The sequence below is a fragment of the Macaca thibetana genome, chromosome 20 (assembly GCF_024542745.1).
Source record: "Macaca thibetana thibetana isolate TM-01 chromosome 20, ASM2454274v1, whole genome shotgun sequence".
Taxonomy (NCBI): Eukaryota; Metazoa; Chordata; class Mammalia; order Primates; family Cercopithecidae; genus Macaca; species Macaca thibetana.
In genome coordinates this window covers 33,401,550-33,868,254 of record NC_065597.1, presented here as the reverse complement: position 1 = coordinate 33,868,254, position 466,705 = coordinate 33,401,550, and the positions used below count along the sequence as shown (strand labels likewise).

At 45.7% G+C, this 466,705-nt stretch overlaps 9 protein-coding genes, 1 long non-coding RNA gene and 3 pseudogenes across 18 annotated transcripts in view; 5 read left to right on the top strand and 8 right to left on the bottom strand.

Moving 5' to 3' along the window:
- Positions 1 to 9,463, top strand: part of TEPP (testis, prostate and placenta expressed) — a 13,331-nt gene extending 3,868 nt beyond the window's left edge. Inside the window, exons 3-8 of the mRNA XM_050773103.1 lie at positions 5,255 to 5,316; positions 5,583 to 5,757; positions 6,136 to 6,197; positions 6,414 to 6,478; positions 6,841 to 6,873; positions 8,270 to 9,463. Coding sequence (XP_050629060.1) covers positions 5,255 to 5,316; positions 5,583 to 5,757; positions 6,136 to 6,197; positions 6,414 to 6,478; positions 6,841 to 6,873; positions 8,270 to 8,300 — 428 coding nt within the window. The 3' untranslated portion in view covers positions 8,301 to 9,463. The remainder of the gene's footprint in view (positions 1 to 5,254; positions 5,317 to 5,582; positions 5,758 to 6,135; positions 6,198 to 6,413; positions 6,479 to 6,840; positions 6,874 to 8,269) is intronic.
- Positions 9,464 to 15,566: 6,103 nt separating this feature from the next.
- Positions 15,567 to 21,563, bottom strand: ZNF319 (zinc finger protein 319). Of its 2 annotated transcripts, none has more exons than XM_050772920.1 (2): positions 21,292 to 21,563; positions 15,567 to 19,419 (listed from the first exon to the last, which is right to left on the bottom strand). In XM_050772920.1, exon 2 carries the CDS (start codon positions 19,159 to 19,161, stop codon positions 17,413 to 17,415), a length of 1,749 nt encoding a protein of 582 aa, XP_050628877.1. In that variant the 5' UTR covers positions 19,162 to 19,419; positions 21,292 to 21,563; the 3' UTR covers positions 15,567 to 17,412. The 2 variants fall into 2 exon arrangements, with proteins under 2 accessions (XP_050628877.1, XP_050628876.1); XM_050772919.1 differs by lacking the exon at positions 21,292 to 21,563 and adding an exon at positions 20,377 to 20,459.
- USB1 (U6 snRNA biogenesis phosphodiesterase 1) lies at positions 20,584 to 46,874 on the top strand. 2 transcript variants are annotated; one of them, XM_050773105.1, is made up of 7 exons: positions 20,584 to 20,670; positions 23,344 to 23,510; positions 35,226 to 35,409; positions 39,416 to 39,469; positions 42,787 to 42,892; positions 44,428 to 44,511; positions 45,585 to 46,874. In XM_050773105.1, exons 2-7 carry the CDS (start codon positions 23,399 to 23,401, stop codon positions 45,687 to 45,689), a joined length of 645 nt encoding a protein of 214 aa, XP_050629062.1. In that variant the 5' UTR covers positions 20,584 to 20,670; positions 23,344 to 23,398; the 3' UTR covers positions 45,690 to 46,874. The 2 variants fall into 2 exon arrangements, with proteins under 2 accessions (XP_050629062.1, XP_050629061.1); XM_050773104.1 differs by lacking the exon at positions 20,584 to 20,670 and adding an exon at positions 22,187 to 22,462.
- LOC126943943 (uncharacterized) lies at positions 46,382 to 50,067 on the bottom strand. The gene is made up of 2 exons (XR_007721905.1): positions 48,491 to 50,067; positions 46,382 to 46,792 (listed from the first exon to the last, which is right to left on the bottom strand). It is a non-coding gene; the product is annotated as an uncharacterized LOC126943943 (long non-coding RNA).
- Positions 50,068 to 50,804: 737 nt separating this feature from the next.
- On the top strand, positions 50,805 to 72,122 carry MMP15 (matrix metallopeptidase 15). Its single transcript, XM_050772907.1, has 10 exons — positions 50,805 to 51,762; positions 62,653 to 62,801; positions 63,434 to 63,562; positions 65,077 to 65,384; positions 65,738 to 65,899; positions 66,819 to 67,072; positions 67,429 to 67,567; positions 68,418 to 68,568; positions 68,721 to 68,836; positions 70,230 to 72,122. Exons 1-10 carry the CDS (start codon positions 51,601 to 51,603, stop codon positions 70,667 to 70,669), a joined length of 2,010 nt encoding a protein of 669 aa, XP_050628864.1. The 5' UTR covers positions 50,805 to 51,600; the 3' UTR covers positions 70,670 to 72,122.
- A 37,738-nt stretch (positions 72,123 to 109,860) lies between these two features.
- Positions 109,861 to 119,645, bottom strand: LOC126944114 (TIMELESS-interacting protein-like; annotated as a pseudogene).
- Positions 119,646 to 140,078: 20,433 nt separating this feature from the next.
- On the bottom strand, positions 140,079 to 449,834 carry CFAP20 (cilia and flagella associated protein 20). Of its 2 annotated transcripts, XM_050773114.1 has the most exons (7): positions 449,823 to 449,834; positions 155,837 to 156,127; positions 143,380 to 143,459; positions 142,550 to 142,661; positions 141,765 to 141,953; positions 141,305 to 141,415; positions 140,079 to 140,514 (listed from the first exon to the last, which is right to left on the bottom strand). In XM_050773114.1, exons 2-7 carry the CDS (start codon positions 155,918 to 155,920, stop codon positions 140,509 to 140,511), a joined length of 582 nt encoding a protein of 193 aa, XP_050629071.1. In that variant the 5' UTR covers positions 155,921 to 156,127; positions 449,823 to 449,834; the 3' UTR covers positions 140,079 to 140,508. The 2 variants fall into 2 exon arrangements, with proteins under 2 accessions (XP_050629071.1, XP_050629070.1); XM_050773113.1 differs by lacking the exon at positions 449,823 to 449,834 and having other exon boundaries at positions 155,837 to 156,248.
- Positions 171,617 to 212,324, bottom strand: CSNK2A2 (casein kinase 2 alpha 2). Its single transcript, XM_050773046.1, has 12 exons — positions 211,842 to 212,324; positions 210,949 to 211,060; positions 200,087 to 200,188; positions 197,577 to 197,627; positions 187,787 to 187,846; positions 182,255 to 182,338; positions 181,329 to 181,439; positions 180,849 to 180,950; positions 180,241 to 180,341; positions 179,208 to 179,356; positions 177,702 to 177,795; positions 171,617 to 172,063 (listed from the first exon to the last, which is right to left on the bottom strand). Exons 1-11 carry the CDS (start codon positions 211,943 to 211,945, stop codon positions 177,719 to 177,721), a joined length of 1,053 nt encoding a protein of 350 aa, XP_050629003.1. The 5' UTR covers positions 211,946 to 212,324; the 3' UTR covers positions 171,617 to 172,063; positions 177,702 to 177,718.
- On the top strand, positions 263,253 to 297,989 carry CCDC113 (coiled-coil domain containing 113). Of its 2 annotated transcripts, XM_050773034.1 has the most exons (9): positions 263,253 to 263,434; positions 266,032 to 266,158; positions 267,301 to 267,462; positions 271,736 to 271,891; positions 273,209 to 273,289; positions 276,062 to 276,217; positions 281,335 to 281,442; positions 292,364 to 292,519; positions 293,567 to 297,989. In XM_050773034.1, the coding sequence occupies exons 1-9, from the start codon at positions 263,334 to 263,336 to the stop codon at positions 293,651 to 293,653; spliced, it is 1,134 nt and encodes a 377-aa protein (XP_050628991.1). In that variant the 5' UTR covers positions 263,253 to 263,333; the 3' UTR covers positions 293,654 to 297,989. The 2 variants fall into 2 exon arrangements, 1 of the variants encoding a protein (XP_050628991.1); XR_007721876.1 differs by lacking the exon at positions 293,567 to 297,989 and having other exon boundaries at positions 276,062 to 276,285; positions 292,364 to 292,451.
- On the bottom strand, positions 293,875 to 309,269 carry PRSS54 (serine protease 54). 4 transcript variants are annotated; one of them, XM_050773028.1, is made up of 7 exons: positions 309,109 to 309,269; positions 308,237 to 308,464; positions 307,983 to 308,074; positions 305,126 to 305,307; positions 300,126 to 300,380; positions 298,758 to 298,889; positions 293,875 to 294,626 (listed from the first exon to the last, which is right to left on the bottom strand). In XM_050773028.1, exons 3-7 carry the CDS (start codon positions 308,038 to 308,040, stop codon positions 294,099 to 294,101), a joined length of 1,155 nt encoding a protein of 384 aa, XP_050628985.1. In that variant the 5' UTR covers positions 308,041 to 308,074; positions 308,237 to 308,464; positions 309,109 to 309,269; the 3' UTR covers positions 293,875 to 294,098. The 4 variants fall into 4 exon arrangements, with proteins under 4 accessions (XP_050628985.1, XP_050628986.1, XP_050628988.1 ...); XM_050773029.1 differs by having other exon boundaries at positions 308,237 to 308,461; positions 309,109 to 309,261; XM_050773031.1 differs by lacking the exon at positions 305,126 to 305,307 and having other exon boundaries at positions 300,126 to 300,384; positions 308,237 to 308,461; positions 309,109 to 309,261.
- Positions 397,129 to 397,227, bottom strand: LOC126945196 (uncharacterized; annotated as a pseudogene).
- LOC126945201 (uncharacterized) lies at positions 403,087 to 403,186 on the bottom strand (annotated as a pseudogene).
- GINS3 (GINS complex subunit 3) lies at positions 410,661 to 422,031 on the top strand. Of its 2 annotated transcripts, XM_050773108.1 has the most exons (4): positions 410,661 to 411,300; positions 413,635 to 413,751; positions 418,977 to 419,210; positions 420,396 to 422,031. In XM_050773108.1, the coding sequence occupies exons 1-4, from the start codon at positions 411,115 to 411,117 to the stop codon at positions 420,624 to 420,626; spliced, it is 768 nt and encodes a 255-aa protein (XP_050629065.1). In that variant the 5' UTR covers positions 410,661 to 411,114; the 3' UTR covers positions 420,627 to 422,031. The 2 variants fall into 2 exon arrangements, with proteins under 2 accessions (XP_050629065.1, XP_050629064.1); XM_050773107.1 differs by lacking the exon at positions 413,635 to 413,751.
- Positions 449,835 to 466,705: the final 16,871 nt, after the last annotated feature.

Sequence of the window (466,705 nt, the reverse complement as noted above, 5' to 3'; positions counted from 1 at the left end):
TTGTAATGAATGGAGAGAGAACTGGGCAGAGGTTGGCAGGTGCAGTGGTAGGAGTCATAACAGTCTAACAGTAACAACTTCTGCCCAAGCATCTCTGTATGTGGGAAAGAAAGAGAAAGACCCCTCCTCACAGCCCCCATGCAGGAGAGGAGAACATGTGGGCCTTCAGGGCAAAAGAGCCCCACGGGCCTAGTGAATAACCCTGCATGGACTGAGGAGCTTGCGTGTGGAGGGATTTAGAAGGTATTTAGCAGATAAAGTCAACAGGAGTAGGTGCAGGCAGGGCGGGGTAGGAGGCGGAACAGGGGGAGTGCAGGCCCATACCTAGGCTCCAGCTTGGGTGACAGGTGGGCTGAGGGTGTCAGAGACCGCACGGAGATCACCAGAGTTGCCACACGGGTCCTGATGGGAAACACAAATGAGGGAAGTAGGTGGGGAGGCCATGGGGGAAGGAAAATTCCACAGGGAAATGGGACACCCACATCTGCCCTGTTTAAACAGTAGCCACAGGGCCCCCTGCAGACTGTGCTATGTTGGAGGGGCCAGCCAGGTTACCAGTTCTTCCAATTTCCTGCTTCTGAGAGAAGCCAGGAATCTAGATTTTTAAAAGAAAGCTCTAATGTAGATATGTATTTTGTTGTAAGCATATGCTTTAAATAAAGGTAATAGTCACAACTTCAAAACTCAAAATGCTGTAACAATATGCACAGCAACAAGTCTCACTCCCATCACCCCCCATACAGGTAACCCCCCCACATTCTTAGTTTCTGATGTCTCTCCCTGGTTCACTAATGGGAATACAAACACATGTTATTTTGCTCCCCAATTTTTTATTACTGTTAACTGAAAAATCAGAAATTTATAAATTTAGGCAGGGCACAGTGGCTCACGCCTGTAATCCCAGCACTTCGGGAGGCCAAGCCAGGCAGATCACTTGAGGTCAGGAGTTCAAGACCAGCCTGGCCAACATGGTGAAACCCCCAGCTTTACTAAAAATACAAAAATTAGCGTGGCAGGGTGGCAGGTGCCTATAATCCCAGCTACTCAGGAGGTTGAGGCAGGAGAATCGCTTGAACCCAGGAGGCAGAGGTTGCAATGAACCAAGATGGAGCCACTGCACTCCAGCCTGGGTGACAGAGCGAGACTCCATCTTCAAAAAATAAAATAAATGTTTAAGTGTAGAAAAGACTTTATTTCTTATAAGGGGTTATAGCTGCAAGGTGGCCATCCCACAGGCTGGAAAGTGTGCCTCCAGCTGAAGCCCAAAGATGGGCATGTCAAAGGAGGAGGGGTTGGGTAAGAGCTTTATGTTCAAAGGGTTGGCTAAATATACATATTCAACAGGTTACAGGAGGAGCTATAAATATTCATGAAGATAGTACTGACATGGGCATAATGAACAAACTTGCATGTAATATACAACCCATGTTGGCTTTGAGGTGGAGACTTAACCTTTAAATGTATTACAATTAGGCCCTATATGACAAAAGATCTTTTCAGGACGCAAAGCTCAGCAAGTGAGCAGCCTCTGTCCACGGTTGGTGGTCTTCTCATCTGGAGAAAGTTACTGAAATCAGCCCCATATGCAATCACAGGCATAGCTGTGGCTGGTGGATCAGGGGGTCAGTTCGTCAGCATCTGTGAGCTGTATGAGTTGTAATTGTTTTAATATTGCTTATCTCAAGGCCAGTGCTAGAGAAAAAGAAAAACCTCATGGCAATTAAAACATAGCTTATTTATTTTTTGTTTTGTTTTTTAGACAGAGTTTCTCTCCGTCACCCAGGCTAGAGTACAAAGTCACAAACATGGCCCATTACAGCCTCGACCTCCCAGGTTCAGGTGATCCTCCCACTTCAGCCTCCTGAGTAACTGGGACTACAGACACACACCATCACGCCAGGCTATTTTTGTTGTTTTTGTTGTTTGTTTGTTTGGTGTGGAGACAGGGTTACACTATGTTGCCAGGGCTGGTCTCCAACTTCTGCGCTCAAGTGATCCTCCAGCTTCAGCCTCCTAAAGTGTTGGAATTACAGGCATGAGCTATCACAACCAGCCTGTAGTTTATGCTTTAAGTGTAGGGGTGTGTGACTTAACCCTTGCCTTGCATGGCCTTAGGTCCTGTTAATAATCTGGTATCTTGGCCGGGCACGGAGACTCACGCCTGTAATTCCAGCACTTTGGGAGGCTGAGGCAAGTGGATTGCCTGAGGTCAGGAGTTCAAGACCAGCCTGACCAATATGGTAAAACTCTGTTTCTACTAAAAATACAAAAACTAGCCAGGTGTGGTGGTGTGCGCTTGTAATCCCAGCTACTCGGGAGACTGAGGCAGGAGAATTGCTTGAACCCAGGAGGTGGAGGTTGCAGTGAGCCGAGATCATACCACTGCACTCCAGCCTGGGCAACAGAGTGACACTCCGTCTCAATAATAATAATAATAATAATAATAATAATTTGGCATCTTGTTGCCACAAACAGTCTGTTCTCTTAGTCTTGTAATCTCTCTTTTGAGACGGAGTCTCGCTCTGTCGCCCAGGCCGGAGTGCGGGGGCATGATCTCAGCTCACTGCAACTTCTGCCTCTCGGGTTCAAGTGATTCTCCTGCCTCAGCCTCCTGAGTAGCTATCTGGGACTACAGGCGTGTGCCACCATGCCCAGCTGATTTTTGTATTTTTAGTAGACATGGGGTTTCACCCTGTTGGCCAGGCTGGTCTCAAAATCCTGACCTCAAGTGACTGGCCTCCAAAACCACTGGGATTACAGGCGTAGCCACCGCACCTGGCCTTGTGATTGCTAGTTTAACATTAATGCTCAACATTTATTGTGTCTAAACCACAAAAAGGCAGGGGTAGGATGAAGCATGTCTGACCTCCTGTCCCATTATGGCTGGGAACTCAGTTCTTTAAGGTTTTGGGGGGTCCCCTTAGCCAAGAGGAGGTTCCACTCAGTCAATACATTGGGGAAACCTCAGGATTTTATTTTTAGTTTACATTATAAACATTTTCAAATGGAGAAAATTTGCAAGAATATTACTATGAGTACCCACCACCTTCCACCTGCTTCAGTTGATTTTTGCCATATTTTTGCTTCTCTCGCCCTCTCTCTCACATTCTTGGACACCCTTTAGCAAGCAGCTCCCAATGACAAAAACATCCTTCTGCATGACACGATACCATTATCACACCTAGGAAACTTAACAATACTTCTACAACATCTAATATCCAGACCATATTAAAATCTCCCCAACTGACCCCAAAGATGTCTTTTATGGCTTTAAAATGATTTTTTGGAATAAGAATTCAATCTAAGATTATGTATTTCAGTTACTTGTTATGTCTTTCATCTTAGTCTAAAACAGTCCACCCAGTTTCCATTGCCCCATCATACTGACTTTTTAGAGTCTCCAAGTTGTGTTGCAGACAGTCCCATATGGTGAATTTGAGCCACTGTTTCCTTATGGTGTTTCTTACCTTGTTAATCTATTTTCTGTAAACCAGCAGCTAGGTGTAGAGACCTGAATCACCAGGTTAAACACTGCTGGCCAGAATCTTTCACAGGCAACAGATGCTATGTTTGCCATAATGCAGCAGGAGGCACAGAATTTCATTATCACATTATTTGTGATGCTAAGCTTGATGATTTGGTTGAAGTGATGACCTGCATATATATTCTCTGTTTCCAATAGTCTATGTTTAGTCTACTATTTTAAAGCAAACAGTAGGCTGGGCGCGGTGGCTCACGCCTGTGATCCCAGCACTTTGCGAGGCTGAGGTGGACAGATCACAGGTCAGGAGTTGGAGACCAGCCCGGCCAACATGGTGAAACCCCATCTCTACTAAAAATACAAAAATTAGCCAGGGATGGTGGCACGCACCTGTAATCCCAGCTACTCAGGAGGCTGAGGCATGAGAATCGCTTGAACCTGGGAGGCAGAGGTTGCAGTGAGCCGAGACTGCACCACTCCACTCCAGCCTGGGCGACAGAGTGAGACTCCGTCTCAAAAAAAAATTTTTTTTAAAGCAAATGGCAGCATATTGTATATACCCTTCTGCACCTTGGAGTCCTTGTATAGAGAAATTCTTCAATTTGTTAATTTATTTATTAAAGACAAGGTCTCACTATGCCACCCAGGCTGGAGTGCAGTGGAGTGCAGCCCTCAAACTCCTGGGCCCAAGCAATCTTCCTGCCTCAGCTTCCTGAGTAGCTGAGACTACAGGCTTCAGCCACCGTACCTGGCATTTTTTGTGTGTCTTGATTTCTAGGCACTCTTTCAATATTAAGGAATATTAATTAATATTAATATTAATATCTGTAAAATAAGTGGAAATATTTTTTCAATTTGTTTTTTGACATTTGTTTTTGCCATGTAGAAGTTTATTTTTATATATTTAAGTTATCAATCTTTTATTTAATGCTTCTGGATTTTTAATTAAAATTATTAAGGCCTTTCCCATCCCAAGGTTATAAAAGAATTTGCCCATGTTCATTTTTTACATTGGAATCTTCAGAGTTTTATTCTGTGGCAAGGGGTGAGATGTGATTACTATTTTATCTTAGATTTTTTTAAGTTGTCAAATTAAAATAAAAACGTAAGAGAGTCTCACTCTGTTGCCCATGCTGGAGTGCAGTGGCGCAATCTCAGCTCACTGCAACCTCCACCTCCTGGATTCCAGTGATCCTCGTGCCTTAGCCTCCCTAGTAGCTGGGACTACAGTCGTGTGCCACCACGCTCAACTAATTTTTTGTATTTTTGGTAGAGATAGGGTTTCACCTTGTTACCCAGGCTGGTCTCGAACTCCTGAGCTCAAGTGATCCACCCGCATCAGCCTCCCAAAGTGCTGGGATTACAAGTGTGAGCTACCGCGCCCAGCCTTTTTTCTTTTTTTGAGACAGGATCTTGCTCCGTCACCTAGGTGGAAGTGCAGTGGCATGATCACTGAAGCCTCGACCTCCTGGACTCAAGTGATCCTCCTGCCTCAGCCTCCCGAGTACCCGGGATTACAGGCACTCCACACCATGCCCGGCTAATTTTTGTAGTTTCAGTAGAGATGGGGTTTCACCATGTTGGCCAGTCTGGTCTGGAACTCCTGACCTCAAGCAACTCACCCGCCTCGGCATCCCAAAGTACTGGGATTACAGGTGTGGGCCATCTTGCCTGGCCTCAAAAAATTTTTAAAGTACAGTGTGGGCCAAAGTTCTCTGACCTCTGACCACTGGTGAAGGAGACACCTCTTCTCCCTTTCTCTTGTTTCAACAGATGAGTTTGACAACGCCCATTTTACACTCCTTGGGGTCCCCAACAAACCCCTGCAGTGTTTGGTGAGTGTCCTCTGCCCTGCCCTTGTGTAGCTAAGGGGCACCAGCCCCAAGCGCCTCTGGTCCTGGGATCTACTCCCTGAGCACCTCCTCAGGGTGTAGATGTTGGGACTCCCCACATCACCCCATCCGGGTTCCCGACTTCGGGCGCCCCCTCGGTCCAATGCACCGGGCCAGTTGTCAGCTGAGGCCTTTGGGATGGACTGGGATGGCTTCTCTAGGCTCCTGCGGCTACTGCTGCGGGGGCCTGACCCCCGTGGCCCTGTCAGGACATCACCGCGACAGGCCAGAAGCTCCGCAACAGGTACCACGAGGGAAAGCTGGCGCCCATCGCGCCGGGCATCAACCGAGTGGACTGGCCCTGCTTCACGCGCGCCATCGAGGATTGGTCCCACTTCGTGTCCTCGGCCGGGGAGTTCAAGCTGCCTTGCCTGAGCAAGCGAGGTCAGTCTACGTACCGGTCGCTAAAGGAAGCGCAGGGCAGGTGGGCCGCGGGGCTGGAGCAGGGAGCGTGGACTGCGCACAGGAACGTAGGCGGCGGGACAGGCAGAGACAGGGCTGGACCGCTGGGGTGCAGTGGTGGCACTTGCGGTGGGTGGGGCCGAGACGCGCGCGCGGATCTGGAAGCAGGACTGCCCATGAGAAGGGGGCGGAGCCAGGAGGAGCCGTCGGGGTGGGGGTTTGCCCTGCAGGGTAGCGGAGGCGGGACCTGTTTTCAGAACATGTGTGGGTGGGGCTGGATTGTGGGCGGGGCTTAGGTAAGGAGGCGGGGTTTGTCCTGGGAGGCGGATGAGCGCAGGAGAGGGGGCTCTCTGTTCGCAGTGGAGGGTCTCAGCGGCTACGCGGTGCGGTACTTGAAGCCGGACGTGACCCAGAGCTGGCGGGTAGGGAGCGCTGCGCGCAGACCCGTCCCTGGGCGGGGAGAGGGGGGTCCTGGTGGGGAGCGGCTTAAGACGGGAGTTGAGGCGGGGAGGAGACCCAGAGCAGGGCCTCCCAGTCTTCAGGACCACGGTCTCTAGCAGGAAGCCCTGTGTGGGGCGTGGGCAGGGCGTCCGTGCTCCCCCGACTCACCGCGCCCCTATCCCTGCTGCCCGCCTCAGTACTGCCTCAACCAGAACCCCAGCCTGGACCGCTACGGACAGAAGCCCCTGCCTTTCGACTCCCTGTAAGTGACGCCACGCGCCCCGGGACCCCATATCCGGAGGAGGGAGGATGAGGTCTGGGCCGTTTTCCTAGCGCACACGCAATGACCCTTGAAAACGTGAGAACTGGGAAAAATTGGCTCCAATACACCAGAAACAAATTACAATTTCAAATGAATACACGTGTAATTCCTACTAAACGGAGCACCTTGTCCTCCCTGACAACTCCACCCTTGCGGAGTGGAGGCGTTTGCATTGGGTGTAGGCGCCCTGGAGCCCTTCAGGAGGGATGGCGGGGAGAGGGGGTGGCTCCCGAGGTCTAGCGAGGCGCCCAGAGAGGGTCGCCCCTTCCCATCTCGGGTTCACCCGCCCCGTTCTTTCCCAGGAACACTTTCCGAAGCTTCGGCTCCAGCTACAGGTAGGGGAACGGTCCTGTCCCGCCCCACAGCCAACCACTTTCCCATCCGACTGCTGGGGACAGCCTCGGGGCTCCCTGACTCTGAGACCTCCCTGCCCCGGCGAGGCCTGGCGAGGAGGAGGTGCCCTCCTGGGGGGGGCGCAAGCTGCCTCGCTCTGGAGAGATCGCCCCTGGCAAATGTGCAGCCCACTGGGGTGGGGATAGACGCGGGGGGGGGGATCCATATCCCACCAGGTTTGACTGGAGGAGGCCAAAAGGATGGGGCGGGGGTGTTACCTGGAAGGAGAGAAAACAGACAAATAAGAAACACGAGGGAGAGCCAAGAATCTGCCTTTTTGGGTGCGGAGAGGCCCTAAGGGAGGGGGCTAAGTGGTGTCCCCGGCAGGGTCGTCGCACAAGTAAAAGGCTTGGAGATAAGAACAAGAACGGAGGTTGCAAGATATTCAGACATTTTCATAACTGAGCCATCTCTCACCTTCCTCGCCCCACTTTGTACACTCCAGCAAGACTAGATTCCCCCGAAACCCAGCAGGACAAGCACTCTTCATACCTTTGCCTGTGCTGTTTCAGCGCCTAGATGGTCCTTCCTCCTCTGCCTGAAAAACTTCTTCGTGCCTTTCTTCCCCCTCCCCCCCCAAAATCTAGCTCTGTCACCCAGGCTGGAGTGCAATGGCGCCATCTCAGCTCACTGCAACCTCTGCCTCCCGGGTTCAAGCAATTCTCCTGACTCAGCTTTCTGAGTAGCTGGGATTATAGGCTAGCGCCACGAAGCCCGGCTAATTTTTGTATTTTTAGTAGAGATGAGGTTTCACCATATTGGTCAGGCTGATCTCGTGATCCACCCGCCTTGGCCTCCCAAAGTGCTGGGATTACAGGTGTGAGCCACCGCGCCCGGCCTCTTTCATGCTCTTTAAAGCCCAGCCCAGATGTGCAATCCTCCTTGAAGTTTTCCCCCACCTTCTGCCTCTCCCCACCGGCTCACACTCCGTCCCATTGGTCATTACCTATGTGTCCATATCTTATAGCACCGAGACTATTGCACTGTCATTATTGACAGAAGCTAGCCTTCCCCTCTCCCACACAGGGGAACGTTTCTGGGTTTTGCTACCGTATGATGCCTAACAGAGTAGGTTCACTAAATGATTGAAAAATGGGTGCAGTTTTTCATAGTTAGGAATCAATGGTAGAGAAGGATGAGGCAAAGTCAAAGGAGGGAGGTTAGCTTGACAGCTAAGGAGGACAGCTGAAAATACAGAAAACAGGGAGCCACTGAAGTCTCCTGAGCCACACAGAGGCTGGCTAGAAGCTGTGTTTTCAGAGCCTAGAGGGGGAAAGCCTGATTTTTTCCCCTAGGACACCCTGGAAACCCCCACCTCACCCCTACTTCTCTCCACAGTCGTGTCAACTATCTGACCCCCTGGCGTTAATCTCTGGAAAGGAGGCTGACTCCCAGGCTGCCGGACAGTGCCACCTCAGGTCCCCTGGCCAGACCGAGGACTTATGGTGGCACCAGCCATCTCCCCAGGAGTTCAGCCTAACTAGAAATAAACCTAATACTTCCTTAGACATGCAATTGTCTGTGTGTGTGTGTGTGTGTGTGTGTGTGTGTGTGTGTGTGTGTGTCTTGCAGAGGCTGGGAGAGGGTCAGGACCACAGGATGACAGTATCTTACCCTTGCCTGTCCCCAGCCAACTCCTGAAGAACTGGTGGGGGGTTGGAGAAAAATGTTTGGTGACCTGGTTCGAGAGTCAGGGTGTAAGCCCTAAGGTCCAGCCAGAATTAAGGTCCAAGAGCAAGAGATGTGTTCCTGCCCCTTGCCGGCAGCCCCACACCCAAACCCCCTCCATTTCAGATCCTGAATTTAAGCCCTAAAGAGAAAGGGAGGGGGTTAGAAAGCTATTTTTAGGTGCCTTTTTGAAGCTCTTGCCATACCGGTGTGCTCTGGGGGGTTTCCCTGTGCCCGGGGTCGCCCTGAAGGTGTGGGAGCAGGCTGGGGCAAGGGGAGCTGGCCAGGCCTATGGTCTTGATTCTTGTGATGCAACAGAATGTAGAGTCTAAACTTGCATGAGATGCACGAAGCCACTCAGAGAAGAAAGTTCCCTGCTCTCCAAAGCACCACCAATAAACATGTCATCTAAGCAAAAAGTCCTCTGCTCTATCCATGAGGCTTCAGAAATAGCCCTTGTCTACCCACCAACCATCCATTCCAAGCTGCTCCTGTGAAAAGAAGGCATGATGTCCCAGGGACAGTGTGGGGACTCCTGGCCCAGGTCTGGAATAATGCTATCCAGGGGGCTAAGACAGAGCATCTCCAGCAATGGTAAGGGGGTGTATTAGTCTGTTTTCATGCAGCTGATAAAGACACACCCAAGACTGGGAAGAGAAAGAGGTTTAATGGACTCACAGTTCCACATGGCTGGGGAGGCCTCATAATCGTGGTGGAAGGCGAAAGGCACTTCTTACATGGTGGCAGCAAGAGAGAATGAGTGCCAGGGGAAATGGTTTCCCTTATAAAACCATCAGATCTCATGAGACTAATTCACTACCACAAGAACAGTATGGGGGAAATCACCCCCATGATTCAATTATGTCCCACCAGCCTCCTCCAACAACATGAAGGAATCACGAGAGCTACAATTCAAGATGAGATTTGGGTGGGGACACAGCCAAACCATATCAGGGGGTTAGGGCTGCTAGCATCTATGCTTAGCTCCAGGACCTTCCAGATACCCTACCCCCACCCCACCTGTGGGCGGCTGACAAGCATAGACCTAGATCAGGATAAATAGCTACCAAGCTAACAATCTACCTGTATAGGACTTCTGGTCCTGAAACCTGGGGCTTCAGGGACCCACAGACCTCCTGAAATCATGTACAGAATCATGTGTCCACCTTGGGACTGCACTTGGGAAGCCACTGGCAGAGCCGCCTGGAGTGTCAGAGTCACGTTCTGTGCTTCTGTCCCCTCCAAATGACAACTCAGAGAAGAGCTGGACTTGCCCAGGGCTCACAGCAGGGATGCTAGAGTTCTGGCCTGGGAGAGGTGGGCCAGCCAGAGAACCCCAGCAGACATGCTGAAGCCTGCCAGATGGAATCAAGTGACTGCGGTGTTTTTCCTGGCCCTGCTTCCTTGTATGACTGGACAAGTCCCTGCCAGCATACAGCCCAGCAAACACTACAGAGCTTTGCCTGGGCCAGGCCCTTTGCTGGTGCTGGGAGGACACAGACAAGATGCTCTCCCTGCCCTCCCTGCCTTTGAAGTGCTTCCAGCCCAGCAGGCCCAGCCAACGAGAACCTGAAAGTAGAGGTGATCACATGAGTACACATCTAGACCATGTTCTCCCAGCCAAAACCCCATGAATGGCAATCCACACCAGCAATTTAATTAAAGCTTCTTGCCCACTGATTGTACATTTAATCCTGATTTCAATAATATAAATATATTATAAAATATATAAATATAAATACATGTATATATGTAATTAATATATATTTATATAAAATATAAATATAAAAAAGTGTGCCTAAGAATAAAGGAAATGCAGAGTAGATAAGCATAAATGAGTCTGCTTTTATGTGCAATTTCTATTTTTAAATGGAAGGCAATGCATTAACCATCTTGCAGACCCCATGAGATGGGTCATTTTAGACCCATTTTACAGATGATGAAATGAACTTTGGAAGGTTAAGTGGCTGACCCAAGATCTGGTGATTGACAGAGCTAAGAATTGAAGTTGGCCTGCCTGAGCCCCCCACCCCATCCCCTGCCTGTGGCCACCAGGTTCTACTGCCTGCCTGCTACGGGACAGATCCAAACTAAGAATGGGGAAGAAACCAAAGGGGGCTTCCTCGGGGTGGGGCCATCTGACTAGGGCTCAGAGGGAGGATAAGATGTCCCATCAGAAAGCTCTCTTGGGGCCGGGCAGGGTGGCTCACACCTGTAATCCCAGCACTTTGAGAGGCCAAGGCGGGCAGACCACCTGAGGCCAGGAGTTCGAGGCCAGCCCGGCCAACATGGCAAAACCCCATCTCTACTAAAAATACAAAAATTAGCTGGATGTGGTGTGCATATCTGTAATCCCAGCTACTCTAGAGGCTGAAGCAGGAGAATCACTTGAACCCAGGAGGCAGAGGTTGCAGTAAGCCAAGATCGGGCCACTGCACTCCAGCCTGGGAACAGAGCAAGACTCCATCTAAAAACAAACAAACAAAAACGAAAAAGCTCTCTCGGAGTTGCTGGCAGTGGCAGAATCTGCAGGTTGAGAATCCCACCCGGAGGCCAAAGGCCAGAGGCTGAGGGAAAGCAGCCCATCCCAATCCAGCTGAGGCCACTGTGGCCCAGCATGCTGACACCCCTTCTCAGTCTCCAGGGACTCTTTGCTCATCAAAGAGAGTCAGAACCACATTCTGTGCCACCCAGGGTCCCCTCCAAATGACAACCCAGAGAAGAGCTGGACTTGCCCAGGGCTCACAGCAGGGATGCTAGAGTCCTAGACCACATCGGAAATCTTCCCAGCAGCCATGGCCTTGGGGACAGTCCAGCCTCCATGGCCTGACCCCAATCCACTACTGTGGCCCTTTATCCCAACATGAACTCCCCTACAGCCTCCTTGCAATTCCAGAGGCTCTGGGCTTCTGTCTGCCTCCAACCTTTGTTCAAAGCTTTCCTTTCATCAGAAATGCTTTTCCCCCACCTCTTCCTACCCAAATCCCACCCTCCATTCCAGGCAGGCTACTCTCAAGTCCTCCCATCTCCCCCCAGCTCTTCTCTCAAATCACAATAACAGGGACCATAGCTGTCCTCAGGGCTAATTCACACCCTCTGGCCCACCCTGGGCTCATTCACTGGCTCCTTTTATTCTAACTGGACCTGGGGCTCAGGAATGGGGCCTGTGGTCTTTTCCAGAACCAACACACCAATCAGGACTAAATTAACTACTACAGAGTTATAGCGGTGTCGAGTACAAAATCACCTGAAAAATGATGTCCTAACCCAGGGCCTGGGGCTGGCAATGGGGAGGTTCAGGGATAGGGTGAGGGTCCAAGCTGCGGGCAGGGGTGGGGCAGGGGTCAGGCAGAACTCGTGAACATCATATTTTGTGCTAGATATCAGCAGTTTTGACATTTTTTTACTGTACCTTTTGATATGCAAAAACCTCAAAACCGGCTCACCTGAAGTTCGTGCCTTGTGCCCTGTAGCACCTGCTCAGTGCCTGGCAAACAGCAGGTGCTCAGTAATGCTTGTGGATGAACAAAGGCAGGAAGGCAGACCCAGGGTGGGGACAGAGAGATACACAGGAAAGAAGGAGCCATCCCCTTGACTCCATTTCACAGCCCTGAGGAAGACTGTGTGTTCTGGCTGGAATCTTTGTAGATGAGAAAATCAATAGTGGCCAAGGCTTTTCTAGGAAGCACCACCTTCAAGAAACCAAGAAGCCACCTGCATGAGGATCAGATGTGGAGCTCGTGGGAGAGCCTGGCCCTCCTTAGGCTGGGGGGCCTAGGGCCTTTGTGGCACTACTTCTGTACATCTGGGAAGATGGAACGCAGTGGCTTTGATTGTTCAAGGAGTTGAGAGAGGGCCAGAGGGGTTGGTCATGCCATCTGCCTGCTGCTGAAGAGCTTTTCTACTGCCCTGGCCAGCCCTGGACTGGTCCTGGCTATTGTTCCTGGCTTTCTGGCCAGCAAAGAGTGAGCAGGAGCTCTACACGGCTCAGACCCCACTGCCTCTCCTTCGCCTGTGTGCAGGTACCAGGCTCACCTGGCCAACTCCCACAATTCCAGGCCACTTTCATCCACTGCCTGGCTGTGAACAACCCCTGGACTTCCTAAGCATCTGCCCTGCCACCTTATAAGTATGGAATGAGGCTCAGACCTGCTGGCGGATGGGAAAAGGCTTCTGTACGGTGTATGGCAAGGCCGATGGGAGGGCTCTCAGATGGGAGGGCTGGGCTGGCTTGCTCTTGCCTCTGACTTCCCAGCGCTAGTCCTTCTGCGTGGATACTACGTGCCAAACATGTCACACAAATCATTCCACTGTGCCCTTACCCTAAACCTCAGAAGACAGCATTATTGACTCCATTTCACAGATGAGGACATTGAGGCTCAGAGAGCTTCAACAGCCTGCCCAAAGCCCTGGAACCAATGAGTGGTGAAGCGGGACTCTAGCCAGGGCTGCTGTGGTGCTCTGAACCAGGACACCACACTCAGTCTACTATGGTTCATGAGTACAGGTTCCACCCCCAGAAAGCGGCATCCTCTCCCCCGTCCCCTGCAGGGCTAAGCATGGAGCAGAGCCAGCGCATGGTGGGAGTTTAGAAAAGCTGTCAGGATGATGGGCTTCCTAAGAACATCCCCTTTGGTGGCCCAGCCTGCCCTGGCACCAACTTCTAGGACCCAGGCGAATGGCCCCTTCCCTTCCCACTCCTGGTGTCTCTCACTAGCCAGGGGGAATGACTAACTCCCAAAGAGGAGGCTGTGTCAGTCTCTCCCTCCTCTTTCCTGCTTCCTCCCAGCCCTGGCCCTCATCCAGATGTCACCCTCATCCTAAAACACCACACTTCCCATCCTCCCAGTGGTTGGGCCAAAAGGAATGATTAGCCAGAGACTAAAGATACAGCACTAGTTTATATTCCTAGTCACAACATCTGAAGCTCCCCTTTAAGATGCTATGCTTGGCCGGGTGCAGTGGCCTGTAATCCTAGCACTTTGGGAGGCTGAGGCGGGTGGATCATTTGAGGTCAGGAGTTCAAGACCAGCCTGGCCAACATGGTGAAAACCTGTCTCTACTAAAAATACAAAAATTAGGCAGGCGTGGTGGCATGTGCCTGTAGTTCCAGCTATTCCAGAGGCTGAGGCAGGAGAATCACTTGACCCTGGGAGGCGGAGTTTGAAGTGAGCTGAGATTGCACCACTGCACTCTGACCTGGGTGACAGAGGGAGACTCAGTCTAAAAAAAAAAAAAAAAAAATGCTGTGCTGTAAGAGAAGGAGACACTCATCAGGTTTGGGAAACAGGAAATTGGCCGTCCTGTAGGTCGGCATTCCTGGGCCTATTGGTGGGAGAAGTACCTGTATGGCCAGGTGCAGTGAGCAGCTGCTTAAGCCGGTTTGTGCTGTTTCTGCCACTTACAACCAAGAGAGGCTAGTCGGAGATACCAGAGGGGAACAGGCTGGAGGCCAGGAGGGGCAGGGAAGGGAAAATGGGCCATGGGTTGATCCTGTCGCTTTCCCAGAATCAGAGCACCAGGCCTGCTGGTGGGGCACTGAGATGGGGAACTGAGGCCTGAGAGAGGGACAGACAGAGGCCTCAGGCCATGTGTTACCAAAGGGCCTGGCCTTGAACCCAAACATCTGGGCTCCCAGACCAGGGCCCCATTGGCTGCCCTGGTTTAGGCCCAGGCTGGAGCCTAGAGGCTGAGGACCTGGTGGAGGTGTAGGAACCCCACTGCTTTGTGAGGCAGGTAGGGGTGGGGACAAAGGAAGAAGAAGCCACTGCAGGCTCCATGTGAGCTCAGCCATGTCCAGCCAGAGCCCCTCCTGCCCTGACCCATGCATGTTGTCACCCACTCAGGAGGGACAACCTGTGGCGGTAATTATAAAGCCTCACACACATGCTAGCACTTTCCAGGGGCCTCTCAGGATAGGTGGGTTTTGCCTAGGTCACATGGCAAGAAAGCAAGCTGGGACTTGAGCCTGGCATGGAACCAAGGCCCTGGGCATCCTCTTCCTGGGAGGTAGAAGTCTGTGGGAAGGAACCACATGGTTTCTCAAGGGCAGGGTCCTCCCATGACCACCCGGAGGGAAGAAGAGGAACATGGGGTCTGGGTCACATCTGGGTCCCCTGGCCTTTCGCACCTTCTATACCCAGCTTTCGGGCCACCTGCAGTGTAGGCAGCTCCTTGTCCTTTTAACTCAGGGCAAGGGGCCCCTACTGACCACTTTCCACTGGCTCTCAGGTGCCCAGGCTTGGGAGGCTGTTTTTCCCTCTCTCTCCCCAGCCCCATCCCCACCTTTGAGCAACAGACAGAGCCTGAGTTGCAGCTGGGCCACTGGGGCAGGGAAGGGGTGTAGGAGGAAAGGTGTGCTGGAGGGGCTCAGGTGGGAGGCAGCTGGGCTGGCCATGTAGAAGGGTCACTGTGAGACAGGGTGGGTGGTTGTGGGGTGACAGCAGGTCCTCCCCCTCCTCTGGGGCAAGGCAGGGCTGGCTGCATCTGCTGCTGCTGCAGGCAGGCCCTTTGTTTTCCATCAGGGCTGAGCAAGCTGTCATGCCCACCAGGCCCAGTGCCTGGCTTCCAGCCTTCCATGAGCTGCTGCTCTCTCACAGGTCAGCTCCCACTTCAGGGGCTGTGATTAAACCCAAAAGAAGTCAGGAGGCCTCGGTATCATTCCTGAAAGCCCCAGGTGTCCTGGAGTTGGTACTGTCAGCATCTTCAAGCGTCCCCACCAGGGACTCTCTATGGGGCTCTATTTAATTCTCAAAACAACCAAGCAAGGCAAGGTGAACCTCCCCATTTTACAGATGAAGCAACTGAGTCCAAAAGAGGTTCCCAAGGCCACACAGCCAGAACATTCAAAGCTCAGGATTCAAACGCAGCCCTGTGCCCCAGTCCCCAAGCTGCCACTCGGACCTGTGCCCCTCTCTGCCTCTCCATGTCCATTGTTCCCCTGTGGAAGAAGGAGCAGAACAAGCAGTGCACTGGTCTCTGACGGTCAATGTCTTTACTTCTAAAGCATACATTGGACTCACTATATATTAACATCAAAAGTGGCTATCTAAAATGGAGTCATTCTTTTTAAAAATCCAAATCCTCACATTTTTATATAAGATCCAAAATGACATGAAATTAAACTCTACAGTGTTATGAATAGTATAACAAACTGCTTTCAGAAAGCAAAATGAAAGGAAAAGAATTAGCAGTTGGGACGGTTGTAGGCCTGGGTTCTGTGTCTTTTGAGGCATTGTGACAGAGAGCCAGCACCGAGGGGAAGGACCAGCCCCTCCCTGTGGCCACAGGAAGGAACTCAGTCAGACAGAGGAGGTGGACTTGGCTGGTCAGCCTTACGGTGACAGAGAAGCACAGTGGCATCTCCCTGCCCCTCGGGGCCCTTGGTGTGTCCACTGATTAGTCTTCTTTCAAGACCAGGGAGGGGTGGGGCTGGAAGAGGGCAGGGGATAGAGCAGGGTTAAAAATGATTATTTAATAATAAAGGTCCTTCTGGGCTTCCTAAGGAGGGCCGTGGCCACCCAGCGATATTGGTCAACTCCATCCGCCAGGTCCCCCACAGGCTTCCGTAACCCACTTGCTCCTTCTGCTCCCTATGACCGGGACACCCTCTGCTCCATGAGCCTCATGGGCAGCCAGAGACCCAGGGGGACTCTAGGAGGACCCAAAGGACACTCTCGCCTTTGAAGTAGCTGGATGTTGTCCAGAACATCTTGGCAGCACCAGACCCCTGGGGTCCAGGCCAGCAGCCACAATGATGTAGGGAGGGTACTGGGGGGTCCCCACCCTGGCCTGGTCTTGGCTCTGAAGCAGGACTGGGGTGAGCTGACTGGGGCTGTGCCCCAAGCCCCTGACGCTTTGGTTCACACAATTCAGGGGAGGATACTTGTTCGCATCTGCTGGGGAGATCCTAGGCCTGGTCCTACTTCCTCCCAGCCTCAGGTGGGCTAACAATCCCTGCCTTTCACACCAGCAGTTCTGTCTGCTGAGAGCACACCACATTCCCCACCACACCTAGGAACCGCACTACAAAGGTGGGAGGAGCGCTTCCAAAACCGGAGGATTTGCCCTTAGCACAGACAGGCTGCTTTTCCTCCTGTCCCCAGGGATGGCACTGTCCCTTGGCTGACGGTGTCACAGGAACTTCTCAGCTTCCCCCCTTCCCCCTGAGCCCACTGGTCTCCAGACAGACCCAGCCCCAAGACCCACCCTGCACATCTCCCCTGCCAGAAACCTGGGGACACATGACCCCTGGCTAGAGCAGACAGAGAGGGCTGTGACTCACCCTCTGCCCTCCCAGTCCCCAGGACTACGTCTTAAAGCTGGTCTTCTCCTCAACACAGCAACTGATGCCTCACACCTAGCCCACCTCTGGGATCCCAGCCCCACCATGAACCTCCGCTTTCATAACCTATGTGGCTGCTAATTAGGTTGAAAGATACGGGAAGGCTGGGCTGGCATCACACCCTCCTTAGGGCAGGAGAGGCCGCTTGATTTCCAGCCTGGTTCCAGTGCCCCGGAAATAAGGGGAGCTGATGGCTCTCAAGAAAGCGAATCTTGTGATGGGAAAGAGGCTTGTGGAATCAGGATGGGCCACAGCAATCTGGCTGCCCGCACTGCCTGCTGGTGCCAGGAGTACGAGCACCACACCCTCTCCCTGCCTCGTACCCCTGTGTCCTCACTCCCGAGGTCTCAGAACACCGAGCTGGGTGGGGCCTTCGGTGCAAGGCAGCTGTGAGGAGCTAGGCTGCGTGAGGCCTGCGGGGCCCACGGCGCCGACTCAGGTCAGGCTGGTACGGGCCACACCCGCAGACTCAGGGCAGGCAGGCGGCTACCTGGTAGGCGCCCTCTGCTGCGGCGGCGGCGGCACTATGCTGCGCGCTGTGCTCCTGCAACAAGGCCACGTCTAGGAAGCGCTCCCCGCACCATACGCACTTGAACTGCTGCTCGCGGGCGTGCACGCCCTGGTGCTTGTTGAGATGCTCCCGCTGCTTGAAGGCCTTGTCACAGTTGGGGCACTTGTAGGGCTTCTCGCCCGTGTGTACCCGCCGGTGCCGCTGCAGGTCTGACGCGTACTTGAAGCGTTTCTCGCAGTCTGGGCACTTGAGTGGCTTCTCACGGGCCGGGTCGCAGCGGTGCTGCACGAACTCAGAAGAGGAGAAGAAGCGGCGTTCGCACAGCGTGCAGCGCAGGGGCTTCTCCGCCGCCGCACAGTGGGCCAGCTGGTGCTTCTGCAGGGCCGACGCCCGCTTGTAGGCCTTGTTGCACACAGGGCACTTGAAGGGCCGCTCGGCCGCGCCGGGCAGGCACTTGTGCCGCAGCAGCTCGGCAGACTGGTCAAAGCCCTTCTGGCACACGGGGCACTTGAAGAGAGTCTCGAGGGTGTGCACGTGCTGGTGGTAGAGCAGGTGGCTGGGCTGCCCAAAGCCCTTCTCACACAGGCCGCATTTGAAGGGCTCCTCGGTCTTGTGCGTGCGCCGGTGCCGCATCAGTGCGTACTGCTGCTTGAAGCCCATGGGACACAGGTCGCACTTGAAGGGCCGCTCAGCGCTGTGTGTGCGCTCATGCTGCCGCAGGTCCGAGGGCCGCTTGAAGGCCTTCTGGCACTCACCGCAGCGGAAGGGCCGCTCCCCGCTTGGCGTGCACGGGTGCTGCAGCAGCTCCGAGGACTCCTTGAAATGCAACTCGCACACGTTGCAGCGGAACAGGTGGTGCTCGCCCGAGTGCGCATACATGTGGCGCACCAGGTGAGAGCGGTGTTTGAAGGTCTTCTCGCAGACTGCGCACTTGTAGGGCCGCTCAGAGCTGTGCGTGCGCTTGTGGTGCACCAGGTGCGACGACTGACTGAAGCTCTTGTCACACAGCGTGCACTTGTAGGGCTTCTCACCGGTGTGGATCCGCTCATGCCGAGAGAGCTCCGACAGGTGCTTGAAGGGCTTTTGGCAGATGGGGCAGCTGTAGGGCTTGTCAGCCTGTTCAGCAGGGGTGACAGTGGAAGGCGGGGGTGCTGCAGGAAGCGATGGGGCGGCAGTGGTGGCCGGCTCCGCTGCCTCGGCAGGCTTGTAGGTCTTCTCACAGATGGAACACTTCACCAGGCCACTGTGGGAGCTGTGGTGCTGCGCCAGTGAGGTGAGTAGTGAGAAGCCCATCTTGCAGACCCCACAGACAAAGGGCTTCTGTTCAGCCTGCACGCACTGGTGCTCCAGCAGATCAGTGGCCTGGTGGAAGATTTTGAGACACTGTGTGCACTGGAATGAGCGGTCATGGCCCGCCAGACACTGGTGCTCATGCGGACTGGACAGGTGCGCCAGGTCGTGACCACACACACCACATTTGGGGCCTGGCTCTCCTGCTGCCTGCAGGGGCGCGTGTTGTGGGGGCTGCAGGCCCGGGTCTGGCTGCAGGAGGATGCCATAGACGGCACAGCCCAGGGGGTTCTCCGCCGTGCCCGGGGGCAGTGTGTGCTCCGCCAGGGCTGGCGGTGGCTCTGCATGGTGCTGAGGCTGCGGTGGCTGTGGCTGCTGTGGCTGCGTCTGTGGCGGCTGTTGCCAGCTTTCCGACATGCTTGGGAAGATGAAACAGGGTTTGGAGAGTAATGGCTTCAGTTTCCCGCTTCACGTGACCCAATCCAGAGAGAGAAGCTGCCCGATCACAGAGATGGACAAGGACCTCAGACAAGGCACAGAAGAGGAGCTGGTCACACAGCCCGAGTTAGTAACCAAGCGAACAAACTACAAGGCTCTGCCTGCAGGACATGGGGGGCTCTTCAAGGGAGGGTCCCAGCAGTACCGGGGAGGCTCTGCCTTCCCCAGTGATCTGTTCTGTAGAGAAGAGAGAAAGTATGAGATTGAGGAAGGGACAAGCAGCAGTTTCCTGGGCCCTCTCCCTGTCCTGCCCGCACTCACCACACCATCACAAACCACGCATCGGGTAAGGCAGGTGCTCAGGGCTGCAGAACTCCTCCCTTCTTAGGCGATCAGAGAGGTCTGCAGCCAGCTCAGCTCCTCCAGGCAGTGGAAATGGCAGTGGCCTCCACTCCCACCCACCTCAGTGCCCCGCCCCTGGGCCAGGACATCCCAGCCTCCACAAGTCCCCTCCAGCTTCCTGCCATCCCTTTAGCTGAGACTCACAGGTGAGAGTCTGGGGTTATCTGCCTACAATACAGAATCCTCCTTGAGGCCCGCAGCTCCTCTTTTGTCACTACCCTGAGTCTCAATCTGGGACACCACTACTTACACCTGAGGAGGCCAGACCCCCCAGGTCTGAGAGCCCAGTGGCAAATGGCCTCTGACAGTCGATATTTAGGACAACTTCATGGAACCAAGGACCATTTCAAAAACCCTCACCTATGAGGGACTGACCACACCCCCTCAACTATCCCTGACCACAGCCCATTCTCTCCCCACATGACAGGATGGTGGCCCTGCAGAGACCAGAGCCCATAGGTGATGGGGGCTAGATGACAGGGCCACAGAACCACCCAGGCTTGATGTCCACACAGCAGAACTTCCTCACTCTAGTTCTCTCCCAGAACTCTCTCTCACACACACACACACACACAGTCCTAAATCCTCTGAATCTCATAGTGTCAAGGCCTGCAGGAAAATGTAAGAAACTGCACTGGTTTGCCTTGGCAATGCAGGATGCAGCACGCTAACCACAGAGCATTTCTCATCACCTCTCTAGAGATAACTCCATTCTCTTACTCCAAGCCTATAACATTCTGGGTAATTGTTGGAAGGTAAAGCCCACCCAGCCCAGGCAAATCTCTAACTCACCACTTTGTGGCAGCATAAGGTAATGCCAGCGAGAGGGAGGAACTTTCAGAGTCAGATGCAACCCACTTCCAGGTTCCCAGCTCATCTGCCTCTTACATTTAAAAGTTTGTAAGTTTTCTCCTGAGCAGAGGAAGAAGGAAGGAGAAGCGTTCACAGGCCAGCCTGGCCTCTAACTGCTCTGCCAAAGAAATGTAAGAGTCAGGCTAAACGCTGTCATCCTCAGCATCTTCCGGAAGGGAGGGAGGAGAGGAGCGGCTGCTCTGGGTGGAGGCAGCAGGTTGCTTGAGCAAGCAGGTACCACTCGGTTCTCTAAGCCTTCCTGGGACAGAGAGGGGGAAGGTGGGCTTCTCTGAGCGCCTCTAGGTCCGTTGTGCCAACCCACTGTTTTGTTTGCTTTTTCTGGCTTGAATGGCTGTCAGACAGTGTCCCCTGGCTTGGCCTGCAGCTCCCCCTGGCCACCCCAGCCCTCCTGCAGCAAGGTGCAGCCAGGAAGCCTCTGTGATCACTCCGCAAAGGGGAGAGAGGAGGCGAGGAGAGGCAGGGGAGGCCCCCCACCTGCGCCCCACCCCGGCTCTTCCTCCTCCCTGAGAAACCGAATGAAAGCCGATCACCTCCCGCCGGCCCTGCCTGCAGGCCCAGCTGGGCTGCGTCCTGTCAGCCCTCGCCCGGGATGGCCCGGCCGCTGCGACCCGAGGGCGGGCCCCGAGGGCGGCCGGGCTGGAGAAAGGCCCCAGGGCTGCAGGCCGGGCTCAGGAAGCGGCTGCGCGTCGAGGCCCGGCCTGGGCCTCCCAGGAGCTCAAGAGGCCGCCAGGTCGCGGCGGAGGGGCGCGGGGGGGCGGCCGGGCCTGCAGAGGAAGGGGTGCGGCGGGCGCGGGGGTGGCCCCCAGATGCGGCCCCGGGCGCCCCGCCGCTCACCTGCTCCAGGCCGCCTGCAGGGCAGGCGCGGGGCGAGCGGCGACCAGCTGCTCTCTCGGCCGCCCCTTTATTCCGGCTCCATCCGCGGCGGCGCGGCCTACGCGCGCTGCCAATCCCCGGCCTCGCGTAGCGGCGGCGGCCGGACCGGGGGCGGGGGACGGGCTAGCGGCGGCCGGAACGGAGGAAGCGACGCGCGCTGCCGGAGTAGCGGGGCCGGGGCGAGGAGCGCTGGGAGGGCGGGCGGACGGACCGATGGCCTTGTGGAGACGGGCGGACAGGCGGGCGGCGCGGGGGCCAGGGAGGCGGGGCCGGGGGAGGAGCGGCATCCCGGGCGGCGGCGGCGAATGCGGGAGGAGCGGGCGGCGCGGAGCGAGGCCGCCCCCTGCCGGGGACCCCGCGGCCGGGCCAGGTCGGACAAGCCGGGTGCTCCGGACGGTTTTCGAGTCGCCAGGCCTGGGCGCCTGGGCTAACCGTGGAAGGGAGCTCTGCTTCCGGCCACCCCACTCGGGCTTAAGGGAGGGGGCTCCCGGTGACCGCCCTCGGCCCGGCTCTGCGCAGGAGAGGAGGGGCCTCCTAGAGCCTCTGGTCTTACACTATTGACCCGCCCCTAACTGCTCAACTTGGCTCTTACGGGCTCCGACTTTGGGCTGGTTTGAGGAGGGGGCTCCAGGACCTCTGATCCTGGCCGGGCTTGGGGCAGGCGGGGGTCTACCACTGGGTCTAGTGCGCTGACCCGGGACCGTCGTGTCTGGGATGTCTGGTCCCAGGTAGCTGCAGAAAGAGCAGCGGGCAGAAAGGTGAGGGCCCTGAGCGATCTGTGAAATGGGTACACAAAGGCTGGCGGGTGCCGGGAGGCTGCAGGTGGCCAGAGCCGCGTGCTCAGCCTGCAGGCAGCGTGGAGTCGGTGGGCTGAATCTTGGTCCCTGTCCTGCCGGGTTCCGCCCCTCCCGACCCCGCCCCGAGGCGGTGCCAGCCCAGGCCCCGCCCCTGGGAGGGCGCTTCCGGCACAGCGGAACTCCGGGTGCCGGGTGAGGCTGCTCGTGGACCTGCTCTGTGGTCTTGGATGAGGCCCCATGAGCGCGGCGCCCCTGGTGGGCTACAGCAGCAGCGGCTCCGAGGATGAGTCCGAGGACGGGAGGCAGACCAGGCCGGGGAACGGGAGCCACCGTCGGTGAGGAGTGAGGAAGTCTCCGGAGGGCGCGCGCATTCACCCTGGACCCAGACGGGACCCGAGTGTCTGGGGGTGGAGTGGGAAGGGAGGGTGCGGGGCGGCTCCGGGAAAGGACAAGGGGACGCAGGGAGAAAGGGGGATCCAGAAGGTACCCCCAGACAAAGCCCCAGAGAGGCCCCACCTGGCTAGGGCCAAGTTGGGAGGCCAGACCTGCGTTCCGGTCCAGCCTCCGCGCTGGCCCACTCTACCGCCCGGCACACATCCCTGTACCATCCTAGGTCCGTTTCCTGATTTGAACACAATTGCGATAGTAATACTTGCTAAAGTGTAGGGAGAGCCTTTTCATTCATCCAGTAAATATTCACTAAGCACCCACTCCGTGCCAGGCTGGGGTCTGGGAATTCAGCGGTGAACAAAACCATCGGCCTCTCCTACTTCCTGGGGCTTAGGTTCTTAAATGCTAGGTCTTATCTTTGCAGAGTGCTTTACAAGCCGTAGCTCAGTTGATCTCACAATTGCTCTATCAGATAGACATATACCTTCAGATGAGGCATTTGAGGCCCAGAAAGGGGACATAACTTGCCCAAGATCACAGAGCTAGAAAGTGCCACTCCAGCCTGTCCAGCTTGGGAATGTGACCCCTGAACCACATTGCTGTATGCCCTGTTGTTTCCCATGGGGACCTCGTGCCCCAGAGTTGGAGACCCCAATGAGACAATACTGGAGAAACAATTTTGCTATCTAGAAGCTGCTTCCAGCACCAGGCTGGAAACACACCCTCAGAGCCACCATATATAAGGGGTTACAACTTTTGTGGTATGTACAAAGGTAGAGAATGCTGAGAGGATAAATGTGGCCATTTTTCTTTTTTTCTTTTGCAGTGGCCAGAGCCCCCTTCCCAGGCAGAGATTTCCAGTACCTGACAGTGTGCTGAACATGTTCCCGGGCACCGAGGAGGGGCCTGAAGATGACAGCACAAAACACGGGGGACGGGTGCGCACCTTCCCCCACGAGCGGGGCAACTGGGCCACCCACGTCTATGTACCATGTGAGTGATGTGTAAAAGGAAAGTGGCCAAGACCCATAGACCCATAAGTGCCTCATGAAGAGTAGAATCTGGCCCCAACTAGGAAGAAACCAGAAACCTCTAACACTGGTTGTGGGAAAGTCATTGACTTAGCAGAGAAAGAGCAGGTTTCAAGAATTGGGGATTTTTCTGTCATCTTGGTTTTGAATTCATAGCCTGAAATATGTATTACCTCTGGGTATAATATTCTCCCAGTTCATGAGGAGGTGACCAAAGGAGAATCTGGAGCAGAGTGTCAAGGTCATGCCAGGGCACAGCAGGCACTTTATTTCTGAGAGGGCCCTGGATACGCTGGGTGTGCAAGGTTCAAATCCCACCCTAGCTCTGATCAGCAGGTGGCAGGCAGAAAATGCCCAGGCTTCAGAGTCAGACCTCACTCCGCTGCCCACTACTCTGGGTGCCCTTTATAAGATACTAGACTTCTCAGAGCTTCCGTTTCTTCATATCTAAAATGGGGGTAGTGCTGGCTAGACCAGGTAGCTCACGCCCATAATCCCAGCACTTTGGGAGGCGGAGGCAGGCAGATTACTTGAGCCCAGGCGTTTGAAACCAGCCTGGGCAACATGGGGAAACCCTGTCTCTACCAAAAATACAAAAAAATTAGCCAGGCGTGGTGGCACACGCCTGTGGTCCCCACTACTTGGGAGGCTGAGGTGGGAGGATTGCTTGACCCTGGGAGTTAGAGATTGTGGTGTACCAAGATCGCTCCACTGCACTCCAGCCTGAGTGACAGAGTGAGACTCCATCTTAAATAAAATAAATTTTTTTTTTTTTTTTTTTTTTTTTTTTTTTTTTTTGAGACGGAGTCTCGCTCTGCGGCCCAGGCTGGAGTGCAGTGGCCGGATCTCAGCTCACTGCAAGCTCCGCCTCCCGGGTTCACGCCATTCTCCTGCCTCAGGCTCCCGAGTAGCTGGGATTACAGGCGCCCGCCACCTCGCCCGGCTAGTTTTTTGTATTTTTTAGTAGAGACGGGGTTTCACCGTGTCAGCCAGGATGGTCTCGATCTCCTGACCTCGTGATCCGCCCGTCTCGGCCTCCCAAAGTGCTGGGATTACAGGCTTGAGCCACCGCGCCCGGCCAATAAAATAAAATTAAAATAAATAGATAAAATGGGAGAGTAGTAATACCAGTCTTCTAAGACTATCATGAAGATTAAATCAGATAATCTATGTCAAGTTCTTAGCAAAGTACAGAGTAAGTTTAGGTCTTGATACCTCCATTTCCCCATCTGCCCAAGGAGGATGACATGATTCTTTATGCTGCCTATCCACCAGGGGATTTGGGCAAATTGAGTAGGATACTGGGTGTGAGAAGACTCTGGCTTTTTTTTTTTTTTTTTTTTTTTTTTTTTTTTGAGACGGAATTTCGCTCTTGTCGCCCAGCTGGAGTGCAATGGCACGATCTCGGCTCACTGCAATCTCCACCTCCCGGGTTCAAGCGATTCTCCTGCCTCAACCTCCCGAATAACTGGGAGTACAGGCCGCCACCACCCCTGGCTAATTTTTGTATTTTTAGTAGAGACGGTGTTTAACCATGTTGGCCAGGCTAGTCTCGAGCTGCTGACCTCAGGTGATCCACCTGCTTCGGCCTCCCAGAGTGCTGGGATTACAGGCGTGAGCCACCATGCCCGGCTGAAAAGACATGCAGCTGCAGTCACATATTTGGTAAATAGACAAATAATATGTGAACATACAAGGGTGGTCATTGTGGTGTTCTTTGTGAAAAATTGGAATCATGCTAAATGTCTATCAATAGTAGACTGATTAGAGAAATGCTAATCTATTCTGATTAATAGATTACTATGGAGCCCTAATAATGAACTTGACCTCTCTATACTGAGGGGAAAGATGTCCAACATGTAATGTTATATGTAGAAACTAGTTCCAGAACTGTTTAAATGGTATACTCTCTGTTTTTTTTTTTAAACAAATAAGATACATAAATTAGTATATGCATATGGAAATAGGCACCAAAGTTTAACAGTAGTTATCTCTAGGGTAGTTGGTGTTGAAAGTGGGGGTATATGCCACTAGGGGAGAGGTCAAGATGATCCCACACTTTAGGGTGTAGGAGAAAATCATTAGAACTTTTAAATGTATTTCTTTTTATCTCATCTTTTTATATTTCTGTTTTTGAGAGTGCACATTTTATAACACATAATTTTACAGAGTAGCACACACTTATAATTCATAAATATATATTTATTAGAGTATACATGCAAACTTGTTTTACTAATGGGCTGTGTGATCACAGTAGTTTGGAGACCATTGCTTTAGGTGACAATTTCAGGGGCTCCTGCTTTTTCCTTTGCAGTTTTTAAAACATTTTTTGTCTTAATAGACTTTATTTATTTGTTTGTTTGAGACAGAGTCTTGCTCTGTCACCCAGACTGGAGTGCAGTGGCACAATCTCAGCTAACTGCTACCTCTGCCTCCCAGGTTCAAGCGATTCTCTTGCCTCAGCCTCCTGAGGCAAGCACCACCATATAGGCATGCACCACCATGCCCAGCTAATTTTTTGTATTTTAGTGGAGATGGGGTTTCACCATGTTGCCCAGGCTGGTCTCAAACTCCTGAGCTCAGCCCATCCACCCACCTCGGCCTCCCAAAGTGCTAGGATTACAGGCATCAGCCACGGTGCTAGGATTACAGGCATCAGCCACGGTGCCCAGTCTAGACTTTATTTTTTAAAGCAGTTTTAGATTCACAGCAAAATTGAGCAGAAGGTACAGAGATTTCCTCTATACCCTGTACCCCCACACAGGTGTAGTCTCTCTTTTTATCAATACCCCCCACCAGATTGGTACATTTGTCACAATTGATGAACCTACATTGATGCACCATAGTCACCTAAAGTCCGTAGTTTACATTAGGAATGTACTGCTGGATTTTGTAATAAGAGTATGTTTAGTTTTGTAAGAAACCACTAAACTGTCCTCCACAGTGGTTGTACCGTTTTGCTTCCCATCAGCAATGAATAAAAGTACCTGTTGCTCCGCATCCTCGTCAGCATTTGGTATTGGCAGTGTTCTGGAGTTTAACCATTCTAATAGGTGTGTAGTAATATGTCACTGTTGTCTGTTAATTTGCATTTCCCTGATGACATATGATCCAGATCATCTTTTCATATGCTTTTTGCCATCTGTGTATCTTCCTCAGTGAGGTGTCTGTTAAGGTCTTTTGCCCACTTTTTAATCATTTTTGCTTATTAATACTGAGTTTTAAGAGTTCTTTATATTTGCGATAATAGTCCTTTATCAGATATGTCTTTTGCAAATACATTTTTTTCCCAGCCCATAGCTTGCCTTTTCATTCTCTTGACGTTGTCTTTCACAGAGCAGAAGTTTTTAAGTTTAATGAAGTCCAGCTTATTAATTATTTCTTTCACGGATCTTGCCTTTGGTGTCATATCTAAAAAGTTATCACCAAACCCAAGATCATCTACATTTTTCTCCTATGTTATCTTTCAGGAATCTTACAGTTTTGCATTTTACATTTAGTTCTGTGATCCATTTTGAGTTAATTTTTGTGAAAGGTAGAAGGTCTGTGTCTAGATTCCTTTTCTTATATATGGATATCCAGTTATTCCAGCACCACTGGTTGAAAAGACTATCTTTTTCACATTGTATTGTTTTTGCTCCTTTGCCAAAGATCAGTTGACTGTATTGATGTGGGTCTATTTCTGGGTTCTCAATTCTGTTCCATTCATCTATTTGTTCACCAATACCACACTGTTTTGATTGCTGTAACTTTACATAGTAAGTCTCAAAGTTGGGTAGTTTCAGTCCTCCAAGTTTATTCTTCTCCTTCAGTAGTGTGTTGACTATTCTGGGCTTTTTTTGTGTGTGGGCAAGGAGGGGGGTTCTTTTTTTAGAGAGAGGGTCTCACTATATTGCCCAAGCTGGTCTTGAATTCCTGGGCTCAAGCAATCCTCTTGCCTCAGCCTCCCAAAGTGCTTGGATTACAGGGATGAGCCACAGCACTTGGCCTATTTTGGGATTTTGCCTCTCCATGTACACCTTAAAATCTGTTTGTCAGTATCACCAAATAATTTGCTGGGATTTTGATTGGGATTGCATTGAATCTGTAGATCAAGTTGGGAAGAACTGACATCTTTACAATACTGAATCTTTCTATCTATAAACATGGAATATCTCTCCACTTATTTAGTTCTTTGATTTCTTTCATCAGAGTTTTATAGTTTTCCTCATATAGATCTTATACTTATTTTGTTAGATTTATACTTAAGTATTTCATTTTGTGGGGGTGCTAAGGTAAATAAAAGGTAAACCCTTTTATTTCAAATCCTACTTGTTCGTTGCTAGTGTATAGGAAAGCAAATATACAGAAATTGACTTTTGTATGTTAACTTTGTACACTGCAACCTTGCTATATAATTTATTACTTCCAGAAGATTTTTTTTTTTGTCAATTCTTTTGGATTTTCTCCATAGACAATCATGTCATCTATAAAGAAAAACACGCTGGGCATGGTGGCTCACACCTGTAATCCCAGCACTTTGGGAGGTCAAGGCAGACAGACAACCTGAGGTTGGGAGTTCAAGACCAGCCTGACCAACATGGAGAAACCCCGTTTCTACTAAAAATACAAAATTAGCCAGCCGTGGTGGTGCATGCCTGTAATCCCAGCTACTCAGGAGGCTGAGGCAGAAGAAAGGCGGTGGTTGCGGTGAGCTGAGATTGCACCATTGTACTCCAGCCTGGACAACAAGAGTGAAACTTCGTCTCAAAAAAAAAAAAAAAAGGAAAAAAAAACAGGCCAGACGTGATGGCTCACACCTGTAATCCCAGCACTTTGGGAGGCCAAGGCAGGTGGATTGCAAGGTCAGGAGTTCAAGACCAGCCTGGCCAACATGGCAAAACCCCGTCTCTACTAAAAATACAAAAATTAGCTGAGTGTGGTGGTGCATGCCTGTAATCCCAGCTACTCAGGAGGCTGAAGCAGGAGAATTGCTTGAACCCAGGAGGTGGAGGTTTCAGTGAGCCGAGATTATGTCACTGCACTCCATCCTGGGTGACAAAGCAAGACTCCGTCTTGGGGAGGGGGAAAAAAAAAAAGTCTTATTTCTTCTTTGCCTATCTGTATACCTTTTATTTCCTTTTCTTGTCTTATTGCATTAGCTAGGACTTCCAGTATGAGTTGAAAAGCCATAGTGGGAGGAGGCATCTTTACCTTGTTCCTGATCTTAGTGGGAAAGCTTTGGAGTTTCCCATCAGATAGCTATAGGTATTTTTAGACATTCTCTATCAAGTTGACAAAGTTCCCCTCTATTCCTAGTTTTTTGGGAGTTTTTATCTTGAGTGGGCATTGGATTTTGTCAAATACTTTTTATGTATCTATTGATAGGATTGTGTGATTTTTCTCCTTTAGCCTGTTGATTGGGTGGATTACATTAATTGATTTTTGAATGTTGAGCCTGCTTTGAATACCTGGGATAAATCCCATTTAGTTGTGGAGCATTATTCTTTTTATAGGTTGTTGTATTCAATTTGCTAATATTTTCTTGAGAATCTTACATCTCTGTCCATGAGGGATATGGGTCTGTAGTTTTCTTGTAATGTCTTTTTCTGGTTTTGGTATGAGGATAAAGCTGGCCTCATGGAATAAGTCAGGAAGTATTCTCTCTGCTTTTGTCTTCTGAAAGACTGTAGATAATTGTTTTAATTTTTTCCTTAAATGTTCGGTGGGATTCTCTAGTAAACCAAACCCGTCTGGGCCTGGAAGGTATTTTTTTTCCAGAGACACAGTCTCACTCTGTTGCCGAGGATGGAGTGCACTGGCATGATCTCGGCTCACTGCAAACTCTGCCTCCCAGGTTCAAGCTATTCTTCTGCCTCAGCCTCCTGAGCAGCTGGGATTATAGGCACCTACCACCACGCCTGGCTAATTTTTGTACTTTTAGTAAAGATGTGTTTTACCATGTTGGCCAGGCTGTTCTCAAACTCCTGACCTCAGGTGATCCACCTGCCTTGGCCTCCCAAAGTGCTGGGATGACAGGTGTGAGCCGCAGAGCCCAGCCGGAAGGTAATTAATTATTTATTCAGGCTGGGTGCGGTGGCTCATGCCTGTCATCCCAGCACTTCTGGAGGCTGAGGCGGGTGGATCGCCTGAGCTCAGGAGTTTGAGACCAGCCTGGGCAACATGGTGAAACCATGTCTTTACTAAAAAAATACAAAAAAATTAGCCAGGCGTGGTGGCAGGTGCCTGTAAACCCAGCTACTTGGGAGACTGAGGCAGGAGAATTGCTTGAACCCGGGAGGCAGAGGTTGCAGTGAGCCAAAATTGTACCACTGTACTCCATCCTGGGCAAAAGAGTGAGACTCTGCCTCAAAAAATATATATGTGTGTGTGTGTGTGTGTGTGTGTGTGTGTGTGTGTGTATTCGATTTGTTTAATAGATTTAGGCCTATTTAGATTATTTCTTCTTTTGTGAGTTTTTGCAGATTGGGTCTTTCAAGGAATTGTTCCAGTTCATCTAGGTTATCAAATTTGTGGACATAAAGTTATTCATGCTATTATTTGATTATCCTTTTATTATCCATGGGATCTGTAATGATGTCCCATCTTTCATTACTGATTTTAGTAATTTGTGTGCCCTCTCTATTTTTCTTAGCCTGGCTAGAAACTTGTCGATTTACTAATCTTTTCAAACAACCAGCTTTTGGTTTTATTGATTTTCTTTATTGATTTCTTGTCTTCAATTTTATTGATTTCTTCTCTAATTTTAATTATTTCTTTACTTCTGCTTACTTTGGATTAAATGTGCTGTTCTTTTTCTACTTTCCTAAGATGAAACTTGGATGATTGACTTTAAACTTTCTCTCTCTTTTTTTTTTTTTTTTTTTTTTGTGAGGGAGCCTCGCTCCATCGCCCAGGCTGGAGTGCAGTGGTGCAATCTCTGCTCACTGCAACCTCCGCCTCCCAGGTTCAAGCGGTTCTCCTGTCTCAGCCTCCCGAGTAGCTGGGACTATAGGCACGCACCACCATGCCCAGCTAATTTTTGTATTTTTAGTAGAAACGGAGTTTCACCATGTTGGTCAGGCTGGTCTCGAACTCCTGACCTCTGGCAATCCACCTGCCTTGGCCTCCCAAAGTGCTGGGATCACAGGCGTGAGCCACCATGCCCAGTCTAGATCTTCTTCTCTAATATATGCATTTGATGCTATAAATATTCTTCTAAGCACCTTTTACTGCATTCCACAAGTTTTGATAAGTTATGTTTTCATTTTTATTTTGTTCAAAATATTTATAAAGTTTTCTGGAGATTTCTTCTTTGATCCATGTGTTATTTAGAAGTGTGTTGTTTAACCTCCAAGTATTTGGAGATTTTCTAGCTACATTTCTGTTACAGATTTTTAGTCTAATTTCATTGTGGCCTGAGATCAGACGTTGTATGGTTTCTAGTCTTTTATATTTAAAGGGTTCTGATGCATACTATTTTTCTTCAGATTGTATTTTTGCCCTCTAGTATGTCTTATAATTTTTCCTCGATAGCTGGACAGGAAGTACTATGTGAAAGGAACTGGTAAACAGGCCTGTATGAATGTGGTGGTGAGGTGCTGGGGGACAAGAATCATTTTGTACTCCTGTGACTGGGTCTCAATCTTTTGGTGAGCCGGTTCCTCTGGACTGGGAACTTCCCACATGCTTCTCAGAATTTTCCCCCTGTAGGTGGGACAGGATGGCCAGAAGGTGCTGCAGTTTGATATTTCACATCCCCCAGGTCATTATGAGTCTGATAAAACGCTTTCAGGTTAGGCTGTAATTAAGTTTCTCCAGAGGGCAGACCTTGTTAAGAAAAACTGGATGCTCCCGGCTGGGCGCGGTAGCTCAGGCTTGTAATCCCAGCACTTTGGGAGGCTGAGGCAGGCAGATCATTTGAGGTCAGGAGTTGGAGACCAGCCTGACCAACATGGTGAAACCCTGTCTCTACTACAAATACAAAAAAATTAGCTGGGCATGGTGGTACATGCCTGTAGTCCCAGCTCCTCGGGAGGCTGAGGCGGGAGAATCGCTTGAATCTGGGAGTCAGAGGTTGCAGTGAGCAGAGATCGTGCCACTGCACTCCAGCCTGGGCAACAGAGTGAGACTCCGTCTCAAAGAAAAAAAAAAAGAAGTGGGGGAGAAAAACAGGATGCTCCTATATGTTTCCAAATGGTTGCCTTCCCCCTTCCCCAGCCAGAAGCACAGGATATTTTTTCCAGTATTCACTGCAATAACCTGGTAGACCTCTAGGAGGTAAACCTCACAAAAATGCGGGTGCCCCCACCGACAGAGTTCCCCTGGCGTTTTTAACTCAGATTTGTACACACTGAGTCTCCAGCAGGTTGTCAATTACAGCTCAGGTTTCCCTACCCTGCTGCTGGTTCCTGCAGAGCCTTCAGCTTGTTGTAGGTTTCTGCTCTGGTAATTTGTGAGTCTCTGTATTTGCCTGTTGGTCTCTCTGATTTTGGGGGCAGCAGTTTGCCCTGTGACCTCACGTCTCTTATGCAGCTAAGAATAGTTGTTGCTTTTTCAGTTTGTTCAGCGTTTTGCTTGTTGTTAGGATGAGGTGGCGACTTCTAAGCATCTTACATGCTGGACCGGAAAAACTGGAAGTCTCCTGCTTATTGCTTATAAATTTCAATTTTTTGCTATGAGCGTGTGTTATTTCTATAACCAGAAACACCTATTTTTTAAAGAAAAAATAACAAAACTTTAAATTTTTTTATTTTTAATTTTTTGGGTACATTGTAGGTGTATGTATGGATGGAGTACATGAGCTATTTTGGTACAGGTATGCAATATGTAATTATCCCATCAGGGTAAATGGAGCACCATCACCTCAAGGATTCATCATTTCTTTGTGTTATGAACATTCCAGTTATACTCCCTTATTCTAAAATGTACAGAAAATGATTGCTGAGTATAGTCACCTGTTGTGCTATCAAATACTAGATCTTATTTATTGTATTTAACTATATTTTTGTACCCATCAGCCATCCTCATTCTTCACCCTACCTGCCCCACCCCCACTATCCTTCCCAGCCTCTGGTAACCATCCTTCTGCTATCTCCGTGTGTTCAATTGTTTTAATTTTTAGCTTCCACAGATGAGTGAGAACATGGAAAATTTGTCTTTCTGTGCCTGTCTTATTTCATGTAACATCATGTCCTCCAGTTCCCATCCGTATTGTTGCAGATGACAGGATCTCATTCTTTTTTTGTGGCTGAACAGTACTCCATGTTGTATATGTGCCACATTTTCTTTATCCATTGTCTGTTGACGGACACTTAGGTTAATTCCAAATCCTGCCTATTGTGAATAGTGCTGCAATACCCATGGGAGTACAGATACCTCTTCAAGATACTGATTTCCTTTCTTTTGGGTACAAACCCAGCAGTGGAATTTCTGGGTCATATGGTATTTCTATTTTGTTTTTTGAGGAACCTCCATACTGTTCTCTATAATGGCTGTACTAATTTACATTCCCACCAACAGTGTTTCTCTACATCCTCACCAGCATTTATTATTGCCTGTCTTGAATAAAAGCCGTTTTAACTAGGGTGAGATGATAGCTAGTTATAGTTTTAATTTGCATGCCTCTGATGATCAATGATATTGAACACATTTTCATATGCCTGTTTGCCATTTATATGTCTTCTTTTGAGAGATTATCTATTCAGATATTTTGCCCATTTTTAAATTGGATTATTAGATTTTTTTTCCTATAGAGTTGTTTGAGCTCCTTATATATTCTGGTTACTAATCTCTTATCAGATGGATAGTTTGCCAGTATTTTCTCCCATTCTGTGGGTTGTCTCTTCACTTTGTTGTTTCCTTTGCTGTTCAGAAGCTTTTTAACTTGATATGATCCCTTGTGTCCATTTTTGCTTTGGTTGCCTGTGCTTGTGGGGAATTACTTAAGAAATCTTTGCCCAGACTAATGTCCTGGAGAGTTTCTCCAATGTGTAGTAGTTTCATAGTTTGAGGTCTTAGATTTAAGTCTCTAATCCATTTTGATTTGATTTTTGTATATGGCGAAAGATAGAGGCCTAATTTCATTCTTCTGCATGTGGATATCCAGTTTTCCCAGCACCTTTTATTGAAGAAACTATCTTTTTCCAGTGTATATTCTTGGCACCTTTGTTGAAAATGAGTTCAGAGTAGATGTATGGATTTATTTCTGGGTTCTTTATTCTGTTATATTGGTCTGTGTGTCTGTTTTTAGGCCAGTACCAGGCTGTTTTGGTTACTATAGCTCTGTAGTATAATCTGAGGTAATGTGATTCCTCCAGTTTTGTTCTTTTTGCTCAGGATGCCTTTGACTATTCTGTGGTCTTTTGTGGTTTTATATAAATTTTTAGATTATTTTTTCTATTTCTGTGAAGAATGTCATGGGTATTTTGATAGAGATTATATTGAATGTGTAGATGGCTTTAGAGAGTATGGACATTTTAACACTATTGATTATTCCAATCCATGAACATGGAATATCATTTCATTTTTTTGTATCCTCTTCAATTTCTTGTGTCAGTGTTTTATAGTTTTCATTGTAGAGATCTTTCACTTCTTGTTAAGTTTATTCCTAGGTATTTTATTTTATTTGTAGCTATTGCAATAGGGATTGCTTTCTTGATTTCTTTTTCAGATTGTTCATTGTTGGCATGTAGATATGCTACTGATTTTTGTATGCTGATTTTGTATCCTGCAACTTTATTAAATTTATCAGTTCTAATAGTTTTTTGGTGGAGTCTTTAGGCTTTTCCAAATATAAGATCAGGCCAGGCGCAGTAGCTCACACCTATAATCCCAGCACTTTGGGAGGCCAGGGTGGGCAGATCACTTGATGTCAGGAGTTCAAGACCACCAGCCTGGCCAACATGGTGAAAACATATCTGTACTAAAAATAGAAAAACTAGCCAGACGTGGTGGCACACACTTGTAGTCCCAGCTACTCAGGAGGCTGAGGCAGGAGAATTGCTTGAACCTGGGAGGCAGACGTTGCAGTGAGCTGAGATCAAGCCACTGCACTCCAGCCTGGGCAACAGAGTAAGACTCTCAAAAAAACAAAAACAAGCAAAAAAGACAAATAGATCATATCATCCTCAAGCAGGATAATTTTACTTATTCCTTTCCAATTTGAATGCCTTTTGTTTCTTTCACTTGTCTGATTGTTCTAGCTGGGACTTCCCAGAAATGCCTATTAAAATACTATTAGAAGTGGCTCATGCCTGTAATCCCAGCACTTTGGGAGGCTGAGGCAGGTGGATCACCTGAAGTCTGGAGTTTGAGTCCAGCCTGGCCAACATGGTGAAACCCCGTCTCTACTGAAAATACAAAAACTAGCTGGGTGTGGTGGTGGGCACCTGTAATCCCAGCTACTCGGGAGGCTGAGGCAGGAGAATTGCTTGAACTTAGGAGACGGAGTTTGCAGTGAGCCAACATGGTGCCGCTGTACTCCAACCTCTGCGACAGAGTGAGACTCCGTCTAAAAAAATAAATAAATAAAATAAAATAAAATTATATTAGAAGACATAGACATAGACTGCTGTCCAAGTAATTTTCTCCCCAAACCCAGAGTAATAAGGACCTCCGTCTGCCTTCTGGGCTTCTTCATTCAGCCATGGCACCTTGGCTGAGAGAACGGCCCGCCCTCTTTACTCTTCTCCTCCAGATGAAGCCAAGGAGGAGTTCCTGGATCTGCTTGACGTGTTGCTCCCCCATGCCCAGACATATGTCCCCCGCCTGGTAAGGATGGAAGCGTTCCACCTCAGCCTGTCCCAGAGTGTGGTTCTGCGCCATCACTGGATCCTCCCCTTTGTGCAGGCTCTGAAAGCCCGCATGGCCTCCTTCCAGAGGTGAGTGCTTCCCTCTGCCGCTCCGCTCCCTCCCCTCCACGGCTTCTCCTCCTCTCCTGAGCTACTGCGGGCATTACCCCAGCAGGCAGGCCAGACCTAAAGATAGAACACGGCCCCTCTCCTGGGGCTGCCTGCTCTACTTCTTGTCCTGCATGACCTTGGGCATGCCGTGGAAGCTCTTGACACCCCTGATGCCTTATCTGCTCTGTAGGAAAAGCCAGCTGTTTTTCTGTAAGCCTCGCTCAGTATTTCCAGCACTTCTGTGACCAGATGTGTGGAGTTTTTTTCCGCACCAACAAATTATCCAACTCTACAGACACCCACTGTCCTATAATGGAACTCAATTCTGACACTAATAACCCAGGGTTAGTGCAGACTTCATAGGCTAAGGGCTCAGTCCCACAAGACTGCGCTCCATGTCAGACACCATCTGCAGTGTTGAGCTCTCAGGTTACCCACAACATCTGTCTGATTTCACTACAAATCAGAGATTCTAGGGACCCCCTCCTCAGGTTTGATCATTTGCTAGAATGGCTCACAGAATTCAGACAAACAGTCCACTTACTAGGTTGCCAGTTTATTACAAAGGATGTATTAAAGGATACACATGAACAGCCACATGAAGAGAGAGGTAGGGTGAGGTCTGGAAGGGTCCCGAGCATGGGAGCTTCTGACCCTGTGGAGTTGGGGGTGAGCCACCCTTCCGGCACATGGGTGCCTTCTTATTCACCAAGGGAAGCTCCTCAAACCCTGTAGTTCCAAATTTTTACAGAGGCTTCATCATGTCGGCATGATGGATTATTAACTCCGTCTCTAGCTTCCCTCCCATCCCAGGAGGATAGGGGGTGGGGCTGAAAGTTTCCAGCTTCTCATCATGCCTTGCTCTTTCTGTGATCGGCCCCCATCCAGGAGGCCACTGAGAGTTGCCTCATCAGAACCAAAGATGCTCCTGTCACCCAGGAAATTCCAAAAGATTTAGGAGTTCTATGTCAGGAGCCAGGGTCACAGACCAGATAATAGAACAAAAGATGCTCCTAGCACCCCCACTGCTTAGGAAATGACATAGGTTTTAGGATCTCTGTGTCAGGAACTGGAGGCTGAGACCAACACATACGTTATCATTTCACAATAATAGGTCAAACAGGTCATGGTAGTGGTGGGGGCTACCTCACTGGGGCTTGTGGGGGTGAAAGGAGATCATGGGTGCCCTCAGCACACCACTTGGGTGAAGGCTTAGTACCAGACCCCACTTCTGATTTTGTCTGCTAACCTGGGGCCTTTTTTCCCCCTTACCTATTGCATTATGTTATAACTCGTTTCCTACCAGCAATGCATCTCCTGCTAGACTGGTCCAGATCAAAATCCTGCTCTTTCACTGAGGCTCTGCCGGTTGGCATCTCCTGCAGAATCCCTCCATCCAGAGATCGGTCGGTCCTGTGGTTGTTTACCCCTGGTGGTCATTTCACTCACCCTCATATGCAGTCATTCCTGTGTCCATCTTCCCTCCTGGAAGCCACGTTCCTCCAGGCAAGGACTGTGGCCTCTCTCTCAATTACCCCACAGCTTTTCCCTAGTGCTCTGCTCACAGAGACATCAAATAGATGCTTGTGGAGTCATGAGGCGGGAATGAGGGAACCCAGAGAATATCTTTCTGGATCGTCTACTGTTGGTACTAGAAGGAGCCTAAGAAGCCGCCCAGCTGGTGGTTTTCTGACCCTGCCTTTATCAGCAGAGCCTTTTTTCAAATGAGGTGTTGCACAAAAGCCTGGTGTGTGGCTATGTAAAACAGAAATAAACAGTCTTCTAGCCAAAGCCCTACTCCCACAGTTCAGGGGGCCATAGGCCCAGGAATTCCATAGGATGTCACTGCCCAGCTGGGAAACTGCTCAGTTAGTTGAACCCCTTCTGGGGGCCAGAGGAGGACAGGATTTGTCCCAATCCGGTCACTTGGCTGGGGAATCAGGACTCAAACTCATCTCTCAACCTAGTCCAGCCCTCCCCCTCTTTGGATTGTCATTATCAAATTGATTGAGCCGTATGTAAATTATCAGGACTGTCTTAACCACAGGTACCAGAAACCCAACCCAAAGTGGCTTAAACCAAAGAGAAATTTATAGGCTGGTATAACTAAAAGATTCAGAGGTAGCACTGGCTCATGCATGAATGGACCGGGGTAACAAGATATCAGATGGCAGCTGACTGTCACCATCTCAGCTCTGTCCCCTTCCTTTGTCACAATGATGAAGCCACCGCATCTCCGGGCTGATGGTGTACCAGCCTGGAAAGACAGCCTCCCTCTCTGATTGGCTTCAGCACAAGTCACAGAAATGACTGCCTGGTCTGACCCGGCTCCTGTGTGCTTTCTTTGGGAGTAAAGAGTTAACAGGCCCTTCCCCCTTCCACACAGAGTGCTTCCCTTATCCTGCAGAAGCAGCTTCCCTGGATGAAGGAGGAGAGCTAGTGCTGATGACTGGCACACTGCACCTGCGCTGGGAAGACGCGTGAACTGCGCCCCTGCAGGGACGCCACAGCCTAGGCTCCCCTGCATACAGTGGTTCCTTAACTGGGCACGAGTCCCTTGCTGGGACTTCTGAAAATTCTGCCTAAAGTCCATTGCAAGAAATTCTGATCCCTGTGGGATGTATATGTGGCTGGTTCCCTTGCTCACTGGGAGACTAGAAAACAGCACCTGGACCGGACCCCTGGGCTGGTTCCCTCTGAGGAAAGGATCTGTCACTGCTCTGTGTCACGAGTGAAGCCTGGCCAGGTGTGGTCTCTTCAACTTTGATCATCTGGTTGAGCCTAAGGTGACCAAGAGTGGGCGGTGCACCCCTGATTCTGTTAGCTGTGACTGAGGAGATGCTAAGCTCTGCTTGGCCAGGCCTGGGCAGCCTGCCTCTGGAGTAGGGATGGAGAGCCATCTTGCAACAGGAGGTTACCAGGAGAAGGGGTGTTGGTTGGGCACAGACATCCAGTGTCCACTCCAGGATGTTTGGGAGACACCTTGAGAACTCTTCCTAAAAGCTGCGCTTAATTGAGCTCCTGGTGGTTCTGTGATCCCTTACATTTTCCCCAGAGGCAGAGAGTTGGCTGACTGACTTTTGCCCTTGGGCAGATTGTGAGACTCTCCCTAGCACGCTGGTATATTATGTTCCCTCAGATGGGGGTGAGCCCCTTGGCCTGGGGGCTGTAAAATGATCTGTTTCTGTGACGGGACTTTCTATGGTGAGATTGCTAGTGTCTCAGAGAACAAAGGACAGAACCAGTCCAAGTCAAAGCACTCACCTGGCTGAGCCTGACTCTGTGTTATTGATCTGAGGGGTGGGTGGGTGGGGGCATCTGTCTCGATTTCACACCAACAGAGACCTACTTCCCCTCACTAAAGGGTCATAGGTGACAGCAAGGACTCTGGAAACAGGCAGACTAACTGTGCAAATCCTGGCTCACCAAATTCAGCTTCACCATGCCTCCGTTTCTTTGTCTGTAAAATGGGCATAATTGTAGGCCTGCTCACAGAGTTGTGTGAGGATTCAAGAAACGGATGTGTGCAAAGGCTTGAGCTCAGCCCTGACACACGAAGAAATGTTCTCGTGATTGCTTAGATGAAATCGGAGTTGTCTATTTTTTAAAAAAACTGCAAGAAATGAATCAGCTGTTAAGTGGTCCATTGTCACCTACTTGATAAATAAGGCTTTCTCAGTTCCCATCAGTAAAGTTGAGATAGTCTCAAATTATTTATCGAAATGAACTGCTATTAACAAAGTAAAATTTTTACTAGCACCTGGATGATGTTGTATGTTACTCGGGCTGGGTGATTTCAAGGTCTTGTCCAGCTCTAATGTTTTAGGATTCAGTATACTATCTGCATAATGGGGTAATAATATTAAGTGCAAAATGAGTTAACTATATTTTCAAAGTGCTGTTTGTTTTTTTTTTTTTAACATAAGCTATTTTTTCTGCTTTTTCTCTTATGATTTTTCCTAAAATATGGTCTTCTACATTTCAGATTCTTCTTTACTGCCAACCAGGTAAAGATTTACACCAATCAAGAGAAAACCAGGTGCGTCTTCCCAACCCCCAGTCACTATTAGAGGAAGATTCTTTGGTGCAAAAATTGAGTGCTTTGTTTCTGGACTTATTTGTCCCGTTTTTTGTTTGCTTTTAACCAACTCAGTGACTACAAAGGCAGCTATCCCCAAATCTGAACCTTTCATTAAGAAAAATAACTGGGAGATCCCAGGTGCAGTAGCACATGCCTGTAATTCCAGCACTTTGGGAGGCTGAAGCAGGTGCATAGCTTGAGCTCAGGAGTTCCAGACCAGCCTGGGCAACATGGCCAAACCCTGTCTCTATGAAAAATACAAAAATTAGCTGAGTGTGGTGGTGTGTGCCTGTAGTTTCAGCTACTTGGGAGGCTGAGATGGGAGGATCGCTTGAGCCCTGGAGGTCAAGGCCACAGTGAGCCACGACTGCACCACTGCACTCCAGCCTGGGCAACAGAGTGAGACCCTGTCTCAAAAAAATAAATAAAAAGGCCAGGTGCGGTGGCTCACGCTTGTAATCCCAGCACTTTGAGAGGCCAAGGTGGGCAGATTACCTGAGGTCAGGAGTTCAAGACCAGCCTGCCCGACATGGCAAAACCCCATCTCTACTAAAAATACAAAAAATTAGCTGGGTGTGGTGGCAGGCACCTGCAATCCCAGCTACTGGGGAGGCTAAGGCAGGAGAATCGCTTGAACCCTAGAGGAGGAGGTTGCAGTGAGCCAAGATCATGCCACTGCACTCTGTCCTGGGCGACAAGTGCGAAACTCTGTCTCAAAAATAAATAAATAAATAAATAAATAAATAAAGACTGGGGGAGCATGTGGGGGTTGTTGCACAGAGATTGAGAGAAGCATCTTGGTTTAGTGAAAACCTGTGAAAGTCAGAAAACCTGTTTCTGCCCAGCTCCATCCCAGTTGTAGTGTTTGGTCCATGTCTTCATCTCTGTGACCTTTCGTTTTCACACTGGCACACACCTCCCAACATCCATTGTTGGGCAGTTGTAAGGCTCAAGTGAGCCCCAAGGCCTTTGAAAAGTTAAAAGTATTGAAGTGTTAGATGAACATAAGAAGAAATGATTATCCTGCTTTCAAAGCGAGCCTCCCTGTCTGACACACTCACTGGGCCACCTTTTCTGAGCACTTCTGAAAGGGGCCTCATTTATTCATTCACTTATTCCATGCTGCACAAGTTTGTTAAGCACCCACTTGTGCCAGGCATTTGCTGTATGCTAAGGATTCATCAGTGAAGAGGTAGACACAGCCCCTGCTCTTTTCAATCTCATATTCGGAGGGGAGACAGATAATAAGTAATGAGAGTGTTTGTTAATAACTGTGGTGTGATATGATGGTTAGGAGTGGGTAGTCCAGGAGGGTACCAGGGAAGTGGCCAGGGAGATGGCATTTGATGGTGACCTGAGAATGAGAAGCCAGTCTTGGGAAGAGCTGTTGCAAGAGCTTCAAGCAGAGGACATAGCAAACTAAGTGACTCCGAGGCAGGGAAGATTTCAGCGTGTTTGAGGGGGCCAGTGAGGCCAACCCCAGAGAGCACATGGGAGAATGATAGGAGATGAGATGGGCAGGGTTAGCCCATCCAGGGGCTGCAATGTCAAGTAAGGAGTTTGAATTTTCAGTATAATGGGAGCCATTGGAGGGATGTGAACAGAGGAGAGGCATCTGATGTGTATCTGGGGATGTCGGTCTGGCTAGATGGTGTGTCTGTGGCCATGGAGTCTGGGGGCAAGATAGAAGGGAGCAAGAGTGAATGCAGGGAAACCAGAGAGGAGCCAAGTGTCATTGTCCAGGTGAGGGACCATTGGTGGCCTAGATTAGGGTGATGGCCGTGGAAGACCAAGAGGTGGACACACTGGAGATACACTGAGGCAGAAGCAACCAAATTACCAATGGGTTGGATTTATGTGACGCAAGGGGAAGATGAACATTGATTCCTGGGTTTGAGGCTGGAACAACTGGCCCCGTTTTCTGTGATAGGAGACACTGGTGGGATGAAAATCAAAAGTTCTGCTTTGTACCTGTTTGTTTGTACCTGTTAGGTTTTGCTGCCTATTGAACCCCTAGGTGGAAATGTCACATACACAACTGGGTGTTCAGGAGAGGGACCAGCTGGAGATAGAAATGTTGGCCAGTGTGGGAAGCGGGGCTGGGTGAGAACAGCCTCCTGGAGATTGCAAATGGAGGAGATCCAGTGATCTTCACCATGGAGAGGCTGGAGAGGAGAGAGGATGGCAGAGGACACTGAACCGGGAGACAGGAGGCAGGATTAAACCAGGACTGCATGGCAGGTGGTGTCTTGGGAGCCAAGAGAGAAAAGGGTTTCAAGGAGGGAAGAGTCCACTGTGTGAGATACTGATGAGCAGGTACGAGGCAGACAGCAAAGTGTCCCTTGGATTTGGTGACGTGGAGGTTGTTGGCAACTTTGACAAGAGCACTTCCAGCAAAGTGGGTTGAAGATGGGAGGTGAGAAAGAGATAGTGATGGTGGACAAATTGTCTTTTTGAGAAGTTTTACTGATAATGGGATGGGGACTGGCTGAAGCCGTGGGTTCACGGTAGAGTTTTGTTTGTTTGTTTGTTTGTTTTGAGACGGAGTCTTGCTCCATCGCCCAGGCTGGAGTGCAGTGGCGCGATCTGGGCTCACTGCAAGCTCCACCTCCTGGGTTCACGCCATTCTCCTGCCTCAGCCTCCCGAGTAGCTGGGACTACAGGCGCCCGCCACCTCGCCCGGCTAGTTTTTTGTATTATTTTTAGTAGAGACGGGGTTTCACTGTGTTAGCCAGGAAGGTCTCGATCTCCTGACCTCGTGATCCGCCCATCTCGGCCTCCCAAAGTGCTGGGATTACAGGCTTGAGCCACAGCGCCCGGCCTGGGGGAGAGTTTTTAAAGACGAGAGAAAGCATGTGTGAGTGCTTGTGGGAGGTGTGGCAGATGCCAGGAAGCAAAGTCCTTGAGAAGAGGCCTCCTTGAGGACAAGAGTCGTTTGCAATTGGAACGGTGATGGAGAATGGAGAATGGAGATGCAGAAGCTTCTGGGTTTGTGTCTTGGCAGTGGTGGGTGAGGGCATTCCTGGAAGGGTTACTAGATCCAGGAGAGGGAGGAGAGCTGTGTGGGTGAGAACTGGGAAAGGAAGGCTTACAGACAGAGAATGTGGGGACTGAGAGAGTTGGCTCATGGAGCAGGAAAGCGAGTGTACCAGGGAGACAGGGTGAGACCCACGGCCCAGGTCTGTTGGCTTTCTGCCTGGCTCCTCCTCGGCTGCGCAGATGGCTGGTGTTCTCAGAGGCTGCATCTCATGCCTGTGTTGTCTTCCTCTCCCCAGGACCTTTATTGGGCTCGAGGTCACTTCAGGGCACGCCCAGTTCCTGGACCTAGTTTCAGAGGTGGACAGAGTCATGGAGGAATTCGACCTCACCACTTTCTACCAGGTAATGAATGGGGCTGCTGCTGCTCCACTGACCCATTTCTAATGAGAATAAAACTGTCTTTAAAGAGGCCCTCATAAGAGGCAAACTGAAGACCCTTCAGAACCTCCCGTGTCAGTGCTCTGAATGCCAGCCTTCTGAGGATGCACGCCTCGGGAGTGAGGGCTTTGAGCTGTAGTCAGATGCAGCCCACCCAAAGTCCAACATTTCTTAGAAATCTTGCTTTATATCATAAATACACCCGAGATTTGTACCTTCTGCTCCATAATGTTCACATGTTGTTTTCACGTTTTTTAAGTAGATGTCCCTAATAATTTTTGGTCAAATTGACCCTCAGAGAAGAGTTGTAGCTTCACACACCTTCCTGCACCTTGCCCAGGCCCTCCAACGGCACCTGGGCTCTAAGTCGACTATCAGGGCTTTGAAGGGCCATTCGTTTTATTTGATGTATGTTTTTAAACCGTGCTGAGGGAGATAAGTATGAATTTGAATGGTGACAATTATTGTTGCTTCAAAACTTGAGACTTTGGGGATTTTGTTCATGTCATCTGAAAAGTATGGTGTATACTGGAATGTCCTAGATCAGAATAGACGGTGGATTTTCTTTCACGTCACAGATGTAATGACTCTCTATGATACTTCAAGGAAAGCTTCTGTGAATAGGACTGTCTTAGCTCAGGCTGTCATAACAAAATACCATAGACTGGGTGGCCTAAATAACAGAAATTTATTTTTGCACAGTTCTGGAGGCTAGAAGTCCAAGATCAAGGTGACAGTGTGGTTGATGTCTTTTTTTTTTTTTTTTTTTGAGACAGAGTCTCACTCTGTCACCCATGCTGGAGTGCAGTGGCGCATTCTCAGCTCCCTGCAACCTCCGCCTGCCATGTTCAAGCAATTCTGCCTCAATCACCCGAGCAGCTGGGACTACATGTATGCAACACCACCCCAGCTAATTTTTGTATTTTTAGTAGAGACGGGGCTTCACCGTGTTGGCCAGGCTGGTCTCAAACTCCTGATCCGCCTGCCTTGGCCAACTCTCAAAGTGCTAGGATTACAGGCGTGAGCCACTGCACCCGGCCAAGTGTGGTCGGTTTCTGGTGAGGGTTCTTCCTGGCTTATAGATGGCTGCCTTCTAGCCATGTCCTCACGTGGTGGGGCAGGGGTCGGGGGCTGCAGGGAGAGAGCAGTGCCCAAGCTCTCTGTGATTAAAGGGCACTAATCATGAGAGTCCTGCCCTCATGACCTCATCTAACCCTAATTACCCCTCAAAGGCCCCATCTTTACATACTATCACATTGGGGGTTAGGGCTACATGAATTTGGGGGAGGGGACATGATTCAGTCCATAGCAAGGACCAGTCCTATGCTATTTTGTCCATCCGTGGAGGATGCTTGGGATCAACACTGAGGATCTTGTCTCCCACTGGGCAGGCCAGGGATCCAGCAGGGACATCACGACAGCTCTGTCACAGACCTGCTGTGATGGCAGGGCCTGCCAAGGTGTCCAGGTGACCGCCTGCCTCTCGTTTCCCTCCCCAGGACCCTTCTTTCCACCTCAGCCTGGCCTGGTGCGTGGGTGATGCACGTCTCCAGCTGGAGGGGCAGTGCCTGCAGGAACTACAGGTGAATTTCCAGGGCGGGAACACAGAGCGCGCTGAACTCCAGAAATGACGGGACAGATGCTGGAGAGGAGGAGGATGAGGCACCCAAACCCGAATCCCTGGGAAACAAATGACATGGCAGGAGACCCCAACACCTTCCCTTGCAACTCAAGGTGTGGCCCCTGGACCGGCAGCTTCAGCGTCACCTGAAGCTTATTAGCAATACAGATCTTTACCCCCCCACCGAACCCCCGACCTAAGAAATCAGAATTACATTTTAACAGATCTCTAGGGATTTGTGTGCACATTACAGTTTGGGAAGCACTGCCCTAGAACCCTGATCTGCGAGGAGGCTGCAGGCTTCCCCTGAAGTCCTAGCCACTGGCCCAGGGGTCAGAGGCTTGGGCCTGGCACTGGAAATGGGTGAAATGTACCAGGTGTAAGTAACATCCAGCCCCCAGAATCTGTCAAATTTTGATAAGTAGCTGAAAGATTCCACTTTCCCATGTGCATTCTTGGAGGAGAACCAGCAGGTTACATGAAGTGGTAAGTGGTGGCTGATACTCCAGCCCCGGCTGGGGAGACAGTAGGGAGTATGGCCATGCAGGAAGGTTGGCCTAGAGTTGCCAACACTTCTGCTTCATAAGAGAAGCCAGAAACCTAGGTTTTTACATGTAATCTTGTCAGTTTTCAAATGTCAGCAACTAATTTGGATGTTTAAAAAACATTTTGCAAGCCAAACCAAACATGTGCAGGCTGGACACAGCTGTGCTCCCTCATTAAGGAGCCACCTTGCTGTTGGCCTGATGTTGCTGGAGGTGGCAAAGAGCTCTAGTTTGGGCTCCGGCAGACCTGGGTCCCAGGCCTGGTTTTATTGGTTTCTGTAATCCAGGGCTCTGAGCATCTGTGTCCTCATCTGTAAAGTTGGGATGATGGGACCAACCTCAGATATTACAGAAGTGATCAGACAAGATCAATAATGCAGAGCCTGGAGCCTGCAGCCTCTGAAGTTGGGTGAGCTGGTTTTGTTTGCAGTGCCCTCTGGGTCCCAGATGCCCCTTAATGTGACTGTCCTCCCCTGGCTGCTGTTTTAAGGCAATCGTGGATGGGTTTGAAGATGCTGAGGTGCTGCTGCGCGTGTACATCGAGCAAGTCCGCTGCAAGTCTGGGAACAAGTTCTTCTCGATGCCTTTGAAGTGAGCACCAGAGGCCTTCCTCCTCCAGGGCCCTCTGCAGACCAGGCTGAGATGGAGGAACCTGCTAAAATCAATGGAGATGCTTCTAGCCTCCCAGTAGGAGGTCCCAGCCATGCCTTCAGCCTGGCAGAAAGTGTAGCCACTCCTCATCCTCCGAGTGCTCGCTCTCGCTCTCTCTCTCCCGCGCTCTCTCTCTCTCCCGCTCTCTCTCTCACACTCGCTCTCTCTCTCTCACACTCGCTCTCTCTCTCTCACACTCGCTCTCTCTCTCTCTCTCTCCCCCCCTCCCTCCCTCCCCCTCTTTCTCTTTCTCTTCCCCTCCCTCTCTCTTCCTCTCCTCTCTCGGCTGTTGCGGGTTGTAGGTTGGGTGCTGACTGTGTTGTGGTCCTTCCCAGAAACTGCCAGTAGAGGGCAGCCTGGGCATCCTAATTCTTACTCTGGTTGTTAAGCAAAGAAAATACTGGGGTCAGTGGTGAGCCCACCCACACTCGCCAGAATCTCCACTGTAGTCCCCCTAACAAACAGCCCTTCACTCCCTCTCCCACTTCAGCAATTTGTATTTTGATGCCATTGGCCTCAGATCAGAGTGTTTTAAATCATCACGCCCTGGCTTATCCCTGGCCAAGCCAGGACACGGGGTGCTTCAGTGGGTCTGTCACCCTCTCTCCTTGAAGCATGTCGCTTTTATTTATTTACTTTTACTCTCACCCTGCTCCTGTGCCAGCAGGGGCTACTTCAAGGCCAAGGTCCAGGATGAGAACTTGTGACCCAGCCTCAGTTTTCTCCACTTCTTTCTCCCTCTTTCTCCCGCTCACTCTAGCAAGGTGCCTGGGGAGACTTGAACAGATGTTTCATTTTGGCCTGGCCAGTGGCTGAAAGCCAGGCCTCCAATGCACTGTGACCTCTGGCTTCCCCAGCAGCTTTCCCAGAGAGGCAGAGGGGCCTTCCACAGCCTGGGTTCCGCTGCCGCCTCCTGCCTGCTGCAGCTGCAGCATTCTGAGGGGCAACGTGGAGGAAGGGCCAGGGATGCATGGGATTTTAACTTTTTCATCAAACCTTCCGCGTGGCAAGGAGTCAGTCAGTCCTCTTCAGGTGTCTTCTGGATTTCTGGTGATGGATAGAGAAATCTTTTTATGTTACAGTTTTAAATTATGTTCAACAAATAAAAAATTGCATTTCTTATTTTGGATCTTTTTTGGACTACTTGTATTTAACCCAGTGAAAAGATGACTTTCACCTTCCCCTACCCTGTCCAGCTGTGTCTCTCAGTTTGGGGGGACTCTTGGAAGTCTCTGCTGTGACTTCCAAGGTGGCCTTGAGAGGCATTAATGATGCTTCGGTAAAATAAGGGTAAGGAGGAGTCACCCGGCCTGCAAGGTCTACACACAGAGTTCTCACATAGCACATCTAGCCTGGAGCTAGGCATGTGGCAGGGGTCACCACCCTCATCCCTCACCCACATAGGCAGACATTGACACCTTATACTGCTGTGACACTGAGCGCTTCCCGATACCTTCTCATGTCTTCCAGTATCCCCCCGAAAGGTAAACAGGGTGGGGATGGCTAGTCCGCTGTTAAAAGAACAGGTTAAGTGACTTGCTTGTATGAGAAATCACAAGGAAGGGCCGTACTCAGCCCTAACCTCAGGTCCTGTGCTGGGGCAGCCTTGATCCAGCCCAGCACACCACCTCATGGTCAGGCCTGGCATCTGAGTGGGGACACAGGGCTTGAGGGAAAGGTGTGGGGCAAGGGGCCTGTTGCCCAGGCTCCCATGGTGGCCCCCACTGCCCCGCCTTTCCTGAAAGGGGCAGCCTCCCAGCCGTTGCACTGAAAGACCCAGGCACATTCTGGGCCTTGTTCCTGCTCCCCACTGCATTGATCTGACTCCAACTCATCATTGGGTTGGTTCTTCTGGAGAGGAGGAAGATGCAGGGCATCCTTTCTGGCTTGCAGGCAACACGGCAACTCTGGCTGTGCAGCCTGTACTTAACTGACACCTGCCCTGTGCCAGGCCCTGAACTGGGCACTTGGTGAACCAGACTAGGTCTGCCCTCTGGGTGCTCACAGCAGGGCTGAACAGGCAGGGAGCACAGAGAAGAATCTGCATCCTCAACATGGCACTTCCCCAAACTTCGGTACTGGCTCTTATTGGGAGGGGGGCAGGTGTGAGGTAAGACCTCCATCAACAAGCCCAGGAAGAGGGATGGGGCCATTCCCCCCAGGGGAGGATGTGGCTGGGGAGTCCGTCTGTGCTGAGGATGGAATTTGAGTGCAGCAACTTTGAGAAATGGGCCAAGATCAATAACCGGCTCCTCAATGGAGAATGGAAGGTGGCAATGGAGGAAGGAAGCAGGAGCCTCGCTGAGGGGGAGGGGTGGGCAGGCTGGGCCTGAGGAGGAGGCTGGCGGCAGGAGCTTGGCGGGCACCCAGACACTGAGTGTGCCTCTGGAGCAGAGTGAGCCCGCTGAGCAAGCGCTCCCGCTGACAGTGCAGAAGCAGCCGGGGCTCTTCCATAAGAGGAGATTCTCCATAAGAGGAGAAACCTCGGAGACAACTCTGGAGACACAGGGAAGACCAGAGCGGGCTGCAGTCCCCGCCAGGCAGGCTGGCCCAAAGAAATGCTCTTGATGAGGATTTTATCACACCAGGGAGAGTACAAAATCAACACATCTGGCCTCGGTGTCCTCAGATGTTCCCCACAGGGCAGGGAAATCATCTCACGCCTGTTTGGCTGATTTCCACCTGGCACTCTCCAGCGCCTCTCCAGACCACCCCAGCTTTGTTTCCAAGGGAGAGGGAAATTACCTTGGCTTGTTTGTTTATTCCTTGTCTTGGCACCAAGAGTCCCAAGGCCTGCTTCACCTTTGATGGTGTGTTGGGTGGGTGCATCGCCTGAGGGGCCCCTGGAGGGGAGAGCTGGAGGAGGGGGTGTCCTGGGCCCAGTTCCAGCCCACAGCTACTTTCCTTCACCGAACAGGAGACCTCCCCTACGACCTCAGAACTCTCCTTTCGCAAACGAGGAAACAAACCCAAAGAGGGGAATAACTTGCTCCGATTGCCCAGTAAATTACAGCTGAGGCAAAAACCCAGGGACCTGGCTTCTGATCCAGAGCTTTTTACAACCCCTCACACCACATCGGGACCTCTAAATGAAACTGCTGTGAAACACCATGTCTGGGCTTTCGTTCAAAAGACTAAGAAAAAAAGGTGTGTGGTGGTGGGCGGGGGTGTCAGGGCATAGATGAAACGATATTGGCAAAATATGGATAAGGTTTAAAGTTCTTGATGGAGGGGCTGGAGTTCACACATCTCAGTCCCACTGACTAGTCCTTTTGGGCTTTGGGTGCTGGCCAGACCCAGTAGAAACCCAGCTATCTTGGGTTGGATGTACATGCAAATCCACCTTGGATTCCCAAAGTACCTATAGGAGCCAGACCCAATAATTGGGAGCTTCAAGATATGGTCACAGGGGATGTCATTTCCTTAAGGCAGGATTGGACCCCAAGAGAGGAACCTCCAACAGAGAGAAAATCACCAGACTTGACTGACCCAGGCCTTTAAGAATGTTGCTCCATTCATTCCTAGGCTCCTCTCACTAATAGCCCCTTAAGCCCCAACTTTTTTTTTTTTTTTTTTTTTTTTTTTTTTTTTAAGACAGGGTCTTGCTCTGAGTCAGCTGGGTTGAAGGGCAGCAGCATGATCATAGCTCACTGCAGCCTCAACCTCCTGGGCTCAAGTGATCCTCCCACCTCAGCCTCCCAAGTAGCTGGGCCTACAGATGTACACACGCCTGGCTAATTTTTGTATTCTTTGTAGAGATGGGGTCTTGCCATGTTGCCCAGGTTGGTCTTGAACTCCTGGGCTAAAGCAATTCTGCCGCTTCGGCCTCCCAAAGTGCTGGGATTACAAGCTTGAGCCACTTTTCCTGGCCCCAAACTTTTTTAAATTGGCTAATCGGGACTAAATATCATGAAAGAGTGCAACGTGGTCAGTTAAACAAGGACAGCCCTGTTGTCTGTGTCTGAAGACCACTGCACATTTCCCAAAAGCAAATTTCAAAGTGGAGAATTTAGAAACCCACTTCCCAGATGAGGGATCCTACAGAGAAGTGAGTCCGTGGAAATGATGAAATTGCCCGGTTCCTTTCTCTAAATTCCGACTTCCTTTCCCCAAGGACATCCCAGGAGGGTTCAAATGCGCGCTCTCTAAGGCGCCCTGCCAGGTCTCCTGATTTCCAGTTTCCGGGAGGTGAGGCCGGCTGGGGTGCCCCGCGGGCCTGCTCTAGAGAAAACCGCCCTCAGGTGAGGACAGCTTCCATTTCCGGGTCTGAAGATAAGGAATACGGTCTCCGCCCTCCTGCCTGCCGCCCTCACCCACTGACCACGCCGGTCAGTCTCCAGGGTTGCCCTTGGCCTGGCCCCCGGGTCTCGGTGGACCTTCGACCCGGGCCTCCCAGCTCTGGCCTCCTGCATCCACCCCGCCCCGACCTCAAGCTGCTTCCGGAATAGAACGAACACCAGCTCATTAAGTTTCGCGGGGAGGTGTGTCCACCCGCCCCGCGCCGCGTCGGGCCGCACTGTCGCACTTCACTCGCACTAGCCAGTGGCCAAAGTGCTTGGGCACCTATTGCGCCAGGCCAAGAACCGGAAACCTTACCTCGCACTCACTCCAACTCTTTGCCCCACATTCCCGATAAGAACATGGAGACTCGGAGAGATTAATTTGCCCACGTGCAAGCTGCAGCTAATGGGCGGACTCGGAACTTGAACCGTGTCCCTCCTAAACCTGCCCCTTGTCCGCCGCAACGCGCCCTCGACGCGCACAAAACCCTCACTTTGATAATGAGGAAAGTTACTCAATGGCCAGAGACACCCTGTGGCTTTTGAAAAGAGATTTCAGGCTGACAAATTTCCATATATATATATAAAACGACTCTTTGGTCCCTCCCCTAAGACCTCCTTCCCGTCCCCCTCAGCCTCAGTATCACCCCCACCCACCAGGTAGGATCCCTAAGGAGGAGTCTTCATTCCTCCCAGGCAGGGAGACCACGCCTTCCCTGCTTCCTCCCTCCACGGGGGATCGCGTTGGAGGTCACCCCTGTCCCCCAGACGCTGGGTTGAGAGTGACGCGGGGTGGGCTGGAGACGTTTCCCGCCCTCTGGGAAGAGTAAATGGGCCGCCCACCTGCCGGGCCTCGGCCGCCCGCACCTGCTCGTGAGAAGCCGCTGGCTGGGGCACCGCCCCCGGTCCCCGCCCGGGTCCGCGCACTGGGAGCACGCTGGCCCTTTAAGAGCGCGGCGGCCGCGGCGCGCGGGGAGGAGGGCTGGGAGCGCCCGGAGCCGCGCTGAACTCGCCGGGGACGTCGGGCGCCCGCTCCTTGGCTGGCTGGCTGGCTGGTTCGCTCGCTCGCTCTCTCGGGTGGGCTCCCTGCGCCTCCTCCCGGGACTGCGTGGGGACCCGGGCCCGGTCGGGCGCGGCGGCGAGCAGAATCCCCGGGCAGGAGGCACGCGCTCCGGGCAGCGCCCGGCCCCGGGCATGGACAGAGGGAGCTGGGCGCGCAGGGGGCGCCGCGGGAGCGGGCGGCCGGAGCGCTGAGCCAGACAAAGGCTCTGGAGTTGCGCTCGCTCTCGGGAGCCGGGCCCCAGGCTCTGGGCGCCAAGGCTGCGGGACCCCGCGGGGGGTAGCTCCGGCCGGCCCCCTTTCCCGCCCGCTGATTCCGAGCTCCCGGACCTGCCCTGCCCGCTTCTCCTCGGGCTTGGGAATTTGCCGAGGCGACCTAGGCGGCTCCAGCGGGGACCGGGAGCCTGAGGTGCGCGGCGCGCCCGCCGGGCCAGGAGCCAGGGAGCGTCGCAAGTTTCCAAGGCGCGTGCGAGGACCCGGCGTGCAGTGTTCCGGGCCGGGCTGGGCGCCGAGAGCATGGGCAGCAACCGGAGCGCGCCCGGTCGGCCGGGCTGGACTGGCAGCCTCCTTGGCGACTGGGAGGAGGCGGCGCGGCCGCGACTGCTGCCGCTGCTCCTGGTGCTTCTGGGCTGCCTGGGCCTTGGCGTAGCGGCCGAAGACGCAGAGGTCCAAGCCGAGGTAAGACCCCCGCCCTGCCCTTTGGCTGCGGGCTGGGGGCTTAGAGAGGGAGGCGCCACGCCCGCAGCCTGAGACGTGGAGGTGGAGGGAGCGGAGACGCGCCCCCTGTTCTGGGCCGTGGCGGGGAAGAAAGGGGACTTGGCAGGCTGCCCCTCCCCAGCTCGCCCTCTGCAGCGCACCTCTTCCCAAACCCTGGAGGGCGCAGGGCTCGCGCCTCCCCGCTACTCCGAGTACAGCCCTGTTCTGGGCACTGAGCCCCCACCCCGGTCCCCCCACATTCAGCCTGTGTCCCGGGAGCCGCTTCCGCCGCCCCCAGCCCTTGCCTCCCCTCCTTCCTTCCCTCCAGGGCAGCCGATTCCTCGAGAGCCCGGCTGGCGCGCAGTGGCGCTCTTTGCGAGTGGGGAGGGGGCTGCTCTCGGGGACAGCCACAGGCGGAGCAGGAGCTGGGCAGCTGGGCAACAGCGCTCCTGCCCAGGTAGCCTCTCGTCTGGGTGATAGCGAGGCGCACACGGCGGGCTGGGATGCGGGGGGGATGGGTGCAAACAGCTGAGGCAGCGGACTCGGGTTGCGGGGGCGCTTTGGCTACTTTCTTGCGCTCTTGCGAGGAAGCCTGGCCACGCCCGGGCGGGGTCCTAAGGACGGACCCTGCCTCCCACAGCGCTTCCTTCCAACAGCCCCCCCTACGTCGAAGCCCCGGGTGGGAGAGGGTGGACCCCGCGCCTCTTTTCGCTAGGAGCCCTCTTGGCGTCCCTCCTGGGGCCCCGCCGTGGATGGCTCCCGCGGGTGACCAGGCGCGGCATCCCGGCGTAGAGCCGGGTCCAGCCAGCGCCCCAGCTCCATGGTGTCTCCCGAGCGAGGACACTGAAGGCGCCAGCTCTGTTGCCCCAGAGCAAGAGCAGTGTCCTCTCTTCCCCGACTTCTAAGACCTGCTCCCTGCTCCAGATAGGCGGGGAGAGGATTGGGCCGGGAGTAGGGAGAAAGAACCACCCGGAGCCGCTTCTGCACGGTGCTCAGGCCTTGGTGCCCTTGGGCTGCCCGGGCTGCGGGCCGGAGCGCCGTTTCTATTTGCAGCTGGGCTGGTGCTCCCTCCCTGGCCCACGGCGGCTTTCCCATCTCCCCGGGCTCCCTGGGAGATTTTTCCGATGGAAGCTTGCCCTTCCCCTCCCTACTTTAATAAAAGCATAGAGGAAGGGCAGGGAATTCCTCCTGGGCTCGAGTTACACCACCCAGCCAGTTCCCCACCTGCTCTGTCCTCCCTCCCTGGCCAGGCCAGGGAGAGCTGCAAGGAGCCAGGCCCTGGCAGGAGGCAGGATAGGAGCCCCGCCCCAACCCAGTCTGGCCACCCTCCCCCACCCCATTCACACAGGCAGGCAGGAGTTTTAGGGGGTTCCTGTTGGTGAGGATTACCCCTCAGCCAGTGACCCAAGTACTGGGCGGAGAGTGCCGTTTGGGCCCACCTGCCACTCTGGGCTGGAGTGCCAAAGAATTTCAAGTCATAATCCCACCCTTGAGTTTCTAATTTACTTAGGGATGGTGTCTGTACATAGGAAGCAGTGATGGAATTTGATGGCTGTGCATTGCTAATGGCACCCTAGCTGGCCAGGAGCTGCTCTGGGGTGCAGGGACCTGTAGTCGGAGGGGGCTTCACTCTCTCTCTCTTCTGCTTTTCCGGTTCCATCTCACCCCTACCCCAGCCCCCCAGTTCAGGGAGTGCCCACAGCTCAGTGCTGCCAGGGAAGAAGCTGTGGTTGCATTATCACAGACCGTGCTCCTGATCTGGAGATTGTGACTGTCCTGGAGCCCTACTCCTGGGGAGACACTTTGGTTGGACCTGGGCAGTGGCTGGAAGAGACCCCGGAAGGTTTAGGAAGCCCTGAATGTTGGCAGCCATGCAGATAGAGGGCTAGAGACAGGTGGAGTATCCCAGCTCCTACAGTTGGCTTTGGGTACAGGCTGCTTCTGGAGTCCCATCAGGTCTGGCCACATGTGGGCCCAAAGAGTCAAATGGCCTCAGCAGCCAGCCCATCTGCCAGGAGGCTGTGGCCTCAGACTCCTGGGCCTGGCCTACACCCTGTGTCGAGCCTCCCTTCCTCAGAGAAGGGCTGGCTCTCTCATTCTCACCCCAGCATCCGCACAGCTTCAGGCCTCCAGCTGGGTCACGGCTGGGACCTTCTCGGAGCAGCTTGGCAGTTGAGCCAAGGCCAGCCCCTCTCCACTTCCTTTCTCCCCTCCCAGGGTGGAAGCCACGGGAGTTTCGCAAGGCTGAGACATCAAGGAACCTGGCATGTGCTAGGAACTGAGAAACACCTGCAACCTGCCAGGCCCTAGCCCACCACTGAGCTGCCCTGCCCTATCCCACATTCTCCCTTAGATGTCCGGTCCCAGTCTGTAGTCATTCCGGGCCAGATCCCCACCTGGCTGAGGTGCCCACTGTTGTTCCTGCCCTGCAGGGCTGAGAGTCTCCAGGTTCACCAGGGGAGCTCTTATCTCACCCGTCTCCCCCTACCCCCTCCTCCCAGGCACAATTCAGGCCCTCAGCCTGCTCTGTGGAGGTGACTCAGGCTGCCAGAGTTCACAGGTGTGGTGCCACCACCACCAAAACAGATCCACCCACGCTTCCTGAACAGGCCCACGAGTATCTTCCTAGCCCCTACCCAGCCACAGAGCAGATGAGGCGGCGGGGGGGTGGGGGATTGGGGGGGTCGGCGTGAATTCTCATTTCGACCTTCAGGTGAGCCACAGTCTCGGGCTTCCTGCGTTTCAGTCTCCACTAGTACTTCCATGCTGGCTCCGGCGGGCCCCACTGGTCTCCTCTTTCTTTTAACAGAGCAAAACTACAGATGCTGTCTTTGTCCACCAGCTAAGAAAAGGGGGTTAATAGCGGGGCCTTGTCATTGGGAATCTACAGAAGCTGAATCTTCTCCCCCTCCCCTCTTGTCTCTGCTTTTTACTCTGTTTTCTTGCTAGTAGCAAATCACTCCTCTCCATGCTCTGTGTCAAGACCCAGCGAGAACTGGTCTGATTGGCACAGCCAAGGACCTAGATCTCATTGGGCCATGCCCTTCACACCCAGCCCTTGCCATGTTTCCGAGTTGGGACTGCCCTTAGGTCCAGCCAGTCATCTGTCTCCTTGCAGAGAACAGCCCAGTGTAAGCTCCTTGTCTGAGCAGTGTATTGGCCTGACCTTCCCATCGTAACCTCTGAACACAGATAACCTCCTTTGCCCAACCCCACGGGATATCGATACTTAAAAGATATCCATGAATGTGGAGAGGAGTAACATGGAAATAACACGCTATCCCCACCCCCAAAAGAAGACTTTCCCCAAAAGCCCAGTGCCCACTGCTGTCTCTTATGCCCACTCAGGATGGCCACACTGCAGGCATGGAAAAGCCCCTCCCTGCCAAGCGGTTTGTTCTGGCTGTCCCTCTGTGGCCCTTTTGTTGTTTGGTCCAGATGTTCCCTGCCATCATCACCTCTGCCCGCTGGGAGTTTGACCTCTGCCTCAGGCTAGCTGTGGGGGTCGCTGTGAGCACCACTACTTTCCAGATCAGATCAGATCAGAATGGATATCCTCCATATCATCCCAAGGCTTAGGTGATTCCCTCGCTTGGACACTCCAGCAGGAGCAGTGCTTTGGTCCTGGAGATGTGTTTTCTGAGTCAGTAAAGACAGGGAGGGGTTGCGGACCCTGCTCGTATCTTTCTCCTTTACAAAGAGGGTCCTGGGAGAAGCCCACCATTGAGTGTGAGGACTGGGACCCTGAAGGCGGCTGAACACTCCAGACCTGAGACACAGTAGGCACCATCTGGCTGGACAGCCCTGAGTGACAGCTCAGATAGGGCTGCTTCACAGTGGGACACAGGTTCCAGGGATTCCTGAGACCAGAGGCCATGGAGCTGGACCTGGATCCCAGAGGCAAAGAGGGATGCCTCTTCCCTAATCCCATGGCCCTCATGGCAATAGAAGAAAAAGTGTAAGAGACCCAACTCAGCCTCCAGTGACAGGACAGGTGGATGAGCCCCTGGTTCCAGCCATTAGCCAGCCCTTGGAGATGCCACCCATCCTGCTGCCATTGGCTGGTGGTGATGCAGGCCGAGGTCTAGATCGCCTCTCCAGGGCACTGGCACTGGCACTGCCTTGTCCTTCCCCTAGGAGTGACTGTCACCCTGTAGGGGTGAGAGTCTTAACTCCACGTTCAGCATTTATGAGCATGGCACCTGATACATAGTGCAAAACAGTGCACAACACGGTGGCCTACACCCTGTGTCCAGAGCCTCCCTGGCAAAATAGTGCAAAACACAGTGACAGAAGTGAATGGCATTTACTGTTGGGCAAGTCACTGAACCTGTATGAACTTTAGGATTCCTATAAAAAGGGAATAGCAATAGTATATCTGTTTGATGGAATTACTGGGGAGATTCATTGCATTTATGTGCAAAACACTAAACGCTATGCACAGCGCCCGGCACAGCAGGTGTTATTTTTGAGCACATTCAACATATTTGTGTCTGTCCTGGACACAAACTAGGGATGTTTTGTAAGCATTTTCACGTTTAATCCTTGTATTAACTCTTCAAGTGTATATGCTGTCATTATTCTATTGTACAAAAGAGAAAACTAATACTGTGAGTCGAGAAAAATGACCCCCACATTCCATAGCCAGGGAGTGGCAGAACTTGGATTTGAACCCAGCTCAGTCTGGCCTGGAACCCAAGCTCCGAACCCCCATGCAGGGTTAAAGGCTACAGGTCAGAGCCTAGGGTGCCATCCTGTGGAAGTTCCACCATGCAGAATTCTGCTGGGCCCGATCCAGGTGGGAAGGAGGTGTCTGAGGTGGAGCCAGAGCTGCCTGAGCTGTGTGAGCCAAAAACAGCATTGCCCCCAGGCCCACCCAGCCTTGCCCCCATCTGTCCAGCCAACCAAGCTCTACCCTGTGGACAGCCCCATCTAGGAGTCAGCACCTGCAGGGAGGTTTCCAGGTGAGGACCCAAGGCCGGGCCCCCAGCCAGGCCTGAAACTCCTGGCTAACAGAGGCCTGTTCACCCCGCCCACTGGCCAGGGAACCCGGTTGTTTTTTCCTCCAAGTTAAGGAGTGTGGGGCAGGCTGGAAGGCTGCTGGGTAAAGAAGTGGTCAGACCTCAAGACGTCTTCCTCCTTCCTGCTTCTCCTGCTGGACTTCCCCACCATCCAGAGTCCCAGCCCCCACCTGCAACTCGCTTTAAGACCCATGGGAGGGAGAAGATTTAAGCCCAAACTAAGCATGTGTGTCCTAGAAGCGCTGAAATGTGGACCATACTGCCTCTAAAGGTAGTGGGCAATCCACCAAGGAGGACCTGGCTCAACGCCGCCTTTTTTTTTTTTTTTTTTTTTGAGACAGAGTCTTGCTCTTGTGGCCCAAGCTGGAGTGCAATGGAGCAATCTCGGCTCACTGCAGCCTCCACCTCCCGGGTTCAGGCGATTCTCCTGCCTCAGCCACCTGAGTAGCTGGGATTACAGGCGCGTGCTACTACGCCTGGCTAATTTTTTGTATTTTTAGTAGAGACGGGTTTCACTGTGTTAACCAGGATTGTCTCAATCTCCTGACCTCGTTATCTGCCCGCCTCAGCCTCCCGAAGTGCTGTGATTACAGGCGTGAGCTACCACGCCCTGCCCATGCCACCTTCCTTTACTGGCCTTGGGGGTGCTCTCAACCCTGCTTGGTGGATCGGAGTGATGATCTTGGCCCTATTTTGCAGAGGACGGAACTAAGGCTCAGAAAAGTTATCCTAGCCATCTTCCGTTGCCCGGGGGCCTGTTACGTGGACTAGCAGTCGGGACCAAGGGGCGGCCCTCAGGGGCTGACTTCCGCTCAGCCTGAGGAAGGGCTAACAGTTGTTGCTGTCTGGAGAGAGAATGGGCTGCCTTGGGTGGCAGTGAGCGCCCCCTGTCTGCAGGATGCAGGCTGGATGAGTTTTTGGCCAGCTGTAGTCCATGGAGGCCTTGGGGGTGGCTGGGCTTTATGGTACTGGGGCCACCCAGCTGGTGAGTGGACTCTTGGCTCAGGTCTGCTGATCTAGGTGGACCTTGTGGGCCTGGAGTGTGCACCCCGCCTTCTGCAAGCTCCCTGGCTGTCTTAGGACTTGTCCCATTCAGCACAGGCTCTGTGCCTAGAGGCTGGGAGTACAGAGCTGGGCACAGCCTTGGCCTGCTCCCTAGAGCCCTCAATACCAAGACTGCAGGGTAGGGGAGATGGGCATGGTGAGGACCTCACAAGGCCACAAAAGGTCTGGGGGCCGGATCCATCGCTGGCAGGCTTGACAAGGCTTCTTTTGTGCCTGGCTGGGCAACTCTGCCTGGGTCTGCTCAGATTGCAGACAGAACCTGGGTGACAGAGGCAAAGCAGAGCCCAGTAGAAAGTGTCCTTATCTCCTGGGGTCTGATAAGGGCCCTGGGGGAGGGTCTGCCGGCCAGCTCTACAGATTTGAGTGCTGGAGGAGCTGGAAGGGCCGGCTGGGGCAGCGGCAGCAGACGCTCGCCCCCTCCCCCACCCCACCCCCACTCCCCCACCGTGGCGGCTGCTCACTGCACAGTATTGATCTAGCGGCTTCTTACACCAACCCTCTCGGCAGCCTGTGGGGGAGGGTGGACTGAGATGGCCCAGCGCCCAGACCCGGCCAGAGATGTTGGGTGTGGGGAGGATTAGGCACCCTTCCCCGTACTGTGCTGGGCACTGCTCCTGAGAAAGGCCCAGTGTCCCCAGCCTGAGGCCAAGAGGAGCTGGTGATACCTCAGAAGCAGCCTGGTCCAATAGCCCCAGTTCCAGCCCAGGTCAGCTCTGTGACCCTGGGTGAGGCACTCACTATCTCTGAACCTTGCTGTCTGTATCATGGGAATGGTCATAAATCTACCTTTCAGGAGTGACAGTGAGCATTCACTGGACGCTGGAATGGGTGGCTGGCCCATGCCAGACTCAGGTGCTGCGGTTATGGCCTCTCCTGTGTGCCGGGGTCCAGGAACCACCCTTCTGACTCCTGGTGACCCCATATCTCCTTGCCACTCACCTGAAGTGTCAATAAATACTAATGGGATGGGGTCTGGAAGTCAAGAAAGAAATTGGCTAGGTGTGGTGGCTCAGCCTGTAATCCCAGCAATTTGGGAGGCCAAGGTGGGCGGATCACCTGAGGTCAGGTACTCGAGACCAGCCTGGCCACATAGTGAAACCCTGTCTCTACCAAAAATAGAAAAATTAGCTGGGTGTGGTGACGCACACCTGCAGTCCCGGCTACTCAGGAGGCTGAGGCAGAAGAATCGCTTGAACTCAGGAGACAGAAGTTGCAATAAACTGAGATCACGCCATCCTGGGTGACAGAGCGAGACTCCGTCTCAAAAAAAGAAATGGCTGAGAGGACCACAGTGGCCGGTGGCCCCCCATAGCAGCCCACACCCCAAGCTGCAGAGGGGAGGGGCCCTCATGGCCCCAGAGCCCTCCTTCCCTCCCATTGGACAGTGGGCTTGGTGGCAGAAGAAACAAGTCCTGCTTCATATCCCACCCTACTCTGCCACTTACAGACTTTCTGAGCCTCAGTTTCCTCACCTGAGAAGCAAAGCTTCACCCACGTGGCTCACCCCACCTGTGAGTCTAGGTGGCAGGAAGAGGTTCCTTGTTATTAGGGACAGTTTTTACAGTTACCAGGAGAGCAGCAAGGGCTTGAACACTGGGACTGGGAGTTGTGACCTGGGGACTCATCTGTGCCTTTTGCCCAGTGGCAGCAAAGCAGTTCAGCAAGCTCCCCACACCGCCTACCTGGAAGCAGCAGCACCTCCGGCCCCGCCCTCACGTCCCCGCCCCTGCTGTCTCTTCCCTCCTGTGTTCTCCCGAACTTGTCCCACTTAGTGTGGCAGGAAGGTGCCGGGAAACTTCTTCCTGGACCCTGGGGAAAGGAGGAAGCTCCCAGTCCTATGGGTGGTATTGCTGCCACCCGGGCAGATTTATGGACACTTGGCATTCAGCCACCCTGAGCACGCTGTCACTGGTCAGGCGTGCTCTGTCAGCTTCGCCTTGTTATCCAGAGGTTTGGCTGGTCTGCACCAAGGCTGTGTTTCTGCCTACCACCCCCCAACTCCCCCAATCACTGCCCAAGGGGTGCCCCCATCCTCAGCCTCTGGCTCTTCACCCCAGGTGACTGAGGGCTGAAGCCTGGCTGATAGTGAGATGGAAGCTCTTCACTTTCCTGGAACTCAATACTGCTTCTCTGTGTGGAAGGTCCATAGTGCCCTTGGGACCCTCCTGGCAGCCCCTGAACTGGCCCCGGGGTTGAAGGGGCCCCTCTGCTGGTCTCTGGAGCTCTTCACTGCAGACAGGCCAGCACCCTCGCTTTCCTCCCCGGGGCCCCAGACTGATCCCCCCGCCGCCCTCCCCTCCTATCACTCTGCAGATACCGCTAATCAGCCCCTCAGTGGCCCATGATTGCGCTCCCAGAGATATTTTTACCGTATGCAAATAGGTGATGTAGAGGTGCCCTAATCTGCCGGCAGCCAGCTGCATTCCCTTTGCCGTTAGAGCTGGCTGAGCATCATGGCCTCGCCTTCTGGATCTCCCCAAGCACCTTCAGGGAAACTGTCCTTTAAGGATGGTGGATCTGCCACTCCACACCCCCCAGCACAGGAGCCTTGGGAGAGGTTTCCCATGCTTGGGAAGAACAGGGAGGGTACCCACGACATTGCCAGTATCTTACTGAGCTGTGGGAATGCGCCCTGGGCCAGAAGTGAGGAGTGCTGGTGGAGGGGCCCTGGGGGCCTCCTGCCTCCCTCCGCTCTGGGGTTCTGGTGGAGCCTGGCCCATCACCAGCCTTGGAAAGTCCAGACCCATCAGCCCTCTTGGTTGACGATGGGTCAAGGAGGCCGAAGGCTGCCTGCCCCAGGGACAACCACACAGACCTTGGGTCTCTGTCATTTGCACGTGTGTCGAGCACCATCTGCTGCCCAGGGTCGTGACAGGCACTAGCGTGCACTGCCCATTTCCTCCTCACAGAAACCCGGGAGATGCGGCAGGTCCTGGTGCAACCCCCCTTTTACCGATGACCGACTGAGAGATAAGGAGGTGAAGTCACCTCGGAAATAACCAAGCCAGGCTCTGCCTAGCTCCACCTGTCCCCAGAGCTGGTGGTGGTTTCTCAGCTCCATGTTTCCACCCCATTGCTCTGGGGCTGTTTCCCGGGTCCTGAGAGGCCTCAAAGCTGTGGCCGCACATCCAGTCTGCAACCCTGGCAGCTTCTCCATGCTGCCTTCCTTGGCTCAGCAGCTGCTCCGTCTATCAGCAGCCTGGGTACCGCTGAGCTGGCCTGCCCTGCCATACCAGGGACCTGGCCGGGTGCCAGGGCTGGGCTGGTGGATGGCACTGAGAGAGCAAGTGCCTGGAGTATTAGATGTGAGGTTGGTGGCAGGCAGATATGTGAGCTGTCAGCCTAAAGCAACCTCTGTGTCCAGCTACTCCCCTGCTCTCTGGGCCCTCAGGGTGTAGCCCTCACCTCCCAGAGCACTCAGAGGGCCGGCCTTAAGGGCTTCTCATTCTGGATACCCCTAGAGACCCAGACAAGTCAGACACAGACACTTGCAGTGGCCAAGGTCCAGGGCAGCCCCTGGTCTCTGCTCACTGCCTCCCATGGTGGTCACCGTGCTCTTGAAGGCTTGAGGACATGAAGCAGACAGGGCAGAACCCCCTCTCTACCACAGCTCGGCCTGGCTCTGCCCTCTGGCTTGGCCATGCGACTCGTGGGGTGTGGGTTCCTTGCTTTTTGGGTGGGCTGGGTCTCCCAGGAAGACTGTAAGTTCCTGAAGGCCGGGATGCCTCAGCCTAGTCCTCCCGTGGCCCCCAGCTGGCACAGAAGGTGTTCAGAAACATCTGGCAGGGTGGGTGGTAGATGGATGAGAAGACTTGCCAAGCAAGCCCTAGAAAGGGAAGGGCACACCTGTTGTGTACCAGCTTTTTCAAAGGCTGCCTTCCTCAAACCTCACCCCTCAACAGCCCATGGTTCCCCATTCTATAGGTGAGGAAGCTAGGGCCCAGGGAGAATGAAGACTGTAGTAGACCAGGGCCTGGGCTTCAGGCTTCTATCCCGCCCTCCATCCTGGGTGGGTACCTGCATCTGTCCACTCTTTCCAGGAGATTTAAGGTCTTTGGGGAGCAGTGCCAAAGGGTGAGGCCTCAAGAGGTCCTCAATCCTTTTGGGTCCCCAGCAGTCTCCTTGGCCTGGTAGGGGCCGACCCTGGAGGGGCCAGTGCAGTTGTCAGCTACTGTGGACACGGCTTCTGTCCTAATGGGGGAAGACAAATAGCAAACACCTAATCGAAATATACAGTACATTAGATGGATGATAAGCATGGGGGGAAGGAGGGGCTGCAGGGTATAGCTGATGGGGCCTTTTTAACATGTCAGAGAACACCTCTTAGATAAGGTGGTATGGAAACAACAACCTGAAGAAAATGAGGATGAAAGCCACACAGTTGTCTGGCAGGAGAGTGCCTCAAGCAGCAGGGGCAGCAAGTGCAAAGGCCCTGAGGCAGGAGCGTGCCCAGCTGGGTGGATTGTGGTGAGGGCTGGCTAAGGTGGGGTGACAGAGTGAGGACCTTGTGGCTCCTGTACAAATGGCTTTTCCTTTGCAATGGGAAATCTTCAGAGGGTTCTAAGCAGAGGATTGACCAGATCTGACCTGGCCTTTGTTCTGGCTCTTGTGAGGAGAGATGACAGGGAGGAGGGTGCTGAGGCTCACACGGTCACCTGGACAGGAGGTGATGATGGCTCAGATAGGGCAGCGGTGGTGGAGGTGGTGGGAAGCAGTTGGCACAGGCTGTACATGTTTGGAGGTAGCAGTGCCAGGACCTGCTGACGGGGTTGTGGCTTCTTTGCAGAACTGGCTGCGGCTCTATGGCTACCTACCCCAGCCCAGCCGCCATATGTCCACCATGCGTTCCGCCCAGATCTTGGCCTCAGCCCTTGCTGAGATGCAGCGCTTCTACGGGATCCCAGTCACGGGTGTGCTCGACGAAGAGACCAAGGAGTGAGTTCCCCCCTCATCCAGACCCCACAGACACCTGCCCTCCATCTGGCCTGTTCTAGAGGGCTCAGCATGTGGAGTTTCCAGAAAAGAGTGGCCTAGATAAGAGATGCCAAATGGTTTGGTCCTCCATGCCAGTTCTCATTGGTTGGAGTGGCTGCCCAAAGCCTTGTGTTGAGAAAGCGCCAAGGGCAGAATCCAGGCCTTGGCAGTAAGGAGCACAGTGATCGATTAGTGATGTCTGACATGGCCAGGGGAGTGTGGAGGTGCAGTCCAGGAGCTGTGGATGGGAAATCCTAGCTAGGCATGGCTACGAATCTAACAAGTGACATGACCTAAAGCCATGTCCCTGAAAAGAATGCACAGGGCATAACGTATCCAGGACAGAAGGCCTTGAGCGACCCTCCGTTAATGGGTGATAAGGAGAGAAGGGCTCACCTTGACTGAGCCACTTCTGGGCACTCAGTCTTCCAATACAGGCATTTTGCCCATTTTACTGGAAGTTGAAGCTGAGAGTCCCCCATCCCCACCATGTCATAGGAGGGGCAGCTGGGAAGCCTGGAAGTGGCAGTACCAGAACAGGCAGGTGTGTGGAGGAGAGGCTCCATGCCCACCCCTCTGTGTCCATGTCACAGGTGGATGAAGCGGCCCCGCTGTGGGGTGCCGGACCAGTTCGGGGTACGAGTGAAAGCCAATCTGCGGCGGCGGCGGAAGCGCTATGCCCTCACCGGGAGGAAGTGGAACAACCACCATCTGACCTTCAGGTAGGGGGCTCAGCTGCCCAGGGAGGCGTCTGCCCCTTGGCAGGCCGAGCCTCAGGCCTCCTTTCCCAGAGCCCACCCCGGGGCACCCAGCCTCAACAGACCAGCCCACTCCCACACTGATGAGACCAGCCACACATGCCAGGCAGTCTCCCTTGAGAGAAGGTCAGGACCCTTCAAGCTACTTCCGCCCTGTCCTTCCCCACCTCCCACTGCCCTGCAGACAGGGGCTGGCCTCACTGGGCACAGCTGGGCTACTGCCCCAGCACAGACTGCGGCGAGGGGTGGAGGATGGCTGGGGTGCAGGAATCCAGGCATCCATCAAGTGAACAGGCAAGTTGCCTGCAGAATCCTTGGATCAGGGACCCTCATCCTTTTTGCTGAGTCCTTGAGCAAGAAAAGCCCCCAGCCAAGTGTGCCTTGAGCCATGTGATTTTGCCCCAAGGGTTCCCCTTTTTGTTCCAGTCTGGCTCTGTTCCCACTCTGAATTCCATCTCCCAAGGAAGAGTGGCTCCTATGGTCACTTAGACCTCAAGCCCCGAGAGTGAATTCAAGGTACAACCAACTAAAATATTCCCTTCAGGTTTAATGGAAGTCTCTCTAGCACACAGAGCTGAAAGTGATTTATATGTGTAAGAGCAGGCTTCGCCATACTTCATCAAATGCAGGCTCTGGCTACAACTTACTTCCTCTAATCCTCACTGGAACCCAGTGAAGAAAGTAACACACACACACACACACACACACACACACACACACACTTTTCTAACTTAACAGATAAAGAAACTGACCAGGCACAGTGGCTCACGCCTGTAATCCCAGCACTTTGGGAGGCTAAGGCCGGTGGATCACCGAGGTCAGGAGTTCAAGACCAGCCTGACCAACATGGTGAAACCCCATCTCTACTAAAAATACAAAATTAGCCGGGTGTGGTGGCGTGTGCCTGTAGTCCCAGCTACTCAGGAGGCTGAGGCAGGAGAATCCCTTGAACCTGGGAGGCGGAGGTTGCAGTGAGCCAAGATCGTGCCACTGTACTCCAACCTGGGTGACAGAGCAAGACTCCATCTCAAAAAAAAAAAGAAAGAAGTTGGAAATAGAGAGACTAAGTTACTTACCCAAGGTCACACAGATACTGTTAGAGTCAGGCCTTGAACTCAGGTCTGTCTGACCCTGGAGCTCAACATTCAGAACTGCTCAGCCTGTGTTTCCCAAACCTCACCCATTTGCATCCCATTTTCTAGATCTTTCCCCCAGCCACATAGTACCTGTATTTTAGTTTACTTAATGTCTCTCTTACTTAAAATCAGTTTATTTGCCACAGTGCAATCTTAATTTAATGATATCTTCATGATCTCCTGGATTTGACAAATTCAAATTATGATTTACATCAAAGCAAACTGCCAATTGATACTAACGGGCTTGTTGGTGACCTTGCGTGCCCCTCTTGGGAACAGGCCAGCAGAGGACAGTAGGCCCTTGGCCCTGTATCCGCTCACTCATCTCCCACCCACCCCCAGCATCCAGAACTACACGGAGAAGCTGGGCTGGTACCACTCGATGGAGGCGGTGCGCAGGGCCTTCCGCGTGTGGGAGCAGGCCACACCCCTGGTCTTCCAGGAGGTGCCCTATGAGGACATCCGGCTGCGGCGGCAGAAGGAGGCCGACATCATGGTACTCTTTGCCTCTGGCTTCCATGGCGACAGCTCGCCGTTTGACGGCACCGGTGGCTTTCTGGCCCACGCCTATTTCCCTGGCCCCGGCCTGGGCGGGGACACCCATTTTGACGCAGATGAGCCCTGGACCTTCTCCAGCACTGACCTGCATGGTAAGGACAGCTAGCCAGGGTTGGGGGCAGGGCAGGTGGCGCCAGAGCTGGGCAACAGTGCCCTGCTGAGTGGGTTCAGCAGCCGCGGAGCTGGGAGGAGAGAGTTCCCCTGTGTTTGTCTCCGGATCACTACACTCGATTTCAGTCTGTTGTCCCACCATCTCCAAGGGGAGGCAAGAAAGGATGATTGTACCCATTTCTCAGAGAGGGTTGTTGTAGACCAAAAGAGCTCAGCCTCTTCCAAGAGGGAAGCAAGGGCAGGCTCTCTGGCAGCCTCAGCCTGGAGGGTCCGGGGTGGTTAGGTCCTGGGACTGGCCAGAGCTGACTGTGCTGCCTCCTCCTGTCCCCGAAAGGAAACAACCTCTTCCTGGTGGCAGTGCATGAGCTGGGCCACGCGCTGGGGCTGGAGCACTCCAGCAACCCCAATGCCATCATGGCGCCGTTCTACCAGTGGAAGGACGTGGACAACTTCAAGCTGCCCGAGGATGATCTCCGTGGCATCCAGCAGCTCTACGGTGCGTGGGCTGTTACCAGCAGGCTCTGCATGCCGCTCTCAAGTCCCTGCCCAATGAGGAGTAGGCATTACTGCCATCCCCATTTTGTAGATGAGAAACCCAAAGCCCAGTGAGGATTCGTGACTTGCCCACATCATTTGGGGAATAAATGGTGGTGCTGGAAGTGAAACCCAGAGCTGACTGCCTCCAGCGCCTGGCCCTCACTCGAGGCTGTGGCTACAGGCTAGAGGCCTTGAAGGGACACAGGTGGCACCATTGTTCCTCATGACCCTCCTCTCCTTACCCTTGGCAGTATTCTTACTAGACCACAAGTGCCTTGGGGATCCCAGGACCCGCCCCCTCCCACCGTCACTTCCAGCCTGAGCCTGTCACAGCTCTGTTCACAGTGTTGCCAGTTTATCACTTCCCAGTGGCTTTGAGGAAGTGCCACCCCCCACCTAGGGCCCACCCGAGAAAGTCTCCAGCAGTGAGGTCCCCTGGGCCAGTTCAGTGGGCCTGCACCCTGTGCTCACACCGAGCCCTGCTCGGGGCCGGCAGCTCCTGCCATGCTGGGCACTTGATGGGCACCCCTTGCTGCATCCCCAGCAACTTGGAAATGCAGAGTCCAAAACGCCTGAAGCCAGGGCCTGGAGCCTCTGCTGGAGCAGGCTGGCATCCCAAGGGGAATGTCCCCAAGGGGACATGCAGGCAGACACCCTCAGGAGCACAGTGACGCAAGGTCAGTGTGGGGAGGTCGAGGAGGGGCTAGAAGGAGGAGGACCCAGGTCCCACCGAGGATGGAGGCAGGTGTTGGGGAGGGGTCTGCTGTAGCTGGACAGGATTTTACTTTCCACCTGGGTGGGCCTGTGCAGGGGGCCCGGGGCCCAGGATTCTGAGTAGGAACACAGACCTCACTTCTGAACAGACTGCCTCTCTGCAGGTACCCCAGACGGTCAACCACAGCCCACCCAGCCTCTCCCCACTGTGACGCCACGGCGGCCAGGCCGGCCCGACCACCGGCCGCCCCGGCCTCCCCAGCCACCACCCCCAGGTGGGAAGCCAGAGCGGCCCCCAAAGCCGGGCCCCCCAGCCCAGCCCCGAGCCACAGAGCGGCCCGACCAGTATGGCCCCAACATCTGCGACGGGGACTTTGACACAGTGGCCATGCTTCGCGGGGAGATGTTCGTGTTCAAGGTCTGGCCCTGCCTCCCATGCCTGTCCCTGAGCCTTTTCGCTGGCTGCTCTGGGCCCCCTGTCCCACCCTCACTCAGCAGGACCCGGGGAGCCGTTAAGCCCTCAGCTCTAGACGAGGCGGAATCCAGCCCGAGAGGTTGAGGGACTTGTCCAGGGTCACATAGCAAGCCCTAGTGCCAGCTCCCCAGCTCAGGGCTGTTTCTGTGCAGCCCTGAGTTTCCAAGCCACTGCCTGCCTCAGTATCTCAGTGTCCTCTCCCTGAGCCCACCCTCACCCGGGAAGGGGTGGTTTGAGGATGGCACCTCTTGGCCAAGGCAGCTTGCTTGTGCTGCCTGCTCACACCGCGCCCTCCCCAGGGCCGCTGGTTCTGGCGAGTCCGGCACAACCGCGTCCTGGACAACTATCCCATGCCCATTGGGCACTTCTGGCGTGGTCTGCCTAGTGACATCAGCGCTGCTTACGAGCGCCAAGACGGTCGTTTTGTCTTCTTCAAAGGTGAGCAGGGGTAGGGTTAGGGGGCTGGGCACCCTTCCTGCCATGACCTCTGACCCTGCTGGACCCGAGGGAAGACGGGGTGAAGGGCTGCGTTGCATATCTGGTCCTGTGCCCCAACTGTGGGCTCACTCTGGGAGGATGGGGACACAGCAGCAAGGTGGGGACGGGAGGAAGATAGAGGCCGGGGGCAGAGTTGGACCTGCGACCCGGAAGTACCTGGCCACCTTGTGCAGCACAGGGCTCAGCCCTGCTTCCCTCTGTCCTTGCCTCTTTGCCTCCAGCAGCCCCATCCTCATAAGAACAGGTGCCCCCAGCCCACTCCGGGGCCGGATTTCTGTGGTCTGTCTGCAGAGACAAGGTCTTGCAGGGCAGCGCCCCGTGGTGGGTCCGCCGGGGCTCTAACCCCACTGTCCTGAGCTTCAGTGAGGCATGAGCGAGGCATGAGGACAGGGCTGCCCCACACCAAAAGCAGGGAGCGCTGGGCCACACACTGAGGGCTGCGAGTGTGCTCCAGGGACACAGCCCCCAGACCCAGAGACCAGGCAGCCCCCTCCCCATACAAGAACTATATGTGTGGGGGTGGGTGGCGTGTGGCATGTACGGGTGTGAGCGGGTGACTTGCTCATGGGAACAAGTGTGCCTCAGGTGTCCGTGAGTGCGGCACGTGATGTGCGGGTGACTGCATTGTATGTTGTCATGGATATGTAGAGGGGTGTGAGTGTGATTTTGTGTGCCTTAGGGGGACAGCAGTGGATGTGAATGGATTTGTGGGCCCAGAAGAGCATTCTTTTCCCACACACACCCCTCAGCCCCAGGCCTGTCCTCACTTTGCCTCCCACCTCTCCTGCAGGTGACCGCTACTGGCTCTTTCGAGAAGCCAACCTGGAGCCCGGCTACCCACAGCCGCTGACCAGCTATGGCCTGGGCATCCCCTATGACCGCATCGACACAGCCATCTGGTGGGAGCCCACAGGCCACACTTTCTTCTTCCAAGAGGACAGGTGAGCAGTGCACCCCTCCCCTAAGGGGAGAAGGCCCCGGCTAGGCCCCCCGTCAACCTCAGGCCTACCCAGAAAGAATCCACTGCCTGTGGGGAATGGGTCCTGGCCCAAGCAAGGTCTCTAGGTCCACAGCCTGGTGCTTTTGGTCGCAGGTACTGGCGCTTCAACGAGGAGACACAGCGTGGAGACCCTGGCTACCCCAAGTCCATCAGTATCTGGCAGGGGATCCCTGCCTCCCCTAAAGGGGCCTTCCTGAGCAATGATGCAGGTACCTGGCCAGCCCCTCCCAGTTTGCCCAGCACCTAATAACCCCTGCTACACACACCATGGGGCAGGGCTTGCCCACGGTCACCCGGCACTATGATGGTGTGTATAGGGGACACGCTGTGTCACGCTCTGGGCTGGGAGCTTACCTAGCTTGACACCCCGGTCCTTCCCGCGTGGTTAAAATTCCCTTTTTACACACAGGCAAACTAATAAACCAGAGAGCTTGAGCAGAGTGCCCAAATCCCACAGCCAGGACGGTACGGAGTCAGGATTCCAGGCCAGTTCTGCCTGCATCCGGAGCTGCAGCTCGGAACTGCCCAGATGCCCACAGAGTCCAGCTGCCCCCAGGCAATCCCAGGGGAGCCTTGAGCCTGAGTGGGGCAGGCTTGGCTCAGAGTGTTAGGGGTGAAAATCTTCCCAGGGCATCGCTCATCTACCTAGAAGGAAAGCCCTGTCTCTGTCATTATAACCGAGAGACAGAAAGCTGTGCCTCTTCTATTTCTCTAGCAAGGTCTCTAGTGCATTTAAGAAAAACCAGCCAGGTGTAGTGGCTCACACCTGTAATCCCAGCTCTTGGAGAGGCCGATGCGAGAGGATCGCTTGAGTCCAGGAGTTCGAGACCAGCCTGGATAACATAGTGAGACTCGATCTCTACAAAAAAAATTTTTTAAATCAGCCAGGTGTGGTGGCTTGCACCTATAGTCTCAGTTATTTAGGAGACTACGGTGGGAGGATCGCTTGAGTCTGGGAGATCAAGGCTGCAGTGGGCCGTGATTGCGCCACTACACTTCAGCTTGGGTGACTCGGGGGACCCTGTCTGCTTTGCCAGTGCTCAGGCCCGTTACACAGCTTCTGTATGTGAGCTTGGCACTATGCAGCTGCTCTGATCTCTTTTGCTCACCCCTTGATTGAAACCTGGCCCTGCCTGGTGTTGATGGGATGCTGGCAAGGTGTCCAAGGCCAGAGAGCCAGCCCAAGGCAGCACCAGGTTCCTTCCGCTCTAGAACAACTGTGGGGTGCTGTGTGGCCTTGAGCAAGACCCTGAACCTCTGGTATGAGGTGAAACCAGTTCTGGCAAGGGGCAGCAGGATCCCTTACTGCAGCACCCAACCCAGCAGGCTATAGGACCCTTCCAGGCCCTACCCCAGCTAATGTCAGTCTGGTCAGGAAGCCCAGGATTCTAGTCGTGCCCTCAGCCCAAAACCCTCCCTCAGCCCAAAACCCTCTGAGCCTCAGTCTGGCTCCTCCAAGTTGAGAAGGGGAAGATTTGAAAATGCCCAGGGAAGCAAATGACAAGAAGGGCGTTTTGAAGCCCTCGGCATGTCCTGGCCTTTGATGGTCTCACTGGTGGTTGGGCTCGACCTGAAGCCACTCTGGCCTCCTTGCCCCCACAGCCTACACCTACTTCTACAAGGGCACCAAATACTGGAAATTCGACAATGAGCGCCTGCGGATGGAGCCCGGCTACCCCAAGTCCATCCTGCGGGATTTCATGGGCTGCCAGGAGCACGTGGAGCCAGGCCCCCGGTGGCCCGATGTGGCCCGGCCGCCCTTCAACCCCCACGGGGGCACAGAGCCCGGGGTGGACAGCGCAGAGAGCAACATGGAGGATGGGGATGGGGACTCTGGGGCTGGGGCCAACAAGGACGGGGGCAGCCGCGTGGTGGTGCAGATGGAGGAGGTGGCACGGACGGTGAACGTGGTGATGGTGCTGGTGCCACTGCTGCTGCTGCTCTGCGTCCTGGGCCTCACATATGCGCTTGTGCAGATGCAGCGCAAGGGTGCGCCGCGCGTGCTGCTGTACTGCAAGCGCTCGCTGCAGGAGTGGGTCTGACCCCCCGGCGCTCCTGCTCACGGTGCTCAGGGGGCACCTGTGGTTTTGAGATGGCTCCCAGGGGCTCCCTCCGCCCCCAGATAGGGGCCCCTCTCAGCCCTCACACACCCTGTCTGCCCCGCCCTCATTATTTATGCCCAGGTGTTTGTTTTGTTTTGTTTTTGGCACCTTACTTGACCATTTGTTTCTGTTTCCCCGACCGGGGAAGGGTGTTTAGAATTTTCTAACTGTAGTTCTGCTCCAGACAGGGAATTAGGCCCCCATTGTCCTCTGGCTTGGCCACAGCTAGGGGAGCAGAGGGGCAGAGGCCCACGTTGGAAGAGTAGCCCCTCCTCAGCCTGAGCCCCGGGCCGTAACTGCAGACTCTTTACCCAGTTGGAGACTGGCTGGCCCCCCTGGTCCGCTCCCTCCCAAGTGAGTCTCTCTGGGCCTGAGGAAGAGCTTTCCACCCAGGGGCAGCCCCAGGCCGAAGGGGACCTGGAAGGGAGGTGGGCCGTGGCCCCTGAGCCTGTGTTGAGGCTTGGTTCCTTCCCAATCCACTTCTGACAGCCTCAGCGACCCTGGCTCCTTGTGCCTGAGAACCCAGCCCACCCCCAGCAGCAACTCCCAGCTCCCACCTCCCCCTGGGCCCACACCTCGTTCCCTCTCTGGAGAAAGGGCCCTGGGCCTGCCTCACCACGGACCAAAGGGAGTATGCCAAGGCCCCTCTCCCCGGGGTAGCAGCAGCCTCGCCCCTAGCAGAGATGCCTCCCTGAGCTAGAACCCTCTGTCCCCCCCGCTGCACCTCCTCCCTCCCTCTCCCACTCACACCACCAGCCTCAGGGGCCTAAGCTCCAGCTCCCTCAGGCTTCAGCTGCCAGTGTCCTGAGCCCCAGGGAGAGGGGGCTGACGGGTGCCTAGGCCTGGGCAGTGGATGGCTGTGAATGGGTGCCCACCTTTTGGGTGCCCACAGTGGCAGGCACTGGGCATGCGGAGTTCCTCCCTTCCAGCTCCCTGTGCCCGCAGGGTCCTGGGAGGAGAGACACTGGTGGGGATAGGCCAGCCACGCATCAGACTGTGAACCCCACTAAGGAGCCCATTGTGGCCTGAGGCTGCCCTCCTCCGGGGTTCAGCCCTGAGGACAGAGATGCCTCCTTCCTCTTTTCCTTCCCAAAGCAAGCAGGAGGCTGTGGCTGCTGTGGGAAATGGTACTGTACAGCTGGCTCTGCTTCCCCATGGCCCTGAGCGAGTGGGGTCTGCCACCCAGGATCCCCGAGGCGCTTTGGGGGCGAAGGGTTCTGCTGGCCTCTGCGAGTGGTTTCTCGTGCACTGGCACCAAGTGCGGGTCCGGCAGCTTCTGCCCCCTGCAGAACCGGAGAGCCAGCCAAGGGGTGGGGCTGCGGGGGTTCCGTGTCCACCCCCATACATTGATTTCTGTAAATAATGTGCACTGAATAAATTGTACAGCTGGCAAGTGTGTTCTTGTTTGTAAGGCCTTGGGCTGGAGCCTCCAGCTGGAAGGGCGTGCAGGTGGTGGGGGTCCAGCCCTTGCTAGGGTTAGGGGGCTTGACCTCAATGCCAAGGAGACCTTGTTCCAATTCCGTGGGGGCTCCTTCCCGATGGCCCTTGGAAACTAGGCCCTGGGAGGGGCAGAGCTTAGGGCTGCCCTCAAGAGTCCAGAAAAGGGAGAGGCAGGGCACCTGGGGTCACCCTGCCAGGGTGGGGCAGGAGGGAGCATGGAGTTAGTTTGCTGTTTGTTCATGCTGAGAAGACAACCCAGTTTGCCACAAGCCCTTCCCATCTAGGAGCGGAGGAAGAGCCAGGCCAGGCCTCCCAGGCTGGGTTCTGAACACTAACGGGAGTCCAGAGCCGGGCACAGAGAGAGATGGGAAATGGTGCCACTTTGATTCCAAAAGTTCCCTTCCCCACACATGCTGCTCAGAGTGGCAGACACCCAAGACCTGCCCTTTCATCTTTGAGAAGCAGAAAATCCCACCCAGGCCTGTGCAGGGTGCAAGTGATACCCCAGGAGGGCAGGAGACTGAGGCGTCACGGTCCCTTGAGTCTGAGCATGGCTGTGGACCCGGGAGGTCTTCCTTAGCCCCCACATCCATGCTCTTGGCCAGGCCTCTTAGGTACTAGCCTGGGCCCCCAGGAATGTGATGATTTGCCGCAGTAGGGGTCGCACCCCCACCATGGAGCAGGCCAGGCCTCTGCAAGTCCTCAGGCAGGGTCCTTCCTCCTGTTCCAGGCCCAGCCCCCACACCCACAACCGGTCCCATCCCATCCCCTTCCTCTCTTTGTGTTGAAACTGGCTGAGGAGAGTAGGAAGTGCTGGCCCTTGGAAACCTCGAAGGCCTCTCTCTCAGGCTCATCTAGGAAACAGCCGGCGAGCTCCCCCACCACAGGGGCCTTGGCAGCAGCAGGGGGGATTCCAAGCAGCTGCCATCTTGTCAGCTTTCCTGTGGCAGAAGCCACGGGGTCCCTCCGGGTCTGCCTCCTACCTGAGTCCCTAGGGTCCCCCAAAAGCCCAGAGGTCACCAGGCAGGTGGAGGGCAGTGTGGGGGCCCAGGGATGAGAGGAGAGTTTGAAAAGCCTTGAGTCAAGCCCTTCCTCACAGCCAAGGACAGTGGAGAGAGTTGGCAGAGGCCTCAGCTCCTCAGGAAACTGCCTAATAAACTGCCTAATGAGCCTTCCTCCCTCAAGCTCGCTGCTAAAATCTCAGAGGCCTAGTGGCTGAAGGCACGGCCCATCCAAGAGCCCTATCTATCCTTATAGGGGGCTTTGCATGAGGAGGGGTGGGCAGGGCAGCTAGGCCCTGTCTCCCCTCCACGTCCAGAGAGCCTGGAGCCCAGGCCTGCCTGAGGCCTAACCCCCGTCCCTTCTCCCCAGGATTAAACAGGAGCCTGCATCTTTAAATAGTTTTTTTGTTTTTTAAGGTGACTGTAACCTAAACTCACCTTGGGCCCCTCGCAGCCCCCATTCCCTCAGCACCCATTTTTCCTTTACATTTTTACTAATTACAGCCGCAAAAACTAAGACATTAATGATAAGCAAAAAGAAGAAAAGCCTCAGTCGCCATAATCTCCCAGCCTGTGTTGACAATTTGACATGATTTGACACATTTCCTTATAACATTTTTTTTCCTGCATTTGCACAGCTTGGAGTTTTAGAGTCTTTTTTTTTTTTTTTTTTTTTTTTTTTTTGAGACGGAGTCTCGCTCTGTTGCCCAGGCTGGAGTGCAGTGGCCAGATCTCAGCTCACTGCAAGCTCCGCCTCCCAGGTTTACGCCATTCTCCTGCCTCAGCCTCCCAAGTAGCTGGGACTACATTAGCTGGGACTACAGGCGCCCACCACCTCGCCCGGCTAGTTTTTTTTGTATTTTTTAGTAGAGACGGGGTTTCACCGTGTTAGCCAGGATGGTCTTGATCTCCTGACCTCGTGATCCGCCCGTCTCGGCCTCCCAAAGTGCTGGGATTACAGGCTTGAGCCACCGCACCTGGCCGGAGTTTTAGAGTCTTAAACATCCGGTGCCTGAGCCCTGATGCTGCAGCCTGTGGGAGGTGGACAGAGGATGCTGGGTGGCTGCAAGGTGTTGGCAACAGGGGCTGGCACCAGGCACATGCTAAATATGTGATTGTGACCCCAAGGCTCACAAGTTTCCCATCTACATTTTACTCAGGAGAACAGAGGCTCAGAGAGGTGAAGTGACTTGGCCAACGTCACACAGCTAGGAAATGGCCATGCCCTTAGGACCCAGCTGGACTAATGTGCACTGCAGCCCAGCTCTACCCAACCCTGGTGCTGCCGCAGCATCGGGACAGGGGCAAGGTGGCCCCTGCCCATCAGCCTTCCTCCTCACACATTCTATGCATCAAAGACCCCAGGGCCACCAACAGAGCCTTCTTTCAGGCTGGGGCAGGGACTGAATTGGCTGCTTCCTCCCCCTTCTACTTGGCAGAAAAGCCTTTTTGTTGTGGCCCACACAGAGGCCATTCTCCTCGGGCTCACGGGAAGGAATGCCGGCTTCCTGCGCATCCACAGTGCCCAGGCCACACGGGATCCTGCGTGTAGGTCCCAGAGGAGCCCCTCCACACCCTCCAGCCCTGCCTCAGGGAACTTCGGCTCCCAGACTTTCCTCCTTACCCTTGACAATTTGAGAAACCACACAGGGAGGTAGGGGACAGCCCCCCTCGGCTACCTTGGTAAATGCTGGGGATTTTCAGCCTCATAGCACTTTCAAGACGCAGCAGTTCCACCCTCAGCTGACTTCTCAAGTGGCCTCATGACCCACAAAGTGTTGGCAGAGGCCCCTGCCAGGCTTCTCGCCCTGTCTCAAATGTCCCCTGCACTTGCCTGCCTCTATGCCTTTCCTTACGCTGTTCCCTCCCCTGGAAAACTTTTCCCTGTACATCTCATCCAGTGCAAATGGCATAGACCCTTCAAGGCCCAGGGTGTGGCTTCCCCATCCCAGATTCCACCTGCTTTCCTCAAGGTGGTTGTTTCCTTCTGCCTCTGGCTCCACAGCACATGGATCTCCTCAGCTCTGAGCCCAGCCTGCCCCTTGTTCCAGGCACCCAGACGCTGACCATGGCTCCATCACTCACAGCGCAGGGGTGTGTCCTTGTGAAAGTACCTCCACCTCTCTGAGCCAATTCCCCACCGGTACAATGGGCACGTGGTCATGCCTCTTCCATCACGCGGCTTGGTGGAGCTGATGCTTAGAAACACGTAGAACAGCTCCTGGCTTGTGAACGGCTCTCGATGGTTTGTTACCAATATCCCTACTCTAAGTGCAGGTACCTGGTGGGCACTGGGGTGGTGTCCGTTTCCTGCCTGTGGGATGGGGTCACAGGTCGGCCAGCCTGAGGACAGGTGCCTGGGAAGAGGGACATTCCTGTCCCACCCGCTTCCCTCCCAGCTGCCGAGGCCTCACCCCACTGGGCCCTGGGGACAGGGCTGCCGTGCCCCAGCTCCTCCCTCACCGAAGCACTTGCCCTTCTTCCCAGACTCTGGGCTCCAAGCCCCAGGCTCAGGTTTCCTCTCCAAGCACCTCTGACACCTCCCACCCCCACATCTTTCACTCACTCCAGGCTTCGCCAGAAATAGCCTTGCAACTCCCCTCCACTAACAGCCAAGCTCAGAGGCCTCTCTTGGACAAATAATATTACTCCTCTCTCAACATGGGTCACAGCATGATTTCTTAATGGGATCAACTGGATTCCATTTAAAACTGTTCAGAAACAGGGCAAGGTGGTGCATGCCTGTAGTCTCAGCTACTTAGGAGACTGAGGCGGGAATTCGAGGCTGCAGTGAGCTAGGACCATGCCATTGCCCTCCAGCTTGAGTGACAGAGCAAGACCTTGACTCTTAAAAAAAAAAAGAGAGAGAGAGAGAAAGGCTGGGCGCAGTGGCTCACTCCTGTAATCCCAGCACTTTGGGAGGCCGAGGCAGGTGGATCACCTGAGGTCAGGAGTTCAAGACCAGCCTGGCTAACATGGTGAAAGCCAATCTCTACTAAAAATACAAAAATTAGCCGGGCATGGTGGTGGGTGCCTGTAATCCCAGCTGCTCCGGAGCCTGAGGCAAAGAGAACTGCTTGAACCCAGGAGGCAGAGATTGCAGTGAGCCCAGATCTCACCACTGCACTCCAGCCTAGGCAACAAAGCAAGACTCTGTCAAAAAAAAAAAAAAAAGTCAAACTAAAAATATTTGAAGAGATTTATTCTGAGCCAAATATGAGTGACCAACAGCCTGTGACATGGCCCTCAGGAGACCCTGAGAACATGTGCCCAAGGTGGTCAGGGCACAGCTTAGTTGTATGCATTTTGGGGAGAAATGAGACATCAATCAAATACAGTTAAGATAAATGTTAGTTTGGTCCAGAAAGGCAGGACGAAGTGGGGGCTTCCAAGTTATACATAGATTTTAAATTTTACTTTGTTGAAAAGAGTTATTATCAATAGAAAGGAATGTCTGGGTTGCGATAAAGGATTGTGGAGACCAAGGTTTCATCATGCAGATGAAGCCTCCAGGTAGCAGGCTTTCCGAAAGAATGGATTATAAACATTTTTGTTGTTGTTGTTGTTGTTTGTTTGTTTGTTTATCAGACTTGAGATCTGTGTTGATGCTAAATGCTGGTTGGCTTTTCCTGAATTCCAAAAGGGAAAAGGATACAAGGAGGCATGTCTGACTCCCCACCCTTTCCGTCATAGCCTCTAGCACTTTTTCAGTTTAACTTTGGAGTGCCCTTGGCCAAAAGGAGGGAGTCCATTCAGATGACTGGCGGGAGGGGGCTTAGAATTTTATTTTTGGTGGAAGAAAGGAAGGAAGGAGGAAGAAAGGAAGGGAGGGAGGGAGAGAGAGAGGGAAGGAAAGAAGGACGAAGGGAAGGAGGAAGAAAGAGAGGGAAAAGGGAAAGAAGGAAGGGAGGAAGAGAAGGCGGGAGGGAATAAAGAAGGAAGGAAGGAAGGAAGGAAGTGAGGAAGGAAGGAAGTGAGGAAGGGAGGAAGTGAGGAAGGAAGGAAGTGAGGAAAGAAGGAAGGAATTCCTGTGAGCCAGTGACGCAGCACTATCCTACAACCTGTGGACTCCAGCCCAATCAATCTCTCTTTACAGATGGGGATACTGAAGCCTGGAGAGGGAGTTGATTAGGTCATGGCCACCTACTGTTTGAACTGTGTCTTCTGATCCCCAGGCAGCACTCTCCTGTCACCCTCCCCTCTCTTACCCCCCCCCACCGCCCCACCCCTATGGAGGATCCCCCTCATCTGCTCTTCTGCAGAGGGCAGGGGGTTGTGATTAATTCAGCTTTCCTGATAAAGGGCAGTTCTGTGCTTCCTAGAGCACGAGTTTCCAGTAGCTAATGAGGAGGAGCTCTGCTTGGCCTCCCCTCCCTCTGCCAGTGGCCCCTACATTGTCCTGCAAGAACAACCCCTCGTCCCTCTCAGTGCATGGACTCTGGCAGAGCTGACTGCTCACCCAGTGGTGGCTGGATGGGCTTGTGCCCCAGAACCAGACAGCAGCCCCCGAGTGCGTGGTGCAGCAGGAAACCCAAGCCTAACCCATCAGGGCCTCCCCGGGACTTTTCCTGGAGTCCCTGGGAGGAAGAAACCTGTGTCCACTGGGATTGCTGAGCTCTTGGGATGTGAGCCTGGAGCCCTTGACAGGTCATCTTGCCCCCACAGGGAGAGAGCCTGCCCCGGAGCGAAGCCAGTACAGAGGAAAACAGCCTTGAAGTGGCACATAGCTGAGGAAAGGGATCATCTGAGAACCTGGATCCAGCCATGCCTAAGGGCTCGGGGCCCGACTTTGCAATTTCACATACCGATCAACTCACTGTATTTCTGCAGCCAGTGTGAGCTGTCAGGTTCTGGTTTGGTTTAGTTTTTTTTGTTTGTTTGTTTGAGATGGAGTCTCACTCTATTGCCCAGGCTGGAGTGCAGTAGCACAATCTCGGCTCACTGCAGCCTCCATCTCCCAGGTTCGAGTGAGTATCCCTCCTCAGCCTCTCACATAGCTGGGACTACAGGCACATGCCAACACGCCCACCTGGCTAATTTTCTTTGTTCTTTTTCTTTTCTTTTTTTTTTTTGTATTTTTAGTAGAGACAGGGCTTTACCATGTTGGCCAGGATGGTCTCAAACTCCTGACCTCAAGTGATCTGCCCGCCTCAGCCTCCCAAATTGCTGGGATTACAGGTGTAAACCACCATGCCTGGCCCCAGTTTGGTTTGGTTTTTAAATTTTTGCCTTGACAATGTCCTAGGGTAGCTTGAGTTCCAAATTCATGCCTCCCTTCATGCCTTTTTGTTGGCCACCCAGGACTCCTCAGGAGCTTGCCAAACTCCAGGACCACAAGGCGCCCATCTCTATATCTGTCAAAAGTATACTGAGAACCAGGGCTCCCTCTGGGGTATCTGGCACAGCCCCCCAGTTGCTTATGATAGCAGAGGACACCTGGGTCTTTGCAAGGGCCCCTGGGGATCAAGTAGACAAAGGGTGGAAGGTAGGGGTTGGGGCGAGGCAGGGGACATCAAGTTAACTGCTACCTGGGCTTTTTTTTTTTTTTTTTTTTTTTTTTTTTTTTTTTGAGACAGGGTCTCACTCTGTCACCCAGGCTGGAGTGCAGTGGCGCAATCTCTGCTCACTGCAAGCTCCGCCTCCCGGGTTCACGCCATTCTCCTGCCTCAGCCTCCCAAGTAGCTGGGACTACAGGCGCCCGCCACCATGCCTGGCTAATTTTTTTTTGTATTTTCAGTAGAGATGGGGTTTCACCGTGTTAGCCAGGACATTTTCGATCTCCTGACCTTGTGATCCACCCACCTTGGCCTCCCAAAGTGCTGGGATTACAGGCATGAGCCACCACGCCTGGCCACATGGGCGTTTTCAGATTACATAAAGTAATACGTGGTCAGCCATCACAGACAGTGAGGAAGCCACGAAAAAGCCAAAAATGGCCAGGCATGACTCATGCCTGTAATCCCAGCACTATGGGAGGCTGCGGCGGGAGGAATCCTTGAGCCTAGGTGTTCGAGACCAGCCTGAGCAACATAGCGAAACCCCATCTCTACCAAAAAAAAAAAAATTTTTTTTTAATTAGCTGGGCATGATGGCATGTGTCTGTAGTCCCAGCTACTCAGGAGGCTAAAGTAGGAGAATCACTTGAGTCCAGGAGTTTGAGTTTGTGGTGAACTGTGATTGTGCCACTGCACTCCAGCCTGGGCAACACAGCAAGACCCCCTGTCTCAAAAAAGAAAAGGCAAAAAAGATCATGAAAAATGCGAACAATCTGGCCAGGCACGGTGGCTCACGCCTGTAATCCCCTCACTTTGGGAGGCCGAGGTGGGTGGATCACGAGGTCAGGAGAGCGAGACCATCCTGGCTAACACGATGAAACCCCGTCTCCACTAAAAATACAAAAAATTAGCCAGGCGTGGTGGCGGGCGCCTGTAGTCCCAGCTACTCGGGAAGCTGAGGCAGGAGAATGGCGTGAACCCAGGAGGTGGAGCTTGCAGTGAGCCGAGACCGCGCCACTGCACTCCAGCCTGGGTGACAGAGCAAGACTCCGTCTCAAAAAAAAAAAAAGAAAAATGCAAGTAATCTCTGCTCTCCCACCAAACATCCTTGACACTTTAATGTAAATCCTCCAGGCTTTTCCTTATGAGGAGATATATATATATATATCAGAGAGAGAGAGAGAGAGAGTCTCGCTCTGTCGCCCAGGCTGGTATGCAGTGGCACGATCTTGGCTCACTGCAACCTCCGCCTCCTAGGTTCAAGGGATTATTCTGCCTCAGCCTTCTGAGTAGCTGGGACTACAGGCGCATGTCACCACACTCAGCTAATTTTTGTATTTTTAGTAGAGACGGTGTCACCATATTGGCCAGGCTGGTCTTGAACTCCTGACCTCGGCCTCCCAAAGTGCTGGGATTACAGGCGTGAGCCACTGCACCCAGCCATATTTTAATTTTTATGTGAGTTTATACTGTGCATATTGGGATTTTTTAACCTGCCTTTTTCATTTAATATAGCATGAAATTTGGATGAGAAATTGTGGGATGTAGGAGACTTTCACTTTGTACTTGATTCATTGCTTGAATTTTTATAAGCATGCATCTTATGCCCACGGCGATAAAATACGTGAGCAAATGGTGCAGTGAGTCTTCACTTAACGTCATCGGTAGGTTCTTGGAAACTTCAACTGTTAAGCAGAAACAACAGACTGTATAACAAAACCAATTTTACCGTAGGTTAATTGGTATAAACAAGAGTTAAGTTCCTATAGCATGTAGTTCCTCCTTTCACTTAGAGTCTGAGTTTCCAGGAACCTATTGGCAACATTAAGTACTCACTGTATACTTTTTTTTTTTTGAGACAGAGTCTTGCTCTGTCGCCCAGGCTGGGGTGCAGTGGCCGGATCTCAGCTCACTGCAAGCTCCGCCTCCCGGGTTTAGACCATTCTCCTGCCTCAGCCTCCCGAGTAGCTGGGACTACAGGCGCCCGCCACCTCGCCCGGCTAGTTTTTTGTATTTTTTAGTAGAGACGGGGGTTTCACCGTGTTAGCCAGGATGGTCTCGATCTCCTGACCTCGTGATCTGCCCGTCTCGGCCTCCCAAAGTGCTGGGATTACAGGCTTGAGCCACCGCGCCCGGCCAAACTCACTGTATACTTTAACTCTGTCTCCCAGGCTGGAGTGCAGTCGTGCGATCTCGGCTCACTGCAACCTCCACTTCCCAGGCTCAAGCGATCCACCCCGCTCAGCCTCCTGAATAGCTGGGATTACAGACGCACGCCACCATGCCTGGCTAATTTTTGTAAATTTTTTAGAGACAGGGTTTCTTCACATTGGCCAGGCTGATCTCAAACTCCTAGGCTCAAGGGATCCACCCACCTCGGCCTCCTACAGTGCTGAGCCACCGCACCCGGCCCGTAGATCATTTCCTACTACATCCTTTTGGTGGAAGCACTCTATGGATGCCTGGAGTTCCTCAACCCATGGCAGGACAATTACAGATAAAATTCAGAGATGCCTGTAATTATCACAGATGATCCTCCAGGGCTCACACTGCACCAGACTTGATATGCTTCTGCACCCCCGTTGAGGGAGTTCCTCTGCTTGTACTTCACAGCAGAGGAACCCAAAGCTCAGAGAGGTGAAGGAACTTACACAAGGCCACACAGCTAACGAGTGATGGAGCTGGGACTCAAGCCCACACCTGCTTCTGACCCCAAAGCTCATGCTCTTAATCTTTCATGTATTCAGGGAACATCTACTGATGTCGGGGTTCAGGCCAGGGGTCTAGCAGTGAATAATATAGAGACCCTCGGCCAGGAAAGGTGGCTCACGCCTCTAATCTCAGCACTTTGGGAGGCTGAGGTGGGTGGATAACCTGAGGTGACGAGCTCGAGACCAGCCTGGTCAACATGGCGAAACCCTGTCTCTACCAAAAATACAAAAATCAGCTAGGCATGGTCACACGCGCCTGTCATCCCAGATACTTAGGAGGCTGAGGCAGGAGAATCACTTGAACCTGGGAGGCGGAGGTTGCAGTGAGCCAAGATCACGTCATTGCACTCCAGCCTGGGCAACAAGAGTGAAACTCCATCTCAGGAAAAAACAAAACAAAAAACATAGAGACCCTCCTACTGAGGTCACATTCTAGGGAGGTGAGCATTCCAGGCAGATGGAGGAGCAAGCACAAAGATCCTGAGACTGGACCAGACCTGGCCTTTCTGGTTTGAGGACCAGAAAGGAGACAGGCAGTGGGTGAAGGGGATGGAGGTGGGAGGAAGAGAGCAGGACCAGGCTACGTGGTAGAGTCGGAGTTGTTCTAAGCCTGATGAAGAGAAACCATGGGAGTATTCTAAGGGGCAGGTGGAAGCTGACATGATCTGATTCATAATTTTAATAACACATCCTGGCCGGGCATGGTGGCTCACACTTGTAATCCCAACACTTTGGGAGGCCAAGGCGGGCAGATCACCTGAGGTCTGGAGTTCGAGACCATCCTGGCCAACATGGTGAAACCCTGTCTCTACTAGAAATACAAAAATTAGCCGGATGTGGTGGCATGCACCTGTAATCCCAGCTACTCGGAAGGCTGAGGCACGAGAATCATTTGAACTCCAGAGGCAGAGGTCGCAGTGAGCAGAGATCACACCACTGCACTCCAGCGTGGGCGACAGAGCAAGAATTGGTCTGAAAAATAAATAAAATAAATAATTAAATAAATAAATGATACATTCTTTTTGTTTTGCTAAATGACTTTTGCAAACATCCACAATCCTTGCCTTCAGAGAGAGTCCAAGAAGCGGAATTGCTAGCCCACAGTGTTCCAAGGTTTAATACTGACAAAGTACTCCCAGAAAGAAAATAACACCTGTTTCTATTCCTCCCTGAAGTGGCTGAGTGCCCATCCTCTCCACTAGGTGTGAGATCACCTTTATCAACATAATTGGTGAGACTGCTAAAAATAATGCTTTGTTGGCATTATTTGCAGTTCTTTGATTACCACTGAATCTGAACATTTTTGCCTATGTTCATTGTTAACCCTTTTGGGTTTGGGAGTTTTGGGGGGTTTTTTGGTAGAGGGAGGGGATAATGGCCTACTCATCACCATTGCCCAATTGCCTTTTGCGATGTTTCTTCTTGTTGATTTGTAAGCACTCTCTCTAGTGTGAGGAAATTGACCCTTTGTTAGTCAACGAATTTTCAGGGTAGAAAGTTCTTAGCCCAAGCTCCTGGGCTCCTTGTGCAACATGTACAGAGAGGGAAACTGAGGCACAGACAAGAATGGGTATTGGCTCTGGTCAGTTCAGTCAGTTCTCTGGAACCATGCTGGCTCCAGTAAGAACCTTCTGCCAACCTCATTCATTACGTGAGAGAGCCTGTCCCTTCCTCTACACCCTCCTGGTGTCTATAGGGCTCTTTCTCTGCTCCCACCCCCAATTTCCTACCACAGCATCTTATTCAGTTTCTAGTCGAGGGAAGACATTCTGCAGACAACTGGCTCTGTGTACAGATGCCTCCCATGGAGGAATGGGCTCCTGAAAGCAGAGCTTTGTTTCCTGGGGTGGGGATGAGCTGTCCTCCCCTTGTCCCCAGATAACAGGAGGGGGACACAGAATGTGATTAGGAGGCTTGCTGAATGCACACATGCTTGTGCCAGCAATCGGTTCAAGGTGGTGCAGCGCTGCAGGAGCAGGCTTTGGACATTAAAGGAGTGTCGGAGAAGAGACAGTGGGTGAATCTGACTAAGTCCTGGATCAGGGCTCAGAAATCCTGGATCAGAGTCCAGCTCTGTTTGTGCAACTTACTTGAGCTTTCAGCCTCTGCTTCCTGTGTTAAGATGAGGATCCCAATGGTGCTAAGAATCAGTGAAAAGATGGGCTTAAGTATGTGCAGACATGAGGTTCCACTGACTTCCCAGCACCCATCTTTCCATCTCTTGGCTACAAACCTTAATTTTCCTCTGGGAGCTGCCCCTCCTTCAACTCTGAGTTCATGAGTTGCAGAAAGGTTGCCTCTCTCCTCAGCTTCAGGGGCAGGTGGGGCCCAGGTGGAGTCAGTTCCCCATCCACAAATCTATTCCTACCAGGGGTGGGCAGTGGTGCAAGTCACGTCTGGCCTTTGTCTATCTTAAAATGAGCACCACACAAAACAACAGAGGCACAAGACAGAAAGATGACATTGTTTCAGCCCCTGGATACAGCCAGACCTGAAGTCAACATCTCTTACATGTTTGCAAGAGCCAATAAATACCATCTCTTTGGTCAATCCAAAGGGTTGATTTGGAATTTCTGTAATTTGTAACGAAAAAAATACAAAATGCAATTGTCAGATCCTTGCATTTCATTACCCAAGTCTGAGGCTCAAGGAGGGCAACGGACCTGTCCCAGCTCACATAGCAAGTTAGCATCAGAGCTAGGGCTCTGAAAGTGCAGAAACTCCCATCCCAGTCACATTGTCTTGCCCACTGGGGTCTGCTGAGTTACACAACATGCAGCTGCATCCACTCTCCCTAGCACCCATGTGAACTTGCAAGTTAACAGCTTTGCAAACACATGTCTTGTTCAGTTTCATAAACCAATCCTGCAGAGTTTAGAAATCAATATTCAGAAAGCATATTTCCAAAACATGGGGAAACCTTTGTGTACCAAACTGTTCATTCAGCTTTATTTGCAACAGCAGTAACTGGAAGCCACCAGCCCAATAATGGGACACTGGTTAAACAAGTTGCAGCATATTCTTTGATGAAATATACCCCACAGGTCGGGTGCGGTGGCTCACCCCTGTAATCCCAGCACTTTGGGAGGCCGGGGCAGGTGGATCACTTGAGCCCAGGAGTTAGAGACCATCTTCAGCAACATGGTGAAACCCCATTTCTACAAAAATTAGCTGGGCGTGGTGGCTCACGCCTGTAGTGCCAGCTACTCAATAGGCTGAGGTGGGAGGATTACTTGAGCCTGGGAAGTCAAGGCTGTAGTGAGCCGTGACTGTGCCACCTGCACTCCAGCCTGAGCAACAGAGTGAGACCCTGTCTCAAAAAAAAAAAAAAAAAAAAAGGAAAAGAAATACCATACAATATTTATTTATTTATTTATTTACTTTTGAGATGGAGTCTCACTCTGTTACCCAGGCTTGAGTGCAATGGTACGATCTTGGCTTACTGCAACCTCCACCTCTCAGGTTCAAGCAATTCTCCCCGCTCAGCCTCCCAAGTAGCTGGGATTACAGGCACCTGCCATCATGCCCAGCTAATTTTTGTATTTTTGTGGAGACTGGGTTTCACCATATTGGCCAGGTTGGTCTTGAACTCCTGATCTCAGGTGATCCTCCCGCCTCAGCCTCCCAAAGTGCTGGGATTACAGACATGAGCCACCTTGCCCGACCCCATGCAACAATTTTTAGATGATGATCCTGGAATTAGTTCATGCAACAACATGGAAATAGATTTGACACAACTTTAAGTGAAAAAAACAGGCTAGAAATTGAACAATGGTGGTCTTTAAAGTGCAAATGAGCAGGATAAAGATTGGGAAGAAAAATTGCTGGCAGTGTTAGATTTTGTATTAGATGCGCTGGGATAATGGCTGGCTTTTCTTCCCTCTTTGATCTTTTCCAAACTATTAATAATGTGCTTTTGCTGCTTTTACTATGGAAAAAGTCCACTTGTTTCATTTTTTAGTTATAATTAGGCCTTTCATACAGACATATCAGCAAAATGATGCTTCAATTCTTTCATGGAACGAGACAGCATAAATACTTTGATATATAAATCTAAATAAAACAAAACGACCAATAAGTATAGACGTAACTGAAGACCAAAGTTCTCGGGGCGGTCAGTCTGTGCTTTGGGCTGTCAAGTGGGGAGCTTTTTGGTGTGAGAAAGCCCTAGAGAAAGGCTTCATGGCCTGAGTCTTACAGGGTGGAAGGATCTGGAAGGTTAAGGAGAAAGGCAAGACAGGCAGAAGAATGGTGCACATTAGCGCGTGGCAGCAGGAATGAATGGGGGATCTGCAGCCTGGCTCCAAGTGACCCAGTGCTCATGCTGTGGGCGTATCAGAGGCACTTTGGGACATGTAAAGTTAGGCCAAAGTACTCAGGGTCTTCAAGGCTGTGCCAGCCCCTCCCACCTGCATTTTCTTTTGTTTTTTTTTTTTTGTTTTTTTTTTTTTTTAGACGAAGTCTCACTGTCGCCCAGGCTGGAGTGCAGTGGCCCAATCTCGGCTCACTGCAAACTCCGCCTCCCGGTTCACGCCATTCTTCTGCCTCAGCCTCTTGACTAGCTGGAACTACAGGTGCCCACCACCACGTCCGGCTCATTTTTTGTATTTTTTTAGTAGAGACGGTGTTTCGCCGTGTTAGCCAGGATGGTCTCGATCTCCTGACCTCGTGATCTGCCTGCCTCAGCCTCCCAAAGTGCTAAGATTACAGGCGTGAGCCACTGAGCCCGGCCCCACCTGCATTTTCAGAAGTGTGCAACACAGCCCTGATTGGGGTTCACTCCCTAAACATCTTGCCAGAGCAGCCAAGGAGAGAGACTGGGAGGGAGGGAGACCCCAGGGCCCTGCAGGAGTGGGCCAGGTGAAGGCCCATCCCAGACAGTCCTACAGTGGTGCTTGATGCTTGGGCTGTGTGTGATGCCAAGTGGCCACCAGGGCAGGAGGGTTCTGCTGGCGACTAATAGAGGACAGAGGGGAGAGGAGACGGGAAATGAGCACCATGGGGGCTCTAAGTGGAAAGGGGCCTTCGAGAGCACCTGATCCACTTTCCTAATTGGGCTAACTGAGGTCCAAAAGGAGTCCATGACTTTCCCAGGGTCACTCAGAAAGTGAGTGGCAGAGTTAGATTCAGACTTGGTCCCTGGCCCTGAGGAGGGTGCACCTGCTACTCTTCCTTACTCAAGTGCAGTATATGCATACATTCTGTGTGTCTAAAGTGAAGACATTACAGAGGCTGCATGCAGTGGCTCACGCCTGTAATCCCAGCACTGTGGGAGGCTGAGGCGGGCAGATCACTTGAGGTCAGGAGTTCGAGACCAGCCTGGCCAATATGGTGAAACTCTGTCTCTACTGAAAATACAAATATTAGGCTGAGCGCTGTGGCTCATGCCTGTAATCCCAGCACTTTGGAAGGCCAAGGTGGGCGGATCATGAGGTCAAGAGATGGAGACCATCCTGGCCAACATGGTGAAACCACTTCTCTACTAAAAATACAAAAATTAGCTAGGCGTGGTGGCATGTGCCTGTAATCCCAGCTACTTGGGAGGCTGAGGCAGGAGAATTGCTTGAACCCGGGAGGTGGACGTTGAGTGAGCCGAAATCACACCACTGCACTCCAGTCTGAGACTCTGTCTCAAAAAAAAAGAAGAAAGAAAATACAAATATTAGCCAGGCATGGTGGCGGGTGCCTGCAATCCCAGCTGTGCAGGGGGCTGACGCAGAAGAATCACTTGAACCCAGGAGGCAGAGGTTGCAGTGAGCCAAAATTGTGCCACTGCACTCCAGTCTAGGCAACACAGCGAGACTCCATCTCAAAAAAATAAAAGTAAATAAAAATAAATAAAGTTAATACATTACAGAGAAGGCTGAAACCCGGATCCCCTTTCACTCCCCAGAAGTAACCCCTTTTTCAGTTTGCAATATATCATTCCAGACCCTGTTTATTAAATATTATGTATCTATATATTCATAACATACATAGCATTTGTTTTGTGACTGAATTTTTTGTTATCATTGTGTGCAGTGTTCTGCAACTTATCTTTTCACTCAATATTTTACTCTGGATATCTTTCCGTGTCAGCACCTAAAGATCTACCTCATTGTATTTGTTGTTTGTTTATTTTGGGATAGAGCCTCGCTCTCTCACGAAGCTGGAGTGCAGTGGCATGATCTTGGCCTACTGCAACCTCCGCCTCCCGGGTTTAAGCGATTCTCCTGCCTCAGCCTCCTGAGTGGCTGGGATTACAGGTGTGCACCACCACACCCAGCTGGTTTTTATATTTTTAGTAGAGACGGAGTTTCACCATCTTGGCCAGGCTGCTCTTGAACTCCTGATGTCAGGAGATCTACCTGCCTCGGCCTCCCAAAGTGTTGTGATTACAGGCGTGAGCCTCCATGTCCAGCCCCTACCTCATTGTTTTTAGCTGCTCCCTGTTCTGTGCAATAGATTATTAGGGATAAAGGTAGCAAGTTCTCCCTCCCTGAATACGCAGGAAGGCATCCCACCTCCTTTGTAGGGGCCTAAATGACTACATCTGGCCAATGGGCCACCAGCAGAAGTGACAAGGGTCACTTCTAGTGAAAGGCAATTAAAAGAAAGGCGAATTTATGGCCGGACACGGTGGCTCACACCTGTAATCCCAGCAGTTTGGGAGGCCAACGCAGGCGGATCACGAGGTCAGGAGATCGAGACCATCCTGGCTAACACAGTGAAACCTCGTCTCTACTAAAAATACAAAAAAATTAGCCAGGCGTGGTGGCAGGCACCTGTAGTCCCAGCTACTGGGAGGCTGAGGCAGGAGAATGGCGTGAACCCGGGAGGTGGAGCTTGTAGTGAGCCAAGATCGTGCCACTGTACTCCAGCCTGGGTGACAGAGCGAGACTCCGTCACACACACACACACACACACACACACACACACACACACACACACACACACACACACACACGAAAGGCAAGTTTCAAGCCCCTCCTCTTCCCCTGAGGCTTTTCCCGTCTCCTGATCTCTGAAGCCTCTTGTTGAGATGGTGGGTCATTATGAGACAGAAGAGACTGCCTCAGCCTGAGCTGGATACATAGCCTGAGCTAAATAAAACTTTGTGTGTTACACTATGGAGATTTCAGAGTTAAGTTGTTTTTGCAGTTTAACCTTGTCTATCCTGACTGACACAGTTTTGGGGGAAATCGTTTTTTCGAACAATTTCCTTCACCGATTGGTTGCTCCTGTTAACATTACAGACAGTGGTACAAGTAATCTTCATGTCTGCACCTCCTCATGCATTCTTGAGCGCCGTTCTCTAGTTTTTTTTCTGTTTACCTACCCGCGTACATCTCCACTCTGCTCCACTGTCCTGGGAGCCTGGCCCCCATGGGCTGCATTTTCCTGCCAGCTCCCTTGCCCTCTGGCTTCTGGTTGGGTTCTACCAGTGGGAAGTGCAGGCAGGAGACTGGAAGGCTGGAGAGGGAGGTCAGGGTATGTTCCCACTTCGTCACTGCTTCCCTGTGGAGTCTGGCAGTGGCTGTGCCTTTCATGAGTACAGCTCCAAGCAGGCAGATGCTCGCCCACAGCCAGCTGCAGCTCCCACTGGGGTCTCCCCTCCACTTGCCCTCTAAGCCTGGGGTGATAATGGCACCCCGCTGTGCTGGTTCGGGGGGTGAGTGCCTTGACAACCTTTGCAGGGTCTGGTGACCCTGCCTACACCACATGAGTCATGAAAACTCTACTGTTTATTTGGTCCACCTGGAGTGAATTGTGTAACTTGCCAGGAATCTAAGTAACACACCTGACATTGGTGTGTTGTCAGTTTCAATACATGCTTCCAGACTGCCAGTCCAGGTCACAATACAGCTTGTCTGACCAGGTCATCGGGTGGCCCTGCGGCGAGATGGGGACATGGGGCTTCCTCCATGGGGCTGGGACTCTGGCCACTAAGAAGCAAACTCCAGCTTTAAGTGGGTGTCCAGGCCAATCAATAGTCCTCACACTGGGACACCGGGCACCTTCCCCCTGTCCTGCTGAGAGGCAGGATAGAAACCTGACAGGGTGTTTTCACCAACCTGAGAGTTTCGGCCCCTCTCTGGGGACTGTTTGCGTTTCGGGTCACACTGCTGGCTGCCCCCACCCCCTTCTTTCCTCTGCCAAATTGACATTCCCCAGGCTGCCAGGCCTCCAGGAAGTGGGCAGTTCCTGCCCTGTGCTGCCGACAGGGAATCTCCTCTTCCTATTCCAAGCACTTCCACATCCTCCGTGACATTTCATCCCCTTCACACAGTCCGGCAAATGAGAGGTACTGCCCTCATCCCACAGGCAGAGGCTGAGGCCCACCAAGGGGCGACAGCTTGCCCAAGGTCACAGAGCAAATTAGGGGCTGAGGAAACACAAAGAAAACTGACCTCCAGCCCAGTAGCCACTCCCTGTTACTCTCCTCCCTCCCCTAACTCAGCCACCGGACAGGGATCAACCTCTCTCTCCAGTTCCTTCATGCATTCGGCAAATACTGTGCGGGCATTTACTGAGCACCAACTGCACAGGCTGCAAACTATGGCCCTCTGATGAAACTGGGCCCACTGTCTGCTTTTATTTTTAAATTTTTATTATTTATTTATTTTATTTTATTAACTTTTTTTTTTTTTTTTTTTTTTTTTTTGAGACGGAGTCTTGCTCTGTCACCCAGGCTGGAGAGCAGTGGTGCAATCTCGGCTCACTGCAACCTCTGCCTCCCGGGTCAAGCAATTCTCCTGTCTCAGCCTCCTGAGTAGCTGGGACTACAGGCACGCGCCACCATGCCCTGCTAATTTTTGTATTTGTAGTAGAGATGGGGTTTCACTATGTTGGCCAGGAGGGTCTCGATCTCTTGACTTCATGATCCGCCCACCTCGGCCTCCCAAAGTGTTGGGATTACAGGCATGAGTCACCACACCTGGCCGTCTGATTTTATAAAGTTTTATTGAAGCACAGTCACTCCAACCCATTTGTGTATTGTCTGTAGCAGTTTTCTGCTACAAAGGCAGAGTTGAGTTGCAGCAGAGACCATCTGGCTCCCAAGCCTGAAAAATGTATTATCTGTCTCTTTGCAGAAAAAATTTGCCCATGAACCACATTATGATTTTCAAGGCCATTTTGTCTTCATGAGCCCTTCCTTGTGAAAAAAAATTTACAAATATATGTAATATATGTTATATATATAATTGTACAATTTTTAAATTGTAAATATATACAATTTGTATAATTTTTGTATGCATATACAAACAAAACTATATCTTATGACTGTGTTGATATCAAAACAAATACAACCCAGGCTGGGCACGGTGGCTCACATCTGTAATCCCAGCACTTTGGGAGGCCAAGGCAGTTGGATCATCTGAGATCAGGAGTTCGAGACCAGCTTGGCCAACATGGTGACACTTTGTCTCTACTAAAAATACAAAAATTCTCTGGACATGGTGGCGCGTGCCTGTAATCCCAGCTACTCAGGGGGCTGAACAGGATAATTGCTTGAAACTAGAAGGCGAAGGTTGCAGTGAGCCGAGATCGTGCCACTGCACTCCAGCCTGGGTGACAGAATAAGACACTCCCTCTCAAAGGAAAAAAAAAAAAATTTACAGGCTGGATTGGATACTTTCTTGTTTTGTTTTGTTTTGTTTTTTTGAGACAGAATCTCACTGTCGCCAAGCTGGAGTGCAGTGGCACCATCTTGGCTTACTGTAACCTCCACCTTCCAGGTTCAAGCAATTATCCTGCCTCAGACTCCTGAGTAGCTGGGACTACAGGCATGCGCCACCATGTCCAGCTAATTTTTGTATTTTTAGTAGAGACAGGGTTTCACCATGTTGGCCAGGATAGTCTTGATTGCTTGACCTCGTGATCTGCCCACCTCGGCCTCCCAAAGTGCTGGGATTACAGGCATGAACCACTGTGCCCAGCCGGAATCTTTTTTTTTTTTTTAGCTGATTAAAAATACATTACAGGCTAGGCACAGTGGTGGCTCACATCTACAATCCCAGCACTTTGGGAGGCCGAGGCAGGCAGATCACTTGGGGTCAGGAGTTCGAGACCAGCTTGGCCAACATGGTGAAACCCTGTCTCTACTAAAAATACAAAAATTAGACAGGCATGGTAGTGTGTACCTGTAATCCCAGCTACTTGGGAGGCTAAGGCAGGAGAATCACTTGAACCAGGGAGGCAGAGTTTCCAGTGAACCGAGATCATGCCATTGCACTCCAGCCTGGGCGATAAAGCGAGAATCGGTCTCCAGAAAAAAAAAAAAAAAAAGTTACAACATGTTTGTGGGTCCTCAGAAGTATCGTAGGCCCTAAGCACTGGGCCTGCTGGGCCTCATGGAGAAGTGAGCCCTGAGTTTGTCACACGGGGGTCCTTCCATTGCTGAGAATAGAGCCCCCAAAGGAGACACCCACTGTGGTTAGCCCCTCTCCTTAGTTCTTATCCCAATCAATAGTAGGGGGCAGGGGAAAATTTTGACAGCTTTGAAGGGAACCATTAAGGGCTTAGACAAAATGATTGCATACAATTCTTGGGATGAAAATTTAAATTCTTTTTCAAACGTCTATATTTCATAATTTTTAAAAAATGTTTTGAGACAGGGTCTCCCCGTGTCACCCAGGCTGGAGTGCAGCAGCAGGATCACAGCTCACTGCAGTCTTGAAGTCCTGGGCTCAATCGATCCTCCCACCCCAGCCTCCCAGGAAGCTGGGACTACAGGCACGTGCCACCATGCCTGGCTAACTTTTTAAAAATGTTTTGTAGAGATGAGGGATCACTTTGTTGCCCAGGCTGGTCTCAAACTCCTGGGCTCAAGCGATCCTCCTGCCTTGACCTCCCAAAGTGCTGGGATTAAGGCATGAGCCACCATGCCCAGTCTTTTACATTTTAAATTAGTTTTTTTAGAATAAATAATAAATGTATGTGGGTAAAAACATGTTTTGAAAGCTCCAAATTATCTGCAAAGCTACGTAACTCTCCCTCCCACCTCTGCAACCCTTCCCCTTCCCATCACTGACTACAATTCCTTCCAAATAGATTGTGTATATACAAAAAGAGATGCATACTTCTTAAGTCTATAGTCCTATGCAGAAATTCACCTTGATTTTGTTAAATGGTTCTTTAGTATTCCACTGAATCAAATAATTCAATTAGGATATTTGGGCATTCCCAATCGTTTTCTGTTACAACAATGGAACAACAAATACTTCTGTACAGACCAGCTGTTCCTGAATATTCGGCACGCTTTTTTTTCCCCTTCCAAAATAATTACTCAGAAAAGAAAGAGTCCCTGTATGTACAAGTTCTCATAAAAGGTCTTGCATTACCTGATGTTTTCTGATTATTTCAAACAAGGAAGTACTATTTGGGGAAGACACAATAGCCTGAAATGACCTCAGAGAATTCTAATTTGGGATGTTTATGGCAGTCATCCAAAAGAATTCGTTGGGGCAAAAAAGAGGCAAATTTAATGCAGATTTGGTAATTTTTCCTGGGGATATGACTTCACAATTGCAAGTGTTAAATAACACTGTAAACAAGTCCTTTAAAGATTACTTTGAAAGGGGTACTTTAGGCCAGGCATAGTGTCTCACACCTGTCAATCCCAGCACTTTGGGAGGCCAAGCCGGGTGGATCACTTCAGGCCAGGAGTTCGAGACCAGCTTGACCAACATGGTGAAACCCCATCTCTACTAAAAATACAAAAATGAGCCAGGCATGGTGGCAGGTGCCTGTATTCCCAGCTACTCAGGAGGCTGAGGCAGGAGAATCGCTTGAACCTGAGAGGCGGAGGTTGCAGTGAGCCGAGATCATGCAACTGCATTCCAGCCTGGGTGACAGAGCGAGACTCTGACTCAAAACAAACAAACAAACAAAAAACAGACTAAATAAGGTAAAAGGTAAAAACAATCCAAGTGTCCATGAACAGATAAAATGTGATCCAGCTATAGAAAGCAATAAAAGTGATGAAGTTCTGATACATGCTACAACATGGACGAACCTTGAAAACATTATGCTAAGGGAAACACACCAGACACAAAAGAACAAATATTGTGAGAACTACCTAGAATAGGCAAATTCAGCCTGTGGGGTGGCTCATGCCTATAATCTCAGCACTTTGGGAGGCCGAGGCAGGTGGATCAATTGAGTCCAGTAGTTCAAGACCAGCCTGGGCAACATGGTGAAATCATCTCTCTACAAAAAAAAAAAAAAAAAAAAAAAAAAATAATTAGAATAGGAAAATTCATGGAGACGGAAAGGAGATTGGAAGTTCCCAGGGGTTGGGATTATGGAGAAATAAGGAGTTATTGCTTTATGGTTAAAGAGTCTCTAGGGTGATTTAAAGTTTTGGAAATAGTGGCGATGGTTGTACAACACTATGAATGAAATTAACACCATTAAATTCATTCTAAAAATGGATAAAATTGCAACTTTAAAAATATATAAAAACCACAATGTAAAACATATTTTAAGAGAAACCTATATAAAAACAAAAAATAAAGAAAAACAAGTCCGGGCGCGATGGCTCACGCCTGCAATCCCAGCACTTTGGGATGCTGAGGCGGGCGGATCACGAGGTCAGGAGATCGAGACCATCCTGGCTAACATGGGCAAACCCCGTCTCTACTGAAAATACAAAAAAAATTAGCCGGGCGCGGTGGCAGGCGCCTGTAATCCCAGCTATTTGGGAGGCTGAGGCAGAATTGCTTGAACCCGGGAGGCGGAGCTTGCAGTGAGCTGAGATCGCGCCACTGCACTCCAGCCTGGGCGACAGAGCGAGACTCTGTCTCAAAAAAAAAAAAAAAAAAAAGGAAAGGAAACAAAACAAAACTCTATATCATAAATAAAGAAATGAAGTCAAGGCCTGGCGTGGTGGCTCACGTCTGTAATCCCAGCACTTCGTGGGACCCAGGCGGATGGATCACCTGAGATTACGAGTTGGAGACGAGATCACGAGTTGGAGACGAGATCACGAGTTGGAGACGAGATCACGAGTTGGAGAGGAGATCACGAGTTGGAGACGAGATCACGCCGCTGCACTCCAGTCTGGGCGACAGAGTGAGGCCTTGTCTCAAAAAAAAAAAAAAAAAAAAAGAGAGAGAGAAAGAGAGAAAAGTAGAAAGAGATAAAGAAGAAAGGAAGGAAGGGAGGGACAGAGGGAAGGAAGGAAGGGGGAAGACAGAAAGGAGAATGAAAGAGAAAGAAATGAAGTCAAAAGAGAAAAACAACAACAGGCCAAACCAACCAGTGATGTTAGAAGTAAAGACAGTGTTCCCCTTTGTGGTGGGGGATAGTGACCAGGAGGAGCATGAGGGGCATTCTGGCGAACTGGGCATGTTCTGTTTCTTTTTTTTTTTTTGAGACGAGTCTGGCTCTGTCCCCCAGGCTGGAGTGCAGTGGCACCATTTCGGCTCACTGCAAGCTCCACCTCCTGGATTCACGCCGTTCTCCTGCCTCAGCCTCCCCAGTAGCTGGGACTACAGGCACCGCCACCACACTAGGCTAATTTTTTTTGTATTTTTAGTAGAGACAGGGTTTCACTGTGTTAGCCGGGATGGTCTCGATCTCCTGACCTCGTGATCTGCCTGCCTCAGCCTCCCAAAGTGCTGGGATTACAGGCGTGAGCCACCTCACCCAGAGAATGGGTTCTATTTGTGAAAATTCATCAAATGGTTTATGTATATGAAAAAATGAAATATACCTGCAGGACGTAATATTTTGCAAGTAGATAATTGTGACTTGTGTTAAATTTCCAGGGACAGCATCTTAGGTGTTACAAACACTTAGATGGCAGTGACAGTGGAAAGCTGAGAGACACTCAGAGAGTAAGCACAGTGACAATGACGAAGAGAGGGCGGATGCATGTGCAGAAAGTAATGTAAAATATAGACATACTCATTTAATGGAATATGACAGAGGGAACAAAGCTACATTTCTAAAGTTGTACCTAATATGTGATTTTAAAGTATATATGTGGCTGGGCGTGGTGACTCATGCCCGTAATCCCAGCACTCTGAGGGTGTGAGGCGGGCAGATCACTTGAGGTCAGGAGTTCAAGACCAGCCTGGCCAACACAGCGAAACTCCATCTCTACAAAAAATACAAAAAGTAACTGGCCTTGGAGTCACAGGCCTGTAATCCCAGCTACCAGGGAGGCTGAGGCAGAAGAATCGCTTGAATCCGGGAGGTGGAGGTTGTAGTGAGCCAAGATCATACCACTGCACTCCAGCCTGGGTGACAGAGTGAAACTCTGTCTCTAAATAAATAATAAATATAAATAAAAACAAATGCAGGAGCTGGCAGTTGGGAGTTGGGCCAGCACACCTGGGCCAGTAAAGGCAGGGGCCTGACTGTATCAGCCACACCCTAAAATCATGTCTCCCCAGTGTGTCTTCTTGAGTGAATGAGAGAGCCAGCTGATGCAGCAAAGTGTGTTCCAGCAGCTCATTTCATATTAGCCACAGGCCCAGTGACAAGAGCTGTTTCTGGCTCATGGCTTTCCAGAACCCATCCTGCCTTCTTCTCATACCAGTACCTGGATTTTCCTTGGAGGAATCAAAGCCATGCTGAGTTTTCAGTCCCCTTGGTTGGGGGAAGGGTTAGCTTGACCTCTCAGATGCAAGGCTGGTCACGTGATCCAGGCCTGGCCAGTCAGCAGATTACACCCTGCTGGCTATAGTGATTGGTTCAAAGATGACCACATGACCCAACGGTGCCGTGCCCCATCAAAGCTAACCTTGCAATGGCACAATCTTGGCTCACTGCAGCCTCCGCTTCCTGGGTTCAAGCGATTCTCCTGCCTCAGCCTCCTGAGTAGCTGGGATTACAGGTGCCCAGCACCACGCCCAACTAATTTTTGTATTTTTAGTAGAGATGGGGTTTCACCATATTGACCAGGCTGGTCTCGAACTCCTGACCTCAGATGATCCACCCGCCTAGTCCTCCCAAAGTGCTGGGATTACAGGAGTGAGCCACCGGGCCCGCCAGAAAGGTAGTTTTCTGATGGGCTTGTAGATTCAGAACTGCTGCATGCCATCCCGCCTGGCTGAGTGGTGTGCGTGTTGGAGATGTGGCCTGCCTGAGAGTCCCTGCAGGGGAAGTGAGACGGATTACTGGTGACACTGAACCCTGGATGCACTTAGGCCTAAAGTGAGATCTACCTCGCCACTGTTCAGATACCGGGACCAATAAGTGCCCTTTTAAGCTGAAGTCAGTCTGAGTTGGGCTTCAGTTGCTTGCAAACAATAGAGGGCTGACCAGTGTACCAAGGCACCTTGACATATGTGGTCACTGAGAGTAACTGTGGGGCTTCCCTGTTTCAGATATTTTTGGGGAGGAATCACCAAATTGCATCTCCTACCGGGAGGTGCCCAGACATGGATGTTCTCTCCCATCATGGAGGTTCACAGCAGCAAAGCCTGGGGAGACTGGCAGCCCATAGGCCAAAGAGGCCCCTGCCTCACCTGCACCATTCCTTCCCTTTTCTCTCCTTCTTTCTCTACAGGCCATTGACCAGTGGCAGCAGCCTCCTCATCCTCTCCCAGACACACTCTGGATCTTGGTTTCGCTCTTCTTGCCTCTGGAGAGCCCCAACACTCCCCATTCCCACTTGGTTTAGCTCAGGTATGTCCTCTTTGTGATGCTTACAAGACACACAAACAGAACCAGAACCACCGATCCCTCCTTTGTGTTCCTACTGCACTGTTTGTATCCTTCTATTTAATGCAGAACTTGGCACTCACTATGATCAGTCATTTATTTCTTCTTTCCTGTTATTTACTGAATGTCTTCTGTGTTCCCAGGATTGTTTTGTGCATTGGGAATACAGCAAAGAACAACACAGAGACAATCTATTTTCATGGAGTTTATATTCTAGTAGGGAAACAGACATGAAAATCAATACATCAGTGAACTACGCATGGTGTGCCTGAGAGTAAGTGTTACTGAGAAAAATCAAACCAGGAGAGAGGACAGTGATATGGCTTGGCTGCGTCCCCACCCAAATCTCATCTTGAATTGTAGCTCTTATAATTCCCACCTGTTATGGGAAGGATCCAGTGGGAGATAATTGGATCATGGGGGGCAGTTTCCCCCATACTGTTCTCATGGTAGTGAATAAGTCTCACAAGATCTCATGGTTTTATAAGGGAAAACCCCTTTCACTTGATTCTCATTCTTTTTGCCTGTCACCATGTAAGATGTGCCTTTGTTCTTCCTTCACCTTCCACCATGATTGTGAGGCCTCCCCATCCAGGTGGAACTGTGAGTCTATTAAACCTCTTTCCTTTATAAATTGCCCGGCCTCCGGTATGTCTTTATTAGCAGCATGATAACAAACTAATATAGACAGGGAGGGCTGGAATGTGGAGGGAGGGTATGCTTTTAAATAATGCAGTTGGCCACACAGTGGCTCATGCCTGTGATCCCAGCACTTTGGAAGGCCGAGGTGGGCAGATCACTTGAGCTCAGGAGTTCAAGTAGCCTGGCCAACATGGTGAAACTCAATCTCTACTAAAAATACAAAAATTAGGCTGGGCATGGTGGCTCACACCTATAATCCCAACACTTTGGGAGGCCAAGGCAGGTGGATTGCCTCAGGTCAAGAGTTCGAGACCAGCCTGGCTAACATGGTGAAACCTTGTCTCTACTAAAAATACAAAAATTAGCAGGGCATGGTGGCGTACGCCTGTAGTCCCAGCTACTCAGAGGCCCAACACTTTGGGAGGCCAACGTGGGTGGATTGCCTGAGGTCAGGATTTCGAGACCAGCCTGGCTAATATTGTGAAACCCCATCTCTACTAAAAATACAAAAATTAGCTGGGCATGGTGGCACATGCCTGTAGTCCCAGCTACTCGAGAGGCTGAGGCAGGAGAATAGCATGAATCCAGGAGGTGGAGATTGCCTCCTGGGTGCAGTGAGCTGAGATCGTGCCACTGCACTCCAGCCTGGTCAACAGAGCAAGACTCCATCTCAAAAAAAAAAAAAAAATTAGCCGACCATGGTGGTGGGTGCCTGTAATCCCAGCTACTTGGGAGGCTGAGGCAGAATCATTTGAACCTGGGAGACAGAGGCAGCAGTGAGCCAAGATCATGTCACTGTGCTCCAGCCTGGGCAACAGAGTGAGTGAGACTCCATCTCAAAATAAATAAATAAACAAATAGATAAATAAATAATGTGATCAGGGAAAGTCTTCCTTAGAAGATCATCTCTTAGTAAAGGCCTGCAGGAGATTAGGAAGTGTAGAGGGTTGAATGGTGGCCCTGAAAAGATGCATCCACATCCTATTACCCAAAGCCTATGAATGTAACCTTATTTAATAAAAGGTCTTTGAAGATGCCATTAAGGATCTCAAGATGAGATCATCCAGGATTATTCACGTGGGCCTTAAGTTCAGTGACAAGTATCTCATAAGAAAAACACACAGAGGGGTGGGTGCGGTGGCTCACGCCTGTAAGGAGGCTGAAGCAAGGGATCACCTGAGGTCAGGACTTCAACACAAGCCTGACCAACATGGTGAAACCCCAGCTCTACTAAAAATACAAAAATTAGCCGGGCATGGTGGTGCGAGCCTGTAGTCCCAGCTACTCCGGAGGCTGAGGCATGAGAATCGTTTGAACCCAGGAGGCGGAGGTTGCAGTGAGCTGAGATCGCAACACTGCACTCCAGCCTGGGCGACAGAGCGAGACTTCATCTTTAAAAACAAAAACAAAACCAAAACAAAAAAACCACGACACGCACGGAGATACACAGAAAGGTGAAGACCAGGTGAAGATGGAGGCAGAGATTGAAGTGATGCAGCCACAAGCCAAGGAACACTTGGAGCCACCTGAAGCTGGAAGGGACAAGGAACGATTCTCCCCTAGAGACTTCAGAGGAAGTGTGGCCCTTGATCTAGGAATTTGGGGCTCCAAAACTGAGAATAAATTTCTGTTCTTAAGTCACCAAGTTTGTGGTAGTTTGACATGGCCTTAGTCCCTTTGTGTAGTCATGGGGGATTACCTGAGGCTGGGTAATTTATTGAGAAAAGAGGTTTATTAAGCTGACACTTCTGCAGGCTGTACCAGAAGCATGGCACTGGCCTCTGCTCAGCGTCTGGGGAGGGCTTTGTGCTGCTTCCACTTATGGCAGAAGTCTAAGAGGAGCCAGCATACAGAGATCACGTGGTGAGAGTGAAATGGAGAAAAAGAGGCGGAGGCGCCCAACTCTTCTCAACAAGCGCTTCTCACGGGAACTGAATGAGAACTCACCCACTTCCATGAGAATAGCACCAAGCCAGGCCAGCCACAGTGGCTCATGCCTGTAATCCCAGCACTTTGGGAGGCTGAGACAGGTGGATCACAAGGTCAGGAGATCAAGACCATCCTGGTTAACACAGTGAAACCCTGTCTCTACTAAAAATACAAAAAAATTAGCCAGGCATGGTGGCAGGAGCCTGTAGTCCCAGCTACTCGGGAGGCTGAGGCAGGAGAATGGCGTGAACCCAGGAGGCGGAGCTTGCAGTGAGCCGAGATCGCACCACTGCACTCCAGCCTGGGCAACAGAGCAAGACTCCATCTCAAAAAAAAAAAAAAAAAAAAAGAATGGCACCAAGCCATTCACGAGGGATCAAACCCTGTGATCCAAACACCTCCCACCAGGCCTTAACCTCCAGCATTAGGGATCAGATTTCAACATGAGACTAGGCAGAGCCAAATAATCCATACCCAAACCGCAGCACAGTCCTGGAAACGAATGTGGATTTTGGTACTAGGAGTGGGTTGCTACTGTAACAAATACCTAAAATGAGTAAATAGCTTTGGAATTGGATAATGGGTAGAGGCTGAAAAAATTTGGAGGTACATAATAGAAAAAAGCCTACATTGCCTTAAGTAGACGGCTGGTAAAAATATCTATATATATATATAGATATTAAAGATACTGATGTTGGCTGGGTGCAGTGGCTCATGCCTATAATCTCAGCACTGTGGGAGCCTGAGACAGGCGGATCACTTGAGGTCAGGAGTTTGAGACCAGCCTGGCCAACATGGTGAAACCCCATCTCTACTAAAAATACAAAAATTAGCTGGGCGTGGTGGGGGCACATGTAATCCCAGCTACTGGGGAGGCTGAGGCAGAGGCTGAGATCACACCACTGCACTCCAGCCTGGGCAACAGAGCGAGACTTTGTCTCCAAAATAAAATAAAATAAAATAAAAATAAATAAAGATGCTGGGTGGGTGCAGTGGCTCACGCTTGTAATCCCAGCACTTTGGGGGGCCGAGGTAGGTGGATCACAAGTTCAGGAGTTCAAGACCAGCCTGATCAACACAGTGAAACCCTGTCTCTACTAAAAATACAAAAAAGTATCCGGGAGTAGTGGTGAGCTCCTGTAATCCCAGCTGCTCGGGCGGCTGAGGCAGGAGAATCACTTGAACCTAGGAGGCGGAGGTTGCAGTGAGCTGAGATGGAACCACTACACTCCATCCTGGGTGCCAGAGCTAGACTCCATCTCAAAAAAAAAAAGAAAAAGAAAAAAAAAAAGAAAAGATGCTGATGTTGAGGGCTCAGAAGGAAATTAGGAGCATGGAAGTGAAAACTTCCATAAGCGCAAATAATATATAGTTATGAACAGAATGTTGGTAGAAATATGAACATTAAAGGCATTTCTGGTGAGAGTTCAGAAGGAAAAGAGGAACATCGTTTTGTTCTGTTTTGGTTTGTTTTGTTTTTGAGACAGTCTTGCTCTGTTGTCCAGGCTGGTGTGAACAGTGGTGTGATCGCAGCTCACTGCAGCCTCAACCTCCTGGGCTCAAGCAATCCTCCCACCTCAGCTTTCTGAGTAGCTGGGACTACAGGCACAAACCACCATGCCTGGTTAATTTTTTATTTTTTGTAGAGAGAGTCTCCCTATTTTGCCCAGGCTGGTCTTGAACTCCTGGCCTCAAGCAGTCCTCCCACCTTAGCCTCCCAAAGTGCTGGGATTATAGGCAAGAGCCACTGTGACCAGCTAAGTAATGAGAAACATGTTATTGAAAACTGGAGGAGGCCGGGCACGGTGGCTCAAGCCTGTAGTCCCAGCACTTTGGGAAGCCGAGACAGGCAGATCACGAGGTCAGGAGATTGAGACCATCCTGGCTAACATGGTGGAACCCCGTCTCTACTAAAAGATACAAAAAACTAGCCAGGCGAGGTGGTGGTCGCCTGTAGTCCCAGCTACTCGGGAGGCTGAGGCAGGAGAATGGCATAAACCCAGGAGGCGGAGCTTGCAGTGAGCTGAGATCCGGCCACTGCGCTCCAGCCTGGGTGACCAAGCGAGACTCTGTCGCAAAAAAAAAAAAAAAAAAAAAAGAAAGAAAGAAAGAAAACTGGAGGAAAGGAGATCCTGTTTATATGGTGACAGAAAACTTGGCTGAAGTGTGTTTTACTGTTGTGTGGAAAGTAGAACTTGTTAAGCAATGAACTTAGTGAGGAGAATTCCAAGCAAAGTGTTAAAGGTATGGCCTGATTTATCCTTGTGGCTTCAAATATGAGATGAAAGAAATAAACTGAGGAAGGAACTGTTAAACAAAAAGGAAACAGTGCTTGTGGATTTAAAAGTTTCTTGGCCTATCCAGATTGCAAAGGATGTTAAAATGAGGAAATTTACTGTTGGAAAAGCGTGCTGCAGAGAGAGAAACAAAAATGTATCTAGAGAACTTTGTGCTGAAGAGATTAGGTATGTGACTTATGCATTTACTCAACCATTTTCACAGAAGCCAGGGATAAAATAGAGATGAACTCAACCAGGAAATATATATGGAGGTGCCTCTTGTCTAATGGCATGAATCCCTATTAAATACATGGGAGACCCACAAGGTTTTTGGAAGTATTATACCAGCAGAAACAATGCCAGCTTAGACTGAAAGAGATGGAGACAAGACAAAATGAAAGAAGGCTATCGGACCCGCAAAATTCTACAGACAGCAACTGGGCTAGACAGGGCTGCTGAGAGTGGATCATTGAGCCGAAGAGAATCATCCTCAGGCCTTGGAACTTATCAGAATTGGCCCTGATGGATTTTGGACTTGCTTGGGACTCATAACCTTTATACTCCTTCTGCTTTCTCCATTTCGGAATGGAAATATCTGTCCTATGCCTGTCCCCCATGATATTTTGGAAGCATGTAATTTTTTTCCTAGTTTCATACGTCCATAGGTGGAGAGGAATTTTGCCTTAGGATAGAACATATCCCAGTTCTCACCCATTCCTAATTAACTAATGAGATAAGGGACTTTTTTGAGATAATTATCTTTAGATGAAATTTTGGATTTGAGTTAATACTGTAATGGGCCCACATGTGGTGGTTCACACCTGTAATCCCAGCAGTTTGGGAGGTCAAGGTGGGTGGATCACCTGAGATCAGAAGTTCGAGACCAGCCTGGCCAACATGGTGAAACCCCGTCACTACTACGAATACAAAAATTAGCGAGGTGTGGTGGCACATGACTGTAATCTCAGCTACTTAGAAGGCTGAGGCAGGAGAATCACTTGAACCCGGGAGGTGGAGTTTGTAGTGAGCCGAGATCATGCCACCACACTCCAGCCTGGGAAACAAGAGTGAAACTTCATCTGAAAACAACAACAACAGCAACAACAACAAACTAATGGATGGAGACTTAGGGGATGTTGTGATGGGGTCAGTGTATTTCACTCATGAATTTGGGGGCACTTGAGAATGGACTGTGGTGGGTTGGATGGTGGCCCCCAAAAAGATACGTCAGTGTCCTAGTCCCCAAAACCTTTGAATGCAATCTTATTTGGGAAAAGAGTTCTTGTAGTTAAGGATCTCTAGATGATAGATTATCCAGGTGAACTCTAATCCAACAACAAGTGTCATTATAAGAAACACACAAAGGAAAGACAGATGGAGAGGAGAGGGCCATGTGAAGACAGAGGCAGCCATAAGCCAAGGAACATGGAGCTACCAGAAGCTGGAAGATGCCGGAATTCTCCCTTGGAGCCTTTGGAAGGGGAGTGATTTTGGAACTCTGGACTCCAGAACTGTAAAAGAATGAAATTATTTTGTTTGGGCCACCACGTTTGTGTCATTTGTTATGGCAGCCGTGGGAGACTAATACAGGAAGAAAATAATGTGGCCCTCTGGGGAGGAATGTTCCAGGAAGAGGGACTGGCATGGCCAGAGACCCTGAGGCAGGGATTGTGCTTGGTGAGTTATGGAAAAATGAGGAGCCACAGCAGCTGGAGCTGATTGAACGGTGACAGTGGTGGGGAGTGAGGTCAGAGCAGCTGCAGCGAACCAGATGATGTGAGATCCTATAGAGCCTTGTTGGCTTTTACCTGGAGTGAGGTACGGCAGATGAGTGACACGGTTGGACTTTCAGTTTAAATAAACAAAGGAATAAATGAGTGCACGGCAGCCACCCCATCACATCCCAGTTATGTCCCCGTCTGTCTACCCTGCTAAACTATGGGTGCTCTGAGGGCAGGGACTATGCCTTAAGATTTTTTTCTTTTGCATCCTTAGGGTCCAACACTATACAATCAAAGTGCTCCTACAAACCAATAAGAAAAAGAAATAGGCAAAAGAAAAAGAAATTCAAGTGTCTAACAAACATGAAAAGAGGCTGGCTCGGCTGGGTGCGGTGGCTCATGCCTGTAATCCCAGCACTTTGGGAGGCTGAGACGGGTGGATCACGAGGTCAGGAGATCAAGACCATCCTGGCTAACAAGGTGAAACTCCGTCTCTACCAAAAATACAAAAAATTAGCCGGGTGTGGTGGCGGGCGCCTGTAGTCCCAGCTACTCGGGAGGCTGAGACAGGAGAATGGTGTGAACTGGGAGGCGGAGCTTGCAGTGAGCCGAGATCGAGCCACTGCACTCCAACCTGGGTGATAGAGCAAGACTCCGTCTCAAAAAAGAAAAAAATTGGGCAGGCGTGGTGGCAGGTGTCTGTAGTCCCAGCTACTCAGGAGGCTGAGGCAGGAGAATGGCGTGAACCCAGGAGGCGGAGCTTGCAGTGAGCTGAGATCAGGCCACTGCACTCCCACCTGGGCAACAGAGCCAGACTCTGTCTCAAAAAAAAAAAAAAAAAAAAAAATGAAAAGAGGCTGGCTCAATTATATTCCTAGAGAAATTGCATCCCAAGAGACACAAAAACGTGCTCACAAAAAGACTTGTATATGAATGTGCTTATAGCAGCTTTATTAATAATAAGTAAAAATGTAAGCAGACTAGGTGTCCATTGACAAGAGAATGAATAAACAATGTGTCTATCTATACAGTGAAACACTGTTTAACAATAGTAGTTAACTATTGCAATGACTATCACAAATGGATAAACCTCACAGACATAATGTCGAATGAAAGAAGCCAGACAAACAGGCACAAGTGGCATGATTCCATTTATGGGAAGTTTCAGAATAGGCAAAACTAATCTATGATGAAAACGTAAGAGCAGTCAGGCATTCCTGATTGCCTCAGGAGAATGGTGGGTTAGATATTGACTAGATAGCAGGTGGTGGGGATGCAGTTTTCTGGGGATCGTGTTCTGTATCATGACAGGGAACTGGGTTACACAGGTGTATGCATTTGTCATCACTAATCAAATGACACACTTAAGATTGTTACATTACCAGACCAGGCGTGGTGACTCATGCCTGTAATCCCAGCACTTTGGGAGGCCAAGGTGGGAGGATTGCTTAAAGCCAAGAGTTCGAGACCAACCTGGGCAACATAGTGAGATCCCGTCTCAAAAAAAAAAATTGTTACATTACCATATGTAAAATTTACCTGGGGTGGGGGAAGAACTATGAACAAATATTCAATTCTAGTGAATAATATGCATGCCCAAGTGTTTAGGGACGAAGTGTCTGATGTCTGTAATTTACAATGAAATATACATTTAAAAAATAGGGATGGACAGATAGATATGTGCTAAAGCAAATCTAGTAAAATATTAGTTGCAGAACCCATATGGTGGGTAGATGGGTGTTCACTGTAAATTTTTTTTTTTCTTTGAGACAGAGTCTCACTGCCGTCGCCCAGGCTGGAGTGCAGTGGTGTGATCATGGCTCACTGCATCACTGCAGGCTCAACTCCCCGGACTCAGATGATTCTCCTACCACAGCCTCCCTGGTAGCTGGGACTACAGGCACATGCCACCACTCCTGGCTAATTTTTTGTGTTTTTAGTAGAGACAGGGATTTGCCACATTGCCCATGCTGGTCTCGAACTTGTGGGCTCACATGATCCATCTGCCTCAGCCTCCCAAAGTACTGAGATCACAGGCATGAGCCACTGTGCCCGGCCCATTGTACAATTCTTTCCACTTTTCTACATGCGGAAAATTTTTGTAATGAAGCATTGGGAAGAAACACGAGGCTCAGTGATCAAGGATGTGCAAATTACAAGACACTACGTTCCATGCACTGGATTGCCAAAACTGTAAAAAACTAGTGGTATGCAGTGTATGCAAGGGTGTGGGCATTGTCCTATGCTATAGATGACGGGGCCTGTGGCGATGGCCCCCCTGAAGTCAGTGACTCTAATCTTGTGTGCTTCCTTCCTGTCCCCTCCTGTCCTGAGCATCCCCTGCTTTACATACCATGTATACAATGTCGCATCCTGTTTTCCCCTCAGTGTTACAGTCTCTATCAGCATTTATTTCCCTACTGCTTTAAAAATTATTTGTAAACATGGTACTTAAAAGAAAACAGGTATTGTAGGATTCGGGTGTTTTTTTCTTTAAAAACATTATTATTATTATTATTATTAGACACTCTTGCTCTGTTGCTCAGGCTGGAATGCAGTAGCATGATCATAGCTCACTGCAGCCTCTATCTCCTGGGCTCAAGTGATCCTCCCATCTCAGCCTTCCAAGTAGCCAGGACTCCAGGCGCACCTCACCACACCCAGCCTTTTTTTCTTTTTTTTTTTTTTTTCCTTTTTTAAAATGATTACAAAGTTCACTGTAGAAAATTTAGGAAGTCCAGAAAAGCACAAAGAAGAAAATAATAATCCCCACTACCTTGACATGTGACGCTTCTCCTTCCTGCCTTTTCCGTGCACATGCATGTATACACACACGAACACAGATTGCTGTTTGTACTTTTTTTTTTTTTTTTTTTTGAGACGGAGTCTCGCTCTGTCGCCCAGGCTGGAGTGCAGTGGCCGGATCTCAGCTCACTGCAAGCTCCGCCTCCCGGGTTCACGCCATTCTCCTGCCTCAGCCTCCCGAGTAGCTGGGACTACAGGCGCCCACCACCTCGCCCGGCTAGTTTTTTGTATTTTTTTAGTAGAGACGGGGTTTCACCGTGTTAGCCAGGATGGTCTCGATCTCCCGACCTCGTGATCCGCCCGTCTCGGCCTCCCAAAGTGCTGGGATTACAGGCTTGAGCCACCGCGCCCGGCCTTTTTTTTTTTTTTTTTTTTTTTTTTTTTAATGGAGTCTCACTCTGTCATCCAGGCTGGAATGCAGTGGTGTGATCTCGGCTCATTGCAACCTCTGCCTCCCGGGTTCAAGCAATTCTTCTGCCTCAGCCTCCTGAGTAGCTGAGATTACAGGCATTTGCCACCAAGCCCGGCTAATTTTTTTGGTATTTTTTAGTACAGACAGGATTTCACCATATTGGCCAGGCTGGTCTTGAACTCCTGATCTTGTGATCCGCCCACTTCAGCCTCCCAAACTGCTGGGATTATAAGCATGAGCCACCGCGCCCAGCCTGTTGTTTGCATTTTAACAGCATTGGGATCCTATAGGACTTTGTGTTTTGTTACTTGCCTATTTAATAGAATTTTTCTAGAGCATAGTTTTATAGGCTACCTGGTTCTCTATTGAGGGACTACATTATGCCTCTGTTGTTGGGGTCCAGGGAGGGTCAGTTTGGGGCTTACTGTGCCCTTGGGGAGCCCTGGTTAGAGACAGGTCCACAGACACAGACTTTAGAGGTGTGCAGGCCCCTGGGCTTGGAAGGCCTGGCAGAAGCACTCACTGACCCTGGAGGGGGTTCATCCATTCCCTGGCCCCCACCTGGCTACCGCAGCAGCTCCCACCAGTGCCTGGTGCCAGGGCTCAGCTGGGAACCGAGCGGATAATCGCTGTCCCCTCAGTGGGACCCTGCCTGTCCTGGCTCGTCCTGGGCTGTCCTGAGCTGCCCTCACTGGGCTGGGTGGGGTGAGGCTGGGCCTTGAGTCCCCCTGAGAGCTGTGGGAAGAGCTGGTGCCTGGGGCCAGCAAACAGGAGTCCTGCTTCAGCAAGGCATTTGGCCCAAGAAGTATCCTCAGTCCGGCCCTCAGCCCGGAGGAAACCCCTGCACAGCAGGGCTCATTGTGTTTCAGGATTTCCCGTTTCCTGACCGCCTAACCTATTTATGGGCCACAATGGATGCTTCCCCAGGGAGACCCCTACTGTACTCAGGCCCATTTTCAGGAGGCCTCTGGACTCAGCCCACATCTCATAGGTCCAGCCTGGGCTTGGCCCGGGACAGGGACAGTCAATGGGTGTCACCTCGTGATAATTCCATCAGTAGATAGAACCTGCCAGGGCACAGCGTTGAGGATTCTGAGGCTCTGTCTGGGCTCAACAAGAAAGAGTGTGACGGTCCATCAGCCGCGACTGTGTGTGTGCAAGACAGAGGGGTGGTGGGTGGTGTGAACTCACAGCTCCTGGCTTACATGGTGACAGGCATTCTCTCTCTGTGCTGGCACTAAATTCCTTATTTCTGAGACAGAGTCTTGCTCTGTCACCCAGGCTAGACTGCAGTGGCGCAATCTCGGCTCACTGCAACTTCCACCTCCCTGGTTCAAGTGATTCTCCTGCCTCAGCCTCCTGAGTAGCTGGGAGTACAGGCTGACACACACCTGGCTAATTTTTGTATTTTTAGTAGAGATGGGGTTTCGCCATGTTGGCCAGCCGGGTCTCAAACTCCTGACCTCAAGTGATCCACCCACCTCAGCCTCCCAAAGTGCTGGGATTACAGGTGTGAGCCACCATGCCTGGCCTAATTTTTGTAGTTTTTAGTAGAGGCAGGGTTTCACTATGTTGACCAAGCTCATGTCAACTCTTGGCCTTAAATGATCCACCCACCTCAGCCTCCCAAAGTGCTGGGATTACTGGCTTGAGCCACAGTGCTCAGCCTAAATTCCTTTTTAATCTCATCTCCTACCTCCCTTCCATATCCCTGCCCTCCAGCCACAGGTCCAATCTCTTCCTGTCTGTGCCCTGCCTCTCCCTGTCTCAGGCCCTTTGCTCAGGCTGCTCCTTTTCCTAACCTGTCTTCCCCTCATCTTCAGCAATTACAGCAGGCAGCTTTATCTAACATAGCAGGCAACTTTCAACTGAGCAATTCCTTTTTTTTTTTTTTTTTTTTGAGATGGAGTTTCACTCTTGTTGCCCAGACTGGAGTGCAATGGCATGATCTTGGCTCACCGCAACCTCCGACTTCCAGGTTCAAGCAATTCTCCTGCTTCAGCCTCTGGAGTAGCTGGGATTACATGCATGAGCCACCAAGCCTAGCTAATTTTGTATTTTTAGTAGAGACGGGGTTTCTTTATGTTGGTCAGGCTGGTCTCGAACTCCCAACCTCAGGTGATCTGCCTGCCTCAGCCTCCCAAAGTGTTGGGATTACAGGCGTGAGCCACTGCACCTGGCTATTTTTTCTTTTTCTTTTTCTTTTTTTTTTTTTTTAAGCTGGTCAGGTGAAGCAGTGAGAGAAGAGAAGGAACAAAGAAATCTGCTACTGGTTGTGACTGATTAGTTGTAAACACCATTGGACTTGGACCAGCCCACTGGGCAATTCTTACTGAACCTTCAAGACCCAAATTCAAATGTCACCTTTTCTGGGAGGCTTTCCTGTGCCCTCAAGATTGGGCCACACTCTCCACTATCTCTTTTTTTTTTTTTTTTTTTTTGAGACAGAGTCTTGCTCAGTCACCCAGGCTGGAGTATAGTGGCGGGATCTTGGCTCACCGCAAGCTCCGCCTCCCAGGTTCACGCTATCCTCCTGCCTCAGCCTCCTGAGTAGCTGGGACTACAGGTGCCCGCCACCACACTCGGCTAATTTTTTTTGTATTTTTAGTAGAGACGCGGTTTCACCATGTTAACCAGGATGGTCTCGATCTCCTGACCTTGTGATCTGTTCTCCTTGGCCTCCCAAAGTGCTGGGATTACAGGTGTGAGCCATTGTGCCCTGTCACTCCCCACCACCTCTGATGTACATTCAGTGGGAGAGATCGCCAAGTTTGTGGGCATCAAGTCCCCCAGAAACAGAGCCAGAGATGGGAATTCTTGTGCAGGAGTTTTACTGTGATCTCAAGAAAACTGTAAGAGTGAGAAGCAGGGCAGGGCTGGGCCAAGATGTGGTTTTGGGAGAAATCTTGCCCCAGCCTGATCTGAAGGGGAGTTTCAGGGCACGAATGGCACCAAAGAGGCTGTGAAATCAAGAGGCAAGGGGACTAGGCTGCTCTACAGCCCCACCCCGCACCCCCACCCAACCCACACTGCTGGCCTTCAACCATCGCTCATAACCTCCTGGGCAGGTCCAGCAGCACGGCTCTCATCAACCAAAGGCGTCCTCTGGAGAGCTTCGAGCTCCTGGCAGCTCACAGCTGCAGCGGCTGAGGGAAGGGGGCACCAACCCGGGGAGCTGGGGGCAGTGTCCGTGTCCCCGCCAAGTGTCAACTCCCCAGGGCAGGTACGGTGTCCGCAGAGCTCAGACTGGGCACCAGAAAGCACAGAGTTTAGCGTCTGATGAGCTAAGCTGAGTCCAGGGAAGGCAACAGCTTTGGGGCTGCTATTGAAACTGCCTTTGCAAAATTAATGACTGAGACAGTGAAACAGATCTAACTTAACTGACTCCATCTTGCTTCTAACCTCTAAGCTGTCCTTGTTCATTCCTGGGCGTAGGCTGAACTAACTTTGGGAGAAACTTAGTTCATAGTTTATAGTTTAAACGAAGACGGTAACAGCACTTTCCCAAAACAGACCTCCTTCTTGCCTGGGGACTAGCTTGCCTTTGTAGGACTAACATTAGCCACAAGATTAGAAATTATGGTTTAGGAGTCATGCAGCTGGAGATTCTGACAAGATTCTGACCTTCCCTAATCTGCTCTGTGCTTGAGATATTTTGCAGACTCTGTACTTGATGGATCAATTGGCACCACCCAGATCAGTAAACTGGCTCATCTGATCTGATCCCTATGATTTCATCCCTGACCAATCAGCACTCCTGGCTCGCTGGCTTCCCCCACCCACCAAGTTATCCTTAAAAACTCTGCTTCCCAAATGCTCGGGGAGACTGATTTGAGTAATAATAAAACTCTGATCTCCCGCACAGCTGGCTCTGTGTGAATTACTCTTTCTCTATTGCAATTCCCCTGTCTTGATTAATTAGCTCTGTCTAGGCAGCAGGCAAGGTGGACCCCTTGGGAAGTTACAGTACTGGCTGACTCTATGGCTGGTGGAGGCCCCCTTCCACCCTAGTACCTTCCCAGCAAGCCTGGGGCCTCATCTTGTGGCTGCATCCCATCCTCCCTGCCCTTGGTTGTGCTGGCCAGCCTGGCTCTGGGAAGGCCGTGGGCCTCTGGGCAGATGTTCTGGTTCTGGATCTTTCCCGGGCCCCAGCCACCTTCCACTCCCCTCCGTGCCTTAGGCATCATCCCTAAACAAGTCACCTCTAGACTGGCACACAGCTCCCCAAAACCCCTCCTCCTGGAAGCCTCCCCACATTGGCTCAGCCAAGGGACGGCTCAGCTCTGTTCCCTGCCCCAGTGACAGCTTTAGGGTTTACACCATAGAAGACTATGCGTATGCAGGAGCCTCAATATTAGAAGTTTCAAAATAGTTTAAAAGGCATTTTTCTGGGTCACCCATTTTTACAACCATACACTGCAAAGGTAGATAGCCCTGCTGTGGCCACGCAAGGTGGTTAGGCCGGCCCACCTGGGGTGTGCTGGCCCGTGAGGCCGGTGTCGCGCTGGGGCAGCAACCGCGCAGCATCCTCTGACACAATCCGTGTGGCGCTGGCTGGTTGTTACATGGGCTTGCAGGGGTAATGGCTGTAGAGAGGCCGCATGGCCCCGGGCAGATATACTGGCCTAAGCATTGCCTTTTGATATTTACAGTGCTCATTTGAAGTCTAGGTCTGTAAAATTCAGAAATATGTTTCTTTTTCTTTTCTTTTCTTTTCTTTTTGAGATGGAGTCTGGCTCTGTTGCCCAGGCTGGAGTGCAGTGGCGCAATCTCGGCTTACTGCAACCTCCACCTCCTGGGTTCAAGTGATTCTTTTGTCTCAGCTTCCCAAGTAGCTGGGATTACAGGTGCCCACCACCACACCCAGCTACATTTTTTTTTTTTTAAGTAGAGACGGGGTTTCGCCATGTTGGCCAGGCTGGTCTCGAACTCCTCACCTCAAGTGATCTGCCTGCCTCAGCCTCCCAAAGTGCTGAGATTATAGGTGTAAGCCACCACGCCCGGCCCAGAAATATGTTTCATCATGGAAATAAGGACTACATGATAACAGATCTAGTCTTCATGAGCCTGTTTCACCTTCTAGGACCTGGGCCAGACACTGGCCCTTAGTACATATCAAGAAGTGAATGGACAGGTGAGTGAGTGAGTGGGTGAGTGGATTCACAGGTGAGTGGATGGATGAATGCGTGGATGTGAATGAATGGATAACAGCCTGCTTTACAAATGAAGAAACAGGTTCTAAGAGGTAGTGTTGCTTGCTCGAAATCACAAGTAAGTGGCAGAATCAGGATTCCAATTTAGTTCTATGGAGTCCAGAGCTGAAATCAATCAACATAATGAATCAATGCAATCCTTTCTTATCTTTATGGCACCTGCAATCCCAGATAAACCCTAACCTGTGGGGTGTACCAGTATAGCGAGAAGAGGAGAAAAAACCTCTAGGGCAGGGGAGTGGTGGATTGGACTCAGGGAAAAGGCAATAATGGGTAAGGCGACACTGTTTTTTTTGGGGGGGGGGGGGTTGTGTTTTTTTTTTTTTTTTTTTTTTTTTTTTGAGACCGAGTCTCATACTGTTGCCAGGCTGGAGTGCAATGGTGCAATCTCGGCTCACTGCAACGTCCGCCTTCCAGGTTCAAGCAATTCTCCTGCCTCAGCCTCCCGAGTAGCTGGGATTACAGGCGCCTGCCACCACGTCTGGCTAATTTATTTTATTTTATTTTTTTTGTATTTTTAGTAGAGATGGGGTTTCACTCTGTTGGCCAGGTTGGTCTCGAACTCCTGACCTCATGATCCGCCCATCTCGGCCTCCCAAAGTGCTGAGATTACAGGCATGAGCCACCGCACCTGGCCCTTGGGCACCACTGTTCTTGCCACTTCCTGCTGGCCCAGCATCCCCCCGACCCCCAGTGGTGTTGGATTGGCTTCCAGCCAGACCAACCAAGGGGCTGGTTTCAAGTACCTAGGTTTACACGATAGAAGACGGCGTATGCAGGAGCCTCAACATCAGAAGTTTCAAAATAGTTTAAAAGGAGTTTTTCTGGGTCACCCATTTTTACAACCATACACCATAAAGGGAGGTGGACCTGCTGTGGCTGTGCAATGCAATGAGGCTGGCCCACCTGGGGCGTGCTGGCCCGTGAGGCCTGTGTCAGGCACAGGGCACTAATGTCCCAGCGGTCCTCTGACACCCTCCATGTGGTGCTGGTTGGAAGTTATGGGCTTGCTGTTGAGAGGCTGCGTGCCCCTGGGCAAATATACGTTATTAACCATGGTGTTTATACTGGGAGGAGCGGGCAGACATGGGGGCTGGGGAAGGCCTGGGTCCCTCAGAGCAGCCTATGGGATCCATGAATCCCAACAGGGATCCATGCCCAGGGGCAGGGAGGGATGTCCGGGAACCTCAGCTTCTCCCCGCAGCTGAGCCCCCCATTTGAGGAGGGCAGGGAAATGGCGGTGGGGCTTGGGGACGGCGGAGGAGAGAGAGGAAGGGGGGTGTGTCTATGCTGACAGCCCCTCCAGGAGCCAATCTGCCTGGGAGAAGGAAGGGAGAAAAACAGCTCATTCCTGGACCACCAGGCAAGGGGGCTGGAGCCCCAGCTCTGGCTGGATGTACTTTGCAACCTTAAGCACTAGGCCTGGGGCCTCGGGGTTAACCAAATGAATGACAAGGGGTTGGACCAGGTGACCTGATGAGATTTTTTGGCCTGGGACAACCTGCTGAACATCCCTGAGTCAAGGAAGGGCCTCAGGCCCTACAGGCAGAGGAGGAGCAGCTAATTGCCCAGGGGACAGGAACTGAATCCCAGAGCCTGGAGGGAGGATGAGGTGGTCAGGCCTCGGTGTGACCTGGGGCAGCAGTGCAGGGTTGGGAGAGATGCCCTGAAGTGAGGCAGACCGGGGTTCTGGTCTCAAGTCAGCTACTTGCCAGCTGCAAGCCACTTTACACCCCTGAGCCTCAGACTCCCCACATGGGATGAAGGGACAATAGCAGTACCTGCTTCGAAGGTTGCTATGAGCACTGTTGATAGCCAGGAGGACTGAGACCTGTTCCTGCCCTTTCCACCTTGGCTTCCCTGTGACACATCAGCCCTAGGGAAGCAGGGCCAGTGCCACCCCACATGCAGGTGGCAAAACTGAGAGGCTCCAGGGGGTGGATTCAAGCCGGTTTCCTTCTGCCTTTATGCACACTGCTTCTCTCCAGCGTCCACTACAGGTGATGGCCACGCTACTCCCATGTCCTCACATGCACCTGGGTTATGTCAGCGGCAGCCATGCGTGCACATGCACTCTCACACACTCACACTCAAACACACACGCACACTCACAAGCACACATGCACACTCACACTCAAACACACATGCACACTCAAAGACACATGGATATTCACACTCAAACACACACATTCACACTCACACATGCACACACACTCCAACACACATTCCCTCATGCACACACACTCAACCACACATTCCCTCATGCACACACACACATTCCCTCACACTCACACATTTACTCTCACACATGCACACACACTCATACACACACTCTCACACACACATATTCACACACATTCTCACACACACTCTCATACACTCACACACATACACTCTCACACACCCCTGCCCTGCCCGCAGGCGCCTGGGGTTGGGCAGTGCTAAGGGTGGGAGTTGGGAGAAGAGCATGGTTTTTCCAGCTGCTGGGCTCCTTCTGCCAGAAAGTGAGGGAGGAAGAAATGGAGGCGGCGGCCGGGAGGGGAAGGGTGGGAGTGGGGTGGAATGGGGGAGGTGGCACTGGCTGGCCGTTCCGTGGAAAGATTACTTTTTCCCTGGAAACACTCCACAGGTTCCAGCCCTCCACCCTTCTCCTCCAGCTGCCTTTTCCTGCCTTTCCTGGAACAAAGGCTGGGGGTGGGGGGGAGGAGGAGGCCACAGGGCCCACCTGGACATGGACACGCAGCGACATCACCCCCCAGGCTTGAGTTACAGAGCCCCCACCCTGCCCTGTCATTAAACCCAGGCCACTAACCACAACTCTGCCTTACGGAGGGAAACTGAGGCACAGAGCAGAAAACCCACCTTCCCCATGGGGTGCCATCAACCCCAAGAAACACCATGTAGCCTGTGCCCTTTGAGAGGTCATGGTGGCCAGTCCCTTGCCTCGGGTAAGGCCAGGGCTCCTAGGAGGAGACCCCTTCCCTGTGGGACTGTTCTGCTCCTTATTTTATTTTATTTTTGTAGAGACAGGATCTCATTATGTTACCCAGGCTGGTCTTAAACTCATGGGCTTAAGCAGTCTTCCTACCTCAGCCTCCCAAAGTGCTGGGATGAGTGTGAGTACAGGCGTGAGCCACAGCACCCAGCCCATGCTCTGCTGTTTAATCAAGAAGTTCCTGCTGTGTCCTACCAGGTCTCCTGGTTGTGGCTCATCCCCACTTTCTCCTCTGGGAGGTGGGAAACAGACCCGCCCAAGGCCTGTCCCAGCCGCCCTCCCTGGCCTGTGAGCCTGGGCTGTGTGTGGAAGACAGGGCGGCGGGAGAACTGGGGAGAAGGCCTCTGCCTTGTGCTCCACCTGGCTCTAGCCTAGGCTTTCTCATCCCTTCTTTCTCTCCCTCCCCTCCTACTTCCCGTGTCTACTAAAAATACAAAAATTAACTGGGCGTGCACATTGCCAAGACAATCATAAGCTAAAAGAACAAAGCTGGAGGCATCATGCTACCTGACTTTAAGCTATACTACAAGGCTACAGTAACCAAAACAGCATGGTACTGGTACCAAAACAGAGATATAGACCAGTGGAACAGAACAGAACCCTCAGAAATAATACCACACATCTACAACCATCTGATCTTTGACAAACCTGACAAAAAAAAAAAAAGGGGGAAAAGGATTCCCTGTTGATTTATTTATTTATTTATTTATTTATTTTATTTATTTATTTTTTTTTTGAGACAGAGTCTCGCTTAGTCACCCAGGCTGGAGTGCAATGGCGTGATCTCGGCTCACTGCAAGCTCCGCCTCCCAGGTTCACGCCATTCTCCTGCCTCAGCCTCCCGAGTAGCTGGGACTACAGGCGCCCGCCGCCTCGCCCGGCTAATTTTTTGCATTTTTAGTAGAGACGGGGTTTCACCGTGTTAGCCAGGATGGTCTCGATCTCCTGACCTCGTGATCCGCCCACCTCGGCCTCCCAAAGTGCTGGGATTACAGGCGTGAGCCACCGCGCCCGGCCAGGATTCCCTGTTTAATAAATGGTGCTGGGAAAACTGGCGAGCCATATGTAGAAAGCTGAAACTGGATCCCATCCTTACACCTTACAAAAATTAATTCAAGATGGATTAAAGACTTAAATGTTAGACCTAAAACCACAAAAACCCTAGAAGAAAACCTAGGCAATACCATTGAGGACATAGGCATGGGCAAGGACTTCATGTCTAAAACACCAAAAGCAATGGCAACAAAAGCCAAAACTGACAAATGGGATCTAATTAAACTAAAGAGCTTCTGTACAGCAAAAGAAACTACCATCAGAGTAAACAGGCATCCTACAGAATGGGAGAAAATTTTTGCAATCTACCCATTTGACAAAGGGCTAATATCCAGAATCTACAAAGAACTTAAACAAATTTACAAGAAAAAATCAAATAACCCCAACAAAAAGTGGTCACAGGATATGAACAGACACTTCTCAAAGACATTTATGCAGCCAACAGACATACGAAAAAAATGCTCATCATCACTGGCCATCAGAGAAATGCAAATCAAAACCACAATGAGATACCATCTCACACCAGTTAGAATGGGGATCATTAAAAAGTCAGGAAACAACAGGTGCTGGAGAGGATGTGGAGAAATAGGAACACTTTTACACTGTTGGTGGGACTGTAAACTAGTTCAACCATTGTGGAAGACAGTGTGGCGATTCCTCAAGGAACTAGAACTAGAAATACCATTTGACCCAGCCATCCCATTACTGGGTATATACCCAAAGGATTATAAATCATGCTGCTATAAAGACACATGCACACGTATGTTTAATGCGGCACTATTCACAAGAGCAAAGACTTGGAACCAACCCAAATATCCATCAATGGTAGACTGGATCAAGAAAATGTGGCACATACACACCATGGAATACTATGCAGCCATAAAAAAGGATGAGTTCATGTCTTTTGTAGGGGCATGGATAAACCTGGAAACCATCAGTCTGAGCAAACTATCGCAAGGACAGAAAACCAAACACTGCATGTTCTCACTCATAGGTGGGAACTGAACAATGAGAACACTTGGACACAGCATGGGGAACATTACACACCAGGGCCTGTTGTGGGGTCGGGGGAAGGGGAAGGGATAGCATTAGGAGATATACCTAATGTAAATGATGAGTTAATGGGTGCAGCACACCAACATGGCACATGTATACATATGTAACAAACATGCACATTGTGCACGTGTACCCTAGAACTTGAAATATAATAATAATAAAATTAAAAAAAAAAGTAGCTGGGCGTGGTGGCTCATGCTTATAATCCCAGCTACTCGGGAAGCTGAGGCAGGAGAATCTCTTCAACCCAAGAGGCAGAGGTTGCAGTGAGCCGAAATTTCACCACTGCACTCCAGCTTGGGCAACAGAGTGAGACTCCATCTAAACAAACAAAACCTCCAACTTAGTGAAAACAAGGCATTCAATGATAGATCAACCGCAGAAACTGCTTATTACCTACTACTCATTTTATTTTATTATTTTTCTTTTTTGAGACAGAGTCTTGCTCTGTTGCCCAGGCTGGAGTGCAATGGCATGATCTCGGCTCACTGCAAGCTCCGCCTCCCAGGTTCACGCCATTCTCCTGCCTCAGCCTCCCAAGTAGCTGTACCTACAGGCGCCCGCCACCATGCCTGGCTAATTTTTTGTATTTTTAGTAGAGACGGGTTTCACCGTGTTAGCCAGTATGGTCTTGATCTCCTAACCTAGTGATCCGCCTGCCTCAGCCTCCCAAAGTGTTGGGATTACAGGCATGAGCCACTGCACCCGGCCCTAAAGTCATATCTATACAAAAACAAACACTAAAGAGAATAGATCTATCTAAAGTGACAAAAATAAGTATAAATAAATACCAGATTTTAAACAAGAATCTGTAAAAATTTTACTACCTAAGGATTTTCACTCAAAGAAGAAAAAAATATGGCCAGGCACAGTGGCTCATGCCTGTAATCCCAGATGTTTGGGAGGCTGAGGTGGGTGGATCACCTGAGGTCAGGAGTTCAAGACCAGCCTGGCCAGCATGGTAAAACCCCATCTCTATTAAAAATACAAAAAATTAGCCAGGCATGGTGGCAGATGCCTGTAATCCTAGCTACTCAGGAGACTGAGGTAGGAGAATCGCTTGAACCAGGGAGGTGGAAGCTGCAGTGAGCAGAGATGGTACCATTTCACTCCAGCCTGGGCAACAAGAGTGAAACTCCAACTCAGAAACAAACAAACAAACAAAAAACTACAACCAAAAAAAAAACCATAGTAACACCAAGCTTGCAGGATGGTGAGTTAACAGATACATTTTATCTTAATGGAAACTTATGTAGCAATTCAGTAACATTTCTGGATGAAGAATCAAGTTACTGTTGCACATTTGTGAAAGACTAATCTAGGAGTGTTTCCTCTAATTTTAATTCCTCCTCTTCATTTGAAGTATTAGCAGGAGCTGGCCGGGCGCGGTGGCTCAAGCCTGTAATCCCAGCACTTTGGGAGGCCGAGACGGGCGGATCACGAGGTCGGGAGATCGAGACCACCCTGGCTAACACGGTGAAACCCCGTCTCTACTAAAAAAAATACAAAAAACTAGCCGGGCGAGGTGGCGGGCGCCTGTAGTCCCAGCTACTCGGGAGGCTGAGGCAGGAGAATGGCGGGAACCCGGGAGGCGGAGCTTGCAGTGAGCCGAGATCCGGCCACTGCACTCCAGCCTGGGAGACAGAGCGAGACTCCGTCTCAAAAAAAAAAAAAAAAAAAAAAAGAAGTATTAGCAGGAGCATCATTATATGGAATGTCTAGCATGTCTTCCCTTAATCCAGTTGACTCCTCCTTTTGATCCTCATCAGTATTAACCTCAACTGTCTATGCCCTGGGTGTATTCATTAACATATCATTTCCTAGGGACTATTACTTAGCAGCTTTGCCTGCCTTCTTTCTAAGGCCAGTTGTTTATTTCTCTCAATTTTTTGTTGTTGCTCTTCTGTTAGGCTTCTACTTGACTCAGAAGCAAACATCTCACTTTCAGATGACTTTGTCAGAAAGGGATCTAATTCAGTAGCAGTTACATCATGTCCATTATTTTCCACAACTTCATCGTTATTGCTAATAAAATCTTCAGGTAAAATAGGGAGATAAAGTCGAATTTGTTTTAAATAAGTCTGAACTTCTTTTTCATTTCCCAGGTATTCAACTCTGTCAATACAATCCTCAAACTGCAGTTTAGGGAATAGCCTACGTGCCCAGTGTTCCAAGTGTCTGATTAGGGTCTTCAAATCTTCAGCCTCATGACCTTTACCTTTGAATTTTGCCTTATCAAATACATGCCTTAAGGCTGGAAGTCCTCTCTCTGAAATTAATCTCTAGCATCCAGCTTGGGTATATTTCTTTTAACTGTTCTCTTTGGAGGTACAGGAACAGGTGCTCCACTTCCTGACTCTTCATCAGGTTCCGCCTCTTCATCATCTTGTCTGTCTGGAGAGACTGCAGGTGGGAAAGGACGAAAAGCTTCATCTTCTACATGCTCATAATCTGGTAGGTCAATCATGCCATTCTCCTGTGGTTCTAGCATCTTTTCCTCTCACGCAGAAAGCAGGGGCCACAGTGCACAGCTCCAGGGTTCTCACTTTCACTTTCCTCTTTGCTTTCTTTTCTTTCTTTTTTTTTTTTTTTTTTTTTTGAGACAAAATCTCGAGTCTCGCTCTGTCGCCCAGGCTGGAGTGCGGTGGCCCGATCTCGGCTCACTGCAAGCTCCGCCTTCTGGGTTCAAGCGATTCTCCTGCCTCAGCCTCCCGAGTAGCTGGGACTACAGACTCCCGCCATCACACCCAGCTAGTTTTTGTATTTTTAGTAGAGACAGGGTTTTACCACATCAGCTAGCCTGGTCTCAAACTCCTGACCTCGTGATCTGCCCTCCTTGGCCTCCCAAAGTGCTGGGATTACAGGTGTGAGCCACCGTGCCTGGCCTCACTTTCCTTCACTTTCTCCTTTTTTTTTTTTTTTTTTTTTTTGTGTCAGAGTCTTGCTCTGTCGCCTAGGCTGGAGTGCAACGTTGCAATCTCAGGCCTCACTGCAACCTCCGCCTCCCAGGTTCAGGCAATTCTCCTGCCTCAACCTTCTAAGTAGGTGGGATTACAGGTGTGCACCACCATGCCCGGCTAAGTTTTGTAGTTTTAGTAGAGATGAGGTTTCATTATGTTGGGCAGGCTGGTCTCAAACTCCTGACCTCATGATCTGCCCGCCTCGGCCTCCCAAAGTGCTGGGATTACAGACGTGAGCCACTGTGCTCAACCTCTCCTTTGCTTTCCTGCTCTCTTCTCTCTTCTCTCTCTCTCTCTCTTTCCCCTTTCCTCCATCTCCCCTTACTTTTCCTCCTCCTTTCCTCCCACCCTCGTCCCCTCATCCCACTCTCTCCTCAAGCTCTCCAGCACTCCTAGCCTCATACCCATCCTGTAGGCATCTCCCCAAGTTGTTCCACCAGCTCCTCAGACTGCCCCCAGCCACCCTGCTCCTCCCCAAGTGCTCCCAGTCCCATTGGTGACTCCTCCAGACCCCTCCGTTGCTCAAGTCAGAACCCAGGGTTCATCCTGAGCTGGTCAGTCGACTCAACCCTTGGGCCCATTACTGGCCAGGCTCGTCCACCTCCTCACCTTCGCCAGGTCCCTGCTGGCTCCTCTCTTTCTGTCCCTGCTCCTGACTTCCACCTTCTCCAAAAATTGCCTCCTAAGGGCTAACATGGGACCGTGGGTGAGGGCCTGGTGCTTTCTGGATGAAGCCCCTGCTCTGGAGCAAGACCTGTTGGCCCGTCCCCACCCAGCCAAGCACCCGCACCACTCCCGCACGTCTGTGGTAGGCCTGGTCTCCCCAGGCCTCTGCACGTGCTGCCTGCTCTGCCTGGGAAGCCCTGTCCCTCCTCTCACCCCCGGCATAGGCACACACTCTGTCCCAGGCAACTCGGCGGACCAGGAGCTCCCCCTCTCCATAGCCCCTGAGTTGTCCCTCTGTGCTCCCCGTTTCCTGCCCGCTTCCCTCCAAGGGCAGGTCCCTGTCCAGCACAGAACGTCACACTTCAATGTGAGGGACTTGACCCAGGTTAGGAGTAAGAAATCCAAGTAAAGGCCAGGCTCGGTGACTCATGCCTGCAACCTCAGCGCTTTGGGAGGCTGAGGCAGGAAGATCACTTGAGGCCAGGAGTTCGGGTCCCGCCTGGGCAACATAGCAAGCCTCATTCCTACCAAAAAGAAAAAAGAAAAAAAAAAATTAACTGTTTGCGCTGGTACACACCTGTAGTTCCAGCTTCTCGGGAGGGTGAGGTAGAAGGATCGCTTGAGGCCGGGAGGTGGAGGTTGCAGTGAGCTATGATCCAGCCTGGGCGACAGACAGACACCCTGTCTCTAAAAATAAATAAATAAATACAAATGTAAAAATCCAGGTAAAGACTGGCTAGGAGGAATCCCTAATAGAGCCAAGAAGCGGCCACCGATGTGGAACCCCAGAAGAGCAGAGCTGGGGAGGTCTCTGACATTACAAGCCCAACCCCTTCACACCTCGCCTGGGGAGGCTTCTCTCCTGTCCCAGGATCCTAGGCAGGTACCCCTAGGCCCACGGGTGCTGGGCTGTTTGCTGTGAGGCACTCCCTGAGGCGGAAGCACCGCTGCTGGTCGGGCCACTCCGAGGGCAGTCCGAGGCCGGCAGCCTGTAGTCTCTGCCGTTGTTTGGACCATCTTGCCCATACACTGAAAGAGAAGGATGATAATCTCCCTGTACTCGGCCCCTTCCCCTGCCAGAAGGAGCCGATGCTGCAGAAGAGAAAGGGGGTCTTTATGCCCGCAGGCAGAAGGGCACCGCTCCCCTCCTGGTCCCCCCAGGATGACCTCTGTTGAAAGGACTCTTTGTGAGGCTCCCCGAGTCTGGCCAGGGCTGACACAGAGTCCTCCCCAAGTGGGGGGTGGCGGCAGCCAGCTGGGGGGCTCTGTCCGGGTGAGGTCACAGGGCATGGCTGGGGAGGCCTCTGAGCCTTAAGACCTGAGGAAGAGGCCATCTGACGGCAGGAAATGAGAGAGGACACGCCCCTCACAGCATGTAGGAGTGAGGTTAGACTTGCTGCTGCCTGGGTCCAAACTGGCCCTGGTCTCTCAGCAGCTACTGCAGAGTGGGTTCCTTGTGGAATTGGTCACACAGGAGGCGATGCCCACCCCACCTCCTTGTCACCTACTCTCCCCTCACTCACTATGTTTCGTTGTTTGTTTGTTTTTCTAAAGATGGGGGCTCCCTATGTTGCCCAGGCTGGTCTTGAACTCCTGAGCTCAACCATTCCTCCCACCTCAGCCTCCAAAAGTGCTGGGATTACAGGCATGAGCCACCACGTTCGGCCACGCTGTTTGTTTTTGTTTTTGTTTTAAGAGACAGAGTCTTACTGGAGTGCAGTGGCACAATCACAGCTCACTGCAGCCTCGAATTCGCAGGCTCAAGTGATCCTCCCACCCCAGCCTCCTGAGTAGCAGGGACTACAGGCATGTGCCACTGCAATGGATATTTTCTCTTTCTTGAATCAACTGGCACATGCCCACTCCCAGGGACTTTGCAAATGCTGTTTCTTCTACTTAGAATGCTATTCTCTGAGATGTTGGAGTTGCTCATTACTTTCTCAAAGGGGCCTACTCAGCCCACTCCCCATTCGATGCCCCCTCCTGGCTCTTTCCTTTGCCCTGTCACCTTCCAGCCTACCATGTCATAGATCATGCCTGGCCCCTCATCCCCCATCTAGAAGTTCAGTGAGGGAAATTCCATTCACTTATTTCACATCCCAGGGCCTGACATCCAGTGAACATTTGTCTGAATGAACAAATAGATCATTTCCTTTAATTAATCCCTTCTCCCACCCTGAGACGGAGGCACAATGATTCCTTTACAGACGAAGGCTCTGGGAACTGAAGGATGTTTCCCAAGTTACACAGTGAGAAGGAGCTAGAATTGGGATCAGATTCGGGGCTGTCTGCCCCCCTCCCCCCACATGGCTTTCACCAATGTGCTTCCTACCTCCCTGGTGACAGCCACCCACACACACCATGCCCCCCTGCCTGGCTAGGCTCCAAAGAGAGAAGGGCTTGTCCCTTAGGGAATGTTCCCAAAGATGCCTATCAGAGGCAGCTCTGAAGTTCAGGACCACCCAATCCCTCCCTTGCAGGGTGAAAGGATCCCAACCCCAGGTCCTCAGGCAGAGCCCAGCCTGCAACCCTGCCTTCCTAGGAGAACAGAAGAGCAGCCACATCCGTCCCCAACCTCACCCCTGCAAGCCTGACACTACCAAGCTTCGTGCCAGCAGGCCAGGCTTTGACTCTCTGCAATCTCAGCACCTCACCTGTCAAATAGGGCAGTGCCACCTGTCCAGCAGGTGCATCTTTGAGGAACAGGTAACAATGTACAGGAAGGGGCCCCCAGGACCTGAGCTGCAAAGCTGCAGGCATAAATGTCACCCCTGCCCCGCTGCCAAGGCTGGAAGTCGGCAGGAAATGAGGAATGGGAGTGCCAGAAAAGAGCTCACCCCTGCCCCACTCCCCCAAAGCTGGAGGAAAAGGCTGAGCGAGGGGCCGCCAAGGCCATGAGTCAGCCTCCCCTGAAAAGCCAGGCAGGGGCCCAGGTCCTCCTCCATGGGTGGGGAGGGTCTCCCTGGGGAACAGCAAAGCCACCCGGGCCAGGAGCCATGTGGTATTCATCTCTCTCAAGCCTATGGAAGGGTCTAGCGTGATGCTGACAGCAGCCAGCGGGACTGCACTGGCCCCTCGAAAAGGGGATTTCCTTACAAAGGCCAAGCTTGGTGCCCCCTTGGGGGCCACCTACCCCTTTCTCTCAGACTACTTGGCATGGCCCCCTCCATCCTGCCGCCCCATCCCCCGGCAGCCCCCACAGTGCCCAAAGGGCCCCTCTGAGCCAAGGACAGGGCATCAGAGAACAGCAAGGCAGTCCCTTCCCGGTGCAGATGGGGAAATCGCCCCCGGGGGCAGCACTGAGCTGCCTGGGGCCGCACGGCCAGCTAGTGGCAGGGCTGGAGATGGGGCCCAGCTTAGCCTGGCCCCAAGGCCTGGCTCTTGGCTCTGCTCTGAAGACAACTCACTCAGGCGCATCCGACCCCTGGGCTGCTGGGTTGAACCCTCTGGCACAGGCAGGCTCTGACCCCAGAGTGGGGACACCATTCATTGCCCCGTTTCATCCGATCTCTCACTAACCCCCACCCACCCCTTGCTCCAGCAACAGGAACTTCTTGCAGTTCCCTCAAACTGGCCAGGCTCTCTCCAGCCTCTCCAGCTCCAGGCCTTTTCTCTCTCTTTCTTTTCTTTTCTTTTCTTTCTTTCTTTTTCTTTTCTTTTCTTTTTTTTTTTTTTTTTTTTTTTTTGAGACAGAGTCTTGCTCTGTCACCAAGGCTGGGGTGCAGTGGCATGATCACTGCTTATGCAGCCTTGACCTCCCAAGCTCAAGTGATCTTCCCTCCTCAGCCTTCCAAATCGCTCGGACTACAGGTGTGCCACCACACCCAGTTGATTATTTTATTTTTTGTAGAGATGGGGTTTCACCATGTTGCCGAGGCTGGTCTTGAACTCCTGGACTGGAGAGATCCACCTGCTTTGGCCTCCCAAAGTGCCAGGATTAAAGGCACAAGCCACAGTGTCCGGCCCTCCAGGCCTTTGTCCATGCTGTTTCTTTTGCCTAGAAATGTGTTTCTTCTCCTTTCCCTGGTCAGCTTGTACCCACCCCTCAGCTCTCAGTGCAGACAGTAGACATGGCTTCCTCCGAGAAGTGCTCCCTCTTTCCTCCCACCCACCCCCACGAAGGTGGGGTTACAAGCCCCTCTCTGGACTCCCATTCAACAGGAAACTACTTGCAGGGCCCATGGCTCAGCCCCAGATCCCAGCAGCACAGCCGGTACACAGCAGTGGCTCACTGTTTGCTCACTGAGGGAACCAGTGAACAAGAAGGAATGGGCAGCACTCACGGTGGAGGGGCTCCAAGATGACAGCAGGGGCAACCCCCTCCTCTCCCACTCCCTCCTCTGGCCACTCCAGGTGCTGGGGAGCTGGAAGGGAGACTGAGAGGGGCAGGAGCTGCCACTGTCACCCTGACTGTGGTCTCCCCTTGGAAGGGCCAACTCCACCCTCTGCTCGTCAGACTCTTTCTCACTTCTGCTCCAGAGCCCCTGCGGCTCACCTCTTCACTCTCTATTCTCCTCTTCAAATTCCAGAGAGAGGAATCCGACAGCCGTGGCCTGGCACTGGCCGGCCCAGGAGATCATCTTGCAATCATCTTCACCCAGCAGCCCAGGGCAGGTCCATACCCCAGGGTGATTCACTCAGAAATCCACTCATTCTTTCATCCCTGTGCCAGGCACAGTCCTCGGGGCAGGGGATCCAGCAGGGAAGAAACAGATGGAGCCCTGCCCTCCCGGGGCAGACAGTCCAGGAGACTCTTCTCTCCTCCCCACGTTTCTAGGAGCCTCAGTCTTCCTGCCTGGTAAAGATTTCTTCATTTCTCCTCTCCTTGCCACAAAACCCTTCTATGCAACAGAGACACAGTTGGGGGCCCAAGAAGGAGGCCAACCACGAGGACCACATGAGGACCCTAAGACAATGACAACGATGGTTACCATGACAACACTCACCGTGGGCTGAGTCCTGCCTCAAGCCCATTCCATCTGCTATCAGTGAATCCCCGCCATGCCCTAGGAAGCTGCACGTGGCTGTTATTCCCATTTCTGTGAAACGGGAAAGTACAGTGAGGTTAGTGTCACATCCTCAGGTCGCAGGGCTCAGGTTGGTAAGCACTGGAGCCAGGTTTAGTCCAAGTCATCACATCCTGAAGGGAATGGCTGAGCCACTGAGCCACTTGGTTTTTCCCACTCAGAAGGGCACATCCATTGGTTCATTGCCCTGCAATGATCCTGCACCATCGGAGGTGGAAGGCCTCCATTCAGCCTGCCTTCTGGACCGAAGAAGGTGTTGGGCAGGGCCTGCCTGGAAGAGGGGGGCAATCATCACCCTTGCCTAGCCAGCCCTTTACGAGGAGAGACACCACCCTCCCCCAGCAGCCCAGCCTCAGTCTCAGGGACCTCTTTTCCTTCTCCACTGTTGCCAGTGGCACAGGGGCCAGTGCCAGGAGCTGTGCCCACTTTACCATCCCATGCTCAAGACACCAGCTCTATTTCCTGCAACCCCCACCTCTGGCCTCTGGCCTCCCTGGCCCGTCTCTATCCTCTGCAGCCCGCATTGCAGCCAGGGCGCCATCCTGCTCCCCAGCGCCCCCTGTGGCCGTGTGGGCTGCCCTCTTCAGGCTCACCCCACTGTTGGGCCCGACAAGGCCATCCATGTGTCCCAGTTGGAAGCTAGTGGTCAACTCAAAATAACTACTCCCCTCCATTCTGACACAACTGTCTTCCCCAGAAGGACGACAGCTGCAAGGGATTAGAGCTGGGGACAGAAGGAGAGAACCCCCCACCCACAGCCCCAAGCCCACGGAGCTGGAGCAGGTGGCAGCGGCATGGGGTGAGGAGCCTGCTCTGCTCCCGCGTCTAGTGCTGCCCTGTCTTCTGGAACAAGTTCCTCTGCCCCCGGAACTGGAGAAGGTGAAAGAGGGGGTCTGGAGGGTACAGCCTCTCCTACCCCAGCACCCCAGCCTGGCCCACCTGTCGCTGGCACCCGCCTCCAAGACTGGGGCTGCAGCCTGGAAATTGATGGGAAGAAATCACGTGCTCCTGCTTACCCAACAACTGGCTGTCCCAAGCCTGGACCTCTTGATTCACTCCACCTTCCCCCCACAGTCTGGTGCCACACCTCCTAGTCCTTCCTCCACAAAGCCTTCCTCCACATCACCACCCAAAGTCCAGAATCACACAGTTCACCCACCCCCATACTCTCTCTAACCATATTTCTAGAGGGGAAGAGTTCCCTGGGTGAGGATGACACTCCTGTCCCTTTCCTGGGAAAGCTTGATCACTTTCTCCCTCCAGGTCACAAGGGTTTTCAGGGCCACATTTTCAGGCCACCTCCCAAGCACATATGAAGAGAGGTGGCATCAAAACAGACCTCCACCTGGCAGGTAGCCCTTGACCTTCCCGCCTTTACTGAGCCTTTTTCCTCCCCCTCATCCTTCTAGCTTTAAGAAAACATCGGCTGGGCGAGGTGGCTCCCACCTATAATCAAAGCCCTTTAGGAGGGTGAGGTGGGGGGATTGCTTGAGGCCAGGAGTTCAAGACCAGCCTCGTCAACATAACAAGACCTCATCTCTACAAAAAAAATTTAAAAACTTGGCCGAGTATGGTGGTACATGCCTGTATTCCCAGCTACTCAGGAAGTTGAGGTGGGAGGATTGCTTGAGCCTAGGAGTTTGAGGCTGCAGTAAGCTGCCATCGTGCCACTGTACTCTAGCCTGGGTGACAGAGCAAGACCCTGTCTCTAAAAAAGGAAAACTTCACATTATATGCACTTTTAGCAAACCACATATCCTTTTAGGAACTGAGATGAGATACACATTAATAAATTAATAAATATTACCTGCTTTCTCCAGACTATGCCTTAATGTATCTTTTCCTCTCCTTGCTCAAGGGCACTTGGGGTCTGAGGAGAGGGGCAGGTACTGAGACGGGGGGGACTGGGTGCTCCTCTAGGACCTGAGCCACTCAGGTTTTTGTAATCAGCTGCTACCTGAGGAACCACCTGAAACTTCATGGCTTAAAACCACCATTGTATTTGCTCCCAATTCTTGCCTTTTTTTTTTTTTTGAAACGGAGTTTTGTTCTGGTTGCCCAGGCAGGAGTGCAATGGCACAATCTCGGCTCACTGCAATCTCCGCCTTCGAGATTAAAGCAATTCTCCTGTCTCAGCCTCCCAAGTAGCTGGGATTACAGGTGCATGCCACCATGCCCGGCTAATTTTTGTATTTTTAGTAGAGATGGGGTTTCATCATGTTGGCCAGGCTGGTCTCAAATTCCTGTTCAGGTAATCTGCCCACCTTGTCCTCCCCAAAGTACTGGGATTACAGGCATGAGCCACCGCACCTGGCCTTGTTTTTTTTTTTGTTGTTGTTGTTGTTGTTTTATTTTTATTTTTTTGAGACGGAGTCTCACTCTGTCACCCAAGCTGGAGTGCAGTGGTGCAATCTCAGCTCACTGTAACCTCTGCTGCCCAGGTTCAAGCGATTCTCCTGCCTCAGCCTCCTGAGTAGCTGGGATTACAGATGTGCACCACCACGTCCAGCTAATTTGTGTGTGTGTGTGTGTGTGTATTATTATTATTATTATTTATTTTTTTAAAAATAGAGATGAGGTTTCCCCATGTTGGCCAGGCTGGTCTCGAACTCCTGATCTCAAGTGATCCACCTGCCTCCCAAAGTGCTGGGATTACAGTCGTGAGCCACTATGCCTAGTTCCCTTTTGGCTGAACTCTCTGGGCAGTCTTTCTGCTGGGCTGGCTGGTGACCACCTGTGTACCTGTATTCACGGATAACTGAAGCCTCCACATGCCTCTCCCTGTGGTCTCCTGACATGATCTGTAGGGTAAGTCTAAGGTAGCCAGACTTCTTTTTTGTTTGTTTTAGACACAGGGTCTCACTCTGTCGTTTAGACTGGGGTGCAGTGGCATGATCACGGCTCGCTGCAACTTCAACCTCCTAGGCTCAAGCAATCCTCCCACCTCAGCCTCCGAAGTAGTTGGGTCTACAGGCACATGCCACCACACCTGGCTAATCTTTTTTTTTTTTTTTTTTTTTTTTTTTTGAGACAGAGTCTCATTCTATCACCCAGGCTGGAGTACAGTGGAGCGATCTCAGCTCACTGCAACCTCTGCCTCCCATGTTTAAGCTATTCTCGTGCCTCAGCTTCCCAAGTAGCTGGGTTCACAAGAGTGTACCACCACACCCGGCTAATTTTTGTAAAAAAAAAAAATAAAAAATAACAATAATAATAATAATTTTAAAAATTATTTGTAGAGACAGGGGTCTCCCTATGTTGCCCAGGATGGTGTCAAACTCCTGGGCTCAGGTGATCCTCCAGCCTTGGCCTCCCATAGTGCTAGGATTACTGGTGTGAGCCACCATGCCTGGCCTATGCTAGCCAGACTTCTGATGTGGCTGCTCAGGGCTTCTGAGAATACAAAAGCAGGAGCTGCTAGGCCTCCTGATGGCTTAGGCTGGGACCTGGCACAGAATATCACTTCCGCCATGTTCTGTAGTTAAGCATGTCATGGGGCCAGCCCAAACTCAAGGGAAAATACATGAGGCGAGACATGAATACTAAGGGGCTGCATTCATTGGGGGTCAACAAATTGACAGACTATAATGACATACATGGAACTGAGCGGTGCATGAAAAATTCTAACAATGGTAATTTGGGGCCGTGGGAATAAGGGTACTTTGTGCTTTCCTATTTTTACGTTTGAAAACAGACAGGAAATAAAGGGGAGGCTCAAACAAGGCATCTAGCTCAGCATCTGAGCAGAGCTGTCTCAGGCAGCTGTCACTGCAGGCCCCCTCGGTCCCCAGCGAGTTAGGGCCTCCTGGGGCCCCAACATGGGAGAGAGCAGGGGAGCTGTCCCTGACTGTCAGGGCCTATCAGGGTGGCAAAGGGGCCCTTGTGCTGGGCCTGTCATTCACAACAGGCCTGATATGAGACATCGTGTGTGCGTGAGGTTACTCAGTGGCCAAGGCATCCTGTCAAAGCCAAAGAAGGTAATGTGTGTCACTCGTCACATAGGTCTCAGCTCGGGCCCCATTCCTGAGGCTCAATGCCTATAATGCACCTTAAGTGTTTATTTATTTATTTATTTTTGAGATAGAGTCTCACTCTGTCACCCAGGCTGGAGTGCAGTGGCGTGATCTTGGCTCACTGCAACCTCCGCCTCCCAGATTCAAGCGATTCTCCTGCCTCAGCCTCCCAAGTAGCTGGCACTACAGGCATGCGCCACCACGCCCAGCTAATTTTTATATTTTTAGTAGAGATGGGGTTTTGCCGCGTTGGCCAGGTTGGTCTCAAACTCCTGACCTCAGGTCATCCACCTGCCTCAGCCTCCCAAAGTGCTGGGATAACAGGCATGAGCCACTGCTCCTGGACTGTTTTGATATTTTTAGAGATGAGGTCTCACTCTATGACCCAGGCTAGAGTGCTGTGGCATGATCAGAGCTCACTGCAGCCTCAGACTCCTGGGCTCAAGTGATCCTCCCATCTCAGCCTCCTGAGTAGCTGGGATCACAGGCATGTACCACCATGCGTGGCTGTCTTGTTTTTCAATGGATCTTCTAACCTCTTCCTTCTAAAGAGTGGTCCATGGACCAGCAGTGTGGGTATGACCTGTGAGCTCATTAGAAATGCAAAATCTAGGGTCTTATCCCAGACCTGCTGAGTCAGAATTTGTATTTTAAGGCCGGGCGTGGTGGTGCACACCTGTAATCCAAACACTTTGGGAGGCCGAGGAGGGTGGATTGCTTGAGGCCAGTAGTTCGAGACCAGCGTGGGTAATATGGTGAAACCCATCTCTACTAAAAATACAAAAAATTAGCCGGGCCTAGTGGCAGGCACCTGTAATCCCAGCTACTCAGGAGGCTAAGGCAGGAGAATTGCTTAAACCTGGGAGGTGGAGGTTGCAGTGAGCCAAGATCATGCCATTGCACTACCGCCTGGACAACACAGTGAGACCCCATCTCTAAAAAAATAAATAAATAAATAAGAATTTGCATTTTAATAACATCCCTAGGTGATTCCTATGCATATTAATGTTTGAGAAGCCCGCTCAAACCAGCTTATTAAGGTCACCATTATACTATATTGAATTTTTTTGGTGGTGGTGATAACATCTCATTGTGTTCAATGCAAGCATTGAAAACAGCATTGTCCAGTAGAAATTGCCTTTACCTGCACTGCCCAAGGTGGGAGTCGCTAGCCATGTGTAACTACAGAACACTTGAAATGTGTCTAGTATGATAGAACTGAATCTTAAATTTTATTTCATGTTAATTAATAAAATCTTAATTTAAGGCTGGGTGCAGTGGCTCACACCTATAATCCCAGCCCTTTGAGAGGCCATGGTGGGAGGATCACCTGAGGTCAGGAGTTCGAGACCAGCCTGGACAACATCGTGAAACCACGTCTCCACTAAAAATACAAAAATTAGCCGGTTATGGTGGCGGGCGCCTGTAAACCCAGTTACTTGGGAGGCTGAGGCAGAAGAATCGCTTGAGCCCAGGAGGCAGAGGTTGCCATGAGCTGAGATCATGCCTCTGCACTCCAGCCTCGGTGATAGAGCAAGACTGCATCTCCAATAAATAAATAAATGAAAATAAATTTTAATTTAAGTAGCCACACAGCTAATGGCTACCATATTAGATGGCATGAATTAAAAATCTATTTGTGTTTTGGCCAGCCATGGTGACTCACACCTGTAATCCTGGCACTTTGGGAGGCTGAGGCAGACAGATCACCAGGTCAAGAGATCAAGACCATCCTGGCCAACATGGTGAAACCCTGCCTCTACTAAAAATGCAAAAAATTAGCTGGGCATGGTGGCACTTGCCTGTAGTCCTGGCTACTTGGGAGGCTGAGGCAAGAGAATTGCTTGAACCTGGGAGGTGGAGGTTGCAGTGAGCCGAGATGGTGCCACTGCACTCCAGCCTGGGTGACAAGAGCGAGACTCTGTCTCAAAAAAAAAAAAAAAAAAAAAAAATCTACTTTGTGTTTTAATGGCTCATAAACTGCCTGGGTGTGATGACTCATGCTTGTAACCCCGACATTTTGGGAGGCTGAGGCAGGCAGATCACGAGGTCAGGAGTTCGAGACCAGCCTGGCCAACATGGTGAAACCTCATCTCTACTAAAGATACAAAAAATTAGCTGGGCGTGGTGATGTGTGCCTCTAATCCCAGCTACTCAGGAGGCTGAGGCAGGAGAATCACTTGAACCTGGGAGGCGAAGATTGCAGTGAACTGAGATCACTCCATTGCACTGCAGGCTGGGTGACAGGGTGAGGCTCTGTTTCAAAAAAAGAAAGAAAGAAAAGAAAGACAGGAAGAAAAGAAGAAAGGAAGAAAAGAAGAAAGGAAGAAAGGAAGAAAATTGCCAGCAGCCTGGCCCCTCCTCTGTCTACGGGGGGATTTGCATGGCCCCTGTACCCCTTGTTACAGTTTTACAGACAAGGCAGGAAAGATTGTGTCACTGAGTGCCACGGAGCCTCAGGAAGCTCCACCTCCTCCACGTCCTTCTTTGAGGTTGCTGGGATTTCCTGGGGTGGTGGTGGCCTTGGGGTGGAGTTAGGAAAGGGGCTTTGGGTACAGAGCATCTTTCTCCCTCCTGCCCCTCTGCCAGCATGCTGACCAAAGTGATCACAGCCTTCTGGGAATGAATCTCTGCTCCCCTATCATTAGTACAGGGATCTCAGCAATACCTTTCCATTAGTGAAATGAGTCAAATTCAAAATAAATGACTGGCTAGAATCGTTATATGGGTACCTCTGTCACCATTAAAATGGGACATAAGAATTGGGTGAGCCCAGGCTTGTAAGAGTTTTGGGACATCTTAGTTCAGAACTCCTGTAGGACTCACCCCTCGCTCCCACCCACCCACACACTTAAGAAGGAATTCCCACCTGGTACTGCTCTCTCATCCAATCCTGCTGTCCATGTGTATTAGTCTGTTCTCATGCTGCTAATAAAGACATACCCAAGACTGAGTAATTTATAAAGGAAAGAGGTTTAATTGATTCACAGTTCCACATGCCTGGGGAGGCCTCACAATCATGGCAGAAGGCAAAGGAGGAGCAAAGTCACATCTTGCATGGTGGCAAGCAAGAGAGAGCGTGTGCAGGGGAACTCTCTTTTTTTGGGGGGGGACAGAGTCTTGCTCTGTCACCCAGGCTGGAGTGCAATGGCACAATCTCAGCTCACTACAACCTCTGCCTCCTGGGTTCAAGCGATTCTCCTGCCTCAGCCTCCTGAGTAGCTGGGACTGTAGGCGCCTGCCATCACGCCCAGCTAATTTGTATATTTTTAGTAGAGACGGGGTTTCACCATATTGGTCAGTCTGCTCTTGAACTCCTGATCTCAGGTGATTCACCTGCCTCGGCCTCCCAAAGTGCTGAGATTACAGGTGTGAGCCACGGCATCCGGCCAGAACTGTCCTTTCTAAAACCATCAGACCAGATGGGCATGGTGGCTCACGCCTGTAATCGCAGCATTTTGGGAGGCCAAGGCTGGTGGATCACCTGAGGTCAGGAGTTTTAGACCAGCCATGCCAAAATGGTGAAATCCCATCTTTACTAAAACTACAAAAAATGTTAGCTGGGCATGGTGGTGTGCACCTGTAATCCCAGCTACTCCAGAGGCTGAGGCAGGAGAATCACTCCTGGGAGGCGGAGGTTGCAGTGAGCTGAGATCACGCCACTGCGCTCCAGCTTGGGTGACAGAGCAAGACTCTGTCTCAATAATAATAAATAAATAAATAAATAAATAAATAAATAAATAAAACCATCAGATCTCACGAGACTTATTCACTATCACAAGAAGAGCATGGGAAAGACCCGCCCCCGTGATTCAATTACCTCCCACCAGGACCCTCCCACAGCACAGGGGAATTATGGGAGCTACAATTTGAGACTTCGGTGGAGACACAGCCAAACCACATCATCATATATCCTAAAATTTGCCATGGAAAAGGCAGTGAACATGCACTTCCACTGAGCTTTAGGTTTAGGTGGTATGAACCTATTTTGCATGCTCACTAATAATTTTTTTCTCCTTCCTTTTGGGCTGAGATTTGCTTTCTTTGTAGCACACTACCAGCAGTCAGGCGGAGGGAATGAGAACTACAACTCTCCCTGCCTTTCACTGCTGGGGGCTTAGGTCAGTTCCCAATACCAAGAAAAGAGGTCTCGGGCTTGTAAAGAGGCTTTAGGTTCAAGTAAACATGAGGGCGGTCTTGGAGGATGGGAGGGAGCTTTGGAGAGTGACTTGGATTCCAAAGGCTAGTGTATTTATGGCCCGATTTTCCTGTATTTATTGATTTTTACTATGTTCACTCCAAAATACCAGAATTTACAATTTAAGACTTTATGGAAGCAGGGGCTGGGGGATACCCGAGTGATGAGAGAACCCATGGAGGCTCATACTGATATTTATTGCTGTCATTCAATAGAACAGTAGAGGTGCTTGGTGACCTTTTATACCCCTTTAACAAGGGGTTCTGTTCAATCCCTTTCCATATTCACCCCTTGCATACTGTTTTGCTTTGCTTCAGACACCATGGATACCAAGAGGCACGATTTTTCCGAGGCTCATGCTTTATCCAGATGTTCAACGTCTTGTGGATTTACAATTTGGAGTGCCTCTATCACAGCCCAGAGGCACTCGTGGTTTGCATTACAGGACCGCACACTTTCAGGTTATGGAAAATGTATGAAGATGTAAGTGACATATTAGAATTCCGTATAAAAGGAGGAACTTAAGGGTTTTTTTGTTGTTTGCTTGTTTGTGTTTGGTGGGAGGAGGCTGCAATCTGCAGATGTGCCTGGGTGGCAGGCCGGGGCGGGGGAGGGTGGTGTTTTATGTTTCTTTTCTCTCCCAGCAGTGTCTGACCTCTCTACGCTCAGATGTATCATATCCACTTGCTCACTCCAACGTGGAGCCACCCTCAGATGACAGAATCACCAAAAAACACCAGGAGAAGGTATTAAAATGCAGATTTCTGGGTTGGCTTTCGACAGAGAGAGAGAATAAAAATGTTCTCTCTTGGGGTGGGGACAATTGTCATTTTAATAAGCTGGGTCCCAGGCCAAGGAATCTGAATTTGCTGGATTTTCATTTTTATTTATTTATTTTTTGAGTGTTGCTCTGTCACCCAGGCTGGAGTACAGTGGTGCAATTGTAGCTCACTGCAGCTTCCACCTCCCCGACTCAAGTGATCCTCCCACCTCAGACTCCCCAGTAGCTGAGACTACAGATGCATGCCACCACGCCTGGTTAAGTTCTTTATGTTCTGTAGAGATGGGGTCTCGGTATGTTGCCTGGGCTGGTCTTGAATTCCTGGCCTCAGGTGATCATCCCGACTTGGCTTCCCAAAGTGCTGGGATTACAGGCATGAACCAGCACGGCCTGGCCCAGAAACGTAATTTAAGAATATGAATTAAAATTCGGCAGATTAGTCTTCCTGTGGGAAGGTACATTGTGGCCACCCCCCCGCCGCATCAGGTCTATCCTTATTTATTAATCTATTTATTTATTTAGAGACAGTCTTGCTCTGTTGCCCAGACTGGAGTGCAGTGGCACAATCTTGGCTCGCTGCAACCTCCACCCCCTGGGGTTCAAGAGATTCTGCTGCCTCGGCCTCCTGAGTAGCTGGGATTACAGGTGCCCACCATGCCCAGCTCATTTTTATGTTTTTAGTAGAGACAGGGTTTGGCCATGTTGGCCAGGCTGGTTTCAAACTTCTGACTTCAGTTGATCTGTTCACCTCAGACTCCCAAAGTGCTGGGATTACAGGCGTGAGCCACTGTGCCCGGCCTATTGAAGTCTGTTCTAGATACCTTATGAACAGACACTTGATGTGCTCAACAGCAGGAGCCTGACCTTCTAGCAGGAAACCCTAGGTTTTATTCCCAGCTCTGGCCCACGTGAGCTATGCAGCCCCTGTGAGCCCTTTAACTTCTGTGCTTGTCCATAGATGGGGGCAGCGCCACATATAACCTTCCAGACAGGATCCCAAGGGCGCCACATGCAACAGCTATGAAAGCGTGCTGCCTTCTGAAAAGCACTGCCATGTATCGCGCAGGTCGCCATCTTGCTTAGAAGTCACCCGCAGTGCCAAGCCTTCCCAGGCTCCTGGGAGAACACGCATGACAGGGATCAGGAAACTGAAAAAGCTGTCCATGCTAGGAGGCTGGGTGCAGGAAGAAAGGGTAACTTGATTCTGTTCATACATTCAGGTGCTGTCATTTCAGAAATGGGAAGTAGGACTTAATATCTTACTTACTTTATACTTTTTTTTTTTTTTTTTTTTTTTTTTGAGACCAAGTTTCACTCTTGTTGCCCAGGCTGGAGTGCAGCAGCGCAATCTCAGTTTACTGCAGTCTCTGCCTCCCAAATTCCAGCGATTCTCCTGCCTCAGCCTTCCGAGTAGCTGGGATCAGCAGTGCACGCCACCACACCCGGCAATTTTTTTGTATTTTAGTAGAGACGGGGGTTCACCCTGTTGGCCAGGGTGGTCTTGAACTCCTGATCTCAGGTGATCCACCTGCCTCGACCTCCCAAATTGCTGGGATTACAGGCGTGCACAGCCCTTCATATTCTTTGGACCATGAGCTCACAAATGTACCATGAGCATGTATTACTTTTATGATTCCCTACCTGGTTAAACACAAATGAGATTTTCACTGTCAGCCTGAGACCCTGGTGTTCAGCTAATATGTGACCACGTAGTGACTGGCTAGGCCAGCCCTCACTGCTGAGGCAGAGCTGACTCCAGTGCTTGAGGCAAGGGGACGCCAACACAAAAGAGGACAGGGATGGCATATGGGTCTCATCAGATGCATTGGGTCGTCATTCCGCCCTGTTGCTTCTAGAGGGGCTAGCCCATCCTCTCTGGGCTTCAGTGTCCTGATCAGTAAAACGAGGGCGATGGGGATGCAGACAAGAGCTCCAAGATCTTTTTCAGTGAATTTCCTGACACTCAGGGCTTCTAGCTGAAGCCGCTGAGGGGGTTAGGGATATCAGTTTGGGGTTGTTCTCTGGGATTCTTGCAACCTTCAGAAATGCCCCAGGAGGGCACTGGTGTGGCGCCCGCCAGTCTTCTAGCCTGGCTATAGAGGAAGCAATCAATGGGCCAGGGGCAATTAAGTGCCATAGTAAATCTGCTCTTCCCCAGAATCAGCCCTGTTGGGAACAGCTGTGTGCTATTCCAAGTTCATGCCAATTACCTAACACTCTCTCATTTAGAGGGCAGTCCCTTCTAAAACACACCATGACTTCCAAGGAGCTGGATAATGCAATTCTGCCTGCTCCAATTACCGTGATCCGAGATCACCCGGGCCCAAACTCCACGAGGACGCCTCAGCCCAGCAGCCTGTCATTCCCTCTTCCCTCAGCCTCACTGGAGGTTGTCGTCTTCCCGGCGAGCTGGAAAGCTGCAGGCAAGGGGCTGTGCAGTCATGATACCACTGTTCACCCTGGCCTGGGGCCAGCTCAGATAATACCTCTCATCACCCCGGGGCCCCTCGATTCCTTCTTCCTCCGGGATGGGTATGTGAGGCATCTGGGAAGCCGCCCGCCTACCACCCTAAAGAGGGTGGTGAGGTAATCCCCAGACACGTCTGACAAGTGCCTGGGGTGAAAGAGGCTCTGTGTGGAGGAGAGTGCCTCGCTGTGTTTCTCTGAACCCCCAGGAGCACTTCACTGATATCCTGGCACCCAGAAGAGATGAGAAGTTAACCCGGTTTTCTTGTCACCACAAAAGCATCTTTCATGCCATAATCGAGTCTGGATTGGAAGGAAGATTTCACTAGACAGTGGCCAGAGGCTAGATACTCTGTTGTCACTGCCCACCCCTCCACCCACACAGCCATTCGAGGATTCCCACTGTAACCCAGAAAGTGACGGAGACAGGCACACTGCCTAACAGGCGGATGCTGGTATGCTAAGGACAGGGAAGCAGGACGATGTTCAGTTTTGACCGGAGTTGGCCCTGCAAGAGCAGGCTCTGTCACCTGGGTTGAGGGGGTGTTCTGTGATGCTGATGACAAGGGACTCAAAGGAGAGGGGCAGCATCCTCCAGAAGGTGGCTCCAGGCTGGTCGCTGGCAGGAGAAAGGGGAAAGTTGTCTTAAATGCGCCCACCTGAGTTTCAAGCACTTGACAACCGTCTCATCAGGGAGCCGTGGAGCACCCTTCCCTCCACTTCTCCCCCTCCTGTAGCCCCTGCCTCCTCAGAGACTTGGCCATGCTTCCCCACAGCACACTCTGGAGGATACGGATGTGGGAAAAGTGTGCTTCCTGCCATTTAACTTCTCAGAAGGCAGCAATGGTAATGACAAATCTCAGAACTTAATGTTTTCACCTCTAACCAAAGTCAAAATGGCAGGTGCCCACAATTCCAGTCTGTGCAATGACGGCAAACCCGGGGCAGTGACTGGGGGAGGGCACAGAATCTGGAACAGTCTTTTGATCTTGCATTAAGTTTGAAATTTTTATTACAAAAGTACCTTTCCAAAAAAAAATTTTTTTGAGATGGAGTCTTGCCCTTGCCCAGGCTGGAGTTCAGTGGCACGATCTCAGCTCACAGCAACCTCCTCCTCCCAGGTTCAAGCAATTCTTCTGCCTCAGCCTCCCAAGTAGCTGGGATTACAGAAGCACACCACCACACCCAGCTCACCCAGCTAATTTTTTTTTTTTTTTTTTTTTTGGAGTGCAGTGGCGCGATCTCGGCTCACTGCAAGCTCCGCCTCCCAGGTTCACGCCATTCTCCTGCCTCAGCCTCTGGAGTAGCTGGGACTACAGGTGCCCGCCACCATGCCCGGCTCATCTTTTGTATTTTTAGTAGAGACAGGGTTTCACAGTGTTAGCCAGGATGGTCTTGATCTCCTGACCTCATGATCCGCCCACCTCGGCCTCCCAAAGTGTTGGGATTACAGGCGTGAGCCACGGCGCCCGGAACCCAGCTAATTTTTTATATTTGGTAGAGACGGGGTTTCACCATGTTGCCTAGGCTGGTCTCAAACTCCTGACCTCAAGTGATCTACCTGCCTCAGCCTCCCAAAGTGTTTGGGATTACAGGCGTGAGCCACTGCGCCCAGCCAAAAACATTTTTTTTTTTTGGTTTCGTTTTAATAGTAGAAGAAAGTATACAACCGATTAAAAAAATTCTGCCTAGGTGTAATCACTGTTATTAGTTCTGTGTCCTTCAAGATCATCTAGGACACCACCTAATAGGGGGATGCTGATACGTGCTCTTCTCTGCCCTCAAATTGCTTTCCCCTTAGAAATGTTGCATGTGGCAGAGTTGCATCATATACAGTGCTTAACTTCTGCAAATTCATCTGTGCCTTAAAAAAAAAAAAATGCAGGCAATAGTGCCAGTGTCATTCCACTAAACAGGCATCTGTCCAGAATAAGCTCAGTGGGGAAAATGGTGTAAGGTTCCTGTTCCCTCATGCGATTCCAGCGTTTAAAGAAACATTTTTCTTTAAGTCCTTACACTCAAAGCCAGTACTTCAGCTGGAACTCAAATAGAGAAATGGTGATCTGCTCCAATGCTGAGGATACAAGACGTGCTGATTACCGCACCAAAGGCGTTTAGGTGTAATTTAGACTATGTCATTCTGTCTTAAGCTCAACCTAGGACCCAATCCCTAGCAAGATGATTCCACTGGTCATATACTATTTTTTTTCCCCATTTAGTCTTAAAAGTTGTTCTGAACCAGTTTATACAGTTGACCCTTGAACAACTCAGAGGCTAGAGGCACCGACCCTCTTATGCAAAAATCTATGTATAACTTTTGACTCTCCCAAAGCTTAACTACTATAGCATCCTGTTGACTAGAACCCTTACTGATAATATAAACAGACATTCAACACATATTTTGTATGAATTACATACTGTATTTTGTGTCCTCACAATAAGGTAGGCTAGAGAAAAGAAAATGTCATTAAGAAAATCGTAAGGAAGAGAAAATCCACTTACTATTCATTAAGTGGATCATCATAAAGGTCTTCATCATCACATTGATGAGGAGGGGAGGAGCAGGGGGTGGAGCGAGAGGAGCAGGGACTGGTCTGTTGTCTCAGGGGTGGCAGAGGTGGAAGAAAATCCTCATATAAATGGACCCGCACAGTTCAAACCTGTGTTGTTCAAGGGTCAGCTGCATAATATGTCTTGTTCTTTAGATACTTTAATACAAGATAGTTCACAGCATGAAATATACAAGATGTTCAATGGAAATAGTTCTCTTTTCATATCACAAAGGAAACAGAAACATCACCATGAAGAAAGACAAACTAGGAACAAATGTACAAACCAGGAATATATCATTTTATTCATTTCCAGATTATGAGTATTACACAGCATATACAAATATTTAGATAATATATAAAACACAGAATAAACTGCAGGAAGAAATATTGGTCTGGAATTCCTTAAGGGCCATCTTGAATTCTGTAAGTTCATGGAAAGGGTATCTGCCCCGACACTGGGACAGGCGGCGGAATAAGCTCCAGCGTTCACGCGCCACTCACAGGACTCCTTACCCCCACTGCACTTACAATGCAGTTACAGAGTTACGACATGTTCACCGGTGTCCATGACAAGCAACACCAAGTATAAATAACAGAACTACAGCAGAGTGAACTAAGATAAATATGTTTTTGCATCATCCTCCACATAGTTTCCTCTTTAAAAGAAGAGTCACATCCAGGGTCTATCCCTTGAGTCACAATTCCAGTTATTGCTGAAGGGAAAAAACAGAAAAGAGGCATCAGTTTAAGTTACTAGAAAACAGACGGTCAGTGTCACAGGCCCCTGCCTCTGGTGACACTTGAGTGGACAGTGACTGTGGAGAATGGACACACATCTGCAGCAGACAAGCAGGGAAGCACCCACTATTGTGTTAGCAGGTACCTATCAGCTGATAATACTTTTGGGCTGATTAAGAGTTAAGATGGGGCCGGGCGCGGTGGCTCATGCCTGTAATCCCAGCAGTTTGGGAGGCCGAAGCGGGCAGATCACTTGAGGTCAGGAGTTTGAACCTAGCCAACATGGTGAAACCCCGTCTCTACAAAAATTAAAAATTAGTTGGGCATGGTGGTGGGCGCCTGTAATCCCAGCTACGCAGGAGCCTGAGGCACAAGAATCCCTTGAACCGGGGAGGCAGAGGTTGTAATGAGCTGAGATAGTGCCACCGCACTCTAGCCTGGGCAACACAGCAAGACTCCATCTCAAAAAAAAAAAAAAAAGAGTTAAGATGGAAGATATTTTCTGAAGTTCTGTGAGCCAGTGGTAGGAAGTGCCTCATCCCCTCTCACCGTGGAGAGGGGAGACAGCAGTAACAGAATCTTTCACAGGAGCATTCCTGATTCAGTGCTGATGCTAGAAGGAGACCTAAGATCTTGTGATATAAAGACCCCCCAAAGTGTCAACACAGAGAGGCTCTGCAGCTGAATTCTTAGACCAGAGCACCTTCCAGGAGCACAGCTCCCCCAACTCACTGGTGGGCCTTCCTCTGGGGAAGACTGGCTTACCTTTGCCTTGTTCTGAACTGGGAGATACAGTTTGAATTCTGCCGGCAGCTCATCTTCTGAGTAGAGTCTGTCTGAGAAGTAAACCCGTCGGATGCGACAGTTTGCATGGATCTGTCAAGGCAATGCTTCTTTTGAGAGGCTAAACGTGACCGTTTTCTCCCTTTTCCAGAGTCTTCTAGAGGCCCTCTTCTAGGAATGGAAACGCTTCATCTCTGGCATTTCCTTGGCTTGTCTTAGGGATGGATTCTGGTAAGAGGGAGGTCTTTCTTGCTGCATTCACCTCTATACCTGACCCGACTCCTCAATATTTCCTGGACCTTTGTGAGGCCAAAGCTCTCTGGACAGTGTGGGAAACTGAAGCCAGAAACACACAGTGTTCTGCTGTGTGGGCCACAAGCCAGTATTAGACGCAGTGTGCCCTAACCCCAACCCGGGGCTCTGTCTGGGAAAGGAGCAGTACCTGCACTCTGAGGGTCTCAATGTAATTGGTGCCATACGCTCGCCGCGTGAAGTCTAATAAGTTGAACTGAATCTGGTTCCAGCCATCATCCAGCCGCATGGGCATGGTGCAGATGAAGGGTTTGACCCGGGTGGTGCTCTGGTAGTTACTTGCCCGAAAGCGACGACGCACATTCTTGTCATCTAGTACCTGTGAAATACAGAGAAGCAGCATCACACAGAGAAGAAGCTCTGTCTTGGAAGCAGCACACAACCTTGTCCAGACAAGGACCTCAATTCCCACAGCTTGCTTTCCCAAGGCTGAGACTCACAGGAAAATAAACAGACCAGACACAGGTCATACGCTGCATGCAGATGGGCCGGAAGTAGCAAGTTTATCTTGTTTGTTGCCAAGACAACACCAGCTGTTTATGACATATAACAGTCGGCTGGCTCTCAGACCATAGAGTACCTAAATGTTATTCCTTTTGAAAAATCAGAAATACTAAAACAGAACAGCCACTGAGTATTAAATAGTCACTCCCGAAATGGATACCATGCTAACTCTGAAGCTTTGAAATCGCTAGATTTTCTAGGTGCTTACTATTTCTTTAAAAACCTGGCATTAAATTTTGATTACTAATGCCAAATTTACATAACAAGGACTGCATTGGGCTTATAGTAGAAGCAGAAAAGAATACATGCGAAAGGATAAAGATACTTTTGTAGGGCCACTTTTTCCCATCAGGTCAAAGGCTAGCTCTCTGGTATAGCCAAGAGTGGCCACATTCACGTCCGTGTACTTACCTGGACTTCGAAGGTAAAATACTTCTTCAGGTTTTTGATAATCATGACGAGGAAAGGAAGTTTAATTCCCAGTGTCTTCTTGGGGTCTGCAGGGCATGTGATGTATGTGGTGCTGTAGAGAGAGGAAATACCAATAAACACACTCCTGGACTCTCTTCCTTTGTGGTATACACAACAATAGTACAGGGTCCAAGAGGAAACACTGGACAGCAGATCTAAAAGATTCAGACACGCCACCCAGTGAATCCCTCAGCCCTAAGTCAGCAGATGCTTTAACAAACGCTGGACCCAGAAATAAAAGCTTAACACAGGACTAGACAGCAGCAATAAAATATCTGGAAAAAAAAGCCAGACAGTGGATCTCAGAAGCTCCTCCAGTGCGAGAAGACCTCAATTCTGGTGCAGGGGAGCCACTGAATGACAGAAAACCAAAACTGAGACCTCTATGGCACTGAAAACCACACTGTCCACCCACTGGATGAGCTGTACGACACCGCCCACTCCCCACCCCAACAAACACTTTGGTTAATAATACAGCTAATACTGACATCGTGCTTACTATGTGCTAAGCAAGGTTTTAAGTGTTTTATACATATTCATTTATTTACGCCTCGCAATAACCCTATAGGGAAAATGTACTATTATTCTGTCCATTGTACAGATGAGTATGCTAAGGTCTGGGGAATTCAGTAACTTGTCCAGGGTAAGCTCTAAGTGGCAGAGCTGGACTCACATCCGGCACTCTGACTCTACAGTCTGTGCTATTAGCCGCTATGACATATGCCTCCCTAGTACATGATGTCTCTGGGAGAACAGAGGTGGCAACCTACCTTACATTTGTCCCTTCAATCTCTAGCACCAGGGACTGGATGTCATTATCAGTGATTCTTTTGATGTGGCCATTCCGTACCTACAAGAAAGAAAATTCGATTAGTACTGAAATATCTGATAAGGTTGAATAGGACCATTTCAAGAAAACCACGGTAGCCCAAGAGGCTTACAAAGAAATTTGTGACACAGTACACTGAAGCTTATATGTACGTAAGCCATGCTATTACCTCTAGACGGGGTCACATCAACCACCATGAGAATCCCAGGTAACTTGGCAATCCATAAATCAGGGGAAACTTCTCCCCAAATACATCAGCTCAATTTAGATTCAGCTAATATCTACTGAATGCCTACTATGCACCACGAATATCACACACATTATCTTCTCACTTAAGCCTCACACAGTCAAAACAACAAGGCAGGTGATACTGTTTCCATTTTATAAATGTGGACATTGGCACCCCGGAACTGCAAATCCCAAACCCTAAGTAGGAGACTCAGGATTCAGCAGTCTTTCCACTGCCTCATACTGCCTCGCAGATTTCTTTCTTTCTCTTTTTTTTTTTTTTTTTTTGAGACGGAGTCCCACTCTGTCGCCCAGGCTGGAGTGCAGTGGCCGGATCTCAGCTCACTGCAAGCTCTGCCTCCCAGGTTTACGCCATTCTCCTGCCTCAGCCTCCCGAGTAGCTGGGATTACAGGCTCCCGCCACCTCACCCGGCTAGTTTTTTGTATTTTTTAGTAGAGACGGGGTTTCACTGGGTTAGCCAGGATGGTCTCGATCTCCTGACCTTGTGATCCGCCTGTCTCGGCCTCCCAAGGTGCTGGGATTACAGGCTTGAGCCACCGCGCCCGGCGAGAGATGGAGTCTCACCCTGTCTCCCAGGCTGGAGTGCAATGGCGTGATCTTGGCTCACCACAACCTCTGCCTTCCAGGTTCAAGCGATTCTCCTGCCTCAGCCTCCTGAGTAGCTGGGATTACAAGCGTGCAGCACTATGCCCAGCTATATTTTTTTTGTATCTTTAGTAGAGAGGGGCTTTCACCATGTTGGTCAGGCTGGTCTCGAACTCTTGACCTCGTGATCCACCTGCCTTGGCCTCCCAAAGTGCTGGAATTACAGGCATGGGCCACTGCGCCCATCCTGCCTCGTGTACTTCTTTGGCCAGAAAAGCCAAGGAAAAGCTGAGTGTTACTGAGGAGGGCAGCAACAAAAAGTGAAAGCATTCCTCCCTTGGAGTTATCCTGCTCCATGCTTCCCTATCTGCTTTTCCCTAATTTTCTACTTTTTAAAGCAGGAATTCAATTCCCATCTGTGCCACACACAGACGCCTTCTTTAGCATTTTCAGCCCACACTGACCTCTCTTTTCTGATTTGTTTTTCTGGCTCATGTTGTCTAGACGACATAATTTAGTACCTCATCCCACATTGTTTTGTATTGTTTGCTGCATATGTAGGAGGTGGATGACGGGGAGGAATCAATACTCAATACAGATTCCTCCTCTCAAAATATTTAGGAAAGAACAATTATCTTCAAGCATTAAACTTTTTTTTTTTTTTTTTGAGACCGAGTTTCACTCTTGTTGCCCAGGCTGGAGTGTAATGACGCAATCTTGGCTCACCGCAACCTCCACTTCCTGGGTTCAAGCGATTCTCCTGTCTCAGCCTCCCGAGTGCGGAGGTAACAGGCATGTGCCACCATGCCCAGCTAATTTTTTTTTTTTTTTTTTTGTATTTTAGTAGAGACGGGGTTTCCCCATGTTGATCAGGCTGTTCTCGAACTCCTGACCTCGGATGATCTGCCCGCCTCGGCTTCCCAAAGTGCTGGGATTACAGGCGTGAGCCACCGTGCCTGGTCTAAACTTTTAAGCAACTAATATGGACAGAACAGAGATGTGCAAAGGCACTTTCAAAACAGGGCTGGGGCCAGGCACAGTGGCTCATGCCTGTAATCTCAGCACTTTGGGAGGCTGAGGCAGGAGGATAGCTTGAGCTCAGGAGTTCGAGACCAGCTTGGGCAACAGAGTATGACATTGTTTCTACAAAAAATTAGCCAGGTGTGGCGCCGCGCACTTGTAGTGCGCCTATAGTCCTAACTACTTGGAAGGCTAAGGTGGGAGGATCACTTAAGCCCAGGAGGTCCAGGCTGCAGTGAGCCGTGATTGTGCCACTGTACTCCAGCCTAGATGACTAGGTGACAGAGCAAGACCCTATCTCAAAAACAAAACAAAACCAAACAAAACCAAACCAAAAAAACATGGCTGGGGTTGGGCATGGTGGTTCACGCTTGTAATCCCAGCACTTTGGGAGGCCAAGGTGAGAGGATTGCTTGAGCTCAGGAGTTTAAGACCAGTCTGGACAACGTGGTGAAAACCCATCTCTACAAAAAATTAGCCAGGTGTGGTGGCACATGCCTGCAGTCCCAGCTCCTCAGGAGGCCGAGGTGGGAGGATAGCCTGGGCCTGGGAGGTCGAGGCTGCAGCAAGCCGTGATTACGCCACTGCACTCAAGCCTGGGTGACAGAGTGAGATGCTGTCTCAAAAATGAACAAACAAACAAACAAACAGGGCTGGACTATTAGGGCTGAATGGAATATCATATGGAAAAGATCAACTAGGTTTAGAACAGGAGACATCAGAAAGACAAACATATGGTCTTTCTTTAGGTATTATGGAAAGGGCTGTGTTAGGCTGCCATAATCAATGACTCAATCACACTGACTAAAGCTCCTCTTGTTCACTCATCAGACTTCTGATTACAATTTGGCTATTAGACTTGCATATGGGGAGAAATCAGTGTTGAGGCTGGCAGTTTTATTTTTCAACATAAATTATTAATAATATGTTTCTGTTTTTAGACATTAGTCTCTGTGACTCTGTCCCTGTGAGTCTGATCCATTCACGGTCTGCCTGGTGTTCTACAGGTGACATCTGATGTCACTGCCCACCCTTTTCACAATTGCAACCAAGTCTTGTCTCCTTAAAGAAGAATAAGCTCAAGCAAGACCAAGGACCAGTTATGAAGCATCATTTCTATCTTCGACAATGCTTAGCACTGTGCTAGCCATAAACTAAGCATTCAAATCTTTGCTGACTTCTGGAATCTGTCACCCTAAGAGTTGGCACAAATGAATAGGTTCAAGGAGGGTTTTAAAAATTCCTGGATAACACATCCACCGTGGACTATTATAGGAAGCCAGAGATGCTGGGGCATATCACAAAGCCCACAGGACCGCCAGCATGAAGAATGCTTCCACAAATGGGTGCCCATTGTCAGAGACAGAATGCTGGGCTAGACGGGACCCCAGTCCCCGCCAGTGGAGCATTTCTTAGGCTCTCAAGACACAAAACGTCACATTGAAATGCTTCTCAGACAAAGCTGGCAATGTTCAATGCCCTCCTGCTTTGAATTCTGGGCCTCTTTCCAAGGAGATTAAGAGCACAAAGGCTTGGCTCTGTGCAGAACACGCCACCACTGCCCACCTCATTCGCCATCTAAATGTTCGCAACCTAAGTGGCAATATTCCTCCTATATTTTCTGTGTAAAACCAGGCAGATTCAGTGAAGAAGGAATTAATAAATCATTTCCAACTAATGCGAGCAGCCCTACTGATAAGAGCTGGCAGTATTCCAACAAGATGCAAACACTACTTTTATAACAGACCACTAATTATTCTCAATAACATAACCATTCTTTAAAATGGGACAAACTGCAAAGATCAAATAGACAGCTAAATTGAAAGGATTAAGAAGTAACTTGGGCCTGGAAACTGCTATTGTTAAAAAGCAACATGTTGCTATTTATCCACCCTTATTTAAAGCATGCCCTCAAATTTCACATCCCTCAAGCTCTCTCCGGCCAGAGTCAACAAGAGGCCTCCCTCAGTCACAGAGAGACCAGCCAGATCTCACAGGGAGAAAATGTTAAGGGAAACTGCCTTCTGCCCCTCTCAAAGTTGACGACTTCCCTGGGACTCCAGCAGATATGACCTATTCAGGTCTTTACAGAAGAAAACAAAGCCATACAATGCACACAGAAGCCAACGCAGGCTGGTAGGCGGATAGACTGTAGTATTCCTACACTTCTGCCCCGAGGCAAGCTAACTTTCAGTTGGATTTTCAATAACTTACTAAAGAGATTTCTCTCTCCCCCAGTGTTACTAGATAACAAACACACTCACAAATTTAAGTTTTACAAAATGAATGAATGTATTCCACAAAACAAGGGAACTTGGAGGGGTCAAGGCAACTTTGTTGAAGGAATGCCCGTCAGTCTCTCTCGAGTTTGAACCTGGCTGGTGGTAAGACAAACTAAACAGAGCTTTTCCCCAAGAGACTGTTTAACCCCCAAAGAAGAAAAATACAAGTATCCCCATATGACAAGCCTCCAGATGTCTGAAATAAAATTAAGTGAATTTGTTAGTGAATTATGATTTTTCTCCTTTATTGTTTAAAAGGCTGCAAATACAAACTCACTGGAAAAGAGCAGGGTGGAGGTGGTAAGGGCGGATCAATCAGATATGTGCATTGGAGGGTAGGGAATTTCCCAAAGCCTTTTCTCTAGGCTCTGAAACTAGGATCAAAGGGGAGAGGTAACAGGCAATTGGGGCAAAGGCTCCCCACCACCATGGCAATGTGGCTGTCACTGCCTAATATTATAAAGGTCTTCCAGGAAAGCAACCCCCTCCTAAAACCAGCTTCTGACAACAGCATACAGGAAGATACATGTCTCAGAAAGTATCCACGTCCTTTCCTTAGCTCCTTCCAGTTCAGAGGTCACTGGGCAGGCTTGGCTTTGGGATGAAGATAAAATGAACCGCTCAGCATTTATTGCTGATGGTGGAAGCAGGTTTTAACATGCTCTGTCCCTCTCTAGATCACAAAGAGCTGTTTTTGATTTGTTAATTCTTTTTCATTCATGACACATTCCCACTATCAAAGTGTGGCCTATGAGTGCTTTATTCCAAAAAAAAAAAAAAAAAATCTACAGCCAATATTGTTTTATTTCATTAATTTCCCCTCCTCTGCCCATGAGCTGGAGGTACTCAAAGAGGTTCAGAACCCAGTTACTGGCAATTACAGATTATAATGGTTCTCAGCCTCTGCAGACAACAGAGGGGACCAAAGCTTCAGGCTAGTCTTACACTCTCCCAGGCTTTCCATGGTTGCTAGGGCAACTAATAAAGAACACTGATTTCTCTCCCTCCCCGGAATGTAAGCCTCAGGGAAGTGGGTCAAGCTTAGGGAAAAAAAAAAAACCAAACTACTACTACTGGGATAGGGAGGGAGCCGGTGGATGCTATATATTTCTATGATTGCTTTAAAAATAACACGAATTGTATCCATTCCCTCCCCCAACTTTCATTTTTCTGGCCCCACCCACTGAGCCTGGCAGGCAGCTGAACCCTCAGCCATCTGGTATCCTAGCTTTAATGACACATGCTCTAATTTACATTAAGCCATTAGAGCTGTCCATTTCAGCAGGAAAGTTCCCGCACTGGGTTAAGGGCTGGTTTCCCAGACAGAAATTAGGCAGAGGGAGACCCCTGTGGGGAGAACTGGGCATAGCTCTGACTCAGACTCCCAGGCTCCAAGGGAGTCTGAGACTCCCTTTGCTGTACTTGACAGGGGCTATCCAGACAGCAGACAAGCAACTCTGGGCATACACCAACAACCCCTAAGTTAGCGTAAGGACAATTATGTGCATAGCTAAGAAAAGGCAAGTGTAATGAAAACCCATGCCTTTGGATAGGTGCTGTGGCTCATGCCTATAATACCAGCACTTTGGGAGGCTGAGGTGGGCGGATCACCTGAGATCAAGAGTTTTGGGCAACATAGTGAAACTTCATCTCTACTAAAAATACAAAAAAATTAGCTGGGTGTGGTGGCGCACACCTGTAATCCCAGCTACTCAGGAGGCTGAGGCAGGAGAATTGCTTGAATCCGGGAGGAGTAGGTCGCATTGAGCTGAGATTGTGCCATCGCACTCCAGCCTGGGCAACACAGCGAGACTCTGTTTCAAAACAAACAAACGAACAAACCCAAAAAACCATGCTTTCGTTCAATTACTGTAAAACCCGACTCAGAATAATGAAGAACATTCTCCCAGGGTCCAGCTGACCCTGGGAAAGCCAGAAAAAAAAAAAAAGTTTTACCACCTTTATGTCCAAATACACTGAATTCTACTACTGAAAATGGCACCAATTTAATTTTTATCAACAAGGCATGCTAACTAAAAACTAGAATGTAGGAAATTTTTTCTGAAGAGAGACTATTTTTAAAATTAGAACAGGAAATGGGAATCTAACACTATCCAGTAACAACAGCAAAAGACTCTGGTCTAATATTTAGTCCTGGAGTAGGGAAGATACAGCAGCAGCTGAGAGAAAGACAAGGTGACAGGAAAGACAGACAAAGGCGTTTTCATGAATTAATGCAATCTCATCTCATGTACTTTTAGGATGCTAACTTGTTTTTTTTGAGACAAAGTTTTACTCTTGTTGCCCAGGCTGGAGTGCAATGGCACCATCTCGGCTCACTGCAACCTCCACCTCCCGGGTTCAAGTGATTCTCCTGCCTCAGCCTCCTGAGTAGCTGGGATTATAGGCATGTGCCACCATGCCCGGCAAATTTTTGTATTTTTAGGAGAGACAGGGTTTCTCCATGTTGGTCAGGCTGGTCTTGAACTCCCGACCTCAGCCCACCTCGGCCTCCCAAAGTGCTGGGATTATAGGCGTGAGCCACTGCGCCCCGCCAGGATACTACTATTAAGACTGAAAATTATACCATGTTTTGCACAAGTATAAGTGGGAATAGAACCTCCTGGTATTTTCCTTACAACCAGAAGTAATGTTTACATTAAACATAAGAGTCTTTTAATAAATATAAGATGTGCTGGTCCCAGATGTCAAGGTAGCATTAAAGAAACCCCTAATTTCTTCTAAGCTGTTGGTTTAGAAACTTACAAAAGCTTCTATCAGGAACCTGTATAGCCAGGAATACAGACCTTAAGAAGCTAATAATGTCACGTGTGATAAGTAGTAGTAAATTAACTTAGCCTGAAGAGTCAAGGAAGGTCACTCTGAGAAAGGCCTTTGAACTGTGACTGGAGACTAATTTGAAAAGATGGGAGTGAGGCTTGTGGGGTGGTGAGGGGCAGTGCCCAGCAGAGGGACCAGGAAGTGCAAAAGCTTGAAGGTGAGAGAACAGGACTTCCTTCAATTCAGTAGGAGGCTACTACTAAGAGGGGGAACCGGGTGAGGTGAGCCCCGCCTGGAGAACGAGTGAAGCAGGTGCCACAGCATGGGTTATGTGGCCTTAGAGCCACATTAAGGGCTTAGGGCTGGGCGAGCCACGGTGCAGCAACTAAATTCTTCTCATTTCAGAAGTCTGGTTTTACTGTATTTCGTATTCCTAGACATCTGGATGGTGGGCTCATTTCAAATATCTTATTTTAGTTTTGAGCAAATTCCTTAGTCCCTGCCATATTTAATACTATATGTCATTACTTATAAAGTACTAACTACAGTCATGCATTGCTTAAGCATGGGATTACGTTCTGAGAAATGCCTCATTAGGCAGTTCCATGGCTGTGTGAATATCAGAGTGTACTTACACAAACTTAGACAGTACAACATCCTACACACCTGGGCTATATGGTATAGCCTATTGCCCCTAGGCTACAATCTGTACAGCATACAACTGTACTGAATACTGTAGGCAACTGTAACATAATGGTAAGTATTTGTGTTTCTAAACATAGAAAAGGTGCAGTAAAGTACTGTATAAATGATAAAAAGTGATACAACTGGATAGGGCACTGGCCATAGGTGGAGATTGCAGGACTGGAAGTTGCTCTGGGTTGAGTCAGTGAGTGAGTGGTGAGTGAATGTGAAGGCCTAGGACATTACTGAACACTTTATGAACACCATACATTTATGCTACACTACATTTATTTTATTTAGTTATTTAATTAGGGCTGGGATTACAGGCATGAGCCACTACACCTGGCAGGCTACACTAAATTTATTAAAAATATTTTTCTTTCATCAATAATAAATTAACCTTGGCTTACTGAAACTTTTTTACTTTATAAACTTTAAAAATTGAAAAAACTTTTAGACTATTTTGTAATAACACTTAGCTTAAAACACAAACACAATGTTCAACTGCACAAAAATATTTTATTTCTATATATTTTTATTCCATAAGCTTTTTCCTATTTTTTTTTTTTTTTTTTACTTTTTAAACTTTTTTGTTAAAAACTAAGACACAGACACCACACACGAGCCTAGGGCCGCACAGGGTGAGGATCATTAACATCAATCACAGTCTCCACCTCCACATGCTGTCCCACTGGAAGGTCTGCAGGAGCAATAACGCACATGGCGCTGTCATCTCCTATGACAACACTGCCTTCTTCTGAAATATCTCCTGAAGGACCTGCCTAAGGCTATTTTACAGTTAACTTTTTGTTGTTGTTGCTGTTGTTGTTGTTTTCTTTTTTTTTTTTTTTGAGACGGAGTCTCGCTCTGTCGCCCAGGCTGGAGTGCAGTGGCCGGATCTCAGCTCACTGCAAGCTCCGCCTCCCGGGTTTGCGCCATTCTCCTGCCTCAGCCTCCCGAGTAGCTGGGACTACAGGCGCCCGCCACCTCGCCCGGCTATTTTTTTGTATTTTTTAGTAGAGACGGGGTTTCACTGTGTTAGCCAGGATGGTCTCGATCTCCTGACCTCGTGATCCACCCGTCTCGGCCTCCCAAGGTGCTGGGATTACAGGCTTGAGCCACCGCGCCCGGCAACTTTTTGTTGTTGTTGTAAGTAGAAGTATGTTCTAAAATTATGATAAGGCCCAGCACGGGAGCTCATGCTTGTAATTCTAGCACTTTGGGAGGCTGAGGCAGGAGGGCTGCTTGAGCATAGGAATTCAAGACCACCTGGGCAACATGGAGAAACCCTGTTCTCTACAGAAATAGAAAAATTAGCGAGGTGTGCTGGTGAGGGCCTGTAGTCCCAGCTACTTGGGAGGTTGAGGTGGGAGGATTGCTTGAGCCCAGGAGATCGAGACTGCAGTGAGCCCTGATGTGCTACCGCGTTCCAGCCTGGACAACAGCAAGACCTTGTCTCAGAAAAATAAAATACAATAAAATAATGATAAAGAGTACAGTAAATACATAAGCCAGTAACATAGTCATTTATCATCAAGTGTTAGGCACCATACATCATTGTATATGCTACACTTTTACATGACTGGTAGTGGAGTAGGTTGGTTTACACCTACTCACAAACACGAGTACTGCATTTGACTTAACGAACAACTATTATGTCACTAAGCGATAGGAATTTTTCAGCTCCATGATAATCTTATGGCACCACTGTCATGTGTAAGGTCTGTCGTTGACCAAAACGCCATCATGTGGTGCATGACTGCATATACTATAACTCTGTTGCTAAGGACTTTACATACAGCTTCACTGAATCTTCATAACCGTGAGAAATAGATGAGAAAACTGAGTGGTTAAGGACGTGGCTAAGGTCACACAACTGGAACACAGCACAGCCAGGATGCAAATCCAAGATGTCTGACCACGCCCTAGCACTGAGGTTCTTAGGCAAGATACTGTTCTTCTGCTTAAGGAACCTGCAGTCCAGTGGACGATCTACAATAGAAAACTGCCAGCCACAGGCGTACCCATGAGGCTTAACTCAAATTCCTAATGAAAGGAATGTTTAAGTTGAGATCCGAAGGATGAGATGGAGGGGAGGGGCTGTGAGCTTCAGAGTGTCAAATAAATTGCAGGTGTTACAAACACGAATGAGCAAGCCATCCTCATAAAAAGGGAAGCTTGCAAATTCACTGGTACTGTGAATACAGTGCTCACTTCTACACAGACACAGAGCCTAAACAACAGTCAAACCAAATTTCTCAAGATTCTTCAAAGAAACCAAACAGAAATTCTCTCTATATATACTCAGGAAAGAAAACAGTAAAGTTTTCTGGAAATAAAATAACTACAAATAGGCATCACAGTCAATATATACCTAGTGGCAAAAGTCAAGGCCATGTCTAGCTAAATGTAGACAGTCCTCAACTCCCCACAAACTCTGTCCTTATTACAACTTTGCCTTAGTCCCTGGGAGCAGGAAAAATGTTTTCTCTATCTTCCCAAGTCTACACAAAGCCTGTCACTCAGCTGTCGCTCAATAAATCTTTAATAAGTACATCAATTCCCAGCATTCCCCTTACTGGATTGAATTTCCAGCACTTTCTGAGGACTTATAGCTGAGAAAAAGCACACACGACAAAGCTGAGGGATATGGCCCCAAACTTTTTTTCTTCTCTTTCCTTCCCTTGCCCCAAGAGGCGAACAAAACCTCAGTCCTAAACATTTTTCAATTGAGTCTAAGTAAGAGTTAGAAACACAAAATTAACTTTTACCATTGTGAAGATTTTGCTTGAAATGAATGTTCTAAAGGTTTTGCCAAAATGTCTCTTTAATTTACTCCAAGTAACCCTGCCAATCGATTTAACAATGTTTTCACACGTGTTTATGTCATCAGGGTACCATCCAACCTCTAGTGGCGTTGTTAAGGGACACAGTGCACCATGGTTACTTTGCTTTTATATTCTTGGGTAAACATGTTGACCAGTCAAAAAGCCACATTTGAAAACTAAAACACAGCACACAAGATCAAGCCCAGAAGGGTTAAAATGGAAAACTGATACAAGTTTCCTAACAGAAATTCTGAGGCCTCCCTACTACAGGAATTCTTTGAGCTTTAGTAAGTTCTCTGATCTGCTCTGAAAACCTCTCCTCCTAGGTCAAGTCCCATTCCCGATTTCAATTGCCTTATACTGACACTTTGTTACAATTCAGTTTCCAAATTCCACTGGCACAGAGGGCTCCCCTCTCTTGATGCCTTCTGACAGCCCGTAACTGAGTCAAGCGACAGCTGGGAAACCAATCTCCTTACAAAGTTCCCAGGCACCCCGGGCTCTCTTTGTACAGACGCAATTTACAGTTTACGATGCTTTATTCCATTGTGAAAAAAACCATGAAACCAAAAACCTCAGTAAGGCAGCAACATTAAGGAACTGCTGTCCTGTACTCCGGCACTAGCTCTAGCTTGTGGATAGAATCATCTGAAAGAGAAGAGATGGGCAGATTTTACATACACGAAGGCCCAACTTCATTATGTTCAGATTTTTCAACTATCTTATGAAAGTAACACTATGAACACACCATCCTCAAAGCTGCCCTCAGAACGCAGAGTTCCCTAGTGGTGACAGGCAGAAAGCTGCCCATGTTCTCTCCCAACTTTATGTGGCCCATAGCTCTCATCTGTGGATAAGGGAATACAGAGGCTTGTTCCGAGATAAAATCCAAAATTCTTGGCTTCATTACCAATAAACCCTGCTGAGATTATTCCACATGCATCTCTATAAAAAGCAGCATTCATCATACCCACACTCGACATTCTCCCAGACAGAAGTACTAAGAATATGACTGAAATTCCACACTGGAGTGCCTCCCGTAACTTATATTCAAGAAATAGTACAGCTGATTGCCTGGGAATTTGCATGAAGAACGAAATACCAAAGTAATAAAATGCAGACCAATTCATAGACAGCTAGATCTTTCTTCACATCTGCAAAAAATAGACTCATCATCTCGTGGGGCCAAACACAGTATCATCTAGTGGATGCCGGAATAAAGATGAGGCCTGTACTTGGCTCTGAGTTTATTAATCCAAACAAGACTTTGACTGTCAGCATTCTGCAGTTTTCCTGATGGAGAAATCAGGCACCGAGGGCATAGTACAGGCAAGTCACAGTGAGTGTGGAGCAGGTGCCAAGGGCTACTGAATTCTGACTTATTTGGGATCAGTGGGAGGAAGGGAGCAAACGAATGAAATTTAAACATCACTGGCTTGGCCGGAGCTTTTCTGTCGGCGCCTCTGTAAGGGTGCCTGAACAAAGGCTCTGTGTCTAGCGCCCAGCACCGTGCCTGGCACATAACAGGGTATCAGTAAATATTTGGAATCCGTGAATAGCAGGTACTTTCATCTGTACATCCCCGAAGCTCCCTCAAGTAAGTTCGTGCATTTCATGCTAGGAGATGGGCACCATCAACCCCATTATATTGGTGGGGAAACAGTGGCTCAAAAGAAGGGACTGACCGACCAAGTCAAGTCAGCAGCAAGGGTCGTGGCCCTAACCACACCACAGCTGCAGGACGCTTAGATCCCAGCCACGCCCACCCACATGCACCACCTCACCTCCTCCGCTGCTTACACGACGCCCCCACCTCGCGCCCCAGTCCCGCCAGGCTGAGGACAAGGCACAGCGTCCTCTCCGCCTCTCCCAGGCCCCAATTCGACACAACCATTCCCCGTCCCCAGTCCCCAGACGAGGAGGGGGTGTAGCCCCTCCACCCCGCACCGCCGCCGCCCCCAGCCCGACCTTTTTGTCCCAGATTTGCAGGGGCTTGCTGCCGATGCTGTAGAGGATGGAGAGGAAGCCGCTCTGGAACGTATTTTTGAACATCTCGCCGGCGGCCTTCTCCTAAGCCGCCCCGGAGCCGAGCTAGGCCCAGGAGTAGATACAGGCACCGAGCGGCGAAGGCACAGCAGCAGGCCGGCCCTGTTCCGAAGAACGGTGGTTGAGCTCCCGGCCTCCGGATCTGCAGTCACTGATGGCCGGACTCGGACGCGGGAACGCTAAGTCCGCGATCTTCAGCTCCTAAGCTGCGAGCTCAGAACGGAAACCACAACAACTACCGCCCGCGCCGCGGTATTTCCCGGCCTTCAATGGAGGCGGAGGGCCGCCCGTTGCTTAAAACGAATCCCTCCGCCCATCTGAGCCCGTCCCTGGAAGCGCGGGGTCCAATCCCGTTACAAGAACCACGGACTTCCGTTTCGTTGCGCTTGTAAGCCCCGCCTGGTCCCGCCTTCTCCTGAGAAAGAGCTCAGTTGTCAAGGAACTATTTTTCTTGCCGTCGTCGCAGAGAGGCCTTTGGAAAAGCGGAAGGGCACGGAGGGTTCGGGCCTTTGTTGGTGGTGCCTGCGTGGTGTCATGGGAACGTGGCGGGGCGGTGAGTGACGTGAGGGGGCGTGACGGCCAGGCCCGGAGGAGTTGCCCGCGCGGGAGAAAAGAGGCTGGGCAGGGAAAGTGGTTTTGAAGAGCTTCTTGGCGTCGGACGGACGCCCAACGAATGCTTGTCGGCCAAGTACAGGATAAGGTTAAAGGGAGCTAACCAATATTGAGCACTAACTGTAATGAGAGCCTAATATACATTCCTGCCTGTCATTATTCACATTGTGGCATGCAGTCAAAGCGACACTCTGAGGAAAATGTATCGCCTTAAATACATTGATTAGAAAATAAGAAAGCCCTGGCCGGGCGCGGTGGCTCACGCCCGAAATCCCAGAGCTTTGGGAGGCCGGGGCAGGGGGATCGCTTGAGTCCAGGAGTTCAAGACCAGCCTGGGCAAAAAAACGAGACCCTTCCTCTACAAAAAAATACAAAAATTAGCCGGGCATGGTGGCGCGCGCCTGTAATTCCAGCTACTTGGGGGTCTGAGGTGGGAGGATCCCTTGAGCCCGGGAGGCAGAGGCTGCAGCGAGCCGAGACCACGCCACTGCACTCCAGTCTGGGCGACAGAGCGAGACCCAGTCTCAAATAAATAAATAAATAAATAATCCTGAACATTAAGATAAAGGCAGAAATTAATAAACAAAATTAAGAAAGTTGAGTTGAACCAACAACTGATTTTTATTATTTATTTATTTATATTTGAGACAGGATCTTGCTCTGTCACCTAGGCTGGAGTGCAGTGGTGCAATCATGGCTCACTGCAGCCTCGACCTCTCCTGCTCAGCCAATCCTCCCACCCCAGCCTCCAGAGTAGCTGACTACAAGTGTAGGGCACCATGCCTCCCTAAGTTTTTTTTTTTGTAGAGACAGGGTTGCACTATGTTGCTCAGGCTGGTCTCAAACTCAGGCTGGTCTGCACTCCAGCCTGGGCAACACAGTCTCTGAAGAACAAAAATAAAAATAAATTAATACGGCCGGGCGCCGTGGCTCACGCCTGTAATCTCAGCACTTTGGGAGGCCGAGGCGGGCAGATCACAAGGTCAGGAGATTGAGACCATCCTGGCTAACACGGTGAAACCTCATCTCTTCTAAAAAATACAAAAAAATTTAGCTGGGCGTGGTGGCTGGCGCCTGTAGTCCCAGCTACTCGGGAGGCTGAGGCAGGAGAATGGTGTGAACCTGGAAGGCGGAGCTTGCAGTGAGCCGAAATCGGGCCACTGCACTCCAGCCTGGGTGACAGAGCGAGACTCAGTCTCAGAATTAAATAAATAAACAAACAAACAAATAAATAAATAATAAAAGAGGGAAAAGAAAAGACCTTTTTTTCCCCCTCCTGGACTCAAGCGATCCTCCCACCTCAGCCTCCCCAGTAGATGGGGCTACAGGTGCACACACCACACCCAGCTAATTTTTGTATTTTTTGTAGATAGAGGGTTTTGCTATGTTGCCTGGGCTGGTCTCGAACTCCTCGGCTCAAGCAATCCACCTGCCTTGGTCTCCCAAAGTGCTGGGATTACAGGCGTGAGTCACCACGCTCAGCTATCACTATATACTCTGCACTATTGCCTTTATTTCTGATGGGAGGGAAGTTCCATTTTGACTCAGCTTTTTAAAATATATCCTATGAAGAGATTCACCGACTCAGCTTTGATGAGACCCAAATTCTCTGCTTACCTTTACAAATTTTACAAAACCATGTGGACCACTTAAATACATCGCTAAGTCACCTCCCAAGTGCTTGGAAGGGCCAAGCAAGTGAGGGTGCCTGAAGTTTGAGTTTCCTCTGGATGAATATGTCTCCGCTTCTGTCATATCATTCCTTTACTGATACTCTATTCAGTCAGGTTGGTCTTTGCCATTTCCCATAAGTAAGCATTTTCCCACCTAATTTCCTGCCCATACCATTCCCTCCTCCATTTTGTCTGCTTATTCCCAGAAGGCAGGGCTTTCCCTTCAACCCTCTTAAAGTGAGGTAGGCGGCGGGGCGCGGTGGCTCACGCCTGTAATCCCCGCACTTTGGGAGGCTGAGGCAGGCGGATCACCTGAGGTCAGGAGTTCAAGACCAGCCTGACCAACATGGAGGAACCCCGTCTTGACTAAAAATACAAAATTAGCTGGGCGTAATGGCACATGCCTGTAATCCCAGATACTCGGGAGGCTGAGGCAGGAGAATTGCTTCAACCCAGGAGGCGGAGGTTTCGGTGAGGCGAGATCGTGCCATTGCACTCCAACATGGGCAACAAGAGCAAAACTCCGTCTCAAAAACAAAACAAAACAAAAAACAGAGTGAGGTAGGCTCTCCTTTGTACCCCTCAACCACTGGGTCTAGAGGTGGGATGTAGGTCCTCCTTTTTCTTCGTATCTCCTCCCAGACCATTGCCTCTCTCTCATTCCAAAACCCCCCAGCTCCTTTTAAACTCATACCATCAGGCTCCACTACCCACCACCCCTCCCTCATTGCAGCCATCTCAGATCCCTGGGTCATCTCTTGAATATTTAATGCCTGGCCCATTGTCTCTCTCCATGGCTCTCATGAACAACTATTTCTGATATGTGTGCAACAGCTTCATTGAGATGTAATTTACTTACTAGAAAACTCACCCATTTTAAGTGCAAAATGATTTTTCGTATATTTATTGAATTCTGCAAACACCATCACAAATTTTCCATAACTTTCATCATTTGAAAAAGACTCTCTCATCTAGTTTCTGTCCCTATAGATTTGCCTTTTCTGAACATTTTATCTAAATAGAATTATACAAAATGTGGTCTTTTGTGTCTGTCTTCTTTCACTTAGCATAATGTTTGGAAGGTTCATCCACACTGCAGCAATCAGGACTCTATTCACTTTTGTTGCTAAAGGGCATTCCACTGTATGGCTGTACCACATTTTTGTTTATCCATTCATCAGTTGACAAACATATGGCTCATTTCTACTTTTTGACTGTAAAGAATAAGGCTCTTATGAGGCTGAGCGCAGTGGCTCATGCCTGTAATCCAAGCACTTTGGGAGGCCGAGGCAGGTGGATCACTTGAGGCCAGGAGTTTGAGACCGGCCTGGCCAACATGGTGAAACCCTGTTTCTACTAAAAATACAAAAATTAGCTGGGTATGGTGGCATGTGCCTGTAATCCCAACTACTCAGAAGGCTGAGGCAGGAGAATCACTTGAACTCGGGAGGCAGAGGTTGCAGTGAGCTGAGATCGTGCTGCTGCACTCCAGCCTGGGTGACAAGAGCAAAACTCTGTCTCAATAAATAAATAAGGTGGCTATGAACATTCACATATAAGTCTTTATCATGACATATGATATATCTAAGAGTGAAATTACTGGGTCCTATGGCAATTCTATGTTTAACATTTTGAGAAACTACCAAATTGTTTTCCAAAGTGACTGCATCATTTTCCAGTTCCACTAGCAATGTATGACAGTTACAATTTCTCCACATCATCGCCAGCTCCTATCATTGTTTTTGATGACCCAGGACTTCACTCCACCCCAGCTACCTGCTCTTGTGGAAAGACCTCTCCCTCAAGCATCCCACTCCACTACCCCTTCCTATTATTATTCAGGCTCCCTTCTCATGTTCTGAGTCCTTGAGGCCTCAAGTTACGCAACATCACTGGGACTTTGAACATACTACTCTCCTATGTTGGACACTCCCTCACCTCTGTCACATCCTCACTTTCCTTTGTCCTGGCTTAGATTTCACAGCCCCTTATTAACTCATTGGTTTGAGTACATCCTCCACAACATTTTCATCCTCTCCTCCTGGTGTGCACATGGATTCATGTGGCAAAACCTAAGCCAGGTTAAATGTGGTTGGGTCTAGTCTGTTTATCCCCAGGCAGTTAGACATGGCTGGAGAAAGGTTCACAGCCCTGAGGACTCATCTTGCATCAAATTCATAACCATGGACCTCCAGTGGACACTTAGTGCAGCTCAGCAATTCTCTGACATTTCCTGGGCACTTGCTCTCCAGTATTAGTTTGTTCTCACGCTGCTGATAAAGACCTACCTGAGACATACCTGGGTAATTTATAAAGAAAAAGACGTTTAATGGACTCACAGTTCCATGTGGCTGAGGCGGCCTCACAATCATAGTGGAAGGTGAAAAGCACGTTTTACATAGCAGCAGACAAGAGAGAAATGAGAGCGAAGTGAAAGGGGTTTCCCCTTATAAAACCATCAGATCTTGTGAGACTTATTCACTACCATGAGAACAGTATCGGGGAAATCACCCCCTATGATCCAATTATCTCCCACCGGGTCCCTCCCACAACACATAGAAATTATGGGAGCTACAATTCAAGATGAGATTTGGGTGGGGACACAGACAAACCATAACACTCTCCTTTATCACCTTCCCCTCTTCTCAACTTTCAACGTTTCCCCCAGTGCCTTTCCAATAAATGCCATCTTCCTCCTCCTCTTCTTCTTCTCCTTCTTCCCCATCACTATTATCTATTTTCAAACCTTTTAAATTATTTCAAACAGGAACTCTGTACCCATTAAGGAAGTATGATCTTGCTTCTATTTCACTGAGAAAACTGAAGCAATCAGAACAGGGCTTCCATAGGACCCTTCTGCAAAACACACAACCCAGATGTGTACACGTCCAGGTGTGGTGCTTTCCCTCCCATTGCACAGGAGAACCACCTGTGCTATTTAAGGCCAGCCCTTGTACCTGGGCACCAGGTCCCAAAGCCATTGACTCATCACAGATGTTATTCCTGCAACAATGCCCTTGTGCTCCCACACCATCAATTTTCCCTCTGCAGAGGATCATTTCCATAAGTCTATGAACAGCTGTAATATTCCCATCTAAAAATAAATCCCTTCCCTTGGCCCTACCTCTTTCCCCCTACAGCTCAATTTCTCTGCTGCCTTTTATAGCAAAGCTTCTCAAAAGAGTTGTCTTATACTCCCCACTTCTTCTTTTCTCCTGTCCCTACCTCAGTCCATTCCAATCCCATTTCTGCCACACCACTCTTCAAGCTCAGTTCTCATGCTCACAAGTGACCGCCATGTTCGCAAACCCAGCGGCCAATTCTGACACCTCATATGACTTGATTTTTCAGCAACCATTGCTTCCTTCTTCTTGAAATACATTCTTTCCCTGACTTCCAGGCACCATACTCTTCTAGTTACCCCCTTTTATCTTTTCACCAGTCATTCCTTCTTTGTCTTCTTTGCTAGTCCATCCTCATCTCCTCCGTGTCTAAGCTTCACAGGGCTCCAGGTGCCATTTGCAAACTCCACTCTTCCCCAAATCCACTCCCTCCAATATCAGCTAGTCTCATGGCTTTAATAGCTCCCTATATATAAGCTGATTCTTTCCACCCCTATTCCCAAAGTCTATCTCCATTCCCACTGCCCCACTGGGCTCCGTTTGCCTATATCCAACCATCTACTTGACTTCTCCCCTGGGAGGTATCATGGGCATTTGGATCTTAACATGGCCCATAGAGAGCTTTACACTTCTCCACCCTCTCCCCTCACACACATCCCACACACAGCCCTTACCCAAGCCTGCTCCACCCCAAGTCTTGCTCATTTTGGTAAATGACAACTTGATTCCTTGCTGAGGCCCAACACCTTGGAGTCAGTTCAAGCTCCACTTTTTCCTCACAGCCCACATCAGCAAATTCTACAGCTCTACCTTCAAAATATCTTCCCAATCTAATCACATCCCTACCTTTATTTTTTATTTTTATTTTTATTTTTCTGAGACAGAGTCTTGCCCAGTTGCCCAGGCTGGAGTGCAGTGGAGTGCACTGCAAGCTCCACCTCCCGGGTTCACGCCATTCTCCTGCCTCAGCCTCCCGAGTAGCTGGGACTACAGGCGCCTGCCACCTCGCCCGGCTAATTTTTTTTATAAGTTTAGTAGAGACAGGGTTTCACCATGTTAGCCAGGATGTTCTCGACCTCCTGACCTCGTGATCCACCCACCTCGGCCTCCCAAACTGCTGGGATTACAGGCGTGAGCCACTGCACCCGGCCCAGGCATTTCTTTATAGCATCGCAAGAAGGGCTAATGCAGCCCCCCTCCCCTGTACACCTGAGACGGTCTCCTCCTGATGGCTCACAGCCACTCTTGCCATCCTGTAGTCCACTCTCCACATGGCAGCCAGAAGGATCCCCTTAGTAGCTCTTTGCTCTAATAGCTACTCATTTTGCTAAGAATAAAACTCAGGCTCACACCTATAATCCCAGCACTTTGGGAGGCCAAGGTGAGCAGATTGTTTGACCCCAGGAGTTTGAGACCAGCCTAGGCAACATGGTGAGACTGCGTCTCTACAAAAAAAATGCAAAAATTAGCCGGGCGTGGAGGTGCACACCTGTAATCCCAGCTACTCAGGCTGAGGCACAAGAGTCACTTGAACCCAGGAGGCGGAGGTTGCAGTGAGTCAAGATTGTGCCACTGCACTCCAGCCTGGGTGATGGAGTGAGAAATATATATGTATATAATATTATTATATATATTACATATAATATGTATTATAATGTATATAATACAATTATATATTATATTATAACATATAATAGTTTTATATAATATATTATATCTAATATATTAGATATAATTCTATATTATATATAATATATTATATATTAGATATAATTCTATATTATATATAATATATTATATATTAGATATAATTATATCTTATATATAATTATATTATATATAATTATATATAATATATTAAACATAATATATATTAGATATATATAATATATTAAATATATATTAGATATAATTATATATAAATGTGTGTATATAAAATATAAAAAATATTTTTTAAAAGTATGTAAATATAAAAATATATGAGTGTATATATACATACATACATATATACACACACATACATACATATATACACATATTAAAAAAAAAAATCCTTACTCTGGTCTCCTCCATCTTGTTCCCTGAAGCTACTTTGGCCTTCTCTCCCACATCCTTCTCCTCACACACTCCTCCCTCAGTGTTGCCTGCACCCTGTACCCCTCTCTCACTGGGCTTCCCTCTGCCTCTGCCCCTGCCCCGGCTGGTCCTGCTCCGCCGGCTCACTCCTTTCCTCACTCAGAGCTCCACTCAGGCACTGTCTGTGTTAGCTCCCTAGGGATGCCACAACAAATGACCACAACCTGAGTATGGTGGCAACTGAACAAAATAAAATTAAAGTAAAATTAATTCAAAATAAAATGTAAATGTAAAATGACAACTATGTAATCTCTCACAGTGCAGGAAGCTAAGAAGTCCAAAATCGAGGTGTTGATTGGGCCATGCTCCCTCTGAAGGCTCTGGGGCAGCGTCCTTCTTTGCTTCTTCCTGGCTTCTGGTGGCCCCCAGGCATTCCAATCTGGTTGGCTTGTGGGAGCGTCATTCCAATTTCTGCCTCCATTTCCACATGGCCACCTTGTCTCTGTGCCCTCTCCTCTCATTATAAGGATACTCAGCATTGGATTTAGGGCACATCCTGAATCCAGCATGACCTCATCTTGAGATCTTTGACTAATTACATCTGCAAAATCCTTTCCAAATAAGGTCACATTCTGAGGTTCTGGGTGGACATGAATTTTGGGGGGCTATTACTCAGCCCACAATACTACTTTACTGGAGAGGATGTCTTTGACAACCCAGTCTTAAAAACAGCACCCCCTCCACACCCTACCGATGCTTGTTCTCCCACTGCTCTGGCTGATTCTTTTTCATTGCACTTATTACCACTTGACAGTCTAAATAGTTATTTGCTTATTGTCTGTCTTGCCCATCACTCAGTTCTGAGCTTCTGGGAGAAAGAATTTGGTCTGTCTGGCTTATAGATGTATTCCCAGTGCTTGAGCCTATTGCTTGCATTTTTAAGTGGGTATGCAGTATGTGTTGAATCAGTGAATCAGACTCACAGGCTTGGGGCTCTTGGCCACTGAAGGTGCAGCACAAGCTCTGTGTCTCCCGGTCTCTGCAGCTCCAGACCCACACAGTCCATAGAGCCCCTCCTCAGCTTAGAATCCAGGCTCACTGAGCCCATTTGCCTACCCACAAAAGCTCCGTGGTCTCTTATTGGGTTGTGTTGTTCTTGCAACTTTCTCTCAGTAACTATGCATTTTCTGGACACAGTGGCTCACACCTATAATCCCAGCACTTTGGGAGACCAAAACAGGAGGATTGCTTGAGCCCAGGAGTTCAAGACCAGCCTAGTCAATGTAATGAGACCTTGTATCTACACAAAAATAAAAAATTAGCCTGGCATGGTGATGCACGCCTCCTGTAGTCCCAGCTACTCAGGAGACTAAGGAGGGAAGATCACCTGAGCCTGGGAGGTGGAGGCTGTAGTGAGCTACTCCAGCCTGGGTGACAGAGTGAGACTGTCTCAAAAAAGAAAAAAAGAGGCTGGGCACGTTGGCTCATGCCTGTAATCCCAGCACTTTGGGAGGCCAAGGCAGGTGGATCACAAGGTCAGGAGTTCGAGACCAGCCTGGCCAAGATGGTGGAGCCCTGTCTCTACTAAAAATACAAAAATCAGTCAGGCGCGGTGGTGGGTGCCTGTAATCCTAGCTACTCAGGAGGCTGAGGCAGGAGAATTGCTTGAACCTGGGAAGCAGAGTTGCAATGAACTGAGATCACATGCTGCACTCTAGCCTGGGTGACAGAGCAAGACTCCGAAAAAAAAAAAAAAAAAAAGAAAGAAAAGAAAAAAGAAAAGAAAAGAAAAGAGAAAGAAAGAAGGAAAGAAAGAAAGAAAGAAAGAAAGAAAGAAAGAAAGAAAGAAAGAAAGAAAGAAAGAAAGAAAGAAAGAAAAAGCCAACAGCACAGATCTCTCAATTGGTTCGGCTTACACAATTTTGAAAAATAAAGAAATCACGAAAAATAAAGTTAAGCAAACTTTCCATTTGATGGGTGCTAAAACTGCTGTGCCCAGATCAACTATAGAGAAGAACAGAGCTTTCAATGGCAATTTTAAATAAGTGGGATCAAGAATCTGAAGCATTTCTTCCAAAAAAAAAAACTGCAACAGGAGATGACACATGGGTTCACCAGAATGATCCTGAAGACAAAGCACAAAGCAGTGGCTACCAAGAGGTGGAAGTGATCTGGCCAAAGCAAAAGTAGACCAGTCGAAGGTCATGGCAACAGTTTTTTGGGATGCTGAAAGTATTTTGCTGTTATCTTTCTGGAGGGCCAAAGAATGATAACATTTGCTTCCTATGAGAGTGTTTTGAGTAGGTTACCCAGAGCTTTAGCAGAAAAATGCCTGGGAAAACTTCACCAGAGACTCCTTCTCCACCACAATGCTCCTGCTCACTCCTCACGAAAAACGAGGGTAATTTTGCAAGAGTTTCAACAAGAAATCATTAGGCATCCATCGTACAGTCCTGATTTAGCTCCTTCTGACTTCTTTTTGTTTCCTAATCTGACAAACTCTTTAAAGGGCACCCATTTTTCTTCAGTTAATAATGAGGCTGGACACGGTGGCTCATGCCTGTAATCCTAGCATTTTGGGAGGCCAAGGCGGGTGGATCATCTGAGGTCAGGAGTTCAAGACCAGCCTGGCCAACATGGCGAAACCCCGTCTCTACTAAAAATATAAAAATTAGCCGGGCATGGTGGCACGCATCTGTAATCCCAGTGCTTGGGAGGCTGAGGCAAGAGAATCACTTGAACTTGGGTGGCAGAGGTTGCAGTGAGCCAAAATCATGCCAGTGCACTCCAGCCTGGGCAACAGAGGGAGACTCTGTCTCTAGATAAATGAATAAATCAAGCAAGCAAGACTACATTGGCATGGTTAAATTCTCAGGACCCTCAGTTTTGTTTTGTTTTGTTTTGTTTTGTTTTGTTTTGTTTTTTTGAGACAGAGTCTCACTGTGTTGCCCAAGCTGGAGTTCAGTGGTGCAGTCTTGGCTCACTGCAACCTCCACCCACCAGGTTCAAGTGATTCTCCTGCCTCAGCCTCCTGAGTAGCTGGGATTACAGGCACGTGCCACCACACTGACTAATTTTTTTGTATTTGTAGTAGAGGCAGGGTTTCACCGTATTGGCCAGGCTGGTCTCGAACTGCTGACCTCAAGTAATCCACCCGCCTCAGCCTCCAAAGTGCTGGGATTACAGGCACCTGCTACCACACCTGGCTAATTTTTTGTATTTTTAGTAGAGGTGGGGTTTCACCATATTAGCCAGGATGGTCTCGATCTCCCGATCTCGTGATCCACCCACCTTAGCCTCAAGACCTTAATGTATTAAATTTATGAGTGTAGATTTAGGTTAGTATTTGAATGCTTAGGAAGATTTCATCAGATTTTAGGCCTTTCATATTACTGGAAGTGTGTGCAAATCAAACAGTTTAAATGTGTAATTTAAACAGTTTAAAATGGCCAAGGAAACTAGATTAAGTGTGCAAGCAATTTTTTCATTGTAATTCATTAAGTTTTGAACTAATTGAACGTTAAAGATTAAGCATTTCTATCTATATACAAAATCAACTTGTTTGTAGCTATAACAAGATTTATAAACTGATCTTAAAGACATGAGGCAAATTAGATATTTAAATGTACAGCTTTAATAACTATTGTTTAAAACACCAGTAACCGTAAGCATCCCTTTCAGTGCACAAAAGCCCTAGTCAGATGCCAACACCCAGTGGACAGTGTCTGTTCATGTTAGTCCAAGCCCAGAAATTCAGAGCATCTGCCCTGGAGACACGACGGGCTTGCCACACACTGGAAGGCAGAGTTGACTCCCCGTGTCTCTTTTCTGATGGTGATGGGGATGGGGATGTGGAGGTATAGCAGTGAGGTGAGGAGCTGTAGCCCTTAGCTGGGAGCAAAGATGGAAGGGTGCCCTGAATGACTGGAGTGTCTAGCTGGCAAAGGACAACTGTATCCCAGCCAGTGATAGCCATTGAGCCTATCAGGAAGAGTCATGGTGGGCAGATGAGGTTCCTGCTCATCTGAGAGTGGAGTCTAAATGGGAGCCTGTGAGGCCCTGCATGTTACTATTATTAAAAAAAAATTAATTTTAGGCTGGACCCAGCGACTCACACCTGTAATCCCAACATTTTGGGAGGGTGAGGCGGGAAGATCGCTTGAGCCCAGGAGTTTGAGACTAGCCTGGGAAACATAGCAAGCCCTTGTCTCTATTAAAAACTTTAAAAAAATTAGCTAGGCGTGGTGGTGTGCGCTTGTAGTCCCAGCTACTCAGGACTCTGAGGTGGGAGGATCATTTAAGCCCAGGAGGTTGAACTGCAGTGAGCTACGATTACACCACTGCACTCCAGCCTGGGCAACAGAGCAAGACCCTGTCTCAAAATGAACTTTTAACTGTACATACAATCAAATGTACTCTTTTTTAGGTGTAAAGTTTTGACAAGGGCACCAAGTCAAATAACCACCACCACATTTAGGACACAGAACAATTCCATCATCCCCGAAATGACCTCATACTTATGTTTTGTAGTCATCCCTAACCCTTGGCAACCACCAATCTGTTCTACATGGATCTGGCTTCTTCGCTTAGCACAATGCATTTAAGATGCACATTATTTTAACAGCCTGTAGAATAATATTCTGAAAAAGATTGTTCATCCATTCTGCCACCCGGCCCCTTATAGCCAGAGCTATTTTAAAACATGCTGGTCCTCAGCATGCTTTTTTTTTTTTTTTTTTTTTTTTTTGAGACGGAGTCTTGCTCTGCCGCCCAGGCTGGAGTGCAGTGGCCGGATCTCAGCTCACTGCAAGCTCCGCCTCCCGGGTTCACGCCATTCTCCTGCCTCAGCCTCCCGAGTAGCTGGGACTACAGGCGCCCGCCACCTCGCCCGGCTAGTTTTTTGTATATTTTAGTAGAGACGGGGTTTCACCATGTTAGCCAGGATGGTCTCGATCTCCTGACCTCGTGATCCGCCCGTCTCGGCCTCCCAAAGTGCTGGGATTACAGGCTTGAGCCACCGCGCCCGGCCTTTTTTTTTTAAAGCAGGAACTCACTCTGTCACCCAGGCTGGAGTGCAGTGGCGTGATCATAGCTCACTGCAACCTCAAACTCCCGGGCTTAGGCGATCCTCCCACCTCGGCCTCCCAAAGTACTGGAACTACAGGCATGAGCCACCGTGCCCTGCCGTTGTGCTTACTTATGAAATCTTTCCCATGGCATTTCAAATACATTAAAATGCAACAATTTTTCATATTTATGTTTTTTCTTCTGTGATTTTTGAGAAGAGTCCTTAGAATTTGCTTTTGAAATTATCTGACAATTCTGTGACTCTTCACTAATTTATCATGAGAAAAATATTTTTAAAAGCAAATATTGAATTTAATGAGCGACACTCACAAGGCTGTACATTAAGACATTTAATTCCACTTATTAATATTTACTTTCAACTTTCTTAGGTTAGAGCCAACACGTTTTCTTTCTTCAGGTCTCAAACATTTCTATAGTCCCCTAGAAAGCTGAGAGGCTGCGGACACTGTGCTCCACATGCTTGATAGAGGCCTGCAAGAATTCCATGGCCAAAGTCATCACAGCTCCAGCCTGCACCAGTGAGGGAAGGGACGGGAGGCTGCTTTCTAGAATCATAAGAATACCCTTTCTAAAAAACATCATATAGCATAATTATTTTTAAAGATTCCACATACATACTGTCCAAAAATGTATGTGCAAATTTGTTTATTGCAGCAATACTGGTAATACTGAAAAATGAGGAACAATCCAAAGTGTATGAATAACAGATTGATTCAACTGTGGTGTATCACGCAATGGTAAACCATGCAGCCACGAAAAGGGATGAGGTAGATTTATACATGCTAATGCAGTAAGGTGGAATGCACTAAGTGGAAATACAAGTTGCAGAATAAGAATGCATAGTCTGATTATAATTTATGTAAAAATGAAAATTATAATTTTAAAATAGTGCATTGGAAAAAAATGGGAAGATAAACACGAAATTTAATGGTGATTACCTCTAAGGGAGGAAGAGGCTTTCGTGTGAGCATGGGGTGTGTGTGTGTGTGTGTGTGTGTGTGTGTGTGTGTGTATGGCTGGGGGCGGGGGCTTTCGTTATTTACTTCTCTGTAAGCATTTGAATTTTTTTGTTGTTGTTGTTTCTTACCACAAACATATATTACTTTGGTAATCAGGAAAATGCAATCAATATTGTTTAGAACACAACCAGGACCACTGGGAGATGAGAGGTGATGTTCTCAATCTCCAAGCACATTGAGGAGGAGCTGAAGACGGTTTTCGTGTTATTGTGTTAGGACATGTCCCCTGCTTTCAAAAGTCAAAACAACCTACTCAAAAATCACCTCCTTTCCCTTTTTTCTACAACCACATACTTTCTCAACTCCACCATAATCACCCACAAAACTGAAAATTATTTGTCAAACATGATTTCCACATGGAGCAGTTAAAGAGAGCCTTGGTTGAGGGGGGAAATTGGAGGAGGGAGCTATGGTTCCAAGTTCTACATGACATCTCAAGATGCAAGCCAATCAAATGATTCTATTCGAATAAGACCCTCCATGTCCGGAAAAGACCTCAAATGGCAGTAAGTCATGCTAAGTAGCACAGATACGTGCTGTGGAGATAAACATGCACGCACAAAGCATGTTCCTAGGTACAACAAGGTACAAGGTACAACAAAATAAAAGTATTGTGATGCCGTCCCAGAGATCTGGGAGACTCAGAAATTTGCACAGTCTTGAGTCACAAAGGGCCCCACGAGACAGCCAGCTTGAGAAAATTAGGCCAGTGATGGGGCTGGAAAGCACTAAGTCTATCTGCTTGGTGTCCCACGGGTGGTGGTCTATGGGTCCTCACCTGCTGGTGTCCAGAGGGGATGCAGTCTCAAGCTCCCACACCTGAGCAACAGCTTAGATGCCACAGAAGCTGGTCCAAAGAACACCATGATGCTGTGGTGGCCCTGAAAGGGGCCTGTTTGCTTTCCTCCACAGTCACTTAAAAAACTGTGAACATCCACACTCGGGTGCCCACCGTGGGCCAGAACTAGCTGCAGAGGAGAGAGAATGTTGTGTGGACCAAGTTGCTTTTGTGGAGACCTAGCTGGTGCGCCATCCAGTGGCTTGGGTGTCTAGATCTGCCCATAGCTTCTGCTGTCCCCCAGGCAGTGGGAGGACACAAACCAGCAGCCAGGACAAGGTCATGGCCACTGCTTTCACCTGCCCTGACACCGCTGTCTCGAGCTGAGGACCATGGGAGCCAGTGAAGTCTCATTTGTAGCACTGAGTTTCTCCCGTTTAACAAATACAACCAGTGCTTCCGTTCTAGCTCCCCAAGTATCCGCTTTTCCTTCCAGCTCATGGATGCTTCAGAACGTGTGGTCAGAAGCAGCCCTCAGATCAGAGACCCCGACCCCTCTCCTGCCTCAGGACAGCAGACTCAACAAGCCTCCGAGATGGGGCCTTTCTTCAGTAGCGGGTGCTCGGGGGACAGGATTGAGATGGGATGAAATGTGGAGACGGGAGCAAAGGGGCAACCAAGAAAGGGCCAAGGCATCTTCCTGCATTCTCAGGAGGCGACTCTTCTTTGAAGGAGAGGCCAGGGAGAATGCTGGTCAGTGGGAATGTGTCCAAGGCAAGGCCCCGCTTTCCTGGCTGAGTCTACTTCAGCCATCCATGTTGTCCCCATTCCTAAGACGGGTTCACTGTGTACCTCTTACCACTCACCTCTGGAAGAGAGTCCTTACAAACGGGCCCTCCTTGGCTGAGTGTGGTTGCTCACACCTCTATGTAGTCCCAGCACTTTAGGGGGACGAGGAGAGAGGATCACTTGAGTCAAGAGTTTGAGACCAGCCTGGGCCACATAGCGAGACCCTGTTTCTACAAAAAAACTTAAAACTTGTCAGGTGTGGTGGCATCCACCTGTAATCCCAGCTGCTCAGGAGGCTGAAGCAGGAGGATCACTTGAGGCCAGGAGGCCGAGGCTGTAGTGCTCGAGCTATTGTTGCACCACTGCACTCCAGCCTCGTGACAGAGCAAGACCCTGTCTAAAAACAAAAATGAAACCTGGCCCGCCTTGCCCCAGGGACCTCCCCTGCTTCATCTGGTTAGAACCTGGCACAAATGCACTTTTGTCTCGTCCTGAGTCACAAGTCTCAGTTCATGACCCTTTCCATACTGAAAACTCTCCATACGTTTCTTTTAAAACCTTTTATTCAATAATATATACTTTTAAAATAATAATATGTAACTGCCGCCATGCCACATACTGCCCCCGTCCCCCCACTGTGGAGTCTGTGGTCAGCTAGTTAGCGTGGTTTGCTGGAAAAACAGGCGGCCACGGGACGAGCTGAGGGGCTCTGGGAGCAATAGTAACCAACAACATTCTGCATACCCTTCACATTCCCCATGCTTTCTGGGTCGGGAAGAAGTCAACAGGAAGCCAAAGGCAAGTGAGCCTTTTACATTCGGAAGTGAGGTTTGATATACGGTGGTGGGCTGCCCTTCGCTTGGTCTAGTTCGTGCTCGCCAAACCTGCCACCGTTTTGTGTCTGCTCACGGAACGTGATCTCTCTATACGCGTTAAGACGTTTGATTTGGTTCTTGTTCTGCTTATGGAAAAGTGGGAGAACCGCAACAGACCTGGGGAAAGAGACGGGAGGAGGGAAAGACGTCATTAATCAACCTGAGCGGGCGAGGGGAGGCCTCCATGTGCGGGAGGGCCTGCGCTAGAATGCAAGCTCGGCCTTCCCATGCCACTTGGTGGAGAACCCTGCGAGAACTCGCTGAGTTCAGGTTTCCAACAGTACCCTCTGCCTTCCTCTTCTGATTATCATGACAGAGATGGTCTCTAGCATGGCCTTCTGTCACAGGAAGGGTGCTCTGGGCACCACGTGTGTTGTGACCCACTCTTCTACCCTACCCCATCCCTCGGGTCCAGGGCGCTGATGGAGAAGGCTCGGAGACTCTTGACCATCCTGTGCCAGTCAAGCTACAAATTCAGCAGTCAGCTCTAGGTCCCCCTCAGACCTGACCTGATTATCTGAGGTGTCTTAGGACTAAGATGGGGTCTGTATTTACTCAGAAAAAGGGCTGAATCCACTAATAAACAAAGAGCAGTAAGTGAGCTCAAATATTTTTAACTCTCCCCTGGAAACAGCTAGCTGCCTGGCATGGCCTGAAAACCTCATTTCTCCTTCCAGGTCCAGCAGAGCAAGTGGGTGGTGAGATGCCGGCGGCGGAATTCTAGAAGCAGTGCCTCCCAGAACAGCACTATAGTACTGAGAAAGGACTGTACACCGGGGAAGCTGTCACACACACAAAATTATTTCATGAAAACTTTGGGTAAAGGAAGGGTTCCACTGCGTTGTATTTGAGAAGGGCTGCGTGGTGCATAAGGTTAAGAAAGAAATGACTATATTTGCCTTTAAACACTTCAGCTGATTCCAAGCACTCCACTTCAGAGGATCAGTGAGAAGAAACTACACTAATTAAAGACACCACCACCTGCCAAATAATAGCGTTGTGCTGCAAGGAATGGGGCTAGGGAGAGTGTTTCACAAAGGCAGAACACCGGACCACAAGGTTAAAGTCATGCACTAAAACAGTCAATCCCAAGAAGCAGGTGTCTGAGTGGCGCGTCTCAGAAGCAAGTACATAAAAACGGAGCACTCCCACCAGGACACCACCCTAGCCCCATTTCTGCCAAAGGAAAGTTTTCACATCAAGGTGTAACACACATCTTTGGAGTTCAACGTTTATGCCTCCCCACTCCCCAAAGAGACAGGAAATACAAGTTAAGGTCCTCATAGCAATAGTTTGTCTCCCACTTGGGAAAGCTGGTTATTGTCAACATTTTTATTTAAGAAAACAGGATTTAACATGGCATTTTTCTTCCCTCTAAGGGCAGCAGCACATAAATCATACATCAGTCATCCAGTGATACAAAGAGGTGGCCAATTGTGTCTGAAGTAGTCACTTGTAAAGGATCATAACCCAGGCAGTGTTGCTTTTCTGCAAACAGAAGGAAACAGAAGGCTCCATGGTCCTTGAAGATTATCCAAGTTTTCCACTAGTTGTCAAGATTTCTGTCCCAACCTCTTAGTCACCATTTACAGCAAGAAGAGCCAGCAAGTGAAAAACTGTTAATTTATTGATTCAAAGTTTTTTTTTTCTTTTTAAAAAACAATCCCCAATACATGCAGTTCAGGGTTAAGTATCACATTTGTAGCACATTGTTGAGTCTCAACACAAAAATATGCAACACCTGTATAATCCCATCACATCTTTTTCCAGCCTCTACAATACCTAGTTGGGGGTGTTTCCATTTACACATCCACATAGCTTAGAAGCATGTTATTAGCGGTTGATCTGGCCCGATGCTTCTCTGCCACCTCCCCTGCCCTGGTCTCCACCGTGGGGTTATTTTTTTCTAAAGGCAGGATGTTACTCAGTCTTAATTTATTAAGGTCACTGACAAACTTTGGCTTCTTGTGTGCTCATGTGGTCCCTGCTTTTGCTTTCGGAAGGGTTTATATTGAAACGACTGTGACTCTGATCAGTTATTATCCCCTCGTTTATTTGTAGGAAATAAGTTTGCTTGTTCCTGTGGGTGCTCACACAGTAACACAGGTTCCTAAAGTAATCATTTAATCTGAACTGGCATTAAAGGAAACTGTTAACTGGGCTCTCTTAGATCTGCTTCAGTTCATATAAAAAACTCTTCCAATGAATTGTTGCGTGTGTCTCAAAGTAGTTCTGCTTCCATCCTTATCAACAGAGCACCTGGGAGAACCTAAGTCATTTCCCTGAGTAGGCACAGACCATGAGCCCCGCAGCACTCAGCTCTCTCCGGGACTCAGCACCTGACTCGAGAGCACCACCTTTCAGTCCACTGGGACCAATCCAGCGGGCAGCGCCCTCCCCAGGGTACATTCCAGAACATAAACTTGGTACCCTCTGATTTATCCCCTCAAGAAGTACATTTCCTCCTCAAGAGCTACCTTTAGATGGTTTTTCTTATTGGTCCCTTTTAACAGCCCCTCCCCTAGCCACTCTCTTCAAGTCCCCAACGATTACGAGTTTGTCTGTCTCCTCTAATCTGTCAGTCTGAGAGCACCTTCCTCTCTGCAAGGGAACACATTTGCTTTAAACCTTGTGAGTGCTGACATGTTACAGAATGTCTGGGAGGAGGCCCGGCTGAGTGACTGGTGTTTAAGTGCCTCAATGAATGACATCAGCACTTCTCTAGTTGACGAGAAGGCCCGGGAAAGCTTGGTCTGCATCATACACTCAATAGCTTCTCCTACCCAGCCACCTACCCTGCCTACAGGGATAGGACGAAAGCAAGGCCAGCTGACAGCATCCAGGGGAGAGTGAACTGCCACCACACCAGAGGTGCAAATGTGACTCAGCACTTCATGAGTTCTACTCTCACCATGGGATTTCTCAGCAGAAGCAAACCTTGCAGTTAGTTAGGCTCACTTGTAGCCAACAAATGATATAGCCATCTGGATTTGGCATAGGAACCTTTTGTTCTCACCATACCAGGTCTATGTTCTTGAACATAGGCAGTACCTGAGATGATAGTATAACACTACCCTGTTCCCCACATTTTTTGCTTTTCTTTAGGAAATAATTAAGTCCTTATCATAGGCACTTTTAACCTGTTTAAGATAATGAAGCAAACAAATGAAAAGTACTGAGATGAGTTTAAGAAAGAATATGCTAACTGAAAAAGATACTGGGTGCGTACATTTACCATGGTTTAGTCTAAATATTAGACACACAGACACACACACAGACACACACACACCCCTTTTGGAACTCTCCAAGACCATCTCCGAATCTAGGTAAATAGTCTTAAATTTTTGGGGAAGCTAGGTTTGGAAACAAAAATGGTTTTTGGAGACAGGAAAAGAGACGGTCTGAAACTGGACTCACTTCAGTTTGGAAAAGAATGGCGTAGGTGCCAAGACCAGACCCAGGAAGGGGTGAGCATTTCAAGCCCAGTTATGGTCTAAGTCTAAGGCATGAAGAGAGGTAAAAGTCCAGGTGCTGCAAAAGCAAGCTGTGTGCTTAAAAGAAGAATGCCTGTGTCAAAGTTGCAGTTACAAAACCCTAGGACAAGGCAGGCAGGTGGTGTCTGCACCTACATCACCGTCAGAGAGACAGGCAGAGGTCAATCACCTGACTCTTCTCCTCCAGGTACTTTTATTACCTTTGGGGGACCCACGGGAAAGGAATGGGGTTACCGCTTCACCAAGACCCTCCAGCAGGCTCCACTTGCCTGGTCCAGACAGGCAACTTAAAAAAAAAGGGGGGGGGCTGAGGAGTGGGTGATAAAGGAGATTGGAGGGGGAGCAGGAAAGACACGCAGTGGCACATCTCCCTGATGATAACCAATGCTTCAAGATTGCCTACAAGGGCACATTAGAAGGCTTTTGATAATCCAAAACACTGAGTTTTGCTGCCTGACATATCAATATAGGTTTAGCCGAGAGCTCACATCTTGCTTTTGATTTTCAGGTAGAACAAATGTTATACAAATTAGTATACAGCATGTGCAATGCAAGCAGGCAGCATTGGTATGAGAACCTTAACTGAATGCATTTCTTGGCTTTGGGATCTTATTTTTTATTTTTTACTCTATAAACTCAACTCTATAATAAGAGAAGAGATTCATTTGTATTTTAAGTTCCCACAGACCAAACGACAAAAATAGAATCTACATTTAGAGATAGGACCTGCTACCAATACCAATAAGATTTTATTGGAATATGGAATGTAAACAAATGTTTCAAACAAACAATCTAACCTTATAAAAATGTATGGCATTATTAAATAGTTAATAAAGAAATCCTAAAGGGTGATGTGGTAGACACCTCTAGTTCTAGCCTAGGTGTGTGAAGTCCCCAGAGCTGTGGCATGGCCCTGCAGCTGGGATGAGGGGACTGCCTACAAACCATGTTGCTGCTGAGTCCCCCAAATGAAATCAGCCCTATTTTTGTTTAAACAAACTCTAGCTTTCTCTGCTAACATGAAGGTTTGCACAATGGATCCAACACTTGCTCCGGGAGCACCGTTTTCTTCCCCAAGCCCCTTGTATATTCCTCTCAGTTGCTTGAGTTTCAGATGACCCTGCCCAGACAACTCTAGTACCTGCATGCAAGACAGACTTATCTTTGCCATCACATAAATGAATCACATATCAGAACTCACAAATGCATATTACAGTGGGAAACTGTACCTCATGGGGATAAAAGGAGGTGGGAGAGGGGTATCTTTTTCGGTCTTTCCTGAAAAAATTCTAATGGGATGTTTTCCTCCCTCGCCTTGCCTGAAGACTGACTTTCCAGCTTTAGTTATGGTTGTGAACAAAAAGGTCTCTGTTTCAGAGAGGTGTATTAAAATAGGCGCACACATAGGGATGTGCTGGGAAATGGTGACGTTCTCTTACAAGGCTGCCAAAAAAAAAAAAAAAAAAAAAAAAAAAAAAAAAAAAACAGAAAAAGCAACAAAAAAATAGCAACAAGATTTTATGGTAAGGCAAATCAACAAAGGTTATAGTGAGCTCCAAGTTATGCACTTAGCATGGAACTTTTGATGATACCCACGGACCAGTTCATGGCATTGTAAGGTTTCGTGATCCCTCCTGACATCAAAGAGGGCTCTTGTGAAAGTGACTGCAGTTTGCTCCCAAATGAATCCACTTGGAGGAAAACTGCAGGGATGAGGTACATTTCCTGGAGAGCTCATGTCATAAAAAAATACATAAAACATGGATTTGTAAAGAGCTTAAAAAAAATACTGTCACTGTTTTAATATCTCCTTTTTGTAAATGAGGCTGGTGTGTCAGTATAGACTGCTGACATTTCGCTAAGACTTGAGCCTGAATTTCACCAAAGGAAACCCAGACCACCATGGAATAGATAGGAAGTCAGACATTCAGAGCTTGTTGACTGAATGGGTTAATTCAACAGTGGTGCCCTGTTAAACAAAGGTAAATGTACAACAACTCCGAGTCTCTATCTCCCATGCATTCCAAAGGCAGAGCTCCTTCAGATCCTGAACTAGGTGCATCCCCATGCTGCCACAGTGACAGCTCCCTGGAGACTAGCACTGGGGAGTTTCTTTCTTGCTTTTTGACAGACTTTTAGGTCTTTACTCTTCTTTGCATTTAGAAGGAATGATAAGAATTTCTTTTTATCACACTGTAGTTTTCCTTCAAGGTTTGTGTTTGGTTGGTTGGTTTTATTGGCAAGCATCAATGCCGCATTACCCGTCGCTTTCCAGTCTTCATCGTGCTGCCGTGAGACCACTGGAAAGCACAGCATTGTCTGCACAAGGCTGGGACTGCTCCTTCACCACAGGGTCTGCAAGAAAGCAGGAGGAAAGTCAGGCAATCGGGGTAGTGAATGCTGAGAGAAGCCCATGGCAAACCCACCCTTTCAACTGAGAGAGAGACAGACTGATGGGCAAGCCAGGGTCAGGGGGGCAACAGGGGAGACGGAAATCGCGGAATTCCAGCCACATAAAAACCAAACACTGAGAAATGATCAGGGGAATCGTTATTGCAGTCAACTCTTATACTTTCTCAGAGTACAGACTCAACTGCTAAAAGGCATAGAAACCCTAATTTCCCACTGTTCAAAATTTCTACTTTTTTATTTTCTTTCAATACTAATATCATCTCTAATCCCTAATTTCTTCAAAGCATGTAGAATAATAAGCACTTCAAAGGAAAGGCGAGTAAAAAGAGCCATTGGAAGACCTATCCATTTTAAGCAACCGCAGTTTGAAATTTTTTAAATTGAAGTATGACATATATTCAGAAAAGCAGAAAGATCATTAATGACATGTCATAAACATCAGTATTCCTAATTTGATCTAACTCAGGTAAAACCAGCTTTCTGTCCCAGACACTGGAGTCGGGACATCTGAGTTCCCTGGGGCTGAGGTCTAGAAGGCTGAAGGCTTTTCCATTTGTGGTCTCCCTTATGCATATGGGCCACAGGCTCAAGACCACAGCGACACATTCTTCAGGCAAGAATTTAGTTCATCTCCAGAGGAAATCAAAGGAGAGGGAAAGACAGCATATTGGTTAAGCCAGAGACAACGACTTTAAGTGTTGAATGTTTCCATCTTGATTCAGAAAGCGAACTGAGGTAAGTCTCTCAGCCGCCATGCTCCCCAGGAAGGAGACTGATAACAACAGGAAGTTTATTTGAAACACATATTATCAGTGGAAAGAACCATACACATGCAGAACAATAAGCAACCAAAGTGAATGCGCACACACTTCTAAGTGAGCAGTTCAGTCAGGATTTCAGTGAGGTCTCTCCATACCTATTTACCTTTCCTCAAATTCCTTTCATCCATCCATCTGTTCATCTCCTTCTTTCAAAATATACAATGGTTATCTTACTACTTTTAACTAATTACTAGTTTTCTGAAGGGAGAAATAATCTTCAATTAGGTTTCCACACAAATATATATACGTTTGAAAACAAATTTTAGAAACTTGTGATCCATTAACTCAGGGTAACAGGGAGTAGTCAAACAGCCTGAATTCAAGGGAGATACATTCAGAGAATAAGCAAACACCTTTGGTGATCAAGAAACGGATCTACAAAGTTGTTTCAATCATCTACAATAAATGAGGTCAAATTCGGGAATAATCCAATCCAAATACCCTAGAATTCTCCTGACTGGTCTCAAAGATAAAGAGTGGAAGATTTGTTCTCTTGAACGAATGACTCCCTGAACACAGTGCCTGGAGACTCACAGAAGTATGGGTGCTCCATGGCCTCTTTGGCAGTCAGTCTCTGTTGATGGTCATATCGCAGAAGTTTGTCCAGAAGATCTAGGGCCTCAGGGCTGACAAGGTGTCTGTTCTCACTATGGATAAAGTTTTCCCAGCGTTTCCGTGAATGTCTGAGAAGAAAAATGAAACATCAGTAATCAGAGACTAAATTCAACAAGAATCCTTATCTACTAGGGCTAAAGCCAACAAAATCTTAGAATAATGTACTGATTACAAGCTTGTTAAATCTCTAACTGGTGCCTGCCTTACTGCCCCATAGTTACAGCATAGCATCCTGAAACACAATGGTGCTCTGTGATTAGATAAACACAACTAGGTAAAACTTCTATATCTGAATATCTGATTTAGAATATGTGGAACCTTTCTAGATTATTTTTTATGCGGTAGGCTTTTAGTCAATTCTGGGTGGCATGCAGGACAGTGGGTAATTTTTATCGGTCAGCAGATATATTTCCCAGGGCTAGCCTCAGGAACAGCGAGGTTACACAAAATACCGTTTGAAAACTGTTAACAAACTGTTTACTTCTCAACATTATTGCACTGTACCTGAAAACTCAATGTACTTTAAAATTTGCTATTGTATAGAAAAACCATTACGGAGAACAAGAAGAAATTGTAAGTCTCTCCACCTTGAAGAGGTATGAAGTAAATAAAATAAAGTAAAATAAAATAAAAAAAACTAAGTCTCTTATTGAAAGAATCATCGCTCTCCAAGTTTGGCCATTAAAAAGAAGCTTATGCTGTACCAGAAAACTTTTTTCTGTAACATTATGATTTTTGTTTTATCTTTTCTACTAATAGGTTATCTCTCAGAGAAGTAAAATGATTAAAAGACATAAAGCCCAAATATCTCAATAAGTTAAAAGAAAACATGCATAGGAAAAAAGACGGCTATTTCCATTTTACTATAATTAGAACAGGAAAAGAAAGTGATTTTGGCTAACCTTTCCACTTCTGAAACGGGGTAAGGTAAAGCACTCTTTCTCTTACTTACTGTCCCAGGATATCGTTGAAGTGTGGATCTAGGTCTATGTGATACTTCTTCAGATACCCATACAGTTCTTCTGTACCCAGAACCTTGGCAATGCGAACAAGCTGAAACACAAAACAAACTGACCAAATCACTGAGCTCAGAACATACTGTGAGCCCATGAGGACGCTTTACCAAAGAATCAGAAGACTTCCACACCACTAACCCTCTAGGGACCAGGTACAAACCCGAGTCCAGGGCAGGCAGACAGACCCAAGGACAAGAAGTTCACATGAATGCAAATTTCCAAACTGCCTTTAAAATAACACAACTTATGATAATAATCTTCTACAGATGGACAAGTACAGGGCATCACAATCTAATGGCTAAAATCTAGTTTTATTAGACAAGGAGGTGCCTTGTCTTTGGAAGGCTGGCACAGATAGCATTATCTGCCTCTACTTCTGCCGACCTGGCAAACACAAAATTCTGTGCAATCTTTGCCTTGAAGAAAAGCTCATATGTAGACACTGAGTGACATTTAGTGGCTCAAGGATAGTATTCCTATCTACGGATGCTATTTTCTTGGCATTCACCCCCAAATAAGTAAGAACCAGATTGTGTTTGCTCACCTGGTCATAGTTGTCCTGTCCATGGAAGAAGGGTTCCCTTCGAAAGATCATGCTTGCTAACATACAGCCCAAACTCCACATGTCCAAGCTATAATCATACATCTAAGGCAATAAGGACAACCCATCAGCCAAGGGCAGTAGAAATCCATTTTTCTGATATAAATTTCTTTTTTAGATGAGATTGGGCATGTTCAGGGTGGTATGGCCGTAGATTATTTAAAAAAATTTTTTTTTAACTTTCTGGCTCCTAGAAATGTTCTGATCTGAATTTCTAGTCTTCATTTAATCTTTACAGATATTTTAGATTTAAAAACTTCTCTGTCCCCCAAAAAACTAGCTAAGAAAAAACTAAAATTAGCATTTTAGGGTGAAATAATGGCTGGGTTTTGAGTGTATCCAAACTGACTAGATAAATAGCAAATCAGAAAAAGCCCTAAGCAAGTATAAATAGCCCAGAGTAGCTCTGCTAAACAAGTTTACCTGATAGTCCACGAGGAGCTCCGGTCCTTTGAAGTACCTTGAGGCTACACGAACATTGTACTCCTGAGCAGGATGATAGAATTCTGCGAGACCCCAATCTATCAGTCGCAGCTACAAACAGGACAGAAAAAAACATGTGAAAGGAGTGTTTCTAGGGGCCTATGCCTTAGAACAAGGCCACATCACATTAGGTAACAATCATTTGTCCACACAAAAAATGTGAGCAGGTGCACTGGCTTAAAGATGACATTTTCAGCAACTGTGCAAGAGGTCATTTTTAGAGTAGAGCACTTGAAATGCTTTTTGAAAAAATTTTAAATTATCCTGGTTCATTCCTCTCTCTAGATCAACAGAGCTCAACCTTTTTTTCTGCCTACATTCAGAAACTGTAGGCAGTTACATTTGGTAACACATTCTCCCATTATTCATAGCTTTTCGTTATAAGCTCCAGGCGTCAGTGAAAGGGCTGGGGGGACACATCCCACTCCAGGACTGAAGCACTGCTCCAATGATTTATTTGTCTACTACTAGATGATCCATTTACTCACTGATTAGGGCCAACAGAGATGGATATCAAAAATAGGGGGGACCTAAGTGTTCTTTTAAGGCCAGGCAGATTGGTCTGCAGGTCATCAAGAAATGAAGCAGAAATCACCAGCTGTAATTTCTTTCTGAGGCCCTTCAGAAAACTATGACCAAAATAAAACAAGTGACTATAGTTAGCCACTATACTTAAACCGTCTACTTTCCTTGTGTACTACGCTTTACAAAGTAGAAATCGACAATGGAGATGGGAAAAATCACAGTAACAAAAGTTTGCCCAAAAACCCACCATGGGTCTACAGAAACCTTCAGGGCACTGGACAGCTTTCTGGTCTGCTCTAAGCCTTTTAATCAAGCTTGTTGCTGCCTGGCTGTAATGGTACCTTTTTCTGTTGGTGATCTATCATGACATTGTGAGGTTTCACATCCCTGTGCATGATTCCCTTGCTGTGGCAGTAATCCAGAGCCTATTAGGTAAGAAAGCACAGATAATAGTAAGCAACCCCACTACCATCCCCCAATGCAAGCACAGTCTTATTATTTGTGACACCTTGACTTGAATACAGTCCCCCAAGGGGCAGCTTGCTGCCTGTATTGAAAGATTTAAAAAAGTGTGCTTCAGAAGGCACCCCTTGCTCTCTCGGCATACTACAGCCAGTAGAGAGAGGGTATGAAGGGAACGGCAAGGGCTAGGAGGAAGATTTTTTTTTTTTTGAGATGGAGTCTCGCTCTGTTGTCCAGGCTGGAGTGCAGTGGCACAATCTCGCAATCAACACTTTGGGAGGCTGAGGCGGGTGGATCACTTGAGGTCAGGAGTGCGAGACTAGCCTGGGCAACACGGCTATATTAAAAATACAAAAGGTAGCTGGGTGTGGTGGTGCACGCCTGTAATCCAGCTACTTGAGTGGGCTGAGGCAGGAGAACTGCTTGAACCCGGGAGGTGGAGGCTGCAGTGAGCCAAGATGGTGCCACTGCACTCCAGCCTGGGCAAAAAAGGCAGGCAGTGGGGAGGGGGGTGGTGTGTGTGTGGGATGATAAACCAGACTTTGGAACCTCACTGGAGTCACCTCTCATAATGGTTCAAAGGACAGACCAGCATCTATGTGGACATGAAGAATGACATTCAAATACATCTTTCAATATGGCTTATTTTGTACACAAGGGTCCCACGTGGGTTTTCTGGATGACCAAGCATTAGTATTTTCCTTAATACAATCCCCGAGCCTTTAAGAATTATCATTACGAGGCCAGGTATGGTGCTCACGCCTGTAATCCCAGCACTTTTGGAGGCCGAGGCAAGCAGATCACTTCAGGTCAGGAGTTCAAGACCAGCCTGGCCAACATGGCGAAACTCCATCTCTACTAAAAATACAAAAAATTAGCCAGGCGAGGTGGTGGGCGCCTCTAGTCCCAGCTACTTGTGGGGCTAAAGCACAAGAATTGCTTGAACCTGAGAGGCGGAGGTTGCAGTGAGCCGAGATGGCGCCATCGCACTCCAGCCTGGGAAACAGAGCTGGTCTCAAAGAAAAAAAAAAAAGGAATGATCATTACATTATTACTCCAAGGGAGAAAACTGCTTTGTATAAGATGATTGATATGCAGATATTAGGTATATAATGGTTTTTCACAAATTTAAAGAGCTGTGCAACCATTACCACAATCCAGTTTTAGAACATCTCTACCCCTAAAATTTTTCTTGAGCTTGTCTGTAGTCAATCCCCTCTCCTAACTTCTCCCAATCCCTCCATGCCCTGCCCACAACCACTGACCTGCTATTTGCTGGTATAGATTTGCCTTTTCTGCACATTCATAAATGAAATCATACACGTATAGTGCTTCGTCTACCTTCTTTCACTCAGTATACTATTTCTGAGATTCATCCAAGTTGTTTTTCCTTGCTGAGTGGTATTCCACTACTACTGATGGACATTTGGGTTGTTTCCACTCATGCTTTAATTTCCCTTGGGTAGATTCCTAGGGGTGGAAGTGCTGGGTTGTATGCTAAGTTTGTGTTTAAACTTTTAAGAAACTGCCTAATTATCTTCCAAAGTGGCTGCATCACTTTTACTCCCACCAGCAACCTGAGGGTTTAAGTTTCTCCACATTCTCATCAACACCTGTCATTGTTCAACTTGATTACAGCTTTTCTGGTGGGCATAAAGTGGTATCTCCATGTGGTTTTGATTTTTATTTCCATAATGAGTGATGAAGTGGAACATCTTTTTATGTGTCTATTGGCCATTCTAAATCTTCTTTGGAGAAATGGTGATTCAAATCTTTCAATCATTTATTAGATTGTTAAGCTCTATTTTTTTTAACATAAAAATTTGCTTCTAAATCTCCCTTGCCTAAAATAATAACTATCTTCATAAACTTCAAATTCAGGACCTTTGGCTAAGCTTAAAAGCACCTGAATCCTACACAAGGTCAACGAAATACTCCTCAAGCAGAATCCCTGTCCTCTACCTACCAGTAGAGCCCCAACCAGTTGTAACAACCAAAAATGGTTCCAGATTTTGCCAAATGTCCCCTGGGGGACAAGCTTGACCTGGATGAGAAGCAATAAACTAGACTCTCAAGGACACTGGAGTGGACTTCTTCATGTTGGAGGAGTACACAAGCCAGAGAATGAGCCCTGGGATGAGCATTCCAGGAATAAGCTCCCCCAATCTGTGCTTTTCCTTGAACCAAGAGTATACAATATAGAATGCTTGTTATGGCCAGGCGCAGCGGCTCACACTTGTAATCCCGGCAGTTTGGGAGGCCGAGGCGGGCAGATCATGAGGTCAGGAGTTTTGAGACCAGCCTGACCAACACGGTGAAACCCCATTTCTACTAAAAATAAAAAATTAGCCAAGTGTGGTGGTACGCGCCTGTAATCCCAACTACTCAGGAGGCTGAGGAGGGAGAATTGTTTAAACCTGGGAGGTGGAGGTTGCAGTGAGCCGAGATCGTGCCACCTCACTCCAGCCTGGGCGACAGAGATTCTGTCTCAAAAAAATAAAAAAATAAAGATTGCTTGTTATTTGAAGATCAAGAACAGGCACTACTAAACTATGGGGATACATATAAGGATATAATCTTCAGAGGAGACACTGAACAGAACACAAGAGAGCCCTGCAGGACGTTCACAATATCCTCTACCAGCCCTGTCCAATAGGACTTTCTGCAACGACGGAAATATTCTATTCCTGCATGCTATGATACAGTAGCCACTAGCTACATGAGGCCACCGAGCACCTGAAATGTGCCTAGTGTGATTAGGGAACTAAATTTTATTTTATTATTTTATTTTTTGGGACAAGGCCTTGCTCTGTCGCCCAGGCTAAAGTGCAGTGGCATGATCTCAGCTCACTGCAACCTCTGCCTCACAGGCTCAAGTGGATCCTCCCACCTCCACCTGCTGAGTAGCTGGAACCATAGGCATGCACCACCACACCTGGCTAATTTATACATATTCAGATATATATATATATATATGTATTCTTTTTTTTTTGTAGATACAGGGCTTTGCCATGTTGCCCAGGCTGGTCTTGAACTTCTGAGCTCAAGCAATCCACCTGCCTTGGCCTCCTGAAGCGTTGGGATTTACAGGTGTGAGTCACTAAGTCTGGCCAGCAACTAAATTTTAAATTTTACTTAATTTACCTATGGGCAGTGGTTACTAACTATACTGGATATCATCGTCCTATGTAAATCTGGGTGAGAGTTTTACATACACAAACATCCTAAAGACTTTACATTTAAGATTTATTTAATTCGCTTAAATTCTACTTCAATTTTTTTCCTCTGTTTTATAATAACTGTAGCAAGATTCCAAAGTGCCTTTGTGGCAGTGCTTTATGACACCAGGGGTCGTGGGCAGACCTCCCCGAATCTGAATCAGGAGATCTGGTTGAGTCACTGAGTCATCACACTGCAGCCCTCAGCCTCAGTTATTTCTACATTTTCAAAGGAGTTAAATATTTAGTCTTCCCCACTCCTATTTTTTCTTTTCAGAGAAAATTTACCAAGTGTTGATTCTGCTATATTGCCTACTCTGTCCAAAGGAATAAACTAATTAAGACCACAATACCTGGCATGGGAAAAATACTCAATGAAAGCAAAGACTGAACAAATACAGTAAGGTAATTAATTCTTTTGCCAAGTTTCCTAGTTGGACTCCCTATGGAGTTACTGACATGCTTTGAAATTCTTTGGGGAATTATTTCAGTTTTAAAATCTGGTACAGTTTCTGACTATTAAGCATGAAAGACATTTTTCAAGTTTCATCTGGGATTCTATGTCTCATTAGCAAAAATAAGTATATGCCCTTACTGCCTAGCTGCTACTTCCAGAAAGCAGAAAGGACATCAGACATTGAGCGACACCCACATGTCCACTTGGGAAGACCTGCATTAGTTGGATGTCTTTATGGGACCTAAGGGCAAGCTGGCTTAAACAACTTTAGCTTTGGCTGATGGTTAAATAACACAAAATCTCAATACCACCTTACTTAAAAATAACCAACTGTGAGATCTGAATTGTAGCTCTCATGGGGTGAGAGTGCATAGGATTACTCGGGAAGCACCTCCAGGAAAGGAGCTAGCCTGACAGTTCACAGGATCCTGGCACTGCAAATTTTATCCACACCAATGCTTCAATTTTAGTCTGGAGAAGACATGGAGAAAGGTGGGATAAATCAAGCTCGATCTTTTTTTGTCTTTCTGATCTTACTGACAAAAAGGAAGGCCCATTAGTCATAAGAGTGAACCTTAAACCCACCACCTCAGCTTTCTCTAAAAAAAAGTGGTTTGTACAAGTTCTTATAAAAACACATTCATTTCATAGAACTGTTCTTAAGATCTACAACTACCCTAAAACTTTTCGCAAGACTGCATATTAATACAAGCATTTCTGGAAGGAGTTCAGTTTTCTCTAGGTTCTTAGTGATCCATGACACAAAAATCTAGGACCCATGGGTGTATTCCAATTTACAAATTGAGCATTCCTTTAAGTGTTTATCTAGACAGACAAAATGATCATTCCTCCACCAACCAGTAATTCTTCAAATTTCATTGTGCTTGGGGTTAGTAAGTCTCTTAGACATTCTACCCATCACTTCTCCCTGCATTAACGAGCCAGGGCTACAGGGGTAGGAAGACTCATGCAAATGGATGACGACACATGGCAAGGAAAGATGGCTGCAAATGCCTGCCACCCCTGTAGGCATGTCTCTCTACAATATGACTTCAGTGCTTTTCCCATCAAGAATTGGAGTCGGTTTTTCCACCCTTTGAAGCTAGGCTTGGCCATGTGATTTGCTTTGGAGAATAGGGTATTAGCAAATATGACACAGGTAGAGGGTTGAAAAGTGCCTATAGATTGAGGTTTCCCTCTCTCTGCCGCTAGAAACCCCAGGAGGACCACCATGGGAAGCAGCATGGACTTCACGGGCTGGAGGATGAGACCTCAGCTATCCCTGCAGCTCCAGCTGTGGTCCTAGATTGTGAATGAGGCCATCCTGGACCATCCTACCCCAGTCAAGTCAACTGAGACCTAAAGAACCACCTGGCTAACTCACAGAATTATAAGAAACAATAATCATTTTTTAAAAGTCATTAAGTTTGGGGTGATTTGTTATATTCACAGTAAGAATAAAGCAGCAAAGAGAAAACACATGGACCAAACAAGAGCTATGGGAGGTTCTAAGGTATAATGCTCCTGGTACCCCCTGACTGGCCACTTTTTTGTCAGTTCCACTGGAAAGTTTCTATGTGAAGATTCTTCGATGGAGGCCTCAGTATAAGTTTAAAAACTTCACTAAATCCTCTGGGTATCAAGAAACATTCTGCTTGAGTTCTCTTTGTTTTCTCAAAAACTTATCTTTTAATGAACAGGCCTGAAAAAATTAACAGTTTATGAATACCACTTACTTTAAGTAGTTCATACATATAAAACCGGATATCAAAGTCTGTCAGGATCTGGTAGAGTTGCTGAAACAGAGTCCAGAAAACAGAAAGTTAATTTAGTCTCACTGCATCTTGTCATCCTAAGTGCAGGCCATTCTCTAAGCTTATTTGATATTTATGTGACTAAGGAATCCCATGACGTTTTTACTACCTGATCTGAAATAAATGGGAAGACTAAAGATGAAGGTTTTATATTTTAATCACAAAAAAAGGAAGGAATTCCAAGGGAGAAAAACATTTAAGCCAACTCAGATCTTTCCTATTTAATGCTCTGTGATTTTGCCAATTACAATTATTAACCACAATTACACCATTGTGAAGTCTAAGTTGTCTGTCTTCACATTCTTACTGAACATCAAGAAAACGAACCCCACTCTAACACCACAGTATATTCTAGAGAAGTGGGTTCTGAGTGGATGGCAGAGCTCTGAAGAACTTCATGGGCTATTGTGGTAAAACAGTGGCGAGACGGGCTGTTCTCAAAAGAAATGAGGAAAAAGGAGGTGCTATAGCATTTGCAGATGGCAAGAGCTTACAAAAAAATCTATACCCTCTGCTCCCTGGAAACCAATTCCAGGCTGGAAAAAAAGAACATTTCACAGGCAACAACTGATGTTTTAGGAGTGAAAAAAGACAGGGGTATCAAAAACGATCACCGGCCAAACTGATAGACAAATGGAAGTTTTCATTATTGATAATCCAAAGACCCACTCACTGGGAGTTTTTAAAAAATTTCTAAGAGTCAGAATACATTAATGCTACAAGCTTCATTAAAAGCATCATAAAACCTTGTCAGGAACTCTCATTATCTTTGATATCCAATCAAATCCATGTAAATCTGTTTTCCCATCAATTCGCAACCCACACTTTCTATAAAATTAAGAAACACACCTTTATTAAACTTCTCTTGTTCTTCTATTGGGAGAGAGACACAAGCAATGTAGGGAATCTCTCCAGGGAACACAGAACAGTGTATATACAATATGTCTGTGTAATGGGGGGAAAATAAAACTATACATCCACATTTTCTGCATCTGCAAAAATGATATAGAAGAAAGTAATAAAAACTAGTTTCATGTATATATGTGTAAAGGAATAGGCAGTTGGAATACAGGGGAATGAAAGAGGCTTTTCACTGTCTACCATTTTATATTTTTGATCCACATATAATGTTCAAAAAAATTTAATAAAAACATCAAATTTGCCGAGAACAAAATTTAACATTTTCTAAGAATACCAGGTCTTTGCTTTCTCAAGTTTCCCCCTTTAGGTAAGAGTAATTCCCTCTTCCAGCTTAGGAAAAATATTTGATTTCATCAACCTTAGGGCAGCACAGGGAATGAAATGCACAGGCCAGTACATGGTGTTGTGGGGTTGGGTGGCTGGCCCTGGCTGCAGCTGACCCCCATTCAGGCAGAACAGCACCAACAAGCCACCACCTCTACTCAGGAGAGCTTCACCTACATAACACACACCCAAGTTTTTTGTTCTTCTCCCAGCTCTGCTGCAAGAAGGCTTCTTAGCCAGGACTTGGCTGCACACTGACAGAATGTAAAGACAGAGGCTTAAGATTCCATCTCTTGGGTGTCAAAGCAGTGCCTCCTCTGTGAGTTAAGGAAATCCCTCACAGAGACTATGCTAAATTGAACTTCAAGTCAATAAATATGCTATGAAAGAGAAAAGATCAAATTTTCTAACCCTTAGAGGGCTGGAATATTTTATTTCCAAAAAACTAACATGGGCTATCTTATTAGGACTTTTATCTGTGGAAGGCTTTCCTCACCATGTGGTACCTACACCATGCATCTGTATAAACAGTGCAAGCCATAAAAATAAATGTCTCTGGACTGTCAACACAGTATTTCTAGCTACAAAAACCATTAACAATTTAATTCAAAAGACACCAGTTGTACACTAGTGTTTAGGCCTAAGATATTACAAAGTCCCAAGTGACTGACTGCCATTCACCCTCACTTCTCATGATCTCTGGGTAGGAGGAGACCAAACTACATCTGTCTGTAACATTTAACTGCCAGGGCCTAGAATTCAAGACTATGCAGGGTCCACAGTCTGGCTTCCTCCGACTTCTGTAGCTCTGTTCTTCACTGCACCCCTAGAAGTTCCCAGCTCTGACAAAACAAGCCCATGTTTGCTTCCCTCTCTAGCCCTGCTCCACCTTAGCCTATAAAGCCAAACCCAACCTGTCTTTCTACAGAGCTGACAATGATACCTCCCTTCTCTATCTCCATGCCACTGACTCTCCAACGTGGCTGTGCACAGGACGCCATTAAGAACACAGCATCCCCAGAGTTAACATTCCTCACACAGGGACTGGTGGTAACCTCAGGTTCTCAAGGTGATTCCTCATTCTGCTGTGTGTGCTTTGTCCAGACCCCAAGAGTCTCACGCCAACATTCCCTGTGCTTCGTGGCATACACATGACGGGGAGAAACGGGTACAGTGGCTGGTGGCAGAGTCATCAAATTTGGTGATAAAAGATCTCTGAACTCTCCCCACCACCCAAGTATGCGAAGGGCCCACTGAACAACTCACTCAATACCACACCCATTTCCTACACTGAACTCCAACCACATACGAAGTCCTCGCACAGCAGAAGAGCAGGCGCTTCATACACCAAACATCACGTATGGCAGCTCTGTCTTGCATACATGTTTTCACAATGTTCACAGTCAATGGAACAAAACAGAAGCAGTCTTTCAAGAAATAGAAGTACCAAGAGTCCATGACACATTAGAAAGAGAAACGTCACAAGAACCACACTTACCCTCCCTTCTTCTTAGCCAGCTATGGGGAGAACATTATTAAACAATCCACTGCAAAATGCTGGCAGGAAGTCAGCTTTGCTTACATTTTCAAAAAATGACTTAAAAGGTGGAAATTTCCTGGGCCTTTTAATTAGCTCCAAAAAGTCTGAGAAGGAGAATGGCAGAAATTGTAATTTGGTCATCAGACTCAGGGCCTACATGGTATAAAACCATAGACACTCACAAAGGCATGGCCACAGGTGGGCCTCACTACTACCGTAAGCATACACACAGCTGTTCAGACTCCAATGCAATTCAGCTGCATCACCGTGAGCCCAGACTCGAAGACCCCATTTCCAACCATGACCTTCAGAAGATTCACACTTTATAAGAAAGCTATCCCAGGCAGCTCTGGTCACCTGCCAGATGTGGGAATCACCAACACACCAAACTCTCAAGCCACACAGTGTGTGCACATTCCCTAATATACACAGCTCAGTCCATGCCCATAAATCCCTGTCATGTGTAGAGAGAAGAAAAAGTGGTGGGATATATAAAGTCCAAGCAAAAGAGGTATTTACTGTGGGAGTCACCAGTTTAAGAATTGTTTACATGTAACCCTTAAGTTAAAGAATAAAACCGAGGTCAACGTTTCTAGAAATTTAAGGAAGTAGAATAAATCTTTAATCAAGCAGATCAAAGTTACTACAAATCCCCCTGAAAATGTCACCTATTTCCCTATAAGGAAATGACAAAATGTTAACGACCTATAATAACATACATGATGTAATATAAAAGTACAATTTATTTCCCCAATTAAGATAACTGTTTAGTCTGTAAACTCAACCTCTAACAGAATTAACAAGGCCTCACATTATCTACTAAGTGGTGATTTACCTCTACATGATTTAGAAATTCTCCAAATATCAATATGATTCTACCAGCTTCTTAGGATGGAGCCCATTTGGCATGTCTTTTTGAAATCCCTTTGTTTTTTAATATTTCAAAATAGTACCTTAGCTTCTCTTGAGACACCTTTTTTTTTTTTTTTAATTGAGATGTAGTCTCATTCTGTCGCCCAGGTTGGAGTGCAATGGCATGATCTCTGTGTACTGCAACCTCCGCCCCTCCGGGTTCAAGTGATTCTCCAATCTCAGCCTCCCGAGTAGCTGGGACTACAGGCGTGCACCACCACACCTAGCTAATTTTATTGTATTTTTAGTAGAGACGGGCTTTCACCATGCTGGCCATGCTGGTCTCTAACTCCTGACCTCAGGCGATCTGCCTGCTTCAGCCTCCCAAAGTGCTGAGATTATAGACATGAGCCACCACACCTGGCCTGAGACACTTTTAAGTATGGGAGGTTGCTACAATTATTCATTCCAACTCTTAGAGACCAACTTTTCTCATTCATTTGTTTCAAAGTTTTGTCTTGTTCTAAAATATCTTTATTACAGTTTCGGTATATATAAAGCATAAAAACTGCTGATTTTAAGGAGAAACTGACCAAACCAATACCCCTACCATAAAGTGAAATACAAGGAAAAAAAATTAGTAGGCCATAATTCTGAACTAAATTAACACACTTGGCATAAAAAATGATCATGTACTAAAGTTACAAAGCAACCATCAACAAATTCCAAATAATTAACATTATATAGGTCATGTTCTCTGAACATAGTGCAATCAAACTTTTAAAAAATTCAACTGGATCCTGGATCATACATTCACAAACACACAGCTATAAAGAATATTACTGAAACAATAATTATAGAGAAACTTTTGAGTATGAACTTATCTTAGATGGCACTATTGTATAAATACTAAATTTCTTCGGTGTACTAAGAGTATTGTGTTTGCACAGGAAAACAGCCTAGTTTCAGTGCTAGCATATTTACAAGTGACGTATCATAATGATGTCTGCAACTTACTTTAAAATGACTCAGCAAAAAGATAAAACAGAGACAGAAAGGAGAGGCTGGGCATAGTGGCTCAGCCTGTAATCCCAGCACTTTGGGAGGCCAAGGTGGGCAGATCACCTGAGGTAAGGGGTTCAAGACCAGCCTGGTCAACATGGTGGAACCCTGTCTCTACTAAAAACACAAAAAATTAGCTGGGTGTGGTGGGGCATGCCTGTAGTCCCAGCTACTCAAGAGGCTGAGGCAGGAGAATCGCTTGAACCCAGGAGGCGGAGGTTACAGTGAGCCAAGATCAGGTCACTGCACTCCAGCATGGGTAAGAGATCAAGACTTTCCACTCCAGCCTGGGTGAGAGATCGAGACTCTGTCTCAAAAAAAAAAGGAAAAAAAAGCCAGGGTTAGGGGACAGGGAGAGAAATAACTGCAAATGTGGCAAAACAGTAACAACTGGTAAATCTAGGTGAAGGATATATACTGATTGTGCTATTCTTTCCAATTTTCCAAGTAAAAAGTCTGGGGAGAAAAATGCAAATTCACAATGTTGCAGTTTGCACTTCTAGTTTAAAAACTATCCAGAAGCGAGTTCCATAAGCATGGGATGCAGGTAAAATGATGCTTAGGGTTGTACAAACTTAAGCACATGTATTATGAAGAAAAACAAAATCAAGGCTTGGCACGGTGGCCCACACCTGTAAACCCAGCATTTTGGGAGGCCAAGGCAAGTGGATCACGAGGTCAGCAGCTCAAGGCCAGCCTGACCAACATGGTAAAACCCGTCTGTACTAAAAACAGAAAAATTAGCTGGCCGTGGTGGCACACACCTGTAATCTCAGCTACTCAGGAGGCTCAGGCAGGAGAATCGCTTGAACCTGGGAGGTGGAGACTGCAGTGAGCCAAGACTATGCTACTGCACTCCAGCCTGGGCAACAGTGTGAGATTCCGTCTCAAAAAAAACAAAAAAGAAAAGGAAAAACAGAATCCAATGAGTTTAATTCAACTCAAGAAATGAAGAAGAAAACCACTGAAAGCCCAACAAAGTTGAAGGAAGAAGAAATGTAAGATAGAAGCAGAAAGAGAAAAACAAAAACAATAACTGAGCAATAAAACCAAAAAGCTGGTTCTTTTAAAGGATTAATAAGAGATCTCTAGCAAGACTGATTTAAAAACAAAAGGAGTAAAGGCACGAATACTACTTAAAAATGTGAAGGAAAGGATAACTACAGATACGCCAGAGGTTTTTTTTTGTTTGTTTTGTTTTTGTGACCAGTCAACAATAGTTTTTAAGTCCTAAGAGAATTCTTTGTGTCAATCAAATTGAAAGTAAATAAAAAATATATTATCCAAATAGACTCAAGAAGAGACAGAAAACCGGGATAAACTTTAACCTGTTTTAAAAAGGAAAGTATGGTTCAAAGTCTTCCTCCCACCCCTGAAAGACATCTACTCATATAATACCTATCTCATATAAACTTTCAGAGAATAGGAAGAGGAAAAGCTACCCAATCTATCTTGTATAGTATAACCTTGATACCAAATTTAGAGAAGGACCCTATGACAAAATAAAATTGTAGATCAAAATTTATAATCCATTGCACCAATATAAAATACTGAAAAGAATGGGCTGCGGGCTGCATCACTGTTAATTCACCCTCGTATTAACCAGGGACAAAAACTCTCTGGGTGATACCCTTAAAACCAGTTGTTAATATACTTTACACTAAAATTAAAAAGATAAAAAAGACAAACTTTCCTAATAAGACGGACACAGGACAAAATAAAAAGAGTAAAGGACATCACGACAATGAACTAAATGATTTTCTATTTGTGGCCTGCCTATCTGGAAAAGAATATAATTTTCCTGCCATGATTTGCTCTTCAAAAATACACATCTGCCATCTGATATTTAATGATCTCTTGACTAAAATGTCATGGCTTGAACATTCAAAGGGGACCTCCAGTTAAACAAGGCAGATCAAACACCTCTGCTCTACCTGAAACTCCTCTAAAATAACCGTAAAAGGGGCAGGGAGATTAAATTTTAAGAACTAAGGGATAGGAGAAACAACATTGTGAAGCTGGAAAACATGTCTCTGCCAACAGCGAAAGGGGAGCCAGAGGCAAACAGCTTCAAACTGAACAACCTCAGAGAGGCTCAGGACAGGCGACCTCCGATGTTGGTCTAAGAGAGCAAACAGAGTGCACTGGAAATGGGAAAATGAGTTTAAGATACCACATTGAAAACTGGAGATTTAGGTGAAGTCTGCACAACACTCCCCATGGTTCTCCTCAACTTGAGGCTAAGATACCAGCAGCCAAGCCTGCATCCTTGAGACAGGGGCTGATGGTTCTTTAGAGCAATGAGCAGACATTCCAAAACCATGATATTTCAGAGACAAATAACAAAAACTCACATACAAAGAAAAATAGAGAAAAAGTATGAAGGGAAAAAATACAATATTCTTAGTGAGAAAATAGAAGGTATTACATAAAACATAAAAGAACAGGATACTATTTTAAAAAGTTCCGAGACCAAAATGGAGCTGTAAGATGTGAAGTCTAACATTTGAATGAGTTCTGGAAAGTGAGAACGAAGAAGAAAGGGGAGAAAAATCAAAGAACATTAAAAATATTTTTTCCAAAACACAGGGGAAAAAGCCCAGCAAGTATGCAGAACAAAAGATAAAAAGGACCCATATGAAGGCACGTCATCGTGAAATTTCAGAAGACTGGAAATGAGAAAATCCTAAAAGCTTCCAGAGAAAAAAAACAAAAACAAAACCATCACATAAGATGAAACCAGAATGGCTTCAGTGGTAATACTGGAACAATCTCTTCCAAATCGAGGACATTATGAATTAGAACCTACAATTCTATACTCTAGCAAATACATTAATTGGCAGGACAAAATAAAAATGATTTCAGACATGCAAGCCTCAAAAAAACATTAATTTCCCGTAATCTCTTTAAAGAAAGCTACAAGAGAATGTATGAAACATCCCCTTTGAGGGTTAAGACCCGAGAGAGAATTTCTCTAAGAAATTAGAATTCCCACTAACTGATCTTCAGCAGTTGTTAAATCAACAGAGCAGATGCCACTTCAAGAAACAGAAAATGGGCTGGGCGCGGTTGCTCACACCTGTAATCCCAGCACTTTGGGAGGCTGAGGTGGGTGGATCACGAGGTAAGGAGATTGAGACCATCCTGGCTAACATGGCGAAACCCCGTCTCTACTAAAAATACGAAAAAAAAAAAAAATTAGCTGGGCGTGGTGGTGCACGTCTGTAGTCCCAACTACTCAGGAGGCTGAGGCAGGAGAATTGATTGAACTTGGGAGACTGAGGTTGCAGTGAGCCGAGATTGCACTACTGCACTCTAGTCTGGGTGACAGAGCAAGGCTCCGTCTCAAAAAAAAACAACAACAAAAAAACCACAAAACGCTGAGGTGAAATTTTACACGTGTAGCTAGACAATTGGTAAAAACTCATTAACGAGGCACAGGCATTTAAAACTTTGGGAATTACACTATGAAGTTCCATTCACATAAGCCTTTCAATTTTTACATTAGGAAAATACTTGGTTTCACTAAAGACTATCTGGTTTTCTAAGACATGCACACACATTCCCATTCACATATACCAGGATAAATGTGGGTGATTCATAGGATCAGCTACACATATCGGCATAGTACCATACCAGCTAAGCACTGTTATGCTGCTGAATGAAAAAATTTGAACCCCGTTCTTTAGAGTTCACTGCTAATTTCACCTGTAAGGAATCATATTAACAAGAAAATCTGTCACATGTGGGAAGTGCTATATACTACACATAAAACTTCCTTGTTTTATAAGTCAAAATATCTTCTTTTGCTTACTTTTCACTAACCTTGTTTTAGTCATTTTAGAGTGATTAAGAAAAATTAGGCTGGGCGGGACAGTGGCTCACACCTATAATCCCAGCCCTTTGGGAGGCAGAGGTGGGTGGATCACCTGAGGTCAGGAGTTCGAGACTAGCCTGGCCAACACGGTGAAACCCCGTCTCTACTAATAATACAAAAAAAAAAAAAAAATTGCTGGGGGTGGCAGTGCATGCTTGCAGTCTTAGCTACTCGGGAGGCTGAGGCAGGAGAATCGCTTGAACGCGGGAGGCAGAGGTTGCAGTGAGCCGAGATCGCACCAGCCTGGGCAACAAGAGTGAAACTCCGTCTCAAAAAAAAAAAAAAAAATTTAGGTGTGAGAATAAGGTTCTCTTACTCTCACCCAGAACCATCCCTCCTGATACCAACATCTTTCAACTGCTGATTTAGTTTTGTCTCTAGCTCCTGTCACAACAAAATCACAAGTCTCTTACTCACTGACAGAGTTACAATCAACTACAAGTCCTCCAAATGCCCCTGAAAATCAACGCTACTATTTTGTTTGTATATTGGTTTTTAAATTACGTGCTAAAAAGGGGTTTCCACCATGTCTAGTATGCCTAACCCCCAAAATCTTGAAATTATAAAATTTGTGAAAAACCAGTTTAAAACCATGATTTTAAAAGAACACTTCAATGTCTAAAATAATTTACATTATAAGAAAATGTAAAAAACCCAGATAGGGCTCTTCTAAAGCACTGAGTCTGGTTTTCCTGAATCATTTATTTGTACATCACGTGCACACACACACTCGCTATCTGACAGCACTGAATACAATGCATTGCTTCTTTTCACAAGAGCCTTGTATCAGTCTATCCCTTCCTCTCGGCAAAGTAAGATTTTGTACAAAAGTCAAAGTTAACATACAACTAAAGCTATGCTGTCTAAAACAAGAGTGTTACAGATGAGGCACGAGCTTAGACCCAGCTAAGCAGCTACTCCTGGAGTAAGCAAGGCAAAGGGTGATGAGTAATTTCACCTAATGCAAGAACCCTAGCCACTTTCTGCATCCTGCGCTCATGCTTTAAGGAACTCAATTTGTTATCTCCTCCTCTCATCAATGACAGCCCTGCCCCTTGGGTTCTGGAGTACACAAGATTTATCACCACCTCCCCCTCACCCCGTTAACCCCATGCCAGAAAGAAAAGTATACGCACCTTAAAATCTGTATTATTGATATATTCAAATACCAAAGCTGGTGTCTTTGACTGTAAAAGAGAATATTAATGCTTTTTAAGTACCCAAACAATAATCAATGTAATCTGCTTCTGCCAAAATGGCCCATCCCCAAATCCTACTCAGATAACAATGGGATTCACTCATCAGGGACAGCCTGTCAAGAAAAGTATTCTCTTGAAATTTTATGATGTCTGGAATTTGCTTCAAAATAACTGGGGATAGTGGGAGGTGGGAAGTGGTGGGAGTATAGATGAAATAAGGTTGGCCACAGCTGATTAACTGCTAAAGTTGGGTCATGTGTGAAGGAAGGTTCATTACATTATGCATTTACTTTTGAAAACAGTTGAAAATTTCGTAATAAAAAGTTTTAAGAGGAATGTATTCTCTGAATAACCTACCAATGGCCTTAACCAATCTTCAATGGTTATGTGAGGATTTATACCCTGGAGTGTTCCAGTTTGCCAACTATATACAAAAAAAGTGACACATTTTTCATCTTAGTTGAGCAAGCCAGAATTGCACTTGACAGAATTATCACAGGTTGTGGGAATGTATCATAGGTCTTTTGGGGGACCAAAAGGAAAATATAACCATCCATGATATTATCAGTAAGCTACACCATAATATTATTGCCTTGGCTAGAGACCATTACAGATGGTCTCATCTTATCAAGCAGACCTGTTCCTAAAAACTCATATATAATAGAATATTTTTAAAGTACTATAATCCTTAATCCAATGAGTACAAAAATGTTAAATATTAGCTTGTATAAATCTAGATTTTCAAATAACAGGATTCCTTAATTGAAGTAAAATAACGCTAATTGGCAGTTAAGAAGCTTTCAAAATTGGGAGAAAGTAGGGACTTAAGGAGTTATAGAAAAAAAAATCATCTAGCAATCTTTTGCTCCAGAACCATGTGAAAGTTACCTAGGAAACAGGCCACAGGGCAGCATGCAGATCTCTGCGAGGACAACTCAGAGTCCAAACAGCAGCCCCAGTAGCAGCCATGATTAAAAATTCTTCACCAGCCCGAAACTGTAAGGGTTTCATCAATATTACCACATCTCTCTACAGGCTGTGAAGTAAGCCTGACCTTCTAATAGACAAGGGGTCCCTGTTGATTTTTGTCAACTTCAATTTACTTGTCTTACATTATCACGTAAAACATACACATACTTTAACAAATTACAAAAGTAATAAGATGTAGCACTAAGTTCCGCTAACTTGAAAAAGAAAAAGCAAAACAAAGATGCTCCTGGTATACCACATACTAACTCACATTTTAAAAATTATTCTGAAATTCCTATTTTTACATGGTGCTCATTTTTCAATGGGTACTCATTTCCAATGCAGCCCATTTTCAAACAGGAGGCAGTCCAGAACTAGTCATTATAAAATCAATCTGTGCTAAAAGGACAGGATATATCTTAAAGGCCAATTAGTTACAATCTGGCATACAACAATCCCTTCCCTTCTCAGTCTTCTCAGGGTCCAGAAGGAAAAACTTTCCTTATGCTTCAACAATACTGTGTAATCTTGAGTGAATCTTCTAACCTCTGCATTTTCTCATCTGTACAATGTGAATAAATGGTACCCACCCCAATGGACTATTGTGAGGACTGAGTGACATGACACAGTTGGGCACTTGGAATATGCCCAGCACATAGTAAGCACTCAATGCATGTTAGCTACTATATTATTACGAGGATGTCTTTAGCAGCCAGGAAAAAAAACCTATTTCTTTAATAAACAAAACTATCATGGGAAGAGAACAGGGAAATATCTGAGGTAGAGCAGGTGGAGAACAGCAATGGGACAAGAAGGGGTACGAAAGTGGGGAGGTGAGGTGCCTCCAACTTTAGCTAATCAGAAACACCTAAGGTTAAGTTACTCCCTAGGGAGAGAAAACAAAATTAAACAGTACATTTAAAATGACTAAAAACTAAGCATCAACAAAAATATTTTAGTCTATCTACATATGCGACGTGAGCCCTAATGACACATGCTGAATTAAGGGAAAGACGATGACTTCTTCAAAGGGTCAGTGGAGCTGGGACCTGCTCAGGCCTTTATGCCAGGTGTCCACGTGGAGATGTTCATTCTCTTTGTGTAAACCCAGATTTTCAAATGTCATGCTTACTTAAGTGAGGTAGAGTAACACAAATTGGCAGTAATGCACTTTCAAAACTGGAGAGAGGCTGGGCCTTAAAGGAGACATTCAACAAACATTTGTGGGCTGAATCAAAACACTGAAGTACAAACCCAGAAAAGGGATTTTTCTCTGTACACTTTCAGGTTCCATCGCAGTGGTTGTAGCTGTTTTATCACTGGGCCACCATGATTTTTTTCTGGTTTTCAAACCAGTCAGTAGTTAAGACAAACACCACCATCCCCACTGTATCATTACATGAGGTTCTGCGTGTTAAACAACCCCCATATCCACACCCCAGTCTACTAGTATACTCCCCCAACCATTTGGCACCTACCACAGGGTCCTTTACAGTGTCAATCAGCTTAATGATATTTGTTCCACCACGAAGGTTCTCCAGAATCTTAACCTCTCGTTTTATCTTCTTTTTCTTCACTGGCTTAAATACACAAGAGTAATCAGAAGTGAGACTCCTTTTGAAGTTAGTAAATAAAACTTTAAAACGTTAGCCAATAAGATGGACAGTATGCTATCTTGTACACTCTGTTGTGTTAAAGAGCGTGCCTAAATTCGAAGAGAAAAAACTGACATAGAACGGGCTTGCCTGTAAGAACCTTTAACATTAGGTTAATTTACAGACCCATACAGCTTATGTCTCAAGATCTTTAAGTAGTTATATTGAGGGCACTTAAAAACTTTGAATACCCGTATCACACTTCAAAAATAAAACTTCTGCTTACTAGATAGCTGCCAAGTGGAAAATATAGCTCTGAACAGCTGTATATCATGCACTCACAAATGGAAAAACCGAAACAAAATGGTGAGACACCTGCTCTTCCAATGAGTTACATGTAATTTTGTCTTTCAGGAGTGAAAGACCAGTTCAATGACATCAGGTTACAAACTTGCTTCCCAGCTGCTGGCTCTCATTTCCTGTCACCACTCCCATTTCCTTAATATCTAGAATCTGAAATCAGCACAGAGCCAGTTAATGTTTCCCAACAGATCCCATTCCTGAAGAAAGAAATGTCGAATCAGGAAAGGAGAAATCAATCTGATACAACAGTGACTGAACACTTCTATCTAACTTTTCAGTCTGCTGGAAAGATTAAAAGTTTTAAAAATAATTACTCTCATTACACATATTACTCCTTGTCTTAAATGAGCTAAAGAGTTCGAGGAAGAATAGAAGCGGTTCTGAAAAAGTAAGTCTATCATAATCAAGTATGCTTTATAAGGCACTCAGAATGGTGACTGGAACACAGTAAGCACCTAATAAATGATAGTGTTATTTTCATATTTTTAGTAATTTATTATTTAATAAGTCATTATGAATCCTCACAAAGTCCCTAAGTAGCAGAGTTGAGCTATCTGCCCAAGATCACACAGCTCATGGCAGAGTGGGGCAGGAATCAAAGCTGGAAGCTGGGCAGTCTAACTGCATGCTATACTCTTGCCACAGTGCTTTTGTTTCCCAAGTGTGGCCAACGGGAGAAACGTAACTAAGGAAAAAGAGTATTTTATCATTGAGACACTGTTATAATACCAGAGGCAAAGAGAGGCCAATGGATTTGCCAAGAAATAATAAAGCAAGACTTCTTTTGCCTGTGTGTGGGGTGGGGAAGGAGAGGGGAGGGGGAAAATATAACATACACACATGCCAAAAAAACCTTCATCTTTTGTTGGTCACTAAGATACAGCTTTGAACACATAACAAAACAGAGAAGGAAAGGACTATGAAACTCAGAGCACTTGCATCACCTGTAACAAGGGGCTTAACTGAGAGGCTGGGCTCTTGCTGTGTCCTTGTGAGCTAGCTGCCATGATGATACCCGCTCTCCGCCCGCTGTGCCAGGGTTCCCAGGAGAGCAGATGAGGCTGCTGTGCATGTTCCCTGACTCCACTTAGAAACCTTACTCCTTAGTCCCTTTTTCATTAACAAGGGAGCTCGAAACTTTGGGGAAAAAAAGCACTGTACAAGCCGATTAAAAAATAGCCAGGGAAGGACACACTACAAAATAACCAGCCTGAAAGATTCAAATATGTCAATGTCATGAAACAAACTGCGCAATTGTTCCAGACTTTTAAAATCTGACAACTGAATATAACACATGACTACAACTGAATATAATCATATAATCTGGGATTTTCCTTTGCTATAAAGAACGTTATAAAGGTAACTGGCAAATGTGAATGACAGCTGTAGATTAGCTAATAGCATTGCATCAATGGTTACCTTCTTTTTTTTTTCCTTTGGGACGGAGTCTCGCTCTGTCGCCCAGGCTGGAGTGCAGTGGCCGGATCTCAGCTTACTGCAAGCTCCGCCTCCCGGGTTCATGCCATTCTCCTGCCTCAGCCTCCCGAGTAGCTGGGACTACAGGCGCCCGCCACCTCGCCCGGCTAATTTTTTGTATTTTTTAGTAGAGACGGGGTTTCACCGTGTTAGCCAGGATGGTCTCGATCTCCTGACCTTGTGATCCGCCCGTCTCGGCCTCCCAAAGTGCTGGGATTACAGGCTTGAGCCACCGCGCCCAGCTTACCTTCTAATTTTTTAATATGGCATTGTAGGATTATGTAAGAAACTCTTTATTTTTAGGAAATGCATACTGAAGTATTTAGGGATGACTACGATTTACTCTCAAGCACTTCAGGAAAATATACATAACATAAATGTTATTATATAGGTGTATATATGTACATATATGTATGTATGTATGTACATATGTGTGTATATATGAGAAAGAGGAGGATAAAGCAAATGTTAACATTTGAGGAGTCTGGGTGAAACAGATATGGGAATTCCTGCAACTTTTTTTAAGTCCGAAATTATGTTAAGAAGTTAAAAGAAAAATAAAAACTGACTTTTTTTTTGAGATGGGGTCTCACTCCGTGGCCCAGGCTGGAGCGCAGTGGCACAATCTCAGCTCACTGCAACCTCCGCCTCCCAAGTTCAAACAATTCTCCTGCCTCAGCCTTCCAAGTACTACAAGTGCATGCCACCACGCCCAGCTAATTTTTTTGTATTTTTAGTAGAGATAGGGTTTCACCATGTTGGCCAGGCTGATCTCGAACTCCTGACCTCAGGTGATCCACCTGCCTTAGCCTCCCAAAGTGCTGGGATTACAGGTGTGAGCGACTGCGCCCGGCCAAAGCTGGTTATCTTATACTTAAAAATTCAGCCAATGCTACCAGTTTAGTCAATGCCTTTCAATGTAAGAAAATTCTAGATTTGTCATCCAATACTGGAAAGCAGCTATAGATCTGTGAGAGTGGTAACAGAGAGAAAAAAACTCACAACCAGAAGCCTATATCCACCAAAAACCTCTTCTACTCCTAACAGTACTCCTAACCGCTTACAGGGACAACCCATTAGTTGCCTTTATGACACTGCCCCATGTAAAGTCTTGCATTGCTCTCCCGTTATTAAGCAACGGGTCAGGCCTGGACAGCCCAGTTAAGATGAACCTATCTATCAATACATCTAAAGGTATCTTGCATAGCAACTGAAGCATATTTTGTTGCCCACCAGGTATCTAACTTAAACTTCCCAAACTAGAGACTGGGAATAGCAGGGCAACTCTGAAGGTGGCACAAAGGAGTCCCAAGTCACAAAGGCAGCTAGAGTCCTCACAAGCTGACAAAAGACCAAGAGATGATAAAAAAGAAAGGTGACCGACCCACAGTCCAGGACACTTCCCTCCAAACCATCAAAAACTCAGCTACAGGTAGATCCCTTCAGCCTCAGTTTATTCCTCTGGACTGGAAAGACGCTTGAAAAACTAAATCAATGAGCTCTGAGGAGCTGAAAGTGATCCTTTTAATGTGAATCAGAGATAAAAAGTTAGGATTTATGAGGGAGGATTGTTGGTATCCTAAGGAAAATAAACCGAGTTTTACAGAAACAAGGATGCTTTGATTCTCCTGTCCAGAGCCTGTAGCCATTTACCACCAGTTACACAAAATGTAGAAAATACATGTATTTCTACAACGATCTCACAATTTCACTCTGCGTGCTAGAGAAAGTCTCCATCTGGGGTTCATTTATTCCAGTTCAGAGACTATCTGTTTAAAAGATTCAAACTCAATCAGTTTAGCTATTGTCCAAACTAATAAAACAAATTTTTTTTTTAACTCGAAGTCTAGTAGACAAATTGGTGAAAAAAAGAACAACTGAACTAACAAATTCAAGACAGGCAGGAATTTATCAACAGCTCCTAACTCTCAAATTTGGGGTTACTTTTACTCTACTACCAAACTAACAACTGCTCCACTATGATATGAATTTCATCACCTGCAATGAACAATGGTTGCCAGGAATGTAGAAGGACAGAGTAAAAAGAAAGTTCAACTACCCTGGTGGCATCCCTAAAACCCACTGCACCTGACCTAAATAAAAACATTATCTGAGCAATGTTATCTCATCACAGAAAACTTTTCCTCTCATCTTTCAAGTTTCATCATCCCAATTACATGATCTACTCCTTGAGGGTAATTGTTTATTCTCAGGAGTTAAAAAAATTATTAAAAAAGGCAAGGCATAAAATCAAAATGATAATCAGATACCACCTCACACAAGTCAGGATGGCTGCTATCAAAAAAACCAGAAAAGAAGTGTTGGCAAGGATATGGAGAAACAGTCAAACTTGTACACTGCAGTCAGAATGTAAAATGGTACAGCCACTCTGGAAAGTTCCTCAAAACATTAAATATAGAATTAATTACCTTGTGATCCAGCAATTCCACTTCTGGGTCTATACCCAAAAGAAGTGAAGCAGGGTCTTCAGGAGGTATCTGTACACTCACGTTCAAAGCAGCATTATTCACAATAGCTAAAACATGGAAGCAACCCATCCACTGATGGTGAACGGCTAAGAAAATGTGCTATATACATACAATGGAAAATGACGTAGCCTTAAAATGGAAGGAAATTCTGACGCATGCAACAGTGATAAACCTGGAGGACATAATGCTGTGCAAAATAATCCAGTCACAAAAGGATAAATACTGTACAATTCCACTTATATGAGGTACTTGGAGTAGTCAAATTCATAGAAACAGTAAAATGGTTGTTGCCAGGAAATGGGGGAGGGAGAAATGGCTAGTTATTGTTTAATGGATACAGAGTTTCCATTTTACAAGACTAAACAAGTTATAGAGATGGATGGTAGTGATGGCTGCACATTACCCATTGAACTGTACACTTAAGAATGGTTAAGATGGTAAATATTATGTTATTTTATTTTATTATTTTTTAGACGAGTTTCGCTCTTATTGCCCAGGCTGGAGTGCAATGGTGCAATCTTGGCTTACTGCAACCTCTGCCTCCCGGGTTAAAGCGATTCTCCTGCCTCAGCCTCCTGAGTAGCTGGGATTACAGGCGCCTGCCACCATGCCCAGCTAATTTTTTGTATTTTTAGTAGAGGCAGAGTTTCACCAGGTTGGCCACGCTGGTCTTGAACTCCTGACCTCAGGTGATCCGCCTGCCTCGGCCTCCCAAAGTGCTGGGATTACAGGCGTGAGGCACCGCGCCTAGCCTATGTTACATGTATTTTAACACTATTTATCTATTTATTTATTTATTTTTTTTTTTGAGATGGAGTCTCGCACTGTCGCCCAGGCTGGAGTGCAGTGGCGCAATCTTAGCTCACTGCAAGCTCTGCCTCCCGAGTTCATGCCATTCTCCTGCCTCAGCCTCCCGAGTAGCTGGGACTACAGGCGCCTGCCAACATGCCCGGCTAATTTTTTGTATTTTTAGTAGAGATGGGGTCTCACCATGTTAGCCAGGATGGTCTCAATCTCCTGACCTCGTGATCCGCCTGCCTTGGCCTCCCAAAGTGCTGGATTACAGGCGTGAGTCACCGCGCCCAGCATTTTTTTTTTTTAAAGGCAAGGCATAGAGCAGACCCTTTGAATCTCCTCAAGAGAACACTGCAACCCTTTCTACTACTGGTTCTGCCTCTAAAAATCATTCGCATTGCCCAAATGTAATATTGTTATTACTACACTTTATTTATCTCTCAGGCCAGGCACCGTTTTAAGCACATTTAATCCTCTTAGATGAGCACTAGTAACATTTTTTACTTGAGGAAGGACATTGAGGCACAGAGAACTTAAGTAACTGTTCGATGTTATAGAGCGTCTACAGTTGGAACTAACACCTGACACCAGGCAGACCACTTCTAGGCCATACTCTCTCAGGAAAGAAGCATTTTGTAGATTACTAAAACATGATAATCAATCTCTCTACCCATCTGTCTACAGTTTATCTGACTTTCCTGACAACCCTGTGACTTAAGCAGGAAATGTATGCTTATTTCATAGATGAGAAAACAGTCAAGTGGTATCAATGAACACACTAGTTTTTGAACTCAAGCCTTCTGCCCTCTCATTTATAGCACTTCTTACACTATACCACCCTGATTATGAGATGGCAGATCCTGAAATTAAACTCTAGAAACTATCTGGAGCCCTGCTTTATACATGAAAATGGGCACACTATATCAAGATATTCTTTTCACATGTGGTTTGTTCTCAAATAAACTCTTGTATTAAAGGGACAAAACTATTAATCCCCAAATCTGCCAAGTGATCATGCTGAGACTTGGAGGAACTCTATGGGTTAAAAAAAGCATAAAAATACTACTTATTGATGCTTCGAGAGAATAAAGCAGCATTTCATTTAAGCATTAAACATGCTGCTGTGGATACAAATCATAGAGAACCCCTGCCTGGGTCCCTACAGCCCTCTAGGACTCTTGGATTCCACACTTCAACTAGCAACTTACCAAAGTCAAATACTTCCTTTGAGAAAAATTACTCCAAAAATCATTAGAAACGAATTAACTTCATTTGACTCTTGGTGAGTGTTCCTCAATTCTTCCAGTACAGATCAGTACATCACAAAGTCAAACATCCAGCAAATGTCCTAATTATGCTCCTCGCACCTGCCGAGACTTCAGGACAGGTATACGGGTCCTACACCGAGTGCTTCCACCCTGTGACTACATGACGCTGAGCATATAAATCCTTTCTCTGGGTCTTGGTTGATTTGTAAAAAGGGCCTGGGTTCTAACGGTTTCTAAGCACCCGCATTCTGTGATTCTGTTTGACACCGGTTAACTATACTCTTAATCTGTGACTCCCCACCACAATGTTGGAAATAGCCTAGTCCACATACAATTTTTAACATTATTTTGAATGTTAGCAATACTTTAGTAATACTGTTTTCACTACTTTTATACCATGAGACATTAGTGAAAATTAGAATGTACCAAAAATTTAGATAAATACCACTAATGTGTTGTTTCAGGAAGATGTCTTCATACACATGCCTAAATTCAAAAGGGTAAAAAACCTACCACAGGAGAAGCTAGAAATAAAGAAGAAAGCACCATTCTGACATAACATAAAGATCACCAGCTCACGATGAAGCTATTAACAAAGATGTATAACCAACGCCCATCCTTTTAACACTACCTACTTACAACACAAAACTTAAAAAATATCTGCAAATATGCTAAACATGCTTAAGGAGCAAAATTTAATACCACCATCCTTTGTTTAAAGCTAAAGAATTAATATCTGGGGGGAAATGGATAGTCAATCTGTTTATAAAATAAGACTACTAAGAGGAAGCCTTATATGGGAATTTCCAAGTCATTTTAGCACTGGTTCGAAACGCTATCTGTTTTTTTTTTTTTTTTTTTTTTTTTTTTGAGACGGAGTCTCGCTGTGTCGCTCAGGCTGGAGTGCAGTGGCCGGATCTCAGCTCACTGCAAGCTCCGCCTCCCGGGTTTTTACGCCATTCTCCTGCCTCAGCCTCCCGAGTAGCTGGGACTACAGGCGCCCACCACCTCACCCGGCTAGTTTTTTGTATTTTTTAGTAGAGACGGGGTTTCACCCTGTTAGCCAGGATGGTCTCGAACTCCTGACCTCGTGATCCGCCCGTCTCGGCCTCCCAAAGTGCTGGGATTACAGGCTTGAGCCACCGCGCCCGGCCTGCTATCTGTTTTTAAAAACAGTGTTGCTCTTAACTTTTATTCAAGAAATAGTTTAATTTGAAAGATCCCAAGGACCCCAGGAAGTACTGAAATCTACACACACAGGCAGTGTTCATAAAATTCTAAAAGTTGTCAAAAGTGGCCACTTTTACTTCTGTGTACACTATTCTAAGAGGTACTACAAAGGAAATGAAGAATTGATTTTTCAAAATCAAAAGATGAAACTTTTGACACTAATGTAGCTTTCTGCCCAGCCATATAAACCCTTACCATTTTCCTCCTCCTTTTTCTCTCTTCTCCTCAAAACAATTTGTCAAAAAAAGATACAACCTCTCCATTGATTGGAAAGTTTTAAGATTTTAGCCATAGAATACCACTTGGGGATAGACAGTAAAATTTTGCTCACCAGTTTCTAAATTCCTAAAACTTCTTAGTAGCTCATTTTTGATCAATACCTGGAAATCTACTAACGCAAATTAAACGATATAAAATTCCTCTGTAGTCACTCATCATTTACCCATTCTCACACATAGGAAAGAACTGATATGAAACTACAAAAGACCACTTGTCCTCAAGAAAGGCACCCTCTATCTTGGTCACTATGTGCATAATACAATCCTGCAGCTAAAATACAGCAGGCTTATACAAAAAGGAAGGCTGTTCTAAATTCTTCCAAGTTAAGAGCAACTGGTACTCCATTAAGGACCTAATTTCCTATGACCAAGCACCACAATAGTAGCTATTAGTCATAACTTCAACTTATTTGAATAAAGAAACACAACTTTGGCTAAAGATCCTGTTCTTTTTAAAAAGTAATACTTTCAATTCACAAAACAACAAAATCACAATAATGCCATTAGTGATGTATTACCCCATCCTTCAGACAGGAACAAAATCTGGATAGAAATGCTACCGGGCTTTAAAAAACATAAATAATTGAGTGTAGTTTCACTAGTGGTTTAGGCTGCACTGTGAAAACAAACAATGTCAAGAAGAAACAAGAAACATTTCATTAACTAGGGGCCTCCCAAGTCTGATTCCAGGACACTGGTACCTGTTTCTGTGCTCAACGTTCAGATCCTACAATCCAATGCTAAAATGAACAGTAAGAAATATGAAGAAATAGGAAACAGGAGTTCTGGCTAATGGTCATTCAACATAATGACATTAGGTAAGTTTCTTTGTGCCTAGGTCTCCCATTTGTAAAGATAACCTGCAGCAGCTTACATACTGGGTTTCCTAACATCTGCTGAGAATCTTTAGAGTAGGAGAAAGCTAGAGCCTATGAAGCTCTTCAGATGATGAAGCAGCAATGTGATGCTCTCCTAAATGAACATGCTGGGATTTATACATACACCTGAATGCTGTTCCTTTCAAAAAAAAAAGCACCACAGAAAATCGTACACTTATTCTAAAAATGCTGCCATAGCACAAAAGTTCAGACATTTTTCCGGAATTGCTTTAGAGTCAGCAATTCATTCTTCTGAATATACAGCAGTGGAATGTGGATATTCCTAATTTCAATTTACGCCTCGCTTATTTCTTAGATTTGAAGCAGCTTATTAAAAACTTATGCTTATATATATAAAGCTAATGTATGGCTTTTTAAGGTAATTTCCCTGTGACTTAAAAAAAAAAAAAAAACCTTGTGACTTCATAAATGCAATACATATTTAGGGAAGAGAGGAGTCACACTCAGTATCTTCAACATCAATTCCTCACTTCTCATCCCCAGTGTGTCTGAGAACACAAGTAACTGTCTATTTCTCTTTCCTGCAATTCTGCCTCTTCATCACTAGGCTAGGATGTTTTGAGTGATGGAGTTAATAATTTTTTCTGAAAGATTACGAGAAAGCATAAGCCTGACCCCTCACATTAAACAGTGATTACCTACACAGCTGCTCTAACACACAGAAACAGCTTTTCAATTCCACATTCTTAGTCCACAGAACCTCTGCAAAAGGGCCACACTGGAAATCACATGTATGCAAAGTGCTTACGTCACTCTTCCGTCTTCTCAATCTCTCACTAAATGACATGTAACCACATGAAATGATCTGGCAATAACGAAGACCCATCACAGATTCTAAGAACTACTTTTTACTATAGCCTATAAAACATTATTAAAGCTATACAATTAATCTGTTACCAGAAGGAAAATTTAGCCGACCCTTCATGCTCATTAAAATCATCTTCATGGAAGAGATAACAAAAGACATATCATTATCAAACTGATTGCTAAACCATATATTAAAATCGTTTTGTTCCAATTATTGCTTTAGTAATAATACGTGAATTCTTCTACATTTTTACTAGCTGATAAGCAACAATGGCTCTCTGGCTTCCCAACAAGGCTTCTCAGCACTACTGGCGCACTATATCCATCCCACCTGAAACTTTACTGCCAAAGGAAAAAAAAAAAGCAAGTGATTATCTACTAAGGAATTTCCTTCCACTTGGGTTTGACATACATTTCTGAAGTCGCTCCAATTTTTTCCAACTTTCTTTCTGGAACAACGGAGAGCATGCACCAAGACTAACAAACACAGTGCTCAGGGAGCCCTTAAATTGAGAATGGCTTTCCTGTCTTTTGAATACCTATTTATTTTCTAACAAATGGAGCCCTTTAGGAATTTTTGCTTTAGGCAATTTACTTTTTAGAACAAACACCTTCCTGAACTTAGATTTGAACTAAGATCTGTGACCAGTCTGCACATTTTCTTGAAAGTTCACAGGAAAATAGGGTGGAAAAAGAAGTAATGAAGGGACATCAGATAAATAAAATCTGAGCGTGGGCTGGGCACAGCGGCTTATGCCTGTAAACCCAGCAATTTTAGGAGGCCTGCAAGGAGTCCTTTTGGAGGACTGCTTGAGCTCAGGAGTTTAAGACCAGCCTGGGCAACTTGACCAGACCCTGACTCTACAAAAAAATTTTAAAAATAACTGGGCGTGGTGGCATGCACCTGTAGTCTCAGCTACTTGGGTGAGATGGGAGGATCACTTGAGCTCAGGAGTTGAAGGCTGCAGTGAACTATGATCTGCACTCCAGCCTGGGTGACAGAGTGAGACTCTGACTCTAAATAAATAAATTAAATTAAATTCAAGCTTGCATTGCCCATTCTAGAACGTGACTGGGGTAGCTTACAACCTTCTGCCCTGTGGGGGGAAAAATGTTACATACCACTCATAGGACACTCACCTTGAGGATTTTTACAACCACTCTCTCATTGTTGGTGATGTTAATGGCCTCAAATACTTCACTATATTTTCCCCGACCAAGTTTTCGAACCAGTTGGTAATCATCTTGATTACTGTAAAAGGAAGACACACACATAAATGCCAGGACTGGGGGTTAATCTAAGCAAGCCTATGCTCACTGTATACGTCATTCAGCCGCTTCCAACAGGCAAACACTTGGAAGTGTCTATACATCACGTCACAACTCATTCCCTAAATGAAAGCCACGACGTAATCTTGGCTCCCTTCACTCTGCAGAGCTCCTAACCTAATTGGTCTCTCCTAACTTGGAAAGATGGGGCAGGAAGGCAACGCTCTGAGCCAATCCAGAGGGCTGAGCAAAGCACCCGTCCTGAAGGCCTAGAGGGTGCCCCCTGTGCCCCGCGGCTCCCCAGCACCTGCTTCCCGTTTCACACCCTGAGGGTAGACAGTGCCTGTTTTAAAAAACTGGACGTCTTTAAGAAATTTCCTCCCACCACCTCATCTCAGAAAACCGAAAAGGCAGGGAATTTTAATAGCTCCAAAGGACAGCTGTTGACTTCCCACCCCAGTGGAAACCCAGAAGCGTGAGGAAGGGCTACTCCCTCACTTTCACCCGGCGTCGATCCCTGGACCCCACACTTCTCCCCGAGTAAAAAAGCATTCCTTGGGGGAAAGAGGTGCGCAAAGCGGGGAGAAAGGGACAAGGGGAGGGAAGAGGAAGACGAGGACATGTGCGAGAGCTGGACCTCTGCCTCCCTGCGGGCCCGCGGAGGGGTCGGCGGGAGACACCACCGGGCCCGAGTGCGGTTCGCAGGGGGTGGCCGGGCGGGGGCAGGGGTCAGCGGGCCCGGCGGGGGGCGGCGGCGGCTTTACCCCCAGCTCGGGACGTGAGCCTCGTAGTCCCAGTACTCGCGGCTCCTCAGGCTGTTCACCTCGGCGTAGACCCGGGCCCTGCTGCCCGCGGCCGGGCCGGGCATGGCGGGCGGGACCGGGGGGCGGCGCGGGGCGCAGAGGGTGGCGGCGGCGACGCGGCGGGGGGCGCGGGGCGGCGGGCGGAGGGGGCAGCGGGCCGCCGGGCGCTGGAGGAGGAGGAGGAGGAGCGCGGCGGCGGGCGGCCGCGCCAGGCCGGGCCCGCGGGGGCGGGCGGGCTGGGGGCGCGGGGGGCGCCGGCCGAGCCGGCCCGGCCCTGGAGCGGCCGGCGGGGCGGCGGGGCGGGCGGCGCTCGCGATCCGCGGCGGTCTCCGCTCGGCTCGCGGCCCCCAGGAGGCGGCGGCAGTGGCGGCGGCGGCACCGGCAGTGGCAGCCACCGGCCGGGAAAGGGGCAGCGGCCGCGGCAGCGGAGAAGAAGGAGGAGAGGAGGAGGAGGCGGAGGAAACCCGGAAAAGGGGCCGCGCTCGCTGGGAGCGGCCGCCGCCCGGCCTGGGGCCGCCCAGGCTCACAGCGCCCCCTGGAGCGCGGGGGGACCCGCCGGGCGGTGCCGGCCCCGCCCCGGCCCCGCCCCGGCACGCCCCGCCGCCTACCTCGCGCCCTCCCGCACCGTCCCGCACCCTCGCCCTCCGGTCGCCCCAGGTCGGACGGTCCAAATCGCCTCACCCTCGGGCTGGCCTGACTTCACGCCACAGGAGTCCCCCTTCCACTGGCCGTTGCCCTAGAGCCCTCGCCCGCGAGTCCCGACCCTTTCACTGTCCTTGGAGACCCTACCCCTAGCCCTGCACTCACCCAGCTTTTACCCACCCGACACCTCCCATACTGACCCTATTCTGACCCTCCTGTCACCCAAACTGTCAAGTCCCTCCCCAGGGCCTCGCTCAAACCTCAGAACCTCTCCCACCTCAATACTTCTCCCTTTCCCGGAGACATACCCCTCCTTCCCCCTCTGGACCCTGCCCTGTTAGGGTAGACTCCTCAGTCCCCAAAGCTTCCCACCCCCGTCATTCAGAGTCCTCACAAAACCTTTCCACGCTTCCCCCAAATGCCCTTCCAGAGCCTTCCCTGAATATCCACTTTGGTCACTTGGTTAAGCTGGCGTTGGCCAGGTTGTGCCACTGCAAAGTTACAATTTTTCCCTTTGTGATTAATTAGTTATTTGTGGGGAGAGACTTTGAGTGTGTAAATCTCCTGTTTGTGTTTAGGAGGAGGGAGAGCAGAATTGCAAATCCGACCTGAAGGGACAGCAGGGGTTGGGGATGCACCAGGGTAGGCGGTCAACTGAACTGGCCTGGCTTCCAGTGTTGCTTGCAGCCCTGAACACCCTTCTCCTTGGACCTTCTAGGCCCTTCCTTTGTCTTCCTTTCCCATCCTGCATCCTTTATCGACAGGACCTCTGCACCCAGTGCAGGTTGCTCTCATTCCAATCCCTTTTCACAGTCTGTTTTCTAGATGAAATCCTGGGCCTTCCTCCTTGACACAGCTAAGAGCACAGACTGTGGAGTCAGATCTATCCAGCACTGCTACTTAGAAGCTGTGTGACCTTAGGACAATTGCTCAACCTCTCTGTGTCACAGATTCTACAGCACAAAACCAATAATAGCACTCACTTCACAGGGCTGCAAGGAGAATTAAACAAGGTAAAGCATGTGAAACATGTAGGATGGTGTTCAATATTAAGATACTATGTGTACAATATGATTATTCCCAGACCCAGGGCCTTTCTCTGATCATGCCTCCCTCCCTGAGACCACCACGCATCCATCTTTTGGTTCCTTCCATCCTCCAAGCTTAACTAGGAGCCACCACCAACCCCTCCACCCCACCTTCCCAAGGGTGACTCCTTTTCCCTATTCAAGTTTCGCCTTTTTCTTTATTAGTAGTATTTTTTTTAGAAATAGAGTCTCACTATATTGCCCAGGCTGGAGTGCAGTGGCCTATTCACAGGAATGATCCCACTACTGATCCGCACGGGAGTTTTGACCTGCTGTTTGCCACCTGGCAACCTGGTGGTCCCCCAGCCCCAGGAGGTCATGATAGTTGATGCCAAACTTAGTGTGGACACCTGATCGGCATTATGCACTACAGCCCAGAACTCCTGGCCTTACATGATCCTCCCACCTCAGCCTCCTGAGGAGTTGGGACTACCGGCATGCCCCCAGCTCAAGTCTCACCTTAAAGATGACTTTCTCTACAGTTGATACTTCTCTATCTCAGCACCCTATCCACATCCTTCATAAAACTGCATATCTTGTCATTATTTGTTTCCTTATTGTCTGTCCCCTCCCTTGTAAAAACAGCACAAGAACAAGGACAGAGTGTGGGTGCTCACCACTAGCTCGCCTAGCATTTGCCACAGTCAGAGACCTTCAGTGAATACAGTGTTACCCCACAAATGACTTAGGGATTACCAAGGGGAAACGAGGTCACCACCTTATCCGTGGTCCAAACTTCTCATCAGTAGGGAACCAACTAATCCTCTGATGTGATGCAACGAGAAGGGACACCTCCCCCATGAGGTACTCCTGCCAAAACATTTAACCTGAATCTAATAATAAGGGTGCCATCAGACAAATCCAAGCTGGGCGACATTCTGCCAAAGAGCTAAGCTGGGTTCTTCAAAAATGTCAATGTCAGGAGAAAGAAAACCAAACGAAACCTTGGATGAGTGTTCTTGATTACTGAAGACCGAGAGACATAACTAGATGAAGTGTGTGATTCTGAATTAGAGCCTGGATTTTTTTTTTTTTAAGTAGAAAGGAAAGGAGGAAGGGAGGGAGAAAGAATACAGCTCATATTGGGTTGGTTTAAAACTTATTGAAATTCAATTGAAAGTAATGGCGAAAACCTCAATTACTTTTGCACCAACCTAATAGAAGGGTACTCCAGGGGAAATTTGAATATAGGATGTATATTACACAATGTTAATGTATATTACACAATGTTATATTGTATCAATGTTAAATTTTGTGAGTATGATCATTGTATTTAGTTATGCAGGAGAATCCCGTAATTTTAGGAGTTGCATGCCAAGTGTGTAGAGATGAAGAACCAGTATTTGCAATTTAGTCTCAAATGGTTCTCCAGAAAAACGCGGGTTTCTGACAGCATAAGCATGCATAGAGTGGGGAGGAATTGGGGGAAATTTTTGATAATTAGTGAATGTAGTTCAAGAGTACATGAGCTTGCAACTTTTTGGTAGAATTTGAAATTTTTCAAAATAAAAACTAGAAAAAAAAAACATTAATGGAAAAAGTGGACTTTGGAATTTAAATCCTGAACCTGCAAACCTTTCTAAATCCCTTTCACTCGAGAAGACATAAATATCCTCAAGCTCTTAATGCAGCTTTAGGATTTGTTTCTGACAAGTCCCTATGAACTAGTCCAGACCAGAGATTCTTAATTCCAAGTCAAATTTCTTGAGTTCTGGGAACCCCTGACACAATGTGCAGAATTTGTGGGTTAGTGTGTGTGTGTGTGTGTGTGCGCGCGCGCGCATGTGTCTGTGCTGTGTGTGTGTCCATTCTTTCCTTAGCGTACATCAGATTCTCAAAGGAGGCCATGACCCAAAAATGATTCCAAACCACTGGTTTGACTACTATGTCCAACCTCTGCTGGGGCCCCATTCCTCACCTCCACCCTTACCCACCTCTGACCCCACCCACCCTCTGTGCACCATCCTCTCATCCCTTACCACGTAGCCCACACCCATCTCACGTAACCTGCTCCCACACCTGCCTGAGGATTCACCCACACACCGCTCTGGTGCAACACACTCCTGGATTTGGCTGACACCATATACTAACTCAGCCCTGAAACCTGCAGTCAGTCCACCCACGGGCAAATGGAATGTTTCTGTGGTTTGTTGGGAGGTTGGGTGGGCACCCCATGGAATTGGCAGAGACCCCTGCCTCTCATTTCTGCCCACCCGCCATGAAACTGGCTTGGCTTGAGTTAAGATGGGCAATTGGAAATGGTACTCCTGCAGCCCTCACTGAAGGAGTCTCACTTGGATGTGAAGAGGGATAGGCTGGTGACTCTGTGGGGGAGGCGCCAGGCAGGGAGGGTCCGTGAATGAGAAGTGACTTCACCTCATTACTCTGTGTGTGCAGTTTGAGGGTGAGTATAATTCAGTGGTGCAATAAAAGGGAATGAAAGAGGATATTTTGAAGCAAATAACCCAACACTTTCATACCAGCTCCAGTGCTCCCACATTCTATCCAAACACCAAAAATCCAAAAAACAAATGCACATTTGAAAATCCCTCTGAAGGCCACCTTCTATCTTCACAAGCCTACTTTCAAAACATTTGAGAAGTTTATAGGCTTTTATTCTGCACTGATGCTTCTCAAGAACCTAGCCTTAAAAAAAAATGAAAATTATGAACAAAGAATTATTAATTGTAATGACAGTTGGTGTGTTCATCACACACATGATGATTCCACATCATTGAATCTTGCCAAAACCGTACATGGCTAAAAACCATTGAATTTAGGCTTCAAATGGATGGATTTATGTTATGTGAATTTTATCTCAACATAGTTGTTTTTAGAAATCTATGAGTTTAGAGCTCTTGTAAGGATCCCCTTTGTGCAGAGGAGGAAACCAAGATTCCAATGACAATGATAAACTGAGACAGAGCCTGAATTTGAACTCTGATCTTTCTGACCACCAAGTCACTTTCCTTAACTCTGATTCAGTATGTCCTGCAAAGGCCCACAGACTTTCCTCATGATAATCATTATCTTTAATCATGAAAATGTAAAATGACGTAAATATCACAAGCTGGGGGACCAGCTAAATTGTGGTACATTCCCTACAGTGAAATATTAGGCATTACTAAAAAGTGTGATTATGAGGAATTTTTAGCAATGAAAAAATTTTATGATACAAGATTTTTAAATAGGAGAGCTGGGCATGGTGGTTCATGCCTGTAATCCCAGCACTTTGGGAGGCCAAGGTGGGAGGATCTCTTGAGGCCAGGAGTTTGAAACCAGCCTGGGCAACATTGAGAGACCCCGTCTCTACAATAAAATTTTTAAAATTAGCTGGACATGTTGGTGCAAGCCTATAGTCTTAGCTACTCAGGAGGCTGAAATGGGTGGATCATTTGAGCCCACAAGTTTGAGGCTTCAGTGAGCTATGGTCATGCCATTGCACTCCAGCTTGAATGACAGAGCGAGACCCTGTCTCTGAAAATAAATAAATAAATAAATAAGTTTTAAAAAATTTGTGGCCGGGTGTGGTGGTTCACGCCTGTAATCCCAGCACTTTGGGAAGCTGAGGTGGGTGGATCACCTGAGGTCAGGAGTTCAAGACCAGCCTGGACAACATGGTGAAACCCTGTCTCTACTAAAAATCCAAAAATTTGCTGACTGTGGTGGCATGCACCTGTATTCCCCCAGCTACCTGGGAGACTGAGGAAGGAGGACTGCTTGAACCCGGGAGGTGGAGGTTGTAATGAGCCAAGATTGTGCCATTGTACTCCAGCCTGGGCGACAGAGTGAGATTCCGTTTCAAAAAAAAATAAAATTATATGTATATATAATATATATTATATATATACATATTTACATATATATGCAGTCTGTACACTGTGTATATATATGCATATACAGTCTGTACACTGACCCCCACTCTATTCCTTAGTTATAAATGCCCACATGTTCTTGTTGGAGTAGCAGGTGAGTACGGTCTCTGTCACTCACTGCAAAACCCCTTGCAGTGGTCCCTATACCTGTCGCCATGACCTTCATTTGGATAAAGTCTGTCTTACCCTCTTCAACAAAAGTGCCATGAATAATTTTTTCTTTAACATTAATATTTTTCAAGAAATTCAAGAGTCAGGTAAAAAGTGAAACTTGTCCTTCTTTGCCTTCCACATTTCCACAGTTTGGTGTGTATCCTTCCAGGCCTTTTTCTATGCAATAAGAATAGATGATACAACTTATTACTTTGTATTGCTTTGCTTTGTTTCAAAGCAGGACACCAGTGTATACTTACAGTTTTTTTGCTTGTTTGTTTGTTTTGTTTGTTTGTTTTTTGAGACGGAGTCTCATTCTGTTGCCCAGGCTAGAGTGCAATGGCACAATCTTGGCTCACTGCAACCTCCGCCTCCTGGGTTCGAGCAAGTCTCCTGCCTCAGTCTCCTGAGTAGCTGGGACTACAGGAGCCTGCCACCATGCGCGGCTAATTTTTGTATTTTTAGTAGAGACAGGGTTTCACCACATTGGCCAGGCTGGTCTTGAGTTCCTGACCTCAGGTGATCTGCCAGCCTTAGCCTCCCAAAGTGCTGGAATTACAGGCATGAGCCACCGCGCCCAGCCTATACCTACATTTAGTAGATAAATGTTCAGGTATGTAACAAACACATACAAAAAGAACTGGAAGGAAATGCATTACATGCTTTGGGGTCTTGGAAGCATAGATTTTACTTTCATAATCGGGGGCAAACAAACCAAAGTTTTCAGGCTATTGACAATCCTAACCCTCCCCTCAAGAACTTGTGGGTTAATGGGGGCTTTACACCAGCTAGGAAAGGATAGAGGGTAGGGACGTAGGGTCTTGAGTTATCTCTGTAATCCAAGGAGTTTATGGGGAATTGCTAAGACAAAAACTTTAGACAAATTAAATTTAGCAGAGTTTAACTGAGGAAAGAACAATTCTAGAACCAGGGAGCCCTTAGAACCGAATAGGTATGGATAACTCTGGCCTGACCATGGTCAGGCAACATTTATGGACAACAATGAGGTACACAGGCAGTTGGGTTGGTTACAGCTCAGCTCTTGCCTTATTGGAACGTGGTCTGATCAGTGGGGTGCCTATGATTGACTGAAGCTTAGCTGCTGTGATTGGCTGAGACTCAGCTGTTTGTTACAATAGTAGACTCCTAAGTTAGGATTTCAGTCGGTTTGCCTACAAGGTAGGTTGCAGTTCATTTTTAGACTCAAGTACGGAGATGTCTGCAGGCCAAATTTAGTTTAATTTAACAGAGTGCTGGACTCTTACCTTTGGGTTTCTTTGAGGCCCCAGACAGGTGAATAAAATATATACATTAAGGCCAAATTGGCTGCATCCACCTGAGTACATATGCACATAAATTCCTTAGGAATATCACTTTCTGATTCTTTTTTGCCCTAGTCATCCTTACCATGTGACCCACTCTGTCCTCCAACCAGAAAGTGCCCCTGAGGGGGATGGCAGGAATGTGCCAGAGCCTGTCCTGGGCAAGAGAGCCAGAGGAATGGGAATTTTCTGCTGGTGCTCCTGTGGGGGACCCCTCTTATTCAGTCTTGCCCGGCTGGAGAGAAGGGCACATTTCAACACTCCTGCCCATCCCCCCATCCCCCCAAACACCCACCTATTCCCAGAAGCTCAGTGAACTGAAACTCTTCTAATATTCTCAGGGAAGGATGGATTAATCTCTTCAGACTAAATTTTAACTAACAGCTATTGCAAAGGGATTTAAATCTTAAACAGGGACAGGACTAAGAAGTCTGGTGAATGCAGCCTTAATCCTGGAGTTTCAAGAGATGCAAAAGTGGAGGGGCTACTTTGAAGGGTAAACAGTACTTTCCTGGTGGACACACCCACTTCCACCTGGTTGGACTGGGCATTTGGAGGGGAGTGGACTGATGATGCAGTGACAGTCTCCCATAGACCCTGGCAAAGCCATCAAACTTCAAGAACACTCATCGTTTTCCTGCCAAACTGCTCTTCCATAGTATCTCTTTATTTTATTTATGTATTTATCTATCTATTTTTAGGAGACAGGGTCTTTCTCTGTCACTCAGGCTGGAGTGCAGTGGCTCCATCATGGCTCTGAGACTCAAATGATCCTCCCACCTCAGCCTCCCCACTGGCTGAGACTACAGGTGCATATCATCATGCCCAGCCAATTTTTGTAGAGACAGAGTTTTGCCATGTTGCCCAGGCTGGTCTCAAACTCCTGGGCTCAAGTGATCCTCCTGCTTTGGCCTCCCAAAGTGCTGGTATTATAGGTATGAGCCACTGCACCCAGCCCACAGTATCTCTTAGTCCAACCAAATTTCCCAGAATCACCAACAGCTCCCACATCCCCCCCACCACTCCCCACCCCCAACCAAGTGCAACTGGCTTCCTCTCCGGTTGGCCACTCCCATTTATACTCTTGTCTGGGTGTCCCCAGCCTTTGTCCTGAGTTAAGCCAGCTGCTCCCTTGATTTTCCCCCAGGGACCTTTCCCACAGTGATCTCTAGGCTTTTAGACTTGGCACACACAAACCCAGAGGTCCTCAACCTAGGTCAGTAGTGAGAATTCAGTAGGTTCATAAATTCAGACACAAAAAATTACATCATTATTCACCAACCTCTAAATAAAATTTAGCATTTCCTCTCTCCCATTATGGATATAGTAAAAAAAAAAAATACAATACAAAACAAAACATGGCAGTATTAGCAGTACCTGTGAGTTTGTCACCAGTGGAAATCAGACATGTGCTAGTCATGTGACAGTTGCTATTATTTTGAAGCAGGAAAATTTGCTTCCCAGAAAACCTAGCTGCTCTGATTGTTGCAGGCAAAAAAAAAAATGTGGAGGAATCCTCCTGAGTTTGGACTTTTCCTCCTGTGTTCCAGCCCCTACTCTTCCTCCCCTTAGGCCTTCTGTTCAGAAGACTCTGAGACTGGGATTTGGTGACATTTAACATCCCCCCACAGACACTAGCTTCTCTATCCTGAAGAAAAACCAAGTGAAATTAAACGATATTGCACATGCAAGCTCTACTTTTTGTTTAGGAAGCACACCATTCTGGATGCTTGCAGAAGTCTTCCTGTTTGACTAGAGGATGACATGGAAACCCTGGATCCTAGTCCTGCCTGTTCCCAAGCCAGAGAGGAAACTCTTGGCCGAAAAAAGTCACTTTCTTCTTTAACCCAGTGTCTGAGGGTTTTTGTCCGCGGCTCGTCCTGCTACATTAGTGACAGGCCCTTTGTCAGCTCTGATGCCCACGAGAGCATAGAGTATAGCAGAAGTTCCCATGGATGATCTGAAAACACAATCAATCCCAAGAAGATCAAAACTCTACATGCCTAAGGTATGATCAGTCCCTGCATTGAGAAAGTGGAAGAGACACAGATGACAGTGGAGAAAGACAATTAGGAAAAGACGGCACTGGTTGCAAGCACACTGGACATCAGTGTCATTGAGAGATTCATCTTTCAGTGAAGCGGGAGCTTGTCCTGATTAGCAGAATTGTGTCATTCTGTCAACACCTACACATTATGACCATCTAATCCTTAGGGTCTATCCTAATTTTGTCATTTGCCCAAATAATGTCCTTCAGAGGAGGGGTCTCTAATCCCAGGGCTGTGGACCGGTACCAGTCAATGGCCTGTTAGGAGCCAGGCTGCACAGCAGGAGGTGAGCGGTAGGTGAGCAAACATTACGACCTAAGTTCAGCCTCCGGTCAGATCATGGTGGAATTAGATTCTCGTAGGAACTCGAACCCTACTTTGAACTGCACATGCAAGAGATCTAGGTTGCACGCTCCTTATGGGAATTTTTTTTTTTTTTGAGGTGGAGTCTCACTCTGTTGTCCAGGCTGGAGTACAATGGCGCAATCTCAGCTTACTGCAACCTCCGCCTCCCAGGTTCAAGTGATTCTTCTGCCTCAGCCTCCCAAGTAGCTGGGATGACAGGTATGCACCACCATGCTCAGCTAATTTTTGTATTATTAGTAGAGACAGGGTTTCACCATGTTGACTAGGCTGGTCTTGAACTCCCGACCTCAGGTGATCCACCCACCTTAGCCTCCCAAAGTGCTGAGATTACAGGCCTGAGTTACCATGCCCAGCCTGCTTAAGGGAATCTAGCTAATGCCTGATGATCTGAGGTGGAACAGTTTCATCCCGAAATCACCCCCCACCCCCAAATTGTCTTCTAAAAACCAGTCCCTGGTGCCAAAAAGGTTGGAGACCACTGCTTTAGAGCAAAAAGATCCCCTCAGTAACCATGTGCAGCATTTAGTGGTCATTTTTTTCTCTCTCTTTCCATTTATGACAGTTTTTTAGTGTCTTTTTGAAGATTATTGGTGAGTTATTTTGTGACATATTCCCAATGGGGTTATCTGATGTTTCTTCAAGATTAGATTCAGATTATGCATCTTTGGCAGAAATATCACAGAAATAAAGCTGTGTTCTTCTCATTGCTTCCTACCAGGTGGCATACAGTTTTCTTTGTCCCATTACTGAAGATATTAACTTCAATCAGTTGATTATCAGGGTAGTAGATACCAGATTTCTTCACTGTAAAGTGACTCTTTTTATGTCTTTTGTTTTTGTTTTTGAGACAGCATCTCGCACTGTCGCCCAGGCTGGAGTCCAGTGGCACGATCTCGGTACTGCAACCTCTGCCTCCCAGGTCCCGGTTCAAGCAATTCTCCTGCCTCAGCCTCTCAAGTTGCTGGGATTACAGGTGCCCACCACCACACCCGGCTAATTTTTTTTTTGTATTTTTAGTAGAGACGGGGTTTCACCACGTTGGCCAGGCTGGTCTCGAACTCCTCACCTTGTGATCCACCCTCCTCGGCCTCCCAAAGTGCTGGGATTACAGCCATGAGCCACTGTGCCTGGCCATTTTTGTGTTTTTAATGAATGCATATTTGGGACTGAGGTATTTTCTTTGTTTAACTTTTTTTGTTAAAAAAAAATTCTGACTACAAAGACCTGGAAAAGAAAAGTTAAGGCACTTTGAAAACTATGTAATTATCCTAGTCCTCATCAAACTTTCTATTTAATTATTTATATTATTGGGTTTTGTTTGTTTGTTTGTTTTTTGAGACAGAGTCTCGCTCTGTCATCCAGGCTGGAGTGCAGTGGCGCAATCTCGGCTGACTGCAAGCTCCGCCTCCCGGGTTCATGCCATTCTCCTGCCTCAGCCTTCCTAGTAGCTGGGACTACAGACACCTGCTACCATGCCTGGCTAATTTTTTTTGTATTTTTTTAGTAGAGATGGGGTTTCACCGTGTTAGCCAGGATGGTCTCGATCTCCTGACCTCATGATCTGTCTGCCTCAGCTTCCCAAAGTGCTGGGATTACAGACGTGAGCCACTGCACCCAGCCTTTTGTTTGTTTTTTGAGACAGAGACTTGCTGTGTCACCCAGCCTGGAGTGCAGCAACATGATCACTGCTCACTGTAGCCTTGACCTCCCAAGCTCAGGTGATCCTCCCACCTCAGCCTCCCAAGTAGCTGGGAGCACAGGTGCTTGCCACCGTGCCCGGCTAAATTTTAAAAAATTATTTGTAGAGACGAGGGTCTCCATATGTTGCGTAGGCTGGTCTTGAACTCCTGGGCTCAAGCAATCCACCCACCTTGTCCTCCCAAAGTGCTGGGATTGCAGATATGAGCCACCAGGCCCAGCAGTTGTTTATATTATTATGGACTCATGGATGTCTATTTTATTCAATGAGTTATAATCCATTATTATCGTGAGTTATTTTGATGCTCAAATCATTTCTATTGGCTGGTGGGAGCTCCTTCCAACTGGCTCCTGAATCCCTTTTACCTGTGCTATTGTCCTCTGATCGCTTTCTTGTTTTTTTGGCACAAAATTTGCTCCTGGTTCATCTTGTACTTCTCCTGTTCCAGCCCTGAAATCAACCATTGCTCAAAGGGATCCTGATTCCTTTTAGTGGAGGGTAGTGTTTAGAAGCCAACATCAGAGCATGAGTGTGCTCATTGTTATTGAACTGTTGCTGCTCCCAGGCTGACCTAGAGAATATATGTATGTATATGTTCAATAACACACACACGCAGACACACATTTATATCTCTATTTATTTCTGTATTTATTTGTGTATATTGAAAACTATAAGTACATTTCGTGCCTCCAATTCCAATCTAACACCATAGAACTCATTCTAGTTTTCTTCCTTTCTATATTTGTAACCCTCTTTTCTGACAGTGAGCAAGCTGGCGATACAGGCTCTTTGAGGTGGAGGAGGCAGTGTTAAGAAAGGTCTCTCTGAGAAGGTGACATTTAAGCTGAGACTTGAAGAAGTGAAGGCATCAGTAAGACAGATTCTGGGGGAAGAACATTCTGGGGAGAACACGATAGTAATCGCAATGGCCCTGCAAGAAGCATGCCAGTGTGTTGGAGGAACAGCAGGTGTCCTGTGGCTGAGCCAGTAGGCAAATAATGCCAGCCAGGTAAGAGGGATGGTTCAAGTAGCACCCTATTGTAAGCACTACAATAGTGACCAAGATAGGAAGCCATTGGTACATGCTGAATACAGAAGAGATACTGCTTTGTAAAGGATTGCTCTAACTGCAAATGTGGAAGCAGAGCCACCAGCCGGGAGACCTGCAGGAAACCAGGAAAGTGAGGAGGATGGTTGGGAAGGTGGTGAGAAATGCTCAGATTCAGGAATCGTATTTTAGGGGAAGCTAACAAGATGTGGCATGTGGGGTTTGAGAGGTAGGTGGTGGCACATGGTGCTATGTAAGTGTTTGTTAAATAAATAAGAAAAATTGTATGCAAAGCACTCAGCACAAAGTGTGCCATATAATAAATGAATCATTATCACTGTCCATTGATGAATGAAGATGAAAACCTTCCCTCAGTCCCATTGACCCAATTCTGGCCGCATCTTGGCATCCTGAAATGTCACCTCTTGAGCAGTGCTACCCCTTTTCTACCAGCGCTCCCTCATATCCCGTTTCCACCCTTCCCAGTGACTCAAAACTCCCACTTCTTCTGAGTCCTGTCCCTGCAGGGTGTGGGTTGGTATCTGATAAGCTAATTCACAATAAGGTATGGACTTCTTGCAAGATGCTTACCCCTCCCAGAAGGATTCACATTTTTAAAAGGTGGCAACTTATTTACTTACCTCTGGGAGTGTGGTGGAATCTCTGACAGTATGGCAGGGTGGTGAAGGAGGTTATTTTGTTTTGGGCAGGCCTCAAATGACACTCTATGGACATCTGGGACCTCCTTGAGGGGGCCCAGCCCAGAACCAGGCTGCATTCCTCTGTCTCCTGCCTCACGTTACAAACCCTGGCACTTACTGCTGCTATTTACTGCAAGAACTTGATCCTGATGTGGCCAAAAGATCATCATTCTAGATTCTCTCCCCATGGTGAGCAGGGCTTGGTGTAGCGGCTGTACCCTTTTGAGACCCTCCACCTGTGGGATGGCTCAGAAATGCATTGATCAGACTTAATCCACGAATGGAAATTTATGACCTGACGCCACGGTGCTGGGTACCTCAGATTGCGGGCAAAATTGGTGTCTGTGCAAGATTTGTTTAAGAAGCAAGGCCACAAAAAACCACAGTGAGATACCACTTCTAGCCCACTAGGATGGGTGTAATAAAAAAGATAGATAGTAACAAGTGTTAACAAGATGTGGAGAAATGAGAACCCTTATATATTCAGAGCTGGTAGGGATGCAAAATGGTGCCACCACTTTGGAAAACAGCTTGGTAGTTCCTAGGAAGATTAAACACAGTTACCACATGAGCCAGAAACTTCACGCCTAGGTGTATTATACCCAAGAGAAATTAAAACGTATGTCCCCCGGAAAACTTGTAATGCATGTTTATAGCAGGATTTTTCATAATAGCCAAAGAATGGAAACAACTCATATGCCCATCAACTAATGAATGGATACATAAAACCTGGTATAGCTGTCCAATAGAGTATTACATGGCAATAAAAAGGAAGGAAGTACTGATCCATGCTATGACATGGATGAACCTTGAAAATATTGTGCTAAGTGAAGGAAACCAGACACAAAAGGCCCACATGTTGTATGGTCCCATTTATACAGAATGGACAGAATAGGCAAATCCATAGAGACAGAATGTGGGTTATAGGTTGCTGGGGACTGGGCAGAAATGGGGACTGATTGTATTGGGTATAGAGTTTCTTTTTAAGGTGATGAATATGTTTTAAAACTGATTGCACAACTCTGTGAATATACTTTAAAAAACCCATTGAATTGTACACTTTGGTATGTGAATTATATCTCCATAAAAGTTATATATTCATAAAAATGAAAGCAAGTAAGAAGGGAAGAAAGGAAGGCACGGAGGGAGACAGACAGGGAGAGAAGGAAGAAGGAAGGAGGAAGAAAGGAAAGAATAAGAAGGAGGAAGGAGGGGCCAGTGTGGTGGCTCACACCTGTAATCTTAACACTTGGAGGCCGAGACAGGCAGATCACTTGAGGTCAGGAGTTCAAGACCAGCCTGGCCAACATAGTGAAACCTTGTCTCTACTAAACGTACAAAAATCAGCCAGGTGTTGTGGTATGCAACTGTAATCCCAGCTACTCGGGAGGATGAGGCATGAGAATTGGTTGAACCCGGGAGGTGGAAGTTGCGGTGAGATGAGATTGTGCCTTTGCACCCCAGCCTGGGTGACAGAGCCCGAGTCCACCAAAAAAAAAAAAAGAGGGAAGAGGGAGGGAAGTGAGGGGAGGGAGGGAAGGATGAAGGAGGAAGAAAAGAAAGGAAGAGAGAGGAGGAAGAAAGGGAGGGAGGAAATGAGGGAAGAGGGGAAGAAAGAAGGAAGGAAAAAAGGGAAGGATAGAGAAAAGAAAGGAAGGAAGGGAGTGAGGGAGGAAAGAAAAGGAGGGAGGGAAGGAGGGAAGTGGAGAAGGAAGGGAAGGAGGGAGGGAGGTTACAGTGAGCTGAGATCATGCCACTGCACTCCAGCCTGGACGACAGAGTGCAACTATTTCTCAAAAAAAATAAAAATAAAGAGATACCAATAAATGATGGCCTTAATCACCATAGACACCAGAACTTGAGCTGTATGGTGAAGACACCTGGATGCACAAATGAGAAGAGTGCAAAGTACTCTGGGAACTTAAAGCAGGGGGAGACACTACAATGTTAGGACCTGGAAAAGAAGGATTTTCCTTAAAATTTTATAGAAACGTGTATGTGTGTATACATAGATGCTTACATTCTATACAGAAGAAGAGAGAGAAAAAAAGTAAAAGTCTACAAAAATAATCACCTAGTCAGGTCTGGTGGCATGTGCCTATAGTCCCAGCTACCTGAGAGGCTGAGGTGGGAGGATGGCTTGAGGCCAGGAGTTTGAGGTTATAGTGTGCCATGATCATACTTGTGAAAAGCCTCTGCTCTTCAGCTTGGGCAACATGGAAAGACCCCATCTTTTAAAAAATAAGAATAATGGGGCTGGGAGCAGTGGCTCACGCCTGTAATCTCAGCACTTTGGGAGGCCGAGGTGGGCGTTGAATTCCTGACACCTGAGGTCAAGAATTCAAGACCAGTCTGGCCAACATGGTGAAACCCTGTGTCTACTAAAAATACAAAACATGAGCTGGGTGTGGTGGCGGGCACCTGTAATCCCAGCTACTCGGGAGGCTGAGGCAGGAGAGTTGCTTGAATCTGGGAGGTGGAGGTTGCAGTGAGCCAAGATTGAGCCATTGCACTCCAGCCTGGGCAACAAGAGCGAAATTCTGTCTCAAAAAAAAAAAAAAAAAAAGAAGAATGACCAAAATTATGTTATCAGTGGTTTTCTTGAGGAGGTTTAAGGAAATTTTAAAGTGTTCTTCCCTGAGCTTGTCTGCATCTTCCAATTTTCCACAATAAATATGTATTACGTTTGAGTTTTTTTACATTCTTTGAAAGAAAGCCAGCAAATAAATTTGACAGGAAACAAAACTCAAGAGTAAGTCAAGAGAAATGAACCCCTTATCTGAGCACACAGGGGAATGGAGTGCTGAGAAAGTATGTTCTCCCCAATTCATAAATAACTAGTTGTGACAGAAACAAAAGAAGTAAAAACTGGGTTTTTACTAACTGTGTTGTAGGTTGCTAAGAGGTCTTCAGATCAGTTTATAGCAGTGGTTTTCAATAGGGGGTGATTTGTTTCCCTGGGGCACATTAGGCAATGAATGGAGACATTTTTTATTGTCACCAGTGGGAAAGTGGTAGGTATCTAGTGGTGGAGGCCATGATGTACTAAACATCCTGTAATGCACAGGACTTCTTCTGCAACAAAGAATTATCTGGTCCAAAATGTCAACAGTGCCACAGTTGAGAAATCATGATTTATAGGAAAAAAGCCAAAGGGAAAAAATCAGAATCTGAGGTGTCCACATTATAACTCTAATTATGTAAATACAAAGGCGAAGATATGGTTAAAACTAGGTGCAGCCCATTCCCACCCACCAAATCCTGCTCCTTGACAGCAGAGATGCCTGCCCTGCTGTCATCCCCACCCACTGGGGGATAAGGAGTGATGAACAGTTACTTTTTTCTTTTTTTCTCTCCTCTGGAATAGGATTTCTGTCCTTACCATGGAACATTATGCAGCTTTCATAAAGAATAAAGTAAATCTATATGTGCTGACATTGAAAGATGTCCAGAATATATTAAGTGAAAAAAAGCAAATTGTCCAATGATATGTACAGCAAGATTCATTTTTGTAAAAGGAAACTGTACAAAGGGGTATAAATACTCACGTGTGTAGGGAAGCATCGTTGCAGCGATCTACACTGGGGGGAAAATGGAAAACATGGCACTTTCACTTAATAGATTGAAGGCATTAATTTTTGTCTGCCCTCTCCCAAAGCCAAACCAAAATCAGAGTCAATGAACTAAAAAGGTATGAACTCACAAAAGAAACAAAATGAAGCAGAGACAGGAAAATAGCAGATGAGAGTTTTAAACAAATTTTTGGAAGGTGGAAAGCAGGTGAGTTTGGTAGAGCTGAAAATGCCTGCAGAGGGAAATATCAACCAGCAGTCAGTGTACCTGTTAGCCTACAGTCTTTGCATGAAGAAGTGGCTTCCTTTTCTCTAGATGCTTGACATCCGTCTCGTGGGAAAGTGACATAATGTGTTGTTCCTCCCACCCTTTACTGCTATCTGCTGGAACATTATCATAGGTGGACAAAGCAAAAATGTTTACAAGGTGAATGGTACCCCTAAGATATGGTTCCACTGTGTGCTGCCCAACCTGCACGCCTGTACAAGGGGTCTCCCCACAAGAAATAGAAAGGTCTATGGACTAAAACCCCAAATGCCAGAAATTTAGTCAGAATGATGTGTTGGAGGTTGTTATGATTTGAATGTATCCCCCAAAGACCTTGTGTTGGAAACTTAATCCCCAGTGCAACAGTGTTGGGAGGTGGGGTCTAATCTGAGGTGATTAGGTTATGAGGACTCTCTGCTCTTATGAATGGATTAATGCTATTGTCACAGGGGTGGGTTCATCACTACAAATTGAGCTTGTTGTAAAATCCAGTTTGGCCCCCTCTTCTCCCATACTGTCTTGCCTTTCCACCTTCTGTCATGGATGGTGGTGCCCAAAGGCCCTCACTAGATGCTTGCACCATGGTCTTGGACTCCCCAGACTCCAGAACTGTGAGCCAAATACATTTATTTTCTTTATAAATTACCCAGTCTATAGTATTCTGCTATTGCAATACAAAATGGACTAAGATAGAGGTGGAATGGGCTTGAAAACAGAAGTATGACTAGGAACCCCATGTAAGAGGTGGTGAGACCACTGTGGAGATTGTGTTTTCCAGAGATAGCCACTACAAATATCTCCCATTCCACATGCTATTCCACAATGTGACTGACATTCCTCCTCTTGAGAGATACAGTCTAGGTCCCCTCTGTTTTAGTTGAGGCAGGCTCAATTAAAGTGACTCGTTTATAACCATAAAATTCAGTGGAAGTGGTGGTGCTTTAATTTCCAAGGCTGGAACTCTCATGCTTAAACTATAAACCTTCTATGTGAACAGTTTGACTGCCCTGACACTGCCATATTGTAAGGAAGCTTAAAATAGCTCATATGGAGAGACCACATGGAGAAGACCTGAGACTTCAGAGAAAGAGTGGTAGATGCTTTGCCAGCTGCATGCTAATCCAGCTTCAATCATTGTTTGGCTGCAACAGCATGAGAGATCCCAAACTAGAGCCACCCAGCTGAGCCCTTCCCAAATTCTTCAGCTGCAGAAAGTATGAGAGACAGTAAAATCAGTGTTTTTGTTTTAATTAGTTTGGGGTGATTTTTTGCATAGCAATTATAACTGGAATAACCACCTGGATCGCCTTTCAAATCTGGGGTGGCCGGGCAACTACCCCTTCCTGATCTTGCCAGAAATTTGTTCTACAGAAAAATGAGACTTAAGGACACTAGAGGCCAGGTGCAGTGGCTCACGCCTATAATCCCAACACTTTGGGAAGCCAAGGTGGGTGGATTACTTGAGGTCAGGAGTTTGAGACCAGCCTGGTCAACATGGTGAAACCCTGTCTCTACTAAAAATACAAAAATTAGCCAGGCATGGTGGCAGGCACCTGTGATCCCAGCTACTTAGGAGGCTGAGGCAACAGAATCACTTGAACCTGGGAGGTGGAGATTGCAGTGAGCCAAGATGGCGCCATTGCACTCCAGCCTGGGCAACAAGAGCAAAACGTCATCTCAAAAAGAAAGAAAGAAAGAAAAGAAACCACTAGACATGGCAGAAGGGAGGGGGAGACACTATACTAAAAACGGGGATGATATGTGAAAATCTGTGTGAACCCTAGCCCTTCCTTGACTCTAAGGATGCTGCCAGCCAGGCACATATCCTTCCTCAGCAGGAGACTGGAGATTATCCCTAGAGAAGACTCAGAAAATTAGCCTAGATATTATGGACCAAGCTAAGTTCTCCACAGAGAAGCAGGAGTGTGCCTTTGTAAAAAGTTAGATCTCACTATAATTCATATCCTTACAGAAATGATGAGATATTGCATCCATAAGACAAGAATAAGATTTTACTTTAAAAAAGGAGGGGCAGCCATTCTTACACTGCTATAAACAAAATACCTGATATGGGTAATTTATAAAGAAAAGAGGTTTAATTGGCTCACAGTTCTGCAGGTTATACTGGTAGCATAGGGGCTTTTGCTTCTGGAAAGGCCTTGGGAAGATTACAATCATGGTGGTAGGCGAAGGGAAAGCAGGGACATATTTCATGGCCAGAGCAAGGAGCAAGAGAGAGATCGGGGAGATGCTACACACTTTAAACAACCAGATCACATGAAAACTCACTCACTATACAGTATCAAGCGGGGAAATCAGCCCACATGATAAAATCACTTCCCTCCAGGCCCCACTTCCAACACTGGGTTTTACAATTCAACATGAGATTTGGGTGGGGACACACATCCAAACCATATCAGAGTATCTTGGTTTGGGTTTCCCCAGCAGCAGACTCTGAGACAGTGAAAAGTAAAGTTTGGCAGGTATTCCCAGAAAATACAAGTTGAGGATTGGGGAAGTGAGATAGAGAAGTGAGGGAAGCCAGTGAAAGGTGTGCTATCCAGCCAGTTAGCGTTGTGGACATTCAGAGCTTAATCTTACTAGGAAACTCCAAGAGGTGGTATAGAACTTGCTGCAGAGACATCCCAATCAAAGCGCAAGAATCTACCAACTGCTTCTAAGGGAATTGACCTTACTTTCTTCCAGCTTGTCTTGTACTCAGGCTGAGGATGCTACTTGGAAGAAAACAGCCCTTGGGCACACAGTCATAGATATTTACAGAAAATAGCCTTGGGCAGCATGCAGGAGCCAATGCCAAGGATTTGTGGATAGGGCACCAACAATGTCTGCTACAAGAAGGAATCAGAAGACAAGAAAGAGTTCTTGCAAATGAAAAATGTGAAAGTAGAAATAAAACATTCCATGGGACGTTGAGGCAGGAAAAGTTAAAGAAATCCTTCAAAAGTAGGATAAGAAGAGAGATAGAAAGAGATAAAAACAGAAAAGAAAAATATCCAAGAGGTCCAACATACAACTAATAGAAATTTCAGTAAAAGAAAATAGAGGGTACAGAAAATTGTTATAAGACTAATTCATAATTTTTTTTCTCACACCTGTAATCCCAGCATTTTGGGAGGCTAAAACAGGCAGATGGATTGAGTCCAGGAGTTCAAGACCAGCCTGGGCAACATGGCAAAAACCCATTTTTACTAAACATAATAAAAATTAGCCAGGCATGGTAGCACACATCTACCATCTGTAGTCCCAGCTACTCAGGAGGCTGATACAGTAGGATCATCTGAGCCCAGGAGGTGGAGGTTTCAGTGAGCCGTGATTGTGCCACTGCACTCCAGCCTGGGTGACAGAGTGAGACCCTGTCTAAAAAAAATTTTTCAAGAACATGACTCTCAGGTTGAAAGGAGCTATCAAATGCCCAGAAAAATAAATAAAATAGAGTCACATCATCACAAAATTTCAGACTACACAAATTAAAGAGAACAGCCCAAGAACTTCTATAAAGACGATATAGGCTTTATACACAAGATCAGGAATGAGAATGGCATTGGACTTTTCCAAATACACAATGGGAGCCCAAATGTAATGGTTTCAAAAATTATTAGAAAAAATAATTTCCAACTCTAGAATTTCCAACTCTAGAATTCTAGAATTTCAAGCCAAAGTCCCAGTCCATCAAGTTTGAGGGTAGCATAAAAACATTTTCAGACATACAAGGTCTCAAAAAATATACTCCCATGCACCCTTTCTCAGAAAGCTACTAGAGGATCTGCTCTACCAAAAAGAAGAGAGTATCAAGAAAGAAAAAGACAAGAGATCCAGGAAATACAGAAAGCAACACAGAAGAAAGAGAGAGAGCTGTGGGTGGGCCACACAGACAGAAGGAGTTTTCTGTAGTGGAGTAGGATGGCCCCAGAGCATCCTTGTGGGAAATGGAATTTCTAAATGATGTTGTGCTTGACAGTGTAGACAATAGCATCCAGAGGGGTTTTACACTCCTGTAGGAGAGTTTTAAAAGAATTCATGATAGAAACATAGAAATCTAAGCAGGTGTAAAAAAATATTTCCCAGAGGAAATATTAAACAAAGAAAACAATGTAATCATACGTGGCTTAGCAACAGTGGTTCCTGCCCTTGGCTGAACACTGGAGTCCCTTGGGGAGTGTCAAAGCATCCTGATACCTGGACCCCACTCCCAGACAGGCGAGTTGACTAGATCTAGTGTGTGGGCTGGGCTCTGAGATTATTTAAAACTCCCTGTGTGGTTCAATGTGCAGTTAGAGAACCACTGCTTGGCAGGAAAAAGTAGTCCTATGGTTACAATAATGTAAACAGAGGATACTGATTTAACTGGAAAACTGTCATATGGGAATAATTGAGAGAGGGAGACAAGTTGGTAGGGTGGTGAGTGTAAAGCATTAAATCCACTTCCACCACAGTAGGAAGGCAGTCAATCATGTCTAAGGTTGAGAAATCAAGAAATCATATATTAGCATCTTATTTGTAAATATGGAGGTAAGTACCTGAAGAAACAGCTGAAAGTGACAAGTCATTTTCTTTTCCCTTTTTTTTTTTTTTTTTTTTTTTGGCGGGGGGATAGGGTCTGGCTCTGTCCCCCAGGCTGGAGTGCGGTGACGTGATCTGGGCTCACTGCAGCCTCCACTTTCTGAATTCAAGTGAGTCTCCTGCCTCAGCTTCCAGAATAATTGGGACTACAGGTGCCCACCCCCACGCCCCCATGCCTCCATATCTGGCTAATTTTTTTTTTTTTTTTTTGTATTTTTAGTAGAGGTGGGGTTTCACCATGTTGCCCAGACTGGTCTGGAACTCCTGGTCTCAGGTGATCCACCTGCCTTGGCTTTCCAAAGTGCTGGAATTACAGGCTTAAGCCACCATGCCTGGCCTGAAAGTGGCAAGTCGTTTTCTTACAAGAGCAGGGCTCAGAAGTGGATGTAATTGGGGGTTGATTACTGATTTTTTTCTATAAGCCTTGTATTATTTGACTTATTAATACCAGGAACATGAATGAATTTGGTCAAAGTTGAAAAAAAAATTTTATTAAAGATTAAAGAAAAATTGGAAACAACCTAAATATTTATCAATAAGAAAAGGATAAATAAATGTTGATATATTCATGTAAAACAATACCATTGTCATGCTTAGAACAAGGTAGCTATGTACGTCCAACATTGAAGAGATCCTTAGACTCAGTGTGACTGGGACTGGCAAATAATAGGTGTGATATATGGCGGCATTTATATAAAACACATGTACACAAAATACAGCTTTCTATTTCCCATGGACCTAGACATATGTACAAATAAAAGCACATAGAGAACGGTGGAGAGGAGAAAACCCACGGGCTGTGGCAAGAGAGGATTCAGGTGGTGGGTAAAGGTCAAAGCGAATTTTGCTCTGCTTCATTTATTTTTCCTCAAAAAAGAAAGATGTCTGTATTAGTTGCAAAAATAAATGTTAATTTTAAAAATTGAATATGCATTAGACAAAATCTGGAATGTTTCCATACTGAGCTATTAATAATGGTTTCTTTGGGGGCGTGGACAGGGATGGCGGGCAGGGAGCGGAAATTTTCTCTTTTTACCCTGTGTTATTCAGTAATCATTGTTTTTGTTTTACAAAGGTGATCGTTGGGAAGACTTTTGAGTAGAATGGGGTTCTGGGGTCCTGGTAGTTCTGGCCTGGTCCGTTTGTGTCTTCTGCTTCTGATTCCAGAGAAGGGAGGAGGGCCAGGGTTGGCAGGGGCCGGCTTGGCAAGGGCAGGCCTCAGCTCCAGGGGGATCTGGTAGAACCTGCTGTGATGTCAGAAGGGCATGTTGACAGGGTGACTCACTTTCCAGGAGGGTGGATATGGCTCCTCTCCTCCCTTCACAGGAGCTGCCTGTGGAGCTGTCGCCTGCGGGGTGCCCTGTTTCAGCAATCCTAGAGGAGGAGTCCCTTCCAGATCAATAGAAAACAGGGACATTTCAATCCAGGCCTTTGCACAGAGTTCTCTTGCAGCCAGCCTGGGGAAGTTGTGCAAGGTTCATTGATTAGAGCAAAGGGTGAGAGGAAGGGATGGCAGAGAATGGTAGAAGAGTCTTGAAAATGAGGCTCCGGGGGCCCCCAGGCCTAAGTGTGTATGGGAGGGAGGGAAAGGTTTTAGTGATCCCTTGAGCTTCTTTAGGGACCTTATATTTTCCAGGAGCTCCTAATTCTAACCATTTTTAAAATTTGCTCCCCAGGACGACTTGTGAAGTAGATGGAACTGGTGTAAATATCCCCATTTTCCAGATGAGAAGACTGAGGCCCAGACAGATGATTAGATCATTCATCAGAGGCTTGAGTTAGTAGCTGAGTCTCGTGTCCTCTCAGCCCAACCCACAGCCTCTGTTTGCTTTTTTTTTTTTTTTTTTTTTTTTTTTTTTTTGAGACAGAGTATCACTCTGTCGCCCAGGCTGGAGTGCTGTGGTGTGATCTCGGCTCACTGCAACTTCCGCATCCTGGATTCAAGCGATTCTCCTGCCTCAGCCTCCCGCATAGCTGAAATTACAGGTGTGTGCCACCACACCCAGATAATTTTTGTATTTTCAGTAGGGATAGGGTTTTGCCATGTTGGCCAGGCTGGTCTTGAACTCATGACCTCAAATGATTCTCCCACCTTGGCCTCCCAAAGTGCTGGGATTACAGATGTGAGCCACTGCACCCAACCTCTCTTTCCCTTTTTATCAACCACAGTGTCCCTCCTGAGGGCAAACAGAGAGACACAACTTCCTCCAAGACAACAGCCTCCCTCCTTGAGATCCACTATTAACTCAGCCGCGAGTGCCAGACTGGCAGGGACAGAGTCATGCTCATGTTGACCTCTCAGATAGTTGCTGGTCCTCCAAGTCACTCCTTCCCAGTGAATCCACCCAGCGTTGGCTGCAGGGTGGTACTGTGTCCAGTGCCTTCCGTACATGATCTCATTTCAATCTTGAAACAAGCCTGTAGTGTAGGTGATATTATTATTATCACCCACGGTGATGCTGGCCATTTGGGCCATTTGTAAACCTGTTTTTACATTTCTCCATTTTGCTTTTTTTTTTTTTGTTTTTCAGACTGAGCTTTGCTTTTGTTGCCCAGGCTGGAGTGCAATGGTGCGATCTCAGGTCACTGCAACCTCCGCCTCCCAAGTTCAAGTGATTATCTTGCCTCAGCCTCCTCAGTAGCTGGGATTACAGGTGCATGCCATCATGTCCAGCTAATTTTTGTTTTAGCACAGACGGGGTTTCACCATGTTGGCCAGGCTGGTCTCGATCTCCTGACCTCAGGTGATCCGCCTCGGCCTCCCAAAGTGCTGGGATTACAGGCTGAGCCACCGTACCCGGCCCATTTTGCTTTTCAATATCCAGGAGTAAAACAACAACAATGATCAGGTCTTTCTTGATTTCTGTTTGGCTCTGTTCATTCAGCACCTGCTTATTGGGCACTTGGTCTGTGCTGCTCTCTCCTCAGCATGGGGATAATACAGGGGACAAAGCAGATGGCATCCCTGCCTTCAAGGAGCTTTTGGCCTCCTGCAGGTTGGGGTGAGACTGACAGACCGTGAAAGTGTGTTATCACTTTTGATCTTCATAACATACCGTAGAGGAGCGGATGGGAGGTATAGGTGGTCTTCTGTAAGGTCATGCAGAAAGTGGCTGGCAGAGGACTAGAGTCTTCCATAGCCACAATGGAAACAAGAGGAATCACAAATGAGGGAAGGGGACACCTGAGAGTGTCACAAAGTCCTGAGGTTTTAACACACAGTGACCAGTGAACTCTAGATACCAGCATCCTTCCCCATAGCCATCATTTTATCTCATTCTGTTCACAACCATATGGGGTAAGCAGGCAATGCTTCTTCATTTAACAGAGGCTCAGGAAAGCTTGCTTAGGTCACACAGCTAGCGGGAAATACAAGAGAGAGGGAGATAGAAGAGAGAGGGAACTCCAAACCCAGTTCCCTTCCTCGTTCCATCATTTGGTGAAGCTCAGAGGAAGGAGGATGAAACCAAGATTAAAAGGGGGCTCTGAGCTGGGCTTGGTGGCTCACGCCTGTAATCTCAGCACTTTGGGAGGCCAAGGTGGGCAGATCACTTGAGGCCAGGAGTTCAAGACCAGCCTGGCCAACATGGTGAAACCTCATCTCTACTAAAAATACAAAAATCAGCTGAGTGTGGTGGCTCGTGCCTATAATTTCAGTTACTTGGGAGGCTGAGGCAGAAGAATCCCTTGAATCTGGGAGGCAGAAGTTGCAGTGAGCTAAGATTGCACCACTGCACTCCAGCCTGGGTGGCAGAGTGTGACTCTGCCTCAAAAAAAAAAAAAAAAAAAAAAAAAGAGGCCGGGCACGGTGGCTCATGCCTGTAATCTCAGCACTTTGGGAGGCTGAGGTGGGTGGATCATGAGGTCAGGAGTTCAAGACCAGCCTGGTCAACATGGTGAAACTCTGTATCTACTAAAAAGAAATCCAGAAATCAGCTGGGCGTGTTGGCGCATGCCTGTAGTTCCAGCTACTCGGGAGGCTGAGGCAGGAGAATTGCTTGAACCCGGGAGGCAGAGGTTGCAGTGAGCCAAGATCGCACCACTGCACACCAGCCTGGGCGACAGAGTGAGACTCTGTTTCAAAAAAAAAAAAAAGAAGGACTCTGGCTTTCCAGACTGACCCACAACATGGTCTGATGCTTGGAGGTTTACAAAGCACTTTGATGCTCCCTTTCTGGTAGCACTGTTCTGTCTCTTCTTTTGTGGTCCATTAGGGCAGACCTTACCTGGGCTCCAGAAGTGAGCATGTGTATTAGCAGGACATAGGTGGCACATTCAACTCTGTCACTGAGGAGGGTGTTATAAAGGATCTCTTTACTAAGGTGAAGGCAGGATCTAGGGAGACAGACAAGAGTTGGTGCACTGTCTTGGGTCCTGCAATAACAGCAGGAAGCCATCATCTCCCATATCTGAGGGGCAAGGAGGGAGGGATTACTGGACCCATGATGAATGGTGCTGTATGAAGAAGGCACCTTGGCAGGAGCTGCAACCTTCAGTGGACACACGCAGCCAGGGCATGGAGACATGGGAGGGAAGTAGCTGAAAATGCACTCTGACCTTACTCTCTTCCTGCCCTCCAGTCTCCTTCCTGTGCCTTCCATTTGCTGAACCCAACCTAAACCCGGAAGGCAGGGGAGCTTGTTTTTGTCATCTCTAAGGGTCACCCTCCCAAGGCACAGAGCAGGGTGGAAAGGGTGGAGAGTGGCTGTGGAGAGGCAAACAGAAGTGATTCAGCACAGCACATGACCTGGGATTGGTTCAGAGATGGCACGTGACCCAAGCAGACCAATAAGCCCTGGGACAGTTGCAGATGGTCTGGGAAGAAGCCACTCTCTCATTTTTCAGGTTGCACAGCTGGTGGGATACGAGCCCATGGCCATCGAACATCTTGCTGCCACACAAGAGCCTGCCACAAGGTGAAGCCAACACAGAGGTAAACTGAGTCCAGAAGAGAGAAGAGAGTTGGTAACTTGGTGACATCATTAATTGTGTCTCTGGATCCAGCCATGCCTGAAGGTAGAGGAAGATCCAATAGATCCTTGTTTTGTTTAACTTGACAGGCGCTAGAATTCTGTCATTTGCACCAGAAAGTGTCCTGACTGACACAGATGCCTGATGCACAGACACATGCAGCTGCTTGACTAACATCAGGTCAGCATGGAGGTCTTGAAGGCCTGGGCCATGAGAGATGCTTGTGAACAGCAATCCCTGTGGGTAGTGGGGGTTCTCAGGAATCATTTTAAGCGATAAATCTAAGAATGGGTAGATGTCTCCAAAGGCCACAGCCTATACGTGAAGTCATGACAACCGCCAACATCATATCTACAGCTCTCACGTGCCAGCGGCTGCATCGAATAGTGTCACCCTCTGCAAGATCCTCCGGAGGCACCACATCCCCATTTTACAGATGAGGAGGCTGATCCATAGAGATGTGAAGTCACTTGCCAGGGCCAAGATTTGAAATCAGATGTCTTGGCCCTTCTTAACCACCTTCCCCACCTGACTCCCTGCAAACTTCCCCAAGCAAAACAAAGTGAAATCCCAATACACCAGGTCAGACATGATGGCTCATGTCCATAATCCCAGTGACTGAAGGGCTGAGGTGGAGGTTCCCTTGAGGCCCGGAGGCCAGGAGGTTCCCTTGAGACCAGCCTGGGCAACATAGCAAGACTCCATCTCTGCAAAATAAAAATTAAAAAATTAGCTGGGCTTGGTGGCACGTGCCTATAGTTCCAGCTACTCAGGAGGCTCCAGTGGAAGAATTGCTTGAGCCCAACAGTCCGAGGTTGCAGTGAGCTATGATTGTGCCACTGCACTCCAGCTGGGGTGACACAGTGAGATCCTGTCTCAAAAAATACAATTAATTTAATTTAATTTAATTTAAAATCCCAATATACCAATATATAAAACAGATACCTTTTTAAAGCTGACCTGGGTTTAGATGTCAAAGTCAGGGTTCAGAGAACTCAAGCAGAGCTCCCTGAGGTTCACCGTGACACTGTGGAATTCCCTATACCTCCCCATTTGAGTGTTACTAGGATAGGCCCACCATGGAATGTGATGAGGAGGAAGAGAGGTTATTTGAACCCACATTGAAGAAGAACCTCAAACATAGACTTTTGCTTTAACTATCTTATGGGGGAACACAATTATACTTGCATCACTTTTTGTGGGGGGTGGTTAAAAACCATTGGTTTTATAAAATGTAAACACTTGAAATATACTGCAATATGTATAATTCTTAATTTGAGCATTCTTCCTCATCTTCCTTCTCCTCCTCCTCCTCCTCCTTCTTATCCTCCTCGTCCTCCTCCTCTTCCTTCTCCTCCTCCTCATGCTTCTTCCTTTTTTAAAAGTTGAGGTGTAAATTCTGTGCCAAAAGGATCCAGGAATGTTTGGAGAAATGGCTGATTCCAGATTTGGATAAGGGAAATAAATACAGATGCACATCTAGCTTGCCAAAAGTAAGTGAGTACACAAAAAATGATGGGAACATGTCAAAAGGACACCGGAGCCAGCTGGAAGGGGCTCCTATTGGCCAAATTTGGCACAATTTGAGCATCAAATGGAATAATGGTAGTAAGAGATTACAGCTCATAGCATAAATTGTTTTATTGGTACTGATAAAAATAAGTGTAGAATCCTGACTAAGAAATGTAAAAGGAATGATGGAATTAGAAAAATCACCATTTGACAGCTGTCATAGTAACAATGTATTTAGGCAAGCATCACCAATGAATGCTGAAACAGGTGGGTGAAAGTATGATGAGAAACAGGATATTTACATCGACTTAAAGTGTCTTCCCACAAGATATTGATAAATTACAAAGGAAAAACAGTAATTTTACAGTAGAGAAATCTGGCAGGCACCATCTAACCAAGTGATCAAAGTGAAAATCACCACCTAGGTATCAAATGCCTCCTGATGCACTGCACTGAGAATGATGCTTCAGTTGGTGGTATTCCTGCCCACAATGCAGAACCGGACTCAGATCACGAGGAAGCATCAGACAAGCCCAAATTGAGAAGCACTGTTCAAAAATAACTGACCTTTACTCTTCAGAAATGTCAAGGTCGCAAGACAAAGACCAATGAAATGCACCAGATCAAAGAACACTAAAAAGACATGACCATGAAACAAAATCCTGGAACAGAAAAATCCATTCACTTATTGTACTCTAAGGGATATTAGTAGGACAATTGACAATTTTTTTTTTTTTTTTTTTTGAGATGGAGTTTTGTGCTCTCATTGCCCAGGCTGGAATCCAATGGAACGATCTCAGCTCACTGCAACCTCCGCCTCCCAGGTTCGAGTGATTCTCCTGCCTCAGCCTCCTGAGTAGCTGGGATTACAGGCATGTGCCACCACACCTGGTTATTTATTACTTTTTTTTTTTCTATTTTTAGTAGAGATGCAGTTTCACCATGTTGGCCAGGCTGGTCTCAAACTCCTGACCTCAGCTGATCCACCTGCTTCGGTCTCCCAAAGTGTTGAGATTACAGGCGTGAGCCACCGTGCTCAGCCGACAAAATTTAAATAAGTTATCTCATTAGATAACGCTATTATATCAATGTTAATAGCTTGGTTTTTATAATCTTTTAAGAAAATGTCCTCATTTCTAGGAAATATACACCAAAGTATTTAGGAATGAAGAGCCATTAGATTTGTAAGTTACTCTTCCATGTTTCAGAAAAAAACAGAGAGAGAAACAGAGAAAGAACGATAAAACAAAGGTAGTGAAATGTTAACATTTGGGGAATTTGGAGAATCTGGGTAAAGGGTGTATGGCAATTCTTTATTCTATTTTGCAACTGAAACTATTTCAACATAAAAAGTTAAAAATAATGCAGTGTTAAAAATATATTTCATACATTGGGATTATTAATGTGATCCCCAAAGGGGCAATTTATGACTAGAGGCAAAGGTCTAGATTATCATAGGCAAGTTCATTACATAAATTATTTTATCAGATAAAATGAGCTAATTGTTAATCTGTTAAAGCTGAAGGTTATGACTTGTTTTCAGGCTATTACTAATAAAAACAAATAAGTATACAAATGAAAAAAATTGAAGTGTAGCATACATGTGGTAAAGTACAATTCTGTGTTATGTGTGTGCGTGTATATATGTTTGTATACACACACACACATACACACACTACTTCATTGATGCTTATTCATTATTTAATCCTCTCAGGAACCTGGTCAGGTGGGCATCATTATTTTTATTTTACAAGAATGAAGGAAACTGAAGAAGGTTCCACACTAGCAAGGGACAGAACCCAGATTTGAACCATTGTCCTTGGAATTCCAAAGCCGGTGTTTTAAAGCACTCTGCTACACTAATTACTGATGCTATTGTCATCAACAAATATTGACTGGGTACCAGTTACTCCACATCCCTGTGCCCCAGTTTTTTGATTTGTAAAATGGGATCACAACAATACGTGCTTAATAAGTTAAGACATGCTAACCGCTCAGAACAGTGCCTACATATAGTAAATGCTCACATGTGGGTTATTATTATAACCTACTGTGCATAAGGCACTGGGAATACCACGAGGTCTAAGATGCCATTCTCCACTCCTGGGGCTACTGTCTATCCAGGAAGCCATCCCAGGCAATTCACACTGAGGACTGGCCTGTGGATCTCTGATCCACAGAACCAAACAGAGGGATGCCTTGGAGGGAGCAGCCTTGGCCAGCAGGACAGAAGGCGGCCTCCCCATATTGCTCCTTGGTCGAGGAGGAGCTACTGCACTTATTTGGCAGCCATCCTTCTGGTGACTCCCCAGGCAATCTAGAGCTTATCTAGGCCCTCCGCCCTCCCCCTGGGTCTGCCACCACCAGTGGAATGGTCTTAGTGAATGAGACTTGGCCTTCTGCCTGGAGATCTCCCCACTGGCCCTGGTGGTCCGTGCCAGGATCAGTGAGCATCTAACCAGAAAGAGAGAAACTATTCTAAAAGCATTTAAAACTGGCGGTGATTGTAGGAAATTGGATACCTAAGTGATGGATGAGTGGGGAAACCAAAGAGGCACGACAGTAGGAAGCCACTGCTGCCTTCCCCTCCCCCGCTCTCCTGCCCCTGGCTGCAGGAGCAAGGAGACAGGGGATGCTACTGCACCCCATGGAAGAGACGCAGTCACAGCCTGTAAGCTTCTTCCATTCTCCTGCCTGCTGGGCTGTAGGTAGCACCATCCAGCTGATCCAGGGGCCTGGGAAACCCAGCCTGAAGGGCTCAGCGCCAACCTTTACCCCTGATCAACCCACCCACCCACACGCTACCACAACACTCACAGACACAGGGGAGGAGAAGGGTGAGGAATAGATCTCAGGGCACATGAGGCCAGCACCAGCCTCTGGCCTTTCCACCTGAGCATTTCAATTACCCACCCTGGCCTGGGCCTGGCACAGATTTGAGTTCCATAAATGGGTTGAACAGATGATTGACTGTTGGGGAAAGAGGGCACAGTGCCTCATGTCACTGATTTTTTTTTTTTTTTTTTTTTTTGAGTGAGTGCCTGGTATAATCACCCTGGACAACTATTTGGCAGTAACTACTAAAGTGGAACATTTTATGACCTAGCAATTCTACTCCTAAGTGTATACCTAGCAGAGATGTGTCTGTGTGCTCACTGAAAGACATACACACACACACACTGGAGTGATCATAGCAGTGCTTACTGCAATAGCCCCAAACTGGGAACTCCCCAGATACTCATCAACAGGCAACAGTGGAACGGATAAACACAATGGAATACTGTACAGCAACGAGCATGAACGATCTATAATTAACCTTCATCAAAGTGGATGACTCTCATTAACATGATGTTGAATGAAAGAAGCCAGTCACAAAGAAGAATGTACTGCGTGATTCCATGTATCATAAATAGAAAGGCAGGCAACACTAATGTCCGCTTCAGAAGTCAGGGTAGTGGTCACCCTTGTGGGTGGCGATGACAGTGAAGGAGTATTTGAGGGGCTTCTGAGGCACTGGCAATGTTCTGTTTCTTCAACCACGTGCAGGTTACACAGTGCGCTCAGTTTTTGAAATTATATCAAGTTGTACTTATAATTTACATGCAGCTTCTTGTACGTAATTCTTTTTTTCTTTTTTCTTTGTGTTTTTGTTTGTTTGTTTGTTGTTGTTGTTGTTGCTGTTGTTGTTGAGATGGAGTCTCACTCTGTCACCCAGGCTAGAGTGCAGTGGTGTGATCTCGGCTCACTACAACCTCTGCCTCCTAGGTTCAAGTGATTCTTGTGCCTCAGCCTCCCAAGTAGCTGGGACTACAGGTGCACGCCACCATGCCCAGCTAATTTTTGTATTTTTAGAGACGGGGTTTTACCATGTTGGCTACGCTGGTCTCGAACTCCTGACCTCAACTGATCCACCCCCCTTGGCCTCCCAAAGTGTTGGGATTACAGGTGAACCACCATGCCCAGCCTGTAATTCTTTAATAAAAAATGAATACCTTAGTGGAAGGACTGTTTTCTTTTCCCACTTCCTGCTTTCTCTTCCCACTTCCTGCTTTCTCTAGTGAGCCTCCCTGGAAACCTGATGAAGAAGGCTGGGTTCAGAGATGAGAAGGAAATGAACCCAAAGGACTGGGCTCTTTTTGGGTGCCAAGCCCTGTGCTGAACCCTTAGGAGAATGGTCCAATGACCCGTCTGTAGCACACAGGCACACACCCCCAGGGGACAGCATCATGGTTATGAGGAATGAGGTTGGAGAGGTGAGGTGACTTGCTTCGTATTACACAACTAGTAAGTGGCTGGGGCAGGATTTGAACCCAGGTCACCTCCAAACTCCCCAGGCCAGGCTCCTCATCCCTTTGTTCCTTTAAGATCCAGAGGAAACAGGAGACACAGGTAATGACTATGGCTCCTGGCCCTTAGCTATGAGTTTCTGATTCTGATTTTTAAAATAGGAGCTACCTTGTCAGTGAACAGGCCCCAGCTCTGACGCTTTCTGGGGACTTTGTGCCTCTGCCTCATCCTTGCTGGGACAAAGTAATTTCTAGACACCAAAGATGCCTGATGTCCCTCTCTAAATGAGGTCCAAAGACTTTGTCCTGGCCTAGGTCAGGCCCAGACATGAGTCCCTGCAACTTTAGGAAAAAGAGAATCAAGCTCAACATAAATACCAAGAGAAAGCATCCAGCTGGGCTCGGTGGCTCATGCCTGTAATCCCAGCACTTTGGGAGGCTGAGGCAGGTGAATAACTTGAGGTCAGGAGTTCAAGACCAGCCTGGCCAACATAGTGAAACCCTGTCTCTACGAAAAATACAAAATTTAGCTGGGCATGGTGGTGCAGGCCTGTAATTCCAGCTACTTGGGAGGCTGAGGCACAAGAATTGCTTGAACCTGGGAGGTGGAGGTTGCAGTGAGCCAAGATCGTGCCACTGCACTCCAGCCTGAGCAACAGAGCAAGACTCTGTCTCAAAAAAAAGAAAAGAAAAGAAAAGAAAAGAAAAAAAAGAAAATATCCAAACAGCTCACACTAGAAAGGAAGGTCAAAGGGAGCCCCCAGAGAATGGGGAGAAAAACCAAAAGGTGGATATTAGTAATCACCATCTCAGCTTTTTTTTTTTTTTTTCTAAAAGGTGAATCAGCTGGACGTGGTGGCTCACGCCTGTAATCCCAGCACTTTGGGAGGCCAAGACGGGAGGATCGCCTGAGGCTAGGATTTTGAGATCAGCCTGGGCAACATAGCAAGACCCTGTCTCCACGAAACAAAACAAAACAAAAACAAAACAAAAATTAGCCAGGCATGGTGGTGTGTGTCTATAATCTCAGCTACTTGGGAGGCTGAGGTTTGAACCCAGGAGTTCGAGGATACAGTGAGCTATGATTGCGCCACTACACTCCAGCCTGGGCAACACAGTGAGACACTGTCTCAAAAATAAAATAAAATAAAATAAAATAAAATGAAATAAAATAAAATAATAAAATAAAATAGTGAAGCATAGACTGACTTTCCTTCAGTTCTTCAAATGCGCTCTCTTTTCTCTCCAGGCCTTTGCACAAGCTCTCAAGCTCTTCCTTTTCTTTTTTTTTTTTTTTTTTTTGAGACGGAGTCTTGCTCTGTCACCGGGGCTGGAGTGCAGTGGCTGGATCTCAGCTCACTGCAAGCTCCGCCTCCTGGGTTTACGCCATTCTCCTCCTTCAGCCTCCTGAGTAGCTGGGACTACAGGCGCCCGCCACCTCGCCCGGCTAGTTTTTTGTATTTTTTTTTTTTAGTAGAGACGGGGTTTCACCGTGTTAGCCAGGATGGTCTCGATCTCCTGACCTCGTGATCCGCCCGTCTCAGCCTCCCAAAGTGCTGGGATTACAGGCTTGAGCCACTGCGCCTGGCCAAGCTCTTCGCTTTTTAAATACCAAACTTCCCTTGGCCTTTGCTTCGGGGCTAAAGTTGTTGTGGTGGAGTCTGGCTCACCTGGATTTGAATTCAACTCGGTCTGCACATCTCAGCTAAGATCTTACTTACTCCAGGAAACCTTCCCTGGTGCCTTAAAATCTGGTACACCTTGAACTTCTTCCATTACAGCATTTATCACCCTAAATTGTAATGGTCTATATCAGAGCGGAAGCTCAATGTGAGCAGGGACACCATCGGCTTTGCTGCTCACTGCTGCATGTCCAGGACCAAGCATATAGCAGTTGCTCAATAAATATTTGTTGGAAGACTGAAAGAGTTTTTTTGTTTTGTTTTGTTTTTGGTAGAGACAGGTTCTCTGGCAGCCATCAGATGATAATTTTCACAACTTGCCCATGAGCCTGACTGAGTTCCTTTATCTGATATTGCGTTGTTTTTGTTTGTTTTTAGAGACACGGTCTTACTCTGTTGCCCAGGCTAGAATGCAGTAGCATGATCATAGCTCACTGCAGCTTCAAATTCCTGGGCTGGAGTGATCCTCCTGCAGGTGCGTGCCACCATGCCCAGTGGATTAATTTTTTTTTTTTTTTTTATAGAAACAGGGTCTAACTTTGTTGCCCAGGCTGGTCTCCAACTTCTGACCTCAAGTGGTTCTCCCACCTTGGCTTCCCAAAGTGCTGGAATTACAGGCATGAGCCACTGCACCCAGCCCCTTTATCTGATTTTTGAGCAGCTTCCCTTTTGGGAAAGAAGAGGCGAGGTACTTCTTACTTATGGTTGAAGCTTAATACTTAGAATGGATCCAACCCTATTGTTCAAAACATAAAATCCTGCAAAAATTCGGGCAGGAACAACATCCCCATAAGGATACTGGGGGCTAAATCAGAGGAAATGGGCCCAGAAAGGTGGAGGGACTGAGTGGGCGGGAGAGGGTGGCCTCTGGACTCAGAGAGGGCGGCCTCACCCACTCTGAGCCCCTTTCTGTTTGTAGCTGTCAAGATTAGCAGAGGCAATTCTCATTGCTTTCCAGAGAAGAAATGCCTCTCTGAAGCAGGGGTTCTCAACCTGAGCACTACTGACATTTGGGGCCAGATAATTCTTTGCTGTGGGAGCTGTTCTGTATATTGAAGGGTGTTTAGCAGTGTAGAGGCTATGAAAATGCATACCCATCTGGTCTGATTTCAGCCCCACCCTGGGAATAGCTATGTGACCTTCAGCAAGTTGCTTAATTTCTTGGAACCTCAGCCTCCCTGTGAGTAAAACGGGGGTTAATGAAGTTACCTGAATTTCACAGAATCCTCAGGCTGATGAAATGAGATAATGCGTAGACTGTGCTTAACACAGTGTTGAGCATACAGCTAGCACTCATCTGCTAAGACCCTTGTTCCAGGGTCTTAGCAGATGTAATTAGTGAAAGATCTCAAGAGGAAAGAATTCTGGGTTTAGGGTTGGCTGTAAATCTAATGATGTACAATTATTATTTGTCAATTAAAGAAAAATAAAACTTATGACTGGTGTCCTTATAAGAAGAGGAGGGGACACACAAAGCCACAGGGATGAAGTCCATGGGAAGATGGAGGCAGAGATTGGAGTGATGTAGCTACAATCTAAGGAATGACGAGGTTGCCAGGAGCCACCAGAAGCTAGGAAGAGGCAAGAGAGGATTCTTCCTAGAGCCTTCAGAGGGAGCGTGGTCGTGCAGACACCTTGCCTCCAGGCTTCCGGCCTCCGGAACGGAGAGATGATACATTTCTGTTGTTCTTATGGTAATTTGTTACAGCAGGCCTAGTAAACTAATACACACGGCATCTCTGGCTCCACCCATGAAATGCCAATCTCACCCCCTCAGTTAGGACAAACAGAAATGCCTCAGACATTGCCAAATGTCGCCTGCGGGAGGGGGCCAAATCTTTCATGCCAACTTGCTGAGAACTCCTGGTCTAACGGAGCGGAGTGGATTTGTGGAAAAGACAGAGCAATGTGGAATAAGCCTGGGTTTGGATTTCGGCCCCACCCCAAATGGCTACGTGACCTTGGACAAGCTGCTTAACTTCGCTGAACCTCAGTTTGCGTATGAGTAAAACGGGGCTAACGCAGGTACCTGTATCTCACAGAATCATTACGCTGATGAAATGAGATAATGTGTAGAAGGTACTTAGCACAGCGTTGGGCACACAGCTAGCACTCAAGAAATATAGTACCTGAAACAATACTTGTTACAAGTGTTTTTTATTAAGCAATAATAATATTACCTAATTGGTAATAAATACATTAAGAAATAACAATGACAAGTAAATTATCACTATGATCACTTAAAGCCTGCAAGCTGACTCAGTTTCTCAGGTGGTAATCTACTATAGACTGCTGCCAAACTAGGGCAGTGGCTCCTCTCAGAGGAGGAGGTGCTGGGGTGCCCATCTTGGTGTCATACTTTCCAAACTGCTGCCTCGTCTTACTTTATCCCATTTGATGGCATATTAGCCTGATGATATCCTTGTAACATGCATAGGGTAAACGCTTAAAATGTCATCCCCACTTTACAGAGGTGGACACTAAGGCACAAAAACATTAAGTTATTACCAAAGTAATTACCAGTAGCCAAGCCAGGCCTGGAACCCTGGGTCATTTAAACACGATCTGCTCTTGACTCCCCTACCTCCAAGCCATCCCCTTTCCCACTTCTTTGAGACACCTGTTACTACCCCACCCCCTTACAAAGCCTGGCTCCAAGAAAAGAAGCCGATACCCTACAGCTTAGAGTGACTTTACATTCAATAGTCATCTTCCCGAGGGATATTTGCGCAGTGAACCTCCGTCTAGTGGGCCAACAGGTAGTTTTTGGAGCTGACGTGAAATCCTCAGGTAGGTGGAGTCCAGGTGTATTTATTAGTCGGGGTCCTGTAGGAAACAGAACCCTACTCAGTTCAGCTGAAGAGACCTTAGTGACGGGGCTGTTTCCATTCCCATGGGACTGTGAATAAGAGAGCCTGCGAAGATGGTTGTGGCACCCAGAGACCAGCAGCATTCCAGGTAATTCTAGGTGAGACGGGGGAGGGGAGGGATGATAAAACCAGCGTCCTGGGTCAGCCAGACACGAGGTATGATCAAGGAGAGGCTGTGCGCCGTCAAAACTGGGGTGGGAGAGCAGAGAAGAAATATACGGGGTGCTGTCCCTTCCCGCCCGCCTGTCTCCTTGGACGCCTCTTATTGGCTGAAACCAACTTGAAGTCAGCCGCAAGGGAGCCTGGGAAATGGAGTCCACAGGAACCAGCCTCCCAGGGCTTAGGGCAGGGAGGGACAGGATTATGGGGAAGGGGGTTGAGGGAGGGAGCATCGCTAGCACACGGATGGGTGAGGTGGTGATTTGAAGGGGTAAAGGGAAAATCAGCAGCACAGGCAAGGAGCTGATGTGGTGATAACCGTATTTGTATGAACTCTTCTGCTAGGAACAGGATGCCTGGAAACATACGGGCTCACACTGACTTTGTATTTTTGGTGCTTGCTTTAAAATCCAACCACTTTGCTTGCTAAGTTGCCAGGACTGAGAAGCGGGCAGAAAGGAGGAGGAGACCTCCTTGGAAGATAATCGAATCTGAAGGAGGTGAAGGGATGAGCCATGTGTTTATCTGGGGGAAGAGTGTCCAGGCAGAGGAACTGCCAGGATGAAGGCTGGGAGGCAGGAGGATGCCTGTCACGATTGAGAAACAGCCAGGAGACCAGTGTGACTAGAAAGGACTAAGTGAAGGGGTCGGGGTAGGAGCTGAGGTCAGAGAGGAAATAACTGGGGTGACAGACAGGGTCAGCCACAGTAAAGCACTTTGGGTTTTACTCTGAGTGAGTTGAGAAGTCATTGGAAAGCTTTGTTAGGAAGAGGCATGATCTAACTTACGTTTAACAGGATCCCTCTGGCTGTTGTGTGGTGAATGCACTACAGGAGGTGGAGGTGAGAACAAAAGGGGATGAGAATTTGGGATTGGGCAGTGTTTCCCTCCCTCCCTCCCTTCCTTTCTTCCTTTCTTCCTTCTTCCTTCCTTTCCCTTCTTTTCCTTCCCCTCTTCTTCCTCTTCCTTTCCTTCTCCTCCCCCTTCCCCTCCTCTCTTTCCTTCTTTCAGCTTTTTCTTTCTTTCTTTTTTTTTTTTTTCTGAGACAGGCTCACTCTGTTGCCCAGGCTGGAGTACAGTGGTATGATCTTGGCTCACTGCAACCTCTGCCTCCCTGGTTGAAGCAATTCTTCTGCCTCAGCCTCCCAAGTACCTGGGATTACAGAAGCGTGACACCATACCTGGGTAATTTTTGTGTTTTTAGTAGAGACGGGGTTTCACCATGTTGGTCAGGCTGGTCTTGAACTCCTGACCTCAGGTGATCCTCCCACCTCGGCCTCCCAAAGTGCTGGGATTACAGGCATGAGCCATCATGCCTGGCCCTCGCCCCTCATCTTGCAGTTTTATTGACCCATAACAAACTGCAGAGTGATGAGATGACTGCTATAATGTAGACAAAAGATGATGGTGGCTTGGACTAGAGTGGTTGTAGTAATGAGAAGAGGTCAAGTTCTAGCTTTACTCTGAAGCTTGGACCAGTGGGATCTGCTGACAGATCAGATGTGGAGGTGAGAGAAAGAGGAGAGTCAAGAGTTAGTCAAGGATTACTCCCAGGTTTGTTGGAAGGAGTAATGAAGTTGTCCTGGAAGGATGAAGTTGTCAGTTACTGAGATGGGGAAGAATGGGTTTGGAGGGAGGGGGAAAGTCATGAGTTTAGTGCAGGTATGTTAAGTTTTACGTGTCCATTACACATGCAAGTGCAGATGTTGAGTAGGTGGTTAGATGTAGACAAGGTTGGAGTACAGAAGACAGCATGTTTATTTGTTTGTTTTACAGCTTTATTGAGGTGTAATTGAAATAAACAAACTGCAGGTATATAAATATTGTACAGTGTACAACTTGATAAATTTTTTTTCTTTCTTTTTTCTTTTTTGAGATGGAGTCTCGCTCTGTCACCAGGCTGGAGTGCAGTGGCACAATCTTGGCTTACTGCAACCTTTGCCTCCTTGGTTTAAGTGATTCTTCTGCCTTAGCCTCCCAAGTAACTGGGACTACAGGTGCACGCCACCACGCCCAGCTAAGTTTTGTATTTTTAGTAGAGACAGGGTTTCATGTTGGCCAGGATGGTCTAGATCTCTTGACATTGTCATCTGCCCGCCTTGGTCTCCCAGGGTGCTGGGGTTACAGGCGTGAGCCACCGCGCCTGGAAGATAAGTTTTGATATATGTTTACACCCACGAAATCATCACTCCCAAAAGTTTCCTTGTTCCCCTATGTGATCCCCTCCACCGTATTCCCACTTCCCTGCCCCCTCCATATCCCAAGCAGCCATTAATCTGCTTTTCATCATTGTAAATTAGCTTACACTTTCTAGGATTGTATACAAATAGAATCATACAGCATGTACTCTTTCTAAAATCCAACTTCTTTCACTCAAACTATTTTGAGATTTATGCATGTTGTTGCCTGCATCCATGGTTTATTCCTTTCCCTGTTTTTTTTTTTTTTTTTGGATGACAGATAGCATTCCATGGCTCATATATATGTGTGGATTTGTTTCTGGACTCTATTTTATTCCATTGATCCATTGTCGATTTGTCACCAATGCCATGGTGTCTCAATTACTATAGCATTATAACAAGTCTTACAGTCAGGTAATATAAGTCATTCAACTTTGTTCTTCCTCTTCCTTTGTTCTTTCTTCTAAAGTTGTTTTTTCTTTGTTCTTTGAATTTCTGTGTGGCAGTTAGAATCAGCTTATCAATTCACAAAAATAAAGTCTGATGGGATTTTAATTACAGTTGCATTGATTCTACAGATTAATTACCCAGGATAACTGATATCTTAATATTTAGCCCTGTGATCCATGAAGGTGGTCTCTCTCTCTCTCTCTCTCTCTCTCTCTCTGCAGTACAGGCATTTTAGTATTTTAAATTTCTGTCTAAACACTGCTTTGGGTGCATGCTATTTATTTTAATATTTGGTGTTTGATTTTTATTCCATTTAAAGTACTTTCTAATTTCCTTATTGATTTGTTTTTTAACCTATTTGTGATTTAAGAGTGTGTTATCTTGTTTCCAAATATATTAGAGGTTTTTCCAAATGTCTTTCTGTTTCATTTCTAATTTAATTCTATTGTGGTGAGAGAACATACTTTGTATGGCAAATACTTTTAAATATACTGAAGTTTATTGTTTTATGAATATGGTCTTCTTAGTTATGTTCTGTGTGCACTTGGAAAGAACGTGAGTTCTGCTGTTGTTGGGTGGAGTGTTTTAGAAATGTCCGTTAGGACACTTCAGTTAATAAAGCTGCTCAGATCTTCTATTTCCTTACTTATTTTTGTGTCCTTTTAGCCTATCAGTTTTTGAGAGATTGGTGTTGATATCTTTGAAATCTTTATTATTTATTTATTTATTTATTTATTTATTTATTTATTTTTGAGACGGAGTCTCGCTCTGTTGCCCAGGCTGGAGTGCAGTGGCGCGATCTCGGCTCACTGCAAGCTCCGCCTCCTGGCTTCACGCCCTTCTCCTGCCTCAGTCTCCCTAGTAGCTGGGACTACAGGCGCCCGCCACCACGCCCGGCTAATTTTATGTATTATTATTAGTAGAGACGGGGTTTCACGGTGTTGGCCAGGATGGTCTCGATCTCCTGACCTCGTGATCCACCCGCCTTGACCTCCCAAAGTGCTGGGATTACAGGCGTGAGCCACCACATCCAGCCTGAAATCTTTAATTGTGAATTCGTCTGTCTCTTTCTTCTTGCAGTTCTATTGGTTTTTGCTTCATGGATTTTGAAGCTCTCTTATTGGATGCATAAATATCATGTATTTATGAATTCATCCCTTTATTATTATAAATGGACCCTCTTTATTACAGGTAATAGTATCCTTTGTTCTGAAATCTACTATGTCTGATATTAACATAACTACTTCACCTTTCTTTAGTGTTTGTATTATTGTTTGACTAGTGTTTGTATCTTTTTCCCTTTTACTTTTAACCCACTTGGGTCTATATTCAAAGTGCATTTTTTTTATAGGCAGCACGTATTTAGGTTTTGCTTTTTTATCCAATCAGATAATCTTTGCCTTTTAGTCAGAATGTTTAGACCAATTACATTTTATGTAATTATTGATATGGCTGGATTTTAATCTACCATCTTGATATTTTCTACTTATTCTTTCTTAAAAACAGCTGTATTGATATATAATTCACATACTTAACAATTCACCCACTTAAAGAGTACATTCGGTGACTGTTACTATATTCGAAAGTTGTGCATCTATCACCCCAATCAATTTTAGAACATTTTTCTTATCCCAGAAGAAACTCCACACGCCTTATCCATCACTTATCCCTCCTTTTCCCTACCCCAGCCATAAACAACCACTAATCTATTTCTTGTCTCTAGGTATCTGCTTATTTTTGACATTTCATATACATAAAATCACACAATATGTGATTCTTTGTGATTTTCTTTCTTTTTACTTATCATAATGTTTTCACGCTTCGTCCTTATTGTATGTATCCACACTTCATTCCTTTTATATTGCCAAATAATATTACATTTTATAGATACAACATTTGTTCATCTGCTCATCAGTTGATGGACATTTGTGTTGTTTCCACTTTTTGGTTAGTTTAAATAATGCCCCTGTGCACATTCATGTACAAGTTCATGCATGGATATGTGTTTTAATTTCTTTTGAGTATATAATAGGAGTAGAATTGGTGGATCATAATGTAAGTCTATGATTAGACTTTTAGGAAAGACCAAACTTTGTTTTTCAAAGGAGCTGCACCATTTTCCATTCCCACCAGCAGTTTATGAGGATTCCAATTTCTCCACATTCTTACTGACACTTGTTTTTATCTGTCTTTTTAATTATATATGTTTTATTATATATTACACTTCCATGATGACTAATGTTGCTGGGCATCTTTTCATGTGCTTATTGATCACTTGTATATATTTTTTGGAGAAATGTCCATTCAAATCATTTGCTAATCTTTTTTTTTTGAGACAGAGTTTTGCTCTTGCTGCCAGGCTGGAGTGCAATGGCATGATCTCGGCTCACTGCAACTTCTGCCTCCTGGGTTCAAGTGATTCTCCTGCCTCAGCCTCCAGAGTAGCTGGGATTATAGGCATCCATCACCACACTTGGCTAATTTTTTGTATTTTTCGTAGAGACAGGGTTTCACCGTGTTGGCCAGGCTGGTTTCGAACTCCTGACCTCAAGTGATCTGCCCGCCTCAGCTTCCCAAAGTGCTGGGATTACTGGCGTGAGCCACTGCGCCTGGCCTATTTGCTTATCTTTTAGTTATTGAGTTGTAATAATAGTTCTTTATATATCCTGAATATAAATCCCTCATCAAATATATGATTTGTAATTTTTCTCTCATTCTATGGATTGTCTTTTCACTTTCTTGATGGTGTTCTATGAAGCACAAAAGTTTTTAGTAAGTCCGGCTTATCTATTTTTTCTTTATTGCTTTGCTTCTATTTGTTCTTTTTGTTTTGTTTTCCTTTTTCTGCCTTCTTTTGGATCCATTTTGAATATTGTACAATTCCACTTTATCTCCTTTGTTGACTTAGCTGTATTAGTTTCATAGGCTATTGTGATCTATTGCCACAAACTTTGTGGCTTAAAACAACACAGATTTATTCTCTTATAGTTCCAGAGGCCAGAAGTCCAAAATGGGTTTCACTCAGCAGGACTGTATTTTCTGTAGAAGCTTGAGGGGAGAATTCTCCAGTTTCTAGAGCTTCATTCCTTGCATTCCTTGGCTCCTAGGCCCTCTCCTCCATCTTCAAAGTTCACAGCATAGCATCTTCAAGTCTCTCTCTGCTGAGGTTGTCATATTGCTTTCTCTCTTCTGTAGTAGAATCTCCTTCTACCTCCCTCTTGTAAGGACACTTGTGATTGCATTTAGAGCCCACTTACATAATCCAGGATAACCTCTCCATTTTAAGACCTTTAACTTAATCGCAAACTTGTTAAGACCTTTCCCCCCTTTACAAGGTGATATTCACAGGTTCCAAGGATTAGAACCTGGATATCTTTGTGGGCCATTATTCTGTCTACTACATTGTCTAGACATTCAGTCTAGAATTAAAGCTACTCTTTTAGTTTTATGTCTTTGCTGTGTCATTTTTATCATTGCTTTAGGGTTTGTAGTACATTTCTTTAACTTAGTACAGTCTATCTTCAAGTGTTATTATACCACTTTATGTATAGTATAAGAACTGTATACCATCACACTCCCATTTCTCCTCTACTATCATTGTCATACATTTCACTTATAAACTCTACAATGTAAATGTTTTTGTTTGTTTGTTTGTTTTTCCTTTTTTTGAGATGGAGTTTTTTGCTCTTATCACCCTGGCTGGAATGCAATGGCCTGATCTCGGCTCACTGCAACCTCTGCCTCCTGGGTTCAAGCAATTCTCCTGCCTCAGCCTCCCAAGTAGCTGGGATTATAGGCATGTGCCACCACGCCTGGCTAATTTTGTATTTTTTTTTTTTTAGTAGAGACGAGGGTTCACCATGTTGGTCAGGCTGGTCTTAAACTCCTGACCTCAAGTGATCCACTGGCCTCTGCCTCCCAAAGTGCTGGGATTACAGGTATGAGCCACCATGCTCAGCTACAATGTAAATGTTGTAAACTCTACAAGACATTTTTTTTTTTTTTGAGACGGAGTCTTGCTCTGTCGCCCAGGCTGGAGTGCAGTGGTGCGATCTCGGCTCACTGCAAGCTCTGCCTCCCGGGTTCACACCATTCTCCTACCTCAGCCTCCCGAGTAGCTGGGACTACAGGCGCCCACCACCACGCCCGGCTAATTTTTTGCATTTTTAGTAGAGACGAGGTTTCACCGTGTTAGCCAGGATGGTCTCGATCTCCTGACCTCGTGATCCGCCCGTCTCGGCCTCCCAAAGTGCTGGGATTACAGGCGTGAGCCACCGCGCCCGGCCGACATATTTTTGTTATATAAACAGTTATTTATCTTTCAGAGAATTAAATGAGAGAAATATATTTACTTACCCACTTAGTTACCATTTCTAGTGCTTTTCATTTCTTTGTGTTGATCCAGATTTCCATCTGGTATCATCTTCTCTCTGCCTGAAGGACGTCTTTTAACATATCTTTATGGTGAAACTCTTCTGGCAACAAATTCTTTCAAGCTTTTGAATATCTGAAAAAAAATTATTTTGTCTTTATTTTTAAAAGATATTTTTGCTGTGTAAAGTATTCTAGTTTGACAGATGTTTTTTTTTTCTTTCAGAACTCTACCAACTTGAATTGTTACCTACAAGAAATCTGCTATCATTTTAATCTGTGATTCTTTGTATATACTGTGTCTTTTTTTTTTTTTCCTGGCTGCTTCTAAGGTTTTCTGTTCATCACTAGTTGTAAGCAATTTAGTTATGATTTCTTTGGTGTCATTTTCTTCATGTTTATTGTTATATGAGATTGGTTGAGCTTCTTAGATCTATAGGTTTGTAATTTTCATCAAATGTGGAAAAATTCAGCCATTATTTCTTCAAATATTTTTTCTGTCTCCTCCACACTTCTGAAGATGAGCAGGATCAAGGAAAGACACTACAAAGGAAAATATCAAGAGAAGGCAGTACAAAGGAAAATGTACTAAGCTTCTTACATCTTGGAGATGCACATTTGCATAGTCAGGACTTTAATCTCGGAAAATAATAACCCAGAGCTTGCTCCATGCCTGGTACCTGGTTAAATGTAATCTCAATGAACTCTTCCAAGACCTTAGTGGGAATGGCTTTGGATGGATAGGAGAAGGACTGGGATGGGAAGGAATGAGTAATGATTAAAGGTACAAGCTTTCGGCTCCAGCTCTGCATGTCACCTGCTGTTTGAGTAATTCACATCACCTCTCAGGCTTTCACTTCCTCACCTATACAAATGAGGTGAGTAATAGTGTAACTGACCGAGTCCAGCTGCTCACCGCTTGGAGGCCAAAAACACGAGAAGTGAGGTGTGGTGAAAGGAAAGCAACTTTATTCAAATGCTAGCAGTTGGGGAATGGCCAGGCTCATGCCTCTGAAAGACCATTCTAACTTTTTGGGCTGAGTGAAGGGGTTTAAGAAGGAGAAAGGTGGGGGAAACACGCGGGAGCGGTGCAGCGGGAGGTCTTGTTATCTTGATCGCCTGTCTGGAGGACTGGTTTGCATCATCCTAACTGCGGTAGCGGTGGGCTAACTGCTCCTAACTCCCCCTAATCAGACGGTTCCGCAGTCGGGTCTCTCTGCCTGGCTTGTTTCAAAATTGATCCCTGGAATTTCTAAGCAAGCACATAATTAGATAAGCGAGTACTGTTCAAAGAAGTGGCTGGTGGGAAAGGGCAAAACAAAAAGTTTCAAAGTATGTTTCAAGGCTGGAAGCAAGAAAAGAAAAATGTTTTAAAACGCATTTTGAGGCTGGGATACTTGATTACAATAGTACTTATTTTACAGGGTTAGGGAACAAAGCATTCGAATGTTGGCTGTTATTACTACTATTTTTTTTGTTTGCCAATATTTGAAATATCCCTCTTCCTTACTAACTCAATTCTTCCTTAACATCAATTAAAGCAATATATGTTGCTCAGCTGTGACTGACTCCACTGATTGAGGATTGAGCCAGGATCTGTTTATTTCCTTCTTCAGCTCCACGTCTCTGGAGCTTTCCCTGGGATATGGAGGTTTTCAGGATTAATAACTGGATGAGATACTCAGTTCAGATCAGCCTCAGTCTCCTTTTCCCATCTTGCTTTTCTCCCCTCCTCTTCTCCATTCTGTTGCCTCTGGACTTTCCAGGGTGGAGTCCGAGAGAACAAGGGGAGATGTAAGAGACAGAAGAGGTCTCACATGACAGCAATGATTTTGGGCTTATGCTCTTGTGACCTGCTTGTGCCCCCAAAGCTTCTCATTCTCGAAGGGCTACTGTGGGCTCCCTAATGATTCTCCCACAGATAAATCCCACTGATTCCCTGCCATGAGTCACAGTGTTTTTTCTTAAGATTCCTCTTGGTCTTCTGAATTTTCTGGATACGTCTCCAGCCTCTTTCTGTGAAGACATCTGACCCATGAAAATCCTTTCTCTTGCCCCATCTTGGGGTCAGTGCAGCCTGCTCCCTGGTAGCCCTTGCCCCTGCCTCCCCGTTAGATGTACAGATCCCTCCAGCCTCTACTTTTAACTTCTTGGTGGCATGAGGCAGATGTCAGCCCCTTGCCCCCAAACTCCAGAGCCTCAATAAGCTCATCTGGTGACAGTCTGGAGACCCCTCATTTGGTATGTGAAACCCCTCCTGCAGTAACCCCTCCTGTGCCTTTCCTTACAGAGAAAGTTCAGAGTACTAGGACAGCTGTCGCCAAAGGAATTGCCACTTCTCAATGGTGTACCAAGAGCAGAGTAGTGGGAGGTTCTACCTATGGTGTAGGAAATAATTTAGAATTGCATTGTCCATAAAGACCTTTAAAACAATAATAAAATCAACCAAAAGTTGGTCTTTTAAAAATTGTTATTACTGGGTGCTGGCAATTCTAAACAATGACAGCAACAAAATTCTCCTCCCCCCAAAAATCATGTGTGGGTCTAAGTCCTAAATAACGGCTACAGTTAATGTTGAGCTTTTATGGTACACATTTTGGCTTCAAATCGGCATATTTCGATTAAGAGAACTCCTTGCTATACAGTCATCCCCTGAAACTCACAGACTCAGTTACACTCATTTATTTTGTGAATAGGTTCCTATAGGTTTGGAAAAGTTTGGGCTTGTTTTGGGTAAAGTTCTCATCTCCAGCTCCTGTGGTATAATATATTCTTGCATTTGAATAACAGGTTCAAAATAAGTGAGGATAGTACAGTGATAGCAAAGACAAAGAAATGGAACTTGAGTTACTTCAGTTTTGTTATTCTGTGTGACTTTTTTGGAATTTTAATTTGTGTTTAAAAGCTAAGGCAGTGGCTGGGCGCAGTGGCTCACACCTGTAATCCCAGCAGTTTGGTAGGCCAATGAAGGCAGATCATGAGGTCAGGAGTTCGAGACCAGCCTGACCAACATGGTGAAACCCCGTCTCTACTAAAAATACAAAAATTAGGCCGGGCGCGGTGGCTCAAGCCTGTAATCCCAGCACTTTGGGAGGCCGAGATGGGCGGATCACGAGGTTAGGAGATTGAGACCATCCTGGCTAACATAGTGAAACCCCGTCTCTACTAAAAAATACAAAATAAAAAAAACTAGCCGGGCGAGGTGGCGGGTGCCTGTAGTCCCAGCTACTCGGGAGGCTGAGGCAGGAGAATGGCGTAAACCCGGGAGGCGAAGCTTACAGTGAGCTGAGATCCGGCCACTGCACTCCAGCCTGGGCGACAGAGCAAGACTCTGTCTCAAAAAAAAAAAAAAAAAGTACAAAAATTAGCTGGGTGTGGTGGCATGTGCCTATAATCCCAGCTACTCAGGAGGCTGAGGCAGGAGAATTGCTTGAACCTGGGAGGCGGAGGGTGCAGTGAGCCGAGATCGTGCCACTGCACTCCAGCCTGGGCAACAGAGTGAGACTCCATCTCACAAAAAAAAAAAAAAAAATTAAGGCAGTGATGGAAGCAATTCAAGTGTCCATCAACTGATGAATGGATAAACACAATGTGGTATATCTATACAACAAAATAGTATTAAGCCTTAAAAAGAAAGGAAATTCTGACACATGCTACCGTATAAATGAACCTTTAAGACATGCTAAATGAAATAAGCCAGTCACAAAAAGACGATAGTATATGACCCCGCTAATGTAAAGTACCTAGAGTGGTCAGATTCATAGAGACAGAAAGTAGAACTGTGGTTGCCAGGGACTGGAGGGAGGGGGAAGCGGGTATAGAGTTTTATAATGAATATGGAGTTTCCATTTTGCAAGATAAAAAAGTTCCGGGGATTGGATGCACAACCGTGTGAACATACTTAACACTACTGTATTGTACACTTAGAAGTGGTTAAGATGGGCTGGGCGCGGTGGCTCACGCCTGTAATTCCAGCACTTTGAGAGGCCGAGGCGGGCAGATCACGAGATCAGGAGATCGGGACCATCCTGGCTAACACAGTGAAACCCTGTCTCTACTAAAAATACAAAAAGTTAGCCGGGCGTGGTGGCGGGTGCCTGTAGTCCCGGCTACTCGGCAGGCTGAGGCAGGAGAATGGCGTGAATCTGGAAGGCGGAGCTTGCAGTGAGCCGAGATCGCGCCACTGCACTCTAGCCTGGGTGACAGAGCCAGACTCCGTCTCAAAAAAAAAAAAAAAAAAAAAGTGGTTAAGATGGCAAATTTTACAGGCCGGGTGCAGTGGCTCACGCCTCTAATCCCAGCCCTTTGGGAGGCTGGGGCCGGCGGACCACGAGATCAAAAGTTTGAGACCAGCCTGACCAACATAGTGAAACCCTGTCTCTACTAAAAATACAAAAAATTAGCCAGGCGTGCTGGCGGGCGCCTGTAATCCCAGCTGCTCAGGAGGCTGGGGCAGGAGAATCTCTTGAACCCAGGAGGTGGAGGTTGCAGTGAGCTGAGATCATGCCATTGCCCTCCAGCCTGGGCAATAAGAGTGAGGCTCCATCTAAAAAAAAAAAAAAAAAAAAAAGAAAGAAAAGAAAAAAGATGGTAAATTTTATGTTATTATTTTTTTCTTTTTCTTCTCACCTGCCTGGGTCTCCCAAAGTGCTGGGATTTAGAGGCATGAGCCACTGCGCCCGGCCATGTTATGTATTTTTTAACCACAATTTTTAAAACATGTAAAGCAGCTTGAACAGCAAGGTGATCCAAACAATATTTTTATTTGGCAAGTGCAAATTTTAGTTCATACATCTAATATGTTACCAAATTAGAATAATATCTTTAAGACTGGAATTTATTCTTTGTGTTGGTTTGAGTCCTCCAAACCAAGATAAAATTAGACATGAAGAGATCTCTTTCTTGGGGAAAGCGTCTGTGATGGACAAAGGAGAGGAAGCTGGAGTAGACAAGGACAGCCTCCCACTGTGATGACATCTGGGAGAGGATGGAGGGAGGGCAAGGGAGCAGCCATCCCAGATCAAAGCACGGCGCTAACAAAGTTCCAGCCAGCCTGATGGGGAGTCTTTGAGTCCATGATGCCAATTAGGCCAGGTACAGTGGCTAATACCTGTGATCCCAACACTTTGAGAGGCTGAGGCAGGAGGATCTCTGAAGGGTAGAGTTCCAGACTAACATGGGCAACATAGCGAGACCTCCATTTCTACAGAAAAACAAAAAACAAAACAAAACAAAAGAACAGAGGGAGAAAGAAAAAAAAAATTAGCCAGGCATGGTGGCATGCCTCTGTAGTCCCAGCTACTCCAGAAGCTGAGGTGGGAGGATCGATTGAGCCCAGGAGTTCAAGGCTGCAGTGAGCTATGAATGTGCCACTGCACTGCACTCCAGCCTGGGCAGCAGAGTGTGACCCTGTCTCAAAAAAGTAAAAATAAACTCCCCCTTCCAAAAAAACAAAAACAAAAACAAAAATTTAAAAAACAGTTTCCAATTAGATGCGTCCCCTGGGGCCATTTCTCTCTCCACACAAAATAGATGACCAGCCGCAAGACCACTTACAACCCTGCCAGTTGGGAAGCTTTCCTTCTCCACTGTCTTTCACTACCTTTTGTGAAGTGGTTGTAATGCAGCCACTGTCCATTTTTGGCTTCCAAGCCAGCCCATCTGTAAACTGAGCTCAAGCCTTTGCCTTCTCTTCCAGGTGGTCATGAACTCCCCAAGCCCCTGCAAATATAGTCATACATTTGAGCTGGGGGAGGGATCCTGGTGCAAATGTGGTGGGTGCCACGTTGGTCTGGGCTACCTGCTCATGCAACTTACTCATGCTCTCTGGTCTTGCTGAGGCCCAACCCTGGATTAACCATTTTCAGGACTGAGGCTGGGCCTGTCCTGCTTAATAACTCAGTGGGTCCAGCGGAACCCAGCTGGTAGAGGGCAGGACTGGATGCATGGTCACTTGGTACCCCATATATTCAGCGTTCTGTCTCTACCAGGGTATAGTAACAGGCCAGGAGTTATTTCTCAAAAGACATATAATTCTCTGCTGTGGATCATATGGTCTTGTTTCAGAATCCTGGGTCCTTTGTTGTGATTCTCCTGCTGGGTCTTGCTTTAAGATTCCTGCTGCATCTTTTTTCACCACGGATACCCCCAATGCCATAGAGTCTATTGTATCACACAGCCCAGTTGGCAGGGTTGTTTGCATCATAGCCTCTCAACTTGCTACAGAGCCCTTTCTTGCTCTGGGTACACTTGGAGCTGGCACCTTTTTATGTCACCTGGGGATAGCATCCATTTGTGTCACCTTGAATATGGACATATTAAGTATTCCTAAATGTGGTCTGCATTGTCCCTAGAACTAAAGAGGCCTACCGCCAGAGAGAAGGTGGTAGGGCTCCAGCTCTCTGCTGCCATCTCCAGTAATTCTACTCTGGTCCCAACTTTGTGCACCCTGAGCAGCAAAACAAAAACCTTCCCTCAGATCTAGGGAGTGCCTGTCAGTGCTAATGCATGCCCCTTGCAGGGGAAGGTGGCTGACACGCACCCCAAGCACTTTATCACATCTTGCTTTCTAAGCACATCTAGAGCTTACCCTCCCTAGGAGAAGTCTCCCCGTCCTGCGCTCTGTCCTCTTTTATCCCGATGGGGAGCAGAGAGCTCCCGTGTTGCCTCCCTGATCCTTACCATGTCTCACATCAACGTAGAAGTTAACAGCACGGACTTTGGGTTCCACCGGAGCTTGATTCCATTCTTGAGTGGAATGGAACCTAAGCTACTCCATTCCTTGGTTTTCTGATCTGTAAGATGACGGCAATAATATCAATTGTACCAGATTGTTTTGAGGACTTAAGGAGATGACTACGATGCACAGTGTGACGCATAATGTTGCTGTCTGCACCCCAGGTTCCAGCGGCTTGTTTAGAGGCTGTTTCACTCATTTAATTGGAAGCTCCTTGAGGATCAGAATGGTCTTTTGCAGACATTCCCCCTAGGATACTAAGGACACAGTAGATATTCAGAAACTATTTAGGGATGTCTCTTGAATGTATACCCATTTTTATCAGCCACGTTTTTTCCTTCCAGAAATGCAGGATGTTAATATCTGAGAGGAGCTGCTGTTAGCATGTAGGAAGTCCCAGGTGGTGAACAGAGCAGGGGCCTCCCAGTGGGACAGGGGAAAAAGGACACTGATAAATTGTGTTAATTTTCTGGGCCCCAGTTTCCTTATTGGGAGAATGGAGAGAGTGATAGATACCATTATAAGGTTGTGGCGAAGGTTTTTCATAAACTATGCTAAACACGATGCCAAGGACACAGTAAGTGCTGAGAAACAGCAGCTGCTATTATTACTATTAATTTAAGAGTTATTGTTAAAGAAGTGAAACTGAACGCACTTAGGTGTGCGGTCAATGCCAGCAAACTGGCTGGGTCCGCACGGAGACAGGCGGGGCAGGGTGGGGAGGGGCCACCGGAAGCCCCACCCCTTTCCTCGCGTCTGGTCGCCCGGGTAACGCGCCGTCGCATCGCCGCGTCGCAGCCGGAGTGACGTGTGGCCGCCGGCACCCGGAGCTCCTGGGCACACGGCATTGGCAGGGACCACTTCGGCAGAGTGATGACTGATGATGAGATGGAGAGCGTCCTCTCCGACTCCCATGAAGGGTCGGAGCAGGAGCTGCCTGTTATCCAGCTGTGCGGGCTGGTGGAGGAGCTCAGGTACCGCGGCCAGCGCCTAGGGGCCGCCCCTCTTCCTCCTGGGCCCTCCTCCCGGGGCGGCCTCCGACCCGGGGACTAGCATGGAGAAGATCCAAGCCCGCATTGAGCACTGGGGAGACTTTGCTTCTGCTCCTGCGTCTCCACCACCACTGAACCAACAAGCTGTTGGTGGAGCTAGATCGGGGTGGTGGGGCGAGGGGGTGGGGCCGGTGGTGGGAAGCCCGGAGGGTAATTGGGGAAGTGAGAGTTTCAGCCGGATGAGTCTCTCTTGTGCCAAACGGTGTGCTTAGCCGATCCACAATTCTACAGAGGCAAGTTGGACCAGGTGACTTCTAAGCCCTTTTCTGATGCTAAGATTCTATGATAAGGCCGGGCACGGTGGCTCACGCCTGTAATCTCAGCACTTTAGGAGGCGAGGCGGGCGCATCACTTGAGGTCAGGAGTTCGAGACCAGCCTGGCCAACATGGTGAAACCCCGTCTCTACTAAAGATACAAAAATTAGCCAGGCGTGGTGGCACGTGCCTGTAATCCCAGCTACTCTGGAGGCTGAGGCAGGAGAATCACTTGAACTTGGGAGGCGGAGGTTGCAGTGAAGCAAGATTGTGCCACTGCACCCCAGCCTGGGCGACAGAGAGAGACTAAGTCTCCAAAAAAAAAAAAAAAAAAAGAAAAAATCTGTGATAAAACTAACACGGCAGCAGAATAGAAACCTAGCTATTGAGATGGTTTTAGTATGAGGCAACATGTGCCTGAACCTGGATATAAGCATGGAGATGGATAGTAAATAATGACTGGCCCAATAGTCTGCGTTTATTTTATTTTATTTTAGTTTTGCAGTCTACTTTATATCTACTACTATAGCAAGTAAATTGGATATCAAGATTCCATGATGTAGTTTAGTTGTACAACTTACTGGTCTTGCACAGAATATCCTAGCTCTAGCAGCTGAATAGATGTTACTTCTTCACAGCTACAAATACTTTAGGTCAGAACTGAGGTATTATTACTAATAGTTCTCATTTTTGAGTGTTCCTATGTACTATGCATTTACATATATGATCTTATATGATGACACTGCAACCCTAGGAGGTGGGTAAGGAAACAAAGATACAGAGGTTAAGTCACTTCCCTAGGTTCACACAGTTAGTGAGTGGTAGTGCTGGGATTCAAACTCAGGTGTGACTCCACAGACTACACACACCTGGAGCATGATATATGCTGAAAAAGCAAGCTAGTTTGATAGATTGTGTTTTCTATTCAGCCTTTTCCACTAGTTTGTTTTGTTTTGTTTTTGTTATGGAATCTCACTCGCTCTGTCGCCCAGGCTGGAGTATAATGGCATGATCTTGGCTCACTGCAACCCCTGCCTCCTGGGTTCAAGTGATTCTTCTGCCTCAGCCCCCGAATAGCTGGGATTACAGGCGCCTGCCACCACACCCAGCTAATTTTTGTACTTTTAGTAGAGATGGGGTTTCACCATGTTGATCAGGCTGATCTCGAACTCCTGACCCCAGGTGATCCACCTGCCTCGGCCTCCCAAAGTGCTGGGATTACAGGTGTGAGCCACCATGTCTGGCCCCACTAGTCTTAAAATTCAGCCAAACAGGAATTATTAAAAGTAATAGCAAAAACTGCAGTTACTTTTGTGCCAATGTAATAGATCAATAACACATGAAAACATCAAAGTTGTTCTCTCTCTCTCTTATATATATATACATATATATATGTGTGTAACACACACACACATACACACATAAGAGAAGTTAAGAAGTTAAAAAGGTTATAACCTTGGCATATACAGGATAAACTAGGTATGTTTTCTTTTCCTCTGTTCAAAGTTTTCCACAGTTTATGATAAACTTCTGGTTGATACTTTTCATCTATTGGGTGCTGGAAATAAAAGAACTGAAAAACATAAACCAAAGGAAACATCTGAAGATTGTGGGTGTGTGTAACTTCAATAATATAGTAATTCAGGATGGGCACAGTGACTATTATTGCCTGTAATCTCAGCACTTTGGGAAACCAAGGTGGGAGGATCACTTTAGGCCAGGAGTTGGCGCCTAGCCTTGATAACATAGCAAGATACCACCTTTACAAAAAAATTTTTAAATTAGCCAGGCATGGCGTTGTGCACCTGTAGTCCTAGCTACTTGGGAGGCTGAGGCAGGAGGATTGCTTGATCCCAAGAGTTCAAGGTTACAGTGAGTGCAACAGAGTAAGACCCTGTCTCTTAAACAAATTAAAAAAATATGTATATATATAATATATAGTAATTCAGAAATAATTTCCCAAATGGGTTCAATGATACTTGAAACCTATGACAATTTTCAATGTAATACTAGTGTTCTGAATTTTATGGCTCATAAACATATTAATAAAAATATCAAATATATAGCACATGTCAGGCACTGTCCCAGAGGCTTTGTCTTCCTTATTGGAACCCTAAAGTTCTATTCTTATACCCATTTTATAGGTGAGGAAACTAAGGCACCAAGAGGTTAAGGGGTCTTGCAGGTCCACTAGTTATTAAACACTAGTTATTTGGGGTTTAAACTCTTATTACTAGAACTTACTCAGGTACCCTGTCTTGCAGCTATGTAAACTCTGCTCTCAGAACTGAGACTGAGATGTTTGAGAAATATTACGCTAAACTGGAGCCCAGGGATCAGCGACCTTCACGATTATCAGAAATTAAAATGTCAGCAGCAGATTATGCACAGGTACACAATGGAGATCTAGAACATTCTTTTATTGTTTGTCCCCTTAAATGCAAGTGGCATTTGTGTATCTGCCTTTGGTGTGCCCTCTATGGCCAATTGACCATGGGACCTTCTCCCTGTTTTACTTTTGATTTTTCTTTGCCCTCTAGGGTTTCTCTTTCAAGTGACTACGAAAGAAATTGGGTTCAGTTAATAGTGGATTGACTCTCCCAGCATATCTTAGTTTACTTGAAAGAATTTCTTTTGGCGAGGCGCAGTGGCTCAGGCCTGCAATCCCAACGCTTTGGGAGACTAAGGTGGGAGGATCACATGAGACCAGGAGTTCGAGACCTGCCTGGGCAATATTTCTAGACCCCATCTTTACAAAAGAACATTCTTAAATTAGCCAGATGTAGTGACATGCACCTGTAGTTTTAGCTACTTGGGAGGCTGAGGTGGGAGGATTACTTGAGCCCAGGAGTTTGAGGCTGCAGTGAACTATGATCACACTGCTGCACTCCAGCCTGGGCAACAGAGCAAGACTCTGTCTCAAAAGAATTTTGAAAAAAAAAATCATTTAAATGAAGGGACTCAACTGTTTACAAGGCCCCGCCAGCCACCTAAATGAGGAAAGTAGGCCTGGCACAGGCCCTTGTCTCAAAGGGATTATCTGTGGAGGCTTATTCTTTGAGGGCCAAGCAAACCCATATGTACCCTGGACCACCCACTTCTGACCTTTGCCTTAAATGCATAGAAAGTCCAAGATGTTTGTTTGTCTGTTTTGCTGAACACAGTCCCCCCCGGATGCAGTTTCTTTCCTGTGTTTAGCTCAGGAAGTACCTCTGAGCTTCCCCTGTCTTTGACTTGAATGCTAGTCTATAGCAGCTTCACAGCCTTTCCACCTCAAGATGTTTACCCTTATTTATTTTCACTTCATTGTCAAACATAGGCCTTTGAAGTATTTAGTGCAGGGGCTTACGATGACTTGAGAAATAAATGTCAGCTCAGGCCTAATATCCAGCATCCTTTTACCGTGAATTTATTCTCCCCGGCTGTCACTCTGGGGAACTTCTAGCAGGTCAGAGGATCATTTTGATGCCTACCTTGGGCTGGTTTATTACTAATTCCTCTTTGACAATGGCTTTGTTTCTGTTGGGTTGCAGTTTCGAGGCAGGCGTAGATCCAAATCCCGGACAGGTGTGGACCGTGGGGTGGGCCTGACTGTCGACCAAAAACTTGAGCTGGTACAAAAGGAGCTGGAAGACACGAAGGATGACTTACGGCACATGAGGGCAAATGCGGAACGCGACATGCAGCATCACGAGGTACACTTTCCTCCCGGAGCAGCCTGTCTTGCCCGGGCTCCCCACCTCCACCCCATCAAGAGGTATCTAGAGTGGGTTCATGTGATTGTTGGGGCTTTAGAAGAAACACAAGTAGGATGAGGCGAATCCAGGGCCTATCTTCAAGGAACTTACCACCTGCTTGTGGGGACGACATAGTTTCGAACTTTTTTTTTTATGGGAAATTTCAAAAATACACAAATGTAGAGAGGCTAGCACAACAAACCCCTATGTACTCAACACCTGGGTACAGTGATCATCAACATATGGCCTCTTTTGGTTGATCAACTTTCCCTTCATCTCGCTGGGTTACTAGGAAGTGAAATCCTAGTGAATCTCTGTACATAGTTCAGTATATATCTTTAATATATGAATTCTTTTAGAAGACATAACCACGATAACCCTAAATGCTCTTAAAATTTTACAATAATTTCTTTTTTTTTTTTTTTTTTTTTTTTTGAGATGGAGTCTTGCTCTATTGCCTAGGCTGGAGTACAGTGGCATGATCTCGGCTCACTGCAAGCTCTGCCTTCTGGGTTCATGCCATTCTCCTGCCTCAGCCTCCTGAGTAGCTGGGACTACAGGCACCCGCCACCATGCCTGGCTAATTTTTTTGTATTTTTAGTAGAGAAGAGGTTTCATCTATTAGCCAGGATGATCTCGATCTCCTGACCTCGTGATCCTCCTGCCTTGGCCTCCCAAAGTGCTGGGATTACAGGTGTGAGCCACCATGCCCGGCCTACAGTAATTTCTTAATAATACAACAGGTTTGAGGTTTAAGTTAGTGTATTAGGGTTCTCGAGAGGGACAGAACCAAGAGCATACATGTATATATGAAAGGGAGTTAATTAGGGGGAATTGGCTCACGTGATTACAAGGCAAAGTCCTACACAATCGATCGGCTGTCTGAAGGCTGGGAAAAGAGAGAAGCCGGTAGTGGCTCAGTCCAAGTCTGAAAGCTTCAAAACCAGGGAAGCCAACAGTGCAATCTTTACTCTATGGCCGAAGGCCCTTCAGCCCCCAGGAAGCCGCTGGTACAAGTCCCAGGGTCTAAAGGCAAAGAACCTGGAGTCTGATGCCTGAGGGCAGGAGGAGCGGAAGGAATTGTCAGGTGTGGGAAGAAGAGGGAGAGCCAGAAGTCTCAGTACACAAGCTTATCCACCTTCTTCCACCTGCTTTGCTCTAGCTGCTCTGGCAGCCAATTGGATGGTGCCCACCCACATTGAGGGTGGATCTTCCCCTCCCTGTCCACAGACTCAAATATCAGTCTCTTCTGGCAACATCCTCACAGACACACCCAGAAACAATACTTTCCCAGCCATCTAGGCATCCCTGAATCCAGTCAAGTTGAAACCTAATATTAACCATCACAGTCAGTGAATTGAGTGAAAAGTCCCTAGGTCAGCATTTCTTTTTTTTTCTTCTTTTTTTTTTTTTTTTTTTTTTTTTGAGACGGAGTCTTGCTCAGTTGCCCAGGCTAGAGTGCAGTGGTGCGATCTCAGCTCACTGCAAGCTCCGCCTCCCAGGTTCATGACGTTCTCCTGCCTCAGCCTCCCAAGTAGCTGGGACTACAGGCACCCACCACCATGCCCAGCTAATTTTTTTTGTATTTTTAGTAGAGACAGGGTTTCACCATGTTAGCCAGGATGGTCTCGATCTCCTGACCCCGTGATCCACCCGCCTTAGCCTCCCAAAGTGCTGGAATTACAGGCGTGAGCCATTGCTCCCGGCCCCTAGGTCAGTATTTCTATACGGCACACGTGCCCATGGTTCATGCCCTGTTACAGACTAATATAGTAGTGTCTCTTAGTGTAGAGTCCAATACAGTCAATTTCCTCCAGAGAAGAAACATCACTGTTAATTCGGTTGCCCACAGGATGACGTTGTTGGCTTGCATTTGAGACCCATGTTGTATGAAAAATAGATACTTCTGTTCTATTTCTAAAGTTTTCTATTTTTCTGTTTCTAAATGTGGGCATTCACAGAATCACACTTGTCTCAAGAGGGACCGATCAGTAGACTCATGTCTCCCATTGATGCAACCATCTGTATACATCAACTGATACCGCTCTCCCACCCCTCCTCTCTCTCTTTCCAAACATGCATTGTTGAATTCTAGCAAGTTAAAGGAGGTTGGGATGTGGTAGCGTTATCCTGACCTGCTAGGTTGTGCAATGTAAGCATCAAGTGCAGAGACAGAGATCAGTATGGGCTAGAGTGGTCAAAAAGAATGTGTTGAGGAGGTAGGGCTTAAAAGGGACTTGGCATGATCTTGAAGAATGATGACATCTGTTTAAGGCACAGGGAAAGAAAGGCACCCCAGGTAAAGAGAATGACATGGGCAAGGAAGTGGAGGTGGGCACAAGCATGGTGAGCTCATGACATAGAGGAGGCTGGTGTGATTAGAGAAGAGGCTACTTTGGAGGCTGCTTCAGGAAGTCAGGTTGAGTAAGGCAATGATTTCTTGAGAGCCATGCCAAGGAGTTTATCTTTGATGTCTTAGAAAGCTGGACCTCACTGAGGATACTTGAGTAGGAGAGCAACGTGTTGAAAGCAGCATTTCAGGTGGATTGATGTTCTACCATGTGGAGATGATGGGGCTGGGAAGAGGCTGGAGCCTGAGGTCAGCCAGTGAAAATGCTTTTGCTTCTTGGTGCCCAGAAAAAAAGTCTGAACTAGGATGATTTGCAGTCTGGCTGCAGATACCATTCCACTGTATTTTTTATAGTAATGTGTGTGTGTGTAAGTGTTTTCTTATTTCCAGGCAATCTATGTTGTAGAATGTTGAAAAATACAGTTAAGCTAAAAGAACATTTGAAAACATTCACAATTTACCACTCACAGGTAATTTCTGTTGACTTTCCATTTACCTCCTACAGTTTAGATAATTTTCTATGCATATATGAATTTCTTCTAAAAAATAGTATCATGTTATTTTGTAAACTATATTTTTCACTTAACAACATCTCTTTATGTCAATACATATATTCATTTTATAACTTTTTTTTTTTTTTTTTTTTTTTTTTTTTTAAGAGATGGGGCCTCACTGCATTGCTCAGGCTGGGGTGCAGTGGCCATTCACAGTCACGATCATGGCACACTACAGCCTCAAACTTCTGGCCTCCAGCAATCCTCTTGCCTCAGCCTCCTGAGCAGCTGGGACTACGGGCACCATACCTGACTTTATAATATCTTCTTTATTTTTTTCCATTCTCTCCCCTCAAATACTCAGGTTTGGAAGTATAATGTCTTCTTTTAAAAGTAACAGAAATATAATAAGAGTGCCTCTTTATTTCCCCACTAGTCCATCTCTGTAGATGTAACTGTGGTTCATGTTTTGATGTATATCCTTACAGATATTTTTAATGGATAAATAATCTCAAATATGGAAATACATATCTAGATAGATACCTTGGCCAGGCATGGTGGCTCATGCCTGTAGTACCAGCACTTTGAGAGGCTGAGGTGGGCGGATCACCTGAGGTCAGGAGTTCAAGACCAGCCTGGCCAACTTGGTGAAACCCTTCTCTACTAAAAATACAAAAATTAGCTAAGAGACACCACCCGCATGGTGGTGGGTGCCTTAGTTCCAGCTACTCAGGAGGCTGAGGTAGGAGAATTGCTTGAACCCGGGAGGCGGAGGTTGCAGTGAGCTGAGATTGTGTCACTGCACTCCAACCTGGGCAACAGAGCGAGACTCTCTCTCAAAAAAAAAAAAAGGCCAGGTGCGGTAGCTTACGCCTGTAATCCCAGCAATTTGGGAGGCCGAGGCGGGTGGATCACAAAGTCAGGAGATCATGACCGTGCTGGCTAACACGGTGAAACCCCATCTCCACTAAAAATACAAAAATTTAGCCGGGCGTGGTGGCGGGCACCTATAGTCCCAGCTACTCGGGAGGCTGAGGCAGGAGAATGGCGTGAACCCGGGAGGCGGAGGTCGCAGTGAGCCGAGATTGTGCCACTGCACTCCAGCCTGGGCGACAGAGCAAGACTCCATTAAAAAAAAAAAAAAAAAAAAAAAGATAGATACCTGACATCTGTTTTTGTTTGCTCTCTTTTTATGGATTCTATTTTTCAAAGAATGCTTTTAACTAATAACATTGAATAGTCAAGTTTGTATCTTAAGGATATGTTCCTAAGACTAAGAAGAAACATATTTTGGGACACAAAGAGGCCTGGGAACTTAGGTTTTCTTAGAGGACACATCCTTGAAGATTGCTGGAAACATTCTTCTCTCTTTGTGCTGATCCCCCAGGCGATCATTGAGGAGGCTGAAATTCGATGGAATGAAGTTGCGAGAGCAGTGCATGAGTTTGAAAAAGATATTCTAAAAGCCATATCCAAGAAGAAAGGGAGTATTTTGGCCACTCAGAAAGTGATGAAATACATAGAGGACACGAACCGCCGGAGGGTGAGTTGGCAGACGGAGCTTAAAAAGGGAAAAAACATTCTTGCAGGGATGTTATAGAAATCGTCCATGTGAAGCAGCCTAGCTCCATTTGGTCTACCATAAATGTTGCCCACATATGCAGATTTTCTTTGCATCCCTGAAAGTGTATGTGTATATGCATGTTTTAAAATGTATGTTTATGGCTGGGCGCAGTGGCTCACGCCTGTAATCCCAGCACTTTGGGAGGCTGAGGCAGGCGGATCATCGGAGCTGGAGGACCAGCCTGGCCAACATGGTGAAACCCTATCTGTACCAAAAATACAAAAATTAGCTGGGTGAGGTGGTGTGCGCCTGTAATCCCAGCTGCTTGAGAGGCTGAGGCAGGAGAATTGCTTGAACCTGGGAAGCAGAGGTTGCAGTGAGCCGAGATCACGCCACTGCACTCTAGCCTGGGCAACAGAGCAAGACTCCATCTCAGAAAAAATAAATGAATGAATGAATGAATGAATGAATGAATGAATGAATGCATGTTTATCAAGGTTAACACCAGCCAGGCAGGATGTATATTAATAGTACCTCAGATTGATTTCTGTTTTTTGTTATTTGTTTCAAGATCTGTTATCTTTTCTTGAGAAAGGTATGAGACTGGTCTGGTCCAGCCTGTCTAGAGAGATGACTGTGGAGTAGGACAGGTAAATCTCTTCTTCAAATTTTAAAAAAAAACCTTTTAAAAAATTGTTATAGAGATGGGGTCTCACTGTGTTGCCCAGGCTGGTCTTGAACTCTTGGGCTCCAGCAGTCCACCCACCTTGGCCTCCTAAAGTGCTGGGATTACAGGTGAATCTAAAGCTCTTTGAGATCCTTTGTTATCAGGAGATAGACCTTGGGCTGTTATGAGAAAAAAGGAGAATTTGGGGGGTAACCTTCATTTCCAGAGATTTTACAATATGTCAAGCTTTAGATCCTGGAGACAAGGTAGGGTTACTAACCCTAACATGTTAAGAGTAATAAAAATTATGTAAACTACCATGGGAATACAAGACCAAAAATCATAAGATCATTTTGTCAGGAAAGACCCCTACAGTAGCATACACCCAAATAATCTTGATTTTGAAAGCAATGTAAAATTTGCATGTTGCAAAACCAATGTCTTCTGCTTCTTGGTCATGAAATATCATACCAGCCCCAGCTTAAGTAGAAGTAAAAGGACCTAAAATAAGTGACAGAATGTTAGAGCTCAAGGTTTGGTTTGCAGCCCCAGAACCATCCACTTTTCAAACCAATGGGAAAAAGGAGAGAAATAGATTAAATGCATTAAAATATGCCTTTATGTTTTAGGATAATATGAAGGAGAAATTACGTTTGAAAAATGTTTCTCTCAAAGTTCAGAGGAAAAAACTGCTTTCACAATTGAGGCAGGTATGTGGTCCTTTCTCTCTCTCTCTGTTTCTTTTTAAGGTTACCATGGTAGGCTGAATAAGGTTCCCACCCCCACCCCAAAATGTCCATATCCTAATCCCTGGAATCAGTGAATACATTAACTTACATGGCAAAAAGGATTTTGCAGATGTGATTAATTTAGGATCTTGAGATGGGGAGATGGTTTTGAATTACCTGGGTGGGCCCTATATAATCTCTCTCCTTATCAGTGGGAAGCAGGAGGGTGGGAGAAGCTATGATAACAGAAGCAGAGATCAGAGTGATGAGCTTTCATGCTAGGGAGAAGGGGCCAGGAATCAAGGACTGCAGACAGCTTCTAGAAACTGGAAATGACAAGGAAACAACAGATTCTCCCCTAGAGCCTTGGGAAGAAATGCAGCCCTGCTGAGATCCTGATTTGAGCCTCCCAACCCATTTCAGACTCCTGACCTCCAGAACTATAAAATAATAAATTTGCATTAAAGCCACCAGGTTTGTGGTGATTTGTTACAGCAGCAATAGGAAACTCATATGATGACTGTGCAGGCAAATCAGAGGTTTTCTGTAGACAGAGTTGGCGTGAATTTAAAAGACCCTCAAGACATACTTGTTGGCCCTTTCTGGGAAAATGGCCTGGTAGCACAGTTATATGTGCTTTGATGTGTCTAGCATCGCCACCAGCTGACCCTAATGGCTCCTGATGAAAGGCAGTAAGGCAAACATGGTTCCGTCCTTTCCTAGCTCAATATTTTTATTATTAACTTGAATTTGGGCACTGGTGGCATGCTCATCAAAGGGGGCTACTGACAAGGACACAAAACTGGGCAGGAGAATTAACACGTTGGGGCACTATTGCTTGAGTGACTTGGGATCCAGAAAGACCTCAGCAAGCTGGGACAGATTTAACAGCATGAAGTGACGAAGGACAAGTGTAACACCTACACTTTTGATCCCCCAAAATACCTGATCAGGTACAGGTTGGCTTAGCCATAGAGTACCTGATAAAGTCAGCTCAGCTGGTGGTGATGCTATGGCGTAGGCTGCACTTATAGAAACACAGTGCCCAGAACAAGGAAGGGGTAGACTTTCTCTGCTGTGTCTGAGCGGCCCCTACCTGGAGTGTCATGTCACAGGGTGAGCCCCACCCTTGGAAGAATTGGCAAACTAGAGTTCACATCGGAGAGCAAGCCAGATGTCGGGAATAGAAACCATCTCCAAGAGCCTGGGACTGATGTGCCCGAGGAGAGAGGGCCCAGGAGGGCCACAGCCATGTCTCCAAGTGCTCAGGGTTGCAGCAGGAAGGGAGAGCAGAGCTGGGGCTGTGGATGGAGGTGTCAGGGAAGGAGATTTGAGTTCAGTGCAAGAAAAAATTCTGCAGTGAGTGGTCCCAGTGGAGCTGTCTGCAGATCATCAGTTCCTGGTACTTGGAGGTTCATGCAAGCACCGGCATCTTGAAGAGGGGCTTTAAGCTGGAGATAGGGAGTAGATGGATGATCTTTAACCTTAATGCTGCTGCTACACAGAGGTAACACAGACACGGGCCCTGCCCTTGTGAGCTCCTAGACTAGTGGGCAGCAGTGTTGTGAGAAAAGGTGTATATGTGTAATTGTATACAGAAGCTATATACCAAGGACTGGCTGGGCGCGGTGGCTCACACCTGTAATCCTAGCACTTTGGGAGGCCGAGGTGGGTGGATCACGAGGTCAGGAGATTGAGACCATCCTGGCTAACACAGTGAAACCCTGTCTCTACTAAAAATACAAAAAAATTAGCTGGACATGGTGGCGGGCGCCTGTAGTCCCAGCTACTCGGGAGGCTGAGGCAGGAGAATGGCATGAACCCTAGAGGCGGAGCTTGCAGTGAGCCGAGATTGCGCCACTGCACTCCAGCCTGGGTGACAGAGCGAGACTCCGTCTCAGAAAAAAAGAAAAATAAAAAAAGAAGCTACATACCAAGGATCACAGAGCTAAAGCTTCCAGGGGCTCAGCAGAGAGAGGGATCCCCCTCCGGTGTGGAAAACAGGTTGGGAGCATCGGAGCTGGAGGAATGGTTGTATTGGGGCTTAAGGAAGTTGTGTTGTTTTGGGAAGGGGAAGAAGATGAATCCCAGGAGATAGGACAGACAGCATGAGTGAGGTGTGGGAGTGAGGAACAGCAGTTCCCAAGTCGGTCTGTTGTCTGCCACAGATATAAAGTGGCATAGACCTGGCAGGGCTGGTAAGGTGGGCCAGGACAGGGAGGGAACCTTATACACTTGGGCACTGCAGTGCAGAAATATCAGATGATCAAAGAAGGGGGAATCTATGGGCTGCTTGTCCTGGGTTTTTCATGTTAAAAACAACTTTTAAATGGCCTGATTCTTTCTCTTCCTTCATGGCCCTGTTAGGCACCACCCACTGTGGGATGTCCTCTGTGCGTGACTCAGTCTTTCATCCTCCCCTGGCCTGGCTTAGCGACTTCTGTGTGCCCTCTGCCCCCACTCCCCCACATTCCCCCCGAACAACACATCCCACTGCGCCACACTGTTGAGTCAATGGCTTGTCTGTAAACCCTCATATGCACTGCCTGGAGCCAGGGAACATTGTATTTACTTAAATCTCTATTCCCAGTGCCTAACACCATGCCTGGGACCAAACAGATGCCCAATACGTGTTTGTTGAATGACTGAATGATGACTGACCTCCAAAGTCTTATCAAGAGTTGCAAGATGTGAGCCATACATTCAGAATCACAGCTGACGTATCATCTTTTCTTTCATCTTTCTGAGCTGTAGAAAGAAGAGGTGGGTGAGGCCCTTCATGATGTTGATTTTCAGCAGTTGAAGATAGAGAACGCTCAATTTCTTGAAACAATTGAAGCAAGGAATCAAGAACTGACCCAGCTAAAGCTCTCATCTGGAAATACTCTGCAGGTCCTCAATGCCTACAAAGTAAGGCCATCCCTGATGCCTAAGGCTCCCCCAAGGCTTTCCATACTCACCTTTCTGGCCACAGGGAGGTTCTTGTGCACTCCGGTTTCACACAGCGCTTAGGTGCCCCCTCACTGTCAAGCCATGTGTTCTGAAATTTCCTGAATGCTCCCATAACCCTGGCTGTGTGTGAGAACCAGGGTTTTTCTTTAAAAAGAAAAAAAAAAAAAAAGATAGATAGATGATAGGTAGGTAGATAGATGGATGGATGGATAGATAGATAGATAGATAGATGACTAGTCCCACTCTGACTAATTGAATTAGGAGGTGAGGGCTATGCATCTTATTTATTTTGTTTTCTTTTTTATTGTTGTTGTTAATTCCCCAAGTGATTTTTATGGATGGTGAGTTTTGAGAACTAACCACATTTAGAGCCCTGTTTAATTTGAGCACATTATAAGCACTTTCCTGCTTAAAACCCTGCAAAGGAAAGCAGTCTTAGCTATAGATCAGAAAACTACTAAATAATTTATCATCCAAACAGAACTCTTTTGGGAGGGAAAAGAAGCACTATTAATAATTAGGCAGAGACTATAGGCACACAAAGGGCCTGGCCCCAACAGACGAGGCCATCTGGTTACCCTGCTAGAGACCATCTAATGTAGTATTCAGCAACTACAGGCCAGTGTATCCCCACCCACTGCCCTGTGAGCTAAGAATGATATTACAGAAGAACCTTTATAACCAATTTGATTATAGAAAACACTAACTGGAAACCAAATGAAGCAACATTGGTTTCTTCCCTAGAAATTCCATTTCTTTCATTAGTAGACCTATATTCTAAAATATTGTACTCAATTATTATATCTTGAATTGAATCGATAAAACGTTGGTAGGATTTTTTTCTCTTGTTAATATAAGTACATAATACCCACAATTTTGCTTCTGGGCTTGCAAAACCTAAAATATTTACTATGTGGTCCCTTACAGAAAAGTTTTGCTGACCCCTCACATAGTGCCCAGGTGATATCGGTGGCTATGAGCTTAGGTAGCTCGCAGGTGGGCTTTGTTTGGTCCACACAGTTTAAAAATGTGAATGTGAATGCGTTTAGGCCAGGTTTATGTTTGTTCAACATTTTCCTTTTACAAATGAAAAAACCGAGGGTCAAAGATGCAGAGTAGACAGGGAGCAGTGGCTCACACCTGCAATCCCAGCACTTTGGGAGGCCTAGGTGGGCAGATCACCTGAGGCCAGGAGTTCAAAACCAGCCTGGCCAACATGGCAAAACCCTGTCTCTAAATAAAAATACAAAAAATTATCTGGGCGTAGTGGTGCACACCTGTAATCTCAGCTACTTGGGAGGCTGAGGCACAAGGATTGCTTGAACCCCCAGGGGCAGAGGTTGCAGTGAGCTGAGATCATGCCACTGTACCCCAGCCTGGGCAACAGAGCAAGACTCTGTCTCAAAAAAAAAAAAAAAAAAAAAAAAAAGATGCAGAGTATTTGCCAAATTCAAGCAACAAGTTACTGACAGAGATGGGACTCCAAGTCCAGTGTGCATCCCACCTAACTCAGTGTGTATCCCACCCGACTGCCTTTTCCAGCATAAAGTATGTAGAAAACAGTGTGCTGGCATTCTGAAATTTATGTGTCATAAACATCCGAACAGATCCTCTACTTTTAGCTTCTCTCATCAGTTTTTAGCTTATCTGATCACTGTTATTTATAGAGGAAACCAATTCCTGTGGCTCCCAGGCCCTCGTTGCCTGGAGAGCGGGTTGTACTTCATTAGATCACACTGGACCTCGATCTTATCCCGTGGAATCAGTTAAGTAGCACAGGGCCTGCCTGGTCTTGTGGGGGAAAAGCCAAGGGTTTTGGAAATGGAGCTACTGATTTTTAAAATCAAACTGCCAGGTTGCAGGGCCTGACCTCTTTAGGATGGGTCTAAACACGCAGTGCAGATTGCTTGCAGTACCCGAGATCAGCAGCACAGGCCACCATGGGCAGAGTGAGAGCCATTCCTGGGGGAAATGGAGGCAGAACAACTGAGTTGTGGAGTCAGACCTTGCCTGTGCTTGAATGTTCTGCTGGGGGAGGTGCTTCATCTAGGCAAGATTCTTCACCTCTTGGAAGCAAGTTTTGTGTCACCAGGATGATGCTCTATCTAGTATGTGTTATGTCCCCAGCATCAAGGATGGTGCCTGGCCAAAGCAGGTGCTTGGCCAATATTGCTGAATGAACTGCTTGCAGAACAGGTGTGTATTTGGTAGGCGTGGGAGGGTGACAGGAGGGGCCACTTTGATGTAAATATGAAACATTCATTCTCCCAGCAATCCGAAAATGAAAATAAAGAAACAAATATCAAACACCCAAGTATGAAACCTTGTTAAAGACATGCAGAATAATTTTCCTCTATACTAAAAGTACCAATACCTTCAGTAGGGTAGGCACCAGGCTAAGTGCTAAGGGTACCGCATTGAGACAGCACCAGGCAGAAATGGGCTCTTCTCTTCTGTGAGTTTCATGTGTGAGCCTGAGTCAAGGTGGCAGCTTTTTCTCTGACTTTATGCCCTCAAGCCCTGCCTGGTGGAGTTTGGTGAAATGTAAGCATGTGACTACAGCTGTGATGAGTCACTCCAGACTGCCTGTAAACTAGTGATCTGGGGCCTTGTAGGTAGAATTCTAAGATGTCCCCAAGACTCCCCAGCCCCTGGTATCTACACCCTGTATAATCTCCGGCCAGGACTGTGAATATGATGGTTTCGGTTAAGTTCTGTTCTGTTCTATGAGTCGGTTATACTGTATGGCACAGTTGACTAAAGACCGGGAGATCACCCACTTGGCCTGACCTAATCACACGAGCCCTTTGAAAGAACAGTTTCTCTGGAAGAGGAAGTCATAGATATGAACCATGAGGAGAAATGGCTGGAGGAGGTCTTCTCCATTGTGGGCTTAAAGACAGAGGGGCCATATGGAAGGGATTCAAGAGGGACCTCTGGAAGCTGAGGCGACCTCCTGCTGATAGCCCAAAAGAAAACAAGGGCCTTGGTCCTATAGCTTCAAGGAAGTACCTTCTGCCAGCAATAAGGGAGCTTGGAAGAGGACCCTGAGCCCTTGACAAGAACCACAGCCCTGGCGGACACCTTGATTTCAGCCAGATGCGACCGTGGGGGAGAATCCAGCCACACTGTGTGCAGACTCCTGGCCTATGGAAGCTGTGAGATAATAAATGGGTGTGGCTCTAAGCCACAAAAGTCTGTGGTAATTTGTTACATAGCAATAGAAAGTGAATGCAGTCCTTTTCAGAAGTGGCCTCCCCAAGGGACCCACATCTTGACTCAGCATCACCAATGCAGCTTTTATCAGCCTTCGTGGAGACTGCCCTGGCAGAGCCAGTGATGGCCTCGCTGCTACTCTTGTACCTCCATTCCTTCCTGCCCTGCCGCTCTAAGTTGGTGACCACTTGTCTTCCCTCCACTCTCCTTCCTCCCACCTGAATTGCTGGATTTGCAGCAAAGTCCTGCCCCATCTCCCTGGCCCCACACCTCACCCTGTCAGTCTGGTCTCATTCATTTTTGCTTTCGTTAGCAGAGCAATTCTCAGGCAGGACATGGAACAGGGAATGAGCCTTAAGAAGGGAGGCCTGAAAATAGGAGTGGGGAAGAGAATGGCCCCTGGGTGATGGAAGGTCCCCCAGGCAGGTGGTTCTAGTCTTCTCTGTTTTGACACCCTGGGGCAATGCCCTTGCCCCCTCCTCCTGCCTTTACTTTGACTGTGGTCCCTGCCGCTCTCTACCCACTCTCCCAGCTCCTATTAGATCCTCCTCTCCTTGGCTCTTTCCTTAGCTTGGAATGTTCTCTTCCCTCTTCACCTAGACATACTGACTCAACCTTTCAGCTCTCTTCCCAGCATATATATAAAAAATATATATATTATATATTATATTATATATTAAATATATAATATATATATTATTATATATTATATATATATATTATATATATATCTATATATAATATATTAAATATATAATATATATATTTTTAATATATAATATATATATTTATATATATATATATATATATTTTTTTTTTTTTTTCAGGAAAACCTTCTCCAACCCTGTCCTGGCATTCTCATAGCTTGGCACAATTGCAGTCTTACATTTCTTCTTGCAATTATTTTACTGCCTTTCCCCTACTGTCCGGGCTGTGAGTCAGCCTTCTGGTGGCAGAGCCTAGTTTGCTTCACTGGCCAGTGCGTGGTGCAGGGACTGGCGCCTGGTGGGTGGGTTTTCAGGGTTTGTTGAGTGAGCTCCCCCAAATCACTGTGTCTTTCCCTTGGCCCACTCCTCTGCTCAGCAAAGCACATCCCAGTGCCTCTGGCCGACTCTTCCCCACTGAGAGAGAGTGGTCAAAAGGGGACCAATCTAAGAAGCAGGGGTGGGGCCTGCAGGAGCCGGTGAAGGGCAATGATGCCGTGGGAATCTGCAAGGCTGTGCTCCTGCAGGACTCCTCTAAAACTAGCAGGCCCGGCCTCATTAGGTGATGAGACGGTGGTGGAGCCTGTGGGCTGTGGAATCTCACTGTATGGGCTCAGTTCCCAGCTCCCCCTGGTCTCTGTGTCCTTGGGGAAATGGTTTTTACCTCCCTAAGGGTCAGTTCTCTCACCTATAAATGGAGATAGCAGTAGCACCCACCTTATGAGGAGTATTCCCCACTCTCCATCCACATGAGATAGTCACGGCAGCTGTTTGTTGAATGTTCTCCATGTGCCTCAGCACTCTACCAGGCTGTCTCCTGTACACCTCTCCACAACCCTACATGGTGACTGGACCCAAGTTTAGAAAGGTTCTGGGACCTCCCCAAAGATCTCCTTAGTGAGTAGTAGGGCAGGATTTAGGTCCCCGTGTGCCTTACTTCTTTGCCTGTCCAGCTGAGGACAAGACTCCAAGGTCCCCTCCTACCACACCAGTTCTCAGACATCAGGATTTGGAAAATCTGGGCAACAGTGAGAAAGGCAATTTGGACTTTCTGGATGGTCCTGCTTTTCTGTTCGTTAACAAAGAGCTGTCTCCCCTTCCTGCGGTTCTGAGAGGTCATCTTAGCTCAAGACTTGCTGTGTTGTTATATTTCAGAGCAAGCTTCACAAGGCAATGGAAATATACATCAATCTGGACAAGGAGATCTTGCTGAGAAAAGAGCTACTTGACAAAATTGAAAAAGAAACACTACAAGTAGAGGAGGTAGGAGAGGGCAAAATGTGGTATTTCTGGTATTTGTCTCCTTGTGTTTATAAGGGCTTGAGTCAAGGTCCACCAAGATCTAAGCCACCTTGCTGGTTTATCTAGAAAAGCCTAGACCATAAAAATCAAAGTAGCTCTGGGCCATCAAAGCACAAAGTGGCACCTGGAGACCTACAGTCCAGGTGTGTCGCATTTTACTGCTGAGTTGGGTTCTAGAGTCACCTCAGAAAACAAAAATTTCGTAGAGTCCAAATAACATTTGGGAATTCCTTAAGTGACCCATAAAGTACAATATTCAAAGTTTCGTGTCTATAACCCCAGGAAAAATGTTTAATGCATGTAGTAATGTCCCTGATAGGAAAAAAAGTACACATGCCAAAATAGAATGTTTGATGTAAAGGAGAGACAGAGAGAGGAAAGAGAGACAGAAAGAGAGAGAGAGAGAAACAGAGAGAGAGAGAGGTCATAACCATATGACATCTCGCCTGATACCCGGGCTAGACACTCACAGCCTGAGTAGCCTGTAGCAGAGACCACTGAAGGACAGCAGACCTGTGACCTCTGTCCTGGGCTCACTCCAAGGCCTGTGGTCACTGTGTGAAGAGGTGAATGGAGTCATCTGAGCTCCCTGCCTATCTAAATTGCAATTTACCTCTCTCATTACTTTGCTGACAATTGATAGCTGAATTTCCCTAACTTAAATGCACATAGGATGTGATGCAAAGAGAACTTTTTGGGGCGCAGGAGAAAGAGTGCTGGACTCGTGATCAGAAGGCCTGGTATGAGGTTTGGTGCTGCCAATTTCTAGTATTGAACAAGCTTTTAAATAGGACTGTTTCCACGTCTGTGAAATAGATCTACTGCCCTTATTGTAGTGGCTAGAGAGGACCACATATAATGACGCTTTGTTAACCTCTAAAACTGTATGATTATTAGTGTCATTGTCTTGTGTGGCCCCAAATTTGCTTACAGTGGCCCCAAAGCCACAGGATTATTCACATCTAAGTTACATCACAGCATGCACATCATTTTCTCGATGGAGAACCAACATCTTCCGCAAAAAAACCCCAGGCTCAGTACAGAGTGGCAAGAAGCAAAGTTAAAGCAAAAACCTGTGAACTCTCTTAATGCAGAATTGCTGTGGTCCTTATTTATTTTTTCCTTGGGTTGATAGTTATTAGATTAAAAGTAAAACTTAAAATTGATTTTTTTTTTAAAGCCGGGCATTCACTGCTTAGTATATTTTAGTTTTCTTGTTAATGTTTTGAAAATAGCTTTATTGGAATTTAATTTATATACCATATAATCACCCATTTAAAGTGTACAGTTCAGTGGATTATAATATATTCACAGAGTTGTGTAACCATCAGCACAATAATTTTAGAACATTTTCATCACCCCAGAAGAAAACCCTGCACCCATTAGACCTCCTTCCCCATAGGACAGGTGCAGTGGCTCGCCCTGTAATCCCAGCACTTTGGGAGGCTGAGGTGGGCAGATCATTTGAGGTCAGGAGTTCAAGACCAGTCTGGCTAACATGGTGAAACCCGGCCTCTACTAAAAATACAAAAATTAGCTGGGCGTGGTGGTGGGCACCTGTAGTCCCATCTACTTGGGAGGCTGAGGCAGAAGAATCGCTTGAGCCCACGAGGTGGAGGTTGCAGTGAGCCGAGATTGTGCCATTGCACTCCAACCTGGGTGACAGAGGGAGACTCCATCTCAAAGCAAAACAAAACAAAAATCTACTTAAGTACATTTATTTATAAAATGAAAGAAAGAAAAGTCCTTCTCCATTCCCCACACCCCACTCTCACCCTCCAGCTCTTGGCGGCCACTAATCTACTTTATGCCTCTGTGGATTTGCGTATTCTGGACATTTCATTTAAAAGAGATTATACAATATGTGGTCTTTTATGAGTGGCTTTTTTCACTTGGAATAACATTTTCAAGGTACACTTGTATCATGTATCATTTCTTTATTGTCATGGCTGAATAGCATTTCATTGTGTGGATAGACCACATTTTATTTATCCATTCATCACTCGGTGGACATTTGGGATTCCACTTCGGGACTATCATGAGTCATTCTGATATGAACATCCTGGTACAAGTTTTTCTGTGGATACGTGTTTTCTTTTCTCTTGATGTGTTTTCTTTTCTCTTGATGTGTTTTCTTTTCTCTTGATGTGTTTTCTTTTCTCTTGGACATATACCTAGAAGTGGAATTGTGGGTTATACATGGTAATTCTATGTCTAACACCTAGAAAAACTAGCAATCTGTTTTTGAAAGTGGCTGCCCCATTTCATATTCCCACAATGTGTGAGGGTTCCAGTTTCCGTACATCTTTGTTATTCTCAGTTTTTTTAAAAAAATGGCCATCCTACTTGGTATGAAGTGATATCTCGTTGTGGTTTTTATTTGAATTTTCTAATGACATGGAGCATCTTATCATGTGCTTATTGGCCACTTGTCTTTCTTTGAGAAATGTCTAGTCAAGTCTTTTGCTTAGTTGGGTTATTTATCTTTTTAACTTACCCATTGTAAGTTGAAAATATCGTAAGTTAAAAATGCATTTAACATACCTGACCTACTAAACATTATAGCTTAGCCTAGCCTATTTTAAATATGCTCAGAACACTTACATTAGCCTACAACTGGGCAAAATCATGGAACACAAAGTCTGTTTTATAATAGGGTGTTGAATGTCTCATGTAATTTATCGAATACTGTACTGAAAGTGAAAAATGGGTTATGTCGGTACTCGAAGTATGGTTTCTACTGAATGTGTGTTGCTTTAGCACTATCTTAAAGTAAAAAAAAAGCAACTTAAGTTGACCCATTGTAAGTCAGGGATCATCTGTATAAGATTCACAAATATTTTCTCCCATACTGTGGATTTTCTTTCACTTTCTTGATAGTTTTGTCTGCAACACAAACGTTTTTAGTTTTGGTAGAAGTCCAATTTATCCATTTTTTTTCTTTTGATCTTGTGCTTTTGGTGTCATATATAAGAAATCATTGCCTTACCCAATATCATGAAGATTTTCTCCTCTGTCTTCTTTTAAGATTTTATAATTTTAGCTCTTATGTTTAGGTTTATAATCGATTTTGAGTTAATTTTTTTAAATGGTGTGAGCGAGGAGTTCAAAAGCTGAAAGAAGAAAGGAGATGAAATATGTTCACAGAGTTTGTCATATTAACCTTTTTGTTTACATTTCTTCCTGTGAATTTGAGTTACTATCTGATGTTTCTTATGTAAATACAGCTTTGTTTCAACCTGCCTCCTTTGTGCTGTTACTGTCAAATACACTCCATGATTACATGTTATAGTTCCCCAAATACAATTATATATGTATTTTTATACACTTGCTTTTTAAATCAGTTAAGAGAAGAAATATGCAATTATACTGTCTTTTATAGTTACCTATTATACAGTTAATTTTATTTGCACTACTTTTTTAATGTCGATTTCATATTCCTGTAGGGTATCACTTGTTTTCAGCTTGAAGAACTTCCTGTAGTGTTTCTTGTAAGGCAGGTCTGCCAACCATGACTTCTGTAGGTTTTTGTTAATCTGGGAATGTCATTATTTTTCCTTTATTTTTCAGAAATAAACTTTTATTTTAGAAGTTTTAGATTTACAGGAAAATTGTGAAGATAGCACAGAGAACCGCCATACACCTCATACCCAGTTTCCCCTATTTTAACCTCTTATATCTGTAAAATGTGTTTTTTACAATTAATGAACTGGTATTGATACAGTATTATTAATCAAAGTCTGTGCTTTTGTCACATTTCCTTAGTTCTTACCTAACGTCCCTTAACTGTTCCAGGATCCCACCCAGGATATCCACATTACATTTACTGCTATATCTCCTTAAGCTCCTCTTGGCTAAGACAGTTTCTCAGAATTTCCTTGATGTTGATGACCTTGACAGTTTTGAGGAGTACTTGTCAGGTTTTTGTAGAATGTTCCTCCACTGGGATTTGTTTGATGTTTTTCTCATGATTACACTGGGGTTTATGTGTTTTGAGGGGGAAGACCACAGACATAAAGTGCCATTCACATCACATCATTTCAAGGGAGTCTACTATCAACATGACTCATCATTGATGTTAACCTTGATCACGTAGATGGATAGTATGTGACGGATTTCTTCACTGTGAAGTTACTCTCCCTCCTTTCCATACTGTACTCTTCGAAAGGAAGTCACTATGTACAGCCCATACTTAAGGAGTGGGGGTTCCACATAATTTATTTGGAATTCTTTGTATAGGAGATTTATCTATTCTCCCCCATTTATTTATTTTTAACATCATTTATTTATTTTTAACATCATTTATTTATATCAGTTTCAATTCATAGATACTTGTTTTATATGTTGGGTTATAATATCATAAGCCATGCATTGTTTAATGATGGGGATACATTCTGAGAAATGCATTGTTAGGCAATTTCATCATTGTGTGAACATTATAGAGTATACTCTATGATGGTATACCTAGATAGTATAGCCTACTACACACCTAGGCTCTATTGTGTAGCCTGTTGCTCTAGGCTATAACCCTGAAAAACATGTTATTATACTAAATGCTGTAGGAAATTATAATACAATGCTAAGTATTTGTGTATCCAAACATATCTAAACATAGAAAAGGTACAGTAAAGATATGGCATTGTAATCTTATGGGACCATCTTCATAAGTGGTTCACTGTTGACCAAAATGTTTTATGTGGCATGTGACTGTATTACATTATTTATTTTGTTGCTCAGATTGTTCCAGGTTGGCCATTGGGAGCACTTTCAGTTGAATTTGGTGTCCCTTTGACTCTCTTCATCTTTATGGCTTTTTTTTTTTTGAGCACTTCCTTTCTGGCACCAGAAGATGTTCTAAGCTCATCTTAGATATTTTCTGCCTCAGTCCTAGAATCCACCATTTCTCCAAGGAGGCTTGGTGTCTTTTATTTGAGAATGACATTAGAAACCAAGATCTGAGTGTGTTGATTGCTTGCTTTCATTTTGAAAGATCATTTTGAGGATTTAATATTCTTGAGTGGCAGGTTTTTTTCTTTCAGCCCATTGCCTTCTGGCCTTCATTGTTTTGGATGAGAAATCAGCTGTTAATCTTGTTGGGCTTCTCTTGTACGTAATGAATTGTTTTCTCTTGCTGTTTTCAATATTTTCTCTTTGCTTTGCCATTCAACATTTTGAGTGTGATGAGTCTCTGGGTGTGGATTTATTTGCATTTCTTCTGTTTGGAGTTTGTTGAGCCCTTTGGATGTGTGGCTTACTGTTTTCCAACAAATTGGTGAAATTTTCAGCCATTATATCTGAATAATTTTTTCTACTCCTTTCTCTTTCTTTTCTCTCTCTGTTACTCCCATTACCTGTATATTGGTACATTTAGTGGTGTTCCACATTTCTCTGAGACTGTTAATTTTTCTTCATTCTTTTTTCTCTCTGGTCCTCAATCTGCATAATCTCTATCAATCTACAAGTTTACCAATGCTTTATTCTACTGGCTTAAATCTGCTGTCAGTCTCCTGTGGTGAATTTTTCATTTCAGTCATCATATTGAAAAGATTCTGGATTTTCTATGTTTTAAAAATGAATTTCTACCTCTTTATTGATTTTTGTCACTTGATGAGACATTATTATTATTACTTTAATTCTTTAAACATGGTGTCCTTTGGTTTTTTGAATAGCTCCTTTGAAGACTTTGTCTGCTAAGTCCACCATCTGCTGTCCCTCAAAGGCAGTTTGTTTTGCCTTCCCTGGGTGGATCATGCTTTCCTATTTCTTTGCCTATCTCATAATTTTTGTTGGAAGCTGTATATTTTAGGTGATACAGCAATTCTTGATATTGATCCCTCCCACCCCTTTCTTGGGCTTGTCATAGTTTTTGCTTGTTACTTGTTGAGTGACTTGGCTGGACTAGATCAGTAAAGTCTATTCCCCTGCTATTAGTACTCTTTTTTTTTTTTTTTTTTTTTTTTTTTGACATGGAGTCTCGCTCTGTCACCCAGGCTGGAGTGCAGTGGTGCGATCTCGGCTCACTGCAAGCTCCACCTCCCAAGTTCACGCCATTCTCCTGCCTCAGCCTCCCGAGTAGCTGGGACTATAGGCACCCGCCAACACGCCAGGCTAATTTTTTGTACATTTAGTAGAGACGGGGTTTCGCCATATTAGCCAGGATGGTCTCGATCTCCTGACCTCGTGATCTGCCTGCCTTGGCTTCCCAAAGTGCTGGGATTACAGGCGTAAGCCACCGCGCCCGGCCCCCTGCTGTTAGTACTCTCTAATGTTTCTCCTCACCTGGTGCAGCCTTGGTCATGGATACAATTGCCCTGATGACCAGGGATAATTGTTGCTTCTGCTGAGTTCTCTTTGACTCTGCATCTTCCTACTAAGCTTACAGCTGGTCTACCTCTATTGGCATCACACCTGGCCATCAGCCTTCATTAATTGTTAGCTAATTGCTCTATTGCTTTCAACAGTACCCTGAGACAGTAATTGTTTTACATTCTGATTCAATTAAAGTCAGGACCCTTTGCAGGGGCAAAGTGTTGCCAGTCTTTGAGGCTTCCCCCAACTCTCAAAGGGCTCTTCTTAGTGGTCTCTTTCTCTGTTCTGTTAAACATATAGCTGGCTTAGTATTTTACTTGCTGCTACTAACATTGTGGAACTACCAGCCTCCTCTAAATTGCTTACCTTAAAAAACTCCATTGTTTCCCACACAGTTCTTAGGCATGAGCTCCCCATCTCTGTTCCAAATAAAGCAAGTCCCCTTGGGCAACATTCCATGGCCCTCTGATTTATAGCCTGATTTGGTTTGGCTCTGTGCCTCCACGCAAGTCTCATCTCAAATTGTAATTCCAATGTGTCAAAGGAGACACCTGGTGGAAGGTGATTGGATCATGGGGGCAGTTTACCTAATGCTGTTCTCATGATAGTGAGGGAGTTCTCACGAGATCTGATGGTTTTTAAAGTAGCAGTTTCAGCTGCACGTGCTCTCTCTCCTGCTACCTTGTGAAAATGTGCTTTACTTCCCCTTCACTTTCCACCATGATTGTAAGTTTCCTGAGGCCTCCCTAGCCATGCAGAACTGTGAGTCAATCAAATCTTCTTTTCTTTATAAAATTATCCAGTCTCGGGTAGTTCTTTACAGCAGTGTGAAAACAGACAAATACACAGCCTCTCTCCCTGGGCAAAACTTCTGCACTGCTGCCCTGGAACTGGGGTGGGACAGTGGACAACTTTTCCCATAGTGACATTGCTGTGGGTTGCTGGGTGGGGATCATAATCTCTGGTCTTCTCAGCGTGTCCCTCACAGCTATAGCACTTATGTTTTAATGCCTTCGTTCTTGCTACTTCATAATATTTGTCTTAGGTATTCTCAAATCACCATCTGGACAGGAGTATGCATTGATGGTTCTGCCCATATCTTTGGGTCTCTCCACAGTTGTTTGTTTATGCTAAACAGACAAGAGCTATTCACTGAACACCTGACAATTTATTATTGCATTCTGAAAACAAGTTAATAAAAATGAAATTAGTGGCTTGTTTTATAGTGTATTGAAACAGTGGAAGGTGCAAACCAATTACCTGGGGATCTTATTAAAATACAGATTCTGAGTGGGTAGGTCCAGGGTAGCCTGGGAGTCTGCAGCTCCCAGGTGTTTCTAGTGCCACAGATTGTGCTTTGTGAAGCAAGGAATTAAAAGACAATACCACATTGGGAAGATTCAACATAATAAAAATGTTAGTTCTCTTTAAGTTGATCTGTGAAATATGATATTCCAATTAAAATACCAAGGAAGGTTTTTTTGTTTGTTTGTTGTTAAGAATCTAAATCAACTGACTCAAAAATTCCTTGTGGGGGGGAAAAAGAGTATCCCCAAATTCCAAATGAATAAATGAGAGGACTAGCCCTATCAGATAATGAAATATGTTATAAAGTTACAATATTTAAAACAAGCTCAGGAATAGGCTGGAAGATCAAAGAAAAATGTATAAGGTCTTATAATGAACCCTGATACAGATCATATAAGTATATAAATATTTGATAAAACTTTGATGTTGATACCTTTATGATAAAAGTGGCATGGCATTAATCAACAGACAGCCAGATTATTGAATACATGACATGGGGTAACTGGGGTAACTGGTCAACCATTAAGGAAAAAATTATGTTGGAACTATGTCTTTTACTGAAGTTAATTCAGGTATATCAGATATTTAAATGTAAGTAAGAAAACCATTAAAATCCTAAAATAAATACTAGGAAAATTTTTAATCTTGGAATGAAGAGGCCTTTCAAAATATAAAACCTAGAAACTATGACATCAGTAAAGTGAGTTATATAAAAATGTAAGTTTTTCGCATAGCAAAAATGATCATAAGCAAAGTCAAAAGGTAAATAACTGGAAAAATGTTGTATCTAAAATCACAAGGAGCTAATAACTCCAAACAAATAACTTCTACAGATCAACAAGAAAAAACTAATAACTAATAGAAAAAATGGGCAAAAGTTTTCAAGAGTTTACTGAAAAGCTAAAATACTAAAACGTGAAAAATGCTCTACCTCACTCATAATACAAAGAATACAAAATAAAGCTATGATGGGATATTATTTTCCTCCTCTTAGATTGACAAAGATCAAAGAGTTGATAAAACTGTAGTGAGAGAATGAGGGAAAACCGGCAGTCTCAAACATTACTGCGCAAGTGTAATTGTCTTGATTATTATAAAGGGGAATTTAGCACTGTTTACCAAACATTAACATGCACATGTGCTTAAGGCAGGGTTTTTCACCCTAAACACATTATTATTGACATTTGGGGCTGGATAATTCTTTCTTGTGGCGGCAGGGCAGGGGGAGGTCTTGTGTATTGTAGGGTTTTTAGTAGCATCACTGGCCTCTACCTACTAGATGCCAGCAGCACCCCTCTAATTCCCACAAAAATGTCTTTAGGCATTGCCAAATGTCCCCTGGGGGCAAAATTACCTCTGGTTGAGAACCACTGCCCTAGAACAAGCAATTTCACTTTTAGTAGTTTATCCTACTGATTCACTTGCATAATGACAATGTGATGTATACCCAGATGGTTAGTAATTGCAGCATTGCTTATTGTAATAGCAAGAGATTAAACAGTTAAGTGACTGTGGGATAATTGTTAAATTATGGTACATCCATGTGGAAAATTATGTAGCTGTCAAAAAGAATGAGTAAATTCTTCATGTGCTGATACAGAAAGATCTTCAAGATTTATTGAATGAAAACATCTGGATGAATAAAAGTGAATAGAGTATGCTACTATTTAGGTCAAAAAAGGGAAACATGTTTGTATAAGCCTAGATTTCTGGAAAGATGCACAAAACCTAAAAACAGTGTATGCTTCTAGGCAGGAGACCCTCCTGATGGGGTGACAGGAGTGGGATGGGAGCTCGTCACAGTGTACCATTTGAACTGAATGTATAGCCTAAACAAAAGAATTAGTAAAATAAAAGTTAAAAGGATAATGTTAATTTTTGGGGGGAGACAGTTTCACTCTGTTACTCAGGCTGGAGTGCAGCGTCATGATCTCGGCTCACTGCAACCTCCGCCTCCTGGGTTCAAGCGATTCTCCTGCCTCAGCCTCCCAAATAGCTGGGATTACAGGCCTAAGCCACCATGCCTAACTCAGTTTTGTATTTTTAGTGGAGATGGGGTTTCACCCTGTTGGCCAGGCTGGTCTCAAACTCCTGACCTCAAGTGATCCGCCCGCTTTAGCCTTCCAAAGTGCTGGGATTACAGGGGTGAGCCACTGTCCCCAGCTGATGTTAATTTTTAAAAAATGCATTTTATTAAAAGGGCTAATGAATTTTACAGTATGATAATTTTTAAAATAAATATTTAAAAGACAAGGATTACTCACAAAATTGAATTACCATAGGTTCTAGCCATTCTGCATCTGGGAATGTACCCAAAAGAATTGAGAAGGGAATTGAACAGAGTTTTATACACCCATGTTGACAGCACCATTCTTCACAATAGCCAAGAAGTGGAAGCAACTCAAGTGTCTTATCGATGGATGAATGGATAAACAAAATAAATAAAATGTGGTATATCCATACAACGGAAAATCATTCCACCTTAGAAAGAAAGGATGTTTTGACGCATACTACCATGTGTAGGAAACTTAAGGACATTATGCTAAGTGAAATAAGCCAGTCACAAAAGGACAAATACTGTATGATTCCACTTATATGAGGTACCCAGAGAAGTCAAATTCATAGAGACAGAAAGTGGAATGGTGGGGGCCAGAGGCTGGGAGACGAGGGAAGGAGGAGTGATTGTATAATGGGTACAGAATTTCAGTTGTACAAGACAAAAAGAGTTCTGGAGATGGATGGTGGTGATGGTTGCACAAGAATGTGAATGTACTTAACGCCACAGAACTGTATAGTTAAAAATGGTTAAGATGATAAATTTCATGTTTTTTATATATACCTTATAATTTAAAAAGACATGGAAGTGAATTGAGTCTGATCGAAGTACACTTAAATACACAATTTTTCACACACAGAAAAACCCTAAGAAGTCTACAACACATTCCTTAATAAAGGAGAGGAAGAGGAAGGAGGGAAGGAAAGGAAAGGGGAAGAGAGACAAAGGAAAGGAAAGGAAAAGAAAAGGGAAAGGAATGAAAGAAACAAGACTATTTAGACCACACTAGGTGTTTCTGAACTGGCTTAAAATATGTTTTGCAAAAAAATCAGAGTTTTGTGATTCCCACCCCCTCCCCAACCTCTTTGAAAATGTAAACATTATTTTTGGAACTCTATTAGAACCATGGGAAGAGATGTCAGGGCCAGTGAGTTCTCAAAGCAAGAACTTCTGGGGTTCCCTGGGTGTAACTGGTTCTTCCCAACCCAGGACCGGGCCAAAGCCGAGGCAGTGAACAAGAGGCTCCGGAAGCAGCTGGCTGAGTTCCGGGCGCCACAGGTGATGACTTACGTCCGGGAGAAGATCTTAAATGGGGACTTGGAGAAGAGCATCAAGATGTGGGAAAGGAAAGTGGAGATAGCAGAGGTGAGCCACGGGGAGCCCTGAGATGGGCAGTCTTTTATGTCTTCAGTGTTTTCATTTAGGATTTTGTTCTTTGGGCTAAGAATATAGATGTTTGGATATGTAATTTCTGGGAGAAACCTCAGCAGTTGCTTTAACTATTAAACCAAGATGAAGGATGATTTTTTTTTTAAGTTCCCCCTTTTGCATTGTTAGGGGCAGGGTCTTTTCCATTTTCAGGGAGAAACTCTGTAGTAATAGTGTGTTTTTAGTTGCCTGTTTTCTTAATGAATTCTAGAAGTTTCTGAATCCCTCTGCACTGGTAATTTAGTGATTGCTACTTTATACATGGAGAAGTCAGTTTTTTAAAAAATGAGATACTGATAGATTTTTTAATATCACTCAGGACCTCATTCCATGCATGTACACAGTCGCCATGGGTCTTTCTGCTTTTCAACGAATCCCGCAGACTTTGAATATGGTAGTGTGACAGGAAGCGCCCTTGCTCCTGTGAGCTGTGGGGGATAAATGGGCAATGGAAACCATATGCTGGTGTCAGAAGAAAGACAAGCACCCAGACTGCCATGGCCACGTTGCAAACTGAGGTCACGCAGGACATCATCAGAGTAGCTTAGAAAGCCAGTCAGGTCACTTGGAAAACTGGGACCTTGGCGTTTTCACATCTAGACCCTGGTTCCCATTTCCTATGTTACTTTCTTCTGCCTCTCCTTTGGCCATTTTGCAGCAGAGAGTAAATTAGGATCCAAACTTAGGCCCCTTAGATCTGAAGCTGAGAAGTAGCAGAATCGTGGCAGGAGCATGCAACTTCTCACTTCACTGAGCAGAAGAAACATGCTCTATAGAAAAATCCTCTGGGTGGGTGCTGCCCCTTGGTGGCCCCCACACAGCAGCATGCATGGAGGACATGCTGCCCCACACAGGGTTGCCTGCACCATCACGGGGCTGGATGAGGGCTGCATTCTGAGTAACCATAATCAGTTTTCCCCAAGTGACCTTCTCCCCACTCTCCTTTATAGTTTTTTTTTCTTTTCTTTTCTTTTTTTCTTTCAGATGTCCTTAAAAGGCTACCGTAAGGCTTGGAATAGAATGAAAATAACCAATGAGCAGTTGCAGGCAGATTACCTTGCTGGGAATTAGCCAGAGGCAGGCCACGGCTTACAGACCACAACATGACCTATTAAAGTAATCAGCTCCTTTCTAGTCACCGGCTCCTCTGACTGTTCCCTGTCTGCCTGGTGTTCCCAACCCCCCAGCCAGGCTGAGCATCACCTCTGGGCCACATCTGCCCATGGGGAGTGTTTTCACAGCCTGGCCCCTGGAACTGTTGCCACTGAAAGAACCACAGGGCGCTCTAATGGTTTGACACTTGTTAGCCAGCATTTAGTTCACAAGCATAATAAAAGTGACCTTCCCACACCCAGGAGAGGGACAGAGGAGGGAGAGCCAGCCCAGTGTGTGCTGTGGGCTTATCCATGGCAGCCCTGGTGTGCAACTATTAAAAGCAGACACCAAAACAGCATGGTGAATGCCTGGCACTCAGCATTCTGAGCTTACTCTTCAGTTTGGTGGGGTGGCTTCTAGACTAGATACTGCTGCAAAAGAAAACAAGCATGAAGGAAACCAAGATGATTTCTGCGGGCTGATGCAACCTTTTCTGACCTGCAGAAATCCTACCTTCCCCCACCTCCCCACCATAATAGTCATAGTATAAGGGTTGTACAGATGCCTCAGGAGACCGGCCTGATTCCTTTACACCCTTCTCCCTAACATCTAGATCATCTCTAGAGCTGGTTGCTAGTCGTGAATGCGTGATGGTCCTTCCTTGTCCCTGCAAGTATGATCCAACATGGCCTAGTTCAGAATCAGAATTCTGTGTCATGGCGGCATTTGGTCCGTGGTGGGAGAAAGAAATCAACTTTTCCCAGTGGTGGAGTGAGGACAGGGGAGGGCCGGCCCTCTCAGCCTTGGATGTGATCCATTTGCTGTAGTCTTCCACCTTGGTGTACAGAAACAGGCCAGGGCACGTCTCACCACCGAAGTTCAGCACTCCTCTCAGAACCCACAGATCGAACTGCTGTAGCTGGCACATCATTGGGCTTCCTGGGTCCCCCTGTGACAAAAGACAGAAGGCTTCAAGTCTTAGAAAAACTAGTTTTTGTTGCAAATCTATCCTTGTGCAATATACTGTTTGCTCTAGAAATGTTTTATGCTGGTTCTCACTGGAAATGGGGCAAATTATAGGGTACGATTTCAAATCTAGGCAGCCACCACCACAAATTCCAGCAAGATGACTTTTCCTTTTATTATGCAAATTAGCTGTGGACTTCTACTGATTGCCTATAGCTTCCTGGTTCATACTTCATTTTCTTGCCCCTTTCCAGTCCTTTGGCCAAACCTTCCCTCTCTTCTGGCTGACTTCTCATTCCTGAAATGTTGGTGTTTGTTTCCATTCCGTCCTGAAATGCTCACATTTTCCCTTCTCTCTGCCTTGCTTCGACCCTTAGTTTAAGCCACTTCCTGCCGCCTGGCAGCTGCTCACCAGCCTGGCTGGCTGTACTCTTGGTCTTCCCCACTCCCAAGGGAGCAGTCCTCTGGGACTCAGGAATTCTGCCACATACACTTTACCTAAGGTGAGGGAGTAGAAGCTTGGCACCGTTAGCTAGATATGGGACCCTGGCAAGTGACCAAATCCTCTCTGAGCCAAAGTGGGAACACAGTTAATGCCTGTAACACGTGCTGAGCACAGCACAGTGCCTGGCACACAGCACACACTCAATAGAATATTAGCTACCGTCATCTTGATGTCTCTATAAAGGCCATCATTTTTCTGAAAAGTTGGGGAAAACGGGAAAAGCAACAAGGCAACTACTAGGTATCATTTACCTTACCTGCCCTGACCCCACGCCCCCAGGTCTCCTCTCAAAGGAATTCCTGCCCCTCCTGTGGCCCATCTGTGTCCAAGAAGGGGGTGGTCATCCCTAGGCTAGCCAGCCACCTCTGACCTGTGTGGCCTGCCTGGCTGGAAGGCCCAGGCGATGACATGTTGCTCTCATGGTTCAGACTGAGACACAGAATGGGGCTGCAATTAACAACAGGAAACAATCTGAACAGACTCAACCACGAGCAGCAGAAGGCAAGAGAGCAGCTGCCTCAGCCCCTCACCATCCAAGGCCTGGGTGTGTGGTCTGTCTTGGGTATTTCTCTCTCTCTTTCTCTCTCTTTCCTTCTTTCTTTCTTTCTCTGTCCCCGAGGCTGGAGTGCAGTGGTGCAATCTTGGCTCACTGCAACCTCCACCTCTGAGTTTCAAGCAGTTCTCCCACCTCAGCCTCTCGAGTAGCTCAGCTATGTGCCATCATGCCAACTAACACTTTTTTTTTTTTGAGATGGAGTCTTGCTCTGTCCCCCATGCTGGAGTGCAATGGCATGATCTCAGCTCACTGCAACCTCCTTTTCCTGGGTTCAAGCGATTCTCCTACCTCAGCCTCCCCAGTAGCTGGGATTACAGGCACCCACCACCACGCCTGGCTAATTTTTATTTTTAGTAGAGATGGGGTTTCACCATGTTGACCAGGCTGGTCTCAAACTTCTGACCTCATGATCCACCCGCCTTGGCCTCCCAAAGTGTTAGGATTACAGGCATGAGCCACCGTACCCAGCCTAATTTCTGTATTTTTAGTAGAGATGGGGTTTCATGATATTGGCCAGGCTGGTCTTGATCTTCTAACTTCAAGTGATCTGCCCGCCTTAGCCTCTTAAAGTGCTGGGATTAGACATGAGCCACCATGCCCAGCGGGGTATTCTTTTCAATAAATCTCCCCTTTTCCAAGGAAGCCACACCAGAACAGAGAGAAAGACCCGTGGGAGAAGAAGGGAGCAACTCCGCGGGCAGGGCAGCAGGGAGGCCGTGCTGCAAAGCTGCCGTGATTCCCTGGTGATCTCAGCAGGTCAAGGCGAGACACGTGAGAAAGGCCTTGAGGACTTCATTCTGTGCCTCTCTTTGGATGGAAGGGGGTGCTTTAGTGCAGAACTCTTGACTTTTCAATTGACTGGTGAACAGGCCCTTTTGTGCACCTCACTATATCTGCCTAGGTCATGGGGGCTCCCTGGCTAAGAATGACATGGTTCCCCCCTTCATCTGTCCCATTCACAGTTTAACTGTAGTGGTATAGCCAGAGCAAGAAAAAGAATGTGATTTAGGACGAATGATTGGATGAATGATTGGGAGATGTCCTCAGCTATGGCGTGGTTTTGCAGGTCGCTGTTCCACCTGGGCACAGCATATGCACTTTTTCTCTTCCCCATAATGCTGTAGGGGCTGCGACTTCTGAAGCACAAGAGGCAGAGGTGAACAGCTCCAGATGCCCCTCTGGAGCTACCCTACTTCATCTCCCAAGGGAGCGGCCACAGCCCAGAGTGGGGTCTTTCAGTGTGTGATCTTTTCCCTTGACATTCAGCAAAAGCCCTAACAGTGGTAGAATAAAGGCTGGATGGGTGAGTGCAGAGTGATTCTGCTTTTGTTGGGTTTTGGGAAACCCATAGGCAGATTCTGAACCTGGTGGTTGATTCTACATGTGGGAATTGTGGCTTTGAAGACCTCTGGACATGAGAACATATTTCCAAAACAGAGGATTCTACGGGGACAGGTCACCATTAAGTGGTGTGCAAGCATAATTCTGTTAAAAAATGAAGGCCTGTTTAGAGGTGTGTCACAGTTAAAAACCAACCTGCACTTTGCAGTTAGATTTTAAAAGATGGTCACTTAGAGTAGAAATAGCTTACAATATTCCATTGAATCTAAGATACAGTTAGAAATCAACATCTTTGAAATTAGGGTGTGTCATTTTTTTTTTTTTTTGAGATGGAGTCGCTCTGTCGCCCAGGCTGGAGTGCAGTGGTGCGATCTCGGCTCACTGCAAGCTCCGCCTCCTGGGTTCATGCCATTCTCCTGCCTCAGCCTCCCAAGTAGCTGGGACTACAGGCACCCACCACCATGCCCAGCTAATTTTTTGTATTTTTAGTAGAGATGAGATTTCACCATGTTAGTCAGGATGGTCTCGATCTCCTGACCCTGTGATCCGCCTGCCTCAGCCTCCCAAAGTGCTGGGATTACAGGCGTGAGCCGCCGCGCCCGGCCAGGGTGTGTCTTTTAATCAGCTGACATCAGAGTTTAACTGACAGCATTTTTTTCTTTCTTGGGATTACATAAAATGATGGTGCATTCCATAATTGGCAGCATCTTAGATCTGAGGACGTATGATACTTGTTTGATGGAATGGTTGAGGGCAGAATTTTGTTAAAAAGCTCTATCTTCACTGTATTTTAACACATTATCTAATTTAGGAAATTGTTAAGATCCCCCACCTGGCAGAGGACCCAGTACGAAGTAGGCACTCAATAGATGTTACACCAACTTTGGAAGGGCAAATGTATTTCTTAATGAGAGGCAGTCCATGCTTTTGCAATAAAATGACTTAGAAAAAATTATCTTTATATATGTATTTTTCCCCTTGCTCTAAAAATCCTGCCTTTCTGGATCCTATAGGGGAAAAAAAAAAATTCCCCATCAGGTGTCCTGAAGGTTATTTAAAGGAGAGTGAGTGATAAGCTTCTTAGAAAAGCAATTCTAGAGTAGAGGAGATAAAGTGTATCTGGATATCTGGTAGACCTAGGTCCTTGTCTTTGCTCTAACTTTTATTGACTGTGTGACCCTAGTAAGCCACACTTTCTCCAGATTTGGATATGAAGGGCCTGAACCAGGTGTGTGTGACTTCCACACATTTTTTTTTGAGGCAGTAGGACAGCCATATCTGTACAGCCCTCATCTGGCTGGAGGGCAGGGCTTCTCAGAGAAGAAAAACCCAATAACTGATAGCATCAGAGGGGAGTCTAGGTTCCCTAGAAGCTGAATACAGCAGCCCCACACTGTAGACCTGCTCAAAGCATATCTGCCTATGCGGTTTGGACTCAGACTTTCAAATTTTTAGCTAGTTAAAAAGCACCTGTGACTTAGACAAGCTGCATCATGTTACACTGAAAATCATGACTGGTTAGTTCATTCAGCAGATTTTTATTGAGCGCATACTGTCTGCCAAGTGCTGTTCACTCCAGAGACAGCCACTCATCCCAAGCTCTAGTCCCTGCCCTCACAGATATCCCCATCTAGGGAGGGGGTCCCGAGGCTCCCTTGGATGTGACCAAGGCTTACTCTCAACACTTAGCTTCTATTCCATGAGGTTCTTACCAAGCAGGCAGTCTTGGTTTCCTCTTTCGTGTGGCTGCCGCATTCTGTCTTCTGGAGTTTGTGTAGGGGACATATGTCAAGATCTTTCACGAAGATTTTCCTCAGGATACTCATCGTCATGTGATTTCCTGTCTGGACCATGCAACAGAGAGCCCAGGGATTATTAATGAGAAGGCAGTCCCCTATGTCAATACAACTCCCACTCACATAGCCAAATGAAAGTGAGAATTTTTTTTTTTTTTTTTTTTTGAGTTGGAGTCTTACTCTGTCACACAGCCTGGAGTACAGTGGTGTGATCTTGGCTCACTGCAACCTCCACCTTTCGGGTTCAAGCCATTCTCCTGCCTCAGCTTCCGGAGTAGCTGGGATTACAGGCATGCACCACAACGCCCAGCTAATTTTGGTATTTTTATAGAGATGGAGTTTCACCATGTTGGCCAGGCTGGTCTCGAACTCCTGACCTCAAGTGATCCACCTGCCTTGGCTTCCCTAAGTGCTGGGATTACAGGCATGAGCCACTGTGCCCTGCCAGAAATGTTCTCATAAATTCCTTTTTTTCATAGAAATAAGAACCTGTGACTGAGTTTTTGCTGAAAACTACCTCCACTTTGAACTCGAATGTGCAAACAAGCAGAGAATACCCTTCCTCCTCTTCTAGAGAGCATCCATTTCCTTGTTTCTTTCTTTCCCCAAAATGAAAGAAAACAAGGATGGCTTAGACAAGAGGACAATCAGCCCTAGTTTGGGGACTAACATCCCCTCACCCCTCTGTACTCTTGTACTCATTCCAGGGTGTCCACTGCCTGTGTACTTCCAGTTTTGATGTAGGGCTAGAGGGTAAAAGACCAATGTGATGTAAGAATGGCCACGGAATGGGCGCAGTAACTCATGCCTAATCCCAACACTTTGGAAGGCCGAGGTGGGAGACTTTCTTGAGCCCAGGAGTTTGAGACCAGCCTGGGCAATATAGCAAGACCCCATCTCCACAAAAAATAAATTTAAAACAATTAACCAGGCATGGTGACATGTGCCTGTAGTCCCAGCTACTCGGGGCTGAGGCAGTAGGATCACATGAGCCCAGGAGTTCAAGGCTGCGGTGAGCTGTGATGGCACCACTGTATGAAAAAGACCCTGCCTCAAAAAAAAAAAAAAAAAAAAAAAAAAAAAAAAAAAAAAAAAAAAAAGAAGAGTGGCAACAGAAAGGGAAAGCCCTAGGAGACTTGACTGATTAGGTAAGGGTTTCAGCCAAACTCTAGAACCTCAAGCAAGCTCCATTATTAAATTAAGATAGGCCCTAGATTGGATTATCCAGGTCACCCCCACTGCCAGCACACACACAGCCTCCTCTGGGAGGAGGAATGCCTTAACTGCAGATGTGGGATTCCATCCTGACACCCAGCAGTTCTGCAAGACTGGTGGTGTATGCAACTTTCTGCCGAGGAAGCAGATGGACTGGACCAGGTTGCCAAAATGCATCGCTGTGTCTGTCTTCAGGAGGGCTATGTTGTTGCTCATGGAGTTGTTATCAAAGTCCTCATGGATGATGATGGTATTGACTGGATACTCTGTGTGAGCAATCTTGCTGGGATCCATGTTACTTATACCCACTATAACGACAATGTCCTTCCTGGAGAGAGAGCAAGGGAATCTTGAGAGGCCAAGACAGCAAGGAAGCTTCACACTTCCCTGTTTTCCTATTTATGTTTTTTCAGCCTGGAACACTCCTATTCCATGTGTTAATTCTTCCTGACCCCTTTGGACTCAAGTTTATAGGAAATCTTTTATGAACCCCTAGGCTTGTGCCCTCTTTTGTGAGCCTGCAGAATCCTGGAGATTCTTCAATCTTAACACCATTTGCCCCACCACTAAAGAAAATCTGTTAACATGTTATTGCTGATTAACATTTTTTCTATGAATAGGTTTTTTGTTTGTTTTTTACATATTGTAGTTTGCAAAAGTAGTAATTGCAGTTCTACCAAAGATGTCATCTTGACTCCCGCTTTTAGTATTTGACATTTTAAGATAGGCATCTTTCCTTATTATATATTCTGTAAATACATTTTGGAGAAATTAAAGTTCTAATAACAATAGAATTGAGTTGGGTGTTTTCCCTTTCTCCTCTTGGGAATCACCCAAGAAACTGTGAGAATGAGGAACAAATACAAACACCATAAAACCAAGAGACGCTAAAGAATTCAGATCTCAGAGTCAAAGGAAGAGCTGATGAAAGGAAGGATGGCAGGAGTGCAAAAGTTATAGAAGACACTGACTGCCACAGAGCTCAGAAAAAGCTTGTTGAGCATGTTCTTATCAAAGAAGCAAAAAGAAAAGAAACAAGACCATCACCAAAATGAAGCCCAAATCAAAAGCAGCATAAAGGAGAATAGGGCCCACAGAAAACACAATTAGGGGCATTGAGAAATGTGACCAAAATGAAAATTAACAAAGATTTTTAAAGGCTTGAGAGGAAAATGAAAGATAAGGCAGTCACAGGAGACCCAGCTGACCACAAAGAAAGTAACCAAAATGATGAAACAGGAAAGATATTTCAAGATATAATTTAAGAAAACTTTTCAGAACTAAGACTTGAATCTATAGTTTGGAGACAGCTAACCTACCTCCAGTAGTGTTGACTGTCCACTATATAGTTTGGAGTAGTTAACGCTGAGACATAGTTCTGGTCAGGTCCCAACAGGAAATAAACGTTCTACTCAAATAAGATAAATTGGGGTGAGTTTAATAAAGGGAGTTTTTACAAAGGTCTTGGCAGGATGCAGGGAAACCACAAGGACAGCTCTGGGCACTGCATGCTATAGGCAGCTCCTGCTGAGGTAACGACGCTGTGCTGACACCGTCTCTGGGCTCTAGGTGAGGGGAGGATGTGATCAGACAGAGCTGTGTAGAGTGGGTCACTTAGCTGGTAAAAGCAGCCAACCAGCAGCCAATATGCAGTAGCCCTCGGAGGAGTAAGGACCCTGACTTTACTCTCCCCACTCCCTCTGATCTCTTGCCTCTTATATGATTGTTGGCCAAAACCAGCTGGAATCCAGAAGGCAAAAAAGACCACTGGTATAACCCATACAGGTGAGCCTCCTGGGGCCTGGCAGGGTAGAAGAGTAGAGTAGATCTGAAGGGGCAGGTGGGGGAAATCCAGCACAACTAGTAAAGTTGCTAGACTTGAGTGACAAAGAAGGAATCCTTGGACATCCAGACTAACAAAGATGAGGTCATCTTAATTAAGTTTGGCTGTATTGTCTAACCAAAGTACTGGCATTACAGGTGTGAGTTTTTGCGCCTGGCTGGTAGGCGATTTTAATTCACCTCTGACAGTCTAGGACAGATAAAGTAGACTTCCTTGCCCAATTTTATATATTGAATTATACACCAACCATGGAGAATGAATGAACTTTTTAATTTACCAGTGAAAATATTCACATAGACCACCCATAGGAGACAGACAGGACAACCTCAACAAATCCTAAATAGATCACCATGTGGTATAATTCAGTAATGTTAGAAAACAAAACAAAAAACCCTAGCACCTGGACATTTTAAAACTCTGTCTTGGACACACATGGTGGCTCACATCTATAATCCCAGCACTTTGGGATGCCAAGGCAGGTGGATCACCCGAGATCAGGAGTTCAAGACCAGCCTGGCCATCATGGCAAAACCTCATCTCTACTAAAAATACAAAAATAGCTGGGCATGGTGGCATGCGCCTGTAGTCCCAGCTACTTGGTAGGCTGAGGCAAGAGGATTGCTTGAATCCAGGAGACCGAGATTGCAGTGAGCTGAGAGCGCACCTCTATACTGCAGCCTGGGTGACAGCAAGACTGTCTCCAAAAAAAAAAAAAAAAATATATATATATATATATATATATATATATAAAAATTAAAAAATCAAGCTCTCACTTTAATAAAACCCTTGAGTCAAAGAGAAAATCAAAACCAAAAGAATGGACCAGATAGAAAATAGCCATAATGAAAACGCTACATAGAAAACAGAACTTCCATGGAGAGCTAGTTGGCAGTAGCTCTCAGGATTTTAAATACATGTCTTTTTTAGCCCAGTCTTTCTACTCCTGGGATGTCTACACTATGGCACACTTGCATGTATGTGAAATAATGCGTGTACAAGTCTGTCTGTTGCAGCATTTTTGGCAGTAGTAACAGATTAGAAACAGCCTACATTTCCATTAACAGAGGACTGTGTGGTTACGGTACTTCCATTACAGGCTATTGTGCAGCTGACAAAAAAAGAAGGCATTAGCCATTTATGTACCAATAAGAAAAGGTCTCTAAAATTTATGATAAAGTGAAAAAAGGCTGTGAGTAAATTAATGTGTATGGTGTGCTACCAGTTGCATGGTGGGTGTGTCGCGGATATGTTATGAACTCAATTGCATTCTTTTGAAAATTTGTAGGTTGAGGTCCTAACCCCCAATTTGACCATATATTTGGAGATAGGGCCTTTAAGGAGGTAATTAAGATTACATGAGGTATAGGCTGGGGCTGTAATCTAACATGACTGGTGTCCCTATAAGAAGAGAAAGAGACACCAAGAATACACAGGCACAGAGGGAAGGCCATGTGAGAACACAGCGAGAAGGTGGCTGTCTGCAAGCCAAAGAGAGAAGCCTCAGGAGAAACCAAATGTACTGACACCTGGATCTCAGACTTCCAGACTCCAGAACTGTGAGAAATAAATTTCTGTTGTTTAAGCCACCCAGTCTGTGATATTTGTTATGGCAGCTTAAGTAGACTAATACAAGGGGAAAGAAAATTCTCTGTCAATAGACATAAGAAACAATATAGCCAGACCTATAGGTATATCGATATCCATGAGTGCTTTGAGTATTTAAGAAGGAATAGGCAAGAAATTGGTGACAGAATGTGACTCAAGGGAGAAAAACTAGTGACTGAGGGGTGGGGGAGGGAAGGAGCTGCTTTTCGCTGTACATCCTTTGGTTTCTCGTGAACATTTTACTACATACTTTTTTTTTTTTTTTTGGACATGGAATCTGGCTCTGTCACCCAGGCTGGAGTGCTGTGGCACGATCTCAGCTCACTGCAACCTCCACCTCCCAGGTTCAAGTGGTTCTCCTGTCTCAGCCTTCCTGGTAGCTGTGATTACAGGTGCATGCCACCATGCCCAGATAATTTTTGTATTTTTTAGTAGAGACAGGTTTTTGCCATGTTGATCAGGCTGGTCTCAAACTCCTGGCCTCAAGTGATCTGCCCGTCTTAGCCTCAGTGCTGGGATTACAGGTGTGAGCCACTGCACCCGGCTGCACATGTATTTTTAATTAAAAATACAAATCCTATGTTAAAGTATTTACCAGCTGCATAATATTCCATCAAGGATTTATATTATAATTTATTTAGCCAATTATAGTCATTATACTCTCTCCCCCAATACTCTCTGTGTGTTTATATGTAATTATATATTATATACTATATGTTACATATAATAGAGTATTGTGTACATATATTCAATATACATATATGTTACAATATACATGTATATTATGTATAATAGAGTTAGTATATAATTACATGTATATTATATACTATATATTATGTATAATATATATGTGTATAGCATGTATATATATGAAAAATTATAATTTCATCGCAATAGTGGGACATTAGGTTTCTTTTCAGTGTTTTGTGTGTAATTAACCATCCTAGGAACAACTTTGTACATACAAATTTTCCAGTGGTTGAAATTATTTCCTTAATGTTGATTCCCAGAAATGAAATCACTGGGTCAAAGAGTGAGAAATATTTACCAAAAACTTTATTCTTTTAGTAATATTTATGATTTTTTTCTGGCTTAAAAGAATGCATATTTGTACTACAGAATTTGCAGAATACAGAGAAGCTAAAAGAAGAAAGCAGAAATTGTGCATTCTGAGCATTCAGAGATAAGCACTCTTAAAAGTGTTTCTGTATTTTTTTCGAGGCTTTTCTCTGTGTACATGTATTTGTGGCAGTAACGTTTCTAAGGCCCAAGTGTTTTAAGGTAAGGGCTCCTATCGACTGGCCGAACAGGATAAGCGGTAGGGACCCTAGTATTAGGAACCAGTGCCTCTGTGATGGCAGTAAAATCAGAATGAATATCCCACCTGCATTGAATGGAGGACTCATCTTTTCATTTTTCCATTGCGAGGCCTGCAGTCCTCACAGCAGAGATCAGCCTTGGCAACCGGTGATTTTAGGACTCACAGCAGAGCAAACGCTGAGCTGGTAAAAAGCCCTGTCCCCCAGAATGCACCTTGCAGGGCCTCCCCAGGCTGAGCAGGAGACAGGGCCACCCCCACCCTCACCCGCGGCGATGCTGCGGGCCCCAAAAGCAGGGGCACTGGCCTGTTCTGAATGGCGGATGCGATGCTGAGGACCCAGAACTCGCTGAGGATGCAGCCGAAAGCCAGGTGTGTGTACTGCGAGTCCTGCAGCGACACCACCCACGGGAACTCCATGCTGCTGACCAAGCCCTCCTTGAGGTCAGGACCGTAGAAAACGGAAGCTTTCTGGACGCCACAACCTGCGGAGCAGGTGCGGGGCCTCACTGCCGGGGCAAGGAGACCTCAGGACCCTCTCTTCTGCGGGCTGTCTCGATCATCACTAACGTTACCCGCAACCCCTGCTTCTTTCTTCTTCCTAGTATGTCTTCTTCACCCTAAAAGATGCTCAGTGGCATTTTTGAATCCCAAAATTATGTTAGACTACAAATAAAAACTCTCATCTATTGAACACATAACGGTACATATTGGCAATGTCTGCCACGTTTCGTGTTCATCAGCAGTTCTCAAAGCCTGGTCTGGAACCCCTGGGAGTCCTCAACACACTTTTGGGATCTGCAAGGTTAAAGCTATTTTTGTTTTCTTTTCTTTTTTTTTTTTTTCTTTTTTGAGAGGGCATCTCATTGTGTCGCCCAGGCTAGAGTGCTAGGTAGGATCATAGCTCCCTGTGGCCTCAACCTCTCGGGTTCAAGCAATCCTCCTGCCTCAGCCTCTGGAGTAGTTGTGACTACAGGTGCCTGCCACCACCCCTGGCTAAATTCTTTTATTTTTAGTAGAGATGAGGTCTTGCTATGTTCCCAGGCTGATCTAGAGCCCCCTAACTCAAGAGATCCTCCCTCCTCAGCCTCCCAAAGTGTTGGGATTACAGGCATGAGCCACTGCACCCAGCTTTAAAACTACTTTCATAAGAATGTGAAGACATTATTTGCATTTCTGCTCTCTTCATTAATGTACCATAGAATTTTCCAGAGGCTACAGGATGTCATCACTGTGATTGCTAGTAGTATGTGTGACCTTGTGCATTCCTTTTTTTATTTTTATATATTTTAAAGATGGAGCCTCACTCTGTCACCCGGCTGGAGTGCAATGGTGCGATCTCGGCTCACTGCAACCTCCGCCTCCCGAGTTCAAGTGACTCCCCTGCCTCAGCCTCCCGAGTAGCTGGGATTACAGATGCACGCCACAACGCCCAGCTAATTTTTCTATTTTTAGCAGAGATGAGGTTTTGCTCTGTTGGCCAGGCTGGTCTTGAACTCCTGACCTCAAGTGATCTGCCTGCCTCAGCCTCCCAGAGTGCTGGGATTACAGGCGTAAGCCACTTCGCCCGACCAGTGACTCCTTTTTCAGCCATGCATCCAACCACACTCAGCCCTGGCAGGTGCTGAGGTAGGGCCTGGGATTCCAAGAAAGGATTTCAGGAGCCCATCAGAGTGACATGCTGAAGAGTGATGGCGATATAGAGGGATATGTGACCCAGGGAGTGTGCCCAAAGTATAAGAGGAGGGGGCATGAATTCTGCCCAGGACATAAAGTCTGGGAGGGCTTCCCCCTGGGGGCAACCTTGCATATGAGCACCAAAAACAGTTTCCAAGCCGTGACCCTAAGAACTGATTGTAACGTACAGAATTATCATTAAAGGAGCACAGAGGACCTCTCCATCATGGGGCATCATACGACCAGACATCTCCATTAATTGACACTTGGTGACTTTGCTGGAACAATGACAGACTGATTTTAGCAAGATGATGTCTGGGAGGTCACTAAGTGCATCAGAACCACTAGAGACAGGATTCGTTAGCTTTGGTCTGATTTCTCCTTGAGACGTTGGCAATCTACGGTACAAGGCATTCGCTAACCTTCCCTAATCCCACAAAAGCTTATGAGCGTGTGACCACTTTTGCTTTTTCAAAGCTCTAGTTGGCTAGTTTATCTGACCTTACAAAACCCTTAAAAGACAAGACGTAATGAGGAAATCTGACCCAGAGATGAAGTGCTTGTCTTGACCCCTTAGCTGTGGCTTTTTAAGGAGGGAGAAGACCTTTCTGTGTTTTCTGGGTATCCCCTGGTCTCCTTGGGGCTGCAAGAAGACAGGGAGCTGCGGGAGGCTGAGGGAGCTGAAGGACTCACCTCTATGTGTGTGTGTGTGTGCATGTGTGTGTGAGTGTGTGAGTCCGTGTGTGTGTACACGTGTGTGTGCGTGACAGTCCGTGTGTGTGCCTGTGTGTTTGTGTGTGCGTGTGTGTGTGTGTGCGCGCCCATATGTGTGTGTGTGAGTGTGTGTGTGTGTGTGCATGTGTGTGTGAGGGTGTGTGTGGACTTTCTCATGTCTCCCATCTAACCCCAGGAAGGCAGGGCAGGGCCAGCTGGGATGGCAGCAAGGTGGGACAGAGCCTGCTTTAGCCAGCTATCTCCTCTCCACCTGCCCTCTGTAGGCTGGAATTCTTAGTTCTGAGCAGCTTAGAGGTCAAGGGAGGAGGGGACCGCAGCTGCCACTTCTGCCATCTGAGGCTGTGGTAGCCTCCCAGACACCTGCAGCAGTAGAAGCCCCCGCTGCTCCCGGGACCAGTCCTGCCGTTGGGGGTTGTAGTTTGCAAAAGAGCAGTATTCTCCAGGAAGGACAGGGCAGGGGCTGGGAGTGGAGAGGCAGGCCTCTCGCTCACCCCTGTACCCAGAGAGCCTTATTTTCCTATTGACACTACCACCCTAAGGATTGGCTCTGACTTTAGTTTCTTCCATCCACATCCCATGATTCACTTCTTTGCCTGGTTCCTGCCACCAATGTACTGCCGCCCAGTACAAAGTGCCGTGAGTCATCTTCCCTGAGCCCCTTCATTAAGGACCACTTCATTCTCCTGGATGATCCCCGTGTAAGCCACATGTGCAGCTAAAGTCAGAGGGAGGAAAGCAGCGCACTCACTGGTGGAAGAATGGAGAAGGCCGAGCAGCACCAGGAGCACCCCTCGCATCTCTGCCATCCCAAGAGAGACCCGTCGCGGACACCATGGGCAGCTGGGGAAACAAAACCCAGTGACTCCATCCTCTTCCCAAACACATGCGGGGTTTTCTAAGCCTCTTTTATCCATCCGCTTCCCAAACACACACGTTCCCTCCCAAACGTCGGAGGCTCTCCTTCTTTCTACCAACAAAGGTTCCAAGATGTAGGACACTGACCTGTCACATCCCTAGTGCTTGGTTCTGTGTAGTAAAGAGGCAGGACCAGTTGGCTCGCACTGTGGTTTGTGAGATGGCCCGAGAAGAGAAGGCAGCTTACTCTTGTCAATTTTCTTCTCAATTCAGCCCAAGCCCCTGAGCACCCCAGAGAGTTGGGTCTCTGAAAAGGGTTGCTTTTTGACTCGTGAAATTCAACCCTTGCCTTAACTCTGTAGCCATAAAATGCTGCTGAAAGAGAAGTAGAGTTTTAGTGGAAGCCCACCCTGGGATTAATGCCTGTGCTGTGGTTTTATCCTTCCTACTACACTCTGCTGGCTAAAAGAATGCTAGGCTCTGTTAACTGTTAACAGCCTGTTTCTTTGTTTATTTTAGTTTATTTTGTTTTGGGACTGAGTCTTGCTCTATTGGCAGGCTGGAGTGCAGTGGCACGATCTTGGCTCACTGCAACCTCTGCCTCCCAGGTTCAAGCGATTCTCCTGCCTCAGCCTCCCAAGTAGCTGGGACTACAGACATGCACCACCATGCCCAGCTAATTTTTGTATTTTTAGTACACATGGGGTTTCTCCATGTTGGCCAGGCTGGTCTCGAACTCCTGACCTCAGGTGATCCACCCGCCTTAGTCTCCCAAAGTGCTAGGATTACAGGCGTGAGCCACCGTCCCCGGCTGACAGCCTGTATCTTTACATAGGAACAGCCCCAGCATTTAGCTTATTCATTTGCACAACCGCAGTAGGAAGTAGACACTCTGATTATCGCCATTTTACAGATTCAGAAACTGATACTCAGAGACATCGAGTAGCCAGTCCAAGGTCACACAGCTGTCAAGCAATGCACAGAAGCCCAAGGAACCCCTGTGCACAGTTCTAAGTCACCATGTTCCACTCATGACACTGGACGCCTCTTATCCTCAGAATGGTCCTCAGAGTTCTTCCATGAACTGCTCCTGCTCAAGGAGAAATGAACTCAGGCTGGCCTGACACAGTAGAGTTCAACAGAAGGATTTCTTCTACCGCCTTGGGAAGAATGTTCCATTGTGGCATCACGGTTACCATGGCATCACCAAGCAAATGTCTGGACATGGGGACTTAGGAGGAGCTAGGATGAAAGGCCTCCTTGTTGCTTAGCCTTGGCAGGGCTCTTCTGGAAGCCAGGATCTCTCCTAGTCGTCTGAGAAGACATCCTTTTTGTTAGATCCCAAAATCCTCTATGGTCGTGGCCACGGTCTGTCTACCCCACTCAGTGCCTGCCCTGTGTCCACACACGCTTGTCAGACTGGACTGAGGAAGCCCACAACTGGGGTGGGTTTGGAATTTCCAGTCCGCGTCAGTATCTTACACTCCCAGTGTGGTTTCTTTCAGACTTAGCCCAGTTTTCTTTAGCCTCTCAGTTTCCGGGTCCAATCTAAGCTACCAGACCAGTTCTGCCAAACCAGAGGCCCGGATGGGATCTGCCACCCCAGCCACTGCGAGCAGCTTTGGTTTCAGCCCAAATGCCAGGACTGGAGAAGTGTTGACAAGGTTGAGGTAAGATGTTAATTCCACGGAACCACAGAGGGAGGGTGGGCGTGCAGGCCTCTGGTGCAGACGCTCAAAAGATCCTTACTGGATGGGTAGATGAATGACTGATGGAAGGCAGGAAGGCTGGTGAGAAAGTGGAGCCTGGCTGGGCATGGTGGCTCACGCCTATAATCCCAGCACTTTGTGAAGCCAAGGAAGGCAAATTGCTTGAGCTCAGGAGTTTAAGGCCAGCCTGGGTAACATGGTGAGACCCTGTCTTTTACCAAAAATACAAAAATTTAGCCAGATGTGGTGGCACATGCCTATAGTCCTAGGTACTCGAGAAGCTGAGGTACAGTTAGCTGCGATCACAACACTGCACTCCAGCCTGGGTGACAGAGTGAGACCCCATCTCAAAATAATAATAATAATAATAATAATGTGAGGCCTGAGTCCAAAGGGAGCCGCTACCTCCTTCCTCCATGGTTCTTCTGATGTCCTGCTGGCTTCACCACCCTCCCTCACCTTTAGCCCTGTGCAGGGGAGCAGGGCCACTGGCTTCTGCTACAAGAATAGAAAATTTTTGGTTGTGAGAGAAGTGGGAGTTGATTCTTCAATTTGTTCCACATCACAGGTCTCAAAGAGCTGTATTTTAAATTTTTATTTTTCATTGTTTTTAGAGACAGGATCTTGCTCTGTTGCCCAGGCTAGAGTGGAGTGGTGCAATCATAGCTCACTGCAGCCTCGAACTCCTGGGCTCAAGTGACCCTCCAGCCTTGGCCTCCCAAGTAGCTGGAACTACAGGCCTGTGCCACCAGGTCTGGCTAATTTTTCATATTATATTTTTTTGAAGAGATGGGGTCTTGCTGTGTTGCCCACACTGGTCTCAAACTCTTGGGCTCAAGTGATCCTCCTACCTAAACCTCCCAAAGCATTAGCAATTATATAGATATGAGCCACTGCACCTGGCCCTCAAAGAGCTTTCATTACCATACGTTTCCTCACTCACAATTCCCAGTCACCCTGGCAGGTCAAAGGCATTTCCTGAGCTTTCCAGGTGAGAATATGGTGGCCCAGAATGTGTTTCTCATTCTTTTGTTCTTTGCTTAATACCTGTGTCCATATGGACGTATGCCTAAACTCTGTATTAAGTATGTGTGCAAGAGTTTCTCTAGGATTAGGATTGCTAGGTTACAGGATATGTTAAGAGAAGCCTAACTTTACAAAATAATACTGAATAGTTTTCTAAGGTGATTGAATTTACACTCCTACCAGCAGTGTATGTGGACTTTCATTGATTCGTCTTCTCCCCAACACCCGTTACTGTCAGCCTTAATTTTTTGCCAATCAGTTGGGTATAAAATGATATTGTGCTGCTAATTTGCATTTCTCTGATTTCTAAAAAGGTTTAGGATGTGTCCCCTCATTTATTGGATGTACAAGTTAATCTTTGTGTCTTTTACTCTTTTTTTCTGTTGAGTTGCTTGCCTTTTACTTATTGATAAGTAGAAATTCTTAATACAGTCTGCATGTTGTTCATAATATGCATTATGAATATCTTCTGAATAGCTCACAATTTGTGGCCTGTACTTTTTATTTCTTTTTGTTTGTTTGTTTGTTTGAGATAGGGTCTCACTCTGTCACTCAGTCTGGAGTACAAGTGGCTCCATCATGGCACGCTGCAGCCTCAACCTCCCAGGCTGAAGCCATCCTCCCACTTCAGCCTCCTGAGAAGCTGGGACCACGGGTGCCTACCACCACACTTGGCTACTTTTTTAATTTTTGGAGAGACAGGTTCTCACTATGTTACCCAGGCTGGTCTCGAACTCCTGGACTCAAGCAATCCTCCTGCCTCAGCCTCCCAAAGTGCTGAGATTACAGGCATGAGCCACTGCACCCAGGCCTGATTTCTTCATGGTGCTTTTGAATAACCAGAAATCTTAATTTTCATGAACTCACATGTATTCATCTTATTCAGTTAGGACTCTTTGTGTCTTGTTTAAGAAATTCTTCCCTAGCTCAGCATCAGAGATATATTCTACTCTATCTTCTTCTCAAACCCTTGAAGTCTTGTTTTTCACATATAAGTCCTCAACCTGTATGGATTCATTTTTTTACATGGTGTGGATACTTAGTTGTGCCAGCATCATTTGTCACAAGTCTCCAATGTGACTCCAGCACATATCAAAGTATACATTTCTTTGTTGAACTTCTCTTTGTACTTAGTTTTCTAGTTTATTATTTTCTGCCCTTATCTTTTATTGTCTGTTTTCTTCTACCTGCTTTGAGTTTGTGTTATTTTCCTAATTTTTTATTTTTTAAGACAGAGTCTCGCTCTGTTGCCCAGGCTGGAGTGCAGTGGTGTGATCTCGGCCCACTGCAACCTCCACCTCCCAAATTCAAGCAATTATCCTGCCTCAGCATCCTGGCTAATTTTTGTATTTTTAGTAGAGACAGGGTTTCACCATGTTGATCAGACTGGTCTCGAACTCTTGAACTCGTGATCCGCCCACCTTGGCCTCCCACAGTGCTGGGATTACAGGCATGAGCCACCACGCCCAGCCTATTTTCCTAAAATTTTTAGCTGGCATTTAGTGTGTTAACTTTAGCCTTCCTTTCTAATACAAGTCTTTAAGGCATTGTATTTCCCCTAAGTACCATTTCCCTGTAGCTCTTAACTTTTGATACCTTGTGATTTCCTTATCATTCAGTTCTGTTTTTACATTTCCATTGTGATTCTTGTTTGACTCTTGAGCTACATACAAATGTTTTCTTAAATTTCCCAAACATATGACTAGTTTTATTTACCTTTTTGATACAGACTTCTAACCCAGTTGGTTGGAGAATGTGATCTGTGTAAAACAAATCTTCAAAATCTCTGAGACGTGCTTTGTGGGCTAATATGTGATAAGAATTGTTGTACCTGTACCATGTTTGCTTGAGGAAAATGTACTGTCTATATCTGTCAATTATCCTCAAGCTTGTTGACTGTGCTATTCAAATTTTCTGAATTATTCCTGATTTTTTTGTCTCCTTGGCCTATCAATCATTCAGAAAGGTGCCTCCTATTATGCTAGTGAATTTGCCCATTTCTTCCTATAGTTACAGCAATTTTTGCTTTATGTGTTTTGAAGCTATTTTCGCCCAGATACACAAATTTAGAATTGTTAACTATTCTTGGTAAATTGAACTATGATTCTCATTATTTGCTGTAGCTATGTTTTATAAAGTCCTAACAAACACTGAATTAATGAATACTGAACTTTTGTTCCTAGGGAAAATAACAAGAGTAGGTTCCCGAAAGCCTCTGGTCACAATTTTTATAAAATGGAGTACAATGATGCAATCTCGGCTCACTGCAACCTCAACTTCCTGGGCTCAAGTGATCCTCGTGGATAATTTTTTTTTTTTTTGTGTAGAGACAGAGTTTTACCATGTTGCCCAGGCTGGTCTTGAACTCTTGAGCTCAAGCGATCCACCTGCCTCAGGCTCCTACAGTGCTGGGATTATAGACATGAGCCACCGTGCTGGGCCTTTGTCTTTTTAATTGATATGTATACTCCTCTTATGTTTATTGGGGTTATTGATTTTTTTTTTCTGCTCCTCACCCTCCTCCCACCTCTAACCCTCAAGAAGGCCCCAGTGTCTGTTGTCCCCCTCTTGGTGTCCATGTATTCTCATCGTTTAGCTCCCACTTATAAGTGAGAACATGCGGTATTTGGTTTTCTGTTCCTGCATTGGTTTGCTAAAGATAATGGCCTCCGTGTTTGTTTCTGCAAAAGACATGGTATCATTCTTTTTTATGGTTGCATGGTATTCCATTGTGTATATTCCATGGTATATATGTACCACATTTTTAAAATCCAGTCTGTCATTGATGGGCATTTAGGTTGATTCCATGTCTTTGCTATTGTGAATAGTGCTGCAATGAACATTCGAAATGCACATTTAACTTAATCACCTCTAACATTAATTACTATCTTAACTCTTTCCTGATAATACTACAAGCTTAAAATACTTTAAACTTATGCTTATGCTCTCGTTCCATATTTTAGTTCCATACATTATACTTTACTATTATTTTATTCAGATAATAATTATTTAGATTTGAATATCTCTTCCATGAATAGTCTTTAGAAATTTCTTTAGTACAAGCTTCTTGATGACAAATGTTTTTGTTTTTCCTAATGTAAAAATGTCTTTTTTGTATCCCTTTCTGAAAAATAGTTTTGTGGGTATACAACTCTAGGTTAAGAGTTATTTTCTCTCAGTTCTCTGGAGGTGTTTTTTCTCTCTCTTCTGAGTACCATTGTTTAAGGTTTCCCTGAAATCCAATTGTTTTCCATTGTAGATGCTCTGTCCTTTTTCTCTGGCCCCTGTTAAGAACTTCTTTCATTTTTGGTGTACCATGGCTTTACTCTGATACTTCAAGCATGAATTTATTTTTAATTTACTATTTTAGGATATGTTATGCTTTCTAGCTTTGTATATTTATATTTTTTGATAAGTTCTGAAACAATCTCAGCCATTATCTTTTCAAATACTGCCTCTTCTTCAGGGTCTCTATTCTTTACTTTTGGGATTTCAAATAGATATATGTTAGACTTTCTCATTCTGTCCTTCATATATCTCATCAAAGCCTTCATATTTTAAATTTCTATCACTTTGTGTTGCATTTTGGTGGATTACTGTAGACATATCTTCCAGTTTATTAATTCTCTCTTCATCTTTGTCTAATTTTCTGTTCAACCATCCTCTGGAGGTTTTTAAAAATTCAACAGATAAATATATATTTTTTTAATTTCTAGAAGACCTGTTTTTAAGTCTCCCTGTTTGTTTCTGGTTGCATCTTGTCATGTGCTCATCTGTGTCATTCCATCCGTTATTTCTGCAACCATTTCATATATATATATATATGCTGTATATTTGGTATTCGACAGTTCCAGGATCTGCTATTTGAGGGAGAGGGGGATTCCAAATGTTTTTAGTTTCATCTACTCTCATACAATGTGGTTGCATTTCCCATGTGCCTTCCTAATAATCGTGAATTCATTTTTTTGTTCCTAATCTAGGGCTCTAACTTGGATGCATTTTCTTCCAGACAGAAGTTGCTTCTGCCTCTACTGGTCACCAGAGGGCACCACTAACCTGGTACAGTGGCTTGGCTTCCTACCCTCTCCACTGGTAAAGTGTGTTAACAGCTGCGCTGCTGCCCTAAGGCAACCTCTACTTTCCCAGAGGTTAACAGCTCATTTTTCTTGGAATCCTCTCCTAAAGTTAGTGGGAGCAAAGATAACTCAAAGGGTGTGTCCTCTGCACTGTTTTGCAGTAAAAGGTTGTCTCAGATCACCTAGTCTGCAGTGATGCTCAAAGTCAAAAGGGCTGAGCCTCACAACATAGCACACACTCAAAGCTGGACTAATGGATGCCCAGTGGAGCAAAACATAATTTCTAGGTAGTCTTCATACTTCCTGTTTGTACTTTTGGATTTCTGGTTTCTATTGTTTGGCTTTATTCACTCAAGTTTTTGGCTGTTTGCTTGAACTCATCTTACTCTCCAATTCATGTGTCCCAGTGAAAGTGATTCACACTAGAGTCTCAGCCACTCTTTTTTTGAGTTATGGTATTTACACTTCTGTTTTTCATCACTGTTTTTACACTTCACTGAACCTCTTTTAGCCTTCCCCTCATTTTTGTGAATTGGGGCTATAATGCCATGCAGGCCTGATAACCCCACAGGCTCAGGGTGGACCTGCAACCAGCCCTGCCAGATTCCCTCATCTCTGGAATTTGAGTCTTGAGCCAGGGGACAAAAACAGTGTAACAGCTGGAGCTGCCAAGCTAGGCCAACGGCAGGTTCTGTTGGCTCTGCTGTCACATCAGGAGCTCTTCCCTGTTCTGTCCTCCCTGAGAGTTGGAGCTTCTATGTTCTATCTCAAATCCCACCAGCACATTTCTTTTCCGCATGCTAGTCAGAGATAGTTTCTGTTGCTTCTGACCAAAAAAACCCTTAATGATAAACAAGTCTTGTGCTTGGAATATCTTTCATGCCTAAGCATTTTAATTCCAAGTCTATCAATGACTAGTGGCAATAAGGTCTCTTCAACAATAAAAACAGCAGCAGTCACTGGAAAACAATTATTTGTTAGAGTAGACTTGGGTTTCATCATGGTTAATGTTCCTAGAGCTTTTATAAAAACACATTGTAAAACATTTTGTATATACAAAAGAACACATTTAATGTATATCAATAATGGCATAAACACAAAACCAACAACATTCTGAGGTACCTGCAACCCAGTTTATGAATTATATTAGAACGTCATCACAGAGTACATAAGAAGCCCCTTGTTGGCCCTTCCCCAATCATGTTCCTCTTCTTCTCCAAGGAGAACAGCTCAGGTTTTTTTCATACACCATCATCTAGTAGGGTTTACCTCTGGAATGCAAGGATGGTTCATCAACCACAAGTCTATAAATCTGATATACCACATTAACAGAATGAAGTATAGGCCGGGCGCGGTGGCTCACGCCTGTAATCCCAGCACTTTGGGAGGCCGAGGCGGGCGGATCACAAGGTCAGGAGATCGAGACCATGGTGAAACCCCGTCTCTACTAAAAATAAAAAAATTAGCCGGGCACGGTTGTGGGCGCCTGTAGTCCCAGCTACTCAGGAGGCTGAGGCAGGAGAATGGCGTGAACCCGGGAGGCGGAGCTTGCAGTGAGCCGAGATCACGCCACCGCACTCCAGCCTGGGCGACAGAGCGAGACTCCGTCTCAAAAAAAAAAAAAAAAAAAAAAAAAACAGAATGAAGTATAGAAATTGTTACCATCTCGATACATGGAGAAAAGCATTAACAAAATTCAGCATCCTTTCATGATTAAAAAACTCGCAAGAAATTAAGTATAGAAGGAATAAAGCTCAGCATAATAGAAGTCATATTATGAGATAATATTATTATCAAGCCCACAGCTAATATCATACTGAACAGTGAAAAGCTGAAAGCTTTTCCTCTAGGATCAGGAACAAGACAAGGATGCCCACTTTTACCACTTCAATTAAATATATTAATAGTACTGGAGATCCCAGAACAACTAGGCAAGAAAAAGAAATAAAAAGCATCCAGATCAGAAAGAAAGAAGTAAAGTTGTCTCTGTTGGCAGATGACATGACTTTATATATATAGAAAACCCTAAAGATTCTACCAAAAAAACTGTTAGGTTTGAGCCTCAGGAAGGGGGAAAAAAAACCTGTTAGGACTAATAAAAAATTCAGTAAAGTGGCAGGATACAAAATCAACATACAAAAATCAGTAGCGTTCTGTCCACTAACAATAAACTATCTAAAAAAGAAATCAAGAAAACAATTCAATTTATAATAGCATAAAAAATTACTTAGAAAAAATTTAACCAAGGAGGTGAATGATCTGTACACTAAAAACTATAAAATGTTGCTGAAAAAATTGAAGAAGACACAAATAAATGGAAAGATAGCCCTTATTCATGGATTGAAAGAATTAATATTGTTAAAAGTTTCATGCGATCTGCAGGTTAAATGCAATCCCCATCAAAATTCCAATGATTTTTTTTCTTTTTTTTAAATTTATAAACAGAAGAGGTTTAATTGACTCACAGTTCTGCATGGCTGGGGATGCCTCAAGAAACTTACAATCATGGTGGAGGGCCAAGAGGAAGCAAGGCATGTCTTATATGGCATCAGGAGAGAGCTCCAATGACATTTTTCATACAAATGGAAAAAAAAATCATAAAATTGATATGGAACAACAGAAAACCCTGAATAGGCAAAGCAATCTTAAAAAAAAAGAACAAAGCTGGAGACACCACACTATCTGACTTCAAAATATACTGTAAAGCTATAGTAATAAAAACAGTATGGTACCATAAAACTAGACATATAGACCAATGGGACAGAATAGAGCACCTAGGAATAAATTTATACATTTATGGTCAATTTATCTTCAACAAAGGTGGCAAGAACATGCAATAGGAAAAGAATAGTCTTTTCAATAATGATCTTGGGAAAATTGGATGTCCACATGTAGAAGAATAAAATTAGGCCCTTATCTCATACCACATAAAAATAAACTCAAAATGGGTTAGAGACATAAGACCTGAAACTATAAAACTATTAGACAAAAACATAGAGGAAAAAGTCTTGACATTGGCCTGGGTGATGATTTTTTGGATTTGACTCGAAAACACAGGCAACAAAAGCCAAAATAGACAAATGAGGTTCCATCAAACTAAAAAGTTTTTTTTTTTTTTCTCACAATAAAGAAAACAAAACAGGGCCAGGTGTGGTGGCTCACACCTGTAATCCCAGCACTTTGGGAGGCTGAGGTGGGTGGATCACCCGAGGTTGGGAATCTGAGACCAGCCCGACCAACATGGAGAAACCCTGTCTCTAATAAAAATACAAAATTAGTTGGGGGTGGTGGCGCATATCTGTAATCCCAGCTACTCGGGAGGCTGAGGAAGGAGAATAGCTTGAACCTGGGAGGTGGAGGTTGTGGTGAGCTGAGATCACACCATTGCACTCCAGCCCAGGCAACAAGAGCGAAACTCCATCTCAAAAAAAAAAAAAAAAAAAAAAAGAAGAAGAAGAAGAAGAAAAGAAAGAAAAAAACCCAACACAGTAAAGAGACAACTATCGAATGGGAAAAAATATTTTCAAACCATACATTCTGATAAGAGGTTAATATTCAAAATACATAAGAAACTCAAACAACTCAATAACAAGAAAATAACTTAATTAAAAAATTGGGCCGGGCGTGGTGGCTCAAGCCTGTAATCCCAGCACTTTGGGAGGCCGAGACGGGCGGATCACGAGGTCAGGAGATAGAGACCATCCTGGCTAACCTGGTGAAACCCCGTCTCTACTAAAAAATACAAAAAACTAGCCGGGCGAGGCGGCGGGCGCCTGTAGTCACAGCTACTCGGGAGGCTGAGGCAGGAGAATGACGTAAACCCGGGAGGCGGAGCTTGCAGTGAGCTGAGATCCAGCCACTGCACTCCCGCCTGGGCGACAGAGTGAGACTCCGTCTCAAAAAAAAAAAAAAAAAAAAAATTGACAAAGAACCTGAAATAGACATTTCTCAAAAGAAGACACACAAATGGCCCACAGGCATGTTCAACATCACTAATCATCAGGGAAATGCAAATCAAAACTATAAATCACCTCACACCTGTTATTATCAAAAAGACAAAAACTAACAAGCGTTGGCAAGGATGTGGAAAAAAAGGAAAACTTGTACACTATTGATGGGAATATAAAACCCATTATGGAAAGGAATATGGAAGTTCCTCAAAATACTATGATCCAGCCAACCCACTCCTGGGTGTGTATACAAATGAAATCACTATATAAACGAGATATCTGCACTCCCGTGTTCATTGCAGCATTATTCACAATAGCCAAGATATGAAAGCAACCTAAGTGTTCATCAATGGATGAATGGATTAAAAAAAAAAAAAAAAAACCCCATAGTACATATACACACAACAGAATACTATTCAGGCTTAAGAAAGAAGAAAATTCATTTTCTTTCTTTTTTTCTTTTTTAACATGGATATGTTCTTTAGTGGTGATTTCTGAGATTTTGGTGTACCCATCACCTGAGCAGTACACACTGTACCCAATGGGTAGTCTTTTATCCCTCATCCCCCACTTTTCCCCGAGTCCCCAAAGCCTGTCGTATCATTCTTATGCCTTTGCATCCACATAGATCAGCTCCCAGTTGTGAGTGGGAACATAGGATGTTTGGTTTTCCATTCCTGAGTTACTTCACTTAGAATAATGGTCTCCAATTCCATCCAGATTGCGATGAATGCCATTATTTCCTTCCTTCTTATGCGTGAGTAGTGTTCCATGGTGGGTGGGGGTGTGTGTGTGTGTGTATTCTAAATGAGTTACTTAACTACTCGGCACATTCTAAGTGAGTTTCTTAACTACATAGAATATTCTAAATGAGTTACTTAACTACTCAGTGTATATGTTGTGTGTATATGTGCTGTGTTTTTTAATCCATTCATATATATCACATTTTCTTTATCCACTTGTTGATTGATGGAAATTTGGCTTGGTTCTATGTTTTTGCAATTGTAAATTGTGCTGCTATAAACATGCATGTGCAAGTACCTTTTTTGTATAATGACTTCTTTTCCTCTGGGTGGATACTAAGTAGTGGGATTCCTGGGTCAAATGGTAGATTTACTTTTAGTTCTTTAAGGAATCTTCACTCTGCTTTCTATAGTGGAAAGTTTACCTTCCATCAAATGGTATAAAAGTGTTCTCTTTTTACCACATCCACGCCAACATCTATTAATTTTTGATTTTTTTATTACAGCCATTCTTGCAGGAGTAAGGTGGCATTGCATTGTGGTTTTGATTTGCATTTCCCTGATAATTAATGATGTTGAGCATTTTTTCACATGTTTCTAGGCCGTTTGTATATCTTCTTTTGAGAATTGTCTGTTCATGTTCTTAGCCTGCTTTTTGGTGACATTGTTTGTTTTTTTCTTGATGATTTGTTTGAGTTTCTTGTAGATTCCAGATACTAGTCCTTTGTCAGATGCATAGTTTGCAAAGATTTTCTCACTCTGTGGGTTGTCTGTTTACTCTGCTGATTATTATTATTATTATTTGCTGTGCAGAAGCTTTTTAGTTTAATTAAGTCCCATCTATTTAACTTTGTTTTTGTTGCATTTGTTTTGGGTTCTTGGTCAAGAATTCTTTGCCTAACACAATGTCTAGAAGGATTTTTCTGATGTTATCTTCCAGGATGTTTATGGTTTCAAGTCTTATATTTAAGTCTTTGATCCATATTGAGTTGACTTTTGACTTTTGTATAAGGTGAAAGATGAGGATCCAGTTTCATTCTTCTACATGTGGCTTGCCAATTATCCCAGCACCATTTGTTGAATAGGATGTCCTTTCTCCACTTTATGTTTTCATTTGCTTTGTTGAAGATCAGTTGGCTGTAAGTATTTGGCTTTGTTTCTGGGTTCTTTATTCTGTTCCATTGGTCTGTGTGCCTATTTTTATACCAGTACCATGCTGTTTTGGTGACTATAGCCTGATAGTATAGTTTAAAGCTGGGTAATGTGATGCCTCCAGGTTTGTTCTTTTTGCTTAGTCTTGCTTTGGCTATGTGGGCTCTTTTTTGGTTCCGTATGAGTTTTAGGATTGTTTTTTCTAGTTCTGCAAAGAATGATGGTGGCATTTTCATGGGCATTGCATTGAATTTGTATATTGCTTTTGGCAGTTTGGTCATTTTCACAGTATTGATTCTACCCATCCATGAGACTGGGATATGTTTCCATTTGTTTGTGTCATCTATGATTTCTTTCAGCAGTGTTTTGTAGTTTTCCTTGTAGAGGTTTTTTGCCTCCTTGGTTAGGTATATTCCTAAGTATTTTAATTTTTTGTAGCTATTGTAAAAGGGGTTGAGTTCTTAATTTGATTCTCGGCTTGGTCGTTGTTGATGTATAGCAGTGCTACTAATTTGTGTACATTAATTTTGTATCCTGAAACTTTACTGAATTCATTTATTAGTTCTAGGAGCTTTTTAGATGAGTCTTTAGGGTTTTCTAGGTATCTAATCATATCATCAGCAAACAGTGACAGTTTGACTTCCACTTTACTGACTTAAAGTGGAGAGAAATAAAGAAATAAATGTCTCCTTTAAATAAATAAAGGGCATCTCTTGTCTGATTGCTCTGCCTAGAACTTCTAGTACTGTGTTGAATAGAAGTGGTGAAAGTGTGCATCCTTGTCTTGTTCCAGTTCTCAGGGGTAATGCTCTCAACTTTTCCCATTAAGTATAATGTTGGCTATGGTTTTAGAAAGTTCATTTTCAACTGTATGAATGAATCTGTAGGATATTATGCTAAATGAAATAAGCTAGGCACAGAATGACAAATGCTGGTTGATCTTGCTTATATGTGGAATCTAAAAAAATCGAACTTAGGAGCAGAGAACAGAATGGTGGTTGCCAGGGGCTAGGGGTGGGGGCCTGGGGAGATGTTGCTCAAAGAGTACAACAGTTTCAGTTAGGCACGATGAGTACCCGGAGATCTATTGTACAGCATGGTTACTATAGTTAATAATAATGTATTACATTATTGAAAATTACTAAGAGAGAAGATATTGAATGTTCTCACCACACACAAAGATAACTATGTGAGGTGATGGATATGTTAATTTACTTAATTGTGGTATAATCATTTCACAACATATACATATATTTAAAGATCACATTGTACACTGTAAATATACACTATTTATTTATTTATTTGTTTATTTTTTATACAGAGTCTGGCTCTGTCACCAGGCTGGAGTATAGTGGCACCATCTCCTGGCTCACTGCAACTTCTGCCTCCCAGGTGCAAGTGATTCTCCTACCTCAGCCTCCCCAGTAGCTGAGATTACAGGAGCGCACCACCATGCCCAGCTAATTTTTGTGGTTTTAGTGGAGAAGGCATTTCGCCACGTTGGCCAGGCTGGTCTCAAACTCCTGACCTCAGGTGATCTGCATGCCTTGGCCTCCCAAAGTGCTGGGATTACAGGTGTGAGCTACCATGCCTGGCCAAATATACACAATTTTCATTTGTCAATTATATCTCCATAAAACTGGGAAAAAATAAAGGATAAAAAAGGAGACTCTAATAAATACTATAATATAATAAATTCCTCTAACATTCCAAAAAAAAGAAAGAAATTGACATGATTGGTGGAGGTGAAGTCTCCAGCATGGCCCAGACAGGCAGCCTTTTCCCCTTCTTCCTCCCCAAGGTCATCACTACAACAACAACACTGCTGTCTTTACACTTTTACTACAAATTACATGTATCCATAAACAGTATGCTGCATTTTGTGTGTTTTTAAAATGGGCTCACACCATACATGTCATTCTGCTGCTTGCCCTTTTGTTTTTCTTTTCTTTTCTTTTTTTTTTTTTTTGAGATGAAGTCTCACTTTGCCACCCAGGCTGGAGTGCGATGGCAAATTGGCTCACTGCAACCTCTGCCTTTCAGGTTCAAGCAATTTTCCTGCCTCAACCTCCCAAGTAGCTGGGATTATAGGTGCCTGCCACCATGCCTGGCTAATTTTTTGTATTTTTAGTAAAGACAGGGTTTCACCATGTTGGCCAGGCTGGTCTCAAACTCCTGACCTCAAGGGATCTGCCTGCCCCGGCCTCCCAAAGTGCTGGGATTACGGTTGTGAGCTACCATGCCTGGCCTGCTCTTTCATCATTATTTCTTTTCTTTTTTTTTTTTTTTTTTTTTGAGACGGAGCCTCGCTCTGCCGCCCAGGCTGGAGTGTGGTGGCCGGATCTCAGCTCACTGCAAGCTCCGCCTCCCGGGTTCTCGCCATTCTCCTGCCTCAGCCTCCCGAGTAGCTGGGACTACAGGCGCCGCCACCTCGCCCGGCTAGTTTTTTGTATTTTTTTTTTAGTAGAGACGGGGTTTCACCGTGTCAGCCAGGATTTCATCATTATTTCAAGATCTAGTCCATTCATTTTCATTGCTGTCAAGTATTATATCCCATAAACACACCTCAATTTATTGATTCATTCCCGTGCCCATGGACATTTGCATTGTTGCCAATTTCTAAAATGTTAACAAATAATCCTGTAGTAAACATTGCTATACCATTATCCATATGCAAGTGTAAAGGTTGTAAACCAAAAATAAAATTCTAAGCTTGCTAACTATCTGAATGGATTCCTCCTCTCAGCCAAGGGCATTCCAAAGTTGACCTGAAAAACTAGCTCAGGCCATGATGGGAAGCGAGGGTCGGCCTCATTATACCTTTCTCTCTTGGAATTCAGACCCAGCTGACCAGTACTGATATCAACACAGACCTTAAGACTGATAGAACAGACTCTTTAAGTCTCATAAGAAACATTTACAATCTATTCTTTCTGAAGCCTGCTACCTGGAGGCTTCATCTGCATAAAACCTTGGTCTCTAGAACCCCTATTATAACCCAGACATTCCTTCCTATTGATTCCAGGTCTTTAGATAATAACTCTTTCAACAATTGCCAATCAGAAAATCTCTGAATCTGCCTATGACCTTGAAGCTTTGAAATTATTGGTAAAGTAATATTAGGAATGTCTTAAGAATTGTCAGCATTTTTTGTTTGCATTTATTAGGCAGCTTCATACTTATCTCTGCTAAACACTATACTGTGTCAAAATTTGACATAAGGGCTAGAAAAGTATAAAGACAGCCCATGACAGAATGATTCTTTGCTTGTGTAATTTTTTTTTTTTTTTTTTTTTTTTTGAGACAAAGTCTTGCTCTGTTGCCCAGGCTAGAGTGCAGTGGTGCAATCTTGGCTCAGTGCAACCTCCGCCTCCCAGGTTCAAGTGTCTCCTGCCTCAGCCTTCTGAGTAGCTGGGACTAAAGGCACACGCCACCACACCTGGCTAATTGTTGTATTTTCAGTAGAGACAGGGTTTTGCCGTGTTGGCCAGGTTGGTCTCAAACTCCTGACCTCAGGTGATCCACCTGTGTCAGGCTCCCAAAGTGCTGGGATTATAGGCGTGAGCCACGGCACCTGCCCTGCTTGTGTAATTTTTGATAAATAAGACATTTAATGTCATTGGTTCAATGAAAACAACTAAATCCTATGTTATTGGTAAAATGTCCATATATTTAACCTTAAGTTTCTTACTTAAACATGTGAAATTCACAGACCATAAAAGTTGTTAACAGAAAAATAACTTTAAATGATGACTATCTTGGTTTTAATAAATAATCTAGGTAAACTATTAAAAATAAAATAAGTAATCAGGTAAATGTAATGGAACAAATGCTTGTAAACAACCATCATATAATATAGAATCTGAGGTTATATTAAAAAATAGATATTCATTAAATGTCTGAGTAATTTCGAATTTAAAAGATTATAGGAAAACCTTTTTCTGAAAAAAGTACTCTTATTAAAAGGTAAATAATTTCTGTCTAATTCAAAGGTCATTTAAAGGCTATATTTAAAACAAGGTAAAAGGAACCAGGAAAATATGAGATTCTTAAATAAAGTTATAGATATAAAGAGGTACTTTTGGTAAGACAAGTTAAAAGAAAAATAACTTTGTATGACAGAGAATCGTATATGGCAAATTTTTGTCTTAAAATGACTGGTTGTTTTAAAAAGAGGGTTGTTGGCCAAGCATGGTGGCTCACACCTGTAATCCCAGCACTTTGGGGGGCCAAGGCAGGCAGATCACCTGAGGTCAGGAGTTCAAGACCAGCCTGGCCAACATGACAAAACCCCATCTCTACTAAAAATACAAAAATTAGCCAGGCTTGGTGGTGGGTGCCTGTAATCCCAGCTATTCAGGAGGCTGAGGCATGAGAATCACTTGAACAAGACATGAGAGTCACTTAAACCTGGGAGGCAGAGGTTGCAATGAGCCAAGGTCGTGCCACTGCACTCCAGCCTGGGTGACAGAGCCAGACTCTGTCTCAAAAAAAAAAGAAAATAAAAAGAGAGAGGGATGTTTAGGACAAACCAGAAAGCCCAAGCATGTTATGAATGATCCGTGTAAGTTGTAATAAGGTTGGTAAAAAAGGGATTTGTTTTTAAAATGTTATGATTAAGTTGGCAATACTTAAAAGGGAAATATAACGGTCTTTCTAGAAATTGGACTTTGATATCAAAAATACACCAATACAAAACTAAAGGGCTGGTTAGAATAAGATTTTATTTAAAATATTGACTTATTCTTAATGCAAGAAGTTTTTAATTTTTAAATTCCATAATCAGTTTCTTTTTAAAAATTCTTCAGATTGATATCTCACAAGTTCAGCTTCTGCCATACTCCACTGCCTCAGCTCTTTTTCTCTTTTGGGAAGGCCTGGGATGGGAACTCTCTCTGTCAAGTTTTGTTGGTTCCTATAATTTTTTTAATAGTCTAATGTGAGGGAGATAATTTTTGGAAACAAGCAAATGAAAAATCTTATGGGATCTGCCTTTGTATGTCTGCTATGTCAATATGCTTATATGTGTCATGTGGAAGTAATATTTCACTACCAAACTATTAAAAGAGCTCTAATCAGTTGGCTTAAAATAAGTGTTTATCAGACTAATAACAGCTAGCTCAGATGCCTTTTAGTTCACATGACTTTAGTAATATTTGGTAAGATTAATTTGGTAAATATAATCTCAAACATTTCTTCAGTAGTTTAAAATCTTAAAGTCATGTTATGTTAAATTAAGTTATCCTCTTTTTTCTCATTGGGAATTTGGGTTACTAAGAGTCAAAATCATAGAAAAATAAAATGTGTTTTGGGTGAAGTTTATAAAAACACAGGATGTGGTTTAAAATGTTTTTTTTTTTTTTTTTTTTTTTTTTTTTTTTTTTTTTTTTTTTAGTTTAGAGGCTATTTAAGTAAAGGGAAAATTATATACATAAAACTAAATAAATAAAGATAACTTTTTGAAGGTGAGATATGAGAAACCTTTGACTCTTGGGTGACCACGTGGTTAACCCATCTTTAGGGGCTGCAGCTGGGCTGCATTCAGTTACTGAAGGTAAAGGTTACTATGGAATTAAGAGATGGATCATACTCCTACTCCCAGGAAGTCAGTTCACTGGGTGCATAAGGAAATGCAGACTAATAAGGAAAAAACAAAATATTCAACTGGTTATTGTTATCTGTAATAGCCAAAATGAAAGTCAAAGAGTGCTGAATTGGGCCTTAAGGCTGGACCAAGCTCAGATGTGGGTCTCTCTCAGGTTAGGCCACTAGCCTGGTAGCTACCCACAAAATTTAAGATTAAGCCAGGGCAACAAAAGTTACCTCTGAGATCTGTAGTTATTATACCAAGATGATAGTTAGTGTGGGGGAAGGGCACAACCAAGTAACTATTCAAATTGGAGGGTATAATGTAAAATAATTGTTCCACTTTGTAGATTGATATCATCAGCTTCCTGAGAAACCTTTACGTAATGGGTTATAAAAATAACTACTTTAAGGACCATATCTATAATTTCAAATGCTACAGAATGAAAGAGCATGTTCAGGTTGATGCGGGACACACAGCTCACTATTGAACAATCTGTGATGAGTATATGTGATTCACACACATAGGAGGTTTTTCCTGAGAGAACGACCAGCCTAGTAGACTGGATAAATGCCACTGTAAGATCTGTTAACCCTGAGAAGTGGACTTTCTAACTTTCCCTATAAAATGCCAAGTGGAGCACCCCAGATAAAGCAGCTGGTATGCTTCATATGCAAACCATGTGGGCCTGGTTTTATGGTGATCACGATATTCTCCCAGTGAATATGCCTTTCCCAGGTCATGGTAAATGCCGTGGTTAAGGGGGCCCCTGCTACATGGGAACCACAGGTGACATTACTCCTGCAAAATCAAACGACTGATTGAGAAGCCTTACCAAATAATTTGCTGGCCCTCATGGGTCTTATAGATGCTAATAAAACATTAAAGTAATTAACAAAAAAAAAAATGGGAAAGGCAAAAGAGACTCAAAAGACTAGTTCCAGAAGGGTGGAAATCTTTAGATGACCATTAAGAAATGAAATAAATAAAATGAAAATTGATGGAGGTTAAAACAAAGGTCTTTACAACACTTACCAAAGCTTAGGTGGAACAAAGGGAGCCACTGCTGGTCTCCCAATGTTACTGGAAGGGGGTCTGCATCCAGACCCCAAGAGGGGGTTCTTGGATCTCATGCAAATAAGAATTCGAGGCCAGTCCATAGTGTAAAGTGAAAGCAAGTTTATTAAGAAAGTAAAGGAATAAAGAATGGCTACTCCATAGACAGCAGACCCGAGGGCTGTTGGTTGCCCATTTTTATGGTTATTTCTTGATTATATGCTATACAAGCGGTGGATTATTCATGCCTCCCCTTTTTAGACCACATAGGGTAACTTCCTGACTTTGCCATGGCATCTGTAAACTGTCTTGGTGCTGGTGAGAGTGTAGCAATGAGGATGACCAGAGGTCACTCTCATCACCATCTTAGTTTTGGTGGGTTTTACCCAGCTTCTTTACTGTAACCTGTTTTATCAGCAAGGTCTTTATGACCTGTATCTTGTGCTGACCTCCCATCTCATTCCTGTGACTAAGAATGCCTTAATCTCCTGAGAATGCAGCCCACCAGGTCTCAGCCTAATTTTACCCAGCCCCTATTCAAGATGGAGTAGCTCTGGTTCAAATGCCTGTGACACCATTAAAGGGCCCCACACTAGTTTTCTACATGTGCCCCAGATTGGGGAGATTTGAGAAAAATCAAAAGGCAAAGATTATAACGAGAAAGCTGACATTGCCTGGAGCAATACTGACACAAATTAAGATAAAAATTTGACAAAAGGGTCTGAGTTCCTTGGCTCAACTCCCTGCTGGGAACCCAAATCCTTTTTCACCAGAAAAGATAAAATGGTCTGGGGGTGGAGAAGAAAAGTCCCTGGTACCAGAACGTAAGAATGTAAAGATTGATAAGATTATGAAATTTGAGATGTTTAAACAGGCTTTATATAAGAGAGTTGCAACTCCTTTACCTAAATGTCTTATGAAAATGGGTATCGTATCTGACTGGGGGATGTTTCTCCTACCTAGTACTATAAAACTGAAGGCACGTAAATCTGCCTGTATTAGTCTGTTCTCACACTACTAATAAAGACATACCTGAGACTGGGTAATTTGTAAAGGAAAGAGGTTTAATGGACTCACAGTTCCACATGACTGGGGAGGCCTCACAATCATGGCAGAAGGCAAAGGAGGAGCAAAGTCATGTCTTACATGGCAGCAGGCAAAGAGAGCGTGTGCAGGGGAACTCCACTTTATAAAACTATCAGATATCATGAGACTTATTCACTATCATGAGAACAGCATGGGAAAGACCCACCCCTGTGATTCAGTTACCTCCCACAGTGTCCCTCCTGCAACATGTAGGAATTATGGGGACTAAATTCAAGATGAGATTTGGGTGGGGACACAGCCAAACCATATCACTGCCCTTTAAGAAATGTTCACTGGACACCCTAAATGGGAACTAGTAAGATTGCCTGAGCCCACAGAATATTGGGTAAAAGCTGGAGTGCTGGTTGGGACAAATCCTCCACTGATAGCTCTTTGTGGAGTGTTCACTGGGGCTTATGGCAAAAGCTGTGAGCACCTCCCGATGACAACTACTGAGACTCTGGAGTAGAGAATTTCCACTTGAGGGACATTTACTGCCTTGCTGTGGGATGTTAACCAAAACTTCCCCTATGCCAATGGAAATAATGGTGCCCAAAATAATTCCATGATAAAAAATGGTTTATATAGGATCTTGCTTCCTGGGGATGCAAAGTGGAGGTATTCATGAGCAGGGAGCCTCTTTTCCCCCAGGACTGATCTAACCATGTAAGCAGCTGGTAGATTTGACAGTGCCTGATAAACGGCTGTCATCTGACAAGAGCTGCTTCACTTGTGAATGGCAGTTCCAAGGTGAACAAACAACATCTTGTTTGGAAGCCTGCTGCTCTGGTTAAAGACAAGTCAAGGAAATCTTTTTCTTCTGAGTTATTTATAGTTTAGAGCAACTGGGTAAAAAATGTTTTTGTGAGTAAATTTACCTTTTTCTCTACCTGAGTTCTCCAAAATTTGGAAACTGTTCATGAGCATTCTGATTTTATATCAATATCATTATTTGCATAAGTTTAGTAAGAGTCTCTTTTCTTTTAAAACAAAACAATTGGAGACATTGGTTATTCTACCAATGCTTTGCCTAGAATAACATATTTTTAGTTAAAGTTCCAGCAAAGCCAATCTAAAAAGAGCCTATCTGGCCAATCAATCATTGCTGCGTTTTATGTAAATAATCAGACCAAGTATAATAAGCCTAAAACTTATTTTGCAGCCGGGCGCGGTGGCTCACGCCTGTAATCCCAGCACTTTGGGAGGCTGAGGCAGGTGGATCACATGGTCAGGAGATCAAGACCATCCTGGCTAACATGGTGAAACCCCATCTCTACTAAAAATACAAAAAAAATTAGCCGGGCATGGTGGCAGGTGCCTGTAGTCCCAGCTACTCGGGAGGCTGAGGCAGGAGAATGGTGTGAACCCGGGGGGTAGAGCTTGCAGTGAGCCAAGATCATGCCACTGCACTCCAGCCTGGGCAACAGAGCAAGACTCTGTCTAAAAAAAAAAAAAAAAAACAAAAAACAAACAACTTATTTTGCACACAAATTGGTCTTACTATAGTTTCTCTTTAGTAGAAAAGGAGGGCTAGAGAAAGATAAATTGTTTCAAAGAAAAATTATAACGCCTGTTACTAGATTCCAGCCCTGACATTTATTTTTGAGTGAAGATTGAATCATGAATTCTTTCTTGGCTACAGTAATCCTCTAGCGTAACAGGATATAATTTTCTAAATGTTTTTAGTTGGCACCCAATGAAAAAGGTTCCTTTTTTCTCCCATCTGACAAATGAATTCTCTTTTGATTGTCAATTTATTTATTTATTTATTTTATTTTATTTTTTGAGATGGAGTGTCGCTCTGTTGCCCAGGCTGGAGTGCAGTGGCACGATCTTGGCTCACTGCAAGCTCCCCCTCTGGGGTTTACGCCATTCTCCTGACTCAGCCTCCCGAGTAGCTGGGACTATAGACGCCCACCACCATGCCCAGCTAATTTTTTGTATTTTTAGTACACATGGGGTTTCACCATGTTAGCCAGAATGGTCTCGATCTCCTGACCTCGTGATCTACCCACCTTGGCCTCCCAAAGTGGACTGTCAAATTATTAATGTTATTTATCTCTCATAGTTGTACTTCTTCCCAGAAAACCACAATCATGGTTTTCTGAGATGATTGGACAAAGCCTGCGAATCTCCCTTATTTGGAATCCCCCTGGGGCCCATTTGTTTCTCACTACAAATGCCCTGCTGCTAAAACTCTACCAGCACCCCACCTCTAGTCGCAGGGACTATGGTGGAAGAGGTGTTCCATCAAAACAGAGAATGGGGTCTAATTCAGTGCCTGGTCCTCCAAAAGCATGAGATTGTAAGGGCTGGTTTTGAGGGATAGAGTTAGTTCAGACCCTCCAAATCAAGGATGGGTACACAGATGCCTAAACAGCAGGCAAAATAAGGAACTCTGCCTCCTGGGTTACTAGATTCATGGCACCTTTTCATTCATCCCAAACATAAACAATTTCCTGCTTCCTATATAATTAAAAGAAAATTATTACTAAAAGGATATAAAGATACCTCATGACAACACCTCCTGGGTATAGCACACATAGTTATGAGTTTATGGAGATAGATATATATTTAAAAAAAGTTTTAAATCAGTCACCTTAGGACAAATTACTAAAAGATCACATAAAAGCATTGTGGCACAACAGAAGTCCCTAAATTCCTTAGCTTGAAAGGTTTTAACAGTGCTTAAGTTTTGTATAGCTAAGTTTTTGTATAACAGTGCTTAAGTTTTGTATAGCTAAGTTTTTGTATAACAGTGCTTAAGTTTTGTATAGCTAAGTTTTTGTATAACAGTGCTTAAGTTTTGTATAGCTAAGTTTTTGTATAACAGTGCTTAAGTTTTGTATAGCTAAGTTTTTGTATAACAGTGCTTAAGTTTTGTATAGCTAAGTTTTTGTATAACAGTGCTTAAGTTTTGTATAGCTAAGTTTTTGTATAACAGTGCTTAAGTTTTGTATAGCTAAGTTTTTGTATAACAGTGCTTAAGTTTTGTATAGCTAAGTTTTTGTATAACAGTGCTTAAGTTTTGTATAGCTAAGTTTTGTATAACTAAAACCAAGATTACAGTATCTCAATGCATAGAAGTTAAAGATAAGTCTGTAACTGAAACCAAGATTACAGTAACTCAATGCATAGAAGTTAAAGATAAATGAATTTTATAACCCTGCCTTTGGCATTTTGTTTGTTGGCTTTTATATTACTCCAAAAAATGTGAGGGTTAATGAATGCTGGTCTATGTCCATTCTTGACTAGCCTAGAACATTTAAATTGGCTGTAAGTCTTTTGACTTGAAGTCCCTTGGCCATAAGGGTCCCACCAAGGGACTAGATGGACCTGGGGCAGGCAGCCATGCCACCCTGGCTACACTGTGGGACAAAATAAAAGTTTGGTGACCATTGATGTTGCCTCTGGCAAATTTTTGCCAGAAGGGGGAGAATGTAAACCAAAAATAAAATTCTAAGCCCCCCAGTCATCTGAATGGACCCCTCCTCTCAGCTAAGGGCATTCCAAAGTTAACCTGAAAAACTCAGGCCATGATGGGAAGTGGGGGGCGAGACAGGCAGACAGGCCTCATTATACCCTCCTCCTTTCTGGAATTCAGGTCCAGCTGATCAACATTAACATCAACACAGACCTTAAGGGTGACAGAACAGACTCTTTAAGTCTGATAAGAAACACAATCTATTCTCTCTGAAGCCTACTACCTAGAGGCTTTATCTGCATAACATTATAAAACCTTGATCTCTACAATCCCTTACTGTAACCCAGACATTCCTTTCTTATTGATTCCAGGTCTGTAGATAGGAACCTTTTTTTTTTTTTTTTTTTTTTAGACTTAGTCTTGCTCTGTCACCCAGGCTGTAGTGCAGTGGTGAGATCTCATCTCACTGCAACCTCCGCCTCCTGGGTTCAAATGATTCTCCTGCCTCAGCCTCCTGAGTAGCTGGGATTACAGGCATGGCATGCACCACCATGCCCAGCTAATTTTTGTACTTTTAGTAAAGATGGGGTTTCACCATGTTGGCCAGGTTGACCTTGAACTCCTGGCCTCAAGTCCACCCATGTCAGCCTCCCAAAATGCTGGGATTACAGGCATGAGCCACCGTGCCTGGTCTTAGATAGTCTTTCGATTGATTGCCAATTAGAAAATCTTTGAATCCACATGTGACCTGGAAACTCCCCTGCTTCCACTTGTCCTGCCTTTCTGGACCAAACCAATATACATCATACATGTATTAATTGATGTCTTATATCTCGCTAAAATGTATAAAACCAAGCCTGACCACCTTGGGCACATGTTCTCAGGGTCACTCATATTTGGCTCAGAATAAATCCCATCAAATATTCTACAGACTTTGACTCTTATTGTCAACAACTATTTTCTTTGTGTTCCATAAGCTAACCTATTACACCAAAGAATCATCTTTGCTAGAGCCTACTGAGTGAATGCTACAGTGAGTTTTCCTGGGAGGAACTTGTCCTTGCCATAAACCAACTTGCCATTCTATTTCTTAAGGTCAATGATGAAAGCCCTGGAGGAAATGGAAAACATGTCTAAATATATTCTATCTGGGCTCTGAGGATCCCCTACAGTAAGAATCTGATCTAGCCACAAACCCCATTTCTGCTGTCTGGGGCTAGCCATTGTCCAGTTCCTCCTGGGACCTCCTTGGTGCCTGGGGACCCTTGGAGTTTCCATGAGTTCCAGGCACATATCCAGCCACAGGCTGATGTGCTACAAAGGACAAAAACTGCCATTTTTCCAAGGATCCCCTTGCAAATTAAGTTGGTGTCTCTGAAGTCTGCTTGTTCTACTAACGATGGCTGGGCTCAAGGCCACCCTTCCCTGTAAGAAAAAACTCCGCATAGAGAGGACTCTTCCGCCAAAACATAGAATGGGGTGCGATTCAATGCCTGGACCTCCAAAAGGCGATCTATTGTTGAAGAGAAAAAGCAAGCTACAAAACAGGAAATAGAATGTGAGCTCATTTCTGGGTTTTTAAAAACTACATTATAAAAAGATATACATAGAAAATGTCTGTCAGGCTACAGCCTCCCCTCTGAAGGGTGGGTTAAGAATTCAGGGATGGTGGGGAGGAGATAGCGATCTTTTACTTTTGACTCCATTTAATTTTGTGCTTTTTCTTTCATAAGCATGTGTTACTTTTATACAATAAGGAACATTTGCGGAAGGCAGGCTATAGTGTTTCTGGCCTTTCTGTGGAGCTCAGAGGAGCACAGTTCATTTTAAGAACATTCTATTATAAATAATTCGTAACAAAGAGTATTGTGTTTCAAACAATATATGATATCTTTAACACTTATCAGCCAATAAGTGCTTATTGTATAAAAGTTAGAAGGAGGTCTTTTTTTAGAACCAAGTGTGATGCATCTAAACCAACTAACTAACGAAGGGCTCCATGTGTCCCTCGCTGTAAAATAAAGCAGCGTTAAGAGATCGGGCACCCATCTGTCAGACTGGCTGTTAAAATATTCTGCCTCATTGCAGAAATAGACATCCTGGATTACCCGTATCATCTTACTGAGATAGACAGGAGGGACAGGAAATTCCAGGCAACAAATACAGTAGCCACCCCCCACCGCACCTCATCCATGGTTTCAGTTACCCACAGTCAACAATGGTCCAGAACTATTAAATGAAAAATTCCAGAAATAAACAATTTGTAAGTTTGAATGGTGCATCCTTCTGAGTAGCAACGAAATCTTGCACCACCCTGCTCCACCCCTTCTTCATCACAAGAAAAAGGGTAAGTCCAGGACAATAAGATATTTTGAGAGAGAGAGAGAGTCCACATCCACATAACTTTTATTACAGTATATTGTTATAATTTCTCTATTTATTTTTTGAGACAGGATCTCACTCTGTCACCCAGGCTAGAGTGCAGTGGCACAATCTCAGCTCACTACAAGCGATTTTCCTGTCTCAGCCTCCTGAGTAGCTGGGATTACAGGCATGTGCACGTGCCTGGTTAATTTTTGTATTTTTAGTAGACATGGGGTTTCACCATGTTGGCCAGGCTGGTCTCGAACTCCTGACCTCAAGTGATTTACCCGCGTTGGCTTCCCAAAGTACTGGGATTACAGGTGTGAGCCACTGTGCCCAGATAATTGTTCTATTTTATTATTGTTGTTAATCTCTTACTGTGTCTAATGTATAAATTTAACTTTATCAAAGCTATATATATATGGAAAAAGAAGTCATCTATATGGACTTTGGTACTATTCATGGTTTCAGGCATCCACTGGGGGGCTTGGAGCTTACCTCTGTGTACCTCAACTTATAGGTGCAAGAGATGGGGGAAAGGCAGGAAGAGTGTCCCAGTTCTCAGCACGGTGCTTGAGTTTCTTTCCATTGCAGTTTTCTTCCCCAGCCTCCTGTCTGCCACCCCGCCCCTGCCCTCACCCTCATGGCATCCTGTGGGTCCTGCCCCTCACTGGTCTCCCTGCCTCCTCCAATCCATCCTCCACCTTGCTGCCAGACATCTGGCTCCAGGCAGCTTTGCCTAGGTCTCACCTCCCTGCCTGCTGGCAAGAAGCCCCCTAGGCCGGGTCACCAGCTCCTGCCAACCCGTCTAGCACCATCCCAGTCCCTCCAGACCTCAGCCACTCACCACACCGCATTTCACCATGTCAGCAAGACCCCAGACATGGGCCCATGTGCCTTGCTCCCGGAAGCTCTCCTACCCTGTCTCCACCCCCGTACCCTCCTCTCTAGTGAATTCTCTGGGTGTGTTTTTAAAAACTCTAGTCCTCAGTCAGGCCTGGTGGCTCATGCTTGTAATCCCAGTACTTAGGGAGGCCAAAGCAGGCAGACCACTTGAGTTCAGGAGTTTGAGACTAGCCTGGCCAACATGGTGAAACCCAGACTCTAGAGAAAATACAAAAATTAGCCAGACGTTGTGGCACATGTTTGAAGTCCCAGCTACTCAGGAGGCAGAGGCAAGAAAAACACTTGAGCCCAGGAGACGGAAGTTGCAGTGAGCTGACCTTGCACCACTGCACTCCAGCCTGGGTGACAGAGTGAGATCCTGTCTCAAAAAAAAAAAAAAAAAAAAAAAAATCTAGTCCTTAAGACATAAATTCCACCTTCACCACTTAAAAACAGCTACCATTAATAATTAATATGCAAAACACCTAATTATATTATTATCTTATTTAATTTTCACAAAGAACTATTATTGCCATTTTACAGATGAGGAAACTGAGGCTCAGAAAGGTTAAGATCTGGGCTTTGAAGCCAGGTCTCTGCCACCCCAAGTCCTGGGCTTTTATCCACTGAATCACATCAGAATAGCTTGTGGCTCAGTGGACAAAATTGGTTCTGTCCTCTGCACTGGAACAGGAGGTTCCCGAACGGAGGGGCTGTGTGTTTTATTTGCCTTTATATTCCCAAGGTCAAACACAAGACCTGGCCCAAAAGCACAAGGAGGGAGGGAGAGAGGAAGAGCAGGAGGAGGGGAGTCTTTTTCACATTCAGTTAGGGGAGGTGTCGCTGGGAACTGGCACTCTTTCTCATTCACCCAACAAATGTTTATTGAGCAACTACTAGGTGCCAGACATGGCACCAAACAAAGTCCTTCCTGAGGGAGCTCACCTTCTAAAGTACTGGGAAGAAAAATCAAGCCAGGTTAGGGATGGTGTGTGTGCTGCTTTGGAGAGGGTGTTCAGGGGAGGAGGTTGCTGGGTGGAGAATAGCTTGGAATGGGCTAAGTGGCGGAGTGGGGACCTCAGTCTGAAAGCCTCTGCAGCAATCCGAGGAGATGGTGGAGGCTCAAGCCGGGGGTAAAAGTGGGTTTTAGTGAGAAGTGGTCAGATTTAAAGTCCATTTTGAAAGTAAAACAGACAGGACAGGAATCCAAAGCTGAACGTGGCCTGTTTTTTTACCACAGTACACCTCATGGAGAGGAAAAGCCAGTTTCACTTAAAAATGTCTGTGAAGAAACCATTAAGATGATTAATTCTATGACATCTTGACTTTGGAGTACATGATTTTTTAATATTCTGTGTGATGAAATGGGAAGCCCTTCTGCGAACCGGAGGACAGTGATTACCTCCAGGCAACATCCTCTGTGCCTGAGCTGCTGGCCTCCCAGCCCTCTTGGTGATGGAACTTCGTTTTTACTTAAAAGAATGACTGACAAACTGTGCTTACTCAGACTTGGGTATTTGGTCAACATTTTCTTGAAAATAAAAGGAGTGAGCCGTCGCTTCAAGGAGAACAACTGAAATATTTGTTGGCATGATAAAAGTTGAGCTTTTAAATGAAAATTAGCATTTGGGAAACTTGTATCCACCACTGTAAGTGTGGACACTTTCCAATACTTTACATACTTTTCTGATGAGATTGGTGGTGACGTTACCAAATGTGATTTTTAAATTTTGTATAACATTTGGAAAATCTGCATCACTCCACGAACTGATATTTTCCAAATGACCAGAACACAATTCGATGAAGCCATGCGTGAGTAAAGATCCATCGAAAGACCAAGTGCAGGCTGTGTGCAGCGGCTCACGCCCGCAATCCCAGCACGTTGGGAGGCAGAGGCGGGTGGATCACCTAAGGTCAGGAGTTCGAGACTAACCTGGCCAACATGGCGAAATCCTGTCTCTACTAAAAATACAAAAATTAGCCAGGCATGGTGGTGCAGGCCTCTAATCCCAGCTACACAGGAGGCTGAGGCAGGAGAGTAGCTTGAGCCTGGGTGGTGGAGGTTGCAGTGAGCCGAGATTACACCACTGCCCTCCAGCCTGGGCAACAAAGCAAGACTTCGTCTCAAAAGACAAAAGAAGAAAGCAAAGCAAAATAATGGATTTTAATATAAGAGAATATGAAAAAGTCATTGATGTGGCTTCAGAGTCCACATGCAGCTAACCTATAAGATAAAGCATCAATTGTCGAGTTTGGGTATGGTCAGGCAGGGCATGGTGGCTCATGCCTGTAATCCCAGCACTTTGGGAGGCTGAGGTGGGTGGATCACCTGAGGTCAGGAGTTCAAGACCAGCCTGGCCAACATGGTGAAACCCCACCTCTGCTAAAAATACAAAAAATTAGCTGGGCATGGTGGTGCACACCTGTAATCCCAGCTACTCAGGAGACTGAGGCAGGAGAATTGGTTGAACCCAGGAGGTGGAGGTTGCGGTGAGCTGAAATTGGGCCACTGCACTCTAGTCTGGGAGATAGAGCAAGACTCTGTCTCGAAAAAAAAAAAAAAAAAAAGTTTAGGTATACTCAAAGAAGGCTATGTACAATGATCTAAAAAGGCCTTTAAAATATCTGAACTTTTCCAACTACACCTATCTGTATGAGGCCAAACTTTCTTCATATATACATTAGCCTGATAGGGCTGCCCTCACCAAGTACCACAGACCAGGTAGCTTAAAGAGCAGAAATTTATTTTCTCACAATTCTAGAGGCCGAAAGTCCAAGCTCAGGGTATCCCCAGGGCTGGTTTCTCCTGAAACCTCCCTCATTGGCGTCTGATGTCTGCACGCTTCTGGGGTCTCTATGTGGTCTTCGCTCTGTGCCGGGGTCCAGACTTCCTACTCTGATAAAGACACCAGTCATAGCGGATTAGGGTCCACCCTAATGTTTTCATTTTCAACTTAATTGTACCTGTAAAGACCCAGTGTCCAAATACACTCACATTCTGAGGTAGTGGGGACATAATTCAGACTGTAACAGTATACTTCAACTAAATAATAACATATTACAAGAGGTTAAATGTAGAGGCCATATAAGAATTCAGCTGTCTTCTATTAAGCCAGATATTTAGAATACTGATAAAAATGTAAAATAATGCTACACTTTGCCCAAAATTTATTTGCCCAAAGTATATTTTTCACCAAAAAAAAGTTGCGTTAATATGTAATTGGTTTATTATTTTTAGAAGAATTAATAAAGGTTTTTAAACTTTCTCAGTTTATTTTTTGCTTGAGATAGAGTCTTATGCTGTAGCCCAGGCTGGAGTGCAGTGGCTCACAGCAGTCTCCGCCTCCCAGGCTCAAGCGATCTTTTCAACTCAGCTTCCCAAGTAACTGGGACTACAGCTCCACAACTCCACACCCAGCTATTTTTTTTTTTTTTTTTTTTTTTGTATATGTTGGAGAGACGGGGTCTCACTATGTTGCCCAGGCTAGCCTCAAACTCCAGTGATCTATCTCCAAAAGTCCTGGGATTACAGGTATGAGCCACTGTGCCCAGCCTTTTTTTTTATTTTTATTTTTTAAGACACAGGGTCTCATTCTGTCCCCAGCAAGCTGCCACACAGTGGTACAATCATAGGTCATTGCAGCCTCCACCACTGGGCTCAAGCAATCCTCCTGCCTACGCCTTCTCCTCCCAAAGTGTTGGAACTACAGTTGTGAGCCCCCACACCTGGCCTCAGTTTTAATTTCTAATAGGTAATTTATTTTTGGTAGATATAATCTGTATAAATAAAACCTCTTTGGAATTCTCAATAATTTGTATAGAGTAAAGGGGTCCTGAGACTGGTTTACAGTGATGAAAATTTGTGTTTAGATCTTTTATCCAAATATCCCACTAGGAGACTGACCTCAGGGCATTTGCGCTTGCTCTTTGAATACCTTATTTGTCATGCCCTGTACTGTGATAAAGGTGTGTCTGAGGGGACCTTATCCATCACCTTCCTTTCCTGACAGTAATTATTGTTTTCTCAAAGACATACAGCTTCAACCCTTTTCATCTACTCTGAATACTGTCCTGAATCATCTCCGATACAGAAAATCTGGAGTGCCATTGTTCAGGTCTTAACTGAAATGTCACTTCCTGGGAGAGGCTGCCTAAAACCCATAACCCATGCCATAGATCAGAAATAAGTTCTTGGCCAGGCGCGGTGGCTCACACCTGTGATCCCAGCACCTTGGGAGGCTGAGGCGGGTAGATCACCTGAGGTCAGGAATTCAAGACCAGCCTGGCCAACATGGTGAAATCCCATCCTGGAAGGCAGAGGTCACCAAGATTGCACCACTGCACTCGAGCCTGGGTGACAGAGCAAGATTCTGTCTCAAATAAAAAAAGAAAGAAAGAAAAAGAGAGAGAGAGAGAGGAAGGAAGGAAGGAAGAAGGAAGGAAGGAAAAGAAAGAGGTTCTTATGGCACCCTGGGTTCTTCCCTCATAGCACCTACCAGGGGGATTGTAGAGTTGCTTCTGAGAGTATTAGTTCAGCCTCCCCCATTCAAAGTAGATCTATAAAGCTAATGTCCTTGTCTCTCTTGTTCATTGCTGTATCCTCAGTTTCTAGGACGTTTGTTCAAAGAATGAATGAATGAAGACATGCATTCAACTGCTGTGGACCAGTGGAAGCTACTAGTGGAGTCAGGGGCGCTGCAGCTGTGCACACAGGCATGCAGTGTGGGAGCATCGCTGGTGCATCGCCTGACTTCTGAGGATGCTTAACGTTTCAAACCACAGCAAACTTCATTATAGAACCTATTTTCCAGAACACATACACAAGATAGTGCTGTGTGGAGGAAGAAATGAGGTGCGCCTAGGATCATCAAAATCTTCACTCCACCCCCAACCTCCTATCCCCACTTTTTTGCCACTGACAGGTGAGCCCATTGGAAATAAGCCAGTAAGTCTTCCTGGGACCTCCTTCAGCTCCTTCTCCAGGGAAAAGGCAGAATGCAAATACAGTTTTCGATCTTGTGTGAATTTGGAAAATGTGCAATGTAGAGAGGCCCCGTGTGCATTTCATGGCAGATCCAGAAAATAAGGTTTAATGATGAGAAAAGAAGGAAATGATTGTCAAAATATGACTTCATAAGGTACAACCCCAGGGGGCCTACTTTGGCAGTAAAGATAATTAAGCTTAGATTTTTAAAGGTCAATTTTAACCAGCTTGTGAGGCAAATGGCAACAGTAACATCATCCTAGCCCTCTATATCTATGGCAACTGAATTTCTCAGCTGTAATTAAACATAAAACTACAACTACTGCATTGGTCCCAGCACCAGCTGCAAATACATATACGAGAACAAAGTAGGCAAACTTGACACATCCTTTTGGAATATTCTGGCCATTTACTGGGAAAAGAAGCAACAGAAACTGCTGTTAAACCTGCTGCTAATGACGCCAGGTTGCTGATCCACCAACCTGCCTCTGTCTGGGACCTTGTGTGAGAGGAAGACTGATCCCAAATCAATTGCTTTTCATTCATATATTGGTTATAAGCTGGAGAGCAAAGGTAGCAAAAAAAAAAAAAAAAAAAAAGGTGATTATTTGGATATTTGAATTATCTTTTTAAAAGTATTTTTTTTCTAATCTCAAACATGATTAAAAAGGACCAGGCACAGTGGTTCACACCTGTAATCCCAACACTTTGGGAGGCCGAGGTGGGCAGATCACTTGAGGTCAGGAATTTGAGACCAGCCTAGCCAACATGATGAAACCCTGTCTCTACTAAAAATACAAAAATTAGCCAGAAGCAGTGGCATATGCCTGTAATCCCAGCTACTTGGGAGGCTGAGGCAGGAGAATCACTTGAACCCAAATGCAGAGGTTGCAGTGAGCTGAGATCGCACCACTGCACTCCGGCCTGGGTGACACAGTGAGACTCCATCTAAAAAAAAAAAAAAAAAAAAAAACAAGAGAGATTTTAAAAAGAAACCAACACATATTTATTGTAGAAAATTTCTAAAATTCAGACAAATGTCAAGAAGAAAAGAAAAAGTACCTGAAGTCCCAATTAGGTTGTTTCCTGTCTTTTTTCTGTACGTGTATTTCATACAATTAGGATTAAGCATATAGTTTTGTGTCCTGTGCTTTTTTCCCATTAAGAGTATGTTACGATCTTTTTTCTATATTATTATTCTTCAAAAGTACAGCTTTTAACAATGGCAGAAAATTTTTACCATATAATTCTCCTATAAATTGTCTTTGTACTTTATCTCATTTACTCCGCATTGTGGGATTAGTCATTTTTACAGCCTGTCAGCATGTCCTACATAGGCAATCTAGCTCCCCAATTTAGGAGGTAGAGTTCTTGGCATCTGTTGCACTGATCTCACTCCACTTTGGAGTCTCAGCTGAAGCCAAAACGAGAGTCCCGTTTTAGCATCCTGTTCCATATGTAAAATTGGAGGGAATAACTAAGACAAATTAATAAAAATACAACAGTGGTGGTAGACTTTCACCCACTTGTTTCAGTCTTTGTTGAACTAAATAGAGAAAAGAAAGTAAGGATATTACAGAGGAGGAGAATATAATGACTAAATGTTCTGAACTGTATCCTTTGAAAAGAGTAGACTTCCTTTCAATTAAATGGAAAAAGGTATAACGATGTCCACTGATGAATGGGTAAACAAAATGTGGTATATACATACAAGGAGGCCAGAGTGGTGGTTCATGCCTGTAATCCCAGGACTTTGGGAGGCCAAGGTGGGCGGATCGCTTGAGGCCAGGAGTTCGAGACCAGCCCGGCCAAAATGGTGAAACCTTGTCTCTACTAAAAACACAAAAAATTTAGCCAGGTGTGGTGGTGCACACCTGTAGTCCCAACTACTTGGGAGGCTGAGGCAGGAGGATCACCAGAGCCTGGGAGGCAGAGGTTGCAGTGTGCCGAGATCACGCCACTGCACTCCAGCCTGGGTGACAGAGCAAGATCCTGTCTCTAAATAAATAAATAATACACACAATGGAATATTATTCTGCCTTTAAAATAAAGAAATCCTGTCATGTGACAACATGGATGAACCTGGAGAACATGATGCCAAGAGAAATAAGCAAATCACAGAAGGACAAATACATGATTCTACTTATATGATGTCAAACTCATAGAAAGAGAATAAAATGGTAGTTGCCAGAGGCTGGAGGGAGGAGGGAATGGGGAGTTGCTAGTCAGTGGATATAAAATTTCAGTCATGCAAGAGGAAAAAGTTCGAGAGATCCGCTGTATAACAATGTAGCTATAAATAACAGTATTGTGTTGTACACTTTAAAATCTATTAAGAGGGTAGCTCTTACCTTAAGTGTTCTTGACACAATGAGATCAAGTAAAACGGAAAGCCCATTGTATATAACAAACTGGAAATTTTACAGTCATATTCCTGATCATAATGCAAGAACACAAGAAATAAGTTAAAAGTAGATGAATTGGATGTCTTTTGTAGTTGGCAACAAATAAAACAAAATAAAATAAAAAGTAGATGCAGAAAGACATTTGAGAATGTCAAGCCTTTCTATTGAACTACTCTAGAACAAAAATACATTTATAAGATATTTGGGAAATAATGCTAATAAAAACACTCCATATAAAAACTCATGGATCACCCTAGAGCTATACTCAGAGGAAAATGCCTACTCTTAAAACATTCTGGGAGTAAGAAAAATAAAATACAGCAGTCAATTAAGTCTGCCCAAGAAGTAGGGAGGAGAAACTTCATTTTCCCTTCAAGAGCTGCCTGAGGTGACATGCCCATTTTGTCACACTCCCCAGAGTCAAACACTTTAGCAAAACAATAAAGATCACAACTCCAAGGCTTATTTGGAGCTCAACAAGTTAGACATAAGGTGTTTCGTTGGTTTTGTTAAAAAGCAGATATACTGAGATATAATTCACATCCCACCATACAATCTACCCACTTAAGGTGCAAAAATGAGTGGTTTTTACCATATTCACAGGTTGGTGCATCCATTACTATAACCAGTTTTTAGAACATTTTATTTAATTTTAATTTTTATATTTTTGAGACGGAGTTTCGCTCTTGTTGCCAGGGCTGGAGTGCAGTGGCACGATCTTGGCTCACCACAACCTCCGCCTCCCGGGTTCAAGTGATTCTCCTGCCTCAGCCTCCCGAGTAGCTGGGATTACAGGCATGTTTCACCATGCCCGGCTAATTTCGTATTTTGGGTAGAGACAGAGTTTCTCGATGTTGGTCAGGCTGGTCTCGAACTCCCAACCTCAGGTGATCCGCCCACCTCGGCTTCCCAAAATGCTGGGATTTCAGGCGTGAGCCACCATGCCTGGCCGGAACATTTTTATTACCATTGAAAAAACTCCATCCCTTGACCAGGTGGTGGCGCATGCCTTTAATCCCAGCACTTTGGGAGGAGGCTGAAGTGGGAGGATCACCTGAGGTAAGGAGTTAGAGACCAGCCTGGCCAATATGATGAAATCCCGCCTGTACTAAAAATGCAAAAAATATCTGGACTTGCTGATGCACGCCTGTAGTCCTGGCTACTTGGGAGGCTGAGGTGGGAGGATCGCTTGAGCCCAGGAGGTGGAGGTTGCAGTCAGCTGAGATGGTGCCACTGCACTCTAGCCTGGGTGACAGCATGAGACTCTGTCTCAAAAAAAAAAAAAAAAAAAAAAAAAATCCCATTTCCATTAACAGCCATTCCCCATTTCTCTCCATCCCCACCCTGCTGGCAACCACTAATCTGCTTTCTGCGTCTGTGGATTTGCCTATTATGGGAATTTTATATAAATGGAATCCTGTGGAGAGAGAGAGAATGACTGCTTAACTGGGTACAGGAGTGATGAAAAAGTTCTGGAACTAGATAGTGGTGATGGTTGCAAAACATTGAGAATGTATTTAAACATGCCTAAGTTGTACACTTTAAAATGGTTAACCAATCCGGGCAACATGGTGAAACCCTGTCTCTACCAAAAATATAAATAAATAAATAAATAAGTAAATAAATAAATAAAATAAATAAAATGAATGAATGAATGAATGAATGAATGCCAGGCATGGTGGTCCCAGCTACTCGGGAGGCTGAGGTGAGAGGGTTGCTTGAGTCCAGGAGGTTGAAGCTGCAGTGAACCGAGACTGCTCCACTGCACTCCAGCCTGGGTAATAGAGTGAGACTCTGTCTCAAAAAATAAAAACTAAAAATAAAAAAAATCTATAATAAAGTGGTCGATTTTATGTTATGGTGGATTTTATGTAATGTGTTTTTTTTACCATAATAATTTTAAAAATCCAAACCAAGGAAAGCTAGTATTTGTGAAGTCATTAGGCAGAACCATATCTAATTTAAGAATTAGTCATGAGTATTGAAGTGGATTCCTTTTTGTCACATTGTACTAAGAGAAACAACAAACACTGCCAACAAAATATCACCCAAAACAACAACTATTTAAGCTTATTTAACCAAAACACGGAGGTTAGGCATTTTGTTTCTTTGAAAGCAAGGTATAATAATTTTAACCAAACAAACATGTGGAGCTAAAAAAGATGTTTTAGCAATACACATAAAATTTTAATAGATTGTTACCTAAGGGACTATGAAAAGCTTGAAATGTCACATTATGATGCTGGCTTCACCTTGCTCTGTTTATTTACAGACTAGGAAAGAGAAAGATAAGCCTCCAGCCTTATCAAGCTCCTAAAAATTTCTCACTTTGGCAGCATTAAACTATTGTGCAAGAGCAAGTGGGGTCAGGCTCTGTGACTCACGCCTATAATCCCAACAAGCTACCAGCTTTCAGGTCCCAAATGTAATAAGACTCAAAGAAATGGCATCAAATTCTAGAGCAAAATCAATCATCTACCATGATTGTGCTGAATATCCTCCTGTTTCTACATAAGGGAACATTAAAGTCAGCTTCTGAATGGCTTGCGACTTTAAAAATAAAACTAGCCAGGCGTAGTGCCACACACCTGTAGTCCCAGCTACTCTGGAGGCTGAGGTGGCAAGATTCCTTGAGCCCAGGAGATCAAGGCTGCAGTGAACATGAGTGTGCCACTGCATTCTAACCTGAGTGACAAAGCAAGACCCGGTCTCTATTTTTTAAAAAAACTATTTAAGAAAACTGCAACCAAGTATTAATGCAGTGATTTGTGATCTTGGATGCACATTAGAATCATCTAAGGGCTTTTAGAATCTTCCATGCCCTGGTCACACCCAAGGCCAATTTTTTTTTTTTTTTAATTTATTTTAGGTTCTGGGATACATGTGCAGAACATGCAGGTTTGTTACATAGGTAAACGTGTGCCATGGTGGTTTGCTGCACCCATCAACCCATTATGTAGGTATTAAGCCCAGCATGCATTAGCTATTAGTCCTGATGCTCTCTCTCCCCCTGTGCCATCGACAGGCCCCAGTGTGTGATGTTCCCCTCCCTGTGTCCATGTGTTCTCATTGTTCATCTCCCACTTATGAGTGAGAACATAGAGGCGTTTGGTTTTCTGTTCCTGTGTTAGTTTGCTGAGGATGATGGCTTCCAGCTTTATCTATGTCCCGGCAAAGAACATGATCTCATTGCTTTTTATGGCTATATAGTATTCCATGGTGTAGATGTACCACATATTCTTTATCCAGTCTATCATTGATGGGCATTTGGGTTGGTTCCAAGTCTTTGCTATTGTGAAAAGGGCTGCAATAAACATACATGTGCATGTATCTTTATAATATAATGATTTATATTCCTTTGGGTATATACCCGGTAATGGGATTGCTGGGTCAAATCATATTTCTGGTTCTAGATCCTTGAGGAATTGCCACACTGCCATCCACAGTGGTTGAATTAATTTACATTCCCACCAACAGTGTAAAAGCGTTCCTATTTCTCCGCAGCTTCACCAGCATCTGTTGTTTCTTGACTTTTTAATAATTGCCATTCTGACTACCCCAGACCAACTGACTCAGACATTGGGTGTGAGACCCAGGCATCAGTATGGCATTAAAGCCTCCCAGGTGAGTCCAATGTGCAGAGGTTGGCTGTCATGGCAAGAGATGCTCGACAATTAAGAAATCAGGAATACCTGGCCGGAGGCGGTGGCTTACACCTGTAATCCCAGCACTTTGGGAGGCCAAGGTGGGCAGATCACCTGAGGTCGGGAGTTCAAGACCAGCCTGACCAACATGGAGAAACCCCGTCTCTACTAAAAATACAAAATTAGCCGGGTGTCGTGGCACATGCCCATAGTCCCAGCTACCCGGGAGGCTGAGGCAGGAGAATCGCTTGAACCTGGGAGGCGGAGGTTGTGGTGGGCTAAGATCGTGCCATGGCACTCCAGCCAGGGCAACAAGAGTGAAACTCCGTTTCAAAAAAAAAAAAAGAAAGAAAGAAAGAAAGAAAAGAAATTGGGAACACCTTCTTTCTATCTGCCAGAGGTAAAGCTACTCAATTTTGCAGAAATAAACATGTAGGAGAAATCAAAGTCCTACTCTCAAAAGAAACTTTCAGAAGCTCTGGGCCAGCTACATGGATGAAAGAAATGCTACAAGGGACTTGTGAACCTCGCTTGCATTCAACCACTCATTCATTCGTTCATTTATTCATTCACCGATTCACTCACAAAGTCATTTATCACTGTTATTTATTTCTTCAATCAGTCATTCGCACAACATTTCATAATATCACATAATGTTCACATAATATCAAGTCCTGGAGAAACTGAAATTGAAGGAAGGATGGTGCCTGCCCTAAGAAAGCTTGTGATCTGGGATGAGGGTGAGGGGTAACATGGCGGTAATTGAGTTCAGGGTGCTCAGGAAGGAGACTGTCCTGGGTGTGACGAAGTGTGGGGGGAAGGGGTGTGTCACCCCGCTGAGTGGGGAGGTGGTGGAGGAGGGGGGGTCCCTTGAAGACAACTTTCTGGAGGAGAGGACACCTGAATAAGACCTGAAAAAGGACCAGGTGTGAGCCCATCTGCAACAAATCCCCTGTGAGTGTGGCTCTCAGCCTGGCTGCACCTGGGAGATTCCTTCATGCCTGGCTCCACCCCCAGAGACAGGTTTCATGGGGCTGCAGTGGGGCTTGAGCATTCATATGTGTTTAAAATATGATTTTTTTAATGAAATTCATATAAAATTAACCATTTTAAAGTGAACAATGCAGTGGCATTTAGCACATTCACACTGTCGTCCAATCACCCCCTCTACTTGGTTTCAAAACATTTTATCACCCTTAGAATAAGACCCTGTGTACCCATTAAACAGCCACTGCCCATTCCACCTTTCCCCAGTCCCTGGTGACCACAAATCTGCTTTCTCTCTTTATGGATTTAACTACTCTGGATATTTTGTAGAAAAGGAATCAGTCATACAAAATGTGACCTTTTCCATCGCTTCTTTCACTTGGCTTAGTGCTCTGCGGTTTCGCCGTGTTGGAGCATGGGTCAGCCTTCCTTCCTTTTTACAGCTGAATAGTATTGGCTGCACCGCAGTTTTTTTTTGTTTGTTTGTTTGTTTTTTTTTTTTTTTGAGATGGAGTCTCACTCCGTCACCCAGGCTGGAGTGCAGTGGCGTGATCCCGGCTCACTGCAAGCTCCGCCTCCCGGGTTCACACCATTCTCCTGCCTCAGCGTCCCCAGTGGCTGGGACTACAGGCGCCCGCCACTGCGCCCAGCTAACTTTTTGTATTTTTAGTAAAGAGGGGGTTTCACTGTGGTCTCGATTTCCTGATCTCGTGATCTGCCTGCTTCGGCCTCCCAAAGTGCACTGCAATTTTTTATTCATTCATTCGTTGATGGACATTGGGGATGTTTCTGCCTTTTGTGGCTATTGTGAGTAGTGCTGCTATGAACGTGAATGTACACATGTTTGTTTAGTATCTGTTTTCCATTATCATTTGAGGTATATATTGGGCATCTGTAGTTTTCTTGGTTTTTGTTGTTGTTGTTGTTGGTTTGTTTGTTGTTTTTTCTTTCTTCCTTTCTCTTTTTTTTTTTTTTTTTTTTTTGAGACAGAGTCTCGCTCTGTTGCCCAGCTAGAGTGCAGTGGTGCAATCTCCACTCACTGCAACCTCCACTTCCCCAGTGCCAGCGATTCTCCTGCCTTAGCCTCCTGAGTAGTTGAGACTGCAGGCACGGGCCACCACGCCCAGATAAGTTTTGTATTTTTAGTAGAGACAGGTATCTTGCCATGTTGCACAGACTGGTTTCCAACTCCTGACCTCAAGTGATCTGCTTGCCTTGGCCTTCCAAAGTGCTGGGATTACAGGCGTGAACCACGACACCCGGCTGCATCTGGGTTTTTTAAAGCTCCCCTAACGATTCTAAAATGCAGCCAAGGCTGTGAAGCACTCAGTCCAAGCAATGTCCCCACCCTGTGGCTCTGGTTTGAGAAATTAGGTTCCCGGGTCATGGCTCTGGAGAGTCTGACTTAGTGGACTCAGGGGTCTCTCTCTCCTTGAATCTCTCTCTTCCCTGATTGACAGGTCAGCCTACCTATCAGCCACAGGAGTGCCTTGGTAAATGTCCCCTTTGTGAAGGCCAAGAATAGCCCCCTTTCCCTCCAGAGTGAGGTCCCTCACTCCCAGCTCAGGGCCCCTGGCGCCGCTGCCGGTTCCACTCCCCCATTCTTCCTGCTTGGGTCAGCCTCTGCTCCCGATCTGTGGGCCAGACTTGGGCACCCAAATCCCCCAAGAACAAATCACCCTGTTTAGAGACAGGGCAGCCTGAATGGATCTTTAAGGCCCAGCGCCCTCTAACCCTGTAAGGACACAGTCGGGCTAAAGATGCCTCCATCATTCTTGTGGCTTGACAGGATATCTTGGTCTGAAGCATTGGTATTCTGGTTATGAGCCATGACACAGTTGTCACCAAGAATCTTTTATATTTGTGTGACTAACGGGCCTATCCTGTAGATTTTCCCCAAGCAAAGGAAGCTGCTTCAAAAGAGATCCCTTGGCCAGGCATGGTGGCTCATGCTTGTAACCCCAACACTTTGGGAGGCTGAGGTGGACAGATCACTGAGGTCAGGAGTTTGAGACCAGCCTGGCCAACATGACAAAACCCCATCTCTACTAAAAATACAAAAATTAGCCAGGCATTATGGCGCGTGCTACTTGGGAGGCTGAGGCAGGAGAATCACTTGAACCTGGGAGGCAGAGGTTGCAGTGAGCTGAGACCATGCTGCTGCACTCCATCCTGGGTGACACAGAAAAGACTCCATCTCACCAAAAAAAAAAAAAAAAAAAAAAAAAAGAAAAAGAAAAATCCCTTAACCTCCAGATAACAGAACTATGCCAACAATTTTCAAATAGCCCTTCTCCAGTCTCAGAAAAATTAGAGTCCATGGAGCACTGGTTATTTAGATAAACCAAAATGGTATAGACTCTGGCACCAGTGTCAAATTCAAGGACATCATGGGGCCTCTATGAGTGTACAGTTACCTGGTGTGACCTCTCCAGGAGTGAGGCAGCCGCTTCCCTCACTTGAGAACTAGAAAACCGGGATGAAGCAGACTTGTTTGCCGGAGTAGGAAAGGTCAAAGTGGTTATAAAAAGCTTGCACAATAAAAGGCAAAACTTCTGGAAATAAATATTCTTGTGACAACCAAGTCCCATTCTACAAGTCAGGGAACAAAGCCGGTTTAATAGATTTAATCCGGGCAGGCGTGGTGGCTCATGTCTGTAGTCCCAGCACTTTGGGAGGCCAAGGCAGAAGGATCGCATGAGCTCAGGAGTTCAAGACCAGCCCGGGCAAAATAGTGAGAACCCCATCTCTACAAAAGGAATTTTTAAAATAGCCAGGCATAGGCCAGGCATGGTGGCTCACCCCTGTAACCTCAGCACTTTGGGAGGCTGAGGCAGACAGATCACTTGAGGCCAGGAGTTCGAGACCAGCCTGGCCAACATAGTGAAACCCCATTCCACTAAAGATACAAAGAATTAGCCAGGTGCGGTGGTGCATGCCTGTAGTCCCAGCTACTCGGGAGGTTGAGGCAGGAGAATCACTTGAACCTGGGAGGCGGAGGTTGCAGTGAGCCAAAGGTTGCAGTGCACTAAGATTGTGCCACTGCACTCCAGCCTGGGTGACAGAGGCTCCATCTTAAAAAAAAAAAAAAAAGCCAGGCATGATGGTGTGTGCCTGTGGTCCCAGCTACTCAGGAGACTGAGGTGGGAGGATCACTTGAGTCCAGGAAGTCGAGGCTGCAGTGAGCTGAGATTGTACCACTGCACTACAGCCTGGACCACAGAGCAAGACCCTCTCTCAAAAAAAAAAAAATACACTTAGTCTAACTGTTGAAATGCTTATACCAATATTTATTTCTCCTATGGGCCAAACTCTGAACTCAATGTGTTAACACATATTCACCCATTTAATTCTCACAACAACCATATGGGTAGAATGTTAAAGATGAGGCAGCTGAGGCCTAGAGAGGTTAAATGACAGGCCCAAGGCCACACAGCTGGTAAGCAGGGGAACTGGGATGCAAACCCAGATACGTCTGACTTCAAAGTGTGTGCGTTCTGAATTACAAATATCTTGAAAACAACATCTGTTGGTCTTTGGGAGGCCGAGGCGGGCAGATCACTTGAGGTTAGGTGTTTGAGACCAACCTGGCCAACATGGCAAGACCTCATCTCTACTAAAAATACAAAAATTAGCCAGGCATGGTGGCGCGCACCTGAAGTCCCAGTTACTTGAGATGCTAAGTAAGAGAATCGCTTGAACCTAGGAGGCGGAGGTTGCAGTGAGCTGAGATTGCACCATGGCACTCCAGCTTGGACAACAGAAGAAGACCCTGTCTCAAAAAAAAAAAAAAAAAAAAAAAGAAAAAACATCCGTTGGAAAATAATGACCTACCGGACTTCATAAATGCTGCAATCACTCAGAATGACAAGGATGTAAGAGATAGTCACTGGGCATGTTTTACAAATAGAAAGAACATGCTGTAAGCTAACTGCTAGGTTGGCAGTCTTCGAGGTGAGGGACGTGGCGAATATCCTTGTGTTCACAACACAGAGTCTGGCCCTGGGTAGAAACAGTGCTGGGTAAAAACTGGCCATTACCGACATATTATTCCCATATGAGGGGGCTAGTTACTCCAGTGGCCTTCAAAGCAACATGTTTTGTAAAAGAAGTTATGTGTTGGATTGCTCTTTCAAATTGAATAAACCATACACCGGGTGCATTGGCTCACGCCTGTAATCCCAGCACTCTGGGAGGCTGAGGTGGGCAGATCACTTGAGGTCAGGAGTTGGAGACCAGCCTGGCCAACATGGTGAAACCCCATCTCTACTGAAAATACGAAAATTAGCCGGGTGTGGTGTCACGTGCCTGTAGTCCCAGCTATTCGGGGGGCTAAGTCAGCGAATCGCTTGAATTCGGGAGGGGAGGTTGCGGTGATCCTAGATCGCACTGCTGCACTCCAGCCTGGGTGACAGAGTGACACTCCATCTCGGAAAAAAAAAAAAAGAAAATTCAATAAACCATAAATCTATAAAATGTCTTCTTTTACTTTTATTTTTATTTTTGAGACGGAGGCTCGCTCTGTCACCCAGGCTGGAGTGCAGTGGTGCAATCTCGGCTCACTGCAACTCCGCCTCCCAGGTTCACACCATTCTCCTGCCTCAGCCTCCCGAGTACCTGGGACTGCAGGCGCCCACCACCACGCCCGGCTAATTTTTTTGTATTTTTAGTAGAGACGGGGTTTCACCGTGTTAGCCAGGATGGTCTCGATCTCCAATAAAACGTCTTTTTAGAGCTTCTATTTCACAAGAAGATGAGCTTAAAAATATATTATTTAAAATGTTGTTTTATATATTATTTAAAATATTATTTATAATGTGATAGAATATTTAATATTTTATTAAACATTAATATTTAATATTTTATTAAACATTAATATTTAATGTAATATTTTAAATGTTATTATAATAAAAATATTATTATTTAAAGTATCATTCACTGAACAACACACCTCACTCCAGAGGTACAGAGAATTCCAGGACAGTTGCAGTAGACATGGGAACATTTTTCTTCTCAACTGGGTGAGTGTGAAGCTCTCAGTCGTTTCCTGTGGTGAACGCATAAACGTCGTCACCCATGCATTGCCCAAGAAAGTTAAATATTTCCTTCCCTCCCAAGCAGTCCCGTCAACCAAATACCACACTGGTGCTTCCGTGCGATGATCATTTCTGCCGACAGGGGGCGATCTTGCTCGCCACATTCTATATTGACGCTTCCTCAAGCCGCCTGAACGTGGCACTCAAGAAAATTAAGGTAAATGATTTCTATGCTGACGATTCCTTGGCGGAGAAACTATTTGCAAACAGCAAGAGAAACGTGCTCAAAAGTCAAAGCGCTTTGCCTGGTTTCTGATCACTGTTTATAGGAGTAACTGCTGTAGAAAAGAAAGAAAGAAAAAACTGCTTGTTTTTGTCAACTTGTTGCAAATGTTAAAACTTTAATTAACGTGTTAGCTGTTTGTTTCGGTGCCTTTTCTTCATTGACGTCAGGTGACTTTTTCATCGGCCGCATTTCCAATGAGGCAAAGTGGCAAACTCATCCTTTCTGTGAAATGAACTGTCACAGTCAATGGGCCATGCAGGAGCTGTCACCCTCGCTGGGTGACAGTTTGGAGCGTTAACTCCTCATCTCTGAAACTTGGGCTTCTAGCCACTCTCTGGCTTCCCTTGCAGCCTCTTACAGACCTGAGTGAACCCAGGAGACTAAACAGGGCCGTTTCCAGCCTTAGCACCGGTTTTGTCTTGGAGCTCAAAGGTAAGATTTTATGCGATGGAAAGTCTGTTGCTTTAAAAGCAAACCAACCAGGCCGGGTGCAGTGGCTCACACCTGTAATCCCAGCACTTTGGGAGGCCAAGGTGGGTGGATCACTTGAGGTGAGGAGTTCTAGACCAGCCTGGCCAACATGGTAAAACCCTGTCTCTACTTAAAAAATAAAATACAAAAATTAGCCAGGCATGGTGGTGCACACCTGTAGTCCTAGTTACTTGGGAGGCTGAGGCAGGAGAATCACTTGAACCTGGGAGGCAGAGGTTGCAGTGAGCCAAGATTATGCCATTGCACTCCAGCTTGGGAGACAGAGTGAGACCCAGTCTCAAACAAACAAACAGAAAAACCAAAAAAGTAAACCAACCAACCCTCTAAAACTGCTGTTACAGAGGCCCAGAGGTGTCAGGTGGCACAAAGAGGCAGCTGGAATTTAAACTCCAAGTCTCTTAGCTCGAAAAATAAATCAAGTTGACAAAGATAAAGCTCTAGACATAGATGGCGTTTAAGCCTTGTTAATCCATTTGAAGATGTTCTCAAAAATTTGTGTTGGTAAGCTTGAATTCTAAATGGAAGTCCAAGAAATCCAAGCTTCAGTGTGGAAAACTGTAATCATAATTATTTACTAATTTATAAAGAGACAGTGTCTTGCTTTGTTGCCCAGCCTGGAGTGCAGCGGTGCAGTCTTGGCTCACTGCAGCCTTGAATTCCTACCTCAAGCAGTCCTCCTACCTCAGCCTCCCGAGGAGTGAGGACTACAGGTGTGTGCCACAACACCTGGCAACTTTTATTTTTATTTTTTGTAGAAATAGGGTCTCAAACTCCTGGGCTCAAGCAATCCTCCCACCTCAGCCTCCCAAAGTGCTGGGATTATAGGCATGAGTCATGGTGCCCAGCCCACAACTATTTTTGAAAGATGACCGACACACGACCCTCAACTCTTTTGTTTGGGAAGATGAAAATAGGCCTCACTACTTACAGCACAGATGAGTTTTCAGGAACACACCTGGCAATGTGATCGCCCAACATCCACGAAGTTACAGAACAGTTTTGAGCTGGAGGAAATGCCTGGATGGAGAAGGATTTCCATGTGAACAGACAATGGACATCTGCTTGTCTCATACAGACTTTTCTCCCAGGGGAGAATTCTGTCCTTCCCTAACGGACAGGGTGGGGCTGCTCCCCACTGTGGAAAGAAAAAAATTATTTTCATATGTTTTTAGGGAACAGGTGGTATTTGGTTACATGAGTAAGTTCTTTAGTAGTGATTTGTGAGATTTTGGTGCACCCACCACCCGAGCAGTATACACTGAACCCAATTTGTAATCTTTTATCCCTCACCTCCTTTCCACCCTTCCCCCATACCCAGAGTCCCCAAAGTCCATCGTATCATTCTTATGCCTTTGCATCCTCATAGCTTAACTCCCACTTATGAGTGAAAACATACGATGTTTAGTTTTCCATTCCTGAGTTACTACACTTAGAATAATATTCTGTGGGCCGGTGTGGTGGCTCATGCCTATAATCCCAGCACTTTTGGAGGCCGAGGTGAGCATATCACTTGAGGTCAGGAGTTTGAGATTAGCCTGGCCAACATGATGAAATCCTGTCTCTACTAAAAAATACAAAAAAAAAAAAAAAAAAAAAAAAAACTTAGCCAGATGTGGTGGCAGGTGCCTGTAATCCCAGCTACTTGGGAGGTTGAGGCAGGAGAAACGCTTGAACCCGGGAGGTGGTGGTTGCAGTGAGCCAACATCGTGCCACTCCAGCCAGGGCCACAAGAGTGAAACTCTATCTAAAAAAAAAAAAAAAAAAAAAAAAAAAAAAGGAAAGAAAACAAAAGAAAAAAAGAAAGAATAAAAGTCTGCGGCTGGGTGTGGTGGCTCATGCCTGTAATCCTAGCACTTTGGGAGGCCAAAGTGGGTGGATCACTTGAGGTCAGGAGTTCGAGACCAGCCTGGCCAACATGGCAAAACCGCCTCTCCACTAAAAATACAAAAATTAGCTAGGCATGGTGGCATACACCTGTAATTCCAGCTACTTGGGAGGCTGAGGCACAAGAATCTCTTGAACCTGGGAGGTGGAGATTGCAGTGAGCCGAGATTGTACCACTGCACTCCAGCCTGGGTGACAGAGCGGGACTCTGTCTCAAAAAATAGAAAAGAATAATAGCCTGCAGAGTGCTCCTTCTCTCCTTTCCTTCCCTTTCCTCAAACCTGGATTGCGCTCCATATTGTTGCCGCCGGGAAAACCGCAGTCACTGTTTCTGCTGTAGCCCTGACAACAGGTGGTCAAGCACACAATGGATAATTCTGGTTTGGAAAGGACAGAGCTCAGATGGTCCAGTTCCCTCAGTTTGCAGAAGTGGGGGTTGGCGAGTCACCTGCGCCACCTTTGGTAGCACAGCTGTGGCTAGAGGCAGCTGATCTGGTATTTAGTTAGGAGTTTTTCCCATTGCATCCCAAGGGATCAAGACTGGAGGGACCACGCACATCGGAAATTGCCTTGGAACTTTTTATGACCAAGTTCTTAGAGAGTTCTTTTTTTGGGTGCTCACAGAACTTAGTTCCTGTGATCTGAAAACCAAAAGAATGGTGAGATTTTGGAATATTCTGTTGTTTTCATGGCCCTACTCTGTTTAATAAAAGAGCTTTTCAACCTCCCAGCTTGATTCAGTTGTTGAAAATGTAGAATTTAGGCCGGGTGCAGTGGCTCACACCTGTAATCCCAGCACTTTGGGAGGCCGAGACAGGCAGATCACCTGAGGTCAGGATTTCAAGGCCAGCCTGGCCAACATGGTGAAACCTCATCTCTACTAAAAATACAAAAATCAGCTGAGTGTGGTGGCAGGTGCCTGTAATCTCAGCTACTTGGGAGGTTGAGGCAGGAGAATCGCTTGAACCTGGGAGGCAGAGGTTGCAGTAAGCCAAGATCGTACCACTGCACTCCAGCCTGGGTGACAGAGCAAGACTCTGTCTCAGACAAAAAAAAAATGAAAAGAAAAAGAAAATGTAGAATTTAAGGTAGACATTGTTTCCAACTCAGAAGCTCTTCCTCTCTTCTTCTCAAAACCTCCCATTTTTCCAGGCCTAGTTCAATGTTTTCCCCACAACATCCCTACAAGATCTCCCTCAATTAACCCAATTAAGGTGACTGTCTTCCTTCCACACAGTGCTGGAACTTCCTCTCATTCGAAATCTCTCTTCCTCTCCCTCATATTAAAAATGGTATTAAAGGCCGGGTGCGGTGGCTCACGCCTATAATACCAGCACTTTGGGAGGCCGAGGCAAGTGGATCACGAGGTCAGGAGATGGAGACCATCCTGGTTAACATGGTGAAACCCCATCTCTACTAAAAATAACAAAAAATTAGCTGGGTGTAGTGGCGGGCGCCTGTAGTCCCAGCTACTCATGAGGCTGAGGCAGGAGAATGGCGTGAACCGGGAGACAGAGCTTGCAATGAGCCGAGATCACACCACTTCACTTCAGCCTGGGCAACAGAGAGAGACTCCGTCTCAAAAAAAAAAAAAAAAAAAAAAAAAAAAAAATTGTATTAAAACTACCTTTCCCAGACCAGAGTCCAAACCCACTGGTTTCTTCAGTCAATATATGAGTGTCTGTCCCCCTCATGCCATGTATCATTGACGTCTCTATCTTTGCCATTCTGATACGTAAAAAAAAAGCTATTTTTTTCTTTCAGTAAGAATTTATAAGCCTTTTTTTTTCAGTCAGACATCGTAAGCCATTTTTGCTTCTTTTTCTGGGTCTGCTTATTCTTGCACTTTGTCCATTTTTCTATTGATTTGTTGAACTTATTAATCAATAGGAACTGATTATGTATTAAATAAACTCTAAAATAGATCATGCCATTTAAAAAATATTTATTTATTTATTTATTTAATTTTTGAGACAGGGTCTCACTCTATCACCCAGGCTGGGTTGTAGTGGTGCAATCACGGCTCACTGCAGCCTCCACCTCCTGGACTCAAGCGATCCTCCCACCTCAACCTCCTGAATAGCCGGGACTACAGGCTTTCGCCATCATACCCAGCTAACTTTTCTTATTTTTCACAGAGATGGGGTTTTGCCATGTTGCCCAGGCTCTTCTCAAACTTCTGGACTCAGGCAGTCTGCCCACCCTGGTCCCCCAAAGTGCTGGGATTGCAGGCGTGAGCCACTGTGCCCAGCCTAAAAAATATATATTTATTTAAGGGTGAGTAAAGGGGCTCATCCCCGTAATCTCAGGAGTTTGAGACCCTGTCTCTAAAATGAAAATAAAAAGATTTTAAAAATTAGCCGAGTGTGGTGGCATGCACCTGTAGTCAAAGATACTCAGGAGGCTGGGGTAGGAGGATTGCTTGAGCCCAGGGATTTGAGGCTGCAATGACCTCAAACTCACTGCAGTGAGTATGGCTACCCGCCTGGGTGACAGAGTGATGCCCTGTCTCTAAATATACATAAATGTATAGTTTATACCATAAATCTGTGATATAAGTTTTTCCTGTGCATATGTTTTAACCTTTATATGGTAAAATTTATCAGTCTTTTTTTTTAAGGCTCCTTGATTTTTAATCTAGCTTGGAAAAATATTCCTGACTTCAAGATTTTAAAAACACTCTTTTTTTCTAACATTTTTTCAAGTACTTTTAATGGTTTTACTGTATTGAAATTTTTGCTCCGTTTGGAACATATTTGGGTGTGAAGAGTACATTGGAATTCAACATAAAAATTTCCCAACCCACTTAGTAAATAATCTACCTTTTCCTACTGATTTGAAACGCCATGTTATCAAAAAACAATCATCTTTTGGGTTTTTGTGAGCCCTCTAGTCTGTCCCATTGATTTGCGTGGCCACTCGGGTGCCAGTATTTAGCTGTCTTTATTACTTCTCGGCTTTCTTATGGTATTTGTTACTTTCTGCACTACATTATGTAAATTCACAGCAATGTCAAGATTTGTCACACTTCCAAATTTTAGGTCCTTTTTCCCCCCAGACAGCACTCCCCTTCATTCCCCCCGCCCGGCCCTGGGGAACTTTTTTTCTTCTTCTTTCTTTTTTTTTTTTTTTTTTTTCTTTTTTTGAGACAGTCTCACTCTGATGCCCAGGCTGGAGTGCAATGTTGTGATCTCGGCTCACTGCAACCTCTGCCTCCCAGATTCAAGCGATTCTCATGCCTCAGCCTCCAGAGTAGCTGGGATTACAGGCACCCACCATTACACCTGGTTAATTTTTGTGTTTTTAGTAGAGACAGGGTTTCACCATGATGACCAGGCTGGTCTCAAACTCCTGGCCTCAAGGGATCCGCCCACCTCGGCCTTCCAAAGTGCTGGGATTACAGGCATAATCCATTGACCCCAGCCTTCTCTTCTCTCTTAAACTTATTATCTCTATCACTCATGTGAAGTTTAGTGTCATGCAGTCTTTTCTGGTTACTCACTTTTTTTATACACATCTTATTTTCCCACGAAGATTGTCTCTCCTGGAAGGCTAAGCTAATCTTTCATGTACCTACACCATCCGCAGCAGTATCTGGTACACAGCTAGGCACATAGAGAAATTCTGAGGATACTGTTAAAAAGCATTGTCTCAAAATTGATAAGAATTAACATGGTAAGTATTAACTTCTAAAATAAATAACATTTATTTAGAACATTTATTTTAGAAGTTGTCTCTCCCAAAAATCAGTCCTTTTTCAACAACCAATATTTTTTATTTGCAAATTTTGTTCAAGGTTATTTTACATTTTAAAATTCATTTTATTTTTAGTTGTAAAATTTACATAACATGATATTTACCATTTTAACCACCTTAAGTGTATAGTTCAGTAGCATTAAGGACATTCACAGAATTGTGCAGTCATCACAACCATCCATCTCCAGAACTTTTTAATCTTGTGAAACTGAAATTCTGCATCTATTAAACACTAACTCCTCATTCCCCCTCTCCCCAACCCCTGGCAGCCACCATCCTTCTTCTTATCTCTGTGAATTTGACTACTCTAGGTGCCTTATATTAGTGGAATCATACACTATTTGCCTTTTTGTGATTGGCTTATTTCACTTAGCATAACATCCTGAAGGTTTATCCATGTTGTAGTATGTGTCAGAATTTCCTTCTATTTTAAAGCTGAATAATGTTCCATTGTGCTTATAAACCACATTTGGTTTATCCATTCATTCAACTAGGGTCGCTTCTACCTTTTGGCTATTTGTGAATACTACAGCTATGAACATTGGTTTACAAGCATCTGTTCCAGTCCCAATCTGTTTCAGCTCTGTTGGGTATATACCCGGAAGTGGAATTGCTGGGTCATACGGTAAATCTATGTTTAATTTTTTGAGGAACTGCCATCTTGTTTTCCACAGCAGCTGCATCATTTCACACTCCCACCAGCAGCCCACAAGGCTTCCAATTTCTCCACTTTCTCATCAACCCTTGTATTCTGTGTTGAGTTTTTCTTGTTTGTCTGTTTTCTTTTCTTTCTATAATAGACCTCCTAATGGGTGTGAGGCGATATCTCATTGTGGTTTTGATTTGCATTCCCTAATGGTTAATGACACCAAGCCTCTTTTCATGTGCTAAATGGGTATGTGTCTATGTCTTCTTTAGAGAAATATCAATTGAAGTCCTTTGTCCATTTTTAAGTCTGGTTACTTGGTTTTTTTGTGTTGTTGAGTCATAGTGGTTTTTAAAAAATGTTCTGAATATTAACATCTTTTAAGATATATGATTTGCAGACATTTTCTTCCATTTCATTAATTTCTTTTTCACTCTGTTGATAGCATCCTTTGATGCACAAAAGTTTTAAATTTTTATTTTAGCCCAATTTACCTGTTTTTCTTTTGTTGCCTGCTGTTGGTATCACATCCAAGAAGACCTGACAGTCTGATAGTATGATGTGGTCCCTTAAAACGGGCTGTCACCCTAAAATATTAGAAATTCTAATAAGAGAGCCTGGGCCAGCCAGTTATATAGGTTTTCCAGAAAGTATAAGTTGTTCCAGAAAATGTGAAAGTATGTGTCCCAACTCTCCTGGTCAACAGATTTGGCTTACAGGATCCGTGTAACATGCTTTCATCACTGAGTGCAACTCTGTCCTCAGAATACCTTGTCAGAGCAGAAGGGGGCAGATGTGGTCCTACAGACACAATTAATAAGACAAAAATGTTGGGCAAGGTCATCTTGGAAAAGGTTGTTACTCTTGGAATTTTAATAGGCCCAACTGTATTATAAATTGTATCTGAAAGGCACAACTATGTAAAGTACAATTTATTCTTCAAAATACAATGGAGGATTGAGTGAACATGCAACTGTAACCACAGGACAAGAAGGGAGTCCTGAAATATGCTCTGATGGCAACTCTGGGCTTATCTTGGTATCAGAATGATCACACGCTTTAGGCCGGGCAAGGTGGCTCACGCCTGTAATCCCAGCACTTTGGGAGGCCGAGGTGGGTGGATCACTTGAGGTGAGTATTTCAATACCAGCCTGGCCAATGTGATGAAACCCCATCTCTACTCAAAATACAAAAATTAGCCAGGTATGGTGGCATGCACCTGTAGTCCCAGCTACTTAGGAGACTGAGGCACGAGAATCACTTGAACCCGGGCACAAGAATCGCTTGAACCAGGAGGTGGAGATTGTAGTAAGCTGAGATTGCGCCACTGCACTCCACCCTGGGTGACAGAGTGAGACTCCATCTAAAACAAACAAACAAACAAACAAACAAACAAAGAATGCTCATAAGCTTCAAGTTCGATATCCAGAACATTCTGCTTAACCCCTAACGTATTTATTTTTGTCACTTGTTTCTGGTATTCATAAAGGTATCTTTGTCTACCGTATATGATTTAAAGAAATTTCTCTTACATTTTCCCCAAATTTGAAAGCAGCGACCTTCTGTTCTGTAGACCTGTGTGAAAATGACAAGTTCACATGAACATGAGACTTAAAATACAGATACATTCTCAAGTCATCAAAAATATGTAAAGGGTCAAAACTACATTTTTAAATTATATTCTGGTTTGGAGTTTTCAAACCTTCAAAAATCACAAGTCATTTTTTAAAAAGTCCTGAGCCTTTACACTAAAATGTAATTTGACCTTTTTCAAACACAAATTTGACTGATACATAGAACAGAGATTATAAAGAAATTTATGTGCGTTATACCTAGCGATTCATATTAATGGCGAGTTTTCAGAAAAGAGTAGTAACAGTAATAACATTTCAGAGTCACTAGGTTAGAGATCAAGATTACAATAATTTTTTTCCTTTTTTTGATGTTGCAGCCTATCCAAATCAAAAGAAAACAAATATATTTTCCACCTATAGATGGCAATATTTGTACAATGAGTTTATCTTTATTAAAGGAAGATTATTAGAAATAATCTTGATGGAAAAATCTTCAAAGCTTTTTATAATGGAAAACTTCCAGCATACCCAAAGGTAGACAGAGTAGTATAATGGACCACCTTGCTCCCACGATCCACGTCAACAGTTACCATGGCCAGTCTTGTTTCATTAACCCACATCCCCTTCCCCTCCATCTGGATTAATATGAAGCAAATCCCAGACTACTGCAAAATTAAAATAGAAAAATAAAGTTATGATACCACCTGCAAAACACCTTCAAGGAATTCTGTTGGTACCCATGGAATCCTAAAAATAAATAAGTGGCCAAATAAGAAACAATCGAAAGCAACCCTGATGCTGTGAAGATAAAAAACACTGAATGGCGGCCAGGCACGGTGGCTCACGCCTGTAATCCCAGCACTTTGGGAGGCCGAGGCGGGCAGATCACGAGGTCAGGAGATCGAGACCATCCTGGCTAACACGGTGAAACCCTGTCTTTACTAAAAATACAAAAAAAATGTAGCCGGGCACGGTGGCGGGCGCCTGTCGTCCCAGCTGCTTGGGAGGCTGAGGCAGGAGAATGGCGTGAACCCGGGAGGCAGAGTTTGCAGTGAGCTGAGATCGCACCACTGCACTCCAACCTGGGCGATCGTGTGAGACTCCATCTCAAAACAAAAAACAAAAACAAAACAAACAAACAAAAACCACTGAATGCCATAACATTTCATGGTAAAACTTTATGTCTATCACACACTGTAAGGTTTATATCTGTACAATGTATACAGGTAAAATAAAAGGTAATACTTTAACTCTTTAAAATATTTACTAGGCCTGGCACGGTGGATCATGCCTGTAAACCCAACGCTTTGGAAAGTTGAGGCAAAAGGATCACCTGAGGTCAGGAGTTCGAGATCAGCCTGGCCAACATGGCAAAATCCTGTCTCTACTAAAAATACAGAAATAAATAAAATAAAAGCAATTACTAACTCACAGAAATAACAAAATACCAAATGACAGAATATGTGACATGCACATCCTTCTTTGGGGGGGAAAAAAAAAGACAAAGTCCAATTATAAATTTAAAAATTAATTAATAATAAAAACTTTTAAGTGAGAAGCCCCTGCAAAGTGAGTGATTAGATATAGAAAGGGAATCCAAGGAAGCAAGGGGAATGGAAAATTACTGACTTGTTAGAACAAAGCAGTGACAGCTGCTGGCTCTAAAATTAGGAACGGAGACAAGGAATTTTCAGAGCACCACCAAACAAATCACAAAGGCACAAGTCACCCAGCACCTTTTAGAAAGATTTTTAACTCCCAAAAGAATACAAGGCAAGCGACCGCCAGGTCGATCATTCAGGGACTGTGCTTCCCTAAACCTTGCTGTTCACTGAGTCCAGGGCCGTTTCTCTACAGAGGGCTGCCCTTGAATGACAGCTCAAATGGAAACCAAGGGCAGAGAGGATGCACCTCTTTAAAGTCTTTTGTGTTTTCTGTGCTTTTCTGAGATTTTGCTGATAGACAGTCTAGAAGTCTAGCACACACTGCTTACATTTTCATCATACTCTTTGAGCTTTTCCAACCCAAACTCTGGGAATAAACTGATTACCCATAGCCCTTTAGTTGCCCAGGTACCACACTTTCAGGCACCTGGGTGGCAGATTCTTTTTCGCATCTGAAGCAGAAACTTAGCCAATTATACTTTAAAAAAATCCCTATGTGATAATCTGTAAACAGAGCAGTTGTGCCCTCAGGATGAACAAAGGGCAACTTTAAGAGCCCAAGATCTGGCTTCTGTTTGGGCCTCTGTCCTGGAGTGACTGAGGACCTCAGACAGGACACTCAGGCCTTTAGTGCCCTCCCCTAAGAGGGGGTAGCCGTACTTGCCCTAAGTCACAGGGAAACCAAGGAAACAAAACATAAAAACACTTTGAGGCTGGGCATGGTGGCTCATGCTGTAATCCAAGCACTTTGGGAGACCAAGGAGGGAGGATGGCTTGAGCCCAGGAGTTCGAGACCAGCCTGGGCAACATAGGGAGACTCTGTCTCTGACAAAAAATTTAAAAATTAGCTGGGCATGATGGCATGTGCCTGTGGTCCCAGCGACTCAGGAGGCTGAGGTGGAAGGATCACTTGAGCCTGGGAGGTGGAGTGAGCCGTGATCACACCACTGCATTTCAGCCTGAGTGACGGAAGGAGATCCTGTGTCAAGAAAAGAAAAAAAGGACTGATTGGTTAACATCAGGTCACTTCTGGTTACTTTTTTGGAAGGGTTAAAGCAGAGGAAACCTTCTTATTATGCTCACTCAGATAGACTGGAATCCCCTGTTTTCAGGAGAAACTGGTCTGTTTGGAATCTCCCTGCTTCCTTAATGTTTCAGTTTAATTACTGGCATGTAGCATGAGTGATTCCACTTTGGTTTGGTCTGGTCTGTTGGGGGCATAGTGTAGGAGCTCAGCCCAAAACAATGGCCTCCCAGGAATTTTGTTTAACAATACAGAGAAGTTAACTACATCACTAGGTATCTAACTTAAACTCAGGGATTCAGTTAGTTGCTAACTAGCTTATTAGATTCTGGGACTTCTCTTGATTACTCCCAAATTAGACTGCTAAATAACATCTAACATGCCTAGTTTCACTTCCTCTTCTGGGAAATCAGGGAAATACTAGTACTTGGAATTTTGACGATTTCTATCGCAAGACGTTGGCTACCAAGTAGAGAGAATTATCTGGGCACTATATATTTTGGATTAATTGCTACATGGTGGTACTAATATGGAGATATTTGCTGCAAAGAAATAAATTTGTGGATTATATTCATTTTCCAGACTGCTTGAGAGCCGAGAGTTTGAATCTTGCATAATGACTAAAAGAAGAAATTCTAACCAAAAAGATATCTCCAAAAAAGTCAGAATACTGGTACAATTTGTGGTTTCTATCACAAAATGCCACAAATTTAAAGTAATATGTAGGAAAAGGTTATAGGAAAAGGTTATAAAACTGTCACCTAAGGTGAAGTTTTGGAATCACTGAACGGGGAAAAGGACCGTTCAGAAATCTTTTTGTTGGTTGTAGACTGAAGCAGTTAGAACCTTCCTAGGTCTCTTTTCGGGACAAGCAGATGTTTTCAATTCCATTATGTTCCCTGTGATTCCTTGATTGGGAAATCGTGGTCAGTGTGAAGCAGAGAAACATCACTACTGTGTAGATCAGGATTTCTCAACTGTGACACTGTGGACTTTTTGGCTGGGTAATTCCTTGTTGAAGAGGACTGCTGAGTGTACAGTAGGATGTTCGGCAGCACCGTCCCCCAGTTATGATGGCCTAAAATGTCTCCAAACATTACCAGGTGTCCCCTGGGGGCAAATTGTCCTCACTGAAGAACTGCTTGTGTACAGATTCAGCCACTGAAGCAGAACTGTAATCAAGTTGAAACTGAGCTGGTTACATCTACATAGGACTCAGGATACCATCTGGTACAGCCATTATGAAGATTAATGAAGAAGCTGTCTACTGTGGCTCATTTGGGAAATTCCAAAAAGTAAAATAGGACTGATCATCCTACAGCAGTTAATCAGACTATAATATATTCAGAGAATTTATAAACTGTAAGCAATTTCAGTTCAGTAGTTTCTTTTCTTAAAATCATTCTTTTAGTGTAAATGAGAACTACAAAACTATGGATTTTGTATGATTGCACTCATATGAGGTACTTAGAGTATTCAAATCCATAGAGACAAAAAGTAGAATGGTGGTTACTAGGGACTGAGGGGAAGGGGAAATGGGAAGTTGTTTAATAGGTACAGAGTTTCCATTTTGCTAACTGAAAAGAATTCTGGAGATTGTTTACACAGCAACATGAAACAATCAGAACTTAGCACTACTGAATTATACATCTAAAATGATTAAGGTATTAATTTTATGTTACAAATAGATTTTTCCACTTTTTTTTTTTTTTTTTTGGTGGAAGGAGTGAAGTGAAGGGAGTGGAGGGAGTGAACATTCTCCACACATTTGAACATCCTCGTTAGCTCCAAGTTGACAAACGCAGAGAAGTGCTCCGATTGGCCTGGCCTTGGACTGGTCCATGCCTGGACTAATGAAAGGTGAATAGGATGGGGCTATCATTATTTTCCCAGGATGTAGGAGAGAAGAAAGAGCAGATATCCATTCCTGATCCAATTTAACTCTAGCCAGGAATCTGGAGTCTGCAATTGCCAGCTCCCATTCAAACCACATTGCTGGTGTGGACAGAGAAGCATGCTTCATGCAAAAATCAGTTCTAAATGGACTAGAGTGTTAAATGTAAGACCAGGAACTATTAGAATAAACTACTAGAAGAACTTCTTTATGATATTGAACTGGGTGAGGCTTTTTTTTTTTTTAAATAAAACCTCAAAAGCACAGGCAACAAAAACAGACATATGAGATTACCTTAAACTAAAAAGCTTCTGCACAGCAAAGAAAACAATAAAGTGAAGATACAACCTACAGATTGGGAGAAAGTATTTGCAAACTATCTATCTAACAAGGGGTTCATATCCAGAATACATAAGGAACTCAAAGCAAAAATCACCAAATAATGTGATTTTTTAAATGGACAAAAGACCTGAATAGACATTTCTCCAAAGAAGACATACAAATGGCCAACAGGTATATGAAAAAACGCTCAGCATCACTAATCATCAGAGAAGTGCAAATCAAAACCATGATGAGATATTACTTCATCCCAGTTAAATGACTGTTATAAAATTATAAGACAAAAAATAGCAAATGCTGGCGAGGATGCAGAGAAAAGGGAATGCTTATACACCGTTGGTCAGAATGTGTAAATTAGTACAGCCACTATGGAACACAGTATGGAAGTTCCTCAAAAAATTAAAAATAGAACTACCATATGATCCAGCAATCCTGTTACTGGGAATTTATCCAAAGGAAAGGAAATCAGTGCAATGGAGAGACATCTGCACCCCCATGTTTATTGCAGCACTATTCACAATGACCATGATATGGAATCAACCTGGGTGTCCATCAAGAGATGAATGGATAAAATAAATGTGCTAGATATACACAATGGAATACTATTCAGCCACAAAACAGAAGGAAATCCTGTCATTTGCAGCAATATAAATTAACCCGGAGGACATTATGTTAACTGAAATAAGCCAGGCACAAAAAGACAGACACTGCATGATCTCACTCATATGTGGAATCTTAAATAGTTGATTTAATAGAAGTAGAGAGTAGAATAGTGCTTACCAGAGGCTGGAGAGAGAGAGAAGGAGGGGTACCAGAAGAGGTTGGTCAATGGCTACAAAATTACAGTTAGACAAGAAGAATAAGTTCTGGTGTTCTATTACACAGTAGGGTGACTACAGCAAAAAACAATGTAGTGTATATTTCAAGATAGCTAGAAGAGAATATTTTGAATGTCATCGCAAAGAAACAAATGTTGAAAGTGATGGATATGGTAATTAGCCTGATTTGATCATTATGCAAATGTATACATGCACAGAAACATGAAATGATACCCCATAAATATATACAATTATGCATCAATTATAAATACGCCATTAATTTTCAAGAAAGAGGAGGGAGAAAGAGGTTCAGGGCAGACAGAACAATGACTTAATCATGCAATATCAACCACCATAAACATGATCTAGTTGTTTTCTGTCCTTGTTGCCTCCTGTATCACTGTCACCAAGTTGAACTGAGCTGATTACATACACACAGGGGTTAGGATACCATCTGGTACGGTCCTGAAGATTACTGAAGAGTTGCAGTCTTCTGCAAAGGGAAACATGATTTATAAAAACTAAGCCTGTGTTGAATAAGAGCCTGCATTGCATAACCTGGGAAGAGGCTGTGGTTGACTCAGCTTTATTCGTTGCCTTATCAATTAAGGCATTAGATATTAGGCTGCCATGAAGAGAGCCACACCACCACGAGCTTTGGAATTGATGAAACTGAGTTCACAGCTCAGCTCCACCACCTTGCAGACCATCTCATACCTGGGCACCTCCAAGTGCCTGAGAAAATTTTAACCCAGGTGGCAACGTAGAGCCCCTGTATTAGGCAGGATTTGGAGGACCAAAGACAATTTATTGGGGTTTAATGTGAAGGCTTATCATGAAGCCTTATGAAGCTTATCATGAAGGCTTATCATGAAGCCTTATGAAGCTTATCATGAAGGCTTATCAGGTGATTTATTGGGGGTTTATCATGAAGGCATCTGCAGTAGAAAGATCAGATACACCCAGCCGGGTCCTGCGTACCAGACTGCTCAGAAACAGCCACAGCTGGGCCTGATGGAGACCCGTGTAGTAGTAAGATTGCAGCCCGGCTCTGAGAGCAGAGTATTTCGCCTCCCTCTTCCCTCCACCTGCCCTTGTTTGGGTCAATCCTCACTCCTTTCCCATCCAACCTCCTCCTTCACTCTGCACCTTTCTCTACTTCATTGCTTCTGTTTATTCATGGCAATCTGTGCCTGATGGGCTCCTGCCATGCATCTTTCTATCTTCTGCTTTTGCTACTAACCCTGTCTCCCCTTGTATTTTCGAGTTAAAATTCCCTGCAGAGAATCTGATACGCCCAGCTAATCACCATCAACCCTGATTGGGTGGAACGTCTGCAGTGGGGCGCTTCGCAGCCTGCTGATCCTCCAGGACTCGGGTGTTCTGGAATCGGCTCTCATCCCTGGTTGGGGCATCAGTGGTCCAGGAGTGGAGTTTCATGGTGTGGAAAGTGACTGATCCCTCTGCACAGGACTAGGGCAGAGCTGTTTTCGAGGAGAGGAGCACCGAGATTATGACAGGTACCATCTTGACCTAGCTCAATGCCTACCTGTACAGTAGGCATTCAACATGTGTTTCCTCTTATTTATTTTATATTATATTATATTATTTTATTTTATTTTATTTTTGAGATGCAGTTTCGCACCTGTTGCCCAGGCTGGAGTACAATGGCACGGTCTCAGCTCACTGCAACCTCCGCCCCCAGGTACAAGCAATTCTCCTGCCTTAACCTTCTGAGTAGCTAGGATTACAAGCACCCGCTACCATGCCTGGCTGATTTTTGCATTTGAGGTGTCACCATATTGGCAAGGCTGGTCTCAAACTCCTGACCTCAGGTAATCTGCCTGCCTTGGCCTCCCAAAGTGCTGGGATTACAGGCATGAGCCACCATGCCTGGCCTCCTCTTATCTTTAGACCATTAATGTACTCTGCTCCAGCCACTGTGTTGGGCACCAAGGAGAAACAGACACGCCCAGTCAAACATTTACTATTTATTTGTGTTGGGAACATTTCAACTCTTCTATCCATTTTGAAATATTCAATATGTTATAAAGTATAGTCAACATACTGTGCTATTGAACACTAGAACTTTTCCCATCTAACTGTATATTTGTACCTATTAATCCTCTCTTCATCCCCACAACTCTTCCTGGCCACTGGTAACCATCATTCTACTCTCTACTTCCACGAGAGATGAACTTTTTTAGCACCCACATATGAGTGAGAACATGCAATATACATCTTTCTGTGCCTGGCTTATTTCACTTAACATAACAACCTCCAGTTTCATCCACACTGCTGCAAATGGCTGAACGGTATTCCAGTGTGTGTGTGTGCACATGTGTGTGTGTATCACATTTTCTCTATCCATTCATTCATTGATGAACTCTGAGGTTGATTCCGTATCTTGGTTATTGTGAATAGTGCTACAATAAACATGAGGATGCAGGTATCCCTTTGATATACTGATTTCCTTTCCTTTGGGTAAATGCCCAGTAGTAGGATTGCTGGATTTCATGGCAGTTCTATTTTTTGTTTCTTAAGAAGTTTTCATAGTGTCTTCTCTAATGGCTGTACTAATTTACATTTCCCCGAACAGTGTATAAGAGTTCCCTTTTCTCTGCATTCTCGCCAGCATTTGCTATTTTTCGTCTTCTTGATAATAGCCATTCTAACTGGGGTGAGCTGTTACCTCATCGTGGTTTTGATTTGCATTTTTCTGATTATTAGTGATGTTGAGCATTTTTGCATAGATCTGTTGGCCATTCATGTGTCTTCTTTTGAGAAATGTCTGTTCGGAAATGTCTTTGTCCAATTTTTAATGGGATTATTTTGTTTTGTTTTTGTTTTTATTGTTGAGTTGTTTGAGTTCCTTCTATATTCTGGATATTAGTTCCTTGTTGGATGAATACTTTGCAAACATTTTCTCCCATTCTACAGGTTGTCTCTTTACACTGTGGATTTTTTTTTTTTTTGCTGTACAGAAGCTTTTTAGTTTAATGTAGTCCTATTTGTCTATTTTTTGTTTTTTGCCTGTGCTTTTGAAGTCTTTGCCATAAAACCTTTGTCTAGGCTCTAGGCCAATGTTCTAATGCATTTTCTCCATGTTTTCTTCTTGTAGTTTTATAGTTTTGAGTCTTACGTTTAAGTTTTTAATCCCCTCTCGGTTGATTTTTGTATCTAGTGAGAGACAGGGATCTAGTTTCATTCTTGTGAATATAGATATCCAGTTTTCCCAGCACTTCACATTTATTAAAGAGACTGTGCTTTCCCCAGTGTATGTTCTTGACACCTTTGTTGAAAACCAGTTGTCTGTAAACAGGTGGGTTTATTTCTGGGTATTCTATTCTGTTCTTCTAGTCTATGTGTCTGCTTTTATTCCAATATTAGGCTGTTTTGTTTACTATAGCTTTGTGCCGTATTTTGAAGTCAGGTTGTGTGATGCCTCCAGCTTTGTTCTTTTTACTCAGGATTGCTTTGAATATTCAAGGTCGTTTGTGGTTCCAGAAAAATTTACAATTTTCTTTCTATATGCGCAAAGAATGTTATTGGTATTATACAGGGATTGCATTGAATCTGTAGATTGCTTTGTGTAGTATAGTCATTTTAATAATATAAATTCTTCTTATTCATGGGCGCCTGATGTCTTTCCATTTGTTTGTGTTCTCTTCAATTTCTTTCATCAGTGTTTTGTAGTTGTCTTTGTAGGGGCCTTTCACCTCCTTGGTTAAACGTATTCCCAGGTATTTTATTCACTTTTTTGTATCTATTGTAGATGGGGGATTTCTTCTCAATTTCTTTTTCAGCTAGTTCATTACTGGTGTATAGAAATGCTGCTGATTTTTTTTTTTTTTTTTTGAGACATAATCTCACCCTGCTGCCCAGTCTGGAGTGCAATGGCACAATCTCGGCTCACTGCAACCTTCACCTCCTGGGTTCAAGCAATTCTTCTACCTCAGCCTCCTGAGTAGCTGGGATTATAGGCACCCACCATCATGCCTGGCTAATTTTTGTATTTTTGTAGAGACAGGGTTTCACCATGTTGGTCAGGCTGGTCTTGAACTCCTGACCTCAGGTGATCCACCTGCCTCGGCCTCCCAAAGTGCTGGGATTACAGGCGTGAGCCACCATGCCCAGCCAGAAATGCTACTGATTGTTATGAGTTGATTTTGTATCCTGCAACTTTACTAAATTTGTTTATCAATTCTGAGTTTTTGATGGGTTTTTCTATATATAAAAGTACTTTCTGCAAAGAAGGATATTTTGACTTCCTTTTTTCCAAATGGATGCACTTTATTCCTTTCTCTTGCCTGATTGCTCTGGCAAGGACTTCCGGTGCTATGTTGAATAACATGGTGGAAGTGGGCATCCTTGTCTTGTTCCAGTTCATAGAGAAAGGCTGTCAGCTTTTATCCTTTCAGTAGGATGTTAGCTACAGGTTTATCATATGTGGACTTTATTATGTTGAAGTATGTTTCTTTTATGCCTAATTTGTTATGAGTTTTCATCATGAGGGGATGTTGAATTTTATCAAATGTGTTCTCTTCATCTAGTGAGATGATCATATGGTTTTTGTCCTTCATTCTGTTGACATGATATATCATATTTATTGATTGGCACACGTTAAACCATTCTTGCATCCCTGGAATAAATATGACTTGATCAGTATGTATTATCTTTTTGATGTGCTGTTGGGCTCAGTTTACTAGTATTTTGTTGAGGGCTTTTGCATCTATATTCATCAGAGATAGTGGCTTGTACTTTTCTTATTTTGTGTTCCTATCTGGTTTTGGTATCAGGCTAATGCTGGTCTCATAGAATGAGTAAGGAATATTTTCCTTCCATTCAATTTTTAAAAATTGTTTGAAAAGTATTAGTATTCTTCATAAGTTTGGTAGCATTCAGTAGCAGAGCAATCTGATCCTGGGCTTTGCTTTGTTGGGAGACTTTTCATTATTGATTTGATCTCATTTCTTATTATTGATCTGTTCAGGTTTTCTACTTCTTCCTTATTCAATCTTGATAAGTTGTATGTGTCCAGGAATTTATCCACTTCCTCAAAAAACAATTTGCTCTTCCAATTTGTTAGCATATAGTTGTTCATAATAGTCTCTAATGATCTTTCTTATTTCTGTGGTATCTGTTGCAATGTCTCCTTTTTCATTCCTGATTTTGTTTCTTTGGGTCTTCTCTCTTTTTTTTCTTGGTTAGTCTAGCTAGCAGTTTATCAATTTTGTTTATCTTTTCAAAAAACCAGGTTTATATTTCATTGGTTGATTGTATTGCTTGATATTGTATTGCTTGATATTGTCTTGATATTCTTTAGTTCTGCTCTGTTCTTCATTATTTCTTTCCTTCTTTTAATTTTGGATTTGGTTTGTTTTTGTTTTTCCACTTCCTTGAGGTGCATCCTTAGACTGCTTATTGGAAATATTTCTACTTTTGTTGATGTGGGCATTTATTACTATAAACTTCCCTCTTAGCACTGTTTTTCTGTATCCCATAGGTATGTTGTGTTTCCATTTTCATTTATTTCAATTTTTTTTCTTCTTAATTTCTTCATTGACCCAGTGGTCATTCAGGAGCATGTTGTTTAATTTCCATGTATTTGTGCAGTTTCCAAAGTTCCTCTTGGTATTGATTTCTAGTTTTATTCCGAGTGTGGTCTGAGTAGATACATGACATAATTTTGACTTTTAAAAGTTTGTTGAGGCCAGGTGCTGTGGCTCACACCCATAATCCCAGCACTTTGGGAAGCTGAGGCGGGTGGATCACTTGAGGTCAGGAGTTCGAAACCAGCCTGGCCAACATGTAGAAACCACATCTTTGCTAAAAATTCCAAAATTAGCTGGGTGTGGTGACAGGCACTTGTAATCCCAGCTACTCAGGAGGCTAAGGCAGAAGAATTGCTTGAACCTGGGAGGCTGAGGTTCCAGTGAGCCAATATCGAGCCACTGCACTCCATCCTGGGCAATAGAGTGACATGCTTGTCTTGAAAAGAAAAATTAAAAATTTTTTTAAAAAAGTTTTTTGAGACTTTTTTTGTGGCCTAATATATAGTCTGTTCTGGCAAACGTTCCATGTGCTGATAAAAAGAATGTATATTTTGCAGCTGTTGCATGAAATATTCTTTAAATGTTTGTTAGGTCTATTTGGTCTAAAGTGCAGTTTAAATCCAGTATTTCCTTGTTAGGCCAGGCGTGGTGGTTCACGCCTAATATAATCCTAGCACTCTGGGAGACTGAGGTGGGTGGATCACTTGAGGTCAAGAGCTTGAGACCAGCCTGGCCAACATGGTGAAACCCCATCTCTACTAAACAATGCAAAAATTAGCCAGAAATCACTTGAACCCTGGAGGCGGAGGTTGCAGTGAGCCAAGATCATGCCACTGTACTCCAGCCTGGGCAACAGAGCAAGATTCCATCTCAGAAAAACAAAACAAAACAAAAAACACAGTATCTCTTTGTTGATTTTTTTTCTAGATGATATGTCCGACACTAGAGTGGGGTTGAAGTTCCCAGTTACTATTGTGTTGGAGTCTGTCTCTCCCTTTATTTTATTTTATTTTATTTCATTTTATTTAGTTTACTTTTTAGTAGAGATAGGATTTCAACACGTAGGCCAGGCTGATCTCGAGCTCCTCAGCCTCCTCAAGTGATTCGCCCACCTCACCTCAGCCTCCCAAAGTGCTGGGATCACAGGCAAGAGCCACCGTGCCCAGCCTACCTCTCCCTTTAGATCGAATAACATTTGCTTTATATATCTGGCTGCTCCAGAGTTAGGTGCATATATATTTAGAATTGTTATATCCTCTTGTTAAATTGATATCTTTGTCATTATATAATAATATTCTTTGTCTCCTTTTACAGTTTTTAAAATTTTTTTAATTTTATTTTTAAAATTTCAATAGTTTTTAGTGGAACAGGTGGTGTTTGGTTGCATGAAAAAATTCTTTAGTGGTGATTTCTGAGATTTTGTTGTACTCGTCACCTGAGCAGTGTACACTGTACCCAATGTGTAGTATTTTATCTCTCACCCTCCTCCCACTCTCCCCACTGGGTCCCCAAAGTCCATTATATCATTCTTAGGCCTTTGCATCCTCATAGCTTAGCTACCACTAATTGTTCCTTTTTATGGCTGAGTAGTATTCCATGGTATATATAAACCACATTTCTTTATCCACTTGTTGGTTGATGGTCATTTAGGCTGGTTCCATATTTTTGCGGTTGTGCCACCATGAACATGTGTGTATGTGTCTTTTTCATAAAATTCCTTATTTTCCTCTGGGTAGATACCTGGTAGTGGGATTGCTGGATCAAATGGTAGTTCTACTTTTAGTTCTTTAAAGAATCTCCATACTGCTCTCCATAGTGGTTGTACTAGTTTACATTTCTACTAGCAGTGTAAAAGTGTTTCCTTTTCACCGCATCCACAAACATCTGTTTTTTAATATACATTTTAATTGTGGCCATTCTTGTAGGAGTCAGGTGGTATCTCATTGTGGTTTTGATTTGCATTTCACTGATAATTAGTGATGTTAAGTATTTTTTCATATGTTTGTTGACCATTTGTATATCTTCTTTCAAGAATTGTCTATTCATGTCCTTTGCTCACTTTTGATGGGATTATTGTTCTTTTCTTGCCGATTTGTTTGAGTTCCTTGTAGATCCTGGATATTGTCCAGGATCTTGATTTGCCCTTGTAAGACTATTTCCTGGATATTGTCAGATGCATAGTTTGTGGATATTTTCTCCCACTCTGTAAGTTGTCTGTTTACTCTGCTGATTATTTCTTTTGCTGTGCAGGAGCTTTTTAGTTTAATTAGGTCCCATCTATTTATCTTTGTTTTTGTTGCATTTGCTTTTCATTTCTTGGTCATGAACTCTTGGCCTAAGCCAATGTCTAGAAGAATTTCTCCAATGCTATCTTCTAGAATTTTTATGGTTTCAGGTTTAAGACTTAGTCTTTGATCCATCTTGAGTGGGTTTTTGTATGAGGTAAGAGATGAGGATCCAGCTTCATTCTTCTACATGTGGCTTGCCAATTAGCCCAGCACCATTTGTTGAATAGGGTGTCCTTTCCCCACTTTATGTTTTTGTTTGCTTTGTCAAAGATCAGTTGGCTGTAAGTATTTGACTTTATTTCTGGATTCTCTATTATATTCCACTGGTCTATGTGCCTATTTTTATACATGCTCTTTTGGTGACTATAGCTTTGTAGTATAGTTTGAAGCTGGGTAATGTGATGCCTCCAGATTTGTTCTTTTTGCTTAGTCTTGCTTTATCTATGCAGGCTCTTTTTTTGGTTCCATATGAATTTTAGGATTTTTTTTCCAGTTCTGTAAAGAATGATGATGGTATTTTGATGGGAATTGCATTGAGTTTATAGATTGCTTTTGGCAGTAAGGTCATTTTCACAATATTGATTCTACTCATCCATGAGCATGGGATGTGTTTCCATTCGTTTGTGTTGTCTATAATTTCTTTCAGCAGTGTTTTGTTGTTTTCCTTGTATAGATTTTTCACCCCCTTGGTTAGGTATATTCCTAAGTATTTTAATTTTTTGCAGCTATTGTAAAAGGGGTTGAGTTCTTGATTTGAGTCTCAGCTTGGTCATTGTTGGTAGATGCCAGTGCTACTGATTTGTGTACGTTGATTTTGTATCCTGAAACTTTACTGAATTCATTTATCAGATGTAGAAGCTTTTTGGATGAGTCTTTAGGATTTTCTAGGTATATGAACATATTATCAGTAAACAGTGACAGTTTGACTTCCTCTTTACCAATTTGGATGCCCTTTATTTCTTTCTCCTGTCTAATTGGTTTGACTCTTTTTACAGTTATTGACTTAAAGTCTGTTTTATGTGAGATAAGTATAGATACTCTTACTTGCTTTTGGTTTCTGTCTTTGAGGAATATCTTTTCCATCCTTTCACTTTCAATCTATATGTGTCTTTATGGGTGAAGTGAGTTTCTTGTAAGCAGCATAGACTTAGGTCATTCTTTTATTATTCCATTCAGCCAGTCTTTATCTTTTAAGTGGGATATTTAACCCATTTATATTCAAGGTTATTATTACTGATAGATGAGAACTTATGCCTGTCATTTTGTTAATTATTTTCTGGTTGTTTTGTATATCCTTTGTTTCTTTCTTCCTCTGTTATTGTTTATTATTGTGATTTTGTAATTTTCTATAGTGGTAACATTTGACTGTTTTCTCTTTCTCATTTGTATATCTGCTTTACCTGTGAGTTTTACACTTTCATGTGTTTTTATGGTGGTAGATATTGTCCTTTGCTTCCAGATGTAGGACTCCCTTAAACATTTCTTGTAGGACTGGTCTAGTGATAATAAATTCCCTCAATGTTTCCTTATCTGGGAAAAACAGCTTTGCTTGCCATAGCAATCTTGGTTGACAGGTGTGGTGTTGTTTTCTTTTAGCACTTTGATAGCTTTCTCTAGGTTTGGGAAGTTCTCTGTTGTTATTCCTTTGAATAAACTTTCTATGCCATCTCTTTCTCAACCTCCTCTTTAAGGCCAATAACTCTTAGATTTGCCCTTTTGAGGCTATTTTCTAGATTCTGTAGGTGTTCTTCATTGTTTTTTATTCTCTTTTCTTTGTCTCCTCTGACTGTGTATTTTCAAATAGCTTATCTTCAAGCTCAATAATTCTTCCTTCTGTTTGATCAATTCTGCTATTAAAACAGTCTGATGAATTCTTCAGTATGCCAATTGCATTTTTCAGCTCAAGAATTTCTGCACTTAATTCTTTTAAATTACTTCAATCTCTGGTAAATTTATCTGATAGAATTCTGAGTTTCTTCTCTGTGTTATCTTTAATTTCTTTGAGTTTCCTCAAAATAGCTATTTTGATTTCTCTGTCGGAAAGGTCACATTTCTCTCTTTCTCCAGAATTGGTCTCTGGTGGCTTATTTAGTTCATTTGGTGAGGTCATGTTTTCCTGGATCATCTTGATACTTGTAGATGTGTGTCTGTGTCTAGGCATTGAAGAGTTATGTATTTATTATAGTCTTCACAGTCTGGGCTTGTTTGTACCCATCCTTCTTAAGAAGACTTTCCATATGTTCAGAAGGACTTGGGTGTTGTGATCTAAGCTGGATCTGCTTTAGGGGGTACCCAAAGCCCAGTAACACTGTGGTTCTTGCAGACTTGTAGAGGTACTGCCTTGATGGTCTTGAATAAGATCTAGGAGAATTCTCTGGATTACCAAACAGAGATTCTTATTCTCTCTCCTTGCTTTTTCCCAAACAGAGTCTCTCTCTCTCTTCTTAGCTACCTGGAGCTGGGGGTGGAGTGACACAAGCACCTTCATGGCCACCACCACTGTGACTGTGCTAGGTCAGCCCTAAAGCCAGCACAGCACTGCGTCTTGCCCAAGGCCTGATGTAAACACTCCCTGGCTACTGCCTATGTTTGCTCAAGGCTCTGGGGCTCTAAAATCAGCAGGCGGCAAAGCCAGTCCTATGATCCTCCCTTCAGGGCAATGAGTTCCCCCAGGCCCCAGATGGATCCAGAGGTGCTGTCCAGGAGCCACGGACTAGAGTCAAAAACCTTAGAAGTCTACCTGGTGTTCCACTGCACTGCAACTGAGCTGACACTCAAACCACAAGACATAGTCCTTCCCACTCTTCCCTCCCCTTCCCAAAAGCAGAGAAGCCTCATCCCATGGCCACCACTACCACAGGCCCATGGAGAGTACTTCCAGACTACCGCTGATGTTGCCTTAAGGCCCAAGCACTCTTCAGTCAGCTTGTGGTGAATGCTCTCTGGCCTGGGACTCACCCTTCAGGGCAGTGGGCCTCTCTCTGGCCCAGTTAAGGTCCAGAAATGTCATCCAAGAACCAAGTACTGGAATCAGGGACTCCAAGAAACTGCTTGGTGCTCCACCCCACCGTGGCTGAGCTGGTACCTAAAGTGCAAGACAAAGTCCCCTTTACTTTTTCCTCTGCTTTTCTCAAGCAGAACTATTGTCCCATAGCCACCATGGGAATGTGCTGAGTCTCACTTAAAGCCAGCAAGTTTCAAAGTCTTACCCAAGGCTCTTGATATAGTATGTGAGTATCACTGCTGGTTATTCAAGGCCCAAGGGCTCTTCAGTTAGCAGGTGATGAATGCCGTCATGACTAGGTCCTTCTGTTCAAGACAGTGGCTTTCCTTCTAGCCCAGGGTATATCTAGAAATATCATCTGGAAGCTAGGCCCTGGAATGGGGGCCTCATGACTCTGGTGCCCTATCCTCTTGTGGCTGAGCTGGTATCCAAGATAGATGCAAGACAAAATCCTCCCCGCTCTTCCCTCTCCTCTCCTCAGGCAGAAGGGAGGATCTCTTTTGGAGAGCTATATAGCCTGGGGCTAGGGGAAAGGTGGTGCCAGCACCCCCTTAGCCACCCCAGCTGGTGTGTCAATAGGTTGTGTGCCCCCATCCTCCACCCAGTCTACTGGCTCTGGGTCAAGTTTAGCACTAGGACTCACCTAAAAGTTGCAGTCCTTGTGGCCTAGACTGCCTTTCAACTTTATTTAGAGCTCTTGACTACTTTAGCCCACAGTGGTGAGGTCTGTAGGACCTCAAGTTCTGACCACTGGGATCAGCTATTCCCCTCTGGCTAGGGCTGGTTTAAATGCTCCCTCCATGGGTGGGCATCAGCTGAGTTTGGTGTGGCTTTCCTTTCTGCCATAGCAGGACAGCACTGAGTTTAATGCCTCACAATTGCTGTGTTGTCCCTCCCCCAGCCCATAGTAACACTGTCCACACCACATCGCTGCTACTACCAGGGGTTAAGCAGAGGTCGTGTCAGAGAGTTAAGACTGCTTTTTTCTACCTCTTCAGTGCCTCATTCAGTGATACAAAATTAAAATCAGGTACCATGAGTCCTCATCTGATTTTGGTTCTATGAAGGTTATTTTGTTTTCATTTTTGTTTTTGTTTGTTTATTTGTTTTGTATATAGGTAGTTGTTAAATTGATGTCCTTGCGGGAAGGACAATCAGTGGAGCCTTCTATTTCACCATCTTGCTCCATCTCTGCCTCTGTTAGCACTTTGAATATATCATCCCATTCTCTCCTGGCCTATAAAGTTTCTGCTGAGAAATCAACTGTTAGTGTGATAGGAATTTCCTTTATATGTGATGTGATGCTTTTCTCTTGCTGTTTTTTGAAATCTCTTTTTGTCTTTGACTTTTGACAGTTTGACAATACTATGTCTTGGAGAAACCCTTTTTGGGTTGAATCTATTTGGTGATCTTCAAATTTCCTGTATCTAGATGTCTATATGTCTTGCAAGACTTGGGAAGTTTTCAGCTTTTATTTAGTTAAATAGGCTTTCTATGACTTTGCCTATCTTTTCTTCTTGTGGAATTCCTAAAAATTAAATATTTGGTCACATTATGGTGTGCCATATGTCACGTAGGCTTTTTTCATTGTATTTTATTCTCTTATTTATTTCTTTCTTTTTATCTGGTTGGATTATTTCAAAAGGCCTTTCTTTGAGATCAGAAATTCTTATGTTTGATCTTGTCTATTGTTGAAGTTTTTCAATTGTATTTTTATATTATTCAATAAATTCTTCAGTCCAGTATTTCTTTTTTTAATTACATATATCTCTTTTTTGAATTTCTAATTCAGATCATAAATTGTTTTTCTGATTTCTTTGCATTGTTTATCTGTGTTCTCTCATATCTCACTGAGTTTCTTTAATATCATTATCTTGAATTCTTTTTCAGGCACTTCATAAACTTCCTTTTTTGAGGGATCCATTACTGTAGACTTATTGCTTTCCTTTGCAGTGGTCATGTTGTCTTGCCTGTTCATGTTTCTTATATCCTTATGTTGATGTCTATGCATCTGGTGTAATAGCTGTTTCATCTGATTTTATGAGTTTGCTCTCATAGGAAGAATTTTTCCTATAGATTTAACTATAGTGTTGGTTGGGTAGAGTGCTTTGGCTGTGATTCTGGGTGGACACAGTGGTGTAGTTTCCATGTGATTTTGTAAACTATAATCAGCATCAGTGGTGTCTGTGAGTTCTTCAGTGGCTTAGACCATGGTTGTTAGTAGAGGCTGTGGTAAGGCTTTGCTGGGAATAGAAACAGCCAGCAGGCCATTTCTCAGGTGCCAGTGGTGGTGGTGGTGGGTAAGGGTGGGCCTGTCCTCAGGCCCCTAGATGACATGTGCAGACACCAGTGGAGTGGGAAGGGTGGGTTGATCCACAAGCTCCCAGACAACATGTGTGGATGCCAGTGACAGGTAGAACATACCTGTCTTCAGGTTCCCTGATGGTGTGTGCATATGCCGGTAGTGGTGGGTGGAGCAGATCTATCCCCAGACCTCAGACAATGCACACTAGTACCAGCAGCAACAGGTGGGGTGGGCTTCTCCTCAGGACCCTGGATGCTGCACATGGGCACCAGCAGTGGCAGGTGGCAGGGGTCAATTCCCAGGCTCCAGATGACATGCATGGGTGCTGGTGGCAGGAGGGGCATGCTGTTTTTAGGTCTCCTCAGTGACGCACTGGGGCACCGGTAGCATCCAATGGACAATGTGCACAGGCACCCAGTGGTGAGCAGGTGGAGTGGATTCCACATACACGTTATTTTTTGTTTTGTTTTTTTGGGGTTTTTTTGTTTTTGAAATGGAGTCTTCTTGTGCTGCCCAGGCTGGAGTGCAGTGGCAAAATCTCGGCTCACTGCAACCTCCGCCTCCCAGGTTCAAGCAATTCTTCTGCCTCAGCTTCCCGAGTAGCTGGTATACAGGCACAAACCACCACACTTGGCTAATTTTTTATGTTTTTGGTAGAGACAGGGTTTCACCATGTTGACCAGACTGGTCTTGCAACTCCTGACCTCAAGTGATCTGCCTGCCTCTGCCTCCCTAAGTGCTGGGATTATAGGCATAAGCCACCACGCTCGGCCCACATATACTTTTTGGAAAACAAAAATGGAATTTTGATATACATCTTTGTCTTCAACTTGTGTTTCTGTTGTTGGTTTTTGTTTTGTTTTGTTTTGTTTTTTGAGATGGAGTCTCCCTCTGTTGTCCAGGCTGGAGTGTAGTAGTGCAATCTTGGCTCACTGCAACCTCTGCCTCCTGGGTTCAAGCAATTCTCCTGCCTCAGCCTCCTGAGTGTCTGGGACTACAGGTGCGCACCACCACAGCTGGCTAGTTTTTTTGTATTTTTAGTAGAGATGGGGTTTCACCATATTGGCCAGGCTGGTCTCAAACTCCTGACCTCATGATCCGCCCACCTCAGCCTCCCAAAGTGCTGGAATTACAGGCATGAGCCACCACACCCGGCCAACTTGTTTTTTTACTTAAGAGTATACCAATCACTTTAGCTTTTCAGGCCAGTGTATACAAATTTACCTTGTTCTTTAAATTAATGCACAACTGGGGAAAAGGATTTGGGGAGGCAGTGTCTAGGATTAAGAATAGGACCTCTTTTGATTTTTTCCAGATATATAAGTGAAAATTGAAAGTATTTTAAATTACCTTTGGTCACTGGGGTATAGTTCTTTGAATGCCACATCAAGCTCAGATGGGCATTGGGCACTGTAAGATTTATTCAGATTACATTAGAAAGATCCCTAAGGCAGAAGGGTGGAGGATAGATTCATGGAAATGAGACAGATGGTGAATTCAATTAAGAGACTCTTTATGGAGATAGCTCAATATTTCAAGTCAAACATGATCAATACTCAGAAGGGAGATTATAGAGTTCCCAGATGTTTAGGAATTAGAAGCAACAAGACATGGTGACTGGTTGGATGTGGAGGACAAAGTAGAAAACACCTAAAGGGACTTTTAGGTTTTGTTGTGGGTAATAGGGAGATGGAACCATTCATGGACACAAGAATAAAGGAAGGTAATAAATTCACTTCTGGAACTTGGTAGAGTTTAAGTGGCCCTGGCCATCCACACAGGGGTGATTGGAATGTTGGTGTGAATTCAGGAGGCATCGACCTGGGAGTCACCACCACATAGGTCATATTGGAAGCCATGACAGCTGATGAGATCATCTAGGGATGTGTGTGTAGACTAGAAAGAGAAAGGGGAGTAAGGATACTATATCCTCATCAAAAGAGGAGAAAAAATGTGACCAGCAAGAGAGACCAAAAACTAGCAAAAGGTAAGAGAAGTACTAAGGTCAAATGCCATAGTGGAATGCAAGAGCAGAGAAAGTATCAGGGAGAATAGAGGGCCAAATAGCATCAAATTCTGCAGAAAAGCAAGTCAAGTAATATCTGAAAAGGGTGTAGGAGGTTGTGGGTAAGTTCAGTGATATAGAGGGAGCAGAAGCCAGAGTACAGGCTCAGAGGATGGAGAAGTAAGTGTGGAGCAAGAGGTGGACACAGCAAGGGCACACTACATGTTTGAGAAATTGAATTCAAGATGTAAAAGGAGAGGAGTTAAGCAATGGTTAAGGTCACACAGGGTCATAGGGATAATTTTGAACTCATACCGTAGTTTTATATAGAGATGAAAAAAACCCAGAGCTCAGAGAGTCCTCTTTAGCTTTATAAAATCAAACTTGTCAAGTTAATGGAGCTTATTTAAGTGAGTCAGACCCCATTAGAGCATATGTCACTTGACTGTTATAGGTACGCAACCATGACTCAGAAATGCTGACACAAAGCCATGTGGTACAATATATTACTAAGCAGTGCTTATGCATTGTCACACAGTGATTAGAAAGATTGCATTTTGGTATATGGCTGGCAGAACAGCTCAGAACTATGTAAGTTACATATCTCTTTGTGGAAATTTTGGGAACTTGTATTTGATTACAAAATGCCCTGAGATTATAAATCCAATCAGTAGATACAGAAAACTTACAGCATAGCTTTCTTCATATCAAGGCCTCTGTAAGAAAAATGTGTTAATTTAATTCCATAGAACTTTTTTTACTGGTTCAAATGATTCATTCTTCTAAGCAGATGCCAGTGTGATGTAGTGATTAAGAGCACAAGCAATGAAATTCAACAGACTTGTGTTTTGAATCCAAGGTCAACCACTTATGAGCTGTGAGATCTTGGGTAATGTCTTAGTCTATTTTGTGCTGCTATAACAGAGTTTTAACAGACTGGGTAATTTATGAAGAACAGAAATTTATTTTCTCACAGTTCTGGAGGCTGGGAAGTCCAAGATCAAGGTGCTGGCATCCGGTGAGGGCCTTCTTGCTGTGTATCCCATGGCAGAAGGTGGAATGGCAAAAGAGCACCCAGGGACAGAGGAAGAGAGCTGAGCTTGCTTTTATAACAAACCCACTCTCCTGGGTTAATCCATAGATGAGGGCAGAGCCTTCATGACCTAATCTCCTCTTAAAGTTTCTACCTCTTAACACTGTTGCATTGAGGATTAAGCTTCCAAGGCATGAACTTTGTAGAACACTTTCAAATCATAGCAGGTAAATTCCTAATTTGTAAAATGAGGAAAATAATAGTACCCACCACAGAGAGTTGTTATGTAGGTGAAAATGAGGTCATGCATATGCAGTGCTTCGCACAGTATATGACACCTAGTAGAGGCTCAGTGAGCATGAGATGAAATTCAATTCACTGGGGCCAACAGCCAGACCCCGCTAGGAAGGGAACCCCAGGCACAAAGGGCTAAAGGCAATAATAACTGTGGCTGAGCTTGGAGAGGAGAGGATGTGGGTGAAAACTGGCAGAAAATGAGATAGGCAGAGTGGTAACAAGGTATGTGGATCTTCTGTTGGGGAAAAAAATTGTATAGCAAAGCTCCAAATAGTATTATTATTTTATATATGCATATATATATTCATATATGTATATTCTATATCTACAAGTACATATACACTACGTGTTACCATCAGAGTCTTTTCTATGGTTTGCTAAACCTATGACAGGGATATTTCCTGAGCCACTGTATCTTTTTTTTTTTTTGGAGACAGGGTCTCACCCTGTCACCCAGGCTGAAGTGCAGTCCCACAATCTCAGCTCACTGCAGCCTCCTCCTCCTGAGTTCAAGCGATTCTCCTGCCTCAGCCCCCTAAGTAGCTGGATTACAGGCACCCACCACCACGCCTGGTTAATTTTTGTATTTTTAGTAGAGATGGGGTTTCGCCATGTTGGCCAGGCTGGTCTAAAACTCCTGACCGCAGATGATCTGCCCCCCTAGGCCTCCCAAAGTGCTGGGATTACAGGTGTGAGCCACCACACCAACCTGTTTCTCCACTCCAGTGTCCATGCCAGCTGCAACTGTACTTTGCGTCAACCAGTATTCAAGGGAGGACTCTGATTGGTTCAGTTCATCTTTTCAAGCCAAGCCCATGAGTTGTGCTCTGCTTGGAACAGGGGTTTGCCCATCCAATCAGCTGTATCCAGGGCTAGAGGGAAAGTGGAATCCCATGCTTCAGAACCTGCCCTTTCGTGTAACAGGAGCTGAGACCATGAAATCTGCCACAGATGAGACCACACTGAGTAAGCAGCATCCTGAGTTATATCTATCTGTTGGAGGGACGGAGGAGAAAAGGCAGGCAGGTGTAAGATATGAGTGGCCAACTGTCCCAGTTTGCCTGGGACTAGGTTTAAATTTTTAATAGTAGTGAAATGTACATGTCAAAACATTTACCGTTCTAATGACTTTCAAGCATGCTGGTCTGTGGTGTCATTGCGCAAACATCATCACCATCAATCTCTAGACCTTTTCATCTTTCCAAACTAAAACTGCACACACTATACACTAATTCCCCATTTTCCTTCTCCCTAGCCCCTGGCAACCATCTCCTGTCTGCCTCTATGAATCTGACTACTCTAAGTACCTCCTATAGGTGGAATCATACAGCATTTGTCCTTTTGTGACTGGCTTATTTCATGTAGCATAATGTCCTTGGAGTTCCTCTATGTTGTAGCATGTGTCAGAATTTCTTTCCTTTTGCAAGCTGAATAATATTCCATGTCTTGTTAACTTATTTATTCATCAATAGACCCTTGAGTTAGTTCTGCCTTTTAGACTGTTATGGGTGGGACAGGCTCAGTTTTAACACTAAAAGTCTTGTGTCCCAAGAAATTTCTCAGTCCTGGGCAAACTGGGACAACTGGTCATCCCAGACATAGACCCAGCTAGCATACCCAAAACCAGGACACCAGCACAAGCAGCCAAGGGCATCACCACCAGGGAAACTCCGCCTGCACAGGGCATGATTTTGGTGTCCCAGGAAAGGTGACTCTTCCCACACAGCCTTGGAGAACTAAGCAGGCTAAAGAGAGGTGGTTATCAGAGATCCTTAATGGAGCAGCCAATTCTCAGTGAGAGAATTCATTGTCCAAATGGGACACTGAACATAATAACCTCACACACACACACATCCTCACAGTCCACAGCATTCGGTTTTGCCTAAGCCTGGCCTTATTCTTAAATACCAAAGTGCATCAATGATTTAACTCCTACGAAGCTGAGAGGGTTTTCCCTTCACAAGAAACCTTATAAAAATCATGCATTTCTCAGTAAATAGATCTGTTTCTTCCCTCATGTATTTTATTTTTATTTTTATTTTTTTGAGACAGAGTCTTGCTCTGTCACCCAGGCTGGAGTGCAGTGGCACAAACTCGGCTCACTGCAAGCTCCGCCTCCCGGGTTCACGCCATTCTCCTGCCTCAGCCTCCCGAGTAGCTGGGACTACAGATGCCCGCCACCATGCCCGGCTAATGTTTTTGTATTTTTAGTGGAGACGGGGTTTCACCGTGTTAGCCAGGATGGTCTCGATCTGCTGACCTCGTGATCCGCCTGCCTCAGCCTCCCAAAGTGCTAGGATTATAGGAGTGAGCCACCACGCCTGGTCTGTTTTTTGTTTTTTTGAGACAAGGTCTCACTCTGTGGCCCAGGCTGGAGTGCAATGGCGTGATCACAGATCACTGCAGCCTCAACTTCACAGGCTCAAGCAATCCTGCCATCTTAGCCTCCTGAGTTCTTTGTACTACAGGTATGCACCACACACCCAGCTAATTTTTTTTTTTTTTTTTAATAGAGATGGGGTTTCACCATGTTGCCCAGGCTGATCTCGAATTTCTGGGCTCAAGTTATTCACCCACCTCCCCCTCCCAAAGTGCTGGGATTATAGGCATGAGCCACCGTGCCCAGTCCTCCTGTTTTTTGTTCACTATTTCTTAAATGTGCTAGCTGCCAAATGTACCACTTTTCTATATATTTTTTTCACACTGCATTGCTTGCAAGAAAACAGAATGCTCAGTTTCTGGCGTTAAACACTTGTTTTTGTTTTTGTTTTTTTTTTTTTTTTTGTATTAGCTTCAGTACAATTGACAAGGCGTCTCTTTTTCATGGTCTGTAACAAGGTTTGTTGTGTGCTAAGAATGAGAACAGTAGGTTTTGGGGAGGTGTAATGTTCTATTTGCATTGCTTTCCCAACTGCTAGTGCTGACAGATTTGAGCATCTTTCAGGTCTGAAATATTTTAAATCTTTCATGGCATTGGAGATGGGTGGAGGGAAAAAGTGTCTTTTTTCTAAAATACATGCTTAATCTGTTTAGCATGGAATCAAACCATACTTTTTGTACTTTAAGTCTCACATTTTAGATTTCAACTGCATTATATTGTCTTGTGTTTATGGATAGTGTGGGATGCAGGACTTTTTAAAGAGCATTTTTATAGACTCTTTAGTTAATTTTCCTATTTTCATTAAGTAAAAACCCTTATCTCCTAAAAAGAGGTTTCACCAACAAATATTAGGTGAACAGGATACGCTGTAAATAAGTTGAAAAAACTCAGTGATAGTGATGTGATATTGATCATCATAAATAAAGTAAACAGGCAACCGGGCCTGTTTCTCAGGATCAGACAGCTATAAGTAGCTTCACTTCAAGGGATCAGAATTGTCAGGGAGCATTACTGGTTCCTGCTGAAGAGTGAGTCTACTTTACCTACGGCTCACCCTCCAGCTCAACACATCAATGCATAAGAACCCCTACATGGCTGGGACTGATTAATGATTTTAAAATTTAAATTATGTGTAATTATATTTCAGGAGATAAAAGCTCCCCTGGGGCTCAACCCTGGTGATTTATAGTGGAGTTACAGAGCCATCTATACATCCAGCAGCAGAATGTTGGGGAACAGTGCTTTGTCACTTCATGGGGTGCAGTGACACCCCATTCCCACCCCAAATTTATTAATCAGGAGATTTAGGTGGCCTTCTGAGGTGGGTGCATATTGCTGGCACTAGCCTGGGTTCTTTTCCCTCTCCTACCAGTAAAAGCCCAGATGTCCCCCACCGAAAGGGGCGTAGGATCATTGTGGTACATAAACTGATGGTTTATAAGCTCTCATCTTTGCATTCACTACAAAAAAATTATTTAAATTTCATATTTGCTTTAAAATTTCTTCGAGTTTTAAATGTAAAAACAATACATGCACAGGTTTTAAATGTTAAACCCTGCAAAAAAATATACAGTGGAAAGTAAGTCTCCCTCCTCCCTTGACCTTCAGGTTCTTAGTTCTCCTCCCTAGAGGAACCACTGTTACCATTTTTATTAATATATTTCTAGAAATATTCTATGCTAATACAAGTATAGTTATAAATATATGGCCCCCATTTTTATAGAATTGGTAGTATGCTACACACATTGTTCTGTACCTTGATTTTTTAAATTAAACTTTTAAAGGTATTGTTGGTTCGTATGCAAATATAAGAAATACAGACATTCCTAGACTTAGGACAGGGTTACGTCGCAGTAGATCCATCATAAGCTGAAAATATGGTAAGTCAGAAATGCATTTAATACACCTAACCTACTAAGCATCATAGCTTAGCCTAGCCTACCTTAAACATGCTCAGAACACTTACATTGGCCTTCATTTGGGCAAAATCATCTGGCAACACAAGACCCTGTAGAGTATTGGTTGGTTACCCTCATGGTGGCACAGCTGACTGGGAGCTGCGGCTCACTCCCCCTTGCCCAGCATCAAAAGAGAGTATCATACTGCATATCACTAGCCCGAGAAAGGGTCAAGATTCAAAATTTGAAGTATGGTTTCTACTAAATAGGTATCACTTTCACAGCATGGTAAAGTTGGAAAAATAGTTAAGTCAAACCATCATAACTCAGGGAATCGATGTAATATAGGGAGACCAGGGCACTCTTCATCCAGTTTCCCCCAATGGTAACATCTTGCAAAACTGTTGTACAGTATCACAACCAGGATATTGATGTTGATATAATCCATTGACCTTATTCAGATTTTGCCACTTTTACTAGTACTCTTTTATATATGTACCTATCTTTATACAATTTTATCATATGTATAGGCTCAGGATCCACCACCACAGTCAAAGTTCAGAACAGTTCCATCCTAATAGGGATCTCTTATGTTTCCCTTTTATAACCATACCCAGCTTTTCCCTGTCCCTTCTGCCATCCTGAATCCCCTGGAAACCACTAATCTCTCCATTTCCAAAATGTTGTCTTTTCAGAAATGTTATATAAATGAAAATATGCAGTATATTATCTTTTAGTATTGACTTTTTTTTCTCCCAACACAATTTCCTGGAGATTCATCCAAGTTATTGCATAATAAATGCACAGCTATTAGTCATGCAATAGCTTATTGCTTTTTATTAATGAATAGTATTCCATGATATGAATGTATTACAGTTTGTTTTGCCGTCAACCTGTTGAAGGACATCTAGGTTGTTTCCAGATTTGGATTATTATGAATAAAGTTGCTAGGAGCATTCGTGTACAAGTTTTTGCGTGAACATAAGTTCTCATTTCTCTGGGATTAATGCCCAAGAGTACAATGGCTAGGTCATATGGTAATTGCACATTTAATTTTGTAAGAAATTACCAATCTGTTTTCCAGAGTGATTGTACCATTTTATGTTCCTATCAGCAATCCAGTTTCTTTGCATCCTCACCAGCATTTGGTGTTGTCACTATTTCTCCTACAAATAGGAACAGTTTCATTTCTTCTCAAACTGTATGCCTTCTGTTTCTTTTTCTTACTTGTCACAGTGCTTTTTCTCAATTAATATATTACTTGGGGATCAGATCAGACCAGCAACTTGGATCAACCTCATGTTTTTAATGGATTTGTAGTATTCCGTAGTAAAATCAACAAAATTTATTTTGCTAGTGTCCTATTGATAGGCCTTTAGTTGATTTCAATCTTTTGCTATTAGGAACAGTGCTCCAATGAATATCCTTACACATGTCTTTTCACACATGTGCAGGGTGTTACAGAAAAAATATATAGAAATAAAATTGCTTCATCAAAGAGTATATTCACTTAACATTTTGACAGTGCTAAATTGCCCTCCAAAGAGTTAGACCCAATTTATAGTCCTATCCAATATATTGTCCTCTCAAACTAAATTTAAAGATCATTGCCAACCTGAAAAGTGAAAAAATGACATATTCTGGTTATAGTTGCTAAATTTTGAGGTAAGCTTAAACTTTGCTTGAAATAAAACCAAATTTATAAAACTAAACAGTGGCTTTGTAAAAATAGAGAAGTACTATATTATCTTTTTATGTATCAAAGTTAGATAATATTACTATTTTTTATTCAACAAAATTCTTCAGGCTGTGTTTTTAAAACAAGATTGGGCTCATTTCACATTTCTTTTAAGTATCTAGGGGGTGCTGTAGCTGAGGCCTTTTAGCAAACAGTCCCCAAACTCTAGTACTGCTCCTGTCTTCAAGGAACTTGCAGTGTAGCAACAGAGTCGAAATAACTTCTCTGTATTGCAGTAAGTACTAGGATAACTGTTTAGAGTAGATGCTGTATCTACAGTACAGAGAGAAAAGGAATTTAGCTGAAGCTGGAGGTTAGAGAATGCTTTGAGGAGGAGAGAACATCTGAGCTGAAGAGTGAAGGCACTCCAGGCAGAGGGAACAGCATGAATGAACTTCAGGAGTGAGAATGACAGAAATTCAGCATTTCCAGAGGGGCAGGGAGAATATTAGGCCAAAACTGCAGGCAGGAGCCCAGTTAGAAGCAAAGATCTAGCTCTCTCCTGCAGGCTGCAGGGACCATTGATGGTTTTAAGGAGAAAATAGTCAGGTTTGCATTTTAATTGCTTGCTGTTTGTGTGTTGTGCAGACCTGGATATATAGGCATTCAGATAACTATACCTTTTTGGTGTGCCTGAAATAGTTCGTAATAATAAAAACTGAATGTTCTTATACATAAAAACTTTTCCTAATCAAGTCATTGCCATTTGTATTCATTTCCTGTTATTGCAATAACAAATTATCACACACTTAGTGGTTTACAACTGTATAAATTTATTATCTTACAGTTCTAGGGGGCAGAAGTCTGAGATGGGTCTCACTGGGCTAAAATCACAATGTTAGCAGAGCTGCGCTATTCTGGATAATCCATTTCCTTACTTTTCCACCTTCTAGAGGCCACCTGCATTCCTTGGGTCATGGCCCTTCCTCTATCTTCAAAGTCAGCAGTGTAGCATCTCCAGACCCCTGACTTCTGCTCTTGCCTCCCTCTTTCACTTAGAAGAATCAATGTGAGTCCATTGGGCTGACCCCAATGACCCAGCATAATCTCTTCATCTCAGACTCGACTGATTAGCAACCTTAATTCCATCTGTAACCTTAATTGTCCTTTGACAGGTAACATAATAGATTCCCAGGTTCCAGGGACTATGACTTGGACATCTTTGGGGAGAACTATTATTTTGCCTGTCACCTCATTTATTCAACATTTTTAAAAAATTGAATGGTGGCGAAAAGATGCATAACATAAAATTTACCATTTTAACCATTTTAAGAGTAGAGTTCAGTGGCACTACGTACATTCACATTGTTGTACAACCATCACCAGCATCCATCTCCAGGACAGGACTTTCTAATCTTCCCAGGCTGAAACTCTGTACTCCTTAGAAAATAATTCCCCATTCTCCCCTCCACCTCCCATTCCCTAGCCACCATCATTCCACATTCTATCTCTGAATTTGACTACTCTAGATGACTCATTCAACACCTATTGAATAACTACTATGGGCTAAGCACCCTGCCACAAACTGGAGAATCAAAGATGAAAAAAGACATAGTCGGCCAGGCACGGTGGCTCATGCCTGTAATCCCAGCACTTTGGGAGGCCGAGGCGGGTGGATCACAAGGTCAGAAGATCGAGACCATCCTGGCTAACACGGTGAAATCCCGTCTCTACTAAAAATACAAAAAATTAGCCAGGCATGGTGGTGGGCATCTGTAGTCCCAGCTACTTGGGAGGCTGAGGCAGGAGAATGGCATGAACCTGGGAGGCGGAGCTTGCAGTGAGCCAAGATTGCGCCACTGCACTCCAGTCTGGGCGACAGAGCGAGACTCCGTCTCAGAAAAAAAAAAAAAAAAAAAAAAGACATGGTTCCCAGTCTCAAAAGATTTCATCAAGACTCGGGGAGAATGGCTGGGTGAGGTCACTCACGCCTGTAATCCCAGCACTTTGGCAGGCAAAGGCAGGCTGATTACTTGAGGCGAGGAATTCAAGACCAGCCTGGCCAATATGATGAAACCCCGTCTCTACTAAAAATACAAAAATTAGCCAGGCATGGTGATACACGCTTGTAATCCCACCTATTCAGGAGGTTGAGGCAGGATAATTGCTTGAACCTGGGAGGCAGAGGTTGCAGTGAGCCTAGATTGCACCACTGAACTCTAGCATGGGTGACAAAACGAGACTCTGTCTCAAAAACAAAACAAAACAAAACAAAATTTAAAAAAAAGAAAAAGAAAAAGCAACATCAAGGATATGCATGCACAGAGGAAAGGCCATGTGTGAGGACACAGCGAGAGGGCAGCCATATTGCCATCCCCATCAAGTTACCAATGACTTGCTTCACAGAATTGGAAAAAACTACTTTCAAGTTCATATGGAACCAAAAAAGAGCCTGCATTACCAAGACAATCCTAAGCCAAAAGAACAAAGTTTGAGGCATCATGCTACCTGACTTCAAACTATACTACAGGGCTACAGTAACCAAAACAGCATGGTACTGGTACCAAAACAGAGATATAGATCAACAGAACAGAACAGAGCTCTCAGAAATAATACCACACGTCTATAGCCATCTGATCTTTGACAAATCTGACAAAAACAAGAAATGGGGAAAAGATTCCCTGTTTAATAAATGGTGCTGGGAAAACTTGCTAGCCATATATAGAAAGCTGAAACTGGATCCCTTCCTTACACCTTATACAAAAATTAATTCGAGATGGATTAAAGACTTAAATATTAGACCTAAAACCTTAAAAACCCTGGAAGAAAACCTAGGCAATACTATTCAGGACATAGGCATGGGTAAGGACTTCATGTCTAAAACACCAAAAGCAATGGCAATAAAAGTCAAAATTGACAAATGGGATCTAATTAAACTAAAGAGCCTCTGCACAGCAAAAGAAACTACCATCAGAGTGAGCACGCAACCTACAGAATAGGAGAAAATTTTTGCAATCTACTCATCTGACAAAGGGCTAATATCCAGAATCTACAAAGAACACCAACTTATAAGAAAAAACACAACCCCATCAAAAAGTAGGCAAAGGATATGAATGGACACTTCTCAAAAGAAGACATTTATGCAGCCAACAGACACATGAAAAAATGCTTGTCATCGCTGGCCATCAGCGAAATGCAAATCAAAACCACAATGAGATACCATCTCACACCAGTTTGAATGGTGATCATTAAAAAGTCAGGAAACAACAGGTGCTGGAGAGGATGTGGAGAAATAGGAACACTTTTACACTGTTGATAGGACATTCAGCCCCACCATTCAGCCATTGTGGAAGACAGTGTGGCAATTCCTAGATTCCTAGGATCTAGAACTAGAAATACCATTTGACCCAACCATCCCATTACCAGGTATATACCCAAAGGATTATAAATCATGCTGCTATAAAGACACATGCACACGTATGTTTAATGTGGAACTATTCACAATAGCAAAGACTTGGAACTAACCCAAATGTCCATCAATGATAGACTAGATTAAGAAAATATGGCACATATACACCATGGAATACTATGCAGCCATAAAAAAGGATGAGTTCATGTCCTTTGTAGGGACATGGGCAAAGCTGGAAACCATCATTCTCAGCAAACTATCGCAAGAACAGAAAACTAAACACTGCATGTTCTCACTCATAGGTGGGAATTGAACAATGAGAACACTAGGATGCAGGAAGGGGAACATCACGCACTGGGGCCTGTCATGAGGTGGGGGGAGGGGGGAGGGATAGCATTTGGAGATATACCTAATGTAAATGATGAGTTAATGGGTGTAGCACACCAACATGGCACATGTATACATGTGTAACAAACCTGCACGTTGTGCACATGTACCCCAGAACTTAAAGTATAAAAAAAAAGACTTGGGGGGAAATGCATAGACTAAAATGCAGTTCCATCCTTTACCTACAGATCTCAGTCCCAGCTTCTTGCAAGTATGCATGGTCCTGCACAGCCAGGTCTTGAGTCCATCTTTCCAGCTGTGTGGACCTTGTGTTGTGTCTAGTACAGTTTCAGGTCCTGAGAATAGAAATATAAATGAACTGTGGTTTTGGTTTCATTATTTGCAGCCTGCATCATCCTTTCTTGGATTCACTTTAATTATGCTTTTTGATAAAATATTCTCTTGAGTAATTATTCCTAGAAAATCTATGGATCACAAAATTTATGAGTGCTGGCCTATTTAAACATTTCCATATTTTGACCTCACACTTGATTGCTATTTTTACCGGTTATAGAATTCTAAGTTCAAAATAATTTTCCCCCAGAACTTTGAATATGTTGCACTGTCTTCTAATATTCTGAGTTTCTGATAAGAAATCTGATATCAGTGGCAGGTGTGGTAGCTCACTCCTGTAATCCCAGCACCTTGGGAGGCCCAAGCAGTTGGATCTTGAGCTCAGGAATTCGAGACCAGCCTAGGCAACATAGTAAGACCTTGTCTCTATGAAAAATACAAAAAATTAGCTGGGTGTGGTGGCACACACCTTTGATCCCAGCTAATTAGGAGGCTGAGGTGGAAGGACTGCTTAAGAGCCCAGGAAGTAGAGGTTGCAGTGAGCCGAGGTCACACCACTGCACTTCAGTCTGAGTGACACAGAGTGAGACCTTGTCTCAAAAACAAACAAACAAACAAAACTGCTATCAATTCAATTCTTAAGAGTTCTTTTGTCAGTAACCTGTTCATCCTCTCTGAAATGTTTAGGGTTGGAAATGTTTAGGGTTTTCTTTTTATCCTTTAATTTATAAATTGCAAGCATAATGTGTCTGGGTGTAGATATTCTTTTCATTTATTCTGCATAGATCTGAGTAAGCCCTTTTAATCCAAGAATTTATTTCTTCAGTCTGGAGAAATTTTTTTGTATTATTTCTTTCATTACTTTTTTTCTCTCCATTCTCTCCGGTCTCTCCTAGCCTATTAACTGAACATTGATATTTCTGGATCCATTTAACAAGTCTCAACTTTTCTGTCATAGGCTCTATCATTCTTTACTTTTGTAAGACACTGTGGGAAAATCCCTCAACTTGATCTTTTAGCTCATTTTCAATTGAGTCTATTCTGCTATGTGCCCTACCTATTAAGTTGTGGAGGGTTTATTTTATGGTAATGATAATATTTTTTAATTTCCAAAAACAGAGTGGTTTATTTATTAGCAGTTTCTTCTTTCTGATAATATTAATTATAATTATTTTAAAGTCTTTTGATTGCTGTATGAATTCTGTGTTTTGGGTACTCATTTTTCTGTTTGTTGAGTTTGATGTTTTGTGTGTGTATTGTGTTTCCCAAACTGCTGATGATTCTTAAGTATCTATTAATACTTATAATTGGAAGTTGTAATTGAATATCTGTCTATATCAGTCCATCTATCATTTATCTGTTTTTTAGTTCAAAAGTAAATCTTGGGTCTCCTAATGACAGACTACAAAGTTAGGAAAGGATAATATGTTTGCCTTCTGAGTGAGAGGAACTCTCAGGGTCATTGTAACTTACCTGAAATACCTCCCTCCTTTTTGGTCCCAGTTTCAGAAGTCCTGTTTCAGAGAGCTCTACTCAAGGCTTTATCCTGGTGGTGGGGGTGGGGAAGGTAATGCCAGCTTCTGAGTCAGCATATGTGGGAAAAGATCTTTTTCTTTTATTTTTCTTAACTTTGTATTAAAATGTAGCATATATCAGAAAGTTGCTCAAAGTTAACACATCCTTATAACGAGCACCAAGATCAAGAAACAGAACAACTAGGGGCCTTGCATCCCCTTCCAGTCACTGTACCTCCAAGGGTAATCATTGTCCTAACATCTATTACGGTAGATTTATTCAATATTATTTGATTAAAATATTATCTCTATTAAAAGATTATCAATGGATTCATACTCTTTCATATCTGACTTCTTTCACATAGCATGTTTGTGAGATTAATCCACCTTGTTCTGTGTGGTTGTGGTTTCTTCATGCTTGTTGATGTATAGCATTCCATTTTATGAACAAACATTTATCTATTCCTTTTCCTGTTGATGTACATTTGGGTAGTTTGCAGCTTGAGGCTATTGTTAGTAGTACTTACTCATATGTTTTGATGAACATATGTATGGACTTCTTTTGGAACAGGAATTGTTGGGTCATAGGGTAGCTACATGTTGGCTTTAGAAGATAGGGCCAACAGTTTTCTACAGTGATTGGACCATTTTACACTTCTGCGAGGGTGTTCCACTTGATTCACAGCCTTGCCAACGCTTTTCTGTCCTTTTCATTTTAGCCATTCTGGTGGGTGGTATTGCATTTGGGTTTTAATTTAAATTTTCTTCATGACTAATGAAGTTGGAGACATTTTTATGAGTTAAATTTTCTATGCTCTTTTTTTCTCAGCTTTTTATTATGAAAATCTTAAAACACAGAAAAGTTGAAAGGCTGGCATAATGAACATGCATATACTTAGTACCTAGATTTAAACAATTGTTAGCCTTTTGCTATATTTGCTTCGTGTGTGTGTATATGCATATATATACACATACACATAATTGTTTTGCTGATCCATTGTAGAGGAAATTGCAATCATAATGACACTTGACTCATAATTACACCAGTATCTCCTAGAAATAGATATTTTTCTACATAACCATAAAACCATGATCATATATAACACAATTAACAATAATTTCCTAAAAATACTGTGTAATGGTCTGTGTGCAAGTCTCCCCAGTTGTCCTTAAAGTACCCGTAATCTACTTTTTTGAACCAGAAGCCAATCAAGGCCAAATCCTTGCATTTTGATTGTTATAGCGCTTTAAACAGATCCCTCATCTTCCCCACCTCTCACCCACGACATTGATTTTTTTGGAGAGCCAAATTCTGTTCCAGTTATCTATATAAAAATTTTTTAAACCCCAAAACCTTAGCGGCTTAAAACAATTATTTTATTATATTTTATAATTTTGTCAATCATAATCAGGCAGGGCTCAGTCAAGTGATTCTTCTTTTTCACATGCCATTGACAAGGTCACTTGGTGGTATCCACTTGTTATATGGACTGGTCTGGAGGCTCCAAGATGGCTTCTGCATACTCATGTCCAAGACCTTGGTTGGGATGGCAAGAAGGCTGTGATCAGCTGGGACTGCCAACCGGAGCATGTCCATGTAGCCTCTCTGGCTAGCATGGACTCAAAATGGTCAGTTTCCTTACATCTTGACTCCTGGCTCTGAGGACGAGTGTTTTGGAGATCAGAACAGGAGCCACACTACCTTTTATGACCCAGTAGCAGGAGTCACACAGCGTCACTTCCATCAGGCTCTGTTGTTTGAAGCAGTCACAAAGCCCATCCAGATGCAAAGAATTTGCAGCTACGTTTTTAAAGCTGCAATGATCTGTTCTTCAGTCACAAATAATGTGCCCTTTTCTCACATGCAAAACACACACCCTTTTCCAAGATTCCTCCAGACTCTCATTCCATTAGGGCACCTGGCTCGGACTGTTTGAGATCCGCTCTTCTTTATCGTGGGCTCCCCGTGAAGCTGCTGTAGAAGTCTTAGAAGTATTATTGTCTAGCTGACATGGGCTAAGAGGCATGCCCTTTGGATTCTTCAGGAATTTGGGGTATAACTAAGAGGAGACACAAAAAGCACCATTTTAAGTCTTTCTGAGGCCATTAACAGGATCTTACAGTTATGCACTGCATTTCCTGAGACTGTTTTCCTAGTATTACTCTTGTAGAATGTTCCCCATTCTGATTTTGTCTGCTTGTTTTCTCTTGGTGTCATTTAACCTTTTCCAAATCCCCTTCCCTCAACTCCATATTTCCTGCAAAATTGGGTCTAGAGGCTTGATTTGATTAAGGTTGAATATTTTGGCAATAATACTTTGTAGGTGATTTTGAATACATTATACTGCATGATATCTATAGGTATATCATGTCAGGTTGTCCTATTGTTAGTATGTTAGGTTCCATCACTTGCATATGGTGGTGATCCCCAGGCCTCTCCATTGTAAAAATGTACATTTTCTTCCTTGTAATTTTCATGGAATTTGTGGGGTGATACTAGGAAAAATATGAAATGCTGCAAAAATTCATGTCATCCTTGTGCGGGGACCATGTTAATCATCTTGACATACTTCCAATTTTAGTCTGTGCTATGGAAGCACGTCCTGCCCTGGCTTTCACGAATTTGTAACTGTAATTGGTTCTTTGCCTGATGCATGTGGCAAGTCAATATGCTAAGGCAGCAGAGAAAGAGGTTTAATCATAAGGCCGCCAAATAATAAGACAGGAGAAAATCCCAAATCTGTCTCCCTGAGGAGTCGGGCTAGGGATGTTAAGGGTTTTGGAATGGGCCAAAGTGTGAAGACGGTTGATTGGTCAACAAGTCCAGGGTGACGTCATGGGATAGGGAGATAAAGAAACTATATCTGTACATTGATTTGGTTCCTCTGTGGGATCTTTAAAATGGTTGACATCAGCTACTCCGCTAGAATTAAGGATTGGCTTAAGCCGTTCTTACACAAAACCATTATGATTCTAACATCAGAAATCCCATCTATAGAAACAATGGGGATACAAATGGTCAATATCTAGTGCTACATGAATTTTGGTTACAAGGAAGTGGGTCAAATTGCAGCCTGACTACTGCTTAATTATAACTATATTTCTGCCCAGAATTCTTGTTAACCCTGTGAGGACAGCTTCAAATACAGCTCTTCCATCTCTTGTGCCAGCACCTGCTCCTGCTCCAGATGTCTGTTGACTTAGGCTTAGAATATCCCTAAATTACTCTCACTTCCTTGGTGGTCATTTTTGCTACCTTTGGTTAAGCCGTGTTCGTCTTTTCTCCAGATTTGTTGTCATTCAGATTTCACCTGCTTTCTATCCTCCAGAAATTCCTGTATTCTTCTGGTCTTCTGGTGGCCCTCTTTATTGTGTTCATGTGTTTTTATGGGTTTCATGTGTACGTAGGAAATACAGAGAGACAGAATGTGTTGTGTAAGGAGATTTGAGGCAGGAAGTAGGGAGGTAGTGTGTGTGCTGTGTTCAGTCAGACATCTCTGGACAACCTTTGCTCTTGGGAAACTATATCCCAGGGCAGAAATGAGGAAGTGTCATATGTATCAAATCATTACATTGTATCTCCTAAATATATATCATTATTATTTGTCAATTAAAAATTTTAAAAAGGGCCAGGTGCGGTGGCTCATGCCTGTAATCCCAGCACTTTGGGAGGCCATGGTGGGTGGATCATTTGAGGTCAGGAGTTCAAGACCAGCCCGGCCAACATGGTGAAACCCTGTCTCTACTAAAAATACAAAAAAAAAAAAAAAATTAGCTGGACGTGGTGACATGCACCTGTAGTCCCAGCTACTTGGGAGGCTGAGGCAGGAGAATTGCTTGAACCTGGGAGGCGGAGGTTGCAGTGAGCAGAGATTGCACCACTGCACTCCAGCCTTGGTGATGGAGTGAGACTCCGTCTAAAAAAAAAATTAAATTAAATTAAATTTAAATTAAATAAAAAAATAAATATCAGAGGATAAAGATAGAAACCAGGTTATTGTGGATTGTATTACGTTTTCCCCAAATTCATAGTTTGAAGCCCTAATTCCCAATGACTATATTTGGAGACAGCATCCTTAAAAAGGTAATTAAGGTTAAATGACATCATAAGGGTGGAGCCCTAATCCAACATGACTGGTGTCTTATAAGAAGAGAAAGAGACACCATGAATGAGTGTGCACAGAGGAAAGGCCATGTGAGGACAGAGCTAGAAGGTGGCCATCTGCAAGCCAAGGTGAGAGGCCTCACCAGAAATTAACCCTGTGGACACCTTGATATTGGGCTTCCAGCCTCCAGAACTGTGAGAAAACTAATTTCTGTTATTAAACCACTCAATCTGTGATACGTTGTTGTGACTCTAGCAGACTAATACACATAACATGAAAGACATGACCTCCAGGAAGTGACTTATCCAGGCTTTAGAATTTATTCTGTAACCAGTGGGAAGCCATTTGGGTCATAAGCAGGGGAGTAATGGGATCAGAACTTGGGAGCAGGAAGATCACTATTGGAGTAGTCCAAAGGAACTCCAGAGTAAGGAGACAGTAGAGGCAAGGACACCAACTAGGAGGCATTTTAAGCGTATGGGTGAGAAATGATGATGGCTTGAACAAAGGCAGCTGGGTCAATAATATAATAACAAGAAGGTAAAGTCAGCAGAATTTGTTGACTGGTTGGATGTGGGGAGGTAAGAAAGTAAGAAATACCAAATTCTTCCCAGGCTCCTGAATTGCATCTAGTAATTGAAATGAACATTTATTTGTTCATTGCAGGTAGTAACTGCAATGAACATTTATTTGTTTTCTACCCAGCTTCCTTCTTCCTAAGAGCTTCCAGATTGTCACTCAACACGATCTCCCAATCTCTCTTGTTGTACAGCCCATGTGCTTTGGAGAAACTGAACTCTATCTTGGCTTTAGAGGTGGGCCTGGACTGACTTACATTAATTAGCACATTCCATGGCTCTCACTGTAGTTTTTGGTTCAAGAGTGACAGTGTGATCTAAACCTGCCAATCAGTGAATGCCAGAACTCTTGATTGGAATACCGGGACTGAAGTGCCCTTTCCCACTTGACAAGAACAGGGAGGTGGATAGACCTGACTTATTTGGAAACCATCTTGTGACTCCAGGCCCCAGGAAAATGGGCCATAGACTAAGCTGACCGTAGCAGACCAAAGCAAGAATAGATCCCCAGTGGTATCCTTGGGCTATTGGATCAACCAACCATGAAGTCCTTGACTCTCGTGTTATAAAGCCTAGAAACCCCTTTATTCTTTAAGCCAGTTCAAATTGGATTTTTATGTTACTTGCCATATAAAGATACAGGTTAATTGCCGCTTTAGTACAGTAGGCAGCACATCAGTCTCATGAAGACACAGGTCGTTGGGTAGATGGTGGTGCCATTAACCAGGAAATGCAAAGCAAAAAGAGGGACTGGTTTGAAAGGAGAGATGCTTTGTCCTGAACTTGCACAACCCCACATCTTTGCTTGATGTTGATCCCTGGGCCTGTGGGATTGAAAACACAGAAAAAGAAAACTTGGATTAACAAGTTACCTCTATAATAATGATGCAATGTGTTTACATATGTTGACTTTAGTAGCCACAGCCAACAGTTTTCCACAGTGGCTGGACCATTTTACACTTCTGTGAGGAGGTTCCACTTGATTCACAGCCTTGCCAACGCTTTTCCGTCCTTTTCATTTTAGCCATTCTGGTGGGTGGTATTGCATTTGGGTTTTAATTTACATTGTCTTCATGACTACTGAAATTGGAAACATTTTCATAAGTTAATTTTCTCTGATCTTTTTTTCTCAGCTTTTTATTATGAAAATCTTCACCCACAGAAAAGTTGAAAGGCTGGCATAATGAATATGCATATACTTAGTACCTAGATTCAGACAGTTGTTAGCTTTTTGCTATATTTGCTTCGTGTATGTGTATGTGTATATAATTGTTTTGCTGATCTATTGTAAAGTAAGTTGCAATCATAATGACACTTGACCTATATACCGGTATCTCCTACAAATAGACATTTTTCTATATAATGAAAAAACTGTGATCATATCTAACACGATGATATGGTTTGGCTCTATGTCCCCACCCAAATTTCATCGTGAATTGTAATCCCCACATGTTGAAGGAGGGAGGTGATTGGATCATGGAGTGGTTTCCCCATGCTGTTCTCATGATAGTGAGTGAGTTCTCACAAGATTTGATGGTTTGAAAAGTGGCAGTTTTTTCTTCTCTCTTCTCCCTCCTGCCGCCTAGTTAAGAAGGTGACTGCTTCCCCTTCTGCCATGATTGTAAGTTTCCTGAGGCCTCCTCAGCCATGCAGAACTGTGAGTCAATTAAATCTCTTTCCTTTATAAATTATCCAGTATCAGGGAAGTTCTTAATGTCAGTGCAAAAACAGACTAATACGCAATTAACAATTTCCTAAAAATATTGTGTAATGGTCTGTGTGCAAGTCTCCTCCGTTGTCCGCAAAGTACCCGTAATCTACTTTTTTGAACTAGAAGCCAATCAAGGCCAAATCCTTGCATTTGATTGTTATAGCACTTTAAACAGACACCCCCACCCCATTTTCCCCATCCCTCATCCATGACATTGAGTTTTTGGAGAGCCAAATTCTGTTCTAGAAGTCTATATAAAGATTTTTTGTTTTTTGTTTTTTTGAGATGGAGTCTCGCTCTGTCACCCAGGTTGGAGTGCAGTGGTGCAATCTCGGCTCACTGCAAGCTCTGCCTCCTGGGTTCACGCCATTCTCCTGCCTCAGCCTCCCAAGTAGCTGGGACTACAGGCACCCGCCACCACGCCCAGCTAATGTTTTATATGTTTAGTAGAGACGGGGTTTCACCATGTTAGCCAGGATGGTCTCAATCTCCTGACTTCATGATCCGCCCACCTCGGCCTCCCAAAGTGCTGGGATTACAGGCGTGAGCCACCATGCCCAGCCAAGTCTATATAAAGATTTAAGAAAAAAAACGCTCCAAAACTTCACTGGCCTCAAACGATTATTTTATTGTATTTTACAATTTTGTCAATTGTGAATTCAGGCAGAGCCCAGTCAAGCAATTCCTCTTTTTCGCATGACATTGACAAGGTCACTTGGTGGTATCCACTTGTCATATGGATATGGTCTGGAGACTCCAAGATGGCTTCTGCACACTCATGTCTGAGACCTTGGTTGGGATGGCAGGAAGGCTGTGATTAGCTGGGACTGCCCACCAGAGCATGTCCATGTTGCCTCCCTGACTAGCATGGACTCAGAGGGGTCAGTTTCCTTACATCCTGACTCCTGGCTCTGAGGAGGAGTGTTTTGGGGAAGAGGACAGGAGCCGCATTACCTTTTATGATCCAGTATCGGGAGTCACACAATGTCACTTCCATCAGGCTCTGCTGTGGCTCCCATTATGCTCTGTGACAAAGCCCACCCAGATTCAGAGAATTTGCAGCTATATTTTTGATTTTTGGGTTTTTTGTTGTTGTTTTTCTGTCACCCAGGCTGGAACACAATGGCACAATCACAGCTCACTGCAACCTCAACCTTGTGGGGTCAGGCGATCCTCCCACCTCAGCCTCCCAAGTAGCTGGGACTACAGGCACACACACCACCATGCCCGGCTAATTTTTGGATTTTTTGTAGAGGCAGGATCTCACCATGTTGCCCAGGCTGGTCTCGAACTCCAGGGCTCAAGCAATCCTCCCACCTCTGCCTCACAAAGTGCTAGGATTATTAGGCATGAGCCACCATATCCGGCCTGTTTTTAAAACTGCCATGGTCTGCCCTCTGGCCACAAATAATTTGCTTCTCTCTCACATGCAAAACAGGCACCGCTTTCCAAGACTCCGCCAAAGTCTCATCCCAATGTGACATCAGGCCAGGCTCTTTGAGGTCTGCCCTTCTTGGGCTCCCTGTGAATCTGCTGTGCAACTACACCCTCAGGAGTCCTCGAAGCATTGCTGTTTAGCTGAGAGGTGCTAGGAGGCATGCCCTTTAGATTCTTAGCTCTTTGTGTAACTAAGAGAGCACAAAGCACCATCCTACATCTTTCTGAGGTCATTAACAAGGGTCTTAGAGACATATTCCCTGAGATAATATTTTACAAGCATTGTCCTTATAAAAATACTCCACAATCTGATTTTGTCTGCTTGTTTCCTCTTGGTGACATTGAACTTCTCAAATCCCCCTCCCTTACCTTCATATTCCATGTAAAATTAGGTTTTGATGCTTAATTGGATTCAGGTTAAATATTTAGGCACAAATAATTCATAGGTGATTCAGTATACATACTGCATGATATCTATAGGTACATCATGTCAGGTCATCCTGTATTAACAGGTTAGGTCTCATCATTTTCATAGAGTGGTGACCCCAGATCTCTCCATTGTAAAAATGTACATTTTCATCTTTGTGATCTTTGTGATTTGCATGAGATTTGTGGGGTGGTACTACGAAAAATGCAAAATGCCTCACAATTCATGTCATTCTAGTACAGGGGCTGTTCTAATCATCATGGTATCCTTCCCATTTTAGTTTGTACCACGGAATCAAGTCCTGACCTGACTCTTGTGAATACAGCTCTTCCATCTCTTGTGCCAGCACCTGCTCCTGCTCCAGGTATCTGTTGACTAAGCCGGGAATATCCCTAAACTAGTTCCCACTTCCTTGGTAGTCATTTGCCTACCTTTGGTTAAGCTGTGTTCGTCTTTGCTCCAGGTTTGCTGTCAGTCGGATCCTGTCTGCTTTCTATCCTCCAGGAATTCCTGTATCCTTCCGGTCTTCTGGTGGCCCTCTTTATTGTGTTCCTGTTTTTGTGGGTTTCATATGTACATATCAAATGCCCACTGAGAGACAGAATGTACTGCGTAAGGAGATTTGAGGCAGGAAGTAGGGAGATAGTGTGTGGGCTTGTGTTCAGTCAGATGTCTCTAGCCAACCTTTGCTCTTGGGAAACTATATCTCAGGGCAATGATGAAGGAATATCACATGTATCAAGTCATCACATTGTACTATACATATATATGTATATGTATATATGTGTGTGTGTGTATATATCATTATTATTTATCAATTAAAAATTCAAAAATAAACTTTAAAAAAGTTTCAGAACATGAAGATAGAGACCAGATTGTTATGGACTGTGTTTTGTGTCCCCTCAACACTTGCAGTTTGAAGCCCTAACCTTTAATGTGACTAAATTTGGAGACAGAGTGCTTCAAAATGGTAATTAAGGTTAAATGAGATCCTAAGGGTGGAGCTCCAATCCAGTATGACTGGTGTCTTATAAGAGAAAGACTCCAAGGATGCATGCACACAGAGGAATAGCCATGTGAGCACATAGCGAGATGACAGCCATCTGCATGCAAGGAGAGAGGCCTCGGAGAAACCAGCCCTGCCTGATGAAGTTGAATTAACAGGTACCTCTCTTATAATGATGCAATAGCTTCTTCTTTGCAAGTTAAGAGGGACACACACACACACGCACATACACGCACATGCAATATCTCTCAATATATAAGACGGGTTAACAATTTCTGTTAGTGCTGCTGAAGACTGTGGGAAGAATCTAAAATTGGTGCTACCCACACACAAGGTCGCATCATGCCCATCAATTTATTTTGATCTCATGGAAGGCGTTTTGGAGCAGTGCTCAAGAAATAGCTCAACCAAAAGAACATCTAAATTATGTAAAAATGAACTCCAATGATTCAGATCTATTAATCTTACATAGTAAGATTTCAAACATGGTACTGTAATTCCAAAACACAAATAACTGTAATAATTTGATCTCGTAGGAGATAAATTCTACCTGATTTTTTGCAGGAAAAAGTTGGAGAACAATACTTTATCACCTTCAAATATATTTGGTAACTGGAACTGAAGGGGAGACAAGTGTAGCCAAGCCTAGACCAAGGATGATCATCAATAATGACAGCTATTTAACAGATGATCATCAATAACGACAGCCATTTGACAAATGTTCATGGAGTGCTTGCTATGTCCCAGGTATTCTCTGAGGTGCTGAGGACGCAGCACTAAACAAACATGAATAATGATGATAAGAAAGACATTTATTGAGCTCTTATTGTGGGCTAGGCCCTGAGCTCAGTGCTTTGTATACAGCTGACCCTTGAATAACATGGGTTGGTTTGAACTGCATGAGTCCCCACTTATACGTGATGCTTTTTTCAGTAAAAGTTATACCATGGACTGGGCATGGTGGCTCACACCTGTAATCCCAACATTTTGGGAGGCCAAGGTGGGCGGACTACAGGGTTAGGAGTTCGAGACCAGCCTTACCAAAATGGCAAAACCTCATCTCTACTAAAAATACAAAAACTAGCCAGGCGTGGTGGCCTGTGCCTGTAATCCCAGCTACCCAGGAGGCTGAGGCCAGAGAATCACTTGAACCCAGAAGGCGGAGGTTACAGTGAGCCAAGGTCATGTCACTGCACTCCAGCCTGCACAACAGAGCGAGACTCCATCTCAAAATAAAAAAAAAAATGTATACTGTGTGTGTCTGACTCTCCTACCTCCCCTTGCAAGCCCTCCGCTTCTTCCACCTTGGCTACCCCTGAGATAGCAAGACCAGCCCTTCCTCTTCCTCCTCCTCCTGAGTCTGCACAACATGAAGATGACAAGGATGAAGGCCTTTATCATGACTCACTTCCACTCAATGAATAGTAAATGTATTTTCTCTTCCTTATGGTTTTCTTAACATTTTCTTTTATTTGGCTTACTTTATTATAAGAATACAGTATATAATACATATAATACGCAAAATATCTGTTAACTGTTCAATAAGGCTTCTGTATATAATACATATAACATAAAATATCTGTTATGAACTGTTATCAATAAGGCTTCTGGTCAACAGCAGACTAGTAGTAGCTAAGTTTTTGGGAAGTCAAAAGTTATATGTAAGCCAGTGGCTCACACCTATAATCCCAGCACTTTGGGAGGCTGAGGTAGGAGGACTGCTCGAGACCAGGAGTTCGAGACCAACCTGGGCAACATAGCAAGATCCCACCTCAATAAAAATTTCAAAAATAATTTTTTAAATTTAAAATGTTATATGTAGATTTTTGACTGCGTAGGGGTCAGTGCCCTGACCTTCTCATTGTTTGAGGGCCAACTGGGTTTTAGCTTATTTGTCCTACCCGCACCACAACTCTGTGAACTACTATCATTATCTCCATTTTACAGATACAGAAGCTTCTGAGAGGTAACTCACCCACGGTTACAAAGCCAATTGAAGTGGTAAAAATTGGACCCTACTCAGGCCTGTTGGCTTCCTGAAGTAACACAGCAATTGACTAGAAACGGCTGCTAGAAATGCTTCATAAGTAGGGAACTAGGCCATTTAAAATTGTATTTGCTTAAGCATTCCTTTTTTACAGTTGATATAAAGGTAAAATTCAGTACAGTTCTACCAAAACTCAACAAAATCTACATTACTGGAGCCCAATCAATGAACTTTCATCATGATATTAATGACTTAAGCTCATGGATCTACAGAATTATATTGTGACTAGCATGTACCTTGGCAAACAATTTTTTTTTTTTTTTTGAGACAGAGTCTCCCTCTATCCACCAGGCTGGAGTGCAGTGGCACAATCTCGGCTCACTGCAACCTCCACCTGCCAGGTTCTAGCAATTCTCCTGCCTCAGCCTCCCAAGTAGCTGGGACTACAGGTGTGTACCACCATGCCTGGCTAAGTTTTTGTGTTTTCAGTAGAGATGGGGTTTCACCAGGCTGGCCAGGCTGATCTCGAACTCCTGACCTCATGATCCTCCCGCCTCGGCCTCCCAAAGTGCTGGAATTACAGGCACGAGCCACCGCGCCCGGCCTGGCAATTTATTTTTTAACCACTTTAACTTAGTATTTTCAGTGTTTTACTGCTACATTTTGTAACCACTGTAATATCTACATATCATCTGTTCTATTATTTACTTAAAACTTTTACTTGATGTTTTAAAGGAAATTTAGTATTACTGCTCTAAATAAAGAGACACTAAATCACTCAATAAATATTTACAAAGTGCCCAATACACACTAGGCAGCAGTGATATAGCACTGAAAAAGAAACTAAAAAATATCCCCACCCTCATGGAGTTAATGTTCTAGTAGGGGTGACAGACAATAAACTAGATAAATGGCCGGGCAAGGTGACTCATGCCTGTAGTGCCAACACTTTGAGAGGCCTCGGCGGGCAGATCATTTGAGGTCAGGAGTTCAAGACCAGCCTGGCCAAGATGTGAAACCCCGTCTCTACTAAAAATACGAAAGTTAGCTGGGTGTGGTGGCAGATGCCTGTAATCCCAGCTGCTCAGGAGGCTGAGGCAGGAGAATCACTTGAACCTGGGAGGTGGAGGTTGCAGTGAGCAGAGCTGTGCCGTTGCACTCCAGCCTGGGCAACAAGAGCAAAACTCCTTCTCAAAAGAAAAATAATAAAGTAAAATAAACAAGATAAGTAAAATATATAGTTAGAGACTGATCAGTGCTGAAGGGAAAGGGGGGTGTCAGTCCATTCTGTGCTGCTGTAATAGCTGAGACTGGGTAATTTCTAAATAACAGAAATTTATTCTCTCATAATTCTGGAGGCTGTGAAGTCCAAGATCAAGGCACCAGCATCTGATGAGGGCCTTCTTGCTGTCCTCACATGGTGGAAGTCAGAAGGGCCAACAGGGGGACAAATTCTGTGTTCTCACATGGCATGTGTAGAGAACCCACTCCCCCAACCCCTTTTTATAATGGCATTAATCCATTCTTGAGGGTAGAACCCTCATGATGTAAACACTTCCAATTAGGCCTCACATCCCAACATCGTTGTTTCGGGGATTACATTTCCAACGCATGAATTTTGGGGCATACTGTCAAACCACAGCAGGGGATATCAAGTGTGTGAGTTAAAACTGTTGTTAAATAGTTAAAATTTTAGATAGAGTGGCCAGGGAAGACCTCATCGAGACAGTGACTTTTGAGTGAAGAACTGAAAGGGACAAGCCATGTGAAAATCCTAGAGAAACACAATTCAGGTAGTGGAACAGACAATGCAAAGCACTGAGGACCAAATGTATCTGGGATGCTTAAGGAACAACAGGGAGGTCATGGGCAGAAGCAAGGAGACTAGAGAGCTAATGCAAAAATCCAAGAAAGAGGTGATGGTGACTTAAACCAGAATGATAAGAAATGGTCAGATTCTAGAAATATGAATGTTAAGTCAACATTTGCTGATAGGCCAGTTAGCTGACGGGCCACTACAAAGTGTAAGGGTTAGGAGAGGAGATCAAGAAAAATCCCAAAATTTTGGCCTGAGCAGGTAACTGGAAGGATGGTGCCCAATACATTTCTTTTTTCTTTCGTTTTCTTTCAATGAACCATGTGTACAGTTTTTCATGTTTCTCCTTTTTCCCCCCACCCCCAGATTTGCATTTCTGTCACTGGCACCACAACCTCCTCACTCAAGAAAGAAATTTAGAAAGCACTGGTATTCAAAAGAACAGATGTAAAAGCTGCTTGAGGTTTTGCTCATCTAAAGCCTGTGTGTTCTTTGGAGGCTATGACTTTTAAGGGCAAGTCATAAAAGCTAAAGTGGCCCCTGCCCTGTTCACCAAAACACTTGTTCTAAGTTGTAAAACACTGCAGTTCTATGATTCTGAAATCTTGAAAGGATTATAATGAAAAAAAAAAAATACTCTATTTTCAAGGATCCAGCAGACACTTTTCAGAATACTGATATTTTGTATATTGTAAATATACCAAATATACTCTGAATATTATCAGTATCAGCTTTCTCAGAGAACAGAAATACTACTGGCTCTTAGGATTTAAGCTATTAACACATATCTGTGCTTGAAAACCACATGCCACTTTTGTCAAATGAATTGATGCAGTTCAGCATCATAAGCTCAAATATTCATTAATTTCACCTTTTTCTGATTTATTCACTTGTTTATTAGTTCAGGAAAAGGACAGTTTAAATAGAGTAACAATATATACACAATAATAGTTTCATGATGACATTAAATAAGACAAATAAGGCAATCTGATTTTATGTTAAACATTGGCCTATTACTTTATTATTAAAATAATAGTGGTATTTGAGTTTGGAGCCAGTATTCTAGTCTTTGTACAAAGATAATGCCTTTCTTTGGCATCAATAAATCAGTATGCATCTATCTTAATTATATCAGCATAAAAAAATAGCTTACTGTCCTTGGCAGTAAATAACATTGCCTTCAATTAGCCAAATTATATTTCTATCTCAAACTACATCCAGTACCATATATCCATGTCATCAGAGAAATTTTAATTATCACTGCAGATTGTGTTTATTTTTACATTGGACTGTATCACAAACCGAACATTTAAAATATGAAAAAGGAAAAAACCTTCATATAACTGCCTCTCAATGCGCCTCCTCTCTAAAGCTTCTAGGCTGCTTTCTCCATTGGGCTGCAGACCTTCCTGTCTAGTAGCTCCTGGACACCATGTGTCCCAAACTGAACTCATCCTTTCCCTCCAACTGCCCCTGTTCCTGTGTTCTGTGTATCTATTCATGACATGTCCATCCACCTGGTCAACCAGGTTCAAAACCTGAATCTCTGACTACTCTCTATACTTCACTTCCTGTATCCAATTGGTTGCCAAATACTGCCCACTGAACAGCTTCCAAGCATCTAACGTCTCTCTATCTACTGCTGGAATTCTCTTCCTGAAGCTCGGATTTATGTTATTATTTGCCTCCAAACCTTGCATTTTCCTCCCATTTTCTATGGAATGGCCTAACTCCTTAGAATGGTACCAAGACTTTCCAGTTTGGCCATGCCTTTCCACCCCACTCTACCTTGTTTTCATTGTCCTCTGAATTTCATTTATAAAGGTGACTGGGTGATGACAATCAATGAATTAGTGGCCAATGCCTTTTAAAGTTTTATTATTAAAAAAATAATAAAAAAGAAAGAAAGTTTTATTATAGTTCTCAAGAGAAGGGGCTGTGCCTATGACCACACGAGAAAGTATTAGGGTCAAGGAGGAAGTAGAGGGAGCAAGGAGAAAGCCCAGAGCCTTTATTGCCATGGGAAGCAATGGGCGAGGCAGGGAAAGGAAGTCTGAGCAAGCTTAGGATGGAATAGTTTGAATAATGTTGGCGAGATCTGGGATATAGGGGTGAATTTTAGTTGTCTGGTACTTGGCCATGGGGTGATTTATTACAGTGACTTGGGGCAGGGAAAATATTGGTGTGTGAGATGGATAAAGGTGGTGTGGGGATATAGGCTTGGGTTGGTTGGTTTGTATATGAAAGGGGTGTTCACAAGCAAGTTGTTTGCTATCTCTAGGAATTAGCTAACTCTGGAGGGGCAATTCTTCCCCAGGTCCCCAAGGCCCCAAGATGTCAACGCATCATAAAATACAGAAAACAGAAACTAAAATCCACGATTAATACACACCCCCCTTCCCACACACCCTTTACTCCCGACTCCAGTAGCCGCAGAAATGCTCTTCTAGACGAAGTAAGTTCTGTAGCGCATCTCTCAACAATCTGCTACCACCCATAGCCCTGGCTGAGGACAGCCATCAAACTTGATACTATGCGACCATGGTCCTTCCCCTGGTCACTGGATAGCGATCGCACCCAACACAGGCACCCCCATCTATAGGGTGGCTGGCGATCTGTGGCCATGTGGCCTGCCTGGACCAATCGATAAACTGGACCAATCGGATTTCCATTTTTAGGGATTTAAATTCAGAGCCATAAAAAGAGATTGTCAGTTGATGATTAGCTAGGACACCCTGAAGTACACTCACAACCTTTGCAAATGTGCAGTCTAGTGCTCCACTAGATATACCCACCCCGTCCAACCTCCACCAAAATACTAACCAAATACAACACACTAGTTCATTATCTAGACTATAATAACTCGCTGGGGATAGTGCTGGAAGTTTTTGTCTAACATTTCTTTCAAATACCAAGATTAACGGAGTTGCATAGTGAAAAAAAACTGTAGGAAAGAGCTGGACTTAGGCCTGGAGCGACGGGCACAAGATGCCTTTATTTTAAACCCCTAAAAGTGTTGCAAAGTGTTTTTAACTTCATATAAATATTTAAGGATCACATGAACACAGTCCAGTACAAATGGGTCCAGGAGCTCAACGAGCGTTCCAGCTTCTTCGTAATGTTCCCCTACTGGGCAACTAGCGGAGGGAAGAGAACTTCCGGCGCCCCCACCTACCGCTCCCCTGCTGCGTCCCACTGCTCTAAATCTGCAGACTTGGTCGATTGCTTCTGCCTGGGCGGTACCGCCCGAATCGACTGCTCCTGTCTGACGCGTCCCCGGGCGCGGGAAACGAGTTTCAATCCACTTTCCTGACCCCAACCATCCTGCCCAGTGTCCGCCTCCCCGTCTTCTACACCCCTAACTCCCTGAGGCTCCTCCGAATCACGCGAGTGGAAGCGGAGAAGCTCAAGTGGCCGCCATGTCGGAGGCTTATTTCCGAGTGGAGTCGGGTGCCCTGGGGCCTGAAGAGAACTTTCTTTCTTTGGACGACATCCTGATGTCCCACGAGAAGCTGCCGGTGCGCACGGAGACCGCCATGCCTCGCCTAGGCGCTTTCTTCCTGGAGCGGAGCGCAGGCGCCGAGACTGACAACGCCGTCCCACAGGTGAGCCTTTGGGTGCGGGGTCCCGCCCGGAAAGACTTCAGCTCCCGGCGGGCCTCGCGGCCCTGGGACGCCGCGTTGGGGCGCGCTGCCCCCTGGGATTTGTAGTTTTCGTGGAGCCAGGGCCGAAGGCGCTAACGACTTCTTCCTGGGAACTCCGCGGGGGTCTCGTCGCGCTCAGGGTGGTCTCCAGACTTGTTATTCGCCATCTGTGGTGAAACTACACTTATCATAGGTCGCCAAGCGCCTCCAACATTGATTTCATTTTTGAAACTGTCCAAATTCGTTAGTGTCTTCCCCCTACCCCCTGCAACGTGTGTTGAATGCTTGAAGATTGGCTCCAGCTGAACACTTCAGAATTAGAGTTCTGATTATGTTTGCCTTAAAACAGCTTTGGGCTCTGTAAGAGCATGTGATAAGTGGGAACCCCAAGTTGCTAGATTCATGCCTGCATGATGATGACAGGATCAGCACCCACTTACTGAGGGCTTACTTAGTGCCAGCATGGATGGGTGTGGGGAGTAAGCTTTTCCCTTTAATTGAACAGCCAGAAACGTTGGGTCACTTGGCCAGGAGCTTCAGTTAGTGGTGAGCTGACTTGGCCAGGAGCTTCAGTTAGTGGTGAGCTGGGATTCGGAACCAAAGGTTGTATGGCTTCAAATATAAAACTGTCCCAGGAACAGGGCTTGTAATGATTATGTTGGATTTCCTGTTTCACCTGTTTTGTTTAGAACAATGTTTTTTGTTTGGTCTGTTTCAAGTTAATTTTTATCAAAGTAATACATAACCAACGTTTTAAAAGTCAAATAGGCCGGGCGCGGTGGCTCACTCCTTTAATCCCAGCACTTTGGGAGGCCGAGGCTGGCGGATCACGAGGTCAAGAGATCAAGACCATGCTGGCCAACGTGGTGAAACCCCATCTCTACTAAAAATACAAAACTTAGCTGACTGTGGTGGCGTGCGCCTGTAGTCCCAGCTACTCGGAGGCTGAGGCAGGAGAATTGCTTGAACCCAGGAGGCGGAGTTTTCAGTGAGCTGAAATTGTGCCACTGCACTCCAGCCTGGCTACAGAGCGAGACTCCATCTCGAGTCAAATAGTACCAAAAGATTTATAAGAAAAAATAACAGGCCCTGCCTTGCTTTTCCCACTTCCCCTTCCAAGTCCACAGGGCTCATGTACCTTTTTTAGTGGTGTCTTAAGATTCATCTCCGTATTTCTAAATAATATTCTTAAACTTACCTTGTTGGGTTGTTTTTTGTTGTTGTTGTTGTTTTTTGGATGTATACATTATCTGTTGACTTTGTATCCTAGCAAATGAGGATTTCGTTCCCATACACACTGGTAAACATGGCTCTATGCTGCCCATACTTTATTCATATTTCCTTAGTTTTTAGTTAATGTCCTTTTTCTGTTTCAGGATTCCACCTAGGATACCACATTGCATTTAGTAGACATGTTTCCTTAGCCTCCTGACAGTTAATCAGACCTCCTTGTTCTAATGACCTTGACGGTTTTGTGGAGTGGTGGTCAGGTATTTTGTAAAATGTTCCTCAATTGGAAATCTTTGGTTTTGGGGGTAGTTTTGTTTTTGTTTTTAGTTTTTTGGTTTTTTGACAGAGTTGCCCTGTCATCCAGGCTGGAGTACAGTGGCATAATCTCAGCTCACTGCAGCCTCTTCCACCTCCTGGGTTCAAGCGATTCTCCTGCCTCAGCCTCCCAAGTAGCTGGGATTACAGGTGCCCACCATCACACCCAGCTAATTTTTGTATTTTTAGTAGAGCCAGGGTTTCACCAGGTTGCCCAAGCTGGTCTGGAACTCCTGACTTCAAGTGATCCACCCACCTCAGCCTCCCAAAGTGCTGGGATTACAGGTGTGAGCCACCTCGCCCAGCCTCCTTTGTTTTTGTTTTTATTCTTTTTTCTCAGGATTAGACTTGGTTATCAGCTTTAGGGAGGAAGACCACAGAGGCAGGCAAAGTGCCATTTTCATCACATGTTAAGGGTGCCTACTATCAACAGGACTTTTTACTTTTCATTTGAACCTTGGCAGAGGTAATGTTCATGAGGTTGCTCCACGTTTTCATACTGTACTCTTTGGACGGAAGTCATTATCACTCACTGAAGGAGGAGGGAGTCATGTTCCACTTCTTTGAGTGCAGAGTGTCTCCATTAATACTTTAGAATCCTTCTGCATGGGAGATTTGTGTAGGAAGGTTTGTATGACATTTAATTTCGTTTATAGGATTATTCAGACTTTATTTCTTCTTGTGTTCATTTTGGTATATTGGTTTTTAACTAAAAATTTGACCATTTTACTTTTTTTTTTTTTGAGACAGGGTCTTGCTCTGTTGCCTAGGCTGGAGTGCAGTGGTGTGACATGGTTCACTGCAGCCTTGACCTCCCAGGCTCAAGTGATCGTCACACCTCAGCCACCTATGTGGCTGGGATTGCAGGCGCATGCCACTGTGCCCAGCTAATTTTTTTTTTTTTTTTGAGACGGAGTCTCACTCTATCACCCAGGCTGGAGTGCAGTGACCAGATCTCAGCTCACTGCAAGCTCCGCCTCCCAGGTTTATGCCATTCTCCTGCCTCAGCCTCCCGAGTAGCTGGGTAGTTTTTTGTATTTTTTAGTAGAGACAGGGTTTCACCGTGTTAGCCAGGATGGTCTCGATCTCCTGACCTCGTGATCCGCCCATCTCGGCCTCCCAAAGTGCTGGGATTACAGGCTTGAGCCACCACTCCCGGCCGCCCAGCTAATTTTTGTATCTTTTTCTTTTTTTTTGGTCTAAATTTTCAGTGGTATCAGTACAATGTTCAGAATTCCCTTTACTATCTTTTTAATGTCAGTAAGATTATAGTGGTGCCCTTATTTTTATTTTTAATATCAATAAGTTGTGTCCTCCTTTTCTTGATTACCCTTGCCAGGAGTCTATCAATGTTTTTATTCTTTTAAAAGAACTAACTTAGGACTCTGTTTTCTCTTTTGTACTTTATTTTAGGTCATTAAGTTCTTAATTAGTGGCCGGGCGCGGTGGCTCAAGCCTGTAATCCCAGCACTTTGGGAGGCCGAGACGGGCGGATCACGACGTCAGGAGTTCGAGACCATCCTGGCTAACACGGTGAAACCCCGTCTCTACTAAAAAATACAAAAAACTAGCTGGGCGAGGTGGTGGGCGCCTGTAGTCCCAGCTACTCGGGAGGCTGAGGAAGGAGAATGGCGTAAAAACCCGGGAGGCGGAGCTTGCAATGAGCTGAGATCCGGCCACTGCACTCCAGCCTGGGCGACACAGCAAGACTCCGTCTCAAAAAAAAAAAAAAAAAAAAAAAAAAAAGTTCTTAATTAGTTCTTTCTGTCTACTTTATTTGGGTTTAATTTTCTATTATTTCCTCCCACACACACCCCCACATTTTGAGATGGAAACTTAGGTCATTAATTTTTCAATCTTCTTTTATACATTCATAGCGATACATTTCTTTTAAGTACAACTTTAATTGCATTTCATAAGTTTTGATGTGTTATATTTTCATTATCAATGAACTAAAAATACTTTTTAGGCCAGGCACGGTGGCTCACACCTATAAACCCAACACTGGGAGGTGGAGGCGGGAGGATCACTTGAGCCCAGGAGTTCGAGACCAGCCTGGGCAACATAGTGAGTCCCCATCTCTACAAAAAATAAAAATAAAAAAAGCCAGGCATGGTAGCACACACCTGTGGTCCCAGCTACTCAGGAGGCTGAGGCAAGAGGACCAGTTAAGCCTTGGAGGGTCAGTACTGCAGTGAGCCATGATCACACCACTGCATCCCAGCCTAGGTGACGGAGCAAGATAATATCTCAAAAAAATAAATAAAAATTTTAAAAAACTGTTTAATTTCTATTGTGATTTCTTTTTTGACCCATAGGTATTTAGAAGACTAGTGCTTAATTTCAAACATTTTGAGATTTGGTCATTTACCATTTTTGTTTTTATTTCTAGCTTGATTCCACTGTGGCCAGAAAACATAGTCTGCATGATTTCAGTCTTTTGAAAGTTGCTAAGACTTGCTCTATGGCAAAGCATAAGACCAATTTAAACATTCTGTGTGGACTTGAAAAGATGTCTGTGTGAAGTCATGGTGTCCAATAAATAATCTGTGTGTGTGAATTAGCTCATTTGTTAATTGTTTTGTTGAGATATTCTCTATCCTTGTGATTTTTTTTTCTATTTTTTTTTTTTATGCTGAAAAACATGTGGACCAGGCACAGTGGCTCCTGCCTGTAACCCTAGCACTTTGGGAGGTGGAGGTGGGAGGATCACTTGAGGCCAGGAGTTTGAGATCAGCCTAGGCAACATAGCAGGACCCTCTCTCTAGGAAAAATTGAAAAATTAGCTGAGTGTGGTGGCACATGCCTATAGTCCCACCTACTCAGGAGACTGAGGCAGGAGGATTATTTGAGCCTAGAAGACCATTGCACTCCAGCCTAGGTGACAGAACAAGACCCCATCTCTTAAAAAAAAAAAAAAAATTTATTAAAAAAATGTTAAAAGTCTCTCACTATGATTATGGATTTGTCTGTTTATCCTTTTACTTCTGTTAATTTAGACAAATATTAATTTTCTAGTAGATATAATGACCCTTTTATTGTTGTCACATGCCCCTCTTATCTCTAGTAATGTTCCTGTCTTTTGATTAGTGTTTACATGACATTTTTTCATCCTATTTTTAATTTTTCTGTGTCTTCATATTTAAGGTATGTCTCTTTTTAAGCAGCATGTAGATGGGTTTTGTTTTTTATTCAGTGTGCTGATTTTTAATTAGTATATTTAATCCATTTACATTTAATTTAATATTGACATATTTGTGTTCATTTTTACCTTCCTACTTTTTTCTTATGTCCCATCTGTTTTAGCTTTCTTTTTCTATCCTTTCTTGACTTCTTTTGCATTAATCAAATTTATTTTGCTATTCATTTACCTTTTTATTAGTTTATTTAGTTATTTATTCTTCTTTTATTTTAGTGGCTACCTTAAATATATTACACAATCATTTTTGACTAAAAAGAATGTTATATAAGTTACTACTTTCACCACTTCACAGAAATGACTAGAATCTTAGAACACTTAAACCCATTTTGTCACTTGTGTTAATCATGATGTATTCTAATTTGACTCATTGAAAACCCTATAAAACATTATTATTATATATCCACTTACATATTCTTTTCATTACTCTTTTTTTCTTTTTGCATTTCCATAGTTCTTTCTGGAATCATTTTCATTCTCTCTTCAGAATTCCCTTACTCTGGATCTTCTGGTGATAATTCTCAGTTTCTGTCAGTGTCACAGATCCCCAGAACCAACCCAGATTTCATGATTCACTAAGGAGACTCAAAGGACTCAGCATATAGTCACACTCATGGTTAAGATTTATTACATCAAAAGGATATAAAGCAAAATCAGCAGAGGGAAAGGTTGCATGGAGTAAAGTCTGGAGGAGACCAGGCACAAGCTTCCAAGAGTCCTCTCCTAGTGGAGTCACACAGGACACACTTAAATTCTCCAGTAATTTGAATTCTGATAAAATGTGTGAAATACTGTCTACCAGGGAAGCTTGTTACAGACTCAGTCCCCAGGGTTTTATTGGAGGCTGTTCATGTGGCACTTTCTGTCCAGCACAGACCAAAATTCAGACTTCCAGAGGCAAAGCAGTTGTTCAACATGAATCACATTGTTTCCACAAACAGTTCAGGCACACTCTCATTGGTTCTGGGACGGGTGAGAATCCCTCTTCTGAAATCCAAGTTCCCAGATACCAACCAAGGGCCAACCTTACAAGCAGGCCTTGCTAAGATAGCAGTCTCAGGCCTACTGTATTAACTCTTTTCTGCATACTTTCTCTATGGAAATGCCTTTATTTCACCTTTACTTTTAAAGAATATTTACACTGGGTATAAGATTTTACACTCGCAGTTATTTTCTTTTAGCACATTAAAAAAATCCATTTCCATTGTTTTGTGGCTTCCATAGTTTCCGTTAAGAAGTTGGCTTTTTTTCTTTTTTTTGAGATGGAGTCTCTGTCGCCCAGGCTGGAGTGGAATGGTATGATCTCGGCTCACTGCAACCTCCACCTCCCAGGTTCAAGTGAGCCTCCTGCCTCAGCCTCCCAAGTAGCTAGGATTACAGGCGCCCACCACTATGCCTGGCTAATTTTTGTATTTTTAGTAGAAACAGGGTTTCACCATGTTGGTCAGGCATGAACTCCTGAGCTCAGGTGATTTGCCTGCCTCGGCCTCCCAAAGTGTTGGGATTACAGGCATGAGCCATCGCGCTCGGCTAAGAAGTTGGCTTTAACTCTTAATGTTCCTTCTTTAAAGGCAATGTATTCCTCACTCCCATCTACAGCTCTTTTTAAGATTTTCTCTGTCTTTGGTCTCACAATTCAGGTAATATATGCCTAGTTGTGATTTTATTAGTATTTATTCTATTAATACTTGTTATTCATAATGTTCCTTGAATCTGTGGTTTGATATCTTTTTTTAATTTTGAATAATGTATAGCTATTATCTCTTCAGACGTTTATTTTGCGTCAGTCTATCCCTCCTCCCCATTAAAATACATGCATGTTGAAGTTTTTCTTTCTTCTATACCTTATTTCATACATCTCTTAGGCTCTTCTCTGTTTTTTCTCTAGATGCTTTAGTCTGAATATTTTCTCTTGACCTTTTCTCCCATTTACAGTCCTCTCTTCATCCATATCCAGTCCAGTAAACATGTTAAATTTGATTTAATCTATTGACTTCTTAGGTTCAATTATTATATTTTTCAGTTCTGGAATTTCCATTTGATTTTTAAATTTATCTTAAAGTCGGCGCCTAATTTCTCTGCTATTCGGTGTCAAATAGAGGGCTTACATCCGTCACTTCTTTCTCAGATCTTAGGCCCTTATGTCCTGGTGGTGCTGGCAGCCTTGAACTCAATGTTGGTCTGTCTAGTCCTGTGCAGTTTGCCAAAAGCTCTGCTTCCACTCCCACAAAGCTGTTCCCATCTTTTTGCAACAGTTCTCTCTTGTGAGAGTGTTTGGCTTTTACTGCTTCACTCAATCCAGTTGTTTGCCTTTGATTTTTTGGAGATTTATGACTCTTAATTTCTGGTCTGTCATGACCACCTCATCTTGTTTTCTAATTCTGTTGAGGCTTTAAAAACTAGAGACATGTGTTCTGTCATCTCTGAAGCTGTGATGTGGAATGGGAAGGGGCTGCCACCCCAGCTCAGGTTGATCCTATACTTCTTTCTGACCCCTAGCACCCAATAGGGTGCTTAGCACATAGCAGGCACTCGGCAAGTGGATATTTAGAATAAATATTGAATATTCAAAGAAAAAGGAAATGTTTACTGTAGTTCTGAAGTGTCTACAATTGGACAGTTTTTATTTGTGTTAGTTAGAAGACTCTCTCTTATCCTACATTTTTGTTCTCCACCGTGTTTTTGTTGTGTAAGTCCATTTTCTCTCTCCATTCCATCATCACATAACCACGCACTTCATTGCTTCAAGTCACAACCAGGTCTTCTGTGCTTGACGGCCACTCCCCCAGAGAGAAAAGGCAGTATTGCTCAGGTGATGTGTATTTCCTTTCCGTCACACACATTTCCTATGTTATTTGTCTGTTTTTAAAATCTACATTCATGCATGCTGCAGGGTTCCAAGCTTGAACTCCCCTTGTGGCTGGCAAAAGGACTTTTTGACAACAAGCGACGGATCCTTTCTGTGGAACTCCCCAAGATCTACCAGGAGGGCTGGAGGACGGTGTTCAGTGCGGATGCCAATGTGGTGGACCTCCACAAAATGGGGCCCCATTTCTACGGTTTTGGCTCCCAACTCCTGCATTTTGACAGTCCCGAGAATGCAGACATTTCCCAGTCTCTGCTGCAGGCAAGTAATGGGTGTGAAAACCTTTGGTGCTGCACCTGTCTCAGGAGCCAGCCCCAGATACTACTTTTACCCAGGACAGTGTATGACTTGTAAATTTAGTTTGTTATTATTCCAGGTCAGCCTACAGTTACACTGTCTTCCCATTATATATTATAGATATACACATACACACACACTTTGTTTTAATATGACTTGTCTGCTACTACTCATATTTGCTTGCTACAAGTTGAGGCCAGCAGGAACTCTAGGAAATGAGAAAAGGGTGATGATGGCCAGGTGTGGTGGCTCACGCCTGTAATCCCAGCACTTTGGGAGGCCAAGGCGGGAGGATCACTGAGCCCAGGAGTTCAAGACCAACCTGGGCAATATAGTGAGATCCCATCTCTATTAAAAAGAAAAAAGACAAAAAAAGGGTGATGGTGCATTACAGATGACAGGCACTTAGATACACAGTTCCAGGCCTGGTCTGAGGGTTCCTGTTGGAAATACAAGAGTTACTGGGTTATTTGTTTCCTTCCTTTGTTCTGGGGTTAGGGCTTGGCCCTGCCATGAACTAGCAATATGACTTGGTCAAGCTACTTGACCTCTCTAGACATCAATTCACCTGTAAGAATTGATGGAGATGATAATAGTGCCAAAATTATAGAGTTGTGGTAAAAGTATATAACACCGTGTAATAAACAATAACTTATATTGTTATTGCTTTTCCAGGACAAAACAATGTTATACATCTGTTCCCATCCTTTATGGTATAACCTTATTTTAATTTTTCATAATTATTTTTTATTCTGTTACTGTTAGAAGAAACCATCATTTCTGTCTCTTGGGACAGAAGCATTTGCTACTAATGACTAATGACAATGCTAATAATGACAATGCTAATAATGACAAAAGTTTCTCAGGAAGCTTGCTGCGTGCTACCCATTTGCTAGGTGCTTTACATGTATTCATTGGTTTTCTTAACAACTTACTGGATTTTCATAACAATCCACTTCACAGATGAGGAAATCGAGGCTTGGCAATGTGCAATAACTTACTTGGGTGCTAGAGGGAATTCAGACCTCCTTCTGAGTCCTACACATCATTCTTTCTTTTCATGCCATTTAAATGTTCTGAGATAAAAATGGATATGACTTTGTGGGGTGTGAGGTCAACCCTGACTTCTCATACTCCCTTGTTTTCCAGACTTTTATTGGACGTTTTCGCCGCATCATGGACTCCTCACAGAATGCTTACAACGAAGACACTTCAGCCCTGGTAGCCAGGCTAGACGAGATGGAGAGGGGCTTATTTCAAACAGGGCAGAAAGGACTGAATGACTTTCAGTGTTGGGAGAAGGGGCAGGCTTCTCAGATCACAGCTTCCAACCTCGTTCAGAATTACAAGAAGAGAAAATTCACTGATATGGAAGACTGAAGGCCGGAAGAACACACAATGGCTCCTTGTAGACGTATCCCTCCATGTGTCCTTGATCGGAGCTGGCTGACCTTGTACAGAACCAGAATCTTGTCCCATTTCGTGGCTTATTCCCTGTGGCCATAGGGAATTATAGGGAACTGGACATGCTGGAGGATGTGGGTGTCCCTGGCTCTGTGAGTCTTCCAGGACTGTCCCACCCTGCTGACCCACAGCCAGGCCCTTTAACCCAAAAACCCACGGCCAAGGAGAAATCAAAGTCCTTCCTAAATAAGAATCACTGCCATATAATATATCACAGTAGACTTGAGACTGGGCTTCCTTGTATCTGGGAGTTTGGACAGCTCCAGATGTACAGTTTCACTAGCCACAAAGCACAGGTACAAACTGGGTCATCTTCGCCTGGTCACAAAATGTTCTCTCGATCTTATTTGCCTCATCTTCCTCATGTACCCCACCATGCTGGCCTGACTAAATAGCTCCTGCTGCCTGCCTGCAGGGAGTTACCCCAGTTTCCAAAAACAGTCGCCCAGATAAAGGAGGAAAAGAGAAAGGCAGACGAATAGCATGGCTTTTACTAAAGAAAAGATATTGGCCTCATACTCTATACTCAGGGCTTAATGAACTGGAATCTGCGTAACTCAGCAGTCAGCCCGGAAGGGAAATGGTTAAACAGCTTATTTTTGCCTCAGAGAGCCCAAGAGCACCCGCACACTTCTTCCACTCCCTGTCTAGAAAAGCTGTCAGGGAGTTATTTGGAATTGCAAAGTAGTTATTAAGGGGTGTTAACCAGCCTGCATTACATCCAGAAGTCAGGACTTGGTTGCTGACTGTGAAGGGCCCTGTTTTCGAAACCTAACATTGCAAGTGTAAGAGAGCAAGAAGGCTCCCTTGTGCTTTTCTTTCCTCTTCAGTAAATGTTGCAACCTTACTGCATAGAAGATCCCGGACCATTTACTGGAACCTGGTTAAGCAAGCACAAATCTCTTTTCCTGAAGATCAAGGATGCAACCTCAAGTTGAGAAAGAAACAGCATTACCTGGGCCCATTAGACCGTTCGCAGGGCTTCACTGCTTCCCCTCTGACACTCCACAACTAGCAAAAATTGTCTTTGTCATTGGAAATTATAGAGGGATTTGGGTATCCAGATTGTGTAGATGCAAACTTAGATTGTCTTGATGCAAACTTAGAACCACAGCAATGCTTTTAAAATGCCTATTTTAAGATGGAATTGATGTTTTTATAATTTGATTTTAGTGCTAAATAAATGATGGACTTTGTACATGAATATGTTCTGTACAAGTACTCTTTCTGTCACTAGTACTACAGATAATCATCAAAGCTATCAGAATTTTGTCTTTGATCATATTTGACAGTAATGCACAAATAAATCCATGTTTTAGCAGATGCTCTTTTGCTTGTGTGGTACACATAAATAGGAGGTACATTCTCTGTAGGAGGGTGCTGTGTCCTAGGAAGATGAGATTTCTATTACTACCGCAGCATTTATATATAGCCAGGGCCCCAGAAACCATTCATAGAGCGAGAAAAGCATATTATTTAACTTTTGGCATCATTCTTTTCACACATAGCTTTATATTTAAAGTCAACCCTAAGTCTGCTGCCGTTTTTTCCTACTTCCTAAAAAAAAGAAATTCCTCGGGGGCCATGTGTCAGGAATATGTAGGTATTCATTTCCAAAATTTAGCCCCTATTTTACATTTCGAACAGATTATATTACACGTAGCTTCTGAACCCATTTTCACTTACAGATCTGCCTTCAGGCCTGTCGGACTACCCCTCTCCCCAGCAGCCCTCCAGTCAGTCGTTTGGATTTTTATTTGTTCTCTTCAAGAGGTTAATTTAAGAAAAAAAAAAAAAAAAAAGGCCGGGCGCGGTGGCTCACGCTTGTAATCCCAGCACTTTGGGAGGCCGAGGTGGGCAGATCACGAGGTCAGGAGATCGAGACCATCCTGGCTAACACGGTGAAACCCCGTCTCTACGGAAAACACAAAAAATTAGTCGGGCGTGGTGGCGGCGCCTGTAGTTCCAGCTACTCGGGAGGCTGAGGCAGGAGAATGGCGTGAACCCGGGAGGCGGAGGTTGCAGTGAGCAGAGATGGCGCCACTGCACTCCAGCCTGGGCGACAGAGCGAGACTCCGTCTCAAAAAAAAAAAAAAAAAAAAAAAAAACACAAATGGACTCAAATACCAAATTGCTCTCAAACTCCACGGAGTAAATGTGTGCCCTTTCCCCTGAAGCACTCTGTTCCCACATAACTGTGGCCTTATAGATAGAAGACCTCAGTATATGCAGGTTTTTCCCAGGGACAATGTGGGCTGCCAGGAGGAGTGGGGCAAGGCTCTGTCTCCTGCTGTTTGTGACTTCTGGATTTGGGTGGCTCTGGGCTATCCATGGCTCTCCATCTCCACACTGATGGCTCCCAAATTCCTATCTCCAGCTCGGATCGCTCCCTCCAGCTCCAGACTTGGATCCAGTCCCCTGCTTGATGTTCCTACTTCCCCGCGGCCTGCTCCTCCTCTGATCTTTCCCATCTCCATTTTTTACAACTCCATCCTTCCCTATTGCTCAGAACAAAAACGCTGTGTCCGCCCTGACCTTCCTTCTCTCACTCTCCAGATCTTTTGGGTCTACCATCAAATCATTTGCAGCATCCGGCCACCTCCACATCACCTCCGGTGCTGTCACTTGGGCCAGGCCCCTACCATTTCTTTCCTGGAGTTTTGGGGTCACCCCCTAACTGCGTCCCTGCATTCACCCTCCACTCCACCTTCAGACTCTCTTACCATAGCAGTCAGAGTGCTCTTGTTAAAAAGTAAATCCAATCTTGTCGATTCTCTGCTCAAGACCCTCCCATCTTAGAGATAAAGGCTACCCAGTTATCCCAGCACACTTTGTTAAAAACTCATCTTTGAGCCGGGTGCGGTGGCTCATGCCTGTAATCCCAGCACTTTGGGAGGCCGAGGCAGGTGGATAACTTGAGGTCAGGAGTTTGAGACCAGCCTGGCCAACACAGTGAAATCTGTCTCAAAAAAAAAAAAAAAAAAAAAAAAGTCATCTTTACTCTGCTAATCTGATGTTGAATGTCTTTATTGCTTGCATGGCAGAAATAATTTGTTTCTTATTTTAAATAAAAAGTCCACCTTCTCCGTAAGAATTCTGAGCATCTTACAGAGCTTCTCACTAATCTCTCAGCACCTCTGAACCCGAGGTTTCTGGAATACTGTGTCTGAACTAGTGAAACTGGCATGCAGAAGCACTGAGTGACTCAAGTTCAAACAGCAGTCAGTTCCACGCTGCGTCTGTCTGTTCTGTCCTGTCCTCCAATCCTTCAAGAAACCCCAAGGGAGCTTTTGATCTTTGTGCTTGAAACTATTGTGTCTATGTGAAAATGTAATATTTTAAACTGACCTTGGCAAAAGAAAATAACCGCAGAGGCCGTATATATATTTCTCAAAGCAGATATTTTTGTGTTCGGGAGAAAAATCTATAAAATGTAAGGTAGATGCTTAACTATAAGAATTTTTTTTTTTTTTTTTTTTTTTTTTGAGACAGAGTCTTGCTCTGTCACCAAGGCTGGAGTGCAGTGGCGCGATCTCAGCTCACTGCAACCTCTGCCTCCCGGGTTCAAGCGATTCTCCTGCCTCAGCCTCATGAAAAGCTGTGCCACCACGCTCAGCTAATTTTTGTATTTTTAGTAGAGACGAGGTTTCACCATGTTAGCCAGGATGGTCTCGATCTCCTGACCTAGTGTTCCATCCACCTCGGCCTCCCAAAGTGCTGGGATTACAGGCATGAGCCACTGCACCAGGCCAACTATAAGAACTAGTCTAAGAAATGTAATTTCAACATTCCTTATCTAGTGAAAGCAACTTTTTAGGTCATTTTATTTTATTTTTGAGACAAGGTCTCCCTTTGCTACCCAAGCTGGAGTGCAGTGGCCCAATCACAGCTCACTGCAGCTGTGATTTACGCCTTGACCTCCCAGGCTTAAACAACCCTCCCACCTCAGCCCCCCAAGTAGCTGAGATTATAGGCATGCGCCACCACGCCTGGCTAATTTTTGTATTTTTTGTAGAGACGAGGTCTCAGTATGTGGTACAGGCTGGTCTCAAACTCCTGAGCTCAATCAGTCCACCTGCCTTGTCGTCCCAGAGTGCTTGGATTACAGGTGTGAGCCACCGTGCCAGGCCGATAAATTTCTAATATTGAATACACATAGAAACATTTGTTTAAAAGATAATTAAGTAAATGTTCTAAACCTAAGGAAAGGTATCTGAAAGCTGGAATTCCGTTGCTATATCTGTTTCTGTGTATGTGTGTGCGTGTGTGTGTGTGTTTCTGTTTTGCTAACTCTTGATATTATCCTTTTGTATTATCCTTTTGAATTATCTGAAAGCTGGAATTCTGTTGCTAATTCTGTGTGTGTGTGTGTGTGTGTGTGTGTGTGTGTTTTGCTAGCTCTTGATATTATCCTTTTGAATGAGCAGGAGTAAATCTCTCATCCTTAATGGTAACAAATAAAATGTACAGTGAATCAAGGACAAGTCTGGAAAAATGTAGAGTCACTCTTTTCCGGAGAGCAAATGACTAATATAGGTGACAGGCCCAGCCTGCTTTTGTCTGAGCTCGTTCTGTTTTTTTAAGCTTCTGCTTTTCTGCCTAGTTAATCAAAGGAGACATAGTGCAGCCAGAAACAACTTGCTTGCCAAGCCACCTTACTTTAGCATAGCAGCGTTCTCCTACCGGGCTACGCTGTCCCGTTGCCAGCCTTGTGGTCTGGGGAAAGCTGCAAATGAGGACACACCCAGAAGCAGAGATCTCCTTTCTGTATCTGCTTTTTCAAGATCAAGTCAAATCAACAAAGTAGGCATCATTTCATTCAACTTTTTTTTTTTTTTTTCTCGAGGCAGGGTCTCGCTCTGTCACCCAAGCTGGAGTGCAGTGGTGCGATTTCAGCTCACTTTGACCTCTAACTCCCAGACTCAAGTGATTCTCCCACCTCGGCCTCTGGAGTAGCTGGAATTACAGGCATGCACCACCATACCGGCTATTTTTTTTTTTTTTTCAGTAGAGACAGGGTCTCGCTATGTTGCCCAGGCTGGCCTCAGACTCCTGAGCTCAAGCGATCCATCCACCTCGGTCTCCCAAAGTGCTAGAATTATGGGTATGAGCCACTGCCCGCAGCCAAACTTTTTATTTTAAAAATAATTTTAGATTTATAGAGCAGTTGTAAAGGTAAGACAGAGAGTTCCCATATATCCTTCACCCAACTTTCCCTAATGTGTTACATAATCATGGTACACTTATCACCACTAAGAAGTTAACACTGCTACACTTTTAACTAAACCATGGGCTTTAAGCAGATTTCACCAAATTTTCCATAAATGTCTTTTTCCTGTTTCAGAATCCAATCCAAAGTCCCACATTGCACTTAGAGGGCAATCATTTTTCAAAGCAAAACTGTATTAGACTCTTTGCTACATTAATTCAGTAGTTCAGCTTATTGGAAAGGTTTCATTGCATTGAGGCAGGTGCACTGGGGCCAGTTGGAGCTTACATAGGATTAAACTACCGGTAAGCACATCAAGAAGAGAGAGCGTATTTGCTTTTCTTTCTTTTTAATTTAATTTAATTTATTTTTATTTAGTTTTTTGAGATGGAGTCTTGCTCTGTTGCCCAGGCTGGAGTTGCAATGGCACAATCTCAGCTCACTGCAACCTCTGCCTCCCAGGTTGAAGTGATTCTCCTGCCTCAGACTCCTGAGTAGCTGGGATTACAGGTGTCCGCCACCACACCTGGCTAATTTTAGCATTTTTAGTAGAGATGGGGTTTCGCCATCTTGGCCAGGCTGGTCTTGAACTCCTGGACTCAGGTGATCCACCTGCCTCGGCCTCCCAAAATGCTGGGATTACAGGCATGAGCCACTGTACCTGGTCAAATATTTGCCTTTCATTGAAATTTTTACTTTTCGTCTAGTACTTGCAACTGACAGAAAAAGGCCTCTGATTTTACTTAGAACTTTTAGCATTCTTTCTCTTTGATAGCAATAACTTGATTTCCTCCCCCTTTCTCTTCTGGCACTCTCTAGCTAATTTTCTCTGTGTCTAAATGAGTTTAAAACAAGCATGGCTTTCTACACCAACATGATAGTGTCAGCATAGCTCTGAAGATAGTGCCTGGGAACTGCCAGTGTTTCAGAATTCATAATGGAGCACATGGAATCAGTTCATCCTGCAAACATCTCCCACCCGTGGCTCAGGACAAAGAAAAAATCAGGCCGAGCGAGGTGGCTCTCGCCTATAATCCCAGCACTTTGGGAAGCTGCAGCAGGAGGATAGCTTGAACTTGGGTGTTTGAGACCAGCCTGGCCAACATGGTAAGACCTTGCCTCTATAAAAACTAAAAAATTAGCTGAGCATGGTGGCTCATACCTGTGGTTCCAGCTACTCAGAAGGCTAAGATGGGAGGACTGCTTGAGCCCGGGGAAGTTGAGACTACAGTGAGCAGTGTTAGCGCCACTAAACTCCAGCCTGAGTGAAGGGAGTAAGATCCTGTCTCAAAAAAAAAAAAAAAGAAAGAAAAGGAAAGAAGAAAGAAAGAAGAAAGAAGAAAAGAAAGAGAGAAAGAGAAGAAAGAAAGAAGAAAAAGAAAAAGAAAGGAAAAAGAAAAAGAGAGAAAGAAAGAAAGAAAGAAAAAGAAAGAAAGAAAGAAAAAGAGAAAGGGAAAGAGAGAGAAGGGAAGGAGGGAGGGAGGGGAAAGAAAGAAAGAAAAAGAGAAAGGGAAAGAGAGAGAAGGGAAGGAGGGAGGGAGGGAAAAGAAAGAAAGAAAGAAAAAAGAAAGAAAGAAAGAAAGAAGGAAGGAAGGAAGGAAGGAAGGAAGGAAGGAAGGAAGGAAGGAAGGAAGGAAGGAAGGGAGAGAGAGAGAGAAGGGAAGGAGGGAGGGAGGGAAAAGAGAAAGAAAGAAAGAGAAAGGAAGGAAGGAGGGAGGGAGGGAAGGAGGGAGGGAAAGAAGGAAGGAAGGAAGGGGAAGGGAGGAAGGAAGGAAGAGAGAAAGAAAGAAGAAAGACCCCAGAGTTTCAAGCCTTTACAACGCTTTCTGCTCCTGTATCACCCTTGAGAGGGAAGTTTATTTCCAGGTTTAAAAAAAAAAAAGTGTATTTGATTCTCACATGACTTGTATGTCTCCTTTTGTACAACAAAAATTCTTCCTTGAGGACATTTTCTTTTCTTTGGACACAGGAAAGCAAACAGGTAGCTAAGGAGTATAGATTCAAGTGCAGCAAATAAATGAGGCACATATAAGAAAGTGTCATTCATTGAAGGGAAAGTAGCTGGGTGCGGTGACTCACACCTGTAATCCCAGCACTTTGGGAGGCTGAAGTGGGCGGATCACTTGATGTCAGGAGTTTGAGACCAACCTGGCCAACATGGTGAAACCCTGTGTCCACTAAAAATACAAAAATTAGCCAGGCGTGGTGGCGTGGGCCTGTAGTTCCAGCTACTTGGGAGTCTGGGTCACGAGAATTGCTTGAACCTGAAAGGCAGAGGTTGCAGTGAACAGAGATCACACCACTGCACTCCAGCCTGGGCCGCAGAGTGAGGAAGAGTTCGTCTCAAAATAAAAAAATTTTAAAAAAAGGAGAAGAAGAAGAAAGGAAAGTCTGCTTAAGATTTGTTTTGAGGCTTGTTAGACTGGAGGCAGACACTGGTATTAAAAGCCAGCATTGCCAGTCATGGAGGAGAGAGATGACAGTGGTTGTTCCCAGAGAGCAGCCTTATCTTAATAGGACAGAGAGGACTTGGCACTCAGCTATCTCTTTGGTTTAGGAGCAGAACATTTTAAAAACTGTTTCAAAGGACACTTGTTTTCTAATTTAGCATTTCATGTTCACTCTGATTTCTTTATCTGAGATGCTAGGTAAACATGAAGTAATGTGCTTCTTTTTATGTATTTATTTATTTATTTTGATATTTACTTTTTTTTTTTTTTTTTTGAGATGGAGTCTCACTCTGTTTCCCAGGCTGGAGTGCAGTGGCACGATCTCGGTGTACTGTAACCTCCGCCTCCCAGGTTCAAGCGATTCTCCCGCCTCGGCCTCCTGAGTAGCTGGGACCACAGGCATGAACCACCATGCCAGCATGCTTCTTTTTAAATAGTTCAGCAGTCCAAGAAGCATTTTCCCAGGTTTTGAGCCAGCTCAGACCTTGATCAACATTTCAGAGGATCCTACAGCCTGAATTCCTAGATCATTTCAAAGATTTTTAGGGAGGGGGGGAGCCATATAACACATCACGTTTGTGTATGGCCAGGATTGAAAATCCAGAAGGCATTTTTTCAAAAGAAATCGATAAAAACTAAAACCTCATTCCATTTTCAAAGACTCTAATTTTCATAGACAAAGCAATCCTCCCACCTCAGCCTCCCAACTAGCTGGGACTACAGGTGCATGCCACCACGCCTGGCTTATTTTATTTATTTAGAGACAGGGTCTTGCTATATTACCCAGGCTGGTCTTGAACTCCTGACCTCAAGAGATCTTCCTGCCTCAACCTCCAGGAGTCACTGGGATTACAGGCATGTGTCACTGTGCCTGGCTAATTGAAAAAAAAAAAAAATTAAAGAGACTTTGTGATTTTGAAGAGCTCCTCTGCCACTTCAAATTAAAAAAAAAAAAAAGAACAATGTGTCACAGGTTATTGTATTCATATCTGTAGAAAGAACAAAGTGTTCAGCTGAGTTAAATGGAGATGAAACTATTGCTTTGCTTAATTACAGTTCATGCACACCCACCTCCTCATGTCATCCATATGATGTGGCACAGTCCCTCAGGGACTCACGTCTCAGAGCAAACCTCACAGGAAAGAGGTTATGTCTTCAAGCTCCTGACAGTCATTCACTGCAAAATCAAATAAACTAATACAAGGGTAGCCACATGGTGGAGGCTGTGGAGATGTTATCAAATCTCCCTAAACTGGGAGCTGCTATGCAGCGGCTCAGAAATCATAGCCTAGAGTCGAAGGGGCCCAGAAGGATGAACTATTCCGGGGCTGTTAAAAATATGTATACTTTTTGGCCAGGCACGGTGCCTCATGCCTGTAATCCCAACACTTTGGGAGGCCAAGGCAGATGGATCACCTGAGGTCAGGAGTTCGAGACTAGCCTGGCCAACATGGTGAAGCCCTGTCTCTACTAAAAATATAAAAATTAGCTGGGTGTGGTGGCGTGCGCCTGTAGTCCCAGCTACTTGGGGGGCTTAGGCATGAGAATTGCTTGAACCTGGCTGGCAGAGGTTGCAGTGAGCCAAGACTGCACCACTGCACGCCAGCCTGGGTGACAGAGTGAGACTCGGTCTTAAAAAATATATATATAAATATATATATACACACACACATATATATACAGACACACACACACACATATATACACACGCATATATACACTTTTTATTATTTTATATTTGATACATGCCAAAGAATGTACATAACATATCTGTGTGTTATGAAGTGGTGTAATACAATGAACACCCACCAACTTCCACTAATTTAAGTTGAGAACATGATCATTGCTTCCTGCACAGTTTCTCTGCCACCCTCTATCCCCAGAGTAATCACTATCCTGGATTTTATGTTTATTACTTCCTTAGTTTTTATATCTAGTGAATATATTATTTTGGTGTTTTTGTTTTGTTTTGTTTTGAAATGGAGTCTTGCTCCATCACACAGACTGGTATACAGTGGCATGATCTTGGCTCACTGCAAGCTCTGCCTCCCGGGTTCAAGTGATTCTCCTGCCTCAGCCTCCCGAGTAGCTGGGATTACAGGCATATGCCACAATGCCCAGCTAATTTTTGTATTTTTCGCAGAGACGGGATTTCACCATGTTGGCCAGGCTGGTCTCAAACTCCTGATCTCGGATGATCCACCTGCCTCGGCCTCCCAAAGTGCTGTGATTACAGGCATGTGCCACTGTGCCCGGCCTGATTTTTGGTTTTTGGTTGGTTGGTTTGTTTTTGAGACAGATTTTTACTCTTGTTGCCCAGGCTGTAGTGCAATGGTGCAGTCTCAGCTCACTGCAATCTCTGCCTCCTGAGTTCAAGCGATTCTCCTGTCTCGGCCTCCCAAGTAGCTGGGATTATAGGCGTGTGTCACCATGCCCGGCTCATTTTTGTATTCTTTTAGTAGAGACAGAGTTTCACCGTGTTAGCCAGGATGGTCTCAATCTCCTGACCTCGTGATCCACCCGCCTTGACCTCCCAAAGTGCTGGATTACAGGCATGAGCCACCACGCCACGCCTGGTTTGTTTTCGAACTTGGTAAAACTAAATTCCTGTTGCATGCAGTCAGCTGCATCTTGCTTCTTTCACTCAATTTTAATTTTCAATCACGTCATCGCAGCTCATTTTTACTGCTGAATATTATTCTATTGTGGGAACATGTCACAACTTCTGAAAGTGTTCTCTTATCAGCAGACATTTGGTCCATTTCCAGGCTTTTTTTCTATTACAAACATTGTCACTGTTCAGATTCTTACATAGCACACATTTCTCTGGGATGAACACCCAAGTGAAAGTGCTGGCTTATAGGGTCTGCCAGTGCTCTACTTCACACGCTACTGCCAAATCACATGACTTTATTCACTCATCAACAGTGTACAAGAGTTTCTGGCCGGGCACGGTGGCTCATGCCTGTAATTCCAGCACTTTGGGAGGCCGAGGCGGGTGGATCACGAGGTCAGGAGATCGAGACCATCCTGGCTAACACGGTGGAACCGTCTCTACTAAAAAAATACAAAAAATTAGCCGGGTGTGGTGGCAGGCGCCGGTAGTCCCAGCTACTCAGAGGCTGAGGCAGGAGAATGGCATGAACCAGGGAGGCAGAGCTTGCAGTGAGCCGAGATCACGCCACTGCACTCCAGCCTGGGCGACAGAGTGAGACTCTGTCTCAAAAAAAAAAAAAAAAAAATCCATTATTAGAATTTTTTTTTTTTTTTTTTGCCAATTTAATGGGTATAAAAAATATCTCATTGCGGCCAAGCACAGTGGCTCACACCTATAAATTCTCACTACTTTGAGAAGCCAAATTGGGAGGATTTCTTGAGACCAGCCTAGGAAATATAGCAAGACCCCCATCTTTACTTAAAAAAACAAATTAGCCGGGCATAGTGGGATGTGCCTGTGGTCCCAGCTACATGGGAAGCTGAGGCAGGCGGACTGCTTGAGCGTAGGTCAAGGCTAAAGTGAGTCTTAATCATACTACTGCACTGCAGCCTGGGTGACAGAATGAGACTCTATCTCAAAAAAAATTATATATATATATATAAATTTGTATATATAAATGTGATTCTGATTTTCATTTTTCTAAGTACTAATGAGTTGCACATTTTAAAATACATTCATTGGCCATTTATGCTTCCTCTTTTGTGAAATGCCTGTTTACTTGTTTTGCCCATTGTTCTACTGGTTTACAGGTGTTCTTTCTTTTTTTTTTTTTTTGGAGACAGAGTCTCGCTTTGTCACCCAGGCTTGAGTGCAGTGGCTCCATCTCAACTCACTGCAACCTACACCTTCCAAGTTCTAGTGATTTTCCTGCCTCAGCCTCTTGAGTAGCTGGGATTACAGGTGCCTGCCACAACACCCTGCTAATTTTATATGTATTATCTCATTTAATTTCCACAAAAACCCTAAGAGATAAATTATTGTTATCCCTATTTTACAGAGAAAGAAATAGACACAGTGAGGTTAAGTGTGTGCCCAAGGTCACACAGTAACCAGTGCTGGGCCCAGGGCTGGAACCCAGGTCGGGCTGATCCTGAGATCCAGCTCTTCCCTGCTCTGCTCCACTGTGCACTGAGCAACAGAGCAGGCCAGGGCAGAGCAGGCGTCTCTCTCTTCAGGGCAACACCGTTTCCTCGCCATCTTCCCACTGCACTATCAGGTCATCTCTTCTCTGGTCAGTTTCCTGGCACTATCAAGCGTCTCTCTCTTCAGTCCTGGTCCTCCCAACACCGTTTCTATAGGACTCGCCATCCCCTCTTCCCACTGCACTATCAGGCGTCTCTCTCTTCAGTCCTGGTCCTCCCAACACCGTTTCTATAGGACTCGCCATCCCTTCTAAGTGTCTCCTTTGGAAAAATTGGCCCAACTATGCCTATGTCATATAACCATTATCTGCAGTAAAAACAGGACTCCTCTTTCTGTTTCAAAACACCGTTCATGTCATTGACAACCCGTGCTCATTCCCGAGATTGCAAGCTGCTATTTTTGAAAAGTTATTTTGCATGGCATTTTGCCTCAGGGGCCCTTGGTCTGTTTAATCTGGGTATCTCAGTTGGCAGAACACCGCGTGGCTCTGCGGATTGATTACATGTGTCTAATCACACAGCAGCTCTGGCTGCTACAAAAACTCCCTTGCCTCCTTCTCTCTGCCTCGCCCCCAACTGCCTTGCTCAAAACAGGTGATGGGTGGCTCATGGTTGGTTCAGAGGAAGGGAGATTAAGAGACAGCAGAGGCTACACAGTTCAACCAGTCCCTGTAGGGCAGGCTTGGCTGTTTTCTGGCTTCTTCTGCTGTGAATTTCACTGACAGCAGAAATTAATCCCACTCATTCACTCATTCATTCGCCCCTCCAGTGAGGGTCTGAAGTCAGGAGCGGAATGGTCAACCCTCCCTGCCCTGTGGAGTTTACACTGTAAAGGGCAAGGCAGACTATAAACAGGATTGCAATGAGATCTGTGAGGTGAATTAAAGGGCGTGTGTAAATAAAGACAGAGTCTCGCTCTGTCACTCAGGCTTGAGTGCAGTGGCACAACCCTAGCTCACTGCAGCTTTGAACCCCTGGCCTCAAGTGATCTCCACGCCCCAGCCTCCCAAGCAGCTAGTACTACAGGTGTGTGCCACTGTATCTGGCTAATTTTTCTTATTCTTAATTTTTATAGAGATGAAGTCTCACTACATTGCCCAGGCTGGTAGAACTCCTGGCTTCAAGCAATCATCCCACATTAGCCTTCCAAAGTGTTGGGATTACAGGTGTGAGCCACTTTGCCCAGTTTTCGGGGACCTTATTTAAATAGTAAGTCCAAAGAGGGGCTCTCTGAGGAAAGATGCAGAGCTGGCTGGGTGAAAAGCCCAGAGGAGGTCATCATTCCAGGCAGTGAGAGGAGGTCCTAGGTCAGGAAAAGATGAGAGGTGTGTGACTTGGGTGGCCTGTCTTAAGGAACAAAAGCAGGCCTGGGTGGCAGAGGTGTGGATAAGAGTGACAGGAGATGAGGGAGTGGGGAGGAGGCAGAGAGCAGATCCTTTGAGGGGTGAATATGATAGAGCTGGCCCTAGGGGTAGAACTGACGGTCAGGGAGTGGGAGGACATTATTAGATCATCACAAGTGTGAGCCCAGGACGGGCCATACAGATTGCCCTGAGAGCTGTTGGCAGGGCCACCTTCCAAGTCAGGTTGTGTGTGACTGGAGGGCCTCCGGGGAAAATAACATTTAAGCAAAAGTCCCTAATAGGAACTGGCCACAGTGACTCATGCCTGTAATCCCAGCACTTTGGGAGGCCAAGATGGGTGTATCACTTGAGGTCAGAAGTTCGAGACCAGCCTGGCCAACATGGTGAAAACCTATCTACACAGAAAATACAAAAAAATAGGCATGGTCTGTAGTCCCAGCTACTGGGGAGGCTGAAGCAGGAGACTCACTTGAACCCAGGCGGTGGAGGTTGCAGTAAGCCCAGATCATGCCACTGCACTCCAGCCTGGATGACAGAGCAAGACTCCATCTCAAAAATAAATAAATAAATAAACCCCATAATAGTGGTTCTCAAAGGTGTGGTCCCCAGACCAGCTGCATCAGCACCACCTGTGAATTTGCTAGAACTACAGATTCCAGCGCCCACCCCAGACCTACTGAGTCCTCCAGAGCACAGAGGATGGAGCCTAACACGCACTCCATTCATGGCCTGCGAAGTGCAAGCTGTCAAGTTCCAGAGTGTGCTGGCATGTTAAGATGCACAGAGTCGTGTCGTGGGGACACACCCTAGCCAGCGGGTTGTACCCACCCCGGCGTGGAACGAGGACAGGGCCCCGCTCCGGTGGGTTTAGCTGATTTCAGGGTGCCAGGGTAGAAACAGAAATGTGTCTGCACAGCCGTGCTGGGTGAAATTTCACACTTGGCAAGGTGTGAACAGAATTAACATTTGCTGGAGCAGGTTAGAAGCCTTTAGACTGACTGTGAGTTACAAAATCAGGCAAAGAAAGAAAAAAAAAGGAAGGGGGAAAATTAGGTGACCTTCAACCGCATTAACTCAAGCCCAGCTGCAGAGGATGTTACCAAATTATCCGCTAAGAAAACCTACCCGGGGCTGAGAATAAGCCTGAGACTTCAGCCCCCAGGGGTCCTTTTGAAAAGAAAGTTCTCCGCCTGAGAACAGCTGCTCACAAGAAAGCGCCTCCTCCACAGTGCCTGCAGAGCATCAGGCCTCGACACCTTAATTGCTCCGATAGAAACAAGCTAATGGGGTTTTAATAAAAATAGAACCCAAATAGGCGTTGATCCCCTATTTTTTGCAACCAGAAGCACTGCCACTGTTTCAGTGCCATCGGTGCTAGCCAGAGGGGCTCTCCTTCATACCGCCGAACCCTGGTGAGAATTAAATAAAGAAAACAAGCTTATGGATTCGATATTTTGAGAGCTTCAACAAAAAGCAGAACTCTGTCAACAACAGCCTGGTTTATCCTAGGTCCAGGGAAAAACAGGTCAAGACACGTGCTCCAAATCACTAAAGGCAATAAAAGCTTGGCGCAGGTGGGGGTGCTGGGGGTCCTGCTCCCCAGCACGGGAGTGAACAGGACATTGGCTGCTCCTCAAGACAATTTGAATCTTCAAAAAGTAAGATGCCTGTTTTCTTGTCCAGGCATGGTGGTTCACGCCTATAATCCCAGCACTTTGGGAGGAAGGTGGATCACCTGATGTCAGGAGTTCAAGACCAGCCTGGCCGACATGGCCTAATCCTATCTCTACTAAAAATACAAAAATCTGGCGGGCATGGTGGCTCACACTTGTAATCCCAACTACTCAGGAGGCTGAGGCACGAGAATGGCTTAAACCCAGGAGGCAGAGTGAGCCGAGATGACGCCACCGCACCCCTGTCTGGGTGACAGAGCAAGACGCTGTCTCAAAAAAAAGTCAGTTTTTAGCAAATCAGTAGTTTCAGGTAGGATCATTTAGTAATTAGGGGTCCAGGCTCTGGGCTGGGAGGCCCTGGGTTCAAACCCCGGCTTTGCCATTTTGGAGCCACGTGACATGGGAGTACGGTGCTTAACTCGGCGCCCCATTTTCCTCATCTGCAAACCAGGAACCGTGATTATACTCACCTGGTAGGGTTTTGAGGCGCAGTAAATGGGTTCTATGTAAAGTGCTTAATGCAGTGTCCTGCACGTGGTAATCCCTTGAGTAATGCTGGCTAGTGGGGGAGATCGGGAATCAACAAGTAACAGTGAGGATTTCAGACAGGTATAGAACCATGAGGAAGACAAGCAGGCTGAGGTGGTAAATAATGGGGACAAGAGGGTGGCCGCACTGTAAGAAGGGCCCTCTGAGTAGTCTGTGGAGCCACCGGACATATAGAGGCCTGGAGCGTCCAGGCAGGGAAGCCGGGAAGTCAAATCTTTAAGTGAGGAACAGTGTAGGCGTTCCAGAATGGAGAAGGATGGTAATATGGTTTGACTGTGTCTCCACCCAAATCTCATCTTGAATTGTAGTTCCCATAATCCCCACGTGTCGTGGGAGGGGCCCCGTGGGAGGTAATTTAATCATGGGGGCGATTTTCCCCATGCTGTTCTCGTGATAGTGAGTGAGTTCTCACAGATCTGACTGGTTTATAAGGGGCTTTCCCCCTTTTGCTTGGCACTTCTCTTTCCTGCTGCCATGTGAAGAAGGATGTGTTTGCTTCTTCTTCTGCCATGATTATAAGCTTCCTGAGGCCTCCCCATTCCTGTTGAAATGTGAGTCAATTAAACCGCTTTCCTTTGTAAATTACCTAGTCTCGGGTATGTCCTTATAGCAGTGTGAGAACGGCCTAATACAGATGGCCTTGGGAAACCAGGACACCCCTTGGGAGGCTTCTATGATAAAAGAGGTGAGAGATGAAGGTGCCCGGGGCCGGAGGTAGAGCTGTGGGGATGTCAAGAAGTGAAGGGAGCCAAGAGAATGTGGTGACGACAGGAATCCAGATGACTTGCAGGCTTGTGGCTTCAGAGCTGGGATGAGAAAGCCCCGGGAGAAACAGCTTTGGACTAAGATGCCATAACCCCACCTGGCTGTATGCTGCAGCCCTCCTACCTCTATCTGGGGCACACGTCATCCTGCCTGGCTATAAGCCCAGCAGCTCTTGCACAATTTCCCATTTGACTTTTGTCCCTTACTTTCCACGTTGCTCCAAGATATTCACAACTAGTGTTCTTGCTTAGGACATAAGAGTGTGCTCCAGGCCAGGCACAGCAGCTCATGCCAGTAATCCCAGCACTTTGGGAGGCTGAGGCGGGAGGCTCACTTGAGGCCAGGAATTTGAGACAAGCCCGGGCAACATAGTGAGACCACATCTCTACAGATAATTTAAAACGTTAGCCAGGTGTGGTGGCAGCACCTGTGGTCCCAACCATTCAGAAAGGCTGAGGTAGGAGAATTGCTTGATCCCGGGCAGTCAAGGCTGCAGTGAGCCGTGATGGTGCCACTGCACTCCAACCTGGGCAACAGAGCAAGACCCTGTCTCAAAAAAAAAAAAAAAAAAAGTGCCCCTTATGGCTGCATCACTGTTTACATAACCATTTGTCCTTTGCTGGAGACACAACCTGTTTGTTTTTTACAGTTGTTGTTGTTTTGAAACGGACTCTTTGTCACCCAGGCTGGAATGCAGTGGTGCCATCTCGGCTCACTGCAACCTCTGCCTCCCAGGTTCAAGCGAGTCTCCTGCCTCAGCCCCTGAGTACCTGGGGTTACAGGCATGTACCAGCACACCTGGCTGATTTTTGTATTTTTAGTAGAGATGGAGTTTCACCATGTTGGCCAGGCTGCTCTCAAACTCCTGACCTCAAGTGATCTGCCTGCCTTGGCCTCCCAAAGTGCTGGGATTGCAGGTGTCAGCCACCAATCCCAGCCTGTTTGTTTTTTAAATAGAGACAGTGTCTTGCTATGTTGCCCAGGCTGGTCTCAAACTCCTGGCCTCAAATGATCCTCCTACCTTGGCCTGCGAAAGTGCTGGAATTACAGATGTGAGCCACTGTGCCCGGCCCAGTGATGGAGCCCGTTTCTATCTAGACGGTAACCAAAACCCATGGCCATTTCCTACGACTTTCTATCAGTTTGCAAATGGAGTCCTTGAGCAGTTCAGTGAGGGGAGAATGTTTTAGAGTTTGGGAGCTTTTATTTTAAAACTTTCATATTTTTACCGTGTTAAATTGATGACGTATATAGTACATGGTCATGCATGTACAGACTTCTGAAAGATTCAAGTAACCAGAACAAAATATCAAGTCCCCTCCACCATCACCCTGCCACACCCACACCCAGCTCCAGGTGCCTCCCCTGGAGGTAACAACATCAACAAACTGATGGCTTCCCTCCAGCCCCTTTCAACGCCTTCATACTCACATGTAGTCCTTTTTGTAGGTTGGATCTTATTATACATTCTGTTCTGTGCCCTCCCTTTTTTACCTAACAATATCTCAGATCTATCTACCTTATTCTTGTTTAACAACCGCAGAGGTTTTCGGAGTAGGGAAATACCATATTCTATTTAACCACTCACCTTCTCTGAAGGATTTGGGCTGTTTATAAATTTTCACAACATTACAGTGAATGTCACAGGACTTACATGCAGCCACATGTGCAAGGATTTCTGTAGTACAGACTTCTGGAAAGATGGAATTGATGGAGCACAGAATAAGTACATTTAAAATTCTGATAGGGGGCCAGGCGTGGTGGCTCATGCCTATAATGCCAGCACTTTGGGAGGCCGAGATGGAGGAACTGCTAGAGTTTGAGACCAGTCTGGGCAACACAGCAAGACCCCAATCTCTTAAAATTCTGACAGGGACTACCAAATTGTCTGCCCAAAGTCTGCCTTTTTCTAAAAACAAAAAGTTTCTTTAATGATAAAAGTAGCATTCCTGTAAACATGTAATGAGTACAAACAAGACCAGAAAATAAGTTTTAAAACTCCTAGGATTTCATCACCTAGAAGTGGCAATATTAACATACATAGTCAATTTGAGTCCTTTTACCATGAATATAGGTAGAGATACATTTTTAATGAAAATGTGGTCAGAACGTAGACTCTCTTTAGTAACCTGCCCTTTGCAGTTAACTGTATATAACAAAGCTCTTTCCAAGTCATTGAAGATGCTTGGATTTTGTTTTTATTTTTGTTTTATTTCGTAAAGATGGGCTATCACTAGGCTGATCAGGTTGCTCTTGAACTCCTGGACTCAAGCAATCCTCCCACCTCAGCCTCCAAAAAAGCTGGGATTACAGGCATGAGCCACTGCACCTGGCCTAACGATACATCTGTGGTGACATTCCAGATTCTTAACATGGTTTAGGGGCAAGAAAAGGGAAGCTTACGTGGAAGGAATGAAGGTTAAAAAAAAATTTTTTTTTAAGACTATGCTAAAAGCAGCATTGACAATTCATAACTTTGTTTATGTAGGAAAATTATTCTACAACCCTGGTTCCTGGAGGTCTTTGAGAATCTGATAAAGCTGAGGCGGGTGGATCACGTGAGGCCAGGAGTTCGAGACCAGTCTGGCCAACATGGTGAAACATCGTCTGTACTAAAAATACAAAAATTAGCCGGGCGCGGTGGCAGGCGCCTGTAATCCCAGCTACTCAGGAGGCTGAGGCAGGAAAATTGCTTGAACCCGGGAGGTAGAAGTTGCAGTGAGCTGAGATTACGCCCGTGCACTCCAGCCTGGGCAACAGAGCAAGACTCTCTCTCAAAAAAAGGTGTGGGCTCTTGAGTCAGACACAAGATGTACAACTTTGAATCCTGGCTTTCCTACATACTCTTCAAACCCTCTGCCTGTTTCTTCACTTGTAAAATACAGGCAATAATCAGCAGGTTCTAGGGTTGTTGTGAAGTTTAAATAAGTTCATACACATAAAATGTTTGCAACAGCGCCTACACACAGTAAGTGGTAATTAAATGCCAGCTCCCATTATTTCCAGTGTTTTGCTCTTGTGACATTTCTAACCATATCTTTGTGCACATCTGTGATTACTTCCAGGGATAAATTCCTAGATATAGAATAGCTGGGTGGAATCATGAGCATGTTTATAAGATTTGGTTTTGTTTTTGTTTGTTTGAGATAGAGTCTCACTCTGTTGCCCAGGCTGGAGGGCAGTGGCACGATCTCACTCAGCTCACTGCAACCTCTGTCTCCCGCGTTCAAGTGATTCTCCTGCCTCAGCCTTCCGAGCAGCTGGGATTACAGGCATGCGCCACCATGCCCCACTATCTTTTTTTTTTTTAGTAGAGATGGGGTTTCGCCATGTTAGCCAGGCTGGTCTCGAACTCCTGAACTCAGATGACCCACCTGCCTCAGCCTCCCAGAGTTCTGGGATTATAGGCAAGAGCCACTGCACCTGGCCATGTTTATAAGATTTTGGACACATGATGCAAAACTCTTCTCTAAACACTCAGATTCAATGATGGTTCTAGGACTGGTTAACAATGGTAAAGAAAATGGACAAAAATCCTTGCCCTGAATAAGTGATCTATTGGGAGGTGACAAGTGCTATAGAGGAAAATAAAGCAGGGCTGGGCTTAGGAGGACTGAGACAGGGTGGGGGCTGCAGTTCTACAGAGGGTGGTCGGGGGGCTTCCCTGAGGAGGTGACATTGGAGCACAAAGAATTGAAGGAGGGAGGGAAACATGCAGACGCCTGAGGGGAGAGTGTTCCAGGCAGAGGGAATAGCATGTGCAAAGGTTCCAGGGCAGGAACTTGCCTGAGTGGAGTGGGGAGGATGGGAGGAGAAGAGGATAGAGCAGTGAAGGGGTGGTGACATGTCACAGAGGGCCTGGCAGGTTGAATTGAGCTACACTTTTTTTGTTTGTTTGAGACAGAGTGTTGCTGTGTTGCCCAGGCTAGAGTGCACTGGCACAATCTTGGCTCACTGTAACCTCCACCTTCCAGGTTCAAGCATTTCTGGTGCCTCAGCCTCCCAAGTAGCTGGGACTTAAAGGCATGCACCACTACACACGGCTAATTTTTGTATTTTGGGTTAAGACGGGGTTTCACCATGTTGGCCAGGCTGGTCTCGAACTCCTGACCTCAAATGATCCACCCGCCTTGGCCTCCCAAAGTGCTGGGAGGGAGTGTGTTAATTTCATACCACTGTAGCTCTAGGAAGGGTGAAGTAGGCATTCAAAGAGACAATGAGAACTAATCGAAATTGTGTTGTCCTTGTTTCAACTTGTGCTTAAGAGCACTAAAAGGAAATGACAACTGTCATTGTTTCCCAAGAAAATCAGAGGTTCCTTGTTTTCTCAGTAAAACATGTGAATATTTCAGATACTCAAGTCCAGACACATTTTTTCCTAAAACGCTAAGAACCAAGAGTAAAATGAAAAGACAGATGCCTGCTTTGTTTGTTACTGGGTGGCGTTCTCAGAAAAACCATCTGCCAGGCGTGCAACCTGAGGCAGTGTCTGTCAGGGGAACGTAGGGCTGAGATCACAGTGCCCAGGATAGAGAGCCCCCATGCCTAAGGCCTCATCCCTCCTCTTCCTCCCACACGTCCACCACAAAGCCTCAGTCTCAGAGACACACGCAGCGGGCAGAAAGGCCAGCTCAGAGATTACAGTTCAGGGTGAGGAAGCAGCAAACCACAGATTCATCTTGGGGACCACTGTGGCCGAAATAAGTGAGCTAGAATTTCCACCCACGTCCCCAAACAGCAGAATCTGTGCCTTGAAGAAACTAGGAAGTTCCAAGGGCTTGGGAAGGACCAGAGTTTGACCTAAAATGGTTATAAATGAGGGGAGGGCCAGGCAAGGTGGCTCACGCCTGTAATTCCAGCACTTTGGGAGTCTGAGGCGGGTAGATCACTTGAGGTCAGGAGTTGGAGACCAGCCTGGCCAACATGGCAAAACCCCGTTTCTACTAAAAACATAAAATGTGGCCGGGTGTGGTGGCGGGTGCCTGTAATCCCAGCTACTTGGGAGGCTGAGGCAGGAGAATTGCTTGAACCTGAGAGCTGGAGGTTTCAGTGAGCCAAGACCGCACCACTGCACTCCAGCCTGGGCAACAGAGCGAGACTCTGTCTCAAAAAAAAAAAGGAAGCGAATCTTGGTATAGCATTAAGGCTGGTGCTGTGGTCCCAGCTACTCGGGATGCTGAGTGGGAGGATCGCTTGAGCCTGGGAGGATGAGGCTACAGTGAGCTATGATGGCACCACTGCTGTCCAGCCTGGATAACAGAACGAGACCCTTTCTCAAAAAAAAAAAGAAAAAAAAAATGAGGCTGGTGAATGTGCCTGATGGCTCAGGGGGTCAAAGATGCGCCCTGGCTTGATGAAGTGGCTTCTCCACCTTTACCAGCACTTCCATTTGTTGCTTTGCTTGTCGACAATATGTCACTGATCACCCACTGTGCACAGGCACAGGGCCAGGTGCCCAAAGAGAGGATAGAAGGAAATATATCTGGAGGAGCTGCCAGCTCCTGCAGGGGAGAGAGGGACACTTTGAACCACAAGAGCCTTGGCAAAGGGCCCCTCAAGCCTTCCCTTCTCCAAGTGAACACTTATCAGCTTGTTCTTTTTCTCTTCCTTTCCTTTCCCCTTTTCTTTGTTTCCATTCTCTCTCCTTCCTTCCCTCTCTTCTTCTTTCCTTCGTTCTTTCTCTTTTGCAGATGGTACAGCTTTATCGTCAAGAAGTTAGAGTTCACATAATAATTTGTCTTGATGACTCTACCTTAGTTCATTTTCATTTTTAGCAGAAATAACAAGTGCTTGTTGAAAAGATAAAACCATATGAAAACATCAAAATAAACCTGGCAAATTCTTACCATCTCCATGCCCCACTCTTCCTCTCCTAAGAATCACTATTAACAACTTAGCATGTACTTTCCAGGTAAGACTTTTTTTCCCATACATACACATATTTCTGTATACCGTTTTCAGAAAATGAATATGAATTCTGCCTGTTTAACTTACTGCTGTGTTCTCAGCTCCTGGCACATAGTAAGCGTTGAAAGTATTTCTTAAATAAATTATGAATTTCTGAAAATTATCTCTTATTCAAAAATACATCATGGGCTGGACACAGTGGCTCATGCCTGTAATCCCAGCACTTTGGGAGGCTGAGGCAGGTGGATCACTTGAGGTCAGGAGTTCGAGATCAGCCTGGCCAACATGGTGAAACCCCGTCTCTTTCAAAAAATACAAAAATTAGCCGGATGTAGTGGCATGAGTCTGTAATCCCAGCTGCCCGGGAGGCTGAGGTGGGAGAATCACTTGAACCTGGGAGGCGGAGGTTGCAGTGAGCCGAGATCGCACCACTGCACTCCAGCCTGGGCAACAGAGTAAGACTCTGTCTCAAAAATAATAATAATAATAATAATACATCGCAGACATCCTTCCATGTCATCTACCTCCATCTTTTTATGGCTGTGTGATATTCCATAGAATGGCTGCATCATTGTCCAACCAGAACCCTGTTGTCAGATCTTAGGCTGTCTCTGTGCTTTTATTATTTGAGAACATTGTTCCTACACCCTTGCACACCTGTGTATTCTGTAGGCAAGTGTAGAGGACAGAGTAATGGCCTCCCAACGATGCCCACATGCTAATGCTCAGAACCCGTGAATTTGTTACCTTGCATGACAAGAGACTTGCAGATGTGATTAAATTAAAGCTCTTGCGGTAGGTGGGGGGAGGTGATCCTGGGTTGTGGGGTAAGCCCATTATAATCATAAGGGTCCTTGTAAGAGAGAGGCAAGAGAGTCACAGAGCAGGCCATGTGATGCAGAAGCAGAGGGGAAGAAGGAGACGCAATGACAGAAGCAGAGGCCAGAGTGACGTCATTGTTGAAGGGACCACAAGCCAAAGGAGGCCTCTAGAAGCTGGAAAAGGCGAGGAAATGAAGTCTCACCTGTAGCCTCCAGGAGGATTGTGGCCTTGCCAACCCATTGGACTTCTGTCCTCCCTAGCTGTGAGGTTATGAATTTGTGCTCCTCAGGCTGCCCAGTTCGTTATTGTGATTTGTTATAGCCACAATAAGATGCAAACTCAGCCAGAGACCTAGAAATGAAATCACTGGCATCTTAGTCCATTCAGGCTGCTATAAAAAAAACACCATACCCTGGGTGGCTTATAAAGAACAGAAATTTATATTTGACCGTTCTGGAGGCTGGGAAGTCCAAGATCAAGACGCCAGTAATTCCTTGTCTGGTGAGGGCCCATTTCCTAGTTCATAGATGGCACCTTCTTGCTGTGTCTTCCCATGGTGGAAGCGGTTAGTTAGCTCTCTGTGACCTCCTTCATGAGGGCTCTGCCTCATCACCTCCCAAAGCACCCCACTTCCTAATAGCATTGCTTTGGTGATGCGAATTTGTCACAGGAGCTGGGGGAGACATAAACCTGCAGACTAAAGCACTGGCTCAAAGACTAAATTCATTGTCTAAATTCATGCACCATCACTCATACACACACGGTTTCCATCCCGATCACTGCCCTCCAGTTGCTGTCTAATATTTCTATGACCTTCTCAAAATGTCAATCCCAGAATGACCTGCCTGTCCACACCCTGCTGACCCATGCATAGTAAGCATTCTGCTGGGTTTCATCAGCATCCTTGGAACCGCACATTAAGCTGTGCTCATTCAGCTAGAAATGACCTGAGTGCTTCAGTCTTCAGTCATGCCTCTGCTGTCCTGTTCTCGTGCCATTGGTTTGTTTTTGACATTGGGGCAGGACTTAACTTTTATCCCTCCTAAATTTCACATTGTCTAAGATGAGGAGAGGTGAGAATCTCCAGCATCAAATTACTGACTAGTTTAATGTTGCCATTTCATTTCCATGAGTTTTTTGGAGAATGGAAAGAGCAGGTGGATTTGGCCCTTAAATCTCATAGAGAGAAAGAAAGTGGATAGAAATAACATCATAAATAAATAATAGGGTAAAAAAGCCTCCATATCAGAAATTGCTCAACCTCAGGGATTTTAACGCCTAAGAAGTGATATTTATTTATTTATTTATTTATTTATTTATTTTTGAAACGGGGTATCACTCTGTTGCCCAGGCTGGAATGCAGTGGCGCAATCTTGGCTCACCGTACCTTCGGCCTCCTGGAATCAAGTGATCCTCCCACCTTAGCCTCTCAAGTAGCTGGGATTACAGGCACACACCACCACACACAGCTAATTTTTGTTGTCGTCATTGTTGTTGTTGAGACCGTTTCACCATGTTGCCCAGGCTGGTCTCAAACTCCTGACCTAAAACAATCTGCCTGCCTCGGCCTCCCAAAGTGCTGGGATTACAGGTGTGAGCCACTGCACCTTGATCAGAAGTGGTATTTATACAGGAAAGCTTCACAGGACAGTCCAGCTCAGAGCAGGGACTGGTTTGATGTTGGGAATTTTATTTTGTCATTAGTTCCAGAGCAGCCAAGTCACCAAAATATCGCTTGGATGCTGCCAGCTTCCTCTAGTGCAGGCAGAGGAGGTGTCCTGGGAGCCCATAGGCTGCATCCCCATGGGAGAGACGCCTCCATCAGTCCCCTAGGACCCTGCCCAGTATAGGGCAAGCAAGCTCTCAATGGTTGACAGTCCCTTGGGTCTTTATGTTCTGACTAGGAATAGGAGGGCTTACAAAACTGAAACAAGTTAGAATTTGGAGAGGGCTAATTCCATTCCAGTCCCTCCTTTTACAGACAGGAACCAAGGCTGGGTCATAGGCTCCAGAGTTCGCCAAGCTGTGCATCGTAGAACCTCCTCACAGACGGGCTCTGTGCACAGGTTTTACTCTGGCCGATGGAAGGTGTGTTACCAGATGAACGCTTCTGGACAAGGCTCCCCCACACTTGTTTCAGAAGCACTGGATTCCTTTCCTGTGGCTGTAGTGAAAAAACACCACAAACTAGATGGCTTAAAACAACAGAGATTTATTCTCTCACAGTTCTGGGGGCTAGATATCCAAAATCAAGGTGTCAGCAGGGCCATGCTCCCTCTGAAGGCTCTAGGGGAGAATCCTTCCTTACCTCTTCCTAATTTCTGGTGGTTTCCTTGGCCACAGCTGCATCAGTCTGATCTCTGCTTCCATCATCACACACAGTCTTCTGCTGTGTCACTGTGTTCTCTTCATTCTGTGCCTGTCTGTCTCTGTGGCCAAATTTTCCCTTTTATAAACACTAGTCATAGTGGATTACAGCCCACCCTAATGGTCTCTTCTTAAATTGATGACATCTGCAAAATTCCTATTCCCAAAATAAAGCACATTCACTTGTATGGGGGTGAGGACGTCAACATTTATTTATTTATTTATTTATTTATTTATTTATTTATTGAGATGGATTCTCATTCTGTCACCCAGGCTGGAGTGCAGTGGTGCAATCTCAGCTCACCGCAACCTCCACCTCCCGGGTTCAAGTGATTCTCCAGCCTCAGCCTCCTGAGTAGCTGGGGCTACAGGCGTATGCTGTTGTGCCTGGCTAATTTTTGTATTTTTAGTAGAGAGACGGGGGTTTCACCATGTTGGCCAGGCTGGTCTCAAACTCCTGACCTCAAGTGATCAGCCCACCTCAGCCTCCCAAAGTGCTGGGATTACAGGCGGGAGCCACCACACCAGGACGTCAACATATATTTTAGGGATGCAGTTCAACCCATAACAAGCACCTTCCACCAGGAGACAGAATGAAGCTGGTAACAAAGGCCCAGAGACACTGGTTCCTTTAGCCAGAGCCTGGTGATAATCCAGGGCACCTCGACAGGCAACCCTGAAACTAGTATCCCTGGGCCAGATGTTCGATGTGCGTGTAAGAGGAGAGGCTGTCCCTGAGTCAGAGCTTGCAGGAGGGGCTAGTACAAGGTCTAGCCTCGCCTCAACTGTCCTGAACCCCTAACTCGGCAAAACAGAAGCCCTGGAGTTCTTCAGCCACCTACCCTAGGGTCCAGCAAGCAATTGTCATGATTACTTACTCACACTCCTTGCCATCTTTCCTCCCTCACTCTAGGAGGCTCACCAAAGCTCCCCTACCTGCCCCACGCACAGCTTTCCCTGAGAAGAGCTCTGATTAATTCATATGGTCGCCTCCTTCTCATGGCATTTCCAGTATGTCATGGTGCCCCTTACTGACTGGCCTCCCAGGCAGCTCCTGGGCCCCCAACGCCGCCACCTTCCTTGCAGCTCTCAGCCTTGGCGAATGAGGCCGCACCATGTCCAAGGCCTTGCTGCCTGGTTGCTTTCTGGTTTCAAAACATTGCCACTAGGCTGCTTGTCCTGATCCTTCCTCTGACTTAGTTCAGTCAAGGTTTGCAGATGTACCCTAATCTGTCACCTGGAAAACATCAAGACCCAGCCTGTCCTATTTGTGTGTGACCACTCAGGCTAATCAATTTCACAGGGGCAGGGAAGGCAGCCCAGACTGCTTCCTTCCAAGTTCTTTCATCTTTGACTGGATGCATTTCCCAAGCCCACTCTTAGCCTAGACAGAAAATTGCAGCAGAGCTTTTACGTTAGGCAGTTCTAAAAATGCCGCCTAAGAGCTTGCACCTGTGCTGAGTGCATCCCCTGTGTAACAGAAGCACAGGTATGAAGGTGGGAATGTTCCTAGCTGTCCCAGGCCCGACAGAGAGGGCTCTGGCATTGCCTACTGTTTGCTTCCATGCCCTCCCTAAAGCATGTTGCCACTGCCAGACAAGTTCTGAGAGACAGAAAGGGAAAGAACTGTCCCGAGGGATGCCAGGTCAAAGGCGGTACACCTCATAGCAGGTGGCAATAGCACTACTGTGCAGACTCGCCAGTTGAACATGCTGTGAGTGCCGCCTTCTGGAATTGGGCCCCTGGCTGCAGGGCAGAGGCCTGGCAAGGTGGCAAGTATGGAACAGGCATGCATGGAAGAAGGGGAGATTTTCTGTAGAGGAGGATGAGCATCCTATGGGAGTTGCATGGTGTTACAGAGGACGGTGATGAGGCCAGAGTGGGCTGTGGCATATATGCCTAGACCCACATCATGTTCTTCAGGAGACATGAGCACTCACTGGAATTCCAATGGGCTGTTGTTCTTTTAGACTCTACCCGAGGACGGGACCACACGGGTCTCAAAGCCTCCATACAGTCCCACTTTCATTGTCCTATGTAATCCTCACAACCACCTGGAGACATTGGTGTTATTATTATCCCCATTTTACAGATGAGAAAATCAAGGGCTAGGCAGGCCAAGTGACTGGCTAAAGATCTCCCACAGCCCATATGTGCAGAGCTGGTGTTCCGTGAAAGAGCCTATATTAGTTAACGTTCTCTAGAGGGACAAAACTAATAGTTCATAATAATAATAATTTTATATATATATATATATGAGTTTATTAAGAATTAACTCACATGATCACAAGGTCCCACAATAGGCTGTCTGCAAGCTGAGGTGCAAGAGCAAGGAGGGTCAGTCCAAGTCCCAAAACTGAAGAACTTGGAGTCTGATACTTGAGGGCAGGAAGCATCCAGCACGAGAGAAAGATGTAGGCTGGGAGGCTAGGACAGTCTAGTCTTTTCACATTTTTTTTTTTTTCTGCCTAGTTTATATTCTAGCCTCACTGGCAGCTGATTCGATTGTGCCCACCCAGATTGAGGGTGGGTCTGCCTTTCCCAGCCCAGTGACTCAAATGTTAATCTCCTTTGGCAACACCCTCACAGGCACACCCAGGATCAATACTTTGCATCCTTCAATCAAGTTGACACTCAGTATTAACTATCACAGAGCCATATGTGCAAAGCAATCCCCAAATGCCAAAGGAGCTGAGAAACCAAAGGAGGCAGACAAATCCAGTTTGTCAGTATTGGGTGATTTATTGGGGGAACTCACAGACAGAAGCGTGGTCTTAGGTGGCCATAATGCAGGTAGTTCTCTGCTGTTACTCCCAAGACCTCAGGATTGTATACCATAGAGAAAGGGTACGTGTATTCCAGCAAGAAAATTACAGGCAGCCCTCCAGAACAGGCAAGAATGCTGCGTGCGTCACAGCCCACAGTTTGTGCGATAACATCAAGGTTGACATGTTCTTACGCTAGGGACAGGAAATAAAGTGGAAACGAGGCATTCACGGGACTAAGCTAATCAGAAGTCAAACCCGCGGATGCATCCAAGATGGAGTTGCTTTTGTCTCTACAGCTAGGATTTAGAACCCGGACCTGGACGCCTCACTGCTTCCTGCTTCCTTAGTGCTTTGTGGCCTGGAGTCAGAATAATCTAGCTCAAATTTGGGAGTCAAATGCTCCAGGGTCTTGAACTGGCCAGAGCTCTCAATGCCATAAGTACCTAAAACCCCCTTGGGATGTGCTGTCGGGGGACCATCGGGTGTCTCTGCAGCCCAGGAAAGGCATTCACAATGCCCTCGAGGAGAGTCTGCAAGGGCTGGCCAGAGGCGCTGCCCACGAGGAAAGCCAGCCTAATGTGCTCTGGTTTCCTGTCTTTCTCCATTTGGCCTGAGAACAGAGAACACCCTCATCCCCCACCCCCACCCCACTCCCAGGACTCCCCGGGCTGCAAGGGTCACATGGCCGGGAGGAGGTGAGTCTGAGTGGGTTCCCTCCCAGCAGGCTGTCAGTGTGAGATTACAAATAAGTGGCAGTTCCCATAATTATTGTGCTGTCCAGAAGCCCGGGCCATCTATTCTGAAGTAAGGGTGACTAAAGGTCAGGGCTCCACAATCAGCCCCGGCTCAGGTCCTGGTTCTTCCATGGTATTGGTCTCATGACCTCAGGCAAGTGAGCCAGGTAGGCAAGACTGGGGCTGGCACACAGCTCACCCTCACTGCTGCTTTCAGTCCATTCCAGCACCCATCCACCAATCAGCACCCATTCCCCTGGCCAGCACCCAACCCCCTGATCAGCACCCATCCCTCCTGACCAGGACCCATCCCCTGACCAGCACCCACCCCCCTGACCAGCACCCCATTCTCCCTGACCAGCACCCACCCCCCTGACCAGCACAGAGTGGTACCAAGAGAGCAGGTATGTGGACTGGACTTCACACCTTTCTTAGGGAGACATGCCCAGGGTCTGGGTATCAAGCAGCCCAACTTGGGAGGGAGGGAGAAAGGGCATCCAGAGCCTGGGCTCCTGGCACTTTATGAGGGTGGCCAAGAAAGGGCTACACCAACCCACAGGGCTCCCCTACTCCATCCCAGTGATTCCCTGCTGTGCTGAGGGCAGACCCTTCACGCTCCCTCACCCAGAGCATGGCAATTGGGAGGCAGATTGTGTGGACCAGGCCCTGCTCTGGGGTATGGTGTGGAGAGCACAGGTGCTCCTTACCCTCTTGTGGCTTTCCATGCCCTCAGCTTTGCAGCCTGCCTGGCCAGAACGAGCAAACAAGTCCCTAATCCTCAGGCTCCATCTCTCATCTGTCAGTAGGGTCACAACAGTCCCCGTCTCCCATGTGGTCATGAGGGTCCCTAGGAGGTGATAGAGGCCAGGGCTTCGCTCAGCACTTGGAATCAGATAAGCATCTGGTAAATGGTAGTTATTGTATCAGTATCCTTGTTATTGTATAATAATTACCTTGTCCTAGCATATAAACTTCTTCAGGACAGGGCAGAAGACTCTAGAATCTTCTATTCATTTTCTTCCAGAATGTAAGAAGGTGAAAGAGCACTGAATTAGGAGTCAGAAGACCTGAGTTCAAGTTCTGACTTTGCCATTTATTTGCTCAGTCATCCAATTACTACGGATGGAGCTCCTCCTATGAGGTCAGCATTTGGTGCAGGAGATTCAGGACTGAACATAACAGACAAGGCCCCTGACCTCATGGAGCACACAGGCCAGTGGAGAGACAGGCATGGAAAAAGTAAGCACACAAGTTCATTTCCAACAGTGATCACTGCCACGAAGAAAATAAGATAACAGCACAGGCAACCACAAGGATGGGTACTTAGCACGGAGTGTTAGGTACACCCAGAGATGGCCCGCTCAGAGGTGTGATTGGAGGGGATTTCTGTATGAAAGGCTGTATATGGAGGTGTGGGCACAGTTCAGGGAGCCATCAAGGTATGGCCAGAGCCATCAGCGCCCCAGCTCTGGCACCATCAGGAAGCCGTTAGCTGTCGCAGCTCTGGAAGGGCAAAGAGAAGGAGTCACTGCCAGAATCCAGCAAGGCCTTCAGGAGACAGGCACCGCATAGGAGCTGTGACCTTCTGCTATGGGCTGAATGTTTTTTCATCCAACCCCGACAAAATTCAAATGTTGAAACCTAGGCCGGGCGAGGTGGCTCACACTTGTAATCCCAGCACTTTGGGAGGCCGAGGCAGGCGGATCACCTGAGGTCAGGAGTTCAAGACCAGCCTGGCCAACATGGTGAAACCCCATCTCCACTAAAAATATAAAAATAAGCTGGGCCGTGGTGATGGACGCCTGTAATCCCAGCTACTTGGGGGAAGCTGAGGCAGGAGAATCACTTGAACCCAGGAGGTGGAGGTTGCAGTGAGCCAAGATCACACCGCTGCACTCCAGCCTCGGTGACAGAGTGAGACTCCATCTCAAAAATAAATAAGTAAATAACAAATGTTGAAACCTGTCTTAGTGGATTTGTGCTGCTATCACAAAATACCTGAGTTGGAGTGATTTATAAAGAATAGAATCTTTTCTCCAGTTCTGGAGGCTAGAAAATCCAAAAGCAAGGTGCCGTGGGTTTGATTATCTCGTGAGGGCTGCGTTGTCCGGAGGGGAGGAACGCTGTGTCCTCAAGTGGCTAGAAAGTGGAAGCATGAGCCAACTGAATGCTGTGCTGTGTGAAGCTTCTTTTATGAGGGCCTTAGTCCCATTAGGGAGGGAGGAGCCCTCATAGCCTCATCACCTCTTTTTTTTTTTTTTTTTTTTTTTCTGAGATGGAGTTTCACTCTTGTTGCCCAAGCTGGAGTGCAATGGCGTAATCCCAGCTCACCACAACCTCTGCCTCCTGGGTTCAAGCAATTCTCCTGCCTTAGCCTCCGGAGTAGCTGGGATTACAGCACGCTTCACCATGCCTGGCTAATTTTGTATTTTTAGTAGAGACGGGGTTTTTCTGTGTTGGTCAAGCTGGTTTCAAACTTCCGACCTCAGGTGATCCACCCACCTCAGCCTCCCAAAGTGCTGGGATTACAGACATGAGCCACTGTGCCCTGCTGCCTCATCACCTCTTAAAGGCCCCACCTCTTAATACCATCATATGGCCATTAAGTTTCAACACCTGGACCAGACATGGTGGCTCAGGCCTGTAATCCCAGCACTTTAGGAGGGTGAGGCAGAAGGATCACTTGAGGCCAGAAGTTCAAGACCAGCCTAGGTAACATAGCAAGACCCCATCTCTACAAAATAAAAATTTAAAAAATTAGGTATGGTGTCATGCCTGTTGTCTCGGCTACTCCAGAGACTGTGTCAGGAGGATTGCTTGAGCCCAGGAGGTTGAGGCTATAGTGAGCCATGTTCATGCCACTGCACTCCAGCCTGGGCAACAGACTGAGACCTTGTCTCTAAAATAAAGAGTTTCAACACCTGGATTTTGAAGAGTTTCAACACCTGGATTTTGGAGAGGAAACTTTCAAATCATAGCAAAACCTAGTCTCCAATATGATGGTAACTAGGAAGTGGGCCTTTGAGGGGTGAGACGTAAGGGTGGGGCCTCAGGAATGGGATTAGTGCTCATTGTAAATGAGGCCCACGGGAGTTCATAGGACACAGCTAGGAGGCACCATCCATGAATCGGAAAGTAGGCCCTCACTAGACACTGAATCTGCTGATGCTTTGATCTTGGACTTCCCTGTCTCCAGGACTGTGAGCAACACATTTCTGTTGTGTATAAGCCACTCAGTCTATGCTGTTTCATTATTGCACCCCCAACAGGCAAAGACACTTTCAGAAGAGGAATGAAGGCCTGGAAGGAAAAGCATCAAGGGAACGACCCTTGCATCTCTCCTCCTCCCTCCAGTCTTCCACCAGTGTTTCCATTGGCTGAAGCCAACCAGAAGCCACAGGGTAAGGGAGCCCAGGTCATAGGGCACCCCCAGGTCAACCATCCAGGGTTTGGAGCAAGCTGAAGGGAAGATGGTGGGTGCAGAGGGGCAAATGGAGAACAGTCAAGTCTGGGCAGATGGCACTGTGCATGTAAAACCCAGCTAGAAGAGCCACCAGGGGACTGGTGAACAGCCAGAACCCGGCTCTTCAAATCTCCAGGCCACAGTGTCTTCACCTGTAAAACGAGGATTTGAACCCAAAGAATGCCAAGATCCCCTCTCATACTAGAATTCCAGCTGATCACCCCGGCCTGGGCCTGGGCTCTGCTCTTTGTCCCTGCTGCCCCCAGCAGAGAAGTGGTCCAGCAAGTGTTTCTGAAGGTGATGAAATGCTGCCTTGGCAGTTTGCAAGGTGTTCTAATGAAAGGCAAGATGCTCTTGGCAGCTATTGTATCTTCAAACATGGAGCATATATGTGTCTACCTATGTTAAAATTATAGACAAAAATAATGAATTGAGGCATTTAAAAAAGACTGGAAGGAAAAACAACCACAGATTTTGACAGCTATGGTCTGTGGGTGTTTTTTGCTTTTTATAGTTTTCTGTGTTTGCAGTTTTTCTAAGTTGAGCGTGGCGGGGTGGGGGAAGTAAGGAAAAATAGTGTGAAACAAAACTCTTTGGACCTTAAGCATGAATTAGAGTTCAAGAAAATTAGGCTACGGGCCAGGCATGATGGCTCACGTTTGGAATCTCAGCATTTTGGGATGCCGAGGCAGGAGGAGTGCTTGAGGCCAGGAGTTCCAGACCAGCCTGATCAACATAGTGAGAACTCACCTCTACAAAAAATTAAAAACTTAGCCAGTGTGGTGGCACATGTCTGTAGTCCCAGCTACTCGGGAGACTGAGGCAGGGGATAGCTTGAGCCCAGGAGTTGGAGGCTGCAGTGAGCTATGGTCACATCACTCCACTCCAGCCTAGACAACAGAGCAAGTCTATCTCAGAAAAAAAGGAAGAAAAGAAAATTTGGCTCTGGCCCAGGAGCACATGGTACAAGATCCTCCTGATTCCCTCCCTCTTCCGTCCATCCCTCCTTTTCTCCATATTGACCAAGCACTAAGTACATCCTGCACCAGCAAGAGGCATCAGAAATGCAATGATAGCAAGGTAGGACCTGCCCCATCGGTACCAAAGGAGAGCATATAAGCATTTTGCTTCATGGCTTTATTTTTCTTTGAAATAACTGCCCAATGGTTTTCTGTCTCAAACAAATCAGCTGACCTAATTAGTAATATCCTGTGAGTGGCGATTGTCTGTAATCTATTGCATCCTCGTTGTTTGGCTTTCAGAAGCCCACTGTCTGTTCAGATTTTTGGCCCTTGGAAAACTGCAGAGCTCAATGATTAAATGAATGGACTTTGGAGCCAGTTGACCCTGGATTCCAATCCTGCCTCTGCCACTCCCAGGCTCTGAGACCTGGGTCAGTCACTCTGCCCTTCAGGCTTTAGCTTCTCCATCTGTAAAACAGCACAGAGTGCCAGGCAGGTCAGACCGAATGACAGATGGAAGGGACTTAGCATCTTCTATGCACTGGATTATGTCCCCCTAAAATTCATATATGGAAGTCGTAACCCCCAATGTGATGGGATTTGGAGATGGGGCCTTTGGAAGGTGATTATAGCTACGTGAGGGCATGAGGGTGGGGCCCTCATAATGGGATTAGTGCCCTTATAATAAGAGACACCAAAGAGCTTGCATGCATGTGCGCTCTCTCTCTCCGTCACACACACACACACACACACACACACACACACATGCACACACAATCTCTCTCTCTCTCCCCCATGCACAAAGAAGAGGTCATGTTGGCCAGGTGCAGTGGCTCATGCCTGCAATCCCAGCACTTTAGGAGGCTGAGGCAGGAGGATCGCTTGAGCCCAGGAGTTCAAGACCAGCCTGGGCAACATAATGAGACCTTGTCTCTAAAAAATTTTTTTACAAAATTAGCTGGGCATTGTGGTGCATACCTGTAGTACCAGCTATTTGCAAAGCTGGGGTGGGAGGATCACTTGAGCTCAGGAGGTCAAGGCTGCAGCAAGCTATGACCATGCCATTGCACTCCAGCCTGGGTGGCAGAGTGTGACTCTGTCTCAAAAAGATAAAAAATAAAAACAGGCCAGGCGCGGTGGCTCAAGCCTGTAATCCCAGCACTTTGGGAGGCCGAGACGGGCGGATCACGAGGTCAGGAGATCGAGACCATCCTGGCTAACACGGTGAAACCCCGTCTCTACTAAAAAAATACAAAAAACTAGCCGGGCGAGGTGACGGGCGCCTGTAGTCCCAGCTACTTGGGAGGCTGAGGCAGGAGAATGGCGTAAACCCGGGAGGCGGAGCTTGCAGTGAGCTGAGATCCGGCCACTGTACTCCAGCCCCGGCGACAAAAAATAAAAAATTAAAAAAATTAAAAAAATAAAAACAAAAAAAGAAGAAGTGATGTGAGCACACAACAAGATGGCAGCCACATGTAAGCCAAAAGAAGAGCTTTCAGAATGAAACCTACCTTGCCAGCACCTTAAATCTTGGACACCCCATCCTCCATAATTGTGAGAAATTCTTCCTGGGTTAAGCCACCCAGTCTATGGTGTTTCATTATGGCAGCCTGAGCTAGGGCAGCGTAGCTACAGGAGCAGTGATGGCATGCACTTCTGAAGCCTCTGGTTCATGTCCATCATTAGGTTCAGTCAGGCACCAATCAGCCAGGGAGCTGCAACCACACCTGTCTGCACTTCCCCAAGGAGTGATTGACCCTCCAGGGCCCATCTGCTCCCAGCTCCTCCACCTCATCTGCCAATTGTTACCAGACTCCTTGTGCACAGCCCTGAGCTGACGGGGGATCTGGAACCCAGGTTTGTTCCCATGTACCCTGATCTAGGGGAAGCATCCAATGAAAGCTGCTGCTTGGCCTCCAGGCCCCAAAGGTATGACACAGACACCTGCAGCCTCGCCCACAACTACCACTCATCTAAGGAATGTGTGCAGAACCTACAGGCTCTGTGTATGTGTCCATGAAACAAAAGACTGAATTATTTCCTGATGTTTCACTTCAGACTGAGGTTTGCTGCAAAAGAAGAAGGGAGACAGGGAGAGATTCACCCACAGGGATGAGACCTCATTTCTGGAGGCCACAGGCCATGGGGGCTTCGTGGTCCACAACCCCAGGTGCAACCCCAGCCCCTCCACTTAGCATCTGTTCAAGGCCAAGAATACCTGCTGTTATTTCTGCCTGCATCCATTTTCTACCCCTCTGGGAACTATACCCCTGTTGTCCTCTGGGCATCCATCCCATTGGTTCACATTTTCCCAGAGAAGCTGATCAGTTCCAGGGAAGGAGACCGTGATGCCTCTCACCCCAAACCAATCAATAATTCCAATGCCCCCAGCCATGGTGGGTACAGGCATGTGACCAATTCAGAACACTGGTCACATTCCTGACACGTGCAAATTCGCTGGACCTGAAACCAGACAGGAGGTAGGAACTAGAATGCGTATCTCCATCTGGCCACAAAATAGAGCCTGAAACTGAAGTGAACACAACAGAAGCAAGAGCCAGAGATGAAAAACCAAGGCTTCCCTGGGTCAGCGGTGCCTGAAACAGATGCATCCCCAGGCCTCTCAATTCACCTCGTAAATGACCTTTTTTTTTTTGAGACAGAGTCTTGCTCTGTCACCCAGGTTGGAGTGCAGTGGCAGCAATCTTGGCTCACTGCAAGCTCCGCCTCCTGGGTTCACGCCATTTTCCTGCCTCAGCCTCCCGAGTAGCTGGGACTACAGGCACCCGCCACCACGCCCGCCTAATTATTTTGTGTTTTTTTAGTAGAGATGGTGTTTCACCATGCTAGCCAGGATAGTCTCGATCTCCTGACCTTGTGATCCACCCATCTCGGCCTTCCAAAGTGCTGGGATTACAGGCATGAGCCACTGTGCCTGGCTGTAAATGACCTTTGTTTAAAAAAAAAAAAAAAAGAAAAAAAAACTATTTTCTGTATAAGCCAGTTTAAATTTTTATCACATACAACAGTTGTAATATATGTTCATACACAAACCAAGTGCAGATTTCTAAAAAAATAGTGTGTGAACAAAAGACAATGGCATTTCTAGGTTGCACTTGGTTACTTGTGGTAGATGAGGGACTTGTTGATAAGGAGTAGATTTGTGATTACTGTTGGAGCTTGTCCAATGCAGACAGAAGAGCTTCTCATCTAAGTGGTTTTCTGGATACCAGATAGAGCGTGATATTTTCCCCTTCTTTTTTGAGGGTGCTGCACAAGCTGGCAGATTGGTCCTTGGGAACCCCAAGAGGACCCCATGCACCTCCCAAGGGACCTTTGAAGTTAGAGACCTTCAATTGCCCCCCACCCCTACCGCCACAGCTGTCTGCGATAGCCATAGGTCCAGGCAGGCTCACTTGCCCAGCATTAACACACCAAACCCACCCGGGAATGGGATTCTTAGATCAAGAGAGGGGCAAAAAAAGAAGAGAAGGTTGGCACAGCGACAGAAAGAATTTCGTGTCCAGATGGGGAGTGTCAGGAAGCAGCTAGATCTGTTCTTAGTCAAGTAACAGAACTTGGCACCCATAGGTGCTCAATAGACTGGTGCTCTCATACATACAAAAGAATGAACGAAGGAACGAGTAGACCTCTCGGAGGAGAAGCATCGAGATGGCTATGATCCAGGAGTTTCTCAAGACCTTGGGATGCCATTTGGTAGAGTATACCCCAAGTTTGTCATTCAGATTTTTGCCACATTTCCATGCCACTTCACTGTCACTAACTATATATATAATATATATATATAAATATATAAATATATCATAGAGAGAGAGAGAGAGACTTGCTCTGTTGCCCAGGCCAGACTGCAGTGGTGCAATCTTGGCTCACTGCAACCTCCACCTCCTGGACTCAAGCCATTCTCCTGCCTCAGTCTCCTGAGTAGCTGGGACTACAGGCCCACACCGCCATGCAGGCTAATTTTTGTATTTCTAGTAGTGACGGGGTTTCACCATATTGGCCAGGATGGTCTCGAACTCCTGACCTCAAATGATCTGCCCATGTTGGCCTCCCAAAGTGCTGGGATTACAGGTATGAGCCATCGTGCCCAGCCATATTTTGTTTTTAATGGATGAATGGTCAAATGCGTGAATTTTGTGCCTATTTCCTCTAAGAAACTTGATATATTTGGAAAACAGGGTGTCTGCCTTCTTCCTGGCTGTAATCTCTGCTCTTCCTTTACATCTACTGACTTCTTTTTTCCTTCTTCCTTCTTCCTTCTTCCTTCCTCCTTCTTCTTCTCCTTCTTCTTCTCCTTATTCCTCTTCCTCTTTTTTTTTGGACAGAGTCTTGCTCTGTTGCCCAGGCTGGAGCGTAGTGGTATGATCTCAGCTCACTGCAACTTCTGCCTCCTGTCTCAGCCTCCCAAGTAGCTGGGACTACAGGCACGCACTACCATACCTGGCTAATTTTTGTATTTTTAGTAGAGATGGGGTTTGGCCATGTTGGCTAAGCTGGTCTTGAACTCCTCACCTCAGGTGATTCGCCTGCCTCGGCCTCCCAAAGTGCTGGATTACAGGCGTGAGCCACCACACCTGGCCTATTTTTATGTTTATTTATTTATTTATTTTAATTTTGAGACAGGGTCTTGCTCTGTCACTCAGGCTGAGTGCAGTGGGCAATCATGGCTTACTGCAACTTTGACCTGCTGGGCTCAAATGATCCTCCCACCTCAGCCTCCCTAAGTAGCTGGGATTAGAGGCATGCACCACCACACCCAGCTAATTTTTTATTTTTTGTAAAGATGGGGTACCCCTATGTTTCCCAGGCTGGTCTTGAACTCCTGGGCTTAAGCAATCCTCCCATCTCAGCCTCCCAAATTGCTGGAATTACAGACATGAGCCACACACCAGGCTGATTTATGGTTTCTAATGAAGCAAAGACACTAATGACAGAGCAGGAGCACTGTTATCTTGGACAAACACTGCCACTTTAAGCTCCAGCTCCCTTCTTAGCCTTATGCATTTTAAGGAAATCATTTCCCTTCTAACTACAAGCAGCCAGAAAGAGCAAACAGTAAAACACAGATAAAACAACTCAGGCACAGAGGGAGGTGGGAGGAAAGTCTCTTCAGTAAATGCTAAATTTCACCCTCATACAATGGGCCCCAGTAAAACAGTGGGCCTTAATAAGTACATTTCCTTCCCTTCAGCACTAAAATAGGGAAGCTAAAAGCAGACTTGAGGGGTATGCCTGCAGCTGCAGAAAGATGTATGGGAACAGACACACAACTCTCTCTCCTGAATAAGCACAACCAAAAAACACAAAAGCAGTCCAAGCTCTAATAAACTCTCCCACTCTGAATCCTTAAAAATTCTTAGACTGTAAAAAAGTGTGCCTCTAACCTAACTTGGCCACACGCCCCTCTCAGGTTTGTTTTCTCTAAAATAAACTTGTGTTAACTACCAAGCCACCTTTCATGTTTATTTCTTCTGTCTTTAATTCTTATAACTGACACTGTTAATACTACTGTGGTTTGTTGCTACAGTGATAACTGAAGGAAACACCCAGTTGCAGTTAGAGGTTAGTGAAAAGAAAGATGGACATTTTTCTGTCCATTGCTTTAAATGTAGGTTTTATTATCATTTAGCTATGGTGACACCAACAGATCAGGAGCTTACTGCTGTTGAAATGATAGCTTGCTACCCACAGATTACTGGGGGAGCCAGCCCCCAATATTTCAATGTAGGTTCTTTCTATTTTCCCTAAGTGTCGGCCAGTCTGAGAAATAAAGAGAAAGAGTACAAGAAGAGAAATTTTACAGCTGGGCCTCCAGGGGTGTCATCACATATTGGTAGAACCATGATGGTGACCTCGAGCCACAAAACCAGCAAATTTTTATTAGGGATTTCAAAAGGGGAGGGGTGTATGAATAGGGAGTAGGTCACAGAGATCATATGTTTCAAAGGCAATAAAAGATCACAAGGCAAAGGGTAGAATTAGAATTACTGATGAAGGTCCGTGTCCCGCTGTGCATGCATTGTCTTGATAAACATTTTAATAGGAAACAGGGTTCGAGAGCAGACAACCGGTCTGACTAGAATTTACGAGGCTGGAATTTCCCAATCCTAGTAAGCCTGAGGGCACTACAGGAGACCAGGGCGTATTTCATCCCTTATCTCAACCACATAAGACAGACATTCCCAGAACAGCTGTTCATGGACCTCCCCCCAGGAATGCATTCCTTCCCCAGGGTTATTCCTTGCTGGGAAAAGAAGTCAGCAATATTTCTCCTACTCACTTTCTGCAAGAAGAAAAATATGGCTCTATTCTGCCTGATCCCACAGGCTGTCAGACCTTATGGTTATCTTTCCTTGTTCCCTGAAAATTGCTGTTATTCTTTTCTTTTTCAGGGTGCACTGATTTCATATTGTTCAAACACACATGTTTTACAGTTTGTACAGTTAACACAATCATCACATAGTCCTGAGGTGACATACATCCTCAGCTTACAAAGATAACAGGATTAAGAGATTAAAGACAGGCATAAGAAATTATAAGAGTATTAATTGGGTTGGGAGGCCGAGGCGGGCGGATCACAAGGTCAGGAGATCGAGACCATGGTGAAACCCCGTCTCTACTAAAAAAAATAGAAAAAAAAAATTAGCCGGGTGCGTGGCGGGCGCCTCTAGTCCCAGCTACTCGGGAGGCTGAGGCCAGAGAATGGCGTGAACCCGGGAGGCGGAGCTTGCAGTGAGCCGAGATTGCGCCACTGTACTCCAGCCTGGGCGACAGAGCGAGACTCCGTCTCAAAAAAAAAAAAAAAAAAAAAAAAAAAAAAGAGTATTAATTGGGGAAGTGATAAATGTCCATGAAATCTTCACAATTTATGTTCTTCTGCCACGGCTTCAGCCAGTCCCTCCATTTGGGGTCCCTGACTTCCTGCAACAACAGATCCCAGAGGAGGAGGCACACCACGCCATGCAGGACAACATGGGGTTGGTCAGGAAGCAAAGCAAACAGGAGGAAAACTGGGCCAGGGCCTTTATTGTGGTTTTTGCAGGAAGCAATGGGTGAGACAGGGTACACAGGCTTAGAATTTGCCAGTTTGAATAATTTCAGGGGTTACTAGGGCATAGGGGTCGTCTCTAGTTGTCTGGAGGTGATTAGGGCAGGAGAAGAGTGGCCCGGTGTGTAAAAACCCGATGCAGGAGGTAGCTGTGGTGTTCAGGCTTTGGAGGTTAAGAAAGTCATTTACTATCACTAGGAATTGACTGGCCTGCAAGGAGGAGTCTCCCCAGGGCCAGCAAACTCTCAGATGTCAAAACATCGGAAACACATGTTTAGTACACCCATCCAAATTCACAGGCTCCTTCACTTTTTACCCGTGGCCACCAGGGTAAGAACCCTATCTGAGAAGGCCCCCAGCTGAGAATAGCATTGAAACCTGAGAGTCAGAGGTCCGAAACCCAGTGCCTTCCAGGGTCAGGTGTAAAGGACAGCAAGGGGTGGGGACTGTGGAGACCCAGGTGTTCATGCCTCATAAAGCCAGCTGCAGCCAGTGGCTACCCAGTGTTGCCAAATCTTCTGAGCTTTCAGGAGAAGCCAGATATCTAGATTTTGTCTGTGCTTGTGCATGTGATGTACGTGAGAGACAGAAATCCTGATTGTTTAATGTTTGCAATTCTTAAAAAAAAAAAAAAAAAAAAAAAAAAAAAAAAAAAAAAAAAACTTTGAGTAAAGCAGATTAATATATTAATAGTAAAAAAAAAATTAGGTTGTATAAATAAATAAATGCATCCCTGGATTGCAACAGACTTGGGGCCACCAGCTGGCAGCCTCTGCCTTGGTTTGTCCCCACCCAGACTGTCTGGCTCCCCCATGGTCCTTCTCATCCCCAGAGCATCCCTCATCTTGCTGTGGGAGACAGTAGCTCCTCTGATTCTGGGCTTGTTTCTTGTGCCTGTGAAATTAAATCTTAAATATTCTTCTAGGCTTAATTTTCAGTTGGCTATGGTATTCTAAGGAGCGAGGGGAGGATGTGAGCTAATACAGCACAGCTTTTTTCAGTGATTTCTTTTCCCCAAGAGCTTTGCAACCTTTGAAGTTCAATCCCAGCTTTGCCACTTTTAAGACTTAGGACTTTGGATAAGTCCCTAATGTTCTCAACCTTGGATTTTCTCACTTGTACAATGAGGCCAATGAGAGTTCTGACCACCCAGGGCTGTTCTGTTCATTCGAGGGACATGCTGCAGGCAAGAGAACCAGCTAGAAACTGTTGAGTGCTGTGAGCCAGAGCTATATGAGTCTTATCTCCGAAGTTGACCCTGTCGTTAATCCCACTTCGCTGATGGGGAAACCAAAGCACAAAGATGGGTTCATTTGCACTGGGTGCAGAGACAGAGCAGGATTTGAACCAGGCAGGAAGTCTGAACCCACAGCCTCACAATTAATCGATTCATTGCTAGGCTGAGCTGCCTCATGTCAAAGATCTCTCCTTTTACAGATCAGGGAGCTCCATAAGGGCTGAGACTTTCTCAAGGTCTAATAAGGACTAGGACAAAAGCTAGTTTTTTACCAGACCTGGAAGGCAGAAACTGGGTTTGATGGTCAATGGTGAGCAGACCAATTCTCTGTCCCTTCAGAGTGGACACATAACTGCAGCTTGATGACTCAGGTGAATGCTCATGTCTCTCCAGCATGAGGACATCCTGACACAGCCACCTGTGTAGCTCTGAGGCTCAGCAGGGGTGAGGGGAGGAGGGATGCTTCCTGCTGTGGTTTGGATGCATCCCCCGAAAGTTCATGTGTTGGAAACTTAATTGCCAATGTAATAATATTAAGAGGTGGGGCCTTTGCGAGGGGATTGGGTCATGAGGGTGGAGCCCACATGAATCATGAATAGATTAATGCCTTTATTGCAGGAGTGAGTTAATTCTCCCAAGAGTGGATTGTTGTAAAATGAGCCTGGCTAGCTCTTGCGAGTTCTTTCACACATGCTCTCTTGCCCTTCGCTTTTCTGCCATGTTATGATGCAGTACCAAAGCCCTCACCAGAAGCTGCCATCATGCCCTTGGATTTCCCAACCTCTAGAACCATGAACTAAATTAAACTCTATTCTTTATCAGTTACCCAGTCTGTGGTATTTAGTTATAGCAACAGAAAATTGGCTAAGACACCACCTAAATGCCTGACTCAGAAGCCCCTGTGCTCTTGGATCTGGCTCGAACCAAGAGGGACATAGAAAGTGGAATATATGGGCCAGGCACTGTGTCTCACGCCTGTCATCCCAACACTTTGGGAGGCTGAAGTGGGAGGATCATTTAAGCCCAGGAGTTTAAGACCAGCCTGGGCAATATAGCGAGCCCATATCTCTACGAAAAAATTTAAAAATTAGTTGGTATGTGGCACGTACCTGTAGTCCCAGCTACTCAGGAAGCTGAGATGGGAGGATTGCTTGAGCTTAGGAGGTTGAGGTTGCACTGAGCCATGATTGCGCCATTGCACTCCACCCTGGGCAATAAAGAGAGACCTTGTCTAGGAAAAAAAAACAAGCGGCATGTATGGATCAAAGACTTAATCATAAAATGTAAAAGGCTTTAAAAACTTAAAAGGCTCTTTATTCAGCACAGTGGCTCATGCCTGTAATCCCAGCACTTTGGAAGGCCAAGGCAGGCGGATCACTTGAGACCAGGAGTTCAAGACCAGCCTGGCCAACATAGTGAAACCCTGTTTCTGCCAAAAAATACAAAAATTGGCGAGGTGTGGTGGTGTGTGCCTGTAGTCCCAGCTACTAAGGAGGCTGAGGTGGGAGAATTGCTTGATCCCAGGAGGCAGAGGCTGCAGTGAGCCGAGTTCATGCCACTGCACTCCAGCCTAGATGACAGAGTGAGACCCTGTCTCAAGAAATCCGGTAAAAAATGAGGAAAATATTTGAACAAAAGACTCACAAAGGAAGATCTATGAATGGCAAAAGAGTTCAACATCATTACTCATCAGGGAAAGGCACATTTAAACCACAATAAAAACTATGTTACTTTCACCAGAAAAGCTAAATTAAAAAGACTGACAGGCTGGGCGCAATGGCTCATGCCTGTAATCCCAGCACTTTGGGAGGCCGAGGCGGGCGGATCACAAGGTCAGGAGACCGAGACCATCCTGGCTAACATGGTGAAACCCCGTCTCTACTAAAAACTACAAAAAAAAAAAAAAAAAAAAAAAAAAGCTGGGCGTGGTGGCAGGCGCCTGTAGTCCCAGCTACTCAGGAGGCTGAGGCAGGAGAATGGCGTAAACCCAGGAGGTGGAACTTGCGGTGAGTCGAGTTCGTGCCACTGCACTCCAGCCTGGGCGACAAAGCCAGACTCCATCTCAAAAAAAAAAAGGAACAACCAGCGATATACAAAACAACATAGAAGAATCTCATCAACATTACGTTAAGTGAAAAAAGCCAAACGAAAAAGTTTGGCTTCCATTTGTATGAAGTTCTAGTATAGGCTAAATAACATACAGGACAATTCCCAACAACCAATAATTATTTGGGCCACAATGTCAGCAGTGCTGAGGCTGAGAAACCTCAACTAAACCACTTTATGGTGGAAAAAACTAGAATCGTGGTTGTGGTCTCTGTGAAAGCAGGGATTGCCTGTGAATGGGCATGAAGGATCTTTTTCAGGTGATGGTAATGTCTCATATTTCAACAGAAAGTTTAGTTAGACAGGTGTACGCATCTGTCAAAACTTAGCAAATGTATATTTAAGGTTTTTGCATTTATTTGTAAAGTTCATATTAAACGAAAAAATGGGTACAATAACTGGTATGTTATTCGAGTGATGAATACACTAAAAGCCAAGACGTCACCACTGTACACACTACATATGTAACAAAATTGCAATTGTACCCTTAAATTTATAAAAGTAAAAAAAGAACTGAAAAAATAGTGAGCTTTAATGAATGACATGTGACAGATGGGGGATGAATGGATAGATTGACCTACTTCATAATTCTTTACATTAAATTCCCTCTGTCCAAATAAATGATGTGATTTCTGTCTCCCAGGTGGACCTTCATGGATGTATCCATTGAGCAGCCATTCTAGAAGGCAAATCTGATCATGCCATTCCACTGCTTAAAACCTTTTAATAGCTCCCTATCTTCAAGTTAACCTCTTAGTCCATCATTCAAGGTTCCTAACCATCCAACCAACATCTACAAATGCATATGCTATATACTCTAAATTGTAGTCACAACCAACAACTTGCTATTTCATGGACACAAGCTTTTCCTATCACCATCATCCCCAGGTAATTTTGCGTATCTTCTTCCCTTTGCCCAGAATGTCTTCCCCACCTTTTCTACCTGGAAAACTCCTATTCTAAGTGTGAGTCACCTCCTCTGTGAAGCCTTCCTTGAGTTCTTCAGGCAGAGCAAAGATCGCCTCTTTTGGGCTTCCCCATTGCACTCCTACAGCACTTGTCAAATTGTGTAACTGTTTGCATAACTGTCTCCCACTAGACTAGGAGGTGCTCAATCCTGAGGCTCCATCCTCATTCCTTCTCGAATCCTTTAAGCCTAGAATACTGACTTGTATAGGGCGAAGCTCAATCCGTGTTTGTTGAATGAAAAACACACAAACAGATCCACCCTACAGTCTACTTGCAAATTTATGTAAGTCATGCCTGAGGGTAAACAAAAGTGACATCTAGGATTTAACAAATGATAAAGTCTACATTTTAAAAGCTCAAATTTCATTCTGTTTTCAGAAATATATGAACATAATTAATAGCCTTGGTCTTGTTTTCTCTTTTCGCATCGAGTTCTGCTCATTTTCGGAGGGGTCTGCTTCTGGGAGCGGCTTTAACAAGTTCATAAAAGCCAGACTCACCTGAGGCTTTGCCTAAAGGATCACATTTATCTTTTTGAATTAACTTTATTTTTAATCACAATAAATGATTTTTTGGTGTGTGTGGTATTGTTTGAGACAAAGTCTCTCTCTGTCGCCCAGGCTGAAGTGCAGTGGCGCGATCTGGGCTCACTGTAACCTCCGCCTCCCAGGTTCAAGTGATTCTCCTGCCTCAGCCTCCTGAGTAGCTTGAATTACAGGTGCTCACCACAATACCAGGCTAATTTTTTTTTGTATTTTTAGTTGAGACAGGGTTTCACCATTTTGGCCAGGCTGGTGTCAAACTCCTGACCTCAAGTAATCTGCTGCCTTGACCTCCCAAAGTGCTGGGATTACAGGCATGAGCTACTACGCCCGCCTTAATCACAATAAATGTATTCTTATTTTGTTATTAAAATTATACACACTTTGTAAACTAAAAACAGTGGGAAATAAAACAGATAAGTATAAAGAAGAAACTAAAAATTCCCTTAAAATCCACCACCTGGATATAATCACTCTTAGCATTTGGTGAACCAAATGCACCAGTAGGAGCTCAAGCTGCTTCTTTCTGCCATGATTTGGTAGGTTATATTTTTCAGGGCTTCAGGCTGGCCCTCTTATGTCCCGGCTGATTGCTGAGCCTCAGCATACAGAGAGCCAAGGACTTGCCCTTGGTGAATAGACACCCCGGTCATAAATCACAGGTCTCCGCTCTGAAATCCATCGGGCTTGTATGAGCATGAGTTCAAAGAAGAAAACAACGATCAGATAATATCTGCTGAGTAATCAGTCCAATGACAGGTTTAAAAAACACACTCATATTTGAAAAACAGGATTATTGAATTAGCAAAAGGGAACACATTAGACTCAGCAAGGCTGAGTTTCCAAATGTCTTTTTGAGATAATTAACTCCAGGCAGTAGGGATGGAGTACATTCACTG

What these genes read in the sequence shown, in the direction of transcription:
- PRSS54 (XM_050773028.1), bottom strand. Translation starts at nt 308,040, where the DNA reads ATGGCAGAGATGCGAGGGGTGCTCCTGGTGCTGCTCGGCCTTCTCCAT. An exon ending in CCGCCATTCAGAACAGGCCA is followed by an intron (nt 300,381 to 305,125) that starts GTGCCCCTGCTT and finishes CTCTCCAGGAAG; the next exon opens with GACATTGTCGTTATAGTGGG. An exon ending in AAACCAAGACTGCCTGCTTG is followed by an intron (nt 294,627 to 298,757) that starts GTAAGAACCTCA and finishes CTTTTGTCACAG; the next exon opens with GGGGACCCAGGAAGCCCAAT.
- CSNK2A2 (XM_050773046.1), bottom strand. Translation starts at nt 211,945, where the DNA reads ATGCCCGGCCCGGCCGCGGGCAGCAGGGCCCGGGTCTACGCCGAGGTG. An exon ending in TCAATAATACAGATTTTAAG is followed by an intron (nt 187,847 to 197,576) that starts GTGCGTATACTT and finishes ACTCTGTTTCAG; the next exon opens with CAACTCTACCAGATCCTGAC. An exon ending in AGCTCCTCGTGGACTATCAG is followed by an intron (nt 180,951 to 181,328) that starts GTAAACTTGTTT and finishes TTATTGCCTTAG; the next exon opens with ATGTATGATTATAGCTTGGA.
- USB1 (XM_050773104.1), top strand. Translation starts at nt 22,365, where the DNA reads ATGAGCGCGGCGCCCCTGGTGGGCTACAGCAGCAGCGGCTCCGAGGAT. An exon ending in CACCCACGTCTATGTACCAT is followed by an intron (nt 23,511 to 35,225) that starts GTGAGTGATGTG and finishes CTTCTCCTCCAG; the next exon opens with ATGAAGCCAAGGAGGAGTTC. An exon ending in ACCTCACCACTTTCTACCAG is followed by an intron (nt 42,893 to 44,427) that starts GTAATGAATGGG and finishes TTCCCTCCCCAG; the next exon opens with GACCCTTCTTTCCACCTCAG.
- MMP15 (XM_050772907.1), top strand. Translation starts at nt 51,601, where the DNA reads ATGGGCAGCAACCGGAGCGCGCCCGGTCGGCCGGGCTGGACTGGCAGC. An exon ending in TCGTTTTGTCTTCTTCAAAG is followed by an intron (nt 67,568 to 68,417) that starts GTGAGCAGGGGT and finishes CCTCTCCTGCAG; the next exon opens with GTGACCGCTACTGGCTCTTT. An exon ending in TTCTTCTTCCAAGAGGACAG is followed by an intron (nt 68,569 to 68,720) that starts GTGAGCAGTGCA and finishes TTTTGGTCGCAG; the next exon opens with GTACTGGCGCTTCAACGAGG.
- CCDC113 (XM_050773034.1), top strand. Translation starts at nt 263,334, where the DNA reads ATGACTGATGATGAGATGGAGAGCGTCCTCTCCGACTCCCATGAAGGG. An exon ending in AAACACTACAAGTAGAGGAG is followed by an intron (nt 281,443 to 292,363) that starts GTAGGAGAGGGC and finishes TTCCCAACCCAG; the next exon opens with GACCGGGCCAAAGCCGAGGC. An exon ending in GGAAAGTGGAGATAGCAGAG is followed by an intron (nt 292,520 to 293,566) that starts GTGAGCCACGGG and finishes TTTTTCTTTCAG; the next exon opens with ATGTCCTTAAAAGGCTACCG.
- GINS3 (XM_050773108.1), top strand. Translation starts at nt 411,115, where the DNA reads ATGTCGGAGGCTTATTTCCGAGTGGAGTCGGGTGCCCTGGGGCCTGAA. An exon ending in CTGACAACGCCGTCCCACAG is followed by an intron (nt 411,301 to 413,634) that starts GTGAGCCTTTGG and finishes TTTTTGAGACAG; the next exon opens with GGTCTTGCTCTGTTGCCTAG. An exon ending in TTTCCCAGTCTCTGCTGCAG is followed by an intron (nt 419,211 to 420,395) that starts GCAAGTAATGGG and finishes CTTGTTTTCCAG; the next exon opens with ACTTTTATTGGACGTTTTCG.
- ZNF319 (XM_050772920.1), bottom strand. Translation starts at nt 19,161, where the DNA reads ATGTCGGAAAGCTGGCAACAGCCGCCACAGACGCAGCCACAGCAGCCA.
- CFAP20 (XM_050773114.1), bottom strand. Translation starts at nt 155,920, where the DNA reads ATGTTCAAAAATACGTTCCAGAGCGGCTTCCTCTCCATCCTCTACAGC. An exon ending in ATTTTACCTTCGAAGTCCAG is followed by an intron (nt 141,954 to 142,549) that starts GTAAGTACACGG and finishes TGTATTTCACAG; the next exon opens with GTACTAGATGACAAGAATGT. An exon ending in TTGAGACCCTCAGAGTGCAG is followed by an intron (nt 141,416 to 141,764) that starts GTACTGCTCCTT and finishes TTGCCTTGACAG; the next exon opens with ATCCATGCAAACTGTCGCAT.